Genomic DNA, 576,716 nt, shown 5'->3' with positions numbered 1-576,716 from the left:
TATAGTTTTCATCTTTAACAACTTAATACTATGAAGACCTTTTAAAATGCCATATATATATATATATATATATATATATATATATATATATCTTCATGTATCATAGAGGTTGCCAGATATAGTATTTTTAACATGAAACATTCCTAGTTTGTTTCATCTTATGTCAGCGTAACTTGTTATTTGTAGAATTAACTAGCTCTCATTTGAAATGTGCTGACATTTTTTTTTATGGTTTTGAATGCCTCTAAATGATTCTCCTCTTTTGGGGAGGAATATCAGACTTAGCTATACAATATCAAATATCATTTTTATTGAATCATTGCTCTCACCAAACTTCAGCCTAATATTTAAGATCTTTTACTAAGGATATCCTTCTTTCTTTTTTTTGTGTCTATTACTGCATACTAAATCTTATGTAGCTTTCCTACTTGACTTACTTGCCTGCAATTTCGTATTTATGAGTATGACCTTCCTATCTTCTCTCTATCTGTCCATTTCTTATTTTTAAAAACTGAGCTCAGGTATCAGTTAGTGTCCTTTCAGAGAAGAAAGGAACTAAAGCAGACAGCCATGCCTCCTGTCTGTCACTCCAGGAGTTAGTCATAATCTATGTGTATTTCCATATAGAATCTTTTGCAACCCTCTGCTATTTGGTATGAATGGGAGGAAGGAAGGTAAGGTGGGATGTTTATAAATTCCTCCCTCAATTTCTTGTCTTTTTTGATGTTATTCATGCATGTTTTTCAAATGCTAATGAGCAATTAGTTTTAATTTATAGTCCTTAAATGTTCCCTAGGTTCTATAAATGGCAACAGAAAACACAATACTTCAGGTACCCAGACAGAAACCAATTGTGAATAACCTTCACAGAAGTCACATGTACAAGATTTGACCCCCTATCCTTAGACTAAAACTAGTGGGAGAAGGGACCTAATTGCAGAAGCTCTTGTACTAAACCTTATTCCAAAATAAGCCATTGTTAGACACATGGTGGAGATAAAAAGTAGAGCTCTGAAAACTTATTTTCCTAATTAAAAATTGTTTCTAATATCTCCATAAAGAGTTAGAAACTGAATGGTCATCTAGAAATGTAACTCTGATGTACCATGAAGTAGGCAATCTGGTTACAACTGCAAAAATAAGCAGCCAAATGCAATTCAAAGTCTTCAGGATTTCATTATAATATTTTGTTCCATTTTTTTTTGCTAATTTTTTTTCCATCCTGAACACAGAGAGAAGGAAATCCCCAGAATAATCTTTTATTAGATTGAAATTCAGGTATTTTATTTTTCACTTTTATAATCTTGAAGAAAATTTGCGAAATGCATTACAAAAACAAAACAAAACAAAACAAAACAAACCCTGAGATAATCAAAACATTTCCCCCAAACATCTATAGAATTCCTTTAGGATTATCTATATCTGTCCTCATCATTTCTACCCATATCCTTTTTACATTTGGGGTTTTGTCTGTGGGTTTTTTAGTTTCTAATTGTTCCTCCCTCCAGCTACATTTTGCTAATCTGTGTTATTGTCTTATTAGCCACAAGATCCCCAGATATAGTCTTTTCAACCTCAAAAAATAATATTGACCTTTCCCCTCAGAGATTCCACTGTTAAGCTTGTATCCCAACAATATCAAAGAGACAAAGGAATATCCCACTCACATCAAAATATTATAGCAGCACTTTTTTATGGCAGCAAAGAATTGGTAGCAAAATAGGTTGCCATTATGTGTGAATGGCTAAACAAATTATTAATTATCTGAATTATCTGAATATAATGGAATATTACTGCATAGTAAAAAAATGAGGAATATGAAGAAACATGTGAAGACTTATATGAACTGAAGCAAAGTGACACAAACAGAACCAGGAAAATTATACTTATAATGACTATATCAAAAAAATGGAAAGAATAACAAAATAAAACTTAATGCTACATAATTATAATACACATTTTTAGAACCTGAGAAGAGATGAACAAATTCTTCTCCATCCCATCATTGAAAGGGAGGAGAACTATGGATGTGAGTATTACACTTACTGTTGAATGCAGTCAATGAATGGCATTTGATTATTTTGTTGATTATGTTGTTATTGTTCATTTATGTTTCTAAGGAAGGCTTACTGAGTAGGAGGAATATATATGTCTGTAAGTGATGTAATTATAAAACAAAAGGCACCAATTTTAAAAATACTCAAAAGAATTGAATGGAGATTATTTTGAAGTTGTTTACTTATATAAAACACATAATTTGGCACTCTACCAAAAGCAAGAGGGGATAGGGGCAGGGCTGCCTTTTAATCCAGCCCTACCTTCTCACATCCATTGTTATTAGCTCTCAAAGTACAAACCTGCATGGGAAATGGAGAGCATTTTCAGCTCAACTCTACTGGACAAAAAAAAAGATGGGAATATACACGAATTTGTGTTTTCCCAAAGGTGGTGCTTATGGAAAGAATTCCATTCAGCATTCAGACCTAGTTAAATGAAAAAGAATCTCTTCAGTAAAAAAGCTTTCTAAGTGTGACGAATGTGAGCTATCCTTCAGTTTTAATAAAGACCTTGTTCAAAATCATAGACTCCATTCCAAAGAGAAAACTTTTGAGTACAACAAATGTGGGGAGGGCTTCAATCAAAAGACTAGTCTTCTTATTAAACTCCTGAGAATTTATACTGGCTTGAAACCTTATAAATGTAACAATTATGGAAGGCATTCAGATAGAGTACACAACTTACATCAGAGAATTCATACTGGAAAGAAACACTATAAGTACAATGAAAGTGGCAAGGCCTTTGAACAGAATATATTACTTACTACATAACAGAGAATTCAAACCAGAGAAAAATACCATTTGTGTAGTGTTTGTTGATAATTTTTTGACCTCAAGTCTATTGAGTGAAGAAAGGAAGATGTCAGTAACCAACACAAGTCCAATGCCAATACTGCCCAATTAAAACTCAACCTGGAATATTTCTAAACTATTGTTTTATAATACACTTATTGTTCAGCTGTTCTTGAGAGCTCTGCAAATAATAGGTGGTAGTTTGGGTATATCCTAAGCAACCTCTTTAAAATCAATCACACTTGGCACCAATATTTGACTTCCTCACAGGGCCCATATTTCTAATGGGCTCATCTTCAACTGTGTCATCCATTTGTGAAATCTGGACTCTCTCCAATGGACTAATCAATCTAGGACTTTTGGCAATGATATTTAATTAATTCATTCTGTAATGTTTAATTATAATGATGAAATTTGGCCCAGAGAAGGGAAAATGCACCTTTTTCCACTCCTTGCTAAGATGGGGATCTATGGGTGTAGAATGGCACATATGATGCCAGAATTAAATAATTTATTTGTTAGTTTTGCAGAACTGAAATTTTCCCTTTTTAAAAATTCTTTGTTATGAAGGAAATAAATATTGAATTGTACTGTTTATTAGTAATATTTGTAATAATCATTTCCCCCTAAGTCTTACAAGGTCAGGTTGAAGGAGTTTGCTTCCTGGCTAAGGTTACTCTTAGGCCCTAAGCTATAAACCTGGGCTGGTGGTTGTTGTTGTTGTTGTTAAGTTGTTTTTTTTTCTTTAGTTTCTTTAGTTAAGACCTTGAAAGGCTTAAAGAAAAACTGATCTGCCACTGTGAACTGTGACCCATTTGAAAGTAAGGTGGGTTTGTCATATTTCCTTGGCATTTTCCTTATTTAAGCAAAACCACATTCACTATGATGAATTAGTGAGGGAGGAAATGAGATTTCTAAGTCCACCTCCTCATTAGCTATTTGTCTTTGAATATTCAAGGGAGAGACTGAATAATGAGTTCCCAAACTGTAGTTACAGATCAGTGGAAAGGAACTTTCTGGTCTTTGGTTATTGAGAAGATCATAGACTTAACAATTTATTGATTAAATGCTAACCTGATCAGCAAACTGATATTCTTACTCAAAAACCAGGCTCTCAAATATTTTTAGTAACAAATGGTGACCATGAAGGCTTCAAGGACTTTTTCCCTCTCTTTACAGATTCTGTCAGAAACTTCACTCCACAATCATGGGTCCAGTAGAAATTCTTAATCCACCTAGAAATAGGCTTTCCGATAGATATTTGTTAACATATTGGGGTCTCCTATTCCTGAAGATCAAATTCTCTCTGGGTAAGAATTATACGTCTTTTGTATGTGTCCGTATTTTTTGTTTTTTAGTGTAGATAGTTGGATTTAATCCTGGATGACTCATTTGATTATTAAAAAAAATATTGAGAGAGGTAGAGAGAGAGAGAGAGAGAGAGAGAGAGAGGGGGGGGGGAGAGAGAGAGAGAGAAGAAAGGAGGGTGAAAGGGAGAGAAAATATGTTCAAGAAGTGGGGGCCTTTTGGGAAACAGATTCCCCAAAATTTACAGGGGTAAAAAATTTACAGGTGTGTGGTTAGTTCTTGGAGGCCTCTAACCTTTCAAAAAGACCTCCCTTTGGAGAAATGATCCTATCAAGCAAAATTAATTCTTGAGGAAAGGGTTTCTCCCCAAGAGATGCAAATTTTCTAGGAACATAAGAGTTTCTGGGAAAGGCTTCAGTTTTCAAGTGCAGCCCTGAACCTCATAGGCTTTAAAAAACCTCATAGGCTTTAAAAAAAGGTATAGTCAAAATTTTGTCCTCTATAGATATTGTAATATTTCAAATTGTGAAGCTTGTTGTAGTTTAATAACTCTATTAAATCAAAAGTAGTAGTAGTAGTAGTAGTAGTAGTGAGGGAGGGAGGGAAAAGTAGGCGAGAGGTAGAGAGGTACTTAACCTTTCTAATCTGCAGATGCCATTATTGGCCTCTAGCTAAACTCTGCCAAGGATCCATTCTTCTTCTCCATGGGCACACCAAAAATCCAGACTTCCTCTCAGCCTCAGTTTATAAGCTCTTTTCTCCACCTACTAATTCTCACACATCACATTTCAGTAACCAATCATAGTTTCTTAATTTGCCTGGGCCACCCAGGGGGAAGTGCCTGTGTATTTTCTCCTATCTCATTGGTTCTTAACTTCCAATGGCCCATTTATCTCAACTCACTCACTGGTATTTGGCCTCCAGATGACATTACATGAGGAACATGGGAAAAAAAGAGAAATTTACTTTAAATAATATGTATATGCATGTCTGTATCAAAATCATCTCATGTATGGATCTGTTAAGAACAGCAAAAATGTTGGCTTTCACTCTGTAGGGAAGAAATGCTATTTTTGCCTAATTATAAGCTCCTTAGCTTATCAGAGATGGTGAACTTATGGCTCAGATGGCATTCAGAGGGAGTATGATGGGCAGCTCACAGGCAGCAGTGCTGGAGGGGAGCTGAACACTCCATTCACCCCCCCCCCTCCTTCTCTACACTCACTGAGGACACTCCTCACTTCACCCACCTCTCTATCCAGCAGCCCAATGGGAGCACTTTCTCCCTCTTCTGTGTTGACTTAGGAGTAGGCTGGGCATACCCAGCATGTAGTTGTAGTGGTGGGGAGAGGCACAGCACTCAGTCTGGGGGGTGAGGTGGTGATGGGGACTGGCACTTTTCTCCAAAAGGTTCACCATCACTGAGCTAAGACCTGAAGTTAATTTAAGAAGCTTTCATCTCAGATAGGAGATAAAGATAGGAAGATAAGATAGAAAACTATGGCAAATGATTTTAAAATGAGAACTGAAAACAGTGCCTCTGTGTGGGACAGATCCCAACACTATAAGAAGAACTCTTAGAATCTTCTTACTTTTCTTTTTTTTCCTATCTTGATCATGTCAGATTCTCTGAATTCACTCCTTGTTAATTCCTAAATCCAATCTCCATACCACCAGCCTGTTTTAACTTCTCCCTCCCCAGCAACTTCTCATTAACAATATCTCCTTCCCAGTTGAATCTCACAGACTTCACTCTTAGCTGGGAGTACAGAATTACCTTCCTTTTCTTCATGGAATCAGGCAAGAGAATGGAGATATGGTTATATTCTTTGGGTGACTAATGAAAATAATCTTGAATGAAGATCTGGTTGCATAGCTAGTGAAGTCAGAATTTTTTTTATAAGTTAATAACTTTTGTTTAATATCACTTATGTGTTAAAATTATAAGTCTTACTTTCATGTCTTCTACAGACTTCGCAATCAAGGAAGTAAAAGAAATTTTAAAGAGATAAATAGTGTCAGAAATAGGACTGTAATAGCATATGTGAAGATTAAAATTAACTCTCCCCTGATTGTGAAGATTAAAAGTGTAACCCCTGCCTATTTTTTAGATTTTAATCCCCAAAAGTGTAAACACCCTACTTAAAAGTTGAGTATGAAGATCTGCCCATTTTAGATTTAATCACCAAAGGTGCAAACACACCATTTACACTTGAGTGGGGGAGGTCTGTGACCCATATGTGTGATACTGATTGATGAATCAGAATCAACTGACTGCCTACTGGGCTGTCCTAGAGCAGAGTGTCAATTGTGATTGGTAGACGTAGAATTAGGGGAAGGCACAGGAAGTGATGCGAGAGAAAATGTCTTTAAAAGGAAGTGACAACTTTCTGAAGAGATTCTATTCTTCATGCTTTTGAGTTGAGACTGGTGAAGAGGGACAAAAGGATCTGCTGACTGGACCTGAGACCCTGTTCCTTTAGACTGACATGTGGTGAGTGAAAAGCTGACTCTAACTTCTGGATATTCAGAAGAGACTAACTTCAGGAGAGACCTATCCTCTTGAGAGAGATTCCCTGCATCCCCAGGGCCTCAGGTACAAGGGCCAAGGCCCCTCTGGTTAAAAACTAACTCTCCCTGCCCAGGGACCAGGAGTAAATTAGTGTTTAGGCTAGATATCTTACTTTATCCTCTCTCTGATTTCTTACTTCACTCTTTCTACATTTTATAAATAAATTGTAAATAAAATCTCTTTGAAATTAATTAAATTCCTGGTGACCACACTCTTAAATAATCAAGTTCAATCCTTTAAAAAATAACCCCTTTTCACCCTCACACATAAGAATCACCTGAGGAATATTATAGGCATCAAAGGAGGCAGATTTGAGGAAATTATTTAAAATAAGTAGAATGGGACAAGTATTCCAAAATAAATAGTGGAGAAAGTTATGTTAGCAGTTATAAGTCTTGGATTGATTTGGTTAAAACATGTCCTAATTAAAACCTCTCTTTATTAGGAAAATGATGATGAAAAACAAGGAATGGAGAGTTTAAATTTCTGTCCTTAGATTAGGTGAAATTTGTGAGCCTTAAAGTGATTGGCATTGTAGAAATAAGTGCTAAAATTCTAGAAATTATTGAATATTCTGAGCAATATCCATTGATTCAAGTGGGATTGGCATGATTTTTGTAATCTAATTAGGGTAGGTTAAACTTCTCTGTTATTTAGAATGAAAATTAGATGTAAGTTCTAATTATCTCAGTTTACCAACTTGTTAGCCCAATACAAATGTGATCATTCATGGCATTAGTAAGGATTCATATAGATGGAGGACTTATTATCTCTAAATATTAAACAACATTGCTTAAAATCTGGATTATGTGTTGGTTTTTGTAATATTTAGTGCTTTATTATAATTGTGTTAATGGAAAAAAATAAATTAGGTCTTTTTTTGTTTCTGTGAATCCTCCCACCCCACCAAGGACTTTGGGCAGACTGTGCCCTGCCTATATCACTATCTAACTAAAATGAGAGGTTTGGATTAGAATTCAAAAAGCTTTACCCTGAGTAGAGAAACTACAATTAACTTCCTTCAAGTTTTAATATAGAGATCACTAAACTGAAATCGTTTGTTTCCTTAGTCATATTAACTTATAAAATGTGGATTACTGAGGCTAAGTTAAGTCTGAACACTGACCTGACCAACACAGGTGATATTAAGTTCATTCTTGGCCAATGTGGGAAGGATGTTTCCCCATGGAAAAGCACCACCAGAAGATATCTGGCCATGATGGGTTATGCCTCCATTAGCAAGATTTATGAGATGTAATGACTAAATGGGATGCAATTGCATCTCATAATATCTGACATCTAACTTCAGCTGAGAATGTTTTAAAATTGGATTATTTATTGCAAACAGAAAAGGTTAAAGACCGCAAGGATGTGATCATTTGTTAATTTGGGTCTTATCATTATTGCAAACTATAGAAAAAGAAATTGTTATTAAGACTAGTCATTGAAACACCCTGTCTGTCTGATTGTTTGGTTGGGTTTTGTTGTTGTTGTTGTTGTTTTATGTCTTGCTTAATGTTACCATGAAAGATTTTAAAAGGGTAAATGCAGCCAGCCAGAAAAGCTGCTATAAAAGTTCTAGTCACAGGATTTAGTACACTGAAAAAGTTTAATGACGTTTCATCCTTGAAGAGGGCGCCTCAGCAAACAGGACTAGCTTCCATTTTAGGCTTCCAGTAGAAGAGATTGATAAAAGAAGTGATATAACCCTCCTCTCCATTAAAGCTGGATTAGAGCATCCTATTTTTCCTTCTCTCAGAAGAGGAAATTGGAAGCTTTAAAGGTCCAGCTTGTAGAAGTCTTATCTATGCTTTGTGTCAATCAGCACTGGCAAAGGCTTCCAAATTATGTTCTGCCTGTTACTTTCTCCCATGATCTGATCAAACAAAGGAAAAATAGCATCACTACAGGTCATTTCAGTCTGGCAGTTTGGAATGTGATTGTTAAGAGAAAGCTCAGGCCAGAATATGAAGGAAGACAGGCACAGCTTTTCTATGCAGTTAAGTGTTTCCTTTGTTAAATATAAAGCTTAAAATTTCTGAATCCTGTACAAAATTAATATTGAATTAGGATATTTTTTGAGAAACGATTTTTCCTTTGACCCCCAAGAACAGTTTGATTTTAAACCTACAATACAATCTCTCTCCAGGGAAGGAAACTGGATTGGGTCCTACCTTCTTTTGTCTAGGTTTTTTGTCTTTGTTAAGGATAATGGGAAAAAGGACAACTCACTGCTGTCTTTTGTCACAAGCTGGGTGGAGAGCTACTTCTTATTTATCTGTAAATGAGATTTCTCTTAAATAATTAGGTCAATAAATCCTAGCCATCATGTTGGAAAGTATGGTGGTCTAGCCATGTGATGAATATGTAACATAATTTGAAATTTTGGTAATGAGTTTTATTTCATATTTTAAATTAATATTGTTTATGATAAGGGGAAATCATAGAATTAAAGAGATGTTAGCGTCTGGCCCAGTGAGAAAAGAGCCATGAGTAAAGGTTGGGGTCTGACCCAGGGAGAAAGAAGCCACAAAGAATTCTGACAGACGACATCTCTGTGTTCTCTCTAAGGCTAAAGCCTTGTTTGACATGGGCTGCAAGTGTCTTATCTGGGGAAAAGTTTGAGGCTCATTCTGGAGCATTTTTGTAAGCCTTTATGAGATGTTTTTGTTTTGGGAAAATTTTAGAACTCTTGTACCAACCCTCCATAAACAAAAATCTTTATGTTATCTCGAAGACAGAGGTCTCACCAATATATGTATATCTTGATGTATGGATCTAATTGCCTAATAGAACTCTCTCATTACAACAGTTTGCCTCTTTTTCATAATAAACAGATCTGTGTGGAGCCTATGCTTATGCATAGCCCCACTCTGTCCCTACTTTTCTATCTCCCCCATCTCTGTCTCTCTCCCACTTCTTTTCTCTCTCAGGGTCAGAACCCAAACATCAACAGTGAAATTTGGTAAACTTTTGTAAAGTCCTTTTAAAAAAGTTACATCTGGATGTTTTTATTATGAGTTAAACTTTTAAAACAAGTTATACATTTTGAAATTATGATGTTATTTTATCAATCCTGTTGATCATGTATTATAATGTTCTAATGCATTATTATTATGACTTTTGATTCTAATTCTGGTTCTAAATCTAATGCTGAAGCAGTAAGTTTTATTCATATTAATTTAGTTCATATTAAGTTTTAATATTTATTCACAACTTCATATTTGGCTATTCTTTATGAAAATAGTTAAATAATTTGTTAAGGTTATTGTGTACTATTGACAATATTAAAACTCATAAAATATTTAATTGCCTGTATTTTAAAGGAGAAAATTGAAAAAATCTATTTAAATCTCCTTGTTTGTGTGAGAGCCAATAACATCAAGCAAAAATTCTTATTTCCTTCTCCATTACAACCACTTCTTAATTAGATGGACAGTAATTATTAGAGGGGAAAATACTTAAGAATTTATTTATCATAGAGAACTGTTTAATTGTAAATTGTAAAGTTGTTTCTGCAGTAGAATTATAATCTGGAGCTAAATATATATGTGTATATATATGTATAGTCATGGGGGTTAAAGCAATTGTCTAGTATTTTTCTAAAGATCTGAGGAAGCTATCATATTTTTATTTTCTATGTGGAATTAAAAAATGCAATCAATAACTTGATTTCTAATTATGGATTCTATACCACTATGAGTTTAGCCTCTAGGAGAAGGTGTGAATAAGATTTTAAGGCCTAGTATCTTGATTATTTCAACACCAAGTAAGAAATAATCATTTAGCCCTAAGCTATAGTTAATAAAACTTACTATTTAAGATGAAATCTTATGGGACTATAACTGATATTATTGCAAATTTGATTCTAGATATACTCATTAGGATATGCTACTGAGCCAAAGATTCATAGTGCCAGCAGCCCTATGGGGCTGATATCTGTGAACTATGGGTGGAATTCTATTTCATGGGAGACACTGGAAGAGCAACTTTGTCATGAGCTATCATAGAACTCTTCCACCTTGACTTATGGCATTTCCTTCTGAATTGAAAATATTCTCACCTAGCTGATTCCGAGCCTATCTTATGGAATTTTTGTCAGTGCTATTGGCTATCTCTGTGACTCACCTGGCCTTTACATCAGACCACACTTCCATTTTCCTCTGTCTATAGCCATGTCCCTCTTTTTCCTTTTATTTCAATTAAATTTCCTTTTATTTCTATAATTAGGGCTGGTGATTAGTGAAATGTATGAATCTAATATTAAACCTTAATCTATTAGACCATAGCTGAAACACATCTAAGCTATTAGTCTATAAGATTAAGACTATAAAACCTGAAGTTATGATTCTTTTAATACCTCTGGACAAAGCTAAACAGATGAATATTTGACACTGTTGCCTGACAATGATTATTTGAAGTCCTTTAAATATCTCAGAGTGGTACAAGAAAAATTAGGCAAATAGATAATGATCTGGGAACATGTAAAATCAGGATATAATTCCACTGTTTAATAAAGTTACATCATAAACATTTTCTGCTTGGTGTTAAAAGAATTTGCCATTACTTATTGTTGAGAAAAATGATTTATGTTTTAACTTATGTTATTGCTATGTAACATCTAATTCTACTAAAGAGTTGTTATTTTTTATAAGACAAACACTTGTGTATAGGATATATTCTATATTGCAAGCATTTATACAAGAATCTGGAGAAAGATCTAAGAGCAATAATCTATGTGGGTATAATACCTAGTTTATTTAATAATGATTGGTACTTGGTGTGTGAATTAAATATCTGGAGGTCCTCCAACCCAGTCCAATCCTAGACGACTCACTACAATAATTAGCCATTGGAATAACAGAGTGGTGATGTGTCTTGGTTTGCCAGTATGGCAGGTGAGATTCCTGACCAGTGGAAGTCACAACATTCAGGGGATATGATGGATGAGGACTGAGGTAAAACTTTGGGCCAACTGAGGGATCCTGGGGGAGGCTTTGAAAAGCCAGCACATGAAGTTCTCTTGGGTTCTTGGCCATTTCTTTGGACTTGTCTCTCTCAGCCATCCAGCTTATTTAGGCAAACAATCTCTAGCAATCTGTGTGGTAGGGAAACTGGGCTGGAAGTTTGGGAACTCAGTCTCTTGGGTTCTGGTCTCTTCCTGAAATCAAGACCACTCTGTGGCTGGCCTTAATTTGTCTGGCCCAATCACATGGGTAGCTGGACCCCCTTATACCCACTTGTGAAATGAACCAGGACTCATGGAGAATGTAGGGCCTGACGAAGTAGAATTAACTCAGCTGGGGACTTTAAGTTAGAAAGACTAGAAATCTTATTTCTCTCTTTCTCTTTACTAATAAATACTTAAAATTAAAGTCTCCAAGATTAATTTTTGTTTATAACACTGTATACTGATAATTTATTTCATACAATGTGGAATAATTTGCCTAGATTTTTATGAATCCCATCCCAAGTCTATTGTTATAATAGGTGGGTAAAACATCTTTTGGTTAAATTCATTTATGGAGTCATCAAATTTAGGCATAGAAGTGATATGTTTGCATAGAGTGTTGTCATCTTTGGCTCATGTCATCTATGGAAGACCCTTAGCAGAATTTATCTTTGGGGGGATGAAAAGATTAAGGCAAATAGCTAATAATTGAATAAATAATAATATATAACAACTAAATAATGATAAATAATCATAATAAAGTGAATAAAGAGAATAAATAATTAAAGTGAATGCAGTAAGATCAAATGACTACATATTTAAAATATAATTATTTCTAAGGCATTGAGCATATTCTAATGCTAAGTTGTAGAAATCATATATATATATATATATGATTCTAAAGGTTAGATCTTCATAACTTTTTTAAAAATTCCTTTCAGTCTTTTATTGGAAATTTCCAAAGGAAGTATCTGGTCTAGATAAATGTAGAGTAGCAAGGAGTATAGGGAATGTAAATTCTCTTTTATCACGGTTCATAATTGGCCAATATAATTTGGAGACTCCATTCTCTTTTTCTTTTTAGTCAAGACATTTGCACTTCAGAACTCCTGTGGCACTTTCTGCTGTCCATGGTCTTTTAAAAGATCACTTTTCATTATAAGATTATTTTTAGTCTTAGAACTGGAGGAGAATTTAGAGATAATAAAATCTAATCTGTTCATTTTACAAATGAAGAAACCAAAGTATTGAAAAAAAGTTTAGTGACATGTCCAAAGTGCCACAGATGAGTTGCAGAGAAGGCATTTGACCTCACATTGCCGCACTCCCCTCAGATCTGCCAGTTCATATAGCAGTCAGTATGTAGTTCATTTTTGGTTTTGTAATGAACTCATCATGGCTATTGTATCAAGTCACCTTGTGTATAAATCCTCTGGATGTATATAGACTTTTCAAATCCAGTAACAGAACTCATTATCTTTCCTCTAAAATCATCTTTCCTTCTAATGGTTTGTCATCTTAGTATTTTGTCATTTATGCTTTGCTTTTCAGGACATATTTTTGGTCTCTCTCTATCTCCATTCAACTTCTCTTTTATATAGTGTGTTAGTGATGTTTCAATTAATAAACTTTCAAAATTAATCCATCCCTCTCTCTACCTCTCCTATCCCTCCCTCAAATGAAAAACTTAAAAAAAAACAAGAATATAGCTCTCTTTTGGTAACTGTATAGGCAGGCAAAACAAATTCCAATATTAACCTTGTCTGAAAATATGTTATTTTTTCATTTTAATTTCATTACTTTTCAATGAGTGGTGTGTTTAATTTTCAATCCTTTGATCTCATAATTTACTCATTTCATTGATCAGAATTCCAAAGTCTTTCAAAGTTGTTTTTAATCTATAATATTATTATTGCATAAAATTTTCTTTTTTCTGCTCACTTCATCTCTGTATCAATTCAGAGACCTCTCAATTTCCTCTGAAACTGTCCATTTTGTTATTCCTATGGCACAATAGTGTTTCATTATATTCATATGCCACCATTTGCTTAACACATTCTTTAATAGGATATTCCTTTAGTTTCTAATTTTTGACTACCATGAGAAATACTATGAATATTTCTGTATAAATAGATCCTTTTCCTCGTTCTTTAATTTCCCACCAAATTTCTTATCCTGTTATTCTTTTTTATTTATAAATTATTTTTATTATAAATATATTTTATTTTACCAATTATATGTAATAGCAAATTTCCTCTTAAGTTTCTGAAGTTATAGGATTCAAATTGCCTCCCTACCTCCAATCCCTCCCCCCATTCCTGAGCTGGGCTGGCAAGCAATTCAATCTGGTGATAATTTAATTATACGTGTCTTCATCATGCAAATATATATCTCCATATGGTTCATTGTGGTAAAAGAATAATCATATAAAACCAGAACCCCAAAATAAAAACCCAAATAAATTAAAGTGAAAAACTGTATACTTTGATCTGCATTCTGACTCCAACAGTTCTTTCTCTGGAGATAGGTAACATTCTTTGACATCCTACCCAATTTCTTGAATGTTTCCCATTGTCCCTTTTATAACTTGCATTGTATAATTCTTTTTAATTTATTTTTATTGTGAACTTAGCAATTATCAAGATTCAATATATAAAAATTATAAGAAAGCAGAATGTATTAGAAACTATGAAGTTCTATCATTTACAGTACTTTAAGTAAGTGTACATATGTATATAAAAATATATAATATTAAATTTAATAATCTACAAAAACTTAAAAAAAATAAAAATTTAAGAAAGTGCCAACAAAATTGCTCCATATTTTAATATCCCCTTCTGTACTTCTTTTTGTTTTCTCTTCTAAAATTGCATTACTTTCTAAGGTTCCTAAGGGAAAGGAATTTTCCTTCTTTATTGCCTTTTTATATATTCATTTTACAAATATTCCTTAGTATTCTACTGATACTGTCTAAATAGGTCAGTTTCTCTCTGGGCATAAAGCCCCAGGGCCAGTTCCCAAGCTGACCTCCCAAGGGAATTTATGGAGCATTGGTGTTTCATTTTCATGAAGTAGCCAATTATAAGGTTTTCAGGAAATTTTATTTTTCTTGGGTTAATAGAGATCCTCCCTCAATTGCAGCCCTTAAGAAACCCAAAGGGAAATTTACATCAAACTGCAAGAACCTGGGAAAATATTATCTGCTGGAATTAGAGAGGTTTTCTCAGCTCAGAACTTTGACACTCTTTCCCTTTGAGCACATGAAGTTCTCAAAGTAAAAGCCTTATTATCATCCAATCTCTATTATTCAAAACAGTGCATAATTCAAAGCAGCTGCCACTCATAGTCAGCTAGATGTCCAATTAGTGTTTAATAAAAAATAACACCTTACAAAGTTCCCAGCAGAAATAGGTGTTTATTAAATGTCTTTTTATTACCTGATTGAAGTGAGATCATGCAAACCCAGTTAACTGAGTCCATTTCCCCCCCTAAGGTAACTTCTCTCTGCAAACTTACCATAAAGAAATTTTATTGACTAATTCTCCTGTGTAATATTTATTAGAAAATGGGTGGGATAGAAGAACTGGGGATAAGGAAGGTTTTATAACAGAGAATGAGGGGGTTGAAGGGAGAGAGGGAATATAGCTGCTGGGGAGGTAAAAGGAGACTGATGCCCCCTGCCAAGAGGCTATTTTTGAAAAATGGGGTTGCTGAGAAATGGGCCACTTATGATAGCCTGCGGGGACTTCTTCTCTATAGAATGATGTTGCAGATACCCCAGATCAGGTAAGCATGGACCCTCCTGAGGGACAAGCCTCCCCCCAGACTTATTCGTCCAACAGTGGTCCAATAAGGACAGTTTATAGCTGAATGGCGTCCTGAGGTTCAGCTCCCTCTATGTCCCCTGAAATGTTAGTTCTATCTGACTGCAATATTCAAATAAAGATAAATTTTAATAACAAGTTGGATTGGGGAGTTATCAGGGATGAGGGAAGAGGGATGTCCCTAGATGAGGTTTGAATCTCTCTCAGCTTTTGAGCTGAGGCTAAACCTCACAGGCTGGTGGAGGGTTTCTCTTATTCCTGTCTATGCTATATCTGTGCTAGCTTTCTTAATTTCAAAATCTTAGCAGTAGACACCAAGTGACAAGAAAAGTTCTGGCCTTCCGAGCTGGTGGGCCTGTCTCTTCAGGCTGATGGCCTAAAGACCGGCCTTACAGTTCAAATTGCTTCCCTTAAGTCCTTTTGTTGATGACACAATCACAGAAATCCAGAGAGAGCACACAGATGGAAAATCAGGAAAATAGAGGCACTTCTATCCAGAGACTGGGAGAAAAACTCCTTCCACTTCCAGGGCCAGGAAGGAAGAGCTCCTCACAAGACCAACTGCCACTCCCAGTTCCCCTTCCCCCACCAACTGTCAGTTTTGTTCTCTCTAACATTCCACCTGCTGTTGTTCCAACTCAATGGCAGAAAGTCCAGAACTTGTTTTAGTTTTCCTTTCCACACCTCTCATAAGATAAAACACTAATGTATTGAAATTTTATATACCTATTATCTCATTGATTCACACATTTTCAGTGAGAAAGGCAAAAATGTGCACCAGTACTCCCCTATAACAGATACAAAGAAGACATAGTAAAACTCAGTGACTTGTTCAAAGGCAAATGATGGGATAGTTAGTAGAAATTACTTAGATGGAGAGAATAGGGGAGGGCATTCCACTGAAATAAAAAAAATATGAATAAACACTTATAGGTTAGAATTATCAAAGTGTGTTCTTTTCCATTGATTGGCATAAAAATTATTTTTTTTTACATAAACAAGTCTTTAACATATCTTTAACACTGGTCAATCGTAGTACCTAAAATTTTCACTGCTTCCTACATGAATAGTGAAGTGAAAAATATTAGTGCTGACCCATTTAAAGATGAAAGCAAAATCCAATGAACAAGTATATTCCAGTGGGGTTTATATTACATTCTAATTCTCAGACAGCAGGTGCATAGAATAGGAAAGCTATCAGGGTCCTCTGAGGAGCCTTTGGGTGAGGGTTATATTTCTTTGGTTCGGTACAGTTTCCTGTTCCTACAACAACAATTGACGTACCAATTTGAGTACCAATATCCATGCTATGAAGACACAGGAAAATTCTCCAGCATCTCTAGCTGGGCCATAAACTCTGAGGTACCTATATTGAATATAAATCCTTCACAAAAGTAAATACCATTTCATCCTTGTAATAAATTCCTAATTTCTACTACTGACTCAATGATTGTTTCTGGTATCTTTGTCAAGAATCAGGATTCAATCAATCTGTGCACTTAACATTCCAAAGATGATAACAGAAGCTTTTAATTTTATTGGTAGCTATAATATTCAAATACTCCATATGATCATTTCTACTGTTATAGTTAACATTATATAATAATAATTATTATCTTTTACACAGTTTACTAACTGGGTCTGAATCTTTCTAAAATCATAGTTGAAAGATGTAGATACTTATGCATGTGTGTGTATGCAGATCAAGATCAACAGATGAAAATTATAAATAAATCTATATTTATTTCTATATATCTATAAATAAAATCCAATTGCTTATGTGATACTGGTATAGGTTCATGATCAGACTGCTGCTATCTTTTTATAAACTAGAATTTAGTCTTTTAGCTTTATATCTCTGAAACTTCTGTTACTAGTTCAAAGATAACAATGCCTTGGAGATATTTATTCACTTCAGTCAAATTCATAAAAGGCTGATTTATATATCAGATAGATAATTTAAAAGTTTGCAGTTTAAAAGAAAATAACTTCCCAACAGAGGAGCAAGGTGGGAACTCACTTCAAGACTCAAAATCTGCTTGGGTAGCCTATGGAATGATAGCAAGAAAGGGGCCAATTATGAGAGGTCTACTAGAGCAAAACCTCTCTGTTTAGTCAGTGCAAATTTAATGCTTCCAATTTCTTAATAATAGCAACAATAACTAGTATTTATTTAGTACTTTCAGGTTTTCAAAATGCTTTACAAATATCACACTTCATAAATCTCTCTCACAACTCTGGGAGATAGGTGCTATTATTATGCCCTTTTGATATGAGGCAACAAAGACAAAGGTTAAATGATTTGCCCAGAGTCACACAGTTAATATGAGGCCAAATTTGATCTCTATTCATCTTGACTTCAGGTCTAGCATGCTATACACTCCGCCACCAGTCTTCCTTTGTTTGATTCTCCAGTTATACTAACCATGTTAAAAAGTTTCAAACAGTTTCAGGAATAAAGATTAAAGGCAGAAATTCCTCTCCAAACATCTGGTGGGTTATCATGTATATCAATGATTGTCAATTATCAAAAAGAATGTGTACCTCTGTTGACTAGCAATTTGGGACACTACTAAGAAGGAAAATGATATAAAGGCTTTAAAGGCAAATAACCTTCTTTATAATTGTGATTCTGGGCACCCCTTTAGGGATGATAAACAATAGATAAGTAATTTTGGATTGGTGTTTATTAAAGTGCTCAGTATTATTTCTTACACTGTTCTAAATGTTGAGGATGCCAAGAAAGGCAAAAACTAATCCCTCTCCTTCAGGGGCATATATTTTAAGAGAAGAGATGATGTATTTAAGAAACTCCAAAGAAAAGTATGTGAGACAAGAGGTATTTTTGTGGGTTTGGGTAATTTAGGGGTAATTTCTATTTTAGATGCCAATACAATATTTTTTATAAAACCCTTACCTTCTGTCTTGGAATCAATATTGTGTATTGATTTCAAAGCAGAAGAGTGGTAAGGGCTAGGCAATGGGGGTCAAGTGACTTGCCTAGGGTCACACAGCTTGGAAGTATCTGAGGCCAGATTGGAACCAAGGGCTAGCCTGTCTCTAGGTTTGACTCTCAATCCACTGTGCCACTTAGCTTCTCCTTAGTTGTCTATTTTCAAGGCTTGGGGATTAGGCTAGATTTGAACCTAGGACCTAGGCCTGGCTCTCAATCCACTGAGTTACCCAGCTTCCCCCTCCAATATGATTTTTAATAATCATTTTCTGACATGTTGTAATACAGATTCTTTCCCTCTTCCCATAAGGCTGATAATATGATATATGTTGTACATATTACCAAGTGATATATACTTCCATGTTCATCATGGTGTGGAAGAAGATACACATCACTTCTGCTATAGAAGAATATAGAAGAATGGAGGAAATAAAGTGAAGAACCTAAGAATTACCTGTGCACATCCTCAAGACATTTGTCATTTAGGAAATGCTTTGAAGTTTTATAAATTTGACTCAGTTCCCTATAAATGTAAGAAATGAGGTCTCTGTTGGGAAAACTTGCTATAAAGATTTTTTTCCTCAGTTTGTTGTTTATCTTTTAATCTTGGTTGCATTTTTACTTGTGAAAGCATTGTTTTATTCAATGTAGCCAAAGTTATCTATTTTACATTTGTAATGTTCTCTATATCTCATTTGGACATAAGTTCTTCCCTTATCCATAGATCTTACAGATAAACTATTCCATGCTTCCCTAATTTGTTTATGATTATAACCCTTTATTTCTAAATCATGCATCCATTTTGACCTTACTTTGGTATATGGCATGAGGTATTGGTCTGTGCCTAACTTCAGCTATACTGTTTTTTAACTTACCCAACAGTTTTTGCTAAATACTGAGGTTTTTCCTCCCAAAGCATGTATCTTTGGGTTTATCAAACACTGCTTGTTGAGTGTCTAATCTATTCCATTGGTCCACCACTCTATTTCTTAGCCAGTACCAGATTATTTCGATGGTTGCAATTTTATAATATAGGTTGATATCCAGTACAGCTTAGCTATCTTCCTTCATAATTTTTTTCATTAATTACATTGTGAAAATATAACACTAGTCCTTAACCCTTTTCTTTTGTACCTCAAGATTAACTTTGGATTTCAAAAAGGGTGAATTTTGATATAAAGTTTGAAGTCACCCTCTGATTGAGTTAAATTGTAATTCACCCTGTCCTTTGACTGAATTAAGAACAGACAAATCCTGCTGCTAATCTGTCCACAAACTATTTAATATAGTGATATAAAGGAAAGATAATGGTGGACATGGACATTCTGCTGCCACCCTAAGGGTCTTCTGACTTCTGGCATCTTTTCTTCTGTAGCCCTTTGTTGAATATAATTTTAGAGCATTATGTTCTGAAAAGATTTCATTTAATATTTCTGACTTTCTGCATATGATTGTGACATTTTATGTCCTATTAAGTGATCAATTTTTGAAGGAAAATGATATAAAGGCTTTAGAGGCAAATAACCTTCTTTATGTACTCCTGAGAAAAATGAATATTCCTTTTTAATTTTTTCTCCAAAGGTCTATCAAATCTAACTTTTCTAAAATTCTGTTCACCTTCTCAATTTCTTTCCTGTTTATTTTTTGGCTTGATCTATCTGTTCCTGAGAAATGAAGGCTAATTTGACTTACTAATATTGTTTTATAACCTACTTTCTCTTGTAATTCATATAACTTCTACATTTAAGTATTTGGATTCTATACCCTTTGTGCACATATGTTTAATATTGATATTACTTCATTGTCTATGATTCAAGATGTAATTTCCTTCCTTATCTCTTTTAGTTAGATTAATTTTCACTTTTACTTTGTCTGAGATCATAAATTCTATCTTTGTTTTTGTTTTGTTTTGTTTTGTTTTGTTTTGTTTTTTAGCTTAAGCTGAAACATAATAGCTCCTGCTCCAGTCCTGGATGTCTCCCTGCTTTAAATGTGTTTCTTGACAGTTTTTTATGGGATTCTGACTTTTAATCCACTCTGCTATCCTCTTTCATTTTATGAGTGAGTTCATCCCATTCACATTCACAGTCATGATTACTATCTGTGTGTTTTCCTCAATCTTATTTTCCCTCTATTTTTCCTTCTCTTCTTCTCCTTTCAGCATTTTGCTTTTCAAAAATGTTTTTGCTTCTGTCTAATGCCTCCCTCAATTCACCCTCCTTTTTTCTATGCCCTCCTTTTCTTTCTTACTTCTCTATAGGTTAAAATAAGTTTCTATAGAATTAAGTATGGGTATTATCCTTGCTTTGCACAAGTTTCAAAAAAGAGTAAGATTCAAGTATTACCTATCAACTCCTTTCTCCTCCACTCTGGTGATTCTTACATGCCTCCTCATGTGAGATAATTTACTTCGAAAGTTCTCTCTCATTTTCTCTTTTCCTAGTGTATAAATCTTTCTTATCCCTTGATAATTATTTTTTATATCTTGCCAAAATGTTCAACTTACTCCCTGCTCTCTCTTTGTATGCTCTTAGTTACTGCTCTAATAGTGATAAAGTTCTTAAGTACCTTAAGTATCCTAAGTACTTTAGGTACCTTAGGTACTTCAAATATAGTTATCTTAAATATCTTAGTTATCATCTTTCCATCTAGTAGTGTAATCAGCATTACCCCATCATTTTCTTTGATATCCTTAAATATCTTAAGTACATTAAGTATCTTTTATATCATAATGATCTTAAGTATCATGTTATCATTTTCCCATTTAGGAATGTGTTTAGTTTAATCCCATTGTATCTCTTAAGCTTTTTTGTTCAGTTATTCTTTTTATATTTCTCTTGAGTGTGAAATTTTATCATCAAAATTTCTTTTCAGCTCTGGTATTTTGGTTAGGAATGCCTGGAAGTCTTCTATTTCATTAAACATGCATTTCTTCCTTTGGATTATTATGCTCAGTTTCACTGGGTAGGTGATTCTTGACTCTAGTCATAGATATAGTCCTAGTCTACTTCTAGCCTTACGGAATATCATATTGCATGCCCTCCCATCCTGAAATGTTAAAGCTGATTAGTCCTACATAATTTTGACTGTGATTCCATGATATTTGAATGTTTTTGTTTTGTTTTGTTTTTTGCTGGCTATTTGCAGTATTTTCTCCTTTGTCTGAGATTTCTGGAATTTGGGTATAGTACTGCTAGGAATTTTAGATTTAGGATTTGTGGCTTCTAAGCAGTCAAATAATTATTAGGTTATCTCTCCTGGCTTTGTTTTCTAGGACAATTGCTTTTTTAAAACCCTTGCCTTCCTCTTAGAATCAATTAGTTCTAAGGCAGAAGAATGGTAAGGGCTACACAAAGGGGGGTCAAGTGACTTGCCCAGGGTCACACAGCTAGGAAGTGTCTGAGGCTAGATTTGAACCCAGGATCTCCCATCTCTGGGCCTGGCTCTCAATCCCCTGATCCACCCAGCTTTCTCCAAATAATAATTTTTTCCAGTAATGTATTTCAGATTTTTCTTCTATTTCTTTCATTTTTTTCTGGATTTGTTTTACTGTTTCTTGATGTCTTATGGAGTCATTAACTTTCATTTTTCCAATTCTAATTTTTAGGTAATTATTTTCTCCTTTGAGGCTTTGTACTTCCTTTCTTAGAAGTTATTTTCTTGTTTGAAGTTTTGTATTTCCTTTTTTTAAGGAAACGGTTTCCTTCAGTATGTTTTTGTACTAAGATGTTGATTTTTTTCTATCATTTTCTTTTCTAATTTTTTATCTAAATATTTTATTATTTTTAAATTCTCTTTTGGAGCTCTTCTGGGAGTTCATTTTAGTTCTGATATCCTTTTACATTTTCATTTGAGGCTTTTTGATTTTGTATTGCTGTCAATAGGTCATCTCTTTTATTGAAATAGTTTTCCAGTGTCAGACTTCTTCCTCTATCTTTTGTTCATTTGGGGGATTTTTTTAAACTTTATCTATATGCTGAAGCTTTGCTCTTTTCCTGGGATAGATGGAGTACTGACCCAGACTTGTACTATGGTCTGTTCCATGTTCTGTGGTTAGTTTTTTTAGCTCTCTTGAGTTCCAGATTGAGCACTCAGCAGAGGCCTCCTGGTTGGCCTCCTGTGGGGATATGTGCCATTCAGACACCGTTTACACTGGATTGCATTGGGTTCTACCCTTTCCTACTAAAGCTGGCCCTTGTTGGGCTGAGTTCTTTCCTCTTTTGGGTCACTGGATTGTACCTGGCCTCTGCTACAAGTGGACTGTGCTCAGTCACATTCTTTCCACTGCTGTCTATACTATATCACCTTGGTTTCTGCTCTCTCCTGAGAGAGCAGAGCCTTCTCTGAGCTTGGACCAAGCCCAAATGTGCTTTCCCCTGCCACTCATGCTGTTTTACCAGAGTTTTGACCCAACTCATTTTCATTCTCTCCTTATATTCCAACAAGATGAGAACTTCCTTGCTATTCCTCCATGATCTTCTGGGCTGGAACACTACTGTATCCTGACTTCCTTTGGTTCTGCCATGCCAGTATTTGCTTTTAGGCATTTTTGTGGTAGTCTAGAGGATAGTCAGTGAATTTTGAGCATTTCTTACTTTGCCATCTTATCAACCAGAAGTGGAAATGCCAAGAAGACACAGGAGGCTGAGTGCCAAACTAAAAGTTCTCTGAGTCATTGTGCTGACCTCATTGTTTTATGCCCATGAAACCTGTAGAGTCTTCCAATACCATACAAGAAATTTGAACTGTATCCATTTGAATTGTCTTGGGAAGATTCTAAAGATCACTTGGCAAGATGAGATAGTGAGCACTGAGGTCCTAAACAGTCAAGCTTTCAAACTCTACTGCAAAGAGCGAAATTCCTATGTTTTAGCCACATAGCCAAATGCCAGTCATGAGTTTATTTTATGAAGAACTCACACAAGGCAAAGACTCACAAAGAACTCAGAAGAAGCAATACAAAGATACTCTCAAGATCTCTCTGAAGAATTTTGCTATCAATTGTGAAACACGAAAGATGCTAACATTGAGCCTCCTAGCATGGTGTACCTGTATGAAAGAAGGCATTGCACTACATGAGCAAAGCAGAATTGCAGAATTACAAAGCCAACATGAGATCTCCATTTCAAATGTTCTAATGAACTATTTATGCTTGACCTGTCATAGAAACCCCCAAGCTAGTATTGGATCACAGAGTGGAACATACTATACCCAAACTCCAACATTGTAATGTACAAAGGATTACGACCACCTTCACCAACAACATGTTAGGAATAAAACGGGTCTGGCCAGAATTTTAAGCATATATTAATAAAATGAAAAATAAATAGGAGAGAAAGATTTAGCCTTACTAACTTAAGGTATATCTGGTCCCTGGTTTCAGCCCAGCATGTTTTCCAATGTGCTGACTACTGATCACCATGAACCAACCCAGGGAGTCATTCTGTTCAAGAGAGGAAGAGCCCTTCTCCTTCCTGTGCTTGCCTTATAAATCTCTCTAGTTTCTCCCTCCCTGGCAGTGTAGCATGTTCATGCTCAGGCTGATGCCAGGGGATGCCAGACTAGCCAGGCCAGCCAGACCTTTAGATATGACATATACTCTGCAACATCCACTGTTGACAGGATGGAGGTATTTTTCCTTATACAAGGTACATACAAAATAGATAGAGCAGATGAAAGAAATAAGAAAGGGTAAGGCATTACCAATTAACAAGACTGAAAAGTCCATCTGCAGAAAGTGGGATTCAAGCTAAAACTTGTAGAAAGCCAAGGAAATTAAGAGGCAAGAAATAAAGAGGGAGCACATTCAAGGAATGGGACATAGTGCAAGAGTCACAGAAACAGGATATCAAAGTTATTTTTAAGGAACTGAAAGTAGGGTCAGGTAGAGACAGAGAGAGAGATTGGATCAAAACCAGCAGCTAAGCAACCTGGAGGCACCAAAGAGACAGTCTCCCCCTAAATTATTTAAATGAAGGATTAACCTAATTCATATGCTAGCTTTCTGATAGAAGTAAGTGATAGAGCATTGGATCCTGAGTAACACAAGCTTCAGAAAATAGGCATGTCCCTAACCAGAGTTTTAAACTAATCCCATAAAAAAATCCCTAAATTTAATTTAAAGGAAAAATCAATTTTATTATCTAGTAGTTTGGGGCATTCTGCATAGTTTCAATCATTCAGTCAATCAACAAACATTTATTAATCACCTAATGTTTGGCAGGCACTAACAGTTCCTAAGCTCAAAGAGCTGACATTCTCTCACACTCAGGATAAGCAGAGAACTGACCTCCAATCACATATTTAATCCATAACGGCAAAATAGTACAAGAAATAATTAAGATATGTATTAAACTGATTAAAATGGTCAATTAGTAACTATAAAAACCATTCTTTTCACTCTGTAAATTTTTGTACCTTAGAGCAAAGCCACAATCACTCTACCCTGGATAAAGCTCTGGGTTAAGTCAAAGATACTGGTAGCTAGGGAAGCCATCCTCTTAAAAATTTCTTGGGTTGAAATGAATTTTTTTCTTTCTCTCGTCTGTGAGCTCTCAAAGTCCCCAGTATGGTCCCTGAACTGCTGCACTTTAGACTTGCTGACACAGAAGAATAATACTTCCCTATAGCACACTACCAGATGGTAATTGGATTCTAATAATAGAACAAAATCCTGAGAATTCCCACAGCTTGGCCATGCTTTAACTGATGTGACAGAAGAGAATCAACACTTCTATTGGATGCTCATGTGAAGAATGGATCCTGCAGAATATGAAGTTGCAGATCCTATGTGAGGATATGGTGGTAGTGTCAGGACACTTCTGCCTCAGGGCAGAAGAGAGGGATGCATTTACTTCCTCTAGTCTGTGCAGTCTTACAGGATTTGAAACTGTAGAGATAGAAGTGCCTTCAGAGACCATCTATCTACTACTTAATTCAACTACTAGAAGGTTCGTATGAATTCTTGATAGGAAGAGAACTTAGATATCATTTAATTCAACCCTCTCATTTTACAGATGAGGAAATTGAGGCCCAGAGAATTTCCCAAAGTCACACATATTTTCTTCAAGGAATACACAGTTTGAAGAGTCAAAGTTTTACTCAATGTGAGGAAGAAATTCTGTAAAGTGGAGTGGGTTTCTTCTAGAGATGGAGAGATTCCCAGCAGCAAGTGTCTTTGAGACAAGACTCAATGGCTATTTGTCAAGAATGTCAAGGAGGAAATTACAAGTACTGATAGAGCAGCTGATCACTTCATTTCCCCTGTCAAAAGTCTGCCAATGGCTCTCCAGTGCTCACTGAATAGATTCCAATTCCAAACCCACTGCAGAGAGCATTCCATGTTCTCTCTGCAATGGGTTATCAATCTATTTTCCTAGTTTTATCTCACTCTTCTTCCATTTGTAAAACCTATGCTTCAGTCTCCATACATTTTATTCCAAGTATTATTTCAATATCAATATCAATATCAATAAGTCAAATTTCAATCAAGAAAGTGATTTTCCTAAAGTGCTGGTCTGATCATGTCAGCCTCCCATTCAATAAATTCCAGTGGCTCCCGATTGTCTCCAGGATGGAATATAAAATGCTTTATTTAGCAGTTAAAACTCTTCAGAACTTAGCCTCCTCCTACTTTTTCAGTCTTTTTATACCTTACTCTTCATTAACTACTTTTTGATATAAAGCACGTGGCATAGAGCCTAACTCATACTAAATGCTGTATAAATGTTGATATCATAATTGTTATTTTTATTTAGTGACACTGACCTCCTGGCTGTTCCAACAAGACATCCCATTCTAAAACTCAGGCATTTTCTTTGACTATTTCCCCATGCCTGGAATACTCTCTCTTTTCCACTCCGGTTAATAACCTTCCTGGCTTCTTTAAATTCCAACTAAAATCCCATCTTCTACATGAAGCTTTCCCTAAACCCTCTTAATTTTTGTGCCTTCTCTGTTAATTATTTCCAATTTATCTTGTATAAAGCTTGCTTTGTATTTATTTGTTCATATGTTGTCTCCCTATTAGATTGTAACTTCCTTGAACACTAGAGACTTTTTGCAGCTTTTTTTATCTCCAGAATTTAGAACAGTCCTGAATACAAAATAAATATCTAATAAGTATTTTTAAATTTTTACTTCTACTTGGAATGCCCACTCCCTATCACTATATCTTGGAATTTTACCCATCTTTCAAAGCCAAATACAAATGCTACTCATCCACAAAGCTTTCTAACATCACTATAGTCAGAAGTAACTATATTCCTCTAAATCTGACAACATGTTCATAACATTCTGCCCTGTTATATTGTATGTAAGTTTTAATATATGTACTATCTCTCCTATTAGACTGTAAGCTTGTCAACCATCAGAGGCTTTGTTTAATTCAATGTGGTACTATGAAAGGGAACTCTTTATCCTCTTTGTCTATTTTGAATTAACACTTGTGAAAGGAAACTCTTCATTCTCTTTGTCTACTTTGAGTTAACACTAATTTAAGTGCCCCTACTTAGTACCTTACCAGACTGTGAAGTATGAATCAGACTTTAAGTGTTTGCAAGTCATTTGCTAAAGTTGGTAACAACTCAATCAGTCAGGAAATTATGAATACTTTTGATAAGAGTTTACACCTACAGAAGATGAGAAGTGGATCCCACAAGGCACTTTCCCCCCTGGGCAGTGCTAGACAATTTGAAAAGTGTGATCGGCCCTTGTGAAGAGGGGAAGGGAGAAGAAGTCACTATAAAAGCTCTGAATTTCTGGGGATAGAGGTCAGCTTCAGGAGTTGTTCTTGACAGGTCATTGTCTTCAACTTGAACTACTCCTTGGAGGAAACTTTGGAGAGTGAATAACTGGCTTTCCTTTCCTGAATTCTGGTGAGAGATTGATTCTGGTCAAAGGTTAACAAGTCATGTTGGGCTGAGTTGAGTACCAGAGCAATATTTAGTGTGATGGGCTAAATATCTTCTCTATCCTCTTTTTGTATTTCTCAATTTGCATTCTCTCCACTTATTTTGTAAATGAAAACTACTGAACATCATTTTGACTTGAGCTATAATATTTTAAATTGGCAACCATCATGTTATTTATAATTGTCATATATTTTAGTCAAACCCTTAATTTTAACTCTTTACAATACAGTGCTATATAATAGGCAGTAAAGTGTTTGCTGAATGAATGAGGTGAGAAGGGAAGGTTTCACATGCACTGAGATTTGAGCTTGAACCCTATAGTAAGGATAGGATGAATAACTGTGAAGACAGGCATGTGTTGGAGTTAATTCTAACCTGTTTATGAGAGTCAATTGTTAAAATGTCAATATGTTTATACCCCCCAAATCAGCAATCGCTACAAAATCAGGACTTGATTTTTTGTTTTTGTTAATTGTCTAGATTTAAGAAAGTAATAATAATGTCAACTAGACTTATAAAAGTGTGCACATTCCTCCTCCCCCACTCTAAGCAAATTGTTAAACATTTACTAGCATTTACTACCTGTATGCTCTATAAACAAAGCTTGAACTCAGCAGGAATACAATAGAAGGCCCAGAGAATCAAGTCATCACCAGACTGGAGCCCTGATTACTATAGGCTAATAATAATGTAATTTCTATATATAGAACTTAGAGGTTGCAAAATGCATCCATTATTATCTCATTCTATCTCACAGTACTCCTGGATAAAGGATAGGGAGAAGAGTAAAAATAGGCAAGAGAAATAATGTGAACAAAAAGGAAAGAAAATATAAGTTATGTTTAAGAAATAGCTAATTTCAGTGATGTCAAGATTTTTAGAGAACTAGTGGAGGAGAAAATTAACAAGATATATGAAACTCTTCTATGGGGGTCTCTCCCAACACTTCCCTCCTTTATTCACATTATTCTTTTTTCTGTTTCACACCCTTGTCTTCTACTTCTATTTTTCTAATCTTTTTTTTTTCTCTTCCTTTAGAGGTAGTATTAAAATGATATTTCTTGACCTTGGTTTTGGAATAATGACATGAAACTTGTATTGATTGGAATCTTGAACCTTGGGGACTACAATCCCCACAATTCTTCCCTTTCCTGGATATACATCCTTACGTCATTTCTGCCCATGTATGCCCCCCCCTCCTCCCCGGTTTAGACCAGCATGGAGGGAGGGAGCAGCCTTTTCTTTCTCTGGCATCATTTGCCCTTTGCTCTAAGTTGATTTTAATAAATAGTATTAAAATAATACTTAGAGTATTGAATATTAGTTTTAATCTTTACATTTGGCAACTTATGGAGGGACCTGAACAGAGAACTTTTTAAGGACTTTTTTGCTGTGACTTTTTTTAAGGACTTTTTTCAAACCCCAGCTCCAGCTGCCCAGGTGCAGCTCATTCCCTTCCTCACTGTAGGGAACTGCTGCCTCTGGAAGCTGTGAGTATTTTCCACCCAGCCTGCTGGTTGCTCTCCTACTGGCCCAGCTGCTTTAGTTTGGGGGATTTGGTGGAGAAGCTGCTCCCTGCCCAGGGACTGGAAAGCAGCTCAATCAGCCATCCTGCCTACAGCTTGGCCAAAACCCTGGCTAACCTATAGGCTTGATTCTTCCCTACTACTAAACAGTTGCTTCCAATAGCCATTGGCAATCTGCCTTCAAACTTTGCAGTTTAAAAAACTTCTGTTTCAAGCCTCTGCCACTTCTGCTAATCCCTGCTCCTCTCCCATGGTCTCCAGCAGCTGCTGGAGCAACTCCCATGCTTTCTGCCATCTCTACTGACCCTGTTACTGTGCCTACCTCAGTGCTGTTTGCTGGTGAGTATAAGCCCTCCCCCCTAACCCCCCTCACGACTCCAGCCCAGCGTGGAAGGAAAGTCCCTTTCCCTGCTGGGCAGCTGGTTATTGCCTGTCCTCCCTCTTTTAACCACTCCAGCCTAACTCCCTGCTTTACCAAACCTCCCTTATTTTGTCTCTCTCAGACTCCAACTGATTTTGTAGTCATGCGCTCCATTTTGGTTTCTGGCATTCCCTAACCACACCACTTACCCAGAAAAACCACCCTAACCATTCCCCTAACCCCTCCATGGTGTAGTGATGCCAATTGGCCACTAGAGGTCAATATTGAGCACTAATTTTTTCTTTTCCTGCTTAGCTGCACTGCTTCTTTGCTGCCACCAGAGGGCAGCAACAAATAAATACCTAAATAATTTTCCCTTTTTATGAATGAAAATCCAATAAAATCATAAAAAATAAAATAAAGTAAGCTACATACCCTCACCTTACTCTATCCCACCCCTTAAATAATTTAAAAAAGTAATTAATAAAATATACATTATTTTTTTTCTTTTTTTGATCAAAATGCTAAGCAGCATAAATGCTACTATGCATGAAAGTCTGCTTTTTGCACAATTAGAGGCATTTAAGATTTCAAATTGCCTCCTTCTCCTTTTACTCCTAGGAAATTTTATTTTTCTGATAAAGAATACTACTATACAAGAGATTAAAGCAGAAATGCAGACCAACCGGCAAACTCAATTGGGAAAATTTCAAACACTACTTACATGATCTAATAAAAAATACCGATCCCATTCAAAACAAGTCTGAATTTTGCAAGCCTCTTCCTGAACCACTAAGAGAGGAAATCCTATTTCTCCAGAAATGGAGATGAGACATCCCTCTCGTATACATCAGATGTAAACCTTTCTCTCTCATACTTTGCAACATTTTTCTCATGCTCTGCAACTCTTGGCTGATCTTACTTTCCCTGATCCTTCTTCTAATTCCCCATCCTCTCCTATCCCTTCTCCCACCCCACAACTAGCCCCAGCCCCAAAGAAATCTCATCCTGATATAGTACCTATTCCTACTCATGTTGCCTCACTATCCACACAGCCAACTTCTAAGGGAACACAGCCATCAAATGATTCCTATGAATTTCTTTTCCACTTAAGGGAAGAGCCTAAAATAGGATTCAGTGTGGATGTGGTGACCCTAAGAAACCATATACCTTTCACTCCTCGAGAAATAAGAGAACTGAAATATAATATCCCTCATTTTGAATGCAAACCTCTGGCCATGACCAAAAAAATGACTGATATTTTTTATCAGTATGACCCATCCTATAAGGATGTTGAGAATTTGTTCAATGCTCTTCTAACAGAACGTGAGAAAAATAAGATCATCTCTCCTGTTAACAAGGTCTAGGGGCATGGTGCAGCACACTGGCCAGCTCAAGATCCTTAATGGGATTATAACAGTCCTGAAGACTGGTTGCAATTAAATTGTTGCAGGTAGGCCATTACCTGCCACTTCTATCAAAAGAACGACTATGTAATGATGAACTCTAGGAATTTACTCCAGACAATAAGAAATAATACCTATTTGAGAAATTCTTATAGAAACAATTATAGGTATAATGATTACAATGGTGATTTCAGGATTCATAATTTTAGGACTGATAATAATTCTAGGAACACAAATCAGATACCTGACAACTCATATCAAATGACCCTACAGCAGTATATTTTGAGTGGAGCTTGTTCCCCAAACCACCCAGGTTGCTACTGTCTCTTGTGGGGAGCTCAAGGTACTACCCAAAGATTATGAAAATGTATAGGGAGTTGAGGTGGGGGAGTTGGGGCACAGGAATCAGAGGATCCAACCTTTGATTTTTCAGACCCTGACATCTTACTGCCTGTTGTCCCAATCCACTGCTCCCCACCATTATGATGAGCCCCATATAACATTAAAGGTTGGTAACACCTATTATGATTGTCTTTTGGACACTGGAGCTTCCCAGTTTGCATTGAAGAGTACACCTGATTCATATTGCAGTTCCATTGGCTCAATAAATGTTGTAGGGATATAAGGGACACCCATAAAGGTTCCCAAGCTTTCCCCTAAAATAGTGTCCATAGGACCCCTTAGTGTGGAACACTCTTTCCTCTTAATGCCTGGCTCTCCTATAAATTTGCTGGGGAGAGATCTTTTATGCAATCTTAGGGTGGCAATAACTTGCTCTCCAGATGACTATGACACTGGAACTTCTTGAGGAATCCTTAACATTACTCCCCGTTAAAAAACCAAAACTGGGGCCTGATGGCAAGCATCTCTATTGATTTTTCCAGGATCTGGGAGTTGTGAACAATCATGCTATAAAGAGACACCCTGTAGTTTCCGACATAAATAAGGTTATTTTTTTCTATTCCTAGCAAAGCTACATACTTTACAGTAGTAGACTTGTGCTTAGCTTTCTTTTCTATACATATACAGGAGATCTCCAGGCATATCTTTGCTTTCACCTGGAAATGGTCCCAGAAGATCTGGGTTTGTTTGCCCCAAGGTTTCATGGGAAATTCTACCTTATTCACACAACTCTTAAGTGCTTCTACAGATGCCATAAAACTTAAATACAACTGTTTAATTAAGTAAATGGAGGATTTGTCTTGGCCTCACCAGACACTGAAGCATTCCAAGAGGATAACAAGCACCTTATTTTAGAGCTACATAAGAGAGGCCACAAGGTATCCAAAGACAAAGTTCAGTGTTTTCTCGCCAAGGAACAATATTTAGGCTTCATTTTAACTGCTGGGTCCTGTTTAATTTCTCCTAAGCACATTGGAAATATCCAAAAATTAAGCATTCCTACTGCTAAAAAGCAATTGAGGACAATTGTTAGAGCAACAGGATTTTGTCGGCAATAGATCCCTTGATATGGGGAAATCACTAAGCCCCTTGTAGTACTCATGAAAAACTAGGTCCCTAATCCACTTAAATTGGAAACAGAACACCTAACAGCTCTTTCAAATTTAAAATGAGCTATACTGTCTGCACCAGCTCTAGGAACCCCAAATCATGATAAACCATTTACTTTATATGTACATGAGCAGAAAGGGGTAGCTTCAGGTGTTCCAAGTCAACTTTTGGGACCTGCTCAACACCCAGTAGCCTATTATTCAGCCCAGCTTGACCCAGTAGCTGCCAGAGAACCACCATGCCTTAGAGGAGTGGCTGCCCCAGCATTATTGGTAACCAAATCTGCTGATTTGGCATTGGGATGCCCTCTGACCATAATGTGCCCACACAAGGTTGAGGCATTGTTAAGACATAGGAAACAGGCATTTAGTAATCAAAGGATTATAAGATATGAGATAACACTATTAAATAATGAACATATCACACTAAAATTCTGTGGAATCCTTAATCCTGCAACCTTGCTCCCTTATTTGCCAACTTCTAGAGAACCTTTACATAATTGTACATCTTTATTGTCCATTGTTGGTAATCCTCATAATGATTTACTAGACACACCTCTGAATAATTCAGATTTATTATTATTTCCAGATGGTTCTTCATTTATGAGGGATGGTGTGCACTATAGAAGAGTTGAGGTAGTTACTGAATTTGATACTCTGTGGTCAGCTTCCTTACCCTCAAATGTAAGCGCACAGGGTGCAGAACTCACAGATTTGAAACATGCCTGTATTGTTGCAAAGAATAAAAGAGTACCAAGTTACACAGATTCCTGCTATACCTTTGGCATATGTCATGCCATTGGCATGCTATGGCTTCAGAAGGGATTCTTAGCATGAGCTGGTAAATGCATTGCCAATGCAAATCTTATTACTGAACTTCTTTTTGCCATCCAGCTCCCTGAAGCCATAGCTGTTGTTCACTGCTCTGCACCTACGGGTGGCACTGATCCTGTCTCTAGGGGAAATAGCTAAGCAGATATCGCAGCCAAACTAGCAGACTTAGAAGGCTCTGAATTAATTATGCCACTAATAAGTCCTGGTAATTTGAATCTATCCCTTTCTTATAATGATAAGGAAGTGGAAACATGGAAGCAGAAATTTAAAGTAAAACAGATTAATGGAGTATGGGTATCATCAAATGGAAAACCCTTGCTCCTTAGAGCTTTCTATAATCAGATTTGTCACTCAATTGATAAACATGGTCATTTTGGCACCCAAGGTATTATAGACTCTGTTAAAAGAGTATGGATAGCACCTGGAATAACTACAATTGCCTCCCAAGTATGTACAGCTTGTCCTACCTGCCAGGCCTTTAATCAACAGACCTTTTGAGGAAAATCCTTTGGTGGACATCCTCTCACTTACACATCATTTGAACATCTACAAATTGACTTTATCTCAATGCCAAAAGCTGGACTGTATAAATTTTGTCTGGTCTTGGTCAATCAACTGACCAGGTGGCCTGAAGCATTTCCTACTGCTCATGCCACAGTGGCTTTTGTTGCTAAAATCCTTTTAAAATAAATTATTTCTTGTTTGTCCTGCCAGCATGTATTGCTTCGGATAAAGGAACTCATTTTAATAATTTGGTCTTATCTCAAATTTATTCATATTTGAGGATAACTCCTAAATTTCGTACACCATATCATCCTCAGAGCTCTCGCCAAGTTAAACGAATGAATTAAGAACTTAAGATCATGATTGGGAAATTGTGCATGGAGACTCATTTAAAATGTCCTGAAATTCTACCTCTGGCCCTATTTTTTCTCTGAAGCCAACCCAGAGGTGATTTACGCATTTCACCATTTCAGATGCTATTTGGATATACACCTGTTCAGGCACAACCATTTATCCCTGCCTATACCTCACTGTTTGAAGGGGATATAACTATTGCTACATATATCAGACAATTAGAAACAAAATTGCAAGAACTCCACGACTCTGGAGGTGCTGTTCAAGCAGGTCCCATAGATTTTTCCATTCATGATTTAAGCCTAGGTGATAGTGTGCACATAAAGAAATTTAAATGTACTGGGTCAACTGAACCTGCTAATGATGGATCATTCCAGATCCTACTAAATACACAAACAGCCATAAAAACTGGAGAGAGGGGCTCATGGATTCATTGTAGCCATGTAAAATGAGTACCTTCTGTTGATGGTGAATAATTGCTTGTACTGATTGTATTTCACCATTTAATGTGATAAGATATTTATTGCTGTATTTGTACTATTTTGTTGCACTATATTTGGTTCATCCTTGTATTTGCACAAATTGACTTGTAGGGCAACACATATACTACATCACAGAAGAAAATATGTATTAGTGACCCAAATTGACCTGATGTGCCTTTTGTAACATTTTGTGCCTTTTTAAAATTTTTTGTATTTTCTTGAATGTATTATTGCTTTATCTACCTCATTTGCACTCACACTGTGGATCATGGTAAGTCAGAGAGAAAGTGAATCTTATTTTTTGAAAACTAGTCTCTATACTTGGGTTAGTGACTAATTGTTGTTGCACTCATGGGACATGGGTTGCTAAAAGAACCTGTTGTAATCTGTGAAATTTTTCCTTTTTTCCTTCTTCCCACAATTTTTTTCAAGTTTTCTTTTTATATTCTATATTTCACTTAGAGGTTTTTTTTTTAATTTCTTTGACTTCTTTGATGTTTTTGATACTTGATTCATATGCCTTATGACTCAACCATGTACCCCTGTATAATTCCTATGTGTATCCCTGTATCCTCCTGGGGTTGGTGGAGATGTATTATTATTTTCCTCAGGGGGAACTATATTATTGTTGTGAACTTTGACTTGAATTTGAGCCTAATTAAGGACAAGAGACTATCTTCCAGAATCTAGAAGGCACCGTGAAGATGCCTGCAGAGACCACAAGCTGCACCAGAAGATCCAAAGTGAACTTTGAGATATGGCAAATTTGAACTTTCGGGGGGTTGAAATGCTTTTGTTTTGAATGTATACTCTTATGCCAACAGGGATTGCCCCCCTAATTGGCTTTGTGTCAATGCACCTATTATTGGTTTTGTTCCTTTTCCTTTCTATTTTCCTCTTATACCCAAACTATTGTAATTTCTTTTTAAAAACTGTAATATTTGTATATACCTCTATTTCAAGTTATAAGTGAGTTATGTTTTCATGATACACTGGGGAGACCAGTCTCCCAAAGGAGCATAGGGGGAATGTATTAATTAGAATCTTGAATTCTGGGGACTACATTCCCCACAATTCCCTTTTCCCTTTCCTGGATGTGCATCATTATGTCGCCTGAGCATGCTCTCTCTCTCTCTCTGACTTAGACTAATGTGGAGGAAGGGAGTAGCCTTTTCTTTCTCTGGCATCACATGCCCTTTGCTCTAAGTTGATTTTAATAAATAGTATTAAAATAATACTTGGAGTGTTTAATATTAATTTTAATCTTTACAAACTTAAAATTGAAAATTGAGGTTTGAGTTTGACTGATAATCCTCATATCTATTTACCTTTAGAGCAGATTAAAAAGAAAATAAAAACATTTCCCCTTTTTGCAAATAGTAAAGTTATATTTGACAATATTTCCCATTTGACTACATCATCTATAAGTCCTAAAAAGTATCAGTCATTGGGAGAAACTCCCAGAACTTCATTTTTAGAAAAACTGCATAGAAAGTTAGGCTGACTCATTGAACCATTATTCCTAGATCTACTTGTCAACCAGTGAGTATGTGTGTATGTGTGTGTGGGGAGGGGTGTTGGTAGGGAGGAACATTACTCAGTCTAAAGCTTTGTATTACTTGATAACTGTCAACTAGTAATTCATCCCCTTATCTGTTTATACCTAGAAATTGTGACATACTTGCTACCTTTGGAAGAAAACAAGATGTCAAAACACCACTTTTTTTTTTTTGCTGATGCATATATACTTGAATTGTCTTTATCTCATCACAAAAATATTTCAATATATGCTGCCTCCAACTTGAAGATATTGCTGATACCTAGTGATGGGTGTCTGTCTTGAAGTATTTAATAAATTTTTAATTATCTTTTCCGGAATTTTGCCTCTTTTCACTAGGGCAAAAGCCAGAAAAATAGTTTTCTTTTCAATAGTCATATGTTTGAACTCTGATCAGCTGTATCACAAGGCAAGGATTCTGACTAGTGGGAAATCTACTGAAGACAGGAGATTAAATATGTTACCAGTGCACATAAATTTGGAGAGTGCTTGGTGGGAGGTTATTAGTAGGAGATAAAACATGGCTGAAGGATGAATGAGAAAACAAGAAAAGGAGTGTGATAACCATTATATCTCCAAACCTAAGAGTCTTGGCAGATTCCTGACAACAATACAAATGACCACTTTTTGTACTTCCTGCTTCTCAACCAACAACCTTGCCTTTGTTATACAAGCAAACAGGAATCACATTAGCCTTTTATCTTTTATTGGTCATCCATATACAAGGGAAATTAGCTAGCTACTGACCTTTACTGTTCAACTGAAAACAAGGGAGTCAAAGAAAGAAATAATCATAGTTGAACTCTTTGTATAGCAGAGAAAATGAGAACAAAGTGGAGAATGACTTAATAAAACTTTACTATCTAAGCATAATGGTTTTTTTATTATTATACAATATGAGACAATGAATATGGAAATTCAGAAAAGTGAGGGAAGAATTTTATGAACTGATTTCAAGTGAGAAAAAAAGAAGAAATAGGAAGATAATATATAGATTGATTACAGAAATGTAAATGAAAAAATTACCAAAAAAAAGTTGAATTTTAAATAAAGAGATTTTTAAAAAGCACAAGTCCTGAGAAGATCACAAACATTTGGGTCAAACTCTGACTGTGATTTTACTTTGTTATGTTTAAAATTACTTCAAGAGTTCTTCTATATCTTAAGAACTAAGATATTGGAGTAAGGAACATGCTCTGCCTATCCAAACTCATCTACAAACAGAGAGAATTTCTCAAAATGAAGAAAAACATATAGAAACCAGCTTATTGGGGTGAGAAGGGAGAGTAGCCCAATTCCTACAACATTTGGGAACCAACAGAATAAGAAAACATTTTCACGCAGGGAAGAACCAGTACAGGCAGTAGAATTTCCCCAAATAAAGCAGAGAAAAACATTGAGAGGACCACCTTAACCAATGGGTCCCAAGAAGAGTACCCCAAGGACCAGCCTACCAACCACAGCTCAGGAGGGGGTACATTGAGACTAGCCTACCCAGTATGCTAGGAAGAGTAACAGAAGGGCAAGCCCACTCAAAAGGGCAGGAAAAGATTCCTGTAGAACTAATGCACTAGCACAGTCAAGGAAGGGGGTGTGGGCAGGACCAACCCACCTAGTATAGCCTGGAGGGTGGGTGGGATACAGTAGGATTGGGGACCAACCCATTCCATTACCAAGGGAAATGGCAATAGGGAGAGCAGTATTCAGCTCAATAAAACAGCTACAAGCAATCTCTACAGCAAGCTGAAAAGGCCATTCCCCCAACTGCACACTGTGTGACCCAAAGGCAGCCAGACACACCCCAAATACCAGAGCAGACTATTTTGGAGGCTCAAAATAATACTCCTGCTACACCAGGAGTAAAAAGAGAAGTTCCACAAATAGACATGTTAATGAAAAAGAAAAAGTGAAAACTGGCAAGATGGGTAAAAGTAAAGGAAAAACCTGACCTTATAGAGTTAGTTTAGTGACAGGGAAGATCAGAATTCAGACTCAGAAAAGGACAATAAGACCAAACTGGAAACATGTGAAGCCTCATAAGAAACCCTTGAAGAACCTGAAAAGATAAAAATATATGTATATAGATATATGTATGCATAAATACATATATGCATATATATATAACTAGAGCTAAAAAAAAGAGGTTAATACTAAAAGAAATGGGAAAAAGCAAAAGGCAGTGAATTTATATGTCACAAACAAGCTCATGGTGAGAGGAGGGAGAACATCAATACACAGAAAGGGTGAAGAGGTCGGAAATAGGAAATACTCAACTCTTACATGCATTGAAATTGACTCAAAGAGGGAAGAACAATCCAATCTTATTGAGGCAGAGAATTGATTTGAGCGCTTTAGGGAAGTAGAAGGGTAACAAATGGACTGGTGGGGAGGGAAGCGAAACAAGGGAGGGAGAGGATGGGGGTAGTTTAAAAAGACTGTAAAGAAAATAAGGGGGGGAATAAGAAGGGAAGGGGTAGAAAGGGAAGTAAAATAAGGGCGGGAATTAGGGGGATTGATTAAAAACTAAACATTGGTGTAGAAGGAAATAGTGAAAGAAGAAAAGGCAGTACTAGGAGTAGAAACCAAAATGCTGGGAAATACACAGCTGGTAATCATCATAATGCATAACGCTGAATGTGAATGGAATGAACTCACCCATGAACTCACAGAGTGGATTAGAATCCAAAACCCTACCATATGCTGCCTACAAGAAACACACATGAGGAAGGTAGATACGCATAGGGTAAAATTAAGAGGATGTAGCCAAATCTATTGGGCATCAACTGATAAAAAGAAGGCAGGAGTCACAATCATGATATCAGACAAAGCCAAAGTAAAGATAAATCTAGTTAAAAGAGATAGGGAAGGTAACCAAATCCTGATAAAAGGCAGCACAGACAATGAAGAAATATCAGTACTTGACATGTATGCACCAAATGGCATAGCATCCAAATTTCTAAAGGAGAAACTAGTGGAGCGCAAGGATGAAATAGATAGAAAAACTGCTAATGGGAGGCCTGAACCTTCCTCTATCAGAACTAGATAAATCAAACCAAAAAATAAGAAAGAGGTAAGAGAAGTGAAATAAATCTTAGAAAAACTAGTTAGTAGATATGTGGAGAGAAATAAATAGGGACAAAAAGGAATACACCATCTTTTCAGCAGCACATGGTACATTCACAAAGATTGACCTTGTATTATGGCATGAACCATTGCAAACAAGTGCAAAAGAGCAGAAATAATAAATGCAACCTTCTCATATCACAATACAATGAAGATAATAATTAGTAAGGGTACATGGAGAGGCAAATCAAAAATTAATTGTAAATCAACAACTTTAGCAAAGTTATAGGATAAAAAGCAAACCCACATAAGTCATCAGCATTTCTTTTTTTCCCCAGAATTTCTATATATCTGCAACACATCTCAGTAGCAAAAATTTGAAAGAGAAATTCCATTTAAAATCACCCTAAACAATATAAAATACTTAGGAATTTATCTGCTGAGAGAAACACAGGAACTATATGAACACAAATACAAAAGACTCTCCACATAATTAAAACTAGATCTAAACAATTGGAAAAACATTGATTGCTCATGGGTAGGAGGAGATAACATAATAAAAATGACAATCCTATCCAAATTAATTTACTTATTTAGTGCCATACCCATTGAACTACCAAAAAAAACTTTTTTAGTGAGTTAGAAAAAACCATAATAAAGTTCATTTGGAAGAACAAAAGATCAAGGATATCCAGGGAAATAATGAAAAAAAAATGTGAAGGAAGGAGGCCTTGCAGTCCCAGATTTTAAACTATACTATAAAGCAGTGATCATCAAAACAATATGGTACTGGCTAAGAGACAGAAAGGAGGATTAGTGGAACAGACATGGAGTAAGTGACCTCAGCAAGACAGTCTATGACAAGCCCAAAGATGCCAGTTTTTAGGACCCAAACCCACTATTTGATCAAAAACTACTGGGAAAATTGGAAGACAGTATGGGAGAGATTAGGTTTGGAGGAACACCTCACACTCTATGCCAAGATAAACTCAGAATGGGTGAATGGCTTGAATATAAAGAAGGAAACTATAAGCAAATTAGGTGAACACAGAATAGTATACATGTCAGATCTTTGGGAAAGGAAAGACTTTAAAAACCAAGCAAGAGATAGAAAAAAAATCACAAAATATAAAATAAATAATTTTGATTACATCAAATTAAAAAGGTTTTGTACAAACAAAAGCAATGCAACCAAAATTAGAAGGGAAGCAACAAATTGGGAAACAGTCTTCATAACAAAACCTTCTGGCAAAGGTTTAATTACTCAAATTTATAAAGAGCTAAACCAATTGTACAAAAAAAATCAAGCTATTCTCCAATTGATAAATGGGCAAGGGACATGAATAGGCATTTTTCAGTTAAAGAAATCAAAACTACTAATAAGCACATGAAAGTGTTTTAAATCTCTTCTAATCAAAAAGATGCAAATCAAAACAACTCTGAGGTATCACATCACACCTAACAGATTGGCTAACATAACAGCAGTGGAAAGTCATGAATGCTGGAGGGGATGTGGAAAAGTCGGGACATTAATGCATTGCTGGTGGAGTTGTGAATTGATCCAACCATTCTGGAGGGCAATTTGGAACTATGCCTAAAGGGTACTAAAAGACTGTCTGCCCTTTCATCCAGCCATAGCACTGCTGGGTTTGTACCCCAAAGAGATAATAAGGAAAAAGATGTACAAAAATATTCATAGCTGCGCTCTTTGTGGTGGCAAAAAATTGGAAAATGAGGGGATGCCCTTTAATTGGGGAATGGCTGAAAAAATTGTGGTACATGTTGGTGATGAAATACTATTGTGCTAAAGGAATAATAAAGTGGAGGAATTCCATGGGGACTGGAACAACCTCCAGGAATTGATGCAAAGTGAAAGGAGCAGAACCAGGAAAACATTGTATACAGAGACCGATACAGTGTTGTACAATTGAATGTAATGGACTTCTCCATTAGTGACAATGCAGTGATACTGAACAACTTGGAGGAATCTACTAGAAAAAAACATTATCCACATTCAGTGGAAAAACTGTGGGAGTAGAAACACCGAAGAAAAACAACTGCTTGAATATATGAGTTGAGGTGATATGGCTGGGGATGTAGACTCTAAATGAACATCCTAATGCAAACACCAATAACATGGAAACAGGTTCTTATCAAGGACACATATAATACCCAGTGAAATTGTGTGTTGGCTGTGGGAAGGGTGGGGCTAAGGGAGGGAGGGAAATAATGTGATTCTTGTAACCAAGGAATAATGTTCTAAATTGACTAAATAAATTAATTTTTAAAAAAAGAGGGAGGGGGAAACAGGAGAGGCAATGATCAGAAGCAAATTTCTGTGTAGTGAAAGTTGAAAGAAGAGATAATGATAAACAGGGAAATAAAAGGAGAGAAATACAGTAATCATAAGTGTGAATGTAAATGGGATGTGAATTTAAATGGAAGAGGATAGCATAGCAAAGTGATTGTGAACCTATGGCATGGATGCCAAGGATGGCTAAATTGGAAATTCTAACTATTAAAGGGGAGATTAATAAAACTGAAAGTAAGAAAACAATTGAACTAATAAATAAGAAAAAGTAGATAAACCATTGGTTAAATTAAATTTTTAAAAAGAAGAAAACCAATATCAAAAATGAAAAAAGATGAATTCACAACCAATGAATAAATTAAAGCAATTAGTAAGAATTACTTTGCCTGAGCATATGCAAAAATATGACAATCTAAGGGAAGTAGATGAATATTTAAAGAAATATAGATTACCAAAATCAACAGAAAAGGAAAGAGAATATTTAAACAATCCTATTTCAGAAAAATAAATTGAAAAAATCATCAATGAATTGTCTAAAAAAAATTCCCAGCATCAGAAGAATTTATAAGTGGAAAGTTGCCAATAATAGCCTGAATGGAAATTTATGCATCTATGAGGATTTACTCTTTAGATCTAATTTTTCTAGTAAAAAATTTGATCTATACCCTATTTCTACAATTTGATATTTGAACATACGCTCTAACTTAGAAATAACTAAAAGCACCTACATTCGACTTATATGATATCTGATTTTTTCTACTTTTCTCAAAAACTTTCATTTCAATTATTACCTCACTTCCATAATTACTTTATTCACTTTCAATTATGTCTGCTCTTATTATTTATGTGCTATTATTTATATTATTCATTATTATTATTTGTTATTATTATTAGTCATTCTAATCTCAAATTTTAATTTTAATTTTCTCAAGAAGATAAGATTCTGCTAAGGATCTTATACTATACAAAAGCCATTGTGACAACACTCTTTTCAAACATATGGTTTCTATGCCTAAGCTTGATAGCAGTATAAATTAATTTACCCAAAAGGTGTTTCATCCTTTTATTATAACAAGACCCTTGGAATGGGATTCTTATAAAGTCAGACAAATCATTCTACACTGTATCAGATAAAATATATATAGTCAAATATAATCCGTTTCTATCAATGCTCAAATAAACTAGATATTGCACTACAGTCATATTGAGTAATGCTTTTAGATCTTTTTCAACTCTTTATGTAATCTGATTGCATTACAGATTACATGCCATAGGCAAATATTGGTCTTACAACAAATAGCATGTTGTAAATGAAATTAGATGTCACTTAGAGATAACAAAAGTGGACCATAAACACTTTTCTCTAAGATAATTAATTGCACAAAATTTTTAAATTGAAAACAAAAAAGTGTTTCTTTTGTAACCCTCTATTGTACTATAAACAGTAGAATTTTATTCTGCTTTAAATATTCCTGAATTATTGTTTAATGGTATCACTGTGACAAATTTGAAGGATTTAATTAATTAATAACAGATAACAAGACCAAATATTTATAGTTTTGATCTTACAAATTAATAGTTTAGATATTTCAGCTTTAGACTAATATATAAAGATTTAATATGGTATTAATTTATGCCAGAGTTCATTATACCCTGACCGGTTGACAAGGTCATAGTCTGAGTGAGGAAGGTCAGCAAAGCAAACCCCAGAATGAGGTTCCTCTGCTAATCTCCCTCTGTGACTTCTCTCCCCAAATTTTCCCCACTAATGGACTTGTTATAATTAGTATTCCCCTCCCAATACAGGAGAAATAATATGAGAGCAAATACTTACAGGATCAATAAATATATACCCCACTTTAAGCTCCCTAGGTTATTACCCTGAAAAGACAGAAATTACAGGATTAAAGCCCAAAGATTATTACTCATGACCCCTCCTTTCTCAAGCACAAGATACTCTCCAAGGCCCTACAATAAACACTGGCCAAAAGCTTTAGTACTATAATGAATCTTTTCCTACAGTTACCACACTCCAATGAATTTGTTGGAACAGAAGTCAACATTGGTAGGCACTTTAAAGTAACACAAGAAAAACAGAACTTGTAAATTGAGGAAAACCCCAAAACAGTTCTGCTTTAAGCCCTCACACCTAGATACAAAGCTATTTTGTTGTTCATCTCCCAAGCAATTTTGATTGATAGTGAAAGCTGACTAAAAGCACAATGATCCTCTTAGTAGGTCAAGGGGTACTAACCTACAAATAGCTTTATTCACATTAATCATATGTATCACAGAGTGTTGTGGAAACCTAGTAAATGATCACAGAATACTTTATTGTAGTAACATCATAAGAGTGTTGTTTAGGTGATTTGATAATATCCAATCAAGTTGTAGAATGTCACATACATAGAAGATTGATTGTGGGTCAAAGAAGCATGTACCAAAAAACTTATATAATAAATGAACCACAGTACTATGGCAGAGCACTGTGTGTGATGCCTGCATACATAGGTTGAATGCACAGTGTGTCTCATCTCTTCCTTATTCTAACTGTGACATCATATCTGGGCAGAGAGACCTTGGATCCTCAGAGGGGCCACTGAATGAACCCCTATACATTTATATCACTGTTCAACTGCCCTGATTAAGAGGAATTTTTTATTGAAGGAAAAAGCAAGACCATTACAAAAATAGCATCAAAACTTGTCCTTCAGTCTTATTTGAATTGAGGTAAGAGCCATAGCCAGCTTCCACATTAAGTCTCACTTGCATTTCTAGGTTCCAAAGCAAGACTCAGGAATTAACCAGGTGAGAAACATTCTTATTCACAATATGGCAACTGAGTCAATAGTATACTACCTTCACCTTCCAAATTATCATTTTCTCAACTTTCCCAGTGACAGTCCTCAGGCTGTAGGAGCATGTAGTAAGTCTCTTTAAGAAAGGAATGATGGTCTTAATGGAGGGTCAGACTCTTATACCAAAAAACTAAGAATAACAACAGATTTTAAAAGTCCCCCAAATTTTTACTCAAAAGCAAAAATCTTTATCATTTATAGACTAGGGTTACAGTATGCTATTTTCCTCATGTCTTAATATCAATAAGAGTATACTACTGATCTGTCACAAGAATAACTACAATTTAAACTCATAGAATGAATAGCAAATTCAAAGATGCAGTTCCACTATATTTCAGTAATTAAGAAATACAATTATTAGATTTCCCAAATTATTCTGAATAAAAATCATTTATGTAAGATTTAAATTATAAAGTTTCAGAAGTCTTGATAAGATTGATAAGCAGGCCTGACAAAGGTCTGAGAACAATTGACTATGCCTTTTTTAAAAGCAAGTCATTAAGTAGCATTAATATTTCCTTAATTTAAAACAAAATATATTCAAATAATTAGTAAGCAAACATAGATGTCACAATCTAATTGAATATAGATTATAAGAGGAAGTAATTTAATATAATAGCCCTTCTCAAACATTAGAATATAAGAGAAAATTTTATATCTATAAAATGAATAAACAAATTCTAAATAAGAAGCATTTAAAATGGAGAAGGGAATAAAACTTCAGTTACTCTTATGAATCTCAAGCAAACTTAGAGGTTTAAATGGATCTCTTCAATTTTATCCTTTAAAAATAGAGCAAACATATTTAACAAATTAATTTATAATTTCCACAAATAGCCATAAAAGTAAAATAATGTCAAAATATAATAAAAATGCTTCAAAATTAAAATATAGAATCAGAATGCTATAGAATATCACAACACATTATTAACTGGGCTGATGAAATATCACATTTTCCCAAATGTATCTATAGAACTTCATTTAAAAGTTTATTTCATAATCTAACATTCATATAGAAGAAAAAAATCACTTTTTAACATTATAGTTTATAGAATTTTACCAAAATATACCTTGTGATAAATAATTTGACACATTTAAAATATGAAATAAAAATTATTATCAATTTTCAAAAAGATTTTTATACAGAATTCCTTGTTTTTTTACCTTTTGCATTATTTTATCCAACTAATTAAAATTCAATAAAATTAATAATAGTAACAACAATATTTATAATTTATATAATGTTTGTAGGGCATTAAACCCTTTAGCTAGAATAAAATTATACAGACTGGATTTTGATTCAGATTCTAAATTTATTGAAACCATGCATTTTCTGGATCATATTTTTAGTCACCATCTCAAAGGCCTAGTTAATATCATTTGCTTCACATCCCCCATCCCCGTAAAAGACCCATCCTGGTTCAGGGAAAGGAAATTACAAAATAAATTAAAGACATTTAATTCTGGTGGTTTTTTAATTTCCAAAGGGAACAAAACCATCCCTGCAGACCAGTTTCCCAAAGAAAAGCTGTCCACTTCTTTTTTTCACATTCTCATTGAAAGAGTTATCATGCCCTCCTTTGCAGCTCCCAGTCACATCTACACAGGTAGTGGAAATCTGGGTACACCCACCCAAATGCCTCAATGCAGGCCCCAAACCTCTCTCTACCTTGGAATAATTCCCTACAATTTCACTATTTCTTTCACTATTTCTCACTTAAACCTTTCTTTATTTCCTGTCAAAGAACTGGACCAAAATTTGTTCATAATATCAAAGCCTAATCAATTACTTTTGTATAATTTATTGTCCCCAAAAAGCCTCTGACTTGTCTTGGAGACTTTTCAAAGAATCAGTTACCTCCTCATATGCTGAATCTAAGATTGTCGGGTTGTAGTCTGCCTGAAGTTTTTGGGGAGGGAAGCAAAAGACAATTCTTAAGAATTTAAATACATAACATTTCTACTTTACTTCAATTTTGTAAAGTAGCTAATTAAGAGTCTTAATAAAGTTCACTTTTAAGTCGATATCTCAATTCAAAATTTTAAAGAATATCAGTTCAGAGATTTTCCTTTTAAATCTAAGTTTTATGCTTTAAAATTTTTGATACAAAATGCATATAGACATAAAATCGACAATACAATAAGATTTTTTAAAGTAATAATTAAATTCTTTTTTTCATAATGTGTGGGATGGGGTTGAGAACAGTAGACCCCATCACTATAATAAATTCACCAACTCAGAGTTAAGAAGCCAAAGTATAAGGTAGCTTATTCTTTTGTGAAAGGACACTAGCAGCTTTGGATGCTTAGGGAATGCCAAAGCACTGAATTCAGAGTACCAACTTATAGGATTTTTAAATCATAACCCCACACACACACATACACACCCCTAACCCCATTTAAGTTTCCTTTGATGGAGATTTCTTGTCTGCAGAAAACTTCTCAAAGTCTTTGAAATTCAAAGTTGACAGGCCAAAGGTTTTGTTTTTAGAGAAGGGAGGTATTTTTATTCTAAAAGGTCTACTGGGAAATACTAACTTCTATCCTGGTTCTTGAAAATTTTGGGGTGCAGGCTAAAAAGGCTTAAAGAAACACTTCTTATAAGAAAGATACAAATTATATCCCACTCCATAATAGTAAGAGCCAAATTAACATATAATCACAAAGTTTCTAGTTTAAATTTATCAATTTCAAAAATAAAAATGAAGTTATTTCATAAAAATGAAAACAAATTCTCAATTGAAGTTATTAGAGATTTTATGTCATATATTATAATATAATGCCAGGCCTTAATAATAATTTTTAAAAAGAAAAAAAAAACTGGAACTTACTACAAGATAAGGATTTTTAAATTTTATTTTTATTATTCCTTATCTTTCATCTAAGAATAAATACTGTGTATTGATTCTAAGACAGAAGAACAGTAAAGGCTGGGCAGTGATTTGCCCAAGGTCACACAGTCAGGAATTATCTAAGGCTAAATTTAAAGCCAGGACCATCGTATCTCTGAGCCTGGCTCTCTAACTACTGCACTGCCTCGATGCCCCCAGGATGAAGATTTCTCTAAGAGACTTGACAGTTTCAGTGATCTACATATCAAAGCTGACATGACACAGGGAACAAAGTTTTAGATGCAATAATTTTCAAGCTTAAAGAAAGTTACTCAATATGGGAAGTAAAAGGTTTGGAGTACTTGTCTTCAACAGAACAGACTTTGACTTTTTTGCCTGTTCTTTTTATCATTAACAAAAACAGGAAGATAAACTTGGAATCATGCTTACGACCTGGATGAAACGAATTGAGCTTTTAAGGCCAAGTCGTTTTTGGTTTTTCTGTTTCCCTGATCCCAAAGCAAGACTTTTAAAAACTCGAATTCAAGACTTTTATTCTAGCCAAATAACTTGCAGAAACTGGCTCAAGTAGAAAAGAAAATTACTTCTGTCCTTCTAAAAACTATCCCATTCCGTGTGACCCTGAACAAATCACTTGACCCCCATTGCCTAGCCCTTACCACTCTTCTGCCTTGGAGCCAATACACAGTATTGGCTCCAAGACAGAAGGTAAGGGTTTAAAAAAAACAACAAAAAACAAAAAACTATCCCGTTTGAAATTAATATCTGTCCCCCGCTGTTCTCTGCTGTTTGAAACCTTTTCTTCCCCATTTTAATTGAATAAACTTATAGACAGACACATATGTACATAAATGTAGGAGACATTTTTTACCTAACAATTTTTTTTTAAGAGCAAATAATAACCTAATTCTGGAGCATGTTCTCTCCCCCCTTGTGAATAAATTTTTCTTCAGAGAGTTTTTCCCTCAAAGGGAAATTATTCTGGAAAAGCAGATGTTTCCCAGACTCAGGCACAACATACCCTCCAATTCTTGAGAATACTTTTATCTTTTTCTCTCTATCAATCATCAATTGATCAATGGGTCAATCATCTCAGAGTTATCTATATTAACAGGCAAGAAATACAGATATAAAAAATGATACATTAAACATGACCCAAAGGGGACACACTCACACAGGACATATAATTCTACTTACCCATAGAAGAGCTGAATGGAGAGGGATTTCCACTATCCCTTCATTTTAGTTATCTGGAAAGGAAATATTCCACATGGAAAAAAATTTCCACATAGGCCCAATGTTGGAGTGAAACTTTTCTGGTAAGTAAAAGAAAGATTCAGTAATCCTTTCATGGTTCATCATAACTGTTATATTTAGAATTATTTTGAGGGACTGATTTTGGGGAAGAATATTAGTTTATTGATTAAGCTAGCATTATAACCAATGAAGTGATAGGTCCTTGGTCCTCTCAATAACCAAAGGCCCTAAAGGACTTCAAGGCAGATCTGTAAATAGAGTTTTAGGAGCTCATTATTCAGCCCTTCCCTTGAATAGCCCAAAACATCTCTAATTGGTAAATAGCCAATTAGCTTAGCCCAAATCTACAGTTAATGGTTGTTAAGTTTGTCACTTAGGCAGGAAAAGAAACATTGTTTACCAAATGGTAAGATTTTGTTAAAAAGGGGAGATATTCCTTGGTATTTCTTAGGACAAAACTGTAAAAAAGCAGTACACAGTCCCAGAACCCAGACAGAAGAATATATAAAATTATCTCTAACCGAGATTCTTAAAAAATTAATATAATATATGAATAATAAACTCTCACAACCTGTATTTCTGGGTATATATATCCAGAGATGTATTTCTACATAAGAAACCAGGGAATGGGGTTTTTAAAAGGACAGAGAATGGGAAGGAGAGCATTAAATATTGTGGTGGGGGAAGAGGGGAATGGGGAGACAGCTTGGTAGGAGCTCCTGGGTTCAAATTTGACCTCAGATACTTCCTAACTGTGTGAGGCAGAGCAGGTCAATTAATCCCAAATGCATAACCCTTACTGCTCTTCTGCCTTGAAATTTATTGATTCCAAGATGGAAGGTAATATTTTAAATAAATAAATAAATATAGCCTGGAATGGTAAAAGATGTTGATCTTACATTCCAGAAAAATGTAAGCACACTAAAGGTAAAGATTATTTGACATTTTGCCTTTGTATTTCCAGGACTGTCTTGAATATAATTGGCAACACAAAAATGCTTTTTTGGATTTAATTAAACTGAACTGTTTTGGATTGAATTATGTGGAGTTGGCAAGATTAGGAGATAGGTAGCATTTGTTCAGGTAAGGAACGGCTTATAAAAAAAAAATTAGATTAGGGCATGTAGAGCCAGATATTTTCCAGTGCATGGATCATTGTCTAATGATGGTTATTGAGATTCTTAGGGAAGAACATATCTTATTTTATATAAACCTTCCTCTTAAACATTCATGTTTATTCTGTGATATTTCACATTTATATATTGATTCCAAGATGGAAGGTAAGGTTTTAAAAAAAAGTTTACATATTAAGTTAATCTAATATATTCTGTTATGCTATGTCACTTTAGGTTACTGTGTTTTGGCCATTAGCTATATGTTCTGTTACAATGCTTTTATTTTCACAGTCCTACTATCTTTATTTGTATTGTCCTATACCTGGACTAGAGATAAGCTATTTTCTCAGTAAAAATCATTTGTACTCATACTGTGGATCATGGCCAAGTTAAAAAGGAAATGAATCCCATTTTTTTTTTTGTTTTTTGGAAATTCTTATTTAATTAATTCATTTAGAATATTTTCCCATGGTTTCAAGATTCATGTTCTTTCCCTACCTTCCCCCCACCCCCCCTCCAATAGCTGACACACAATTATACTGGGTTTTACATGTGTCATTGTGGATCTCATTTTGGGGTGAGAAACCTTTGCATTGCACCTCTCCTTGGCAAACACAATGTGTCACTAATTGTGAACTATATATTTTCGATTAAAAAAAAACTTATCATTGTTTTTCCTTGTGTGTTCAATAGAGTATTTAATTTTTCTTTCCTCTCTCATTTTTGCACTTGAAGCACATATTATCAGTATTAAAAGTTTTTTGATTTTGCACTAATATAAGTTTACAATATCCATTAGCACTAATATTAATGCATACCCAAAAGCTTTAAAGTATGGAAATCTGCCATTGATTATTAAATATTATGGGATTTTGATTAATGATTGTGTCTGATTCCAGAAGAATGGATCACAAAAGAGCCATTATACAGTGCCAAGAAGCACAACCAATCCTAGTTGGATTGAAGAGAATCTGTGCCAAGACAGAAGACTTATTTTGAGGTTCAAGGAAGCAGCTGTTTGACATCAGGTACAGGATTTCCCTGTGCCAGATTCAGACAAAGTATTTCAGTTTGGTTATAATTCTGGTTCCCCTGTCTCTAGGAGCAAAGGTAAAATCAGACCAGGGAATGCTGTTTCCCTTCTGCTACAAAATCTAGTCCCTTTTCTGCCTTTCATAGTGAGACAATTTTTCTGTAGTTCTGGCTGCTGATTAGGTAAATTCATATTGCTGCAATGGTCCTAAAGGCTTGTGGGACATAAATCACTTTATTGGGCCCTGATTCTAGAACCACTATGGGCTTATTTTTGCTTACTCAGAATAATATACTATTTAATATAATATTTAATTTTCTCCTATATGTTTCTTTTAATGTTTTTGACTTCCTTTTCAAAATTGATTTGCATACCTCATAACTCATCCATGTATCCCTGGGTGATCCTTGTGTTGGTCAATGCTCTCCTCAGGGGGATTGTATAATTATCATATAATTCTAGATTTATAAAAGTTTTTCTTCTTTAAGAGTAATTTTAGGATAAGAAACTTGTTATCTTCCCAAATCTAGAAAGTGAGCTGTTTGGAGAAGGCACCATGGAGATGCCTGCAGAAACTTCACACTGCACCAAAAGATTCAGAATTCATTTTGGGATGTAGTGAAATTGAACTGGGATGTTGAACACATTTATTTTGAATATACACTCTGATGCCAAAGGGGACTGCCCCCAATTGGCTTTTTGTCAATGTGCCTAGCAATCATTAGTTTTGTTCTCTTTCTTTTATTTCCCTTTTATCCCCAAATTATTGTGATTTCCCCTTAGAAAGTGCAATATTGAATGTATCTCTAGTTGAAGATCTTTAGAGATGTAAGTTGGTTATGTGTACTGATTCCATGGAGAAACTAGGCATATAAATCTGGGAGATTTCTAAATGCTTATTTTCCATGGGAATCACAGGGGAGATTGTGCAATTGGAATCTGAACCCCAGAGCTACAATTCCCAGAATCCTACTCTCCTTCTCACATTATGTGCTGACATAGGCAGGATATAAATTTTGTCTAGCCCTGCCTCTTGGTCTCTTCCTGTGATTGGTGGCTCTGGAAACTGGCTTTGGACCAGGCAGGAAAATTTACTCACAGGGTCTTAATTTTGTTAGATAATTAGGGTTTTTTTCCTTCTACTTTAAGTAACCATGAATACACTTTATAAATATAATACTTGAAGTTTTGCACATTAATTTAAATCCTATGCTTCACAGATATTATGGTTTTTTTTAAATAAATTAAAGGTTGTGGCAACCCTGAGAAGAGTAAGTCTACTCCCTGCACTTATCAAACAGCATGTACTCACATCATGTTTCTGTGTCACATTTTGGTAATTCTCTCAATATTTCAAACTTTTTCATTATTATTATATCTGTTGTGGTAATCTAAGATAACTGATCTTTTATGTTACTATTGTAATTGTTTTGAGGTACCATGAACCATGCCAGTATAAAATTGTGAACTTAATTGATAAATGTGTGTGTTCTGAATGAACAGCCATCCTCAGTCTCTCTGCCTCTCCTCAGTTCTTATTCCCAGAGACACAACAATATTGAAATTAAACCCTACAATGGCCTTTAAGTATTTGAATAAGAGGAAAAGTCAATCAATTTAGTTAATTTCATTGTTGTCCTATTTTAAGAAATTGCCACAGCACACTCCATCCTTGAGCAACCACAACTTTGATCAGTCAACAGACATTAACATCAAGGCAAGACTCTCCACCATCAATTACAACCTACTAAGAGGTCAGATGATAATTAGCACTTTTTAGCAATAAAGTATTTTTAATTAAGTTTATTAAATTAATTAATTTAGAATATTTTTCCATGGTGACATGATTCATATTCTTTCCTTCCCCTACTCCAACCTCTCTCATGTAGCCAATAAGCAATTCCAATGGGTTTTATATGTGTCATTGATCAAGATCTATTTCCATATTATTAATATTTGTAATAGAGTGATTATTTACAGTCTACATCCCCAATCATATCTCTACCACACCATGTGATCAAGCAGTTGTTTTTCTTTTTTTTTTTAAACCCTTACCTTCCATCTTGGAGTCAATACTTTGTATTGGCTCCAAGGCAGAAGAGTGGTAAGGGCTAGGCAATGGGGGTCAAGTGACCTGCCCAGGGTCACACAGATGGGAAGTGTCTGAGGCCAGATTTGAACCTAGGACCTCCCATCTCTAGGCCTGGCTCTCAATCCACTGAGCTACCCAGCTGCCCCCAGTTGTTTTTCTTCTGTATTTCTACTCCCACAATTCTTTCTCCAAATGTGGATAGCATTCTTTCTCAAAAGTTCCTCTGGATTGTCCTGGATCATTGCATTGCTACTAGTAGAGGAATCCATTACATTTGATTGTGCCTCAGTTTATCAGTCTCTATGTATGATGTTCCCCTGGTTCTGCTCCTTTCACTCTGCATCAGTTCTTGGAGATTATTCCAGTTCACATGGAATTCCTCCAGTTCATTATTCCTTTTAGCACAATAGTATTCTATAACCAACAGATACCACAATTTGTTTAGCCATTCCCCAATCAAAGGGCATCCCCTCATTTTCCAATTTTTTACCGCCACAAATAGCGAGGCTATAAATATTTTTGTACAAGTTTTTTTCCTCATGATCTCTTTGGGGTATAAAACCAACAATGGTATGGCTGGATCAAAGGATAGACAGTCTTTTAAAGCCCTGTGGGTCCTGGGAGCCATCAGAGTCATGAGCAAGGGTGGACTTTGCCCGCGGCATGTGGGCATAGTTCCAAATTGCCTTCCTGAATGGTTGGATCAATTCACAACTCCAGCAATTCATTAGTGTCCCAATTTTGCCCCATCCACTCCAACATTTGTTACTTTCCTTTGTTGTCCTAATAGCCAATCTGGTAGGTGTAAGGTGGTACCTCAGAGTTGTTTTAATTTGCATTTCTCTAATTATAAGAGATTTAGAATACTTTATCATGTGTTTATTGATATTTTTTATTTATTTCTCTGAAAATTGCCCATTTATCAATTTGAGAATGGCTTAATTTTTTTTTGTACAATTGACTTAGCTCCTTATAAATTTGAGTAATTAAACCTTTGTCAGAGATTTTTGTTATAAAGATTTTTTTCCCAATTTGTTGATTTCCTTCACATTTTGGTTGCATTGGTTTTGTTTGTACACAACCTTTTTAATTTAATGAAATCAAAATTATTTATTTTGCATTTTTTAATATTCTCTATCTATTGCTTGGTTTTTAAATCTTTCCTTTCCCATAGTTCTGACAGGTATACTATTCTATGTTCACCTAATTTACTTATAGTTTCCTTCTATTAAAGTATTTTTTTAATTAAAGCCTGTATTTTTTTAGACATTATACTATTACAAACAATAGAGTACACTATATTGTAAACATAACTTTTATATACACTGGGAAACCAACAAATTTGTGTGACTCACTTTATTATAATATATGCTTAATCAACACAGTATCCATCTGAATCCACAACATCTACAAAGCATGTCTATACTTTCAATGATATCCTGGAAACAAGGAAACACCCTAGAACAGTGGTATCAAACTCAAATATAAATAGAGGTCCCTAAATCATACAGAAGGATCCCTACTACAACCTTGAGACCCCCTGGATATCCAGGATGGCATGTTGTAATTAGGATAGTCCAGTGAATTTTCCATATGACTCAGTTATTTGAATGCAATACATCAAATCACAACAGAAATTACATAGTGCCATTTAAAAAGGGCACAAACAAAAATTAATTATGTTCCTGGGAACATGATAATGAGTCAACATAATTTAAAACCAGTACTTACAATATCTAATTTGGAATTTTAAATAATTTTTAGAGAGTTTAGATATTCATCCTTCTTCCCCACATCCAGTGAAAATCATGTAGAAGGCAGCCAAATCCATGCACTGTAAGAAACAGAACTTGATCTGGCTACTGATGCAAAGCTGAATTAATCACTGAAATATCATTAACTACTGACAAGCTTGTTACTCATTTGTTATATCCACATTAGCCCCATTAAGCAAATACCATGTGTTTTTGGCAAAGGTAAATTGGGAATACAATGGAACCAGTATTCTAGGTAATAGAAAGGACAATTGTCTGAATCATAGTGGGATGTTCTCAGTTTATTCAGCCCTCAGAAAATCATTCAGTTAATAATGAACAAAAAAATTTATTATGCAATTATCACCTGCTAGCCAGAACGAAGGCTCAGAGATGAGAGATTGAGTGTCATGTTGAAGAAAAAGCAAGAAAACTAGTGTGCCTAGTATGTAGAGTATCCTGAAAAAAGAGACAGAAGAGAATTCAAAGTCTTTTGGGTTGATTTATTAGCAAACTGAACTTTTCTCTGAGTCAACAATTTTACTAGAGTCCAAAGATTCCCTTCAAAAATGTTTAATTTATGTAAATATTAATAAGCTTATGACAGCTCGCTATCGTTATGTTATCCAGGATCCAACACACACACACATATACAAAGAATTCACTATATTTGTATAATGTTTCGCAGCTTACAAAATAATCTCACTTATTGGTGCTTCACAAATAACTCTGAAACATAGGTAAGGAATATATTAATTTCCCAATTTTACAAAGTAGGAGATGGAGATTCCTAAAGGATCCTAAGAGACACAGGAGGTTAGACAGGTTGTAAATGATGGAGTTGGGATACAAAGTCAGGTCTTTAGCATTAAAGAAGTAGCAGAGACATTCTGACTCCTAATTCAGAGAAAAGGTCAATAGTAAATATATATAAGTATAGATGAACCATCCTGATGAAAACTGGAGGCTGAAAGATGAGATACATGTATATAGCAGTTGTTCTTGCTAATCCTTTCTTTTAAAAAAGCCAATGATATTCATGACTTGCTCATGAATTGGATTTAATTGAAACAGAGTAGTAAATAAAACAACCATAAAGGAAAACAGAGAAAAAGGTAAAATTATTTAACTATTTTTTGCTTCTCTTTTCTCTACCCAATAAAATAATCCTTAAATTGGAAAAAAAAATTGATCATATAAGTTTGTGCCAAAGAAAATTCATCAGATTCTAAGAGAACATTTGATTACTCTTAATGAGTTCAAGTCACCAGCCCAAGATAAAGAATATTTAGAAGTATCAAAAGAGGGGGAAAGTCTTTCTCAATGATATTGAAAGATTGACATGAAAGGAATCTAGAAAAAAATATATGTGTTGTTGAGATTTTCAAAAAAAGATAATAATGGAATCTTCAAATTAGACCAATGAATTTGACTCTAATCCCTATCAAAATTCCAGATTGTATAAAAAATTTTTAGAAAAAGAAATAATGATCACAGGGCCAGCACAGTTTCATGAAGAATAGGTCATGTCATATTAGTCTAATTTCCTTTTTTATGCTCAGCAGATGAGGATCAGAAGAATAATATTATAAATATGGTTTACATAGATTTTAAATTTAGATAGTTTAGATTTAGAGCGTTTTACAATGTTTCTCAATCTATTATTATAGACAAAATGGAGAAGAATAGGAGATATGAGAGTACAGTTAATTGGATTCAGAACTAGATGAATGGTCACAACTCAAGAGAAGGCATTAATCATTTAATCTCAACTTTGAAGGTCTCTAGTAGTTCCCCAGGGGTTTATCCTTGGTCATAAGCTATTTCATGTGTTTTTTCAATTACATGAATGGAACTATTTCAATTATAAGTAGATGACAAAGCCAGGAAGGATACCTAGTGGAGAATATTCACTGTTCTCTCTTCTTTTTTTATGAAAATGGATAGAATATTAGTCCAGCCAGCAATCTTGCTCAGGAGATCATTTTCATTGGTCCTTTCTCTGAAGGAAAAGGGAATGCACAAACAAAATCAATGCAACCAAGACTAGAAGGGAAGCAACAAACTAGGGAAAAAATCTTTATAACAAATTTCTCTGATAAAGGTCTCATTTCTCAAATATACAAAGAACTGAGTCAAATTTATAAGAATCTAAGTCATTCCACAGTTGATAAATGGTCAAAGGATATGAATAGGCAATTTTCAGATAAAAAAATCAAAGCTATCAATAATCATATGAAAGAATGTGCTAAATCACTCTTGATTAGAGAAATGCAAATTAAGACAACTTTGAGGTACCACCTCACACCTATCAGATTGGTCAATATAAAGTAAAGGAAAATGATAAAAGGAAAATGATGGGGGGATGTGGCAAAGATGGCTGGGGGAGTTGTGAACTGATTCAACCATTCTGGAGGACAATTTGGAATCATGCCCCAAGGGCTAATAAAAGATTTCATATCCTTTGATCCAGTAATACCACTACTAGTTCTATATCTCAAAGAGATAAAAAAATGGGAAAAGGGTGGTTTGTACAAAAATATTGATAGTTGTTCTCTTTGTGGTGGCAAAGAATTGAAAAGTAAAGGTATGTCCCTCAATTAAGGAACGGCTGAACAAATTTTGGTATATGAAGGTGATGGAATACTATTGTGCTATAAGGAACGAATAGGATGATTTCAGAAATAGCTCAAAAGACATACATGAATTGATGTAGAGTGAAATAAACAAAACCAGAAAAATACTGTACACAATCAAATGTGATAGACTTTGCTACTAAAGGCAAAATAAAATGATCCAGAAAAATTCTGAGGGAGTTATGAAAAAGAATGCTATCCACCTCTAGAATATTAACTTCAAATGATTCTTTAGTGGTTTCCTATTTGTATATATTCTACCTTGTCACTATCCTTCCAAAAATATAGGACCTAGAATTAAGCTGACATTCCAGAAATAGCATGAACAAAACTTTTTTTTCTTACTTAATAATCTATGTCTAGTAAAGCAGTCTCTGATGCATTCCTTTGTTTGGGGATTTGTATTTGTTTTTGTTTTGTTTTTAGCTGCCACATTATTCTGCTTACCCTCCAGAAAGTCAAAAATTTCTTTTTCTAGACAATTAGCTTCTGGTTAAGCTTGGGAGGGGCCACATGCAAAATTCTGGCACATGATGATGTAATCCATTGTAAGAAATGTGCTTGAGATTTGCCCTGACAATATTATTTCATTATGCCTCAAATACACTGCAAACAGCTGCACCAATTAAAACGCAATTAAATGTGTAATAAATGGAAATGCTCCAAAATCATTCTGTTGGGGAGGCAAGTTTTTTAGGATGCACTAGCTGAGTGAATAACATGTGCCAAGATGAAGGTTCCTCATCTCTTGTCTGAACTGCTGATCTATAACTTCACTTAGGCATCGGTGAAACTACAATGCAGAATAACTTATTTTCAGGAAGTTCAGCTGATGGTTTGCACTGGTAAGATAATTCTTGCTGATCCAGCCTTGTGGAGAGGCCAATCCAAAAAAAGTTAACTTTCATTGTGGGAGGAAGAGGAGCATGAGAGAGATCATTGGCATGGACAGGAGCCTAAAGATAAACATTATCAGTAATTGAGAGCAACTAGATAACTTGCATGTAGTACAAGGGCATCCATTAATGTGAAGAATGAAGGATAGAGAAGAGCTCAAGCACCTAGTGCAGCAATGAACATTTACTGAACACATGCTCAGAGCCACTGAGGGTCCTTTAGGGATTAGCACAGAGCTTTCTTCCTGGATCCTTCCAGGATAAATCCATCATTCTACAGAATATTCAAAGGATATTATATTATTTGTTTACATTATATATTGTTATATGTATTTGCATACAAGATGTTAAGCAAAATAATATCAACTCCACTGGAACATGTATAAAAAAAGCACTGAGCTAAAAGATATTGTAGTGACTTGGAGTTTTACAGGGGCCTGCTACTAGTTAACAACCAAATCTCAAATAAATAAATACATGACATGCTTTTAAATTTAATCTGCATAGTTTAAATTCTCTTCATCAGTCTCTTAAGTCTAATCAACAAAATAATAAAACCCTGTGTTGTAGCATTTACCAATTTCTGACATATAAATTGTCACACTAAAAATTTGACAATTGATCCTTAAGAACCAGTAAGAGTTGGCTCCAGTACACAAATCGGTGCCTAATTTTGTCATATCTATTTGCTAATTCTATTGCAGAAAGTCAGTACAACCTTATGCCTAGCATGTCTAAACCCTGTTTTATTTTTTAGGTGCTAAGGATATAAAGATCTCCTTTCCTACATTGCTTTTTTCTTCCTTTCCTTTCCATACTCTTTCCTCAGTTCCATGTCTTAGAATACTTGACTTTCATCAATGTGGAACTTTGATGCCATCTCCAATAGAAATTTTTCTTCATACAGTTAGTTTTTAGGGACCTCTTCCATTTGTCATTGTCTCGTATGTACTATCTATGTGCATGTGCCTTCCTCCCAGTAGAAGGTAAGCTCCTTGAGGGCAGTGGGTTTTTTTTCCCCTTTCTGCATATCCTCAATGTTTAGCTCCATGCCTTCCATATAATGGATACTAATTTCTTGTTGGATTGAATCAAAACAACCTGCCCAAAGGCACAGGACCTTACCCAATATTGAAAATATAAGAACTGGTTTTCTCTTGACTATTCAATATGGTCTTTCATGTAAAAAGCTTGTCTCTTTCCCCTGGCACATGGTTCATTCGAAGCAGTAGACACAGTTAAATGATGCAGTGGATAAGAGCACTTGGCTTAGAAGCAAGAAGACCTAGTCATGATCACATATTTAAGAACTTTAATCAGAATTTGAACCTGTTTCCTAATACATCCATCATTCCATCTGCTATACTCCACTGTTTCCTAAATATTGCAGCTCCTGAAAGATTCCAACTAGCCCGAGGCACTTCTTTCTTGAAATAATAGCAAGTTAGAAATTCCCATTTAAAGAAAAATTGACAAGCTATTTCTAGGTCCCTGGCATCTCAAACAGAATATCAGTCTGTAACCCCAGCTGTTTTTGGACTTAACCAAGGAATATGAAGCTAAATCTAATACAAAGTTAAGGAAAATTAGATGCTCAAAACTGTAAGAGATGGTCTTAAGATCTATCACAATTGTCCCAACCACTACTACCACCTTCATCATTACCATTATCAAATTTATTAAATATAAATAGTACATGTTACCTCTGCCCTCTAGGATCTTAGAATCAAAAAAGTGGTCTGCTTTGGAGTCAGGAATTAGTTCTCCTGAGTCTTGTCTCCTCTCCAGAATTATTTGTAATTCCACTTCCTACATTCAGAAGAGCACAAAGTAGCAACTGGGTTCAAGTTCGTTCTGGCCCAGACCTCCAAGTTTTCTCCCTAAACACATTGCAGTCTCTGAGGAAAATGAACAGTGGAATAATGGGTTGGGGAAAGGGACCATATTTGAACAACCTGGTACTGAATGAAATAAGCCCAGTCACAAGTTTCCTTTAAGGCAGCTCCTTGAAATATCCCTATTAACCAAGATAAAGCACCTACAGATGTTCAAGCCATCTAAACACTTGATTGGCAGAATATCTAAATGCTTCTATTATGAAAAGTGATAGAGTCTCATTCAAAAGCAATAACGAGCTGTTTCCCATTGCTGCTGTAGGGAGGGAGCCTGGGAAGACTTTGATTATCTTCCTATTTTGAGTTATTGCAGTGGAAGGATAGAGAGGACCCCATGTACTTGAAAATCACAGCTGGGATGCTTTTCAGGTTCAGGCATATAAAAGCAGATCATAATCTTCTCATTTTTAGTAAGATATTTGTTTCTCTTTGAGTCTTTTCAAGTGGGAAAGGAAGATACCTTAGGGGCTCAGTGAGATCCTCAGTGGTTAAGTGGTAGAAGAGGGGAGAGAACTTCTTTTATTCCTGAAATTAATGTCAGATCTGAGGTCCAGCAACTATATCCTGACCTCTAACCTTGTACTTATTTGGAAATAGTACATTCCTGAAAAGAATAGAAATTTGGAGATTCAGAAGATTCAGATTCAAGTCTTGACATACTAGCTCTGCCCATGGACAAGTAAGTTGCGTAACTTCTCACTGCCCCCAGAAACCCCAGAATTCCAGAAATTGTCCATCTGAATTACTGGAGGGGGTTTCTACAACACTGGGAGCTCTCTGCACTTATGAGATCAAAGAATAAACAAAAACAGGAGATTTTTACATTTACAAATCACTTGAGATTCAATAATAACATTGACAACAATAATAATAGCTAACATTTGTATGTGACTTATCTTGTGCCAGGCACAGTGCTGAGTACTTTATAATCATTTGAGACACACAACGTCCCAGTAAATGAGATGCAATTATTATCCCCATTTTATAGAAGAGAAAATTAAGGCAAGCAGAGATTAAATGACTTGCCCAGAGTCGGAGTTAGTAATATGTCTTGGGCCAGATTTGAGCTCAGGTCTTGATGATACCATTTTCAATGAGTGCTCTATCCACTGTTCCACCTAGCTATAATGGAAGTTTTTCTAACTGACCTACTTCAAAGCCTCACCATAGTTTGAAGTTTGAACCTAGATTCTTAAGGTTATGCCAGCAGAGTATAAATTATGATAGGCTCTCCTGAAAAAGCTTTGAATATAGGCAGACTGTCTTTTGTCGTCAGGGAGTCAACCAAACTGCATTCAGGGAGGCTAATCATTGGGAGGTTGACCATGAGGTCATGAGTTGTTTCTGTCCCAAGAACTTAGGAAGACTATGTGTATTAAGAGATAAAAGGGGAGTGATCTAACAAAACATACATGGATGCAATTAGAATCTTGAAGAGTTGGAAGTTGAAGGTTTAGGATAATGCTGTTGTTGTTATTGTTCAGTTACGTTCAATCATGTCTGACTCTTCATGACCCCATTTGGGGTTTTCTTGGCAGAAGGACTGGGATTATTTGCCATTTCCTTCTCTAGCTCATTTTATAGACAAGGAAACTGAGGCAAACTGAGGCTGCACAGCAAGAAAGTATCTGGAACTGGATTTGAACTCAGAAAGAGTTTTTCTGACTCTATGCTTGGCACTCTATCCACTGTGCCACCTAGCTGTCCAGGGAGTAATGCTGAGCTCCCACCAATAAGATGAAAACACAGGTTGCAATTAATAACTTCAAAGACCCACAGAGGTAACAGACAAACTCTATGCTTAACAGACAAACTCTCCCTCAACTAAATCCAATGGCCATTTCTGTCATCATTCTTGATATCTCTAATTTTTGACTGTTGATCAATTCCTTCTTGTGGTTGGTCCTTCTTTGTCTTTTGGCATGCTTCTCTTCTAGTTCTCCTATCTATTTGACCATTTACATCTCTCTCTCCATTGCTCATTCATTGTCCAAGTCCTGCTGCCTAAGCAGGCTGCTAGGTGACAAAGGGGATAGAATTCTGGGCCAGGACTCAGGAAGTCTTGAGTTCAAATCTAGCTCCAGACAGGTATTAGTGAACCTGAACAATTCACTTAAGTTCTATCTGCCTAACTTTCTAATGGCTCACTCTAGCACATATTTCTCATAGTTGTTGTGAGGATCAAAATATCTGTGAAGTTCTTATCACAATGTTTGGCACATAGTAGAAACTATATAAATATTTCTTCCCTTCCCCTCCCCTAAATGTGGCCAATAATGTAAATGTAAATTATATATATATATATATATATATATATATATATTTCAAAGAAGGACTTTATAGAATTTTAACTAGTATATCACATTTAGACTCTTGGGACTGGAGAGGAGATAAATCTGCATGAGCTTTAATTCATTACTTGAGAGAATAACCTAAGGCCTTTCTCCTTGATAGAAGTTACCATGTACTCTATAGATCATAATTGTCTCTTGCCTTATGATTTCCATTCTAAAGCCAGAAAGATCCTCCTCTGTCTTTGCTCAATAACTTCATACTTAAAGTATTCATCAAGGATTAAAATAGTTGGTATTATAGAAACGATTCTCACTATTCCCTTACTAGCCAACCTTGAGAAAATCAGAGAATGTTCTCCTTTCCTACTCCCATCCTTCTTAAGCAGTTAATATTCACTGATATCCCAACATATAGATATGGAAGCAGAGGTAGCAGATAACACATGATTGCCTACTTTTAGCCATCCTGAAGCCCTTGAAAAAAGAGTTTCTAACACATTTTAGAAAAAGGACTTTTTTTGAATAAAAAGGGAAAGCTGGGAAATGATCTTTTGGAGCTGCCACATAAAACTACCCTTACCCAAACTTTCCTGCATAGAATTCTTTAGAGTAGATAACGTTAGCATAGAATAGTTATAGAGTAATTGAGGGAAGTTTACTATTTTGGGGAGGAACAGTTAGAAAGTAGATTTAGCTTTGTAAGTATAATAAATATAAATGACCTTGGGAAGGTCTCAACAAAAAAAGGGGATGATTGTGGAAAGGAAAACTGAATCAAGCTCTGGACTTTCTGCCACTGAGGTGGAGCAAACAGCAGTTGGAAGGTTATAGTGAAATTGGTGAAAAGTGATGACAGTTGATGGAGGGGAGGGGAACTTGGAGAGTGACAGTGGCTCTGGAAGGACTCTCTTTTCTGGCTCTCGGACTGGAAGGAGTCCTCTCTCCCTGTCTTGGGATAGAAGTTCCTCAGTTCCTGGATCTTTCCCAACTGTGTGCTCGACATGGATACTTGTGATTATGTCATCAAATAAAAGGATATAAGGGGTGCAGTTTGAACTCTAAGGCTGGACTTTAGGGGCATCAGTTCAAAAGGACTAGCTCTGAAGGTCAGAACCTTTTCTTCCTCTTGCTGTCTATTGAGAAAGTCTTGAACTTAAGAAAACTAGCATAGATTAGCATGGACAGGAATAAAAGAAACCCTCCACCAGTCTGCAAGGCCTGGTCTCAGCTCAAAAGCTGAGAGAGACTCAAACCCAATCTAGGGAAATCCTGATTCCCTCTTCCCAGATATCTTCCCAATCCAAACTTGTTATTAAATTCATCTTGAGTTAAATAACCCACAGTAAGATAAGAGGACTATCATTTCAGGGAGACATAGAGGGAACTGAACTTAAGGACAGCCATTCAACCATAAACGTTTTTATTGGACCCATGCCCCAGGCAACCTTGATGGGGGGGAAGTCTTGTCCCTCAGGGGGGGTCGGTGCTTACCTGCCCTGGGGTATCTTCAACATCAATCAATAGAGAACACATCCCCTCAGGCTATTACACTTGGCCCATTTCTCAGGGACCCCAGTTTTCAAAGATAGCCTCTCAGCAGAGGGTATCTCTCTCCTTTTACCTTACCAGCAGTCATAGTCCCTCTATCTCTTCAACTCCTCCATTTCCTGTTACAAAACCTTCCTTATCCCCTGTACCTCTTCAATCCTCTACTACCCCTTTAACTATTACACAGATTTCAAAGCCCATACTGTACCACTCCCTCTTCAACTGATTATAAGAATAACCTTCTGTTTGTTTTTGTTAGTTTGTTTCTTTATTGTTTCTCAATTTTACCAATATTATAATTTTTCCATATTACATGACAATGCAATTTAATTGGGTTTTTTTTTGACATTTTATGATCCACATTCTCTCTCTATTTCTAATCTTCCACCTTCCCAATTAGGCAGATTAATATGATATATATTAACATGTTTATGTTGTAAAACAAGACCCATATTACTAGAGAAATTTTTATGGGGGAAATAAATTGAAGAACGATATACTTCAATCTGAATTTAGCTTATGTCAGTTTCTTCTATGTTGGTGGATAGACACCCTTTTTTTAATTGAATTTCTTGGAGTTGTGGATTCTTACCTTGTTGATAATGTCATTTTACAGTGGATCACGATACACTATTATTGTTGCTGTGTACAATGTTCTTCTGGTTCAGCTCAGTTAACTTTGTATTACTTCATATATCTATTTCCAGCTTTTTTTGTCATTTCTTAAGGAACAATAATATTTCGTTATAATCATACACCATAACTTTTTCAGACATTTCCTAATTGATTCCCTTCAAATTCCAGTTCTTTGACTTCACAAAAAAGGTGTTATAAATAATTTTGTACAAGTTGGTCCTTTCTCCCTAAGTTTAATCTGTTTGGGATATAGACCTAATAGTTATATTTCTGGGTCAAATGGTGTGCAGTTAAATGATCTGCTAGGTATGGTTCCAGATTGCTCTCCAGAATGGTCTTATCTATTCATAGCTTCACCAGCGGTATATTTGTGTACCAATTTTCCCAAATCCTCTCCATATGTATCATTTTCCTTTTTTTTTTATCATATTAGCTAGTCTGATAGGTGTGAGGTAGAACCTCAGTGTTGTTTTAATTTACATTTCTCTACTTAATAGTGATTTGGAATACTATGGAATGACTAAAGATGGTTTTAATTTCTTAATCTGAGAATAGTCTCAGAATAATCTCTTCAAATCCTTTGATCTTTTGTCATTGGGGAATGCTTTGTATTCTTATACATTTGACTCGGCTCTCTCTGTATTTAAGAAATGAGGCCTTTGTTAGAGATCCTTGTTGTAAACTTTTTTTTTATTTAAACCCTTACCTTCAGTCTTGGAATCAATATTGTGTATTGGTTCCAAGGCAGAAGAATGGTAAAGGCTAGGCAATGGGGGGTCAAGTGACTTGCCCAGAATAACACAGCTGGGAAGTGTCTGAGGCCAAATTTGAACATAGGACATCCCGTCTCTAGGCCTAGCTCTCAACACACTGAGCTACCCAGCTGCCTCCTGTTGTAAACATTTTTACCAGTTTATTGTTTGTCTTTTAATCTTGATTGCATTGATTTTGTTTGTGCAAACACTTTTTAATTTAATAGTCAACGTTCTCTATTTTACAACTCTTAATATTATTTATAAATTAATAATATAATACATATTATGTAATATATAACATAACAACAATATGTTACATAATATATAATAATAATAATGAAATAATAAATTGATATTATTTCTTCTTTTGCCATAAATTTGTCCTTTATTCATAGGTCTGACAGGCAAACTATTTTGTGTTCCCCTAATTTATTTATGGAACCATTTTTAATTTCTCAATCATGTACCCATTTTGACTCTACCTTAGAATATAGCATGAGGTGTTGGCCTACATATAGTTTCTGCCATGCCATTCCACAGTTTTCCCAGCAGTTTTTGTCAAATAGTGAGTTCTTCTTCCAAAAGCCTGGATCTTTGAGTTTCTCAAATACTAGGTTACTTATTGTTGTGTATTGAAAATATAATGTTTTCCATTGGTTTACCACTCTATTTCTTAGCAATACTAGATTGTTTTGATAACTGTAACTTGCTTCATATTTTTTTCATTAATTCTCTTAATATTCTTGGCCTTTTGTTCTTCCAGATGAATTCTATTATTTTTACTAGCTTTATGAAATAATGTTTGAGGCACTTCATTGGTATGGCACTGAATAAGTAAATTAATTTAGATAGAAGTATTATTTTTATTTTATTGTCTCAGATTACCTATGAGCAATTAATGTTTTTCTAGTTGTTTAGATCTGACTTTATTTTTATGAAAAATGTTTTGTAGTTATGATCATACAGACTCTGGGTTTGTCTTGGCAGGTAGATTCCCAGGTATTAAAGGTTGTCTATAGTTATTTTTTTTAATTAAAAAAAAAAAAACCCTTACCTTCTATGTTGGAATCAATACTATGTATTGGTTCCAAGGCAGTAGAGTGGTAAGGGCTAGGCAATGGGGGTCAAGTGACTTGCCCAGGGTCACACAGCTAGGAAGTGCCTGAGGCCAGATTTGAACCTAGGACCTCCCATCTCTAGGCTTGGTTCTCAATGCACTGAGTCACCCAGCAGGGCCTGTATAGTTATTTTAAATGGAATTACTCTTTCTAAATCTTACTTTGGGGCTTTATTTATAGCATAGAGAAATGCTGATGATGTTTATGGGTTTCTTTTGTATTCTGCAATTTTGCCAGTTGTTCATTATTTAAATTAGTTTTTTTGGTTGATTTTCTAGGAATCTCTATGTATTCCATCATATCATCTATAAAGAGTGATAGCTGTATTTCCTCATTGCCTAGTCTAATTCCTTCAACTTCTTCTCTTTGTTGGATTTCTTTTACCTTTCTATCCCTAGCATGGATGCAGCATTACCATGATCATCACATTTGGAGAGGCATTTACCACCAAGTGGAAGAATATAAATATATAAGAAAAATTGATTATTCGTGAAACTCCTCTCACTCAAGGATCTCACATGCCAGTTGCTGAAGTGAGAGGCCTTCATTTAGCTGTCCAAGTATAATTCCTCTTGTCTTCTTCAGATCATAGTACTTCTCTACTTATTGATTATAGGATAAAATATGAACTTTTTAGTTTGGCTTTTAAGGTCCTTCATAATCTGACTTCTTATTCTTCTAGTCTTGTTTAGAACTTATTCCCTTCAGACGATGATAGAACTATAGCTGGAAGGGACTGAAAAGACCATAAAATCAAACAGTCAATCAAAAAGAATTTATTAAAACACTATGTTCTAGGCACTATTACTGGCACTGGGGATAAAAAGAAAGCGATTAGCTCTAAAGCTCTTTCCATTTCTAAATTTATCTCTGATTCTATATATTATTAATCTATAATAAAGAGGAAATACAAGACAGACCGAGCCTTATCAGAAACATCTTTCTTTTATGTCCTTTACCCAAAAAGGGAGGGGGAGGCAGGGTTTAAAAGAAAGTTAAACAAAGGAAGAAAAAAAGAAAAAAACCAAATGGTTAATCTATTCAAGTCAAGTTCTATTCCTTCAGTATGTGTGGATAAAAGCAATTGAATAATACTTGATAAAATATCACTTTTACAATACTCCTGAGAAATGTCAAATAAGTGCTCTTTCATTTGGCAAATAAGGGAAATACCCTACAGAAGTCATAATCAAAACCACCTAATTACAGAGACGAAATTTAATCCCTGGGCCAAATGTCCATCTGTTCCCCATTTTCAATCACTTAGCATGCATTAAATGTTTATGCAACATAATCTTAGGAGAATCTCAGTCATGCATTACATCTTCAAGACAGGAGTTAGTCAAGAAATGAATTTCAGGCAAGACAATTAGCAAGGCTGGCCAAATGGTGATTCTCTACTCAGAGGTGGGCTGAAGTATGGAGTATGGAGAATGAGGAACTGACCTTCACACAAAACCAACTACCCTTAACACACAGGGCCAACAAGCATACGATCCCCATAAATACCATCCATTTACACAGATATGTAACAACGTGGAGGCAACAGAACATAGTAAAGAGCAGATCTTGTGGGGGCTGGAGTCAGAGTGATAGAGACACTATAGAAAGGGTAGGAAACTCACCAAACATTCCTTACAACTCCCTTGCATTTCTTTTTCTATTGTCCCTCAATTAATTTAAACCATTTAATAAATTATACTTTGTGTAGAATGTAAACTCCTTAAGGACAGTGACGCTTTCTACTTTTTTTTTTATTTTGTATCACAAATCTATTATAGAGTCTTGAATGCAGTAGGAGATTAGGGAGAAGGGGAAGAGAATAAGTAAATAAGTACCTACTATGTGGCAGTTAGGTCCTGTGCCAAGCACTTTACAAAAGCAACCCCTGTCCCAAAGCCCACTGCTATGAGATGTTCTCTTTATGAGTGGAGATGAATGCCCTGAGTTGGTAAGAGAGAAGAACCAGTGCTTTTTAGGACTCATGTTTGAAACCCTTTGAATGCCACTGTGAGACTCTTCAGGGACAATTCCTTTATAGGCTTTCCAAGTGAGAGTTCTCTTTGAGTCCCATTTTGGCATTCCTCAGGGCCAGTCCCCTTTGGGGACTCAAAAGGAATTGCTTGCCCCAACTCAGCTACACACACACACACACACACACACACACACACACACACACACACACACACCAGGCATTCCTCACATAGCCCTCTTTGGGACTCTTTAGGGCCAGTCCCCTTTAGGATGGTCGAGCTTCACATCTTCTTTAAGTGTCAAGATGCTTTGGTGACTTCCTGTTTCCGGCTTTGAGATGGAAGATGAAAGAAGTGGGCCCCCTTCAGGAACAAGGAAAAGACTCTGGGAAGATACAAGAGGAGCTGGCAGTCTCCCTCATGTCCCTATATCCAGCTTGCCACATTAGAATTTGCAGGGAATTTTCTCTTGGGTGAGAGCCAGGATTCTCTCTTGGTTAATCTATCTTATTCCCATTGGGAGAATTCTTTCATTCTGAATAACCTGGTATATATTCTCCTACGCTTCCCTTCTCTGATTTTTATTTTGCTGTTGATCTGGACAAATGGATTTCTTTGCTATTCTCTATGTGTGTTCATTTTGGAACTGGCATTAGGTGGACGAGTCAAAAGTCTTGGATATAGAGATAGGGTCCCGCTTCAACCCAAAATGACAAAGTGATCGCAAGTTAGATGGAACCCAATCATATTCTCTAGACTAATACTATTTAAAGTATCAGAGAGATATACTTCTATCCTGATCACCTCTCTCTCTGAGGAGAGCAGAATGGTAGCCTCCAGCCCCAACCTCCTGCTTTCCCTCCAGGCAGGAATGAAAGTATCCTTTGGAAAAGGTGGAGGGAGAAAGGGATAAAGTTGTCTAATCAGTCTTCTCTCACTGCCACTCACCAATGGGCCTTGAAACATGGGGGTCATTCTCTCCTTCTTGCTACATATTCCACATTTATTTGATCCTCACAATCTTCCTGAGGTAGGCATAATTGTGATCCTCATTTTGCAAGTTGAGAAATCAAGGCAGACAGAAGTTAAGTGACTTGCCTAGGTTCAAACAGTTGGTAATTGTCTGAGACCATATTTGAACTCAAGTATTTCTGACTGCAGGTCCAGCAATCTATCCCTGGGACCACTTAGCTTTCAAAAACAGCAATAAATGGTTATAGAATTAAATGTATTAGATATTTTCTTTATACGAGGTACGGAGGATACAAAGATGAAGTAAGACAAAGTCCCCGCTCTCAAGGAATATATGATATAGCAGAGAAGATAAAATGCAAACAAAATAATTATGACATAAAAGGGAATGAATAGAATATGAGAGTCAATTTAACATTGTGACTAGCAATTTGACTTTGGAATCTAGAAGATCAAGGTTCAAGTCCCACCTTTGACACATACTAGCTATGTACTTCTCAGTACCCCTTGACAATTCTCTAAAGTCCCAAATTGATGAGGTCAGCATAGATCAAAGGCATTTTTTCACTGAGATCTCCCCATTCCTAGAATGTGGTTTAGACTTATTTAAATCACCCTAGGCTATCAGCAATCCATGGAATTAACTACCAGTATTCCTAAAATTAATGAGTAGTTCCTAAGGCATCTAGGTGGAGCAATGGATAGAATATCACCGGGCTTGGAGTCAGGAAGATCTGAGTTCAAATCCAGACTCAGGCACCTACTAGCTATGTCACTGTGGACAAGTCACTTAACTCTGCTCACCTCCCCTCTCTCATCTGTAAAATGAGCTGGAGAAGGAAATGGCAAACCACTCCAATACCTCTGCAAGGAAACCCCAAATAGGGTCACAAAGAGTTGGATATGATCGTAACAACTAAACAATAAATTGATGGACATAGAGAGGAACTTTTCTCACAGGCTTTCAATCAATTTCATTTTGAATCTCTGCCAGTGGTAAGCCCACCTCTTCTTTCTTGGTGCTTCTATCACCCCTAACATTAGTTCCTTTCTCCTTTCTCCCAACATATATCCCCAAAATAGGGATAACAGCATAATATACTGGGGGAAAAAAAACAATAGTGTAGACATCAGAAGATCTGAGTTCAGCTAATGGCTAAATCATCAACTGACTGTCTGACCTTCCTGTACCTCAGTTTTGTCATCACAAACATTAAGGAATTGGACTGAATTAATTTCAAATATACGGTAAGAACCTCTAATATGGGAGACAATATGTGTAAGATTAGGAGTTAAGGACTAGACCTGTGATTTCATTGGTAGAAGGAACTTCCAGATAAGTAAAGTCTCTCTAGGATATAGGTCAGCACATTTTCTACAACTCAAAATCTTAGAGAGCTGCCTACAGCTCCGAGAAGTGAAATGACTTTCCCAGGGTTTTACAGCTAGTATATAACAGAGACATGGACGTCTGTTTGCCACTACAAAAAGAGCAGCTATAAATGTTTTTGTACAAGTAGATCCTTTCCCCTTTAAAAAATCTCTTTGGGATACAGATCTTGTAGTGGTTTTATAGGATCAAAGGATATGCACAGTTTTCTAGCCCTTTGGGCTAAAATAGTTCCAAATTGCCCTCCAGTAGTGGGCAACTCCCAACTCCACAACATTGCATTAGTGTACCCAATTTTGCTATATTCCCTTCAACATTTATCACTTTCCTGTCATATTGGCTAATCTGATAGGTGTGAGGTGATAACCTCTGAGTTGTTTTAATTTACATTTCTCTCATCAAGAGTGATTTAGAACATTTTTTCATATGATTATTGATAGCTTTGATTTCTTCTGAAAACTTCTTGTTTATATCAAGATTTTAGTTTTTCAAATAGGCATACTTGCAAAAAGTTTCTATGAAAGAAAATTTACCTTTTTAATATAAAACTGAAAAGTTTAATAATCTATTTTGGAAAACCCTCACATTTATTAAGTTGCCAGGCGTCTAAATCCAGAAGAAACTTTAAAATTGTATTTCTGCTAGGCTAATATTGAAGTCAGTTTTCCTAACACTTTACTATAGTTTGGATTTGTATAATTGAAAATGTTACCGTAAAAAAGAACTACGTTTCCTGGGAGCCCACTGACTTCCTGTCATTATGTACTTCCTGTAGACAGAGGATATTAGAGAGTGAGTGGTCCTCTTGGGTCTCTTTCTTGAGCTTGCAGCCAGCATGGTTGCAGTGGTAAGCTATGCCTGGGGATTTTGAAATGGCTAATCAGCCCTGGTACATGTTTTTTATTTTGTGTATTCTTTATTCCTTGATTTCTAATGATCATTAATAAACCTAAAATATATTATTTTTATTATTGACATTAATTTAAAATTTTACAGAATAAACTCCCCTACTTTTGAAATGATCTCACTATTCAAAATGAAGTATTTTATATAAGTCTATTTTTACATTTTTATTATTTTCCATTCATTCATTCATTTATTATTTTTATTTATAAATTATAAATTTATTATGTATTGTTATATAATACATATATAATAATATAATAAATATTGTGGGATATAAAAGATTCATCATATAATTATCTGTCTGCAGGAAATATAGGGAGTCTTAAGTTAATGGTGAATATAGGTACATGAAGAATGTTTAGTTTACTAGCCTTATTTGGCAATTTTTTTAGAATGATTCACTAAGTCCTTAAATTTTTTATGGTTGATTTTATGGAGGGGTTCATTACAAAATGTTAGGTTTGGCTTTGGAGGAGATAGAAAAATATGATAAAGTCCCATTGCAAATATTTAGCCAAATTAGGGCTTTTAAATATTCTTATGAATGAAAACCTAACATGTATAATGCAAAATAAATGAATAATATTTCCAAATAAGGCTGCCCTGGAGTTTACAGGAATAAGACTTAGCTTCTTACTGGTACCTTTCTGCTGTTGACAAGGATGGGTGAATGAATGCCTGAGAAAGGTGGTTGTGGAGAAGTCCTCCTCCCATATGGGCCACTGCCCAAGATTATAAAGTCTTTTTCATTACCTTATTAATAACACTGTTGACGCATTTATTTCTCTTGGCCTTTTTTTTTTATAGCAATATTCTACCTCTAGTTTGACATGTGTCAAGTTAATTAGTTCTGTGTTTGGTTCAGTATAGCAATGAGTTTACAGATTTATTTGCTCTTTACCAAATCTTCAGTGGTAATTTTGTTAAGCTTAAACCAAGGCAAACAGGATAAAGTGACTTTCCCAGAGTAATAAATCTAGTAAATGTTTGAGACTGGATCTGAAATCATGAAGATGAGTCTTCCTGATTCCAAGCTTAGTGTTGCATCCACTGTGCTACTTAGCTGCCTGTGACACCTAACCTACCTGCATATATCCACAAATCTATTTATTTTGGTCTTTTAGAGAGCCCCTCCCTGTCAGTTGGGGTGTATGGGGTAGTCAGGGAGGAGTAGTATCTCTGGTATGGAGGGCTTGTTGTGCCCTCCTAGGGCAGCTCTCCAGCCTCTGACCCCCACCTGACACCCAGCTCTCACTTGTGGCTCCCAGTAGCTGCTAGCATGAGGCAGTGGCCACACCCCGGGCAACGGCTTCCACAGGCCGGCTAACCTTGTGAGAGTAGCCATCAGGTCGTCGACCCCTGGTGAACCAGGGCTTTGCTCACCCAGCATGTGAAGACTGCTTCGGCGGAACAGGTGGAAGAAACCAACAAGAAGGTTCAACGGCTGAGATGGCGACGCAGCAAAGCACTGTGGAGTGCTCAGGGCGTGTTGGAGCACAAAAGACAACACGGCCATCCAATGCAGCTGCGGAAGTCTCCGGGTGTAACGACTTTTCGTGCCACTGGACCCAGGCTTCCAACGCCAAGAGAGTGGGACTGTCTCTGTGCATCGACTTTTCCAGTGGTTAAATCTCCTTCACGCACAAGTGTCTTTGTGCACACTCATCTACATCACAGATGAAAGCTCACAAAGACAAATGTCATCCTCCTTTACCGAGAGACTACTACTACTACTACTATATCAGAGACAGTGCTTAAATCTAGATCTTTCTGGATTCAAGGCCAGCTGTCTATTCACTACTATTCTTTCTGTCTCTCTCTATCTCTGTCTCTGTCTCTTTCTCTCTCTGTGTCTCTGTCTCTATCTCTCTCTCTGTGTCTCTGTCTGTCTGTCTGTCTCTCTCTCTCTCAACATTACCTCCTGTCCAGTATAAATTCTAAGACAGGAGAGTGTCAAGGACTCGGCAATTGAGGTTAAGTGACTTTCCCAGGGTCACATAGCTGGGAAGTGTCTGAGGCCAGATATCCTCTGAATTCCAAATCTGGTGCTCTATCCACTGTGCTACCTAGCTGTCCCAGATGTGTGTGCTATGTCTTATAGATTGTAAGAAAATAATAATTTGGCATACATATCCCTATACTAGTGATATAAATGAAAATGCCATAGCATTAGTCCTTTAGGAGTCTATACTCAAATATAATCATAGATTTAAATTGGGAAGAAACTTCAGAGGTCATCTAGTCCAACCTTTTCATTTTAAAGATGAAAGAATAGAGGCACAAATATATTATGAGGTTACCCAAGGTCACACAGAGAGTAAATCGAGGAGCAAGGGTTTGAGCAGCTTATTAAACTCCAAATCCTGTGTTCTTCTGTACGTGACTCTAGCTCTAAATGTATAATCCTCTATATACAAACAAGAATGTGATATACAAAATAGAGAGTGATGGGGCAAAGGGGCTATCTGGAGCCAATGGCACTAGAAAAACCTTCCCAGCTAGAAATAGTCTGTGATTCCTTAGTTCTGGGACACTAAAGCAAACTGAGAGGGAGCTATATAGCCTTCTGGTTGTGGGGTCTCCGTGACACACCCATCAGGGAGGGAAACCGCTGAGCATCTGCTCCTGTCATGTAGGAGGATTAAAGCTAATTAACCCAGGGCTCAGGATCTGAGTTTTGAGTGTTAAGAAGATTTCCAGGCAATTCAGCTCTCTTAGAACACAAAGCATGAATTTACCTTGGTTGCCTTTCTTCCCCTAGAAAACTAATGAAAGGATTAATGGCAGGAGGCTTTGTTTCTGATCAATGGAAAGGCAAAGGAAGGGCAAACGAGAAGACTAGGTCAATACTGCACTATTTTCACGTACCAAGACTTGGAGTCATAGGATGGTGAGATGGGAGGGATAGTTGAGGCATTCGGTACAACTCTGTTATTTATAGATGAGGAAACTGAGACCCGGTGAAGTGATGTGAATTCCTCAAGGTCACACAGTAAGTTAGTGGCAGAACTAGAATTACAACCTACCTCTCATATTCCCAATCCACGGCACCTCTTTTGTACATGGGAAAAGGGATGCAGTATATGTCTTAGAATGAAGAGAAAGGAAAACAATATTCTAAAGGATATCTCTACCTCTTCTAGGCAGATAACTCCTAAATATCTCTCCCCAGCTCTGATCTCTCTCCAAAGCTTCAAAGCTATAATTCCACATCTTCAACTAATGCATCACCTCTGCATTTAGGATTGTGAGAGAAAAACCCCCTACCCCCTTAAATGAGGATTAGATTTTAATGTTAGCAGGAGTCTTTTTTATTTTTTAAAACTCTTACCTTCCATCTTGGAATCAATACTGTGTATTGGTTCCAAGGCAGAAGAGTGGTAAGGGCTAGGCAATGGGAGTCAAGTGACTTGACCAGGGTCACACAGCTAGGAAGTGTCTGAGGCCAGATTTGAACTTAGGGCCTCCTGTCTCTAGGCCTGGATGTCAATCCACTGAGCCACCCAGCTACATGTCTTACAAAAAAAGAATTCTAGATACAAATTCCTATAACATAGCATTGGTAGAAACATACAAAACTTATGATTAAAGTTATTTTCTCCTAAGTAGGTATCAGAACACAAATCTGTTAGTCTGCTGGACTACTGAATAGGGAATGCTTTGTTTTATCTCAGCTTTTCCTTGTCCTCCTTATGTCTATCTACCTAGGTTAGGCCTTAGCCTTTTCCTCTTCTTTGATGAAGACATTTTTCCTGACACCAATTAGCTCTACCATTTGAGCCTACATGTTGGGAACAATATACTAACCTCACTAAAGTTAGTTAAAATCAGTCTAGCTTTTCTTTTCAAAACTATACTTGAAACTTCATTGTCTCAACTTACAGGCAGGCTTAGCTAATCAACTCATGAGTTCTTGAGGCATATCTTTATTAATATCCCTCCCCAGCAACCATCAAGTAAATCTTTTTTGCTAATTAGAAAATACCCACCAGTATCTTTTTTCATTTCATAATTAGACTTGAGCTACAAAAGGACTGCTGGAGTGAGATTCAGGCCAGACAGGGAATCCTTAGACTTCTTAAGCTCCCAAAGCTTAATAGAGTGACTGGAACATAGCAGGTAATTAATAAATGGGCAATAACCGACTGATGAGGTCTCTGCAAAGCCTGGGCAGTTCCATCTCAAGATCAGTGAGTGGTCCTGTAGGATCAGGCAAAGGAGCAAAGGTACAGGTGAAGCAGCCCCCAATTCACACAGGCTTTGCCTTTATCAGTGGGTGGCCACCTAGGATTGCCTAGACAGGCCATACATTTTAGGTGGCATGGATTCAACCATTATCCCTTCTACAGGGATTAGGGAAAGGGAAGTCTTCTTTCTCCCTCCATCACAACCTCTCATCCCAGAGCTACTTGCCACATGGTGCATCTAAAGAAGAAGAGAACAGGGGCAGAATGAATCCTCCTTTTAGGAAGTCCAATGAGTCCTCTTGGATTTACTAGACAACTTCAAAATCTGGACTCGTCTAAATCCAGACTGGTTACCTAGAGTCGGGCAAATGAATGAAAGCACAGGAGAAACATCCCCTCATCCAGATTCTGGAGTGCCTTCATCAATGTTTGGTCATTTGTCCGTGTGGTCTTTAGTGTTAAGTTGCTGAAAGTAACTTTTTTGGGGGGGAGTCTCATTACGTATTTCATTAAGGTTAAATCTTCATGATCCAGTAGGCTTGTGCAGAAGAAAGCAAATGGTCCTGCAGGCTGGATCCTTTAGATTTCATAGTGTTTCACAGGCTCTGGATTTACTGAAGGATCCTCCACGTTCCAGGTACAGGTTGTTATAAGGATATTGCTTTGGAGCCACAGGCTGACAGGATGGGTACATCTCTCCTAAACAGAACATGAACAGCATGAAGCCGACAAAGCCAAATGAATGCTTACACATAGTGTTCATTAAGATCTTCATAGAGGGGACAGCTGGGTAGCTCCGTGGATTGAGAATCAGGCCTAGAGATGGGAGGTCCTGGGTTCAAATCTGACCTCAGACACTTCCCAGCTGTGTGACCCTGGGCAAGTCACTTAACCCCCACTGCCTAGCCCTTACCACTCTTCTGCATTGGAACCAATACACAGTATTGATTCCAAGACAGAAGGTAAGGGTTAAAAAAAATAGATCTTCATAGAAATTGTATATTTCTTTATTCCCAAACTGAGCAGGTGCCCAGGAAGTGCACCCTGCATATTCTCTATTCAAAGGTCAGTTACAAATAATAGGATCATGGATGCAGAGTTGGAAGGGATCTTATGGGTTAGCGAGTTTCATCTTCTCATTTTACAGGTAATAAAACCAAGTTTGAGATACAAAGATGTTAAAGTAGCAGAGCTGAGATTTCACCCCATTTCCTCTGAATCTATATCTAGTGTTTTTTCCATCATATCACCTTGCTTTAATAAATAAATACTTGGTGGTTGCAACATGGCAGGAGAAGCAGAATAAGAGAGGGAAAAAAGTGCTGGGGAATTGAAATCTGATTACCTGGGTTCAAATCCCAAGCAGGAGAAGGGAAGCAGAGGGAATAAGTATTTATATAATACCTGCTATGTGCTAGACCTTATGCTAGGTGATTTTTACAATTATCTCATCTGATCTTCACAACAAGGTAGGTATTTTTATGATCCCCATTTAACAAGTGAGGAAACTGAGTGAAACAGGGGTTAAGTGACTTGCCCAGGGTCACAGAGCTAGGAAGTATCTGAGGCTGGGTTTGAACTTGTCTTTCTTATTCTAGGCCCAGTGTTCTATACACTAAAACACACACTTCCTCTGTGATTTTATTTACTACATATACAATGAAGAAGTCACTTCAACTCTCTGGGTTTCAGTTTCCTTATCTATACAAAAAAGGAAGGATGTAGAGTCGGAGAATATGGATCCTGTTCTCTATTGTCCTATAATACTTATTCAAATATATGACTGTATTAAATCCTATGATTTTATGTGTCTTGGGAACTGGAAATAAAAGGTTAAAGAATATTCCAGAGAGTAACAGGAATGAATGGACAGTCCACAGGGCTAGTCACTCGATAAATATTCACTGAATGAATATTTATTGATGAATCTTTTTTTTTCTCCTATAAAGACATGGACAAAGCCAGGCACATAAATCTTGCCTTGGTGCAAAAACCTTTAACTGATAGAGAACTCTTAAAAAAACCCAACAAAGTGCCTGGTTCTGTCAGTCAAGTGGAAAGTGACACGTTTAGTAAGGTGAAATCCATTAGTGGCAGAAGAGTCAATTTCACGCTCATAGCAAAAGTAAGGAGGTGTGGGGAGGGGAAAAACTTCTACGATCTTCTCACGAGGCCCAAAATAAAAAGACAGAAAGAAAGGACGTGGAAACAAGACCCAGGAAGGGAATGCCAAGAAAGTAGGGATTAACCAGGTAAATTATTTTTTCCCTTGAGGGAGAAGCCATTTCAAAACTAAAAAACAGTAGTTGTTTGTGTGGAAAATGGATGTTCTTTAACATGTCTCTAATAAGCCTGGCCAATTAGCAAGGCCAGGTCTTGCTTCTCTATCCCAGGGTCTGAGAGGACAGTGAGAATTATGAAAATGCTGTGGGCAGACAAATGGGACCTGCCTCTGCCATCTGTCTTCCAAATGATCCTGTAGCTACAGCTATTATTTCAGTCAGACACGGGGAAGCCTGCAATTGTTCATGGTCTCCATGAAGAATGGTGGCTGTCAAGGGCTTGGTGAGTATTAGGGCTTCAAACAGACCTGTTTTCAGCTTACCTGGGACACCGAAACATGGATGACTGATTGGCCACCTCCAACTACCTTTTCACCTTCCCTCCCCATGTTAGACACATGTTCCACCACTCTCACCTCACCATTTCCCCTCTCCTCTGTTGTATAAACATTTTAGGAGAAAGGCCGCCATTGTCTCTAAAGGGCAGGGAGGGAGGGAGGAAGGGAAAGAGTGGTGAGATGGGAAATGTGAGACTTGATTGAAACCAGCAAAAAGTCTTTGAGCCTCATCCTGGTGGTTTCAGCTGCAGAGGCGGTGTGAGTGTGGTTTACTTCTGAGGAGATACAATAGGAAATAGGCACTCAAAAAAGGACAAAAAGTTGCCTGTTCTGGTATTACTATCTCATAAAATGATCAGAGATCAACGACATGTGTAAAACCCAGTGGAATTGCACATCAGTTACGGGAGGGGGAGAGGGAAAGAACATGACTCTTGTAATCATGGAAAAATACTCTAAAATTAACTAATTAAATAAATTTTTCCAAAAATAAAAAAAATGATCAGAGAAGTGGAGAAGATAGAGTTGGTCAGGCAACAGATATTTCCTAAGCTTTTATTATGCCATAGAAAAACCAACTTCTAGATGTGATAAGAGTATTTTAATTCAATTGAACAAATACCTATTAAATTATCATTATGTACAAAGCACTGGGGATACAAATATTTTTTTAAAAGCATTCTTTGCTCTCAAGGAGCTTACATTTTATTTGGAGTGCATAAAAGGTACATGGACACAATTAAGTGACATCAAAACTATTTTAAGTGGCACCAACTAATTTCAAGGCAGAGACAATAATAACTGGGAGGATCCAGAAAGGTGTCACTTTGGGCAAGGCATCTGAGCTATACTTCTAAGTGATGGCAGAGGCTCAAATTTAGTCTCATAAGATTCTGCTGACTGGTACAGACTGAGTGCTCTGTGTTTCATGACTGCTTGAGAACAGAATTGACCCTGGGAGAAGAGTTGGGGAGAAAGCTTGGAAGAAGAGAGATCTTGGTTTTCTGTGTTACAGCTATATTCCAGGTGGTATCAGGTTCTCTTCAAGGAGAGGTTTCTTGAAGATAGAGAAACCCAGCCTACATGTGACTTCTTTTCAAAGTCTCTCTTTCCCTTCTGAATACTTTCCCTGAAAAGAATCTGGAAATTTCATTCTCCAAGCTAGAAGCAAGAACAACCAAGCTCCTCTTTCTGAACTGGTAGTTGATGATGCCAGGACCCAGGATGCCTTTATGAATTAAAACTTACTGAGGGACAACTAGGTGGCTCAGTGGATTGAAAGAAATGGGGAGTCCTGGGTTCAAATCTGACCTCAGATACTTCTTTACTAACTATATGGCCCTATGCAAGATGTATATTGCTTAGCCCTTACAACTCTTTTGCATTGGAACCAATACACAGCATTGATTCCAAAATGGAAGGTAAGGATTTAAAAAACAAAATAAAACACTGAAACTCATTAGAAGATATAATTTAGTTTCATCATTTCCAATTAAAAAAATCTGAGGTCTATGAATCAAATGTTGATGAAGTAACTGTTTTTGCTCACAGAATAATCAGATGTTTCCTAATAAGATTAAAGTAACACGAAATCCTGTAGGTCATTTTTTTATTCTTCTTCTATATTCCAGAGCAAGATTCCTTATTACCTACAGGTTCAAATAGAAAGTCACTTGAAATTTTTCAAAACCCAGTTTCTTCCTACCTTCCAAACTTCTTACTCTTGAAAACTGCTCTCATTTCCACTCTACCATCCAAATATACTGGCTTAATTTCTGATCTCCTCTCTGGGCTTAACATTCCCAGTTGTTCAGTCAAGGATATTCATAATCAAACTTTATGCCTCTCCTCCAATATTATGCAGAATATTTCATGTTAAAAGGAGCATCAAAGGCACCAGTTTGGCCCCAAAGGGCAACTTAAAGCAGTCATATTCAGATTCTAATTGTAGTTCTAATGGACAAATATTGGAACTTCTCTTTAGCATAATTTCCTATAAAGTGGACACTCAACAAATACTTGTTAAATTGTATTAAAGTGATTACATGCAAGATAGTTAGGAATTCATAAGGACCTGGCAAGTGGCTGAGGTACCAAAAACTGAAAAAGTTGGTTTTATCTCTGAGGCAACCCCATAGCATGGATTCTCTGGGTGACTTGGGCAGTAAGATAGAAAGTACCCATTCCTGGAACCAGTATCCAGCATCTGCAGTGACTTTTCTAACTCAGGATTTCATTCAGGTCGATACACTAGTCTAGGAGAACTTCAAGTGTATTTGTTTGAATATACTTTGACATGAGTGGTAGATCCAAGTTGAACAATCAATTCCTAGAAAAAAAAACTTTAAGTTCAAATGTTCCCTTTTAAATTCTCATTTCTTCTAGTTCTTACCTGGGAGATATAATTGAATGACATTCCTGAACCACTCTTAATGGGGAGAGACAGGCTGAACAGAGGAAGGAAGATGGGACATTATAAAGGTACCACCTTTGCTGGATCACAAATGAACTGTGTACCACAATTTGGCAAAATGTGATAACTTCAGAAATCTGTGATTTTATCTTTTACGATAGATTGAAAATCTCTTTGCTTTTAATAAATGGTTTTCATGAGTTGCTGTGACTGAAAAAGTTTATTAATGGTACAGTAAAACTTTGGTCATGACACTGGTCCTTTTGTGAGATATATAGGTTCCTTGCAGAATTCATAGTCAAAGTCCTTTCAGTTTTACTGTATTGTCAGAGCACGAATTATGCTGGTGTAATCTTTGGAAACCCAGAGTCTCCTTCGGTTATAAAGGAATCATAGTGAGCCATTAGTTAAGGAAAAGATAAGTTGGTGCTAAATGAGGCAGAAGGAAGATATTTCCCCCATTGCTCAAAGAACAACTCATTTAGTGGTTATTGCAATCAGTCTAGTGTTTCTATTTATTTTTTCTCATATATGTTTTGTTTCCCTTGCTAAATTATAAGTTTCTTGAGGGTGGGGGTCATGTGGTATATTTCTTTGTATTCCTTCCATTTGAAAAAGCACTCACCATAGGGGGCAGCTGGGTAGCTCAATGGATTGAAAGCCAGGCCTAGAGATGGGAGGTCTTAGGTTCAAATCTGACCTCAGACACTTCCCAGCTGTGTGACCCTGGGCAAGTCACTTGACCCCCATTGCCTAGCCCTTACCACTCTTCTGCCTTGGAGCCAATACACGGTATTGATTCCAAGACGGAAGGTAAGGGTTTAAAAAAAAGAAAAGAAACAGCACTAACATTAGTCATACATTTTTTTCAAACCTGGACTGACCAATCCATGATTCCCTAGATTACCTCTCCACTTCCTTCCCCCAACTCCCACTGTTTAATTTCTATTTTATGTGCAGAATTCCCCCATTCGAATGTATGCTCCTTGAAGGGAAGGACAGGAAATGTCTTTTTACTTATATTTGTATTCCCAATACCTTTCTGTCCGTTTCTATCTCTTACTGTCTCTGTCTTTCTCTTTGTTTCTCTGTCTCTGTCTATGTCTCTGACATGTGTGTGCATGCGTGCGCACGCGCGCACACACACACACACACACACACACACACACAGAAACCTATCTTTAGTGTCTGGCAGATCAGAGTAGGGGAAAGAATCTATTTTTTACAAAATGTATTTTTTGACTTCTTTTGTTTTTATACAACCTTCATTTCTGGCTATATCCTTCCTCCTTTCCCACTAGGGAACTATCCTTTGTACCAAACAACAACAAACTGACAAGTCATCACAACTAACCAATACATTAAACAAAATATGGGCAGTCTTCTAAACCCATAGTTCCCCATCTCTTTCCATAAGGAAGAAAGGCACTAAAACTGTTTGTTGTTGGAGATATTGTTGTTGTTGTTGTTGTTGTTGATGATGATGATGATGATGATGATGATGGAGACTGTATTTGGAGACTAAAAATTGGTGCTCTTATTTAAAATTCATCCTCTTCTGCCCAACCTGCTGAGGGACAGTATATTACACTTATATTGTCTTTACAAAAGTCCTATAAATCTGTATTCAATTTCTGTATACATATTTTATAGGGTGAATTTTCACTTTTTATGGTAGATTAAGAAGTATTAATACCTTCCTAAAATGGGTGAGTAGCAAATGTGTCCCAGAAAGTCAATCAATCAATAAGCAACATTTAATGCACCAGCTATGTTCCAGACTCTGGGGATACAAATGCAAAGAATGAAGCAAACCCTCCTCTTATGAGGCTTATATCTTAAACTCCAGGTATTTATTAGCCTTTTCCTGATTTAGCCAGTAACTATCACTACATATAGGGCAAAATTTGGCTGAGGAAAACGTTCACAATCCCAACAGAAAGGGGGGATTTGTTAAGTGTTTATTATCTGTCTATTGATACTTCAAATGGGAGATTAAAGACAGGGGGAAAGTTCTAAACTTACTAAAATGTTTGTAGTAGTATTGACAGCATTCTCAAATAGAAACAGAACCCTCAAGGCTGTATATTGACATAGAAAATTAGAAATTAACATTATTTATAGAGTGCTGTATTTTTATTTATTTTCTAAAAATCATTTCCTAATTACATTTTAATATGGTTCTAGTCAAATTTTCGAGTTTTGTGGGCCAACTGTGGCCTTTGGGCTTTGAGTTGGATATCTCTGATAGTAGTTAGGATTAGGCATAGAAGAAGAGAAACTTGGTTTCAAATCTTTTCCCTGAAACATTGTGACCCTGGGCAAGTCACTTAGCTTCTTTTGTCTTAATCCACTGGAAAAGGAAATGAGAAACCACTATACTATCTTTGACAAAAGAAAAAAATCCCAAACCAGAAAACAACAACAAAAAACAAAACCAAAAGTGTCAGTAAGAGTCAGGTATGAATGAATGCCTGAACAACAAGTCTTCAGCAACCCAGCTGTCACCTCAAAGTCATATTGATGTGTCAGAACAGGGCTATATTATACTAGTGTAAGGAGGATTTGTTTGATTTACCAATTTGATGAAGTCACAGAAAAAAGATCACAGAGCCTCTGAGTTGTTAATGTATTAACACCCCGTAGTTCTGTTTAGGAAGTATGAACTCCTTTTTTCTCAAAAAATCAGAAATGATGGTATGATTGGCTAGATTGAAAATGGATAATGTCCCAGAGGGAATTTAAATAATCAAACTTTAGAGAGAACCCAGAAGTGGAATTTCAAGTGAATATAGGTTGGGAGCAAGGAGTTCTTCTTCCTTACTTAGAAAGATACACCTAATTTGGTAATGGGACAATCAGTGTGTGAATTTAAGGAAGAAATGAGAGAGAAGATACATCCATTCCAAACAAACACAATATAATGAGGTGGTCACTTGAGATCAAAAGCAGCTTCAAGGAATGTGACTTCTGTCAACAAAGAGCTACTTATACAAAAAGAAAGAACTAGTTTTGAGAACAGAACTGAACTTTGGGAAGGTTGCACCTGAGGGGAAAACAAAACAAAACAACAACTTCAAGGCCCAACTGCACCAAAACCAGATAATACTGCAGGGATCTAGACATGAACCTCACTACCATTGTACTCTGTCTGAATCCATTCTTTCCACAGACATTGTATTTGTGAGAGACTGTGGCCAAGTTTGACCTACTCTTCTTACCATGCTATCTTAGTGAAAGCCTTTGCTAAGAGCTGATTGGGTTTTACTGATTGAGTATAAATGGAGAAAAAAATCAGTGGGGATTTATGTATAGTATTAGGAGCCCAAACCAACAGGATACTCTAGAATCCCAGGTAGCAACTGTCCTCTGAGGAATCAGTCCTGAAGTTTGAGTGTAAGCATGATTTTAGGTAGTTGTCCAAAAAGAGCATTCTATTTGTTTAGGTTTTTTTTTTCTTTTAAAAGAGTTAAATTCCTATGATTGAACAGAAAGCACCAAGGAGGGAAACTATGTATAAACTAATGATTTGAGATAGAGAAGGAATTCTCCCAGTGGGAAGATATATTATAATTTTTTTCAAGAAAAGACTTTAAACCCTAAATCCTCAACTTCCCCTCAAGTAAAACTCCACATAAACTATATTTGCCTTCGTCTTAAAGAATTCTACCTCAAATTCCATGATTGACCATGATAAAACAATGAAGATCTCCCCCTTGGAGTAGATTAGCGCTCTGCAACTGTACAGTATCCATCAGTTTATGTTACATATCATATTCAAAATGAAAGACTAATACTCATTAATAGAACTGGAGTTATAATAAATTATTTTATACTCTTGAAGGTAAGAGTATTAATCAGTTGCCTATAACAGTTCTGTTTTGTATTTTTCATCTTATATTGGATAGGATTAAAGTCTTTTCTTGAAAAAATTATAATAATTATTATTATAATGATAGTGATGAAAATAAAACAAAATATTATAATCATATTATAGATCAATTACTTCTGTAAGTTTTCTTGCCATGAAATTCTAAAATTTGAATGTTTGTAAGTTATCTTGTTCATCCCCTAGAGCACCTGGTAGAACTACAGTTCAACCATTTTAAAGAATACATTAAAAGTCCTTGAACACAATTACAAAACACTGTTTGTACAAATAAAGTCGGACCTAAACAATTGGAAAAATATTAATTGTTCATGGATAGGTTGAGCCAACATAATAAAAATGACAATCCTACCTAAATTAATTCTTCTATTCAGTGTCATATCAATCAAACTTCCAAAAAATTATTTCCTAGAAGTAGGAAAAAATAGAATCCATCTTAAAGAACAAAAGTCCAAGACTATCAAGGGAATTACTGAAAAAAAAATGAAGAAAGGAAGTCTAGCCATACCAGATTTCAAACTCCATTATAAAGCAGTAATCATCAAAATAATCTTATATTCACTGAGAAATTGAACAGTGGATCAATGGAAGAGTTTAGGAAATAAACACAGTAGTTAATGACCTTGCTAACTTAGTGTTTGATAAACCCAAAGATTCAAGCTGTTGGGGGACTAACTCATTATTTGACAAAAACTGCTCAGAACACTGGAGAACAGTATGGCAGAAACTAGGCATAGACAAACATATCATATCATACCCCAAGATAAAGTTAAAATGGATACTTTACCTAGAAATTGAAATAGAATAAGTAAACTGAAGGAAACGTTACTTGTTGAAATAGAGAAACAGAGAAGGTAAACTGAGGGGAACTGATTCTTTTACAATGACTGCTGTTCTTTGGTTTTGACTAGAGAGGGCTGCTATATGAACCTGAGGGTACTTATTTATAATGGAGGTAGGAATGAAAAATGCTGAGGGCTGCCACACAGGAATACTGGTACACAAGGGAATGCTCTGGGTTTTTGCTCTGGGGTTCTGCCTATTGATCCCTACTGATGGATAAATCTATTTCCTAACCTCCTTCCTCCCTCACTCCCTCCCTTAACCAACCCTCTCCTCTTTACCTCCCTCACCTCCCAATCTTCTTTAAGCCTTTTGCTTCTTCCCTCCCTCCTGAGTGAACTATTAAGATGCTCTAGTTGCTTTCTCAGTCAAGGGGTTTATTGGGATAACAGGATGGGAAACTGAGGTAAGAGGGATGAGGATTTCCCTAAACTACTGGGATAATTTTAGAAAGGTTTGAAGAAGTATTCCAGTCACAAACTGTGACTCTAAGACAGTTAGGAAGATGGAGGACACTAGCCTTTTAAATCTTCTTTCTTCTTCACAAATTCAGCCTGGCTGGTCTCCTTTCTCAGCTTCAACCACAGAGAAAAACAAAGTTCAAAGTCTCTCAGTTTCTCCTGGCCAGTTCAACTCTCTTCAAGAGACCACCAACTCAAAAGCCAAGTTTCTCCTTCTTGTCAACTTCAGCTGTCCAAAGCCAGAAGACCCCCAAAACCAAGTCAGCCCCAGTAGAGTCTTTCAGCCATGTTCCTCAACCCCCCAGAGAGAGAGAGAGAGAGACTTTCAGTCCCCTCCCCCTGTCAGCTCAAACTGCCAATTCCTGGGAACATTCCATTTGGAACTCTGGTTCTTGATTGAGAAATGATCTTCAGCCCCGGTTCCTGCATCTTGGCTTATAAGTTATCTCTCTCCCCATGCCCCTATTACAAAATAAAGGGAGATACTACAAAAAATAAGGAAATATGGAAAACCTTACCTGTCAGGCTTATGGATAAGGGAAGAATTCATGAACAAACAAAACACAGAGAATTTTACAAAAAATAAAATGGATAATTTTGATTACATGAAATAAAAAAGTTCCTGTAAACAAAACCAATGTAATCAAGATTAGAGGGGAAACAACAAATGGAGAGTGACCTTTTAAAGCCAAAGACTCTGACAAAGGCCTCATTTTTCAAATATATAGAGAACTGTGAAAATTTTTAAGAACACAAAGCATTCCCTAATTGATAAATGTCAAAGAATATGAAGTTCTCAGATGAAGAAATTAAAACTATCTATAATTATATGAAGAATAGCTTTAAATAATTATTGATAAGAGAAATGCAAGTTAAAACAACTCTGAGATACCACCTCAAACCTATCAGAGTGGCTAATTTGATCAACAAGGATAATGATTAATAATGAGGAGATGTGGGAAAATTTGAACCACTGATGCACTGTTGGTGAAACTGAATTGCTACAACCATTCTTCAGGGCAATTTGGAACTATACCCAAAGGACCATAAAACTATGTATACCATTTGACCCAGCAATACCACTACAGGGTTTGTATTCCAAAGACATCAGAGATAAGGGGAAAAAGGATGTACTTCTACAAAAATATTTTCAAAAGCTCTTTTTTTGCAGTGGCAAAGATTTGGTAAATGGTGTGCATCAATTGGTGAATGACTGAGCATGTTGTGATATAAGATTGTAATGGAAAACTATTGCTCCATAAAAAATGGAAACAGGATAAGTATGGAAAAACCTGGAAAGACATGAAATGAAGCAAAGTGAAGTGAGCAGAACCAGGAGAACAGTCTGTACAGTACCAGAAATATTGTATGATGATCAGCTGTGAAGGATTAAACTACTATCATCAAAACAAAGTTCTAAGTAAACCTCAAGGGACTCATGATTTACCAAAAAAAAAAAAATCACTATATAGAGCCAAAGAAGGAACCATTGGAAATTGATTGCAGATGAAAGCATGCCATCCTTCATTTTATTTAATTCATGAGTTTGTTTTAATTGTGTATATGATTCATGTCTTCAGGCATAGTAGAGGGAATAAGGGAATATATATTACATGAAAAGTACTGATAGAACCTCTATCAGATGTGTAAAAGGAATTCCTTCACCCTAGGGTCCTGAACTTTTTTCTCATCTGACCCATCCCATTAGCATGGCTGGAATGCTCCAAACAGAGGTCACAGGTTAAGAGCCCAAGGAACATGACCCAGAATTTAAGGGTTACAGGTCTGGGGCAGAGAGGCTTTGATTGGTTCCTGAGATGTGATAGACCAGCTCAGAGAGACAGGAAGTGAGGTGGAGAAAAAGACTCTAAAAGATGAGACTGTAGAGGAGACTGAGGGGCTTCTGGCATGAGTTTGCTGGGATTGATTCTTCTGCTCCATTCAGTATTGGGGGCTTGGGTGGAAGACACCCTCATGGGCTGGTAAGATTCTTGCACCAAAGAGACTACCAGACTTCCATGTGGAAATCAGAACCTTGTCCAGGAGTAAGCTGAAATTCTATGGACCAGATTTTAGAATGGTAGTCTTGGAAATATATTTTCTGCTTCCTTCCTTCCTTATTTATTTCTTATACTGTATTTATATTAAATTAAGTTGTTAAAAGCTACTATCATCCTTGTGACTTAAGAGTTAATTTTACTTATTTATATATTCATTTATTTATTTATCCATTCACATTTTATCTATTTATTTATTTATTTGCTTATTTTTCATTTATTTATTGGTTTGTTAATTAATTAGTTTGTTTATTTATTTATTTATTAAAACCCTTACCTTCTGTCTTGAAGTCAGTACCGTATATTGTATCCAAGGCATTACAGTGGTAAGGGCTAGGCAATGGGGGTTAAGTGATTTACCCAGGGTCACACAGCTGGGAAGTGTCTAAGGGCAAATTTGAACCTAAGACCTCCTGTCTCTAGGCCTAGTTCTCAGTCCACTGAGCTACCCAGCTGCCCCCAAGAGTTAATTTATAACCACTTTCTTCCCATCTTTCATATTTTTGTTGTCTGGTTATTTTTCTTTATAGCCAATGTAAGGTAGTTTAATTTGGGGAAAAGTATTTTGAGTCCCCCACATGGCTTCACTTAAGGGTTTTTTAATTCTTTGCCTTTCCCCTTCCCTTTCACTTACATGAAAGACTAAAAATAATCTTAAGGAAAATTTATTAGGCACTTTCTGCTTCTTATAATACCATGGTGTTCCATGTATTTTCTTACTCCCCCTCCCTGAGAGCCATCCCATGTGAAAAATAGTATTTTTTAGAGAGGGGAAAAAAAGATTAGCACAACTGACTAATACATTGAGAAACAAAAATATGCAATGTGTAACACCTATGTATCATCCACCTTCCCAAAGACGTATATCATTAGCATGTCTTTTCATATCTATTCATTTGTGTTCCACTTGATCTTTATAATTTTATTACATTTATTTTAAAATTTTTGTGTGGTCATTCTTTCTATTTAAATAATTGTAGTTAAAGTGTATATTGTTTTCTTGTCTCTGCTTACTTCACTTTGCATTAGTTCATAAAGATTTTTTCATGCCTCTCTGTATTCCTCACTTATGTCATCTTTCACATCACAATTACTATTCCATCATGTTCATGTTGCACAATTTGTTTAGCCATTGCCTAATTGATGGGCATCTCCTTTATTTCCAGCTCTTAGGTATCACAAAAAAGGACTGCTATAAATATTTTGGAATTATGGGAACTTTTTTCTTGTCCGTGACTTCCTTGGGGTATGAATCTAGTAACAGAGTCTCTGGTTCAAATATTTTAGTAATCTTATTTTCATAATTCAAAAGTGCTTCTAAAAATGGCTGTATCATTTTACCAAAAAGAATCTTAAAATTGATAAAACAAAGAGACCTTAAACTAGGATAACCAATGGTGGTTTGATGAAAGGGCAGAACCTAAAAAGTTTTTAAAGGAGTACTATTGAGTAATCAAACATTCATTTAGAGTTATAGGGACTTTTAAACAGCAGAGACTAAGGGCCCTGAGTTTGTCCTTGGTGCATAGGAAGAGGAAAGAAGAAAGCTAAAAAGACAACATTTGTGAGTGACTCTTAGCTATATTGCAATTCTGGGTTCTAAAAGAGCTTGGATGATAGGGACAGCATTTCCAAAACCAAATAACAACAAAGATTGTGAGAATTAATAGACTCTTGTGGAAAGAAAAGTAGTCAAGGGTTGGAGTGGGACATGACATAGACCAGAGGTATTAAACTCACAGCCCTACTGCAAAACTCCTGAATAAGAAATGCAATTAAGAAATATTTAATATAATAAATAAAATATAATACAATATAGATAATGTTATTTGGTGTTTTTTTAAGTCAATATATTTCTTTCAAGGATATGTTTCCATTTTAATTTGATATTGCAAGCATAGGCCATTACTTTCTTTGAGATAAGATGTAGTATCTCAACTGAGGACTCCAATTATAGGCAGGGACTTGAAACAGAGGGGAAAAAATCCATAGCTGATATCCATAAATTATGCCTGTCAGGGACCATGTAAGATAATTTTAGCTTTGTGAGTTGAAATCTAAATAATTGGTTGCCAGGGATAATTCCCAAATAATAAAATACCCAAGTCAGCTGGGAATTATGCTGATTTTAATTAATATAGAGAGAAGGAATTAAGGAAAGGAGAGAGAGAGAGAGAGTTAATTTAAACTGCTCAGGCTCAGGCTGAGTCAGACAGTAGTTAAAGGCCTTGGCCAAAGTGGCCTCCCTGAGCCTAAGTGAAAGGGAGTCAGTCTTATCACTCACCACGAGACCATCTACAGGGAAGCTTGTCTGAGTGAGATCCTCCAGGCTGAGTTCCAGTACTGAACTCAATTCCCGAATTCAATTACACTCTGAACTGAATTCAATTGCCTGAACTGACTTTTTAGCCTCCTTTTAAAGAAAATTTTCTCTTATGTCACCTCCCCTAAATTTTCAGGTCTACCAATCACAGTAGATGCTTTTTTTCCAGGACTGCCTATTCCTTAGTTCTCAACTTCTTTGATTAGATTTTCTCCAGGACTGTCCATTCTTTAGTTCTCACCTTCTCTGGTTAGATTATATCTTTTGAGTACTTCACACTTCTTTGTTAAGCTCACCTTTTTTGAGTTACTTGACCTTTTTGTGATTAATTTAACCTTTATAGGTACTTAATACCCTTTTGTATTAGATCTAAAAATAGTCAGCTTAAGTTTTAGCTTCACTATAAGGTATGAGTTAAGTACCTTCATTGTTCAATCAGGAGTTTACAACTTTATCTTCCCCTAAAGTATATCTAATTAGGGTGGAGTAGTTTTAAAATTCACAACCAGTAGTAACACAAGCATTAGCTGAACACTATCACTAGTGGTCATAAGAGGCAATAGGGAACAATTCCCAGCAAATGTTGCACATTATGCCTATATGCCCAATAGAGATTACATGGGATTTGAGACCAATGGGGTTGGGCTGTGGAAACAGCACAATAACAGCTCCATAGGAATTCAGTGACTCTAAAATATCAGAGATATAAGTTGCATAACCACAGGTATGTTTTGGCCACACATCTTTCTTTTGTGTCTTCATACATCTATATTCCCAGATCTAATATATTCCCTAGTGGGCTTTCTGACCACATAGTTTTCCCATTTATATACCCTTTCATCCATGTTCCCTAGGTGTGTCCATTCTTCCTATGGGTAGTGAATGTACTTGTGGTTGAGTATGTCTCAACTTCGTAGTAGAAAATGTTTTATTGATCCTTTTCTTATTAAGGTATTACATTAAATTACTTTTCTTCAAATTAATTGTTTCATCTGGGAAAATAAAAGTAAATACACAGATGGGGACTGATAAACTATGGTTATAAATGGATGCAAACTCATAGGGTGAATATAGGGTAGCTTTTCAGAGAGGGGGTAGATAAAATGAAAAATTGATGGAGAATCCCTTAGGTGCCATATTAACTTTCATTGAAGTCTTACCCTTGTGTTTCATATTTGCATGGAAGTGATTTTGAGTTTTGAAGATTTTGCTAACTAATATAAAAATTTACTAGACCCTACCAAATTTGAAGTATGGATCTGTTCATTGACTGTATGTTGTCTGAAGCCTGAAGGTCTGAAGGGACCATCAATAGTTTCATTTCAATATGATGAATTTATTAACCATAGTAAGAAAACCATTTATAAAACTATGAATGATTGCTATCTGTTTGGATGAAGGATTGACTTTATCAATAAAATTTGTGGTTTTTCAGTTGTGTCTAGTTCCTTATGATCAATTTTGGAGTTTTCTTGGTAAAAATATTGGAATAATTTGTCATTTCTTTCTCCAGTTCATTTTACAGTTGAGGAAACTGAGGCACCGAGTTAAGTGATTTGCCCAAGGTCATACACGTAGTATGTGGATGAGGTCACATTGTGCTACGTGGCTGCTCCCAATGAAATTATAGGTCTTTGAAATTTAAATATAAAATTGAAGAAGCTGTCTTTCACTGTTCCCCCTGGAAGACAAAACCATGGTCATCTCCCTCTCTCTCTCTCTCTCTCTCTCTCTCTCTCTCTCTCTCTCTCTCTCTCTCTCTCTCTCTCTCTCTCTCTCTCTCTCTCTCTCTCTCTCTCTCTCTTTCTCTCTCTCTCTATCTATCTATCCATCCATCTATGTGTGTGTATGTGTGTGTGTGCGTGTGTGTCAATATAGACTTATTGGACTAAAATCTAAGTTTTCTAGCTTGGGAAAGATAGAACAAAGCAGAGAATCAACAAAACTGGCAAGTAAGCAAAATATATCTTTAAATATTCTCCCTTTCAGGCAACTGGGTGGCTCAGTGGATTGACAACCAGGCCCAGAGATGGGAAGTCTTGGGTTCAAATCTGGCCTCAGACACTTCCTACCTGTGTTACCCTGGGCAAGTCGCTTAACCCCTATTGAATGGCCCTTACCATTCTTCTGCCTTGGAACCAATACATAATATTGATTCTAATATGGAAGGTAAGGGTTTAATATTTTTTTCTCCTCTTTCAGTGACTGTGTTCTTTAGCTCCACCTTTCCTGCTGTAAAAAATAGACTCGAATACAGGACTACAATCCCCATGAGCCTTTGCTCCACTTCCCCAGAATGCCTTGTAATCTCACCTGGGCCGAGATCGAGAAGATATTTAAGCAAAGGCTTTTGAAGGGTTTGGGCTTTTTTGGACTTCCGTTTTTGGAGCAGAGAGGTCTCTTCCATGATGTGAGGTTATTTTGTCTAGGCCTCTGGCCTAGGCACATGTTTCATACTTGTATATTCTTAATCTTTAACCTTTAATAAACCTCTAAAAAATATATATTCCTTGCAGAGAGAAACTAATTTCTACCTGCCTCAGTCTCCCCCTCTCCCCTAAATTTTAATCTTTACAGTTATGGCGACCTAATGGGAAAAAGAACTTTCAGTCTTCTGATTTCTTTTCTGATCTTAAATTCAGTTTTAATATCTAGTACCAAGAAAAAAAAAAAATTTTTTTTGAGCCATATCTCTGTGGCCAAGGTTTTCTACCCTAGCAAAGCTGCTACAGGCTCCGGACCTGCCCCGCCGCTTCCTGCCTGCAACCTGCAGCCCTGATCGTCCTCACCTGGTACCTGGTCTCGGCCTTGCCCACCGCAGCCGCTCCTGCTCCTGGCCTCTCACCAGCCGCTGCCTACCTATTTCTGCGCTCCAGACCCACAAGCGTGACCCCAGCCGGCTCATCACCCAGATCCTTGGAGCAGATCGCTCAGGACTCATTGCGACCAGCTGGTAACAGTATTGGCCACGTGGGCGGAGGGGAGAGACCAGAGGGAAAGGAGACCGGGCAATTTTCCCTTAGGCTAAGCCTCCACGTGGCTGGGGGTATTGGCCACAGGGGTATCAGAGAGGGGAAAGACAGAAAAGACTAAAGAGAAGAAACAGATCTTTTCAAACAGAAACTTAATAGCAATGGGCTGTTTAAAAGGATTTTTGACTCTTCTGGCAATTTCATTGATTTTGCCTGCCTATCTGGGAGCAGACTCAGCCCAAAGATTCAACTTTAACTTTGGGGAGGAAAATGGGTGGCCCAGCGAACTGGAAGCCAGGCCCAGAGACGGGAGGTCTCTAATTAAAATCTGGCCTCCGATGCTTCCCAGCCAAGGGGCCCTGGACGGAGCCCTTGAACCCCATAGCCTAGCCTTTACTACTCTACCTTCGGACAATAGACATTTAAATGGATAAATAAAAACAAACAAACAAAAAAAAAACCCCAAGGAACTTTGAAGAGGCTAAAGGCTATATTCTAAGGCATTTCAGACTCCAATGGTTTATAAAATTATCTGTATTCTATTGCATTGTTTTGTTATGGTTTAACTTTGTGATTTTAAGTTCATATATTACTGGATTGAATATTATTCTGTGAACTGAAGGTTGATTGAATTTATTTTGAATGTACTGAGTTTTGAAATTCTGTTGTTTTTCCCCTATAACTGTTGAACAAATATTGTTGTGAATAAGCCCATATATGAAAAAACAGCTTTTTTTCATTTTGCTGAGGATAGATGGACTTCAGAACTGGTTATAATTGTATTAACAACCTTGGAAAAATGTAATGTGCTAAATACCTCAAATGATTTGATTTTAAGGGTTTTTTAAATATGATTTTGGAATTTTTTTTAACAGTCTGGTTATTTTTGCCTGCCCCTACCACGAGGTAAGGCCCATTCTAGTAGCTGAAGTGAAATGTATTTTATAACCCCCAACCTTCCCACATGTGAATGGAAGTTGGGCAGTTAATTTCAGGGCATTTGTACCCTTGGGAAAAGCCTCCAAGAACAAGGAGCACCCCTTTATTTATGCTCTTCAGCTCACTATTTTACTTCTACCAGGATGATATATAGATTTCTTGATTATGTTCTAAACCCAAGATGAGTTTTACTTTGTTTTAAAATATGTTTAAATACCAAGGTTGAAGGATTGCTCTGTTTGTAAAAATTGTGACAAATGTCCATCAATTCATAGGTTTTAAAAATGTCATACAGCAACTTATGTGAAATATGAAAGTGTGTTTGTTTGCTATTGTAATTAATTGGGCTATTGAGAATTTTGGGGATTTTGGTAACTACATAGTTGTACTACTGTATTTTTAAAGATGAAAAAATTGTTAACCTTGTTCAATTCATTTGCCTTCTACTCACAGTGATCATGGCCAGATACAAAGAGGAAATGGATCTCATTTTTTGGTGAGAAAGCCTTGTATTTTATATTTTCTTAACTGACACAGAGTGTCAATGGTTATAAGCTATATTTTTGAATTTTTTAAAGCTCTTTTATTGTTATATTTTTCTTGCATGTGCAATATACTTTTTCAGTTTTTTTAATTATTTTTTCTTTCCTTTTTATATTTGAAGCACATGTCACCAGTATTAAGATTTTCTTTAACCTTTTGATTTTCAGTGCTACAAATTTAAGATACATTTTCTAATGCATGCCCTAAAAAGCTTGTGACTATGAAAATGATGCCACTAATTATTTAAATAAATTATGGGACTTTGCTTAATGATTCTGTCTGATTCTAGGACAAGATATACACAAAAGAGCCACTGCATAGTGCCAATAGAGCATAAGGTCAAAGAGACCAACCAATCCTGGAGAAATTGACGTCACTTTGAGCCTAGACAAAGAGGACTTGAACGTGTTTGGGGTTCGAGGTTGCGGCTGTTTAACATGTGTTAAAAGCAGGTCTTCCTTGTTCCACATTCTACCAAGTACCTCAAACTTGGCTCCCGGAACCTTGGCTTATATACTCTGGTCCCTTTCTTTTCTGCCTCTCATAGTGTGGTAACTTTCTGTAGTCCTGGCTACTGACTGGGTAAATGCATCATTACTTAGATCATTTTGATTGGGCCCTGATTGAAGGACCTGTTATAGATTTATTTTTCTTCTACTTGGAATTTTTACACATAAGACTTTGATAGTCTATATTTTCATCCAGAAATTTTTCTTCCCTTTTTATTTTTCTGATGTCTTTTTAATATCTCTTGCAAATTGATTCATATACCTCAGCCATGCATCCCTAACTGATTCTGAATCTTTCAATCACCCACAACACGGGGGAATGTAAAAAAAAATCATTATTTAAATTGCAAAGTTTAAATTCCTTTTGAGAAGAATTTTAGGTGAAGAAGATGCTACCTCTCTGAATCCAGAACTGAACTGTTGGAGAAGCCACCATGAAGAAGCCTCCAGACCACAAGTTGCACAAAATTGAACTTTGGGTGTGGTTGATTGAACATTTATTTGTATGTATACTTTTATGCCAAAGGGGACTGCCCCCTAACGGCTTTTTGTCAATGTGTTCAGAAATTATTGGTTTTATTCCTTTTTCTCTTATCCTCACACTATTGTAATCTTTTAAGTTTATTATGTTTTTATGATCCTTTTGGGGAAAAATTAATTTTTCCACAAATGATCACACGGGGGGATGTAAAAAATAGACTCGAATACAGGACTACAATCCCCATGAGCCTTTGCTCCACTTCCCCAGAATGCCTTGTAATCTCACCTGGGCCGAGATCGAGAAGATATTTAAGCAAAGGCTTTTGAAGGGTTTGGGCTTTTTTGGACTTCCGTTTTTGGAGCAGAGAGGTCTCTTCCATGATGTGAGGTTATTTTGTCTAGGCCTCTGGCCTAGGCACATGTTTCATACTTGTATATTCTTAATCTTTAACCTTTAATAAACCTCTAAAAAATATATATTCCTTGCAGAGAGAAACTAATTTCTACCTGCCTCAGTCTCCCCCTCTCCCCTAAATTTTAATCTTTACACTGCTTCCCTCCCTTTTAGGCTCTCCATTCTTTCTAAACAGAGTCACATCCTGTGGTTTATAACCATTTTCCTTGTCTAAAATTATGCTGGCTGCTAAATACTGTTTCTACAAGATTTCTATAGTAAAATGCACTAATTTTACATATTTATTCATTTGGACATAGGTAATAGCCAATTTGAGAAACAAGAAGGAAAAAGGAGATTTGAACAATTTGCACATAAACATACAATCAAAAGGATAGTGTTGGGTCTTAGGGTTAAATGATGGCTATGAGGAAATAGCATAACTGGAATTCATTTCCCTAGAGAAGAGAATGGGATTAAAGAGATCTTAGAGATTGAATCAAATCCCCTCGTTTTTCAGATGAGGTCCAGAGAGAAGTGATGTGCCTAAGGTCAGACAATATTTTTCTAGACCAATCTCCCCATTTAAAGAGATCAGAGAACTGAAGCTGAGAGGGGTGAAATGATTTTTCCTTAAAGTCATATAAAGTCAAACAGATCCCAAGCCTTCTGACTCTAGAGCCAGATCTTTCTTCACCACATATCTGTATCTCCCTCTGTAAACCTTATTGGAGGATTAAGCTACAAGAGAACCAAACAATGAGTTCATTACCTCAAAAGATTTACCCATGAGGGTAAGCCAGAAAAACACATAGGATGAGAATAAAGTCAAAGCAGTGGTTGGTCTGCTGGGCCATTGAGAATTTGAGGGCAGAGGGTAGAAAACCTATAAGATTATTGTTCAGTCTGTGCTTTGGGTTATTTATGGCATATATTCTTTTATTCTATCAACTGCTATGAGTGTATAATGGCAGGTCCTCATCAACACTCCTGTACACTGATTTCTGAGCCATCTATGTATTTCTTGTTCACTCCTGACACCTAGAAAGGCAATGATTCCCACAAAGAAAACCATGTCTTGATAACTAAAAGGGATGCCTCCTCCTCACCTGTGGAGGATGCCTGGTAACAAGGAAATTGGAGCAACTGGGAATAGAGGGAGGAAATAGGTGATTTTTGCTCTGTTTCTTTCTGTCCAGAGGTCCAATTGAGTTAGTGGACCCACATAAATGGTTCTACCAGCAGATGGTGCTATAATCCCAGCACCTTTGAAGGCAAACATTCCTGAAGAAGCTACTATACAGTAATGTGAAGAGGGTGGGTAATGTTTTGTGAATGGTCAAGCACATTATCACTGTGACTCTTTAAGAAAGAACAGAGTAGCATAGTAGAACATCATTAAGTTGGATTCAGGGAAGTTAGAATCATAGATTCTCCGATTTGGAAGGAATCTCAAAGATCCTCTAGTCCAATTTATACCTGAAACAGCTTTCTGACAAGTAGGATAATGTGATCACAGATTTAGAGCTGGAAGCTATCTTGGAGACCATATAGTCCTACTCTGTATTTTTTTTAACAGATGAGAACACTTGAGGGTCCAAAAGAAGTGACTTGCCCAAGGTTATGTAATGTGGAGACTTTCAGGGACAAGAAAGAAATATTGGCTAACAACTAGCAGAGATGATTGGGTTTAGTGACAGGTTTGTTTGTTTTTCCTTTAAGAGAGAAAGAACTTGAGCATGTTTGTGGATGGTAGAGTTGGAATCTGTTGAAAGGGAGATATAGCAGTTGAAAGACTGACACCGAGACAGAAGAAGGTGGAGGATGGATGAGACAGGGAAGGATTTGACCAAGTGTAAGTGTTGAGGGACTTCTTCATCAGAGACTAAAGTAAAAGAAGAGAAATCTAGACTATGTGAGCTGGGAAAAGGAGGAGCTTGTTGTAAATGATTTCAAATATTTTGGTGACATGAAAAAAATTCTTAACTGAGAGAGTGGAGGTGGATAGGTAATACTGCAGGAGTCTTGAGGAAAGGAGGGAAAGTTTGGAGCACTTTTTTATGAATAATGAAATAATCAATTGCTATTGCTGTTGTTCAGTTTTCTTAATTGTGTCTGACTCTTTGTGATGCCATTTGGGACTTTCTTAGCAAAGACACTTGAGTAACTTGTCATTGCTTTTTCCAGCTCATTTTAAAGATGAGAAGACTGAGGCAAATAGGGTTAAGTGACTTGCCTGTAGTCACACAGCTAGTGAGTGAGTGGGGTCAAATTTGAACTCAGGAAGAGTAATCTTCCCAGTATTCTTTCCACTGGGTCACCTAGCTGTCAAGAAAATCATTTAGAGAGGGATATAAGAATTGTTTTGCTATACTAAAGACTAATCTATATGGGATTAGATAACTTTATTTTGTAAGCATGACTTCATGACTTAATCTAGCACAGTTAAGTATCAGTTAAGTAGGAGCTATGGTGGGAATAATCCAGAGTTGGAATTTGGCAACATGTAAACAGTGATAGGACACAGACATAAGGGATTTAAGAGTGTGGAAGATAGTATAGAATTAAAATGGTTAGCCAAAGGGTACAAGAGTGGAGAGCAAGGAGAATATAGCAAGGGCAAGGAAGAAAGCCTGGTAAAGTAATGAGGTGGAGGGATTGAAGGTCATGATGAGGACACATAGAGTTAGTGGAAAGGATTTGAGAGAGATTGAGTGATAAAAGACTACAGAGGAAGGCATGTAGGAACTGTTCTCTGAGTTGGTAGAGGGAGTATCCACCAATGAAACCATGTGTTGTTAATGAATGACAAAGAAAAAGGTCCAGGATAGTCCAAAATCTATTCACTAGAATAAGAGATCTCAGTTTCAAGGAAAAATGACTTAGAAAATGGCAGGTTCCAACAATTGAGGCAGGAGGAAATATGTAATTCTACTTTCTTACAAGTCATTTAGTGAATACAAGTAGAGGACAGAATCATAATTACTTTTGTTAATTGTGAACAACCTAAATGGTGTATTAACCTATGGGAGTTAGCTGTAGAGAATTTATGGGCTCATCTTTCCTAATCTTGTGCCATTTGAAAATCAATCTTATAATGACAAAGTCATTATGCTATTTTATGGAATGAAGACAATGAATTGATAATGGTGATTGACTCCCCAGTATTTAGACAGACAAGAGACATCGAAGATGAAAACAACTCTTCATTGAATGTCTTAGTGGTCAGTGGGCTGTACCAAGTAGTTTATTTGGAACATTCAGTGGGATTCAGTTTTTATTCAAATAGGTACTGTAGTAGGTAACAGTATTAGGGGAATTATGGTAATAGGAAATGCTAGAGCCATAACACCAGGAAACCAACTAGGGGAAAGACTGGATCTTGTGCTCCTCCCCCTGCCTTTACTTCTTATTCCCCTTCAACTGTCTTGAATGTTCTCAGAGATGGTAAGTTTGAAGGTTTCCTCTAATAACTAACTCTCACAATTAAATCTTTAACTAAGAGGTCTTTTATTCTTTTAAATAGAGGAGATAAGGTGAGGGGAAGGGGTGACCCATTGATTGATGATTCTAAAATGTATTCAAATTCAGGAAATAATATTATCTTCCCTAAGGGGAGATGTTGACAGCTGATGGGTTTTCTTCTGAGCTAAACCCAAAAGTCTTCTCAGCACTCAGTCATACGGATAATCAATGACCAAAGAGAGAATTTGTTTTCCACCTTCTCTTCCAACAGCCAGAGAAGGGAGTGAAGTTCAAGCAGCTGGGCTTCCTAACTGCTCCCTTCAAGATTCCATTGGAACTCTGTCTCCATCTCATTTGATTGGCATTTTACCAAGTTCTAAGCTTCTTGCTTTTTCTGCAGATCAATTTTGTCACTTCTCAAAATCTTTGTTTACAGTACTTAGCTAAGTTTTACAAAAAGGAGAGGGAAATGAATATATTGTAACAAATCTTCATCTTAAAGGCCTGTTTTTTTTAAATTTAGACTTTAACACACACCAAATAAGATGGACATTTTAAATTCCATCTCCTGAAAAAGACTGCATACAAAACTGCAGATCTTTCTTCTAAAATTGCATCTTTTAAAGCATTTAATAAGTTCAACTCGTAGCTTTCAAAACTGTTTTGTCTGAGATTCTCAACTTTCTTCTGTATTGATCTTGAATTTTAAAAAAGATACCTCAATGATTCTCCTTTCTTCTCTTTTTGTTACATTTCTCTATACCCTTTTGCTATCCCACTACCCCAGTGGTAAAAATAAATTTTGATGCATATGCATAATCAAGCAAAAATACATTCCCACATTGGCTGTGGATAATAAATATATATATTTTATCCATATATATCCATATATATATGCCTTATTCTGCATCTTGAGTTATCACTTCTCTGCTGAGAACTTGGCTGCATGCTTCATCATCTGTCTTCTGAAATCGTTGGTCATTACATCGATCAGACAAGCCTTTCAAAGTTATTTTTCTTTAGGATGGGGTTATTAAACATGGTTCTCTGGTTCTGCTCACTTAAAAGGATTCTTCCCTGATGAGATTTAATTGGTAATCACTGAAGTCAACTGTTTTGTTACCATATGACTCAAGGAAACTAGTAAGGACACTTCTAGTATGCTCCCATGGTTGGGACTGACTTCCAGACAGCTTTTCTTTCAGACCTGTGAGCTCTTGGACTCAGACCGGGAGCAACAAGAAAATGATAGTGTCACATTAGCTAGGAAGGAGATGGAACAGAGAAAAAATGCTACCCAAGAAATTCTGTGGATCATGATGACACCCAAGAGAGAAAACATAATGGGGGTCAAGGCAGAAAGTTTATATTGTCATTATAATAGAACTTAAATGGACATTATATTTAATTTCCTTGACAGCTTTAATTTGCTGGTTTAAATCTTATGAACATCTGGAGAAACCATCTGCCCTTTTGTCCAAGGCACCAGAATGTTACTTGTTCTTTGCCTTTGTGAAAGATAACGTATCCTCCTATTGACCCTACTATGAGAATGTGAGAAGGAACCAGGGGAGCTCCAAATACTGCACCAACACTGGCTAAGATAGGGAACAAAGGCGTCAAAGTCGTGATGGACAATAAGGTGGAGAGAGAAGGAAGACAGATCGGTTTTAAGTTTCAGCTTTGTTTCTAATTCATTGTATGATCTAGTAGAACAGAATTCAGGTTTTACTACTTAGTATGCTATTTACTTATTCGTGGACAAGTTATACAATCTTCTTAGCCCTTAGTTTTCCTCAACTGTAAAATGGAAATAATATTTGTGAAGGAAACACTTTTGCACATTTTAAAGCACTAAGTCAACATGAGCTATAAAGCTGCAAGCAAGACTTTCTCACAAAACAGAAAGGGCTACCTAGGGAGAAAATGAGAGCAGGGAGATAAAAAAGGAACTTGCTTTTCTACTTGAATACTTGGTGTTTAGCATAATGCATTGCACTGAGTATTTGATAAATGCTTTCCTTAATTCATTCAGTGACCTCTTCAGTACTACTGGATGTCTACTTGTTAGAGATGCCATTGTGGGTATTCCATTTCAGCTATATGTTGTAGTATAATCCCTAAGGCTCCTTGAGACTTTATGATTTGAGATCACCTCTCCTGGCATCATTTTTCTTGTCTGTACAAAGGATGGGATTGAACTCTGGAAGTACCTTCCAGTTCTAAATCCTATGAACTCTAGCCTCAGTCCTAGAAATCCTGTGGCACAATCTGGTCTAATTGAACTTGCATACAAGTGCAAGTTTTGAATCCTTAGAAGTCTTGAGTATTTGAGAAAAGAAAAGAAGAAAAGGAGCTGGAAGAGTGCAAATAATCTTGGAGGGATTGTTTTTTTTTTCAGTAATCCTCAATTGGAATATTATTAATTAACACTTTTCAGAAGGATTAATTGGTTGTCAAGGGAGCAATACAGAAACAAGATAGGTGCCTTGGAAGAGGAGACAGGAGAGAAAGGAAAGGGACTAGACATATGGTAAGATATTAAAACTCCATTTGGCCACAAAGGCCCTACTACTACTCAAAATTAGCTCATGTGCCTTCCTATTTTTCTAGTCTTCTTGTGCTTTACTTCCTCCATATACCCTTCAATTCAGTGACTGGTTTCCCTGCTGTTCTCTCTTGACTCTAAGCATTATCTCGTTGTTCCATCTACCTGGAATGCTCTTCCTTCTTATCTCCACTTACTAACTTCCTTGGATTCCTTTAAACTCCAACTAAAATTCAGTTTCCTCTCTCAATTATTTCCTATTTATTCTCTGTATAGTTTAAGGCCTCTTTTTATTAGATTGTGAGCTTCTTTTGCTCCCAGGATTTACCCAGCAAACAGTAGGAAAATTTAATAAATATTCTTTGACTACTGAATATCATTTGACTTGTGGAATGGTGGCCCAAGTTTCTAATCTCTAGAATGACTTCTTTACTACTCCTATTAAAATCTGTCAGTGTCTATAAAATACATACAAAAAGCAAAGAAAATTATCTTATGGACCAATATCTTCCATTCCCTTGTATCGAGCTTTCCCAGATCTCAATTAACTGGTGTGCTCACAGTTTTACTGAAATCATCATATTGTTAACTGTGGACATTTAATTTTTAACATTAATGAAGAAATCAAGGCCATGGAAAAGTCCATAGGCTTGAGAGAGGCCATACAGTAACCTCATGGTTGGTTAGAACTGAAAATCCTTATGAATCTAATTTATCAACTTCACTGCTTATTCAATCTGACATCCAAAGCATATTTAACTTTCAATCATGTGTGCTAATGAAGGGAAGAAAAAACAGAGAATAGATTATTCACCAATAAGCAAAGAATGTTTGTATTCTACTCTGGAATTTATATTTGGCTGAATTATATCATTTTGTTTTGGTGAGTGAACATCATTTACAAGAGGTCAGTATTTACCAAGTGCATGCCTATTATAGGGAAACTAAGGCAGAAGTGTTAAAAATAATCCTACAAATGAAAGCCTCTTCATAGGTTATTTTATGCTGGTTGTGTTATGCATTGTTAATGAGAAAGTGAAATTTTAAAAAATAGATAGCACTTATCTAGCACATTAAAATTTGAAAAATTCTTTATATCATCAAATAAAAATCTCATGAGATAAAAAATTTATCTCTGATTTGGGTTCTAGCTTTCTGATTTGGCTTACTAGAACAGTTCAGAAATAAGGAATTTATCTTCATTTTCACTGTTTGAAATTCATTAGTAAGTTGTTTCTTCATCCTTTTTATTTTTATTGAAACGTTGAGAAAACAGACTTTTGCCACCATAGAGCAATGCACAGAAAAGCTTTCAGTATCTGTCCTTTTACTGAATTCTTACATACAAAGGTGGGTGGTCAGTCAAGCAAAAGACAGTGAAGAAAATGACTTCCCTGGAGAAAGGATGAAATCCAGGACTGGAAAGAGATTAATACCACCAGGAGGCATTTGCCATTTTTTCCAAGTATTACTGTATCTTCTATTACTCTTGATATAATCAGTTGTTGTATTCTCATTTGGTAAAACTAATAAACTTAATATTATGGTGGTCTCTTTCTGATTGAACATGATAGATCACAGCCTGGGGAATGACAGTATATGCTAACATGAATGTTTTAAGTTCGGCACTGTATAATTAAAACTCATACAGGCAGAACCAGTAGCAGTGATTTGGTTCAAATATTTCACTTAAGAGAAGAACAGGTACTCATCACCTTTTGGGGACTGAAAACTAGAATGTCTCTTAAATATGGCAGGTGAAGATCTTTGCTTTCCTGTAATTGAAATTACTGGCTGGCTGAGGAATCCTCTGTGTTCTGTGGTCTACTACTCAAGTAACCATGACTACTGGTTGTTTCATCATAATCCAAAGACCATCCCCAAATAATTCAGAGAAACAAGCTTGCATCACAGAGTTAAAATATTTAATGACAAAACTGGTGTTTGCAATAATGAATCCACAGATCAGATTTAAGCTTGTGTCTAAAGAAAACAAAATTATGTTTGACATCCTGAAGAATTTCTTGAGGAATTAATTACTGTACAACAGATATTGGCAATGTTAAAGTTTGGCAAATTAGAGCAAAACCTACCTTTAAGATTACTTTTTTAGGTCATTCTGCTAATAATTTCACATGAATGAGTGACCTTTGCTAGCCACAAAAGTAGTGTTAAGACAAATTTCACTGTAGTTTTAAAATCTAACACATAGTCTTCTTTTATTCTTTGCAGAGCTTAAAAAAGATAACTACTGATCTTGTTACATTTTACAAATACATTCTTTAATATGAAACATCAACCTGAATAACTGTATACTTTCTGTACATGAACATCTAATAATACTAGTGAAAGAGGCTACAGCTAAGTTCCAGGAAGAATCTATCACACTAGAAGTTTCTTTTAGGATTGTTTGGTTGTTGGTACAGTTTAAGATTTTTATCAGAAATACAACATCCATAAATGTATAGAGTAGCAGAAATGAAACAAACACAAGTTAAAAATCTCTTCAGCTCAGTGAATTGAATTGGTCCCAAACCATTCAAATCTCTTTAAGCTGCTGGCCCTAGATTATAGTTAATACATGAATACTTTTGGATCTTCTCTAGAAGTTCTCAAAGAATTTCACATATTCTTCTGTGTTTCTTCATAACAGCCATGGGAAGTAGAGCAGGGATCGCTATCCTAATAGCAGTGGTGACATACATAAGACATGGGAACAGTCATTAAGCAAATTGGTGTTAGAAGTCAGAAAAAAGGTTGGACTAGGCTTTCTTTCTTTCTAAACAAATCCACTTTCAACAGGGAGTTCCCATTCAAAACCATTAACAGGGGGATGGCGGGAAGGCCTCTTAGACTTTCATTTAAGAAGACTAACTTCTTATTCAATCTGGAAGGAATATCGGAATGTGTTATATAACCATAACATCTCAGATCTTTCTGAGGTGGCTTCACCAAATAACACACACTATTGTCTGGCTCTTGGCATCAGCAACAGATTCCCCTAAAGTTTCATCGACGTGGGACTTTATATTTGCCTCCCCCCCCCCCCTTCATTGTTATATGCCAACTGAGTGGCTATGAGGTGGCCAGAATCCAATTTGCAAATACATATTAATAGACACACACATATGCATACAGATACATATGTATGTGTATAACTGTCTATCCTTTCCTCCCTCAGGAACATATTTGATGACACTACAAACCATTTCATTTCTGTCTCTCCAGCACCTAGGACAGTGCCTGACACACATAGTAGGCACTTAATAGAACTTGCAGAATGAAATCATTGGGAAGGTTCTCTATAGACAGTCTCCTTTCTCCCCTCCTCTCTCTCCTTCTCCCTTTTTGCACACCTCATTGTGGTTTCTTTTTAAAAACATTTTCCTAGATAGAATACAATTGCAGAACAACAACAACAACAGGTAAGCAGAAAGACCTATTGTGTCCATTCCTAATAAGGCTGAACAGGCAAAATATTTTTCAAGACTCTAATAATTCTGATAATACTCTATACAGTAAAGTTTCCAAAACTATGTGCCAGAACATGTGGCATCTATGTCTAACAACTTTAAAAGACCTCCAGCTGCACTTGCTGGATGTCAGGTTCTTCACTTCTCTAAGTTCCCAAGTCCCCAAAGGAAAATAATACAAAATGCTGTTAAAAATAGCTAACTTTTTACCGGGAGATATCTTTAAATGGGTTGTCTCACTAAGAGGATTCAAAAATGCATCTCCAATAGATTCTGTCTCCTTTCTGACATACCAACTTTGCCAAAGAGATCTCTTTTCCAATAACTACAATTTTCTGTCTCTGGCACTGCTTTATCAAGACACATCAGCTGCTTAAATGGGCATTAATAATGCAGTATCTTCTTATTCTGCAACATGAAAGGTTACTTGGATGCTACACTGATCATCCTTGGACTATACCAACCCTAGGCTCAATAGGAAGGAGGCAGGTTTAGTGCAATCAGGCATTTTAAAAATCAATGCACTGCAATGAGAGTCTAAGAAGGCAAACAGGCCTGAGATATGCTGGGCAGCATGTTCTCATGGAGAAGAACAGGCATCATTCCCATATTTAGCATTTTAACTCTTGGTGAAAAAGAACCATTTTTACTACCTCCAGAGTCTAAGCTTTAAGGAGGGTGAATAAAATCCATTCTAATCTGAAAGAGTTGGGAAAGGTTTCATGCCTACATGACCTGATACCACCCTAAGGAAAGATATAAGGAAAGTTGTAATGATCATGATGAGAGGCTTGCAAAATCCCTATAATTTAAATTGCATGAAATAAATAGCAAAAAAGTGAAAATATCAATATGGATGTCTAAAAAGAATGTTCAAAGGTAATAGTCTCAATAAAATGCACAGTTTCATTGAGAGAGGAAAAAATGTTGAAAATGTAACTCTTTTTTCCCTAATTTTCATTTACCCAGATTTTATCTGGACCAGTTGAATTTTGATCAAATTCAAGCCTTTTCTTGGAATGACAACCACATTAAAAAAAAGTTAATAAAATCCCTTAACTTTTTTGCCTTAGAATCCACAAGAAGTATTGGTTCTAAGGCTGAAGAGTGATAAGGGCTAGGCAATTGGGGTTAAATGATTTGCCCAGAGTCACACAGCTAGGAAATGTTTAAGGCCAGATGTCCTGTCTCTAGGTCAGTCTCTGTCCAATGAGCCACCTAGCTGCCTCAACTACCATATCTAAGAGGCAGCCTCTCATAGTGGATATAAAGTGAAGCTTGGAAACCAGGAAGACCAAGTTCTTCCAATCAAGGTTTACATTCTACCTCTTACTAAAATTGGCTATGTGACCCCAGACTAGTCACCTAACATTTCAGCCTCTCAGACACTAAGACTGGAAAGAGCAAAGCAGAGGGCTCTTTGCTTCAGCTGAGAAACTTTTCATACAGGGAGCTTCATATATTAATGAAATTAACAGATCCAGGACAAAATAAAACCATATCTGAGACTCTGACCAAAAAAGAGAAATGGTCACTAACTTTCAAATGATTACAACTGGGAAGGGACCTTTCCTGTGAAATTAATATCTTCTCAAGATTTCCTCTTTATACTATCACCACTATGTGGTCTCTGGGCTTTGAAGACTTTTTACAGTTCTTAGAGGCCAAGTTCTCTATGGTACAGGTACTCCAAGTTCCTGTCACAATAAGTAGGAAAAATGCTGCCTCTGAGATATGGGACAGACACCATCAGAACTATTACAAGAGCCCATAGTTAAAAGACTGAAAAACCTAATTCCTTCCTTCCTTCCTTCCTTCCTTCCTTCCTTCCTTCCTTCCTTCCTTCCTTCCTTCCTTCCTTCCTTCCTTCCTTCCTTCCTTCCTTCCTTCCTTCCTTCCCTCCTTCCCTCCTTCCCTCCCTCCTTCCCTCCTTCCCTCCTTCCCTCCCTCCTTCCGTCCCTCCTTCCGTCCCTCCTTCCGTCCCTCCTTCCTTCCCTCCTTCCTTCCCTCCTTCCTTCCTTCCTTCCTTCCTTCCTTCCTTCCTTCCTTCCTTCCTTCCTTCCTTCCTTCCTTCCTTCCTTCCTTCCTTCCTTCCTTCCTTCCTTCCTTCCTTCCTTCCATACTTTCTGTCTTAGTATCAGTCCTAGACAGAAGAGTAGTAAGGGCTAGCCAATTAAGGTTGTCACTTGCCCAGCTAGTGATACACTAAGAAGTGTCACTAGTCACCCAGCTAGGAAGTATCCAAGCCCAAATTTGAACCCAGGTCCCTCCAATTCCAGTCTTGGTACATTATCTACTGTACTATACAGCTGCAACTTGAGATCTAATTTCTAAGGAATAATTTTGCTACAATCTAAAAGCTTACCTAGAAAAATACTAAACTAAAAGTCCTTTTATAACACATAATTTAGAAATTATCCTAACTACTAAGGTTTTCTTTAGAAGGTGAAGAAGTGGTAAAACTTTTCACAAAGTGATCTTTCTCACCTCAGAAATAGTCCTTTGGCTGTTTTACTCTTATGGCTTATCACACAGTGCCATGTCTGTGCTAATTCATGTTCTAATCTCTCTCACTAAACTGTAATAGGGCAGAGGATGGAGAATTGGTTTGAGGAGTCAGGAAAAACTTGGTTTCAAATCTTTTCTATTTGATATTTATTGAGAGACCAAGAGCAAGTCATTTAATCCCCCTGATTTAGGCAACTCCTAGATGGGTTAGTCAAAGTTTTCAGCTCAATTTTCCCTGCCATCTACTGGAGGGCAAAGGAATCATGTGTTATCCTAACTACTTTCCCTCTACTTAGTACAGGGTGACTACTTAATTATAAAGAAAACATTTTCTCAAGTCTTTAACTTCACATTTATATTTTTTCACAGTAAAGTAAAATATGATAATTCTGGAAATAAGTAGCAGAACATTGAACCTGAAACACAGAAAGCAGATTCTTATCTGCAACTCTGTTTTGCTTTTTGGAATGCTGGTGATGGCTCATGCAAAAGGTAGCTAGGCAGAGAGTAAAATTTAAGACGGCTGTTTCCCTTGATAAATCCAATTGTTTTCCATAATAGAGACTTCTAATGTCCCAGGATACAGAATTCTAGCTTTCAGAATCTACTAACACTAGTTACAGAAACGAGGAAAGAAATTAATCACTCTTTGAATTTTATTTTCTTACAGAAACAATAACATTAGATGTAGCCAAATTAAAATGCCTTCCTGTTTCGTATCAAGGAAACAAACAGATTTTTGCCAGTTTTTACCCTGTTCAGGTTATTTGGTCCAATTTTCTTATTTTCTTACTTATAAACCAAATAAAACATCTAAAACGTTTTGGAGAAAAAAGACCAAACAAAAATCCCCCCCAATTGAAGATAGTGCAGCATTTCTTAAGAAGGTCACTACAGAAATGTAAAAACACAATAACTTTACCCTCCCCCCAGTACTAACGTCTGAAAAGAACATAAACCAATTTCCAGTGAATTGGTAACAAGAAGCAGGTGGAATTTTGGAATTCTTGTAAAAATTGCTGAACCAATCTTTTCCATTTCTCTTGGGAGGGTCATCAGGATAGGCAGTGAGTACTTCAGCATTTATGCTTCATGGCAAGCTGGGGGGAGAGAGAGAAGAAAAAGAAGAGTGAAAATCTGAGTCATTTTAATGGGGGAAAAGGTGGTAGAATACATGATATCTCTGTCCACAATGACATCTTTCTCAGAAACTTTTCCTGAATTGTCTTTCTGAATAACACAAAGTATTTTTTAATACTGCTTACAACACTTCCAAATGCTTAAATGAACTGGGCTTTCTCATCTTTTATCATGTCTTCTAAGGAGAAGGAAGAGTAAGAGGATGGGGGTATCCACATTTCATATAAGACAAAACCAATTTTTAAGAATAAGTGACTTACTCAACGTAATATGATGTATTCATGTGTCAACGTGGAATCTAGAAACCCTCAAACTCGTAGCCTAGTAAGACTTCATCAGATCTTAATAGGCTACGAGTTTGGAGGTTTCTAGATTCCACATTGACACATGAAAGAGATTCTACTAGACTAATTCAAGTATCCTGACTTTTGGGCCAGTGTTGGATGTTGACAATTTCTTCACCATCTGGCTCCATACTCTTTCCAAATTTCTTTCACATGACTTTTCCTCATGAGGGTTATGCCCTAGCAAAGCCAGTCTACTGAATGTTAGCTCTAATTTATATTCTGTTCTTGGAATGCTAGGTCTCCTCAACTCAGCCTTTTGAAATTCCTAATTCCACTCAAGACTTCATTTAAATGTCACTTCTTGCAAGGTTCTTGATTCCTCCATTTGCTAGTTGCTTTCCTACTCTCTATGCCCCTTCCCCACCCCCCCAGGGATAGGATTTCTTGGCAAGTATTTTGTATTTACTTATCTGGGTATATATTTTCTTCTACCAAAATATAAGCTACTTGAAGGTAGAAGCTGTTTTATTTTTGTCTTGCAGCCCTAATACCTAGCTCAGTGTCCAGCACACTATAGATACTCAATAAGTGCTTGTTAAAAAAATGCTTGACCCTCAAACTTGAACTTTACTGGTTTGTTATAAAATATTAGGGATGAACAAAGAAGAGAGGAAAGAATCTATACATCCTTTGCTAATTAATCCATTAATTCTTAGTTTAAAGAGATCATTCAAGCCAGTACAATACACTTGATAGTTAAAGCCCTCTATTGACAAAGACTGAACAATAGCTGGAAGCCAGACCTCGATTTCTGCTTCCAGTGGCATTTGAGAAATGCAGTCTCTTGAAACACCAGATCTCTCCAAATGGGAGTACCAAATGCCACCATGTTAGTCAATAGTTCCCCAAACTAAGCTGGGCCCCAGGGCCATTCATTTAGTGAAACTGGATTTGGGGACAGGATATAGATTTAATCCAGCTGTGTCTCAAAGCCGAGTCTCCCTGCCCAATGAGTCAGTGCAGTGCAATGAACAGGAAGGCAGAGGAAGAAGCAGACTTAGAATGCCTGTGTGAACTGAAATTTTTATCAGATGGCTGGTTTTTTATTATCGTGGAAAACAGTATCAGATTTGGAGTTAAGAAAGCTCTGATATGCCATCTGACCCCAGATACCTATTAGTTGGGTGATTATAGGTAAGCCACAACCTCTCTGAGCTTTGGTTTCTTCATCTGAAAATAGAGATAATAGATATACTTCATATTTACATACAGGATTGCTGTGCAGATGACATGAGATAAGATGTATAAAATGCTTTGAAAAGTTTATAGCTCTCTATAAATGTCAGTTACTATTGTTGTTGTTATTTGGAACAATGGTATAGTGAGCAAAGTCCTAGGTTTAGAGTCAGGAACATTTGGGCTCAAATCTTGCCTCTGGTATTTCCTGGCTATATATCTCTGAACCAGGCACTTGCTCAGAGAACTCAAAGGCTGATTTACTAAGTTATTGATTAGTGGCATCTGAATTGGTGAGAATTTCCACATTAGGATTTCTCTATGGTGAACAGGTAATGAATACTCCTCATTTACTTCTCATCATTAGAAGTCCTCTATCCTAAGAATGAAATCTCAGTCCTCTGCAGGTGGTAACTTTGTATGTCTGCTGTGAAACTAAGCAGGAACCACAGCTTCACATTAAGGAAAGACTCAAGTGAGGCAGGAGTTGGGATAACTGGGTGATTAAAACCATAGCAGAAAGCAAGTTTCCACAAGAATTCTGTAGAAAGCCCAGTTCTGTCAAGGCTACATCTGAGCAGGGATTTCTTTAACATTAACTTTAGAAAATTAGTTCTTGCTTCTCACCAAGAAGAAACTGGGGAGAAAATAGAACATGGGAAGCAAAACTGCATAAACTCAAACACTGCACTTGGGCTAAGGACCACATATCTAGTTCTGGTTTTGTCACTCAATAACTGTGTGACCCTGTTCAAATCATTAAGCCCTCTGGGAACTCAGCTTTCTCATCTCCAAAACAAATAGGACTATATGAAGTAGTCCTTGGAGTTCTAGGTTAAGCATTCTTTGAATAATTGGGTCGGGCGAATACTTGGTATGGTGGATAGAGTTCTGGTCCTGAAGTAAGGAAGACTCAACTTCCTGAATTTAAATCTGGCCTCAGATACTTACTAGCTGTGTGAATCACTTAATGCTTTTTGCCTCAGTTTCCCCACCTATAAAATAATCTGGAGAAGGAAATGGCAAATCACTCTAGTACCTTTGCCAAGAAAACTCCAAATGAGGTCAGGAAGAGTAAGAAACAATTAAAACAGCTCTAACAATAATTTATACTTGCTTTTTGCTTTCTAATATGAAAGCTCTTTCCTCATAACCACTTCTATGATATAGGTCATGCAAGTTTTGCAAGAAACAATTCCTATCTAACAGATGATGAAACTGAAGCTAAGAGGTTGAAGCAACTTGCCCAGTGGCAAAGGTCGGACTTACACATATACAGATGTTTGGAATGTTTCCACTAAACACCCTTTGCCCTCCTTGCCTAGTAATGCCTTGGCATGTTAGATAGACTAAATCCCAACCATCCTTTGTCCTCCAAGAAGGAATCTTAAAGTACTATTAACACCACAACCGCTGACTCACTATTCTTACTCAGCGAGGCCCCCAAAGGCATTGCATACTCTGCAACTTGGTTATTTTCCAGGGCAAAGGAAAAGTGAGCGTCCCTGCCTGAGTGGTTCTACTGTCTGGAGTTCTGCCAAACCCTTAGGTTCAGGAAGGAAATGTGCTTTCTCAAATCAGACTTTGAAACTGAGTGTGGGGAGGGGCTCAGAGGTAGGGGGCAAAGAGAACTTAATTTTCCACCCCTTCTATAGGAAACAAGCATAAGGATAGCATGTATGACAATCATGTATGACAATAACATATCTGGATGGTTTTGGGTACCTGACACATTGCCTGTAGGTCTTAAAGTATATTTTTTGACATACATTTATAAAATACCACTGCTAGAATTTGGGGAGGTGTTGGGAGGAGTGAGGATGGGAGAGGAGAGAACAATGTTCCAATTAAACTCCAGTATTAGGTACCTTATCGGGTGAAAATTCTGTCCTCTGTACTTGGGCATTTGTAAAAACAACCCACCCACTATGAGTCAACCCAGCCAAGATTGGAGAGGGGGTGGAAGGCAGGGGCAACATCTCCTCTAAATCCTCGCCTGGGAACTTGGCTCAGGGGAACTGTCACTGGGCTAGTGAAAGGACATCATCCCAGAAAGCCTACGCTGGCTCTCCTACCTCAGAATTTAGGAGTATCATTCCCCGGGAAGACAGGCATTCCATCTCCTTTGGAGGTAAATCTGCTTATTAAAGAACATTTCCAATGTTGGAATGATTCATAAGCAAACATACTAATTTAAAAAGTTGTAATCGTGGCTTTGAAACGTTCTCCCTCTCGTGTGCTTGTACATAGACACACATATTTTCTCTCTCTCTCTCTCTCTCTCTCTCTCTCTCTCTCTCTCTCTCTCTCTCTCTCTCTCTCTCTCTCTCTCTCTTTCTCTCTCTCTCTTTCTCTCTCTCTCTCTCTGTTTGTCTGTCTGTCTGTCTCTCTCTCTGTGTCACTCTTTTCTCTCCTTTCTCTCTGTCTCAATCCCCCACTCCCGACCCCCAAGGCACTCACCAAAAAACACAACAGTCCCCCTAGAAAATATGAAGCAATTAGTTTTAGTTGGTACCAATGACTCCATCTCATGCCAATTTCTATTCTGACAGGTGTTTCATTGTGTTCCACTGACTGTTCTATTTTTGGAGAGTACTGACCTCTGTTCATCATTTCTCTTTTGAGTTTGGTGGGCAGGTTTAAAGCAACGATTCCCCTATTACTATACTCTAACCATACCCCTTTGACCCTTAAAGAATCCCTAACCATCAGCAGCTTTTCATAATGCCTATTAAAGTATCCTACTAAGCTTATCAGCAGTAACAGATTAAGTAAAATATAGCAGGAGTTAATGAATTAGTTAATAATCATAATAAGAACCCTAACAAACCATTCCTTCTCTCTTAGCCTCAGTTTTCTGATCTACAAAATCTGGAGGTTGAAATAGATGATCTCTAAGGAAGTCGTGATGTAAATTAAAAATCATATGGCATTTGGTGGCATAGTTGTGTCTGGTTCTTTGTGACTCCATTTGGGGTTTCTTGGTAAAGATACAGGAGTGGTTTGCCATTTCCTTCTCCAGCTCATTTTATAGATGAGAAACAGGGTTAAATGACTTGCCTGGGATCCTGCAGTATAGTAAATACCTGAGACCAGAAAACTGACTCTAGACTCAGCACTCCATCCACTGAGTCACTCAGCTGCTAGATCATAGATTATCTACACATAAAAGCTCTCCTGAGTGAGTGGGGAAGGGGAGCACTCAGTCAGGTCTCTTCATAGTTTGGGTCTCTTTATTTTTGGGGGGTTATTTTCTTGAGGTCTCTTATTCCAGGCTTATCAACTCCTAACCTATTTTTTTATACCTAATACAAAGAGAAAAACCAGTAGGTCACCGACTTTATAATAAGCCTTCACAGAATTGGAAGACAAAAAAGTTATTTCTCTCTAAGCCTTTTCCCCCAGGCTAAACAATTCAAACTTTTCTCCCATTCCTATTTCCCTTCCTTTAGAAATCATTTCAATTGAGATTATGTAAAACTAAGCTATGAAGCAAGGCTTTTACATTTCTTGACTTGTTTATGCACCAACCAAGATCTTGGGAAAAGGAAGAAGGGGCAAAAGAAGCTTGGAGAGACAAGATTGTCTCAGCTCTCAGGTACTGTGGTACAGGAAAAAGTGTGTTGGATTGAGTCAAATGAATGGTTCAAAATCTGGCTTTGCTATTGAATACTCATAAAGCCTAGGGGAAATCCCTTCAGGGCTCTGGCCCTTGAATCTATTATTTATAAAATAAGGCACTGGACTAGAAGAAGTCCAGTGCCCCTCCCAGCTCTAATCTTATCCTATGTAGATGTAACTTAGAACTAAGCAATCAGGGGCAGCTGGGTAGCTGGGTAGCTGAGTGGATTGAGAGCCAGGCCTAGAGATGGGAGGTCCTAGGTTCAAATCTGGTCTCAGACACTTCCTAGCTGTGTGACCCTGGGCAAGTCACTTGATCCCCATTGCCTAGCCCTTACCACTTTTCTGCCTTGGAGCCAATACATAGAATTGACTCCAAGAAGGAAGGTAAGGGTTTAAAAAAAAAGAAGAAGAACTAAGCAATCAACAAGCATTTATGAAGCACTATTATATATCAGGTATTAGGCCAAGGGGAAACAAATACAATGGAACAAAGAATGTCTATTTTTTTTTTAAACCCTTACCTTCCCTCTTAGAATAAATACTTTTATTTGGTTATAAGGCAGAAGAGTGGTAAGGGCTAGGCAATGGGGGTCAAGTGACTTGCCCAGGGTCACACAGCTAGGAAGTGTCTGAGGTCACATTTGAACCCAGGATCGCCTATCTCTGGGCCTGGCTCTCAATCCACTGAGCCACCCAGCTGCCTCCAAGAATCTCTACTCTTAATGAGCTTACTAATAAAAGGTATCATTTCTTCAATAGAATTGGCTGTTCCTAGCATGGCTGATTTGCATGATGTAAATAACCTCTCATTGAAAATTTAACAATCAGCTCTCCATAACCAGTAGGCCTGGCTCTATCACAATCCAGGATGCAATTCATTAGAGAACTGGCCAAAGTACATGAAGATGGGACAGTGGGTAAAGAACTGGACCAAAAGTCAGAAAGACCCGACTTCAAATCTGGCCTATGACAATTAATAATTGTATGATTCTGGGCAAGTCATTTTAATTTCTCTGTGCTTCAATTTCCTCAACAGGCATTATAATAATAGTATCTCACAGGCGAGGACTAAATGAGATAACATTTGCATTGTGCTTTGCACAATGTCTAGCATTAGAAGTTGCTTAATAAATACTTGCTCCTTTTACTTCCCTCCAAACTTAGGCCTTTGAAAAATGTTGCAGGAAAGGCTAGAATATTTCAGAGAAACCTCAGTAACTACAGAGAGGCCTTCTTACCTCTAGCTGAAGATCTTTAGAGACATAAGTTGTTTATGTGTACTGATTCACTGGGGAACTTAGGTATGGAAATCTGGGAGATTTCTACATGCTCATTTTCCAATGGAATCACAGGGGGGATTGTATAATTAGGATTTCTCCCTAGAATTCTAAATCCCAGCTTCCCATGTTCTCTCTCACATTATATCCTAAGGAGGATATAAAGTCTAACTTTTAGTAGAATGGCCTAAGAAGTCTTTTTTTATTGGTAGTTTGTATTTTCTCTCTTATTTCTGAAATCTTCCCCTCAGCAGAAGCAAGGATATACTTTGGCAGAGCTGGGATTCAAATCCAAGTCCATCAACTCCAAACTGAATGCTCAGATCTCAGTGAGATCATACTACAAAAGTGAGATCTCAAACTTAGTTTTTTAGTAGAGGTTATGAGCAATATACCCGCCTAGACTATATTCTCCATGTCTTAGTGAAAATGGCTTTTCTTCCAGTGTCCTTCATGTAATAGGTGATTAATGTTTGCTGATTTGTTTACCTGAAAGCCATCTAGAAATCAAGTTCTATTTATTAGCTAGATTAGTCTTACTCTTCAATCGGAGTTTCAATACACCTACTTAACCTACTGACATACAGACTCCTCTCTTCCATTTAATTCTTTGCCTCCATTGGCAGAGGGAATTTATTGATCTGAGAATTCTCTATCTAATATGGGAGTTCTCTATATTAATTGAATGTCAAGTTTATTCCCTGTCCTTCACCCCTTACCTGAGATTGGTGGTTGCATAAAAATACTTAGTTTTTCCATTTAAAAATGACTGTTTTTAGTATATGGACGTGTCCTGGCACTTTTTTTTTTTTTGGGTTTACAAAAGTAGAAACAGATCTTGGCAGGCAGGACTGTAATAGTCAAGCTACAGCTAAGGTTCCAGCAATAAAGTACCAGGAATAGTTGGGCCCCTTCCTGAGTGATGCAATATTGAGATCACTTTTGCTAGGGCTTGTTTATGCAGAACTGAGCACAGAGATGAGAACCCATAAAATGCCTCTCAGGAAGGAAAAGAGGAGACAAGCATCCAAGGCTTCTTTCAAGTGTGAGCCAAGATAGAGATTGGGGAGGAGGTGGGGAGTCCCTTTCTATGCAGATCTCTAGAGCATCATTTCATCTCTTGACACTTTAGTCTCAAATCCCTGGGTAGAGACAAAAGATTGTTCCTTTGTGAAAGATCAGAGCTAGAGGTAGAGAAGGTAAAGGGGAGGCAATTAAAGGACTAGCTAGAGGAAGAACTATTTCTCCTTATTCCAAACTAAGCATTTATTGATGCAAATAAATCTAGACAGTATATGTCTGACTTATAGTACAAAGATGGGAGGGGTGAAAATTTTGTTTTGTACATTTCATGGTATGTAACAAATATTCCTGGACAGATTCTTGGCACAATAGGGTTTCTATTAGACAATATATCAGTGAATTGGAGCCTCCATGGAAATAACCAGGAAGCCAAAACCAAAGTCCCTTGCCCTGCATCTTACCTTGTGGGCAGTTTCAGCAAACTGCTGGGCACTGTTCTTCATATCTTCTGTCTTTTCTTCTGCTCGACCTAATCTTTCCCCACGTTCATTCAAGGCCTGGCTGGCCTTCTGTACTGCACTTGTTACACTGTCTGCTGCTGAATGAAGTATGCTGTTTCCTGAAGCAGATAAATAACAATAAATAATGATGATGATGATGATGAAAACCCAGGATTTACGACAGAGAAATTTAAACTTTTCAACATGATTTTCTTACAATGATCCTAAGGAGGTAAGTACCATTTTCCAGTTAAGGAAAGAAACTGAGCTTCCTCAAATAAAATGACTTGACTGAGGTCACTTAGTCAATAAGTGGCACCAAGATTCAAATACATAGTCTCTTGGGTAAAAGTCCAAAATTTATCTATTATATCACTTTGTGTCTTTTATATAATGGAAGTTTGTATAAGAAACCAAGAACTGACGAGGCTCTTCAAGCTGGGAAGCTAGGTTTTAGGAATAAATCAAGCAGATTAGGATGGGTCCTGACATTTTCAAGATCCAGAAGTACTAATTAATTGTTAGTAGGAGTACAGAAAGGATAATTTCTCATTTCCAGGAAGGAAATTGATGCAAGAGCAGACATTGGAAAGCTTATTTCTTAAACCTTGAGTAGTGAGACATTAAATCTATGGTCTAGATGGTCTGGCAGAGAATTCTGTTGGGTGGATGGGAGTAGGAGAAGGAAAAGAGTTCCAAGGGATGAAAATCTGAACATAAGAACTTGTGGTATGAAATTAAACACTGCATAGGTGTATATAATCAGATAGTAAGAAATAATTGTCTGTAATTATAAATTCATTACTTTACTTATCTTAAGCTTTGTGGGTGAACCATAACCAGAGGAAATAAAGAATTATCATAGCATCCTTATGGTATTCACTTATAAATGCTATAGTGCCATAGAATTCTAGAATTGAAAGAGACTCTTGAAGTCATTTAGTACAATTCCTACTCAAACATACATTCCATCTCCAAAAAACCAAACCAAACCAAATATAACAAAACAAAACAAAACAGAAAGTTATCTAACCTCTCCTTGAGTATCTAGGTTGAGTAATGAACAGAGAGCTGGATTTTAAGTCAGAAAGATCCAAGTTTAGGGGGTAGCTGGGTAGCTCAGTGGATTGAGAGCCAGACCTAGAGATGGGAGGTCCTAGGTTCAAATCTGGCCTCAGACACTTCCCAGCTGTGTGACCCTGTGAAAGTCACTTAACCCCCATTGCCTAGCCCTTACCACTCTTCTGCCTTGGAGCCAATACACAGTATTGACTCCAAGAAGGAAGGTAAGGGTTTAAAAAAAAAGAAAAAAGAAAGACCCAAGTTCAAATCTTGCTTAGATAGGTAATAGTTCTGTGACTTGGACAAGTTGCTTAACCTTTCTGAGCCTCAGTTTCTTTATCTGTAAATGAGGGAGCTAGACTCAGTGGCCTATAAGATCACTTCAAGCTCTAAGTCTGTGATCCTGTAACTTCTAGTGATGGGGAAGTTCCTACTTTCTGAGGCAGCCTAATTCATTTTTAGATAACTCTAATTGTTATAAAGTTCTACCCTTTCAAACAATCAACAAACATTAAGCATCCACTAAGTGCCAGACACTGTGCTAAATACTTGGGATAAAAAAAGAGGCAAAAGGCAGTCCCTTCCAACAAAAGGCTTATAGTCTTAAGAGGAGAGACAACATGCAAACAAATATATACAGAACAAACTATATTTAGGATAAGCAAAACATAATTAATAGAGAGAAAGCACAAGAATTAAAATTAATTCAGGAAGGCCACCAGTAAAAGGGATTTTAGTTGTGATCTAAAGGAAACAAGTAAAGGTAAAAGGAGGAGAAGGGGAGGAAGAACATTCTAAGTATGGGATACAGCCAGAGAGAATGCACAGGGCAGAGAGATGGAATGTCTTCTTTGAGAAGTAACTAGGAATCCAGAGTCACTGGATTAAAGAGTACATGATGGGGAGTAAAGTGTAAGAAGACTGGAGAGGTGGGAGAGGGCTAGGTTATGAAGGGCTTTGATTGTCAAGCAACAGAGCATTTGTATGTGTTCCTGGAGGCACTTAAAAGCCAGTGAAGTTTATTGAGAGTAGGAGTAGAGTAGACGTGAATGATATTGTTGGACATGTACTTTAGGAAAATTATTTTAGTGGATGAATGAAGGATGTATTGGAGAGAGGATGAGACTTGATGCAGGCACACTAACCAGAAGGCTCTTGCAGTAATCCAGGTATGTGGTGAGGATAGCCTGCACTAGAATGATGGCAGTGTCAAAGAGAAGGAGGCATCTTCAAAAGATGTTGCAAAGGTGAAGTCTATACACTTTGGCAATGGATTGGATGTGGAAGGTGAGAGACAGTGAGTGAGGAGTCCAGGATGACTCCTAGTTTACAAGTCCAAGGGCTTGGGAAGATGATGTTATCAAAATAGGGAATTATTATTACAATATAATAAATTACAAATAGATTATTTACAATAATTAATAAATACTAGGGAAGACAGTAGGAGGCAGAGAGAGTTTGGAAAGAAAGTATAATGAATTGTGTTTCAGATTTGTAGATTTTTAAGATGTCTATTGTATATCCAGTTCAAGATATTTGAAAGGCAATTGGTGATTCAGGACTGGTGACCAGCAGAAAGCCTGGGAAAGGAGAGTGAAATCTGAGAATCATCAACATAGAGATAGTAATTAAGTTCACGAGAGTTGATGAGCTCACTAAGTAAAGAGTATAGAGGGAGAAGAGAAGAGGGTCCAGGACAAAACCCTGAGCAAAACCTAAGTTTAAAGGGTAAGTTATTAAGAGGATCTGGCAAAGGAAACAGAGAAGGAGCAGTCAGATACGTAGAATGAGAAGTGTCTTGAAAATCTAAAGAAAAGAGAGTATTGGGAAGAGAACTATCAACAGTGTCAAAGGCTGCAGAAAGGTCAAGGAGAATGAGTAAGGGGAAAAGCCACTGGATATGGGGGATAAAAGATCACTGGAAATGTTGAGAAGGGAGTTTTGGTGAAATTCTAAGGTAAGAAGCCAGATTGTAAAGGGTTAAAAATAGTGAGAGAAGAGAGAGAACATGAAGGCACATATTATAGAGTATAGGTACAAAGGGCAGAAGAGACAGAGGAAACACTTAGTGAGGATGAAAGGAACAAGTGATTTTTTTTTTCTAGGATAGAGGAGACAAAGACATGTTTATCAGCAGAAGGGAATGAACCAGTAAAGAAGAGACTGAGTACCACTATAAGGTTTATTTCTTAAGGTGCTCAGGGAAAAAGGAAAAAAAAAACCATAAGTGTTCTAAAATATTTATTGTGGCTCTCTTTGTGGTGGCAAAGAACTCGAAATTGAGGGGATGCCTATCAACTGGGGAATGTTAAACAAATTGTGCCATATGATTGTGATGGAATACTACTGTGCCATAAGAAATGACAAGCAAATTAATTCTTTTTAAAAAACATGGAAAGACCTATATGAAATTATGAAGAGTGAACCAAGCAGAACCAAGAGAATATTTCATACAGCAACATAAATATTGTTTGAGGAATAACTTGTGAATGTCCACCTCCAGAGAAAGAATTAATAAACAGAAATAAGCAAGATATAGTTTTGTAGAAATGTATGTCTTTTATTTTAATCAAATGATGCCTTCTCTAATGGGGGATTGGGGAGAAGGAGGGAGAAAGTTAACTGGGTATTTTAATATAACAAATAAATCAACTTAAAAAGAAAAAAATGCATGAAAGATGGGTGTGTCAGAAGGGGAAATTTGTTGGAGGAGATGGGATGAAATAGGATTGCTTTAACAAATAGAGGAGTTAGTCCTAGTCAAGAGTAAGGCTACTTCATCATATGAGAAAGGGCAGAATAGTCTGAGTGACTATTGAAATAAGAAGAGAAATTTCTTTTTTTTCTGTAAAATATGGTGGAGGCAGGTAGGGTCACAGCTAGGTAGCTCCATGTATTGAGAGAGCCATTTTTAGAGATTGGAGGTGCTGGGTTCAAATGTTACCTCAGATACTTTCTAGCTGTGTGAGCCTGGACAAATCACTTAACTCCTATTGCCTAGTTCTTAGTATTCTTCTTCTTTGCTACCACTACACAGTATTAATTCTAAGATGGAAATTAAGGGTTTAAAAAAATGTGAGGCAAAGTTCTGGCTATGAGGTTGGGAGAGGGAGATTTGAGGAGGGGTGAAAAAGTTTGTAATAACCACTGTGGAGAGAGAGATAGTGAGTTGTAAAGGGAGGCAAAGTATGACTGGAGAGCAATAGTGAGGACCCAGTTGAAGTTGTGTAATATGAATTTGTAGCGAATGTAATTGAAATGGTTGTGAGATTTTCTCCATTTTTGTTTTGCAGCACATCCAAAGGAGTGAAGGTGAATGGTGGGAGTACTCCAAGGCCAAAGCTCTACTGGATGTAATCCATGATGGGATAAAAGGGCTAGAAATTCAATACATGGGGACAGTGCAAAGTTGAACTGGTTCACCAAGGTGTCATGATGAGGAGAAGAGGAGAAAGAGGATTGCCTGGGAAATAATTGAGGTGTCAAGATATTAAAGTCATTGTTTTCATCCAAGGAGAGAATCTTTTGTTCCAAATCAGAATTTATTCTCTTTTTGAGGTAAAGACATACAGAGACAATAATATATCTCATTGGTTATGCTTCTTCTGCTCTGATCTCTGCTATATAAACAGAGGGTAGTTAGCAGAAACTGTCCATCACTCTGTTACCAGATAGAAAATGACAAGAAAATCAGATTTTGAGAGTGAGTAGAAGTTTCCAAATGCAACCATTTCTGGCATGGTATCGAAAGTTAAAAACTGTCATGTCTCAAATGGATCAACTTCCTTGTACTCTCAATTGGGGAAGCCAATAGTTAACAATAATAACTCATACCTTTATGTGCTTTAAGGTTTATACAGTGCTTCTTCTCTTGACTGCACCATACCACTGAGACAGAGCAATTATCTCTGTAAGAAGAAGAAGCTGAACTTCAAGGGTTCAGAAAGGTATGTGACATAGCGAGAGTTGGTGCTAGTTATGCCTGAGTGATACCATATTCAAGCATAGCCAATAACTTACATAGTAGCAAATGGAAAAAAAAAATTGTAGCTCTATTTTCTTAGCTAAGAGCCCTCAAAGAATAAAATATTTAATGCCATTGTGTACAATAGCTTTGTTTCCAAAGAAATTTATTGTATCATTTAACTATTCCTACATCTAGCTACAGTCAGCCTTTAACAGAAATTGTTTCTATTGGCATCAGATGTAAAAATCTTATGATTTTATTTCAGTGGTGTCAAGCTATGGACTATTGAAAAGGCGTAGGGGCAGGAAAAAAGTTTTCTTTCTTATGGAGTCATTTTGATTGGTCTTTAGTTCATTACTGAGGGATAAATATATTCCTCAATCAGAAATTTGTAACTAGTTCATAAGTCAATGAAGAAAACACAGAATATATAGGCTGTATAAGATAATGCTTAGGATAGAGGAGGTAAGTGGTAAGTCTAGTATGCAGGGGCATCAAGCAAGTGTTTTGTCTTTATAGGGACCCAGAAATAGTTATAGAATGCACAAAAACATAGAGGAGAAGATCACTTTCTTCTCTTTTCATTAGTGTTAATTGGTCAATAATGGAATAAATAATTTAATTAAGCAATTAGGGAAAAGTTACACTAGTTTGTCCAATTCAGTTAGCCAGAACTGGGATGCAACACTGGATTTGGATGCTGATTTGATACAATATGACAATCCCATTCAATATGGTGCATATACCCTCAAAGAAGTCAAAAGAGAAAGAAACAGCACATAGTTTCCCCATCCCTGAAAAGAAGGAAGTACATTTCTCTCTCTCTCTCTCTCTCTCTCTCTCTCTCTCTCTCTCTCTCTCTCTCTCTCTCTCTCTCTCTCTCTCTCTTTCTCTTTACATTTTCATTGTTGAAGTCTTTCTATATATTGATTTTCTGGTTCTTCTTACTGCATTTTGCATGTCTTCTTATGCTTCTTTGAATTCTTCAGATCTATATTTTTTACAGCACAATATAATTCTATGACATTCCACTTCTACAATTTACTTAGCCACATAACAATACTCCCTGTGGTAGTAAAACAAGACAAAAACAAAAATAAAATACTGGGGAAAATGGGTGCCTAAAATGTGAAGACTAGCTAAACAAATGGTTATTTTGTATGTGTATGTGTGTGCATATAATGGAATAATATTATGCTGGATGGACTTGAATTAAATATGGCAATATGTGTATGAATTGCTAGAGAATGAAATAGGCAGAATTAGAATACAATGATTAAAAGGAGGGAAATAAAAAGAACATTAAAATGAATAGAACACTGAGTAATTGTAATGACCAATCTTTGCTCTTGAGAAGAGATGAGGAAGCACCTCTCTCCAATAAAGAAGAGCTTGAGGTCCAAGGATGTAGACATTGCACAAATGAACCTGTGTTGTTTGCTTCTACATAACTTTTTCTTTAAAAAGGAGAGCTTTTTTTGGGTTTGTTTTTGTTTTTGTGGTGGGGAGAGGTAGTTATTCAAGAATGCCTGTAATAAGAACAACATAACGTATTTTTTTTTTTATCCCAAGAGTTTTATGAAGATGCAAAGCACCTGGTGTTCCAGAAATGCCAGAGGAATCAGATATCACCAATAATTAGGGATTATGCCTTACTCAAGCACTGCAGGACCCCTAGCAATGACCACTTAAATACTAGCTGGCTGGTGGATGGTTGGATAAATGGGTGAAGGCTGAATGAATCTTCTTACCTTTGTTTAGTATCTCCTTTGTCACCTTGTAAATAGTTGGGAAGGTTGGAGAAACTGAAGTACTCCTGTGGAATCCCATTCTAGACATCTTAGGAGAAGATTTAGAAGCAACAAAAGGGAATGCCCTTCTGATGTAGCTAAATTGGTATTCTGATGTAAGTGGTGATGGGATGCAATAAATAATAGCTAGCATTTAAATAGAGCTTTAAGGCTTGAAAAGTCCTTTTCATGTTTTCAGATTTCTACTTTATCTTCCCAATAACACTAAGGTAAGTGTAAAATGTTATCTCATTTTACAGTTGAGGGAACTAAGGCAGACATAGAGGTTAAGTGATTTGCCCAGGGTAACACTGCTAGTAAGTGTTTATGGCATAATTTGAACTCTGGTCTTCCTGAATCTTAGCACTTTGTGCATCTACTGGGTCACTTACTTGTCTCTACAGAGGCTAATACAGTAGATCAACAAAGAGGTGATACAGCTTTGTAGTATGGTAGGGGCCATGCATGTAGAGTGAGAATAGATGCAGGAGATGCTATAAAGCAAGGAAAATCAACAGAACTCTTGAAGGCAGGAGCTTGAGTTACAGTTCTTTTTATTCCTCATAACTAATGGCACACTAGGAGCTCAATAAACATTTAATTAGTTGAATGGACAGTCTTTTATACCACCTTATCAAGTCCTTCAATTCAGAGAATTTGCCAGGTGACTAAGGGTATAGTCTCTCTCCTTATAAAACACAGAGAACTTAACTCTCTTATCCATGAATTGGATACATCACCATAGCCTCTTCTACAGGGGCTAGAAATAACAAAAACGAAGGAAGATTTTTCTAGATCCCCTAGGGAAGAAGAATGGGGGTGGAGGAATGGTGCTAATACTCCTTAAATTTAGGGGGAGGGAATGTATTAATGATGAAATATGAAAATAAAGAAAATTAAATGGCTCATCCAAGTCCAACACATAACTACTTCCTGTGAGATGAATGGCTGGCCTTTAACCAATGACACACCAGTGGATTTCTCTAATTAGAGAATTTCTCTAATTTCTCTTATTAGAGGCTTCTTTTGAGTGGGATACTCAAATTAGGGAGTAATCTACACCACCTTTCCACCTTTTCCTCTGGTGAACTAGATCAGACAAATATATTTTAGATGATGCAAAGAATGTGAACACAAGTGAACTCATAGAAAATGACTGATTCAATGTACTTTTAGAGTCTACTACAAGCAAAGCATTGTGATAAATATTATGAGACCTAAGTGACAATGAAGCTACATAAATATTCAGATCTACTCCCTAGGCAGCTGGTGGCACAGTGGCTAAAATACTGCATTTAAGGTCAGGAAAACTCGAGTTCAAATATAGCCACAGACATTTGCTAGCTGTGTTGACAGCTGGCAATAAACCTCTGCCTCTGTTGCTTCATTTGAAAAATGGGCATAATAAAAACAACTATCTATGAGGGTTGTTGAGAGGGACAAATGAGAAAAAGAGTTTATCACAGTGTCTGGAACCTAGCAGGTACTTAATAAATGCTTATATACTTTTCTAGTTTTGAATTATTTCTACAATAGGTATACCCATACCAAACTATTAACTCCTTGGGGGCAGGGACTGAATCCTGTTCATCTTTGTATCCTCTAAAGCCAGGTATTCAGTAAATGTTTATGGAATAAATGAAACTTTTAAAACTCAAGGCTTTTGGAATATCATATGTTGGTATGATAAATCTGAATTTTAAGCATTAATACTCCTGAAAAAGGACTGTAACTCTCTTTAAATGGAATGGAAAGTTATTAACACTCAAATTTATTCAGGCATTCTAAGGATAGCCCAGTCAACTGTATAGGAAAAATAAGTCAACTGACTTTTAAATTATAGTCCCCAGAGAACTGGGCTAAGATCAGGCTTGGTTCATTGATGATAAATTTTCATAAATTTCACTCAATATGTGCTTTAAAAAAATACACTGGCATATTATGTTAAATGATGTAAAAGATTTTATTGGGAAAGTCAAGATAATACTGTAAAAATTGGGTGCAGTGACTGCTAGAAAGCAAAATTAGTGGAGGTAGAAGTGTATTAAAAAAGTAGTAGTGGTTAACAACTTAAATCTAGCAATTCTAGGACTATGAAGAGACCAAATGTAATAATAGATTAAAGAAAGTTTTTAAAGCATCTCTCCTTGTCTAAGAGGGCAGCTACATGGTACAGTGGACAGAGAGCTGGATCTGGAGTCTGAAAGACTCATCTTCATGAGATCAAATCTAGGCTCAGACAAGTAACACTGGGCAAGTCACTTAACCCTGTTTGCCTCCATTTCTTCATCTGTAAAAATGAGATTAAGAAGGAAATGGCAAGCTCTTCTAATATCTCAGTCAAAAAAGCCTCAAACAGGGTCATGAAGATTCAGACACAACTGAAAAACAACCACCTGGTCTAAAGCCACATGTTTTGTTTTATTTTAAACCACAGATATTCAGCTGATTAATATATCAGTATTCAGTACTTGATCATCTTTGATTTCAGTTTCTGCCTTTCAAAGGGCAACTTGTGCTCAAGAAAAGTCTTTTAAGACTCATTTTTTATGTATGGAAGGGAAATTTAATATGTGAAATAGAAAGTGGATGTTCTTTGTAACTGGAGGGTAGTAGTTCTAGGGGAATGATTGAAGCTCCATGATACTTTATTACTATGCACATTCACCATCTCTCCCACACTCCAAGTTATCCTAGTTTCCCTATGTAAATATATTCTTTGAAAATGGAATCTTCCTAAAATTCTATCTGACCTATTACTAAGCCACAGTTAACTCTATATTGTTTAGTGATAAATATATAATAAAATATTGATAATTCAGGCAAATTCCAAGAAAGGGCTGGATGAATTACAGAATTTGTTATCATTGGTAAGTTGTTTTCAGTTGGATCTGACTCTTCAATACCCCTTTTTGGATTTTCCTGGCAAAAAATGGATTGGTTTGCCATTTCCTTCTCAAGAGCTCATTTTGCAGATGAGGAAACTGAGACAAATAGGGTTAAGTGACTTGCTCAGGATCACAAAGCTAGTGAGTATTTGAGGCTGGATTTGAACTCAGGTCTTGCTGCTTTTAGACCCAGCAGTCTATCTATACACTAAACCACCTAGCTACCCTGAATACCCTGAAGCTTTTATAAATTCTATTACTGTATTGGAAATTAACAAATCTCTACCAGAAAAAGGTCCAACAAATGGTCTTTAAGTTTTTTAGTATTATATAAAGCCATTGATAATTAGTGCATATCTTATAGAGAAATGAAGTTTAAAGGCTTGAAGGAACTTTAATCGTTCTTGGAACCTAGTTAGAGCATATTAATAGAGTTCTCAGCCTAGGATCAACAAGACCTGAATTCAAATCCAGCCTAAGACATTTACTAGCTGTGTGATCCTGAGCAAGTCACTTAACCTCTCTGCCTCAGTTACTTAAACTGTAAAATGAAAAAAACAAACAATAGCCCCTACCTTACAGAGTTGTTATGAGAATCAAGTAAGATTTTGTAAAGCTCTCAACATCGTGCCTGGCAGATAGTAGGTGCTTAATAAATGCTTATTTCCTCTTTCCCCCTAAGCAGGTTAAATATCTCCCCACCATAATCTTCTTTATATATTACATAGCTTGTGATAAGTAGTACAAAAGTAAATTCAGTTTAATTCTCCATGAGTTACCAATTAGTGAGGTTAAAATCAATGAGGTTTTATAGAATAGAGATGAGAGGAATTCCAGGGGACTGGAATGGGGATGATGCTGGGTTCTCTAAGGTACAAGAACAAAAGTATTATAGGTTCTACCAAGCCAAAAAGGCAGTGAGCATAGTCTTGCCTGTGATCACACTTTATCTTCTTTCAGAAGACCACACTAAGTACCAGTAATCCATCAGTCCATGAAACAAAACTTACAGAATGCCAAAATTCTTTTTAGGATGGGGAATGGTTCCTCTACTTCTGCAACAGAAGGATAATGGGAAATGAGAGGATGAGAGGAGAAGCGTAAAGTAGAGAATAATAAATATTTGGACTGAGAATTTAGAATACACCAGTACCATGCCAACTCAACAGGCATTTTATGATTATCGTCCAAGAATCATTAGGTCCTAACCTTCAGGAAGGGATCTAATACATACAGGACACATGAGAATTCCCAATTCCCAATTAAAGATGCAATAATGAAATAAAGCCTGACTATTCTTCCTGTTTTGGGAACAGAGAGACAAGGCATGTAATTACATTTCAAAGGCTTGCTTTCCAGAGAGAGGAGTGTAGCTAGAGAATGCTTAATAGCAGCTCCAGAATTATCTCTTGTGTCAAGTCTGAGGCTAATTTCAGGGGTAGTGAAACTTATGCGTTGCCTGGAGCTGAGTGACAGAGAAAAGTCATTTCAGCCACCAGGAATACTTTGTAAATGTAGAAACACAAAAGCTGACCTGCTGAATGAGACCTCAGAGTTATATGGGACTTAAAGCCTCCAAAGAAAGAAGAATAAGCGGGTCCAGTCCATATTCATTGACAGCAAGGTCTTTTAACAGACTTTAAAACTGCTTGCAAGTCATAGTGTTATAGTTTCCTTGGAAAACTTGTATGAATATCCTTCTAGATATTAGTGGTTTAATTCCTGTGGATTTTCTTAATGGTGTTGCAACTGAATCAGCATTTATTAAAGTGCCTTTTATATGCTTAGCTCTGGAGACACAAAGACAAGTTGCTTGGCCCCCTTCCCTCCCAGTTACTCCTTCTAAAATCTTTGAATTTCATTCCCATAGCCCACATTTTAGAAAAAATGTTTTAGCATCCTGCTCCACTGAAAAAAAAAAAGCAGCTAGGTGACTGAGTAAATATAATACTGAGTCTGGAGTCAAGAAGACCTGAATTCAATTTCTGTGTTAGATGTTTACTAGCTGGATGATCCTGGATAAGTCATTTAACCCTGTTGGCCTCGGTTTCCTCATCTGTAAAATGAACCAGAAAAGAAAAGGCCAATCAATCCAGTATCTTTGCCAAGAAAACTCCAAATGAGATCACAAGAGCAGAATACAACTATTAGGAGTGAGTAATAATTATTGAGAGCAACAAAAGTTATTAAAGCTGGTTTACAGGTTCTATATCCATTCCTTAAAAATTTTTAGCATCATTTCATTATCTCCTCTTTTCCTCTGGTGGCAAAGAAGTATTTCTAATCCTCCAGCCATTATCTCTCCTTCTTCCACTTCATAAATCTTTAAATTCTCTTTCACTCTCTTTAACCATAAACAACAAGCACAGGTTTTCTCTATCCTAAAAATTCCTTCTCAATTCAGGAGCTTGAACACAAGAATCTAGGGTAAAGTAGTCCCCCCCTCCCTAGTCCCTCTAGATCATTGGCCCTGCCTCTAGCTTGGCCATTTTTGTCATCCTTGAAGGGAACAATCCTTGTGGAGGTTGATCCTCTCTAATCCTACTACCACCAAGCACAGACCAACTGCTCTAGATGAGCATGTAAGCCTCAGAGCCCTATATGAAGCAGCAGCCTCTGAACAGCCAGTCCTGCTTCCAGTCTGGTTTCTGGATTAGCTTATTCCCCTTCCCAACATTATTTCCTCTGTCTGTGATGTGATATTTTGCCCAGTCTCTCAAGTTTGAAACCTTGGTATTATCTTTAGCTCTTTTCTCATAAGCAATTAATTGCAAAGGTCTGTCAATTCCACCTCTAGCATCTTCCCAATTCATTCTGTTTCTTTATTTCTAAATGCCACCATTATTGTTCAATCTTCTTTACTTTTATAATAGCCTCATCCTAAGAGGTCTTTACTGGCTGACTCTTTCCTTCTTTCTAACCTATACTTTATACTGATGCCAGACCAATTTTTCTTATATACCAAGCTAATCAAATCAACTCTCTAACTCAAAGATCTCCAGTAGTTCCAAATAAAGATCTAAAGAAAGTTCATTCAAGGTGTTTTTGTTTCTGTATGACTCACCCAGGATCACAACTTTAGTACTGGAAGGAACTAGAGATCACAAAGTTCAATCTCATTTTACAGAAGAGGAAACTTAGGTTAAGGTCACATAATGTTGCTAGACCATCCTACTTCTCATTTTCTATATCTGTTATACTCTAGCTGTTCTGAACCAGTCTCTGTTCTTTAGAATCCCTGTACTTTTCCACCTCACCACTTTAGTTTTCCATTGATTTCTCTTTCCCCTCCTCTAAAAACTTTTCATAAAATTTTGTTTTAAAACATAAGGTACTCATCATGTATTATTGCACATGTAATTATTTCTATGTACATCTCTATAAGAATATAAATATTATAGATGTAGAGATCAGCAACTTAGTTAAACTTGGTATTATAGTCAGCTCATAGTAAAGTGCTTGACATCCAGAAGACACTTAATAAAAGTTTGTCTAATTGAATTCATTCAACTAATAACAATGAGATTTTTTTGGTCCCCCGAAATTCCCCCCAAAAAAACTCATATCACAATTTCATTATTTCCAATTGTAGGATTCAAATATTCTTTGGATTATATAAAGTTCCTTAGACTGAAAGGATTTCTGTTGAATATAGCCCCTGGTGTCCTTTACTAGAAAATTCAATGTTATAATTTAGATTCATTTTAAACTATATCTCTAAGACCATTCTGTCGAGATTTATAAGATAAGAAAACTTATTCTGACTTGTTCAGAAGGATCCCAAACCTTCAAATGGATTCTGGGCAACAGCATCAGAATGGAAGCTAGCTTTGCTCTAAGGCTAAAAAGCCTAAGGCATTGAAAAGGTTCTAAACTGGCAAAATATATTCTTCTCTCCTTTTATACTTGTCCACAGAGTAGCTGGACTTAGCAGTGCTCCAATGATCAAGTAGGTTGTTTTTACTTCATTATTATTTAAAGTCTTGATCCTTATAATGTGAAGATACATTTATTCATTTGAGTTGTGTACCATTCCTATTTATTTCATGATATAGGAACAATGGGGAGGGTACATATTAGCTTCCTGAATCCCCATGACATTCACTTTTTCTCCACTCTATCCCCAGAGAGGGATGTTTAGACTCTTTAATGGTATCATCATCCCTAAGCATCCCATCATCATGATCCACAGCACTCTAACTCTCCCTATGATTCATTATTCCTAAATCACTTTTTCCTCTTTATTATGACCTCCAGGACAGTCTATCCTTCAGTCTTCCACTCCCACAGGGCATCACCTCTGTTCTGGTCTCTGAAACTCCATCTACCATCTGCCTCCTCATTCCTATTCATTTGCTGATAAACAATGCTGGAGGGAAGAAGTAACACAATTTCACCAACTTTCTTCACCTAATTGATGAGTTTTCAATCTTAATCAGGTCCCCATTGCTGCAGAGCAATCCTTTTGTTCTTTCTTGTCTATCATACTCCTCACTGCAGTTGTTCCAAATTCCTTTTCTTCTTGCACTCTGCTCCCTCCTTTCTCTAACTTTTCCAAGAAAACAGAGATATCTGCCCATCCTGAGCTCACTCTTCTCAATTTTATATTGCAAAAACACCTTAACATCATCTCCCCATCTTTTCTTATTCTGCTCCTTTTTTCAAAGAAAAGGTGGCATTCTTTTCCCAAATCAACTCTTTTACTTGTGTCTTTGATCTTACTCCCTCATGTCCCTCTAAAAAGCTTCTCTACTCAATTATCCTTCACTTTTCCAACCCTCAATATCTCCACATCTAAGAGACCAGACTCAATGACCAACAAACAATACCAGGTCCTCTCATTAAAAACCTTTTATTGGATGAAGATCCTCTTAAGCCATCAAAGTATACCTTTCCTTTCTTTTTTAATACTCTTGACCACTTTTTCCTCTTGGACATTTGAACTTTCATGACATTCTCTTTCCTGTTCTACCCTGAACTCTTCTGCGTCCTTTGCTAAAAGATCAACATTCATGTCCCACAGCTCCATCCCAAACCCCATCCCCCTCCATGTGTGTGTTCTTCAAAAATCAAGGTTCTGCACTGAACCATCTTCTATGCTCCCATCTCTCCTCCACCCCCACCATTAACTCTCAAATGTTCAATTATCTGTTTCAAGTACTCCCTGCAGTACTGGATTTATACAGCCAGTTCCAGTTTTCTTGAGCTTTAATCTCTTATCACCAACTTCTGATTAGACATTCTGAACTAGATCACTATCTCTAAGTCAATGTATTTGAACACAACTCATTATCTTCTAATTTAATTTTCCTCTCTTTGTGCTTCTTTAAAATTAATTAATGCTTTAACACATAAAGAAGACATTACATTTTAAAAATTACTGTTACCACCTTTGTTTTCATCAGTCTGTTCTCTATAGAGCTACCAAAATACTTTTTCTAAGTACAAGTCTGAACATGTTGCTCTGTTAAGGGTAAAATTAGGATTGTTGACTGAATATATTATATTAAAGGTAGCCAGGGATTTAAATTCAATACCAATAAAACATTCAAGTCAGTTTGGGATTTTATGGTGGTTTAATTACAATAGAAGGAAGAAATTAAGAAGAAGGAGAAGAGGGAAAGGGTAGGAGATTTTCTCCAGCCTGGAGTAAGTCAAAGGGAGTTCAGAGGCCTCAGCCAAGGAGCCTTCTCAGAAGATTACATCTAGCTCAGTTTCCAACCGTGATGCCTCCTCCAAGATGAGAGGCCTCCTCAGAGGATAGTGCTTTAGGAGGTCAAAGAAAGGAGGAATCAGCTTTATAACTCACCAAGGTCTCTTAGGGAAGATGCCTAACCTAAACCATGATACAGAGCCAAACGCCTTAAGCATGCCAAAATGTCACCCAGAGCTCCCAATGCCCCCGAGAGCTCAAGTTCACAGGAAGTGACATGAAATATATAGGCAGTTCTTTACATCACTTCCTCTGTCTCACATGTACCAATGGTGGCTTAAGCTTGACTTAGGAAAGCCCTGGGCGTCAGTCAGTTGTTTCTGATTTGTTACTTGCTAGTACATGCAGGCCATAGGCCATCCTCCCCTACAGTTAATCCTTAAGTGGAGGATGTGTACATCCTTGGTTGCTAAAATTCTAAAGACTAAGCAGGGTGGAGTAAACCTAAAATTCACAGCTCCTTTGTTTAAAAGATTTTAGTGACTGCCTATTTCCCTTTGGAAGGAAAGGGACTGAACCTGTGATTTCAGCTGTATATGGATCTCACAGAGAAGGAAACTCCCTGCACCAATGCACCTTCTTTGCAACTGATAGTCTTTAAAAGTTGTTAGACAAGACTAGAGTGTTTTACTTAAAAGAATATTTGGGGCCAAACTCAAAGAGAAAGAGTCTCCTTCTACAAGCCACTGAATGAATTAGAAAACCACAAATTAACATATGATTCAAGTTGTATCATATTTTTACTTATTTTGTCAAAGATTTCTTAAATACATTTTAACCTGGTTCTGAGTTAAGACATTTCTGGATGAGATCACAGTGCTAGTATATGGCAGAGGAAAGACTAGAATGCAGATCTACAGTTTTGTGGCCAGCTCTCTTTCCATGACACCCTACTGCCTCTTAGAACACCTCTAAGATTCAGTACACATTCTTTGGCTTGACTCTTAAAGCTTTTTACAATATGGTTCCAGCTTACTTTTCAGTTAGTTGCATATCAAGTTACTTCAGGCTTTCTGAGTAAAAAGTTGGCCTTAGACATTTATTCGCTGTGTGATCCTGGGCAAGTCATTTACTATTTGTTTGTTCCAATTTCCTCAAATATAAAATGAGGATAATAAAAACACCAACCTTTCAGGGTTACTGTGAAAATTATATATATATACATATATATACTTATATATGTATATATATATATGAGAGATATTGACATTTGAAGTGCAACATAAATGCTATTATTATTTCATTGTAAGTTATTTAGTCAATTTAGAACATTACTCCTTGGTTATGAGAATCATATTCTTTCCCTTCCTTCCCTCCCCCCACCCTTCCCATAGCTGATGCTCAGTTCCACTGGGTATTACATGTGTCCTTGATCAAAACCTATTTCCATGTTGTTAGTGTTTGCATTAGGATGTCCATTTAGATTCTACATCTCCAATCATATCCCCTTGACCCAAGTAATCAAGCAGTTTTTTTTTCTTCTGTGTTTCTACTCCCACAGTTTTTCCTCTGAATGTGGATAGTGGTTTTTCTCATAGATCCCTCCAAGTTGTTCAGGATCACTGCATTGCCACTAATGGAGCACTCCATTACATTACATTACAATGCATCAGTCTCTGTGTATAATGTTCTCCTGGTTCTGCTCCTTTCACTCTGCATCAATTCCTGGAGGTCATTCCAGTCTCCATGGAATTCCTCTACTTTATTTTTCCTTTTAGCACAATAGTATTCCATCACCAACATATACCACAATGTGTTCAGCCATTCCCCAATTAAAGGGCATACCCTCATTTTCCAATTTTTTTGCCACCACAAAGAGTGCAACTATGAATATTCTTGTACAAGTCTTTTTTCTTATTCTCTCTTTGGGGCACAAACCCAGCAGTGCTATAGTTGGATCAAAGGGCAGACATTCTTTTAGTGCCCTTTGGACATAGTTCCAAATTGCCCTCCAGAATGGTTGGATCAATTCACAACTCCACCAGCAATGTATTAATGTCCTAATTTTGCCACATCCCCTACAGCATTCATTACTTTCCATTGCTGTAATGTTAGCATTAATGTGAGGTGATACTTCAGAGTTGTTTTGATTTTCATCTCTCTGATTATGAGATTTAGAACACTTTTTCATGCGCTTATTAATAGTTTTGATTTCATTAACTGAAAATTGCCTATTCGTGTCCCTTGCTCATTTATCAATTCATGTCCCTTGCTCATTTATCAATTGGAGAATGGCTTGATTTTTTGTCCAATTGATTTAACTCTTCATAAATTTGAATAATTAGACCTTTGTCAGAGGTTTTTGCAATGAAGATTATTTCCCAATTTGTTGCTTTCCTTCTAATTTTGGTTGCATTTGTTTTGTTTGTACAAAACCTTTTTAATTTGATGTAATCAAAATTATTTTAAATGCTATCATTATTGTTGTTGTCATTATTATTCCAACCAAAATAACCTGTTTGAAATTCTTTGAATTTGAATTTGTGACTCACACAAATTGTTTCTCATTTCTACAATATTCTAATTCCTCACCTCTGCATCTTGGAATCTTTAGTTTCCTTTACAGCTTAGCTTATGTATCATCTCATATGGGAACGTCTTTCTTGGTCCCCTAAATTAATAGTGTTTTCTTCTTCCTCTTTAATTTTCTAGGTATATACTTTTCTGTTTACACATTGCATCCCCAATTAAAAAAAAGTTTCTTGGTGATGGGATTTTTGAGTGTGCTCTCCCTCTATCCCCAGAACCCAGTAGAGTAGGTACCTAATAAGTAATTCTTTGATTGAATTAGAACTATGAGGTCAGAGAGGAAATTGAGCACAAAATCTGGAGTCAGAGGACTTGGGTTTGAATCTAATAATTACCTTGTTTAACTTTAGGGAGCTTAACCTCTTGGAGTTTCCATTTTCTTATCTATAAAATGAGAGTACTGGACCTATATTTCTTAGGTTACTTCTAGATCTAAATCTTATGGATCCTATGATCTTGCAGGAGGGTTGAGTCTTCTTAGTTCATTCTTGGAAGGGGACAGACATTACTTAGAAGTCTTCTCAAGGAGCCAAACCATGATGAACTGGAATGGACTTGCCTTGAGTTGGCTGCCCTAGATAATGATCAGTCTTGACCTTCACTCTCTCATCTCTTATACATTCCAAGAATTTGTAGGGGGAGAAAGATAAAGAGAAGAAGGGGTAGACAAGGAAGAAGCATCAGTAGGTTCCTATAGCAGATGACAAGAATTTGGCCTGACTGAGATATATATTAAGGTACCAGTTTTATGTAGAAAACTAAAATTTATTCACTTGGACAGAGGATAAAAGAAACTCTTTACACACTTTAGATACAAAGGGGGAGAAAAAAGAGAAGCCTGTGGATGTTATGTTGAAACGATTGCCATGGGAATTATTCTGTCAGATCCTGAGACTAATTGGTCTCAGGAGAGAAAAAAGTTGCTTGCTTTCATGATCCAGTTTAAAAGGAGTCTTAAAAGGTTTATCTCCGATCTCTGAGCTCCATCTTGTACTTCTCTCAGGGCAAAGGATTCATCCTCCAAGGTATTTTATTTTGTTCTTACTCTGACACTGATTTAATTATTTTCTAAGCAGTCTTTCTCTTCTTCTCACTACTCTTTTTAGATGAAGGATGCATACCAAAAAAGATCCTTTCAAGCTGTCCAATCTAAAATCACTGCATCATTTTTGGGAACAAAGCAAAGGAGGTATGATATAACCTTAGAAGATAAACTATTCATTTTCTTTATGACTTATTCACTTTATGTGGCAAGCAGAAGGTGTGACTTTGTATAGTGTGGTAGAGTACAAGGAACACTGGAAGTAATCCTGAGACCTGCATTGATTCCTGGCTCTGACATCTAATAGCTGTTTGACCTTGGTATGCATTTAACCTCTTATTGCCTCTATTTCCTTATCTTTAAAATGAGGATCATACCAATCATACTACTTCACAGGAATTTTGAGAAGTAAGGTACTTCCTAAACTACTCAATATTATATTAATGAGAACTAGTATTATCTGTGTTTTTACTGGTCTAAACATTCGCATTCACTATTGACAACTTTTTCCAAGTCTTGATTTACGGAAGAGGGAATATATATTTGCAATATCTTATGAGATAGAAAATGAAAACAATAAATTTGGATTTAGGGCTAGAAGACCTGTGTTTGAATCTTGGCCACAACATTTACTGATTATGTGACTTGACAAATCAACGAATCAAAGAATTTGTGGGTGGAAAGAGCCATCAGAAATTATGATTTACTTTGGTGTAGTGTTGCTGATCTCTAATTCCCGATACTAGGGGAGGGTGATGCTTGTAGATCCCTTCAGTTCAGGAATTTTGAACTGTGGAAGGGCTAAAGCTGATTGGGTAGCTGCACTAAGACCCACACCAATAGGATTAGCCGCTGGGAGCAGGAGGAGCCCAGATGTCAAAGAAAGGATGAAATGGTCCAGGCTAGGAATAGAATGGGTCAAAGCTTCCATGTAGGACAACAGTGGATTGGACCTTTGAGTGGCAGCTGGATTTGGTGAGATAGACTCAGATAATAATAATATTATTATAATTACAATTTGATTGAACCTGTTCACTCTACTCATGTAGCCTTTGCAAGCCCCAGTTTTCTCTCATTCAGAAGATAGGAAATAATAATGTGTACTTCACCTACTAGGTCAATGAGTTAGGACAGTGGGTAGAGTGCTCTGCCTGGAGAGTCAGGAGGACTCAAATTCTTGAGTTCAAATCTGGCCTCAGATACATGGTATCGCTTGGTAACAGTCCTCATTTGAAATGGCAAACTCCTCCAACATCTTTGCCAAGAAATCTCCAAATAGGGTCATGAAGTCAGACATGACTGAAAATGACTCAATAATGACCCCACTTATTTCACAGGGTGGAAGAAAGAATCTAATCAGATACTGGCATGCCAAAAGCATTTTCAAGTTGATAGTCTACATAGGTTTATAAATATTAAGGCCCTTCCAGCTATACAATTCTATATTTCTATTACATATCCAAATCCTCATCAATTTAGGAAAGGACCTTAAGAGACCACTGAATCAAACACTTTCATATTGCATAAAAAGAAAGTGAAACAAAGAAATTAAATGACTTGCCCAGGGTGATATGAATAGTAACTATCAGAACTGGAATTTGAATCCAAGTGCCCTGACTCCAAATAAAGTGATCTTGCCAATATGAAACAATGCCATTTTGATTTTTTTTTACTTTTAAAGTATTAAGAGCTTCTTTTGCTTCTTTTCCTTTTTACCCTTATTTGGAACACTTCTTTCTGTAGCAATACTGGAAACATTTAAAAACTTTTAAAATACCTTTTGATCTGAAAAATATATCCATGTAAATACCTCTTCATTAAAGTCATACAGTGATGACTATTCATCTTTGCCACGTAGGTGGCTTTGGTATTAGAAATATCATTGTTATTGTTGTACCTTCCCATTTTACAAAAGATAGAAAGAAGGCTCAGAGAGATAATTATTGTTTTAAGTTTTATAAGTAAAGATTTAAATAAGTACTTTAAAGGCTTAAAAAGTACTTTCCACAAAACAAACCTTTGAGACAGTGAGGGCAATTAGTAGGTTAAGTTAGTCTATTAATATGCATTTATTACACCTACTATGTTCCAGGTTTAGGTGACAGGCCAAATGTCATACATACATTATATAAGTAGTAGAAATGGGATTCAGAGAGTTCTTGACTCCAAGTCCATAAACTATTCTGTTACATCTCTTGTTAAGTCATTTCAGTCATATCTAATGCTTCCCTATCATTTGGATTTCTCTTTGCAAAGATACTGGAATGGTTTGCCATTCCTTCTCCAGTTCATTTTATGCCTGAAGAAATTGAGGCAAACAGGATTAAGTGACTTGCCCAGGGTTATATGGCTAAGAAGTGTTTGAGGCCAAATTTGAAGTATATAATGTTTCATCCACATACAGTTGAGCCCTTCAATTGAGTTACATAGACTTCTCCATAGATATGGCCAAGTGAAAATGGTTAGTGACTAAAGACCCTCCTTTTCCCTCACCCAAATCACCATATTTGAGATTTCCCTCTCTTTCTTTCTTTCATTGCTTATTTCTCTCTTTTCTTTGCTTAGTTGGGGTTTCCACCAATGGCAAAGCTCACTTTTACATATGGTGCCCAGGCTCTCAGGTCAGCTCAAAAGGACCATTTAACCCACAGCATAACATCCAGTCATTACGTAGGGCAAACTTTGGAATGGAAAAGTCATTCAGAGTTCTATTTTAGACTTCCAAGAATACATTTCTCCCCCTGTTACAGTGGCATCAAAGACCTCTTATCATTCCTTCTAGATGGAAGCAGAATCACCAAGGGAGTTGGAAATTCTTACGATAGGGATGCTAGCAGGCAAAAAAAAAAGACCGAAGGGTGAAGAAAGGAATAGATTAACAAATGCATTTAATTTAAACAGAAATTACCCAAATAGGTTCTGCTATACTTATTTGGGGCATTAGATATAGTCAAATCAATATCCATTAAAAAATTTTTTAAAGCCTTTGCCTTCTGCCTTAGAATCAGTACTAGGTATTGGTTCCAAAGCAGAAGAGTGGGAAGGGCTAGGCAATGGAGGTTAAATAATTCTTTTTAGGGTCACACAGCTAGGAGGTATTCGAGGCTAAATCTGAACCCAGGACTGGTTACTGTCTTGTCCCTAGGCCTGGCTCTCTATCTACTGACCCACCTAGCTGCCCCCAGTAAGTATTTTTTATAAAAGAAATTTTATTTTTCCAATCAGATGTAATAATTTTCCACATATGTTTTCTGAAGTTATAAGATCCAAACTGTCTCCCTCCCTTTCTTCCTTCCTCACTCTGGGAGATGGTAAGCAATTTGATCAGGGTTATACATGTATTATCATGCAAAATATATGTCCATATCATTCATTGTTATAAGAGAATACTCATATAAAATAAAACCTCCAAATAAAAACACAGATAAACTAAAGTGAAAGATAGTATGCTCTAATATGCATTCTGACTCTAATAGTTCTTTCTTTGGAGGTAGATAGCTTTCTTTGTCATAAGTCCTTCAGAAGTGTCCTGGATCATTATCCAATAAGTATTTTAAAAAACCAATATAGCATCTGCAAAGGATGAAGGTCAAACAAAGTTCTTCTCTATAGATATGGCCAAGTGAAAATGGTCAGTGACAATAGACCCTCCTTTTCCCTCTCCAAAGTCACCATATTTGAGAAGGTGCCATGAAATGAATGAATGGGGGAAAGGGATATTTTGGGGCTCAAGAACTGGACTGGGGGGTTCTGTTTTATTTCATTTGTCCTTTTTGCTTCTAGGTGCTGGTGGTCCTCACTGGACCTGAGAGTACAAACTATGGAGACCTTAGAGGAAGGATTGCAGATGGGAAATACATTCAGTCAGTCTAATGGGGAAGGTGTCTGAATCTGAGACCTAAGAGGGGCTCTGCATTTGGATCTTGTTGGGATTGTGCTGAATAGGAACAGAGCTAAAATGTGATTCTAACCTTTTTTCCCTTCTTAGAGTATGAAATAATATGGGGAGTTGGGGGAAGAAAATTATGCTCTAAAGTATAGGTATATATCTGTTTATTTTTATTATTCCTGAAAGAAAAAAATATTCCCTTATAAAAGCAGAACAAATCAACCCCAAAGATCTTTTATTTTTTTTTAATTATTATTCACTACTATTTTATGCTTACTTGTTTTGGTTGACTTACTTTGGTGGACCCGGGATTTGATTTGGAGACTCTACTTTAATAATTAAAACTCATTTATGTTTTCTCATACTATGGGATTCCTGAATATTTGTTATTGTTTAGTCATATCAAACTCTTTGTGATGTAAGGTTTTTCTTGGAAGAGATACTGGCATATTTTTCTAGTTCATTTTATAGGTGAGGAAACTGAGGCAAACTGGGTCAAGTGACTCACCCAGGGCCCCAACCTAGTAAGTGTTTTGAGGCCAAATTTGAACTCTGCTCTTCTTGATTCCTGGCATGGTGCTCTATCCACTCTACCACTTAGCTCTAAGTGTGCCTTTTTTTTAATTCAATGAAGCATCTGCCCAAGAATCTTAATTTTTTCTCTTGTTCTTTTAATTTTTCAGTGGAATCAGTTGAGCAGCCCCAAGCTTTTGCTACTTGAATGATCAACTTCTTTTCCTAGTCACAGGTACCCTTAATCATGACATTTATGCCACTTTTTGTTTATAAGTTATCATCAGTAAGATGTTGTTCCTCCCTTAACACTCACTATATATCTTTCCATTGTCTTTCAGTTACTGTAATTCTGATTTTTCTGGAATAATGATATTGCATGATTCGAAAGCTACATACTATAGAGTTCCTGAAAGAATACTGTTATAGAAAACAAGATGATTTTCAGGCTGCTCATCTTGGTTGCTGTCTCTCTTTAAAAAGAGAAATTACGGAGTGGCTTTGTGTTAGGATGACGGTCAAAGTTTGCATATGGAAAAAGACGCTTTATGTTTGTCCACTGATGCATATGTCAGAGGAACTAGTAATCACTGTGAACAATGAAAAATACATTAAAATTTTTGGAAATTCCCCCAAATGGTTCAGAACATTGTCTAAAAGTGTTCTCTTTAAATTCCTCCTGGCATGAGTGGATCACTGCAGGTGATGTCACATGCTATTTATTTAGAGTTTTATACAATAAAAGGAAATGGGCAATGGAAAAAGGCCTGGGTTAGGAGTCAGGAAGACCCAGGGTTCATGATCTTGTTCTACTACTCTTTAATATTAGGAAGCCATTTAGCATGTTGCCATTCCTTCTGTAAAATGAGAATACCATTACTTCTCCTACTTACTAGGAAAGAATATGAAAATACCATTATGTGACTTGTTTAATAATTATTCTAGGAAGATAAAATGAGAAACTGTGGAAAAGGACTTGGAGGGACAGTAGGGAGCACAGAGGACAGAGTGCCAGGCCTGATTTGAACGTGGGCTCAAATCTCACCATAGATACTTTCTAGCTATCTTGACCACAAGGCATTTGACCCCAAATGCCTGGTCCTTGCTGCTCTTCTGCCTTAGAGCTAAGACAGAGCATAAGGACCTATAAAAAATAAATAAATAGTACTTTGGAAATAGTACTTAAGGAAAAATGCAAACTTTCAAGGTATTTATTGTTATAAATATTAACAAAAGCAGTTCTCTCTCAGATGAATGAAGCCTTAAAAAAAAAAAACAACCTGGGGTCATAGTAAGGTATTAAAACAATCTGTTAAAAATGATAGCTAACATTCATTTGGCTAATATTAATATTTATTCACAAATTGTTAGGTAAAATGTCATATTTTGGGGGGCTTAAAGTTTATAATACTTCCTCACAACAATCCTGTGAGGCAGATAATGTAGGAATTATTTCCATTTTACTGATAAGGAAACTGAGATCAGAGAAATTAAGTGACTTACTAGGGTTGTGTTTTTTGGTTGTGTGTGGTTTTTTTAAGCAGAATCAGGACTCAAACTTGGGTCTTATGATTCTAAGTCTGATGCTCTTTAAATTAAAATCTCTTTTTGGCAGGAGTAATATTAACTCGAGAATAGTAATTAGGGATACTGGTGTTAATTACAGAGGAGCTTGAAGTGATAACAACAGATAAATTAGGAAATGATTTATTCATCCTATAGAAGGGATTCTGTTAAGTAGTAACCTTTTCAGGGTTATTACAAATATGATCTAAATGAGAATTTGGTTAAGAAAGTAATGTGGAAAAGGTCAGAGGAAAGAGCAGCTCTCTTAGAGAAATTCCAACAAATATCTGAAACTGGCCCCAGAAAAACAAATGAAATTCTCAGAGACTGGGGGGGAGAAATGTCTTGATCCAGGCTAGAACCAACCAAAATGAGGGCAAGAAGAGGGCAGAGGCTGATGGGGAGGCTGGCTTGAAATAGGGAAGCCAGCATCAGCACAGTACAACCCAGAAACAGCTGAGGCAGGGGAAAGGGTCACATTAGGACAACCAAGACAAAGTAGGCTCGAAGCTGTTGAAAATGATTGCAAGGCCAGCTCTAATAATTAAGCACCTGTCCTGACTTTTATAACAAAAAGTCTCCAGATGTCCCTGTGCAGAGTGTGTTTGGGCACCATCATGTATGTGGATAGCGCTGTGCTGGAGATGAGTATTATTTCCAACATCACATTGGGATGGACTAACTGAAGATCATGCATAGAAGAGACCAACCAAGGTCTAAACTCACAGTGGACCATTAGGGTAGAGAAGCCAGGGATTAAAACAGAGGGTAAGGCCTAATATCAGTTAGAGGTGTTAAACACATCACCTATAAATTAGATTAAGGTATAATTAGTAAATATTCAATGAAATAAATAAAAATACCACAAGATAAAAGAAAATATACACTTTAAAACTAAGTAAATATTTGGGCTGGGACTAAAGGCCCCCATTGGCACCAACTATAGCAGTGGAAACTAAAAAGGAGAAGGGACAAAATAAAAACTACTAAACATACTTAAGAAAACTAAGCAAGGGTGGGAGGATGCTAGCCAGAACATAAAATCCCAATCCATGGAATGAGACAGAAATTATGAGTAAACAAAAGAAGCTATTAAACATAATGAAAAAATGTTATTGGTGAGAGAAGCCAAAGACCAATACAGAAAAAGAGAGTGACTTCAAAGTACTGATAAACAGAACCTGAGAATTTAAAAAAAAAGCTTGTCAACAAAGATTAGAGGAGTTGCTAAATGAAAAAAGAGATCAAGGGTGAAATTAAAATGAAGGTGAAGGAGACAGAAACTGAAAGGGGAAAAAATAACTTGGAACAGAAGATGGAAAATCATACATAAATAATATAGTCTCTGATGAACAGAATTAAGAAGAGTTCTATGACTATGAGACAAGAAATACTAAGACAAAGTTGTAAGATTGAAAACTATTGTACTTGGAGGAGAAATAATTTAAGCACTAAAGTACTCTGAAAAATATGACCAAAAAAAAATTCTGGATTTATATTTCAAGAAACCATAAAAATTTCCCCATATTTGAACCTCAGTTTCCTTATGGGCAAAATGAATTTTGTATTCTCTAATGTCCTTCCCAGTCTTAAAATTATGATCCTATAAATTCTGTTTATATGTAGCTCCTATATCTCTAAGAGTACCAAAGCTCAATAAACAAAATCAGCTTAGGTTCATGTAAATATAATAAATATTTGTTATGTAGCTCTTTTGGGAGGTAGAAAGGCTACAATAAAAATCAAATATTGATTAATCTTAGAATCAGAGATTTGAAATGGAAGCGACTTTTTAGATCATGTGAAATCTATACTTTGAGACAATATATGTGAGAGACAATTTATTAATTACGTATTTCTGATTGAAGTGATATTGAGACTGTCAGAAATCACCATGTTATTCAAAATCCAAACCATTTTTGTTTACATTTTATATGTAGTAATTACAAAATATAAAATTACATAGCAAAGGAAAATCAGTAAAAAATGAATTCATGTAAGACTCTCATCTCAGCAATATGGCTTAAATAATATTATAATCAAATATTTTCGGCCACAGAATGCTTTCAATATTAGAATGTATGATAATGCACAACATTTCCAGAGAAAGCAATCTCTGACAAGTCTTTTTGCTTTGTCCATATGAAAAAATGCCCTTACTTTCCTGTTCCTTGCTGTTGATAAAGTGATATATTTTAACACATTTTCTTGTCTCCTCCCTTCTCATCTTCATCCTGTAAAAAATAGACTCGAATACAGGACTACAATCCCCATGAGCCTTTGCTCCACTTCCCCAGAATGCCTTGTAATCTCACCTGGGCCGAGATCGAGAAGATATTTAAGCAAAGGCTTTTGAAGGGCTCGGGGCTTTTTTGGACTTCCCCGTTTGGAGCAGAGAGGTCTCTTCCATGATGTGAGGTTATTTTGTCTAGGCCTCTGGCCTAGGCACATGTTTCATACTTGTATATTCTTAATCTTTAACCTTTAATAAACCTCTAAAAAATATATATTCCTTGCAGAGAGAAACTAATTTCTACCTGCCTCAGTCTCCCCATCTCCCCTAAATTTTAATCTTTACAGTTTGGCTAACCACTACGGGAAAAAGAACTTTCAGTCTTCTGATTTCTTTTCTGATCTTAAATTCAGTTTTAATAGCTAGTACCTAGAAATTTTTTTTTTGAGCCATATGTCTCTGGCCAAGGTTTTCTACCCTCGCAAAGCTGCTACAGGCTCCGGACCTGCCCTGCCGCTTCCTGCCTGCAGCCTGCAGCCCTGATCGTCCTCACCTGGTACCTGGTCCCGGCCTTGCCCACCCCCGCAGCCGCTCCTGCTCCTGGCCTCTCACCAGCCGCTGCCTGCCTATTTCTGCGCCCCAGACCCACAAGCGTGACCCCAGCCGGCTCATCACCCAGATCCTTGGAGCAGATCGCTCAGGACTCATTGCGACCAGCTGGTAACAGTATTGGCCACGTGGGCGGAGGGGAGAGACCAGAGGGAAAGGAGATTTTCCCTTAGGCTAAGCCTCCACGTGGCTGGGGGTATTGGCCACAGGGGTATCAGAGAGGGGAAAGACAGAAAAGACTAAAGAGAAGAAACAGATCTTTTCAAACAGAAACTTAATAGCAATGGGCTGTTTAAAAGGATTTTTGACTCTTCTGACAGTTTCATTGATTTTACCTGCCCGTCTGGGAGCAGACTCAGCCCAAAGATTCAACTTTAACTTTGGGGAGGAAAATGGGTGGCCCAGCGAACTGGAAGCCAGGCCCAGAGACTGGAGGTCTCTAGCTAAAATCTGGCCTCCGATGCTTCCCAGCCATGGGGCCCTGGACGGAGCCCTTGAACCCCATAGCCTGGCCTTTACTACTCTACCTTCGGACAATAGACATTTAAATGGATAAATAAAAACAAACAAACAAAAAAAAAAACCCCAAGGAACTTTGAAGAGGCTAAAGGCTATATTCTAAGGCATTTCAGACTCTAATGGTTTATAAAATTATCTGTATTCTATTGCATTGTTTTGTTTAAGGTTTAACTTTGTGATTTTAAGTTCATATATTACTGGATTCAATATTATTCTGCTTGAACTGAAGGTTGATTGAATGTATTTTGAATGTACTGAGTTTTAAAATTCTGTTGTTTTCCCCCTATAACTGTGTTGAACAAATATTGTTGTGAATAAGCCCATATATGAAAAAACAGCTTTTTTCTATTTTGCTGAGGATAGATGGACTTCAGAACTGGTTATAATTGTATTAACAACCTTTGGAATTTTAATGTGCTAAATACCTCAAATGATTTGATTTTAAGGGTTTTTAAATATGATTTTTGGAATTTTTTTTTAACAATCTGGTTATTTTTGCCTGCCCCTACCACGAGGTAAGGCCCATTAGCTGAAGTGAAATACATTTTATAAACCCCAACCTTCCCACATGTGAATGGAAGTTGGGCAGTTAATTTCAGGGCATTTGTACCCTTAAAAAGCCTCCAAAAGGAGCACTCCTTTATTTATTCTCTTTAGCTCACTATTTTACTTCTACCAGAATGATATATAGATTTCTTGATTATGTTCTTAACCCAAGATGAGTTTTACTTTGTTTAAAAAATATGTTTAAATACCAAGGTTGAAAGATTGCTATGTTTGTAAAAATTGTGACAAATGTCCATCAATTCATAGGTTTTAAAAATGTCATACAGCAACTTATGTGAAATATGAAAGTGTGTTTGTTTGCTATTGTAATTAATTGGGCTGTTGAGAATTTTGGGGATTTTGATATCTACATATTTGTACTACTGTATTTTTAAAGATGAAAAATTGTTAACCTTGTTCAATTCATTTGCCTTCTACTCACAGTGATCATGGCCAGATACAAAGAGGAATTGGATCTCATTTTTTGTGAGAAAGCCTTGTATTTTCTGATGTCTTTTTTAATATCTCTTGCCAATTGATTCATATACCTCAGCCATACATCCCTAACTGATTCTGAATCTTTCAATCACCCACAACACGGGGGAATGTAAAAAAATATCATTATTTAAATTGCAAAGTTTAAATTCCTTTTGAGAAGAATTTTAGGTAAAGAAGATGCTACCTCTCTGAATCCAGAACTGAACTGATGGAGAAGCCACCATGAAGAAGCCTCCAGACCACAAGTTGCACAAAATTGAACTTTGGGTGTGGTTGATTGAACATTTATTTGTATGTATACTTTTATGCCAAAGGGGACTGCCCCCTAACGGCTTTTTGTCAATGTGTTCAGAAATTATTGGTTTTATTCTTTTTTCTCTTATCCTCACACTATTGTAATCTTTTAAGTTTATTATGTTTTTATGATCCTTTTGGGGAAAAATTAATTTTTCCACAAATGATCACACGGGGGGATGTAAAAAATAGACTCGAATACAGGACTACAATCCCCATGAGCCTTTGCTCCACTTCCCCAGAATGCCTTGTAATCTCACCTGGGCCGAGATCGAGAAGATATTTAAGCAAAGGCTTTTGAAGGGCTCGGGGCTTTTTTGGACTTCCGCGTTTGGAGCAGAGAGGTCTCTTCCATGATGTGAGGTTATTTTGTCTAGGCCTCTGGCCTAGGCACATGTTTCATACTTGTATATTCTTAATCTTTAACCTTTAATAAACCTCTAAAAAATATATATTCCTTGCAGAGAGAAACTAATTTCTACCTGCCTCAGTCTCCCCATCTCCCCTAAATTTTAATCTTTACAATCCTAGGTTAATAATAATACTACCTAATAATATTACCTACTTCCCAAGGTTGCAGTGACAGCAAACTGATATAACAATTTGAAAACATTAATACCCTATATAAATGGTAGCTATTTTGTATGATCATTGTCACTGTCATCATTATCATTACTGTTGTTGTTATGTCTGGCAGTCATATGAACTTGGTGGACATTTTAATTTCTTCAATAGTTAATCCAAATATGGTCCTTCTTACCATGCCACCATTTCTGTCAATGGAGTCAAAGAGATAACAGGTGTCAAAGGGAGATTATAAACTGGTAGCTAGACCAAATTCAATGAACCATGGTAATACTGATGTGAAAACTAGTATAGTGAGGTTTTTAACCACTTCTTTAATATCTCATGTAATTATTCTTTAACCACTTCTTTAATATCTCATGTAATTATTCTAAAGAGAACATGCATTCTCAGCATCAGATTTCTGCTCTAATAAATCCTGACTATATTCTTTATTGAATTAATTTGAATTAGATCTCATTTCAAATCAAGGCAGCCATTCTGTTATCTTATCCTATCTCATTTGATTAATAATGAATTCCTGAGATAAATTTAACTTCCTCACAAGGATGCACTGAAAACTCAAGCCAACTGATCATTAAAACACACTAGAATTATCATTAAGGGACTCAAATTGCTATCAGTTGCACAATGAAATTAATGGAGTCACGTGGTTTTTAAATACATAAACATTTTCAATTCAAATTAACCCATCACTAATTTCATGCCTTCTAGATACCCAGAGAAGGAAAAAAATCTCTAACTAGCTTGAGTTAGGTGGTACTTAATGCCAAAGTCACAAATACAGCTATTTTCTATTTCAAAAGCTCTATATATGGGGATAAGTATAAAGAAACTATAATGATTTCCAATATGGCTTGTGGGAGCCATCTGAGATTTTATAGTCATATATTGACTATTTTTGACTGACTAATTTCCATAAAAATATTATATTCTTTTCCCCTACCACTCATTAGTTTTCAGAAACCCTTCTCTCTATTAAAAGTTTTTCTGATGAAAATTCCTTTTCATTGACAAGTCAAGTATAATTGGCTCATCTAAATTTTTGCCCTCTAGAAATCCAGCCTGATCATATATTATCTATTCCTCTTTAAAGCTCAGAACTGACATTATCTTTTTTTAATTTTTAAAAAAAGTTTTTAGAACTGACATTATCTTGACTGATATATGATTTTATTTTCCTAATAAGAAAAATAGACCTATGAACTCTACCATCCTATGAACAAATATATAGAACTTCTAAAAAGTCTTCACATCCATCTCTCTGATAAAAATAAAATGCAACAATGTGTAAGATGAAGAGTCATTCCCCAGAAGATAATTCATCAAAGAATATTAACAAATAATTTTCAAAAGAATGTGAAAAGCTTCTTTAAATCACTAATAGAGGGAATATAAATTACAACTCTGAGGTTTCCCTTCTTAACCAGCAAACTGACAAAAAGAGATCAAGATGAAACATACAGTTCTGAAGAAGGTATGAAAAGACAGGGAGACTGTACACTTCTGTTGGAAGAAAACACTTTGCTGTGGTTAAAAATCATTCAGGAACATAATTTGGAGCTGTTCTAGAAAAATGACTGAATTTTCATACCATTTGACTGAGCAGTATCATCACTAAAGATATATCCCAAGAAAGTCAAACATAGAGGAAAAGATTCCCTATATCAACATATTTACAGTAGTACTTTTGTTATAGCAAAAAACAAAAACAAAAAAAAAAACTGGAAAAGTTGGTGACCATCAAATGAGAAATGGCAAATTATTATAAATAAAAAATTGACAGAAATTTGAAAAGTCTTTTGTCAACTGATACAAAGTAAGTAGAACAAAGAGAACAATATATACCACAAATGAGTACAATAATGTAAAGAAAAGGAACACTAAAAGGCATTTACAATTAAGACCATGCAATGACCAATCTTGATACTAGACCGAAAATGAAATATAATTTCCTTCTCTCTGTACAGAGGTAATAAAGACTATGGATTGAAAATGGGACATACACTATCAGACTTGGTCAGGGTCAGTTTGTTTTGTTTAATTGTTATAAAGGAGAGTTTTAAAGGGGTTATTAGGAAAGATCACTTTAAATTAAAAAGAAATTTTTAGAAAGAAAAAAATTTCCAGAAATAGATTAGGGTTTGACAGGGAAACACAATGGGTTAATGAATGTACATATACATACATACATAGCCCCCACACACATTTTCACTATAGCCACTACACTTTGTTCACTTGGTTACATGGATTGTATTTACTAAGTAAAGAATAGGAGTTCTAAGACATTTAATAAAGGGAAAGCTTCCTAGGAAATGCCATTGTGGATCAAGTGTTGGGCCCAGAGTCAGGAAGTTGTTCAGTCATTTTTAGTTGTATTTGTTGCTCTGTGACTCACTATGGGGTTTTTTTGGCAAAGATACTGCAGAGATTTGCCATTTTCTTCTCCAGCTTATTTTACAGATGAGGAAAATGGGGCTCATGAAATTAAATCTTCTTGATTCCAAGCCCAGGAATCTATGTGTTTGGCCACTGAGCTGCCCAAGTCTGGGGGCAGGGAGTCAAGAAGACCTGAGTTCAAAATTGACCACAGACACTTAGGACTAGCCATGTGATCACAGGCAAGTCACTTAACCCTGTTTGCCTCAGTTTCCCCATATGTCAAATGTGCTGGAGATGGAAATGACAAACTATTCCAGAATCTTTGCCAAGAAAACTCCAGAGTCACAAAGAGTTAGACACAACTGAAGATGCCTAATCAACAACAAGAAAGTAGGCTATAATGTGGTCGTTTTTAGTACTAGAGAAAAAGAAATTGTAGAATGACATTTATAATGGAACCAAAATTCAGTCTTTAAAAAAATTAGAATCAAAATCTAGAAGCAAATGACTTCATAAGGCAGCAAGAGTCTATAAAACAAAATCAAAAGAATGAAAAAATTGAGAAAAATAAGGAGCATCTCACTGATAAAACAACAGACCTTGAAAATAGATTCAGAAGAGAATTTAAGAAATTATTGGACTACCAGAAAATCATGACAAAAGAAAAAACTTGGACATCATTCTACCGGAAGTCATCCAAGAAAACTGTTCTGATATTCTTGAACAAGAGGAGAAAGTAGAGATTGAAAGAATCTATAGATGACAACATTCAGGAATGTTATAGCCAAGTTCAAGAACTTCCAGACCAAGGAAAAGATATTACAAACTGCTAAAAAGAAACCATTCATATATCATGGAGCCACAGTTAAGATAACACAGGATCTGGCTGCATCCACACTGAAGCACCAGAAGGCATGAAACATAATATTCCAGAAAGCATGGGAACTGGGCCTACAACCAAGAATTAACTACCCAACAAAACTGACTATATCCTTGCAGGAGAAAGTATGGTCATTTAATAAGACATTCAAGAATTCCTAAAGAAAAGACCAGACTTAAACAGAAAATTTGATGCCCAAACAGAACCCAAGAGAATCAACAAAAGGTAATTAAGAAAGGGGAAAAAAATTTTAATGGACCCAATAAGTTCAAATGATTTGTATTCCTATAAGAAAAAATGATATTGGTAACTCTTAAAAATTGTTATTGTCATCAGGGTATCTAGAAGAAGTATACTTAGAGACAACAGTGACAAACTGCAAAGGATAAAATGTCAAGATATATATATATATATATATGTAGATATAGATATATAAATAAAACTAGGGGTAAAAAAAGGATACTACTAAGAGAAATGGGATAAGAGATAAAATGGGTTAAATTTACATTTCATAAAGAAGTGCATGGGGGGAGGGGAGAGAAGTCCAATACAATGGAAGGGTCAAAGAGGTTGGAGACAGGCAATACTTATTTCTTATGTGCATTGAAATTGACTCTGAGAGGGAAGAACAATCAGATCCACAGGGGCAGAGAATTGTGTTGTGCCCTATAGAGAAGTAGAAGGGTAATAAACAGGCTGGTGGGGAGGGGAGCAATACAAGGGAGGGAGAAGGTGGGGGGTCATTCAAAAGGTACTATAGTAAGAGGGAAATCAAGAAGAGGGGAGGTGCTGGGAAGGGGCATAACATTAAGGAAGGGAAAGGGGGGAAACTGATTAAAAGCAAAAAGTTGGAGGGGAGGGCAAGAGAGATAAGAGAAAAGGTAGAACAAATTATATATGTGGAAATAAATGTGTCTTTCTCCTTTATACACTAGAATGAAGTCAGTGGCAAATGTCATTTTTCTAGATCTGACGTGCCTGGCTCTATTTTAAGTATTAAGGTTTCTCTCTCATTTTCAGGAAAAAATCCACACTTTGTATATAAAAATCCAATACTTAACATATAAAATATAATACATGCAAAAGACAAATATATAATTGGAAAGTTATACAGTTCTCAAAAAATTTTAGTGCCCCAGATTATTATTCCCAATTTATTCTGTATTTAGCATGTTTATACATAGTTGTTTGTATGTCATCTGTGAGCTTCTTCACAGTCTTTTTTTTTCTTTCTTTGTATCCTTGGGGCTTGGCATATACTGGATGCTTAATAAATGCTTACTGACTATAAAACCTAAGTTCAATAAGGATAAATTTTTCAATGTAATGTGCTATAGTTTAAAAGTCATTGTGATGCTCAGGTGTAATATAAAAAGCAAGGGCTTCAATAAAGGTTCAGCATCATGATCTAAAATATATATATATTATACATATATATTTGGTATTGAAAAACTTATTGGAAATGACTTTTCCATATTTTCTTTGTTAGGCACTCTTCAGAGGTGATTGCTGATATTAGTCAGAATGCAATATTTGGACTTGATGAAATGGGATTTTGATTTTAAAAGAGTCATTTTCTGAAAAGTGGAAAAAGATTAAGACCTATAGAAAATCCAAGCTTAATTTATATTGAAAAATAATAATTTCAAAAGTAAGACTTTTTTCTACAATGCTGACTGAATCCCCACAAACCAGAAGATATGTTTCTTCTTTTTTTTTCATTCCTATATTTTATTATTATTTTTTTGGAATATAAGTAAATAAGGTTGTTTTCACAGAGTCTTTAGTGGTATATATTATTCTTTTAGTTCTACTTACTTTGTATCAATTGATAATTAAATTTCTATAAGTTTCTCATTTGTTATATTTAGCCATTTCTCTTTTGATACGAGTGTACCCCTGATGGGGAGATTAGAGTCTGGCTTTAGTATAGAGACCATCACTTACTTCTGGTTTGAAGCTATGGCTGTTTTACCTCTTGGTTATGATATATAAATAAATAAATATATATATATATATAAATAAGTATATATATATATAAAATAACACCTGGGCAGACAGAGGAAACATATACATGGATACACATTTTATAAGCTTTCTAAGAGAAAAGGATAGGAATGATATTGGATATTGATGGTAATGTATTCAACATAGACAATAAATCTAAGATATGGCAATAGATCACCAAAGCAGCTGTTTCCCTATTAAGGGTCCAAGAAGCAAAGAAATACAAATCAAAAAAGAAAACAAATATGGTCTATTATTCTTTCCCATACTAGATTCACAATCTAGGTGGTTTTGAGGTTTGGCACAAGGAGAAGAGCAGAAAATTAACTCTACTGACAAGTTTTAAATTATTTGGGAGAAATTCAATAACTTCATTTCAAATACATGATTTAAAGTATGGGTTCTTCATTTGGGGTGATTTTAATTTTAGATTTTCTTTCCAGTAAGCTTCATTTCCATCTGCCCTCATGCCAACATCCCAGGAAATCTAGAAAGGAGTGTGACTCACCTGGAATGTTTTAGTGAGATAAATATTGGCCACTAGTGGTTAAGAAAAATAAAAAGGAACTTAGATACTAGAATTTAAATATTAGGAGGTAACTTGGAAGTCCTGAAGTGAGTTAGAAAATCACTCAGCCAAATGGTTTTATAGGTACTAATACCAGTTTTATTCATTGATCTTTTCCTTAAAAAAATTCTTAGCAAAAATAAGCTAACCCCCCACCCCAAAACAAAACAAAACAAAACAAGGATATTGGAGCCAGATAAAAAAAGTAAACCAAAACCTTTTATAGGTAGGCTGAAGGCATTCAAATTGAAGAGGCAAAAAATCCCTTAGAACCAGGTTAAACAATATGGTAGAACAAACAGAACCATTGTTTCCCCCTCAGTTATCCTGGAAGCTGTCCTGAAACATTAATTAGATCAAATGGAACTGTAGACAGAGGGTTCCAGGTTCAGATCCTGTCTCTGCTATACAATAAATATGTGACTTGACAAACTACTCACACTCTGTTTCTACATGAGAAAATAGATTTCAGTTAGATATGGGAGAACATCTCTGTTTAACTCTACATCCTGTGACTTTATCTCTTACCAGACTCAGAGCCAGATGGTCTGATTTGCTCAAATATTCCATATTTTTTGTTGTTCAGTCATTTTAAATCATGTACAGTTCTTCATGAGCCCATTTGAGTTTTTTGGGGGCAGAGCTCCTGGAGTGCTTTGGCAGTTCCTTCTCCAGCTCATTTTACAGATGAGAAAATTGAGGTAAACAAGGTTAAGTGACTTGCCCACAGCCACACAGCTAGTAAATATCTAAAGCCAAATTTGAATTCTTCCTAACTCCATGGTGTCACCTACCTGCCCCTCTAATTCCATTTACACTTTACAAAGAAGGGATCAGAGTCCTAGAAATACAAAGGGACTTGTTAAAATCAATCATTTCTAGTTTATGCATCTTCAACCTGGCAGCCACAGGGTGTGCAAGGTGCTGGTAATGCACCTGCCCTTCAGGAGCACTCCCTTTTAATTGCTAATATTAATAGAACATTACTGTCTGCAAAGCACTTTACAGGTCATCTCACACAGTTCTGACAACAAGCCAATGAGGTAGGGACCAGTATGATCCCCATTTTCAGATGGGGAGCAAAAACTGAATGAGGGTTAAGTGATTTTCCCAGAGTCACACAGCTGGTTAGTGTCTAAGACAGGATTTGAACTCAAGTTTTACTGCTTCAAGTTGAGTATTCTATCTACTGTGCCACAAGTCACTTCCTAGATAAATACTATATGCTATGGCTAATTAGTAGCAGAGTTTGGTAAGAATGTTAGGATGTCAAGAACTCAGTGTGGTGCTCTTTACACCATACCAAGTTTCCTGTGAAGCTGGCACTCCTTTTCTCCTCTCTAAGGATGAATGGGAAAGGGGTGATGATGGGGTAGTATGACACACATGGAGCTATGCACAGAATATAAGATATTTACACTGTTCCTGGATGAATTAGTCAACATCTTCAAGGAGAGAAAGCATTTTGGGGTCACAGCTCTGAAATGACAATCATAAATAACAAAATATAAAGATTAATTCATTCGTGACTATAGCTCTTCCATAATTTTGAATCTAGAAAGGATAGGAAGATTGGGTAAAGGTTTAAAAAAAAGAACAAGAAGATGAGTGGGGGGAAATGGAAGGATTTTTTTCCTTTTAAAATCTTTAGAAAAGTCTTGCTTCAAGTAAAATTTTACATGAGGCTAATTAAGCATTTTTGCTGCAGAAGTGAACTATAATTAAAGCCTTGCCTTATATGGCTTACAAACTTGCAGCTGTGGGCTGAATGTTTCAACATATCATCATATTGGCATTAGTTTGACAAAATGTGGTAATCACTTCCTTTTGTAGATACTAAGAGGCCTCTAGTACATGAATATTTTAATTTATATGTTAACCACTGTAGACACACATTAGTAGTGTCAGTGTATATAAGGCATTATAATAATTTCTTTTCCTCTTTTTGGTAATTGGATGCCTTGCTTATTTTGAATAAAAGCAACGTGATCCAAAACAAGGGACTAATAACAGTAAAGGAGATGGTAGAAAATACAACAAAACCGAAAACTCTCCATAACATAAGAGCAGGTTAAGTAAATTATACTGGGAAAAAAATTTCTCTGAATATTGTAATGTGGCCATTTTTGAGGTTCAGAAGTTAGCAATCTTACTTTAAATTTTCCTTTTTGGCAGGCTTGATTTTCTGATATTTGTTCATACCAGGAGTCTTCCCCAAATCCACATTCCTCATTTGGTCAGTAGTGAATAAGATACTTTCTCTTTCTCCAACTCCATAACTTCTTTGATGTGACTTCTACCCTGCTTCCCCCATAACAATCAAAACTGACCTAATGACTTTTAATCACTTCTCATCTTGTGCAACTTATGTCTATATTATTCCATTAACTGTCCCTAGAGTATGAGTTACCCAACATAGCAGAGTTCTCCTCTAGGTTTTTTAAAAATATTTTATTTTAATTTATTAAATGCTATTTAATTGTAATATTTTTAATATTTCCCAGATGGGTAGTAGAGTGAGTGCAGTATCTGGGTCATTCACCTTAGCCTTCAAACAAAGAAGTTCTTATTTGATCTTGGAGGTACCAGAGTGTGACAGAGGCTGGCACAAGAGTCTATGAAGTAGGAGGGTGATATAGTCAGATCTAAACTTTGGAAAAACTTTTTAACAGCCAAGTGGAAGATGGATTAGAGTAGGGGGAGACAGAGAGATTAATTAGAAGGCTACTGCAATAGACAAGGCAATAATAATCATAATAATTAACATTTATATTTATATATGTTTATTTTTTATTTATTTATATATTTATATATATTTACCATGTGCCAGTAGTATACAATTATCTCTTTTGCTCTTCCTGACAGCTCTGGGAGGTCGGCTCTATTATAATCCCTATTTTACAGATTAGGTGATTGAAGCAATGGAGGTTAAGTAAGTTGCCCAGGGTCACACAGCTCTTAAGTGTTTGAGGTCACATTTGAACTTAAGTCTTAATTCCAGGGCCAGTGTTCTATGCATTGTACCACCTAGTTTCCAAAAAGTAGTCACTGTTGTATCAGTAGAGGGAAAGGATGGGTATAGATGAAGCAGATGCTAGTTTGCATCTTGATTCCTTATCTATAGAGAATAAAGTCATAGCCATAACCTAAAATCTTTTACTGGAACCTATAAGGCCAGTTAGATGACTAAGAAACACAATCCAATTCAATCTCTTTAATTAATTTTTGTATTGATTTGGGACATGTACAAATTTAGATAAGAAGATAGACCTGTTTGCTTTATCAGTATTAAAATAAATACCAAACAGATTTACCTTGCAAATGAATTGTATAATTTTTCAGTGTGTCTATAGACCAGAATCCCTCAAATAACAATAGAGTAACTTCCAATGCATGGGACCCCTACAATCTGGAAAATCCACACAAATGGTTTTTGATTTTTGCATTCTCTCTGCAAACACTGATCTTTTTTTTTTACTTGTTTTAAGTTAAAAAAAAGGAATTGTACATGTTTATATTAAGAGACAAAAAAGAGTTGATATTATACAGCATATACATTTTATGCATTTATGAGTTTACAAACTTTTTCTGCATCGTCTTCTAGCCTTCCACATTTTATCTGATGGCCTTTATGTGTCATTTGCAGATTCTGCAAAACTTCTCAAAAATTCCCATTTAAATTCTTATGCCAGGGGGCAGTGAGTGGCTCAGTGGATTGAGAGCCAGGCCTGGGTTCAAGTCTGCTCTCAGACACTTCCTAGCTATGTGACCCTGGGAAAGTCACTTGACCCCCATTGCGTAGCCCTTACCACTCTTCTGCCTTGGAACCAATACAGAGTATTGACTCTAAGACAGAAGGTAAGGGTTTAAAAAAAAATGTCTATGCTAACCTGCAATATATCGAAACTGTGATGGGGAAAGTTGTGATGTGGAAGGGATACCTGTATTTATTAGGAACATAATTTGGTATAAAATGGTATTATACCCCATCTAAAGATGTTTATTTACTAAATTACCCAAATAGCTTTACTAGAAAATAGGCATACATATAAAGGGGTTTTTATGAAACACTTGATATACAGTCAGAGAATGAGTTTGAATTGCAGCTCTGTAATTTATCAACAACCTCAGACCCATTATTCCCTCATTATAGTTTGCTCTTCTGTAATGAGATGATTGGATTATTTGATTTCTACACTCACTTTTTAATTCTAAGTCCTGTGATCATGTAAGACACCCAATACCCCCAAAGGGAGCATTATAAGGGTATTCTAGCAAATTATGATGACTATATTCTGGAACAGAATAAGAAAGGAAGATACAACATATTTGTAAGTGAAAAATTGGGATGACAATTGCTAATATGTTGGTGATGGGTTATGAAAACAAAGCCAATTGCTAAGTAGAGAAATTTGATTCATGAAAATGAATGCAGCTTAAAACAATAGTTTTTGATTTCCCAATGAAATCACAGGTGTGTAGAGAGAAATAATAGCTTACCAATGTAAGATACTTTACAATTCAAAAAGTATTTCTACATTTTTTCCCTATTTCATCTTTACAGCAAATGTGTGAGGTAGTAGAACTTCCTACATTAGGAAACCAAGACTTTGAGAGGTTAAATGTGCCCAAAGACATATAATGGAATTAAAAACCTTTCACAACCAATCTCTAAGCTACATTCCCGGCAACATTACATATTCACATTACTCACAGGTATTACTCATTGCTTCCCTTCATAAACCCTAACGTTCAGTCAACTTGGTTTTCATATTGCTTTTTATTTACAGTGTACCATTCCCTGTTTCTAAGCCTTTGCATTTAAATTGGTTGCCCTGTATGCTTCCCTTCTCATTTCTGCCTCTTTTTTCCTTGTTTCCTTCAAGAAGATTCAGCAGAATTCTGCCTTTCCCATGAAGGTTTTCCTAATCTCTATGGCTGTTGGTGCCATACCCCTATTATCAAGGACTGATTTTGTGTTTGCATAGATAGATAGACAGACAGATAGACAGATAGAGAGACTGATAGAGATAGACAGATAATAGATAGATAAGCAGACAGAGAGACAGACAGACAGATAATACAGCTAAACGGATATCTATATGTAACTAGATAGACAGACAGCCAGACAGATAGACAGACAGCTAGAAAGAGAGGTAGATACACATACACACACACCCTCTTATTTCCCTTGATAGAATGTGAATTCCTTAAGGATAGCAACTGTTTCACTTTTGTCTCTGTATTTCCACTATGTTATATATAGCAACTTAAAGTTTTACAAACACAGTACCTGGCACATGAAGGAAGCTTGATAGTTTGGCAGAGTGTATTTGAATTTTAATATCTGGTGAACATATCCAGTGCATCTTATTTTACCATACTATAACTGTTACTTATGGATACTTTAAAATTTATATCTGCATATGTGTGCATGTGTGTGTATATATACCTATATGTTCAAATATAAACATACATATGTATACATACAGTAAGCAAGTGTGACAAGGGAATCACTTTAAAAGACTGATACACATTAATTCAAGGTCGCCAAGGAATTCAGCTATGCAATTCCTAAATGAAAACTCAAGTCTGCAGTCAATCTTTTATGGAGTTTAATTACAATAGGAGGAAGAAAGGAATTAGAGATAGAGAGAGAGAAAAAGGGAGAGAAGGGAATAGGGCTTAAATACCCCTTCTGTTTAGGCTGGGCCAAAAGGCCCAAGCCCTTAGATAGCTGGGGCAAAGAAAAAAGATCAGTCCCTATTACTCACGTGACCAAAATGGAGAAACAGTCTCAGAGGCCCCCACCTTCAGCTTCCCTCAGAGCAAGCTTCTCAGAGCACAACGCAACCACTCCGGCCAACTCCTCAACCACCACCCCCGAGTCTTCAGACCCCCTATCTTTAAGGAAACCATCCAAGTTGCCTCCCCTCAGTTCTCACATCTACCAATCACCTGTCCATCAATTTCCCTGTGCCAATGGAGGCTCTAGCTTAACCCAGGACCGCCCAGAGGCTTTGCACATGTCTGTTGAAGGTCATATTTTCAAATGATTAAATCTTTGCTCCTTTGCTACAGCCCTTTCTAAATCCTGTTAACCTGAGTAGGGTAGAGATTGGAATAATTACATTTTGATCTAGGCTGCAGCCCTTACTCAATCCTGTTAGGACTGAATAGGGTGGAGATTGATTCCAAGTATCTCCATTGTATCAATTCTAAAATCAATCATGACTCAAAGAAATTCCTGTTCTATGCTTAAGCATAGGTCAAAGTCCTTTCCATTGTTCAGCAAAAGGTTTCTGTCCTAAAGTAATCTTAAGAAGGGAAGAGAAGGAACCTCCCATGCCAATGGGGTTCCCATTCCAATAGACTATCAGTAAGAAATTTTCCAAGTATGAAATATCCCAATGGTGAAATTTCCAACATTTATAAGTCTAAGGAATTTTGAGGTTTACACAAGCAATAAGCATTTATTAAATACCTACTATGTGCAACTTGCTGGCACAGTGGATAAGATTTCTGGGCCTTAAATCAAGAAGATCATCTTCCTGAGTTCAAATCGAGCTTCAGACAATAATTGTATGACTCTGGGCAAGCCATTTAACCCTGTATGCCTCAGTTTCCTCATCTGTAAAATGAGCTGCAGAAGGAAATGGTGTGAAAAATGGAATGCTTCAATCTGTATTGACTCCATCACTCCCTTCTATGGCATAACCAATTATTTTTTGTTAATTAAGTAGTAAACTCAATTGTTTCTAGCTACAGATGCCAGTGTGATGAGCTCTCTAGGGTTTAACATTGATCACTCAGCCCTAGTTAAAGTTCTGAGAGATAATATGTGTACAATTCTTTATAACAGCACATGGCCATATAAAATATAGAAATTATGCGCCATTATTTCATTGGTGAAGGGTAACAAGATGTAGTAAAAGTGGATGGTTGGACTATTTTGCTCTGCTATTATTTACTTTATTTGAAAAATAGGATAGAATACTTGCACAATTGACCTCTGCGAATAAGAAATTTGTTTTATAAATCTTCAAAATAAATCTGCATATTATTCATGTTTAAATATCCATACCTCATTCTTCAATTATTGTCTTTCTGAGATTTGGGAGGCATACTTAAAAATTAGTTCTCTGAAATTATGGCTGAATAATGCATTGGTCATAGTTCTGATTTTTTTCAATGTTGTTTTCTTTCACAATTATAGTCAATGTGCCAGGATCTTCTGGTTCAGTTTACTTTGCTCTGTATCAATTTAGCTCAGTTTTCCTGAGATTCTCTGAATTATTCCTATTTGTAAAGTCTTAGAAAAATATTTCATTATATTCACACTATATCACACACACACATACACACACACACACACCATTCATACATTAAATGATTTGTTCAGCCATTCTCCAATCTACGTCCTTTCCTTCTCTCATTTTCATTCATAAATGTTCTTGAGATGATTTAGCTTATTTGGATTTCATATCACACTTTTTGAAGACTCTTTCCTCTCTGCTATTCTTTGCTATATTTATAAGGCCTTTGGTTTATTCCATGACTCCTTAAATCTTCCTATATTATCCTAAGCAATTCTTTGTAAATGAGTTATCTTCTAAAACTAGTGTTGTCTTTGGTTGTCATCTTTCTGCTTAGCAAGAAGATCAAGTATTTGGTGGCTGAGATGGTTTCTAAATTCTTTCCACTTTCCTATTTTAGCAATTAGTGTACCTGTAAAGGGAATAGTGAGAGTCTATATAAATATTTATTCTTTTTTTCAAATTTCCATTTTTTGGTATCAACGTCTTATTTGAAGAGATCAGATTAGAAATACTATAACTTTCTGTGGTGTTTTCTTTTTATATTCATCTTTTCCGCTTATACTAATTTCACTTGATATGGATTTTAACTTCTGTTCTAACTTGCTATCACTCTGATAGGTACCAGATAGCTAATTCAGAAATTTCTACAATTTCAGGGACCAGTCATTTGATATTTGGTAAAATATAGAATCATTTTTAAAGGTTCTCTACATCTAGTCCTTTTCAACTCTTCTTGAATAAAAAGTCCATGATAAATAGGTATAAGGCTTTTGAGAAATTAATATGCATTTGGTCTCTTTTGTTCTTTATTACAAGCCATATTTTCAAACATTTTTACCAATTTTTCTTGTAGGTAAGTTTTGCATTGAAGCACCATTCTATTTGTTTTCCTGTCAAAAGGATCTTGCCAAATTCTTTACAGATTTCCCCTATTTTATCCTCTGCAACAGATACTGGTGCATAAAATGCAATTACCTTTATGGTGGTCTGCTTTATAGAGACATAAAGAAGAGTTTGAGGGAAGATAATCAGAGATTCCACAGAACAATGTTTTTTTTGTTCCCTCTGGATGTTAGATGAAACCAATTTTGTGAACTATTTTATCTTTCTCTCTAAGGAAAACCTCTGAGCCATCATTCCATTTATGTAATTTCCTTATGTATTATGGCTATATTTACAGTAAAGATGTCAATATTAATATGGTTTATTTGCTTAAGTAAATAATGACTAGTTATTAGACAAGGAACTTATTCAAGGTATCAATAGTTAAGCTAATGTTTATTGACAGTGTGAAAACTGTGATTCCTACCACTTATTCAACCATAATCAATACAGAAATAGATAACAAAATTAAAGAATAAAATTAACGAACAAGTAAGAATATAAATGTGATCATTCTGAGATAGAAAAAGTAGTTCTTTCCAACTAATTTCCTGCCTCTAGAACACATGACACCATACATAAGACCTCTATATCTCTGCTGTTTGTCCACATTGAGTAAATCAAGAAATTTTCCACTTCCATATTTTCACACATACCCCCTTTAATTGTTGCCTAAAAAATCTCTAAGCATAAATCTTGGAGCAGAGGTCACATCTTATACCTTGCTTCTCAATCACTATAATCTTAGATCCCTCAAAAGGAAAGAATATCTCTGACATATCTTCTTATATAAAAGGGGAGAGCTAGTAAGCCAGCTTCTCAGATGCCATGACATTCATTTGAAGAATTGTTATTGCATCATAATCTCAGCAACTATCAGTAGTAGCCACCCTTGGTTTGGACACTGATTTGAAGGTCCATAATATGCCAATCCCACCTACATACAATCAATGGTAAAGATTATCCTTGATTATATCTCTTTTGGACAAGAAAATCTTCTGCAGAGATTTCCTTTTCCCCATCAACACTCATTTGGAAAAGTATTTGCTATAAGACGACCAAATAAAATGTAGAGGAAAAGCTAATTATGTTTCCACCTCACTTTTTAATTCCTTGAAAGAAGAGAGATTTTTAAAAATTATTGCCACTAATAGCCCCGATTTAAAAATTCCTTGTGAAGGAAGCTATTGCTACCATAAAAGATTAATGTCTGCTCTGCAACTTGTAGTTTGAGAAGCTATGTGACTTGCCAGTATCACACAACCATTATTTGTCAGTTAATAAATATCTGTTAATCATCAACTACATGCCAGGCACTGTGCTAAATACTAGGGACACAATAAAAAGACTAGCTAAATTAGATAATTTCAGACTGTCCAGAATGAAATGAATCATTCTGCAATGACCACTCTTGATTATCTACTAACATACTGAAAGGTGTCAACAGGTGTTGAGAGAAGAAACACCTACACCAATGAAATAATAGTCTTGATGTAAATACAGTTTACTGGAATAGTAACCTAAACAAACCCCAACTGCAAAATATTTAAAGATAAGAAATAAATGCTAATCATTTGCTGACATGATCTGGTTCCCATGTTGACTTTCAATTGTCAGTTTACTTAAAATGATAGTATTTAATCTTTAATTTCATTGATGTAGGGAATTTTCATTGGGGAAACTTCCTCTACTCAAAAAAACAAAACAAAACAAAAAAAAAAACAGTCAGTCAGTCAGTTAATAAATACTTATGGAGTGTTTACTATTAGTCAATCATTATACTAAAAATATCAATGTAAAGAAAGGTAAAAGTCTCCACTCTCAAAGAGCTCACAGTCTAACAAGGGAAGCAATATGAAAACAACCATGTACAAATAAGTTAGATACAGGATAAGATGTGAGATAATAAAGAAAGAGAGAACACAAGAATAAAGATTAAGAGGGACTGAGAAAAGAGTGAGATTTTAGTCAGAACATGAAGAAAACCAAGGAGTCTAGGAGGTAGAGATGAAGAGGGAGAACATTCTAGGGCATGGGGATTTTACCCATAGGAAAATTCCCAGAGTTGGGAAGTATTATCTTGTACAAAGAACAGATTGGTAGTCCTTGGAAAAGTCTTACAGAATTGCCTACCACACTTACAAAGCAACACACATACACACTAACAATACAGGGAAACAGAGCCAGACTTAGACCTAGGTCTTTTTGATTTTGAGCTTGTTACTCAATCATTAAATTAAGTCACTTAATGTTAAATGGAACTTAATCCCAAACCCCTGTCCCTCTCCCTAACCTCTGAATATTACTTAGTGACAAACACTTGATTTCCTTTTATGTTCTTGGCAGTAGAAACAAGGATTCTTATTCACTTCCCAGATGATTGAAATCTAGATTGGAATCTTGAAAAACTAGATTCCAAAGTGGCTAGTTCCAAATCACTTTCTAATGGTTGAGTTATCACCTTGCTGTTTTTTATTATAAATTCAGGACATATTTGGAAATTTCTGCAGAGTTTTATCCAATATTAGATATGAGAAAATTCATTGCTCATATTTATGTAGCAATAGTTCTTCACCTTTCATCTGAGGTATGAAATAGACTCAAAGAGGAAGTTGTAAAACTAGAACTAGTTTATGGATTAACATTGGCCAAGACATTGTCTTGCTCTTTGAAATCTCATTCCTCAACAGTAAACTTATAAATGTGTGTCAGCTCTGACACCTTCTACTCTGTAATGCTGAACAAGTTATTTAATTCTTCTTTGTTGACAATTCATAAGGCAAGATTTTCTAGCAATACAGGATCTTAATAAACCTCAATGCTAAACCAGGACAGGGTACTTGTTTTTCTTTGTCACTTTGCCATTTAACAAAGCAAAACCACAATTCCTCTCATCACTAGAAACTGACACCCATTCCTCCTTCTGACAGCTGTTATAGGGAGGTTGAGATTCTGGTCAGGACCTCACACACACGGAATGAATTTGATGATTACCCTGGCCTAGAACCTACTTTTTGTACTAAGCATGGATGCTACTGAATATCTGTCTAGACTCTCTTCCTTCCATTTGTTTTCTCCCTGGCTGATCTAATCTATTCTCACAGATTGAATTAATATCGCTATTTGGATGATTGACCAATCTTAATCTTTTTCCTTTAGTTTGAAACCCAGAGTCAATTACCTTCTAGTTATTTTCACTTTGAAGTTTCCTTAGCATCTTAAACTGAACATGTTGAAAACATTATTCATTATCTTCACTGTTACTCTCCAGGAAACTACCATCAACCAAGGTCTAGTCAGTCATCAGTGACATTTTCCTCTCTTAATTCCATATATGCAATCATATTCTTGTTTCATCTTGTTTCAATCATATTTTATTATTGTTTCAACCCCTGGGCCATGTTCCATAAACCCTTCTATCCACTTGTCTATTATCATATACCTCTCATCATTTTTCCATGATATAATGATTTGTCTTGAATTACTGACTGCTGAGGATAGATAAATCATTTATAGCTGATCATCATATAATACTCTTATATTCTTAAAAATTATTGAGGTCCTCTCAAAAAACTTTTATGTGGATTATATCTTTTAATATTTACAGTATTGGAAATTAAAACTTAAAACAAATTTGAATTTATATATTTTGATTTAATTTTGAATTTATATATTCACTTTAATAATGAAACCATTAAGTGTTAACAAATAATATTTTTATGGAAAATAACTTATTTTATGAAACAAAAAAATACTAAGAAGAGTGGCATTAGTTTACATTTTGCTTAAGGAGACAACTGGCTTCTTATATCTGTTTCTTTATTTAATCTGATATGTTGTTTCGGTTGAAGCATATAAAGAAAATCTGGCTTCACATAATTACATAGTTGGTAAAGGGAAGAATAATTTAATGTGCAAAAATGCCTTAGTATTTTTATTAAAATAAAATATTATAAGATGATAATTATGAATGACAGGTATTCTCAGCAATATAATAATCCAGGATGCCTCTCCAAAGGAACTCATGATAAAAAAAACCTATCCATCTCTAGAGAAAGAACTGATAGATTCTGAAAGCAGATCAAAGCATACTGTTTTTCAATTTATTTTCTTCATTTTTTTCCTATATGCACCTTCTTCTACAATAAAACCAATATGGAAATATGTTTTATATGATCATACATGTATAACCTAGATTAAATTGTTTATCCTCTCAAGGAGGGTGAAGGAGAAAAAGGGAGAGAAAGAAAATTTTGGAGTCAAAATTTTAGAAAATTAATGTTAAAATTTTTTTTACACATGATTGTGGGAAATAAAAATGTAATAAATATTATTAATCTAGAAAGCATTATTATGATAATTATTTTGACCTCAAATACTCTGTGAAAGGGACTTAGGGACCCCTACAGATCACATTTTGAGAACCTTATAGATAGTTTCCTAATGGATATTTTGCTTATACCATTTTCCTTTTCTAATCCATCCCTGACCCAGCTGCCAAAATAATCTTCCTAAGATATAACTTCCTATTACTCCTCAATCCAAAAAATCTTCAATGGGTTCCTATTTCTTCTAGGATAAAATACAAAGTTCTTCGTCTGTATTTACAGCTGTCTATAAAATGGTTCCTCTGTTTTTTCCAGACATTCAGTTTTTAGCTTCAAAAGGATCAGTTTAGGTACCAGAGGTTTCTCTTATGAAAAGTCTTTCCCACTCTCCTAGCAGGTCTTTCTCCCTCAAATTACCATGAATTTACTTTCTTTAAACATTGAAGCTGGCCATTTCAATGAACATGGGCAAGAATTATTAAATTTTGACTTTTTATCTATACCAACTAAGACAGTGCCATGCATTTACTATTTATTTAAGCAAATGCTATTATAGACAGTCACATAATCAAAACAATTTGTAAAGACCATGTAAGTATAAATTCACTGAAAGAAAATATTTAGCCTTTAAGTCAATTATATTATACAGCTACATACAAGGTGTTTTTATTTTTGACTTTTTAAGAACAGAAAAAAAGACAAGAAAGTAAGTTATGTCCTATAGCTGGTGAATTAAAGTTCATATCATTTGTGAAAAGAAAATTTAGTTTTCCTTTAAATGGCAATTGTAGGTTAAAAAAATCTATAACAATAATCTCCTCCCTTCCTTCATTACTCAAATTTAAAATTTAAAAATCATACAAGGACTTTGTAAATATCATGTAACCTCCATGAAAAAATATTTGTCTCCGCTATGCCAAAGGGAAACACCTTTGTGGAAATCAGTAACCATCAAGATGAGTCTCTGGTTGTGATAATAGAAATCGGAAACTATTCTGACCTTGCGGAAAAGACTTTTTTGCAGAAGTCCCAATGCCTTATGATAGGAGCTGGACAGAGGATCAATAAAACCAGTGAACTGTGAAAATAAAATGAACTTTTGTTTCTACAAGTGTAAATTGGGGGTAATAACTTCCCCTACCTATCTCACAGAGTTGCTATGAGGAAACTACTGTGGAAACTCTAAAAGAGTTAGAGATATGTGAGTTATTGTAATTGCTTCTTCTTTGATTCATATAATTTGTCTTTTTGGGGTGGGGGCAGATAAGGAAATTATATTCCAGAGTAAAGATGACAAGTCTCACTCTCTGGTAAAGTCGGAAAAAAATATGCTTTCAGCTGTTTTCTTGCCCACTAGCAGGATTAAAATTGAGGCTTCTAACTCTGCTGAACTGTTGTTCCATACATCTTCAACAGGATCATTTTGGTAAGTCAGCAGGAGTATACACACTCTATAAATGTCACAAGTAAAATGCAATACAATCAGCATTCTATAAGCCATGGCAAAGAGCTCAGAATTTCAAACATGTTAAATGTCTGCACTACAGATCAACTGGCTTCCCCACCGCCTTAGATGCAAGAAATCACCATTTGGGCACCACCTTCTACGGTACACGCTGAGTTTTGTGGAAAAGGCAACCAAAGAACTGTTTTTCATGCCTTTGACAAAGAAACATATCTTGGAGCAGAAAGGTCAAATGATTTGTAAAAGTAGAAGCAGGCAGAAGGGACTTAAAGAAGTCTGTACTGTATATAACATAAATGTATATATTTATGCTCATACTATCTTTTTCAATACAATTTAAGCTCCTTTGGAGTAGGATCTATTTAATTTTTGCCTGTAGCACATTGAATGCATTTACCAAATATTTGCCGATTGATTGCATGAATCTATATAACTAATGTTTTGAAGCAGAGTCACCATAAAAACCAAAAACTGAGTGGAGCTCAATTTGAGTCACAGTGCCTGGTACAGGTTCGGTGTTTGTCCCAGGGGTACTTATTGTTAGACTCTGAGTTCCTTGAGAGAGGGGACTAGAATTTTTTCCTTTCCTAGTATTCCCAGCATTTAATGCAATGCCTGGCCCACAGTAGGCACTTAGTAAATGCTTGTTAACTTGATGTGACTCAAATTGGTGCTGAATGATGATGATGTGCTTCCAATGAACCAAATGAAATATTTCTTCTGTGCAGTGGCAGATGGATTTTGCTGACTTTCCCAAACTAAGACTGTTCTTCCTGAAGTTATATTTTGACTATGTGCATGGAAAACCTGCATAACTATTTTGATTGCTGCAATTTTTCTTCCTGATGTTTTTAATCTCCCACCCACACCCCCAAAAATCTATGGAAGGGAAATTTTGAAAAGGCATAAAAACTAGAATATTCTTCAAATGACATTTGAATAAGAACAAAGGAAAAGAAATACATAGACAGTCTCAAAATTAAGCTAATAGGGTTGCCATTATTAAACATCTAGCAATTCCTATTCACTGTCACCAAAGATTTCTTAGCTCATTCTTTTCATAAGCAAAGAGATAGGTCTGAAGCATTTGCCAACAGACTTTGAGAAAGAGAAAGAAGGGTTTGTGAGAGGCCAAACACTGAGTCAGTGCTTTGGAAGATCAGAATTTGGCTCATTTCTGTTGAGTTTTGAGGTTTACCATGATGCCTCAAACTTTCTGCAATTTAGTCAGACAACTAGTACATTGCATGACCCTCCTGATATATCTTGTGTACTTTCTCACTGATCTAGCTTCATGTCAATTTTCAGATATGAGACAAAACAAACAAACCCAGAAAACCAAAGGCACCATTTTTCTTGACAAATTTCTACCCTGAATCCATAGAGGGTCTAGTATTATGAGGTTAGTCACTCACTTCTGTACCTTCAAAGTCATTGTGTATCACAAAACATGCAATGTTAGGTTTGGAATAGTCCTTAGAGATCATCTAGCTCAACCCTCTCATTTTACAGATGAGGAAAATAAAGACCCAGAAAGCAGAAATTAATTGCTCAGTTCTCACAGCTAACAAATGGCAGAAATGAGACTTAAACCTAGATTCATCTAATTACAAATTCATTATGCTGTTTCCTATGACATTACTTCATTGAATCAGGCTAGTTTAAGAACAAGAGTGTTCACCTACATTCAATGAATTTATCTAACTTGAGAAAGTAAGTTGTTCTTAAGTATTTGTGAAATACACTAGTCCAATGCTATCGAAAGTGTGCAATCCACATAGATTTTTTTAAATAGAAAATAGGAATGTGACTTTCAAGGTACTTAGCACTATTTTCCAACTATCAATTTAACAAAACAGAAGTGGGCATTAACACCATTAAGAAAAGAAACAAATAAAAAGTCAAGATAGGAGCTTAACTATAGCTTTGGGACACCCATTTCTTTGAACATTTGAAAACTTAAATCGTGTGTAAGAGAAAAATCAGATCCAACGTGCAAAAGACCAACTCAAGCAGGGGAAGGGCAAGGAAGGTCCAAGATTCCAAAAAAGGAACAGAAGAGCTGAGAGGATTCAAAACAGTTTCTCCACCTCTTCTCTGGAGCTCTCTTTGGAGTGGATAGTCTGAGAGGAAGCCTCTTGAGACAGAGAGCCTCTCTAGACATTGATCATCTTCCAGTGAACTCCAAATTCCTCCGGTTCCAGCAGAAGACAATAAAAGTAGATTTCGGACTTTGCAGAAAGCCATCTACCAAAGAAGATTTTTTCTATCCCCAAAATTGTCCTTGAACTTCATTTTACAATTAGATTAGATTAGGAGGAAGGACAACCTCAACAACTGACCAAAAGAGGGTCAGGCAGACAGCCTGAACCCTCAGGATTGGGGGGGGGGGTCAGTTGTTAGTTCATAGGGATTCCCACTTCCTACTTTCCTCATTTAACCACCCCATTCTCCCTGCCTTCTGTGTCCCCTAGAATAAAGAGTTATCCTTTTAGATCAGGTCTGCTTTCTAACATCACTGTAGGGGACTGAAGCTGTGGGGGGAATTATATCCCCAAGGAGGGGAGTTAGCTCCAAACCAGCTGTAGAGTGACTCAGGTCTAAAAGGGAGAAAGGTGGCAATTGGGAGATTGGGAAATCCAGGAGCAAGAAAATTACTCTGCCTTTCAACAACAGCCAAGATCAAGAAGGGAGGCAGTGGGTCAATTCTCTAGGACCCTCTCCTTCAGTCCCTAACCTCCATATTGAACCTAATCTCTGAAGGGACATATTCTTTCCCTCTAAAAGATGGTTTGTGCTATCTTCCCCAAGGGGAGGAGAGGGGAGGATCAATCTCTTCCTCTCTCTCCATTTCTTTAACACTTTCACACCCCTCTCTCTCTAGTTCCCCAGTGTGAGTGTAGGTGACCTCATTCTGGTCCTGTATTACTTGTGCTTGTCATTCTTTTACAAATAGTGATGGAAATGTTCTTTTGCTTCTGAGATGTTTACCAGCAATATAATAGGCCTGGATAGATCAAAGGTCAATCCACAGGTGAACCAAAAGATTCTGGAGAATTCCTTCAAATTGTGAATACAGATTTATCTAGTGTGAAAAATGAGAACCTTAGATGAACTGAGAATATTACACCATTAACAACTGAGAGTGGATTGCAAGATATGGTATTAATTCTCTTGGGAGGTAGTATTGGCCATCAAAAGTCATCTCTGAAGATGAGTGGTCATTAAAAAAGGATTTCTTGGAAAGTCTTAATAGTTTGTTCTTAATGATTTCAAGCAAGGGCATGCATATATATGTCTCTTCAAAGATAAGTATTAGAATTAGAGATTCTAATGTGATATCAAAGCAATATGACTGATCCCAAGGAAAACCAAAAGCATGATTAAGCAAATACTGTTGTTTCCATAAAATAGAAGCAAATACAGAGTAACCAATTTATTTATGGACTTTGTTTTCCTCATATTCTGTACTCAGAAAGAGCTCTAGATAAATAATGTGAGTGATAGTAGAGCCAAATAACACTCACTGTTCCTCTGCAAAATTACATATATATGTATTACATGTTCTTTATATATATATATGTATATATATATAGTTTATATATTATATATGTAATAATATATGTATTATAGTATATAAAGTAAAATATAAAGTGAACTTAAATTCACAGGGAAAATTTAATCCAGCAATTAGATATAAATAAGAAAATTTGTTTTTTTAATTAAATTTTTATTATTTTTAACATATTAAAGATAGGTCTAGTCTATTTCCTGTCACCCCAAATTTTGCATATTTTAAGGCTATCTTCTTATATGTAATACATGTAGCCATCAAATAATAATTCATCATTAATTTATCTGGATTTAAATCTATAAGAATTGTTTTGTTATTTCTGATCAGTTAACTTTCATTTTCCCTATTCTAAATCTAGACTTTCTTAAATAGCAGTAAAAAACAGGAAGAGAATGACTTAACTGACCCTAAATTTACATATGAATATGAATTTCCAATATTCTTCCCTACAACAGGTTCCTCACAAAGTAAAGTGAAGCTTGCATAGATAGCAGGGAGATTCTGGCACCCCTTTATTAAATCCTTACCTTACCTTCTGTTTTAGAATCAATAGTATATATTGGTTCCAAGACAGAAAAGTGGTAAGGGGTTAAGAGACTTGCCCAGGGTCACATAAGTAGGAAGTATCTAAGGCCATATTGAACCTAGGGCCTCAAATCTCTAGGTCTGACTTTTAGTCCATTGAGCCATCTGGTTGCTCTTGAGATACCCTTTTAAGAAATAAATCCAAATGGTCACCAAATATTAGACATCTGCACTCAAAGTGCAGGTGCTCATGTGTAAGTGAATGATTTCTACAGATGAATGGGGGTTTGTTGATTACCAGGAAACTATCAGAATAGAATTTAAAATACTTTTCTACCTAAATATAAAGAAGCAAAAGATTCTCCAAAGTTACATCTTTGCTAAAATGCTGACCAGTCAGGATTATTGATGACTGCTGGCTTGGAGGTGACCCAGGGTTCTTTAGATGTATTTTAGGAAAGTACAAGTTCTGGCTGGTCCTATATGAAGGTGGACAAGCTGCAGGTGTTAAACTGATGATGTTGCCTCTTTTCCAGAACTCATAAAAAAGGTGGCACTGAAAGACTTTCAGGTGACAAAGATTTGGCCACAGTAACTCACATTTGATTAAGGTATGGGGGAATAAGTATATTGATGAAAAAATTGAAGCACTTAAGTGATTATAAATAAAATTACATCTTTCACATGAATTCAATTAAAAATGATGCCACAGGCAGAGCTCTTAAGGGGCAAGTTATTCTAATTCATTGACTGAATAGATATTTTGAAGAGTCTATACTGTTTAGAAGGGAAGTAAGATACTGCTGTCATATTCTATTCAACTCTGAGATTGCTTTTGCTAGGGGAACACAGAAAAGAAAACTAACTTTTCTACATCATTGTGATAAGCAAAGCCTTCTTATCAAAGAGTGGAAAGTACAGGCATTTTTGGTGTGCCTAGGGCTTTAAATAGTTTCAACATTTTGTGCTTTACATTTGCATAACTATGGCTTCACTGATGAGAGCTATGTTACACAAATATCTTTTGATGATGTTGGAAATGAATGCCACCAGAAAACAGACTTCCCAGAAAAATTGTCTTTCAGATTCTGGATTTGAAAAAAGTTGTATTTAAGATATACATTTTAGATTAACCCCCTGAGTAATTCAGTAACATGAACAATCATTTGCGCTTTGGGTCCTAAGGCATAAGTTGGAGCATCAGTGATACAATGCCTACATACTCAGGGGGAAAAGAGGTTAAAATGAGTTGTCTCGGATTTTAGACTTAACGAGAAAGACACATATCTGGAAATGCAATATTTCCAGCTCACAAAGCACTGTCCTCCTTTAAGGATATTATATATTTCTGCTTCTTGACTGATTGGTTGAATAATCTATCCTGTTTACTTTTTAAAAAAATAGATTTACAAATAAAGATTTTATTTTCATAAAGTATCAGTTCTCTTTAAGGTTTTTCCAAATTCACAACTTTAGGAACAGGCATAAAAACACACACAGAAAACATTATTATAAACACCACAAAGTTCAATAAGCAATGATAAAAGAAAAAACAAACAGATTTGAAAAGAGCGAGTTTTGAACAATGAAAATTCCTTTGGATTCTTGCATGCTATGCTATATGATATCAGTTTCCTTTTTAAGAAGATTGAAAAGTTTATTCATTTCTGTTGAGTACAAAGTAAACCGAGGTACTGAGATTGCTTCAAAATATACAGGTATGGGGGCAGCTAGGTAACTTAGCGGGTAGAGAACCAGACCTGGAGACCAGAGGTCCTCGGTTCAAATCTGGCCTCAGATTTGAAGCCTAACACTTTCTAGCTGTGTGAGACTGGGTAAATCACTTAATCCCCCTCGCCTAGCCCTTACCATTCATCTGCTTTAAAATCAATATATAGTATTGATTATAAAATGGAAGATAAACATTTAAATTTTTTTTAAATTAAAAACAATATATAGGTGTGTTGGGTGTTTTTTTTTTCAAGTGAATTCTTGTCTTCATTTGGTACTTTCCTAAAATAACAACAATAAACCCCACAAACAACACAATTCCTTCTACACTTAAGCACCTCTCTAATCTAAGCATATGAATGGGAAGGAGAAGGAGTCAGGAAAAAGGGAAGGAGGAAAGGGATAAGAGGAAATGGCTTCTGACATCATCTGCTTCTGTTAAAGGTGGAGTCTATGTAGAAAGCCTAACACTGCTTTTGTTGGTCTCTTTGATGTGCCATTTCTTCATGACCACTTGATCAAGGGCACAGGTGATCATGCCATGAAAAACCTGGAAAATTTCTGAGCACTCTGGACATTACATTAAGTTGTCATGAAAGTAAAAAGTATTTATCAACTTGTTAAAAAAAATGTATATATATAAATATATATTTAAACCCCTACCTTCCCTCTTAGAATCAATACTGTGTATTGGTTACAAGGCAGAAGAGTGGTAAAGGCTAGGCAATGGGGGTTAAGTGACTTGTCCAGGGTCACACAGCTGGGAAGTCTCTGAGGTCAGAGTTGATATTCATCAACTTCTGAAGAAGCCCCACCAATGACTTGGAGCTGATTCTAGAAGAACATGATGGTAGGGGATCATTTCCCTAGAGTACTCTGGCCTTTTATGGGATGTGGAATCCAGAATCCTTTTGTAGTATTTATGAGTTACCATGACTTGAACTATAAGACCAGATTGCTGCCACATTGCTTATTCTTGCTTGTTTCAGTGATGTAAACTTTAGTGGAGGTTCCACTATAGTCATGGTCAGGCTACAGTGGATGATCACATTCTAAGAAGTAAAAGGCATATCTCTGTCCTCAAAGACTGTAAAATATAATGGGGCAAAGTGGAAAGAGAAATAATAAACTTGGAGAAATAATAAAATTGGAGTCAGAAGATGGGGATTCACCTGCTGCCTTTTCTACTTACCACCTTGGTAAGTAAAACTTAGAAGAAGTCATGTTGGACTTTGGATTTCAGTGCAATGAAGTGGTTGTATTAGATGACTTCTATGATCTCTTCCAGCTCTTCCAGAAAACATCAGTGATATGTTTGATCTTACAAAAGAAAAATAGTTCCGTTGATAATCTATCAGCTAATACCTTCCATATTTCTCTGGACTAGAACTGGTGATATTGGCAACATACCAGTAAGAGCATTTCACTAATATCTTCAGCCTGAATAATTTATATGCTTAAATGAAAAGTTTTTAAGAATACAGTCTACTCCTTGGGAGTCAGGTACCTTAAAAACCTGGTAGATATCATTACATTTTAGTGAGAGAAATTAGAAAAAAATAAAATACAATCCCAACTGGGACTCTGACATTTGAGGACATACCCATAAATTTTATTGGTGTTGATATTTTTGGCTGATTGGTTTTCTCTGAAATGAGTGAGTAGTAAAAAATAATGTCCATTATGGAGCTCATATTATTACATGTGATGTTCACAGCGATATTTGTTCATTTTATAGAGTTATTACCTCTTAAATAACTTATCACTCCATAGTCAATGTAAAAATGCATAAAAGAAAAATCACTCATTTTGAAGAACCCAAATAAAACATTTATATCTGAAACCTCAGGCCTTTCCCAGGTCATTCACATTGCAATATATTAGTTCAGCATCCTCTATTTATTAAAGACTAAGCATTAATGGCATATGACCCAAAGGGAAATGGAAAAATCAAGGTAGGTATCAGAAGGCTGTCAAATATTGACAACTGGCAAAAAAATGGTAAAATATTAAAGAAAGAAGGTCAGGGTGGTGATATAGTGAGAATAAGGGGAAACAGATGAACAACCTATGCACTATACTTGTGTGTCCAGGAAATTAAAGTAACCAGAGGAAGTCTGTGGTGCATCGGGTAAACAGAAAATTTACAAAATGACGTGGTAAGTGACACAGGATGAGAAGGTTTACAATCTGTATCGGTACAGGGATTACCTACATAGATGAGATCATAGATTCTTTGATATATTAAATCATATAATCTTTACCAGACTCATGAAGCACTTATTAAATACTTAACTATGTGCCAGGCACTATGCTGTGCACTAGCAATGAAAATACAAGCAAAAAGAAACATATCTCCTATCCACAAAAAGGATAACATAAAAGGAAACTAAAGAGGAGGATGGGAGAAGAGGGAAGGTACCAGAATTTGGGCATGGTAGAGACACATGTGCGGAAAATCTAGAGAGGAACTGAAGTGGAGTTAGCATATACAGCTTAGGCACATCCTTAAAATGGAGAAAGTGGCCATTTCTACATCACACAAAAACCTACAATAGAATGCTTTAAAACTTTTAAGACCACCATCATCATTAAGTTATTGGTCATCTAACTAAGTTAATCAGTCTTTTGAGTTAGATTGCTATCCTTATTCTAAAGACAAACAAATCACTGGGGATTTTTCCTAGCTCCCATATCTACCAACTTAGATTTTCTCAAATAACTACCTCATTCAGAAGTGCTGTGTTTGGTGGAGCCTGACAAAAGAGGTGTAAATGATAAATTTATTAACTGTCATTTCCTCCTACAGACTATGACACATATAGTATTGAACATTAGGATTGTGTTTTTCTAAAAGGAGGCTCCTTAGGTCATCTAATTTTATTCTCTCACTGTGGGATACTAATACACCCAAACTATTACTAATAAATAAACGTCCTAATTTCCATAATTTTTCTTAGTCACGTATTTCAGGATGTGCAACGAATTTTAAAATCTTCAGGAGAGCTTTCATACAAAGATCAGACATAGTCTGATGCTGTAAGTTTTATAATTAGAGGAGGATTCTTCAGATTGTCTCTATATTATTGAGGAACATTTAACACACTAAATCCCCCAAAAAATCATAATAAAATAAGGCTACAATTAAGAATAACCACAGCCAAGAAAACATGATCTCCCTCTTAGCTGAACCCCACCCTCTCCCTGAAGCCACATGATTCCCTTCAATTTATTAGGTTCTTTAGCTCCCCCAACATCATTTGGGGTTTTTTTAGACACTTGCATTTAATATCAGAAGATCAAAGCATTCCATTCTGTCTACCATAGATAAGCAAAATTTATACTTTGGGAGGAAGTGTCAGAATGCACTGAAGTCTCAGCATTTGTTTTACTGCCTTTTCCCCAAGAGGACAATGAAAAATTATGGCCATTTGAGATACAAACAAGTGGCAAATAAAATAGGAACACTGTCTAAGAAGAGAGCATTTGAAGGTCTTGGCTGGAAAAATGTAGAGGGCTTCTAAAAAATTGTTCTGAGAATTTTTACGCAGGATGTTTACTAAGAAGACAGTTTGGTATAAGAGAAAGATTGTTGTCCTGGGAATCAGGAAATCTAAGTTCTATGCCCAATGTTGCCATTGACTAGCTCTACTCTATCATGGACAAATGATTTTTCTCCCTGGATCTTAGTTAGGTGAGATCCAAATCCTTTCCAGTTCTTGCATTCTAAATGGTAACTGCAAGGGTAGTTCCTCGACTCAAGTGGAACATTTTAGTCATATATTCAGAGCTCTTGGGTTTATATCAATGAGTCATAAGCCTCTGAATTTCTTACCATGCGATGCACCATGTTAAGCACTAGGGACACAGACCAATCAAAACCAGTTCCTGTCTTCTAAGACCTTATATTCTTTTTTATAAAAATAGATTTTTAACACTATCTTTTGTTTTTACATCATCTAGATTTTCCCTTACATACTTCCTTGGTTTCAGTAAGTCATCTCTTATACAAGTAATTGATTTAAAAAGAAAGAAAAAAAGGAGGAGAAAAAAATCAGAAAACCTTATCTATATGTCAAAAAAAAAAATCTGACATTATATTCAACATTGTACACCTGTGGATCTCCCACCTCTGTAAGGGAGCAAGGAGAGATAGCTTCTCATATAAAGAACTTATGTTATAATGATAAGACAACATGATATATACAAAATACACCACGACCAAAGGATTCAATATCACATGATCGAACTTCTTGCTGATGAGCCTCTCTGTTCTTGGTTAATCTGACCAGAGAGAGCAAACAGCATCACGGAGACCTATCCTTGAATACCTCTCCACTTTAATAGAGCCTGAGATAGCTTTACTCATTTGGTAAAGCCCCCAACAGTGTTACCTCCATAACAGATACTAGATAAGGTAATACTATTTTATAATTTTTGTGCTGATAAAAACAAAATTATTGGTGATCCTATTATTATTATTGTCATTGAGCTCAGGGTAATTTGGGTAATATATTCCCTGATATGCTCAGGCAAAAGATCCTTTAATTGAGTCCAAATGAAGGAAGAAATAATCAAACTACATTTATTACAGCTGCAGTCTATATATCTGATTTCTATAATTATTGTACATTGTTGTGTGGATTGTGGCATATACTAGAACAAACTGAATTATGAAAAATAGGACAGAAATCTATTTGTTAATGAGGTCTAAGGTGTAGTCATACCCAAAGACAGAATAAATGAGATGCTCTGAGGCTTTTCCTTACAGAGAACAATTCTCAATGTTGAAAGTTCTGCAACAAGAAGGGGAAATTAGCAAATTGATCTTTTAGAATACAGTTTATACTTTTGTTATCAGGGCCAATCACTTGTTCAAATACCATGTTTTGTACTGACTAAAACCATGTATTCCCATCAGTAAATTACAGATTTTAATTCCCTAATAGTTTAGGATTTAAGTTTAGTCAATAGATTCCCAGTCTGAAATCTAATCAAGCCACTGAATCTTTCTTACTAGATGTGTGAAAGATTTGTAATTTTATCAATTCAAGGAACTCTCCATGTAGGAACTTCCATTAATGTAGATAACAATTAGTTTATGACCTGCTAGGCAAGGCAAAGCAAAGGGAGTTACTTGAGATAAAGAGATTTAGTGGCTTTTCCAGAGACACACAGCTAGTTAGTATCAGGCAGAATGTAAATCCAGGTTTGTTTGTTTGTTTTTTTTTAACCAAAAACCCCTCTGTTGTTACACCATACATCTCCCAGAACTTTCTGGAATTAACAAGATGCTCCACAATACAGCTATAAGCAAGATTCTACTTTATGCATTTGCTAATTCTTCCCTATTGCAGACTATCTACATTTGGCTTTACTCTATCCAACAGATATAATGTTTTGTTGTTGAGTGTAGAGCTACCAATTACAGTCTTGTCATGAGTTGCGGGTAAGGGTAAAGAAAAGTATAAAAAGATAGGGCCTGTGGTGGCATGATAATTAGCAGGAGCAGCTGGGGTTAAAGCGTGGCAAAAATTTGAGGGGTTTCAAGACATCAGAGCATTCTTGGTCAAACAAATAAGTTAGTGATAAAAAGGAAGCATGTAAATCTTGGGGCCAAAACATAATTTTCTTTTTATTTTATTTATTCATTCATTTATTTATTCATCTATTTATTTGTTTGTTTGTTTATTTTTAAAACCCTTAGCTTCCATCTTGGAATCAATAATGTGTATTGGCTCCAAGGCGGAAGAGTGGTAAGGGCTAGGCAATGGGGGTTCAGTGACTTGCTCAGGGTCACACAGCTGGGAAGTGTCTGAAGTCAGATTTGAACCTAGGACCTCCCGCCTCTAGGCCTGACTCTCAACCCACTGAGCCACCCAGCTGCCCCCCCCCCTCACACACATAATTTTAGTGACGCTTTAGTTAGTATTTGTTAATCAGCCATTTTCAGTTGTGTCCAACACTTTGTGGTCCCCATTTGGGGTTTTCTTGGCAAAGACAAAGTGGTTGGCTCATTCCTTTTCTGGTTTATTTTACACATGATGAAACTGAGGCAAACAAGGTGAAGTGAATTACCTAGGGTCACATAGCTAGGTAAGTATCTGAAGCTGGCTTTGAACTCAGAAAGGAGAATCTTCCTGACTCTAAGCTTAGCACTTTATCCACTGTGCCACTTAGTAAGTACACGAAAACATGAGCAATGTGTTCTAGCAGGAGAAATATGAAAAAGATTTTTTAAAAAGAGTGGAAGATATCTGGAGGCAATAGAAAGTCTGGGGGATAAACCACTGGTCTTTTCCAAGAGAAGAAGGAAAAAGAAAACCACTGGGTTCCTCTTGTCTTCTCATTCATATCCTACATTCATAGTGGAAAAGGAAAGACAGGAATCCATAATGTGAGTCCTGCTCCAAGGGCAACTCATAGACATTACATAGTCTAGAATTCCACATTTCCAATGGTGACTCCACAGTTAAGGAGCTCTGCTGTCTTATCAGAGTGATTTATTATCCTAATCAGGAAATGTTGAATTCAGCATGACAATAAGAGATAGGACTTGTTATAGAGGAGGGAAATGTCTGAGCAAGAAACTAGATGACAAAGGAAATAGTCAAATTTCATACTGAAAACAGCAAACTATCTTCTTTGTGAAGAACAAGGAAAAAACCATGTGTTTAGAGTAACTTTCATATTTAGCAAAAAAGATCTCTGTGTCTATGAATATAGATTTATAGCAGGAAGGAATCCCAAGAGCTCATCTAGTCCATTTTACAAATTAGGAAAATGAAGCCCAGAGAGTCTAACTGACAAGGTCATATAGGTAAGAAGTGATTAACTTTCTGCGATCTTCTACATTAAGTTTAGACTAAATAGGCCAGTTTCTTGAAATTTTGTGTGTTAATAATATGGGGAAAAAAGCTATATTCTAATTTCCTGAATGGTAAGAAATTAGTCTCCAGTATTTCCTTACATTAAAATCACAGCATCTAATATTTTTCATTATTGCATTTAGCATATGTCCACTGTGATGAAAGCAGGCACTACCCATCATCTCTCATATCCATCTAGAACTGAAGAGAAAAACATTACAGAAAACTTGGATTTCACTCTCATGAAGAATCTCTCATTGTTCTGATGACGTCAGTCAACATCTTCCTTTTTGAGGAATGTGACATACTTTAGTCGCACTGATAATGAAGATGAATACAACAATACATTTTACATAGGATATGGATAATAGATACAAAATATTTATATACACACATATATAATATCAGCTGTGATGAATAACAACCTATTCCTTATATTCATTCAAGAAATTTCTACCATCTAGGTAAGTGATTTGTGTACATGCTTGGTCTCTAAATGTCATCCTCAACTAAATATCTGTCTTGAAATCAGTCAAAAGTTTGTTTTCTAATTTAAGGCTATATCAAAAAAGAAAACTAAGAGTTATTATGTTAAAACAGATTATCACCCCTTCATCTTGTAAAATTGAAAATCTGTTACCCTAAAAAAAAGAACTACATTTCCCAGGAGCCCACTGACTTCCTGTCCTTACATACTTCCTATAGACAGGGGATATTAGGCAAAGATGTGAAGGGTCCCACCTCTTTACTTCTGGTCCTCAGCTTGGTAGTGGTAAGGTGGGTGTTTGAACTGGCTGATCAGCCATGGCCACATGGTTTTTATTTTTTATTCTCTTTATTCCTTGATTTCTAATGATCATTGATCATTTCATAAATCCACTATAATATTTTTCCATTATTAGAGATTTAATTTTTACAATCTTCCCCACTCTGTTGGTATAATCATGCATTTATCATACAATCACAAAGAGTAAGCCTGTTTGCCTCAGTTTCCTCATCTGTAAAATAAGCCAGAGAAGGAAATGACAAAGAGAAAAGCTCTAAGGTAGTGGATAGAGTAGGGATTGGAGTTAAGACCATGTTTCAAATTGGAGGTCTTTTATTTATAACCGATATATACTTGAGTAAGTAATTTTTCCTCTCTGGTCCTCAATTTCCTCATCTCTAAAATGAGGAACCTGGATTAGACCTATGATGCAATGACCTTAGTAGAAGAAATGGATTGGAGTCAAAAGAAAAGATGGATTTATGGCATGACTGTCACTTACTAACCATATAGTCATATAAGTATATAATTTTAAATTCTATAATCCTGTTTCTTTTACTATAAAATAAGAGTGATATTTGAACTAATTAACAGGTGTGCCATGAGTGTTTTATAAATAGTGGAGAGCTGTTATAAATATAAAAGCCAAAACAGAAAATGGGCTAGGTTCAAAAGTTCTTTTCTGAGCAACTCAGAGCCACAGCATATGAAGGATTCAGGTCAACTCTTCCAATCTCATACCTCAAACAAGAATCTCTTTTATAGCAATTCCTAAGAGGCCCATTTCAAACCTTGCTTAGACATTTCCAGGGAAGGGAAACTCATTACCTCCTAAGGCAGGTCATTCTTTTCTTTGGATAGCTTTGTTAGGAATTTCTTTATAAACATATGCAATAATATATCTTTTTTTCCTTAAAAACTTTGCCTGGGGGTTGACTCTGCTCCAGCTTTTTCCACCTTGTTAGTCACATTCAGTTTGAAAAAAATGGAATACAGTAAGAAGAAAAGAGAATTCAGGGTTTCCCATTTCTGTTATGTCTGGAAGCACCCCCAAGATATACTACCATGTGTCAGAGTCTCTAACATTACTGGAGTCTTGCTTAAGAGGCATAGTGCCTCAGACTTGTAAGTATGATGATGATGTTAATAATTTCTCCCACAAATGGAACTCAGCTTTACATGGATCATTCTATTTTAGCTGTGTCAAGAACATAAGGAATTAGAAAATGAATAGCATACATCGATATGTCAGTGAGGTTAGAATAAATAGGATGCTATATACTATCTACAGAAGAGCATTCAATATTAAAATATTTAAAATCATAATGCAAAGTAAGGGGAAAAGCACATTAGAAAAGCTATATAGTTTCCTTGAGTGAAATTTAAGAGAAAAAAGTAGGAAAACTGGGTTAGATGGATCTTATAGAAAAACAGTATAGAATAAGTTACTTCAGCTAAGGAGTTTATTCTTCTGAAAGCTATCAGAGTATAGTAAAAACACCAAGATATTTACATTTATCAGAAGATGGAATACTCCAAATAAATTTTACTCACATTATATTCCAAGGTAACTTTTCTTTTATCTATTCTCAATACTATATAGCAGCAAATTGTTCCACTGAGAAACTAAGTCATTGATAAAAGAAATCTAAGGCAACAAAGTGATCAGCAGACACTACTTACCTCCCATAATCTTGGACTGACAATTAATAAATTCTGGCTTCTTGTCTGTGAGGTATCGCTGACAAGTGTGATGGAGAATCTGGAAAAAGGTACATTTTTCTGAAGCTGTGCTGGCCACCCATTGGTCAAAAGCATTTTCAAATAGCAAATCAAATTCTGCAGAATCCTGGAGAAGAAACACCAGAAAAACTAAGATGTATTACATGATAAAAATGACAATTATCAATTCATTTCTTTCTAAGGAAGCTATAAAGGATCAGTTGCTTTCCGGGAATTTTGGTCTAAATATTAGACTCTATTAGCATGCAATGCACATGGGAGGATAGCTGGTGCACTGGGCAGAGTATTAGACTTGGAATCAGAAGGATAGAAATTGAAATCCTCTTTTAGACATTTACTGTGAGAGCCTAAGCAACTTATTTAATATATGAGCCTCAGTATCTTCTGTAAAATGGGAATAATAATAGTACCTATCTACAGTGCTATGAGGATTAAATAACAGAATATTTGGAAAACACTTTACAAACCTTAAACTGTATGTGTATATGTATATAGGCTAGGCTATCATGCTGATGATAACCACTATTATAATTATCCAACTTTTATAGAGGTTATGAATATTCTTAGAGATCACCTATCACAAAAGAGAGACAGCTTAGAGTAGTGGATAGAGTATTAGAGTATTAGATTGGGACTCAGGAAAATCTAAATTTAAATCCTACCTTCAATATTTTCTGGCTATGCAACACTAGACAAGTCAATCTCTGAACTTCAGTTTCCTCATCTACAAAATGAGGGGGTTGTACTTGAGAGGAATTTAAAGATCTCCCCACCTCTGTCTCTGGTCCTAAAACTACTCTTGACTAAGAGTCGATTCTTTACTTGGAATGTATGATTTTTTAGGGTTTTTTTTTTAACACCAGAAAACTAATTCTTTTATGTTTCTGCATCTCATCTTATTAATCATGCATATAACCTTCTGTCACAAAAGACCCTCCTCTCTCCTGCCAAGCTAATCCATGCAGTGAATATCGTCTATGTTAGTCATCCATTATAATCAGCTATTTTCTTTCTTCTTTCCAGGGGAAAGGTAATATACTGCTGGTTGGATAATTCTACTGTAAAAAGCCTGACCTTTTCAACCTAAATAAGGCATAATGAAAAATTTCAAATAAGTCTTGGAATTTCTGTAATTTTCTGAGACAAACATAGCATTTCCCCTGGTAGTAGTTAAACATATATTTAAAGCTCTCTGGGCTGGCAGTGGGTTACAAAAGTCATGACCATGATTATATGAACTACCAAAGGCAGAATTTCTCCTCCAAAGGGGACCCCTGTTAGTTCCTGGTTACATAACAGATGAAAAATATTAGGATCTGTGTGGATGAGAAGAGCTATGACCAGAGAAATTTTTTGTAATATAAATGAAATCATGAAATGAGCTTTGCCAATAAAAGTCAGAGACAGAAAATCAAAAAGAATCACCTTCTGAATATAATTCCTTTACTCAGCATTGAACATTTCACTCACCCGGTTAGGATCAATACCATTAACCTGGCGAAGCTGGTCAAGCATCCATTGAGACCGTCGTACAAAGGATGTAGAGCCTTCAAACTGTTTGACCTTTGTGATAGATGCTTGTGTGGGCTTTTTGTTTGTCACTGCAGAAAAAAAAATACACAAAAAAGACCAATTCCTAGTTAGTGTTTCTTTTCATTCACTCCAAAAAGCAGCATTTAATGAGGACCTAGAATACATGTAGCATTGGGCTAGGTATTAAGGGAAGAGGAAAGGGGGGTGGGGGGAAGCATAGTTCTTGGATCTTTTAGAATTTACAGTCCAAGACTGAATTCCTTGTCAGCTGCAGGAGGGGGGAGGAAAGAAGGGAGAGAGTCAATATAGATTTGATGACTTTGGAGAACTTATGTGGAAATTTGTCATTAAAAATTTTGGAAGAAAAATTTAGTCTAGATGAGATGAAATATGAATGTGCAAAAGTGACCAAGACAAAGCAACAAGATTTTAAATAAAATAAAATAAATAAAAATAAAATAAAAAAATAAAAAACCATAGCTTCCAGGAAATATATATATATATTTCCTGGAAGCTATGGTTTTCCTATATTGTAAAGGGAGGTAAAGGCTGGTCAGGATCCAGTGAGCTTTGGGGTCAGGTGTTAAAGAAAATAAGATGGGTAGGTTTTTTCCTGGGTGTGTAGCCCAGATTGCTGGAACTGTCTTCCAAAATTCTCAGTCTTCAGAAATGGCAAGACAATGACCCAGATAACAAGGATTTTTAACAAGCCTAAAGTGAAAAGAGTAGGCTAGAGACTGAAAATAAAATATCCAAAACAAAATATAAAGATTACATTACAGAGAGTTGGGCAAAACTCTAATGAGATCAAATCTGGTATGGCAAATGGAAAGTTTCATTTCAGGATTAAGAAGGGAGAAAATATAGCTTGTGAAGAAACTCGGAGACAATTCTCAATGATCTTAGAAAAGAATAGTCAGGGCATCTGGCTGGAAGAACTTTGGGGATCTACCTAAGTAATGAAAAATAGCTAGGGACACCTGAAAGCAAATGGAAGAAAATCTAGAAAACAATTCATCTTTGGTTTTCAAATGAATTCTTATGTTTATGGTTAATGTGACTATATCTGCAGTTCTTAGAATTATTGTAACAGATCAGAGATCACTATAATTATAATTATGATAAGACCACCAAATTGTAAAACAATCAAATTTAAAAGAATATAGAAAGTTATCTGACTTCTTTATTATTTCAGTATCTCTATCCATGTTCATGATCTCTTCATCTCCTAGCTATTCCTAACTTTACACTGGGAATTGTCACCTCTCAGAATAATATACCAGCAGGTCCCCAACCCCTTTTACAAAGGTAGCATGGAAAAATAGAGAGTGTTAAGACTTAAGAGTCGTGAAAACTTGGGTTTATGTTCTAAGTCTAACATATGTGATCATCAGCCTCAGATGGCCTTTTCTATAAAAAAAGGGGTAATACTACGGGTTATAACCTTCACAGTGTTGTGAAGATCAGATAATACAATGCAAAAAAAGTATTATGTATTCTTGTTATTTCTCAATGTGTTTATTAAAAAAAAAACAAGCTGAAAATTGTGTGTACATATACATGCATACACAACCCATATGTATATTGTTTATATATATACATATACATATATATTCCTATATTTTGTAGGAAGTATACACAGATGAATATATAAACACAATGATTTCCATTGGTATGGGTAACTCCCAAGAGAGGAAATAATGTCTACCAATGTAACTTATGTTTGAAAGACTCCTTTAGTACATGTTAGTGCAAGGATACATGCCTTAATATGCTCCTATGGTATAACCACACTGTCAAGAGACCCAGAACAGAGCCCTCAGGTTATTAGGTGGATCCCTTGCAAAGGTTTAATGGGATAAGGACAAGAGTTAAGTCTGGGATTTGATTCTATTTCTGCCAATAAAAGAAAATAATCCCATCTTGATGAGATCTTGGATCTACTGAATCTTTTAAGAAGAGGTATCAACTAAGGAATTAAATATCTTAGAGTGTTTCCCCACCTAAATTATATTTTGGCATCATAAAATAGCTAACCTCTATGCAGTATGTTGCTCTATCCTCTGTCATTTCAGCATAGTAATTCAGGGGCAAGAAGCAGGACCCATGAAGGAGAAATGAATGGAGGAAAGATAAGTAAAAAGGAGAAAAAAAAAGATCCAGTTTTTCAAGTAAATAGACTTTAGGGACAGCTTATTCAATGTCATCAAAGAGCTGAGAGTACAATTTCCTATAGCTAAGCAAAAGAACTTAAAAGCACCCTACAAGGAAGATTGAGAATGGCCAGTATAGCTTTTTTCAAAAACTTACTTAGAATACCATCTGCATCATGGCCAGTCTTTTACTGAGCAAGGCAATCACAGGTCCCATTCATGGAAACAATTTCATCAAATACTTAAAACCAAACACGGTTCTTACAGTACTGAAAAAAAAGAGGGTCTCTGTTGCACATGTCGAGATATGATATGATATGCTTTAGTTACTTGAAGATTACTAAAGAAAAGGATAGTTAAAAGCTATGTTAATGGTGGTGCCTGAAGGGAACCAAGGAGCTTAATAGATGCATGGGGGTTAGAGATTATTCTTTTCAGGGCAAAGCAGTACCTCCCTCCCAAATGTCATTGGAAAATTTCCATCTTGCCCTTTGCTGAATATTTGACAGCTTTTTTATTCTCTTATTGAGGAAGGACTTGGCTAATAATGCCCTGAAATTGCCTTACCAACATGATTTCCAGGTTTGCTTTTTTCCATACTACTGGAAAAGGCACTTAGTAAGAGCTTAATAAAAACTTGTTGATTGAAGATGAATATTCATTTTTTTCATAGATTATATAGCCTCTAGTTTTTTAGAGTCATAGTACAACTTAAAGTCTAAACCTGTTTAAAATATCCATATAGGAAAGCCTTTCCCTTAATGAAATCCAGAAATGCAGGTCCTAACATGGATGGGTTCTTTTCACCCATTTAAAATTCATTATTTGCATCTTTCATTAAAAAAAAAAAAGGATTATCTGTAAGTCACATCACATAGATCTGCCCAACCAGAAAACCACTGCTGTGTTTTAAGACTCAAGGAAACAACACACCTTGAACATATGCAGGTCTTGAAATGTGCCTAAAAGATTAAAGGCAACTTTCAATAACAGGAAAACATGGCTTCCTGTATTAGATACACACCCCTAAACACACAAAGAGGATTTCCTTGTTTGTTTATGTAAATCATATGGTCTTTAGGCATTTCAGGGAAACATGAAGCCTTTTCTTGCTACCTTTACTTAGAGTTGCTAGGACATTCCACATTCTTTTGGTCTATTTCTTCCCATAGAATTCAAATGTGTTATAATTGTTCAGAAAGACAACCCAAGATCAGGTTGTAAGGCAGCAACATTACAATGACAACCTTGTAAGACTGATGACATGGTCAGGGGGAGCTGACTGGTTTTCACAAAGGGATTCTTATTATACAGAGAATCTGAAGAACTGGAAGAGGGCATAGAGATCAATTGCAACTAATAACACTGAGAGCCATCTAGGTATAGAGGAACCAGCCAGCCGGCAGGAAAACTCATCTTCCTAAATTAAAATCTGGCCTCATATCTTTCCTAGCAGTGTAACCTTAGGCAAGTCATTTCACCTTTTTTGCCTCATTTTCCTCATCTGTAAAATGAGCTGGAAAAGGAAATAACAAACCACTATAATATCTCTACCAAGAAAAAAACCCCAAACAGAGTTAGGAAGAGAAAGACTTAACAACATACAGACTTAAGAATACACTAAGGGATATGCTACTATCCACTATAGCTCATTCTGTTTTGGAAAGTTCAAATTGTGAAAAGTATTTTAACATGGCAGACTACAACCATGTAAACCTACATTCAGCCAAAATATGCCTCTATAACTCCCATCATTTGCTTCCATTTTTGCCCTCCAGGGCTAAGCAGAAAAGATCAAATTCATCTTCCATCTATCACTCCTCCTAATACTTGAAAATGATTCTTGGTTGGTAGTAGTTATCCTTGAGAGATCTGATCTTTTTTAATTAAAAAAATTAATTATTTGTTACAACAAATAACAACAACAAAAAAACCCAAAAAGTTTGTTAGCTAGGACCACACTTATTGAGGTGGAGGTTTGGGGGAGATCATATCACTTTCCTTGGCCTCAGTTTATTGGTCTTTAAAAGGAAGAGTCTGGTTAAGATGATTCTAAGCTTCATACCTCATGCCACCCAGCTTCAGTATCCTCTTACTGTAGCTTCTTTTTCACCAGCTTATTCTTTTTTTTTTGCCAAGTTCTAAGAGTTTGGCTAGTTTTTCTGGGCATCAAGCCCAGTTTGGCTTAATTTTTGTTTATTGTTATTATGTATGATATTCCAGTTTCTGTTTGGAAACAGGTGCTTTAAAAATTATCATAAACACTGTATATGTGCAGATACATTTAAAAACAAAGCGTTTCCTGTCTAAAATTGTAAAAAGGAAAGAAAAAAGTTAACTAGGCTCTCTGGATTCTAAACTCCCAAGGCCCTACAATTTAACCATTTTCTTTGGCTAGGATTTATATAGGAGTAGTTCTTCATAAATGATATATATTCAGTTAAAATTTATTAATTATTTACTGTATGTAGTGTACCTCTTTCTCAGAAGGGAAAAAAATCACATTGGTTTGGATTTCCCCAAAATATGTATGAATATAAGGGTAGCCAATATTCAATTGCTATAGACCTTTTTCTTCCTTTCAAAGGGATCATATTTTAGGAGTATATTAGAGGAATAGCCTATTTGGGCTTAAAATAGTCTTTTGGACAGTAATATTATATTTTATCTATAGAACTCATGTGATTAATTGTTGTTGTTGTTCAGTTGTTTTAGTTTTCCTCTTTGTGACTCCTTTTGGGATTTTCCTGGCAAAAATACTGGAGTATCATTTCCTTTTCTGGCTTATTTTAAGGATGAGGAAACTAAGGCAAAGAGGGCTAAGTAACTTGCCCAGAGTCACACAGCTAGTAAATATCTGTGGCTGGATTTGAACTCAGGAAGATGACTCTTCTTGACTTGAGACCTGGAGCTCTATCCACTGTAAAATCTAGCTGCTCTGATGTGACTAATTGTATACATATAATAAATACTCATTAATCTTGATTCCATACTGGAAATCACTGTTATGTGTTAGTCGATAAACATTAAGTACCATCACCCTGGAGGTTGAGCCTAGTGGGACTACTAAACTGTAGGGATATAAAGAAAAGCAAAAGACAGTCTTTGTTCTGGAGGAATTCACAACCTAATAGAAGAAACAACAAATATAAGTTATATACAAGATAAATAGAAACTAATCAAGAAGGGACTAGAATTAAGAGAGATTGAGAAAGGTTTCCTGAAGAAGATAGAATTTTATTTAGGACTTAAAGGGAATCAAAGTAGCCAAGAGCCAGAGATGAGGAAGAGGAATCTTCTATCCATGAAGGAAAGCCAATAAAAATGCATACTTGTCACTTGTATCTTTCTTATAAAAACAGAGGGCCAAAATTATTTTTTAACATCTGAAAAAAAGGTACTATTTGGGGTTATATTTGTCAGTCATAATCAAAGGGTGATTAGAGGTTTTGGCAGCAAGGAGATGAACTGGATCTAGCATTGGGAAGACCGAATTTCGTCAGGACATCAAGGAAGATGAGATAAATTCAGCCTTAGAAAATCATTAACTGGGTAACTCAGGACTAATTATTTAACAATTCTTTGCCAAAGTTTCCTCATCTGCAAAAAAGAGATAATCATAGCATCTACCTTGATGGGCTGTTGTGAGGAACAAGTGGAGTAACATTTATAAAGTGCACAGTGCCTGACATATAGTAATTGCTCTATAAATGTTAGCTTCTGTTATTATTATCATCAGTCTTCTCCCTCAAATTTTCTATAGCATTCTTTCTTTGCTTTATGCATTAACCCAGTTTTATGATGTATTTTAGTTTATTTGTATCTTTGTGTTCCCATTTCCTCTGAAAAGGTTAAACTGGGTTCATACATAAGGCAAGGGAGAAACCAGTGGCAGTATTATAGCCCATACTCATTATAAATTAAGACTAAGAAACAAAGTAGGGAATATCAAAGAGATATGTAAAAAGAGAAGAAGGTGGTCAGGGAACAAGAGCAAAGAAAGCATAAACAAATGGAGATTAACCATATTCTACACTGGAACCCAGATAAAGTTAAGAGACCTGGAGGAAATCCCCTACTGAATCTGCTTTAGAAGATTTATGGAAGAAGGACAAAAGTTGCTTGCTCAGGATGAAAAATACATAGATGGATTATGATCAGCACCTACTTCAATGAGATCACAGATTTATTAAAGGTTAGCAGCATTCCACTATTAGACCATAAGCTTCATGAGGCAGGGTTTGTGTCTTACTCATTTTTGTACTTTATCTGTGCTCAGTAAACGTTTGTTAATTTAAGTCGAATCTCTGTATGAAATGTTTCAATGAAGATCACACCAGTTCTGAGGTACCTGTATGATCTTTGGTTGTTCATTTAATGGTTAAAGAAAGATATCTGGATTTTGGTTTATTTTATATTTATATTCTCCTCAAAATACCAGTCCAATGCCTAATTGTAAATATGTAGGTAATGGAAAAAATTTACCATGGAAAAAAGCTTTGAACTTAGGATTTGGGACACCTAGGTTCAAGTCTTCATTCCCATATTTAATTATTAGCTGTGTGACTGATCATAGATATGATGATGATGATGATGATAGGGCAAAGTTGTCATACTTCATACTAAACAACCTTATAAAGGTTTCAAAGAATTTACCTTAAGAAAACCCTATGAGACAGGGAGCAAAAGCATTACAATCTTCATTTTAAAGATAAGGAAACCCATCTGGGGATGGGTTAAGTGGCTATTTCATGATTACAGAGATAGTGTCAGAACCAGAACTTGATCCAAGCTCACAATCAGAATCTGAGAGTTGGAAGGGATCTCAGAGAGTATGCAGAATCATCTGGTTCCAAGTCTAATTTCATGCTGACTCCTATCTCCAAGTCTCTTTCTCCTTTGGTATAAAATGGTGTCCTCCCAACTAAAATACTTTCTGTTTAATGTTTTCATATTTAAACTCATTTTATTTATTTATTGTGTATATATATATACATATAAAATAAATAAAAATATAATATATGCATACATATGTACACATGTATCCTTGCTATCTCTCTGATTAGGATGTAAACATCTCAAGAAGTGATTATTTCATTCTTTGGATTTTGAAATTATAGTGCATAGCCCATTGTCTGGCATGTAGTAGTTACTTAATAAATGCATGCTGATTGAATAATTCATGATGGGTTCCATTAAATTGAAAGGCTTGATTAATATGGACCTAAGGACAGCATGTCTATTGTCTGAGAATCAGTCTAGATAAATTTGAAAAATATTTTTGCCATAAATTATTTGGCTATTGCCACTCATGAAACTATCTGCTCAAGTATGGGTCAATTGTGACCTGTGTAGATGAAAGGAAAAGCAAAACCAATGAAATTACAAATCTTCAGAAATATTTCAGTATTGTTATATTCTATTTTTTTGAAAAATGACACCAGAAGTATGTTACAAAGGAATCCTCCATTAACTGGAAGATTCCATTCTCCAGTTCCTTCAAATAAGCAGAAGTTTACAGTTGTGGTTTAAAATTTTTTAATTTCAATTCTTCTGTTGCCTATTAAGGAAAGCACATAGAGGCAGAGAGAGAAGGCTGTCAGAGAAAGTGTAAAGAAACTACTTCATTATCTACATTTTCCCAAGTGACAGCAGATGCATTTGAAAACTCCTCAAACACCTGTGCTCAAAGCCAGTCAGAATGCTTGTCCAAAGTGACGCCAGGAACAGCCAGCTTCGCTTGTCTCCCTTAACGGCACAGCACAAAGTGATGGGATCTATTGCAATCATCTGTCATTATAAAGAGTCACGATGAACACAGAGGATGGGGTGAAGATTAAGATTCTGGTGTGGAAAACAGAGCACAAACTTATTATCTTGTCCTTTGTTAACTCTTTTCCCTTATGGATAACTCGAAGCCTGTAGGGAGCATATTTCCACAAATATAGAACAGACTATTGATTTTCTTTTCCATTTTGCAATCTTCACCTTCCTGAGCCTCTGAGAGATTATTCAGGCACAAAAACTCAGTTTATTTTTCATTTAACTTTGATGCTCTATTTACATAGAGATTCATCTTGGGCCTGTGATGAAATATACAACACTGACTTCTCTGAAAAATAACAAAACTAGGAATCTTATCCAACTAAATATAATAGTTCCCTGTAAATTGAAATCACAGATCCATTCCCTATTGCTAAAGTGTCTTAATTGATAGTATTTCCTCTGAACCCTCATGTCAGCACTGTGTAGAAGATGATTCTCACCATTTTACAGAAAAGTTTAGAGATGCTTAAGAAATTTGTGACTTGGCCAAGATCTCATAGCTAGTAGCAAAAATGGAGCCAAGACTCAAACTTTGTTCAGTTGTAATATCTGACTCTTCATGATCCCATTTGAGATTTTCTTGGCAATGATACTAGAGTAGTTTGCCATTTCCTTCTCTAGCTCATTTTACAGATGAGGAAACTGAGGTAACCAGGGTTAATTGACTTGCCCAGGGTTACTAGCGAGTAAGTGCCTGGGGTCAGATTTGAACTCAGGAACATTAGTCCTTTGAATTCCAAATCCAGTGCTCTATCCACTAAGCCACATTGCTATCCCAAACTCAAAATGAAGTATTGACTTAATCCTTTTCTGATGCCCCTTCCATTATACAGGGTGCTCCAGCCAAAAGAGTGGTGAAATTAGAGTCAGGAAGAACTGAGTTCAAATACTGATTCAATCACCCACTAGGTGTGTGACCCTAAAAGAGTCATTTAACCACCCTCAGTATAAATTTCCTTATCTATAAAATAGGGATAATAACAGCACCTGCTCCAACAGGTTGTTGTGAGGATCAAATGAGGTAACATGTAAAGGACTTTGTAAACCTTAAAATGATATTATATAGTATATTATATATATGCCATAATAGTTATATTAACAATTAGTTACATAATCAATACTGATGTTTTCTATAGAGTGATAATAATTATATTACTCTATTACATATATATATTGATACAGTATAATAGACTATGTGTATATGTATATTTGGCTATTTATAGATACACATACTATTATACATATTTTATTATACCATATTGTTTTAATGTTAAATTCTCAGCTTCTTCTATGTTCTTATTCTCAAATAAGGAATCTCCTATGAATGAGCAAGGGCATGCCTATTTCAGACTTTAACAAGTTTGTATTGAAAATTATATAAAATCCATGATTGATAATAAGAAGTAAAATGAAATATGTAGTCATTTGATAGAGATTTAACATTCATGCTGGAAAAATAATGGATGAAATATGCATTCTGCACAGATCATGACAGGCATTTAAATGTGTAGCCTTCTAAATCTATCAGCATATAGATCTCGATCAGGCACTAAAGAACTACAATGAGCCATGACCAAAATAGGATACTAAGAGGTCAAGCTCAATTGCATTTGACAAAGTACACAACACTTTCAAAGGTCCACATTTCTAACTACACAAAAGCCTTTCTTAAGAAATAGTAATATTTTTTTTTCTGCCATGCTATATATGGGTTTGAATCATGGGATAACACAATCTCAGAAGGATCAAAATAGCATTTAACCTAGAGACCCCTCACTACCATAAAGATTCAGGATGGGTATAAATTGGCTAAAGCATATTAACAATGATGCTAAATGGCACCCAAAACATGATCAAGGACATGAATGATGACCAAGAGAAAAGGTGGACTATTTATGTAGTTGGAGTAAAGGTTAACAGATGGACAGTCTGAATACCCCAACTGTACCCTGAAATACATATTTAAAAAAAAATAAGAGTAAGGTCTTTAATATGTTGGGAAATAGAGCTTGTTGCAAAGAATTCTTATAGAAGAAATGAACAAAAGCAATAGAAGTAGAAACAACAAAGTCTAATTATCTGTGCTGATGAAACCACGGATCCATGGAAGATCTACTCCATATAGGGACACTCTGAACACTACCTTTCTTTACTCTTTCTGAAGCTGGCTAGGTATTGCAGCAGATAAAGCAAAGGATCTGGAATCAGGAAGACAAGTTCAAATCTAGCTTCTGATACTTAATAGTTGTTTAAATGGGGACAATATCTTATCTAAGATAGCCTAAAGATAGTGGTCCAAAGTAAAAAAGAATTCCAGTTCCCTGACTCTAGGATTACTTAGTATTCCATGGAGCCAATATGGAAGGTTCAGCTATAGTTAAGAAGTATTCACTGTAATTATTTACTTCTGGAATGTTATAGATTTAGAGCTAGAAATGGTTTTAGAGGTCCATTCAAGATCAATTCTTTTGTTTTACAGATTGGGAAAACTTAAACAATGAAAGTTAGCTAAGAAATGCAAGCTTGAGATTTGAACACAAGTCCTCTGACTTTAAATCCAATACTCTGTCCACCACTGTATCACTTATAAACACAAAAATAAAATGTGAAATATTTAATATTTAATGGTTCCCTTATTGTTATCAATGATGTCGAATCTTCTCCTAAAATGTAAAAACTTTGTTTTGAGGTCTCTATTTGGGTATTACCTACTGAGACAGCATGTTTCATAAGAAAAAGAAATCCCAGTAACATTCACAGTATTCACGGCCAAAGTCAGGACTTCAATACAATGATAAAACTATTCATTATTATGGCACTGCGTCAGTTAGTCTTAAACACCATGAATTCCATCAAGATAAAGCCAAATCCAGAGTGCTAGATGCAGAACTGGCAGCAAGGGTGACAGTGACTGAGTAGGAAAGGCAGAAATGTCAATTACTAGCATGTCATGTGGAAGAACAGAATAATGCATATGCACAGTGTGATTATAAGGCAGGTTTTCCATTTCAAGGTCTAATGCTCCAGCCAATTTTAGAGTAACATTTCTAACTTCAATATCATTATTCATGATATCATTTCTCAGCCATACAAAAATATATACATATATATGGGATACATATACTCTCACACACCATACACAATGTATATGTACATTTGGCCTAATAGGTAGAAGATCTAATCATTTTTGGAAAATATGTTTTTAAAGTAAACTTAAATAACAACTCACATAATCAAAAACACAAGCTCTGAACACTACCTTCCTTTACTCTGTCTGAAGCTGGCTAGGTATTGCAGCAGACAGAGCAAATGACCTGGAATCAGAAAGACAAGTTCAAATCCAGCTTCTGATACTTGATAGTTCTTTGAATGTGGACAATTCTTTAACCTTTTTCTACCTCAGTTTCTTCATCTGTAAAAAGAAACCTATCTACCAGTATTGTTTTGAGGATCAAATGACATATCTATAAAATCCCTTGCAAATTTCATACTGTCATGGAATTGCTAGCAAATATTAAGTGGATTGAAATTCATTTGGATATATTTACAGGTAAAGTCTTTAGCTGAGTATGATTCCGTCTAAAAGGAAAGACGCAAAGTCAAGCAAAACCAATTGGCAGCATCTTCAATGTCTGATTCCATAGACCACATTCCATACCAAGAGAGCTCTTGCTCTTTAACAAAATGAGAATCATATATTTTCTATTTTTTCTCTCCAGGACAAAGGCTGTCCATAATTATTGTATTCACTTCATTTTATTTATTGTTCTTTTCATTTATACTCTTGCAATCACTGAGTATATTGTTTTCCATCTTTTGCTCACTTCAATATGTATTGAGAGAAATCTTCCCATGTTTCTCTGAATTCTTCATATTCATCATTTTTCATAGCTCAAATAACCTTCCCCTACTTTCATAAATCACAATTTGTCTACCCATATCCTAATTAATGGCCTCCCACTTTTAATTCCAGATCTCTCCTAATAAAGGTATCATTTATATAATGGGTACAGTTTCAAGCATTAACTTTCTGGGGGCAACTGCTCATCCTTGAACCAAATCCTGATGTATCTTTGGCCCTTAGCTTATTATACCATCTGTTTCTCTCTTGCTCTTCTCATATCTCTACACTCTAGACCACAAAGTACCTTTTCTTGGGTTTTATTTACAAGATAGTATAACACTCTGGGCTTTTCATCTACTTAGGGAGGGTCATATAGACATAAGTATTTCATTTGGGGGAATCCTGGCCACTGAAGTATTAGTTCTGGTCAATCTTAACAAAATATAACCTGTAGAAATAGGGTAGATGACGGAAAACATATTGGATATGGATTTCTGGCTGGGATATTATCTTTAAAACTTGAAACAAAAAAGTTGGCAGAAATCTAGTGCTTTATCAGGTTTATCATGTAGTTGTATCAATGCTGACCCAGATGAGGCAAAAAGAAGACATCCTCTGAAATATGGTTCAGGAAATAAATGTAGAATTAAGCAGGCCTCATGAAGTGCTGATGCTGTGAGGAAGCAGGCTAACATGCCAAAAATAGGAAACAATGATTTGGAACTGATATTTCCTTAATGCTTTTTCAGGATGAGGGAAAATTGCTCTAATTTTATGGCACATACAAGACATAATGGTCTGCGGGTAAATTGTCACTGTCCTACCAATGCTCACATGGTTACAAAATTTAACCAGAAAAATGCTCCTATTAGTAAGATGCCTAAAAGTTTTCTGAGTAGGGAAGAACAGTTTTTTATTCCCAGTGGGTAAAGGAGCACAGCTGTAATCACTGGTCTGGGTTGAAACAATGCCCTCCCCAAATGTCATCAGTCACTCAGACAATGGGGTGCTACATTCTGCATTAAGAGAGAAACCAAAGAGTTTGGCTTTGAGTAAGACTTCTGAAGAGGCGGATTATTACAAAACCAGCTCTAGATGAACTACATCTTCAGAAATACCCCAGCAGGCATTATGGAGCATTGTTGTAATCCTGTCTACCAGGGAGGCTGAAAGTAGAGGATCGCTGGAATTTGAATGTTCAAAGCTCAAGTGAGCTATGTCTGCTGGGAATGTTTACTAAATTTAGTACTGATATGGTGAAGCATATTGGAACTTCACAAGGATCATCTGAAACCATATGAAAAACAAAGCAAGACAAACTTCTGTGCCAGTCAGCAGTGAATGACCTTCATATTTCCATCATGAGCATGCTAGAGAGATCTAGTTTTTAAATCATAAAGTAGGAAAGGTGAAATCAAGGAAGAGAAGGAGGTTAAAAAAAAGAAGGTAGGAAAAGGAAGGAGAAAGGAAAGAAGAAAGAAAAAGAAGGGAGGAAGGGAGGAAGGGAGGAAGGGAGGAAGGGAGGAAGGGAGCAAGGGAGCAAGGGAGCAAGGGAGCAAGGGAGCAAGGGAGCAAGGGAGCAAGGGAGCAAGGGAGCAAGGGAGCAAGGGAGCAAGGGAGCAAGGGAGCAAGGGAGCAAGGGAGCAAGGGAGCAAGGGAGCAAGGGAGCAAGGGAGCAAGGGAGCAAGGGAGCAAGGGAGCAAGGGAGCAAGGGAGCAAGGGAGCAAGGGAGCAAGGAAAGGAGGGAGGGAAATCATTTCCTGTCATAAGTCTTTCAGGGTTGTCCCAGATAATGATAACTGTATTGCTCAGAGTCGCCAAATTTTCACAGATGATCATCATCCAATATTACAGTTATTGTGTACAATGTTCTCCCAGGTCTGCTTATTTTGCTCTGTATCAGTTAATGAAGATCTTTCCAATTTTTTTTTCTGAAAATATCCTGCTTATCATTCTTAATAGAATTCCATCACCAACCTGTAGCACAAGTTGTCCAGCCATTTTCCAATTAATGAACATCCTTTCAATTTCCAGTTCTTTGCCACTACAAAAAGGGTTGTTGATGTCTTCCTTAAAGGAGGTTCTAAGAGGAGCCATGGGGTAGCTAGGTGGCACAGTTGAAGTCATCAAGCACAGGGTCATACAGCTAGTAAGTGTCAGAGACCAGATATGAACTCAGATCTTCCTGATTCAAATCACTTAACCCTGTTTGCCTCAAGTTTCTACATCTGCAAAATGAGCTGAAGAAAAAAAAGGCAAATCACTTCAGGAAAACCCAAAATAGGATCATAGAATCAGACATGACTGCAAACAACTGAACAACAACAAAGAACTGAATTTTTTAAAAAGTTTAATGTCTTTTGCTTTTCACATCCTGATTATTTCTTGAGAAAGACCTACCTTCCACTGACCTTCTGCTTTGTAACAAAGAAAAACAGTAAATCAAAACCAGTAACACAGGTCTATCAACATTGGCAATATTCTACCACTATAGTACCCTAGCCAGGGGAGAGAAATAGGTTTTGTTATCTGTTTCCAAGGACAGAAATTGGTCCTTGTAATTAATCCATTCCCTCAAGAAAGCAAGTAGTTCAAGTATAAAAACAAATAGTTTTTTAAAAGAAATCACTAATAAAAGAAATGCAAATCAAAACAAACCTGAGGTTCTGCTTCACACTCAGGAAAATCAAAGAGGAAAAAAAAAAGATGAAATAGTCAATATTAGAGGGTTGTGAAAAGTGCTGACACTATGAATTAGTCTATATTTCAGGAAGAAATTTGGAATTTAGTTAATCTACTGTTTGGTATTTTCATTTTAATCATTGTTTCTGTTCTCAGTCTTCGACTTCACCAGTTCTCTCTCTGTCTCCCCCCCCCCATAAATAGTAACATTACTGTGGTTTTGCAAAGTCTTCTCTTTCCCCAATATTGTCTTTTCTTGTAACAAAGGAAAGTTATGCAAAATACACTACTTGTATTTGACTCTGTATGCCCCATTCTGCATTTGTAGTGAATAACTTCTCTATTGAGAGGAAGGAGTTTTGTTCATCAGTTCATGCTAAAGAAAAATGCCTATAAGGACAGATACAATTTTCAATGGCACAAGCTACTGTGAAACCCAGTTGATATATTTGTATCTAGTCACTTCTAACTTTGATTTACTGTACGTCGTTTACCATTTTCAACCTTTCTACAGTACAAACACACACATATCCATTTTAAAGGGTTCTTTACTTTCAAAAAGAGTTCAAAGGTACTGGATAGCTTTAGATAGAAAGCAAGCAATCTCCAAAATGAAAATCAGACAGTCTCACACAAAAAGGCTTGATTGCCACCCTGAAACAACAGGAAAATGCCCAATTTACAAACTGCTGAATGTCCTCATTACAAACTGATATGGTGCCTTTGCTGTGAATGCTGTATATCTCTCCTCAAGGATAAGCTATGGGTCCCCTTAAGCTCTCCAGAAACTATAAGTCAGTTCTACCATTTCAAATTCAAGTGACAGATTCCAAAGATTTGGAGTATTTTCTTCTAAGAAAGATTTGAGATGGAAAGAAGGGAAAGGAGAGTGAGCAAGTCCTAAGGAGAGGTAGTTAGAAGGTGGGAGATAAACAAAAGATGGGACACAGACAGAAGAGGGTAAGATAGAAGGAAGAGGGGGAAGGGAGGGAAAAGATAAAAGAAAAGGAAAGAGAAAGAGGGACAGAGGAGAGGATAAGAGGAAGAAAATCAGAAATAAGGAGAGAGAGGGAAAAGTGAAATGGAGAAGAGGAAGCAGTGACAGACTGACAGAAGGTGGAAGCTGAATGGGAGAAGAGGGAGAGAGAAAGAATATCTTCTTGATCAGAACTCCAATTTGTGTGATCTAAGATCCTCCAATATTCTGATCTGGGTATTCAAATTGAACAATTGGAGACTATCCACTAGAAAACTCAAACTTCCTGTTTGGACATTTAAAACCAGTTGTCTTATACGCATCTCAAACTTGTCAAACATGTCAAAAACAGAATGCATTATGATTACTCTCCAATCTACTTCTCTTCCAAACTTCTCTATTTCTGTCAAGGGCAAGATCTTTCACACCCACAATCTCTTTCAGATTCTTCACTTTTTGTGAATAAATTCATTCACTAAAATCCAACCTCACATATTTCATCAATTCCAAATCTTGTCATTTCTACCTCTACAACAGCTTCCATATCTGTCTCCTTCTTGGTACATTACTCAGACTCTTAAGACTTTACCTACTGTAAAGTAGGTACTGATCTTCCTGTCTCAAATCCATCCTTAGCCAGTTCTTTCTTCACATAACTGACAAATTGTTTTTTTTTTCTCCCCTAAGGTGCAGATCTATCTCTGAATGCCATTATCCTACTCAATAAACACCAATAATTTCCTACTATTACTAGGATCAAATGTAAGATCTGTTTGACATTTAAAGTCCTTCACAATCTGGCCCAAACCTACCTTTCCTGGCTTATTGGCACATTAGTTCCCTAAATGAATACTATGGTTCAACCAAACAGGTCTTGTATTCATAGCTGGCCCACCAACCCAAATCTCCAAGCCTTTAGCCAGGCTATTCCTATGCTTAGAGTGCACTTCTTCCTTACCTTCACCTTCTTTTAGAGTTCTAAGTTTCCTTCAAAGTTCAGCTTAAATATCACCCTGAATCCTGATCCTAGCTAGGAGTACCTTTCTCCCCAAATTATTTTGTATCTATTTTGCATATGACCATAAATGTATATAGTCTTTTCCCCAGCTAGATTGTAAACTTGTCAAGGTATGTACTGAATAATTTTTTGTCTTTGTCTGCCCAGTACTAGCACATATTAATAAATGATTAACAGTGATTATTAAATCAATTATTAATCATAATTAATATTTAATTATTAAAAGTTATTAATTAAAGCTTATTGATTAATTGGGTATTAATCTTCACTTCTGAGGTGTTCTCAAAGTTGAATTATGAATGACATGCCCTCTATAAGATGGCCTATTATTTATGGTTTGATAAATTAGATAGAAAATGGAAAATCTTGGGAACTTTCCTGTTCCATTATCATTAAACAGGATAACTCTCTAGATAAAAGTACCATGGTTAGTTTAAATGGTTCTAAACTAAGAGAGAATAGTAATGGATTGGTAGCCAAAAGGCTTAGGGTCTTGTTCCAACTATTCTAACTTTTCTGGGTGATCTTAGCCAAGTGACAACCTTTCTGGATCTCAATTTGATCATATGTATAATGAGGAAGTTGGACTAGTTCATTAAAGTTCCCTTTCTCACTAACAATCTATGATGCTCTAAAATAAAGTGTTTGGGGAAGCTGCCTATTGTGTGGCAATCTATGAAGAGTAAATTCTGATAACTATGTGGTGCAGTAAATAGAAATAGGATAACTGAATGGATTAAGGAAAGCATTTAAGACTTCTTTAGTTATAACTCAAATCTGAAAGCAGAGTAAATACCATTTTATCTCAATTCTTGGATAGCTTTACAAACTGTGGATTTTTCAAAAAATAGAAATAAAAAAAATAAAGGCATCAAAGAAATGGCTACCTAAAGAGGAAAATTAATTTAAATTATTTCTCCAGAAGCTCCAAAGCCCAGTAATGCAAAGGACTTAACAGATCTGGTTAATATTAACCATTATGTACAGCAGGCTCCTGCCAAATTGGAACTCTCAGCAATTTACATACCCTGGGAAAAAATTCAATGAATATTTTATCTGTGGGAAGTTCAGAAAAGCATTTTACCATCATATAATCCAAGGAGGGTTTACATCAGACAGGATTGTTTTTGTTGCTATTAATTTCTTATCTCCCAGTAGTTTAGAATCACTACTTTTCTTTTACTGCAAGGGAAGGACCTAGAAACACATGCTGATATTTGAGCAGAGGGATACAAGCTCCCAGGTTCTTCTCCTGTAAATTATTTAATAACAACAATCAATTCTCACATATATAACAGGGCCTTAGGATTAAAAACTATTTTTACACATTCTAAATCACATTTTTATTCTCATAACAATCTAATGATGTAAATAGTACAAAAAAAGCAAGCCATCATAGAATGAATGTTGAGTGTATATAGGAGAGAAAGGTAGGGAGGACTCATGTAGGGGTGAGAATATCTAAGTTATAATTCTACCATCAATTAGCTCTACAACCTTGGGTAAGTAATTTTCACAAGTATTACTCTGATTTCCTTATACAACCCCAAATTTACTACATATAGGAAAACACAAACTATCAAATACAATCAAAACTGTACTCCTTTGGCAGATTTATTCCCTCTTCTTATACCATCACACTTTAAAATTGTAAAATATATTTAATAAATTATAATATATAATAATTTAATATTTTACTTTTGATGTATTTTAAATGCGGATATCACTAATCTTTAAAGGGATTAGGATGAGGAAGGGAGAATAGAACAATCAACAAAAGCTCATTAGATTTACATTTTATTATATTAAATTGGAAACTAAATGACTTCCACATTACGTTTGGATCAAAAAATGTTAAAGCACACAGTGGAAATAACCCATGATCAAAATTAGTTGGGATATAGGACAGACAAGTGGTTCTTTGAAAATTCCAATACACATAGAAAGCAGTCTTACCATTCATATTGTGAGATCATCAGACACTAGAATAGTCAAATATCCAGTGTCATTTGTTGTCAATGTAATAGGATGATTCAGGATTTTACAGAAAAGAAAATATTACATAACTTTCAATATGGATTCACTAGTTATCATTTTGACACCTACACTTCACAAATATCTACCTGTAGGACTCTGAAAACATTTTTTTCCAAGGCTAATTTATCTCCCTCTATTTATGAATCAAGACCCAACTCAATTAATCTATTAATGCATCCATAATTTCCTCAAGCAGGCCATTCCCTTCTTATCTTCAACTATAACTTCTATGCAAAGAACTCTCTAGATCTACACCTCTAATTCTAGCCTCCCTTCCTAACTTTAGTTCTACTTTCTCAATCTTCTGTAAACCCTTCCCAATCAAATGCCTTTTTAGAAGCTTAAACTCAAACTCATTGTCCTCCCTCACAGACATTTCCTCTTGAAAACACTATTTTTGTTAATGGCAAAAAGATTGTCTCAGAAAATGGGCCATAAATTTCAGAGTAATTTTTTATTCTATGTTTTATTTGACTATATCCCATCTAGTTGACTAGAGCTGTCAAGTCTTTCACCATGTTGGCTGCATTTACCCATACCTTTACAGTAGAAACTACTCCCATCACCCTAAGTCTCTTGCCTTGACCAAAGTTCTGCTAACTACTCTAGTTTCTAGTCTCTCTCTCCTCTAGTCCACCCAGTATACTGCTACCAAAGCAGTCTTTCTAATACACAGTTCTAAGCATCATACCTTTAATGGATTCCTGTATAAAATAAAATCTTTAACCTGTCATTCACAATCCTCCAATGGTCTGGTCCAAACAACCTTCTAGTTTACCTTCCAAAGTTCCCTTAAAAATACTTTGTGTTTTAGACAAATTAGTCTAGCTACTACTTTGGCATTTTGCCTCATTCTGTAAGGATCTTATATCTTAGTTCCCTCTAATAAGAATTCTTGAAACTTCTTTCTCCTGTGTCTATTTAAATTTCCTACCAGAGTATAAATTCTTTGATGGGAAAAAAAGGACTATATCAAATTTGCTTCTTTCCCCCCACAGTATCTAGCATCTACAACATAGTGGAAAGAGCCCCTGAATTGTGAATCAGACTATGGGTGATTGAATTCCGGTTTTGCTAATTACTGCCTCTTGTCAACTGGGACATTTTGGCTATTCCTTATCTGAAAAATGAAGGAGAAATTGATCTAGAAGATATCTAAGGTTCTTCCCATATATAAACTATGACATTCTACTGTAGGAACTCTGTACTCTGTAGATATCCAGTCATTGATTATACTAAATTAATGAAAGAATACTTAATATAAAAGACTCACATCAAATATAGGATCATACACTTGGAATTAAAGGGGAACCTTCTAGATTAGTCAACCCCTCTATTTTATACATGAGGAAACCAAGGACTAGAGAGGTTAATCAATATATCCAAGTAGCTTCAAGTACTAAGTAGAAAAGGTAGGATTCAAATTTAGATTATTTTATTGTAATTACAGTTTTCTCTCCCTACTAACCCTATGCCATGAGATATGAATGTGGTTTCAGTAAAATGCAAAAAGTCTTTCCTCAGGTTGAGTCCTTCAATTGGAGGTGTCCATTTGTTCACTCTCCTCCCCCAATCTGAGATCACCTATAGGTGAAGAAACTGAATATTGCATAATTAACCTGTTGAAGTCCATGATGCTGTCCCCTGAAAGAAGGCAACCCAACATCAATGTGATATATTCTGAGTGTAGTCTAAATTTCTATAGAACAGAAGTTCTCAATTTGGGACATTTGGATCTGTAAGGAGTCTATGAATAGATTGTAGGGGGTCTATGAACTTAGATAAGAAAAAATTGCATTTTTGCTTTTATTAATCTTTAGCTGAAATTCAGTATTTCCTCAATTATTTAAAAACATTATTCTAAGGAGTCCATAGGCTACACCAGACTTGCCAAAAAGGTTCATGACAGAATTAGGGTTACCGAATTAAGGCTAAGAATCTTTTACACCTAGTAAAAGGCTGAGTAGCTTCAGTTAATAGTCAAACAAATGTATTGGGGTTGTTTGTGGGAGGAAAGAGTTTCTAAATCTTATTATCACTGAGTTAATAAAATGCTCAAGGAAAAATAATTTAAGTTCAGTAAAGAAGTCATTACTACTGCCAAAATGAAAAGTAAAAATCCAGTTCAAAAAGAATTGATTATGTTCCTAATGCATTGTGCAAGCACTCTGATGAATCTGAAAATAGAAAAACTAAAACAAAATAGTCTCTGCCCTCAAGGGAATTACATTCAACTGAAGTAGAGGGGACTAAAAGTTGGACAGAGGTTAAGATAAGGAAAATTGAAAAAAGAGAGGGGGAAAAATGTAATCACTCAAGGAAAGCTTTATGGAAGAGGTAGTTCCTGAAATGGAGATGAAAAGTGAATATATTCCCGGCATAGTTGACTGTGAATGAATAGATAGCTACAAGTTGAATTGTGAATTATTTCCACTTGACTGGCATAATGAAAGTCTGTTCATTTAAAAAATATACTGAATTGCTAGATTTGATTTCTATCTCAGACCACTTGATGATAAAATGGAATGGTTAGAAGTGACACTGAGAGGTGACCTAGTCCATATGTCTGCATGAAAAAGAAAATTTGTCTCATTTCTAGATAATCAGATACTCTACAGCTTCTCCTAATGTTTAATGTGCTCCATTGATATGCTCATTCATCACTAGCTGTAGGATCTTTGAACAAGTCATTTAACATTTCTTTGTTTCCTCATCTGAGAAATGAATGGGTTGGACTAGATCAGAGGTGGCAAACTCAAATAGAAAGGAAGGACACTATTTTTTATATAAGGATCCCTGTAGGCCACATATTGACTAAGAAAACTATATGTTGTTCAGTCATTCTAGATGTATTCAACTCTTTATGACCCCAATTTGATTTTCTTTCCTAAAGAAATTAGAGTGGTTTGCCATTTCCTTCTGTAGCTCATTTGACAAATGGGGAAACTGAGGAAAACAGGATTAAGTGACTTGCCCTGGGTTAATAAGTGCCTAAGGCCACATTTGAACTCGGGTCTTTCTGACTCTAGACACGCCATCTAAGTAACCATATAGTAATATTATCTAATTCTACTGGATCTTCATTTGTTTTGTTAAATATTTACCAATTGTACTTTAATCTGGTTTGGCCTAAACCAGGGAATGCTACTGGCTGTGTGTCTGATACCTTAGGTGTATATGACCTCTAAGGTCACCCTTCTAGTTCTATCAAATGATGAGTTGATAATTAATCCCCCCATGCTAAGCTTCTTTTGTTCTGTCTCCACTGAAGAGGGAATCCAGAACTTATTGCTCTCAAGAGCAAACAGTAAGGAACTATGGAAATTATCTAGTCCAACTCTTCCATTTGAGAGGTGGGAAAATTGAAGCCTGGTGAAGTTAAGTACTTGCCCAACCTGATACATCATGGCGGAGCCAAGATTTAAATAGAGGTAGTTTTCTCTTTGTTGTTCCTCCAATAAGACATGCTATCTTTCAACTCCATGCTGTTCCGTATGTCTGAAATTCTCTTCTTCTTCAACCCTGCTCCCTGACTTCCTTCAAGTTCTAGCTAAAATTCCACTTTCCATATATTCCTTTCCTGGTCTGCCTTAATGCTAAATGCCTTCTCTCTGAAATTATGCCCAATATATCTTGGTTTTATCTTGATAATTATAGAGATGCTTGCATGTCTCCCCCACTCCCTTTAATCTGTAAGCTCACTGAGAACTGAGAATGTTTTTGCCTTTTCTTATATCTCCAGCAATCAGTATAGAGCCTGGCACAGAGAAAGTATTTAATAGATGCTTATTGCATTATTCAATAATTGTTTACAATACGAATTTTATTTTTCTCTATTTCTTATAAATAATAGGGAGAAGAGGTGAAACAAAAAAAAAGATTGTCATTGATTAAAAAATAAAATTTAATTTAAAAAATTATTGTTGACTTAATTCTGATTCCAAATACTGAGTGTGACCCTGGGCAAGTCACTTAACTCATTACCTAGCCCTTACCACTCTTCTGCCTTAGAACCAATACACAGTACTGATTCTAGGATGGAAGGCAAAGGTTTTTTAAAAACGACTAAACAACAATAACAAAATAAAGAAGGTCTGAAACAAGGTGGAAGGTGGTGACTATGTGAGTGGAAAAGACATTCAGATTGTAATGAGATACTATTGTGCTATAAGAAATGATAAGGAGGATAATTTCAGAAAAAACCTGGAAAGACTGAATTGATGCAAAGTGAAGTGAGCAGACCCAGAACATTGTACTCAGTAACAGCAATATTGAACAATGAACAGCTGTAAATGACCTAGCTATTCTCAGCAACACACTGATCCAACACAATCCCAGAGACTAATTATGAAAAATGACATTTGCCTCCAGAGAAAGAACTGATGGAGTCTAAATGCAGAACAAAACAAACTATATTTTGCTTTCTCCTTTTTTTTCCCTTTGAGATCTCTACCACAAAATGATTAATATGGGAAAATGTTTTACATGATTGTACCTGTAAAATCCGTATCAAATTGTTTATCACTTTAAAGAGGGGGAAAGAGGAAGAAGGATGAAAAGGAGAAAGAATTTAGAAGAAAAAAAATTAATTGTTTAAAATTGTTTTTACATATAAATGGGGGAAAATAAAATTTTACTTTTTAAAAGACAGTGTGGGTACTACAGATATTTCTGACTGTATTTTACAGATGAGAAAACTGGGGCTCAGAAAGATAAAAGATTTTCCTGTGGTCACATAGTCAGTAAATGACAGATCTGGAACTCAGAACCAGATTGTTGGGTTTTAAATACTAGATTCTTTCAGGTTTCTCCTTTTCCTCTCCTAAAACCAACTGGGAAGCTCTTCATTGAAACTTCAGATTCTCTAAGCTCCTTTTCCATTATGAGATACCATACTGTAGTAGAATTATAGTTTAGCATAAAGAAAAGTGGATTAATGGATAGAGACCCCAATTTTATGCTACAGCTCTGATAGTTTCTTTCTTTTTTTTTTAAACCCGTACCTTCTTGGTTCTAAGGCAGAAGAGTGGTAAGGACTAGGCAATGGGGGTAAGTGACTTGCTCAGGGTCACACAGCTAGAAAGTATCTGAGGCCAAATTTGAACCCAGAACCTCCCTTCTCTAGGCCTGGCTCCCAATCTACCCAGCTATCCCCTCTTTCTTTCTTTTTAAACCCTTACTTTCTGTCTTAGTAACAACTCTAAGAGAGGCAAGGTAAGGGCTAGGCAAATGAGATTTAGAGACTTGCATAAGGCAAGAGAGCTGTAAGTGTCTGAGGCCATATTTGAACCACACTGGGGCAAGTGGGACCTTCACATGAATCCCAACAAAAGGAGGTCATGAACTTTTAAACTCTGTCCCACAACTTGTGTCCAGTCACTCAGAACTTTTGCTATAATATTGACACAGATTTCCTTGACTTTCAGCTATTTTTCCAGCAGTCACCTTAGTTCATTCATATCGCACAAAAGTGCAATCACACAAAAAAGAATCTTAAAGGTGGACCCTAGTTGTGTAGTACCTGCCCATGGGGAGCCTGCTTTCCCCCATTTCATTATCATTTTTGCCTGAGTGATTATCAGTCACGTTTTAGATTAGTTTCAAAAGAATTTTGGAGGCACTCTGAAAGAAGTAGCCTTTTGACTACTCAGTGAAGAATGTGATACTCAAGATGAATTCTAAGCTGAAGGCAAGGGGACATACCAGTCATATGTACAGAAAACCAATCACTGGACAAACATAAATTAAGTACCTATGCTCCAGGTCTTGTGTTCAGTGCTGGAAATATATATACAAAGAAGTAAAAAATCCCTTACATTCTATTATACACTCAGTTAAGACTCGGAAGAACTGGGTTCAAGTCTCTGTTCCAACATTCTCTAATTATTACTCTGAGAAAATCACCTTTGAACTTCAGTCTCATTATCTGTAAGATGGTGTTAAAAATACTTTACTACCCACTACCTCCCAAGGAGTGTGGTAAGAAAAGTGTTTTGTAAGCCATCAAGCACTATGTGTCTGTAAGTTATTGTTATTATTAACAATCATTACACATATTCCACATAACATTTAACATTATCTCAAACACAATCTTTCCACAGTAAATATTTTGAATGAAAAATGAAGACCAAAAGAAGACATTTAAGAATTATGTTAAAAAAAATTAGAAGCTTTGTCATTCATGCCTTCTTACGTGCAATAAATCTGAGGTGGATTAGATCATTGGTATTTTGTCACCTTCAGAATGATTACTATGAATAAGACCAATATATGCTAAAGGTCTTTCTGGGATAAGACCTTACTCCAGGAAATCTCTAAAGGAGATTAACTGTTGGCCCTAGCTTCAGGGAACAAAGGTCAGAGGAAGTCACACAATGCAGCAACCAGCTGAGTACTTACATCATGGCAGAAGCAAAAGGTCAGAAATCAAGATCATCTCACCAGACTGCTTGGCTTACTCTACTGATTCTGAGCCAAGAGTTTGGCACCTGAACAATGCGAAGTACTCTAAGGGTGCTTGAACAGTACTTGTAGAGAGTCAGTGACTGGTTCTTCTGGACCAAATTTAATACAAATTAATATGGAATTTTGCCTATTTTTTCCACACATGGTAACCAATGTTGTAGCCTATAAAAGTCATAGTCTAGATACCAGGCAACAAAAATATTAAGTTATTCACTCAATTAGGTCAATACTCAAATGAGTAAATGTGCTAACTACACTACCTGGTACATAGTAGGCACTATATAAATAAATGCATATTACCTTCCCCTTTCCTTTCTTTTCAATAAAGCTGTTTTCTATCTGTATCATTTATGGCCTTTATGGTAAACTCTTGAAACTCCTTTTCCTTAGAATTCCACAGGATAAAGAAGAAGTTCTTAAACTAAAGTTTGTGAACTTGATTAAAACTTTAAAAAAAAAACAACTGTATACTTCAATATAATTGGTTTCCTTGGTAATAATTATAATAGATAGATAGATAGATAGATAGATAGATAGATAGATAGATAGATAGAAATGTATTTAAAAACATTCTGATTAAGAGTTCTGTAATAGTTAAAAAGGTCATCAAATTGTAATAATTAAAAGTTTGCCAAATTGTAATAATTCAAATTCAATTATGAGGCTGCTAGTAGCTTTATTACATAAAAGTAGTGATAGCAAAGAGAGGGAAATGTAGGAATTTAGTAGGGAGCAGGTTAGCTAAATACTCTCATTGCATTCTGATGGAATGAAGTTCACCTCCAACAGGTTCAATCTCCAGCAAGTGCCACCAACTCAAGAATGTCTGTCCAGATGTCTGTTCACACCTTTATAAACTGTTTTCTCCACCCACTTGCTCTCCCACATCACATCTCAGGAACCAATCATAGTTCCTTAATTTGCCTGCCACCACCCAGGGTACCAGTGCCTGTGGGATCAATTTCCTGTCTCTGAGGGTGTGTCTGTACTTGAACATCAATGATAAAGGATCTTCAAGTTTCTGACTGATTACATCAAAGAAAACAATGGGAGAGTAATTCCCTTTCCAAAGTCCATAGGTCTGGGGCAGCTAAGTGGCTCAGTGGACAAAGTGCCAGATCTGGAAATGGAGGTCTTGGGCCCAAATCTGGCATCAAACACTTCCTTGCTATGTGATCCTGAGCAAGTCGCTTAACCCTAAACACCTAAGCCATTCTTCTTCTTCTCTCTTGGAATCCATACCATCAATTCCAACACAGAAGGTAAGGGGTATTTAAAAAAGAAAAAAAAAATCCATAGACCTCAATTGACTAACACAAAAAAAGGTTATGAATTCCTACTTGCTGACAGTATTTTATGATGAGAGAGAGACTTTTCTTTCTAAAATAGGCATAGTATTTCTGTCCTAAGATGCAATTTGTTTAGACAGGCATGAGATCAAGGAAACAAGTCTCGGTAAGTTGTGGAAATCTTTGTATTTGTATCACACAAAGAAAATGTCTCTATATTCCACAGTTGGACTTTTCACTCTTATCCTACTTCAGTCAGCTTCATAGTGTCACAGAGTTTTAAAATTGGAAAGAATCATTTAGTCTAAACCTCTCTGGTTTCACAGATGAGCAAATTAAAGTTCAGTGAGATCCACTGTCTTATCCAAGGTCACACAAAAATCTTCCCTGGGGCCTTCTCTAGATCACTGATGAGTGAGCAGAGGGTAGAAGAATCTGATGCCTAAGCACCATCTATTAACAGAGATAAAAAAAAACAATTCAAAAGATTCAAAAAATAACAAAAGATTCAGTAGTATCATTTTTTTTTTAATCTTCTTAGTAACAACTCCAAAACAGAAGGGCAAGCAAGCACTAAGAAAATTAGAAGGTGAAGTGATTTACCCAGGGTCATACAACTAAGAAGTCTGAGCCCAAATTTGAACCCGAGTCCTTCTGACTCCAGGCCTATTACTCTATCCACTGTGCCCCCTAGTCGCCCCCATGGTATCATTTTCATAACAGAAACAATACTGGCTCTAGAATCAGATAATTTAGGGTCAAATTCCACCTATGAATCTTATCTAAGTGTGACCCTAGATAAGTCACAATATTCCTGGGCCTCAGATACTTTGTCTGAAAAAAGGAGGGGGGGAATAAAGGACTAGAATGTCCCTGAGGCCCCTTTAGGTGATAAATCAATAATCCTATGATTCTATCACCTTAATATAAAAAGAATGAAACAACAATAAAATTTCACTGAGTGGGAATAAGAAATCTAAATAAATTATGAATGTGAAAAGCAGAATATTTTAGAGAAATGTTTTATTTTTTTCAAGAACCTTCAATATCTCTCCATTATGTCTAGGATCAATTCTTTATTTCAGCATTGGTTCAGAAAAGAGGATCCAAAGCTTGCAGCTATCTAGTATAATATTCCCATTTTGCCTATAAGGAAACTGAGTTCTAGAAAGTTCTAATTCCCCTAGAGTCATACAAGGAACTAACCCTGGGGAAATCATTTAATATGTGAGTCTATTTTATCTGTAAAATAAAGTAGAAGAAGGTATTTGTACTAACCATCTAAATTTCATAAAACTTTTAACTGGATTTTGCCTATCTTTATTTAACTTAACCTCATTTAACCAGGAAAAGGGCAAGAGAAGCAGAGTGGCTTCATGGTCCAAAGAAACAAGAAGCAAGGGATTCAAATTCTAGCCCTGACTCCAAACTTAGTTCTCAGGTTTATGTGAGGAAAAATGTTTTATACCTTCAGGGCTATATACATGTGTGATACCAATATTGCTATTATTTATTCTTCCACAACTTGGTCCTATTTCTGCACCAATTCAGGTTTCCAATCCCTTAGAACATATGGTGTTTTTATCTTTCTTTTTTTAAAAATTTCCCACCTATGCAGGTCCCTCCCTGGAATGCCTTGCCCAGATGTTTTTCATTTTCCCTTACTGCTCCCTAAATGATCTCTCTCTCTCTCTCTCTTCCCCGAACTGCCACTGCATTTATTGCCAGTATCACTCAGTTTGGCATTTTCCCTAGCACCAGGTCTGCTTTCAAGAAGAGATAAAAATCAATTGCAATTAGCACATTTTAAACAAATGACTGTGCTCCAAGCACTCAAAATTGGTCTGTTCCTTTAAGAAGGTTAAATCTGCCGGGGAAATCTTGTTTATTTTACTAATCTGCTAAACAAGACCTTTCTTTATCACTATCTAAAAAGGTAAACTGCAGTCATGCTGATCTAGATTTGATTCAATTCAACAAAACTTATTTAAGAGCCAACTATGTGCAAAATATTGTGATAAGCCCTTCAGGACATTATATTCTTCTGGAGTGATGGAGGATATGATGTTCTACTAGGTATAAAGATAAATAAACCAGTAGTTAGGAATTGATAAGTATAACACTGAGAAGAGGAAGGGAATGTGAATAGAGACCAAGGTAGCTTATAGGGAGGAAGAATAAGTCACAAGATAAAGAAATGCAATGCAAAAAGCTAAAGAGAAAAGAAGATAAAAATCACAGAGATCGCGATGAAGTAGATTTACAAGTATCAGGAGAGGTTAAATGCACCAGAGCTGAGATACTGAAGAGCAAAAATTATTTTTTGTCTTTCCTTGTATCCTTAAAACTTAGGACAGTGCCTGGCAGATGATGGGTTCTTAATAAATGTTTATTGACTAAGTCCCTATAATTGGGGAAATGGGGTGAGTATAGAACTTGGTAATACTGTTCTATGACAGACATTATTTTATTAATTATTAGATTTGGTGCCTTAAGCAAAAGTGATGAAGCACTGCTTGGGAAAGGTTTGCATGTTATAGTTTGATAAAATAATAGTTTTATCTCGAAGCTGTATGCAGACTCAGTGGGTCAAGAGAGGTCAGGACAGCTGTCAGAAAGAGCCAAGTTCTAAAGAGACAGGACAAATGATGAGGACATGCCCATGCATACAGATTCAGAGAAAGAAATACACAAGTTTCTAAAACCTCCCTTTGAGGAAAAAAAAATAGAGAAAAGGCCACATTTCTGCATCCAAAATAAAATATTGCAGTAAGGAAAGGAAAAGTTTAAAATACCAAGATGGGTCAAAGTTAACTTACAACATAGAGAGGATGAGAGAACACTGACTAATGCCTTAGGACTTCATATATTAGACCTTCCTGAAGGGAGGAAGAAAGGTTGGGAAGTACACTATGATGAAGTTAGGTGTTTTCTGCATTAGGCATGAACTTACTTTTCCATCTTTTCTACCATTATTACAAGTCCTTTTGCACAAATTACAGGTCCTTTTGCACGAATTACAAGTCCTTTTGCAGAGTGCAAAGAGATCCACATTTTAAATAGAAGTCAATGCATTATTTCTCCTAAAGTTATATTATGAACTTTAGAGTTTTAAGGACAATGGACACAGGGGAGGAGTGAACTAGAATTACTGTCCATCTAAAACAGCTACAAATTATATCTGTCACTGAGTTGGTAAAGATTTTTGGTTTTCATTTTCCTAAAGAATAGTAGATTTGACCATGTCATACTCCTACTTGATAAATTCTAGAGGCTTTCTATTACCTCTCCGGATCAAATGTAAATTCTGTTTGGTATTTAAAGCTCATCACACAACCTGGTCCTTTCCTTGCTTTCCTGTGTTCTTATACTTTACTCCCCTCTACACAGTCAAAGAGTTATTTCCTGGACAAAATATTGTCTCTTCTGTCTTTTACCCTGGTTGTCCTTGACCCCTGGACAGAATGCTCTGCTCCTTCACTCCTGCCTTTTAGTTTTCCTGGCTTCATTCAAGACTCAAATCAAATTCTGCTGAAAGAAGGAAGTTTTCAGGCTCTTCCTAGCATCCAGTGTCTTTCTGTCTGAGATTGCATTCGATCTATTCTGTATATATCTATATATCTTGTATGAACCTAGTTATTTTCATGCTTCTTTTCCAATTAGAATGTGAGCTCCTGGAAGGTAAAGCCATGTTGCCCTTTGTTATATTCCTTGAACTTAGTGATGGTGCCTGGTACACAGTAAATATTTAATAAGACTAGATGGAGATGTAATGAATAAAGAGCTAGACCTGAAGACCTGAATTCAAATCCAATCTCAGACACTTTCTAGCTGTATGAACATGAGCAAATGCTTATCCTGCTATCTGATTCAGTTTCCTCATCAACAAGAGATGGAGGGAAATAATAATAATACCTACCTACCAGAGTTTTGAGATTTAAATGAGATCTACTATTTCCAAATAGCTTTGAAAAACTTAAAGAACCATAAAAATGCTACTATGAGACTTAATGTATTTGCTCTATTTCCTAGGACTTGTAATATTACTCAGGACCAAAATCTCACCAAATCATTGTCTTGAGTCATTCGTTTCCTAATTAGTTCATTCAGCAAGCACTTTAAAATGCTTGCTAATTGGAAGGCATTAGGGATATACAGACAAACTGAAAAAAGGTCTAATCCTAAGGAGCTTACATATTATTAGGGAAAAAATGATGGGCATATAGATAATTCATTAAAAAGTAAGCATGAAGTAACCTTTTGGGGGGATATAGAACATTAGTAATTAGGGAGGTTGATAAAGTGGAACCAAAGGTGAGCTTTGCAGGAGAACATAGATTTTAAAAGGCAAGAGTGGAGGAAAAAAGACAAATGGCCAATATACAAGAACAGGGGCAATAGATGAATGTTGTATACAAGGAACAGTAGGTAAACAAGTTTGGCTGGAAATTAGAGAGCATGAAGAAGAAGACTTTGTAATAAGTGTGGAGAGATAGTTTGCAGTGAAATTATGAAGGCCTTTTAAAGACCAAAACCCTAGAAGAACTAGACAGCTACTAGAGTTATAGGAACAGACAGTCAGACTTGCACTTTCAGCATGTCTCTTTGACAGCTGCACAAAGAACAATTTGGAAAAGGAAGTGAATTCAGAGAAACAGACTAATTTGAGTCTAGTCAAGAGATGATATGTGTTTGAACCAATATGGTAGCTGAGGGAGTGGTAGAAAGAGAATAGATAATAAAGATCCTGGGAGGAAGAATAGACAATATATGAATGCTGAGTGAATGTGTAGGGTGTGAGGGAGAAAGAAGAGTTGAAGAGAACTTTAAGGTTGCTGACTGAGATGCCTAGAACAATGGTGGTGCCCATGAAAGAAAGAAAAAAGGAAGGCTATGGGGAGATTTAGGGGAAAAGATAGGGTGTTCAGTTTGGACATATTGTGTTTGATTTGCACCAAGACATCAAGATATATACTGGAAGACTTATAATGCCAAAGATAAATCAATGTCAAAAAATTTGAAATATTTCTTACTTGTGGGCTTAAAGAAAATGACCTTAATTTTTTTAAATTTTCCTCTATTATATTGCAATTTTTAAAACATTTTTAGAAAGTTTTGAGTTTCAAATTTTCTCCATTTTTCTGATCCTTCCTTTCTCATTCCCTGTCTGCCCTCTTCTTCCTTGAGATGGTAAGAAATCTGATAGCTTTTTACATGTGTAATCATGTAAAATATTTTCCTATATTAGTCACTTTGTGGAAGAGATCTCAAAAAAAGAATGAAAATTAAATATAATATGTTTGTTTGTATCCAGATCCCACCAATTCTTTCTTAGAGGGAAGATGATATTTTTCATCATGAAATTCATCACTGCATTGCTGAAAATAATTATATATCAATCACAGTTGTTCATCAAGAAATATTGCTGTTACTGTACAATGTTCTTCTGGTTCTGCTTGCTTCACTTTGCATTAGTTCATGTAAGCCCAAATTTTTCTGAAATCACCCTGCTTGTCACTTCTTATAGCACAAACTATTCCTTAACTATCATATATTACAACTTGTTCAGCCATTCCTCAAATGATGGACAACCCCTCAATCTCCATTTCTTTGCTACCACAAAAAGAGCTGCAATAAATATCTTTGTATAAATAGGTCCTTCTCCACCCCTCGCCCTTTAAAAAAAATCTCTTTGAAAAAGAAACCTAGTAATGATATTGATGGATCAAAGATATGCACAGTTTTAGAATCCTTTGAACAGAGTTCCAATTTGCTCTCCAGAATGGTTGAATCAGCTCAAAACTCTACCAAAAGTATATTAATGGTCTAATAGAAAGTCACTTTTCAAGACTTTAGTGTATAATGTAGGGTGGATGGGTGTGGAAAGGAATAGTTTTGCTCATCTATCTAAAGTAAAAAGTCAGATGAAAGTGATTTACAGAGCTGGTACTGCTCACAATGTCGACTGTCCACCACATTAGCATCTTAGAAAACCAACAAGGATGAGAATGACATAAGGCTAAGAACTTACAAGTGACTCCTATGAACAAGAAGATAACATCTTAAACTTATTCAAAGTGAGCTGGCTTCTGTGAAGATTAAATTTTACACTCCCCTGATTATAACAATGAAAATACTTAACTCTCCCTTGATTGTGAAGATTAAATTGTAACCCCTGTCTATTTTTAGAACATGGTACTTAAAAGTTAAGTATGGAGATCTACCCATTTTTATATTTAATCACCAAAGGTACAAATACCCCATTTCACACATTGAGTGGGGAAGGTCTGTGACCCATATGTGTGATAGTAGATGACGAGTCAGAATTGACTGACTGCCTTCTGGGAAGTCTTAAAACAAAGTGTCAGCTGTGATTGGTAGACATAAAATTAGGGGAAGACACAAGAAGTGACGCAAAAGAAGTGTCTTGAAAAGGAGCTGTTACTTCCTGTGAGAGTCAGTTCTTCATTTTTTGGAAGTGGAGATTGGGAGAATTCTTCATTCCTTGATCTGCTGACTGGACTGACACATGGTGAGTGAAAAGCTGACTCAGCTGCTGGATTTTTCTGAAAACAAACAAACAAACAAACAAACAAACAAAAAACCCTATCTTTTGGAGAAACCTACTCTTGAGAGACACTTCCTGGGTCCTCAGCTTTGCTGGGGCTGGCTGAAACTAATTGTCCCTGCCCAGAGGGGCTGGGAATAAATTACTTAGTGCTCAGGTTAGATATCTTACATTATCCTCTCTCTGATTTCTTGCTTCACTCTTCCTACATTTTGTGAATAAATTATAACTTAATCTCTTTTGAATTAATTAAATTCCTGGTGACCACACTTTTAAATAATCAAGTCCAACCGTTTAAAAATTAACCCCATTTCCCCCTTACACTTCTAAGTATCAGTGATTGGCATTCTCCCTTGCTACCATCTACACTCTGCAGATCGTTTCCCTTGTGAAACATGGAGCGCATTACATGGTTGGAGTTATATGGGATCTTCTGTGGCAATGAAACTAAATTTTCATCTGTATGAAGCTAATTACTTCATGTAGGGGAAGAAAAGGTTCAGATCTATATTCCTGATCTTGCACCAGAATATACAGGGCATCAGAATAAAGAAAAAGAAGAGATCAAATAGATACTAAGTGTTTAGAAAGGATCCTGAAACAGAAGTCATGAGAACTGTGCTTTAGCCTTTGTTCACCAAATCCCAGTTTTATCATTGGCTAGACAGTTTCAACATCTTAAAAATGAAGGGGTTGTATTAGATGATTTTTTAAAATGCTCTGAGTTGTAAGGAGATTATGGAAAGTGTTTCACCGTGATAAACATTAATGTCAGTTGGCTAGACAATATATGCAAAAAAAAACATTTAAAAGGGAAGAGGATGATCTTTTTGAAAAAATAAAAAGAGAATTAAAAAAATTAAAATTATAATGAAGACATTCCTCTCAAATACTTTATTTCAAGTTTGGGGTTAAAATTTTTTTAGAGGGGCCTAATTTAAAACACCTTGAACCTCCCTTCCAAAGAGAATATCAGTCTTGTTGTCTCTTCTGATCCCATCTCAATAACAAAACTGCCTGTACTGTAGCTGAGGAATCATTTGTGGGACTTTAGAATGGAGGAAAGTGACAAAATATGAGAAATGAAGTTGTTGTTCACTAGAAGGCAGCAAAATCTTGGGCTCATAACTTTCCTAAAATTCCCCTGTAGGGAATCATAACTGGATATGAGATATCAATGTAAATTTTCTGCCTAGCTTAAGAGGAATTTAAACCACTAATGCATCAGCCATAAAAGTGTTATTGTTATTCTTTTCTTGTGAGAAATTTAAAACAATGTTCAAGAAATAAGTTAAGTGTCAACAATTTATATGGCATTATGAGGAAATACAGAGAAGAATAAATTTGATGTCTGGTCCCAGAGCCCTGCCATTTACTAGTCATACTGACCTCAGGCAATATTTCTGCTACCTAGATCTCAGTTTCTCCACATGTAAAATTAGGAGTTTGGAGCAAATGATTTCTAATGTCGCTCCCAGCGATAAACTGCAATTTTATGATTATGAGATGTGGCCCTCCATGACCTCAAAGTGCTTACTTACAGAAGAACATTGTACACAGTAATAGCAGTACTGTATGATCAACTAAGAATGACTTACTATCAACAAAGATCCAAGATAATCTGAAAAAAATGCTCCACCTTCATGGAAGGAACTGATGTCTGAATGCAGATAGAAGCATAACGCATTTCACTTTATTTCCTGAATGACTTTTCTGAGTGAGTTATGTCTTCTTTCACAACAGAAATATGTATTGCATGATAGCACATGTATAGCCTATATCAGATCACCTGCCATCTTGGAGAGGGGGAATGGAAGGAGAGAGGAAGGGAGCGTACATTCCCAAATATCAGAAAACAAATTTTAAAAATTGTTTCTGCATATAATTGGGGAAAACATAATGAAATATTATTACTAGAGGGAAAAAGGCTTAGTCTAGAAATAGAGAAAAGACAGGTGCACAAATTTTAAAATATAAGGAGAAATTAGGAAATTACTATAAAATAAGTGCAAAGTGCCATGGGAATTTAGAGCAGATAAAGATCCCATGTGTAGGAAGAAGGGTTGGTAGCAAGCAGAAGAGGAGAATCATGAACGTCTTTACTGTCTTTATGACACTGAGTAATTCATATAAACTCTCTGAATCTCATTTACCCATCTGTAAAATGAGTAGTAGTTGGACTATATGACCTATGAGATTCCTTCTTGCTCTTAATCTATTATCCATCATTACTCTTTTATGACCCTGAGCAAGTGACTTATTCCCCACTTATCAGTCTTCTGCATTTGAACCAAAATATAGTATAGATTCTAAAATGGAAGATAAGGGTTTTTTTTTTAAGTCCCAAATTCAGAGGCAAAGAAGATTTGAGTCCTGACTACCACTTACTACATGACCTTGGGCTTTTTGCAAATGAAGGCATTAGGTTAGTTTACCTTTAAGGTCCCTTTTAACTCCAAATCCTAGAAGATGCTTTGAAATATGAGTAGAATTTAAACAGGAGGAAACAGGACTAATGTGTGTGGCAAGAGGTTGAAGGAAAGGTACAGATCTCAAGAAAGATCATTAGATTGGTCTGGTCTCTCGGTAACCGAGGATGACGATTGTCTTTGTGCGTTTTCATCTATGGTGTATAGATGAGTGTGCACTAAGACACTTGTGCATGAAGATTTAAGTGGAAAAGTCGATGCACAGACAGACCCACTCTCTCGGCGTTGGAAGCCTGGGTCCAGTGGCATGAAAAGTCGTTACACCTGGAGACTTCCTCAGCTGCATTGGATGGCCGTGTTGTCCTTTGTGCTCCAACACGCCCTAAGCACTCCACAGTGCTTTGCTGCATCGCCATCTCAGCCGTTGAACCTTCTTGTTGGTTTCTTCCACCTGTTCTGCCGAAACAGTCTTCACATGCTGGGTGAGCAAAGTCCTAGTTCACCAGGGGTCCACGATGACCCGATGGCTACCCTCACAAGGTTTGGCCGGCCTGTTGAAGCCGTTGCCCAGGGTGTGGCCACTGCCACATGCTAGCAGCTACTGGGAGCCACAAGTGAGAGCTGGGTGTCAGGTGGGGGTCAGAGGCTGGAGAGCTGCCCTGGGAGGGCACGACAAGCCCTCCATACCAAAGATATTACCCCTCCCTGAGCACCCCATACTCCCATACACCCTCATTAGACTAAGAGTTCCTCTAATGTGAGGCTAAGGAGCATGTTCTGTATTTTGCAGAGAAGAAGGAACCATGGAAAGAAATGATATAATCCAAATCATGCTTTAAAAGGTTAAAAGGTGACAGTGCTGAGGATGGAATGAAGAGGGGAATGTAGCATTTGGGAGTTCATTGCAGAAGTCCAGGACTAAAGTAATCAAAGTCTGAATTAGAGTGTTGCCATTATTAAAGGAAAAGGAGAAAAAGAGGAAGTTATCAATGAAGGAAAAAATGCAAAACCTTTACAAGTGATTGGAGGTGGAGGCAAGAGGAAAGGCAGTTATTGATGCTTTTTATATTTGAATACTAGATGAAATTAGAATGCTAAAGGGAGCTGAGTGTTGGGAGTAAGTGCCTGTAATCCCTGCTATACAGCAAGCTGAGGTTGGCTAATCTCTTGAGCTCTGAAATTGTGAGCTACAGTAGGATATGTGGAAAGGATGTCCATATTAAGTCCAGAACCAGTATTAAAAGGCTCCAGGAAGGGAGGGAGAAATCAGAATTCCTAAGGGAGTCTGTGGCTCTCAGCCCACGAGAAGTCCTTGTACTTCTAGACTAGATGAGATCAAGAGACTCTATTTTATTTATTTATTTTTTAAGCACATTTTTTGAGACAGACATTGACCTTCCTCTCTTGTCTTTCTCATTCTCTATCTCATCCTTGAGGCTTCTGCCTAGGGAAAAGAAAAGACCTTATGAAGACAGGACTAAAACATTGTCCACTGAATTTCTTGTGGCTGATCTTCCATAGAGTATCATTACCTCAAATTAATCTTAAGATACTCTATTTCCTAGCCAAGAATCCTGGATACTTGTGTAACTTCAAATTCAATATTTAGGAAGTAATCTTGTTAAATATATATTTCTACCTAAAAGCATTAACACTTTGCTTCCTGGTCTCTGCAGAAGAGTTTTATTATTTTCTCAAGGCGGAAATGACCCTAGTTGCTCCGCCACAACTGCCAAGACTTTCTCATTGCCCTCTCTTTCTTTGCTGCTCTCATTATACAGTAAAACTATCCACCTAGCTTTCACATTCTCTCTGATTCAAATTAGGGTTAGCACATGATCTGTAATGAGAAATAGTATACAATTTTCTTTCTGATGGTGGGAGGGATGTTACAAACCCCCCAAATATAGTCTTTACTTTCTTTTAGATGGGTTACCCATTAACAATTCAACTACAGAGTTCACATTAAAAAATGGGATGAACTTAAGCTGAATGACTAAAATTGGTAATTAGATACTTAATTGGGCATGCAATGGCACTTCCTGGAATCTAACAGCTTCAACAGGTAAAACGGAAGAACATTAAAAAGGAGAGAGAGCTGAGATGAATCAGGCACAAATGGAAATGGGATGTGCTCTGGCAGCTATACTTATCCATTATAGGAATACACACAGTTTACTAAGGTTTGAGTTGGATTATTAAAAGACTTAATCTCGGTTCATTAGTTGTGGTTCGGTTTATTCTTGAAGATTCTTAAAATGTTTTATCCAGTCAAGCCCAACTTTCTCTCCTTGAGGTTATTTCCCCCTTGAGATAGGCATGGCATGGGTAGCTACTAGGGTGGTGAAAGAAAATAAATTAGATGATCAGGAAATTCAGGCATAATTCAGGTGGTTAAACAGAACTTTTCCAAAATAAGTTTATTTTGATTCAACAGTTATTGGATTTAGAGGGTAGGGTTTCAAACCCAAGTTCTAGAACTTATTACCCATTATGATCATGGACAAGTCACTTCAGCTCTCTAAGTCTCAGGTCCTTTATCAATAAAAGTGAGGGCATAGGGAAATAATTAGTCTAAATCATATAATTCAATTCAAGCTCATGCAATGAATGAAGCCTTCCTTCCATCTTTCTTCCTTCATTTCATGCATTGATTCTTCTTTCCTTCCTTCCTTCCCTCTTAAAACCCTTACCTTCTGTCTTGGAATCAATACTGTGTATTGGTTCTAAGACAGAAGAGTGGTAAGAGCTGGGCAATGGGGGTCAAGTAACTTACCCAAGGTCACACAGCTAGGAAGTATCTGAGACCAAACTTGAACCTAGGACCTTTTGTATCTGGGCCTGGCTCTCCATCCACTTAGCCACCCAGCTGGCCCCAAAGCCTTTCTTAAAGAGCAAAATGGAAAAAAAAAAAGAATAAAGTTTTCTGATATCCAGTCTTATCCCTTTTATAACACATTATATCCTTGGAATATACACTTATTATTAGGATAATTCATCAATTAACAAGCATTCATTAAACATATACAACTTGACAAACGCTGAGCTCGGGCAGGAGATAAAGACATAAAAACAGAATAGTATCTGTCCTTAATAAACTCAAGTTTGATCAATTATACATCTCTGTGTCACCTCTATCCAAAGTCAAATAAGCAAAAAAGCAACTCTTAAATGAACCTGACTCTTAAAATCTCTGTTCAGGCCAATTTTTCTGTTGCATGAATAGATCTTGTCCTTCAACCTGCCATGAGCTCACTCAGAATACTTTTACTTCCTTGCTTCAATTAAGATAACTTTTAGGATTTGTTTGATAGCAATTCTCTGACAAGCCTAAATCAGTTACTCTAGGAAGAAATGAGAAGAAAAGGAGAAAGCAGTACAAATAGGAGCAACAGAACCCAGTTTCTCTCTTCATTGATAGTCTTTCGCTTTCTAGATTAACTTCCTTCCCCTGTGCTCTGGGCACCTTTTTCAAAATGCAAACAGGATCTCAGTTGGCAGGAGCTGCCCTATAAACAAAAATGTTCAACAGAGATAACTATCCCCATACAAAGACAGAAATGCCCTGCAGCCCTTGCAGGGGTTAAGGAAGAGGATGAAGGCGGAGGATCTAGTTTGGCCCAGAGCATGCATGCAGTCTGCATTTTTCAAATATGGAATGAAGATCAAGTGATCTTACCTACCTATCAGAAGAGTCACCAGGCAGATGCTTTAAAGGGAACTATGGAACCATTTAAGTGTATCTATAGTATTTTACATAAACTGACCACATGCCTCACCAATACAGTATCTAGTTAGAAGAATAAGGCAAGAATGATCAAGATTAAAAGGAGTCTCTTCTGTTTCCACAATGACTCCCACTGATCCCCAAAGCAAAGGTTTTGGGGGAAAGTACACATTGCCTGGACTAATTACTGTTCAGGGGCCAGAATCCAAGGGATGGAAATTCATCCTACTCAGGGCAACTTACTCCCTCTTTTTTTGTTGTTAAAATAAAAACCTTACCTTCTGTCTTAGAATTGATATTTAGTATTGGTTCCAAGGCAGAAAAGCAGCAGTAAAGGTCACAAAAATGGGGTTAAATGACTTGCCCAGGGTCACACATCTAAGAAGTATCTGAGGACAAATTTGAAACCAGGACCTCTCTGACTCCAGGCCTGATGCTCAACCCACTCAGCCATTTAGCTGTCCCACAACCTCCTTCCTTTTTAATAAAGACTCCTTCATGCTTACCACTGGCTTCTGGTGTCTTATTAATACTTTTCCAATTTGGGGCAATGAGATTGCAAAGAAGTTAATATTACTAGGCCTGGATTCAGGACAACCTGGGTTCAAATTTGACTTAAGATACTTCCTAGCTCTGTGATCCTGGGCAAGTCACTTAACTAACTGCCTAACTCTTACCACTCTTCTGTCTGAGAACTGATATTAAGACAGAAGATAAGGGTTTAAAAAATGTGAATCTTTTTTTTTTGTAAAAATAGACTCAAACTCTGGACTTCAATCCCCACAAGCCCTTGCTCCACTTCCCCAAAATGCTTTGTAATCTCACGGAATTCTGAGGTGGGCCGAGATCGAGAAAGGATTTAACCTGATTGCAAAGGCTTTTGTAGTCTCTTTTGGACTTCTGTTTTGGAGCAGACATGTCTCTTCCATGATGTGAGGTTATCTTGTCTAGGCCTCTGGCCTAGGCACATGTTTTTTCTTATTCTGTATTTTCTTTAATCTTTAATAAACCTCTAAAATATAATCTTGCAGAGAGAAACTAATTTCAGTCTGCCTCTCTCCCCTAAATTTTAATCTTTACATTTTGTAACAAAAATGTATTAAATGTCTACAGGGTTCAATACTGTGCTAGGTACTGGTGAAAATACAGTGTTTAGAGAGAGTGTTATCCCTGCCCTCATGGAGCTTCAAGTCTAGTAGGTCTTGCAAAAAAACTCTGAATTTTTAATTAAAAAAAAATCTCTTTCCTTAAGACCTGGCTCTCAGAGAATGAGTCATTAAGTATTTATTAGTATCAAGCACTGTGCTATTTAGCTAAAGATACAGAAAGAGGCAAAAGACAGTCCCTGCCCTCAAAGAGCTCACAGTGTAATGAGAATTCTACTAATTTGTGCAAATTCTCTAAGCCACCTTTGTGCCCTGCAGCTCTGGTTCATAGTCAAAATATGCTGCTTCATCTACCTGTGAATTTGGGACTAAGACTTTATAGTCACTAATCACCAGAACTCAGCTGCAGATCCTAAGAGATCCTAAGAGAAAAACAAACTAACAAAAAAAACCTCTAACAAGTAGGAATTGAGAATATCTGAAAAGGTCCTGGAAACCTCTCAAAAATCCAGGAGAATGGAAAAATTCCTTTACCATCTCACAGGACCAACCACATAAAAAGAAGTGTGAAGAGTCCTAATGGAGACTTAGAGGAAGTGACTAGAACGTTATATATTTTTTCATATACGAAAACTAGTTCTTTTAAATGTAGTTAGTTACCAAACAAATTTAGTTGCCTTAATGTTCAATATTAAGTTAACCATAAATTGCTAATAATTTTTTTAAATAATGCAGATTTAGTTCCAATTGAAGTATCTGAGTGAAAAGTCACATATCAAGGAGGAAAGAAAAAGAATAAGCAATGATAGGGCGCTACTATCCGTCAGGAACTATGCTAAATGCTTTACAAATATCTCATTTGATCTCACAACAACCTTGAGAGATTGGTGCTATTAATACCCCATTTTAGAATTGATTTAGGAAACTGAGTCAAACAGAGGTCAAGTGTCCTACCCAGAGTCACATAGCTACTTTGTGTCTTAGATTAGATTGGATGTCAGGTCTTCCTTTTATCCCCTCCTTCTCCTATATCAATTGGGAGACTGAAAGAATTCTTACAAATTGCTGAGATTTTAAAAACCAAAGCTATTTATTAAGAGCATTTGTTCTCTGCAAATAGGAAACTAACCCTAGGAGGTTAGAGCTAGGTGGGACCTTGACTATTATTTTATTCAACTCCATTTGACAAACAAGGAAACTGAGGAACTGAGATGTGATATTCCTTTTTAATTTTTTAACCCTTACCTTCTGTCTAGAATCAATACTGGCAGAAGGCAGAAAAGTTAGGAGATGGGGATTAAGTTACTTGTCTGGATTCACACAGCTAGGACGTGCCTGGGGCCACATTTGAATCCAGGACCTCCCATCTGAAGGCCTTTGGGGCATGGTTCCAAATCACTCTCCAGAATGGTTTCAGCAGTTCACAACTCCATCCACATCCTGTGGCATTTAAAAGAGTGGATGCCATAAACTGTAATAGTTAAAATGGTTGAGGTTGTAAACTGTAGTGAGTAAAATAGTGGAAGATATAAATTGTAGTAGATATAAGAGTGGGTGAGTAAATTGTGACCGCAGAAAATATGTTTTCACTACAGTGCCTTATTTTAAAATCAATATATAAGGTGATCGCCAGGGAAATATTCCCAATTATGAATATACCCAAGTCAACTAGGTTTTATAGAGAATTTAATTAATAATACAATGAGGAATCAGAGAGAGGGAGAGGGAGAGGGAGAGGGAGAGGGAGAGGGAGAGGGAGAGAAGGGAGAAAATAATGAGAAATGAGAAAAGAATAGGCAGACTCAGGCAGCCCTGGCCAACCCAGGCCTAAGCCCTAAAAGAAAAGATCAGTCAGTCCTTAATCACTCACCATAAGATCTGTTCAAGCAAGGATTCAGGGGACAGAATCTCCCCAGAGGGAGTTCCAGCCAGAGTCAGCCTCCCTTGAGAGACCTCCTTAGAGATTGTCCTTTTCTCAAGAACCTCCTTAGAGATTGTCTCTCAAGAGAGCCTGTCCTTTTCTTATATAGGGGGTTTTCTCCTACGTCACCTCCCCTAAGTTCTTCCATCTACCGATCACAGTAGACATTTTCCAAAGGACAGCCCATTCTGAATTCACACCTGAGTAGACTAATCCTTTTAGTAATCCACACCTGAGTAGGCTAGAATCTCTGAGTAAGTTTTTTCCTCTTTGCTCCTTTTAAGTTCATAAGTTGCCTGACCTTTATAGGTACTTAGCACCCCTTTGTATTAGTTCTAAAACTAGGCATGGCTTAAATATGGATTTAAGTATTTTTCATTGCTCAGCAAGGAGTTTTCTCCCCTAAAGCAGGCTTAAGTATGGGTGGAGTAGAGGTCTTCACATTTCTGATCTAAGTAGAGTTCTCACATTTTAGATCTAAGTAGCTTCACTGTTTAAAATGGGGAATAGTCCCAATGGGGATTTTTCCCAATGGGGAATTTAACATTCACAAGTCTGATAAATTTCAAGATTCACAATCCTCTCCAACATTTATCATTTTCCTTTTTTGTCAGATTAGCCAGCTGGATAGGTGTGAGGTGGCACCTGAGAGTTGTTTTAATTTACTACCCACCAGAATCTTAAAGACTGAAAGACAGAGTGGAGACTATAGGGGCTAGGATTGTGCCATTCACTGTCCCTAGATTTTCTGGGGATTCTTCTCCCATTTCTTATGGATCTCCACATCTAGTCTATAAAAGAACAGTTTAATACAATCCCATCTGCATATTTTCTGAAGCCTAATGTGGGTGGCCAGGTTTCCAGCTAGCAGAAGGAGTTTATGTTGGAATTCTTTTAAGCTAAGAAAGGAAAGCAGCTCCAAGTTTGGGGAGTAGACCACAGCAAAGAATCTGAATCAATATTTGAATGTTCTGTGCACTAAAAAACACATCAAGACATCATGAAAACATCATTTAAACTTTATAGCACTAAGAGCAAGGAAAAATGCCAAAAAAGAGCCGGAGGGCAATTAATAAGAGATGGGGCTTGGGTCCTCAAGATATTTAAGGTATTAACAAGAGAGATGTATATTTTATGTGTCTATTTACATATCTTGTAACTAAAAAATAAATAAAATAAAGAAATAAGCAAGAGGTGGCTGGACCAGATGATATCTTGGGTTTTTTCTAGACTGAAGCTCTCAGTAGTATGAATAGGAATAAGGAAAGGGATGGAAAGTATGATTTCATGGATATATGGAGTTCCCAAATAAAGAAACTCTCTATAATAATGCAAGTTGGTACCTTCTCTACAACTTACATTTGTAGGGAATGCTCAAGATCTCTGGGTGATTGTACAACACCAGCAGGGTCACACAGCCATTCTACATCTAATATAAATGTTGTTGTTACCCCTTCATTTTCAAAGAGGGCTAATAACATCACAGGGCGATGTTTTGCCTTGATCATGAATTAGATTTAAGCAAGTCAGAATTGCATAAAGTTATTAGCCTTAGCCTTTCTTCTAGAGTCACCAAGTCTAGTGACAAAGATGAAAAGCAAGACTGGTAATGGCTCAGGATGCAGTGGATGACCTTGGCATTTTCCATGCCTGACCAAGCCCTAAGTGTTCCAGAGCTTCCACTTGAGCCACCTTCAGAGCTGTTGGAAGAAATTATTCTCATCTACCCATTCTTCTAGGAGAAATCTTCCCATGCTAGGAGTGATGGATTTGATGCCTCTTAAGTCCATTAGCCTAGAAGGTTGGCCACTACACATGCTATTGCTTCTTGGAGCCACAAGTGAGAGTTGAGTGACAGATGGACACCCAAAGTCAATGAGCAACCCTCTCACCAGAGGTGCTTGTCCTCTCTGAACATCCCATACAGAGAAAACAATGTGGAATTACACTAAAAGAAAGTGACTCAAAAATATACTCCAAGGCATAACTCCAAGGAGATTAAAGAGAGAAATAAAGGATAGGAAATATCTTTTATAAAATATTCTTACACAAACATATACACATATATGTACATGTGAGTACATACATGAATATAAATGCATGTATTTATATGTACATGCATACATATGTAATGTGTGTGTAATATATAACATACTATAAAATACTATTAAAACAATAAACTATAATACATTTATCTCAGAGTAGCATTATTTCAGTCCACTGGCACTGTCCCTATCTAGCCACAAGGCCACTTCTGTTGGTGTTAGGCTATATATTGCAAATTCCACCAGAGCGGTGGGTTCATCCTCTGTACAAGTCAATATCTACCTATATAGTAAGGTGGATATCATTTTTTTTTGTGGGAGCAAAGAATTGTATACAAAGAATGGTTAAACAAATTAAGTTACAGGAATGCAATGAAATTTGTGATATAGTACAAGGAATGTGGTATATGAAGAATTCAGAGAAGAATGAAAACTTTATGAAATGACAGAGTAACGCAAGCAAAACTGGGAAAATAATATATAAAATGACTGCAACAAATTAAATATAAATATAAATAAAATCGAATGCTCTGTAGTTTTTAAGACCAAACCTGTTCCAAAAGTTGATGAATAAATGTAATTTCTTTCTTTGCAGAACTAGAGATTATGAGTTTGGGACATTGCATAAACTATCAGACATAATTTTGCTAGGTGTCATAGTAAATTTTTCTTGCCTTTATTGTTAAAAAGATATTGCTGCCACCAACTATCCTTGCTTATTGAGTAAAATAGGAAGAAGGAATATATTGGCAATGCTTACTAGATATACTTGCCACCTTGCATCTGATACCCTGCTGGTTTCAAAGTCAAAGAACAAGGTGTTTCCCTACTCCCAGGATAATCTCATTACTTCTAAACCTATCACCATGTTGCTAACTCAAGTCCTAATTAACTCCATCTCCCTCAGTCTCCTCTCTCTGGAGGGCAGAGTATCAAACTCTTTCCATTGCCTTCCTTTAGAGAAATTAGAAATGATTCTGAGATCACTCCACCTTACATCTGCTGTCCTGCCTGGTTTCAACTCCAGGGAATGATGGATTCGCCATGGTGTCCTGTCCTTCCATTTTTTTTCTTTAATCCTTTAGCCCCAGGCTTGCTATGTCATAAGTGCTTAATAAATGTTTATTGGACTGGATTAGAAAGTGAATATGACATAAAAACAAAACCTATTTTTTTTAAAAAGTACAATATTTATAATGTCTAAATTCCCTACTGTTTCTAATCCACTTGTGAACAATTAATTTTCTCTTTGGGACCAAATAGCATCTCCACAGATTACTCCTTTGAGAGAGATAAGGGACAAAAGGCATCCCCACCAAACAAAGGATTGAATCATTTGGAGCTATATTTCTTTCCAAACAACAACTGGACTGCTAGCATCATGAGGGTTATAGGAGGGGGAAGTACTGTAGAAGTATAGACTCAATTCTTTTCTAGAAATAATTTTAAAAAAGATGAGAAAAAGGATGTTTTTCCTCAAGTTGTCATTGCTACTAGTCACTGAACCTCCTATTACCTTGTCACCACTCAATTTTCAATACAGCTTATATGACCAGAGGAGATATCAATTAATTTCAAATGAAATCACCTGGGTCAAAGACCATGTTGGGATGCTGAGAAAAGGAAAGGCAGCATGAGAGAGCAAGGTATGGAAGAAAGAGCCATACGCTTGGAAAAAAGAAGAAAACAGGAATTGAAACCCTCTAACACATGCAAGTTGTGCTACCTAACCTAAGTCACTTTATATTTCTCTGAATTCAGAATGGGGATGACAAGACAGACCTCACAGTGGTGTGAGAATGGGGTGTTAGAAAGGCATACTAAAAACCTCAATATCCTATATAAGAAGATCTGCTATTATTATACAGTCATCTAAACTTTCAGTTTTCCAGATAGATTACCCACTAGAAATAGACATATTTTAGTTCTGCTATCAGACTATAAATTCTTTGGGAGCACTCAGCCCACATTTGGATTATCTCTTCGAATTTCTTTTGATATCAATTCATTAATGACAGGAAAATAAAAAAAAATACATAGTCTTAAAAATAAAAAAAAAAAGATCTTCCTAAAAAATATAAAGCAAGCTATTCTAGAGGTCCCAGGACTCCTTCAAGACATTGATCATTACTTTCATTGCTGATTTACATGACTTTGCAAATAGTAATCATTTTAATAATCTTATTAAGAGACTGTAGAGGAAAATGGAACTTTAGGACAACACTGATACTCACTTCGGTACACTGGTAATTAATATTCTGGGTATCTGTGTTGTTTGCAGACTAATCTATAATATTTAAAAAGGTTGACTAGCAGAAACCCAATGCAATTTCCTCAAATCAAAAGAATTCTATGTTACAAGCAATTTAAGAAAAAATCAGTTAAAGTGACCTGATGCAACACTGTAAAAAAAAAGATTAGTTGATTTCCATTATCGCCATTCATCATAAAATTCAGGAACATGAGGTACATCATCATTTCCAAACCTATGATTCTGATTTCAAACTTCAGTGGCACACAGAATGAATCTTATCTTGACTTGTTCCCTAAAGGACAGCAATTCTAGAAATACAGTTCCTCTTTTAAAAGCAATGAAATATTGTACCTTCAGACGCCTAGCCAAAAGTCAATAATGGACTCTTGGAGCTTGCTGACCTGACATTTCTAAGCCTACTCTTATAACTTCTTTTCCCCAAGTAGCCAAAACATACTGTTTTGGAATCAAAACAACGAGGAGACAGTATGGCGAAGTAAAAAAGGTAAAAAGCAGAATGTTCGAGATGGAAGGAACTTTAGAGATGAACCGGTGCAACCTACTCATTAAAAAAAAAACAAACAAACACAAACTTTTGACATCTTTTATTTATACAGGGTAGCATGAATAATGAATTAGTCTCCAAAGTTTTTTGATCATGTACTATCAGTGAACCTTTTTTCTGGCACATCTATACTTATATTACTGTGCTAAGATTTGTACATGTCATAAAAAAGCAAATAACAGGAATTTAAAAGAATGAGAAAAAGATGAGCTAATATTTGAATCTGGTATCAATACAGAGCCACTAAAGATTATTAGTGGGAGGAATGGCATGGTCAGGCCTCTGCTTTAAAAAACCACTTTGGAGAATAGATTAGAGTTGAGAGAGACCTTGGGTAGGGTGACCAATTAGAAGACCATTGCAGTAGACCAGGGGAGAGGTGATAAGGATCTTCACAAAGGGGGTGATTATATGAAAAGAGAGTAGATAAACACATGTAAGGGATGTCACAGAGTTAAAATTGATAAAAATTGGCAACTGGTTCAACTTGGGAGGCAAGATTGAATCAAAGTTTGAGAACTTTGCCTTTAGACAATAACTTAAACTTTTATTGGTTTTCTCTGAAATAAAGGGCAGACAATAATAACTCTTATGCTAGCTACACCAGAAACTTGTCCTATAAAGGACAGTTAATAAGCTGTCAATGGCTCACATATATAATTTCTTCAATGTCATACTTTTCAAAAATATGAAGCCATACTTTTAAACATGTTTTTACTATTTGATATTTGACCTAATATTTACAATTCTATAATATTTTATGTCATTTTTTCCTCAACAAAGTATCCTTTAAAATGGAATACTGACTTTGAAACACTAGTAACTAAGATATTGAAAAATAGCTCAATAGAAATCTCTTACCTTACAGGAAAGCAGGAATGGAAAGCAATAAGAGAAAGAGAATAGAGCTGACAGAAAAGAGTGAAGATTGGGGGATATGATATTCAGAAACTAAACAGGGGGAAATAGGATGGAGAATACATTATAATTATAATGGTGCAAAAATTTTTAGAAGTTTCTTTATTAAGGGCCTGATTTCTCAAATACATTGAGAAATGAATCTAATATAGAAGAATACATCATTCCCTAATGTCAAAGAATATGTAAAGTAAGTTCTCAAAGTAATTAAAGCTTTCTCTATAGTCATGAAAATGCTCTAAAATCACAATTAATTAGAGAAAAGTAAAATAAAACAACTCTGAGCTACTAACCCATACCTATCAGATGGCTATTATAACAGAAAAGGAAAATTGACAGAACTTAGAGGGGATGTGGGAAAAGTGAGACTCTAACGCATTGTTAGGGGAGTCACAAACTCATTCAGTCTTTCTGGAGAACAATCTGGACCTTTGCCCAAAGGGCTACAGAAAAGTGCATACTCTTTGACCTAGTAATACCATTATGAGGTTTATATCTGAAAGAGATAAAAAAAACAAAGAGGAAAAGGATCTATTGTACAAAAATATTTAAAGCAGTTCTTTTGTGGAGGCAGGTCAAAAAATCTGGAAAGATACGAAATGAAGCAGAGTGAAATAAGCAGAACCAGTAGAATATTGTACGCAGTGATGGTAATACTGTAAATGAACAACCATGAATAACTTAGCTATTCTCAGTAATACAATAATACAATACAATCCCAAAAGACTCATAATAAAAAAAAAATTGCCATCTGCTTCCAGAGAAAGAACTGATGGTGTCTGTATTCAGAACAAGGCAAACTTTTTTTTACTTGTTTCCATATTTTTTGGCATGAATTTCCCTCCATAAAAGGATTAATCCAGGAAAATGTTTTATATAATTATACATATAAAACCGATATGAGATTGCTTACCATCTCTGGGGGAATTAGGGAGGGGGTAGGGATGGAATTTAAGAATCAAAATTCTTTTTAAAATATTGGAAACTGCTTTTATATGTAATTGGGGAAAATAAAATTAAAACAAATAGTGGAAAAATAGCTTGATGCTCTGCAATTTGGCATTCAGATCACAAATTCTAAGCCCCAACTGTACTGAATCGATTTTTGCTTTTAACCTCAGAATCAGTAGAGAGGCAATTATTTTCCAGATGCAGAAAAATAAAGATGTAAAAGAGTCATGTCTCAAAAGCCTCCCTTCTCTGGTCTTCCCCATCCTCACATCCACGGCCTTACTTATACCACTGTTTATATTATTACCAACTCTCTATTCATTAAAATCTTCAAAAACGTGCATTTTTTAGAATTTACTTTCTAGTCATCCTCTAGGCAACTAGGTAGATACAGTGTCAGGCATATAATGAGGAAGATCTAAGTTCAAATCTAATCTTAGACACTAGCTGCATGACCCTGGGAAAGTCACTTAATCCTTTTTGTCTCCATTTTCTCATCTGTAAAATGAACTAAAGATGGAAATTGCAAACCACTCCAGTATCTTTGCCATGAAAACCCCTAAAAGGGGTCATGAAGAGTCAGACATGACTGAAAATGGCTGAATACAGCTATCCCCTAAGTTCTCCATTTTCACTTCTTTCCATCATGCCCTGTTCTATTACAATCAAACTTATCTTTATTGAGAAGTTTTTCTTATGATTTCTTTCCATTTTTCTTCACTGCAAACAGCTTCTCCCAGGGAGAAGGCAATTGTACAATAAAAAGAGGATGATGTAGCCTTTATACACAACTATAAAGTTTGCAATTTTCTTATATCAATATTAATTCATTTGATCCTTACAACAATCCCAGAAGATAGGAGTTATCATTATACCCATTTTACACAAGAAGAAACCAAGGCAAACAGAAGTAAATTGCCATGAGTCATTCAACTAGTAAGTGCTGGAAGCAGAATTTACACTCAGGTCTTCCTGACTGCAGGTCTAGTACTGTATCCACGTAGGTATTTAGCTTCCTCTATAAATGGCACCATGCTCCTATATCCTTTAACTACCCTCTGCTACATTTGTTTCTATTCATAACCAGATTATCAAAGAGATGAAAAGACTTAGAGATCAATTAGCCCCAACCTTCACCTTAAAGATGAAGACAGAAGATTGTGAATAAAATTATTTAAGTTCAAATAGCAAAATAGCAAGTAGTTGGAAGTCTTTGTGAAGATAGGATTAATTCTCCCTTCATCTATTTTTAGCTAATCAAATTAAGAACTTAAAGTACCCCTACTTAAAGCTCACATTTCCAAAAGCCACTGTTCCTGTCCCACCCCTGGGCAGTGCCAGGCAAATTGAAAGACTGCAATTGGTTTCTATGAAGAAAGGGGAATGACAGGAAGTAACAGGAAGTGATGTGGAAAATAGGAGCATAAAAAGAAGAGACCAGAATGGTCTAGAGCATATTCCTTTCCTGGCTTCTGGAGAGATTGGTTCCAGAGATTCCTGGTGTTTGGAGTGAGTGGCTGAGATCCCTGCCTAGGCTTGGAGGAAATCTTTTTCCTGAATCCTGCATTGGCTTGCTGGGTGAGTGGCTAAGATTCCTGTATTTGCTTTGTAGGAGACTGCATTGGTGGAACTCTGACTGAAGACACCACTGGGACCTCAGGCTCAGGATTACTAGGATAGCCACATGGAGATTGGACTTGGGAAGGCCATTCCAGGGCTGAGCTGGACACCAGAGAAGCATTTAGGGTGGTAGGCTAAACAATTCTCTACCTTCTTTTTACATTTTTCTACTTTCACTCTTTCCACCTCTTTGTAAATAAAGCTGCTAAAAGTCATTTTGACTTAAGCTATGCTTTTAAATCAGCAACCACAATTTTACTTTAGAATTCACATATTTAGCATAAAACCTAAATTTAAACTCTTACACCTCCAATTTCTATCTCTTCAAACCCATCCTTTATACCAATAATAAATCTATCTCAATGTCACCAGATTTCTCATGGATTCTTTCTGGCTAACAAACTTCCAAAAGTTCCCTATCCAATGGTTCTCCCTAACTTTCTACAATATGACTCTACCCACCCATCCCAACTTATTACTCTTCTACAGAAGTTAGTTTGTCCAATCTTGTTCCTCATAAGCCATGTTTATTCTTCACTGTAAGCCTTCACTCTTACCATTGCATGCAAGTGGAAAGTCCCTTTTCCTTCACCCCTTTGCCTATAAAGTACAGTCAATATTCTACTCCTAAATTTTTCCTCAAAGCTTTCCACTATGGCTCCAGACCATATGCCAGGAAAGAACAGCACACTGGAATCTGAAGTCCTGGCTCTACTACTTACTAGTTATATCAAATTAGACAAGTCATTTAACTATTTGAGACAGTTTCCTTATCTGAAAAGATGGGAATAATACTTATACTACCTACCTCACTAGGCTGTTGTAGGAAATCACTTACTAAAAGTTCAAGTACTATATAAATAGGAATAATTATAACAATTGTCTAAACTATTGATTTCAAAATCAAATAGAAAGATAACATTGAAAGCTTCATGTAGATTTGGGAAACCACACATTCACACTACCTTTGTTTTAGTTTGTATTTATTGTTTCTAACAGTTCCTAATTATATTTTAATCTGGTTCAGACTTCTTCTGGAGGGGTTTAATACCTCGTGTTTAAACCAATCACATTGACACTTATTTAAAGATTTAATGGGAATGTACCTGTTCTCCCCACTCCTGAAATACTAAAAACACTTGTGGGGTGACAGAATAATAAAGCATTACATTTTTACACACCAGAATTGAGGAGAGGGAAATACAGTCAATAAATATTTGCTGAACTTGATTTCATTGAACTCCAATTACTTGCAGTTTTAAAAAGATGGAAATTTTAGAAACTGCTATGATTTTACTTTTTCATTTGATACAAGACAACTTCTGGCAAACCAGTTCACTTATCTCTAGAGATCTTTGAGATCTAGAACTCCACATGAAATCAGATGAATCCAGTTTGTATTAGATTCACCAGCCCACTCACCTAGGCAGTTCAAATGGTATCATTAGTACTGTGCTGCTTTGGGGTTTGCTATGACTCATTTGGTGTCTACTGATACCACCACCAAGATAATTCACCTCCCTGAACTATCTTCTTCCATTGAAATTATCTTCATGTCTTTCAACATTCACAAGGGGTTCTGGGCAAACCAAGTATGCATTCAGTTTTCAAAAACACTTTGCTGCTATATAATGCTGGTAGCATAACACTTACTTAAAGCTCATCTCTTCTATGAAGCCTTCTCTAATCCCTTTTCCATCCTCCGAAAGTGGAAGTAATCTTTTTGCTATCAGATCTGTTGGAGTGTTTTGGTTCTCTAATAGTATTTACTATACTAAGGTTGGTGTGAGGACCACAAGGTAATATTTCTACAAAAAGAAAAATTGCTTCACACAATGCCTGGCACATAGTAGGTACTATATAAAAGCTTATTCCCTTCTCTTCCTCTTATTATATATCTAATCATTCTTACTAAACTGTTAATTTCCTGTGGTCAAGACATATTTTATTTATATGTTTATTTCCCCTGGGTCTAACACAATACACTGTCTCTGGTAAGAATGTGATAAATGATTTCTTGGAATCTGAAACCTAGAAGAAACCTCAGTAACTGCCTAGTTATTTTACAAATACTTATGGTTATCTCACATTTATAGGGTATTTTAAAAATTTTTAGTTACTTTCCTCAAAATAATCCTATGATGCACAACAGTACAAATTATTATCCCCATATTTTAGATGACAAATCCAGAAAAGCTAAGACTTGTTCAGAAATGCTTGTTGAATGAACTGAATGAATAAATTCACACTCTTTTGAGAAAAGTGATCCTGCCTCTATTATCTAATTTGATTCTCACCAACTTGTCTGGTAAGTAGGACTATGGTACAATTTCACTTTACGGACATAAAAACAGAGGAAGAAAGTGACTTATTTGGGATCACACAGCTATTCCGTAGTAAAAGAATTTAAACATAACCTTCTCTCTCTTAAAACTAGTGTTCTTTCAACTATCTGACATTGTCCTGAACACAACAAATTACTCAGTCATAAAAAATTATAAGAGAAAAAATTCAATGTAAATCTAACCAACTTGACTCTGTGTTCCTAAACAACTTTAGTATGATTAAATAAAATTAATCTAGTTTCCTCTCCACCCCAAATGACATAAGTGCACAGAGCATGGACCAGAACACATTTTGGCAGAAAGAATATTTTGCTTCCAGAAATTTACAAGTCCTTGACAAGTGAGGCCTTTAAGAGAAATGCTTTCTAAAATATTATGTGAGAATAAACATGCTAGAATGGCCCCTTCCCGAGGGATTGGGTGTATTGTTTTATTGAAGCTAAAATATGGCCTTTCTACTATTCCTCTCAGTGGATAGAACTCCTCTCTTAACTAAAAGGCCAGATGCGAACAACAATAAATCCACTATCACTATTTTTGTTTTGGTGAGAAGCTGGCAGAATCATGGGTCCACACAACTCTAATCACCTGTTTCAAACTAAACAAAATAATGCATTTGAAACATCAAGCCTCCTCCACTTATATGGTTCCATTTTAATCTCTTACCACAAAACAGGAAGGCAAGTACTTTGGGCCTTAGAGAAAATGCTGCTGCTTCTACAACCCTCGCCTTTTCTACTTCTGAAAACCACTGGCTGTTTATCTGGCCTCCAACAGTCAATGGTCCGGAACATTAATGGGGTTTTCCAGTGAGCCCTTATCCTTTTCCTTTTTTTTTATTGTTTTGCAAACAGGACTTATTAAATCGTTGCTGGAGGCACTAAGAATGAAGAACAGTGAGAATCTGCTGATGTGAAAGGTTTCACTGAACTCAAGCAAATCGGTTCTGATTTTGTCGCAGCTTCCTGGCAGTAATTGCAAAAAAAAAAAAGCATGCTGTTGTGATGGCAAATATAAATTTCCATCACAAAAGAAATGATAAATACACACACACACACATACATATAAACACATCCAAATTTTTAAGTTGGAGATGCTAACTGTAAATAGTTACCATTCATCATATGGTACAGAAACTCATTTTGAGATTAAATGGCATGAGCAAATTAATGGTAGTACAGAGCAACTCACTTCCATTGAAATAGTCAAAGAAATTGGAGTAGAAAGAAACCACAGAAATCACCTATTTGAACACCTTCACTTTACCCATTTAAAAAAATGAGGCTCAAGAGGAAAAATGATTTACGTAGGACCACATGCCTACCCAGGGTCAGAACTGACACTAGAACTTTTACAATTTAGACCACTTGAACGTCCAGTTGGAAGGCACCCTGGAAGTAGAAAAGGAATCAAAACAACCAAGTTTCCCCTTATAAATTGTATGATTTGGGACAAATTTGTTTCCTTATCTGTAAAAATGGCAATAATCTAATTTACACTATAAATTTCACAAGGTTGTTGGGAAGATGACAGGGAACAGAAAATAAAATAACTTATAAATATTTAGGAATAGTATAAATGGGAGTTGCTATTATGATTTTATTTTAAGATGCTCTTGACATTGTTTTCACTATTCTCTGTTTTTATCAATCCTACGTTTAATAACAAGAGAAAAGAGTTTAAATAAAAACAACTTGGCAAACAGAGAGAAGAATTAGTACAATTTAATTACTCACTACTGAAAGAAAGGCTATTTCTTAAGATATGGGATGCCTAGGACCAAAGAACATCTCCTACTAAAAGAGAAGCTGCTAGCTTAACCTTGAGGAAGGACTTGTGTTTGTTTAATTGAACTGCCTTATGTTCACAATATCTCCTATGTATAAACACAGTGCTCTTATCAATGTAGTAGCTGGGGATGCACAGAGAGGTCTAAAAATAAATTACCAGAATAGTTCTTTCCTACATTAACCAGAGGGACCTTCTAACCAAGGTCAAGGCCACTTCAATTTTACCAAACCAAAAAAGAGAAGAGTAATGGACAGGGGAGTTTGGGTCACTCTCTTCACATCTCCACCAGTCATACAATTTGTTTTTTCCCTGGAGCCAACTCAAATGATATTCACTGTATCCCTTACCAACGTTTTTTGGGTTTTTTTTTTAAGTGGTTGTTGGAGATTCTCAGATAAAAGACAGCAGATAGCCGAAAGATAGAAAAAACATTTATTGAGTATTTATCATGTTCCAGGCATTGTGTTAAGGAGCAATGAACAATTAAACTACTTTTACACTCAAACCTCCTGATTAGTTCATTTTCTTATAGCTTATAAATGATTAAAAGATGTCAGAAGTCTCCATAATCAAGTCAAGGCAGGTCAAATCATGAAGCATTTATTAAACTGCTACTATGTGCCAAGCACTGTGTCAAGTTTTCATAGGAAGGAAGGAAGCTGTCATAACACTTGGACTCAGCGTCCAAAGCTAGGGGAAAATTGTCAAGCAGAGAAAAAAAGGACTATGAGGACTCATTTCATAGGGAACTGGGTGAGTTAACTATCAAAGAAAAAGACTGAAGAGATATTTACAGAGAGAATCGATTTGAGCTCTTATGCAGCAGAGAGTACCCTAAAGAATATTTCTGTGAGACTTAAACTGTCATCTTGAGGGATCTGAATGGTGGGACTGTGTTTTGAGAATTGAGAAGTAAATAGCTATATCTAATGATTAGAGGTGACTATGGCTATGATCTTTTTCACTGTAATATGTAAACACACCTTTATATAGTTTGGTATGCAGTTAATAAAATGTATGGCCAATACTACTTCTATTTCTTTCAGTTTATGAAATATGGGGATTTAAGAGAGAGGAATAGAGATAGCATGGACTCCTCTCAGGAAAGTACACCTGGCTGAGGAGATCAGAAGTAACAGATAGGAAGTGACCTGTAGGGACTGAAACTTCAGAGCAGAACACAACATACTCCTCCTCTAATTGGTTGAAGGAAAAAAAAAAGCATGCAGAGAAAGGATTGAAACAAACCTTGTTTTGATTGGTTAAACTCCTAATTCTTATTTTGATTGGTTAAAACCCACTTAAATAATTAGGATAACTGGATTTGTGCATTCCGATTAGTTAGCTTTCTAGATAAGACCACAACTCTCAAATAACCAGTCAATGGTGAATGTGGGAAGAGACAATCTTGGTGACAGGGAACAGATAAAAGGAAGACCTTCAGCTCCCATATATAGCACTTCTTGCTGGCTGTAACATTTAGGAAGAAATAAAAGAGCCTTTGATACACTGAGGCTGAGTTCAAGGTTATTCTCATGAATTACATTATAATATACCACAAAACCTTGCTAACTCCAAAAAGGCTACAAGTGGAACAGATGCCACTAAAATGGAAGGTAGTTGTTCATCCTTTTTGAATATATGATTTGCTCATGACATGGACAGAATAGATCTGTGAGCCCAATTTATCTAATTTGGAGGGGGTGGGACATAGTGATGATACTTTCTAAACTATTTGGAGGATCCTCAGATCATGGATTCAGAATTAGAAGGGACCTTAGAGATCATATAGTCTAAGCAATGCATTAGAAGACCAGTCACATCATGCTGGACATTGCTAGCACAACCAGAATTCAAATTCAATTCCTCCAGTTTTTAATCCAGTGATCATTCCATTCCTCTTCCTGGATCACTGCCTTGTGTTGGCATGAGGGCTTGCATAACTCAGTGAAGCTAAGAACTATGCCATGCAGGGTTACCAAGGAGGGGCAGGTCATAGTAGAAAGTTCCAACAAAAAGTGATTACTGAAATAAATAAATAAATAAATAAATAAGTAAATAAGCAAATAAATAAAAAAATAAATAAATAAATAAATAAATAAATAAACAAACAAACAAACAAACAAACAAATAAATAAATAAATAAATGAATGAATGAATAAATAAATAAATAAACGAACAAACAAACAAACAAATAAATAAATAAATAAATAAATGAATAAATAAATAAATAAATAAAATAAAATAAAATATATATATATATTCACTTGAAGGTCAAATACTGAAGCTGAAGCTTAAATACAGGACTTACTGGAAAAGAACCTGATGCTGGGAAAGATTGAGGGAAAAAAGAGAAGGGGATGATAGAGGATGAGGTGGGTAGAGAAAATTATGGAAACTGAATCTGGACAAACTTTGAGAGAGAGCGGAGAACAGAAAAACCTGGAGTGCTGTGGCCCATGGGGTCATGAGGACTTACAAGTGATTAAACAAGAATTAGTCCATTATGACACAGGGAATAACATGGGGCCATTAGATCACATATCTGCCATTAAAGGGGCATTACAGGTCATCTAACCCACCCTCTCATTTTACAGATAAGAACCCAGAAGTTAAAAAACAGGGAAGTTAAATGACTTGAACAAAGTAGATATGTAGGTAGCAGAGCTGGAATCTGACCACATGTCTTTTCATTCTAATGACAGTATTCTTTCTCCTGCAACATTCTTCTTTTACTAGTTTCAGTTTCTTGTGAAATGCCTTCACCCTCTCTCAGTTTTATGAATCAAGTTGAACAGGCTGCATATATATATCTTATTTGTTTCTGCCTTGTGGTCCTAACTTCCCTCATGTGACATCTTTCAATAAGGGAGATGAAAATTTTTCTATGTGACCACTTACAGTCTATACCTGCACAAGCCACTCCTGAAAGGTTTTTAAACATCATTCAGAAGACACTAGCCTGACAGCACTTAGCACAAGGCTGAGAATAGAATAAGTATCTGTTGAGTGATTTAAGTAAACCAGACTTGTTCTCCTGGCAGATAATACACAACTCAATCTATATGTTATGCAATTTCCCCTGCCTGGTGGCAACAACCAACAAAGAGCAAAATTGAGAGTCTTGTTATTAAGCATTCAGGGAATTGATTTGTTTTGATGTATATAAATTATTATATAAATTTTAAAACCACATCAATGTGACATGTTCCTTTTCCTTCTGACAACTCATAGATATAAAAATATTTTTATTTTACAAAATAATTGCAGAGATTGCTACATGTTTTGAAAAGAGGGTTTACTTCGTTCTCTTGAGAAAAAGTCAGAAAAAGATTTCCATTGAACCAACATTTATCAACTACCTCCTCTAAATATATTTTTAAACTAGGCATAAGATAATAAGATGGTAAGCTAAAGCATGTAGGTAAGATGAAATCCCTCTCCTAATGGAGTTTATGGTCTAGTAGGAGGATGTGTTACATAAAACAAGTAACTATAAGTGTTTAAGTGAATTAGGGAAGAAGAAATAGTTCTATGCAATGATCTTTATTCTGCCCTAATCACTTTCTGTTCATTTGATAGCATTTCTCCTGACAGGACAGTGAAACAGAAGGGGAGTCCTTTGCTTTTTTCTAGGTTTTCTTCTGTAAGAATTAGAAACAGGTTTCTGGCACTCAGACCTCTGCCCTAGGCATCAAACAAACAGTAAGGCAAAACAGTAGTTCTCTTGGGATTAGCAGCTTTCTCACCTCCCTCCATCTGGGCCTGCAGACAGAGCAGCAGATGAACAGAGAGGGTCAGCCACCAGGGAAAGTACAAAATGTGAGGCTCTCTGCTGAGATGTCATCAAAGAGAGAGAAACAGAAAAGAGAGTTGTGTGGATGGGAGAGAGGAAGCAAATTCATAATGAGGCCCTGGTGTCATTCTAAGTTTTAACTATCAATAAACGTAAAGAGAACTCCCACAGATCTGGGTAGGGAACAGAATGAACCTTCCTTTCAACATTCCACTGCTCTGAAAGGCTCTTCTGGGAAAAGTGATATGTAGGAAAACTAAGACATTGTAGTCTTAACACCCCGGCAGCACTGGAGAAAGCAACTATCACCCTGACCTCCAAATTTAGGATATGGTCTGCCCACTTTTGCTAAAAATGAAAGAGGGAGAAAAACAGTCAGACAGACAGACAGAGACAAATGGACAGAGACAGAGAGGGAGGGAGGGGGCATGAGGGAGAGAGGGAAGAGGAGAGGAAAAAAAATTGAACAAACCTACTGTTCAACCTCTGAATTATGGACTCCTAATTGCATCCATCAGATTTACTCAGAGCTACAAAACGGCCTAAACTTTGAGCTTGATTTCGCCTTTAATATCTTTTCTTTTTAAAGTTTTTTTTTTAATATAGGGGCATTTTTTGAATGGAGTAACACAAAATTCAGAGTAAGAATATATAAAGGTGTACATAAAGCTAGGTGGCACAGTTCATAGAGCACCATGGAACCAGGAGGACCTGGTTAAATTGGCTAAAATTGGTTAAAATTAAATAAACTGGGTTAAAAATTGGCCTTAGATACTCCCTAGCTGTGCAACCCTGATCAGATCACTTAACCCCATTTGCCTAAGACCTTTCATTACTAGGACCAAAAGCAGGGGATTATTTTTAAGTATGTAAAGTCTTTTTTATTTTGGTTGGGAATGACTTTCAGGTTTGTCAATGACTATTTCAAGTTTTAAGAGAATAGACTATATAGGTCTTTTATATTCCCCATTCAATAGTATTTCTTTTGTGGATTTGAACCATTCATGAATAAGTAGAAAGGAAGAAAAATAAAATAAAAAGTGAAGATGTCTTAATTTTATACTTTGAAGCAAAAACAAAATTTCCAAACTACAAGGGAAGTAGTTATATTCAATAAGTATTAAGAGATTTAGTAAAAGGATTATATGCAAAATGCAAGATAGCATATGTTTGCATACACTTTAAAGCAATACACACATGTCCCTAATCCACTTTGGACATCCTTCTACAAAACACAATTGTTAGCAAGAAAATTGTCTCATCTATTTGAGTGTTAATCAGCCCACCAGATTTTCTAAATGGTTATTTCAAATAAGAAGGCTAAAAGTAATAATGTTCATTTGTTCTGCTGGTAGTAAGCTTGATTTTGGCCCAGGGCACCGCTGTTACTGTAAATTCCTGGCAGAGATCAACTCATTAAAACACAAAGCATTTAGTGCAACATTTCTAATTTTAAACTCTTCAAAGGGCAATGCTAAATCAATATCATTCACCTATATTAACTTACTAAATATTTTCAGGATAGCATATTAGTCTTACACAGAGGCAATGCTTTGATGAAAGTTATTCCAATTTTGCTATTTCTCCTTCCTTTGCTCTACAACATGCTAGAATATATCACTAGTAATACTTGTAGTAATCTACTTCTGACAGCTCTTAGGAAGAAGGCAGAAAGTACAGTATGGGCAACAAAAAAAAAAAGTCTGAAAGTGGTGTTCACATATCCAAGTTTCAGTCTTACTTAGTTCTATCACTTTCTAGCTTTATGATCTTGGACAAATCAAGAGAATTAACAATACTTAAAATACCCAATTCATGACATTGTTAGGGTGGTGATATGGTTTGTGGATAAGCCAGCACTGTGACTCTGAAGACCCAAGTTTGAAAACTGGTTCATGCAGGATTAAATATGTGACCTCAGGCAAGTCACTTAACAGTTTTAATCCTCTTCATCAGTAAAATGAGGAATCTACTTCAAAATCTATAATGTGCTATATAAATGAAAGCTATTATTCCTTTTGCGATGAGTACTCATAAAATAAAAAAGTTCTACGTGAAAATTCTAAAAAGGGAATATAATGACTGAGAGCATCATTAAAGTTTAAATATATATATAATGAAAATGATGTTGAATGTGGCATCAAAGATACAGAGAGAGAATTTCAGCCATGCCACTTACTATGTATGTGACCTTGGGAAGACACTACACATTCATCCTTGGTTTCTTTACCTATAAAATGAAATGTGATCTTTTTAAAGTAGTTTCTTATGATTTGTGATGTAGTTTCTCTACTACTGTAAAGTAACACAAATATTATTTAATGCCCAACCCTCATTTTCTTCATTTTTGAAGTTGGAATAATATTTGTGCTACCAAGTTCACAGAATCACATGGTTATTAAGTTAGGTATCCAGACCCTAAACTCAGTAATCTTTTCATTATATCATATATTTAGTCCCTTCAAACAAAACTAACTTAGTATTGTCAGTATTCAGTATCAATTTCTATCGCAAATTCATAGGTTGTTACTGAAAAGGAACAAAAGCCCTTTGTTTACCTATAATTTCTCAGACTAATTATTCCTTTCATTCTATCACTCCCTTTTAAACTATAGATTCAACTAGACAGAAAGTCAATAATCAGGCAGAACAGAATTCAAAACCAGGGACATGTGCTAAGGCAAGACAAGCAGGCATTACTTTCTAGGTTGATGACTGGTCAAGTTTAAGAGGACAGAGAAGCCAGAACAAGGCAGGTGAGCAGTCTGGGGAATGAAGGGTCCATCTACCTAACTACAACCCAGACATCAACAGTTTAGGAACTCAAGCTATATAGTCTGAGAACAAAGGGGACCTGAGTGACAGATACAGGGCATTAAGATACAGCATCATCTCTCTTTTTAGTTGTTAATACTTCTCTGGTTTCTAAAAATTATATATATATATATATATATATATATATATATATATATATATATTTACTTGACTATACATTTTGTTATCACCTACTCCAGAATTGCTACTTAAAAAGACTGTTCACATTTTTTGTGGTTTTTATCTTGAGTATTTAAGCATGGCACATAGCAAAATATTAATAAATATTTGCTTAATTTAAAAGAGGGTCAGGTAGGTGGTATAGTAGCTGTAGTGTCAGGCCTGGAGTCATGAAAACTTGAGTTCAAATGTGGTACAAGACACACACTAGCTGTGTGACCCTGGGCAAGTCACTTTACTCTGTTTACTTCAGTTCCCTAATTTGTAAAATGAGTTGTAGAAGTAAATGGCAAAACACTCTAGTATGTTTGCGAAGAAAATCCCAAATAGGGTCAAAGTAGAGTTGGACATGACTGAATAACAACAAACTTAATGGAATCAGATGAGGGAGCAATAAAGTTGGTGGACCTGTCATATAAGAATGAATACAAGATTTTTAGAAGACACAGATGAGTTGCAGAGGACAATAAGATTTCATTGGCGGCAAACCCATGACAATGAGGATTCTTAACTGTTTTTGTATGTCAGGGAGTTAAGTTGGCAGTCTCGGTAGCACTACAAAGGACACCAATTATATTGAAAGAGTAATCAAAATATTAAAAAGAAAAAAGGAATCAAATTAAAAGACCATAAGATAAAAAATCTTGCATTAGAGGAAGTAGCCAGATTGATGTTATCACAGATCCATTGAAGTATTATTACAATATTCTTTTAATTACCCAAGTGAATATATTATCATCTTATTGCCAGTAAGATCTTAATCAGATATCCCATTTGTGAAGGTGACCTCAAAATTCCTAATAGTATGCCAATAGATCCTAGGCCCTGGTAAGTTCAACCAACATAGAAAAGCTTAGATTACTTGTGTAGTAAGAGACTGAATGCTTTCTGAACATGAAGTTAACCTAGAAAACTTCAGTTCCATTACTTGCTTGGCTGCCAGGTGATACATTTTTTTTCAATAATAGTCATAACAACTCTTGAACAGTATCTACAAGTATAGAAGGGTTTCCCTCTGCATTAGCAAGAGTATTCACAACTTTTAAATCATGGATATTTGATGTATCCTTCCTGTTGTTATTCTATCATCCCTTTCCTACCTAATTAGTCTAGTCACCTGGATTATTTAACCACTATGGCTTAGGTTTAAAGATCCAACAATAAGAAGAATTTTTTTTAATGGTATAGGTTTCAGGGGGGAAAAAAAAATTCACTGACAATGAACCATGGCTCTTCTGTATGGTTAGGGGATCCAGTGGCAGTCAATGAATTTCAGGACAGATGAAGGGCATGAATCTACAGAATAAGAACCTTAGAATTTAATGCCATGAAGATTATAGTCATATATCCAGGCTCTGAATCAATTCTAGCTCTGAAATCTCAGTAGCTTCTAGAGCTCAGCTATCAGGAATAGAGCTGCGTCTTCTTTCAGGTCATCTGAGCCATCATTACTATTTTTAGGGGGTAGGTTTTCCAGTTTCCTTTCCTCACAGACTATACTGTGCCCAACACTTACATCCCCAAATGGGGCATTCCTGTAAACTTCTATGTTATTGCTCTGGATCATCTTGTCCTTCTGGCTAAAGAAGAAGTTTTCTCTTTTGGCAATCATTAAATTATTCTCATTACTGCCTAAGGTGCTCTTAAACTGTATTAAAATGGTCTAGTTCACCAACAGATGGAACAGTGTTGGGGAGAAGCAATATATCCTCTACATGCAGAGCATGCTTCATTAAATGTGTCTTTGCCTTCCACTCTTCTCTGCCTTCTATTTTTTGCTTTCTATTGTCTATGTAATTTTATTGGGAGCCAAGATGGTGGATTAGAGACATAGTGAGCTCGAACCTCTTTGAGAATCCTCTCCTACCGATTGTAAAATAATGTTTCAAAACAAATACTGGAAGGACAGAATGAACAAGGTAATGGAGTGAAGGCATTATCCTGTAGAAAACAATTTGGTGGATAGGCAGAGAGGGTCTGGTTCAGTGGTGCAAAGTGGCACAGCACTCCACAACAAGGCCATACTCACAAGGGAGTATGGATGCAAGCCAAGAGCAATCTGCCCCACCCTATCTCTACCATTTCAGGCTCTGAACCTGGGTGAAGCCAAATTCAAGACCCCGAGAACCTTGCAATCCAAAAGTAGAGCACCCAATGCTCAGCCCTTAAAGTTCTAATCTGTGATGAAGTCCCAAATCCTAATCCAAGGCACACCACCATGCACCTGTCTTGTACAAGCCAAATGGGAGGCCCAGAGCCCATGCCCAAGTCTGCAATGAGACCCCAAGACCCAGCACAAGGCAATAAACAGTACATGTGGTTGGTGGAGGCTCAGAGTGAGTGCTAGAGCCTCTGTCCAAGCCTAAAATGAGACCTTGAGCCCCAGCACAATTTATCTTACAGTGTTCTAAGCCCTGCAAGTCATCAGCAGACTTTGAAGGAGACTAAATCAGCAGTATGAAGTGGCTTTCATTTCATTTCATATCATATCACCTTGGAAGAACTGAAACTTGTGATAACCCAGAACTAGAATTAAAGGTAGCAGCAAAGAAAACCTGAAGTTTAAAAAAAAATGTCCTCTCTACCCTGAGGACAGAGTCCACCTCTAAGAGAAAAGTAAAAGTTGAATAAAAGGCTAAGAAATGAGCAAACAACAAAAACAAAGCACCTAACGACAGACAATTACTATGGAGAAGAGCAAAACACAGATTCAGTCGGGGAACAATAAGAACTACAGGTACACAGAAAACTTAAAAGAAAAATATGAATTGGTATCAGGCACTAGAATACATAAAAAATTCAAAAAATCAAATAAAGGATCAGAAGGCTTGGAATATGATATTCTAGAAGGCAAAGGAACTAGGTTTACAACCAAGAGCCCTGCATCCAGCAACTCTGAGTATATTCTTTCAGGGGTTTGGGGGGGGGGGTAATGGTCATTTAATAGAATAGAAGATTTCCAATTATTCTTGATTTAAAGACAAGGCTTAAACATAAAATTTATAATCCAACATGGAAAAATGGTATTTGCAATTCTTAAAATTTCTGTCAATACTAAATCAGTCAGAAAAAGTATACAGCAGGTATGGGAGTAAGTTCCATAAGTTGACATAATATATTTTAAAAAATCAAGGGATGAAAAGGATTTCACTGAGAGAAAAGGGAAGAGAAGTAGAATGGGGTAAATTATTTCATCTAAAGGGCCACAAAAAAAAAATTATAGTGGAAGGGAGGATGAGGATAGAGATGGACAATGCTTAATTAAACCTTACTCTCATTAGAATTGGCTCAGAAAGGGAATAACAACCATATTTATTTGAGTATAGAATCTCATATTATCCTATAGAAAAGGAGGGGAATGAGATTGGGGGGGATAATTAAAGGGAAAAGGTAATTAAAACCGAAATACTTGTGAGTAAGGACAGAGTGAAAGGGGAGAGAGAGAGAGAGAGAGAGAGAGAGAGAGAGAGAGAGAGAGAGAGAGAGAGAGAAATCAAAATGGGAAAATAAGATGGAGGTGAATACACAGTTCGCAGTTATAACTGTAAAAATCCAAATAGGATAAACAGCCATAAAACAGAAGTGGATAGCAAAGTGGTTTAAAAACCAGAATCTTAAGATAGATTTTATAAAAGAAAAATACCTAAGCAGGGAGATAAATGCTAAATAAAGGTAGGGAATGGAGCATAATCTATTGTGATCAGCTAAAATAAAAAAAAGGAATAGCAATTATGTTCTCAGGCAAAGCTAAAGCAAAAATGTATCTAATTAAAAGAGATAAGGAAGGAAATTGCACCTTTTAAAAGATAACAGACAAAGAAGTAATATCAATACTAAACATATGCATACTGAATATATGCCTTAAATTCTTAAAGGAGAAATTAAATGAGACACAGGAAGAAACAGACAGTAAAGCTATATTAGTGAGGGAATCTCAACTTTCCCCTCTCCAAACTAGATAAATCTAACAAAAAAAATAAACAAGAAAAAGTGAAGGAAGTGAATGAAATTTTAGAAAAGTTAGACTTAATAGATCTCTGGAGAAAACTGAATGAGAATAGAAAGGAATATACATTCTTTTCAGCAGTACATGGCACATTCATGAAAATTAACAATGGATTAGGACACAAAAACTTCACAACCAAATGTGAAAAAAGTAGAAAAACAAATTCATGCTTCTCTGATCATAATGCAATAAAAATTTATAATCAGTAAGGGTCCATGAAAAGACAAATTAAAAATTAATTGGAAACTAAATAATCTAATGATAAAAAAGACAAGTCAAAGAATAAATGACAGAAATAATAATTTCATTAATGACAATGACAATGACAAGACAACATATCAAAATTTATGGGATATAGCCAAAGAAGTACAGAGGGGAATATTTATATCTCTAAATGCTTACATCAATAAAATAGAGGGAAAAACAGATCAATGAATTGGGTGTGCAACTAAAGAAACTAGAAAAACAACAAATTAAAAATCCCCAATTGAAAATCCTAAAAATCAAAGGAGAAATTAACAAAATTGAAAGTAAGAGAACCATTAAATTAATAAGACTGGGAATTGATTTTATGAAAAAAATAACAACAAATAAAATACATAGAGAATTTGTTAATCTGATTTAAAAACGGAAAGAAAATCAAATTGACAGTATCAAAAATGAAAAGGGTAAATTCATCACCAATGAAAAGGAAACTGAAGCAATCATTAAGAACAATTTTGCCAAATTATATGCTTTTAAATCTGAAAATCTAAGTGAAATGGTATTTACAAAAATAAAGATTTCCCAGATTAACAAAAGAGGAAATAGAGTACTTAAATAGTTCAATCTCAGAAAAAGAAATTGAATAAGCCATCCAAGAAGTCCTCAAGAAAAAAATCTCCAGGGCTGTATGGATTCACAAGTGAATTCTACCAAACATTTAAAGAATAATTAATCCCAATACTACATACACTATTGGGGAAAATAGGCAAAGATGGAGTCCTACCAAATTCTTTTTATGGTGCTGATGCCTAAGCTAGGAAAAGCAAAAACAGAGAAGAAACTTACAGATCAATTTCTTTAATAAATATAGATGCAAACATTTTAAATAAAATATTAGCAAGTAGACTACAGCAAAACATCAAAAGGATCATTCACTATGATCATATGAGATTTGTATTAGGAATGGAGAGTTGGTTTAATATTCAGAAAATTATCAGCATAATTGACTATATCAATAAATAAATTAACAGAAATCACATGATTATCTAAATAGATTCATAAAGTCACTGACAACATACAATATTCATCCCGATTAAAAACACAAGAAAGCATAGGGCCTCAATGTAAAATAATAAGCAACATATATCTAAAAACATCATCAGGAATCATCTGCAACTGCAATAAGTTAGAAGCCTTTCCAGTAGGATCAAGGGTGAAGCAAGGATACTCATTATCATCACCATCATTTAATATTTTACTACAAATTCTAGCTTTACCAATAAGAGACGGAAAGGAAATTGAAGGAATTAAATTGAGGCAATGAAGAAACTTTTTAGATGACATGATCTTATACTTAAGAGAAATAATGAATAACTAACAAAAAGAAAGAACTGTTGAACTCAGAATGCAAATTAAAGCATATTATTTTTAAATTTTAGTTTATTTGTGGGGTTTGGCTTTATATGAGTATACTCTTGGCACAGTGAACTATATTGAAATGTTTTGCATGATAATATGCATGTAACTGAGATCAAATTGCTTACCATCTCCAGGGACAGGAACCAGAAAAGAAGGGAGAAAGGGAAACAATGTGGATTTTATAACTTCAGAAAATATATGTGGAAAATTGCTATTACATATAATTGGGAAAATTAACTATCTTTTTAAAATAACTATTTTATCCTTTTCTCCATGAAACCCTCCAAGAGGCTTTATGAAAAGGTTTTCCTTTTTCTATAGTCCCCAGAGAAGTCAGAATTTTATCCAATTCATCAAAACAGTGAGATTACCTAATGGAATGGGATGTCAGAAAAAGAAAAGCAGAGAAAACATAATCTTCAGATTCTCCTGTCTAACATGGATGTTTGGGAGAAATGACAGTGACAAATCCAATTAAAAGTCACAAAGGATATGCCACTTACACTTCCATCCTTACTCCTATTAATGGAGAGGTGCAAGTTGGAAGGAGGATAAACACTGCATCCCGTCAAAAAGCACGTTCTCGAATAAAAGGGTAAATTCTATAATCATAGTTGGTCTAATTACAAATGATAGGCTTAGGCTGTGCATCCTTTATATGTGTGTGTGTGGAAGGAGTAGAGGTTACTAGGATTAGCAATTAGTTCCCCTTCCTCTCAAGAAGCCCTGCAGCACCTTGCCTGCTCTTAGCATTTATTTGTCCTTTTCAAAGCTTAATTCAGCAGCTGGCATATCAAGAGTAGCTGAATCGTGTTCCAGTCACAAACTAAATTGAGTTTTCTCCCATTCATATACAGTTCCCTGAAACATGAGGCTACAAAGAAAAAGTAAATCTTTCAAAAAGCAGCAAGAACCATGGAAAAGTCACCATTATCCTGGTAGAAGGAGACTCATAGGATCCTAGAGAAATGAAAAGTCTGGCTAGTAAGGAGCACCCAGCTTAGATTAGGGAAATGTAAGTTGCAACACAAGATTGTTCTATATCCATTCCCTGAGGGCCACAGTATAATAAAAAGAATATTGTCATTGTAGTCAGAGGGTCTTGATTCTAATATGTATGAAGTGAAGTCAGGCAAATCACTTGATTTCTCTGGTCAACTCAACAGAAAAATAACAGGTCTATATCAGATGATCTGAAAGGTTTCCTTAATTTTGCCTTTTCTTATCTAAAAATAGTATGGGCCTTTGATGGTTTAGGCAGTAGACCAGTCTAAATAACTTAGGTGTTATCTTCTAACAATATTTCATAACATACTCTCGCCATCTTAGATCTACTAGAATGGATCAGTGAGAAATAGTTCATATATTTAAAAATTGTTTTCTCTTTGGCTATGACTCTTTCCCACCGAGATGAGATCAATAACTTGGAGGCTGCCCAGTAAAAACGATGGAATAATTGAGTATTTAGTTATTCTTCTTCTAAAATTCTATCAAAGCAACTAAATGGCACAGTATATGAAGGGCTGAGCCTAAAATCAGGAATGCTTTTGTTCCTTATTTAAGGAAGAATTATTCCTTATTCCTTAGTCAAGTCACATTTAACCCTGTTTGTCACAGGTTCCTCATTTGTAAAATGAGCTAGAGAAGAAAATGGCAAACCACTCCAGCAAAGAAAGTACCAAATGGAATAATGCAGAATTGGGCATAACTGAAAAACAAGTGAATAACTACAAAAATCTTTTAGATGACACTTTGGTAAAGCATCAAAAGACATAGGAAAAGCAAAAGCAAAATCAGTGTCTAGTATAGTACTGATGCAAAAGCATAGATTTAATTCAATTCTATAAACATTTTATTGGTTTATCATTATAATTCTTTTTTTAATCAATAGAATTTATTTCCAAGTATCTCAGTCCTTTCCTCCCTTTCCCTCATTATAGAAGGCATCATCCAGAAAACAGATATGTATATTTATGATGTCTTTCATGTTTCAATTTTTTAAAGTTCATTCTCAAGGTGAATATTCAAGTTATTCTTCAAGTATTATGTCTTTAGCTGCATATAATATTTATTGGTTCTACTCATTTCACTATTCATCATTTCACGTAGTTCTTTATGAATGGTGCTTTTTAAAATTAGGCTGTTCATCATTTCTTATGGTGTGTAGTATTCCATTACCATCTTATACCATAATTTGTTTGGCCAGGCGATGGACATCCCCTCAATTTCTAGTTCTTTGCAACCACAAAGAGAGCTGATATGAATATTTTAGAATAGGTTTTTTTCCCCTTTTCCCTGATCTCCTTGGGAAAGAGACCCAGAAATTGTATCAACAGGACTAAAGGTATGCACAGTTTTAGAACTCTCTGGGAATAATTCTAAATTGGCTTCGATTGATCATTTCACAGTACTATAAATATTAGTGTTCCCACTTTTGCACACCCCTTCCAACATTTTCATCTTGCCCTTTTGCTATTTTAGCCAATCTGATGGGTGTGAGATAATTTTTCAAAATTGTTTTGGTTTTCATTTTTGTAATCAGTAGTGGCTTATGGTATCTCCTCATATACATATATGTATGTGAAAAAATATATATGGCTTTGATTTCTTCATCTGAAAATTAACTGTTCATATCTTTTGGCCATTTATCAGTTAAGAGATTTATCAGTTAAGTTCTCATTCCTATAAAATTGACAAAGTTCTCTATATATACTAGATAGAGACTTCTCTCAAAGAGATGATGAATTTTCCCCCAATTTTCTTTCCTTCTAATGTTGGAAACGTGTGTTATTTGTACAAAAATTCTCTCAATTTAATGTACTAAAAATTAATTTACAACTCACAAGGCTCTCCATCTCTTTTTAACTCATAAATTGCTCTCCTGTCCATAAATCTGACAATTTGTTACCTCTTCTAATTTACTTCAATATTTCCTTTTTTTTTTTTGCCTAGATTATGTATCCATTTGCATCTTATTTTAGTGAATAGTGTAAGACATTGGTCTAGATTTGGTTTCTATCAAACTACTTTCTAGCTGTTCCAGAAATTTTTATCAAATAAAGATTTCTTATCCCCCAAATATGTATCTATTGTTTTGTCAAATACAGGGTAACTTTAACTTTTACTACTATTTATGGCATGTCTATCTTATTCTACTGATTTATTTTTTTCCCCTTAGTACCAGATAATTTTAACAATTAATACTTTATAATATAGTTTAAAATATGGCATGGCTATACCTACTTCATTTACATTTTTTCATAAATTCTTTTGAGATTCTTGACCTTTGTTCTTCAAAATGAATTTTGTTATTTTTTTAGCTCAATAGGATAATTTTCTGTAAATTGGATTGGGATGACATTAAATCAGTAGATTAATTTAGGAAGGATTGTCATTTAAATTATATTTGCTCTACCCATCCATGAAGCATTAATATGTCTCCAATTATTTAGAGCTCATGTTATTTGTGTAAAAAATGTTTTATAATTATGTTCATGTATTTCCTAGGTTTGTTTTGGCAGGTATACTATCAGGTATTTTATTCTATCTAAAACTATTTTAAATGGAGTATCTCTTCCTACCTCTTCTTGTAGGACTTTGTTAGTAATATAAAAATTCTGATCATTTATGTGTGTTTAGTTTATATTGTGCTACTTTGCTAAAATTATTGATAGTTTCAGCTCACTTTTAGTTGAATCTCTAGGATCATCCATATAAACCATCATATCATCCTGTAAAAAGAGATTATCACTTACTCAATTCTGATTCTTTCAATTTCTTATTCTTCTCTAACTGCTATTGCTAGCATTTATAATACTCTGTTAAATAACATGACATATCTCATTCTTTATTCCATAATACAAGGGACAGTTAGTTCCTGATCCAACAATTAAGCCCACAAATAGGTAGAGAATAAGGTCTTTCTCTTAAGGGGAGCCACTGCAAACTTCCTAACCAACTACTCAAACAGAGAACCCATCTTCATTCCAGACTTCACTTTTATATTGATTAGTAGTTTGGACCACAAAAGCTGAATAATCTATTTCTCTGAAAGGGACAGTTCAGAAACTATCTAGTACCAAATTACCTAATGGCTAATAACTTGGGACTACTTATTATCAGAAAGGATTGGCTTAATGAGGGAGAATGCCCCAGTGTTTTAAAAAGTTTGGTTCATTGGAGCAGGAAGATCCCATCTGTCTTACTATTCTCAGTTCCCATCCTTTTCCTCTTTATTCTAAATAAGCACAGCAGGTAATGATGTGAAGTGGGAAATAGGAAGTGAACAAATGTAGGCATATGCTTCACTGATGTTTCATATGGTTGTGTTTGTGTGTATACTTTTATATCAAAAAAAGAAAAGTATAGAGTTGGAAGGAGCCTTAGAAAATGATTATCTAGATCAAAGGTCCAGGGGTCTAGAACCTGGGATTCACGGTCTCCTAAGCGGTCTATGATCAGATATCAAAGAGTCTGCAAATTGAGAGGAAAAAAGGTTACATCTTTATTTTAATATAATTAGTTTCCTTAGTAAATGCTATGTATTTTATTTTAGGCATGTACAAATATTATTTGAAGAAGAGGTCTTTAGACTTCAATTAACTGCCAAAAGAGTCTATGTCACAAAAGAGGTTAAGAACCACTGATTTGTGTCATCCCCTTTTTAGTCAAAAATCAATCAATCAATCAATCAATTAAGGGGCAGCTAAGTGACTTAGTGAATGGAGAACCAGGCCAGGAGACAGGAAGACCTGGATTGAAATCTTGCCTCAGACATTTCTAGCTATGTGACCCTAAGTGAGTCACTTAGCCCCAACTGCCTAACCCTTACTGTTCTTTGGCCTTGGAATAGATACTTAGACTCAAACCTAAGACAGAAGGTTAAGTTTATTTTTTCTTTTTTAATGTTTAATCAATCAACAAGTAGTTATTAAGCATCTGCTTTGTACCAGGCAGCATACTGTGCACTGGACATATAGCATTGAGGCACCTACATAGAACATGGATGGATAGAGCTCCTGACTCTGGATCCAGGAATACTTGAGTTCAAATCTGACCTCAGACATGCACTAGCTGAGTAACCCTGAACAGGTTGCTTCATCTTTATTTGTCTTACCTCCCTCAGTCATGAAATGGGGATAATAATAATGTCTACCTCACAGAGGAGAAGGAAAGAGATATCAGAGCACAACCACGGGCAATATTGACAGTTAAGGGCATCTGATGATAAGCCAACAAAGGAGCCTGAGGAGCCATCAAACTAAGGTAGAATAATGGAAAGAAACCCCAGAGAAAAAACAGACTAATAGGAGAGAGTAGGCAGTAGGGTTAAACAAAGAACATAGTTTAAGAACAATGAGGACTGAGAACAACATTAGATTTAGTCATTAAGGTATCATTGGTAACTTTAGGATGAGCAATTTCAATTGAGTGATATGGCCAGAATTTAGACTACAAAGGGCCGAGGAGAGAATGAGAGGAGAGAAAAGAAAAGCAATAACTGCAGGCAGTACCACAAAAAGCTGGGCATCTCATAAGTTACTGGTTTGCCTTTTGAAAAAAATTATCTTAAGATGGAGGAAGTTTTCAGGGAAACAATTAATATAAACCTCAAATCACTTTGCAAAGCTTTGATCTTTAAAACCTATATAAAGGAGTTATTCTTACAAAGAGGGATTAGTTGGTATAGTTGAAAAAAACTTGTAGAAAGGTATTTATCTTAACAATATAAATAGGGAAAATAATGTCATGCATAACTTGGTGTGTGTCCTAGTCTTTACAGAAGTAACTTTCATAAAATTAATGGAAACGAAAGATATAATATTAGGGACTGAGATAGGAATTTGTTAAAAGAGAACTGAAAGGCCTCTCAGGAATGAAATTTTTGATAACTTGCTCTCAAAACAGGGTGGGGTGGCAGAATGTTTTAACAGACTGATGTGGGGAGCTCTCCCTAAGCTCATGTTTTTTTTTTAATATTCAAAAACAAGGAAATGAATGAAAGTAACTTAAGATGAAAAGAAATTTGTGGTAAGATAATAGCACCAATAGGTCTAAAGTTTAGATACTTCTAAAAAATGCCAGACAAGATATTTTAAAGGCCATTGTAGGATTTTTTTTTAAATGAAGAAAAGAATAGAAAATCTGCATTCAAATCCAGCTTCAGACACTCATTTGATCTGGGGCAAGTAACTTAATCTGTTTTTGATTTTGGACTGTATAGTGGTCATAATAACAGTACCTATCTCATAAGGATATTGTGAAGATAAAAATGAGATAATATTTGTTAAGTATTTCACACAAAAGCTGGCATATAGTAAGCACTATATAAATGCCAGCTATCATCATCATCATCATCATCATCATCATCAACATCATGATGTTACTATTTAGAACAGATGAAACCAATAATATGAAGTATAATCACTGATTTATTTTACTTATTTTACATTCTTCTTACTTATCTTGATAGAGAAAATGAGTTCAATCACTTACAACAGGTAAACTATATTGTAGGACACAGAAAGAACATTACCTTGCATGCAACTCCCAAACCAGCCATTGATCCTCGAGAACTTAAGGAGAATAGATCAGAAATAAGCAAAGTACAAATGATTTGTGATGAACAAGTGTCACCTCTTCCACAAAGAGAGAAATTACATTCTTTTCAATAAATTTGGATCCTTGCAAATCCAATAATGTTAGCATTTCTCTAGGGATGATTGACAAAAACTTAGGAAGAGAGGTGATCAGGGGAGGCTACCATGGGTTCACTAAGACAATTATGCTGGACTTCTTTTTTTTTGGTTTATTTTTGGTTAGTAGTCTAAAACTGGTATATTGACAGAAGCAACATAGCTAGGATTTGGTAAAAGTACTTGACAAAATTTCTCAGGATATTACATAAATACAATGTAGGATGGATGAGTGATAATATACTTCAACAAACTAGGATAGGGGTAAATGGCTGTACTCAATAAAGTGTTGATGAGAGTTTAAATTTAAAAGTCTAGAACTGGGGACAATTAAGTGGCTTAGTGGATTGAGCCTCAGGCCCAGAGATAGGAGGTTCTGGGTTTGAATCTGGCCTCAGACACTTCCTGGCTATGTGACCCTTGGCAAGTTATATAACCCTCATTGCCCAGACCTTACCATTCTGGAATCAATGCACAAAACTGATTCTAAGATGGAAGGTAAAGGGTTTAAAAATAACTTTTTAATTAAAAAAAAAAAAGCCTAGAGTTAAGACTGGCCAATTTTGATGTTGTGCTATCAAGTTTTAAATCTATGTTATGAATTACAGTAACCTTTTCCCTAACCCACTTACTGCTTTTTCTACTTAGAATTGGCATTCTCATGGAACCCATGCAATCTACATGGGTATAAGTTAGAAGGAGCTTGAGATGTTATGTGGTCCACCACTTCAGATAAGAAAACTAAAGCTCAGAGAAATTGTGTGCCCAAGGTCACCCAACAAGGTTGGATATGAACCCACGTTCTTTGACTTGAAACCTATGGCTTTTTCTACTGTACCAGTCTTCCTCCTAAAATATCAACAAAGAGAAAAGAATGAAAGCATTTGTCTAAGTAACAGTAGCATCAAAATGCCTTTTTAAGAGATCTACATAGGTGTGTGAGGATCTCAACAAGAAAAACTACAAAAGCATAGTCTGGTCCCTTGGAGAAAAGACTTGAATCTAAAATAAAATTTAATCACGATGATACCTAGCATGGGGCCTTGCAAATAAAAGGTGCTCAGCAAATATTTTGGAATTAATAAACTGAATACAAGCAGCAAGACAAAAGGATGTATTACATGAACATGTTTGTTTTCTAATTTAACACAGTCCAAAATAAACACAACTTTATTTGAGACAAATTAAAAGGGTTAGACCTTCATGGAGAAAATTAGGCCAACTTCCACTCGAAATTTTTGGCTAGATGATAAGAGATCCATTCAGAATTTTTCCCTTGGGGTACAGGAACAATACAATGAAATGTAATCCAATAAACATTTTTTTAAGGACCTATGAGGTGCTAGGCACTGTGCTAAATACTGAATAAAAACAGACCCAGACCTCAATAAGGAGGAATTTCCTCTAAAGAGGAAAATAGTTCACAAAAGGAGCCAAGAAGTTGAGAAGTTGGGGAGGTGGAGGACCAGAGGATGTCCAGTAGGAAGGCATCTTGCTCCATGGAGTAGAAACCAGGCAGGACAGCAGATGCAAAGTGGAGTGATTTAAGAATCTAAATTGAGTCCTTTATAAAGGAAAGCATTGGGAGAATTTTGGTGCTCCTTGCTCCAACCCATTAAACAGAAGGAAGAGGATGTCAATCAAGGGTGAGTTGGACACCTACCCGGTGGTTAGTTTAGAAATGATGAGCTTATCTTGGAAGGGCAGGGCAGCAAATGCAAAATAGAGAGAATAGTAATATCTAATTTTTTTTTCAGATCTGGAGGCACCTGAATCTGGCTTCTTAGGAATAAAACTAGAAACTGGGCCCTAATCATCACTTGACAAAGCAATAGTATCAAAAGATTTCCACTCAAAAAAACAAAAAATCTTAGGAGATATAGCTATAGGAGACAAAGGCATCAAAAATGAATACACATCCTCAAAACTTTTTGCCAAAAATGATCATGTCATTCCAATAAAACTAAGTGAAAAAATTATAAGATAACGCATCTAAGGTTCAAAATGGGCTTATCTACTCAATGTCCCCCAAATATGAATAAGTGAATGAAAAACCATTTATTAAGTGTCTACTATGTACCATGAAGGAGATCAAGTGATGGAGGAAAATATAGTTCCTGCCTTCAAGGAGCTTACATGCTAAAAGGGGAAGTCAATACTCATAAAAAGGAATAGTGGCCAATAATGAGTATTTTGGTCAGGAAAGTTACAGGTATGGCAAATGGATCCATAAAGAGATTTAATGGTTTATGCTTTCCAGGAAGATGGTGTTGATCTGATTATTATTTATTGTTCACATAGTTAGAAATGGCAAAGGGTTGGAAATGGAAGAGAAGGGGTGGTGCTTATGGTGGGAAAGGGCCAACAGGAGAAAGATGGGAAGAGGAAAGGTATTATACACACAGGCATGAAGATGACCAGGGTTCAGCAATGTGGGCATCTGGGTCTACCTACTAATAGTAAAGTCCCCAGACCCAACATTCCTAAAAACAGAAGCTAAGAGACCCAAGGAGTTGCAATGGAGTTTGGGTATAAAGATGTATTGAAGACAGCCTATATCCTCCATATTCTTGTTTCCATATTAATTCATTTTAACTGGAATGCTCCTCCTTTTGTCTTAGCTAAATCTTAGCCATTCTTTAAGGCTTACTAGCTTACTAGCAGAGAGCCCTTCACTATGTAACCCTTCCTTCTTGATTTCTGACCACTGTGATCTTTCCCTTCTCAAAACACCTAAAACACATTTCTTATTTGTGTTAATTCATTTGATACTTAAGTTACTGTACACCTTGTTACTACTTAAGGTACACATACACTGTTAAATTACAAGCTCCTAATAGAAGGAAAGTGTATCTTATACTTCTTTGTATGTATAAATGCATTCAGTAGCATCATATCTTATAGTCTTATATTGTGTTAGAAATTGAGAAATTAAGACCCAGAGGTCAAGAAGAACATCATTTAGTGAATGTCTCCAAAATATGTTGATTGACCAGAGTCTAATGCAACTGAAGATGAAGTATTTGAATCTAAAAATACTCAAGAGACAGGCAGGAGCTACAAGGAATATTCAGCTAATTCTTTGAAAATCTGGAGCCATACATCTAACGATTTGTCTTTTGCCTTTATTGGTCTTGCCCTATATATGAGAAGTTTTGCAGACTTGTGTGCTGCAGGTCCTGAAATACTCTCTTTAGAGTAAGGAACAGAAAAAATTCAGTGCTGCACCACTGGGGACTGGTTTCTGGCCAGTCTTAGTACAATGGGAATCATTCAGGTGGTGGTCATGTCACTTACTAACCTTGGAATCAGTACAATGGAAACATGGAAGGAAAATGATAACTCCTCTTCTAGCCACCTGACCAAACAAAGGCATATATGAGGAAACGTATAACCACTTTCATATTGGGACAGGGTTTCTTAACCTTGGGTTCATGAACTTGTTTTTTTTTTTGTTTGTTTGTTTTGTCTTTGAATTTATAACTGTATTTCAATGTGTTTGGTTTCCTATATGTAATCCTATGCATCTTTTTTTTTCTGGCATTTTAAAATATTCTGAAGAGTACTTAGGTTTCATTTGTCTGCCAAAGGGTTTCATGACACTCATACTGAAGTTAAAAAAAAAATGAAACCTCATTGTATTTTATTCCAGAAGTAATGGAGAGCCACTGAGGATATTTTTGAGCAGTAAAATCACATGAACAGTTTTAGGAAGACAATTTGGCAGTCATAGTACCTGTTACCAAAAAAAAAAAAGAAGAAGTAATAGTTTTGGAGGATATTTCTCACTAATTCTGATCATTTAAAGAAGCTTTGAATGCTGGTCTGTAAGAGACAAGTAGTAAGGGACTTCTGATGGTTGTTAGTTAGCATTGGCCCAACTTCATTTCTAGATAAATATTTGAGGTATAAATATTTATGGTCAAAAGATCTGGATTGTAATACTGCATCTTACATTTAACTATCTTGTATGTGATCTTAAGGCCCATTATTCTCCAATTTTTTTAGGTCTCAGTTTCCTAATCTGTAAAATTAGAATGGGTGTAAGTTGAAACACAAAGGCCTCTTCCAGTGCTGACATTCCACAACTAGGTGACAGTCTAATTCTAGAACTGATTTGTGGTGGATTAAGCAGACACTATGCTCTGTCATCTCACATGATAAAGACCAAAGATTTTTGAGATTTCAAGCCACACAGGGCATAGCCTCAATATAATAAAGAAAGAAGGAAAATAAATCTGAAGAGAGTACTGGTCATAGTAATGAGGAATAGCCATAGAAATAACTAAGAGATCTCAGGAGGATTAAAAAAAATTAAACAGGAAGAAAGAGACAGAAGAACTCTATCAGTAACCTTTAATTGTTACCCTTCCTCAATTACAGATTTTTCACATGAAGTAATTGCTTCTTGATTAAAGACACATTTTAAGTGGGCCAAATAATCTGATTTCTTAGAAACTCTTTGAATAAATGATAGTCCAATTCTTTTATTTGGGTAGGACTCAGAACGACCTCTTGACCAATTTCCTGATACTATTACCCACTATTGCTAAACAGATAGCATTATTTATTAATGTTCAATTTGCATATAGATAACACATTTTTGCTAAAATGCAATAGGGACAAAGACTCACGATTATGTCAGAAATCTGTTTAAAATTTCAATATCAGACAAGAAGGTAGGCAAATTCTCTTGAAATTTTACTTATGACCTCTTTGTGAGGCAATTTAGTTATTCCCAGAGTAATCTAATCAACAGCACAAAAATAGCTCTGGTCTGCATTTACCTTAGGCATGATCTTGTGAGAAGCAATAAATTCAGCCCCATAAAGATAAGAGGATCTCAAATTCAGGCTATAGCACTGTGTAACTCAGCAATTTACCTCTCTATCTGCTAATCATTTTCTCTTCAGCCTCTTGTTTTATTGCTTTTGTATGCATGTCTGTATAAAATATGTTTCAATTATATGGACACATATGTGTACGTATTCACAAATATACACAATGCATATTATATGTAACTTTATATTATACATAATATATATTATATATGTAATTCTATATTATACATATAATGGGTTTTGTTATAAAATATATCCCAAAGGCAGGAAGCTAGGAGGTGAATCAAGAAGACTCATTTTCATGAGTTCAAATATGGCCTCTGACACTTACTAATTGTGTGACTGCGCAAATCACTTAACTCTGCCTTTGTTTCTTGTTCAACAAAATAAGCTGAAGAGAAAAATGGCAAACCACTCCAGTATTTCTGCCAAGAAAACCCCAAATGGGGTCATGAAGAGTCAGACTACTGAAACAACAAAACCAATACAAGAAAATATTCTAAGATTAACACTAATGAATGCCATAGTCTAATTCAAGTACACAGTAGAAATGAGACACAGGGTAAGTAAAACTACTTGGCCTGATAAGTTTGACTCATTTTTGAGAAGGAGATTGATACAGTAAGAGAAATATTGGGCCAAAAATAAAAGGTTTTCCTGCTTACTTGTGTTTTCAAAGATTGTGAGTTAAGAAAGCAAGATATAAAAAGGATGAATGAATAGCATGAAAAATATTAAGATCTTCAAAGGACCTTACAGATTATCTATTCAAACCTCCCACATTTCACAGATGAGAAAATTGGAACTGTGTGAAGGAATGCGAATGATCCAGTGTTGAACAGTACAGCTAAAACCAGAAGCTTGATTTTCCAACTCCCAATTTAATGATTTTTCTTTGATATGAAACTACCATCCTGGAAGCATTTTAAAGTCAAGTTTAAGAGGTAATACCTGATTTCGTTCTCATTATTTTCAGGGAACAATAAACATGGTTTATTTAGCAAACAGAATTTCCCATCATCAGGTCTCGCTTTCTATTTCGAGCCACTTAGCTGGTTTCATGCTTTGTGATAGGGGTTGGGGGGAGGGGGGGAGGGTGAGAGCCAAGCCTGGTGAAGTAAATTTCCCTCAAAATATTCACCCAAATCTCAGAAGGTGGTGTGGCCCAGGGATAAACAGATAGGATTACTAATCCCTGTTTTTTTTTTTTTTTGCATAGAATTGCCAAATACCTGAATTTTTTTTAATTGCTTGAAATCAAGACTTTAAAAGCAAGATAGAAAACAATATGAGACTAGGTAAGGAAAGGGTCTATGTAGACTAAGGTAAATACCATGTATTCCCCACATGACCAGAGCATTAAACTTGTTTTTGATATTCAAGGCTTCCTCCTATCATCAAAGATATATAATAAGAAGAGCTAACATCTGGTAATAATTTAAATGATTAAGTAATAAAGATAATAAAACTTAACCCTTAAATAGCAAAGCAACTAGGGCTGCTAGGTTGTATAATGATTTAAGTGCTGAGTATGGTGTGAGGAATGACATCTTCATGAGTTCAAATATTACCTTTGACACTTTCTATCTGTCCAGGGAAAGTCATAACAGAAGGTTAACCCTGTCTGTTTCAGTTTCCTCATTTCTAAAATGATCTGGAAAAGGAAATGGCAAACCACTCCAGTATGTTTGCCAAGAAAACTCCACAGGAGGTCATGAAGAGTCTGACATGACTAAAACAACTGAATAGCAAAAGCAAAACAACTGTATTTCATTGGACCCTCACAACGGTTATATGGCAAGTGTTTATTAATCCCATTTTACAGATGAACAAATTGAGGCTGAGAAGAATAAAAGGATCTACCTAGGATCACATAACTAGTAAATATCTGAGACATGATTCAAACTCAGGTCTTCTTTGACAACAAGTCCAATACTTTATCCATGAATTGTTGCTACATGACTATTTTAAATACAGACAACCTCCCCCATATCCACCTCAAAAAACTCCTTTGCATGAAGCACTATTTAAAATGTTCCTCATAATTTCTAAATACTCATATTATGTCCCATAGGAGAAAGCTGTTTTCTCAAATTCTGGAAGTCCTCAAGAGTTTCCAGGGGGAGGGAAGAAAAAAAGTGCAGATTAATGTAGACTTTTAATGTTGTTAATTAATTAATCCATTCATTTATTACATTAAACTTCCTAGGTATCCTCCCCTACACACACACTACAGAACATATCATTTGACAAAAAGATAAATATATATATATATATATGTATAAAACTATTCATCGCCTATTTCTATTTATAGTTCTTTCTGTGGAAATGTACATACACAAGTTATTACTCAAGAAATCTTTCTATTGCAATACATAATTTTTTGTTCTGCTTGTTTCATTCTTCATAATTTTATAACTTGTTCATTTCTTATAGTGCAAGAGCATTCCATCACAATCATATGTTACAACTTGTTTAACTATTCCCAGTTGATGGGCATTCCCTCAGTTTCCAGTTCTTTCCTAGCACAGAGTTGCTATAAATATTTTTTAGAACATATAAATTCTTTTTTCTTTTTTCATGATAACCATAGGAAACAAACCTAATAGTTTTACTAATGACCAATTAATGGGCTTTTCAACAATTTATTAAATTCAGCATATATTTAAATGTCCACTATATACAAGACAGTATGCTAGGTTTACAACAACAAAACAATATCTGCCCTCAAGGAGTTTATATTTTACTAGAATGATATATGTATACAAAGAAACATAAAATAAAGAAAACTGAGGAAGAGAAAAAATACAAACTAGATAATTTAGTTGCTGGAGAAATACTCTCAAATGCATTAAAACTTTTTAGTTTTTTTTTTTCTTAATGAAAGAAAAAGAAGAGGGGGAAAGAGAAAGAGGGCATAAGAAAAGGAGAAGGAAGAAGATAAAAAAGGGGAGGGGAAAGAAAAATTGGGTGAACAAAATCAAAGAAGGAAAAAGAGGAGAATACAACTGCTCTTCTATTTATTATTAGCATGACCCATTTAGATCTCATTTTCACCTATCAAATTGGGAGGCTAGGTTAAGTCCTAAGCTCCTTTCCAGTTCTAAGTCTTATAGATCTATGAAGAATAGATTAAAACAGTTGAGTTTAGATGAAGTTCATGCAAAAAAAGGAAAGAAAAAAGAAAACTTGTGGTTTTTAGCAGATCATAAATTCAATATGAATCAACAATGTGACGGGCAACCAAAAAGATGAATATGATTTTAGATTACATTAAAGACTTAGAGAGGCTAAGCCCACTAAAGGATGAAATAACTGACTACATAGCACATTGAGTTTATCATTGCAATTCATGAGAAGCACATCATTTGAAAGCCACTACTGAACCTAAATATACGCAAAAGGACAGTCTGAATGGCAAAGAAACTAGTAACCATGCTTTGTGAAGTTTGTTGAAGAAAGCACAGAAGTTTAATTTGGAGAATAAACACATGGTGGATGGCCATAGATGACCATGATGATAGCCTTGGAGTATTTGAAAGGTTAACATGCTATATAGATACATCTGTTTGCCAAACGAGAAGCAATTGACATAATTTTACATGGAATCTGATTTTGGTTCTCCATTAATATAAGAGACTGAAGTAATTTTCAAGAATAACAATTAGAACTCTATAAATTGTAAAAATAGTGCTAAAACTGTGGTTACTGGCCCATGACTGAGGATGTCAAGCCTGGAAGTTTAAAGACCACAGATTTAAAAATGAAGATCACTCCTCAGTCTCAGTTTCTCCATCTGCCAAATGAAAGATCTTCTAAGATTCTAACAGTTCTAAAATTCTGTGCTTCTTTGAAATTCAGCAGATCTTCAACTATATTGAAAAATAGTAATTTCCATCGCAATTTTGGAATTACATTTTTAAAAAAGAGTTCAGTGGAATAATTTAGGTATAAAGCATCCCAAAGAGAATTAATATAGTTAACAAAGGTTTGTAAAACAACAACAACAAAAACCCAAGGTACTTGGAAAACAACTTCCTAGTTGATTTAAAAAAAAATTATAAAACAGACAACAGTCCATAGGCAGCCACGTGGCACAGTGGATAGAATGCATGGTCTAGGATCAGGAAGACTCATTTCAAGAGTTCAAATTTGGCTTCAGACACTTAATTGCTATATAATCCTAGGCAAGTCCCTTAATTTTTTTTTTCTTAAGCCTCACTTTCCACATCTGTAAAATGAGCTAGAAAAGGAAAACATTCAGTATGTTTGCTAAGAAAACTCCAAATGGGGTTACAAAGAGTCAGGCATGACTGAAATGATTGAGCCACATGGAATTAGATAAATAAATCATACTATATATCAAAATGAGTTTCCAATGGATAGTATATTTGAGCTTTACAAAACTTCCATGTTACAAAGATTCCTAGTTTGTGCATGGATTGCTAGACATCATTGCTGCTTTCAAGAAACAATAAATATCAAGAATTCTGAGGCTGGGTTCAGGTGATGTCTGCTGACAGGTGCTATAAGAATGTGCAGCTAGGTGTCACCTTTGGCAAACACCATCAACTAATTATACTGGGACTAGATTTCACAGCTCAAGGACAAGAGGACATTATTTGGCATATGATTTTACAAGGGGAAGAATTTAAAAGAAAAATGCTTAGAAATAAGCAAAACATATAACATTGGGCTTTGTGTCAACTAAATACGTTCCTACATAATCACTAAACCTAAGGCAGGAACTTTTATATTTTCATTTTAAGGATATATAAGAGAAAATTCAGAGCTATCCACAGATTTATTATTTAGTGACGTCTGCATTTAACCTATACTCTAAAGTTGTTGATGAGGCAAAGGAAAGTATCTCTGTACTAAATGTATTAGTTATAGCCAGATCCATATACGGTCAATCTCTTTTTTAATGGAATCACCATAACATAACTTTCTTACACTCTTTAGACGTGCCCCTCAAGCATGAAGTTTAGAAGTACATTCTTTCAGTACTCTGAGAGGCACTATATCTCATTTTTATATAACAGATTATAGGTATAACATGTTTCCTTACAACAACCCTTTGAAGTATGGATCAAATCCATGATTATACCCATTTTATAGATTAGGAACATAAGGCTCTGAATGGTTTTAGTGACTTTCTCAGGATCATAAATGTAATAAGAAACAGAAACAGCAGACTACAAAAAACAGGTTATTTTCTACTAGTCCATAATGTCTTTCTAAAGAAAAGATTAGATTAGGAATAAGGAAGTAAGATTAGCTCTGATACTGTGTTACCTTGAGCAAGTCAGCTCACCTTCCTGAGCTTCAGTTTCCTCAAACACCAAATGAAAGATCTGACAGTCCTAAAAATCTACGCTTCCATGAAATTTAGAGGTTATTCTCAAAGCAACTTTGCTACTGATTAAAAAAAAAAAAAAGAGGTGAATCATTAGACCAGAAGAATATTAATATAGTTGCCAAGGGTTTGAGAAACAAAATCCTTGACTACGGGGAAAAGGACTCACTAGCTAATAAATATTTGTGAGAAAATTAAACAACACTATGGAATTAGATCAATAAATCACACTACATAGCAAGAGAAATTCTAAATAAATAGTAGCTTAGACTTGAAAGGTCACATCATAAACAAATTAAAGAAACAAGAAAACAAATTACTAGCAGTTTGATGGATAGAAGAAGAGTTCATGACCAAACAAAGGATAGAGGGTTACAGATGATAAAATGGATAATTTTGATTATATAAAATTAAAAGGTTTTGCAAACAAATTTAATATAGCTAATGTTAAATAGGAAGATTAAATGGATTAAAATGGAACAATTAACTATGAGAAAAAAAATTTTGCCGCAAGTTTCTCTGATAAAGTTCTCACTGCCAAGAAATTATTCAAATTTATAAAAATAAGAGCCAATCCCAAATGAGAAATGTTCAAAATACATAAACGTGTTCCAAATTAACTAATACTTCTTTAAAAATGTAAATAAAAATGATACTGAGATTCAGACCTTATATACCACAGAGAAGAGAGGGGAGGGGAGGGGAGGGGAGGGGAGAGGAGGGAAGACCTATATAAACAGAAGAAAGATGACATACCAACAGACATGACAGGGATACTATGCAAAAGAGAGATAAAGCTCTTAGTACAGATAACTGAGGATTCACTGACTTCCCTAATGAGTAAAGATCAGCAGGCAAACTCTAGTAGATATACTAATATACTAATATACTATACTGTCCTGTACTTGAGTAAGTTCTGCCAGTAATGGCAGAAAGGAAGAAGTGTTCCTGTGTTGGGTTTTTCAAAGAAGTTCCTGTTAGCTGCATTTTGCATGAGATCATCTGTACAAGTCTTTTTACTTCAATAGAGCAATCTATTGATGTTGGAAGACCATTAGTGAAAAGACCACGAGAAAATACTGTATAATCTTTCATCCTGAGATGGTAGTGTTCAAACCTCAATATATCAATGAACCCAGGTATTCTCTCCAATGTTACAGAGTACAAATCTTTCATGCCTTCTCAGCTTATATGATTCTTATTCACATGTTACCATGAACTCTCCATAACAATTTTATGCCTCAAACCCTGGTGACCCTGCCCGCTCCCAGATTTATAATAACCCCAAGTTGTAGCATTTGGGCTCTTGGTTATCTTTTGCCCTCACTACATTGGCAACACACCACTTGATAATACATTTATTAGCAATATATCATTTTCTACTTTTTGAGTAAAATTCATCATTGGTAACATGCCTTGTAGCCTATTTTGGCCTACCGTGAAAATGTCCATTTCAAGAATAGCCAACCATGAAATCATCATTCTTATTCATATTTTTAGTAAACCATTCAAAAAGAATCTACCCAATAGGTGGGGCCTTTTGTTGGATATGGGTTTAATAACTCGGTGTGTTATTTCAGTAGAATTTGAAAGAGGCATAACAAGCAATTCAACTGTAATTGTTTAGCTACCTACTTTGTTAAACTCTGGTAAATTAAACCTGAGAGAGGTCGCTTTTTCATTCAATCTTGTAGGTAGTTTTTAATTTTAAATAGATCATAACTAAAGGTACCTGGGGCCCTAGATTCACATTTTCAATTAAATATTGGGGTATATTGATGTCATGGAAGAACTCTAAACATCATTCTTTTTCATCTAATAGAAAAAAAGACATAATTGTCAAAAATACTTGATTCTGGAGGGGAATGGTTGGGGGTAAGAAAAGTTGAACACTGAGAGCTAATTAACTGCCCTGCCATTGCATAGTTTAGAGAATAGGTAATACATCTCCATTACATGTTTCATATTCTACTCATATATCACCTAAATTCTCAAAGCCTTGAAAACAATAAATGGTACAACTAAATGAAACAAATGACAAGCTAGACAGGTCAGAAGCTTTTAAATGTGGCATGTTCTTTTTTCCCTTTTTCTTTTTGTTTGCATGTTTTCCATTCACAGGGCTTACAGCATAATGTAATAAAGAAGTAAGCAGAGAGGAACTTTTACTGATTGAAATGGAGAGGATAAACTGTTGTTCTCTGGCTTGACTAGAGAGGGCTGACTATAGGAACCTAAAACTGCTTGGTGGTAATGGGTATAGAACAGAGAAATGCTGAGGGATGCCACCACAGGGAAGCTGGTACACTGAGGACTGCTCTGGGGTTTAGTCTGGGGTTTCTGCCTATTGATCTCTACTGACTGCTGATGGATCAATCTATTTCTTAACCCCCTTCCTCCCTCACTCCCTCCCTTAACCAACCTCTCCCTTTTGCCTCCCTCACCTCCCAAATCTTCTTGAAGCCTTTGCTTCTTCCCTCCCTCCTGAGTAAACTATAAAGATACTCCAGTTGCTTTCTCAGTCAGAGGGATTACTGGGATAACAGGATGGGAAACTGAGGTAAGAGGGATGAGGAATTTCCCTAATCTAAATGAAGTCACAAGTGTTACTCTTAGACAGTTAGGAAGATGGAGGACAATAGCAATTCAAAATCTTCTTTCTTCTTCTTCACAAATCAGCCATATCTCTCAGCTTAACCCCAGAAAGAAACAAAGTTCAAAGTCTCTCCTTTTCTCCTGGCCAGCTCAACTCTCTTATAGACCACCAACTCAAAAGTTTCTCCCCTGATCAGCTTCCACTGCTCAGAGTCAGAAACAAAGTCCAAAAAAAAAAACAAGTCAGCCTCACAAAAGCCTTTCAGCCAGCTTCAAACCTCCAAGGAGAGAGTGAGTCCCAGTTAGAGACCAAGTCCCCTCCCTCTGTCAGCTCAACTGCCAACAACTGGGGACATTCCGTTGGAACCCTGGTTCTTGTATTCTTGCATCTTGGTCCACAAGTCCTGCAAAACCTCTCTCTCTTCATGTCTCTATCACAATAATTCTTATTTGCTTTGGTAAGAGGAAACAGAGGCCAACTCAGTGCTGTCACTCAAACTATCCTTTGTATACTAAAATAATAAAGTCTCTCTTAGAGGATTATTTCGAAAGGAGGTAGTGTAAAAGCCATAATGGCTCATTACTTCTTTACTTGCCAAAAGGAAAGTTATAAACCTATCTTCACCACTGATCAACAACTGGAGAAACTGGGAATGTGAACTTTTTGAAAAATGCTGGCATATTGATATGGGTATTTTAAGTGTTCTACCTATACACAGGGTCAAACTAGAAAAAAATCTGTAAAAGAGGAACAGAGGTAAATTTAGACTTGATAAAAGAAACTTCCTAAAGGATTCTGTTGTTATTCAGTCATTTCAGTTATGTCTGGTTCTTTGTGACCCAATTTGGGATTTTCTTGGCAAAGAAACTGGAGTGGTTTGCTAATTCCTTCTCCACCTTATTTTACAAACAAGGAAATTGAAGTAAACAAGGTTAAGTGACTTGCCCAAGATCACACAGCCAATAAGTAGCTGAGGTCAGATTTTAACTCAGAAACATGAAACTTCCTGGGTAGGCCTGGCACTTGCCACCTGGATGCCCACCAAAAATTAGAGATAGAGAAAAATGGAATGGACTACTTTTTGAGGTTGGGTTTCTTTCCACTGGAAGCCTTCAAGCAATTCAGATAAGTACTTGTCAGGTGAGTGTGGAGGAGGAGGAAAGGAGAGAGAAAACGTATTCTTTTCTAGGTTTGATTAGAAGTCCTCCAAGGTTCCTTCCAATTCTAAAATTCCATGCTTTGCCAGATGATTGGCAAAGTCACTTTTTTCAAAGGGGGAGCGGGGGGGGGAAGTGTCCATTTAACTCAATCTAAAAGGTATGTAGAAAAAGAAGAAAATTTGATAGGCAATTAATCTCTAATAGAAATACAAAATCAATTTGAAATGGTAATTTATTTTCTACAGTATATGCTTTTACCTTATGTTTCAAATATGTCAATTAAAGAAAAGAAAAAACACTATTCCCTAGAAAAATCCTCTCTATACCATGATACCTCTTTTTCAATGATTGCAAAAGATAATATTGGCAATGGAAAATAAGGTAAAGAGACTCAGGCCAGGGAGAGGGGAGAAAATAACAAATTTTACTTCCCAAAGAGGAGGTTTTATGATTTAAGGTGGAATAAAGGAAATAATCAGTTCTATAAGTCAGTCTTTTGCTTTGCTGTATGGCAGTTTATTTTAGACATCAATATTGCTTTCTTTAGCAACATCAGGCTAGAGGAGATTTGTTGAAGCTTTACCAAATTATGCAGCATCTTTCATTGTCATTGGTTAACATTCACTGAAGAATTTTATGAGAAATAGCACTGTAACGAGAAGAAAATTACTCAAATTCAATTTTGGGTGAATTTCAAGGAGCTTACAGCTGCCTTCATTTTGGTTGGTAAAGGCTAATTATCTTTCTAATTAATCATTTGTCATCACCAAGAATATTTCTCAAGTTTTGATCACTTATGATATCTCAAAAAATGTTCAGTGCTTATCTTATCTTTTGGTGTCATTCTAAGGATGATGTGAGCAAAATGCTCTTTTTGGTACTATTCTCAATCGGATGCTTACTGGTTAATATACAGTATATATCTTGCTTGAGTAATCATCCTAAAGTTATTATATCAGGCTTTAAACTATCCATTAGTACAATAATTTGTCCTCATTTTTACAAGAATGTGGGAAGGATTCTAAACAGTCTTTCTTTAGAAAAATGTGTTGGTAGGGTCTTAATTATGTTACAAAGCATCCTTATCTTACAATAAGTTGGATACAATATCTTCTAGTATTCCCTAAAAAGGGGAAAGTAGGTGGTGCAGTGGATAGCGCTGGGCCTGAAGTCAGGAAGACATCTTCCCAAGTTCAAATCTAGCCTCAAGATCCTTACTAGTTGTGTGACTTTGAGTAAGTCACTTAACCCTGTTTGCCTCAGCTCCTCATGTTCAAAATGAGATGAGAAATGGCAAACTGGAAAAGGAAATGGCAAGCCACTCCAATATCTTTGCCAAGAAAAATCCGTATGAGGTTACAGAGTCAGATATGACTAAAAAATGACTGAACAAGAACAAAAACTCCCCAGTCAAAGATCATAAAATTTAATCTCATTTAGTTCAATCAACTCATTTTAGAGATGAAGACAACTGAGGTCCAGAGAGATTTATGTGACTTTCCTATGGTCACATGATCCAGTACTGATTTAATTTTTTTTTCATTTAAAAGATTTATCACCATCTTTGGTTGCTTTTCTAATACCATATAACAGAGAAAAAAATCACATTGACTTTTTTTAAAATCCCTTACCTTCTGTCTTAGTACCATTTCTAAGACAGAAGAGTGACAAGGGCTAAGGTAATCAGGGTTAAGTGACTTGTCCAAGGTCACACAACTAGGAAGTGTTTGAGGTCAGATTTGAACCCAGGTCCTCTAGAGTTCCAGGCTGGAGCTATAGATTTTGTGGTACCTTGCTTCTGTTGAATATAAGATATACATAAGGCATAGAAACTGAACAGGTGAGTTTGTTGATATAGGGAACTACGAGGGAATGAAATTTCCTCTTCTAACTGAGATTCCCAACTTTTTTGAATCCCTTATAGAAAATTGCCTAGAATTCTAAGAGTTTACCTGATTTTCCAAGGGTCACAGTTAATATGTATCTGAAGCAGAACTTGAATCCAGGTCTTCTTGGCTTCATGGCTAGCTCTGTTCCCCCTACACCAGAATATCTCTAAAATGGATGTGAACTGGATAATTCTTTGATAGGCATTTTCAGTAATGAATGACTTTACTGGAAATTCTCTGTATTTAATAGCATACTGTAGTAAATTAGATTTATGGATTCTTCATAATAAAATTTTAAGATTTTGCTCTATAAATTTCCATTGGATTTGATTTGTGCTCAAATTGTTTACTACTGTTTTTAGATAGCTATTTCCAGAATCTTTTCAAACATATATTCATAATATGGCAGGATTGCTACAAGACAGTGTGCTGCAGAGTGAAACATTAGTAACTTTCACCTTTCAACATTAATATTAAAAGGTGTTTATCACAATGCTTGGGTCAACATTGCCCAATTTCATGAAATAAAAGGGAAAGCTGTCATGTTTCTTAGCCTCTAACCAAACACTGAGTTGTATTACAATGCAGTTGCTGTCTGCAGAGGTCAGACATGCAACTCCTGTCAGTCTGCAACAGGAAGGGAAGAAAACATCCCAAATCCAGAGAATAACACAGGCACTGAGTCAGGGCTGAATTCATTTTACTGAATAATGACCTCAAATGTACTATTTAGCTAAATGACATTAGTCTCACTCCTCTACCTACATGCAGAAGGTAAAGTTTTCAAGAACTGATACTGATTAGTTGGTCTGATTAAGCTACCTATCTTTTGTCACAGAAAAGAGAAACTCACATTTCTATAGTATTTTAAAGATTCAACACTAAATGTTTTTAATAGTTCTTTAAAGATGTAGCAGAAAAGTTAAGTGCCAGCACTCACTCATCAGAAATTCTGTCACAACAGTCTCTTTCATTCAAGAAACTGAAAATTATCATTTTTGAAGTCTTTGTCCTTTATGAGTGCTATCACTTCTTATGTACCAAAGAACTATCACATACTTCAGTGTTTCAAGGATCTGTGATTTCACAGAGTCCTAGATGGGGAGTATTCCCTCCAGATATGCAAATGATAAACTCTCAATATATGGTACCTTTTTTAGTTGATGTGACAAAAATAATGCATCACTTAATAGACAAACCTCTGGAGATGAGCCTCTCTGACTTAATTAAGCCTGTCTTCAGATGACAGACATTTATTCTTGCACTTGATCATATCCTGCACATTCCAATGATTCTGAAACCCTGTAGGTCATCTTCTAGACCCCATTTCCCATCCCTAACCACTAGATTCCTTATTCCTATCCCTCTCAATTCTCCTACCCTAAAGTCCCAATCATATGCCACAAGCCTTCCACTGTGCCATCTAAAATGTCTGTTCCAATGACAACAAATTTCCTTTCATTCTAAATCTTTTTCTTACATCTTCTGTCTATCACTGATACCTGCCTGCCCTAATGACACAGCCTCTCCAGACATCCTTTCCAGTACTGACTGCAACTTTACTTATTCCCTTTGGTACACTAGTTCAGATGGTAGAATTAGAATACTCCTTGCTCCCTGGAAATAGAACAGTCACTTCCAACTCTCCCTCTTCCTCCATCGCTCAGGAACCTCTCTTCCTTTGAGGTTCATGTGGTTCGTATCTACCACCCAATCAAAATCCTAGTAACAATTGTCTATGGGTCTCTATGTTACTCTCCCTCTTTCCTCAACAAGTCTGGTATTTTACTACCAAAGTTTGATAATTAGTAAATTCTCTCCTTACACAGCTAAGTGGCAGTATATGACTCTGGACAAGACATTTAACCCTGTTTGCCTCAGTTTCCTCATATTTAAAATGGGTTGGAGAAGAAAATAACAAACCATTACAGTATCTTTGCCAAAATAATCACAAATGAGGGCTCAAAGAGTTGGACATGATTGAAACTAATGAAAAACAATTTTTCTTTATTAACTCCTGCCCTCATATTTAACAACCTCAACATTATATATGGACAAAAATCCTACTTGCTCAGTTCCTCAAATGATTCACTTCTCATGACCTCTACCTCCACTTCACTTTAGCCATCCAGAAAAATGATCATACCCTAGTTACCATCATTCACAAATGCACCATCTCCATGCTAAAGAATTCTAAAATTTCCCTTGTCTGACCATAATATATTGATTTTCTGTCTCTCCTTCTGCCCTCTCTTACAAAACTCAACTCTTTGTCTACACCATGATCTCCAATTCCCTGATCTCTCAGTTCTCTCCCAGGCTACCTCCCCTGCACTAGCCCCTCTCTTTCCCCACCTCTATCTTGAATCTTTGGTGAACCAAACTTTATACTCTTCTCTTCTCTTGAAGAAAACATATTTTACAAGAAAAAATGAGTCATTTGCTATGAATTCTTTTTTTTTCTCTCTCTTCTTAATCTCATATTACTCAGATACCATCTGCCACTGTCTCCTCTTTCACCCATCTCATAGGAAGTAGTGATCTTACTCCTTATCAAGGCTAACCTCTCTACCAGCATAAGTGATCATATTCTCCTCCAACATATTTCCCCTTATGTCATCATCTCTATATCACTTATTTTCCTTCGATCTACCTTGTCTATTGACTCCTTCCCTAATGCCTTAAAATATGTCCTTGTGTTCTCCATCTTTAATATGATCCTTCCATCTAATTCTTGTCCTATCTCTTCTGCACTTTGTGATTAAACTTCTTGAAAATGCTTCCCACAATAGGAGCCTCTACTTTCTCTCTTCTGACTCTCTTCTTAACTCTTACAATCCAACTTTTGGTTCCATCATTACACCAAAAATTTCTCTTTTAAAAGTTACTAATGATCATTTAGTTGTCAAATCCAATGGCCTTTTCTCAATCCTCATTCTATTCAACTTCCCTGTAGACTTTGATACTATTAATCACCATCTACTCTTTGATACTGTCTTTTCTTTAGGTTTTTAGGACACCCCCCTCCCCGTTCTCAACTTTATCTAACCAATTCTTCACAGTCTCTTCTGTGTGAGAGATCTTCATCTATGGGTGTCTCTGAAGGCCTGCTTTGGGCCCTCTTCTCTCTCTACGATATTTCATTTGGTGATCTCATCAGATCCCATGGATTTAATTATCATCCCTATGCTCAGATTCTTATATCTAACTGTTCTATACTATTCTTGTTGCTGACCTCCAAACTTGCATCTCCAACTACCTTTCAAGAGTTTTCAAAATGGTGTCTAATAGACATATTAAACTAAACATTTTCAAAACAGAACTTATCCTCTTTCCCCCAAACAACCTCTAATCCCTCTACACACACACAACTTACCTGTTATTCTTGAGAGAAACACAATCCTTTAAGTCCCTGAGGCTCATAACCTAAGCAGGATCCTCAACTCCACTTTATCTCTCACCTTCCACACCCCTATATTTAAACTGCTGCCAAAGTCCGTCAACTTCACCTCTGAAAAATCTCTCCTCTGTTACTGCCACAACCCTCATCAATTCACACTCAGATTATCTCAATAGTCTATTGGTGGTGCCTTCTACAAAACTCTCTGCACTCCAATTCAACCTTTGTTCAGTCACCAACATGATTTTCCTAAAGCACAGGTCTGACCAAGTCACTTTTACCTATTTAATAAATTCCAATGGTTTCCTAAATAAGACCTCCAAAATCAAATATAAAATCAACTAGCATTCAAAGCCTGCCTCATCTTTCCAGCCTTCTTTTATCTTGTACATACCTTCCCCCTCTGCCCACAATATACACGTACTCTTCAATCTAGTGACACTGATTTCCTTTCTGTTCCCTGAAAAAGACATTTCCCATCTCTGGGTATTTTCTCTTGCTGTCTTCCATGCCTAGAATGCTCTCTCTCTCTCTCTCTCTCTCTCTCTCTCTCTCTCTCTCTCTCTCTCTCTCTCTCTCTCTCTCTCTCTCAGTACTCTGGCTTCCCTTAAATCTCAGCTAAAATCCACTTTTCTACAATGCTTCTTAATTCAAATGCCTTTCCTCTATTAAATATTTCTGTGTTACCCTATGTATTGTTTGAACATTTTTTTTCATTTGTCGCCTCTCCCATGTGAGCTCCTTGAAGACAGAAACCTTCTTTTATTCTTTTTCTGAGGGAGATGCTCAGCATTTAGCATAAAAGCCAAAACATAATACAACCTTACTAAAAGCTTAGAGACTGACTGTTCATTGCTGAGCCCCAAATCAACAAAATATAGCTTTTATGAAGTAAGATTCATTTCTTCATGATTACATAGAACTAAAGTGAAGAATAACATATTGAGCTAATAACTTAAGAGACAATTGGATTTCAAGAAAAAATCCCAATTTTTTAATTCAGTAAATTATTCTTTGATGAAGAAAGAAGTCTATTAGGATAGTATATTCCTTAGAAGGAAAACTATTATAGAATGAAAAACACCAAAGAAAGAAGACCTTTCCTGCTAATCTGCTGGTTGTTCATCTGCCATTCCATGGTGACCTTACCACATGACACGTGTATTTTTTTACCCTAACTTATAATTCCTAGATGACTGTCAAAGGGTCCTACAGGGTCCTACTCTTATTACTGGGGGCTACAGATGACATCCTTCACTTCTCTTCTTTTTCAGAGCTTCTCATTGGTTATATTTTTCGTCCTGAAAACACTTATCATGCATCTCTCCATTTTCTTTGTGCGGTATTTCTTTCTAATACTTCAGAAACTGTTATATCCCATGTCTCACAGCCATGTAGCAATACCAACAGAATAAAGGTATTAAAGAGATTAACTTTATGGGAAGCCTGGGGAAGGAAATCTGCAGTTTCACAAAAGCAAAAGCAAGCCTACACTCTTGTTGCTGTTTAACTTACTGTTTGGCTATACTGTATATCCCAAATATGCCTACAGATGGACAAGACATATAGGTTGTCCATCCAAATACATCGATACCAAACAATAGATACTCAACCCATTTGGTCTTTCTTATGTTAGGCTGAACTCCTTTGAGATACTATTATTCTTTTATATTAAATGTTCTATGGACAACCCTGAATAAATGAATAAATCAACTACTTTTTGTAGTTGAATTAAATAGAAGGATAAGATAATTATCCATAGGGTTTCTGAAAACATCCCCAATAAAACTCTAGTAGTAAATAGTTCAACAGGAATGAGATGAACTTTAGTGTATCCCCATATGATTTCATTATCTTCTGTTATCTTTATATTTTAAGAGTTTTTTTTTCACCTTGAAACTTGAAGAGCATGAATATTTGAGAGGGTAGCATTAATTAGAAACATTATTCTTAAATTTCTTTAGATCAATGATATTTCCAGATGATGGTGGGCAACAGTTTCATCTGTGTTGATGGTCAAGTTACAGCAAAGTTTACAAGTTGATTTCTATAGAGAATTTTGAGTTTTATATTTATAAAACTGATGTTTGTTCTGTTAGTTGATGATAACAATAATAGCAATAAACAGATAGCAAGCTTCTGAAATGTAATTCTAGATATCAGGCCATGTCTTGTTAGCTATTTGATGAGTGTTTGTTGTCTTTAGTGAGGTGATTCACAATTTTTGCTGTCCTTCTATAAAATCTACACTTTTCTTTAAGTCTAGTATCCTTGAGAATAAATCTTATCTACTTTCTGCTGTCAATAACCTGGTCCTGAATTAACATTATAATCTACATAGACACACTCCACATGATTCAGCTATTTATTTGATGTTTCATTTTGGGCTTATTATTGCTGGATTTCATGAGGATGCTACCCATTTTGAGTCTTTTGATTCTTACTCTTGAATCTTAGAGGTGCCATACAAAGGTTAATTGCTTTCATTTATCTGCAATAAATCCAATGTTGTGTACTTGTCATTATCTTTTATTATAGCACAATAAAATTATGTCTACTTACTCCAAAAGCTATTTTTTTTAGTTTTCTCCTTTTAACCTTTTATTGTGTATTCATGTAGCATCCCAAGCATATTCATATCTATGAAATATAAATGATTGTATGATTACTGTATCTTCAGACACAAGGTTATACTCGGATGTTTGTGAATGTAATCTTGACCTAGCCATGTGGCCTGTTGCCTAAGACAAACTCATTAACATTTTGGCTCAGAGTACTCTGGGAAAGTGCGGGTTGAAATCTACATGCCCAAAGGTGTTTCCTCTACCTTGCCACCCAATCTTAATTGTCTATACTCGGTGATGTGATTGCTACGTGATTGGAAACACCTCCTTGCTTCCTCAATAATAAAAGCAAAGGCAACTCCTTTGAACTTCCTCTTGGATCTTCCATCTTCTCTAGCAATCTCTCTGTCTCTCTCTGTCTCTCTGTCTCTCTCTGTCTCTCTGTCTCTCTCTCTCTCTCTGTCTCTCTAAAGCCTCTCCCAAGGCTATGGCCCTTATCGGCTTACATTTTATACCTTAATCTTCTCCTCTACCTCGTGTTCCATTGATCCTCATATTTTCCTCCCAAGGGGAAAATCATAGGGGTTGCCTGCCCTATTCAAACACTGACTTGTCGGTGTCTTTCATTCTCCACCCTGGTTCTCAGTTCCCTATCTCTCCTCGGGTCCCATCACAAAGGTGAGCCCCTTCCCTTGTGGGACCCTGCTGGTCAGGGAAGTCCATTAGGGACACCCCACAATTCTATAGGATGATAGACTCTGTATTTCATCAATATTATATTGGTTTCTATTAGATATTCCAACTTTGTTATAGTTCATTTTAGAATTCCAAATTATACATTAAGACTGGTACTATATAATTGTTCATTACTTTAAAGATATTTTTGACATTTGGGTATAATTTCAGGATGCCAGTAAGTTTCTTAACATATTCAATCATAACCTCCTACTTAATGTGGTCTCCAAAAGAAACCAAGGTATTTATAGCTATTGCCTTCATCCATTGCTACAATGTGACCTCTGGATTCAAGCTCAAAATCTTCCTCTTCTTATAACATGAATTGGTAGGGTAAAAGGACATTTTTAAATCAGCACTTTGCAGGGCTGGCCCAGAAACTAAGAGGTAGAGAGGGTAGGGAATTACAAAAGCATTTGACTTGCTCTTATATTTTTTTTAAATTACAGTTTTTATAAAATTTCATATATTGGGTTTGGAACAAAAGAACATTTAACATATAGTCTTCAGTAAGACTATGTATGAACAAAAAGCCCAAAATACCAATAAGGTACTCCAAGCAAAGTCTATGTTCTTTCTAGGTAAAAACCCCATATATATTAGGGAGGAAGTTTTTTGATTTTGTTCAGACAATAAGGGAAGGCAAGAAAATTTCACTTTAAAAATCTTTAAAATTGGTAAAATATCAAAGGTCATAATTGATAGCAATGCAAATATTTAACGAAGGGACATTCTAGTGCCAGTTTGTACTGTTATTGTATGAGTTTAAATACAAGTAGATGTGTATATACCCTGGAATACAACTGTTGACAGATAAAGTATTGGGAAACAAATTAACTTCTGATTTTTGAGTCTTTGTCAATAAATATTTGGGCTGGATTGAAGGCTTTATTTTTATAACCAAATTTACAGCCTGTAACAAAGAATTTTGACTAATTGTTTTATGAAATTAGCAATGTATTCAAATCATAAGGCTGTTTCTCAAACTCCCACAGAAAAGACATATTATGAATGCAGGAAAAAAATATTAACTTTGATCTCAAGTCCCTGACTCTTAATTAAAACCCTATTCTTGTTATTCTCAAAATTCTATTATATCAATGTCATCGTACCTTTGTCTCCCAATAAAATACTAAATTAAACTATCTACTTATGCTATGATCTCATCAGGAATATCAGGGTTTGACTATCTTTTACTTGTTCAACTGGAAATTTGAGCACAGCACCTACAGAGCATCACTTAAAGAGTCCTATCCGTATTGTTATGAATAATTTCAGTTTATCTAAAAACCCAGAACTCCATTTTACCAAAATGTACATTATATGTCAAAATGGGGCAGGGAATGAGGGTGAGGGTAAAATGTATTTCTTGAAATAATATCTTACAGAAATGATCATTGAAAGTATGTATGTAAACATACATACAGAGAAAAGGTTTTCTAAGCAAAAAGAAAATACAAGCTATATTGGAAAAGATAAATTAGGAGAATGCTCTGTCAGACGTGCAATCTCTTCCTAAGTAACCTGGTATTATGGGGAAAAATTCTGGATTCAGCATCAAGGGATCCTTGTTTAATTCCTGATCTTAACATTTAATATTGTGTGGCTTTGGAGTCAGGAAAACCTGGATTCAACTCTCACTCTCAATTTACTGTAAGTTATTTAAAGTCTCCAGACCTCAATTTCTTCATCTGTAAAATGAGAATGAATATATCAAAGAGAAGGAATTGTTCTAATGAAGATAAGAAATGTTCAATATAAAGAATTCAGAGAAACATAACAAGATATGTCTATACTAATGCTGCAAAATGGAAAAAGCCTGGCAGATTTATTGATTATCCTTTTTTATAAAATCTGTTCACGAGTTTAATTGGCCTACCTAGAACTTATTCTTTGGTTTGTTTCTTTGTCTTTAATTTAATTTTATTTTTTCAGGACTTTAAAAATATAAATGAAAAGATAACTAAAAAGAAGCCAAATTGAGCAACCAAAAAATTAATAATGAACCAGAAGAACAGAAGAAAAAAATCTTCATTTTGATAGACAGGAAGTAAATCTGAAGGCAAAATATTACAATGTCAAATTTTGTTACTCTATTAATTATTTCTGCTGACCTTGTTTCCATTCTTCCAAGTGAGCATGTAGTTCTGGGCTCAATAATGAGGGACACAAAGTTCAGAAGTGACAGTGATTTTTTTTTAAGTTTATCTTTTTTTTCTTTTATATGAGAGGATTGGTCTAGATGAGCTTTAAGGCCTCTTTCAGAACTAACTCTATCATTTTATGATCATATAGGCAGGTTTATGACAGTAAGACTTTTAGAAGGCTTCAACACAAACATTCTAAATTTTAAGATTTGCTCAGGCTCCTAGTATACTAACCTTCTCTAACTTACTATATATACTATTATAGCTAGAATTATCTTAACTCTTAGTTCAGACTCTTTTCTTTCTTGAGACCTAAAAGCCATAAAATTGTGGTTTCATAGAATATTATAACTTTAAAATCTTTAGGTCTAATTTTCTCCATATTTTATGGACAAAACTTTAGCCTAACCAAAAAAAAAAAGTGAAATTTGGCTGCTAATTCATATCTTACTTAGGATTCTCCATAACTTTCATTTTCAAGGTCATTATAATTTTTAAAAGAGTTTATATTTTTAGGGGCAGCTAAGCAGCAAGACTGAGTGCTGGGCCTGAAGTTAGGAAGAGTCATCTTCCTAAATTCAAATCAAGCTTCTGACACATTAACTGTGTGAATAGAAAAGTCCCTTAACCCAGTTTGCCTTAGTTTCCTTACCTATAAAATGAGTTGGAAAAGAAAATGGTGAGCCACTCCAATGTCTTTACCAAGAAAACCCCAAGTGGGGTCATGAAAAGTCAATTACCACTGAGTTGACTGGACAACAAAATATTTTAGGAGATATCTGGGAGAAAAGAAAGTGTAATTCCTATGGATTTTTAGTTAAGTAACCAAGAGATGAACTGTTCCTCTGTGTATATTGCTTCAGAACCTGAAGGAAACCTTAAAGATTATCCTGATCAACCGATTCATTTGACAGAAGTGAAAAAGAAGGAGAGGTTGCATTTTAAGTGTTGGTTCATGTCCCACTTATGATTCTCCCTCTACTTGATTTTCAAGGACCCAGTAATTTAAAAGAATGTATTTGTTTTAGGGGCAGCTAGGTAATAAAGAGTACCTGAATCCAGATCATTAGATACAAATCTAATAGCATGTTGGTGATAAATATGAATCTTAGAAAGATATTTTATATTTGAAAATGATTGTTCTTCATAGGGAGTTAAGAGCTACAAGGGATTATAGATGCCATTTAGACTACTCATTTTTTAAGAAAAGAGAAAAAAAAGGCATCAGGGAAGGAAAGAGACTTGGTCAAGAAGTCCCTAAAGCGTTTAGTAAATGCACTCTGGTTTGAAACAGGGTCTTCTGATTACAAAATTTCTTTCCACTATTCCACACTTCCCTAAAATAACATGCTAGTCCAAATTACATATGGTAGATGCTTTGTCATAAGATATTGAAAATGGAAAAAGATTTTTCTAAATTGTTTAAAAAATTATTCTCCTGAATCTAATGGTGAAAAGCCAAAACATTTTTCATATTCTTACTTGTAACTTGCCAGTTTCATTGTCCTCTATTTATAGCATTTTAGGACACAGAGCTTCAAAAAGCACAGGGATGTCAAGACTGCATAGCAAATTGGCTTTGAAAAATGACCAGGCCACCCTCTCCTCAGCAGGGACTCTGGGAGTAAAGAAAGTGAAATCGACATTCTGAACTACTAACTAAAAATAGCACTTTGTTTATACGTTCTGACAAGAAACCAGAGTGTTCCTATCATAAGCACTTTGTCCACAGCTTTGCTATGAACTTACATTCCCATTTTTCTAGTACAATGATTTGTGCTCCTTTCAAATCTCTCCTAACAGATTAGAAGTCTCTTGAGGCCAAGGACTAGGCTTTTCCCCTTCCCATCTTTGTGTTCCCCTTGGTGCCTACCATAATGCTTTGTATAAATAGGGATTTATCATTTGTTGACTAGTTGGCAAACTGGTATTTCATAAAACGCCCACAACACAGTATTGTGGCTACTCTTCAAGTGAAGGCCAACCACTTGGTTTCAGTTTATTTTTAACCCACATAACAAAGTACAGTTACAAATATCTAGTATAGATACAAAGCCATATTCAGTTTTTTAATCCTTCAGCATATGATCAATAATGGGATCTCTGAGGTCAAAGTTGCTAACTATTTAGAGATTTACCTAATATAATTCCAACATTTTCAATAGTTTGCATTTTCACCAAGTGTATTCCTGTTCCCATTTAGCCACAACACTTCCGAAACTGATTCCTTCCATCTTTTATAATTTTTCAAGTTTTATAAGGGCAGGGAAGAACTTAAGGAAGAAAGTACAGATTGTTTTAATTTGTATTTTTGTGATCTATTATTTCACATGGCTATTGAGAATTTGTATTTCTTCTCTTGAAAACTATTTGTTCATATCCTCTAAGTAAATAGCTACTGAGGACTAGCTAAATAAATGATGGCATGTTAGTGTAATAGGATACTATTACACCATATAAAACAATTCAAAAGAAACATAGCAAAGCTAAAATGCAATAAAGCATAGATAACCAGGAAAACAATGCATGCTATGACAATAATATAAATGAAAAGAACATTCAAGGTGTAAAAATGGAGATTTGAACCCCAGGCTTCAATCCCCAGAAGTCCTTGGCAGTTCCCAGAATTCCCTATAATCTCACCAGAGATACCCACTTGGGCAGAGAACAAAATGGGTATTTAAACTGGCTGTACCGCCTACTTGCTCTCTCTGCTTCCCCTTCTAAGCACACAAGTCTCTCTACCAGGCAGGCAAAATGTAGCGAGTAGGTTGCATGTGCTTTTCTTATTTTGTATTTATTTATTTCTTAATTCTAATAATCTTTAATAAACTTCTAAAAAAATAATACTTTTAGTAGTAAAAAAATTTTAAATGTTACAGTTGGAGATTTGAATACCAGATTTCAATCCCCAGAAGTCCTTGGCACTTCCCAGAATGCCCTATAATATCACGAGAGTCTTCACCTGGGCCAAGGACAAAATGGGTATTTAAACTGACTGTACCACCTGGGCTCTCTCTCTGCTTCTGCTTCTAGGCTCACGCGGCTCACTACCAGGTAGGAAAAATTTGGTGAGTAAGTTACACATGCTTTTCTTATTTTGTATTTCTTTATTTCTTAATTCTAATAATCTTTAGTAAACCTCTAAAAATATAATGCTTTTAGTAGAGAAACTAAATTTAACTGTTACAAAGGACAATTTCCTCCTCTTCATAGAAAGGGGAGAAGGCTCTATGGAGTAGGGGTTGCATGCTTTGTTGTTATTTTGTTAGAAAGGTTTACTTAATTTTTCTTTCTTAGAAGGGAGCATTCAATGAGGAGTGAGGTGTGAGAAGAATATCAGAAAATACCTTTGGTATAAAAAGTGATCTCCTGGGTAGTACAAAAATGGGCAGAATGCCAGATTAGGCTCTCGGGCTGTAGTTTGTCACCTTCTGGTCTACTGGATAAAGAACTTTACTTAAGAGTCAGTAAGACCCAGATTCAAATTCTGTCCATGGTACATACTAACAATATGAGCAGTAGCGATTCTCTTAACCTCTCATTGACCTAGATAACTCTAAAATTTAAGTTATATGCAATTTCTTGAGCTGAATTAATGGAGAAAATTTCCACATAAGTAGGTCCTTGCATCAATGAAATCACTCAGAATAAAAATGAATAAACATACAAAGCACAATATCAATAAAACTAATAAAAAATGGACAGGATGAGAGGCACAGAAATGCTCATTGTAAAATATCTTCAATTTATATTAAAAAAGGAAAAAATAGATTTTTTAAAATAGGGGATTTCCCTTGAGGATGTTAATAGGATGTTGCCATTTGCTGCATATTCTTCCATAGTTCTGCTACTGAAATTTACATTTACCTACCTACACCTCTGGGTATTCCTATATTTGATCAATGTTACTTAACATTTCTTCTGTATGAGCATCAAAAGAATATTAAATTAACATCAGTCTGGGCATCAGTTTTGCTTACTTGTTTGTAATACTTTCCACTGATTCATGGTTTGACCAAAATATGAAGGCTTCTCAATTTGTTTTCTTTTTCTGTCAAAAACTTGTTTTATTTTCTCAATTGGACAAGTTCTATTAATTAGCATATACCTACTGCTCCCAGAAAACACTTGGTAGTCCAAGAATCTTCTCTCTATCTTTGCCTTTTATTTTTTACCTCTCCTGGAATTGGCAGCCTCTTACACAAACTAAAACTTAAAGGGACCTTAAAGATCATCTACTTTTACTTTAAACAACAACAACAACAAAACAAACCTTTAGCTTCTGTCTTAGAATCAATATTATGCATTGGTTCCAAGGCAGAAGAGTGGTAAGGGCTATGAAATGGGCGTTATGTGATGTGCCCAGGGTCACACACCTGGGAAGTATCTGGAGTCACATTTGAACCCCAAACCTCCATCTCCAGGAGTAGCTTTCTATCTACTGGACCACATAGGTGTTCACTCCCCAAATGCATTCATAGAAAAAGAAAGAAACCAAGGCCCTGAGAGGAGAAGTGGCTTCATTTACCCATGATCAAAAAATTGGAGTTCATCTTTGCCTTCTCTACTTCTCTAGACTACACCCAATTGGTTAGCAATTAGTAAATATTTCCTCCACAACATCCATCAGAAGGGTCTCCTCTGTACTCACACAAGCACTCCCCTGGTTTAGACCCTCATCATTTCTTACCTATCCTATTCTAACAGTTTAGTAATTGGCTCCATTGGGTTAAGTCTCTCCTGCCTCCATCTTCAACAAAAAGTGATTTTCCTCAAACCTGGTATGACCATGTCCCTTTGCTACTCAATAAACTCCAAATGCTAGATGTTCCTCAAATGGGGAATAGCAGAATTAAATTGTGGTATATGTTGGTGATGGCACACTACTGTGCTATAAGGAAAGATGAACAGATGATTTTATTTTTTTTGCCTTTTTAAAATTTTATTTATTTAATTTATTTTAATTTATTTATCAATTATTTATTTATTTAATTTGAAATCTTATTTAATTGATTGATTTAGAGCATTTTTTCAGGATTACAAAAAATCATGTTCTTTCCCTCCCCCACCAAGCCCCCTCCCATATCTGATGTACAATTCCACTGGGTTTTACATGTGAACAGATGATTTTAGAAAGAGTGAAATAAGCAGAACCAGGAGAGCATTATACACAGTAACTGAAATACTTTGGGGCAATCATATGTGATAGACTTTGATAATAACAGTAATGCAATGATTCAGGACAATTCCGAGGGATTTATGAAAAATAATGCTATCCACATATAGAGAAAGAATTATTGGAATAAAATGCAGATGAAAACATATAATTTATCACTTGCTTATTTGAGTATATGATTTGGGGTTTTGGTTTTATAAGATTACTCTCTTACAAAAATGAATAATAAGGAAATTGATAATACATTTATAACACAGTAAACTCTGAGAGAGGGGAGGAACATAACATGAATCATACAACTTTGGAAAACTTATGTGAAAATTTTTTATTGGAATAAAGATAAAATTTAAAACTAAATAAAATAAACTCTAAATGCTCTCTTTTATTAGCTCTAGGATTCAATATAAATTCTTTGGGCATTTATTACCTCCAACTTATCTTTCCAATATTAATAAAACATATTCCCTCACACTTTCTAAGATCCATCAAGACTGGCCTTCTTGTAAGCCCTCACATATAGCATTCCATCTTCCTCTTCTGTGGCTTTGCAGAAGCTATTCCCCATTCTTGTAAAATATATATTCCTTTTCATCTATGTCTCTTAGAATTTTTTGTTTCCTTCCAAACTTAACTCATGTACTCCCCTTACATGAGATCTTCCTTGACCCCTGCTGATGCAGCCTCCTCCAAAATAAACTATGTTCACCACATATATAGTAGGGCCCCCTTATCCATGGTTTTACTTTTTGTGGTTCCAGTTATCCATGGTTAGCCTGAAGTAATGAAGAAACTTGAGAATGAGCACTGGTCCACCAGTTGCAGAGGTCTACCTCTAGAGGCAGTCTCATCTGCTTCATTCAATTTTCATTTTTTTCCCTTGTTTTTTTTTTGGGGGGGGGGTGTTGCTCTGTGGGCCACAGAGCTGACTATGCCAAGGGGCAGAAGTGGAGAAAGATCACATATATATGGAGTCAGCAGGTATTTACTTATAACCTCACAGTTTTAGCCATCATCATAGTTTCTGGAATGTATTCCCTGCAGATATGGGGGCTATATATACATGTGTTTATATTCACATATGCATGCATAGATGTGTGTTTCTATTATATTCAATTAAATGTATAGATTGACAGAATGTAAGCTACTTGAGGATTCTCTTCCTGATTCCAAATCCAATGATCTAACCATTATACAACCCAGATGAGTTTCAATCTTGTGCATGCTGAGCTTGAGGTGCTGATAGGGCTAACAGGTGAAAATTTCTTACAGTGGAATAGAATGGTGAATGAAGGAGTGGAGTTCAAGAGAGATATTAGAGTGACATAGTTCTATTTTCAAATTTCAACCTATTTCATCTACCAATTAATGTTTAATAGCTTATTGGTTAGAGTAATCTTCATTAAAAACTCGATGTTCTTTTCTTTTTCTTATTTATATCCTCAGTGCTTAGCAGAATGCCTGGCACGTAGAATATGTTTCATAAACATTTGATGAACCGAGGGGGAGAAAAGCTCAGTGACATATCCCCAGATGGTATTTAAGAATATATATTATGTAACAGAGCTCTGGTATCTATTGATACGAGGAAGAAAATACATTAATGAATTTCTATAATAACATAGCTTATGAAATGACAAAATGAAATTATACAGTGTTAAGAAAAATAGCAATTTAATTTCCATCAAATATAATCACTTTCCAATACCACCATTCCCATATTTCCAAGAATATTGTGATGACATAATAATGAAGAATAACTGCATTCATGATGCTTCAATACTTGGGTAAACAAGATCATTTTCCTTTCAACTCATTTTCCTTGTACAACAATTGATTTTTTGCATTTTCTGGAAAAGATCTATGTCACTTTTCCCTAATAAGCATAGCTACCCTTTAGCACAAGGCTTAACTACTACTTTTGAAAAGCCCATACACAATTCAAACACAAACATATACACGCATGCATGCACAAATTACTCCTGTCAGATACTATACACCACCCATGATATAATTCTTAGTCTTCAGGCTCCAGAGAGTGAGCATAGCCACTGGCATAAGTCCTTCCCAAATTCTAATTAGAGAAGAGGTCTGTGGTCTCTTGATAGTTTACAAATGTATGCCTTAATACCCTGGTCTGTATAATTTAGGCTCAAAATTTGCTTCTGGATCTTAATTTCTGTATTCTTTTTGTTTTTAGTAGAATATGATAGCTACAATGTAATCATTCTGCATTTAAAATCTTGTTGATTACAGATTTAAAATAAACCTGAAATACAGAAGAATGGGTGAATATTTTTACCTGCTTTTTGATGTTCAATACTGAGTTGCACTTTTTTAAGATTTGTGTGTGAAATTATCATTGGCTTGAAAATGTTAAAAAAGTATCCATTATTCCATTAAACCAATAAGAGAAAGGACACTGGGGACAAAGTAGGGACAAAACAATGACAGATGAGGGAAGGAGGATGGAGAGAGGAATACAGGTAACATCTCATACCTCTGCTCTGCATCTATATTTAAAACTAAATATCCCTGTGTGACATTGGGCAAATCACCACCCCGACTGCCAAAATGGAAGGCAAGGATTTAAAAAAATGTATATACCCCATTATCTTCCTTCGTGTAAAGATGAATTCTCAAACTTGTAGGTTTTATATATCATTTCATTGACTATTTAATTAAGTGGAAAGAAATAAATAGACATCCCTTCAGAGATATAAAAGAATAGACCAATGAGAGGCTTGCAGTAGTTGAAATGAAGAAAATAAATAAAAACTCCCTTGCAATGCTATATCTATATATAAATCTTTTCTCTATAAATCTGGAAAAAATATTTAAGATCTAATGTACACAAACACCAAACCCTCTAGAAGAGTTAAGCAGCAAATTACAGTCATTGTCTCCCAGGAAAGATATTGTCCCCCATCTGCTTCTTTAAACTGATTTTATTGAATAGTCCCTTCTTACTACATTTTAAAGAAGATTATCTTCAACTTCCAATAGTTTCTTTTCCCTGATAGCTATTTACTTGTTTTCCTATTTCCCCACTTTCTTTCTACAAAGTTCTTTGTTATGTGCTGATGCCCTTTTCAATTTGACAAATATTAAACACCTACTGTGTACAAGGCATTATTAGCATGTGCTACATTATGGGAATAAAAGGCAAAATTGAAATGCTCCTTGAGGGCACTGAACAGGGAGAGGAATTGTTAAGTAGTTTTGAGATAGAGAAGATGAACAAGAGGAAATTGCCAGCAAATGACTTGTTTTCTCAATGAAATATGGGTCAAGGTCTTCATTGCAAAAGGGAGGGGAAAGTGGTATGGGAAATTCATGATAGAAGAGGTTTGGAGGACCCAATGTGAGAAATATGATAGAAATCAATTAGGCAAGGGATAAAGGATTGTCTTCTAGGGGCAGGATTTAAGTGTCACAGTGCATAAAACATTGAACTTAAGAGGTAGAGAAACCTGAGTGATACTGCTTCAAACCCTTGGGCAAGTCAGATAACCATTCTTGACCTCAGTTTCCTTCTTTGAGAAATGAGAATAATAAGAGCATTTATCTCACAGAATTATTATGAAGATAACATGAGACAATTTTTATAAAGAAAATTGTAAACTTTAAGAGCACTGTATGTAAAATGGAGATTTGAACCCTAGACTTCAATCCCCAAAATCCTTGGTATTTCCCAGAATTCCCTATAATCTCACCTGAGTCTCCGCCTGGGTGAGATAACAATTAATATTTAACAGGCTCTCTGCCTCCCAGGAGCTCTGCCATTGCAATGATGTAGTAAGTAAGCTAAGGGCCAGCACTCTGAATGGGCTAATCAGCCCTAGGCACATGGTTTCCTTATTTTGTTTTTTCTTATTCCTTGATTTCTAATAATCTTTAATAAACCTCATAAAATATAATATTTCTATTACTAGAGACAAAATTTAAGTTTTACATGTATGATGCTAGTAATTAGCTATTAGTATTGCTTTGCTAAGGGTCTAGATGAGATAACATATTTATAGTGGATTCAGACAAAATGATAGGAAACATGACCTTCCCTAGCTTCTTTCTATGTGTATAAGCAGGAAGGAATACAAACCGCTTATAAAATCTTTTTCTCCAGTTTCCAGTTGAAATCAGATATTGGCAGGATAAATAAGAGTCCCTTAACCCAGAGGGAATAGAGACATGTAGAAACACCTAGAATTCCTGATATACTCATAAGTATAGTCTCTGTAACCAAAGGAATTCTACTAACATGTGTGTATAAGTATGTAACTGGAGAAGAAAAGGGCAGACCACTTCAGTATGTTTGTCAAGAAAACTCCATATGGAGTCACAAAGAGTCTGACACAACTGAAAGACCGAACAATAATATAAACGTGTGTGTGTATGTGTATAGAGATGATAGATGGATGAACTATTCATTATTGGCATATTGAAAGGTGCCTGAGGTCTCCTTATCCTACACTGCATTTGCCAAAGATGCTACCTTTCCTTTGCCTCAGTATCATATCCTATCACCTTCTATTCCCATAATCTGGGTTGCAGTGTGGGTTGCAATTTGCCACAGCAAAATTGGGACCCAAAGGTGGTGGGATGCAGGAATATGTTTTCTTGTATCCCCCCATGTAGTTCTCTGTGTGTGCTCCCCCCTCCAACAGCAAGTTGCATGCTATTAATAAATCCTATATTGAGATTAGAGATTGATATGACTATATTAGTTTTGTTTGAGATCTAGAATTGTATTAGCACACTAATTTTCAAGATCTACCTAAAATGCAACTTCCATAAAGCCTTTCTTAACCTCTAGTCAAAAATGATCTTTTCTTCCTCGCTCCTCCCTGAGGATTTTGTCTGTACTTTATTTCTTCATGCATTATTTTCTACTTTATTTTAGTTGGTGAAGCTGTTGTATCTCCCCTAACTTGATTGTAAATAGTGTAGGAATCCATATCTTATATACTTTTATAATCTCCCTCATTTTCCATTGCTGTCTTCTACCCACAGTAGGCCCTTAGTAAAGCAAATGTTTAAGCTGAATTGTTGATGTACATTGAAGATCCATTTGTGGTCAATATTTACAGGAAGGAGAACAGGTCTAGGGAACTCAAACATCACCTATATCTAAGTTTGCACCTTCTTTTTTCAGCCCTGGATGCTAGATAGCTCTTAATTCAATTCAATTCAGCTTTTCAATATGTTGTATACTGATAATCTGCTGATGCTTCCTGGATGGCATGGGTACACCCCTTCATAAACAAATGTAACATATAAAAATCAATACATTATACAAGGTAGATTCAAAAGAATTAATGTACAGGTGGTGGTAGTGGTGGTTGTTTTAAATGGTGAGAACTTGATCTTTTAATCACTCACAAATGTTCCACCACAACCACAGCCCATAACTGGAAAATCCTTTGGTCAAAACCTTCTGTCCTTCCATCTCTTCATGGGTCTCTCTCTTTGAGAAGCCATATCCATCCTACTTGCAAACATCAGTTACTCTTAACACTTGGTTTCTCACGCTCTGGTTTCAATTTTTTCCCTTAAAAATTTCAACCCTCTAATTACTGGTTAAACTACATTGTCCTAGAGCCTTGAACCCTTTGCCCTATTGTTGTGTGACAGTTTATCCTTTTATAAATCCCAACCTAGATTACTCCCACCATCTTCCTTCTCTCAACCTACAGTGCACTGCAGTCTGCCACTGAAAGATGTCACAACAATGGGTTCACTTAAAATTAAGGTATTATACTCTTTTCTTTCTTTACTGTTCTTCCCTCTCAAACTACCTAACATTTATGTTTTGCATATGTTTGTATTTATTTCACTTCATATTTATGTTGTATATTTTTTATATTTACTTGTTGCCTCTCCTATTTGATTGTAAACTCAATGTAAGAAGTGTTCCATTATTTTTACTTACATTCCCCGGAACAGCCCAGTGTAGCTGCTTAAAAAATGCTTACTGACTGATAATCAAATCCACAGATACTACATTTCCTTAATCTATCTGAACCCAATAGAGGACCTTATCTCATACATCACTGTGAGAAACTGAATATAGACTATAACCTTGACATCCCCCTTTTCCTTCAGAATTCCACACATTAGATTTCATCAATGCTGTTCCCCATTCTCCTTCTTTGCTCCAAATTCTGAGGGAGGGTTGATTTTCAGCATAAACCTTCTCCTTGTGCCCTTTAATCAATCATTCCCATTTTCTTTAACAGCTTGCTCCTTTAATTATCCCATATCATCTTTCCACATAATTTCCAACATCTCTTTATCCACTAGTCCCTTTCCTATAACTTACCCAGTTCTCCCCCAGTCCTACTAGTCATGTCATTCCCATACCCAATCAACTCCAGTGTCTACTTACTACCTCTAGAATCAAATACAAACTTCTCCATTTAGCTTATAAAACACCCTTCATGGGGGCACCTGGGTGGCTCAGTGGATTGAGATCCATGCTCAGAGATAGAAGGTCCTAGGTTCAAATCTAGACTCAAACACTTCCTAGCTGTGTGACCCTGGACAAGTCACTTAACACCCATTGCCGAGCCCTTACCACTCTTCTTCCTTAGAACAAATACTCAGTATTGATTCTAAGACAGAAGATAAGGGTTTAAAAAATAGAATAAAAATAAAAATAAAACACCCTTCATAACCTTTCCTGATTCTTTCTTTCTTTTTTTTAGTTTATTTATTTAATTAATTAATTTAGAATGTTTTTCCATGGCTACATGATTCATGTTCTTTCTCTCCCCTCCTTACAATCCCCTCCCATATCCAATGCTCAATTCCACTGGGCTTTACATGTATTATTGATCAATGCCTATTTCCAATATTATTAATATTTGCATTAGGGTGATCTCTAAACGAGTCTATATCCTCAATCATATCCCCATCGAACCATGTGATCAAGCAGTTGTTTTTCTTCTGTGTTTCTGATCCCACAGTTCTTTTTCTGGATATGGCTAGTGTTCTTTCTCATGAGTCCCTCAGAATTGTTCTGGATCATTGCATTGCTGCTAGTGGAGAAGTTCATTACATTCAATGGTGCCACAGTGTATCAGTCTCTGTGTACATAGTTCTCCTGGTTTTGCTCCTTTCACTCTGCATCAATTCCTGGAGGTCATTCCAGTTCCCATGGAATTCCTCCAGTCCATTATTCCTTTGGGCATAATAGTATTCCATCACAAACAGATACAACAATTTGTTCAGCCATTCCCCAATCAAAGGGCATCCCTTCATTTTCCAATTTTTTGACATCACAAAGAGTGTGGCTATAAATATTTTTATATAAGTCTTTTATCTTATTATCTTATGGGAGTATAAAGCCAGCAGTGGGATGGCTGGATCAAAGGGCAGGTAATCTTTTAGTGCCTTCTGGGCATAGTTCCAAATTGCCTTCCAGAATGGTTGTATCAATTCACAACTCCACCAGTAATGCATTAATTTCCCAATTTTGCCACATCCCCTCCAACATTCATTACTTTCCTTTGCTATCATGTTAGCCAATCTACTAGGGATGAGGTGATACCTCAGAGTTGTTTTGATTTGCATTTCTCTCATTATAAGAGATTTTCTATCTTTTTTAATAATAAATTTTTATTTTTCTCCAGATTACATGTCAATATAATTTCCCAGTATTTATTTTCTGAAATTTTCAATCCTCTCCAAGAAGGCAGGTAATATGATATAGGTTATACATATTTCCATGGTCATCATGTTCTAAAAGACATACTGCTTTCACTAGAGAAAAATTCATGGAGGAAAGAAAGTAAAGAATGGTAATGTGTGTTTAATTCATATTCAGACTCCATCTGTGCCTTCTACCATGATGGATATCCTCTTTTTGTCATGAGTTTCTTGGTGTTTTACTAGATCCTTGCCTTCTCATTCTATCTTTACAGTCTCTAGATATCACTGCCCCCTCTCTTATTCTGTGATCCAAACTTTTCTCTGTTCTTCACAAAGGACATCCTATCTTCTTTCTCCATATATTTATTCTGGCTTTTCCCCATGCCTGTTATTCACTTCTTCCCCACCTCTGCCTCATAAAATCCACTTCTTCCTTCAAGATTCAGCCTTCATGTATTTAAATACTTTGTATTTATTCCCAAATGCTTATTCTGTACATATATGTATATGTCTCTATTGTTTCCCCAAATGGAACATTAGCTCCTACCAATTTGGAATTGTTTCACCCTCACTGTGTCCTGGTACATGTAAAGGGCTTAATAATTACTTGTTTATTGATTTAAAAACCTTCATCTGACACTATAGTCTGCTGAATCTATCACTATATCTGTTTCCTTCCTTTCACAGCCCAACTTTGAGGAAAAAAAAATACCTATACTTATGCCTCTACTTTCTCATCTTTCACTCAGTTTTCAGCCTTTTATGACCTAGTTTCTATGCCAACCACTGGACTGAAACTGTTCCTTCCACAGACACAAATGATCTCTTTACATTAAAGCCAAAGGACTTCTCTTCGTCTTCATTCTTCTTGATCTCTCTGCAGCATTTTATGCTGCTAACCATTTCCTCATTCCAGATATTCTCTTTTCCAATGTCCCCTCCCACCCACTGGGTCATTCTATTTATCTGAAACATGTTTCTTTGTCTCTTTTACATCCATGTCCCTCACTCCTGCATAACTGTATCTCAATACTCTGGCCTGGACCTTTTATTATCTACTATCTAAATCATTTCAGTGATTTCATGGTCTTCATAACTCATACCTGAGACTCATTCAGGGAGTCCATGAAGTTAAAAATAATTTTCATAAAAACATCAATTAGGACACTAATGAAATATTGGTGAACTTGTGAACTGATCCAACCATTCTGGAGAGAAATCTGGAACTATCTAAAACTTCATATCTTTTGACCCAGTAATAATATTCAGTTTATATTCAAAGAATTTTTTAAAAGGGAAAAAAGATATATTTGAATAAAATATTTATGGCAGCTCTTTTTTGCAATGGCAAAGCATTAGAAACTAAGGGATTGTCCATTAATTGAGGGATGGCTAAACAAGTTGTGCAATGTAATTATAATGGGATATTATTGTGCTATAAGAAATGAAGAGCAGGATAATTTCAAAAAGATCTGGATTTATATGAACTGATGCAAAATTAAATGAGCAGAACTAGAATAATATTGTACACAGTAACAGCAATATTTTTCATGAACAACTGTGAATGACCTAGCTATTCTCAGTAATACAGTGATTCAAGACAATTCCTGAAGATGCCATCTGCCTTCAGAGAAAGAACTGAAGTCTGAATGCAGACCAAAACATATTTCTTCTTTGTCTTCCTCTTCCTCCTTCCAAGATCTCTTCTACAAAATGACTAATATGGAAAAATGTTTTATGATTGCATATGTAAAATTAATATCAGATTTCTTGTCTTATTAAGGAAGGGGGAGGGTATGAAGAAGGGAAAGAATTTGAAATTAAATTTTTTAATGTAAACATCATTTTTGCATGCAATTGGGGAAAAATAAAATATTTTTTAAAATTAAGACATTGTCTTTCCATTCTCATTCTCACACTAATTTACAGTGTAGTTTCGTAAAGGCTATATAATTTGTGAACTAAATATTTGGCTACAAGTAGAAAAACTAAGTTAATATTTCATCAATAGAATTGTATTACATATGGATAAATCTATAGATTTGTCTGAACTTGCTGTTTTGTTTATACTTAACTTATAACAGACTAACCATAACAACTAACCAAAATTTACATTGATTGATGCAAAATAAAGTAAGTAGAACCAGAAAATTGTAAACAGTAATAGCAATATTGTACAAAGATCAACCATGAATGACTTAGCTATTCTCAGCAATGCAATGATTCAAGATAAATCTGAAGGATTTAAGATAAAAAATGTTATCCACTTTCAGAGAAAGAACTGATGGCATCTGAATGAAGATTGAAGCATACTTTTTTAACTTTATTTTTCTTGTGCTTTTTTTGGTCTGTCTTTTCCTTCACATGGAAATATATTTTGCATGACTGCATATGCATAACTTTTATGAAATTGCTTGCCTTCTCAGTGAGAGGTGAGGAAAAAGAAAGAATTTGGAACTCAAATTTTAAAAATTAACATTAAAAGTTGGTTTTACATGTAATTGAAAAAAATAAAACATTTATGAGGAAAATTTTATCAGTTCTATTTTCTAACAGAGTAAATAATGGTAGGCATTGACTATGTAAACAAAAGCATTTTGGGTTCCTCAATAATATTGAAGGATGAAAACGGGTTCAAAAATCAAAAACATTGAGAACCAGTGTCTGAGATTCAACTATTATCTCTATGTAATTGAGTCCTATATATGCAAGCCTAGTCTCTCTCTTGATCTCTAGTTCCATATTTCCAACACTATATGTCCACCTGGATATCCCTTAGGCATCTCAAACTTGACATGTCCAAAACTAAGCTCATTATTTTTACTTGTAAATCTATCTTTCCCTCCCAGCTTCCCTATTTTTGTTAATGGCAATATCACCATTAAGAGCATTACTGGTTTCTCATGCTTTGGCCCCACCTTTTTCCCTTCAAAAATCTCAAGTCTTTAGTCCCCAGTTTACAACCTTCCATCTGTTGACAAATCTTGGTGATTCTATCTCAATATCTCTCACTTCTATTCTCTTCTTTTCACTCATATCATTATCTGCCTGATTCAAGCCCTTGTCACTTCTCTTATGAACTACTGAAACAATGATTTCCCTTAATCTAATGTTTCTCATTTTTTATTTATCTTCCAAACTTGTTGTTAAAGTAATATCCCTAAAGCATTAGTAAATGTGAGCAGTCATACACTTTCCATCAAGAAACTTTGGTGGCTCTTCACACTTCCAGAATAAATTATTCTCTTTGGAATTTAAAGACCTTCCCAATCTGGTTCCAGACTACAATTCTAGGTTGATTCCATAATATTACCCCTCTCTCTACTTTTTAAGAATAGGTTCATTTGCTTTTCCCTATTATAACATTCTACTGCCTGCCTTTTTACTTTTGTATAGACTGTCTCTCACACTTGGAATGCTCCCCCTCTTCACCTCCAGAACACCTAGCTCCCTTCACAGCTCAATTGCCATGATCGTCATCAGATCTTTCCTGATTTCACTGTGGGCACCTCCCTCCAATTACTCTGTAACTATTTTTAATACATTCTGCATTTATTTATTCACATGTAAAATGATGGCCAAAGCATTTATGCAGTGTCCAGTGACAACAGAAATGGGGACTAGATTGTAACTGGCTGCAATGAAAGACAGGAACCTGAAAAATTCCCCAATCTGATGCCCAAACTGAAACATTACATTTCCACTGTAACAAAAAATAAAGAGTTCCACTTTTAAAGGAATGAAAAGAACACAGTCAGGGAAATGGCAATGAGTACTTAAGTTTCCTAGGAACTAATGAATCAACTTGCAAAGAAAATTGCTTTAAATGGGTTATATCTTCAAAGCCTACAATAAAGATTGATGAGAAAGGATCACAGCTAGGTGAAAACAGGGCATTATAACTTCCTTTAACCTAAACACTTCACTATTTCAAGGAGCTACTATTTCATCCAGTGGCCCTATTCTGCTACTCCTGCATACTGAACCTTCCTTTGCTGTAGTGGATGTTTGAGTCATTAGGATTTTTATCTATAATATGTGTGCATCTCTCTCTCTCTCTCTGTCTCTCTCTCTCTCTCTCTCCATATATATATATATATATATATATACATACACACACATATGTATATACAGATATACATATAAAGACACATACATATACAGGAATATATGTTATATATGTATATGTATGTATATATCACTTGTTGTTTAATATTTTGGTGAGGGATTTTCTTCTAATTTAACTAAGTCAAAACTTCCAAGATCAACACATTCATGAGGAATGTATTTTTAAAAGCTTTCCAGTATGGCAGAACTTGTGATCACCTGGAGTCACCTCCAGGCCACAATGAAGCTTTTGAACAGGGCTTTGGAGGAGGTTACCCAAATAGAAGAGGAGAAATAAACCTTTCTTCGTAACAACTTTCTAATATGTATGAAAGTTGCCAACAATTTCATAATATGTGGATATATTTTCATTTCTCCCTTGCCCAAAGGCCAATAGGGAAATATCTATTACTAGAGCTTATAAAATTGTACCTAATATACTAAGGGAGAAACAAATGACTCCAGGTGTTTCTGAGGAGAAAAAAACCTAAAAACAGTACAGTTACTATGGAAATACTTGGAGAGGAAGGGTCTTGACCAGCAACTAAGATATTAAACTACATTCCTTCTCTCCTGCTCTCTTTTCATTAAACTACATGCCTTCTCTCCTGCTCTCTTTTCATTAAACTACATGCCTTCTCTCCTGCTCTCTTTTCATACTCCTGCTTTGTACAAACCTGAAATCCTTTTGAGGTTCAACTCAAGTATCAAGTTACGTCTTTTCTCTTCTTTCAATTGTTATTGCTTTTTTCTCCCAAAATATTCTCATTCTCTCTCTCTGTGTGTCTCTCTGTGTCTCTCTCTCTGTCTGTCTGTCTCTCTTTTTGCCTCTCTGTCTCTCTCTCATCTTCTTGAGGCCAAGACAGATTCAATGAATCTTTTCATCTCAATGATATTTAAAGACAGAAATGAAAGAAAGATAACAAATGGGGAAAAATAGAAAATATCTCTAAAAAGTATGGTGGTCATTTAGTCCTGTTTGATTCCACTTATCCCATTTTGGGTTTTCTTGGCAAAAATACTGGAATGCTTTGCATTTTCTTCTACAATTCATCTTATAGATGAGGAAATGAAGACAAACAGGGTTAAGTGACTTGCTCAGGGTCACTCAGGTAGGTAGGTCTATCTGGGGTCAGATTTGAACTTGGGAAGAGGAGTCTTCATGACTCCAGGCCAATTTCTATTCAGTATACCACCTAACTGCCTCTAAAAATTATTGTATTAAAATGGTTTCATCATCAAGACCCTGGAAAAAAAAACTGAACCCTTAATATCACTGTCATAGATGGGCTTTAGCAGTTGGACTGAACCAAATATAGGCACAAGCTATTCATGCTGGAGGAGACAATGCTATGAGGTTGTAGAGGGACCAGTATGCAAGGTGTTGAAAGGGATAAGACTCAGTGTGTGTGGGAAAAAAACCCAAATCATATTAATACCCAACCCACTAAAAACCTTCCATAAAAACAGGATTGACTGCCTACTGTGGGAATACACAATAAGGGGGGGGGGGCAATCCCTGTCTTCATGAAGCCTTCATTCTAATAGGAGAAAAAGCATGTAAATAACTACATACAAGATGTAGAAAGAAGGAAGAAGGCCATATGGAAGGAGAAGGCATAGAGCAGCTGGTGGCATAGGGAAAGGCTTCTTGCAGAAAGTAGGATTTAAGTTGAATCTTGAAGAAGAGAAAGCTGGAGAAAGCGAAGAAGTGGAGGTGAGGAGAGAGAGAATTCTAGATCTGAGAGTCAACCAATGCAAATGCATAGAAATGAGAAAGTGGATATGTGGGAAGAATAGAAAATACACCCCTATATTGGAATTGTAGACTGAGTGGAAGAGAGTAAATTATAAGAAGACCAGAAAGATAGAAAGGGATCAGATTACAAAGAGCCTTAAACATATGAAGCATAGTATATTTTATTTGATCCCAGAGACAAAAGAGTGCCCCTGGACGGAGTTTATTAAGTAGGGGAAATGATATGGTCATATCTATGGATAGAGCATTGCACGTGGAGTCAGGAAGTGCAAATCTGATCTTAGATACACTAACTGGGTAAGTCACTTAACCTTATTTGCCTCCAGTTTCCTCATCTAAAAAACTAGCTGGAAAAGGAATTGGTAAACCACTCCATTATCTTCATTAAAAAAACTACAAAAGGGATCACAAAGAGTTGGACACAACTGAAACAACTGAATAATACCATATGTATATCAGACAGACAATACAAATGGACAGAGCTAGAATAGAACCTTTTAAGAAAAATTAAACTATCTTAGCATATATTACAAGGAAACACTAGAAAATGATCCTCTTTACATGGGGGTCTTGGGTGAGGGAGGTTGGTTTCTGTTTCACTTTCATGTTAGCTTTTTAAAAATGCTTATTTAAATCTTAATGGCCATAAATGTTGATCCAATTTGGTACTGTATATGTACCTTGAGGGGGAGAAATAGAACCTGGTTTTGCAAAAAAAAAAAAAAAGAAAATATTTGCCAGGCACAGGTTGGACTTTGGTCCCAAAGAAAGCTTCTTTTCTTCCTCTTAAATTTTGGGAACTGGATGGGACACCTATCAACACTAAAACACCCAAGAACTACAGAGATATCCCTGGACTGGGAGCTCCTACAATCTCCAGGTGGGGAGAGGGGAAAAGAAACTGTTTTAGCTTGAAAGGTATTGAATGATTTATTCTCTCACTATTGCAGAATCTAGCCCAAGTAGGGAAGAAAAAGCTCCCAAGAAGTGTTGCTATGAGCTAATGGGTTTTACCGAGTTTCAATGCTGGTAATATTTGAGTTAGAGGGAGTTACAGGACCTCTGCTGAAGCTCACAAGTTCTGCATAATGATTAGACTGATCTGTTCCACTCCTCTCCTCTCCTCTCTTCTCCTCTCCTCTCCAGTATAACCTAAATTCCCTTGAGAGCCAAGACAAAGTTTGTCTTTATCTTTAGTGCATGGAACTGTGCCCTGTAAAACAACAGGTCTTTAATGCTTGTTAAATGGAGAATCACACTATATTCCTCTTTGCATTTATGCTTCCAGATATGAATGGCAAGTTGTACTTATTTTCCAGATCCAAAGACACACAGTTATTTAACTTTAAACACACCCTATAGAGACCTTGAGAATCAAAAAGAAGAAACCTTTCAGCAGCATGCTGTGGGGACTAAACTATGGAAGGGTTTCTAAAAGTTGGAAGAGTAGGAAGGCATAAGATTTTAACTATACTTCCATTATGCATTTATTATACTCTACCTTGTAGTAGGTTTACTTGTGATCATGATCTATTTCTTCTATTAAAATTTAAGCTTCAGAGACCCTATCATATTCATTTTTATATATCCTTGAATACTTAGCAGAATTCACTATAAATTTGTTGAACTGAACCAAGACACATATAAAGGCTACTATTTTCTATAGTGTCTTAAAACATTGGTCTGACCATTTTTGTAAACCTAATTTCTTACTATTTGGGAATAAAAGAAAACAAGACTACTTAGTAACTATTCATGCTGGACAATTAACAATTTCTTTTGGATAAGACAATGAATGCTGATACCACTGATTGTGTTCCCTACATTCTCTGGAGAAAGGATAAGGAGATGGTTAACTGAGAAAAAGTGGGGTTTTGGTTCTGACTTTAAATACTGCTCTCCATAGCAGGGAAGACAATTAGTTAATTTAAAGATACTATTTACATTTCTACTGTCAACATTAAGTATTTATTAGTTTGCTAGGCTGTTCGTTTGTTTTTAGCTAATACTGGGTCCCTGGTATAAAATATAAGAAAAAAATTTTAATTGTGTCTTTTCTTAAGGACTATGAGCCTAGACCAAGCAATCTATGTTTATATAAGAGAATAATCACTGAAAATAAGTGTAAACAGAACCACAACCAATGAATTCTACAATTATTGCTCTAATAAAAGGCTGCCACCTTTAGGCATAACACATATATTCTATATCCATGTATAGACATTTAATTATTACAAAAGTTGGGAAAAACCTTAATGAGTTTTCATGAGTGCAGGATTGATGCTGAACTAGAAGGACTTTGGAGGCTACCTGGCCCAACTTCCTTATTGCAAAGACAAGAAAATTGGGTAGAGAGTCTTTTCTAAGATCACAGAGGTAATTCCAGTATGTTGTCACTGTGCCTAGACGTTTGACAATAAGTACATAAGGTTGCTCATTAGCTTCGATAGCTTAGATTCCCTCTACAACTTCCTTGCCTACCATGGTGATTTTTTTTTTCTGACTCACCCTGCCCTGACCCCCAACTCACTGTTTGACCCTAAATTAATGCTATCATTATTGATGTTCTGTTGCTCCTCAGCCTCTGATTGATGATGTGTTTCTGAAATGGATGAGAGCAGAACAAGCAGTAATATTTTTCATGTCACCCATAACTGCCAATAGTTCCTTACATTTATGATCAAATCTCTTTAAAAATCATTGAAGTCATATTATACAAATCTTGACTTTCAAGTATTCACTTTTCCTTCCAACTAATCTAAAAAGTAAAGCTAAGAAAGGTTCTTTAAGTATATGGTTTCCCAGTTTTTTCCTCTTCTAAAGGCATTTGTTTATAGTCATTTATTTTCTAAATTACTACTGATAAAAGTTCTTCTCCTCTTCCTCCTCCTCCTCCTCTTTCTTCTATTCTTTTTAACTAAAATTTGCTGTTAGCCATTATTTAGCTGTTTTATTTAGTTATCCTTTAACTTCTGGTGTTCTCCTTCAGGGTAACAGCACAAATGTCAACCAGGTTTGTTTTTGGCTTAAATTTCCTTTTTATAATCTTTTCTCTCCACCTCCTCCAGTGGGCTGTTCATAATTAGAATGACATATTCCTTCCATCTTTAACAAAGGGTCACTCTTGCCCGCCCCACCTTCCCCTTCTAGATAGAACAGAATCAGTAGGGAATTTAATTGTCATTAATCTTAGTTTACTGCTTGGACAGCCCATGAATTACAATCAGTTCTTGTTATACCTCTGTATACAGAGACAATTATTGGAAGAGGATCAAAGGAAGAGTCATGAATTTTAACACAGTTTGGTATGAGAAGCCCTATCTATTGAAAGAGAGCCATCTCTAGGATTTGCAATAATCAGTCCATGAGTAACATGATTTATCAAGTCACATATATGATTTCTCCTTTGATTTGTCTATAGGAGACAGATCTAATATGTAAAAAGCATGACTTAAGGGCAGGAAAATTGTAAATTGAATATACTCTATATTCTGTATACTCTATCCAGGTACAATGCACATTGATCCCTAGGGCCATATTGGGAAATAGCAAAGTCATGTGGGAAGGAAGCTTATTGTGGTATTATAGAAGATATTAACTCACCTCATCATTAACCTTTATATCTGTCAGTGTTTCTAAATAATCAAGGCATCTTTAGCACTTTTTCCTCTAGCTAGAGCTCTAGGGCATATGGCATGTTGTTCATTTGCAATTTTAATGGCATCCGTAACTCATAAAACCATTATTTCTTCTTCTGCTAGCTTATTATTCTATTAACAACCTCACACTGTGAAAACAAATTGGAATCAGGTAACCTGCCCAGCTTTTGACACCACTTTTCAGCTCTTTAACAATCTTGTTTGAATCTAAATTTAGAAGCAAAGCCTACCCAGCTGAAATAATTTAGTATCTCTGTGATTAAAGCAAAAACATGCAATCATCAGTTCACAACCTCCAAGCCAGGATCAGACTGTCATTTCCTATCATTGTTCATTTTGATCTATCAGTTCCAAAGTTACTTGAAACTAGGAGGCTCCATGTATTTAAAGATGTAAAGGTGAGGAAAAAAAAAAGGAATCCAAGTGTTTTTATAAAATCTCCTCTCTAAATTTGTTCATTTCTCTCTTTTCACTACCAGCAGTGCTTGCCGTCAAGTTTCTCCTGTATCTGTACTAACTGGACTCCTTTGTAATATCCTGCCCAGTGCAGAAGACACAGGATTGTTGATCCATTATATATGAAGAGCAAAAGTATAGTAAGCTGATTACAGTATGCATTTCTTCTTTGAGTTATAGTCATACACTCAAAAGGACAACTATAAAATCCTAAACTCAAAGTTATTGCAAGATTTTATTTTTAAAAAGCACAGTTAGTCATCAGCATTTCTATATATCTCCAACACAGCTCAGCAGCAAAAACTAGAAAGAGAAATCCCATTCAAAATCACCTTAGACAAAATAAAATACCTAGGAATCTATCTCCCGAGACAAACACAGGAACTATATGAACACAACTACAGAACATTCTCCACACAACTAAAACTAGACTTGAGCAACTGGAAAAACATTAACTGCTCATGGATAGGATGATCCAATATAATAAAAATGACCATCCTAGCCAAACTTATCTATTTAGTGCCATACCCATTGAACTCCCAAAAAATTTTTTTACTGATTTAGAAAAAAACCATAACAAAGTTCATTTGGAATAACAAAAGATCAAGGATATCCAGGGAAATAATGAAAAAAAAAACACAAATGATGGGGGCCTTGCAGTCATGTGTGTATCATTTAATTTGTATTCCATTTTTTCCCAACTAAATATAAAGAAAAATTTTAATATCAGGTTTTAAAATTCTTTTCTTTCCCCTTTTCCTTTCCTTCCTTCTCCCTTCCTTGAAAAGTCAAACAATTTGATATAGATCATATGTGTGCAATCATTAAAAAAAAATCTGTATTTAGTTATGTTACAAAAGAAAACACAGACCCAAAGTAATAAGAATGAATAATAGAGTTAGGGTTCAGTTCTTTTCTTTCTTTTTTTTAATTAAACTCTTACCGTCTGCCTTGATTACAAGGCAGAAGGGTGGTAAGGAATAGCCAATGGGGGTTAAGTGACTTGCTCAGGGTTACACAACTAGGATGTATCTGAGGCCATATTTGAACTGCAGACCTCCCATCTCTAAGTCTGGTTCTCAATCCACCAAGCTATCTAGTTGGTCCCATTACCTCTTCTTTCTCTGGAGGTATATAGCATTTTTTTTTTATAAGTCCTTTGGAATTGTCTTGGATCATTGTATGACAGAGTAGCTAAGTTATTCGTAGCTGGTCATCATACAACTTTGCTATTACTGTTGAAAGTGTTCTCTTGGTTTTGCTTATTTTACTTTGTATCAGTTTGTGTAAATCTCAGGTTTTTTTCTCAGAAGCATCTTTTTTTTTATCATTTCTCATAGCACAATAGTGTTCCATTACAAACATATATGACAATTTGTTCAGCCGTTGTTCAATTGATGCACATCCCATTCGTTTCCAGTTCTTCACTACCAAAAAAAGAGCTGCTATAAATATTTTTATGCATTGTTTATTTTCCTTTTCCCTTGATCTCTTTGAGGTACAGACCTAGTATTGATATTGTTGGGTCAAAGGGTATGCGTAGTTGTATAGGCTATTTGGGTCTAATTCTAAATGGTTCTCCAGAATGGTTAGGTCAATTCACAACTCTACCAACATTGCATTAGTATTCTAATTTTCCCTCAATTCCATAAGGGGAAATCTTTTGTCATTTTTTTAACTGTGCTTTTTTTTAAAAAATAATATTTATTTTGATCATTTCCAAGCATTATTCATTAAAGACAAAGATCATTTTCTTTTCCTCCCTCCCTCACCCCCCATAGCCGATGCACGATTCCACTGAGTATCACAAGTGTTCTTGATTCGAACCCATTGTCATGTTGTTAGTATTTGCATTAGAGTGTTCGTTTAGAGTCTCTCCTCTGTCATGTCCCCTCAACTGCTGTAGTCAGGCCGTTGCTTTTCCTTCGTGTTTCTACTCCCACAGTTTGTCTTCTGCTTATGAATAGTGTTTTTTCTCCTAGATCCCTGCAGATTGTTCAGGGACATTACACCGCCACTAATGGAGAAGTCCATTACGTTCGATTATACCACAGTGTGTTAGTCTCTGTGTACAATGTTCTCCTGGTTCTGCTCCTTTCACTCTGCATCACTTCCTGGAGGTCGTTCCAATCTCCATGGAATTCCTCCACTTTATTATTCCTTTTAGCACAATAATATTCCATCACCAACATATACCACAATTTGTTCAGTCATTCCCCTCCTAAATACTGCAATAGTTTATTCTCCATTGATATTGTCTCTAAGACTTTAGGGTTAAATCCTGATCATAGGAAAGAGATAATCAAATATACTTCTCTCTGTTTAGAAGTAGGGGACACTTCCAAATATCCCATTATTTTTTCTTCTGCAAGCTTATAAGTTTATTTACTAGAATTCAATATTGCAATACAATCATAAGTCTAGTATATAATAAGGTCCCTAAAATGTGGACTCAAATCTGTATTATTTCCTAGATGGCCATTAGATGCAACCTCTGATAGATAGATAGATAGATAGATAGATAGATAGATAGATAGATAGATAGATAGATAGATTGAATGATTTCTCCCTTTGATCAGTGAGAAAACAGAATCTTAAAAGTTCAACTTTTAAGAGGAATCTTTGGCAGTGGAACTTGACTTGGAGGAGCTCCAGCATGAGACCTCAGACTGCTTCCCTTAGATGATCAGGTAGGGCGTATTAAGGCTGACTCCCCTTTTCCTTGGCTCTTTCTGGAGGCACTAGCCTCCAAGGAGGCCCCTCTTCTTGGAGGAGGACTCATGGCTGGAAGCTGAGCTAGATTTAATCTTCTGGGAAGGCCCCTTGGCTGAGGCCTATGAACTCCCCCTGGCTCATACCAGGGTGTAACAGATCTTCCCTTTCTCTCTCTCACCCTCATTCTTAATTTCTTCCTTATATTGTAAGTAAACCACCATAAAATTCCATTCTGACTTGAGTATTTCTTTGGCATTTATAATTTAAATCCATGGTGACCAACTAAAAAATATATTCAATCTCAACCCTAAAATTTACCCTATAAATGTGACAAATTGTTGCCGACTTCCTATTAAAAAAAAAAAAACATTTGAAAGACAAATGTTTATCAGGATCTGTGAGCTCCCAGAAGACAAACAGATACTCATTCAGACATATTCATAAGTACAATCCAGGTTGTATAAAAGTGGAGAATTTCATGAGGTCAACAGATGACATTATTAAAATATCAGGTAAAAAATTCAACTAACCAACTCAGAGAAACAACCTGAAATTTATCATCATAGCACATTTTATGATCACCCAACATTAAGAAAGCATCAAACAAGCACTCATTAAGCACTTTGTACGTTTGTGACAGGTTCTGGGCACAGGAAAATTTAGAGATATAGAGACTGGAGAGGGAGGAAAGGCTCTGTTGCCCTTGGAGTAGTATAGATAAATCAAATAGTAAGTAACCTCAAAGGGAAAGGCATTAGTAAATGGGCACCAGGAAAGATGCCCTAAGCATAATTACTGAATGAAACCAGAGGATTTAGGAGATGGAGAGGAATATATATTCCAGGCATGGGGGACAGCCAATAAAAAGGAACAGAGGTAGGAGCTGGAGTGTTTTGAGAGAACAATTAGGCCTGTGGACCTATAGACAGCATCATTTGACGCAATGCATAAGAATTTAGTCTAACCAGGTTCCTGTTTCCCTATCCTGGGCATTCTTTACAGTATCTCTACTTTCTCTGTTACAGAGTCCAAGAAATCCTAAAGCAAATACTTCTACCTTTTCAAAGATCTTAATCAAGAAATAAAGGTAAATACAGTCCCTGCATTCAAATAACACATATAGTAATGAAGGAGACAACATGTAAATAACTAGGTACATATAAGTTATGCACACATCGAATTAGGGCGGGAGGTCACATCTGGGGGAAAGTTCTAGCTTCTGGAAGACAAAATAATGGGAAAGGGGATACAGAAAGGCTTCTTGTTAAGAATTTGGCATTTGAGACTAAGAAACTGAATGAGAAGCCAGGGCATTAAAAAGGGTAGCCAGGTCAAAAACAAGTAAATAGGAGATGAGAGTTTCCTGGATAAGAATAAAATAGGCTAGTAGACTAGATCATAACTGTACAAAGGAATCAAATCTAAGAAGACTGGAAAGGTAGGAAAGGGATAGGTTATAAAGAGCTTTAAAATACCAGAGTACTTTGCATTTTGCCCTGGAGACAGTTGAGAGCCAAAGGACTTATTATTAGATGCAAGAGTTAGGTATACTCCCAACTAATTCTAATCTCTTGGCCTTAATTTGTAGATGGCTCATCTATATTTATTCTCCTAAAACCATTCACTTACTTAGAACTAGAAAAAAAAAAGTTCAGGAAAAAAATACTGAGTTTTCACAAAGTTCTGCTACAATTCTAGGTATACAAAGTACTTTTAAATAAAGGATTATAAATCCTTTGAAAAACTACTGACTCATATTATCTCCTAAATTAGAAGGTATCTCTGAGGTTAAAGAGTCTATCCCATATCTGAAAAAAACTTCCCTATATAACATATTTGACAAATGGTCATCCAGAGTCCTCCAATGACTGGGTACTTACTATATCCCAAGATAGCCTATTCCTCCTTTGGATATTTTTAATTTTTAGGAAGTTCTTCTTTATGTCAGAACCAAGTTTGCCTCTATGGCATTTCTTTCTATTGCAGCATTTGCATTCAAATAATATGAGTTCAAATTCTGGTTGCAACACTTACTATCTGAAGTCAATAAATCTTTGGATCTCAGTTTCCTTTTCCATTAAGTGAAGACACTGAATCCCAATCTTTAAAGTTCCCTCTAGCCACAAAATTATGAACCTATATGAATGGCTCCCAGTTCACATTCTTTAGAAAGTCACACTTATTTCAGTAAACAATAGTTTGATAATCAAGGTTTTAGTAGTCTTTTCAATGCTTGAGATGCTTTTCCATTTCTTATAAAACCCGAATTAGTCAGTCAATAAGAATTTACTAAGTGTTAGGGACTATGCTAAATTCTGGGCATTCTTAGAAATGCAGTAATAGTCCTAAATCTTAAAGGAACTTCCTTCAAAGATCTCTCCCTAATAGGGAGAACAACATGTAAATAATTAGGGATGTATGTAGAAGATTGAAAAAAAAGGGGGGGGAAGATGAAGATAACCTGTAAGAATAAGGTATTAGCAACTAGAGCAATCTGGAAAAGTCTCCTGCAGTAGGCAAGATTTGAGCTTAGGAGCAAAGAGATAAAATCGAACTGTCTTTCCAGATTTTCATTGAGATAAGAATTATTATATGCCTCCATATGAGGAGAAAAACAAAAAGCAAAACAATTTTCTAAATTAAATTATATAAACATATAGTCAGTCAATAAATATTTATTAATTGTGTGGCACCTATGTGCCAGGTGAAAAATGATGACAGATATTTAAAATTATTTCACTTAAATATATGAGAATATGAGCCACCCCCAGTTGACAAATGATCAAAAGATATGAACAGACAGTTTTTGGATTAAGAAATTAGAGTCATATATCATTATATTAAAAATGCTCTAAAACATTATTGATTAGAGAAATGCAAATCAAAACAACTCTGAGATATCATCTCATATCTAACAGATTAGCTAAAAATATAGAGGAGCAAAATGACAAGTGTTAGAAGGCATGTGAAAAAATTGGAGACACGAATATGTTGTTGGAACTGTGAATCAATCTAACCTTTCTGGAAAGTAGTCTGGAATTATACTCAAAGAGTTATAAAACCGTATATACATCTTGACTGAGCAATACCACTATTAGGTTTATTTCCTATGGTGATCAAGAAAAAGGGAAAAGAAATTATATGTTGTAAAATACTTATAGCAGCTCCCTTTGTGGAGGCAAAGAACTGGAAACTAAAGAGATGTCCATCAAATTAGAGAATGGTTGAACAAGTTATGGTATACGGTTGTAATGGAATACTGTTGTGCCATAAGAAATGATAAACAAAATGATCACAAAACAAACCTGGAAAGACTTTATGAAGTGATGCAAAGTGAAGTGAGCAGAACAAAGGGAATGCTATATACATAGGAGCAACAATAGTATAGGATAATCAATTCTGAATGACAACTATTATCCATAAGACAAGAATCCAGGACAACTCCAAGGCACTCATGGCAAAAAATAAAAAATAAAAGGATATCCACCACTACAGATAGAGCAGATGGAGTCCCAATGTTGATTGAAGCATACCATTCTTCACTTTATTCCTTCCATGATTGTTCTCTAGTATAAGCAATATATGTCTTGTTTCACAGTAGGTTGAACAGGGAAATATGTAATATATATGTACAACCTATATCAAATTACCTGCCTTCTTGGGGAAAGAATTTGGAGAGGAGAATGATAACATGTATTGCAAAAAGTGAGAAAAGGAATATAAAAAATTGTAATTAAATGATATGTAATCTGGAAAAAATACCCAAGAAATGTAAAGCACAATGTGTCTATCTCTGCTACCACACCACGAAAAATTTGAACCCTTTTACTGTTCAGACAAGTCTGGCTCTTCATGACCCCATGGACCATAGCATTCCAGGCTCTTCTATGCTCCATTATGTCTCAGTCTGTCCAAGTACATGTTCATTGTTTACATCCATTTCATCCTCTGCTGTCTCCTCTTTTTTGCCTTCAGTCTTTCCCAACATTAGGGTCTTTTCCAATGAGTATTATTTTCTCATTATGTGGCCAGAGTATTTAAGCTTCAGCTTTATTACTAATAGTTTAAGTTGGAATAAACTTAAAACAGAAGATGACTTTGTAAATGTTCCTTCTCACACTTTACTGCACAGCATTATAATGCCCACAGCCATTCCCTTTTCTATGGTATGGCAGCAAATTCTGGTGCCTTTTATTAGAAACTGCAGAAACTTCAAGATACAGTTTGTAGGGCTAAGAAACACTCGTGCCCACGTTTGCAGTTTCTGTGAATTGTATTGTTGACCTTCCAGGGCGACTAATAAGCATTTATCTTTTTTTTTTTCATTTCCATTTACAGTAATAGAATATATAGTGCAGGCTGAATTTCTTTAAATTAGGTATTTATGTCAGCAACAAAATTTTACATTCTAGAAGATAAATCACGTGAATTTTAAATGGGCTAAATGGAGTGGTTTTTTTCCACTGTACAAGTAGTCTTTACTGGCATGCCACTCACCTACTCAATGAACTCAAAGGGCTCTCTTTTACTTCTCTTTACTCTTTTAAAGGCCTTTACAGCCTAGCTTCAACTATCTTTCCAGCCTCACTGGACATCACTCCTCCACTCTGTGATCCAACCAAATTCTCCATCTCCAAACTTTGTGATTTCACACTGGCTTCTGCCTCATAGGATCTCTTCCTTCAAGACTCAGCTCAGATATCATCTTCTACATGAAACTTTCCCCCAACATCTGGTACCTCCCAAACTATTTTGTTTTTGTTTTATTTACATATGTATTCTATACATATTATATTCTGCACATACAAGATATATTCTTCTCTTCTCCATTAGAATGTAAGTTTCTTAAAGGAAGTATTCTTTCATTCTTTGCATTTCAATTCCCAGTCCTAGTAGTGCCTAGAATATAGGTATGTAAGAGAAGAAAGAGGACTCATCATGTTGGAAGATCAATTTGAGCAGGGGAAGGGGAGGAAGGAGAGAGAATTCTGGAGAAGGAACTAGGAAGATCCAAACAGTTGAACTCACTTCTCTTTGGGAAGAGCACCAGGGAGGTTGATCTGAGCTAACCTCTGAGCCTGGAGCATCCTCCTGTGAAGCCAGCCCCCAGTATCCAGTGAAGACAACCCAGAGTGAATAGAACTTTGCCATTAAGATATCCACCACAGGAAGATTTCCTCTTTATCCCTCTAAATAGTCCTTGAACTCAATATCATAGCTAGGACAGCTAAGAGTTGGGACAACTCTCACAATTGACCCCAGAGGGTCAGGCTGACCTTGCAGGACTTGGGGAGAAGGGGTTCAATTTTTATCTTTAGGGACTTCCTTTTTCCCACTTTCCCATTACCTTATCCCACAAATTCACTTGCCCTGCCTTTCATGTGTTCCTTTAGGATAAATAGCTGTTTAATAGATCAAGTGCCTATCCAAGAAGAGAGATTTGGAGTTTGGGGGGTAGGAAAGTTATACTTCTCTCCCCAGAGAGAAGTACTTTATTTCCTGTCCTGTACTTTATTTCAACCAAGACTCTGAGGGAACAGCAATCTGTGATTCTGATGGCATACAGTATGGGGTTTACTAGGGAAAGGGGGGGGGAAACAATCTATCCCCTCTCTCCACCTTTTTGGCTCTATTCCATCTTTACCACACTCTGGTACTGAATTCAGTGGTGGGGGACTCCCCCTCTATTACAGGTACTTAAAAATGCTTGTGGATTGCTTACTCTTCCACAATGCTCAATCAACTAGGATGACATTTTATTTTAAATTTATTATGTCACTTGCTTCTTCTGCTCCTCTCTTGTAAAAGTTTGGTTTAGTAAGAATGGTGACATTTGTTAGTTCAACTAATAAGTATCTTCTATATGCAAAGCACTTTGGTAGGCATTGAAGCCAAGCAAAAACACTTGGCTCCTATAGAACTTTGGAATAACAACCTGTAAACCCTTGGGTATTATTTTACAAACATACATGAAAAGAAGATCTCTGTGACTTTGGAGAGCAAGACACGAACTTTTCATTTTCCTACAAACATTTCACATAGAAGAAGCAGTTTAATTTGCTTTGATTTCTAGACCACGTATGTTTCTAATACTATAGAATTAATTCACATCATGAGATAAAATATATTTTAGAATATGACAATCTCTGGACTCAATCAAATTGTTCAGAACCAGTAAGCTCAATGTAAATTCATATATGAGATGTATTCTTTTAAGATTCGCTGGGGATTTGTTAGCTGAATATCTGTTTTGTGAAGACAAAAAAAATTCACACTCCCTTTAAATAATAAATCACATTCTTGTTTTGCTAAAGCAAAACACCATCTATATAATACCAGTATTTTTCTAGTCAATCTATGTGGCTGCAAATCATGGGATACCACAATCTCCAAGAAATTAAAGTCATAGGTCATCCAATGGACGATGGCAACATCCCTAGCCTTAGAGACAGGAAGATTTGTGATCAAGTTTTGCTTCTGATATATAGCTGATTCTGTGGCCCTGAGTAAGTTAAGAGATCTAAGCAGTCTGTAAGACTAAACTGCTTAGCAGATCTCCAACATGAATTAGTAGAAGAGGTTTCCTTATTTAGGAAATTCCAATATAAATGAAATCATAGACATTCTCCCTATTTCACTCCTGAGTCCCTATAGCATCTATAAAGATGATATTGCTGCATTCTTAGATAGTGACCCAATAACTATCTAGAAGGGATCCTTTTGTGGGATTATATGTACTATGCAAGCAGTAGAAAAATTAACAAAGGGATAATTTTAGCAGTTGCACTGATCACAGCAGAGGTAAGTATACTTTCATTTTCTGGTTTCAGTGAATCTTGAGGAAGTACAATCAAAAGACCAAATGCAAATGTATTAAGCACTTATCTATGGGTGGAGGAACAACTAGGTAGCTCAGTGGAAACAGTGCTGAGTCTGAAGTCTGGAAGTCTCATCTTTGTGAGTTCAAATCTAGCCTCAGACACTTAAAAGCTCTAAGACTTTAGGCAAGACACTTACCCCTGTTTGCCCCAGTTTCCTCATCTTCAAAATGAGCTGGAGAAGGAAATGGCAAACCATTACAGTATCTTTGCCAAGAAAACCCCAAATGCAGTTATGAAGAGTTGGATGTGATTGAAAAGTAACTAAAACTAAATTTGTGTAGACTATTTTGTTAGATGCTGGGGATACAACGGTAAAAAATGACCCAATTTTTTACTCTACTGGAGGTCAATAAAAGGAAGTGGTGGTGGCAGGTGTACATAGAGAAATATAATATAATGTAGAGAGTGATAAGGGCAAGCGAAGATCCAGATGTAATATTTTAAGGACAATTGAGAAGGAAGAAAACAGGTTAACTCTAAAGGGAATTTCTTAGGCATTTTTTCATGTCACAGACTGCTACCTTGTCAAACTGTAGGGGGGGAAGTGTCCTCAAAGCTATAATATGACAGTATTATACAGCACAGGTCTGTCTACATTCTAGACCTCAAATTATAATGGCAAGACATTCAATGAAGCAAAATCATTGTTCCTCACTAGTAAAAACTGACTTGTGGTTAAAATGAGCTAGAATTACAATTATTCTCTGTCTCTCTCTCTCTCTCTCACACACACACACACACCTCCATACAAATCCATATAAGTGAATATACCACATATGAGTGAATGTGTGTGTGTGTGTGTGTGTATCTGTGTATCTTATATGTCTGTGTAATTTCTATTGGATAAAAATACAAATTTTTGAACCATTAATGCCTTGTACAATCATGCCTTCAGTTTATTATTTCAGTCTTATCTCATATTACTAGGCTATTCCTAGAAGACAACTTTCCCTTTTCCCCTACTCCCCTTTATACATTTATGCAGACTTTCCACATCCTTGGAATGTATTTTCCCAAACCTCTGCTGACGGAAATTTTCTATTTCTTCAAGATCTAAGTGAAATGTTAATTTCTTCCATAATGCTTTCTGTTATATCACAGCTGAAAATGATCTCTTCATCCTCACATGGTACTCTAACACCTTTGTCCAATTGCCTTTATTCTGACCACATTCTATCTTGTATCAATCATTTCTGTGTTTTTTTACATACTTGACTATTAGACTACAAAGTCCTTTGGGGTAGAAAGTGTGAGAGCTGTTCATCTTTGTAAACCCAGCTGTGCTACATGAAGTAGACCCTTAAATGTTGGCTAGATTATTTGCTTCAAAATAGAAAAGTTACATTATTAGACTCCCCAGAAAATGGCTAACATGTCAATCTCTTCAATATGCCATAGGGCATTTAAAGCATAGGTCTACTCTTTCTAGGATGGAGGAAGCCTGCAGATATTCCAAATAACAAGGACAATTTAATGTAGAGAGTTTTCTGTTCTGTAATCACAGAAAGGTATAAGTCTATAGGTTTAAAAAAAACAGAATTATGAAAGCTATTATTTGGTTTTAGATTCAAAGAAAATTATCTAAAGAAAGCCTGAAAAACTATTAATTGGGAGAGAAAAGTATAAAAGGAACCAGGGTAAAGTTATAAAAGAAAAAATCTAGAAGAGGGGAGGAGTAATATAAATAGAAGAAAATATGGATTGCAGATGAGAGCATTTCAGAATGAAAAAGATTTTTCTTTTTCTGGAAAAAATGAAAAGGCTAAATGTCTTTTAAAATGACCAAGATGTCATTTGTCTGTCATTCATTTCCATATAACATTATTCTTCTCTGTAGGCATTAGATTGGGGGGGAGGGGAGGTGGTAGTGTGATTTTTTTTTCCTTAGTGACCAAAGGTTAGGCAGCCTAATTCTCCCTAGGAAATAGGAATGCTTCCTACTAGGATGTCTTATTAGACTTGGAAATGATAACCTTTTCCTGGTCAACACACATTACTTATCCATCCAGGCATAGGTCAGAGGAGAAAATTGCCAACTTCCCTGCATGCCTAAAATAGTCACCTTATTTGAGCAAACATTTGCTATGAGTTCACTACAAGTAAGAAATCAGATTCATACCTAAACTTCCAAGATACAAAAGTCTTCTGATTTTCTTCTTTAGTTGAAGTCGACACTTAAACTGAATGGGATTAAACATTTGGTATTTAATCAAGTAAATTTCCATCACATACTTTGGCCAATTAGTCTAAGGCCAGGAGTTCTGACACCACAGAGGAAAAGTTAAGTCCCAAAACTGTCCTTTAGGTGAAAGAGGATTCAGACACAGGTCTTCTGCTCCCACATCCAATAATCTGTCCTTTATGCCCCACTGTTTCACCTACAGTATACCATAGTAATGGCTATATCCATTGCCCTCCATTTATACGGTACTTTACAATTTCAAAACATTTTAGTCAAAACAATCATGTGACATAATTAACTCAGATATTATTATTCTCATTTTGCTGTTGTTTCTAAAGCAAAAGATGTTCATCAGAAGAATGGGGCAGGGGGGGGGGTAGCACAGATTAGAAGTTCAACACCATTATTTTAAAGACAGAAAAGAATCTAGAAAGATAAAAAGGCAGGAAGGTGTTGTGATACATACTAAGGTAAGAAATAGCCACACTGAAAAGAGTATAATATCTATAACATAGTAGGCACCTAATATACATTTGAAGAATTTTCATTGAATAATTTTTTTAGTTGTGAAAAAAAAAGTTAGGCACAAAGAATGGGGAAATATATTGCCTTTGATCTGTGTACATAAAGTACTATTCTTTCTTTTTTTCTTTGTTTTTTAAAAACCCTTACTTTGTCCTAAGAACAATTCTATAGCAGAAGAGCAATGACTTGCCCAGAGTTACATGGCTAGGAATTTGATTCCAGGTCCTCCCCACTCCCTGGCTCTATATCTACTATACACCACCTAGCTTTCCTTAGCACTATTTTTCTATACTTTTTTTTTATACATACTTTGCATATATTTTAAAAATATTCACACCTCCACAGAGCTGAGTGAAGAGCCAAAAAGGTTGTTACAAACTTTTATAGAACTAAGAAAAAAGGTTGATAGAAAGTTTCTTTGGCTAAAATTATAGTATTGTTGAATATTTCCATTTCTAAAATTCCCCTTTGTATTTTCTTGCGTGTTTTTTTTTTTTAATTCAAAGCTGCCACTTGCAAATGATGTCAGGGAATTCCCTTTGCCTACTTAAGCTTTTTGTAATTATTATTTCTAAGCTCTATGGAGGACAGAAAACTGAGAACTGCAGATCAAAACTGTAACACTTAATCTTGTGCCATTTTGCAAATTCAAGAACATGTTAATTAGGTGCAAAATTATGGAAAACAACTCTGTGTGGGTCCCTGAGAAATTAAAACAAAACAATTTCCTCATGGTAAGCTGTGATGTATACATTATTCCAGACAATTGACAACACAAAGGAAAAATATGGGGCAAGAACTTATTATGTGGATAACTGAACTAAATTTCAAGAATAAGCTATCCCACAGCTTCCCCAAAACATGGGTTTGGAGGAACATTTTCTTGAATTGTTATAAAGAATATATCTTTAGTCTAATTTCTATGCATGTGTTTTGTCCCTTGTTACCCCGTCCAATTAAACTAATGAGTTCTGATGAGTACTATCAAAGGAACCTAGGCTATAGATTGGGGATGAAGCCAACTTCATTTTACAGATGAGGAAATTTAGGATAAGTGATTTGCTCCAGGTCACTTAGGTAATAAAAAGCAACACAGGGATTCAAATCCAAGTCTTCTGTTGCCAAATCCAATACTCCTTCCATTATACCATACAGTACACTACATAGAGTGATGACTATATCTAGTGCATTACAATTTCTGAACCAATTTACTCAAAACAATCATGTGATATATATATATATATATTTTTTTTTAATCCTTTCTTTCCTAGTAGTAGCTGTAAGAAGACAGAAGAACAAAGGCTAGGCAAACAAGGTTCCATAAAACACAGCAAGAAAGTGTCTGAGGTCATATTTGAATCCAGGTTCTCCCAACTCCTGCTACTAAGGCACCTAGGTGCCCTAGTCATGAGATATAATCAATCCTCATATTATTAACCCCATTTTTCAAAAAACGGAAACAAGATACATTCAAAAATCAAAGGAAATGATTGATTTCAGTTGGAAGTTAGTGAAAATAAATATGTAAAAAAATGTTCTCATTCAAGTTCATGGTCCTCTCCTAGAACTCTCTGCATGGACTCCAGTTAAAAATCCCTGTTTTAGGCTGATCTCATAGTTTGGAAACAAGAGCTAAATGCATTAGAAAGCAGGAGTTTGCAGTATCCCCAATGGAAAAAAAAGGGGGGGGCATCTGTTAGCTTCACACCTCCATTTCAATAGAATCTAGCAAAATAACTCATTCCAGCAGGCTCTGCTTCCTCACAGAATAGTTAACCCTGAATATGCCAAAGTAAAAGGTGTTCCCCAAGGTAATTATAAAGAAGGATGTTTTCTAAATGCCTGAGCTTAAATCCTTTGAACAGGATCGAAACAAGCTAAAGGCTTTCAAATGTTTCCAGACTTCTTTTCCTCTCTGGTAGTTGTAAAGAGAATAATTTTAATGGGAAGCATAATTGCTAAGGCCAAGACAGAGTAGCAGAGCTCAGGATCTGAAGCCAATATGCAAATTGCACATGCATATTGGAAATATTCCCTCTGACTGTGGTTGCCAGGGTGAGCCACACAAAGCCCTTCTCTGGCTTGTATTAAAGATGAATTTCATCCTCCTCCTGCCCAGTGCTACTTAGGTGTTTTTCATCCTTGCCTAGTTTGGCTTGATGCTGAAACCCTTTTTTCTGATCTTTCAGATAAACTGTCTTGTTGTAGACTGATAAGAACAGCAGGTCTATTTTTATGCTTGTGAATGTCAGAGACCTGTTGACCTGGATTCAAACCTTTTCAGAAATCAATTTTTTTCCTCTAGGCATCTCTCCTCTCTGCAACTTTCCCATCCACTATTCCCTATTCTCACTTTCAGCAAAAAGAGTGACAGAATAATGGTTTGGGAGCAGTTGTTTGTAAATGTGAGATGGAAGGATTTAACACAAAATTTTTATTTTAATTTTTAAAATATTTTTCCATGTTTACATGATTCATTTTCATTCCCTCTCCCCCCAAGCCAACATGCAATTGTACTGGGTTGTACAAATCTTATCACTTGATATCTATTACCACATTATTCATTTTTACGTAGAGCAGTCTTTTAAAGACAAAATCCCAAATGATATACCCATATAAATAAGTAAAAAAAGCAACATCTTAAGTTGTTTTGTTTTGGGGTTTGGGTTTTTTTTTTGCATTTCTACTCCCATAGGTTTTTTCTCTTAATGTGGATAGCATTCCCATAAGTCCTTCAGGAATGTCCTGGATTATTGTATTTCTATTAGTAGTAAAGTCCATTACATCTAATACAATTTTTAAAAATTCAATTATTTTAAATGGGGAGGAGTTCCAAGCAGAGTCATTTTATCAACAAGCCACACAATAAATATCATTACATTGAATTGATTCCCTGACATCAAGAACTATTAAACAGTCCTTTACAATTTAGCCCTTACAACAATTAATATTATAAATCATATGCAAAGCAGAATTTAGGGTTTATAAAAACTTTCTTCACAACAACCATATAAGGCAAGGATCATTAACCCCATTTTAAAGATGAAAATTTGAGTTTCTGATATGTTGAAGGACTTCCTCAAGGTCACAGCTAATGAGTACCTGGGTTGGAGCTTCTTCCCAGGTCTGTCGATTCCGAGACCAACGCTCTTCCATCATCTTTCAGTGTTCAGATATGGCTTCTGGCTTCTTGGACTACGAACTCTCAGCCCTTTTGCCCAGGTTATCATGTATATCTGAAACCTCACAGTACTTGCCCTTGAAGGTATGGTCCTTCTCCCTGCCTAAATAATATTTTGGTTTTTTTTTCCCCCTGTGGTATCTGCCCAAAGATTACCATTCCCTAAGAAGCTCATTAGACCTTAATCAAAGGACCAATTATGCCTATGTAGCTCTGACAAATAGAAGTCAATGCTTTCTTTAGCTCATCAACATCCCAATAGGAAAAGGAGGTTCACAGGTGTCAGTCTCAGCCTCTGGAGGGACTGAATGTAAATGAGCTACCAAAATTGTGCATTTGTACACAATCCTGCTCTGCATGTTTTTCTGGTTGATATAATGTTTACTTAAAATACACTTAGTATTTGAGAAACTTGAGATTGTGAAGAGATTAACTGCTGAGAAGAACAGAGTATGCAAATCTGCTGTTGGGAACACAGTCAATTGTTAAGGACAGTGATTCAATGAGGATGAAGCCTGACACAATTCCTAAGGGGGAATAAAAGGAGAATAGAGAAAATAGGCAAAATTTAGGAATCTACCTTCCCCAGATGGTACCAAACTATAGATGACCCTGGAAGACACCAGGAGAAAGATTATAAAGAATGGTATAAATAGCCACCATGCTATACACATTTTCATGCAAAAAAAGAGGGAGAAAGAAAAATTGTGACATTTCCAAGCAGATTGGATAACCAGATGCACACTCCCTCCAATTCAATAAAGAAGAGGCGGAAAACTAAGCCCAGCAGGGTATCTGGAAAGGGTTCACTATCAGTGGGAGAGGGTAGGATGGAGGTGGTGGATGTGCGTCAAAACCCTACTGTGCCCAAATCTTGTTGTTCTTTGGCATGTATAGCTACCAATGACTTAAAGAACTATAAAAGGGTGGGGAAGAGGGAGCAGCGTTTATTTTACAAAACTTGTATATAGTAGAATCAAATATGTCTGAAAAAAATGCTTGCTCCACCTTATCTCCCTCACTATAGACTGGAAGTTCTATGAAAATGGGAAAAGCAAGTCAAGTCAGAGATGACCATTCACTTCCATTTCTTCTTTTGGCTACCTGTAGCTTGAATTTTTCCTTGATTTTTCTCCTTGCATACAATCTTCATTTAAAAAAAAAAGCATATTAATAAGTAATTTAAGATTTGGAAAACATTAACTCTACCTCATATTATTAGATCCTTACAACCACTTTCTAAATATTACAGTCACCATCATCCTCATTTTATAGATCAAGAAATTGAAGCTGAAAAAGGTCACGTGATTTATTCAGGGTTATACAATTGATAACAAGTAGAATTCAAACTCATTTCTTCCTGATTCCAAGTTTTATGCTCTATCCAGCAAATCAAATAAAATAATGCTGTGACAAGGGTATTTGAGTACATCCAAGATTACACTAATAAGCTACCTCCACATAAGAGAAAATAAAGGTGAAATATTTGCCTCCCTTATTCATGTCAAACCAGTAGCTTTGTGGCAAAAAAGCCAATACATGTTCTACCACAGTCATATCCCATATCCTCACATGAAACATCCAAGACTTGCATAACATCTTTATTGCATTATAACCAAAGATATTAAACTAACATTTTACAGGAATCCTGCCATAATAGCTTTCAGAAATTTCTTCTGGAAACAACAGACCCATGTAATGCCATTGTGGTAACTATAGGGTGTTTGTGAAGCCAATTAAGGAGAGGCAGAGTATAGCGCCATTTGTAAAGGGACATAATATAGGAGCAGCAGGTCTGAAGTTGGAAAGACCCATCTTCAAATCTAGCCTCAGACACGTCCTAACTGTGTGACCCTGAGCAATCAACTTTAAACCCAGTTTGCCTAGCCCTTAACATTCTTCTGCCTTGGAATCCATACTCAGTATTGATTCTAAGACAGAAGGTAAGATTTGAAAGAGAGACAAAGACAGACAGAGAGAGGGGGAGAGAGACAAAGAGAGACGGAGAAAGAGACAGACAGACAAGAGTATATGGTAAATATGCAAGGGAATAAACCAGTGTAAAAAGTTCTGAAAAATTTCTTAAAAGAAGGGAGAAAGGAGTTGAACTATAAAAGAATGTAAAACCAGAAACTCATGATTTTGTCAGTAAAAATGATATTTAAAAAGAGCTATTTACATTGCTTTGCTATTGTATCTTAAGGTCCATGGATCCTTTCCTTCTGGCTTGCTGCTAAAAAATTTTACATGTCATCTCCCTCACTGGAAGAATTCCTTGCAAGTATAGACTGTCTCCCTTTTCTATATGTATATTCAGCATTTGACACTAAACTTTGAAAACAATAAGAACTTAATAATAAATGCTTTATAAATAAATACTTAATAAATGCTTTATTCCTTCATTCATCAGATCTCACAATCTGTAGTATAAAAAATATATTCCTCTGGTCTGTCTGACTGATAGGGATATCAACATAGATGGAAAGCACAGACTAAGAAATAACAGAGGCTAGGTAGACTGTGGAGCAGTAATTATAAATACTGATCTGACCATTCAAATAATAGAACAATTAATTGAACACCTCATTATTAATTAAATTTAATCTATGTGGTCTTATATAACATCTAAACTTCTTGCACCTTGATTTCCACATCTGTAAAAATAAGGGGGCTGGACTAGATGTCCTGAGATCCTTTCCCCATTTAGATCTATGATTTCACAGAAATCTAATTAGGATCAGACTCTGCTAGGTTGAAAAGGCCTTGATACCCTAAATCAAAAAACTGAATCCATGAAATCTCTATAAACTATAAATTTCTACTCTTGATATCTATTCTAAACCTTTTATCAGGATGGAGAGCTTAAATTTTCTAACCAGTCAGTTCAATATTTCTTATGACATTAAGTAATTATAGTCTAAAGGCTGATAGGAGCTTAAACTCAATGAAAACTGCCAGATTCAGTTAGAATTCAAAGAATGGCATCTGCTCTCCTAATCGATTCTGATATCAGATCTGATGGTACTCAGCAGTACTGAATAAAGCCTACTTCTATCTAACTGGGTGATGACATGCAGAATGGGATAAAAGATGACTTTCCTTGCTATGGTAGTGACTACACCTTTTCCTTCAAGTAATTCACCCAAAGAGATGAACAAAAGGTACCCCACAAGGAAAGCATAAAATTATCAGTGCTCTGCTATCTCCTTTTTAAAAAATATGGACACCTTAATGACTCAAAATAGTTAATTTATTCCTTTACACAGTTAAAGACATCTGCGACATTTCTCTGCTGATCAAGGATTTAGAGGTTTTAAGGACCTACTCCCAGCCTCCCCTTTGCAGATGGGAAAACAAAGGCCAAAAGAAGTCAAGGTATTTGCCAAAGAAATGGGACTGAAACCTGGGTCTTCTGATACCAGATGCAGTACAAGTCCTTTCATGCCATCCTGTTTTCATTCCTGATCTTAAATGAGATACTGTATGCAAGGATGCTTTGAAAACTTTGAAGCATGATACAAATAAAAGGTATTACTATTATTATCATCACCTATTTCAAACATTGAAGTTGACAAGGATGCCTCGAAGAATCTAATCAGCTGCTGGGATATTTTTAAAGCTGGAGAAGCATTCTCTCCTTTGTCCTTGCCTTTCCTCTTCCTCCTACACAAAGTGAAAAAGTTGCTCATGCTTCTGAAAGAAATGATACGAATTGTACATTTCTAAAGTTGTCATTGAGTTCTCCTCCAGAAGAAGAAACTAACATGGAGGGCCTGTTTTTAAGGACACCTGGCAATTTGCTTTCTAATATCAAAATAAGAATAATGGTTTAAAACAAAAAAAGCAAAGAGCTACTGGTGACTGCCATACTTGGAAATAAAGTTTTGTCAAGTAGAGGGACTGACATAAAAATAGCCACCATGACTGCCCCCAAATGGAGTGGGCTGGGCTGAAATCTCAGAGAGGTAGGTAAACACAGCTGCATCCTTGATTACTTTAAAACCCCTTCACTACTGCCCTCAAAAGAAAAAAAGTTCTAATTAAGTTATTTTTAAATACTTATAGATCAACACACCCTTCACATTGTCACAGACCTATAGATATGGCCACAACAGATATTCAGAGGACTTTCTTTTGGGGAACCTCTTCAGAGTCCAACCCTCCCCACACCTCATCAGACAGAGATGATTTCATGAAACTTTATATTGGTGGGTTTAAAGAATACAAAGATATAGTTAAAAATGAAGCTTCCCTACCCCTTCCCTCTCATACTATTCTTTTCCTTTTCTTTACTTTCTCTTTTGTGTATAACTTCCTTTTACACTTCCTTGACTCCTACACATCAATATTTTCTTCCTCACTTCAACTAACATGGTAAAACATCTCCTTGTGCAGAGCACTCTAGTAAGTGTTTAGTGGGCATGGGGGACCAGGTTTAAATGAGACATGGTCCCTGATATCATAGAGTTTGCAATTCATCTGAAATATTATATATATATATAAAACTAAAAAATGGAGGCTAGAGAAAGAATGACTAGGAAAGGCTTTATGGAAAAGGGGATATGACTTGAACTTTTCCCCTTTAGATTTAAGTAATAATAAATAATAACAATAACTAGCAAGTGCCTACTATGTGCCAGGTACTGTGCCAAGTGCTTTATTTTTTTATCATAATTTTTCAATTTTTTTTAGTTTGCATTTAATACCATTTCAATAATCATTTTTTGACATTTTGCAATCCATGTTCTGTTTTTCCCTCCTGCCCCTAGCTTCTCCCCAAGAAGGCTGGCAATATGATATAGGTGTTAAATGCTTTATAAATATTACCTTATTTGATTCTTACAACTACCCTGGGAAATAGATAGTTTTTATCCCAATTTTACAAATAAGGAAATTGAGTCAAATAAAATTTACTCGATTTGCCCAATCATTTTCTGAAGCCATCTTTGAACCTTGGTCATGCTAATTCCAGGACCAGTGCACTACTTAGCTGTCTGGTTTTGCTCCTGGTTCTTTTCCTTCTTTCTCTGGTATATCTTCCTCCAGCAATAAATGGATGGAAAAAAAATAACCTTTTGTATTCTTTGTACATGGCAAAAGTAGCAAAGAATGCAAAACTGTTTAAAAAAAGAAGATATGGTTGTGTGTGTGTATCTTTAATATACTCTTTTCTTTTAAGTGATAAGGATAAATAAATTCTTAGTCAAAAACAAACATATAGATGTATCTCTATAAAGTAGCACACACTGAAAAATACTGCAAGATAGTAGAGAAAATGAAAATATTAGACTTTGATTCAGGAAATCTAGGAAGGAAGCTGGGCTCTACCACTCACTAGCTATGTGATTACAAGCATTTCATTTAATCTCTCAAAAGCTGTTTACTCATCTGAAACTGGTGGAAACACCTCTATTCACCTACTTTATAGGGCTCTTATGAAGAAAATACTATGTAAAACTATAAAAATTGGGTTCTGTCTCCCTTTCTCTCTCTTGTCTCTGTATGTTTCTATTTCTGTCCTTTTCTCTCTATTTCTCACTTTCTAGGTCTATCTCTGTCTACACACACACATTCTCTATTTATGCCAATGGATAAAAGCTATTCATATCTAAAGGGCAAAGAACAACTTAGCTAGAAACTTCAAATTAATGAATTCTAGTATTCCATTTACAAGCGTATTATCAAGGCTATTTTAAATCTTTTTTTAAAATGAAAATGCTCTACTTTATTCCCTCCAGTGGTGTTATTAGCTCTAAATTATGGAATACCCTATGCTCAAAAATATCCAACAAAGATAGCCCAAAAGGGAATGAAAAAAATACAGTGTAGGCAGTAAGCTAGGATACATTATTAACAATAATGTTCACAAGTGGCATAAAGGATATTGTCAAAGATATATATAACCTAAAAAGGCTATTCATGTAGAGAGTAGAAGTACCCCACAAATAGTAAAAATAAAAAATAACATAAAAAACCCACTAGTTTAATTTTCTCTGAAGAATTTATGGAAAGACATTAATAAGAATCCCAGAGAATGAAAAGGCAATTGGGGCTGGCAATGGACATCTCTAGGGGGAGTACCTACCGATGAAATGATAGATCCTTAAACACAATAAACCATACTCTGTATTCAGTGTCCTTGAATAAACAGAAAATCATTTAAACTTCTAAACACACTACATTTCAAATCCAAGACTCAAGTTAAGCCACCACTGCGTAATGTTGACAACTATAATCAAAGTCTAACGTATTCATTAAACAAAATATTCTTATTCCCATATGGTGGCAGTAGAAAATCATTCAAGGGGAGAACTGGCAAGAAGCCTTCCATTTGGAGACTGTCATAGGAACGACTCATTTTGTCTTAGTGACAAATAGTGGATGAAGAAAGAAGACAGTAGTGTATCTTTGGAAGAAGAGAATTTGCAAGAGCAAACCACCCACAATGAGTCAGGAAAAGGAAATTCTGTTCTATGAACAAAAATCAGGTTTGGGGACTAATTCCAAAGAAAAATTATGGAAAGACATTGAGAAATACTCTAAGAAGTAAAAACACCACTAAAGAAAGAACCATTTCAGATGAGGGTAGAAGAAAGAGAATAATCAGGTATTTTGACAAATACTAAATTCATTCTCAAAAGAAAATGGAAAACACAAAAGCTGTGAAAGAGAAAACTGGGCTTTACTTTTGACTGTGATTATGCTAATGCTAGAAATGGCTATTATGAACAGGTCCCATGACAGACTGTTAGAGTCAGGTATTTAATAAGAAGAATCTAAACTTCTGAATTGTGCTGCTGGAGAAGACTTTTGAGAGTTTCATGGACAGCAAGGAGATGGAATTAATCAGTGCTTACAGAAATTAATTCATACTATTCAGTGGAAGGTCAAATACAAAGTCAAATACTTTGGTCATATTATGAGAAGGCAAGATTTTCTGGAAAAGATCTCAATGTTGTAAAACATTAAAGAAAAAAGGAAAAGAAGGACAGCAAAGGATGAGATGGATCGGAAGTGTCATGGAAACAAGGAAAATGAATTTGGACAGATTTCTAGAGATAGTAGAGAAGGACTTGGGCATAAGATGGACATGACTGAATAACCCAACAACAATGATGGCCCTCATTTGTCAGTAAAAGAAAAAAAACACAAAAGTTAGTGACCCTTAAATAATAAGATAAAGATCTGAAATAGAAAGCAAATAATAAAAACAATCCAAATTTCTAGATACAAATGGAAAGAAAGAAAACTGATAATCCTAGTTTGCCAAGCCCTCACTTATTTAAATGAAAAGCTATAGTGTCAAAATGACAGCAATGAAGGGATCAAACTATATGTGCTGAGGCAGGGCAAACTTAAGTATCCCTAAGGACTATAATACAAGATAATTACCAAAAAGAAGAATCTCAAACAGAAATTTTTGGCAAATATAGAAATGGAAGACTAGGTAATTATTATCCATATATCTGCTGAAAAAAGGTTTTGTTTTTTTTTTTTAATACCTGGCCTGCCTTCCATCCTTGGATTTTGAGAGGAAATGTTTCCCATTTGGTGGAGGGGAGGAAGGGAAAGGGGAGTCTAAAAACAAAACAGAAAACAACAACAACAAAAAAAAACATCAAAAGATGATTAATTACAGGATCTGAAGAAGTGAAAAGGAAACCACTCCCTCAGTGTTGCACTTAATATATAGATTCCCAGGCAGATGCATCAAATTGCTATAGAAGCTCAAATTCTTACCAAAATTGACATTTTTCCCCCTCCATGACTAGCCAACCTTGTTCTAATGACTAATAGCTTCTTACTTTAGATCAGCTTTCAAAGAGAAAACAAACAGGGCCTTAAAATGAAAACCCTTGGGAAAACACATACACTTTGAAACACCACACGAAAATCATGAAGAGTAACTTCAAAACATGAGGGAGGACTGAAAAGGGACCAGTTTGCAGCAACTTTCCCAACCACACAATGTTGGAATTATTCTGCACCCTGAAGTAAGAAGTCCCTGGGGGAGTAATAGCCATGAAGGTTCAGTTGAACACCTCATGGAAAATGTCTCTTTTTCCTCCTCTGTCTCCCATAGTCCATGAATCTGGACCCCTAAACTGGAATATTTTCCCTTCTTATCTGTAACTCAGCTTACTCACCCATTACTTCTTTCATGAGGACTTTTCTGGTTTTTTCCCAGCACCATCAGATACAATATTTAGCTCATCTATACTCCAAGTATATCTGCACCCTGTTTCCCTCATTTAATATAAGCTCCTTAAGGGCAGGGTCTGTGTGTTTTGTCTTTGTATCTCCTGTGCCCAGAACAATGCTTGGCATGCATTGATGGCTGGATATAAAGGCTTCTTGATTAACTGATTTCTCACCTGAAGAATCAGGCTTTCAGACTGGTCTATGGCCATGGCTCCAGACAACAGGTAAGAAACTTCTTGGAAGAACTCATGCCATTTTGTAGGATTAATGATAATTAAGATAAAATGAACATATCCTGGATACTAAGGACTGAATCAGAAATAACTTTAAATCAAAACTCTAATCCATCCAAACTGGATTTCATTCAACAGGGATGAACACAGAGTTGCTAGATTTAGGGGTAACATGTCATAGAGACAGAAGACAGCAAAAGACTAGCAAGAGGCAAAGATGGGATATCATTAAGAAACACAAGTTAACTGAGTGGATCCAGAGGAAGACTGTTAAAAGTTGATATATTGGGGCAGTTGGGTAGTTAGGTAGTTAGTGGATAGAGTTGGGTTTGGAGATGAAAGGTCATGGGTTCCAATGTGACTTCAGACACTTTCTAGCTTTGTCACTTAGCTCCAACTGCCTAGTCCTTAATGCCCTTCTGCCTTGGAAATGATACTTACTAATGGTTCTAAGACAGAAGGTAAGGGTTAAAAAAAAAAAGCTAATATATTGCATCACATTTTAAAAAGAAAGGAGCAGAATTGTTTCAAACAGTTTGGAATGTAATTTGGAATGATGCTTATTTTAAAAAAATGACTACTTTTTAGGAACCCCAAACTGAAAACTAAGTATCCTCTTTAGGAATAGCTTAACAAATCATGATATATGAAAGCAAAGGAATATTTTGCCATAATAAAGGACAAAGTGGTCCCTTTCAGAGGAAACTGTGAAGAACTATATGAACTGATAGAGAATGGAGTAAGCAGAACTTGAACAATCTGCACAATGAAAATGTAGTTTTAGAGAAAAACAACTTTGAGAGGCTTTATACTCTAACCAATGCAAAGATAAAACATGAATGAGTCCAGAGAACTGAAAATGAAGCACAATACTCACCATTAAACACAAGAAATGAAGAGACACATGTTTTTCCAATGTAGTTAATTTGGCATGTGTTTTTCTAAAATATTAAATTTTTAGTGTTTGTTTTTAGTTAATGGTAAAATAGGAAAAAGAAACAGCAAATGCACATAAAATTAATTTTTTAATTATGAAAGTGACTCATATCTATACCCTGTCATTACTTCAAGATTATGTAAGGTCAAGGAGGAAAAAAAAGGCTCTAAATACATCACAATATTTATAACCACTTTTTTGTGATAACAAAATCCATGAAAACAAAGAATATGCTCATCAACTAGGAAATAGCTGAACAAAATATGGTACATTAATAACATGGGATATTAACACACAATAAGAAATTTCAAAAATTGAGAATTCAGAGAAGCATGGGAAAGGCTTACATGGCCAATAGGAAAAAATATGTAGAATAATTTAAAATTTTATATATGAAAAGATAAAAAATGAAACATGCATAATTACTGTAACCAAGCTTGGACCATAGTAGTAGTCTCTTGGTAACTGAGATTGACGATTGTCTTTGTGCGCTTTCATCTGTGATGTAGATGAACGTGCACAAAAACACTTGTGCTTGAAGGAGATTTAAGTGGAAAAGTCGATGGCACAGAGACAGTCCCACTCTCTTGGCATTGGAAGCCTGGGTCCAGTGGCACTACGAGATGAAAACATATACCTTCTTCCTCTCTTTGCAGATACTAGAGACTGAGTTTAAAAATTGGGAATATGGGCATAGACCATTGCTTATGTTTTCAGAATCAATTGATTTGGTAATTAGATTTATTAAATCTTTTATTTTCTATTTTTTTTTTGTTATAATGAATGGTTGTGAGGGAGAGAAAAGAATGAATAGATTCTAAAATTAAGGCAATGAAAAAAGGCTATCAATAATCAAAATTATTATGTTTTTAGACCTATCTCATTAAGGCTGAAAATGTAGCTGCAAGCCCCTGGTCTAAACCAACCACTGACAGATGTAGGAGCTATGACCATTGCTGTTTCTGACCTGGGCTACTTTACTCTTTATCTTGGGTACTAATGGTGGCCTCCCTTCCCCAGAAGCCACATTGGTGTCTGACTTAAGACTCCCTTCTGCCTAAGCCTACTGAAGCTTGGCATGCCTAAGTGATTGATCATTCTCAACCTGCCCCTACAATATTTCCCTGGAATCATGCCACCTGGCTAATAAAGCTTTTTTTTTTTTTTAGAAATGATAATTTTTAAAAGAGGGAAAGAAGCATAACATGCACTAAGAAATGGAGAGTCTCTCGTGAAGGTAACAAAGTCTGCTTGGGATTTCACATATCAGGAAAGACATGGTGAGACAAAAGAAGAATTAAAATGACTACAAAGATAGCAAATGGATGTGTTGGAGAGAGAACTGTTTATCCTGAAAAAAGACAGGCCTGAGCAATGTTATCACTGTTTTCTAGAATTAAAATATTTCTTTAATATGGGAAATGGCAAGTATTTCATCTGTAATGTTATCAAAATAAATGACCAAACACTAAAAGTATACTTTCCTGTGAACTGGAATGACTAAGAGAATTGTTTTTATTCCATTACCTTAAAGTTAACAGGAAAACACTCAGGTAAATTAAAAATATCTTTCCGATAAGTAAAATATTGGCTAATATGTAACCTGAGGTTGAAGGCTAACCATAATACAAGATAAGAGTAAAAATAATAGAAGTTAACATTTTTAAGGTGTATAATATGCTTTACACATATGGTTTCCTTTGATCTTAATATATTACATAATGTTAGAGAAGCAAAATGGTTCCAAACATTTGTGAAAAGATTTCACAAAGACAAACATAGCTATCATGAAACTGCAGTTTTAGACAAAAGTCTCTTTTCCACTTAGTAACTGGCATTCTATAACTACTGTATAGTCTGTCAGAGATTTGAACCTGTTATGGGAATCAGAGGAGAAAACTGAAAGGTATTTATTTTGACAAAACAGATCGCTATCAAATACTCAAATAATCCACCCATGCAAAGTGCATAAAGAGGGATGAACAAAATTCTTCAAATGCTGTGATTATAAGTGGTTTCTACCTCTAGAGTTTACTGACTGTCAACAGATAGAATAAATGAAGATCTTGTTAGTATGTCACTAACACTATGGGGGCAGCAAGGTGGTGTGTAGTGGAAAGAGTCCTGAGGAAGGATGACTTGACTTCAGATTCAGCCACAGAATATTACCAGCTGTGTGACCCTGGGCAAGTCACTGAACATGGTGGGCCTCAGTTTCCTTATCTGTAATGTGAGCTGCAGAGGGAAATGGTAAACCACTCTGGTAACTTTAATAAGAAAATCGTAAATGACATCACAAAGAGTGGGACACGAGTGAACAACAACAAAGCCAGCATTGTTGTATCTGACTTAAGTTTTCTTGCCTCTCAGAGTTGCTTGTTTTTACTTATGTGTTATTCTCAGTATTGGGGTTTTGCTTTCTTCAATTGGCTTTGCTTGACAAAACGTCTTTACATTTCTTTAAATTCTTCATACCCGTCATTCCTATCAATGCAGACTCCACACTTGTGCCCTTTAAATTCTTCATATGATATGTAGTCCAAGAAGGACAAATGCAAAAAGAGAAGTCTCATATGTACTACAATATTCAGTGTCACTTTTTATTGTAGCAAAGAACTGGAACCAAGGAAAAGGCCCATTGGGTTAGGAAATTTCTAAACAAAAGATGGTACATGAATGTAATAGAACATGATTATTCTGTTAAGAAATAACAAATAAGAAGAATGCAGAGAAGCATGGGAAAACATATGAACTTATGTGGGATAAAGTAAGGAGAACTAGGAAAACAATAAACACGATGAAAACAACATGAACTAAACAAAAATAAAAAACCTGAACATTATGTAATTAAAATGATCAGCCTAGTCCTGAAAGATTAAAAAAAAAATGTTTGTTGTTCAGTTGTTTCAGTCATGTCTGACTCTTCAGGACCTCATTTGGAATTTTCTTGGCAGAGATACTAGAAGGATTTGCCATTTCCTTCTCCAGCTCATTTTAGAGTTTGAGGAAATTGAGGCAAATGGAATTAAGTGATTTGCTCAGGATCACACAATGACTCCAGGTTGGACATTCTTACCACTTTACCATCCAGTTCCCCACTCCTCCCACCTGGCCAAATGTATCTTCCACTCTTCTGGGGTGGGAGAATGGGGGGAGGATTGTATATACTATAACACATGCTTTTTAGTTTTATTGAATTGTTTTTTATTTTCCTTATTAATTGATTGATGTGATTTACCCAAAGTCACACTGGTCAGAAAGGAGAGGAGGGATTTAAAATCTAATTCTGGGTCTACATTCATTTTTCTTTCCATTGCAACCTCATTAGTTTCTGCTCAAACATCAAGTATGATTTACCTCCAGGATGCCTCCCCACTTTGGGCCAAGAGACACACTCAGCACAAATGGTGCCTTAACCCTGATGTGTCCTGAGAAAGTCTATAAGGAGATTTTTAGTTCAATGATCTTGTCTTTATCCCCCCCAAAAGTGATATGGTTAAAAAGTGCTTCAGTAAAAAGTTCAACAAGAAGTAAAGCACAGAATCTATTGTGAAATTTAAATTTAACACTCCCCTGATTATAACAATGAAAATACTTAACTCTCCCCAGATTTTACACCTACCAATCACAGTTAGTGTTTTTGTTTTAGGACTGCCCAGAAGGCAGTCAGTCGATTCTGATTCACCACCCAGTATGGCTCACTTGGGTCACAGACATCCCTCATTCAATGTGTGAAATGGGGTGTTTTCACCTTTGGTAATTAAATCTAAAAATGGGCAGATCTCCTACTCAACTCTAAGTACTGTGTTCTAAAAATAGGCAGTGGTTACAATTTAATCTTTACAATCAGGGGAGAGTTAAGTATTTTCATTGTTATAATCAGGGGAGTATTAAATTTTATCTTCACACAATACTAAAGGATTTCACATCATTGGAGGGCAGTCACCTGGTTGGCATGATGGACCACTAATTTGGAAGCCAGCCAAAAGTCTAACTTGTAACAGCCCAGCAACTGATCAGTTAAAGGTCTCTACTGCCACAAGTAAAAATGTAATTGGGGAAGTGTCCTGTCCCATTCCCCTTAGCTTTGAAGCCATGACCTACAACAAAATTCCTTTCCATATGGAACCCAGATGCAAACCATTAGGAGCTCACTGTATTTTGTGGACTTCTACATGTATCTACAAATACAAAAGAAAAGCTGTTTAATTCATAACTAATTGTAGAACTGTGTAAGAAAAAAATGCATGCATGCTCTTTTGTGCTCTCTCTTTACACACACACACACACACACACACACACACACACACACACACACACACACACACACAATCATTATGGACTGGGTATTTTTGTGTATAAGTCAGTGCTACTAAATACAAAAGAAATCAATAGTACAATTACTTTGAAAAAGCCACAAAGGTATCTGGACAATAACATTAAGATTTCAGTAGAGAACTCAGCCCTGTGGAACTAACCATCACAGACATAGGGCAAAGGAGTTCATAAGGAACCCAATCATGAACTAGAATTAGTAGCATTTGGAAAGTTTTGATTTAAATAGGTTAAATACTCACTTTAATGATTTAAGCTTTAGAAAGTTTTTAACCTTAAAGGAAGATCCAAAAACTCTTTTCTATTGAAAAAAATTAAGGTGGGGGAAAAATTCAATGATGAATTAGAAATAATTTTGAGATACTATTTTTCCCTCCATCATTTATTAAACTTCAAGGAATTGGGCTATTGAAGAATTATCAAGAAGCCATTCTTCTAAAATAAAGTGCCTTTTGTAATTTAAAGTATTCTACACACACACACACATGAAACTGGGCAAATGATTTAAATCAACATACTAAAAAAATGTTAAATCGACCAATAAATATTCAGAATCCCAGTCTGCAGTCAAGAACAATGAAGTTTTTGAGGAACAATAGATGTACAAAGCTTATAGAATCTTTCAAGTGTCATTACTATTATTATATATTATTATACATTACTCACAGTACCACAAATGACTCATTTATATATGTAGGCTATCACAATAATCCTGTAATATAGGCAATATAGACATGATTAGCCTCAGTTTTCAGATGAGGACACAGACACACACACCTCAAGGAATTCAGGTGATTTTTCTACAGTAAAAAGCAAGCAGGCAGCACAGGCAGATCTCAAAAGTCCTGATCTTCTGACTCTAGTCTTCCACTTTTTTTTTTCATTTTTGATGTGGACTTATGATTTCATAAGGTTATTAGATATAGAAAGATTAGCAATTTTTTCTAAAATTAAATTTTCAGGAAGCATTAAGTGGTTAAATTCCCTACTGACAGTCACAGAGTCAGTACATATCTGTCTGGACTTAAACTCAGACCTTCCAGATTCCAGTATTGGTCATCTATGTTCTTAAGTCTTAAGAGCCGGTTCAATGGATAGAGTGCTGGAAGTCAAGAAGACATCAGTTCAAATTCTGCCTCAGACACTTAAAAGCTGTATAAGTCATCTGGGGAAGTCAGTTCTCTTAGTCTCAGTTTCTTTATCAGTAAAATGAGTATTATAATAATAGCATCTACTTCCCAGGGTTGCTATGAGGATCAAATGAGATAACATGTATAGCATATTAAAAAACCTTAAAGTACAACATATCTGCTTGCTTTTTTACTGTTGTTAACATCATTATCATTAGTATTAATAAATATATCTCAGATTTTTATACTGACAGTACTACTGACTTATTTTATTTGGAACTTAATGATTTCCCATCAGCCCTTGGTTCAGTAATAAAATGAATAAGACTAAGCACTGAATGTCTTGGACCAACATATACGGCCCCCTTTAGAAGAACTACTATTAATGTAATGAATTAGAAAACTATCCCCTGAACTCCAATCCTTGTACACTCATTTTGTTTGGTCCCTGAGGGTTGAACCAGGAGCTATGGGTGGAAACTGCCAAGAAACTGATTGAAGCTTGATTGATATCAATACAAAATACCCCAACAATCAGAGCTGTCCAAACATGGAATAGGCTTCCTCAAGAGGCTAGATTATCATTTTGGGAATATGTTATACTGAGGTTTGCTTTCTTGTATGGGTTGGACTAGATGGACAATGAGGCAGGTACTTTCTAGCTCTCTAATTCTTTAATTCCCTTATTATTTAATTTGACTAACAAGTTGTTATTAAAAATGAACTAAAAAATAATTGGATTTATTTAAAATCACCATCACAGTGTCAAGATGGATTTTAAGAAAATAGGCATATACATCAATACTATTTAAGTGCTACATATGACAGTGAAATGTAATTGGGTATTAGTGTTGTTACATGCTTTCTCCAATTTGTAGCTCTCTGCCTATACTGCCTTAAGAAAGAAAGAAAAAAAAAGAACAGAAGTAGGAAGCTCAAAGATTGGAAAATCTGATAGGTGTCTTTTATTCTCCACAGCTAAGGTAGTGTGTGGGGGTAAGAGAAAGTGGGGAGCCAACCCACACAGTTTGATAATATGCAATTTGATGCACACAGAGAAAAAATAATAGAGAATAAAACCTCAATTTTGAAAGGGAGATGTCTGCAACTTCTCACTTTATATTTCAGTGAAAATACAGCAATTATATCTGTTAAAGACTCAACAGTATCCTAGGAAAAGGAATGCTGTGTCTCAATGTCTCTGACAAAGACAATACTTCAAAGTTCCGATTCGATTTGATAAAGTTGAGATTAAAATAAAATAACACAAATTCAAAACTTCAGTAAATCATGCCAATCTAAATCTCATTTTTAATTATGACATAGACATTAACAACATGGCAAATGCAAAACATCATGTCTTCAAGACACACTGTTTTCATGTGTAATGCTATTAGCTTAAACCAAATAGCCAATAAAAATCCAAGTTAAAATAAAAGCAAAATCAATTTAGAATATACCTCTTTCTGGATTTTAGCTGGCAAAGCTAGCTATACCTCAGTGTCACCATTTGATAAAATAGCTGTTTACAAAAATCATATTGAGAACAAGGCAAGCCTTACAACATAATGAGGAAGAAATCCCAGATGTTTATCCCTGAGTAGTCATCTAGATTCAATCTCTTGCAGAAAGTAGATCTGTTTATTTGTAGATTTACAAGTTCAGGTATTCCAGAGAGAATAGGGCACCTTGGGTCTGGGGAGACATCTTTCCTGCTAGGAATATTTGTGATTCCAGTTACTATTCAAATTGGGCTCAGAAGCAGCAAAGGAAATCATACATTTAAATATGAGACACAAAAGCACACTATATGTTGGATGGAGGAGGAAGCTGAAGGAGCAAATAGTAAGAGAACATATTGAAAATCAAAGGTGTCATGTCTGAGCTGTAGTACCAGATAGCAAACTCTAATCAAAGAAGCTAGTATAACAGTAGAAAGAGTGAAAACTTGGAGTTGGCTACTAGAGCTATGTTCAAATACCACCCCTGCCATTTATTATCTCCCTGGACCTTAGTTTCCTCATCTGTAAAATAAAAATATTAAATCAAATGATCTCCAAGATCTCATCAAGCTCTAGGTGTACATCTTGATCTCTATAATAGTTTTTAAATCATGTAGAAAAAAGGATTAGGATTTGCCTCACTGTTATGTAACTTTAACCTCACCTGAATATGTTTTAAAGAATCAGAGGTGGAATCCAATTCCTCAAGCTGAAAGTTTGTCAGTGATATATTACTTTTTTAAAATTTCCTTAAAAGGGTTGCAATTCTCTCATGTATTAATGTTAGAAATGATGGTTAATAAAGAGAAAAAATATCAATTTAAAGGGCACTAGATCAAAGAGAATCACTCATAGAAAAACCAGCAGTCCTGCTGTATCAGCAAAGAATAGCTCTGCAAGTTAGGATCAATAAATGTAGCCTAGAGAAGGAAATTCAGCTAAAATACAATACATAAGGCCAAAATGCTGCAGTACTAAATAAGATCCCAACAGATGGTTATGTTGTTGACATAGGGCCATAGATTTTCTCAGATTTTCATTTTAAGTCAGTCAAACCAAATACTAAAGCTGAAATAAAATTATTTGAATACCAAAAACTAGAGAGATAAAAACTAAAAGTGGAAAACGATCCACAAAGACTTAAAAACAATAAGGGCAGCTAGGTGGCTCAGTGAATAGAGAGCTGCCTAGAGAGTCGAGGTCCTGGGTTCAAATCAGATATTTCCTAGCTGTGTTACCCTGGACAAGTCACTTAACCCCCATTGCCTAGCCCATACCGCTCTTCTGCCTTGCAACCAATATTTAGTACTGATTCTAAGATGAAAAGTAAAAGACTAAATAAGAACTACGTGGTCCACAAGAACAGTCCATGTACTTCATAATGGTAATTTAAATTACCACCTTATCACAGGGGTGTAAAACCTAATCTCTCAGGAGAAGCTTGTTAGTTAAGCTCCAGAGAGAATAATTTTGGTCTACTAAGACAAGCAGTATAGAGAGACAAGAAATCTTAGCAGAACCATCTATCTACACAAGTTATCTCATATGGCACAGAGATAATTCCAAAAATCTTAATGGGGGAATTAATGTCACTCCCCCTTCCACTAGTAACCAAGGTGTGTGTGTGTGTGTGTGTGTGTGTGTGTGTGTGTGTGTGTGTGTGAGAGAGAGAGAGAGAGAGAGAGAGAGAGAGAGAGAGAGAGAGAGAGAGAGAGAGAGAGAGAGAGAGAGAGAGAGCGCTAACTTGTCTGGGTCTCAGTTTCCTTGGCTATAAAATGAGATGGCTGGCTGAATTAGATCTCCTTTAAGATTCTTTTCATCCATGATAGTTAGAATGGATTGAAAGATGTTAAGTGTCTACTTCCCTCTCCCGAGTTTGCTTAGTACATTCAAAGAATAGATTGAATGCAAGCCACTCCTCGCAGATCTGGATCATTAATTAAATGCACTGACCTAGAAGAAGAAATATGAAATGTTTGTATGACATTTTACCACTTCCCCCTTCCCCTCCCATCCCTAACCTATGTCAACACAGTAGAAGAGGTCTGCTGAAAACGTAAGAGAGTTAAATAAACAGGAGGCAGAGTCACCTATTTTGAGGGACATTAAAGGACTGAGACTACTTTTGGAATAATCCCAATTTTAAAATGACTTTATTGCAATGTAATTTTTTTCTTCTTACTGTCTCTACATACCTACACTGTTATTTGTTTTGCTCATATTAGCCCTTTTATCTGTTGAAGTCTCAGTTCCTCCCATGGCAATCTATCAGTAAACATTTAATAAGTACCTACTATGTGCCAAGAACTATGCTAAGCCTTTGGGAACCACAGAAGCAAAAGAAAATCTCTGATATTAAAGAACTTACAATGTAATGGAGAAGCCAATGTATAAACAAATATATACAGGATAAATAGGAAAAAATAATAGAGGAAAGGCACAGGAATTAAGAGGAGCTTAAAAAAAGCTTTTTGTAGAAGTTGAGATTTGGCTTGGGACTTGAAGGAAGCCAAAGAAACAAGTAGACTGTTAGGAGGGAAAACTTTCTAGGCATTCTATTGCTCAGTTATTTTTCAGCTGTATCTAACTCTTCCTGACTCCATTTACTGTAATAGGGAAGATAGACAATAGAGAGGGTTTAAGGGAAAATGGTAATGAATTCTTTTCTGGATATATTGAGTTTAAGATGTCTACTGGACATCCAGTTGGAGATGTCTCAAAGGGAGTTGGAGTTGTGACAGTGGTGGTCAACAGAGTTCTAGAGAGGATAAGTAGATTTAAGAATCATCAGCAGAAAGATGGCAATGAAATCCATGGAAGATGATGAGTATCGAGGAAAAAGAGAATAGTTCTATGGGACACCTAAGGGTAGATGTCAAGATTGGACTAAGCACAGTAAAAGAGACTGAGAAGAAGCAGTCATACAGACAAGAAGAGTGGTATCCCAATAACCTAGAGAGAAGAGATTGTCAATGGGTCAAACTACATCTGGAGTTTTGTGTTCAGTTCCAGGGATCGCATTTTAGAAAGGTCAATAAGCTAGAGAATGTTCAAAGGCAGGTGACCAGAATGGTGAAGGATCTAGAGTTCATGCCATAAGGCAAATGGGTAAAGGAAAAAGAGATTTCTAGACTGGAAAAGAGAAGATATAGGGGTCATGATAACTGTCTTCAAGTACTTGAAAAGTTTTCATGTAAAACAGTGTGTTTTATTTCAACTACTTAGAAAAAGTATCAATTATAACTAAAGAAAAATGAAGGAGCTCCTTTGGGAGAAAATGCGTTGCCTCTCACTTGAGATTTTTACTCAAAGGCTAGATGATTTCAGGGATTCTATGGACAGAAAAATCCCTTTCGTGTGCTGGTTAAAGTAGATGCCTCTGATGTCCCTTCTGGTATGAGTCGAAGAAAATAGGAATAGTAATAATAACTGAAGTAAAGTACTTTGTGAATCTTAAGATATCTTATAAATGTCGAATCTATGGAGGTGTAATTTTAAAAAACTAATTTATATACAGTATTCAATTAGTTAACTAACAGTAGGCTACGTTGCCCTAGCAACACTTAACAATTTGGAACTTTTCTAAACTGGCTTAGTAAAAGAGCCCTTCTGATTAGTATTCCAAAAGAACTCTGCCTCATATCAGGAAAGGCATTTAAATACAGATTGAAGCAGTTGCATGATACTGTTATATTCATTTTACCAAACTGGGGGTGGGGTGGGGGTGGGGGTGTTACTTTTCAATGAAATCAAACAACCTGAGGAAGTTGTCCCTAACTGGGAACAGGGCTAGGCACTTCCCTAGGCAAACAAGGAAATCAGTCATGTCACTGTGACACGTGAAACTTATCACAAATGCACTGTGTTGCTCACTCTGAGGATTGGTGACCCTTTATAACTTTTTAGGGATGCTAACACTAACCCGTCAAGAAGAATATTGTATTACAAGATATTTTCATGTTCTCTGGTTTAGTTTAAGGAAAACAATTCAACAACATTGGTCCATAGTGAACGATCATTTATTCAATAATAATAATAATCATCATTAATAACCATTGATGATTTTGTTATTTTTCCCCTGCAACTAAAGATAGAAAGGGTCAGTTGCCCACAAAAAATAGTTAACTATTGCATTCACCATGTGAAAACAAGAAAGGAAAAAATCCCAGCTAGCAACAGTAGCAAATACCCAGTCCAAAATGAATGACTAAAATATGGGTGAACTCTTTTTCAACACTATTATGTCAATAACCCAAGACACTTACTAGCTGTGTGGTCCTAGGCAAGTCACTTAACACTATTGGCCTCAGTTTACTCTGCTGTAATAATAGCTAGCGAATAAAATTTTAACCCGTTGCAGTATCTTTTGCCAAGAAAACTATAGGGTCTTGAAGAGTCAGACTGGACTGAAATAACTAAACAACAATAATAAAAATAGTAGTAATAGAAGTAGTAACAATCTATTTAGATATATAATATTAAAATAATATAATAAATTAATAATAATATCAAAAAGCACTGCCTTGTACACTGAGAGCTAATGACTTTTTACAGTAAGGTGAAATAGAGTATACATTTTTTAGAAAAGCTAACCCTAATCTTCCAGGAAGCATATTATATTATAAGCAATTCTAATACTCACTGTCTTAGTTTAAAAGAAAAAAGTTCAATACTACTGGTTCATAGTAAGCAATCATTTATTCAGGATCATAATAATGATTATTGCTTTTATTCTTTATATTATAATAACTTTTCACATTTATTGTTATATTGTATAAGCTTTCAAAATTATATCAAAAACTGTCAGATTTGAAACTAAATGATTAGTCTAAGAAAAGAGCAGTCAGGAGAAAGCTTTGGGATCTTCCAACCACATTAACTGATCATTTATTCTCAGTGAAAACACTGAAGTTCTACAAAAATTTTAAGTAATGGCTTTATACTGTTGGTCACAAAGAAAGCATTTAGAAATTGGTTATTTTCCGCTGTTCTTTTAAATCAGATATAAATCAGAGAAAATTGAGCATTTTCTTCTTATGAAAGAGTTCCTGTGAGGTACCTGATGAATTAATCATAATATTTATAATATATAATAATATTTATAATAATTTATAATATAATATTTATACTATAATATCAAAATGAATTGAAAGACCATCTACGTAGTATCTATGCTTTGGTAAGAATAATCTTCCTCAGGCCAAGTATCAAATGAAAAGTCAAAGAGAGTAAGAATTTGTTTTTAAAGCATATAACAAGGTAGGATGTATTAGGGGGACCTAGTCCAGGGAGTCTATTCTATAGAGTTTTTGATGGTTCAGCCAAGTAGCCTTTATCCAGCTCCACCATATGCATGATCAGAGTTCCACCACCTACAACTCTGAGCCAGAGTGACTTTTAAAGTTTATGTGAAATTCTGAATGTGGCTTCTCATGTGGCTAAAAAGGAAATTTGATTTGTTACTTTCACGAAAACAATATAAAGAAGGGAAATGAAGAAAAAAAGGAGAATGGAGATAATCACAATGGCCATGCCTAATGATCCAAGATGACAAGATTTTAAAAGATATCAACCTTTCTTTAATGGTAGCTAAGTGTTCAGAGTTTAAACCTGGTCTTAGAAACTTACTATTTATGTGATCCTGGGTAAATCACTTAACCTCATTTGCTTCAGTTCTTCACCTGTAAAGTGAGCTAGAGAAAAAAATTGCAAACCATTCCAGAACCAATGCCAAGAATATCCCAAATAGGGTCACAAAGAGTTAGAAACCACTGAACAACAACCAGTCCCTATACTATTTCCTGAATACTTCACTTTTTTCAATAAGTTCCTTTTGTACTTGATCATTGTGGAACTAGGGATAAGGAAGTGTACTATCATATTCCATTGACTTTTCAGGAAGATATCATTTTTCGTTTTTTTGTATTTACCCATAACACCAGATAAAGTAATCCATACATACTATGGTATCCCACATATTATATATCAGAAATACATACACACAAAACACAAAGCAAAGGTGGGAATCCTCTTAGGAGTATAGTACCAAGCCATTGATCCCAAACGTAGTTTAGGAGTAGAGGTAGAAGCTCAAAAGTTTGGGAGGTAGAGGCTGAAAAGGCCCCTTTGCTCAAAAACATCTCCCCACATATTCCTTAAAGATTTATTTGGGCCAATAATTTACTTGTGTTTTCTGGATTCCTTTTTTAAAATATTCATTTCTCAATCCATCCAATCATTTGAGAGGAATTTAGGATTACATCCAAAGGTGGGGGGAAGCTGGATTGAGATCCAGGCCTAGAGATAGCAGGTCCTGGGTTCAAATCTGGCTTCAGACACTTCCCAGCTGTGTGACCCTGGGCAAGTCACTCAATCTTCATTGCCTAGCCCTTACCACTCTTCTGCCTTGGAGCCAATACACAGTATTGACTCCAAGACTGAAGGTAAGGGTTAAAAAAAAAAAGAATTACATTCAGAGAACTATAAAACTATAAAAGGAGGTTAGAGAAAGAGGAAAAGAACTCATGTGTTCCAAAATAATTATAGCAGTTCTCTTTGAGAAGGCAAAGATTGGGAAACTGAGGAGATGTCCATTAATTGGAGAATGGCTAAACAAATTGTGGTAATTATGATGGAATACTACTACACCTAATAAATAGTGAACAAACTGATTTTTTTAAAAACCTGGGAAGAATTATACAAGATAATGAAGAGTGAAACAAGTAGAACCAGGAGAACATTATACACAGCCACAGAACTAATGCTAGAAAAATAAATTGAAAGTGAACAGTAAAATAAAAGCATGAAAGACTTAATTTATATGAACATGTTGGCCTCCATGACGATATTCTACATTATGTATGGAGAGTGGAGAAGGGCTAAGATACTAGAAGACAAGATCTATTTTGCAGATAAGAAGAAAAGTAAGTTAAAGAGAAGGTTCACCTATGATTTTATTTGCATAATGTCTTCTTTTTCTTTATATTGAAAGGTTTTCTTTTGTTTGGATTTGTAAATATTTAGTATAATAAAAAAAGAATTCAATTTTCATTAAAAAAACAAAAAATGAAGTACTTATATGTCAAGGAAGGTTAAATCTAGTAATCATTTCTCATAACTGTGAATTACTTTATATATATATATTTTTTTTTTCTATCTGAGAAGAAACTCACTGAGTTAATACAAGTTTTGATCTGTGGGGCATGAGAATGGGTAAATAATACTTTGGGATATGCTTTGAAAAGGGTGAGATCTGAATGAAGAACTATAATGGGGGCTTTGAACATGAGGAGGAGAAGGATAAAAAGAATGAAGATTCCACTATAGAACAATGTAAGAACACTGGGCTATTGAACTAAGAGGGTTTTTAAAAGATGGGAGGGCAGCAAAAACAAGCAATAAGATAAAATCCACCGTATTACTGGCATGACAGGCTCAGGCAAAAGACTCCCCAGCACAGTGCCAGGCACCCCGTAAGCACTAAGTAAATGCTTGTTAGCGTCAATGGTCCATAATTAGACCACAGTTGGAAGAATGGTAATACACTAGATGCTGCAGTAAAAAGGCCAAAGCTTTGGAGAGAGAATTTGAAGCATGCAGATAATCATCTGCTCCTCATCCTTGCTTCCGGAGATAGTCATGAACTTTTGGCAGGGATCTCTCTTTCCTAAGTCCAGTTCAGTCAGATGGATTTTCATGATCTGAAGAAAACTCTGATAAGGATCCAGTCTAGCCTTTTGATCTCAATTTGTACCCAATTACTCCTCAGTGTGTTGGGTAGCTATGGGGCACAGTGGATGGAGAGTACCAGACTCTGGTCAGAAAAACTTGGTTCAAATTGGACTTACTAGCTAGGGGACCATGGGCATGTCACTTAAATTCTGTGGGTCTCAGTTTTTTCAGTTGTAAAATTGAAATTATATTATTATGAGTATCAAATTAACTGATTGTAAAAAGTCCACAGCACAGTAGTTGGCACAAAGCAAGCATCGTATAAAAGTAAGATTCTGTTATGATTATTGCAGAGTCCTGGACTTAGAATGAAAGTTACCTTAATCAGGAGGTAGTTAACTTGTTGTTTGACCCATACATGAGATAAAAAATTTATCCAAGTCAAGTTAACACATAAAATGACTTTAGAATACCATGTCTCAATTGTAGGAAGTGTATTATTATTGGAAAAAATAGAAAAACTTGGGAAGGGGGGAAGGAAGGGAAAATGAGGTCAAGATTTCTAGGTTCACACAGATCTCTCAGGTGAGTTTGGACATAAATTTGTTCCTAATTTTCTTGACTGCTAATAGGGTGTTTTGGGTTCTGTTTTATTTGTTTTAAAGAACATTCCTAAGGAATGATCTTTCACATAAGGGAACACAAAGGCTCAGATGTAAAAACCTGGCAATTGGTTTCTGCTAACTTCATTTCAGTTCCTCATCTATAAAATGAGGAGAGTTGGAAGAGATAAACACTGGGGATCCTTAAAGCTATAAATCTGTGTTCTTGTAAATTCTTCCCTAGTGACAGAACTGGGGGACACCAGAATCAAGAATTTACCCTTTGATTTGACCATTTCTTCAAAAAACAGATGATGATCACAGATCACAGACCCACCTATTAGCAAGCTTTTAATGAAACTGAAGAACATTCAAAAGCACAGAAAGAATCATTAAGTGCCTCACTTAATGACTCAAGATGATTTTAAGGAGGCCTATGATTGAGGCAAGCAGGAATACAGATAACCACACAGGAGATAAATGATTATAAGGTCGTAGAGAACAGGTCCTATATTTTTGGTTTATTTTCCCCTCAGTTCTCAGTATAGTGTCTATAATAACAGGTGATCAACAAATGTTTTTTGAATGAACAAATGGCTTACTGAAGGATGGAATCACTGAAAACCTGGTCAAAAAGAACATTAGAAAGAGCCAAAGCCCTGAAGTCACAAAGACCTGGATTTTGACACCTATTGTCTGCTTTTTTTTTTTTTTAACCCTTACTTTCTGTCTTAGAATCAATACTGTGTATTGGTTCCAAAGCAGAAGAGTGGTAAGGGCTAGGCAATGGAGGTTGAGTGACCTGCCCAGGGTCACACAGCTAGGAAGTGTCTGAGGCTAGATTTGAACCCAGGATCTCTCAACTCTAGGCCTGGCTCTCAATCCACTGGGCTACCCAGCTGCCCCTGAGGTCATCTTTGAACCCAGAACCTCCCCTTTCTGGCCCTGGTTCTCAATCCCCTGAACCACCTAGGTACCCCATCTCCCTGTTTTGCCCTGGATATGTGTATTCACTTGTTTCAGTCTTGTCTGATTCTTCTTGTCCCTATTTGGGTTGGGTTTTTTTGTTTGTTTGTTTTGGCAAAGATACTGAAGCAATTTGCCATTTCCTTCTCCAGCACATTTTACAGATGAAGAACAGAGGCAACCAGAGTTAAGTGACTTGCCCAAGGTCACACAGTTAGTAGGTATTTGGAGCCAGATTTGAACGATCTATTATGCCTCCTACCTACCCTTTATCCCAGATAAGTCATATGTATGTTATAAGTCATTATAAGTCACTTAAGCCTTCCAATGCCCCCAGGCATTTCCCTAAGGCTACCAAGTCACACAAGCAGCCCATTACTATTGACTGCAGTGCTTAAATGCCAAAGGAACTCTGTATCCCATAACTGAGCCAATAATAAAAATAATACCCATCTTGGATTGGCAAAAAGCCTGGTCTTTTAAGGACTGGAAAAAAGAGCATAAAAGTACCCTGTTATCCTAATGATTTTGCACATACATAAGATCCTTCCAGAATACAGTTTACACCACTAGAGGAAGCCTGCAAAGTATGTTGTCCTGTTCCATTGCACTAAATGTCACTTGCTCTAACTTTACAGATAAGACAAGTATCCAGTGAGTCAGCTGTTACCTCTGGTGGGCAGTGTGGTAGGAGAAAGGGAGCCAGATGGAGTTTCAGTTTTAAATGGAATGTTTTGGCTTTGGCCTGTGCTAAGAGTTTTCCCTTGTTTCCATCTGTTTTTTTTTTCCTTTTGGTACTGGCACACAAACACGTAAGAATGGAAAAGACAACTCATCCTACTGGCTAAAGCATTTGGCAAAGCTGTCTTGGCTCGTGGCATACAAATGAGAGCACAGATTTAGTGCACAGACTATTGTATGATTACTCTGAGTCACTTTTGAAAAAAAAGTAAGTTCTATTTCCCCAACACATGATGGGGCTTTGGAGGATACAATTATTTGGGGAAAAGAGTAGAAAGTTTCCCCTGAAAGACTTTTCCCTGGCTTACCAATCTCTTCCTTTCCAGTCATGTTCAGAGGAGGCCAATAAAAAAATCATTCACATCCTCCTTTACAAGAGGAGATTTTTAACCATCAAAATGGCTCTTAAGAGTTTTTCAAGGAGTTTGTTTTCCTTTTTCTCTTACACAATTAAATACAAATACACAAGCATCTTCCTGCCTCTTCAGCAGCCCTGTTCTCCATCAAATGGATAATACATATAAGTTTCCAAGAAACTTCCCAAGGACTGTAAATGGTCTTCCCCCCCACATTGTCATTTGTTACATTGTATAGTATAAACTTTCCAAGTCTAGTGTAATAGCACCCATTCCTGGGTGACCTTGAAATTCTGGGCTTTAAGTCTCAGCTTAAGCACTATTGTCTAGTTAGTCAATAAGCACTTATTAAATGCCTACTATGTACCAGGCTTTTAACCTTTGGGAAGATAGAAAGAGGCAAATGACAGTCCTTGCTCTCAAAGAACTCACAATCTAAAGGGAAGAATATGAATAAACAAGCCATATAGAGGATAAATAGGAAATAATTAAGAGAGAACAAAAACCTTGGAATTAAGTAGGGTTGGAAAATGTTTCCAGTAAAAGATCATATTTTAGATGGGTCTAAAAGGAAGCCACAGAAGGAGCACGTAAGATGGCTCAGTGGATGGGAGTCCTGGGTTCAAATGTGATCTCAGATACTTCCTAGCTGGGTCAATCTGGCAAATCACTTAACCCCAATTGCCTCACCTAACTTACTGCCTTGGAAGTGATATTTAGTATTGATTCTAAGATGGAAGGTAAGAGGGGAAGAGGGGGAGAGAGAAGAAGGGAGAAGGGAGAAGGGGGAAGGGGGAAGGGGGAAGGGGGAAGGGGGAAGGGGGGAAGGGGGAGAAGAAAGAAGAAAGAAGAAAGAAGAAGAAGTCATCAGGTGGCAGAAATGAGGAGGGAGAAAGAACATATTCATTCTATGAAGGAGGACCAAAGAAAATACCTAGAGATGAGAAAAGGAATTATTTGTTTATGGAACAATCAGGATGTCTGTGTTGTGAATCAAAGGGTACATGTCGGGGAGTGAGGTGAAAGAAGACTGGAAAAGTAGGAGGTAGCTTGGTAAGAAAGGGCTTTAAATGCCAAGTAGAGCACTTTGTATTTGCTCCTGGAGGTGATAGGGAGTCATTGAAGTTTATAGAGTAGGTGGGTAACATGGTAGGATGTGCGCTTTAGGAAAATCATTTTAGTGGCTGAAAAGAGTATGAACCAGTGGAGAGAAAGTTGAGGCGGGATGACTGACCAGCAGTCTTTTGCAGTAGTCTAGGATGGAGGTGATAAAGGCCAACAGCAGAGTGGTGGCAATATTAGAGGACAAGGGGGTGGTGGGGCATATTGAAGAAATTTTGCAAAAGTGAAATCAAAAGGTCTTGGGAATAGATTGGATATGGGGAATGAGGGAGAGCCCAGATTTGAGAATGACACCCAGATTTAGAACCTTAGAGCCTGGGAGGATAGTAACCCAGAAGGCAGGAGGTGGGGAGAGTTTGAAGAAGAGAGAATGAGTTCCATTTTGGACATAGGAAGGACTATTTTTGGACCACATGAAACCTTTCCTAATCTCCAGCAACAGCTAGTTCCTCCCCCTCAATATATGTGTTTTGTAAGATAACTATTTATGTTTGCATTTTTCTCTTTAGAATGGAAACTCCTTAGAGTCACATACAGTTTTGCTTTTGTCTTTGTGTATAGCCCAATTTTATTAAATTCTTGATTCAGCAAATTATTAATTGATCCAACAAATCACTAAACCTCTCTAGCTTTAATTTAATCTGTAAAGTAGAAATAATAATATATACAATACCTTTCTCACAGAGGTGGTGTCCAGCTCACATGAGAGTAGAGAGGTTAAGTGCTTTACAGAACCTCAAAGTGCTACATAAATGTTAACTCTTGTTATTATGCCCTCTTCTGTAAAGATTTCATTCTCTCCCTCCCTCCTGTGTTTCCTTCCTTCCTTCCTTCTCTTCTTTTCCTTCCTTCCTTCTCTTCTTTTCCTTCCTTCCTTCCTTCCTTCTCTTCTTTTCCTTCCTTCCTTCCTTCCTTCTCTTCTTTTCCTTCCTTCCTTCTCTTCTTTTCCTTCTCTTCTTTTCCTTCCTTCCTTCTCTTCTTTTCCTTCCTTCCTTCTCTTCTTTTCCTTCCTTCCTTCTCTTCTTTTCCTTCCTTCCTTCTCTTCTTTTCCTTCCTTCCTTCTCTTCTTTTCCTTCCTTCCTTCTCTTCTTTTCCTTCCTTCCTTCTCTTCTTTTCCTTCCTTCCTTCTCTTCTTTTCCTTCCTTCCTTCTCTTCTTTTCCTTCCTTCCTTCTCTTCTTTTCCTTCCTTCCTTCTCTTCTTTTCCTTCCTTCCTTCTCTTCTTTTCCTTCCTTCCTTCCTTCCTTCCTTTTAATGAATCTGTGGTTTCAACAACATATGGAGGCCCCAACTCATCTCACATCTATATTGTGTTTCAAAATTTGCAAAGTGCTTTCCTCATGAGAACTCTGAGGGAGGTAGTGTAAATTCTAAATAATTTTATAGATGAAGAAACTAAGGCTCAGAAATGAAGCAATTTCTTCTACTAGTGCATATGAGGCTATTCTTCTGCAGCTTTTAGCCTTAGAGCATTGCCTGGAGTTCTGAAAAGTTAAATGACCTACTTTGGGTCTCACAGCCAATAATGAAGGAAAGGAGACACCTGAACCCAGGCAGGACTTCCTGATTCAGGGGCCTACGGTCTACATACTAGTAATACATTTTTGTGTACAGATTTGGTGAAATCAATCATAAGAAGAAATGCCTCAATCTGCAAAAGACTATGTAAAATATTATCATTTTTAATTATTTTATTATCATTTTTCTGATTTTTTTTTACTACCAACACTAGGCAATGCGATGGACAGACATGTTTTCTGTCATCTAGTCATGTTTGACTCTTCAGGATCCCATACACCATAGTTATCTTTGGGGTTTTCTTGGCAAAGATGTTGAAGTGGTTTTCCATTTTCTTCTCCGGTGGATCCTTTTATAAAGCGATCCAGGGTTAAATGACTTGCCCAGGGACCCACAGCCAGGATGTGTCTAAGACCAAATTTGAACTCAGGTCTTCCTGACCTGATCTGGTGCCTTATCCACAGAGTCACCTACATGATTCCTAGGCAAACAGAGGTTAAGTGACTTGACCAAGGTCATACAGCTAGGCAGTCTCTTGGATGGCCATTCTATAACCCAAATCAAAAGACTGTAAAAAGTTGTAAACACTGTAAGAGGTAAGTTACAGACTTTAAGGAAAGTCTGTCTTTACCAAGGCTGTGTATGACACCTATGCCAAATATAGGATACCACTTTCCCAGTTTCATGTGGGTGTTTGAGAGATGGAACAACTATTTGGAGTTTGGTTGTACCTGATGCTCCTCCATGTAAATTGTCATTCACAAATGGCATTTGCCTGCCAACTCAGGGCTTCTCTCCACATTCTGGGGATTCCTCTAAGGAAAATCTCTTTCTTGATTTATAAGGCAACTCCATGTTTTATCTCACTCACTCACACACACACACACACACACACACACACACACACACACAAGTGTGTGTATGTTCAAATCTGTGGTTTGTGAAAATGAACCCTCAAATCTAAAACAGTTATTAAAAAACAAATGTATGGTAGAGGCAAGCAAGCCAGAAAGGAGGTATGGCTTTCTCTCTTCCAGGCTGTGGAAGATATATATCATACAGGCTTTAGACAAGGATTTAGCACACAACTTACATATAAAAAGTTTAACAATTCTGCAGAGGGCAACTTGGCCAAAACACAAGGGAACAATAAACACAACGTTGGGTAGATCCATCTCAAGTCTTGAGGGTGGTAACCCAAAACAATGCTTGGGTAAATCCAGGACTTGGGGAAATCTGAAATACCCTATATGTATCTCCAGCATTCCTAGAGAGTTAAATTTTGGGTGTAGACATTCACATAAGGATGTATTTAAATCATATCCAAGATTGCTTATTCCATCTCTGCTGGGGGTAAGAACAGAATAAAATACACAGACCTGCAATGTATCCAGGACACAAAGATGGCAGATAATCAATGGATGTCTCACAAATGAAATATGGGAGACATACTCTAGATCACTACTGGTTCATATCTATCAGTACAGGAGGGCTAGAGAGAAACCTGATCTTGTCAAACATAGTCTGCTATAGAAAGAAAATGTTCTTGGCCTGACTTAGAAAAATGTGATGGAGACATTTGATTTGCCAATCATCTTAAAGAAGCTGCTTTATCTTTTTCTCTTTCTCTTCATAGGATGGGATCACTTCACTCCCTGCCTTATCTCTAAGTGAATGAGATTATGAATTTCCTCCTCTAGCTGGATGAGACTTACATAATTTAACATTCAGAATTAATGCAAGTGTCCTCTGAAAAATAGGCATCTCCAGGTTTAAATTATGGGAAACTGAAAAAAGCACTGCACCCAATCATGCAGCAATATTATTTGTCTTTAATAGGAAAACTGCTTTAAAAATAGTCATTTAATGGCTTCATCAGCACACTGTCCTTTGTAAGTTGAGTAAACTAAAAATAATGTTGATTTCAACTTATTTCACTAATCCTCTATCTTTATGAGTCAGGAGGACAGATTGATATATTTTGTAGACTTTATTTATTTATTACTTTAAGCATTTTATTCAACCTCCAGGTATCCTATATTAATCTTTCCTATTTAACTCTTCTCTCTTTCCCTTTCTCTCTTCTCTCACTCCTTAATAATTAGGGGCTAGGGACTTAAAAGATGATTTAGTACAAGTTTATCATTAAGTAGATCAAAAAAGCCCACATTCCAAAGGAGCTAATTGAGTCTCAGAAAGGTTAAGACATGACCCAAGTACTCATAGGTAATAAAGTAAAAATCAGAATTCAAATTGGTGTTTGCCAACTCTAGACCCAGTGCTTCCTCCCCCACACTATCCCATCTGAAGATTGTCAACAAGGAATGTTACGATATAAACCGAAAACGTTAAATCCCCTAATTGTTAGGGCGTGTCATGATACATATTTATGTTACTCCATTTTCAAACTCCATTCACAAAGAAACTCAACAAGTGTTCTCTCAAAGTTCCAGGATAACAAATTGAAAGGCACTGTAGTCTGTCTAGTAGTAGAAACCAGTCTTGAAGCCAGAAAAACTTGCCTTCCAAGTCTAGCCTCTGACTACATAGCTGTGCATGGGCATGAGCAACTCTAGCCAATTTCATGTATAATGTTAGTTAAATGGTGCAAGAGATAGAGCACTCAGCCTAAAGTCAGGGGAACCTGAGTTCAAATCTTGCCTCTGATACTACCTGTGTGATTCTAGGCAAATCACTTAATCTCTGTCTTTCTCAAGGTCCTCATCTTAAGAAGCACTTGCTAGCTGTTGTGAAGATCAACTGTATTTTGCAAACCTTGAGGAGCTAAATAAATGATTAACTAATTAGAAGTTTTTCCAGTAACTCAAATTTTGAACATTTTGGCATGCTTTCATCAGGATATCTATTTCTTCACTGATATTCTTGTGTCCTAAAACTCAGATAACCCTTATTTGGAAATACAGAATATAGCTTTTCTCTTCAACTGGATCATTATTGGTGAAATATCATTGTCCTCACATGGCTAACAGCAAATGCCCTTAAGGCGCACAAATCCTATGGCACCAAGGTTTGTTAAAACTACAGGGTAACTTTTCTGTAACAATATATTATCTTTGGAATTGGGGAGACAGCTCCTACTTTATTACCTGAAGACACTGATAAAAGGTAGGATAAACTCAGTGGAGGCTATCATAAATTATATAAACATAATTTTTTAAAATTATATACATTATATACATATAAATATATAAATGTCATTATTGTTATTATCATTACTATAAGACCAGCATGACTACCAGATGCAACACACAGTATTATTCCCTATAGCTCTTCAGACACATATATAGCTTCACAGGGCACTCAAAAAAACCACTACTTTCTAAAAAAAAACCTTTTCTTATTTTTTAAGGATTTTTTTAAAACTTTGCCTTCCACTTTAGAATCAATACTGGGTATTGGTTCTAAGGCAGAAGATCAAAAGGGGCTAGGCAATAGGGGCTAAGTGAGGGAAGTGTCTGAGGCCACATTAGAACCCAGGAACTCCTATCTCTAGGCCTGGCTCTCCATCCATTGAGCCACCCAGCTGTCCTGATTTTTAAATTTTTTCCCATGGTTACATGATTCATATTGTCTCCCTCCCTTCTTCCTGCCTCTGTCCTGAAATTGACAAGCAATTTCACTGGATTATACTTGAATAATATTATTCAAACCCTATTTCCTTATTATTGATTTCTGTAATAGAGCAATCTTCTAAAAACCAAAACCCCAAATCATATACCCATATAAAAGAGTGATAAATCATTTGTTTTCTTCTGGATTTCTTTCTCATAAGTCCCTCAGAATTGTCCTTAAAAAAGCCACTACTTTTAAAAGTTCTTTCTTTTCCCAAAAAACTTCTCTCAATATGCTAATCCAAATGCTGCATTAATATTTCAGGGATAACTGTTTTTAAGGTTGATTGTGTTCTTTGTACTTGAAGAGGACCAAAATGGCATCACTACGTCAGGGTCAATGTACAGTGCGTCCAACTGTGTTTGATCGTATCAATATGAGGTTGGAAGATTCTACCACAGTTTGGGCAAAACCGTCCATATGAACATGACAGATGGACACATCTACATTCCCACATCTCATGTTTCTATTGAGCTACCACAAGTTTGCTTTGCTCACAGTGCTTTCTTTGATGCAGCACACCATGCAGGGTGACACTGTGCCAGTATATCCCATGTCTCATAATCCACTAATGCAAGTCACAATTCCTCCGAATCTTAAAAGATGTTTTTGGAAGAGTGGCTATGGCCTAAGGATTCATCACGCCAGAAACATGAACCCATCTGAGCTTAGGTTGGCTGGTTCTGAAACTGACAAATATGTAACCTGTCACCCGGCTGACCCTCAAAGAATTTCCATCTTGGTAGGACTCGTCAGAGCTTGACCTCTGCCAATATTGCCACTGAGAATCCACAGACTTGTCTGTGTTTTGATAAGTAAGATTTTAAACTTCTTAATTTAAAACTGATTTGATGTGGCATATGTTAATCTTTCCAACAAAACATACAGGAATAATTTAGTCAACACAAAGATAAACCTCTCCTTGAGAAAGAGCAAGAACAAGGGAAAGATCTTTATCTCCACTTAGGAAAATTAAAACATGAACTATAATCCTGCTTAACACATAATGATTTAAGACAATGAAGAAAAATGTTTTAAAAGCAGTTATACAGCATGCTCATGTATTCAGGATGGAATGTGTCAATCACAAAAAAAAAAATTTAGTGTTAAATTCCTAAAGAGCCTGTGGTTCATAATTCAAAAATAGTCACCTGGTTTTACATGAATTTGTCTTTGTCTTTCAACTATTGGGGGATTGGGGGTGGGTCAGGAGAGAAGTTGCTGCTTTTTCTTATAAAAGAATTAAAGACTGAAAATAAAAGATCAAATATCTTTGTCAAGTACATAGTAGGTCTTGAACTTAAATATCATCTTCAATTAAGCTTGGCAAACATTTAAGCCTCTACTGAACTACTGGGCACTAAACAGTATTAGAGGGAAAAGGTGTTTGTTATATAGCACCTCCTATGTGCCACACATTGTGCTGAGTGCTTTTTATAAATATTTGATATTCACAACAATCTTTCACCAGTGAAAGTGCTTTTACTTTGCTTATACCAGTGCTTTTACTACCCCCATTTCATAGATTAGGAACTGAAGCAAACAGGTAAGTGACTTGCCCAAAGTCACATAATTAGTTAGTGTCTGAGGTCAAGTTTGAACTCCAGCCTTCTTGGCTCTAGGCCTTGTGCTCTATTCACTGTACCACCATATGCCTCTAAGTGAGTTGGTGGAGGGCAGTAAGGGAGATGCAAAAGAATATCTGGTGCACAACCTTGAGGAACTTAAAATAGCTTAAAGATATACATGAAGGAACTACCAAGCAATACAAAAAATAATTTTAATACATTATGAAATTATATTCCTTCTACAGAGTTCAAAGGTGTTAGACACATTTCTCTCTCTCTCTCTCTCTCCCCCCCTTCTCTGTCTCTCTCTCTGTCTCTCTCTCTCTCTCTCTCTCTCTCTCCCTCCCTCCCTCTCTCTCTCTGTCTCTGTCTCCCCCCCCCCACCTCTCTCTCTCTCTCTCTCTCTCCCCCACTCCCACCCCCACAGTCTTTGTGCAGTTTTAAACTATTGAAGTTTGAAACTGAATGAAGACTTTTGGGATACCCTGCATTTATCTCACCATATTCCTAAAAAGTGAGAATGTTAGAAAAGTATTCACATTTTCCCAGTGAGAAAAACCAAAACAGAAGAATTCAGCGACTTAACCAGGATTACATAACAAGTTATTACCCACCAAACTAATGGCAATAAGGGAGAAAAAAGCATAGGAAGAAACAAGGTTCTGAAGTCTAATCACTAAAACACATGCCATATTCAGTATCTTCCATCAGCGAAAATCAGACTGCTTTCACTTTGGCAGTATCCATCATTTCTTCATGATAAAGCTAATCCCATCTTAACAGATTCTCTCAGTGACTTCTAGCTAAAAACAGATATTAATCCAATAGTTGCCAAGGTTAGTTTTCACTTTTAAAAAGTAGGACAAGTATTTCTGGACCATAGAAGCCAGTTACATCTTCCCAACAGAGTTCTAAAGGTACCCTGAGGGGCTTGGGATTTCTCTCTTTAATGTCCCCCTCACCTCCTACTGTTAGGTGCCAGGGACTAGTACCCCAGCTCTCTTTAACCATTTAAACATCACTTAGCATTTAGAAAGGGATGTTTATTTCAATGATATAGCAAGAAAAAAAAAGTACATTTTCTCCCAACATCTCAGGGGTACACTCTTCCCTATTGTGACTTGATTTCGGGGGAGAGTGGGCTCAGCCTTAGTTCAGAGTCTTAGCTCAGCATTGGTCTCATCAAGTTCACACTCAAATTTGACATCCCTGCCAGAAGAATCCTTGTCTTGGCTACTGCTGGGCTAGATGCCAGATGTCTCGCTCAGATGTTGCTCCTCATGGCACTGACGATGAACTGGCTGCAAAAATCCAGCCTGGATTCTTACCCTGCACTTCAGGAGGCTTATTCTCCTGACTTTACAAAACTCACTAGTTGGTGGCCTCCAGATTAACTTACTTCAAGAAAGAACCAATGGCATGGCTAAGGACTCATTTTCCTGGCGATGCCTGTCAGCCTCAGGGGGGGAGAAGTTCCAAGGTCTCTCCCCTTAGTGTGCTGCCTCTCACCAGATGCCTTTGACTGAAGAGTCAAACCAAAGCATTGCACTGGATAAAAGTGAATATCCTGAGGCAAAGTAGGAAGAGGCCTTTTGAAAGCATCTTAATTTGGCAGTTATTTCTACACAACAGCTAACCAAAGAGCCTACCATTCACTATGTGGTTAGCAGAAGGGAACCAGTTATAGAATGTTTATGTCTACTCTACAGTGTCTCCAAAGCATTTCCACTACATGTCATCATAACTCTCCTGGAAGAAGGCTGCTTAGCCTCTGCCACATGGGGATATGCCACCAGAGAGCACATCAGTGCTGTCACAAAACCAAGAAATTTTATTAAACAAATGCCAAACCAAGAGAAGAAAAAAGTAAACCAAAAGCAATGACAGATACCTAACACTGATCAGATAACTACTAAGTACAAAGAGAGGTTGGCTCAACAGTATAAATTTAGAGCCATGCACATAATAGTTGCTTAGGTCTAGATTATATCTGCTTTGGTAATCTCATTGAACCCCTAGGGTTCAATATTCACCTCTTTAAATATCTAAACTATCTCTATTCTTTCTCTTGAATCTTGCATCTCCAGTTGTCCATTAGATGGCTCTCTATGGATGTCACCTAAGCATAATAAATTCAACACATATCAAAATAAACTTTTTAACTTTCCCCCATTAAACTTTCCCTCTCCACCAAATGTCTCTTTTTCTGTTATAATCTTTTAACTCATCCAAGTTTACAAGCTTACCTTAATCCTTAATTCTTCTTCGTCTTCTCAAATGCAACCAGTTAGCAAGTCTTAGGATACTATTTCTACATTTATCCATCTGCATCTATTTGCTTCTCTTTACTTACATAACCTCAATTCATCTTACCTCTTGAAAGCTACTCCTTGAAATCTCCCTCTTATTAGTTTCTACTTTTTCCAATTAATCCTCCACAAAGCTGTCAAAAATAAATAAATAAAACCCTTTCTAGTCAAAAGCTCTGTTAAAAAATCTTCAAGGACTCATTATTTCTGATACAATAAAATACAAATTCCCCAGATGAGCATTTAATGCCCTTTAGAACATGACTACATTTCCAGACATTTCCCATTATTCCCAGGGTAAGCCATCTAATTTCTCTGGGCTTTAGCTTCCTCATCTATAATGATGGAAAGTATCTTCCTGCTCTAAATTGATGATCCTAGGTTCCCTTCCTGAATTCTACATTCCAGTCAACTGGCCTACTTGCTGTGGCCCAAAATTCTCTCTCTAGCCTATGTACTTTTTAAGATGTTCCCTATGCCTGAATGGTAATCTCATTGGCTCCTATGGATTTAATTACCATTCTATGCAGATGATTCTCAAATCTACCTATCTTGTACTAATCTCTCAGCAAACTTTTCAATCTTCTATCTCCAACTGTGTTTCAGAAATCTTCAACTAGACATCCAGTAGACATTATTAAATTCAGTATGTACAAAACAAAACTCATTATCTTTCCCTCTAAACCGTCTGCTATGCTAACTTTCATATTACTGTAGAGGTCAAAATCATCCTCCCAGGTCCTTAGGCTAGATATCAGTTGGAATTCTTCATTATCTCTCCCTCCCCCATTTTTAAGCTGTTGCTAAAGCTTAATGATTACACTTCTGCAACTTCTTTCAAATATTCCCCTTCTCTACTCTTGACACTGCCACCACTCTAGTGCAGGACCTCATCATCACATGCCTTGATTATTGCAATAACCTGCTAGTGGGTCTGCCTGTCTCAAGTCTCTTCCCATACCAATCCAGTCTCCATTCAGCCACTAAAAGGATTTTCTTAAAAAGCATAGATCTGATCTTACCTTACTCAGTAAACCTCTTAACTCAATAAACTCCAACAGCTTCCTATTACCTCCAGAATCAAATACAAAATGTTCAGTTTAACATCTAAAACCCTTCCTCACCTACCTGCTTCTACCTTTCTATCTTCTTACACCTTAGCCCCAGGCATGTACCCTTCCATCCAGTGACACTGGCTTCCTGACTGTTCCATGAACAAGACAATCCATTTCTCTCCTCGAGGCAGTAATCTCTCTGGCGGTCTCCAGTTCTTAGAATGCTTTCCCTTCTCCACTGCAAATACTAAAGTTCCTGATTCTTTTGAACCTCACTAAAATCCTGCCTTTCACAGGAATCTTTCTATAACCCCTCTTAATTCCTTTAAAAAGGAATTTAAATGTAATTAATAAAATTAATTAATTAAATATAGTTTAATAAATTTAATTAATAAAATTTAATTTTAATTTAAAAGGGTCTTCCCTTTGTTAATCATTTTCTATCCATCCTGTTCATAGTTTCCTTCGGTAAAGAGACACAGATATAGATAGACAGAAGGACGGATAGACAGACAGACAGATATTACCATGGAGGCAACCAATGCCACAAGTGTGTGAGCCTCACAACTTTGTTTCCAAACTTTGGGGAGTTAACATTGTTTAAGCTTGCCTTGGTAAGATCCTCACTGGGTTTTTAAAATTAATTTAAAGAATAAACATGGCCAATTCTGTCTTTATTTTATGATCTCTGTACCCAAGAGGGCTATATGGGTTTAAAATATAAAATTATTAGAGTATGTGTAAGTATTGTAAAGTGCATATACACAGATTGTATGTATGTTATAATTATTTGCTAATTTAATAAATCTAATGCATATATCTCAAAAAATAGATGTGTATGTGTATATATATATATATATTTGAGAGAGAGAGAGACAGAGAGACAGAGAGACAGAGAGACAGAGAGACAGAGAGACAGAGAGACAGAGAGACAGAGAGACAGAGAGACAGAGAGACAGAGAGACAGAGAGACAGAGAGACGGATTCAAATATGGATATTTGCATGTTGTCTCCCCCATTATAAGCTCCTTTTTGGGCAAGGACTGTCTTTTGTCTTTTTTTGATTCCCTAATGCTTAGCACAATGCCTGGCATATAATAAGCATTTAATAACTGCTTATTGATTGATTGATTAATTGACTTCAATTTAGTTTAGACTAAACCTCTGAATATGAAACCTCTGAAAACAGTTCATTTTTCCTTTTTATGACGAGAAAACTGAGGCCCAGAGAGGATAACTGATTTGCCCAAGACCACACACACACACACACACACACACACACACACACACACACACACACACACACCACTCTGTTTAAAGACTTTTAATGACTTCCATAGGCAACTATCATGGTCATAACAGAATCTTTTTTTATTCCTTAGTATAGGAATTCTACTAGGTTATGGGTCAAAAACCACAAAGAATGAAGCAACTTAAATTAAAAAAAAAAACTCAAAATAGCACATTTATCTGTGGTAACAAGTATATATTCCAAACATTTTTATAGAATGTGTGTACTTTAATACTCTCTCTGTAGAGTTAATCAAAAATCTTTTTAGATCACTCCCCTAAAGTCAGTTAAAAAAAAATTTACTGAATTTGGAGAGGATTTTTAATTCAACCTCTCTGGTTTCTTCATTTTGTAAAATTTCTTCATTTGTAAAATACAGAGGTTCAATTAAAGTTGCTTCAAGCTTTAAACTGTATAACCATATAATTCCATGGGTTCAAAATAAAATGATGATTCTTAATCAACCCCATCAGAGATAAGCTAGTCACCTTCACCATCATAGTATCATTTCAGATCATACTTTGCTTGAAATTTATCCCAGACAACATTAGTCTGATTCAAAGGATTGGAGTGGGAAGGTGGACATAAATGAGGGAAACTTGTATTTAAAAAGAAAAAAGGTGGAAACCCCCATACAATCAGAATAAAAGAACACAAAATTCTCCCTGGTCCCTTAAATAAAACTACACTCCTGCTATCTTCCCTTCTGGGATGGAAAAACAATACCAGACAGAAGAAGAAGGAGACTGAATTAGGGTTTGGCAAACATCATCTTGGATGAGGCTGACATGTCTTTGAGCAGCCAGTGGGCCCCACAAAGTGCTACCCCTTCCTTGGTTGAACTCAAAGTGTGAAACTAATGCAAACTATGAATGATGCTTCCTTATTCTTCCCTCTCAATTAAAAAAATAAATCAGAATCGGAAAGCCTTGGGTGTCAATCTCACCCAGCTCCCCATCCACCCCTTCAGTTAGGCTATCTACCTAAATGTCAGATCTATTTCAACAATCCATCCTTATACAACTTAAAACAGTCGAATGGCAAGAGTTGTTCAGAACAAAGGATTTTCTTTAATCAGAAGGCAGTAGAAAAGCAAAGCTCAAAGTTTCAGACTTTAAGCTTGAAGCTGATAGGCATTTGTAGAAGATGCCTCAATCCCCAACAACCCAGCTTTTCTTTTTCCCAGGTCATTATCCTCGACTGCAGGGGAAATGGTTATGCTATCTCACAGAATTCTGTCAGAATCTCCCTATCACTCCTGCAGATGAGAAGACAGAAATAGGTAATGAATAGCCAAAATCTAAGCAAAACTGCTCTGTTACATATGCCACGTGAAGAGCACTTAGCTTTTCAAAAAAAGGATCATCTTTTCCCTGACCAATTCTCCCTCCTAAAAAATATGGACAATACAAAATAGAACATGGTCAAAATGATCAGCCATAGGAAACTTATTCCAAGGGCCAGTATTGGCAAAATACCATAGCCTCAGATTCCACTCAATAGCAAATCAAAGTATTCTTCAACTTAATGAAATTTTCTCATCGGTACAGGGAACCCCTAAAAAAAGAAAATATAGACATTTGCAAGGCCCTATTCCCACTAATTATAAGATCTTATGAGATTGTTCCCAGAAAAGCACTGTATGTTGTCTCTTTTAAATAAGGTTTTTAACTAATTTCTTTTAGTTTTACATCACTTAAATTTCATCCTATATCTTTCCTCATGCTATCTCCTGAGACAGCTAGCCCATATAACATAGAATTTATTTCTTTTATTTTAAAGAGGACAAGAAAAAAAATCATATTCCATCTATATTTTTAAAAATCTGAAAATATATGCAATGTTTCACATCTGCCGAGCCCTCCACTTTTGCAAATAAGTCTGGTGGGCAGTGGGAGGAAGTGATTTCTCCTATTTCTCCCCTGGGACCCTATCTGTACTTTATAATTTTGCAACTTTTTTTAAAGATAGCTTTCAGGTAATGCTTCTTTCCATTTTCAATGTTGTTATTATATATATTGTTTTCTTGGTTCTACTTACATCAATTTCTGTCAGTTCATTTAAGCTTTTCCATGCTTCTCTGTACTCATATTTTTCATTTTTTTTACAGCACAGTAATATTCCAGTAAATTGGTATATCATCATTTGTTTAGCCATTCCCTGATTAATTGGTATTCACTTTGTTTCCAGTTCTTTGCTAACATAATTGCTTTAAATACACTGGTATATATGGAAACTCTCTTTTTTTTTTTAATCAATGAGCAACTTAAGGTATATGCCGAGATATCTTCTGTTATTTAAACCCCAATTTTTTTTTTGAAGGAGGAAGTAGGAAAGTATGACAGGTGATAAGTCCTAAACCTCTGATTTCATTGAGAGAATAGAAAGCCACTCTTCTACTACAGATCAGAGACAACTCTGTATCTTATGGTATTACAGTTACCAGAGACACTTGGAAAACAAGTGACTTGCCCCCGACAATAAAAAAGCAAAAGCAAGACTTGAACCCAGATCTTCTCATTTTCAAAGGCCAGCTCTCTAATCATGCTATTTAGCCATCTATGGATTTACCTTATTAATATTCATATGTACCTTAATCACATAATAAATTAGTAGTCCTATCTCAATGTTCTGGGTATTCTGATTCCTTGTCTATAAGATAGCAGTGGCTCCTTACTGGCTTTAAATGAGAATGAAACTGCAAAGTATTGTGCAAATAAGTATTATTTTCTAATATTTGAAAGGAAGGCATGTATGGTCTGAAATCATTCAGCAATATCTCTCATTTTTATTTTCTAAAACAAAAACTTAAAAACCCTTAAAAAATAACAGTCCTTGAAGGGGGCTATATTTTTAAGGCAGTGCAATCTAGCTAAAGAACAGCTAATTTAGAATAAGATAACTTCATATCAAATTATGACTGTGAAACTCACTACCTGTGTGGCCTTGGACAAGTGATAGAATCAAAGAATGTGAAACCTGGAAGAAGTCTCAAAAGTTATCTAGACTAACTGAGAACGATATACAAAGCTCATTCTAGTGCTTTTATTTTTTCCTTGGCATTGTCGTACATCAATTTCTCTTGTGGTTTTTTAGTCTTGGTGAACCCCTTGGACCATCAATAGTCAAGACTATTGGGCTTTCTTAGCAAGGATAGTTGAGTGGTTTGTGATTTCTTTCTCTAGAGGATTAAGATGAATAAAGGTTATGCTATTTGTCCAGTCATACAATTAGTAAGTGTCAGAGGACAGATTTGAACTTGAGGGTTCCTAAGTCTGGCTAAGCACTATATTCCCTGAGCCATCCAGTTTCCCATCTTCTATCCTCTACTATTCTTCCCTTACCAAAATAAACCACTTCCCAATTTGAGACTTCAGTTTCCTCATCTGTAAAGGGAGCAGCGTTAATTTAGAAGATTTCTAGGGTTCCACTAAATCCCCTTTTGTGGAAGGAGCAATATCTCCTACATAGCTAGACAATGATGCAGCTTCCCATTACCTAGTACATTACTATGTACCAGGGAGTGAGCCACTCCTCTCCCAGCTTTCTGATTGGCAGTCCAGTAAAGCCAACAAAGAAAGAAGGAAAGTATTCCCACCTGAATCGATGCTGTAACCTTGCTGATTATCCTTTCTCAGCTATTGCCAAGAAAACGACTTTATCTTACTTTTAGATGCTTTACCTGGTTCCTCATTTTGTTCCAATCTCAAACCTAAACTATCAGACTGGCCTGAGTCTGACCAAGCTTAAAACACTTTTTTTTAATTAATATATAGTCATACTTGTGCAATTATGTTTCCTCTAGGAAACATAAATGGGGGAGTGGGGGAGAGCACCACCTCCTTGAGATATTCCTATTAAATTTTATGTCTAATATGTTGATCAAAAGGTGGAAAAAAATAAAGGTTCAAAACAGAAAAAGGAAAGAAATCACTCACAATGCATAACAGAAAGAATTGGAAATTAGTTACTTTTTAAAGGTATAGCCAGGGGGCAGCTGGGTGCCTCAGTGGATTGAGAGCCAGGCCCAGAGTCCGGACATCCTGGGCTCAAAAATAACTGTGTAACACTGAACAAGTCACTTAACCCCCATTGCCTAGCCCTTACCGATTTTCTGCCTTGGAACCAATACACAATATTGATTCCAAGATGGAAGGTAAGGGTTAAAAAAAAAAAGAGGTATAATATAGCCAATTTATCTCCCAATATGTCCAAAGCAACAGTCTCAGATATGTTGTTTCCATATGCCCCACAGGTCAGATAAGAAATTCTTATATGGAAAATCTCATTCTAATTTATATTAAAAAAATGAGTTATGAGTCTAGAGTAAATCCAGAATCTATCCTTCATGGTACCAATCAGAAAAAAGAAAACAAAGCTTGAAGGGAACTTAATAAAAAGAGATGTATCAGCCTGACAAGTCAACTGCTATGAAACAAAGAAATGAGCTGGGAGCCTTGTCAACATTCTCCCATTCCAAAAGGTGCCAGGATTCATCTTGTGATATAACCCATCACTACTTATCTGTACCAGTTAATCAAATGAAATTTGCTGCTTATCATGCCACCAACAATGAACCCTCTACCCAGATAACCAGAAATAATTATAAAGTAAAAAAACAAAGGCTAGTAGTAAAATCTTCATTATCTGAGGTACTGAACAAAAGCTACTCCATGAACATATTAATCCCCAAACTTCCTAAAAAACCCTTAGCCCAATTTTCTAAATAAAATTTCACCTCTTCCCATGGTTTATACCATTGCCACATAGGAGAAAGACCAAACAAAGGCATAGGAGCAGGAAATTAGGGAGACAAAGGACATGAATTATATAAAGATTGGACAATTAGGCTCTGCAATAACTGGGAATTAACCATTTTAAAAGTGTAAAGTTATTTAAGTTAGGATCTTTTTTTCTCCTTACCTGATAGGCAGATGTAGGTTAGATATTCACCCTGACCCCCAGTTGCCAGGAAAGGAATCTTTTTCTTTGTCCTCCTCTTGACTTGGACAGCTCCCAGCATTCGCTCATCAAGGGGTGCAAAAATTTCTTTGCTGATTGTAGATTTGGCACTCATTGTAGATCAGAGATGGAAGGTGCCCAGTAATTTCTCTAAAGCAAAATCCATAAAGAGCATAGGTATTACTATAAGAAACCCCTATAAGGAAACTGTAAGATACCGCAGTTCTATGTAGTACTTAAATTAATAGTCTATGAATAAGTAAAATAAGTAGCAGGTTGATTTTATCATAAAATAAGTTTCAATTTCCAGGTTAAATCCATTATCTATAATTAATTATGTCTTCATTAAAAGGGCATTTCCTGGGGCAGCTAGGTGGCTCAGTGGATAGAAAGCCAGACCTGGAAATGAGAAGTTCTGGGTTAAAATCTGACCTCAGCCATTTCCTAGCTGTGTGACTAAAGGTAAATCATTAACCTCAAATGCTTGACCCTTACCACTCTTCTGTCTTGGAACCAACACACAGTTTTGATTCTAAGATGGAAAGTAAGAGTTTAAAAAAAGTGGGGCATGGTCTTTAACTTAATTATGACCATAAAAAATTAGGTCTTTCTTCCCCAATACCTTTGTTGGGAGAAATTAACTACTCCACCTGGCTTCATAGTTCCTTCATATATCCCCTCTGATCACTCCTCAATCTGAGAACCATTGAATCATAGATCTATAGCTTAAAAGGACTTATAAGGCAGCTAGTTCTGCATCTTAATTTTGCAGAAAACTGAAGCCCAAAGATGTTAATCCAAGGTCACATATGCAGAGATAGAACCAATATATTTAAGTAGTAGGTACAATGCCAAGACCAGGGCTCTTTTCATGCTGGATAATGTCTTTTCTATCCCTTAACCAATAAGGGAAAATGTTCTATGAGTCCCAACAGAGAACCTCTTCCATGCCCAAGAATCCTGAAAGTTACAGAGTTCCTTGCAAATCCTCTACAACCTTTTAAAATTGCCCATTTAAGACTATCTCTCCATTTTATCTATAATAAGAATTTGCCAGTTTGCACACATTAAGTCTTCCTTTAACACAGCAGCTAAAACTATTTCTCTGAAACAAGATTTGGGGCAAATAAAAGTTAACATTATTATGATATTGTCAATTAAAAGATATCCCTCTTTTCTTTTAACAACTGATGAATATAGCTATCATTTCTCCCACCCCCACCCCATCCCCAATTAAAATGAAACAGACCTGGCCAAAACAAATTGCAAAGAACTTTAAATATGCTATTTATTTGTTCTTGACAACAATCCTAAGAAGTAGGTGTTATACATTTTACAGATAAGAAAACTGAGGCAGAGAGAATTAAGTGATTTGTTTGCTCAAAGTCATACAGCTAGTAAATATGTGGGATGGGATTTGAACTCAAGGCTTCCTGACTCCAAGTTCAACCCACTCTCTTCCCACTGTATCACCTTCTTGTCACTTGATAAATTCATAGTTTGGGGAACATATTTTGTAAAGGATTTTATTTGGGTGTATTGAAGGGAAGTCAGTGTATCACTGTGGAATCTTAGATTTGAAGTGATGCTCTAAGAAGTAGTCACCACTTCCTCAGTTTTCTTATCTATTAAATGAGAGTAAGACAAGATAATCAATGAGGTTCCTTCCACCCATAAATCTGTAAGTCTATGCTCTGAAGTGACTCTTGTCGTATCAAGAAAATTTTAAAAATAAGTGTTGTCTTCTCAAAAATTTTAGAACACATACATAGTATTTCACCTTGTCTCCGATCACACTATAAACCATATATACTGTACTTTCCCTATGGAGGTCACATATTCATGAGAGTATATTACTTCTTCAGGGACAGAGATCATGTTATTTTTCTTACTAAATGGCAAGCCCAGAACAGAGTAGATGCTTAATAAATAAGGAACTAAACTGCTTCTGAGGTTGAAAGACCATGAATTTAATCATTCTACAGTCTTCCCTTGATCATGCTAAATATGTATGACTTTAACTTATCCCCAAATACCCTGTTTTTCAGTGCTAACATATTAAAAAGCATGGCCTTTTTCTTCTAGACTGCCTTGTTTTTCTCTACAAGATGCCACTTAGTAACTGGGGGGACCTCAGATAAAGTCATTTCATACCCCTGGGTCTCAGTTTCCTCATTTGTGAGAAAAATATTTTGGATTAGAAAATTCTATATATCTCCAATAGGGACTTGAATGACAACAATAAGAAGAACAGGTAGGATTTACATAGCACTTTATGATTTCCAAAGCTTTTTACAAATATTAACTCCTTTTATCTTCACAGCAACCCTGGGATGTAGGTATTATTATTATTCCCATTTTAAAAATGGGGAACCTGAGTCACCATTCAAGTAACTTGCTTGGGATCATACAGGCCAGTGGTTAAGTGTTTTAGAAATATTATCTTAAAGTCTCTACACTATACATACTTGTAAGTAAAACAGGTTTGTATTTACTATTTTTTACACTAGAATTAAGTTCTATTCAAATGCAGTTATAATATTTTTTAATTTTAAAAAACAATTTTATTAACAGAATTTGTTTAATAGGTAACTCAATCTCTCCTTCCTCCCCACACCCTAGAAGGCGTCATTGGGCAAACAGATACGCATATATATTTTATGTCTTTTGTGTTCCCACTTAGTTCATTCGCTGGACGTTATCTTTCAGATATTGAATTGGTAGCTATGTAAAATGTTCTCTTGGTTCTGTTCATTTCATTCTTCATTATCTCATGCAGTTATTTCCAAGTTTTTTAATTAATCTGTCCATTGTTAATTATGGTGCAATAGTATTCCATCACAATCATATATCACAATTTGTTTAGCCATTTCCCAATTGAGGGACATCCCCTCAATTTCCAGTTCTTTGCCACTACAAAGAGAGCTGCTATAAATATTGTTAAACATATAGATTCTTTTCCTTCTTTCCTAATCTCCTTGGGCAATAGACTCATCTAAGGGTATATTGCAATTTTATAGCATTCTGGGCATAATTTCAAATTGCTCTCCAAAATGGTTACATCGATTAACAATTTCACCAACAGTGTAATAATGGCCCTACTTTTCCACATCCCTTCCAACAACTGTCATTTTAGCCAAAGTGATGTGTGAGATGATGCCTCAGAATGTTTTTGGTTTGCATTTCCCTAGTTATTTAGGGTAGTTTTTAATATATTTATATATGGCTTTGATTTCTTCATCTGACAACTGTCTGTTCATATCTGTTGCTCATTTATCAATTGGGGGATAGCATTTGTTCCCATAAATTTGACAAAGTTCTCTATATATTTTAAAGACCTCTATTTGAAAGTCTGAAATTTTTCTCCCAATTTTCTGCTTTCCTTCAATCTTGGCAACAGTTTTTTTTTTTAATTTATACAAAAATCTTTCAATTTAATGTATTCAAAATTAGCCATTTACATTTCACAATACTCTCTGTCTCTTGTTTACTAATAAATGTTCCCTATTCTTCTACTTTACTTATGATATCACCTTTTAAATCAAGATGTATCCATTTTGATCTTCTCTTAATAAATGGTACAAGATATAGGTCCACATCTAGTTTCTGGCAAACTTTTTCCAGTTGTCCCAGCAATTTTTACCAAATAGTGATTTCTTATCCCAATGGCTTGGATCTATACTTTTATCAAATACAAGGTTACTATTCCTCTGTTCCATTTATCTGCCTTTCTATTTCTTAGTCAGTACCAAATAGTTTTGATAATTACTGTTTTATTTTACAGTTTTAAATCTGGTACTGTTAAACACCCTTCCTTAATATTTTTTCAATAATTCTTTTGATATTCTTGATCTTTTGTTCTTCTAACTGAATTTTGATATTTTTCCTAACCCAAAATGACAGTTTCTTGGTAATCTGATTGATGGCACTGAATAAGTAGTTTAGATAGGATTGCCATTTTAAATATGTTGGCTCTACTTATCAATGAACAATTAATATTTCTCCCAATTAGTCAGATCTGACTTCATTTGGGTAAAACATGTTGTTTGTGTTTATTTTTAAAAGAAAAGCACTTCATTGCTTACATCTAGTAAGGATTTTTTTCTCCCTGTTGGACTTGAACAGGGAAAGCCAAATCTCATATTACTTAATTTTGTTTTTCATCCTTTACCTGGGCTACCCAATTTAACTCCATCTGTTTATTTTTACTTCATTCAAGGTCAATTAGAAGTCTAACCCCATAATTTAAGACTTTCCTTAAGCCTTAGTGATGACAGTAAAAAGCCAATAGCTAACATTTATATAGGTGGCATATTGGATAGAGTAATGGGGCTAGAGTCAGGAAAGTCTGAGTTCAAGTCCTGCCTCAGATGTGACCTTGAGCAAATCAATTAACGGTGTTTGTTTTGGCTTCCTCATCTGTAAAATGAGCTGAATGAGGAAATGGCAAACCACCCCAACCCCATTATCTTTGCCAAGAAACCCCTAAATGAGGGTTGGACATGAATGAATAACAAGAAACATTCATAAAGCTCTTTAAGGTTTACAAAGCATTTAACATATCATCCCATTTTATTCTCATTACCACTCTTGAAGGTAGGTGATATTATTATCCTCATTTTAGAGAGGAAAAAACTGAAGCAGAAAGGTTTAAAAAGCTTGTCTATTATCACAAAGCTAGTAAGTATCTGACACTGGATTTGAACTCAGATCCTCCTGACTACAAAGCCAACACTCTCATCAACTCACCACTTAGCTGTCTAAATTTAAAAATCATGATTTCTAATTCACTACTCTATTAGCTGATGAGAATTAAAATCATGTTTAGAGGCATGTCCTTTGGCACAATTTTCTGAAAATTGTATCCAGTAAGTAATAAGGCTGACCCTACAAGAGTAAAGCTAATATATGTTCTGCAATAGCTTATTGGGCTTATTAAAGAATATTGTGCAAAATAGAATCTGTCACTGAGATCTAAAGGGTAAAGAAGCAGGAGCAATAAGTCTCAGCCCAAAAATGTTTTTTTTTGTTTTTTAATGGAATGATGTAGGTGTGAAGTAAGGAAAGAGATCAGGAACAGAGAGGTTTCCCAGCCTCTCTTCAAAACTAAATCAGGGTGGCAGCTGGGTGGCTCAGTGGATTGAGAGCCAGGCCCAGAAGGGAGGTCCTGGGTTCAAATATGACCTTCGACACTTCCTGGCTGTGAGACCATGGGCAAGTCACTTAAACCACCCCCCCCTTGTCACAATCTTCTTCCTTAGAACCAAAATATTAAGAAAAAACTAAACTAAATCAGTTCCCATACTTCTGTGTGTACCAGTGGCCTGAATCAGTTCTTTCATTAACAAAGATCAAGTGCTTACTCTCATGCAAAGCACTGAAGGAGATGGATTTAAGTATGAAAGGTTGTGCTCTCTGCCCTCAGGAAGCCTACAATCTAGCAGATATAGAGATAGCTCTGACAGATATTATTACATAGAGAGATCCAATTAAGATACTAAATGAATTGCATCACTGTCCATGAATCCTTCATGTTGACAGAAAGAAACCAGAGAAATTTGATTAGATAGATTCAAATGATTTCATAGGAGCCACTAAATATTTTTCTCCTCCATTTAAGTACTTTTCTAAATACATGTTATCATGTAGCTTGAACACTGTAAGTAATAAAAATAATAATCATCATTATCATCATCATCATCATCATATCTGTACATCACCAGACTTCCACAAATTCTAAGAAAGACAGAGACAAGCTACAATAGCTTCAATCTTCCCTGGCAGCAATATAAAAAATAACAAAATAATGACAAAGGAAGCAAGTGGATAAGAATATAACCAACCTGGTTAATTTCTGACCACTTCCCTACTGCCTTAACTTTGACCTACATCCTGCCTTCGCATTCCAGGACACATTTTTGTGAAATCATTATCATAGGATTAGAAAACTCTACGTGGTAATATCTGCCAAACTGAAAAGGAGAGTAACTGGGAACAGGAGATAAGCACTTTGGACAAGAATCTGGAGACGCAAATTTTCTTTTGAGAAATGGGCAAAAAGTAATCTTGACCTTTGCTTACTAATTAGGATCATAGTACTATGAAATAGGAAGAATACATTCAAATATGAAGTTAACAACAAACTTAGAAGAATATATACTAGAGAATGACTGACCACAACCAGCCTCACAGTCTAATTGTATTTAGATAAGTAAAATCCCAAGAACTATAAAGTCCAACATAATTTACCAAACCCTGATTATTGCTCACCTATAACACCAAAGCCTTTTTAGAGCCAATCCAACAGTTCTGTTGGATGCCACATTCCTCTACTTACTTTATATCCCAATGGATAATCAATCATCAGTTCACAGGTAACAGGTAGGAACCAATAAGTAAAGGCAAGAGCAAGGAAGGTAATGTGACCTCAGTATCCAGTACTATAGCAGTCAACTTCCCCTCTATCATTTACAATCAGCCTAAAGGAGTGACCATGTGAATGCTGTGCTCCTCTATGAGAGGGCAGGGCTTTTATATAGTTTAATCCAATTTATAAAGTATCAGTTTTCACTATGTCTTCTAAGTGAAGCCAGCTGCAGTCTTTGTTAACCTGATGGCAGAATTTTGCTTGACAGAAACCAAATGACTGTAATATAATTGTTCAAGGTTCAGAAATTACTCAGAATTGGGGCTTAACAATTTCCTAGCAGTCTCTCTCTACACTATATAAAGATGCTATTGATTCCCTGGACAAGTAGGAAGTGTAAAAGCTTGATACTTGATATCATTTTTACAGCTGTAGGAACCAAGGTAAAAAAAATTTCTGTGAAAATATTTGGCCACTTGAAGTCAGGAGGACCTGGGTTCAAATGTGGCCTCAGACACTTCCTAACTATAGAACCCTGGGCAAGTCTAACTCCAGTTGCCTCGCCCTTGTATTTCTATTTTCGAACTGACACTAAGATAGATTTCATGCTCTCCATGAAAAGCTAGCCTCAGATACTTGCTAGCAGTGTAACCCTGGACAAGTCATTGAATTCCAACCGCCTTTCTGTCTTAGAAGGGAAAGGTTTAAAAAAAAAAAGACTACTTATAATCCCCATGAAAAGCTACACCAGATGGGAAGCATTCTTTGAGTCAAAACTCTATTCCTCTATTCCAAACTATTCCCCTCCCAGCCATTCCACAATATATTTGCAGTACAAAAATAAGAATGTAATTGGATTTCTTTCTATGCATTAGATGTGTTCTGAAAAGTATATAAATCAAATAATTTTAAAGCTATAAACAATCTTTTAGGTAATGTGAAGTATTTATCCATAATTTACCAGTTTTTAAGTTTGAATTTTATTGGGATTAATTAGTGCCCATTAAATACATTGAGTTTTCCAAGAGAAGGAAGGAGGAAAGGAAAGGAGAGGAGAGAGGAGAGAGGAGAGAGGAGAGAGGAGAGAGGAGAGAGGAGAGAGGAGAGAGGAGAGAGGAGAGAGGAGAGAGGAGAGAGGAGAGAGGAGAGAGGAGAGAGGAGAGAGGAGAGAGGAGAGAGGAGAGAGGAGAGAGGAGAGAGGAGAGAGGAGAGAGGAGAGAGGAGAGAGGAGAGAGGAGAGAGGAGAGAGGAGAGAGGAGAGAGGAGAGAGGAGAGAGGAGAGAGGAGAGAGGAGAGAGGAGAGAGGAAAAAGGAAAAAGATTTGATCACATGGCAAGTATCTGTGGTTCCTTTAGTGTGGATAATTCCCTCTGTCAAAGCAGATCATCCTCCACTGATGACTCAGGAGACCTACATATGATTAACATTCATAAGGTATCTAGAATACAGAATGTGTTAGGTACTTAACATATAAAGAATGTATCTATGTATGCATGAGTGAATTTAAAGCTGCATGAATTCTCAGTGTTATAAGAGTACTATTAGATAAATGAAACTTTTTTTTTTAATCTTAACTTCATCCTTAAAATCTATACTAAGTATCTATTAGTTCCATAGCAGAAGAGCAGTGAAGGCTAGGCAACTGGGGTCAAGTGATTGGCCCCAGGTCACACAGCTAGGAAATGTTTAAGGCCACCTTTGGACACAGGACCCTCCTGTCTCCATGCTTAGCTCTCTATCCACTGAACCACCTAGCTGTCCCACTGTTGCCATCACCACCACTACCAAGAAGTCTCTTAAAACACAAAAACATAGCAGTGTTTCTAAGATCAACACCAACATAAGGTCTTCATCTAGTGGTACCGTTCTTATACAATCAAAATCAAGGTAAATTTTATAGTTTCTCTTTTAAATAACCAATGATATAATCATGGAACAATTAACTTCATTTTGAAGCAAACTTTTTTTTTTTAATTTTGAACCAGTTTAATTGCCTATAAGAAGGTACAGTTCCCTGAGAATATGGATTGGTCAGTTTATAAGTTGAAGAGACAATGATACAAGAGCCTATTCTATTCAGATCACATTTATACCTGGCAAATTTGCAGGATGAAGGGACAAGAAACAATGAAATATAATGGTTCCTTTCACTTAGTTTGCATTTGCATCTGTAAAAGGGTTAAAAGTAGACCTTTTTCAAAGTTCATTAAATCATTTTTCACTTTTCAAAGGCTACAAAACTTTTGAATTTTATTTGCATCTTGTAAAAGATGAGAGGCTTTGGCCAATTTATGTCATAAAAAGTTTAAAAAATCAGATAAGCAGCCAGATGAGACAAGAGCTTGCTTCCAGGATAGCATCACCACCATTCCAACCTACTCATCTGCAGGGACCTACGAGAGACTTGGAATTTTTTTTTTAACTGAGGAATCCTGTACTTAAAGCTATTTGGTAATTGTTCAACAAACAGCCATTGCCTGGTTACAGCTTAGCCTATAGAAATGACGATTTGGGAAACATACAGGACAGTCACCATAAGTTCCAGTGAAATCACTCACCAAATAGCTCCAGTCCTATACCAGGAAGACTGGTCAAAAGGATAGGCTTCTGCCTTCCCATTTCCTAAATAGGATGTGGCAAGCCTCCAAGATGAGACCCTAGAGAAGGCATTTGCTTATTCTACACTCAGTCCTTGGCTCTTTCTAAAAGAATGTAGCAGTATCTCAAGCCAAGAAATACAACTGAGCCTGAAGCTAAGGTTGTAGGGATTACAGCTGCCCAGAAAGAGCCAGTCCAGGGAATTCAAGCTTTTCCACACAAACCAAGGGACCAGAGAAAGAGGTACCAAGGCGTGTAGCTAGAATGTGGAATAAAAGATGTTTTACACCAGTGTCAGTGAAACAAGTGACCCAGGAGAAGGCCTCCAATACAGCAAGTTATGTTCTCAGAATAAAAGCATATAAAGATGGTAAGAGGGCATAAATGAAACCTAATCTGCATCTAGGAAGGGAACACCCAAATCAATACAACTAGACTACAACTCAGTTTACTGGATGTAAACTTCATAAGAACAGAGATCCTATTCCAATCCTTGATCTCCTATAGCAAGCTAAACCAACTATTCTGTTATATTTTTCCTCAAAAAATTACATTTCCATATATATATTTTATACTCAACCACCTTCCTATAAAAGCAACCATCACAGAATTTTTAAAAATGGTAAGGCTTTAGTCCCAGATCTACTAATTAGCTTTGGGATTTTAGATAAACTATTTGCCTTCTGAGCCTCGATTTTCTGATTTTACATCATTTATATGATCTAAAGATGATTTGAAGTTCTAAAATCCTAAGTGTATGATTCCCAGGCTAGTGTTACAATCAAGTAAATGTTATGGTTCTTTTCTACAAATCTATGTTATACTGCCCTCATTTATCTTCTGAGCTCAGGGTTTTCCATCTCCAACTCTTGGGTGAATCTAGGGCCCCCAAATCAGCATATCCAAAATGGAATTCATTAGCTTTCCTGTTTTTGCCTTAAATCCACCCTTCTTCTGAATTTCCTTATTTCTTACACTCTCAAAAGTCTAAAACTATCATTCTCCGTTCTTGCCTTTCCCTTATTTATAGTCTATCAGTACCCAAATTGCAACCATCCTCTTGCTATTTCCTCTAACAGAGGTCATCAAACTAATACCCAGGAGCTAAATCCTACTGTGAACAGTTTATGTGAGAACAGCAAGCTAAGGATGTTTATTATACTTTAAAATACAATACCACTTTACTTTCTAAAGTAAAAAATTATTCTTGGCTTCTAGGCCTTACAAAAACAGGTGACAAGCCATTGGGTTTTTCCCCTCTTTAGGACACAAGTCTGCCTTGGGAAATATAGCTGGAAGATTTCCAGACACTGCAATAAAGGGAATATCTTAATAAAGCAAGTCACAAGATTTTTTTAATTTCCCTGGACATATAAAAGACCACTAAACTGTGGTCCTAGTAAATAAGCGATAATATATTGTCTAAAAGGTAAGATTGTCTATACAATTAACATCCTTACCTAAAAAATACTTTATTGCTAAAAAATGCTGACAATCATCTGAGTCTACAGGAAGGCATAATCTTTTTGTAGCCTGTGGAGAATTTTGCCTCAATGTTTATGAGTTGGTGACTGATCAGGGTGGTTGTTGTTGAACACTGAGGTGGCCGTGGCAATTTCTTAAAGTAATAAAACAATGAAATCTGCAACACTTAGAAGCCATTGTAGTGTTATTATTTGGCCTAATTTCAATATTGTTATTTCTCAAGAAATAAGAGGGATGCAAGGAGAGGGAAAGAAATGGAAATCACCAGTTAACAGAGCAGTTAGAACACACACAGCATTTATCAACTAAGTTTGCTATCTTATATGGGCACAGTTTATGGCTCCCCCAAACAACTACAATAGTACCATCAAAGATCACTAATCACAGATTACTGTAACCGATATAATAATAATGACAAAGTATGAAATGTTGAGAAAACTATCAAAATGTGACAGACAATGTGAGCACATCGTACTGATAGACTTACTTGACTCAGCATTACCTACAATTTATTAAAAATACAATATCTGTGAAGTGCAATAAAATGAGGCATGCCCCTTTTCACAAGCTTCCCAGCTATTACTCTTCCCATGATGGGGAGACAAAATGTGACTGATTTGATTTAAAAGTATTGATTTTCAGGGGTGTCTGGTTGATAGAAAATGTTGGGTTAACCTTTAGCTCTCTAAGGTACAAGACACAGACCCTCTGGTTTATAATTGATATTTTTAAGTTTTCAAGAGAAGCCAAGGGTCTCATTTATATTACATATCACTTGAAGGTCACTGAAGCTGCTGACCTGCCAGATTCCTTAGACAAAGCTTGTTCCTTTCAACAAGTCAAGTCAGGAATTGTTTCCTGTAGAAGGTACAGATGATATCTATAGTTATGAAAGTGGTAGCTGTAAGAAAGCATATTTTCCAAATAGAGTGACCAGAAGTCAGTCAAAGAAGCATGAGATGGCTTGGGAAGATGACCCTAGAGAAGAGAATGAGGCTGATGTGGTGGTGGACTTCTGGTCATCTCCGATGTGACAATGCCTCCTAGTAGCACTGCTAGTGTTATGGGAAATTCTGATTTCCTTTTATTCTTCATGTATCTTTTTATTAATATTAATACCAGCTGACCAAAACCTGTCCCAAAGAATATAAAAAAGCTTCAAGCATTCCTTAGTAAGAAGCTAAAGGAAGAACCTCAACATGTGTTGGCAACATGTAAGTTCCACCCTACACAAAAACAATTCTCTTCCTCCTTTTCCTTAATCTATTTGTGAATTCCCTATGCAGTTTACCTATAACCTGACTTAGTTTACCTACAGTTTGATGAAATTTGTTTTCTTAGAGAATTATGATTCTTTTTAACTAAATTTATTCAACTTTTATGACATTGATAGACATAGAGAATTTATAAAATATCTTCTCTTTAACTTTTATGGTCTAAGAGGAATGTACGAAACACATAAATCAATGATTTCTCCAACACTCTTATGTAATTTTTCTTTAAGAAGCCTTGTCATATTTGTTCAGGTTTTCTCTGAAGCCTGAACCTGTCTGAGCATAACAGAAACCTAGGTTTCTACAGCATTAATGACATGAACTCAAGAAGGAAGATATTTCTGCTATAACACTAGCCAAGACAAAGGAATTAAAATTAACTTCCAAGGTATGGAGAACGTAGCCCAAACAGTGCTACTAGCTGCTGGATCTGGTAATGTTTTTCCATCCATCATGCTACTGGTGCTGAAAGAGATGAAATTTCTTCTTGGTAACATTAACTACTGTTAAAATAAACTAAAGGATACTTTAAAAAAGAAAGAAAGCCTGTGACTCACATTCTGTTCAATTATAAATGAGACTATTTTAATCCCCTATCTTCCCTGTTTGTATACTCAATATGTATGCCTTTTCCCTATATATTTAGAATCACAAACAGTACTGATTCAAAGACAGAAGTTAAGGAATTTTTGTTTGTTTGTTTGTCTTGGTTTTTTTTTTTTTAAGTCTAGATTATAACAGTGGACAGCATCAGTAGCAAAAGAACAGTATGCAAATGTATGAGTCTATACTTAGGTGAGAACCATATAACAAAGAAATGTCTGTCAAAGAATGTCTCAGATAAATATTCTTGAGGATTGGTTCTGTGTGGAGCAAGAACTTGATCTGAACTAAACAAAGAAAATAAAAATGAAATAAATGGTGAGTCTTGCTTGACCCAATTCCCAGCATCATTATTTCTTTTCTTTTCCATTCCTCCTTTTTAACTCACTCTTTTTCTCCCTTAATTTATTTTTAGCTGTGCCATGAGTAGAAAGTTATATTTTGTTGTTGTTGTTTAAATATATAGCAAATACCTGTGCTACTGACAGAAATGCATACTGAGACATATATTTCTGGACACAGACAAAGAGAGAAGTTGTTTTGCCTCACTATGTTTATCCAACTAGTTAATCACTTTCCATGAACTTTCTATTCCATTTCCTGGCATGTCTGGTTGATATTCAGAATAGGTTGGGTCAACCTTTATTTCTCCAAGGTACCAGAGACAGAGGCCCTCTGCTTTATTTGCCTTCTTAACACATCCCTAGGCCTGGCTCTCAATCCACTGAGTCACCTAACTGTTCCCATAATTTCCTCTTAATGGGAAAATCATTGAATTACTACCCAGGCCTCCCCTTTCCTTCTAGATTTCAGTTTGAAACAATATCTCAACTCAAGTTCACCAAAGAATGTATCACTTAACACTATCTCCTGTGTAACATTTAAATGCTTATTTATTCTCGTTAACCTTATATTCTTTTTCAATAGGGAAAAAAGTGAAAGGAAGAGAAAATAAACTTTTATTAATCAAAAAAGGTTAAATTTAAAATAAAAGTAAATTTAACAAAATTTAAATAAAAACTTTGTAGCAAAATAATTCAGAGACCTAAAATAATGCTAAAAATCCAGAACCAAATTATAGAATATGAAAGCTAGAGATAAACATCATCTTTATCAAATCCCCTTGTGTTTACAGATTAGAAAACTGAGCCCTATGTAAAAAGGTGAAATTAATTTCTCCAGATTATATCATCAGCAAGTTTCAGAATTACAATTAAAACCTTAGGTTTTCTGGTTTCCAAGTTCAGTGGGGTTTTTTTTTTCTATGATTCTTGCCAAATAAAGTCAATTAAAAACATTATCAATTTTTTAAAAAAACCTGAATTTATGTTTTTGATTTGAGTTCCTACTATAATTTAGAGAATGGCACACTTTGAAAGAAATATATTCATACTCTGCTATCACTGCTATGTTATGAGTACTGAATCCTTCACATTTAAAACAAGACTTCTATTAAAGAAGAATCCTGACATGATTCAATGCCCCATTTGGGATAATTATCTGAAAACAAGAAAGTTTGTACAGGCAAATTCAATATAGTTTATAAGACTTATAAAGAATTTCAAAACAACTGGCAATTATCTCCAGAAGGGTCAGTATAATATTATATTGTAGTAAGAGTGACACTGAAAAAGGTCCCCCACTACAAAATATTCCACATCTGTTACCTTGCTTTGAGTTCCACCATTAAAGGTTCTTTTCTTTATGATTTAGGAATTTTTGGTCTTCCAGATTAATTTATATCCCACTATAAATATCCCTGGAAGGAACAAAACCTTAAGCCTATGAATTTGAGTTCAATTAGAACCTAGAAAGTTAAATCTGGAAAGTTCATATATCCTAAGATCAGAGAAGGGACCTTGGAAGCTATAAAGTACAACTCATTAAGTTCCTCAATTGAAGGGTCTAAGATATAGAAGATATGAAAGGGATGGGAGCTTAAGGGTGTAGCAGAATGAAGGAAAAGGTCTAGAAGCTATTTCTCTTTTCTCTAAGATATTAGAATAAGTAGAATAGCTAGTGGCTCTGTGTATAAAGAGCCAAGCCTGGAGATGGGAAGTCCTAGATTCAAAACTGGATCCAGATACTTCCTAGCTGTGTGACCATGGGCAAATCATTTAACCCCAATTAGCTAGCCCTTACCCCTCTTCTGCCTTGGAACTTATACTTAGCATTGATTCTAAGACAGAAGGTAAGAATTTAAAAAGAGAGAGATTGGAGCAAGTAGGAAGGAATAAGCTCATGGACAAAGATGGAAGGGTTATTTGACTTAGAAGAAAAAGGGAGACCCCTTCTTCTGTTAAAGGCATATCAAGAATAAAATTGGTCAAGATTTTAAAAAAAGCACAATCTCAGACTTGGAGTAGATTAGAGAGATTACCTAGTTCATCCACAATTGAACAAGAATACCTTCTATGACACATTGGGCAAATACTCATTCTCGTTATTTCTAAAAGACTTTTACTAAGACTTAAAGTTTGAGTTACTTTAGTAAGGTAAAAGACTTTACTAAAGATAATACTGAAACACTCAGAAACCAATTCTCTGTGGCACAGGTAGCCAGAAGTCCTATTTCAATAAGCAAGAGCAGCACAATCCTTCAGACCATTCAGATCTGAATATCATAAGTGGCAATAGCCAAATGACTGAGACCGATCTCTGATGCTTAATTTTGCTGTAAAGTAGGAGGCAAGATCAGTTGTAGAAAATGAAAGAAGCAAGTTGGGGGATAAATGGTATGAGCTGAGTGGGAAAGTGGGAGACAAATTGGATCATCTAGTACAGCCACCCTTTCAAACCATGTCTCCACCAACAACAACAACAATTAGAGGTAGGGATGTGAGAGGGGGCATGATTTAACCACAGCCACAATTAGTAAAAAAAGTTGGAACTAAAACCTAGATCCCAATGTCCATCAAATTAAATGGCAGTCAGCTGAAAGTAAGGAAGTAAGAGGGAAGTGTGAAGAGTTGTACCAGTAAAGAGGCATAGACTTTAAAAAAAAACATCAAATGTTTGTTAGTGAAAAAGGTAAGGGATAGGAAGGAGCAAAAACAAACTGTTCACATCACAGTTTTGTCAATGGGCAGCCTTGTTTGCTTGGGAAACCCAAAAAAGTAGACAAGTTAAAATGGCAATAAATCAGTCTGCTGTTAAAAATCACTAATTCTAGCAAAGCTTGTTTATTTATCTTTAGGTATGCCTATTGTGTTATTTAATTAGCAGTGATGCTTAGATAATCTGATTTAGACTAGGACTACTGTATTTCTCTAGTTGGAACTGTTTGGAGAGTTTAGTGTTTCATTGTTGACGAATTAGCCTTTATTCCCAAACAAGACAGTGCCCACCCAGGTTGAACAACAGCTGTTCACCATATTACTTTCTGTTACTACTGGTTTGGAGTTTGCTCCTAAGGAACTTTTGGATGGCTACCACAAGACACTTTTCTACATCTCCTGAGAGAGAATTTTTTTTTCTCCAAACTGGAAAAGTCTGAAAATATGAAAAGTCACATATTTCTGAGATTTCTGCAGTTTATCAGGGGAAACTATTGACTTACCCTCTACCATATCCACCATTTTCCACATACATTTTTGCTTTCCATCTACACCACATTCACTGGTTCTCTTAATGATCCCTCTTCACCATTGCCACCCCTGTATGATAACTAACCTTGTCCAAAGGATTTGAGAGGTCACTTGCGAGTAAGACCTCCAACCTCCCTTCTCCACTACTGCTGCTTCTGGAAGTGAAGTATTCCCTTTGGAAGTTGAACATACACCATCATCCAGAGAAAAGGATGAGTGAATCAGCAGTATAATTTAGGTAATCAAAAAAGCAACTAATTCTATCTGTGGACTATATCAAAAGAGGGATAGCTTCCAGAAATAAAGACCTGATAATAAGGTAGTGAGGTTTCCCTTAGTGGAAGTGAATGAACTAGGTAGTCTCTTTAGGCTCCTCCAAGTCTTCACTATACCCTTTCATATCTTCTATGTCTTAGTTTCTTAGTCTAGATGGCTGTTAAGGTCTCCTCTAACTCTAAAACTCAGTGACTCTCTGAAGAATTTTCTTTTTGAAGACCAACTTGGGGAATAGATTAGAGAAGAACAATGCAGAAAAAAAAGTGATAGATCAGACCTCCATAAACCCTTCCTCACCAATCAAAAACACAGCACTTCCAGGGGACTGAAAACCAAATCTAACAAGACGGAGTGAGGGAACCCTCCTCCTGGACCTAACTTAAAAGCCTGAACTCTAGAACACATGGATTTAAGGGGAAGGAAGAAAGAAGGTCCCAGGGCCCCTCCCCCACCTATAGCACTGAGCCTCTGAGGTGTTTGGAATCTCTAGGCGGACGGTAAGGGTGCTAGTCTGGAGGGACAACCTTACCCACAAAGTTGTGCCAGGCTCAGGGCTTAGAACACAGAGGCAAATGGAGGAGAAGCACAGAGCAGGAGGCCCCATCTCAGCAGAAACACTCCATCTTGCCTCCCCCTTCTAGAGGTTTTGACCTCAGGGAACAGCCAGCTTTACAGATCAACTCCTCCCCCCCTGGCTGAATCTCATCAATAAGGGCAGATAAGAAGCCTTCAGAGGGCAGAGAAGCTCAAGCTCCAATACCCCTCCCCCACAGACTGATCTGAGAGCCTCCCTGAGTGAGCTCCAAGGGACAAAGGCTGCAACAAACTACAGGCAACAACTTTGACAACAGGGCAGCAAGCCCAGCTCCTTCTCAGCTTCTCCTGTCAACTGGAGAAGATCAGACTACCTGACCAAACGGGAGAACAGAGAAGAAGCCCCTTCAGCACAGAACAGCCCAAATTTACAGATCCAGCACAAAATGAGAAGAGCAAGATTACAGGCAACTGGGGGGGGGGGGTGGGAGGAAGGGGGAAATATGAGTGAACAAGAGAAAAAGAAAAAAGAGATTACAATCTACAGCTTCTATCCAGGCAATGAATAAAGAGCAAATGAAACAGAGGAGGATCAAGGAACACCAATCAAAAACACAGAATCTCCAGTGAATTGGACACAGGATTTGGAAGAACTCCAAATACAATTAAAAAAACAATTAAGATAGGCTGAAAACAACTGGGAAAAGAACATAAAAAGCAAAATAAGTCATCTGGAAACAGAAACAGGGTGTTGAAAGCCAAAATTAATTAGCTTGAAAATGAGGCAAAGAAAATGAAAGATGACCTCCAAAGAAAATCTGACCAGAAGGAGAAGGATGACCAAAAACCCAGGGATGAAATTCAGTCTTTAAAAACTAGAATACATCAACTGGAAGCAAGTGATCTCACAAGGCATCAGGAAACTATAAAACAAAATCAAAAGAATGAAAAAATTGAGGAAAATATGAAACATCTCATTCACAAAACAGAAGATTTAGAAAATCATTCCAGGAGAGACAACTTAAGAATCATTGGTTTACTGGAAGATCATGACAAAAGAAAAAAGCCTGGACATCATTCTACTGGAGATTATCCAAGAAAACTGTCCCAACATTTTAGAGCAAGAGGGAAAGGGGGAGATTGAAAGAATCCACAGATAACCTCCTATACTTAATCTGAAAGGCATGGAATATGATATTCCAGAAAGAAAGGGAACTAGCTCAACAACCAAGAATCAACTACCCAGCAAAACTGACTATATTCTTGCAGGGGAAAATATGGTTATTTAATAAAATAGAAGACATCCAAGCATTCATAAAGAAAAGACCAGACCTGAACAGAAAAATTGATGCCCAAACACAGAACTCAAGAGAATCACCAAAAGGTAATTAAGAAAGGGGGGAAAAAACTTTTTTTAAGGGGACCCAATAAGCTAAAATGGTATGTATCCCTTTAAGAAAAGAGGATATTGGTAACTCTTAAAAATTGTCATTATCACCTGGGTAGCTAGAAGAATTATACTTAGAGGGAACAGTAACAAACTGTATAGGATGAAATGCGAAGACATAAATATGTATATAGATATATGTATGCATAAATATATATATGTACATATATATATATATATATCACTAGAGGTAAAAAGAGGTTAATACTAAGAGAAATGGGAAAAGAAACAAAATGAGGTAAATTTATATGTCAAAATTTTCCATACTATTTTTACTCATTGTTCCTGATTCTTCTCTGGGGCTTAATACAAAGTCAAATACCTATTCCATAGAATTTTCCTTCAAAGATTTGAAGACATGTATCATATTCCATCCTCTTAAGTCTTTTCTTCTGAGTTTAGCACTCATATCAGGCACTTAAGATCCTTCAGCAAGATAGCAGTCTTCTCTGCATGGTCTCCAGTTTATCAATGTCCTTCTAGCACTGTGGTGACCAGGACTAAACAAAATAATCCAGATGGCCAGGGTGGAGTACGTTGGTATAACTGCTTCCTTATTTTTAAAAGCTACATCTCTTTTTCTTCAGCCCAAGATTCTAATTGCTTTTTTAGTTGCCATATCACAGCACTGACACCTCACTATTTTGCAACCTTGGACAAGGGAAAGGAAATAAGTATTAAGCATTGCCAGGCCATGTGCTAAACGCCTTACAACTATTATCTCATTTCATCCTTATAAAAACCTTGGAAGATAGGGGCTATTGTGACTCTCAGGTGAGGAAACTGAGGAGAATAGCAATTAAGCGACTTACCCAGGGTTACACTACTAGGAGTAGATTTTAACTGAGATCTTCCTGTCTCCTGCACTCTATCCATTGTAACACCTACCCCAACCACAGATATCAAGTCACCTTACCTCTCATGACAACAGTTTCTTTATCAATGAAATATGGTAATTGGACTAAAATTGGACTTATCATCTCTTCCAAAACTATAAATCTAAGACTGCTTTCAAGAATTTTACAAATTGGTTAGGGAGACAAGAAATGTTATAATTATTAACAATCATGGATCTACTTAATATTAGAACTAGAAGACACGAGATATTTCTTAGCACTGATCTCCTCTTCAAAGAGCTTGGAAGGGGGCAGCTGGGTGGCTCAGTGGATTGAGAGTCAGGTCTAGAGATGGGAGGTCCTAGGTTCAAATCTGTCCTCAGACACTTTCCAGCTGTGTGACCTTGAGCAAGTCACTTAACCCCCATTGCCTAGCCCTTACCACTCTTCTGCCTTGGAGCCAATACACAGTATTGACCTCAAGATGGAAGGTAAGGGTTTAAAAAAAAAAAAAGAGCTTGGAAAATTTACAAAATGTATTGAATCATAATGACACTTACTGGCAGAGCTGAGATGAGAACCCAGATGCTTGTGCCTTAAATCCAATTCTCTTTCAAAGAAGAATTTGGTACCGATAATATGAATGTTACAAATAAGCACTCAAAGAATTCTGGAGAAAGAGATCAGGATGATCAAACCGTCCCCAAGCAATATTTAATATTACTTTGTGTTTGAAGACAAAAGAAAGGTAGAGTCGTTTTGTAAGTCAATAGGTGTGGGTAAGTCTGAAATTCCCCTAGCATGAAGACTGAAGATCTGAAGCTTTTAAAAAGGCCACTTGGATATCATCTTTTGTTATTTGCTTTTAATTTCTCTTTTGAGGGAAGTAGGATGGAGCAGGAACTTATTTCAATGAAATAACCTGGGACAGTATAGGGAGAACACAGTATTTCTGATCCAGATCAAGTTGGGACTCGGTGGTGAACCCAAATGAACAATTGCATTTCTTAATATCAGTTTGAGTACCTTGTTCCATCTATAAGAGAATGCTCACTATACAAGTTGTTATAAAATTGCAAACCCACATGTGGTTGACAATTGATCCAGGAATTAAGATGCTGGCATTGGCTAAGTTTCCTCCAAACAAATGCTAACTTCTTTTTGTCCCCTGGGATCAGCTGCATTCTGGCATCAATGATTTTCTGTACCTATTCCAGGCTGTGGCAAACAACAGGGTCTGAAAATAGTGATCTGTCAAGACTAGTTCTTGTCTCTGGAACTGTACCCTTCAGCCCCAGTACAAAACACCACCAGGTGCCTGCAATCTGTAATCAGAGCTCTATTAAAAATGCTCTCAGAAATGCCTGAATTATCCTGATTTCTCCCCACAGCTGCACAGCATCTTGCTGGGTAGCTGAAGAGCCTCTTTCTACAGGTTCACCTTGAGACTGTCCCAGAAGCTCCCCAATGCAGGTCAGAGGCAAAACATGGGAATGCCTTGAAAACCAGGACTCAATCTAAGGCACAGCTGCCAATCACTGTAAATGTAAACGTGAAAAGAATGAGTAGACATCCGTGGTGTAGCTGGCTCAGAATGCCCCCTCTCCAGCCTACAAATCCAGGTCAGTCTTGTGGCCCACATAAAAATTCAGATTAATGTCCAATCTAGTCAAATCCTGGTCAATCAATGTCAGTCCCTTTCCATCAGCCAATTCTAGAAGACAGCTCTTGACCTAGCCAGCTATGCAGTGCTTTATGAAGGAAAAGCCAGCAGCTTGGTGCAGACATTTTTTACAAAATACATTGAAAATAATATAACAGCAAACATGAACAAATTAATCACTTAGGACTTAAATTCAAAGTTTCCCCACATTCTTCGAATTCCCATTAGCAGTCCAATTCTACCCAAGGGAACAGAGGCTGGAAGTGAAAAAAGTTGGGGAGAAACTTATTAAAAATATTTTAGGAATTCTTCACTCCAGCTATTTAGAAAAGAAAAATATTCCTGGGAAGTCCTTGTTTCCATTAGAAGAAATGAGCAAATGTGTAAAAGAGGCAATATAGCAGGGAAACAACAAGCCCAGTCCCAATGGATCAGAGTCCCATACCCCAAAAATATACAATGAGCAGAAAAACAATCCAAACAAGTGCCTATGAAAAGTTCCTTACCACCAGGAAGAGTATTGCCTGGCACATGAAAAATGAAAAATAAATGCTTGATTGATCATATCAGCACAGACATTCCTTCATCCAGGTTATCTAGGTAAGAGTTGGAAGACTCCAATCCTTCAAAGACATCCAGGAGACAAAAGGTCAATATGAAAACTGCAGACATGTAAAAAAAAAAAAGTACGTGTCCTGAACACAGGAATAATGGTGGTCATTTTCAATTTCTAGTGAAATAGATACAGGATGACCAGGGAATCTGTACCATACAGAAGGAATGCACAACAATGTTGGAGTAGAAATCAAATGAGACATTTCCTACAGGCACAAAATACAGATACAACTAACTCACCACTGACCAGATGGGAGAAATCAAATTAACTTCAAATCATAGGGTCTGAAAAATCAAGTCCTCCAAGCAGGAAATTTTACTAGCATCAACAAATGTTGACATTTGACAAAAACAAAGAAATAAAGCAGAGACCTTTCTTTAGAGACAACATTTTTCCTCATTTTGTCTTTACAAACCTTTACAGAGTTACCTGTGAACCCTTCCTAACACACTGCTCTAACCATACCATTACTCTAGCTTTAAAAGAAACTAAAAAACCTTATAATAGACCCAGATTTCCCAAAGGAAAAAAAAAACATGAATCTAAAATCCTGGCATTCAAGACATCTTTCCTCTATCTGACTCCAATTTAATTTCCAATACTATTCCCTTTTATATGCCACATTTTGGTTCAAACAATTCTTTATCTCTCATTCTACTACTGCCCTTTCCAAATACCATGCCTTTGGTTCACACTATCCTCTATTCCTGAAATGGATTTCCCTAACCATAATTTCTTTCCGTACAAGTCCTCCCCTTATATCAGTGCCAGGACAGTTACCACTTCCTCTTTTTAAAAACATTCATTTACTTATTTGTTACATTAATGTACCCAGATTACCCCCCTCCCTCCACCTCTCCCTTTAGAGAAGTCATCATTTGACAAAAAGATATATGCAGGGGGAAGCTGGGTGGTTCAGTGGATTGAGAGCCAGGCACAGAGACAGGAGGTCCTGGGTTCAAATATGATCTCAGACACTTCCTAGCTATGTGACCCTGGGCAAGTCACTTAATCCCCATTGCCCTAAAAAAAAAATATATGCATATATAAAACTATGTCTTACATGGTCAAGTTGGGATTTGAACCCAGAACTTCTAAACTTAAGCTTTGCATTATTAGCCTCTGACTCCCCAAGAATAGGGATTATAGGGCTTGTGACTAACTAACAAGTTCTATTTTGAAGGAAACTCTCGAGTCTTTGTGTGGGAGGTGGGCAGGGGAGAGATGAATGGACTAGTGTATGGGGTGAGGAAAGGGAAGAATTTAATATAACCCTCCAATTTCTAGTTTCTATCCTAGAACAGAGAATGAAGGTTAATCACTCTAACTAGGCCCCTTGATCTCTTTTCCTCCTACTTCCTCCAGGACTTGGACACCAGGAGTTATTATCTCCCATTAAAGATATATTTAATTCTTTCAGTTCATCCAACCTAACCTAGCAAAATCTGAGAATCACAGGAATTTTAAAACCAAGGTAAGTTTTAAAAATATATTGTAACTTTCAGAGGAACTTTCAACATCAAAGAAAAAAAAATCTAAAAATTATATGAGGGGCTTTTAAAAAAATATTAGTTGATGACCTGGGGGACTTCTTGACTGCAGTACTACATACTAGTTTAGTTATTTATGAATATCCAGATTTCTTCTATTCCAATTCTTTCTCATTTATCATATAGCTTTCAGTGGTATGTAAATGAAGGAAGACAGCTTACTGTACTGAGATATAAAGGAAGCTCAAATGATTAAATGCAAATGTGAAAATCATGTCGATACAGAGCAGAAAACTGAATTCTTCATTTTCCTATGTAATTATCTTGGAACCCACATGGAATTCAGCCAAAAAAAGTATGCTCTAAAATAAGCAGGCTTGGTTACAGAATGCTGCTTCCAGTATTTCCCTGATGTATCTACTATCTGTTGCAGTTAAAAGGTTCTCAATTCTTAATGAGATAGAAGCAAGGGGGGGGGGGGGGTGGTTCATCACCATCTTGACCCCTTCATAATGGTTTGTCAATGTCCATCTTTAAAATGTGGCATCCAAACACCCAAGGCTACATGCTGTCTCCCACAAATAATCCTATAAAGTCTAAATTAGTCCAATTCTGGATCTCAAGGAATAGAGACAGACTACTTACATCTAATTCTAAAGGATTTATTAATATGAAATTTTCCCTGGTACAAAAAAAAAGGATATTAAAGATACCTATGCCAATCAACTGCAGTGGCCACCTAATTCTCAGCTATCTATTTTGGTCACTGAGAGACAAAGCAGCACAAGTGAAATTCAAGTCCTGTTCAAACAAGGTATGAACGGCTCCAGCATTTGAAAGAAGCTGTCTATCTGTTCTGACCTACGGGGCTGGAAACAGCATTAATTAGCTTTATCAAATACCTACGAAATAGAAATAGTTATGTAATATGATAAATCAACATTACAGCACTGGAAAGTTTCCAAAGAAAAAAGTATACATGAAAATCCTACAATAATATATCTGCAACACCAAAGGGTTGCAGAGGTTGCCAAGTAATAATGATGGTGATGATGATGATGATGATGATGATATAGCAGAGGCTCAGTAAATAGAGTGAAAGACCTGGAGTCGGAAGGATCTAGGTTCAAACACTTGCTAGTTGTGTGACCCTGGGTAGATCACTTTAAATCAGTTACCTAGCCCTTAATGCTCTTCTGACTTGGAACCAATATTTAGTACCAAATTCAAGAAGAAGGTAAAGATTTTTAAAATAATAATAATTGATGAAAGCATTAACATGGCACTTGTTTTGCAAAGGACTTTATATGTGTTGTATCATTCAATCCTCACAGCAAGCTTGTGAAGTATTTGTTATCATTATTCCCACTTTAGAAATGAGAGACTGAGGCAGAGAGAAGTTAAGTGACTTGTCCAGGGCTATATATGCAGTAAGTATCTAAGGCAAGATTTAAATTCAGGTCTTCCTGACTCCAGGTCCAGTACTCTTTATCCTCTATCGCATCTCTCTAAGCAACCTAGCTGCCCTCTGTCTACTTTTGCCTTTCTCTTATGGAGGAAGGGGTTATTGGTATTGTCAAATACCTTCAGGATGCTCCACCCCCAAACTGAAATATCATTATTTGATATGGTATAATAATTAATAAGAGTCAGTAAATGAGCTTTCATTCGCACTTACTATAAGTGCAGTACATACAAAGAAGTCATTAAGCATTTATTAACAGTCCCTTGCTTTCCAAGACACCTCACTTTAGACAAATACGTGTGTGGGGGTGGGGTGGGGGCAACCTCACTGAGAATGGAGAAGACTGGGAGAGATAGAAAGAAAAGATCTACCATAGAATGTGGGATTTGGACTGAGTTTAATTTAATAGTCAAAGGTGAGGAGGGGGAACATTCCAGGTAAGAGACAAGTGTACTGTGAGAAGACAGAATATCAAGACCCCAATGTGTCACAATCATAGTTCTATATGGAGGGGAAATGGATAAGAAGACTGGTAAGTTAGGAAAGGTAAGACTTTAGGGGAGGGAAGAAGGGAGAGGGAAAGAGAGAGAGAGAGACAGACAGAGACAGAGACAGACAGACAGACAGACAGACAGAGACAGAGAGAGAGGACAAGACAGGGACGGGGAAGGAGAGAAAGGCAGGGAGAGGAAGGGAGAGGGAGAGAGTAATGAGGGGATTGTATGTATGGTCAAACTTGAACTTTGGGAAAACCACTCTGATAGCTTTGTTAAGGATTGATCAGAGTAGGGAGATGAGGCTGAAAGACTGATTAGAAACTACCTCCATAATCTAGGTAATATCTGATGACAGCCTTCACGGGAGTTGTAGTTGTTGAGAGAAGCAGATGACTAGTAGTTGAGAAAAGTGAAGGGAATCCAAAGAAGAGCTATGGAGAAGATAAAAAGGCAAGAATCGAGAACCAATTGGCTCGTAGGGTGAGTGGGAAAGAGGAGTTGATGACGATTCCAAGGTGATCAGCAGAACATTAAAAGGGAAGTTTAGGAGAAAAAGAGCTTTGGAAAAGTTTAATTTGATTCCACAAATGGCCAACAGGCCATCCAATTTGAGATGTCTGGAAGGAAGATGGTGCTTTAGAAAGTGCCCAGGAAAGAGATTAGGGCTGGATATATAGTTCTGGGAATCATCTGTATAGAGATGATTAAGCTTGAGGCTACCAATCCAAAAGGCAATAACCTAAATATATACCCTACAGTCATACAGATTTTAGCCTAGGGTCTATAAACTCTAGATTGTGTACCACAGGCCCCTACCAAGTTGTATGAATCACATATGGCTCTGGAAGGGCATCTGATGCCAGGAACAAACACAGTTCTAAGAGTAGAGCATCAGAAAAGTCATAAGATGGGGGCAGCTGGGTGGTTCAGTGGATTGAGAGCCATGCCCAGAGATGGGAGGTCCTGTGTTCAAATCTAGCATCAGACACTTGCCAGCTGTGTGACCCTGGGCAAGTCACTTAACCCGCATTGCCTAGCCCTTACCACTCTTCTGCCTTGGAACCAATATATTGATTCTAATAGTATCTAATAGAACCAATAGTATTGATTCCAAGTCAGAAAGTAAGGTTTGTTTGTTTTTTTAAATCATAAGATAATGGATTTTGAGCTAAGAGTGATCTTACCAGCCAACTAATTTAATCCCCTTATTTTACAGATGAAGAAACTAAGGTCTAAGAAAGTCAAATGATTTACCTAAGGCCATACAAGTAATAAATGTCAGAGGTAAGATTTGAACCCAAATCCTCCAACTTCAGGGCTGGTGTGGGTTCTACTGCACCACCCTGCATGTGAAGTTCAAAAACTATTTCTTCTTGCACTGTATCTCAAAGTTATCTGTCTCACTATGTGATTAGACTTGGGTTATGGTTAAATCAGTATGTGTATGTCTGAAAATACCTGCTGAGTACACCAATCATGAAAAAACCAGAGGAGTCTCACCAACCTTTCCCCTCCTCCCAATGTGTCAAGAGGCATTAACATTCTCAAATGACCCCACAACACTGCCCTCTCAAACTGAAATAACATCACAAGAAATGGCAAGTGAAAATGTCCTGCCTCTGCTTAAGATTCTCTAAAAAGGGACTAAATAGGACTCTTAATGCCTCAACATCTTTGTACTATTTTTTTTAAACCTTTGCCTTCTGTCTTTTAATTGCTACGAAATATATGTTTCAAGGCAGGGCTAGACAATTGGGGTTAAGTGACTTGCCCAGGGTCACACACCCAAGAAGTGTCTGTGGTCAAATTTGAACATGGGACCTCCCATCTCTAGCCCTGGCTTTCCATTCACTTCAGAACATTATTTATCATTCCTAAAATGTAACAGCAACAACAATATATGTAAGTATTTAAGTGATTTATGTGATGAAATCAATTGGAAATATGATTACAAAAACAACTTTTGATGAAAAATTAGAAGATATGACACAAGCTGAAGATGTCAGTATTCTAAAAGTATACTTTGCTTTTTGAAAATTCTAAAAATTAAATATATATATATATATATACAGCCATGTAAAAATGTACTTCCTTAAAGCAGGACAGGTAGGAAGATAACTTGTGAATCAGATGACAATATGGGGATATATCCAGTAAGTGATGAGTGAACATAATATGAACTCATATGAACATAACAGAATAATATTGCACCATTAGAACTTTTTAAACAGGTTTTTCAGAATGGGGCAACTAGGTGGTGCAGTGGATTAAATGCAGGGACCAGAGTCAGGAAGACTCATCTTTGTAAGTTCAAATCTGTGTTATGGGGAGTCATAGTCTCAATACTTTTTGCCTTGATAGCAGGTCTTGGTCTTGGCATTCAGGGCCATCTACCATTGGCTTTAACCTTTCTTCCCATATTTATTTCATAGTATCTGTGCCACCTCCTGCCCCCAGTCAGCTGGTACATTCTATATGTTGGCCAGACTGGATAACTTACTGACAACTCTACCTCCCATTTTTTTCCTTCCATCCTACCCTCTTCTGTCTCTGGGCTGAAATGAATTTCTACCATGTCTAAGTGTCTTCCTTCAAGGTTCAACTCAGATGTACCTGGAATGTTGTCTTACATTACATGTTTGTTGATGATAACTGTGTAATTATAATGAAACTTTCACTGAGAGAACAGTTAAAAGGAATGGGAAGATTGGATTCTAACCTAAAAGAGGCATTCTATTTAATATCTGTTTCCAATTCTGCCCTTCCTCATGTACCACTACAATCAGTCAACAACTATTTATTAGGTACCTCCTACGTGTCAGGCACTATACTAGTGGCTGGGGATAAAAAAACAAAAGTGAAAGTCTCTGCCCATGAAGGAAAAGAGCATCTGTCAAGGGCAATCTGTGTTAGTTACTCCTTTCCCTTCAGACCAGAATAATTTACCTTGCAAAGCTGAATACAATCTTTTGGGGAAAAATAGATCTTTAATGGCAAAGAAGACTTTCAAGCATTTCTGATGAAAAGATCAAAGCTGAATGGGAACTTTGAAATAGAAACCCAATAGTCAAGAGAAACTTAGAAAGATAAATTTATTTGAACATTCTGAAAGGCAGATACAACAATGCAATGCTAACATTTTAATAAAAGAAGACCAAACAATTGTCTCTTCAGAACCTTAATATTTTCAAAGGGTATTGAGGGAATTATATAAGAAAAAAGGAGCTCCAACGCTGACTGATTCAAGGTGAAATTTGGGTGAAACTTTCTATTTCTCATAATTCAGGTGCATGAGAAGAAAATATGAACATGGAGGAGAGAGGGCAGAGAGAAGTAGGCATTAGATAAATCTTATCCTCATGTAAACCATACAAAGGAAGGTTGCACAAAAATGCATGTGCATAGACACACACATACACTCAACTCTTCAGTGTACAAATATGACAAATTCAACAGGGGAACAAGTAAGGAGGAGAGGAGGGGTCAAGCAGGAGGATAATAGAAGGGATAATATTTCCTGTAAGCAAAATAAACTTCCTGATCCTGAAAAGGGTGTAAAAAGAAAAAAAAAAACAAAGCAAAACAGATGACTGGAATCTACAGGGGTGTGTTCAGTAAGTAATGGTGCCTGATTAAACAATGAATGTAATAGAATAATATTGCACCATTAGAACTTTTCAGAATAGGGAAGCTAGGTGGGGCACAAGATTGAGTGCTGAGCCTGGAATCAGGAAGATTCATCTTTTTAAGTTCAAATTTGGCTTCAGATACTTGCTGGCTGTCACTTAACCTCTGGTGGTCTCAGTTGCTTCATCTGTCAAGTGGGAATAATAAGAGTGTATCTCCAAATTGTGATGATAAAATGAGATAATAATAATTATAACCCAGTGCCTGGCATATAGTAAACACTATATAAATTTTATTTTAAAAAATATATAGAATGAAGTGAGGAGAACTATTTATGTAATGACAACAATGCTTTGATGAAAGACAACTTCAAAAGTTTTAAGAACTCTGATCAAAGGAATGACCAAATATATCTCTAGAGGATCTCTGACAAAGTAGGGTTACTTACTTCCTGACAAAAGTGATAAACTAAAGATAAAAAAGGAAAACAATTTTTTAAAATATGGCCACTGAGTTTGTGTGTTTGTTTTATCTAATTATCCTTAATTGTTACAGTGGGGGGGGGGGGAGGGAGAATTCTCCTCTTTTCAGTGCAGGAATATGGGTTGAGGGAGGCACAGAGTCACAGTAGCTATACAAAAAAAAAAAAGACATCCATTAAAACATTCTTAAAATCTTCAGAAAATAATAGTAAGTTCAAAAGAAAGCAAAAACAAGTTGGACAGGTAGTTAGATAAGTTGAGAAATTTTTTAAAATAATTCTTTCTTAAAATAAGTGGTATGAAATAGACACTCATGGTTTCACATTATAATCCTCATCTGAGATCTTCTGGGTTTATACAAATACTCATTTTGGAGTTGTTTTGAGTTGAGAATAATAAAATTAAATTTTAAATTATTTTATAATGAAAAATTATATATGCGATATTATATTCTTCTATTTACATTTTTAAACACTTTCCTTCTGCCTTAGAATCAATACTGGGTATTGGCTCCAAGGCAGAAGAATGGTAAAGGTTAGACAAAGGAGGTTAAGTGACTTGCCCAAGGTCACCCAGCTAGGAAGTATCTGAGGCCAGATTTGAAACCCTCTAGGTCTGGTTCTCAATCCACTGAGCCACCCAGCTGCCCCTATTTACATTTTTTAATAGGAAATATGTTCCCATCCTAAAGGTTTATAAATAGTAAGAAGATATTGTTCAGACATTTCATTTATATCCAACTCTTCACGTTCCCAGCAAATATATTAGAATAGTTTGCCATTTCCTTCCCTAGCTCATTTTACAGATGAAAAAACTGAGGGAAAGAGGTTGAAGTGATTTGCCCAGGGTCACACAGCTAGTAAGTGTTTGAGAATATATTTGAAGATGAGTCTTTCTGACTTCATGTCTGGCACTCTATTCACTTTATCCCCTAGCTATCCAAGAGAGGTATTAGGGGAGCACATTTCTAATGGCTAAATTATTTTCTTTGAATTTTTAGAATGCGGACAGTTAAACTTACCATTCAAATAATGTTGTTCAAACTGTGCCTTCCAGCTTTGCTTTCATTTTGGCAACTTCTCATAGCTTGGTAGACTTGTCTTTACAAACAGCCTGAATTTATGAGGTCCAAAGGTTTCAGTTCTTATAGGCTGGGTTAACCATTTACATTGTCCTCGTTCTCTTTGTGGTCTTGGCAGGTACATATTTTTAGCATAAATCAGCAACGAAGCACATACCCTTTTTATTTGTTTTAGTCACTTAATTATATGAGAATAGTCCCTATCATAAGATTAAAAGGACAAAATACCAATAAGGATCTCTTAGAGGAGAAAAGAATAAATGGGTTAATAGCTTTCCTTTTTCTTGCCATCAATTTCATGGCTGTTGATAAGGAAGGGAGAATGATATAATTATGTGGAAACTTTGCAAAAATCTCTCATGTAAGTTTCAACTGAATTCAAAAGTCCTTTTTGCAAAGTTGTTATATAAAGGTGCTTGAGTTCTCTTTTCTTAGTTTAAAAAATAATAGACCAGAAAAAAAAAACTGCATTGAGGTATTTAAAAATATGAGGTTTTATAGATGAGTTTGGACTAAAAAATTCATTTTTCAGAGAACTAAAATGAAATATTATGTTATTTCCCACCAATACTTTACTATCCCTTGACTCCCACATCCAAATGTCATATTCTGCCCCTCCTAACACAAATCCCTCTGGTACAATCTCTTCCTCTACATCTGAGTCACTTTCCCCACTAGCTGATGAATTCTTACCCATCCTTTAAAGCCTTGTTCAAATGTCACTTCCTTCAATGAAGCCTTGGCTGATCATCTCTGCAAACACCCTCCATCCCCAACCACTTTGGGTTTGGTAAATATCTGGGGCACTTAACATGTATCACTGTATACTGGCATTGCCAGTTCCTCATCCCCCAGTTCTAATCTAAGTTCCATTAATTTGGAAAGTTGCTTAACCCTTAGTTTTCATCTGTAAAATGACCTAGAAAAGGAAATGGCAAACAACTCTAATAACTTTGCTAAGAAAACCCCAAATAGGGTCTCAAAGAATCAGATCTGACCAAAACAGCAGAACAACAACTAGCTGATTTAAAGAAGTCTCAAGATCACAAATTTTGAGATATGGCTACTCCTGAAAATCAACTCCCAAAGAGCAGAAGTTCTGGGAACTGCATCAACAGGAGTGTTTATGCAAAAGAACTTCTTAGTCTTTACTCTGAAAATACACACACACACACACACACACACACACACACACACACACACACACACACATGCATATATTTTTCACATATTCAAATATATCACAATTTTTAACTTGAGGTTTGCAAAGCATTTCACATAAACAATCTTCTTTGATCCTTACAACAACCCGGAGAAGCACATCCTACTATGATCCTCATTTTACGGATGGTGAAACTGAGAGTGAGAGGTAAATTTGCCCAACATCACATAGCTATTAAGTAACTGAGGCAAGATTTTAACTAAGGTTTTTCTGCATCCGAGTCCAGGACTCTGTGTAATGACTTTGCACCACATATAGATATAGCTTCACTGGGCAAGTCAAATTTTCATAGTCCTCCTGAGAGGTCTCAATATGGTGTGGAAATAATGTAGGGAGCTCAACGATTATAAAAAATCCTATCAAGCTTGAAAAGTTTGAGTGTGAAATAGAGATGGCCTATAGATTTCTCATTTAAGAACTAAGGAGCCTCATTGAAAGAGGGTTGAAAGAATTTTAAGGACTTCAGCAAATCATGAAAATTAATTACCAGGGCATTATGGTAGAGATCTACATCAGTGATAGGAATACACATAGGAAAATCCTGGATTTCTGATAGAGAAGCGTGAGGGAACAGGGACCCTCCTGATCACTCTCAAATTAAAGTCCAAAAAACTGTGATGTAACACCTCAAAAGGAATTCTGGTACAGCAGAAAGATGAGTTGAAACAATTTTTCATTCCAAGATAACATGGACAGTCAACACAGAAGATTTGAAATCCTGGATCTTTGAAAATAATCTATGTACAGAAATTAATTATAAATGTGATTTGAAAACAACAACAGCAACAACAAGGTCAATGAGAGGTTTCTAGTGTTTATATTTTAGTTATTTTGTTTGTTTGGGGCAGGGTAAGGTGAGTTTAAACATCTTAGAGATTAAGGGTTTTTTCTTTGCTTTTTTAAAGTGATTTGGATAGTAGACAGTGAATCTCAAGAAAGGGAATAAAAGGGAAATTGTTTCTTAATAATGAACAAAAGAATCTTAAAAAAAGATTAGCTTTTCCCTGCTACAAAGAAAATGGCACTCAATCAAGTTTTTTGGTGTTTTTTTTTTTTGCTTTTTTTTGGTTATAGAAAGTATTATTAATTGGATGGAATCCAGAGAAAGTGCTTGGAAAGGATCATGTTTTATAAACTATGCTCTAACTAGAAATAATAAATCCATGGGACATTGGCTTGGACATGAAACTACAACTCTGTAATGAGATTTTTACCTTTACATAAATTCAAAGTTTGATCATGCCAACTATGAAAAAACTCAACTTCTGAATAATAACTTTCACTTTTTTACCACTTTATAGTAGTATCAAAACTCTTTAAATTATCTGATGAGAGTCTATAAATAACCCCAGAAACTTGGGGGGAGGGGTTCTGTTCCAATTTTGGAAGTGAGGAAAAGTAATTTCAGAACGTTTTTGTTAATATCCTAGTCTCACAGATTCAAATAGGAAAGCCTGTATACTCAAACCCAGACGCAAGGATAAGAAGAAGCACCATCATTTTGTTTCCAGAGGTAGTAGCGACTCTCCCCCTCCGGATCCTCCCACTGTATTCATATCCCCAGCATTCAGCACAGTGCCTGGCACATAATGGGCACTTAAATACCTTTTGACTGATTAATGCCTTTGGTAGGTGGTTGCAAATTTCAGTTAGTCATATCTCTTGGTTCTCTGCCAACACCAGAATTTTTCCTTGATATATTCATATAACTCTAGATCTGAAGCTAAAAGGAACTTTGGAGACCGGATCCAACCCTATTATTTTATAGATAAAGAAAATGAAAACAGAGATTAAGAAATGAAAGCAAGATCACACAAGTAAGTAACTGTCAGGATCTGAACCAAGGTCAGTGTTTCTATGTGACATCTTATAAAATTGTATTGGTTTAATTTATATAGTTTAAAATCTGAATATTCTTTATGTGTGAAGTCCTGGAAGTACTGGGAGGCTAGATTTTCATAATTCTCACTAGCCACTACTTAATAAACTATGGACCCAGTGATGGTTGACAAAAGTTTATTTGTGAAAAGAAATTTCCTATAATCAAACAAAATGACATTTAAAACTGTAAAGTTAAAAGGGACTTTATTAACCTAGTTTAAATTTTTATTTTATAGCCCTAAAAATATAAAATAATTTGATTAAGGTCACAAAGGTAAATTCCAACTCAAATCTACTTATATAAAATCAAGTCAGCCAGAACTTTAATGTTCTGTCCTCAGGAAAGAGGTAAAGAGGGCTGTTATCCTCACATTCCTCACTGTCCATCACTAAATCACTGGTGGCAAGTGACAAGGGCCTAGTACATTCCTTATGTTTTAAGACTGACCCAAACATGAAAGCATAAATGGCATTTTTTAGCATCTCTCGCTGATTCAGCTGAATATTTGAGATACTTCAGCTTGAAGTAAAAAAAAAAAAAGCCAAGTATGTTCCTTTTGCCAATACCATTATCGTTAATTATCCATCTTTTAAAAATCACTAAGAATATCCACAGCATCAGACCCAAAGGGGAACTTAGGCCTCCTTTCCCTTCCTCTTTCCCATTTCTCATTCTAATTCAAAGTGCCTTACTGTCTTACAAATAGCAACATTAATAGAAACTGCCAACTGATTAACAAGATTCCCTTCATAGATGGCAGGTCTGTTAAAGAACACTATCACTATGAGGGAGCTTACTGTAAATTCAAATATCTGTTCCAGGCACAGTTCAGGGAACTTCAGGGTCTTCTTTGCCAGTGATTGTCTAATATAAGAGCCTACCTCCTTAAACCAAAGAGAAGGGAAAGCTTTGAGAAAGGAAGAAAGGAAGGAAGGAAGGAAGGAAGGAAGGAAGGAAGGAAGGAAGGAAGGAAGGAAGGAAGGAAGGAAGGAAGGAAGGAAGGAAGGAAGGAAGGAAGGAAGGAACGAATGAACGAATGAACGAACGAATGAAGGAACAACTAACATCATGTATGCTTTAAGCAGAACTCTTTTCTGAGGCTATGGTTTGTTATAAGCTATCTATTATCTGCTCCTACTTTCTCCAACCACCTTATCAATCTCCAACCAACAGTCAGTCAAGAGCATGTAAGTCCTATATGGAAGATGGCTTTCACCATTTTATAAGAAAGTATACAGATGCTTAAGAAGTTTGTGATTTGACCAAGATCATATAGCCAACAGTAAATAATGGAGCCAAACCCAAACAAGTGGGTCTGTTTAAGTTAATAGATAGATAGATAGATAGATAGATAGATAGATAGAGAGAGAGAGAGAGAGAGAGAGAGAGAGAGAGAGAGAGAGAGAGAGACAGACAGGCAGGCAGGCAGATGGATGGATGGACAGACAGACAGGCAGATGGATGGATAGACAGACAGACAGATAGATAACGATACATAAATAGATATATAGAGAACAAGAGTTAGAGAGAGAGAAAGTCAATAGACTCATTTTGTCAGTTGTATAACTCCTCCTGAACTCCATTTGGGGCAGATACTAGAGTGACTTGCCATGTCTTTCTTCAACTCATTTTACAGATGAGGAAACTGAAGGTAACAGTTAAATGATTTGCCTAGGGTCCCACAGCTAGTAAGTTTCTGAGGCCAGATTTGAACTCAGGAAGAGGAGTCTTCCTGACTTCAGGCCTGGCACTTTATCACTGCACCACCTAGATGCCAATATACATTTTTAGGAAGACACATAATTAGGGAGAGATTTCAACTACAATTTTTATTAGGAATATAAATACAATTTTTATTAGGAAAAATTAGTTTCTGAACATTTTTTTTTGGTATAATTCTCCTTTTGAAGCATCAGTGAACAAAGTAGGTTCTAGGAGGTGGACCTGTTTCCCACTCTGAGAAAGATTCACCTGATCTCCTTTTATTGGATTATACAACACAGTTTTTATGACATGATAATTCTTTCACCAAAGAGAATACAAGTATGTTAACAGATATGAACTCTACAATTAGGACATATCTTACTGCACTCAGAGAATATTTTAGCTATTTCTTATTTCAACACTTTCCTATCGCTGACAGCGTTGCTGGGTGGATCTTACTACAGCTGAGGCAGGAATTATACACTGGATAAACTTACCTAACAAGTTTAAGATAGTCACATGAACTTGAGTCTGTGCTACGGGAGCAGGAAATGATGAATGATATTTGTGAACTGTTCCCCAAGAATGAACTAACCATGAGCTCTACCTGGTATGTGGTGGCTATGAAATTACAAACATGGCTGAGGTGGGTGATATCTGGGTGTTATGCTACCTAAAATAAGCTTATAATCTGAATGCTTACTTTCCCAATGTCCCCAAAACAATGCTCTATAATGACATCCGAAGCTCACAAAACTAGTGAGGACCGATTAACCATCTCTGTTCCAAGATCATCGCATGGTGTGTCAGACTGAGAGTTAGCAATAAGTATCAGGTGAGTCTGTTAAAGTCAGAAGATAGACAGAAAGACAGACAGACAGACAGACAGATATGCACTGATACATATATACACAAATAGATATAGTCCAACCCCTATATTTTATATATGAGGAGACTAAAGCTCACCGTGAGTAGAGAAGTAATAAATAATCATACCAAGATTAGAACTCAGTTCCATTGTATTCCAAAATCGATCTTCTTTCCCTGGAACTACATTATCTCTTTCAGATGACCTACTGTAGCCACATAGACAACTTCTAAGGTCCCTTCTAGCTCAAGACCTATTACCCTATGACCCAAAAATACTCTCAGTGCAAAAAAGAAAAGGAAAAACAATGTCTTAATTCGGGGTAAGAAATATGCAATACAGATTCTGCTTCTGATTTCTAGTGACCAGAACCCATCTAAGCAGAGATTTCTATAGCTTAATTCTAACTGTACCTCCTGAAAATACCTAGTCCCACAATAAGTATGCATGCAAGATTTATATTTATAGTACAGGTTTAACCCGATTTCTTGGATCAATCAGTTATTATTTTTGTTAAATCCTCAAAATTTATCTACATCAAAACTCACTGTCTTAGATGTAACTTCCTTGAGGGTGGACAACCTTCACCTGTCAGAACCACACTGTGTAACTCCATTACGACCACACTAATGTTCAATAAATGAGTTTCCTGAAGATAGTAATGATCATTCATTCATTCACTCAATAAATGTTCAAGTATCTAGTGTATATAGAACATTGTTCTGAACTTTGATGGAGATAGAAAATTTAGGATTAGAAACAGTCACCGCTATGGTTCCATCTTTCACATTTTAGAGATGTGTAGGAATCTGTATTCTTAGTTTGACCACAAATAAATTGAGTAAATTAATCACTCCTACTCATCAGTTGGATCTGAAATAAAATAATAGCACATACTTCAAGGTTTAAAAGGCACTTTACAAATACTGTCTCAAAGGACAGTCTGGTGGCTCAGTGGATAGAGACCCAGACCTAAAAGCAGGTTCAAATCTGACCTCAGGCACTTCCTAGCTTTTAGGACACTGGGTCAATCACTTAGCCTTAATTGCCCAGCCCTTACCATTCTTTTGCCTAGGAAACAATACTTAGTATTGGTTCTAAGACAGAAGGTAAGGGTTAAAAAAAAACTACCTCCTTAGATCTTTAACATAGAACATACTGGAAAGGTGGGTGTTATTACTATTTTACAGATGAAGAACCTGAGACAGACAGACTTTTGCCTGGGATCACAGAGCTACTAATTGTCTGGAGCTGGTTTTGACTCCAGTTTTCCTGAATCCACATCTAGAAGCTGAAATTACCTTTTTTGTTTTTGTTTTCTTGCTCCTTCATCTTAGCGATGCTGCTTCAACTATACTAGAGCAGAATTCCTAGAGATTCAGGTAATCACCACGTCAGTTTAATTTCCCCCAAATAAACTCAGAATGAGCAGAATTCCTAGGGATGAGGCATGCTTTTGGCAGCATTTCATAAGGAAGAACAAGCAAGCAGCAGCTCTGGATCACGGCCCATCTGGCTCCAACTCCACCTAGTTCTATGGGCAACTCTTTGAAGAGTCTATGACGGTAGCAAAGGGCACGGTGCCAGTAGCTCAAGGACAGGAAGTTCCTTCAAATGGCTTCAAGAAAGGAGCTTCTCTGTGACCTCCTGGCAGACAAATATTCGGACCCTAAGCCATGGCTCTGCTCATAAGCATTCACATCAAACTGATAATAAAAACTATGGCTTTGAAGCTACGTTCTTCAGCTTCTGAATTCACCTGCTTATTAGAGGAAACAGATTCTCACAGGTGGTTAAGGAAGCAGATAAAAAGTTATAGTTGGGTAGTTTTCCCCAAAATGGAACCTTAAAAATTCATACTTTTATTTATTTATTTAAGTCAAGAGGATTCTGAACTCTTAAGAGAGCTCAGAGACCATATAAATTATATCATAGAGATAAAATGAGATAACATAAAACACTTTGAAAACCCTAACGTGTCATACAGATTATTATCATTATTATTATGACTACCATCTAAACTACCATTCCCTTCTTCCACAGATCAGGAAAACCTGATGTCCAAGAGAGGGGAAAACTACTTGTAAAAGGCCACAGGAAAGCTAGGCAAATTAGAGAGCTAGGGTTTAAGTCTTTGCCCCAAAACCCAGTGCTTTTTCCACTACAGCACAAACTGCCTCTCCTAGAGGAGAAATTAATCCTGTCAACAATGATTTATATTTATGCATTCTTTTGTTGATACTAAAACAGTAATTAGACAATGTACCCAGAGTATGCCCAGGTGCATAGGAGATGCTGATATCACAATGGCAATACACAAGAGAAATTAATGCCATTTTCATAGAAAAATGGGATAATAATTGCCAAGGAAAGGAAAGATAGTTCTCATCCTTTTTTTCCTTTCATACTCACTTGGAACTGGAGTTGGGAAGATTTGAGATCATATCTGACTGTAAATACTTTTTAGATTTTTTTTAGATTTTTGACCCTGGGCAAGTCATTTAACCTGGGTGCCTTAGTTTCCCCATCTGTAAAATGGAGACAATAATTACACCTACTTCCCAGGGTTGTTGTGAGGGTTAAATGAGATTATATTTGTAAAGTGCATACATAGCACAGAACTTGGCAAAGAGTAAGTGCTATATAAATGTTGGCTACTATTATCATTGCTATAGGATCTTGAATTGAGAAGTTTTTATAAACAGCATTTTTAAAATTAAATATAAAATTTCAATCAAATTATTCCTTAAAAATCACCTAACTTCTCAGGACTTGTTTCTATAAAAATACTGGATTAGGGGACAAATAAGGTGCTCAGTAGATAGAGTCATGCCTAGAAACAAGAGGTCTTGGATTCAAATTTGACCTCAGACACTTCCTAGCTGTGTGGCCCTGGGCAAGTCACTGAACCCCAATTGCCTAGCCTTTGCCACTCTTCTGCCTTGGAACAGATATTATTATTGATTCTAAGACAGGGGAGAAACAGACAGACAGAGACAGAGAGAGAGAGAGAGAGAGAGAGAGAGAGAGAGAGAGAGAGAGAGAGAGAGAGAGAGAGAGAGAAGAGAGAGAGAGAAAAAAAAAGAGAGAGAGAGAGAGAGAATTCAGAGAATCAAAGATTTAGAGCTGAAAGGGGACCTCAAGAGTCACCTAACCAATCTCCCTCATTTAATAATGGCTCTAAATATCCATAAACCAGCCTGTGGTTCAGCTCTGGGTTTAGATATTAGATATGACCAACTGGTCCCAGTCATTCATCTTCAGCATTTATATTCTCTTTTTGGCATTCAGCTTCTATATACGCCTTCAGTAATCGGTCTTCCTTCTTCCTCAAATGAGAGGAAGACCAAACTACAAAGATTTCTATTCAAAACCAAACTTAATTTCAAATCAGTTATAAAGTCTGTTCTTATTTTAGTAGCAAAGAGAACTGGATTTAAAGTTAAAGGATCTAGGTTCAAATTCTAGATGTGTCATGGACTATTTGTATAACTTATCCTCACTGAGCCCACTTCTTCATCTATGAAAAGAAATGGTTAAATTATATGATACAGTTCCTTCCAGATCTAAATCCATGATATCAATTGTTCATCTATTTCAGGCAAGTGAGCATGAAACAATTATTGAAGACTTATCATGTAAAAAAACCCATCATTTAGATTTTGTTGAAAAGAACATATTCCCACAGTATCTCAGTCATAACAAAATACCTATTCAATTTGTCCTACCCAAAAGTAGAGGCACTTCCAGAATACTGGTTCTTGCCAGTCTACATTTAGATAAGTTTGTTGGAATATTCTTTCTTTTGGGGGGAAAGAGAGGTCACAATCTATCATTAAAGACCATCTTAAAGGAAAAGGAGGGAAGGGTATCCTACAGAATGAATACCACCCCCTGCAATGAGCTTTCTGTCACCCCACGATGATTATAAAACTAAAACCATTTTCCCAAATGGACCATGCCTTTTTCTCTAGCTTTAGTAATGTCTTTGTAAAATACACATAATCAAAAATTTTAAATTAGTTCCATTTCCCACAACTTCCATCCCCCAGGCATATTTTAGTGGCTTTTGAGGATGGAAATAAAGGGAGAATAAGTCAGAATATAAGAAAAAGTCCCAAAAATTAAAATTTTGCATCTGAGTTCACATTGTTTGAGGCTAACTTCTATGTACTTAAGAAAATAAATATAACCAGGGAAAGCAAATATATACATAAATCTCCTAACTTACCTCTGAACCAGCCTTAAGGTAACACAGCAAAATCATACCCAGAAGCACAGTATACACAAAGCACCTCTCCTCCCAGGGGAGCTGAGCTGTTTACACAAGATGTAACTCTCTAAACTGGAGACCTAAGACACAGAGAGGCGGAGCAGTGTCCAGTGACAACTGAGTCCAAGATTCCTAGCATTCTCCAATCACAACTCCTAACCCACAACATCATACCACATGCTTACCATGTAGGAACAGGTTTGTACAGTAATATTTAACAGGCATTTTCTATAACTGTTCTGAAGCCGAAGTCATAAATAAAGATAAAATAAAATTGAGACACAGATTATGGATAGCTGTAAGAAGTTTCAAAAACCATTTCTACAAAAGTTAATCATTTGTTGATTACACTGCGACATTCTCTCGTACTATGTAATATCTCAAGCACAGTTAATTCAGTGAAATTCAAGAAAGGGAACATATTTCTTGCATCCAACTTTAAGAAAAAAACAATAAGGGAGAAGTGGAGATTAAGATCACCATTATGTTGAATGTTTCCATAATTTTGGAAAGAATTGTTAGTCAGAAGAGTTGGATTCACATCCTGGCTCTCTACTTCCTACTTGTATAATCTTAAACAAGTCATTTATCCTCTTTAAGGCTCAATTCTCTCATCTGTGAAATGATGGCGTTGGAAAATATGACCTTCAACAACCTTTCTAGCTAAAAACCAGTGATATTGCTATAAATGGGATGTTAATTGGCGTATAAAAGAGCAAGCTAGATTTCAGTAAAATATGTCCCTGGGTACCAATCTTTATTTCCTATTCAAAATGCTTTTTTTCCCCAGCAAACAAATCTACATTTCCTCTTAAAAAAAAAAAGCCAATCCCTACACTTCTTGAATATATCTGACAGCTTCTTCCCACCTATCCCCCCTTTTCGAAACCCTAGAGATGCCTATCTCACAAAATAATTATGAGCCACCTGTACCTGTCACAAGACTAGTTCCAGATTTCCTCAATGAGTTGACTCTTTCTAACAACACCTGAAGCATCCTGATGTTCCCTAAGTTAGTTTCATAAACATGCCAGTGAGTCACCTTAAGGAAGGATTTTAACAAGGCAATAACCCTCTCTTGCATATTAGTGCTAATTGGCTTGGGAGCACACACAATTTCTTCTTATGAAATGTCTTCCATTTGGGGGCAGTCATTAGTGATGACTAAGTAGTAATACAAGCAAAATAGAGGGTTAATTATTTAACGGTGGTGGGTAGAGCTGTATTGTACTGATCAGAAAGAAAAGTAAATTCAAAGAACTGAGTTCTAGCCTCAGCTCCCCTCCTAAATAATTACTCTAAGCAACTTTTTCCTAGACATGAAATGTCCTCCTCCTATAAAAATGAAGATGGTCAGATTAGATGATCTCTAAGGTCATAGTACCATAGAGCCAGTGCTAGAAGGGATTATAGTTAAAAATCATCTAGTCCATTGCTCTCATTATATAGATGGAGAGACTGAGGCTCACTCAAAGTAGCTAAATAACTCTCCCAAAGTCACACAGGTAGTATGAAGCAGAGTCAAAATTTGGAAAGGGCACAGGATTTATTGTCAGAAGTTTTTGTTGTTGTTGAGTTATTTTGGTTATGTCCAACTTGTTGTGATCCCATTTAGGGGTTTCTTGGCAAAGATAATGGAATGTTTGCCATTTCCTTCTCCAGCTTATTTTACAAATGAGAAACTGAGGCAAACAAAGGTAAGTGACTTTCCCAGGATCACGTGCTATCTGAGGCTAAATTTGAACACAGGAAAAGGAGTCTTCCTGACTTCAGGTGTGGTTCATCACCTATCTGCCTGTAGTCAGAGGACATAGGTTTAAATCCCAACTCTGCTACTCACTGCCTATGTCACTTTGTTTTCTTCAGTCTTAGTTTACTCATCTGCAAAATGAAGAGATTGAACTTAATGAACTCTAATGCCCCTTCTAATGTTATATCTATAATATATATGTCAAGCTTAGTATTCAAAGGTGAACACACTTTCCATTGTATCATATTACCTACATTCTGTGATTGTAAACTATAAAGGATTTCAATGTTGAATTGCAGATCATAGGTATAGGCTACTAGTGTCTTTAAAGGTCCTATCCTCCCATTTTACAGATAAGAAAACTGAGACAGACAGATTATCACTTGTTGAAGGTCACACATTAGGTCAGAGGCAGGGGTGGTATTTAAACATGTACCCATTGAATCTAAATCTAGGGGGAAAATAAGGGATCATCCAATTTTTAGAGTCATATAAAACAATGTCTCAATTGAAAGTAAAAAGATAGTCAATTCCACAGACTTTAGAAAGCCACAATTCAGAAATGTATATCTTAGACAGCCATAGAAAGACATCACGTGACCTAGGGAGTTATAATGCCAACCAGCAGCAGTTCCCTATGAAAAATGCAGATTATTGCTTAAAGTTGCCTTTTTTAAGTTGAAACAATGTGGAATTCTTTAGCAGACACATTGTAGAAGAATCCATTTAATCATAGGTTGAAATCAACAGAGCAAAAGACCAATATAGCAAAATGGCACTAACCATCCAAGTAGTGATTATCTTTTCTACTCTGCATTAAAATTAGTTCTCAACTCCTTATATTTCCTTATTAGGATCATCATAATAAAAATAGTTAATATTGACATAGTGCTTTAAAGTTTGCAAAGAACTTTACAAATATTATCACAGCTGATCCTTCTAACAACCATGGGAGATGAGTGCTACTATCCCTACTATACAGATGGGGAAACTGAGATTAGCAGGAGTCAAGTGACTTGCCCAGGGTCACAGGGCTAGTAAGGGCTGAGACCACATTTGATCTTAGATCTTCCTGACTCCAAAGCCAGCATTCTCCAATATGCATACCATTATCATTCTTCCCACAATCATGAAGGCAAAGCCATCTTATGCTTGGTTTTTCCTTTTCAGAATTACACTATTAAGAGTTTGGGACAATACCCCTCCTGTTTGATAGAGTCACAGTCTGGGATGATGAAAGCTGCAGAGCAGCCTTCAGAAAAGATGAGGCACCCACTGAACCCCCTTTGTGTGACTTCACCCTCTAACTTCCCTTACTAATGAAATTGTTATGATTATTGTTCTCTCCCCAATACAGGAGAAATAAAATGAGAGCAAATACTTACAGGGTTAACACACATTTGCCCCACTTTAATCCCCCCAGATTATTACCCTAAAAAGATTACATTCACAGAATTAAAACCCAAAGATCATCACCCATTACCCCTCCCTTTTCCCTCTTAGCAGAGGTACACTCAGAGGCCCCATACCCACTGTTAGCCAAACACATAAGCCTCAATCCATCATTTCTCTCAAACACAAGTTATAGACACACTTTGCTGATTATGTTTACCATAACCAGGCAACTTTGCCAGGTGCCTGAATCAAACACAAGAAAAATGCAACTTGGAAATTGAGGAAAATTCCAATTCTGGTCTGCTTTAAGTTACCCTCTATCACTGTACCTAGGTAAGAAATGTTTTGTTACCCATCTCCTAAGTAATTGTGATTGATTGTGAAAGCTGATCAAAAGCAACAATGATTCTCCTAGATGGTCATCTCATAGGTCAAAGAGAACTAATCTCCAGATCACCCTGTTTATGTCATTCATCTATTTCTGTATAGCAACAATGTTTCATTGACTATCTCCTTAGATTTCGTGTCTTTTGTTAGGGTCTATGGAAACATGTATGTTGAGAAATGATTGTGTGCCAGAAAAGTATTTATTCACTGAACCTATAAAATAAATGCAAACACTATGCATGGCAGAACTCTGTGATGCCTAAACACAGGATTGAGTATACAGTGTCTCTCACCACTTATTCAACTGACCGCCACACCTAGATAGAGGACCCTGAACCTTGAGAGACCTCAGGCTTGACTCTAAAGTCCCTAACCTTTTAATGAAGTTCCTTCTTTGAAATCAGTAAATGTCTTGCCAAAAACAACCACCACAACAAAAACTCCAAAATCCTTCTAGAAATTACATGTACCTCCTTTATTCTTTCATCCTGTCACTGTGTCAAACCATCGAACTTCCCTAAGTTTGAGGAAACCTTGATGTTACATTGTTACCAAGTTCCATGGTAAATACTACTTCCTCCAAAAAAAAAAAGAATATGGAATTTCCATCTCTGGCTATTGGAGTCTCAGTGTTCAAGTCATGACCTCGAATTAGTAAAAGAGAAGGGAGAAGGGCTCAAATCTAATTCTTCTGGCCTATGACCCTCAATAGGTCTCAGTGTACATGACAGCAATCTAGCTATTATACAAAAGCATGCCAGGGTTGATTTGGCTCATCAGTCAAGCTGGTTGAGTGTACTCATCACTTCCCAGGTCACCTTCTTGAAATAGCACTCCTAGTCAAAGAGCACTCTTTCACTGAGAGGAGAAGCATTCTTCAGTGTCTAATTCCAGCACTCTTTTGTTCAATCCTCCAAACAAGACTAGGGGAGTGAGAGGTAGGGAGAGAGGAAGAATGATCAAGAAATGTGAGAATTTCTAAAAGAAATAATGTTTTGGCTAGCCTGAAGCCAAGGAAAGAAAAATCGCCTCTTTTTAAACAATTAAAAATTATGACTATCTTTTGTTTTTATATCCCCTACATTTCCCCAAAAAGATTTTTCCCTCATCTAGAGCCATCTTTTATAACAATGAAAAAAAAAAACCACTCCAAGTAGTCAATAAAACCAGCATCTCTCCATGTCTGATACTCTATGAACAGTTTTATACCCATAATCCCTACGAAAGGAGGGAGGGAGGTACAGCTTCCTCTCTCTTCCTTAGAGACAAGCTTGGTCATTATAATTTTAACAGCATTCAATTTGGTTTGCCTTATTGTTTTCTCTATCAATATTGTTATAATTACAGTGCATATTGTATTCCTGGTTCTGTTTATTTCATTTTGCATCATGTTAAAGATGACCTCAAAGCTCCTTCTAAATCTTATAGTTTACTACAATATTTTCTCAGTTGAGAACTTGGGGAAGAGAGGTAGCAAATAGATGTGTATAGAACCCAATTAAATAGCCACCTGCTTCTGTGCTTTCTTCTCTACTCTGATTTCCAAAAATACTCTGAACTCCCTGCTCTGGGATTAGCTCAAAGAAAGGAAGGGGAAGTTCTTGTTTCTTTCCAAGCTTTAAGAAATGGCAGCACTATATTCTCAAAGGGAAAATAAGTCCATAAATGGGATATGAATTTATTCTTTTTAGAAGCACATTCCTGTAGGATAAAGATACTTTAAAAACTTGATAACAGCTTGCAGTGCTGTGCAAGCTTCAATTATTTCACTAAAAAAAAAAAAAACAGAAAAGATGAGAGAATATGTGCATCCGTAACTCTATTAATAATTGAACACAAGGAAAAGAAAAATGTTGAAAATTTGGCATAGATAATTGTTATGTTTTCCACATGGGTCTAATTAAACATGATTTAGACTGCACTTTGCCTTTTACCCCTGCTATTAAACAACAACAAAAAAGCTAAAGCTGCCACTTGTCCTGTGCTTGTGAAAATCAGGATGTAACTATATAGTAGGCCAGGCACTCCAGACAAGGAAAATTAAGATAAGTCATCCTGTAGACACACTTTTTTTTCTTTCCTTTGCTGACTCAAAAAAACAGAGAGGCTGGTGGCACAGTGGATAGAACTAGACCTGGAATTAGTAAAAATTAATTTCTAAGCTCAGACCCTTGACATCAGTGAGATCTTGGGAAAGTCATAAGATCTCCAGCTTCTCAAGGCCCTTTCCAAGCTGGATTCATTCTTTTGGCATATCTCATTCTACTTCCCCTCTTGAAATATATTTGAGCCCCTTATCACCTTCCAATTTATAGCATCATAGTTGTTTGAAATTATTATGACCTACTGGCTAGATTGCAAATTTCTTGAAGATTCTCTCTAGTTTTTCATCTTTGCATACTTGGACTTTGCATATTGTAGATGCTGAATAAATGTTTACTGAGTTGAACTGTGACCCTACCCCTTCAACCTATCTTGTTATTCTAAAGGTTATGATGTAAGACTTGCCCTAAGATTCAACTAAAAATTAACTGAAACAATGAATGACGTCAATAAATTATTGGGATCTAAAACAAACCCACAAAATAAACAGTCCTTCATATTACCAATAAAACCCATCAGAATAACATACACAGTGAAATTCCACTCAACTAACTATGGAACATACAAAATATATAGGAATCCATCTGCAAAGATGAACACAGGAATTATATGAATACAAATACAAAACTTTTTTATGGAAATAAGGACTTCAATAATGAGAGATATTAATTGCTCCTCACTGGGCCATGCCATCATAATAAGGATTCTATATAATCTAAATCAATTTACAGATTTGGAGCCAAATCAATCAACCTACTGAAGAGTTACTTTACAGAATTATTCCAAATTATAACAAAATTTGTGTAGAAGAGTGGGGCAGCTGGATAGCTCCATGGATTGGAGTCAGGCTTAGAGGCTGGAGGTACTAAGTTCAAATCTGGCCTCAGATACTTCCTAGCTTATGTGACCCTGGGCAAGTCACTTAACCCCCACTGCCTAGCCCTTACAACTCTTCTCCCTTGGAATGAATACTTAGTGTTGATTCTAAGGCAGAAGGTAAGGGCTTTAAAAAAATCATATAGAAAAAAATATCAAAAATCTCAAAGGATTCTGATACTTCCCAGCTATGTGATTTTGGACCAATTCCTTAAATTCCCTAAGACCAGTGTTCCTAATTGAAAAATGGGAATAATGTTTGTAATGCCCTTTCTCCTTGGAATACAATGAAGAAACTAAATAATAATATGTGATGGGAATGTAATCTTTTATCATTTGATATGTACTTATTCACTGATAGAATAAAGCCTTCTCTTGTCTTATACAACTCACTATTCATACTCCAATACATTCTCTACTATGAATCACCTGTATCCTGATCCCTAGTTGGATTTATCACCTATATTCCTTCTAGTCCGGCTCCTAGGTAAAATTCCTCTGATTTAAATCTTTCAGGAAGGTGCCTCCCATTTATATTATCTTAACACTTAATTAATTAATTCATATATACAAATGTAACTTTTTATAGATAATTCACAAAGGGGGATAGAGAGAGAGAGCACAACCAAAATGTAATGGGAAGGGCTTTGGACTGGAAGTTAGGACTTTGGATTTTAAATTTGGCTCTATTAAGTCTTTGAATGACATGGGTCATATCACCTAAGCCAGTGATGGGCAACCTTTTGAACTAGGTGTGTCAAAATTCACCAAAAAACCAACCATAACTCAGGTGGTGAGTCATTTTGAGAAAAAAACGTCCTTCTCGGCATGTGGCCCCATACTTCTCTGTATGCATGTGGCCACATATCATCAAAAATAACTACGTGTGTCAGCAGTGACATGCATGTCATAGGTTCATCATAACAGACCTAAGCTGTGCTTATCTTATATGTAGAACTCAGAAATTATTCTAGATTAAATAATCCTCCTCTTAGCGGGCACCTGGATGGTTCAGTGGATAGAGAGTCAGGCCTAGAGATGGGAGGTCCTAGGTTCAAATCTGGCCTCAGACACTTTCCAGCTGTATGACCCTGGGCAAGTCACTTAACCCCCATTGCCTAGTCCTTACCACTCTTCTGTCTTGGAGCTAATACATAGTATTGACTCCAAGATGGAAGGTAAGGGTTCTAAAAAGCAACAAACAAACAAATAAATAAATGAATGAACAAATAAATGAATGAATAAATAAATGAATTAGTGAACAAACAAGTAAATAAATGAATAAAAAAATGAATGAATAAATGAAATATATATTAATATCACATATTAATATATAATTATGAATAAATTAATGAATGAATAATCTTCCTCTTGCATATGTCTAACCACTTCAGTTTCCTGCTCAGGAATCTTTAGTGACTTCATATCACCTATACAATGAAACATAAATGCTTCAAATGGTCCAAATAATTCAAATGGTTCAAATGGTCTTGCTCCAGTTTAACTCGAAGAAGTATGGAGTGGCAGATAAAATCCTAGATTTGTCATGAGACTTGCCTTCAACTGCCAATTGAGACATTTACTGGCTGGGCAAGTCTTTGTCTCAATATCCTTATCATTAAATGAGAGTGTTGAATTAAATCATGTCTAAGGTCATTTCTAGCCCTAAATTTAGAATTCTGTCCTTCCATCTCTCCAGATTTGCAACTCTGGCATTTCTCCCTGTAGCATACATACATTATATTAAGGGGTCTATTTGCTGTTGCCTCAATTTGGTATTCCATCTGACACTTTGGTAACCTTGTACAAGCTAATCTTCAGACCTGGATATACTCCATCTGTACTGTCACCTCTTCACCCTCTGCTTTCCTTCAAGACTAAGTTCATATACCACCTCTGACAGAGTCTTTCTTGACCCTCACCATCATTTACAGAGTTATTTCTACTCTTAAAGGCAAGGCTGGACTAAGGAACATTGTACCTAAACTAAACTGAGAATTAATGGGCAGATTAAGTGAACATTCATCACTTATATTTATTCCCTTCCATCTTTATGTGGAACTTCATAGCTGAAGTTCACTCTGAAAAGGAGAAAAAACACTGGATAAAGAATGAGGATAGATGAGCAGGATGCTTTCAGAAAAAAGCTAGATTTACATGAACTGAAGAAAATGTAGGCAACAGAATGAGTAGAATACTGTAATAATGGTACTTTCAGTACTGTAATAAAGGTACTTTCTCACTAGATTTGATGACACTTTGTGGAGTTCAAAAGGGAGCTTGTTGAGCCAGAAACAGGGTGGAAGAGGTAGGAATCCAGATGAGTTGGCTCCTACTCTTTTCTCACCTTTCCTGAGTGAAGCTGTTGAGAGGTGCTGCACAGGTAATGAGGGGATTCCCTGATGTGAAAGGGTAATGAAGAGTTGAAAGAAGATCTCTCCTATCAGAAAGTCCCAGGGGTACCCCCCAGATTCCCTGGCATGGAGAGGATCTGGAGACAAGCCTCCCAGTGACATTGCCTCAGTGGGGGAAGGTTTTGATTGCTCTCTAATAAACCTGATTTTAGATACCTCCTCAAGGTTCCCAAAATAAATCACTTGAAAGAAAATCTGACTGTGGAACAATGGTTTAATGACTTGGATAAGAGGCAGATAGGGGAGATGGAAAGTGGGACTTGGTGTCCTTAATCTGTTTCCTAAGCACGGTCTCTCACCCAAATAGCTGTATAGCCAGCTTGGGTTTCACCTTCCTGGACCCAACTAAATTTTCCCAATCTATTATATATTTAACTATGAAATGGCAGAACAGGTATAAGTGGGCTGAAGGGGGGAGCCAGGCTCTCCTTGGCCATGAGTCCACGACGTCCTTGCTTGGGGAGTCTGATCCTCTTTTGAGATGTTCCTCGAGGTATCAGACTGGTGGAATCATTAGACAATTGAACAGATAAGTCTCTTTATGGCTCTTGGTGAGGTCCTCAGCAAAGAAACTTACTGCTGGGTTGAGGTCCCAGCTCAAAAGCCTTGAATTCCATCTGGATCTTTCCCAGGTCTCTTTTCCTCTCCCAGCATGCTTTGCTCCCCAACTGATATCACTGTCACTCAAGCTTCTCTTGCAAAATTCCGTCTTTCCCTCTTGCACCCTTACTTACTATATACACTGTAACAGTGATCAACTATGAATGACAGCTATTCTCAGCAATAATAATTCTAAGAGAATTCCAATGGACTTAGGATGAAAAATGCTATCCTCTTCCAGAGAAAAAACTGATAGGTTTTGAATATAGATTTATTTCTTAAATGTCTTTTTTTGCGGGGGTGAGGCTCTTTAACAATATGACAAGTATGGAAATATGTTTTGCATGACCACTTATGTGCAAATTACTTACCTTCTCAATGAGAGAAGAAAAGGAGAGAATTTAGAACTCAAACTTTTTTAAACATGCTAAAAAATATTTTTACATATAACTACATAAAACAAGATTTAAAAATAATTATATGTGTGTGTACACATAAAATCAAGATACTTTGTTCCTATTCCTGATTCTGCAAATTAGCCATAACTCCAGGCAACTAGCTTTATGACTCACTAGCCCCCAATTTCTTCATCTAAAAAAGGAGAGGTACATTCTCTTTTGGATCTAATATTCAGTGATTTTCTCTGGCCTGTTTAAGGCAATGAAGGCAAGATGCCCAAACTTTGGAATTTCCAGTCTACTTCTATTCAGTTCATTATCTTCATTCTGTTTCCCAGAATAATAACTGTCTTGGAACAGTCTCTTTCTAGAAAACAGAAATGGCCACTTGTGTTCCTATGAAGCTCTTTCTTGGATGTTACCTTTTACCAAAGTCCCTTTGCTTAATTCCAATGATGCAAATTGTTTTTCTCTGGGGAAAGATATCCTAACTTCTTTCTGCCTTTCATGAATGGGAGAGACTTATGAAAGCTTTTAGGCCCCATTTTATAACTGTTTCAATCCTGTTTTAACTCTCCACAAAACTCCATTGTAAAATATAGTATATATATCTCCTTACTCAATAATGCTGAATTATTGTAGCAAAACTGTGAATATTTTAAAGCTCTGGTTCATTTCCTACACCCCTGAGCTGCCTTGCCTTGGCTATTGGTTTGTTCATGTTCACATAATGTGAATTATCTTTAATGTAAGCCCAATTAAACAAGTAACTATGCTAGGGAGAAAAAGAAATGAAGAGCACTAAAGTACATTTTATATATTCATATCCATTATGGCACCTATAATATAACCACACATTACTATATACATTCATTATTGTATATGAATATATAGTAACTCATTGTTAAAGTTGGTAGCATTTTGTTCCTATTTCTGAATACGTTATCTTGAAAATATGTTTAAATCTGCTTTATTGACTCCCCCTCATATAATGTATTTCAAACCAAACAGAAATGGCTTTGTATTATCCAAGTCACTGCCTCTCCATTAGCATCAGTAAATGAAAGCTGACTGTAGAATGCAGCCTATATTAAGAATCAGAAAAACACCAGAAAGAGAAGTATGTTCACTGACTTTAAATCATTAACTTAAGTGGAAATAAAGAGATTTTTAAGGGGGTGTTGAGTTACTGATGCATTTACCAAATGATGGGGTTTTCAGAAATATTGCTAGATACAATGTCGATGTATTGTCAGTGTTCAAAAATCATTAGTAAAAAAGAAAATTAATAAATCCTCAAGCCAAGCTTCTTAAAATCCTCCACCAGCATACATTCTGTGAATGCTCTTTTGGTACCAACTAGTAAAAATTCCAAAGCATGCTTTGCAGATGCAGAACTTAAACTCAGATCTTCCTGCCTTCTGCTCTGTTTACCATAGCATACCAGCAACAATTATAGATTATCAATGACTAGCGTACAAATTGTATAGAGGGAGAGAGTTAGGAGAGAGAGAGAGAGAAGTTAATTAATATCTTTAGCAGAATAATTTGTATTGGTTATAGGGAGGTACTCTTTTCAAAGATGCAGATTATAACCCATCCATGCCTGTCCATCCTGTTTTACTCTTGGCTATGACCTCTATAAATCCTCCACAGTGGGACAAAGAAGCCTCCTCTAGGGTCACTAGACTGGCAAATTAAGAGAATGCCAGATGCAATATATCCTGATTTGAAGAAATTATTTGACAAAGTGTTTCATGATAGCCTGTATGGACAAGATGGAGAGATATGAGCTGAATGATATTACAAATTCACTTAATTTGTAGCTTGGTTAACAATCACAGCCTAAAGCATAGCTTTATAGTATTTATGTGAACCTGGATGAAAAAGTCTAGTAGAGTGCCAAGGGTTTTTTGTCCTTGGCCCTGTCTTTTCAAAATTTTTCATCAACAGCTTGTCTAAAGATACAGATGGTATGTTTATCCAATTTTTGGATGATGCTGAGCTTGGTGGGAATAACATTTTATGACAAAAACCAAGGTTCAAAAATATCTCAATAAGCTAGAGCAATAAGCTAAAAGCAAGCCTGAATTTAAGAGAAATTTAAATATGTAGGGTTTTTTTTTACTTGCTTTAAAAAAAAAAGGAAAAAAAACTTACCTTCCACCTTAGAATCAATACTGTGTATTGGTTCTAAGGCAGAAGAGCAATAAGGGCTAGGCAATGGGGGTTAAGTGATTTGCCTGGGGTCACACAGCTGAGAAGTGTCTGAGGCCAGATTTGAACCTAGGACCTCCCATCTCTAGGCCTGGCTCTCAATCTACTGGGTTACCCCCGTTGCTCCCTTAACTTGCTTTTTAAAGTAAAAGGTGTGGTATAACCAAAAGAACTTTGGATTTGAAATCAAAAGATTTGGTTTTGAATCTGCCTTCCATATCTGACTTAAGACAAAAGCACTTTTAATTCCCTGGGTTTGGTGGAACTGAACTAAAATCCTTCTTTGGTACCATCTAACTCTAAATCCTATTATACCATCAAATCAACCTAAAACAGCAGCTTATGTGAAGAATGAATGAAAAAAATTCTTATTAGCCTAATGTGTGTCAAGCACTATACTAATAAGCACAGAGGGTACAAAGAAAAAGTAGTCTTGGCTCTCAAGAAGCTTGCATTCCTATTGGGGGAAGACAACAAATATAAAAGAATTCAGCTATAAAGTATAAGGCAATATCCAAGGACACTTAGGGTATACCATATCAAGTAAAATGGCAGTGCCCAGGGGTCCAAATTGCAGAACAAGAGGGCAGATGATAAGACCAAGTGCTCTTCCATCTCACTAAAATCCCTAAAATTGGTGATTCCCAATGTGGTTCCTTTGGGGGGTGTCACCCACCACGGCCTGGGTAGCCAAGGCAAGGAAGGCACAAAAGGAAGAGGAGAAAGGGCACCACTACTGGTGATCTTCCCTGCCCAGCTAACCCAGATGGGGTTGGCAGCCTGAAAGTTTTCATAAGAAGGGTCAGGAGGGACCTGAAGAGCTTGGCCAGCAAAGACTCGGTGAACCAGGAGCAAAAAGAGGATGTTTTTCCCTATGCTTTATCAAACCACACCAAGAGTCCTATGTTAAGTGACTTAACTGATTAAAAATAAATTCTTCATCTCATGGAATAAGGAAAAAGGATTGCTTTCACATACTTCCAAAATTTGGATCTCAAACTACTTTTCTCCCATTTTGCATACTCCTCCCATATATTCTATCCTGGATAAACCAGACTTCTCACCATCCGCAGTTCATGCTTTTGCTCACAGTCCCCTGAGCCTGAATTAGGCTTCATCAAGATGTTGTGTAAAGAATGATGCCTCTGGAGTCAGTATACTTGTACTGAAATCCCAAGTTTGCCTCCTGTGGAACCTTAGGCAAACCTCTCTAGGTCTCAGTTTCCTCATTAGTAACATGAGAAAATTGGGCCAGATGATCTCTCTAGTGCCTTTGAGTTCTTAATCCTATGATCTCATTCTCTGGCTCCTCCAGTTCCTCCCTCAATTTCACCTGTTTGAATTTCTCTCTCTTCTTCTTTTAAGTCCCAGAGCCATTTTTTTCTACTAAATTTCCCCTCATCAATCAGCAGGAAGTGTCCTTTCCTACCTCAAACCTGACATGGCATTTCAGGGCAGTCTTGCTCTCTTGCACTTACCATCTTCTGCTTGTAGTCTAATTGCTTGAGTTTCTTGCCTACTCCATCAGATTAGAAACTCTTTGAAAGATACCATTAAGAGTCTGTCAGCTGAACCTCCTGGACAATATCATTCATTCCAAATGATATAGTTATCTTCTAGCTATCTGTAATGGGGCTAGAGGCAAAGGTATACAGAAGAGTTTTTGTTGTGGAGTCATTTTAGTTTGATAAACTCTGTTTGACCTGTTTTGGGGTTTTCTTGGAAAAAATACTAGTGGTTTGCCATTTCCTACTCCAACTCATTTTACAGATGAGAAAACTGAGGCAAATGGGTTATGTGGCTTGCCCAGAGTTACATAATTAGTGTCTGAGGCTGTATTTGTACACAGGAAGATGTCTTTCTCACTCCAGTCCTGGGGTCCTCTACCCACTGTACTACCAAGCTGCCCCTACACAATATCACTCCTCCATAATTTAGCTTCAGTTAAACTAACAGGGCTGGGCTCAGGTAATTTGGCTCTGAGTCATGCCAACTATATTTTAGAGGTTTTCTGTTATTAATAGAGTGGGAACCCCCTCCCCTGGTTAAATCTGACTCATCCCTTTGAAAGCTATGGGATAAGGGAAACAAAAATTGACCTGCAAATTTGGCTGAAGCAGAGAATATAGAAGATCTCCAAGATTGTCTCCAACTAATCCATAAGAGAGAGGTGAGGAACAGTTCTAGTGAGTACCAAGAAGGACCATGATTAAAAATAGATGATTCAGTGGATAGAAAACGAGGCCTGGATTCAAATGTGACCCCAGACACTTCCTGAGCTTTGTGACCCTGGCTACATCACTTAAACCACAATATCTAGCCCTTACATTCTTCTGCCTTAGAACCAATGCATAGTATTGATTCTAAGATGTAAGGTAAGTATTTAAAGAAGGAGGGGAGGAGAGAGTATTTGACCTAAGAAATAGAAAATAGAGGGGGCACCGGGGTGGCTCAGTGGATTGAGAGTCAGGTCTAGAGATGGGAGGTCCTAGGTTCAAATCTGGCCTCAGACACTTCCCAGCTGTGTGACCCTGGGCAAGTCACATAACTCCCATTGCCTAACCCTTACCACTCTTCTGCCTTGGAGCCAATACACAGTATTGACTCCAAGATGGAAGGTAAGGGTTTAAAAAAAAAAGACATAGAACATTAAAAAAAGTATGACTTTAAGGAGAAAATTCACCTCCTTCCTCCCTTCTTTACAAAGTAGATATAGAGAATTATCACTGTGAATATACTATCATATAGGGTTGCTGCACTGTTTAACTTTTCTAAGGTACATAAGGAGAAGGTACATACCTTCCCCTTTTTTATTCTTTGTTCCAGGGGGAGGAAACTATATTCTGAAGTGGAGGTAATTCAGTAAAAATCAAATGATATAAAAACTTTTATTAAAGGAACTCAGTCTCTTCCCTCCCCTCTATGTGGCAGAAGAGGAAACCATAGACTGGCCCCTCTGACATTGTTCCGAAAGACTAAGTAGTCAGGAACATCCTGGCTCCTCACCTTCCTGATAGCAGAAGAATCACAAGCAGTATTTTCCTTCTCTCTCTTTTTCTTCCCATTTTCTCTCTCACTCTCTACAAAGAGTTAGGAAACCTCCATGGCCCCAAGTCAATCAAAGCATGAAACCAGTACTAATTTTATGCCTACAATGTATCAATTACACCTCTAAACACTGAGGATGGAAAAACATAAGAATCAAAATCCCTGCTCTCAAGGGAGAAAACATATACATTTGCACAGTGTCCCAAAAGTCTTAGTGTAGTTCTAAAGTTTAATAATTTTCAGAAATACAAATATTAAAAAACTTTTAAAAAGTGGAAAGGTTAAAATATTTAAGTTTTTGAAATACTAATGTTTCTTATTAAAATTAAACATAACCATTGTCTTGTACTTATATCACTATAGTCAATTGTTTTAACTTTGTAAAAGCTTTCATCAGCTGCTGCTCAATGATTGAAAAGATTACATTTGTAATTCAAGTCTTAGGATCACCCAAAGAACAAGGTTTTGGTGCATATATCACAGTTCTGCCATGGCCCCAAAGGAAAAAGCCTAATGGAGATACATCAAGACATAGGAGGCGGCCAAACAAGAAAACTTCCTCTGCTGATCTATAAATCTAAAAAACTCACCTTTCAGAAATTGTCACACACATAATAATACCATGGCAGGGTGTCCCTTCTTTATTAAAATTATAGTTTATTATTCAAAATTCACAAAACTAAATAGCTATTTAAAAATCAAATAATTAAACTTTCAAATGAACTTCTTATAAGTTTGTAGCATTTATACTTCTATAACCATTAAAGGTTTTGGATACCCCATCCAAGAATACAGGGGCAGATACTGGACCTGTGGGTTTCATTGGTAAGGGCAGTGATGGTGAACTTTTTAGAGAGACTGTGCCATGCCCCACCCATCCCACCCAAAGACCTGCTGTGGGCATCTCCTTAGTGCTAGGTGCCCACACACACACAGAAACCTCACATGGGGAGGAAGAAAGCATTCCCATTAAGCTGCTGGGTAGAGGGGTGGGTGAAGTGAGGAATGTCCTCTGCGAGGGGAGGGGGAATGACTCAAGCTCTCTGCTCTTCTCCAGCTCTGCTGCCTGTCTGCCTGTGAGCCACCCAACTTACTCTCTGTGTGCTCCCATTGGCTGCTGATCAGGAGGAGGGAGGGCCGGGGGGGGGGGCGGGGGGGGATATGTGAAACAACATCATCAGGCATAGTGGAGAGGGGGAAGGGAGCAGCTTTGCCTGAGTCCCTGGGGGAGGGGGGTGCCCACAGAGCACGCTCTACATGCCATCTTTGGCATATGTGCTATAGGTTCACCATTATAGGTATAGGGAATTCCAAAATAAGGAAACTTCCCTTACAAATGTAGGTCAGCACCAGTGATGCAACTGATGATCTTAGAAAGCTGCTTAGGACACTAAGAGATTAAGTAACTTGCCTAGCATAAGTCAAGGATGAGACGGGAAACGAGGTCTTCCTGGATCTATTTTATCTCTGTCACAGTGCCATATATCCGTGTGTACACAGATATAGATATTCCAGTATATGTGCAACTATATATGTGCATATACATATATACATACTTATAAACTTGATTACTTTGATCCTTAATGCCTAAAGGCCAGGTAAGGCATATCTTACCCCTTCTCCAGTTACTCCTATGGGGATTTTAGATATCTCTCTTCTACTGGTTCAAATTGTACAGTGTTCCTCAAATATAGGGATCCCCTGATTCCCAGTTCTCTTTTGCCAATTAGTAAAATTAGCTTTTACAAAGAAATAGTCTTGCTATATTACAAGAAAATAAAAATACTACCCTCTAATACCTGAGGCGCATAATCTTCCCTCCATTCCTCCAGCCTCTGGGGAGGAGGGAGAATGAAATTCACTAGATTTAATTCAGTTCCCCATAGAATCTACCAGGGGCTGAGTAAAACCCTCCACATTCATGCCAGATCAAATTCCAAGCTCAACTCTGGTGTATACTATGCTGTGTGATATATAATGAATAAATACAAAATAAATATAAGATAGGGACTGAGGATATTGGTATTCGGGAGGGATCAGGAAAGGCTTCTGTAGAAGGCAGTGTTCCCCTTGGCATCTTCTACCTAGTGAAGTAATTATTCCCTGAAGCAGAGGTGAGCTTGCTTTATAGGCATGGTGGATGCAACTATGAAAAGGTCAGAAATAGGAATCTGATTGTTAACCAAATAGGCCCAGGGGAGGTGTCCATTGCCATCCTCATTTTAAAAATATTATTTCATATCTTTAGTATTATTGTTTGGATTCAAACTTTACTATGCAAAAATCATTTTTGCAATGCATAGATTTATATCACTCTAAGAATTTTTAATAATCCATGTTCTCAATTCTTCCCATGAAATATCTTTGGAGTAAAACTGAACATTTAAGGAAGCTCAGCCCACTAGATTCTATATTGGTTATCACCAAGGAAAATCTCTAAAGGAAAAGAGTAATAGTAATAAAAGAAAATAGTAATAAAATTGGGTATTGCAGCCCTACTAAAAGTGAAATGGAAGAAAAAGGACAGGGAAAGGTCCTGTGATTTCACTTGTAATTTCATTTGTTATTCAGTTATTTTCATTCAAATATAGCTGCCTTTGGGGTTTTCTTGGCAAAGATATTAGAGTGGTTGACCATTTCCTTCTCCAGGTCATTTGACAGATGAAGAAATTGAGACAAATAGGGTTACGTGACTTGCCCAGGATCACACAGGTAGGAAGTGTCCCAGTTTCAAACTTAGGAATTGAGTCTTCCTGACTCCCGGCCCAGTGCTCAATCCATTGCACCACCAGGCTGCCCAAGTGATTTAATTTGTACTGGGCATTCCCAAGTGAGGAGACTCTTTCCAGCAATTTAGATTGACACTTCTTCTGTACAACTTATAGTTTTAGCTACTTAGGGGAACTGAAAGTACTTAAATGGCTTGCCCTGGTCCCAGTGTGTCCCAGGTAGGACGTGAATCCATGGCCTCCTGCCTTTGAGGCAAGCTTTTTAGCACATGGCTATAGTCTCTTTCAATAGCAGAAGGATATGAGTCCTGAGAAGTGAGTCGCCTTATTTAAGGAATGCAAGCACAGAATTTCACAAATCTTCCCTCTTTATTCCAGTCTCTAAAAGGATGAATAATCTTATTCCATTCCTATATCTGGCACACTGCTTTCTCAGAGTACTTATTTAATAAACATTTTTCAAATTAAATTTCAAAGGATCACATAGTAAGTTAGTGACAATGACTAGACTATAATCTTTTCACTTCAACACTGGGAATATGCTCATTTTATTTTGTTCCTAAAGCTAAGATGAAGCAATAGATAATAGTAATAGTTGACATGTATATAGCACTTAATGGTTTACAAAATGCTTTACATATATTATCTCATTTAGGTTGTTTTGTTTTATTTTTTCTCACCTATCTTACCAGGCAGAAGTACAAGGTCATAAACTGCCCCCAGGACTGATTCTCATCTAGGCCATTTCTGAGGAGATGATCTTTCTGGTTCCAGATTTAGAAGATATCCTATTGCCATGTTGGTTAGCCTATGGCACGCATGCCAGATAGGGCTGCTCCCCTCCCCCTCTACACATGCCTGAGGCCATTTCTCACATGACCCACCCCTCTGCCCAGTAGCCCAATAGAAGTGCTTCCTCCCTCCCCTATCTGGAGTAAAGGAGGGTGGGGGGAGCTCACATGCACATGAAGGTTGCCATTTGGGCACTCAGTCTCTAAAAGGTTTGACATGACTGAGCTATTGGCTTTAGCCCTAATGAAGCTCAGAACTTCTGTATGTACCTCTACACACAAGCTATGTATTATCTCATTTTATCTTCATAACTGCTATTATTGTTCTCATTTTTTTAAAAGCTATTAAATAATGGCACTACTTACTATCCCTTTAACTTTTTAAATCAAAATATCCTTCCCTGGCTACCTCTCCCTTCTATCTGTTGCCTCCCTCTATTACAATATAAGGTCCCTAAAGATAAAGATTTTCTTTGCCTTCTTATTTGTAGGTCCAGCACTTAGCACAGTTGTTATTGTTGAGTCATTTTTCATTCCAGACTCTTCATGACCCCATTTGGGAAGTGACTTGAGAAGAGTCCTACAGTTAGTAAGTGTCTGAGACCAGATTTGAACTCAGAAAGATGAGTCTTTCTCACACCAGGCTCTACCTTATACATTGCACCACTTAGCTACCCCAATTACCATAGTGGTTGGCCCCTAATGAGTATTTAATAAACACTACTTCATATGTTTTGCATGAAAAAAAAACAGATCGAATTACTTTTCAGCTCTAGGGAAATAGAGTGAGGGAAATAGTTTGGAACATTTAACATCAGAAAACTGATGTGGAAATTTGTTATTATATGTAATTGGTAAAATTATAATAATAGATATACATATATAATAATAAAAATAATAAATAAACACTATTTCATTGAATCTTACTCATTGGGAATTGAGCTAGAGAGAGGATAAGTGACTTGCCAAGTTTTATGAAACTATTAAATGTATTAGGTGGGATTTGAACTCTGATCTTTCTAATACCAAACCTAGAACTCTATCCACTGTGCCATATTGTAAGGATTTCACTTTCATAAAAGGATGAACTTCCTAACAAGGATAGCTGTCCAATAACAGAACAGATTGGCTCATGAATGACATTCCACATCCCTCAAGTATTCAAGAGGAGCCTGAATGGCCACATGTCAGGAATGCTTTGGCAGTGGAAAGGAGGCTGGACTTTGTTGTTCAGTCATTTAAGTCCTGACTCTTCATGACCTCTTTTTGGGAGTTTTCTTGGCAAAGATACTGGAGTGTTCGTCATTTCCTTCATTTTGGAGATGAGAAAACTGAGGGAAACAGGGTCAAGTGACTTGCCCAGGATCAAACAGCTAACAAGTGTCTGAAGCCAGATTTGAACTCAAGAAGATGAGTCTTCCTGATGGCAGGCCCTGCACTCTATCTCCTGCACATCCTGGCTGCCCACATTGAATTGGTTTAACTCCAAAATCCCTTCAAATGAAAAAATTGGCTGATTTTATGAAAGCATTAAATTGTGTGACATATATAGTAAAAGGAGTTCAAGGAAGAATGCCATTTTAGGTTAGATCCATTTGGGAAGGGTTCAAGAAGAAGAACCTGAATAGAGCATTCAAAGATGGGTAGACTAGAGATAAATCATAAAGAGTGGGGTAAGGGAACAGAAGGTATGAAGCAACAAAAACCCAAGGAATTAAACATACTGTCCTGAGAATGCAAAGAGGAACCAAGGCTTTATTACTATAGACAATGTGAGGTCTGTAAGGCTAAACTATACCATAAGTACTTTGCAGGGAAACAGGCTGCTAAGGGCAAAGTTTAAAAGGTGATACTTACTTTGGGAAGCCTAAAGGGGGCCCCAAAGTCTTCTCCCCAGAGGTTCTCTTCCCTTATGTCTTTTTATTACAGTTTGTGGGCAAGTAGGCGAGTCAAGAGGCAGAAATACCTATGTGCTCACAGTCAAGTCTCTGACCTTCACCATTTTTTAATTCAGTAGCAAATACATAGTGGATCCAATGTGTTCCACTCTTTAAACCCTATACCTAGACACTTGTGCTGACAATTATTTGTCACCCTTCGGATGTTCGCTCAGATTTCTCATCCTATTTTAAACCTAAATGACTTTTCCTTTATCTGTTGATTCCTTTTAATTCTCTGTGCATCTTGAGTCTAGGGAAAACTCAGCTCAAACTCCTTATCATTCAGAGAACTGAATGCTAGAAGCTAGAAGTCTACTGAATACCAATTACAAGTTAGTTTGCTTCTCTCAAACTTCTGCTACATGATTTTAACCCAGCACAACACCTCTCGTACCTGATTAAGATGCCTGCATTATGATATTCCATCCACCCACCCTCCTTCAGTCAAGTTACCCCCAAAGAAGGGAAGCCGAAAGGGAGCTGCAACAATGGATTATTTCTGGGAGATGGTCTATATAGCAACAAAAAGTGCTATAGCACCATATTCAGAAGCAATTTGACCATTTAAGGGGAAATTAATGATATTTTCTTAGCAGTATATTTCACAGCTTTAAAATATTAAGTTTTTGACAATAGTATATATTCCTAAGAATAGTTCTAAACTTTGAGTCAGCAGGACATTTTCATATCAGGCCTCCATTGAAACCTAAAGTAACTGGGCATCTATCAAAAACAAACAAATTAATGTGGGTAATGAGAGCCACAATCACCTCTCTCACCATCTGGTCCAAAAGGCACCATAACCTCTGAAGAAAAACTCTTGAACTATGCCACTTTTAAGTTGGTGGATAGCTTTAGCATTCTCATAATGATCAATTCTCTAGGGATAGCTAGGTGGCACTGGAGATAGAATGCCAGGCCTGCAACTGGGAGGACCTGGGTTTAAATTTGGCCTCAGATATTCCTGGCTATGTGACCCTGAACAAGTCATTTAACCACATTTACCTAGTCCTTGCCCTTTTGTCTGAGGAAAATTAACACTAAACTGTATTATTTATTAGTAATATTTCTATGTGAAATAATTTTTCCCATAGCTTTGCAAGGTCAGGGTGAAATTCCAAGCTAAGGTTCCTCTGTGAATCCACATACCATCAAATTTGGATGGGATCTTTTGTCTTTTGAGAAGACCTAGAAAGGATTAAAGTTCCTCAGCCTTAATGAATTCTGATTCATTTGGAAGTTGGTTGGCTCAGCCACCTAGCAGAGGAAAGAATAGTCTGGCTTCTTTCTTAAAGAAACCTCCCCTATGATGAAGTAATGAGAGAGGAGTTGAAGTCCCTAAGTCCACCTCCTCATTAGTTATTTAGCAATTGGAGATACCTTGGGAGGTCCAAGGTAGGGACTGAATAATAAACTCCCAGACAATATTTCTAGATCTGTGTAGAGGAACTTCCTTAAGTCTTTGATTTCTGAGAGGATCACAGACCACCAATTTACTGATTAAGTGTTAGTTTAATCAATAAATCAATATTCTAACCCCAAGACCAGTCTCTCAAATAATTTTTAATTATAACATGTCATAGGATTGTTACTAAGACAGAAAGTAAGGGTTAAAATAAGTCAATTCTCTGACCTCTATTATATCTAATTTCATGACACCATTAGGCAAAGATACTTAATATATTTGTCATTTCTTTTTTTCCAGCTCATTTTACAGATGAGGAAACTGAGGCAAACTGGTTTAAGTGGCTTGGTTAAGGTCACACACTCAAGTCTCTGAGGACTGATTTAAACTCAAGTCTTCCTAACTATGGGCCATGCTTTATCCAGTGCACCACTAACCAGCCCCATGGAGTTTGGAGCTAAATTCCTCAGATGGGTGGGTTGAAGTCTCCTCATTTTGATAAGACCCTGAAAGGATTAAAGTCAGGGCTCATTAGCCATTGTGAATTCTGACTCATTTGGAAGTAGGCCCAGATACAAGGCAGGGGGGAAAGAGTATGCTGATATCATCCATAAAACTGAAAGGTGAGGAAACTGAAGCCCAGATTGTTAAGGCACTTGCCCAGAGTCATAGTATTAGTAAGTGTCTAAAATAGGACTCCATCCAAGTCTTTCTGAATCCATGTTCACTTCTCTGCCCACTAACAAGACCACCTCACAAAGAATAACTTTTCTGAAAGCCCACTACACTGCAGTCAATACTCTCTTAACTTTTGGATGAATATGTGAGCAAGTATTTGGATTATATTCTCCCTTCACTAGAACAAATACCTCATGGATGCCCAGAAATATAAAATAACTCTAGTAATGTAAATATTTAACTTTATATGCCAACGCACTTAAAGCAGGAAAATGCCAACACCTGAAAGCATTCCTTTGAGCATACAACATTGCCTGAAGAAATTGTGATCTTATCACTGAAAGGAATCCAAATGCCAAACTGTGGAACAAAATAAAGATGGGAACTAATGCTTAGGAGTTCTAGAGGTGATCTAATTCAGAGATTCTACTTTTGTTTTTTCTAACTATAAATTTAAATTTTGCTGATTACTTAATGTGATTTCTCATCTCTCTCTCTCTCTCTCTCTCTCTCTCTCTCTCTCTCTCTCTCTCTCTCTCTCTCTCTCTCTCTCTCTCTCTCTCTCCTACCCTTACACCTTTCCCTTTCTTTCCCTCTCTGTCTGTTTCTCTGTCTCTCTCCCCCCTGCTTCTACTATCCCTTGTCCTGTCTCTTTGTTTCTTTCTCTCTCCCCTCATCTCCTGTTTCTTTCTCTTTCCCTCTTCTTTCCCTTCCTGTCTTTTCCTCTCTTCCTGTCTCCTTCCCTTCCCTCCCCTCTTCTCTGTTATCCTAGCAATTAAGGTTCCTCACAACAGAGTTGCCAAGCATGAACCATTCTAAACAGTAGTTTTTTGTATAACAAATCCTTTTTTATCCAAAGCATACCAGCTACTGGGTTTTATCTGAATATAGAGTTGAAAAGAAAAAAAGACAACAGCTTGTTATCATTATTTAAGGACAATTCAACCAAGCATGTACAGACTAATCTAGTCTCTCTCTCTATCTATCTGTCTGTCTCTCTGTAGTTTTAAGGCACTGACCCTATTTTTTTTTAATGTTACTCTTAACAGAATGCTTTTTATTCTTTCTTCATTTTCCCTTCAGGTCATGTATATAACATGCTCCTGAGCATGATTTCTCTACTAAACAGATATTTTAGTCAAAAGCCACTACACAGGGAAAAATGCTGGTATAAATAGAAAATGAAACACAGTAGTTCAAATAGGAAGAGCTGGGGGGAAGGGAGTGCTAACAACTTTTTGAAAATGGAAATTCTTTTAATGTACACTTTAAAAAATATCCACACTTTTTAGGGTGTGGCTTAGGCAGCAGTGTCAAAAAGGACAAACCCACTGGTCTAGGACATGAAGAATTGATATTAGGAGTCTTAAAAATGAAACAAATCCAAGCCATAAATATCCTTGCTTTGATGCTTCAAAGTATGGACACTCAGGAAAGGAGCTTTGCAAAATCATTGTAACACTGCAGTTTGAGACAGTGATCAGGAACTGGCCCTGTGATTTCATTAGGATAGGGAAGTAGACTCATGCTACTAACTCCTTTCATCAACACAGATCAGCCCCTTCTCAGCATTTTTGGAGTCTTACAGAATTGCTGAGAACACCAGGAAATGGAGACTCAGCTAGAGACACATGGTGAGGTCTGTCCGTGTCAGCAGCAGGGACTAGAACATAGATCTTCCAGGCTCTGAGGCTGGATCTCTTAACTACTACACTAAACACTTTCATCTTAAGAAAGTCTTTTAAAAAACCACAATGATCTAAAAGACTGTTCTGAAGCAGGCTGAGAGTTTGCACGAAAAACAAGAACACTTCAGGAGGAATCCAATGTGGATCCCAAAGGGGCTTTGTTGTTCAGTCTTTATCAGTAAAGTCTGACTTTTTTATCCCATTTGTTTTTTTGGTTTTGGGGGTTTTTTTGGCGAAGATACTAATGTGGTCTGCCATTTCCTTCTCTGGCTCATTTTATAAATAAGGAACTGAGACAAACAGAGGGAAATGACTTACTCAGAGTCACATAGCTGTGCAGGATGCAAGCCCACCGACTGAGATTGCAAAGCAGCAAGCCTATTTTATTTCTCTCCTGGAAGAGGGCATCCACAACAGAGATGCAACTCAGTTAGGAGGCACCTTCTGAACTTGAGGCAGGTGTTTAAATATAATTTGGGGGGGGGGCATTTTCTTCATAAACCAGAGGGGCTCACAATTTAACAACCAATTCTGTCCTCCTCCTAGCGCATGATCACCCTCCTAAGCCCAGTCTCCACTCTCTTCTGTCCTGTGGACACCAGGTTCTGTTGCAGAAATGACAGCTTATGTAGAAGGATAGGAGGGGAAATGACAAGGGGGCCTATACCTATTCTATGTGGAGTTAGGAACTTCTGCCCTAGTGCTTTCTGACCTATTCTATGTGGCATGTAGAAAAGAAAAGAAAAAGAAAGAGAGGGAGAGAGTGGTTAGTGACTTTCTGCCCTGTTTTAGCTGGCACATCCAATATGAGTCCCCTTCATAGCTTAGGAAGTGTCAAAGATCTGATTTGAACTCAGGCCTTCCAGACTCCAGGCTCTGTGCTCTATTCATAGTGCCACCTAGCTGCCCAAAGGACTTCTCTTATCTAATCATGGCAAATCCCATTTTGCCTCAGTCTTCATCAGCTGATAAAATAGGAAGAAACATCCCTAACAAAACTACTTCTACCTTCAGAGATTTCCAAGTAGTACAATAAGAGGGGAAATTATCTGGCAATTTTGATGTCCTTGGTAAAATCTGTGTAACTAGAAAATCTTGAACCCTTGGACTTCATCTCCCAGAATCCATTTCCCTTCATACATGTAGCATCCTTACATATTGTTTATAAGTTCTGTAACTCCACCTTTTTTCTTTCTCTTTTTCCCCACAATCCCAGCTGGGTTAACTCCCTCTTTGCTCTAGCTTTTTTTTCCTTTACTTCAAATTATTAATAAATCTTAGAATACTTGGGGTATTTGGATATTAATTTTTAATCTTACAAATCAAAGTCACATTGCGTAAATTACTTTAGAGGGATAAGGTCACCCTGTTTTCCAAAGCAGAACTTTGCCTTTCTTGAATAATAAAACAGACAGATTTCCTCTTCTAGGACTTAAAAACAAAGAAAAAAACTGATTCATTAACTACTCCCTTTAAAGGAAATCAAGGGGGGGGGGACTACATGGGTATTTGTGAAAGAGTAATAGGGTATTCAGCTACCTGGCTCAATGCAAAAAGCACTAGTTTTGGAATCAGGAAGATTTCCTCTTTTAGATGCTTACAAGATATATGATCTTGGGCAAGTCACATAACTTTTTGTTTGTCTAATCCATTGGAGAAGGAAATGGCAAACCCTTTCCCAAGAAAATTTCATACAGGATCAGAAGAATCAGACACCATTGAACAAGACACAATAATAATAGGACATAAGGGAAAGAATGAAATACACATTTGGAGTCAGGAGACATGAGAGTTAGACTCCCAATGTCATATCTACATGCAAATAATTATAGATAAATCACTTAAACACTTTAAATTTCCCCATTTGTAAAATCAGGAACATGTTAATTATACAACCTCAAAGGACTGTTAGGGGCAAAGTACTTTGGAAACTAGGAACTTATACAGAAATCTATATTGTCTTTCTAAAAGTTCAAAAGAAAATACAGCGATACTACTCAATCTTGCTTTTTTTCCAAGCTAATACATAGTCATTCTAACAATAAATTCATTCTAGAAAAGAAGTGCTTCTTGAATGCAATTCTAAGTAAGAAGCTGTAAGAGTCAATCCTACGATGATTTTTTTCTCTCACTTCTTTCAAGTGATGTACCCAATATGAATACATGGATACCATTTTTCAGAATGTAAAGAAAAATCTGTGACAAGAAAATTTGAAGCCATTAAGCAGATTCTTGAGTTCCAGTAGCAAAGTCACTAAAGTAGGTGCTTTTTAAAAATCTGCCTTCCTGATATAACATATCAGACTATTACTACCTCACAAAGTAGAGGAGGGAGGTAAGTAGGGAGAAAATCTGAATTTTAAAATGTCACCAAAAATTGTCAAAAACTGTTTCTATATGTAATTTAAAAAACAAAATCCAATTAGAAAATTAAAATCTGCCTTATTTCCATTTCTTTAGGTAACCAACAATGATGGATGGAATTGCCACATCGAGATCATGGCCTTTGTTTAATGTCAAGCTTGTCTGAACTGAAATAGATTGTTAAGCAGTCTTATCTAATGATGGATTCTAGTTCCAAAGAAAGTGACTTCTTCCACTTTGCAAAGCTTATTTCATCAGTCAATCAACAAGCATTTATTAAATACTTAGTATGTGCCAAGCACTGTTGTCAAGTACCAATAGCACCTGTCTCCTAGAGTTGTAGTGAGAATCAAATGCAATAATATTTGTAAACTGTTTAGTCCAATACCTAGCATGCAGCAGGAGTTATATAAATGCTTATTCCTTCCCTCCCCTTTGGAAAAGCTAATTTTTAGAAAGTTTTCCGAACTCAAACTAACTTTGAATCTTTACAACTTTTACCAATCCCCAGGGCAAAGCAAAAGAAGCCCAGTCCTCCTTCCATAGGTTAGTCATTCAAATATTTAAAGACAGCTATCATACCCTGGCCCCAGAGTCCTGTCTATGATCCAAAGTGATTTTCCTAACTTACAGATCTGACCACATTACACTCCTACTCAATAAACTCCAGTGGCTCCCTATTGCCTCCAGGATCAAATACAAAACTCTCTGGCAAGATTTTTATAATCTCTTCAGCTTCTTACCTTTCCTTTTCTTTCTAATACTTCATTCCCCAACATATACTCTTCAATTCAGTGACATTAACCTCCTGACTTTTACAAAGAAGACACTCCATTTCTCCAGACATTTTCTCTGGCTGTCCCCCAGACCTGGAATGCTTTGCCTCTTTTGTCCTGACTACAGACCTCCAGGTTTTTCTTAAGTCCCAACTAGAATCCTACCTTCTACAGGAAGCCTTTTCCAATCCTTCTTAATTCCACTGCATTTCCTCTATTAATTATTTCCTATTTATCCTATAAATACCCGGGCTTGTCTCTCCCATTAGATTGTAAACTCCTTTCAAGGCAAGGACTAAGAACTCTCTTTTGCTTCTTTTTTGAATCCCAGAACTTAGCACAGTGCTTTTTCACATAGTAGGTACTTAACAAATGTTGATTGATTGACTGATATAATATCCCCAGTTCCGCCAACTGACTAACTCAAGGTATAGAACCTCTAGAGGAAAAAGGAAATTCTTTTTATGTCAAGGAATCTAGATCCAAATCCTAACTCTGACATTCCTGAGTGACTTAATTTCTTTATTTTACTAAGTGACTTTAGACAAATCAATTACTTTCCCTGGACCTCAGTTTCCTCACTTATAAAATGAAGGACTGAAATGAGATTCCTTTTAGCTGTAGATCTTTGTGATTCTATGGCTGGCCCTCTGGTTGGCCTCTGGACATTCTCTAGAGCAAAGTTCTTTCTATGTCTTGCCCAGAAGTAAACCCAAGATTCCAGATGTGGCCTAAAAAGGCAGAAAACAATTTGACTAATACCTCCCTTGCCCTAGTCCTAGACCCGCTTAATGTAGCCTAGGTTTACATTAGTTTACCTAATGAATTTCTTACAGAAGTTGGCCTATCTAAAACTCATTTAAAGAAGATAAACTCATTTAAAGAAGATAAATGAACCTCCCATGCTTGGGTCCTGGGAGATTTGATTTTATTGGTGACACTTTATTTTATCCATCTCTCTATGGCTTTGTAGCCCATCTTCATGAATTATTATGGCCAGAAAAATTTCTTCCTCTGAGGGACAACTTTAAGATAACAAGCCACTTAAAATTTAGATAGGCTAGTCTTTCATCTGTATACAAATAGTGTATACTTTGACCCACAATGAAAATCCTTCTACCCTACCAGAGCTTCCATTCCTCTAGCATGGCTTTCAAAAACCTAGGGTCAGTGTTCACACTGAGATCTATCCATATCAAATGGAAATATTGGGGTTTTGTTTGTATTCTCATTGTTTGAAAAGTATTAAAACAGAAATTTCCTTCAGGAAGGAAATGGTACTTTGAAATTTTCCAGTGTCTCTCTCTCAAACCCAACACAAAGTTACCTAGGTACCAAATATTTAACCAGACATCACAATCCAAACATAATCCCACACGCAGTTGCTAGGTTCCTACTATGTGCCACTGTGCTAGGTACTGTATATACAAAAGACAAAAAATGAAAAAACTCCCTACCTCAAGGATTCGCTAAGACACATACCATTATGATGACAACTAGAGGGGAAAGAGAGTGGTCTGAAATTTATCTACAAATCCCAGATGTTAACCCAGAGTAACAGAGCTTTTAAAAGGAAAAAGAAAGTGAATAACATAAATTTAGAAAAGTCACTCAACTCTTTATTTTTCAGGTTCCTTATCTATAAAATAAAGGCATGCAATTAGATGATTTTGAAAAGTTCCTTCCAGCTCCATCATGATTTTTAAAGAGTGTTCTTTGTTTACAAGCTTCTCCATTCCCCATAAAGGCAGCTAGGTGGAATGGCCCTGGAGTAAGGAAAATCAGAGTTCAAATTTGGCCTCAGACAATTAATAGATATGTGATACTAGGCAAATCACTTAACCCTATTTTATCTCAGTTTCCTCATCTGTCAAAAAAGCTGGAGAACAAAATAGTAAACTACTCCAGTATCTTTGTCAAGAAAACCCCAAAAAGGGGTCACAAATGATAAAATTGAAACAACTAAACAACCATTCTCCATTTCACATTCATATACTGTTCTAGTTATGAATCACATTAAAATAAAACCAAAAAATCCAGGATTATGACTTCTTTGATATAAAGAACTCTGGGCACTCACCCATTGGCCTTACCAAAGCACATTAACAACATTATTCTGCAATTTAAAGTCTTAGAAAATTGCCTGTGGCATAGTGCAATTAATGGCAAACATTTTACAAACTTGACACAGCAATCCTCTAAAGTGCATTCTGCAAGGATTATGATGCACATTTTATAGGGCAAGGAACTGACGTTTGAAAGGTAGTCTCTTAAGAATCAAAATTTGAACCCAGGTCTTATGACTTAGCAGCAAAGTACTTTTTTCTATAAACATATTGCCTATAATACAAGTTTCTGAATATATGCTATTTCTACTCAACTTAAAGAATAGACAGCAAAGTAGACAGCAACTCTCCCACCAAATGCCTTACTTCAAACATTCCAGTTAATTACCATGAACATCCATCTAAACTTTATGCACTAAAATAGGATCCCCTCTTTTTTCTCCTACTGAGATCAAAGCCCAATGTGTTACCTGTCTCATCATTAATCTGTTCTATGGCAACCTCCAACTCTTGCTGTTGAAGAATTTCTGGCAATGTACTCAGTGTAAAATTCCACTGAAAAATTTTGATGTGTGTCATAATGGAATTTAACCCTTCCTTAATACCACAAATAAAATTTTTTTCTTCAGCAAGCATTTATTCCAGCATTCATTTGCAAATTTTTTAAACCTAAAGTTATATTTCAGAAGCATTTTATTGTTGTTACCCCCCACCACCCCCCAACAGATGTTGCTTTGTTCTTCTGTGATTTTTGTCAGCTCTTTTCTCTGGTAATGAACATAAGAAAGAGTTAAAATGAAAATTTCAGAGGAAGAAGCCTGGAATTGTAGGCAATGGCCTTGGATTCAAATCTCAACTCTGTCTGTAAGCACAAAATTTTCTCAACTGCAAAACCAGGGAGTTAATTAAGTAGAAAAGTACACAAGAAAGACAAGACAGAGGTCTGGGTTCAAATCCTGAGGGACATGTTCTATCTTTATGACTCTTAACAGGTTACAACCTCTGTGGGTTTTACTTTCCTCATCTATAAAATAAGGATGAGATGAACTCTAAAGTCCCTTTTAATTCTAAATATCTAATTCCAGGATTCCTAACCTTCCTAGCATTCAATCTTATAACCACCCTATGACACCACATTTGGTTAGAGTGTTCAGGGAAGACTACTGAAGAAGCCTTTTTTTTTTCTCAAAGTAAATTACTTGTAAGTAGTTAAAAATTTCAAAAGGATAATACAAATAAATGAAGAAATAACAACTATATTATAGACAATGTTTAAAATCTCTTTCACTTTTTCTATCCTTTTTTTTTGTTTGAAATCCCTTCCACAAAATGACTAATGGAAAAGAGTCTTACATGATTGCACATGTAAAATCAATATCAGATTACTTACTATCTCAGATGTAGAAAAGTGGGTATACTGAAGGAATGTTGAAGAAGACAGTGTGGCTGAAGCACAGGGCATAGCTGGCATATGGGAGGTCAATCAAGTGGCACTTGGTATGAATAAAGCACTTTGAGAGGCAATTCCTTGAACACAAGTTCAAGTAATGAAACAATCTCTACTTTCAATGTGCTTACATTCCAATGGAGGAAGATAACAAAAACATATAATATATATCTGTACATAATACATATCATATTAATAAATACAAACTTAAATGTAGTAGTAGTTAATGCAAGTAGTTAAATTCAAGACAATTTGGGATGGAAGGCACCAGCAGCTACAAAGAGCAAGAAAGGTTTTATACAGAACATAGTGGCCAAGGGGGCAACTAGGTGGCTCAGTGGATTGAGAGCCAGGTCTAAAGATGTGCAGTCTAACAGGTAGTTAAGGACATTCCAGTCATAATGGGTATCCAGAGAAAGACCGAAATGGAAGATCATGAAATACACCAGGATCTGGCCAGATTGTGGAAGACATTGAATACTATGCAATAAGAAATTTGTATTTTATTTAATAAGAAATAGAAGCCATTGAAGGTTTTTACTTAGGGGAAGTAACATTAATAAAGTAATGTTTTATGAAGATGAATCCAGCCTTGAGGAAACTAGAAGGGAAGAGACAAATTAAAAGGCTGTGGCAATAGTTTAGATAGTGAGCTCCTGAAGGTTTAAATTAGAGTGCTATCAATAGGAATGAAAATGAAACAGATAGTAGAGATATTTTGAAGACCAAAGTATTTGGTGACTAGATAAATTGTGGGAGGTGGGAAACAAGGATGAGAGTTGAGTGGAGATGATGGAGGAGTGGCTGAATGGCAATGTGTGTGTGTGTGTGTGTGTGTGTGTGTGTGTGACTAACACAATCTTCAAGAGGAAGGTTAGGTTTGGAAGTATCCTAGTGGACTATAATGATTTCAGCTGGACACATATTAAATATGCTAAATAAATACTTGTAGGATGCTCAGGTGATGCTACCTAACAAACAACTGAATGTGAGACTAGCATTTAGGAGAGAAATCAGAGTTAGGTATTTGGAAATTAAGTATACAGGAGTGAAAGTTAAAGCTATAATACATGAGATCAATCACTTGGGCAAGGGGGTGGGGGAGGGGGACAGCTCCTGAGGGTAAAGAGATGAAGCAAAGAAAAAAATGAAGAAGCAGTCAAAGGAGAAAGAAAATCCATGAGCCAAGAGAAGAAAATTTCAAGAAAGAAGGGATGGTCAATGATCACTCAATTTGGGAAAGGATCCCTCTCTAGCAGATTCAGCTGCCTTTTAATGGAACCTTTCACTAAAAGCATTAAAACTAATTGCCCTCATTTTTACTTTACTTTAGTTTTTCAGCTCTGGTGCAGAGCCAGCAAAAAAGGAGAACAGATATTCAATTCAGTATTCAAAAGGAAGGGGGACCCTAAGTCACTGAATGTCAATATACTAAAACCACTTAAAAGGTCTTCAAGATCTCGGGAGGCCATGCCTTCATTCAATCAATAAGTATTCACTGAGTTATGTAAACCTTAAAATTTCTTAGACTTATGAATGTTGGAAATTTCACCATTGGGAAACTTCATACTGGGAAAAAATTTCCTACTAATAGTAAGAACTCTATTGGAATGTGAAACCCCTTGGCATGGGAGGATCCTTCCCCTCCCTACTTAAGACTACTTTAGGACAGAAACCTTTTGCTAAACAATGGAAAGGGCTTTGACCTATGCTTAAGCATAGAACAGGAAGTTCTTTGAGTCATGATTGATTTTAGAATTGATACAATAGAGATACTTGGAATGACAGAACCAAGTCTTGGAAAATACAATCTCCACCCTACTTAGAGTAATAAGATTTAGAAAGGGCTACAGCAAAGATCAAGATTTAATTATTTGAGAATATGACCTTCAACAGACATGTGCAAAGCCACAGACGTCTGGGTGGTCCTGGATTAAACTAGAGCCACCATTGGCACAGGGGAGACATTGACAGTGATTGGTAGATGTGAGAACTGAGGGGAGGGAACTTAGATGGTTTCCTTAAAGATAGCGAGGACAGAGGAGGAGAGTTTTTTTTTTTTGTTTTTTTGCTCTGAGAGGTTTTGCTCTGAGGAGGTTTTGCTCTGAGAAGTTTTGCTCTGAGAAGTTTTGCTCTGAAGGAGGCTGGAGGTGGAGGCCCCTGAGACTGTTTCTCCATTTTGGTCACTTGAGTGATAGGGACTGATCTCTTTTCTTTGCCTCAGCTATCTAAGGGCTTGGGCCTTTGGCCCAGCCTAAGCAGAGGGGGTATTTAAGTCCTATTCCCTTCTCTCCCCTTTCTCTCTCTCTCTCTCTCTCTCTCTCTCTCTCTCTCTCTCTCTCTCTCTCTCTCTAATACCTTTCTTCCTCCTGTTTGTAATTAAAAACTCCAAAAGGTTGACTGCTGACTTGAGTTTTCATTTAGGAATTACATAGCTGAATTCCTTGGTGACCTTAAATTAATATATATCAGTCTTTTAAAGTGATTTCGATATCACAGTTATCTACTTGGTAGCCCAACGGGTAACTAATATTTATATGGCACTTATTCTGCACCTGGCATGGTGCTAAGTTCTTTACAATGATTGTCTAATTGGATCCTTACAACAGTGGGAGGTAGGTGCTACCGTGATCCCCATTTTAAGGTTGAAGAAAATGAGGCACACAGAGGTTAAATGACTTTCCCACACAGCTAGTTAGCCTCTAAATTCTACTTTGCATTCAGGTCTTCCTAGGTCCAGCACTCTATCCAATGTGCCAACTAGCTGCCTGATATATAAATATAAATATAAATATATATATATATATTAGCAAAGATATATGTCAGAGTTAATAATGGTCAGCCTGCAATGCCCCCCCAAAAAGATATATTTTAGGGCTCTTCACAAGGGACCTCCTATATAGGATTCAATCATTTTCACAGAATAAAAAATCTGGCTGTGGAGAAATATGTTCATTTAATGATCTTATTATTTTGTCTCAAATATATCCACTTGGCAGGGTTTCAAGTTACACCTAATTATTGCATAAAATTAATGGAAAGTCTAATGGATCTAATCAGCTTGTACAGGAATGAGACCTTTTAATCCTAACACCCAACACTCATTAAAAAGAAAATGTTTCACTGCTCAGGAACTTCAGTGAATGGGATATGATGACCCACGCCCTAGAGAGGTTATAATGACATTTTGTTTTTCCAAAGAAGAACTGAGGCTGAGAAGAAGTACCAAGAGAGAAGATTGCTGAATTTGGAATTAAGAGCCCTGGATTCAGCCCAACTATCGAGCTTCCTTGCTAGGTGAATATGAGCAAGTCCCTTACTTGCTGAGCCTCCATTTCCTATTCTGAAAATGGGTGTAATAATGTCTATATCTACTTCACAGTATATTTTGAGGGTCAAATGAGATCATGTATATAATTCTATTTGTAAAATTTACGGCACTAAATCATTTATTATTAGTAGTAATGGTAGTTTGTTATAGTTTTTCAGTAGTTTTAGTCATGTATGACTCTGTAGGACCCCATTTCAGACTTTCTTGGCAAATATGCTAGAGTGGTTTGCCATTTTTTCCCCCAGTTCATTTTACAGATGAGGAAACTGAGGCAAACACAGTGAAGTGACTTGTCCACAGTCACATAGCTAGTAAGCATCTGAGGCCCCATTTGAACTCAGGCCTGGAACTCTATCTACCATACCATTTAGGTACCAGTAACAACAGTAGTAGGGGCTTAATAAACATCTTACAAATTGCATTAGAACATCTAAATAAACCATAAGTATATATAAAATAAATGCTCAAAAAGGATCAAAGAATTTAAAACCAGAAAGAACCTTAATAATCATCTAGTTTAAAAAATTTCAAATTAAGGATAAAGAAATTGGGGAACAAAGAGGCAAAAAATGGTCTTTTATGCCTTTTTTCCAGTCTTTTTTGGGTATAGAGGAAAAGAGGCAGAGAAGCACCAAAGTACTTATAACGGATCTCAAAAGCATTTATCAATTCAGTTTGGAAGATTTTTAATGAATAGCTATTGTCCTTTGAGGATTTTACATAGGCACTAAATAAATCCAGGCTAAAAAAAAAACCTAAAGGAGCTAATTAAACAGACATAAAAGGATATATAGGCAACAAAATAAATGATAAATACTAACTTTGGCAAATGAACTGCAACCCCCTCATTCATGGGGGGCAGGGGGGAACTAAGACCTAGGAAGGAAAAAGACATGCCTTAAGGGGATATTTCAAATTAATGTTCAAATAAAAAAAAGTAACACACACTGAAACTCTAATAGAGTTGCTTATTCTAAAACTTTGAGAAAGAAAACAAGAGAAAGGAGCTCTTAAATTTAAATTTTAATTCAATTTTGATTTTAACTTACCTTTAGGTAAAGGTTTAAAGGGAAAAAAAGGTAAAGGCTTGGAAGGAAAAATATAAAAATTGTGTGAATAGGTATACTAAACCAGGGACTCTGGGAGAAATTAGAAGGGGGAAGGTGATAAAATCAGAGAAGTCAGAAGAAAAACAGAAAAAAAAAGAGGTTATATGAGAAGACTTAAGGAAACAGGCTCTGAAGTGTTCTTCTAGTTTTATGTGCCCTGACTGCTGTGATAGTCTTTCCATATGTATATGTATATAAACTCAAGTTTCTTGTTTTGTTCTTGAGTTTGTATAAACTCAAGAGTTTCCTCATAGGAACAAAATGCAGAATTAGCCATAGAAAGCAAATGCCTAAGAATGTGTGGGCAGATATTCTTTTTTGAAATTGAAGTTGTGTTTTTTTTTCAATTATTAAGAAAAAAAAGTGAGAAGAAAACTTTTGTAACAAATAAGGATCTTTTATGCTGTATATTTAGCCTAACTCTCAGGTAGGAGGTAGATCTTCCTTATTAGTCCTCTGGAATATAACTGATCATATTTGATCAAATGTTATTAAACTATAAATTTTTCTCTAAGTTCTGCTCACTTCGCTCTGCATCAGTTCATACTAATTTTGTTTCTCTAAAACAATTTTTGGCATCATTTCTTAAAACACAATTATATTTCATAATACTGATAAACCATAATTTATTTGTTCAGCCATTCTTCAGCTGAAAAGCACCATTTTGATTTCTAATTCTTTGCCACTTCAAAAAATAGCTACTGTAAATGTTTTTGTATATATGAGTCCTTTTCATTCTTTGGTCTTTGGGGTATAGGGTATAGGGTATAGGCCTATTAGTGTCATCACTAGGTTAAAGGGTTAAGTAACTTTTCTGGAAAAGTTCCAAATTTTTTCCAGAATGGCTGCACCATTTTATAGTTCAATCAACAATATATTAAAGTGCCTGTTTTTCCACAGCCCCTCCAACACTTGTCATTTTTCTTTATTGTCATAGTTTCCAATCTGATAAGTATAAGGTTATCAGATTTTTTTTGCTTTAATTATCTTCTCTAATTATTAATGATTTGAAGTATTTTTATATGGATTAGTTTTCTTCCCTTTAGATCAAATAGGAAGATAGTCCTAAGCATACCTCTGACCAATGTGAATGCTGGGAGTGAAGGGAATAAGGTAAATGTCCTTACCCAAACCTTAACTTACTATATTGAAGAGACATCCCATTTAATGGCAGGAAAGCAAATTTTTAACAAGTAATCTAAGACTTAGTTACCATCAGGAAGACACTAAGGAGAGTAGACCAAATGACCTTTCGTTGAAGTTTAAAACCAGGAATAAAGTACCAAGATCTCTGTAAACAACTAACTGCTTAATATTATTGTACCTCTCCATCTCCCTTCTGAGTTCCCTAGAAGCAATCTAAAACATATCCATTTATATAATCTGAGAATTTGGTATTATCGAAGAATAAGGAGAAAAAATGAAGTTGAGAAAAGGGACATGAAGGAAGGAAGACCCTGTGATTTTCTTGCCCCACAGGAACTAAAGCAAAGAGTAACAAAGAACTTGTCATCACAAGAAAATTGAAAAGGTAACCAAGAACTGTGCTATGGCCACATCAATGGAATGCAATAGCAAGGTTCTGGATCTGGGAATCAAAAATCCCCTTGTGCCTGGTGGTACCACAACTGAACACAACTACTCACCTTTACATTTGTAGGTGAGAAAGAACTCATAACAAACAGCAGCAGAAGCCACCTTTTCAGATCCAAGAGAAAATGGTACAAATGGATAGGAAAATACTGCCATACAATATTGGGGCTGGGGGGTGAGGGAGAAAAGAAATGTTTTGGGAACTAGTCCTGAATCCTATTTTTAGAAGCCACCTATGGGGACACAAACACAACCACCAGTATTATTAAATCAATATCTAGATTCCACAGACAAATATGGAAGTCAACCCTTATGTCTACCTTTCTTTTCTGACATGGAAACTGTAAGTAACATGAGTGATATGCAACCCAGGAGGGTAGGAAGGAATAGAAAATATCTTTTTCAAAGGAAAGTAAATGCCACATTTACAATAAAGCAACCAAGAGGAAATAAGGTCAAGGATCTATTTCTTTATCTAACTCTTCCAAAGAAATTCCAATAAAATCAGAGTATTTAAGAAATGAAAGGAACCTCAGAGGCTATCTCTAGTTCAATCCATACCTGAACAAAATGTCCTCTACAACATTAGAACATATACAACAAATGTTCTCTGACCTTCACTTGAAATCCTCTTAAAATACTTGGGAAACAATTTTTCTATGGCACACTTACTTTCAGTAAGTGGAATAATATTACCCCTTAAATATAAGTCAGATAACATTAGAAACTGACCATCCTAAGTGCCAACAGCCAAACACCAAAGAACTAACTTTTAATGAATAATTTTGTTCTACCCTAATAACTTTCATCCAGAAAAAAACTGCTAAGAGTGAATCTGAAAACTTACACACTTTAAAAAAATTGTCCCAACTACACAGATTTTTTTTAGGAGGTGGCACAATTCCACCTAATTCACAAAAAAATTTCCTAATCACCTAAAAAAACTATAGTCTTTTTTTTTTTGGTACTACATAGTGCATACCACATAATGAGGAATATGTGCCAATTTGTTTACTTGTCTAGTCCCTTTTCTCCTAGGCTCCTAGAAGACAACATGAAGTACTGGATATACTGCTTGGGCAAAAGAATTCAAATCCCTTAATGAACTGGAGGATTTCCGTGTTAATTGGAAGGACCTCCAGGAACTGATGAAGAGTGAAAGGAGCAGAACCAGGAGAACAATGTACACAGAGACTGATACACTGTGGTACAATCAAATGTAATAGTCTTCTCTACTAGCAGCAATGCAATGATCCAGGACAATTCTGAGGGACTTATGAGAAAGAACGCTATCCACATCTAGAGAAAGAACTATGGGAGCAGAAATGCAGAAAAAAATACAGGATCAAATATGTGGTTCAATGGGGATGTGAATGGGGTTTTGATGTTAAAAGTTCACTCTAATGCAAGTATGAATAAAATAAAGATAGGTTTTGAACAATGATACATGTATAACCCAGTGGAATTGCTTATCACCTCTGGGAGGTGGGGGGAGGAAGCGGGAGGGGGGGGATCATGAATCATGAAGAGAGGGGAAAATATTCTAAATTAAAAAATAATTCAAATTCCTTTTGACACTGTATAACTCAAAGCACATCACTGCAGGGGGCCATCAGACCACGACACCTTGACAGAGTCACGCGTGGTAGCTGGGGAGACCACAGAGTGGTCCATGGCGAGATGTGACTTCCCACTCTATCCCCTTTACATGACCTATTTCATCAATGCCCCTTACCTATGAATTGACATGAGTATTCCCCTAGTCTCAAAAGAAATAATGCAAGAGCAAAACACCTGTACCCTAACTCTTTAAAACATCACCAAAAGGGGGGGCGGAGTCAAGATGGCGGCTTAGCAAGGAGCAAAAGTTCAGACCTCATGGAAGACCCTTCCTTACTGATACAGACTGAATGCTCCTAGGGCACCGAAATTCAAGCTGAACAACAGGACAGAAGCGGGAAACCCTCCTTCTGGACTCAAATCAAAAGGTACGCCCCCCAAAAGTTGGAATCCGAGAATACTCTAGGCTAAGGGGAAGGCATAGAGAAGGTCCCAGGACCCCTCCCCCACAACCCAGAGGGCTGAGCCCCCAGCAGCAGCGGGAACCTCTGAGCGGGCAAAGGTGCTGGTTTGGAGGGTCTACCTTGTGAGCAGCAGGGCGCCAGGCTCGGAGCATCCAGCTTGGACAGCGGGGAGGAAGCCAGGGAGAGATGGGGCTGTGGCTGGGTCCCTCCATCGGGCTCCAGTCTCACCACTGCTTTGGGGCACATCCAGACCAATACAGTTGAACCTAATTCCATCAGAACTCCTCAGAGTTTAGGGAGGCAGGCAAAGGCACTTGCGGACAGCGGAGAAGCAGCTGGAGAGAACTGGAGAGAGCCTGGGCGGCCCAGCCTTCCAGGAGTCTTCAGAGCCTCAGAGCTTCATACCACATACAGCCCGACCCAGTTGAATTCAATCCAATCAAAAGCCCCCAGAGGACAGGGAAACTAACATTCTTCCCCTAAAGACTGTACCAAGAGATATGACAAAGCTCCAAGAGGGGAGACTGACAGCCCCAAAACCAAAACAAAATGAGAAGAGCAAGAGCACAGCCAAATACGGGGAGCAAAGAAGGTATAAACTCGAGCAAACAACAGAAAAAAAAAGAAAGAAATTACAATAGACAGATTCTGCACAGGTAATGAGACGTGCTTTGAAAGTGACTCAAAGAGGGAGAACAATCCAATCCATTGGGGGCAGAGAATAGATTTGCACCCTATAGGGGAGTAGAAGGGTAACAAATGGTCTGGTGGGGAGGGAAGCAGTACAAGAGATGGGGGGAGTGAGGGGGATTAATTTTAGAAAGACTACAGGGAAAATAAGGGGGGGATAAATAGGGAGGGGGTAGAAAGGGAAGTAAAATAAGGGTGGGAACAAGGGGGACTGTTCAAAAGGAAACATTGGTGTAGAAGAAAATAGTGAAAGAAGAAAAGGCAGGAAAAGGAGCAGAAATCAAAATGCTGGGAAATACACAGCTAGTAATAATAACTCTGAATGTGAATGGAATGAACTCACCCATAAAATGCAAGCGAATAGCAGAGTGGATTAGAGTTCAAAAACCTACCATATGCTGTCTACAAGAAACACATATGAGAAAGGTAGATACACATAGGGTGAAAGTAAGAGGATGGAGCCAAATCTATTGGGCATCAACTGACAAAAAGAGGGCAAGAGTCGCAATCATGATATCCGACAAAGCCAAAGTAAAAATAAATCTAGTTAAAAGAGATAGGGAAGGTAATTACATCCTGATAAAAGGCAGTATAGACAGTGAGGAAATATTTGTACTCAACATGTATGCACCAAATGGCATAGCATTCAAATATCTAAAGGAGAAACTAGAGGAACTCAAGGATGAAATAGATAGAAAAACTATACTAGTGGGAGACCTGAACCTTCCTCTATCTGAACTAGATAAATCAAACCAAAAAATAAATAAGAAAGAGGTAAGAGAAGTGAATGAAATCTTAGAAAAATTGGAGTTAGTAGACATGTGGAGAAAAATAAATAGAGAAAAGAAGGAATATACCTTCTTTTCAGCAGTACATGGTACGCTCACAAAAATTGACCATGTATTAGGGCATAAAAACATTGCAAACACGTACAAAAGAGCAGAAATAATAAATGCAACTTTCTCAGATCACAATGCAATGAAAATAATAATTAGTAAGGGAACATGGAGAGGTAAATCAAAAATTAATTGGAAAATAAACAATACAATACTCCAAAACCAGTTAGTTAAAGAACAAATCATAGAAACAATTAATAACTTCATTGAAGAAAATGACAATGATGAGACATCCTTTCAAAACCTATGGGATGCAGCCAAAGCAGTACTCAGGGGGAAATTTATATCCTTGAGTTCATATATTAACAAATTAAGAAGGGCAGAGGTCAATGAATTGGGAATGCAAATTAAAAAATTAGAAAGTGAACAAATTTAAAATCCTCAGATGAAGACTAAATTAGAGATCCTAAAACTCAAAGGAGACATTAATAAAATTGAAAGTCAAAGAACTATTGATTTAATAAATAAGACTAGAAGTTGGTACTTTGAACAAATAAAATAGACAAAGTACTAGTCAGTCTAATTTAAAAAAGGAAAGAAATAAACCAAATTGACAGTATCCAAGATGAAAAAGGAGACCTCACCTCTAATGAAGAGGAAATTAAGGCAATCATTAAAAACTACTATGCCCAATTATATGGCAAAAAATATGGCAATCTAGGTGATATGGATGAATACTTACAAAAATATAAATTGCCTAGACTAAAAGAGGAAGAAATAATTACCTTAACAACCCCATTTTAGAAAAAGAAATTGAACAAGCCATCAAAGAACTCCCTAAGAAAAAATCCCCAGGTCCAGATGGATTCACAAATGAATTCTATCAAACATTCAAAGAAGAACTAATCCCAATATTAAACAAACTATTTGACAGAATAGGCCAAGAAGGAGTTCTACCAAATTCATTCTACGACACAAACATGGTACTGATCCCAAAGCCAGGCAGGTCAAAAACAGAGAAAGAAAACTATAGAACAATCTTCCTAATGAATATAGATGCAAAAATCTTAAATAGGATACTAGCAAAAAGACTCCAGCAAGTCATCACAAGGGTCATCCATTATGACCAGGCAGGATTCATACCAGGAATGCAAGGATGGTTCAATATTAGGAAAACAATCCACATAATTGACCATATTAAGAAGCAAACTGACAAAAATCACATGATTATCTCAATAGATGCAGAAAAAGCCTTTAATACAATACAACACCCATTCCTATTGAAAACACTAGAAAGTGTAGGAATAGAAGGGTCTTTCCTAAAAATAATAAAGAGTATATATCTAAAATCATCAGCAAACATCATCTGCAATGGGGATAAACTAGAAGCCTTTCCAATAAGATCAGGAGTAAAACAAGGATGCCCATTATCACCTCTATTATTTAACATTGTACTAGAAACACTAGCAGTAGCAATTAGAGAAGAAAAAGAAATTGAAGGTATTAAAATTGGCAATGAGGAGACTAAGCTATCACTCTTTGCAGACGATATGATGGTTTACTTAAGGAATCCTAGAGAATCAACCAAAAAGTGACTCGAAATAATCAACAACTTTAGCAGAGTTGCAGGATACAAAATAAACCCGCATAAGCCATCAGCATTTCTATATATCTCTAACCCACTTCAGCAGCAAGAATTAGAAAGCGAAATACCATTTAAAATCACCCTAGACAATATAAAATACTTAGGAATCTATCTGTCGAGGCAAACACAGGAACTATATGAACACAACTACAAAACACTTTCCACACAGCTAAAACTACATCTAAACAATTGGAAAAACACTGATTGCTCATGGGTGGGATGAGCTAACATAATAAAAATGATAATCCTACCCAAATTAATTTACTTATTTAGTGCCATACCCATTGAACTACCAAAAAACTTCTTTACTAAATTAGAAAAAACTATAACAATGTTCATTTGGAAGAAAAAAAGATCAAGGATATCCAGGGAAATCATGAAAAAAAAATGCAAAGGAAGGAGGACTTGCAGTCCCATATCTCAAACTATACTATAAAGCAGTGGTTATCAAAACAATTTGGTACTGGCTAAGAGGCAGAAAGGAGGATCAGTGGAATAGACTTGGCGTAAATGATCTCAGCAAGACAGTTTATGACAAACCCAAAGACCCCAGCTTTTGGGACAAAAATCCATTATTTGATAAAAACTGCTGGGAAAATTGGAAGACAGTGTGGGAGAGATTAGCTTTGGATCAATAACTCACACCCTACACCAAGATAAATTCAGAATGGGTGAATGACTTGACCATAAAGAAGGAAACTATAAGTAAATTAGGTGAACACAGAATAGTATACATGTCAGACCTTTGGGAAGGGAAAGATTTTAAAACCAAGCAAGACTTAGAAAGAGTCACAAAATGTAAAATAAATTATGTTGACTACATCAAATTAAAAAGGTTTTGTACAAACAAAACCAATGTAACTAAAATCAGAAGGGTAGCAACAAATTGGGAAACAATCTTCTTAAAAACCTCTGACAAAGGTTTAATTATTCAAATTTACAAAGAGCTACAGCAATTGTACAAAAAATTAAGCCATTCTCCAATTGATAAATGGGCAAAGGACATGAACAGGCAGTTCTCAGCCAAAGAAATCAAAACTATTAATAAGCACATGAAAAAGTGTTCTACATCTCTTATAATCAGAGAGATGCAAATCAAAATAACTTTCAGGTATCACCTCACACCTAGCAGATTGGCTAACATAACAGCTATGGAAAGTAATGAATGCTAGAGGGGATGTGGCAAAGTAGGGACACTAATTCATTGCTGGTGGAGTTGTGAATTGATCCAACCATTCTGGAGGGCAATTTGGAACTATGCCCAAAGGGCACTAAAAGACTGTCTGCCCTTTGATCCAGCCATAGCACTGCTGGGCTTGTACCCAAAGAGATAATAAGGAAAAAGACTTGTACAAGAATATTCATGGTTGCTCTCTTTGTGGTGGCCAAAAATTGGAAAATGAGGGGATGCCCTTCAATTGGGGAATGGCTGAAGAAATTGTGGTATATGTTGGTGATGGAATACTATTGTGCTAAAAGGAATAATAAAGTGGAGGAATTCCATGGAGACGGGAACAACCTCCAGGAAGTGATGCAGAGTGAAAGGAGCAGAACCAGGAGAACATTGTACACAGAGACTGATACATTGTGGTACAATCGAAGGTGATGGACTTCTCCATTAGTCACAATGCAATGTCCCTGAACAATCTGTAGGGATCTAAAAAACACTATCCACAAGCAGAAGATAAACTGTGGGAGTAAAAACACTGATGAAAAGCAACTGCTTGACTACAGGGGTTGAGGGGATATGACTGAGGAGAGACTCTGAATGAACACTCTAATGCAAATACCAACAACATGGAAATAGGTTTGAATCAAGAACACATGTGATACCCAAAGGAATCACGCATGAGCTATGGGAGAGGTGGTGGCAGGGCGGGGAGGTAAGAAAAGAAAATTATCTTTGTTTCCAATGAATAATGTTTAGAAATGACCAAATAAAAATTAAAATAAATAAATAAAATAAAATAATGGAAAAATGCACAAAACACCATATGAAAACAGCTGAAATAAATTTAAAAAAGAAAAAAAAATCACCAAAAGATCAGACCCTCAAACCCAATCCCAAAAGACTATGATGGGTTAACTTTTACTTAGGTACATAATTCCCAGCAAAACTGCAGCTACAGGCCAAGCCCAAAACTTTCTCATAAAGCCAGCACACAAATCAATCATAGAGGCCCATACAATACGTACAGGTACAGTACTGGTACACTAACCTTCAATATGCCTCAGTGACTCAATTACACAATCAGTAACTCAAACTCCCTAGTAAACCACCTGTAATGAAATCATTTATCTTGTGTGCAACCTTTATTCTGTCTGTAATCACAATATAAAAATATAGAATGTTAATCACGTAATTTGTTAAAAGTTAATGTATCACTTTTCAAATTATCTCTCTTTGAACATGTATGTTAGGTAATGCAATCTGCATACCAAGAAAATGGGTGTAAAAATAAAAATCAAGCCTGGGAACATCGGAGCAGCTGAGATGCAAAGCAGTCCCATGGCCTTAATGATTAAGCTGTCTTCCATTTGTTATTTATTTTATTTTATTTATTTTGATTGATCATTCTCCACCTGTCAGAAACCCTGGAATTGCAAGAGAGGCTGGACCCTGTCCATGGCACATCACCTCATCTCTCTTCCCTATGGCTTAGTGACTAATCTTAATATTTTCTGTGTCAACAACTCCTTTGGCAGTCTTAAGAAACCTAGGGACCCTTTCTCAGAATACTGTTTTTAAAACTTGTAATTAAGCAAATGATAAATCACAGTTGGAAGTCAATGAAAATAAAGATGTACAGTAGGGCTCCCTTATCCTTCTGCTTTCCAAGGTTTCAATTATCCCCAGTCATCTGTGAATTGCAGGAGGTCCACCCCTGACTGGGAAGTGCTGGAGGTCTGCCCGGAGTTTCAGTTATCCAGTGTCAACTGAGAAGCAGGAAGCACCAGAGTTCCCTCAGGGGCAAGATCTGTCCTGCCCCCAACCACTACTTTCACTTTCTGGGGGGGGGAGGCCTCGGAGTACCTAGCTGGGGGCAGGAGTGTATTAAGAGAGCATATATATATATATATATATATATATATATGGTCAGCAGATGTTCCCTTATATCTGTGGTTCCAGCTAGACTGGTAGGTCTTGGAACACAGTGACCTTACAGTAATTGTTTTTTATCAAAGTTTATAGATCCCTTGAAATGGATTCAGTGATCTCAGGTTAGGAGCACTTATCCTTACTGATCATTGGGACAGTAGAAGAAATTCTCATCCCTTCTAGATCCTATTTCCCTCTTGTAATAGGATAAGCTACTGGTAGAAAGGGATCTTTTCTTAAACTTCATGGTATGTACTCTCCTTTCATAGAGTAGCTACTCAATAAATGTAGTATGAATAAATGGCAGGACATGGAAAAAGTCAGAAACAAAGGATGCCAAGTGAACTGTCACCTCACATGGTAGATTAAGGCTACCTTACACTGAATCTTTGAAGTCTTTTTCCTCTTGAAAAGTCTTGCTTCCACTTACAGTGACATTGATCTGTTGACAGCATAGCCTCCCTCTTCCCTTCCCTTTCTCTCTTCCATTCTTTTCAGAGTTAAAATTAGACAAGGACAAGAAATACAGATTCTCTGAAAGTACTTTGGCATACGTGACATCTGACTTTGGAAAGTAGATTCAAAAGTCAGACCCTTAGATAAAGGAATCTGGAAGGAGAAACAAGATACATACATACTATTATTTGTTCTTTTTTAATTTCTTAGGAAGGAAGGATGAACCTTCTTTGGTGTTTTCTCATCTTTGACAGACCATACCATAGACCTACAAGTGTGCTAGGAATGCAAGATGTAGTCCAAGGACTGAAGACTAGGATTCAATAATCTACAAACATTTCTTTAGCACCTTTGAAGTACCAAGAACTTGAGGGAGGCCAGAGCAGGAAATGCCCGGCCTTGGAAGATCAGGAAAGCCTGAACAGGGAGCTGCCTAACCTTGGGAGTGTCAGAACCATAAATATGCCAAAGACCCCAGATGCAGTGGGTATCAGATAAAGGCCAAGAAGACCCCAATAACACAAAATTGTCAAGGTCCCAAGAATAGTATGTAACCCATAAGGGCTGAGGGGAGCCATACATGCTGGCAACGTTCCAAGAATCGTATGTAGCAGATAAGGGGCTGGATGGGGGGCTGGAGAGTACTTAAGGCCCAGTCTTTCAGAAGCAGCTCGGAACTCTGATGGCAGAGGTTCCCACTGGTGCACGTGCCAGTTCCATAATAAACAGCCTTTTTCCTTGCCTGATTGCATTGTCCTTGGTCTTCCTTGGTGGTGGGTGAAATCCGGGGCCTTAACACACTGGAGACACAAATAGGAAAAAAAAGGAAAACCATCCCTGCCCTCAAAGGAGCTCACAATCTACTAGTGGAAGACAACACATAAACAGAAGCTGAAAAGTACCTTCCAAAGGGTCATGATGGAGAAGACACAGATGTCACAAACTAGTACATCCGGGTAAAAAATGAAGATTCAAGCCATTGCTGACTATGTAATTGGAAGGAAGGTGCTTAATCTGCCTATACCTCAACTTCCTCTTCTGTAAAATACATATTTTCACTTTCTAGCTAATGCACAGGGTTGCCCTAAACAAAGTACATTGCAAACTCTAAAGTATTATTAAAGATGAGTTAAAATTACTGTTTTAAATTAAAGTGAATTAAAAACAACTTGATTTAAGAAATATATTCCACCCTTTGAAATCCCTAGAGATATACTTGGCTCTCACATAGTTGAAGCTAGAGTTGAAAAGGCATTCTTCTAAGAAAATAATTCTCAAAGTGTGGTTCAGGAACACCTAGAAATCCACAAGACATTTAAGAAGGACAGAACAATTTTGGTAATCATATTAATTCACTTTAATTTCTAATATAGTATGCATCAACTAACATAACAATGATAAACACAAATCCCTTGGGAGATCTTCCACAATTTTAAAGAATATAAAGGAGTCAAGATAAAAAAAAATTTGACAACTGCTCTTCTAAGGAAAGGAGAATGAGCCTTTTCTCACAGAGACTAAGAAAAGAGGTTTATGTTTAATCACAAACAAAACAAATATTTGTCCAAATCAGAGTTAAAACATGGGCTTAACCCAAAATTACTTTTCTTCATCTATATTTTAGTGTCATTTTCAATAAAAATTATTTATGATACTATAAATCTTCACATTCATTTCATGACATAACAATATTGCATAGTTTCCTCTCTGCTGCACAAATGAAAGCTGGCTTGCTTACCACAAAACCAAGGAAATATACTAAAAGGCAAAAAACTCTTGGCCCCTTAATTTTTTATAACTGCCTTTTAATTTGTGTTAGAAATATAGTTTAGTTTCTATGATTAAGTAAAATAGAGTTAAGAGACTCGAATTTCTTTAAAAAAAACAACAACTCCTATTTCACATCCATAATACAAGCCCAGAAAAATCAGGAAGGGGAGGTCAGGAAAAATTCCTTCTACCTCAGAACATTTATATTAAATTTTCTTTTTTACATAAATGGCAGTTTTATGAGATGAAAATGACAAGATGATAAAAAAGATTTGAATGATGACTAGAAATCTGTCACATAAATTTTGGTTGAGTTTTTGTATATCCTAATTCAAATGACAAGGAAAGAATGCACCCATGATTTCTTCTCTATCATTATTTCAGAAGGACATGTTTATTTGTTGTTGGGTATTTTTTTTTCCAGTAAAACACCATTAATAAATGTCACCATTTTAGACCAAGAAGTACAATGGATGGAAGACTTTAATTCTAGTCTCATTACCCTTAAGCAAGAAACCTCCTCTTTCTGCATTTCAGTTTCCTCATCTATAAAACAGGGGATCATTTTGTGTTCTTCCTATTTTTCAAGGGTTACCTTGCAAGAAGAATTCATTGCTAATGCAGGGGGCCTTAGAGAGGTCATATGCTCTGACTTCCAGTCTTTAAATTTTGATTCACCAAATAATAAGAAATAAGGATGGTTTGGAATAAATTATTTCTGATCTTCGCAGCTCTAACATTCTATGAATCTGGGAATTATTTCCTTTTTTGTTTTTTACAGGAAATGTGTCTTTATAAAATGATTTCAATATTGGGAGGGGGGGGAGGCAGCATGTAGTACCTGAAAGTTTCACCATCACTGGCTAGAGAACAAAAGCCTTGCGAATCTGACTCAAGTAAGGACCTGTATACATATAAACTCCATACACAGTGCCTTCTAGTTACCACTCTTATTACTAGAAGCAAATACAAGTCTCAAGAGAAGTATTTGCCATCTAGTTAAGTATTAGAGAACATGAGGGTAGCTTACTGGCATCATGGATTGAGTACCAAGCCTGTAGTTAGGAAAACTCATCTTCCTGAGTTCAAACTTAGCCTCAGACACTTATTAGCTGTGTAAAACTGAGCAGGTCATTGTCCATTTGTTTCAGATTTCTTATTTGTAAAATGAGCTGGAGAAGGAAATGGCAAACCATTCCAATATCTTTGCCAAGAAAATCTCAAATGGGATCACAGAGTCAGATATGACTGAAAATAACTCAACAACATGAGAGCAGATATATTCTAAAGCAATATAAAAATAAGGGCAAGTTAATACAATGCAGGATAGAAATATTAAAGGTATCAGGAGGAAGCCTTTTCATTTTGTAGTTTTAGCTGTACTGGTCATGAGTAGCATGACATAGCAGAAAGAGCCACTCCATTAACCTGGAGTGAGAAGACCTGTATTCAAGTCTTTGGCTCTACAACAACTAAAACAAAAAAGGGAGGGGTTGGGGGAGATTTTATTAAGTGTCTACTATGAGCCAGGAACTGTATTATCACTTAACTAGTTAAATGATTTAGTAAAAGCCACCTGACTTTCTGGTTAAAAAGTTAAATATGCATAAATCTCATTTAATACTTAGAAGTTTCCTTCAAGTAGATACTTTGAGTATTTTCTCAAATAAGATAATTATAAAATAAAATATTTTGTAACCAGAAAGCATTACATAAAATAAATTGTTGTTATTAACACTGAGTTGTTCTAGCAACTGGTTGATGCTGACAGGGTCCCCTTAGATTCATCTATTCTCACCTTTTCTTTTTGGAGCATTATTTTTGGAATCAGGAGGTCCAAAATTCCATATCTTCCACTTACTATCTAGATGGCCTTAAATAAGTCTTCTTACCCACATGGAACTTATGCCACTGTAAAATGGAAAGGTTACATCAGATGATCATTGGACCCTTCCAGTTCTAAAAACGATGATCTCACACTCAGTTTTCCCTAGCCATTCCCTCTTACAGGGCTCTAAGTCAGACCCTCTATCACAGCTGGTTTTATCTTGACACATAACCAAAAATTATACTGCAGCATAAACTACATAAGCATAAATTCCAAAAAACTCATTGATTTTTTACTTTCTTCTCCCTGCTTTCCCTCACTGGGTAATCGTGTCAAATTTGTTGTTATTCAGACAATTCAGTTGAGTCTGACTGTTCATTAATCCATTTTGAGTTTTCTTGGCAAAGTCAGTGGAGTGGTTTTTCTTTTCCAGATAACTTTACAGATGAGGAACTGAGGCAAATAGGTTGAGTGACTTGCCCAAGGCCCCAGTTAGTATCTGAGGCCATATTTAAACTCATGAACATGAACCTTCCTAACCCAGTGTTCTCTCCATTGTACTACCTAGATGCCCCTTCATGTCAAGGAGAAATGACCAATGAAAGGAAGAAGCTACAGAGGAAAAAAATATTAAGAAAGGACAGGCAAGGCTCTCAGTACACTTGCCACAGCAGTCTTATAAAAAGGGAAATCTAGTAGTCCCTGGCCTAAATCCCAGTCATATACACCTATACCGGACCTAGTCATTATCTACACCCACTCAAAAAACAAAAGATATGGATGGTGTTTTTACACCACCAGTCAAAATGCAAGTCCTTTGTTTACTCAGGGGACTGTAAATTCTCTACACAAAACCATATTCATAAGGTATGTTTTTCCTTTGGCAGGAGGTCAATTCTAAGACTCAGGCTTCCAGCTGTGGTTGCCAAATCTGATGTACACAAATTAAAATCATGAATAGAATAGTAGTATAAACTATTAAACATGTACACAACCATAGATTATTATTATTTATCATATTTAATGATATATTATATTTAATAATATCTAATTAATATATTTAATGATATATAATTAATATATTTAATGATATATTTGTTATTATTACTATTACTACTATACCAGGGACCTATAGCAGTTAAGTTGGTTCCAGGATACTTTCATTAGCTCACCTCATGCTGAATCTTCTACAGAAAAATTAATGCTTTACAAAGAGAGCAATCTCACTACTACAGTAAATTTCCTAACACTGATTCAGTTCCCTTTTCATAATTCTCTTTTCCCTGCAGATATCTCATTTGGCTAAAAACTTCAAGTTATGTTTAAAAAAGATTTCTGACTGGCAAAGGGATAATCTAACATGTCTACTAAGAGCCTCATTGCCCACAAAAATCTTCCTTGTTCAAGAGCAAAGGCCTTAAGAGAGAGAGAGGCTGTCAAATGAAAGAAACCATCAAACACAAGAACTGTAAACAGAAAAGTCCAAATGTTTCTATGCTACCCTAAAACAGAATTAGGGGGAAGAATAAGTTTTAGCATCTGCTTTCTATTTCTTTGACTTTATGATATTTCCAAAGAAGGAAGAGTACAAACAGGCTGACCCCCAATTAAAGAGGGAGAAGGCAAACAGAAAGAGAAAGTGCTATTGGTTATTATTCCTGAACCTGGGCACATCCTGTGGGGATGACCTATACAGGTAAAGCACATCTTGGCAGGAGAAAGCAAGTTTCCCCAAGGTACATCTGGAAGCAATATAAATTTGGCTTTCTATAATGATTCTGGAAGGGCCATATTTCACCCATAAGGAAATAATTACATTTGTCACCAAAAAAAAAAAAAAAATATATATATATATATATATATATATATATATATATCTGAATAGCTTTCACAGCCACACACTGGGAATACAAAAATGTCCCACTCACTAATCAAACAGACCCCAAATTTTTCTGGATGGCTGCTCACATGTCAAGGATGCAGAGAAGAATAGATTGGTTTCTTTGATTTCAAAGATATTAGGCTTAATAAAGAGTCAGAGTCCCTCACCCACATAAGATGCCAAAAGGCTCTAAGGGTTCCACCATCAGAGACATAAGGAATGTCACAGCCTGAGGAATCCATGAGTGGGGTAATGGGTCACTGAGTTTTTGCATTTCTCACTTAGAGGACCTTTTCACACTCTGAATAGAAAGGTAGAATCTGGAAAAAAGTTCAGGATAATAGGGCCTGTGAATCTGCCTTCCAGCTCCACTCAAGTCCTACCAGGAAAATGAAAAAGTAAAAAAAAAAATACATGGATTGGGGGACATTAGTGTAACCAGTAGGCAATGTTGGCAGCTGGCTTCCTAGAGGAGAGTATCCATCCAGTTTCCTCTCCATGCAGTTCAATAATCCACTGGCCCACAATGCAACTATCTGAGACACCATACTCAAAGTACTACTTGAGTAGGACCTCTCCTGAAGTTGTCCTTCATCCTTTTATAATTATAAGGGATAGGTCTCTTCTCTTGACACAACTATCATTGGACTGTCCTCTAGTAGCCACCATTGATGGTACTCTTCCCTATTCCTACCCTCACTATACTTCCCTTCATCAATATGTTCTGGTGAACCCTGGACCCAATAATTCCTACTTATAGCTCTGCCTAGCCATGTACTTTGTTTTTTAACCTTTCTAAAATGCTGCATTTCCAAAGGCTTCCAAAAATGTTTTGAATATGATATTCTCACAGAGACAGACACTCTTACTTTAACACTGCTAGGGAGAAAAAGTAATTCATTCAAATTAGTGAAAATCTCAGAATGTTTTATTTAAGAGGGCCTTTAGAAATCATCTAGCCTAAAGATGTCAAATTTGCTGCCCACAAAACTCCCAAGTGCCTCCAAAAACCATTTAAAATGTATTGGAAAATGTCTAATAAAATAAATAAAAATTCAATACATGTATAACCATTAATTTATTTTTTCTAAATTAATATGCAGTGAGAAGTCCAGCTCTTTGGCACCTAAATCCAGTGCTCTTTTAACTGCCCCCTAGGTAAAGCCTCTCAAAATCACTACTTAAAAATATACAACACATTCATATGTATGATTTCCAGTATGTTTCTTTAATAATCAGTTACATTATTTTAAATTCACATCTTAACCCCTGAATCAACTTCCTCTATCATCCACCCACTCCTCAATCCCTCCCAATCTGCTTCTATTCTCAATGTACCATAATAGTTTATTACTCTTGTACATACCCTCCCTATTATTAAATCAAATGACTTTTTTCCTATCCTCATTCTCCCTGACCCTACTTTTGACACTACTAAACACCCAATGATACCCTCCTACTCTTTTCATGGTAGTGAGTGACACTACAACTTGTAATGCTTCTTTCCCTACCTCTCTAACCCTCTGTCTCTTCTACTGACCCAATATCTTCTAATTCTTTAAACTTCAGGGGTCAGTTAGTGGGCTCAATGAATAAAAAGTGAGACCAAGAGAGGAGAGGTCCTGGGTTCAAATCTGATCCCAGACATTTCCAGCTATGTGATCCTTGGCAAGTCACTTGACCCCAATTAATCCATATCACTTTTCTGCCTTAAAATTAATACATAGTCTTGATTCTAAGAGAGAAGATAAGGGTTTATGCTGGGAGCCATCAGGCCACAACACCTTGGCAGAGTCACGTGTGGTAGCTAAGGAGGCTATAGAGTGGCCCTTAGCAAGATGTGATTGCCCACTCAGTACCCCTTTGCATGACCTCTCTTATCAATGTCCCTTACCTATGGAATTGGCATGATTATTATTCCCCCTAGTCTCAGAAGGAATAATGCAAGAGCAAAACACCTGTACCTTAATTCCCCAAAACATCACCAAAAGATCAGACCCCTAAACCCAATCCCAAAAGACTATCATGAGTTAACTTTTACTTAGGTACATAATTCCCAGAAAAACCACAGCTACAAGCCAAGCCCAAAACTTTCCCACTCACAGAAGCCTATTCTCATGAAGCCAGCACACAAATCAATCATAGCAGCCCATACAATACATACAAGTACATCAAGCTTCAATATGCTTCAGTGACTCAATTACACAACTCAGTAACTCAGAAACTCCCTAGTAAAAGTCTTGAAAATGATCAGTCTAAATTTGAATTGGGTTCCAGTATCCCTCAACCTCAATGATATGATTGTTGAATTGTCTTTTAAGAACTATTGATTAATTATTCCATTTTATTAAAAAGCAATAAGTAATTTTCCTTGATTGTAAGCTTAAACTTCTCACAGAGTAATGAGAAAATTAAGCCACCTGTGACAAAATCATTTATCTTGCATACTATCTGTAATTCCAATATAAGAATATAGAAAGTTAATCAAGTGATTTATTAAAAGTTAATGTATCACTTTTCCAACTATCTCTCTTTGAATATGTGTGTTAGGTAATGTATCTGTGTGCCAAGAAAATGGGTATAAAAATAAACCCCAGGCCTGGGAATGGTGGAGCAGCTTTCAGATGCAAAGCTATCCCATGGCTGTAATGATTAAGCTGTCTTCCTTTTGTTATTTTGACTGATCATTCACAACCTGTCTGGAACCCTTGGAGTCCGGAGTAAGGCTGGACCTTGACTGTGGCAGGTTTGAAAAACAAAACTTTATTATTCTCGGAGATTTAGTTCTTGCCCCTCTTGGGTCTCTTTACCAGAGGTTAGTACCTTTTTTTTTAAAGTAATGTACCCTTTGGCAGTCTGAAGAAACCCACAGACTCCTTTCTCAAGAAAAAAAATCTTAAAAGAATAAAACAAAGTACACAAGATTACAAATAAATCAATTATATCAAAAGTTACCAAAATGTATATTTTTAAATACAGATTAACATCAGGTTAAGAATTCCTGATCTACAAACTCATCCACCTGTGTGGCTTCATTTATCTCTTAATGTCTCCCCTATGGTCCAGACCCATATCTCCAACTTCCTGGAAATTATTTCTAACTAGACTTGCTACTGATACATCCTCCTAACTTCTTTATTTTTATTGAAAGTACCAATATCAGTAGATTAACAACAGCAACACTGATCATCTTTGACTATTCCATCTCTTTCATTCCCCCTCCTCTCCATCTCATCAGTCCTATAAATTTTACCTTGCCATTTTCTCTCAAATCTATTCTTTATGCACTTTCATTAAAATAACTTCAAGCAAACCTTCATTACCTCATCTGGACTAAGTTGAATGCCTTGACTTGATGGCCCTGAAGATCTCTTCCACCTCTAAATCTATCATCCTACTATTATAATTTTATTGCTTCTCCTTTATGCAAGGCCTGGGGATACAATAATGATCCCTCTGCCAAAAATAAAAAACCAAAAATCTGCCTTTAAAGAGTTTACATTCTATTGAAGGTGGGCAAAAGGAGTATAGAACATGAACAAGAATAAGCAAATACAAAAGCGAGGAAAAGCATCAAGCAAGAAGCAAGCCTTGAAAGATGACTAAAAATACTGAGAAATAGTCATGAAGAAGGAGCCCCTTCCAGGAATAGTAAATGGCACAACATCTCCAAATGTACAAAAGAAGAGAAATTGAATGCCAAGTTTAGTAAATAGCTGGAAAAGGGCCAGTTTGTTTGAACAGCAGAGCTTGTGGAGAGATGTAGTGAAAAATAAACCTGAAAAGGTAGGAGAGAATAAAATTACTAAGGTATTTAAAATTCTTAACTAAAGATTCATTTTTTTTCCTAAACACAAAGTATTTTTTAATTTGTTTTGTTTTTAGTAGGCAATGTACCCAATCAAATTTTTGCATTTGTAAGCTTTATTTTAACAGTTGTGAAGAGAAAGGATTGGTTGTTGTTCAGTTGTGCCTGATTGTGATCTCATTTGGGGTTTTTTTGTAGGATACTGGGGTAATTTGCCATATCCTTCTCCAGATCATTTTATAGATGAGGAAACTTAAACAAACAAGGTTAAGTGACTTACCCAGAGTCACACACTAGTAAATGATTTGAACTCATTAAGATGAGTTTTCCTAACTACAGGCCTGGCATTCTATCCACTACACCACTTATTGAAGAGGGGAATAACTGTAAAAGAAGCTATGAAAGTAGTCTTGGCTTCCATGGTCTCACCATCAGTGCCTGTGTCTGGCACAAAGAAGATGTTCAAAATAAATACAACCTTCTCAATGACTCCATATAACTTAGGTTAAGGGTTAGATTTTAATCTGTTAGGATCAATGCTCCAAGCTCCACATCTTATAATCAAGAGTTCCTCTGGCTGCCAGGGCTCCAGTAAACACACTAGCTCATGCTCTTGAGCCCTCACTCCATTTAAGGTCATGCTCCAAGGCTAGAGATTACAGCAATAGCTAGGTGAATAACTGGAGCTCAGAAAGCAATGAAATTTGCATGACTGACCTAGCCCCAAATTCTGATATACAAGCCAGTATCATTTGTAAGTCACCAGTCATCAACCAAACTCCCAGAAGCCCTACCACCCTGAAATTGCCTGAGCTTCTCTAATCTCAGATGCAGCTATGCAAGGTCAAACCCAGTTAGTGCTTGGATGGAAGGCCTGGAATCTGGCAATACTAAGCCCTACAGGCTTCCTTTAAAGCAGTTTACAGTAATGATAACAATGCTGGATTTGGGGTCAGATAGTCTGAGTTATTTACTACTTCTCATGAACTCACAAAACATTTACCCATGCACTCTAGGACTCAGATCTCTTCTGCATAATTAAGGAACTGGTTTACAGACCCTCTAAAGTCCATTTCCCATTTATTTGTTATGATCCCAGAGAGATAATTAATCTGCCAAGAAAAGCCAAAAGTTGGTGGAACTGTGAACTGATACAACCTTTCCGGAAAGCAATATGGAACCACACCCATCTGTATCTCAGAGAAATCAAAGATAAGATATACTTGTACAAAAATAGTTTTAGTAGCTCTTTTTGTAATGGCAAAAAATCGGAAACTGAAGGGTATCCATCAATTAGGGAATGGCTAAACAAAAGGTGGTACATGGTTGTAATGGAAAGTTGTTGCACCATAAGAAAAGAACAGAATGAATTGAGAAAAACCTGTAAAGACTTATATGAACTGCTACAAAGTAAACTGAATGGGAACAAGAGAACAGTGTATACAATAAAATATTATATGATGATCAACTGTGAAAGACTAAATTATCATCAGCAAAGTAAAGTTCTAAGATAACACCAAAGTACTCATGGGGGGAAAATCTATCCATAGACAAAGAAGGAAGGATTGGAATGTGATTGCAGATCAAAACACATCATCCTTCATTTCCTTCTAGAGTTTTTATTTATTTTTTAATTTTATATATGTATGTATATGTATATATGATGTGTCTTTAGTCACAACATGAGGAATATGGAAATATATATTGCATGAAAATACTGATATAACTGATACCAGACTTTAATGCTTCAGGAAAGTGGGGAGGGAGGGAAGGAGCAAATCTGAGCTGCAAAATGTCAAAAAATAAGTGACAAAAATTTTTTCTACATGTAATTGGGGAAAAAAAGTAAAATTCAATTAAAGAAAAGAAAAGGTATCCTACATTGGACACCAAGTACTGATTAGATAAAATATGAGCATTCTCATCAACAACAAACTGGGGGCCTTAGTTTCTTCCACTGTCATTTCTAAGATAACCCAGGACACAGCCCTCTCATAAAGAGGTAGAAAAACAAAGGTAGAAGGTGCTCCAGGAATTTGGGGGAGGGAGTTAAAATCCAATGTGAAGAAAAGGAGATGGAGAAGGAAAAAAATCAAGAATCACCAATGGCAGGCACTATTAGTGAGAAAATGTGTGAATCCATGAGTAGAGCAACAGTTTACAGGTAACAGACATTCATAAATAGAATGCTCATAAGTTAGAGCCTGAAATTTTATAGTTTAAAACTTTGCTATTAACTCCATTATATAGACTTATTCCCAGTCACACAGATTCACCCACATTTATCACATCTGTAAAATGGGGATAATGCTGATCCCATAGACATGAACATAAAATATGTACTTAATAGGCTTTGAGCTTATATAGCATCAACCTTCCAGCTACACAATCCATCACATTTATTATGGTTATATAAGGATTTTAAATTAAAAAAGAATCACTGCTCCAACCAGTGGAAATTTGTACATCCTGACTAACAAAAGAGCTTCAGACTTCTTCTGGGTGCTAGTTTAAGATTCTTATTGCTGTTCTTCTAATTAACAGGGATAGAACTCTTGTCAATTCTGTAAAAATTACACTATTTTCAACTATTATCTACAGCTCATTTTAACCCCACATTTTGAGAAGCCCATTCTGCTCAACCCAAGCCAGCTTTCCTGAGCAACCCCAAATACAAATAAATGGTATCTCACCTATCTAATCAAGTTTATTTTAAGGATTATGGAAAAAATTCAATTCAAATCAACTCAACCTGCTCTATTCCCTAAGCACTTACTTTGTTCAAGGCACTGTGATACCTAGGAATACAAAAGTAAACATGAAAAAAAAAGTCTTTATTTACCCTTAAGAAATTTCATTTCCAAAGAGAGAGGATGCACAGAAACAGTTAAGAAACTAATATTTTCAGACACCACAGGCCATCCTCAATCTACAACATCTTCACATGAATTTGTTCAGTCATTTTTCAGTGATATCAGATACTTTGTAACCCCATTTGGGATTTTCTGGGCAAAGATTTGCCATTCCTTTTTTACATCATTGTTTTAACAGATGAGGAAACTAAAGCAAATAAGGTTAAGTATTTGCCCAGGATCACACTGCTAATAAGTGTCTGAGGTCAGACTAGAATTCAAGAATATGAATTTCTAATTCTAAATACTCAGTCCAGTGCGCTACCTAACTGTCCATCTTTGCAGAAAGAGTCTCTCACATTTGGAACAAACTGACCTTCTTCATCTCTGCCTAGTATTAGCTTTCTTCAAAAACTTCTCAAGTCCCCTCTCCGTTACAAAATCTTCCTTGCTCTTCTTCCTCCAATCCATCAGTTATTGGCATTTTCTAACTCTTGAAAACATTTTGTACACGCTAAAGACCCAGGGTAGAATGTAAACTAACAGAGGGAAGGAAATGATTTTATATCTTTAACTCCCAGGGAACATTCATTGCTGAAACATTCTGCCTATTTAATTCCAAGCAAATCATTAAACTTCTCAGTGCTCCATGTTATATCTCTAAAACTCAAGCCAAGTATGTACTAAGAAGAAGTCAGGTCATTCTAATTCTCTTAATACCTCAAACCCAATCTCTCAAGACATTAATTGTTTAGTCGATTTCAGCCCTGCCCAACTCTTTGTAAACACTAAGAAATGCCAGTGTCAACCTTCATAACACTGAATATCTTAGCTTCAGTCTGTTGACCTCACATAAATTTGAATATGTAACCACATTATTGTAATAGGTTTACAAATGCTGCTACAGTTTGTGTCTGCACAGAGTCCTTAGGTTACAAATATGCTACTTGGAGAAAGTCTTAAACAGGAAGGTAGAAAAATCTTGACAAGATTAAAGATGAAATTTATCACTCAATATTGGAAACAAATTTGACATTCTTAAATGACTTTTAAAAGTTTCCTTCCATAGAGTTTATGTTTAACCTTTCCCAAAGGATCTATCTAATGAATTTCAAACACAATTTTTGGTTTCCCTCAACTTCAAATGCTGAGATTATAAGGGGAAAAAAAAGGATTAGAAAAGTCAACAGCCCAGGATGGGGGAGGTGGGGAGGTAGAGGAAGTGTTAAATGCAAAGTGAAAGGATCCATATTAACAAAGCTATCCATAGTTATATTTTGTTTTTGTTGTTGTAGGGTAGAACTGAAAACAAGATGGCAGAACAAATTACAGTATTTTAAAAGAATGAAATATTATTTGCCAAAGGAAATGAAGAGGGGGCAAATTCTGAGAAAACTTAGAAGATATATGAACTGATGAAGTAAATGAGAACAGTGGATACAATAACAACTACGTTATAAACACTGAAGACCTAAGGATTACAAGCAAAATTGTGATGTAAGAGTTAAAATAGTTGGTAGATATAAATTGTAGGAGTTATAAGAGAGGGTGAGTAAATTTGACCGCAGAAATATGTTTCACTACAGTGTCTTGGGTTTAAAATCAAATATAAGGTGGTCGCCAGGGAAATATTCCCAATCATTCAAATACCCAAGTCAATTGGGTTTTATAGAGATTTTAATTAACAATACAATGAGTAATCAAAGAGAGAGAGAGAGTAAGAAAGGAATAAGTATGAAGGGCCTCAAGCCAATATGGCCTAGACCTGAGTCTTAAAAGAGAAATCAGTCAGTTTTTTAACACTCACCACAAGGTCTGACTAAACAAGGATATTAGTGGCACCAGGCCAGCGTCCTTCCTCAAAGAGTTTTCCAGTCAGAGATTGTTTCAAAGGGCCTCTCTCAAGAGTCTCCAGAGCTCCTACCCCAGAAGGACAGAGCCCCTCAGAGGAGCTCCTCAAGGAGCTCTCCTCCAGAATGAGAATCAGAAATCGAGATCCTCTGAATGAGATCCAAGCTCTTATTTTTAAGGGCAAAATTTCCTCTGTCACCGCCCCTAAGTCCTTACATCTACCAATCACTGTAGATGTTTCTAAAGGACCGCCCATTTTGAATTCACAGCTGAGTAGTTTTCATCTCTTTAGTAAGTCAGGAAAAAAATGCTGCTGTGTCACAAATTTCATTAAGAAAAAACCTCTGAATAACTTATCACCCTTTTAGGTTTAAGTAGTTTACAAGTTGCCCCACCTTTATAGGTACTTAGTATCCCACTGTATCAATTCTAAAACAGTCATCACTCAAAGAACTTCCTGTCCCTTCCATAAGCATGGATCACAGTACTTTCATTGTTTAGCAAACAGTTTTCTGTCCTAAAGCAGTCTTAAGTAGGGTGGAGCAGGGACACTCCCATAGCTAGGAGCCCCCACACTCAAGTAGAGTTCTCACCATCTGTTAGGGAATTTTTTAAAGTAGAATATTCCCCAATGGGGGAAACCCCTAACATTCATAAGTCTGAGAAATTTTGAGGTTTACAGTGACCAGCCATGATTCTAAAGAATTGATGGTGAAACATGGTAGGTGGAGAGGGACTAGAAGTGTAGAATAAGACATACATTTGCAAACAACAGAAAGCCCCACCTGTGATTTTGTTTTACTTCACTAAACTTCTATTTAGAGGGTATAGAGAAATAATAATCATAAATATAGGGCTATGCACTCCCTCCTAAAGTAAATTCTTGAAATCTTTCTCTTCCTTCAAGGGATCAACTCAAGCCTCCCCTCCTTTGTGAAGTCTTCTCGGATACCCCAGGTTTTATCTCCATCCTCAAATTTTCCTAGAGCACTTTGATTCTCTCTTGTGCTCCCTGCCCCACTCACTACTGTGAAGTTTATTTTTTGGACTAAGCTATTGATATTGTAATGTGTTCTTCCAACTTCCACAGGATTTAAATCTCCATGAGCACAACAATCTATTAAATCTTTATATCTCCAGCACATATCAACTTGACTTCTATAGAGTAGACTAATAATTTTTGAAGGACTGTATCCCTGTTATTATTATTAATGATAACAATATTAACAGGAATTTAAATAACACTTCTTAGCTTTCTAAATACTTTCTCCTGGATTATCCCACTGACTTATTGCAAACACACTGTGATATAGGTCAGAGAGAGAGTAATATCCTCAATTTCTGAAAAGGAAGCTCAGACTCAGAATAAAGTGACTTACCTAAAGTTACAAAGCTAGGCAGTGACTAGCTAGGATCAGAACCTTATTGGGGTATTTATTCTATTAAAATATGGCTACTCCTTCCTTGTTTTGGTTCAGGGAAGGAAATTATTTTAAAATATAGGTAATCTAGACTTAAATTCCACATCTAAGCCATCTTCAACTCCCCTCTTCCTTCTCTACCCCACTAAAACTCATCACTTTTTGCCCAAAATACTAATAAAATAAACTATTTCATTCTCAGGTTTATTATCTAATTGAGAGAATCACTTCATCCTTTTTCTTCTTACTCTGCTGCCTATTCTGAGATGCCTTTTCAACCTTTTCTCTCTATGCACACAACTTTCAATTTAAGTCCATCTCATCATCTATTGCCTAGACTAATACAGTGTCATCATAGGTTTCCTTCTTCAAGTCTCCCAATTCACACCCATCCTCCACATAGTTGCTCATTTTATTATATAAATTATAATGGCTCATTTGCTACAGTTCATTCTATCTCTATAATTATCTGAGGGAAAAAAGAAAGGTGACATCTATAAGAAAAATTTTATTTTTTTTATTTTAAAACATAATCAAAGCAATAAGCACTTAAAAATATAGGGAGGGAAGGAGAGAGGCAGGAAGAGGGGGAGATAGAGAGAGGAGAAGAGAGAAGGGGAGGGGAAGGGAGGGGAGGGGAGGGAAGGGGAGGGGAGGGGAGGGAAGGGGAAGGGAGAGAAGGATTCCTCTGCAAATAAACATACAGATATAAATGCTGGGATAGGGACAAGATCTGTTATCTTATAAATTCAAGAAACTTCAAGATGAGGCAATCCTCTCTATTAATGCAAATTTAAGGTTTAGAGTATTGCCTAGCCTTAGCTGTGAACCTATGGCATGCATAGAGTTCACCAGAATTCATTACTAGAAAGACAGATGAATGCGGGGCTGAGCTGTTCCTCTCTCCCTCTCCCCACCCACTTGAGAACATCACCCACCCCTCTAAAAGGTTCACCATCACTGGTAGGGCATTGAAAGGCCAGGTGACTTACAGGTTCAGGATCACCCAGTCTATAAGTATAAGCTGTTATTCAGTCATTTTTTTTTCAGTTTTGTCCAACATCATTTGGGGTTTTCTTAGCAAAGATTTTGGAATCATTTTTATTTCCTTCTCCAGCTCACTTTACATATGAGGAAACTGAGAAAAATAGGGTTAGGTAATTTGCCCAGGATCACACAGCTATGAAGAGTTTAAGGTCAGATATGTACTTAGGAAGACGATTCTTTCTGACTCTAGGTCTGGTACCTAGCCATTGTGCAGGTATCAGAGGCAATACTTGAATCCAGGTTTCCCTGGCTCCAAAGTCAATTCTCTATACACTACAACAGAGGTGTCAAACACATGGCCCTGTTCAACACTCCCAAGTATGGCCTAAACCAAATTAAAATGGAATTGGGAAATATAAGCAAAATTAATAAAAAAAATGATAAAACCTAGTTAATACTATATTTCCATTTAAGTCAATATGAAGCTTTTTAGAGATCCTCATATATGGGTTAGCAGCCCCTATTTCTATTTGAGTTAACACCACTGCACTATACCATACAGTCTTTCATGTAAGTATATTCAGAATAAAGATATAAAAGCTAAATAAAAGAATGAAGGTCACTAGCAGTTGGGGGGAACAGATGAGGACATGGTGAACTCTAAGCATGGAGGTTGGCCAGTACAAGGATACAGAGAGACAGAGACAGGAGAGAGAGTGTCATGTATGAGGAACAAAAAGGTTTGTCTGGATCACAGAAATTGCGAAAGATACCCAAAGAGGTATTATGACACTGGACAGATAGGGTGGGACTGGCTGTAAAGGACATTTAAAGTCAAACAGGGGAGTTTAAATTTTTTGAACTTATAAACTTTTGTTTACTATATGCCATTTTTACTATTTCCCTCAGATAGGTATAGAGATAAAATGAGCTATAGCTAATGAGCTATTATAATTTATATAATAAAATAAGCAACTGTTAGGAGGATGGACAGGAGCCAGGACACTTAAGGAACAAAGACTCTATTAGGAGGCCTTTGCAATAATCTAGGTAAGAGATGATGAGGTGGAACTAAGGTGGAAGATATATAAAGAAAGAAAAGAGGTCAAACAGGCAGCAAGAATCAGGCAACAACAACAAGAACAACAACAACAAAAGAATCAGGCAACAATGCAAGAAAAAAAAAACCAGTGATTTTCCCAATTACATAATCAACATAAGAAAGAAATAGTAATATTAGTAACAATCCTACAATAGCTCAGAATTCTTAAATTCAAGGGACCCAACAGTTTCATTCTATCCCAACAAAAGGGATTACAGATGTGCAGAGTCATACCCAACCCTCCAAGACTATCAAAATGTCGCTTGGACTGATAAACTAATATTGTCAACTTAAGCCAAGGAAAAGTAGAGATTAAAGATTTGGGATTTCAATCAGGAGGATCAAAGAATGCAAATGGACAAAAATAATATTTACAAACAACTTTGTCTTCAGGCAAGACACAAGAAAGTTGTGACTATGTATCGCAAGAGATTAATTACTGAAGTCAAAGTTCATTCTAAAGGATACTTCAGAAAATCGAAGTCCAAATTAAATCACAGTTGAGAAATATTTTTTAAAAAAGTAAAATACAATAAAACAGATATTATTAATGTGTTTTGTATGTGAAAGTGCATTTAGCAGATCCTTATGGGAACTCAGTGCTTCCATTTCTATTTTACTTTGACATCACTTCTATAACATTGTGCTTTAGAACACATTTGTATTAACTGTATTAATATGCATCCTCAAGACAACAAAAACAGATGATAACAACTTTAGAAAAATATTCAAAAACTTTTTATGATAGGGGGCAGCTAGATGACTCAGTGGATAGAAACAAGAGGTCCCAGGTTCAGATCTGACCTCTGACACTTCCTAGCTGTATGACCCTGGGCAAGTCACTTAACCCCCATTGCCTAGCCCTTACCACTTTTCTGTTGTAGAATCAATAAATAGTATTGATTATAAGTTGGAAGATAAAGTTTAAAAAAAATAATACAATACTACCAAAATATAAGGCTATTTGAGTCAAAAGAGGAAGAGAGCTCACAAATATTCTCCTACAGTACAAGGTTAAAAATTTACAGAAATACTTGTTCCGAATAAAAGGCATGGCTTCACAAAATAATTATAAACATTGATAATAAATGGACATCAGTGGACCTATCAAATGCAACTAACATTGGTTTGCTATGATATGGAGCTCATGAAATGGCTAAGCAAAAGCCAACTTATAGGCAAGCATCCACACTAACAACCAATAGCATGCCAAGAAAAAAATCACAAAGGATTGAGTCAAGCTCAATGAAATGGTGTGATGCATGATAACAATACCAATCTCAGGTCACTAATACCAGAAGCTACAGAAAGTATACTTTAAGAATCTTAGACAGGGATTGATGCAGGCTTTCCAGGAAAATAGTAGTAACCATCTTGAAGATTATAAAAATTTTGCAACCATCAAATACCTAGAAAGACATGACCAAATGGCTAGATTGAAATACCAGAAGCTTGATTCTCTCCACAAACTGTTAGACAACAAATCTTTGTATTACAAATTTCAAAAACATCTTTGAGAATTCAACAAACTCTACTGAAACTAGAGTATTATCACAAATACAAGTATTATTCATCATTATCCTCTTTTAATCACATTGGCCCATAACATTTTAAGGAAAAATGTTTATAATAGAGGTTATCAGACGAAATACTTATAACTTCCAAACTGAGGAAAATTAAAGTTTTCAAAATAGAGACTTGGCAGAATAAAAACCATAAAGAAGTACATATCAGGTCCATCAATCTATCTGCTACTCAAATTGTTCCAAAGATGTTATCAGCAAGCCTACAGAAGATAAATCTGCATCCCAATACTTTCATTCAGTTGTAAAAAACAAATACAAAAGAATAGCAAGATAATGACTTGTTCTAGGACTATTTCCATTTGAGCATCAAAAAATGAACAGAAAAATGAAATAATAATAATAATCATTGATTGAATTCATTCACCTCTCAACCAAAAGGAATGGTGGGATATTAAAACACAATTCAAAAGATAAGAAGTTTAGAATAAGAAGGAACCTGAAAAATGATCTAGTCCAATTCCTTCATTTTATGAGTAAGAGAGCTGAGATCCAATGAGGTTAAGTGACTTGCTTATGATCATATCTAGGCAGATGTAAGTATCAGAATATGAACTCAAGACAGCTGAAACCAATTCCAGGGCTCTTGCAACACTATGATACTTTTCCATCAATTTAAAAATATAAGACCAAGTTTAAAAATCATCCAAATCCATCCAAAAGCTACTGACCAAAACCATAACAAATGTATCACATTAAAGATACCCATGACCATTCTTCTATCAGCACTTCCCAAAAGCCTTTATTTTCCTCTCTCATTCTCCTTCAACCACTAAAAATCATGGCCCTAAAAGACAGGACTATAAAATAAGGATGAGACAATGCCAAGAAGAGAGTCAGCCAAAAAGAAAATCCACAGCCTGAAGCATCAGAGTTCCCAGCAGGCTGTGCATGCATAGGTGTGATGCTGGCCCAAATTTGTCCCATCATTGTTGTCATCTGAGTAAGCTTATATCCTTGTTAATCCCTAGTGCTAAATGAGTTGTGTTTATAGAAAGAGAGAGATCAATCTTGACAGGATTCCACAAAGAAAACTGAAAGTTGATATTAAAGTGTCTATCTGTAGTCAAATCTCCAGTAGAAGAGCTAAAAATAAACTCCTCTCTCAGCATTGCATTTTCCTCTCCTTGAACCACAAGAAGACTATATTTGAAATTACATCTGGAAGAGGTCTGTGGTAAGTTGATGATCATAGGACATTTGTCCTAAGAGCTATCCCACTGACCTAATAGCTTGGGAAAATTTTTGACTTGGACACTAGAGAGCAAAAGAAAATATCACTAAAAATTTAATAGGATTTTATGCTTTATAAACAGATGCACTTCCCCACGATAAATTTGTACAGAAGATGGAGCAAATGTCATTGTCTTAGTATTTCAGACAAAAGAAGCTCTCAGAGCTTAAGGTACTTATCCATAGCTGGTAGACTGCAGGAAGGATTGAAATCTAACCCTCTAGGATCTAAATCGTGTTCTTTACACAACTTCATGTCACCCCTTAGGGTAGAGAAAAACATCAATGATAAACAAATTGGTCAGGCTGCCACCCCCATCCCACCCTCCTCCCCCCCAAAAATAGCTTTGTTAGGGCATTAAACTCTAAATAGGAAGTTCGTAATCTGGTGTCCATATGGGGATCTGGAAAGTTGGATGGGGGAAAAAATGCATCTTTCTTTTCATTAACCTCTAACTAGTATTATCTGGTATTTCCTTTATTCATTTAAATATTTTTCTGAGAAGGGGTCTATCTACTCTTCTAGATTGCCAATATAGCCCAAGACACCAGAAAATGTTAAGAACCTCTAAATGTTCGAAGGCTATATCAAGCTATCAAAAGCTCAAAGCAAAGAAGACAACTCAGGAAGGCTATACCAGCCCTAGAAACTACATAAGATCACAAACACATTTAGAGATTTAATATTCTCCTCTCAATTTGGTGTGGCTGTAGCTACATATTTTGGGCAAACTCATATTCACAACTTTGAGTTTTATCAAAACTTAGACAAGATAGGATGGCATGGGAATTGAAGTTGTAATTACCATATTGGTTACTTTCACACCAAAGGAAAATTGTGATTTTTCCCTAGAGCAGAAGCTGTAGAAGCATTCCTGTTTTGAAAGGCAAATAAAACATATACATTTTACTAATCTACCTCATCCTCAGAATAAAGATAGTCTAGATACAAAAATCTGTAACCCTTTCATTTAAATGTTTAAAAGGAATATAAATCAAGCTAGTTAAGTAAACCTCTCCCTCTCTTGCCTTCAGTCTCACTTTAAAAACAAAAAACCTCCTACCTTCTGTCTTAGTCAATACTGAGTATCAGTTCCAAGGCAGCAGAACAGGGAGGAATAGGTTACTGGGTTTAAGAGACTTGCCCAGGGTCACACAGCTAGAAAGTATCTCAGGCCAAACAGGACTCCTGTCTCAAGGCCTAGCTCTCTATTTACTGTGCCACCTGGTTGCTCCTTGTCTCACTTTTCATGCCATTATAGTATAATAAATTAACACCTTAGATACAATACAATCTAATTCCCACATTTTACAAGTGAAAAATGCAAGATTCCAGCACCCAATGACATCCACAATCAAATGTAAAGTGCTCTATATAGCATTGAAAGGCCTTCAAAAATTTTGTCCCTTCCTATCTTTTTAGTATAAAACACCACTCCCAGGGTAGCTAAGTAGCACAGTGGAGAGTCAGTTCTGGAGTTAGGAGGAAAATCAGGCTTTCCTGTGACAATCACTTAACCCCACTGCCTAGTCCTTACTGCTAAGGCAGAAGAAAAGGGGCATTAAAAAAAATTAAAAAATATTCCTCTCTACATACATTATAACCCAGCCACAACTCCCTGCCTTCTTAAGTTCATAAACCTTCATCTCCCAACTCTTATTTTTTCAATGGCAGTCCTCCATACTTCTAATTTTCTTGTCTCACTTATATCTACTAACTTCTCCTTGGCATCCTTCAAGATGCAATTCTTGAATGCCTCTCCAGGACCTCTCTAGGTCTCCTCCATTACTGGTGCTTACCTCCAAATTTATCTTCCATCTATTCTATATTTGTCTTATAGGCTATCCTCCATTAGAATGTGGGTTCCATAAGAGAAAGATTTCTGCTTTTGCCTTTCTTTGCATCTTCAGTATTTAGCTCAGTCTTACATACATCATATGTGCTTAATAACACATGCTTACTGGCCAAAGATTTTTAAGCCACCTGCCCATAGTCATATAGGTAGTAGGACTGGTTCTACTACTAGGGAAATAATCATTTATTATGAGGTCCTAAGATGGTTCTTAAAGGACCTTTCTGGGTTTCATGAAGTCATTGTTTGCTTCTGTCTGTATTAACAAAGTGATCTGATTATTGGAGTGAAAATTATATGGGATAATTTATTAAGGGGAGCATCTAGGTGGCCCAGTGGAAAGAGCACTGGGTTTGGAATCAGAAAGACTGATCTTCATGAGTTCAAATCCAGCTTCAGACTCTTTCTTACTGGTTGTGTGACCCTGGGTAAGCCACTTTATCCGGTTTTCCTTAGCTATAAAATAAGCCAGAGAAGGAAATGACTAACCACTCCACTCCAGTATCTTTGCCAAGAAAACCTCAAATGGGGTCATGGAGAGTCAGACAGGGCTGAAAATGACTGAACAACAATTTATTAAGCACTATGAATCAGGCACCATCCTAAGCCATATATATATATATATATATATATATATATATATATATATATATATATATATATATATATATATATATATATATATATATATAAACAAGACAGTATCTGCTGGAAAGGAGAGCTGTATAAGTGGTAATGAAAGCAAAGTTTACAGCAGTTTGGATCTGGTGGTCTAGAACTTAGTAAGGTAGAGGCTTGCTCCCTGTCAAGATAAAACAAAATGGCAAGAAGGCTTACTGACCCTAGAAACTATATAAGATTCCAAAGCATTTAGATGTTTAATAGCCTCCTCTCGACCTAGTAAGATAGCATATCTATCATCTGTAACTATATACAAGGTCATGTTCCTGACAACGAAATAGATAGGACCAGATGGTACCCCAGGAAGGTGAATAAATGGATGGTTCAGGAGAGAGATCCCAATTAAGAAACAGCATCCTTTAGGAGTTAAGTACCAAAACTCAGTATGTTCTTTGGATTTCAAAGAAATTCAGGAGTCCTGAAATGAAGGCTAGATTTTCAATCCAAGGTGGAATGGGCAGATGTAGAGGAGGGCAGTAGTTATCACAGAAGGAAGCCAGGAAATACAACAAGGGGATAGAACAAGGAATTGGGGAATGAGGGACTGATTGTTTCAAACACAATCTCTTCTAAGGATCATGTTCTTTTCTGACAGCTACATAAGGCACTGTCTCTCTCCTAGCACAAGCTGCATCTAGACTACTGTGGGTCTATACAACACTGTCCAGAAAATACACATACACACATACAAATACTCCTGGAAACTCATGTTACAGGAAAGGAAAAAAAAACAGCTAACAGGGTTAATTCAAACTGGATTGTTGGATTGGTTCTAATTCAATGGCAATGTCATTTTCCCTATTGAGAACTCAGACCTTCTGAGTCTAAATGATAATTAGAGCAAGCTGTGATCAGAGCTGGGGGTCGGGAGAGCTTAAAAATGTTACTCTCCCATAAGCTGGAAGTGATGTTCCAGGAATGGACTGTGAACCTCAATGACCCAATATTAAAGCAGCTATGATGACCTTCATGAAACAAAATAGCATCAGGATGACTACCTGACAATAAATTTATCCAGGGGAGCAAAAATAACAAACTCCTAAATAAAAGAAGTTATGCCCTGAACAGAGAATAGCAATGTAGCAATGATTTTTTTTTTATAAAGGTACTTTTGTTAATGCAGGAAAAAGATAATGACAGCAGAAAAGCGAGGCAACACCCAAGTCATGAACAGTAAATTCCAGGAAAGCATTTGAAAATGCAAGTTTCCCCACTTATATGAAGTAAGAGCCCAATAAATCAACTGGTAAAGTTTTAATAATTACCTGTAGCTCAGAAGAGGTTGACAGGCAGGCTTTCCTTTACCAAGTGCTGATTACTATCAGGAAAAGAGGTAGCATGGACCCTGCAACTTTATCTTCTGAAACAGTAAAATGAGCACTTGAATTTTTCTCAGCACAGCTACTGAAAGGGTTGCTCTAGCATTCAATGTGATTTATATGAAAGCTTCAATGCACGACTGGAAACAAGATAAAACAGAGTGGCTTGTTCAGTTTGGCATAACAGTTCAGGAACCAGAGAGCTGACCAACCAATTTCCTAAAAGGCCAGTTCATTTGCTTGCTACATTGTTATTTCTTTTTTTCCACAGTAACCTCAGAACATGACTAAAGGTATCAACTGAACAAATATTTTGAGTGCCTATTGTAAAAGAGCATGCTAGGCAGATACATTGAGATAAAAGATGTGGTATGTCATTAGACTCACCTTTATTATGATAATAAGCTAGCCATAGAAGCGGGTGAGAATAATAATACTAACATGTAATCTGTCACAAGGGAGATAGGACAGATACACTTGGGTAATTTAAGCATGTAATTTCCTCATTGCAGGTATTCCCTGCAACAATGTAGATTTCAACTCTTCTGGAATTGTTGTGAATTGAGAAAAATTCATTGGTGATGATGATAACTGAATTTAGCTAGGCTGGTCCTCGATTCAACAAACACTAGGCACCAACAGTAAATTGCAAAGCACTGTGCTAGGTACTGAAAAAAAAAGTAAAAAATAAAGAGCAGTCCCTCCCCTCTAGAGGTTTATTCTAGAGGACAATAAAATAAATAAACAGATTATCAGGACCATTGGGTGGAAGTCAGGGTTGGCATAAAGAAAAACTTCCTTAGAAGGAGTGTTGCCCCAATACAGAATGGGCTGCCCAGGGAGGCAGTGGGTTCCTTTTCAAGGGAGGTCTTCAAACAAAGGCTGGTATGTTATTTTAGAGATTGATCCCTGCTATATTATAATAAGTAAGCAAAGTAGATCCTTTTAGGTATGGTTGAGTCTAGATGGGTATTCAGGGCACTAGAGGAATCATGCAACTGAGGAAGCCCTATAGCAGTATTAGTGAAGGTTTTCAAGTTCGCATGCCCAGACTGTAACTTCAAGCTGCCTATGAGCCCCCTGCATTACCTAGTGGAGGGAGAAAGTGCTCGTTTTGGGTGGCTAGACAGAGGGGAGGGATATGCAAAAAAAAAATGTCCTCTAGTGCTGGAAAGAGGGGAAATGGAGCAGTTCCCTGTGCCGGCTGGGCACATGTGCCAGTACTTCACCAATGCTGTCCTACAGTATGCTGAGGCTTGATACAATCATCATAATACACTCTATCATCTATGAACCATGAAGCCTATTATCAACACAATATCATCCATGACAAAGCAATAGGCTCAGAATCAGAAAACCTGGCTTCCAGATGTGCTACTTACCACCTGCATGAACCTGGGCAGATCAGCTTTTTTACCTGCTAAGTTGGAGACTGTACTGAATCCTAAAATTCCCTTCAAGAATTCAAATTTGGATACTTTGAATTTCAAACAAATTAACATGAGTGAATTTAAAAAGAGAAAGATCTCTTATAAGGGTTAGTGAAGCTGTCGTCCAGAAGGTGACAGCTAAGCTGGGGCTAAAGGAAGGAAAAGACTTCAAAAGAGTGTATTCCAGGCATGGGGGATAGCATGCACAAAGTCAGAGAGCTAAGAAAAAGTGACAATTTGATGGAACAACAAGTTGTCTACTCAGGCTGGGACAGAGTATATGATGATGTTGGAGAAGGCAGGCTGAAGCCAGAATGAAGAAGACCTTTATCTACTTGTACTAAGTGAGAGGTCAATAAATCAACTAATCAGTGATGTACCAGTGCACTATAAATCAAATAATTAATAGGGGTACTAGTCCACTGCAGCTCCATTTGGAGATGTTAAGAGATTTCTATAGAAGCAAACTGGCCAAGGATACCAAAAACAAACATGCCTTTCATTTGGTCTTTGCATAATGGAAGGCTCTTAAAGTAAAAAACCCATGAGTTGAAGACAAGAAAAAAGAGCACATCCAGATCCCTGTCACAACAGAGGGAAGAAGCAATGGACAAATCACCATATAGAGACACCAGATCCCTGGAGGGGTAGAATATGATTATGATTCATCCACCCCTAAAAAGTTCAGGCCTAGAGTGAAAAGATCTTCAGGCCAGGGCAAGAGGAGAGGATCTAGCTAGAGGTACACTCCAGACCTGACAGTCAGCTTATGTTGCTAGCTTGTCACTCATCCTTAGCGTAGCCATGCCTAGTATCTGTCTCAGACAACAGAGCTGTTCCCAGATGTACAGGAAAGCAAGGTATTTTATCAGGAGGGAAAAGAACTCAAACAGGAAAATCTCACTGATTTCCCACTTCAGAACTCCCAAGCCAGGCTGCTGTTTCAGTCATGACTCTCTGTGACCCCATTTAAGGTTTTCTTGGCAAAGATACTAGAATGGTTTATCATTTCTTTTTCTAGTTTATAGTATAAATGAGGAAACTGAGGCAAACAGGGGTGAGTGACTTGCTTGCCCTAGGCTACACAGTAAATATCTGATGCCAGATTTGAATTCAGGAGGATGAGTCTTCCTAATTTTAGACCCTACACTCTAGCCACTGAATCACCTAGGAGGCCCTGATTATCAAAGCTACAAAGGACAAGGAAGACTTGAGTATAAAATGTCATAGTATGTATGCAGCAAAGAGGAGTTTCAGGGTAAGGAATGATTAAAAGAGTAAAATGCTAGAGAAAACAGTAGGAGAGAGGACACTGGATATTACCTCATTCTCTGAAATGGGTACAATAGAAAGTGTGCTAGATAAGGAGTCAAGGCACCAGAGTTCAAATCTCAGTTTTACAATTTATTGCTATCTATCTGACCTGGGAGAAGTAATTTAATCTCTCTGAGTCTGTTAAAGGAGGGGAGTACAGAGCAGATAACCTCTAAAATACCTTTCACCTTTAATCTATAACCCTAATGGAGGAAGATATGTTGAAGTACTCACAGGATTCAATCTATTTGCCAAAGATGCAGCAAGATTACCAGGTGGGCTAGAGAAAATTAGGTTGAAAATTTGAGGAGTGGAGATTTGGAACAGTTGCAGCAAAAAGAGATGATTAAAAGGGTTGCCAGTGATGAAGCAATGAGGTCTTGGTTGAGGTTAGAGAGAAAAGTAGTAGATACTATAAAGGTTGCAAAATTTTTATAAAGATTTTTTTTTCAAAGCAACCCTCTGAGGTATCTGCACTTAAAATAGGAGAAAACTGAGAATAAGGGGCTAAATAAGTTGCCAATGATCATCTCAAAATTTATCAGAGGCTTTCTATTCCCCTGCAATGGGCAATCTATTCAATTAAATTCAAACATTTATTGATCACCCACTAGGCATACCTTGTTTTATTGCACTTAGCTTTATTGGACTTCAAACATATTGCATTTTTTGTTTGTTTTTTTTCCATTTAAAGTTTGTGGCAACCTTGTATTGAGCCCATTTTTTCCAACACTGTGTTCACATCTTGTCTCTGAGTCACATTTTGCTAATTCTTGTAACATTTCAATTTTTTCATTACTGTTATATCTGCTGCGGTGATCTGTGATCAATTATCTCTGATGTTGCCATTGTAATTGTTTTGGGACACAACAAATCATGCCCATGTAAGATAGTGAATTTAATTCGTAAATGTTGTGTGTATTCTGACTGCCCCATTCTTTTTCCCTCTCCTTGAGCCTCCCCATTCCCTGAGATACAATAATATTGAAATTAGGCCTTAATTGGCCTAACCATACAATGGCCTCCAAGTGTTCAAGTGAAAGGAAGAGTCAACCAATGCAGCAAACTTCATTGCTGGCTTATGGTATGAAACTGCACACCTATCCCAATCTTTAGCAACAACCACCTTAATCAGTCAGCAGCCATCATGACATCCAAGCAAGATTATAACTCCCTGGAAGCTCAGATTATTGTTGGCATTTTAGCAATATTTTAAATTAAGGTATGTACAATTTTTTAGACATAATACTATTGCACACTTAATAAATACAATACAGGATAAACATAATTTCTATATGCACTGGGAAACCAAAAAATTCATGGGCCTCACTTTATTATGATAGTCCCTTTATTATCGTGGCCTAAAACTGAAATCCACAGTGTCTCCAAGGTATTCTTGCATAGATAATGCACAGAGATAGGTGCAAAAATTCAAAGAAAAAAATAAAATTGTTCCTGCCTCACAGAATATACTGAGAGACAGGGGAATGAGAAGAGAAAAAACATGTACAGAGATAAGCAAAAACACAAGGTAAGTTCCAGAGGCAGAAAGCCTAATAATTTGAGGGGAGGGAGGGTGTAGAGAACTACTGTGCTTTGAAGGAAGTCAGGACTTGACATAAGCAGAAAAATCTTGGCTATAATCTTATTTCAAGTCAATGAATTTTTCTGAAGCTTAAATTCCTCATCTGTAAAATGGGAGTGAGAACACTACCATCCTACCAGAACTGTTATTTATGAGGATCAAATAAGGTAATCTATATGTGAAACATTTTGAAAAAATTCAAAGGTGTTAGCTAAAATGTCATCTAGCACAGTGTTGTTAGCCATTTACAAGTTAGACTCTTTGGACCCTATTTAGAGTTTTCTTAGATAAGATCCTGGAGTGGTTTGCCATTTCTTTCTCTAGTTCATTTGACAAACTAGGAAACCAAGGCAAACAGGATTAAGTGACTTGCCCAGGGTCACAACGACAATAAGTGTCTAAGGTTAGATTTGAACTCACAAATATGAGTCTTCCTGACTCCAGGTCCAGCATTCTAGTCACTGCACCACCTAGCTGCAGTACCTGTTACTCTAAATGGATAGCAAAGAAAAGGACACATTGTGACAAAGTCCAGAAGAAAATATTGACAACAAAAGTCATTAAGATGGAAAGACAGCAATAATTATTAAATGGAATAAAGCCTCTTTATTTGAAAGGAAAGAAATGGGTAAAGAAAAACTTCCATAGGGATTGCACTTTATTTGTATTTTAATATGCATCTATATATTTTTCAATTTGAAGGGATAGTGTTGCCTAGGAGAGAGAGAATTAGTCTCAGAATCAGAATGCAAGTTCAAGGTCCAAGTTCGAGGCCCATCTCTGAAGCCACCCAGTAACTGGCTTTGTGACCTTGAGTCAACCATCTTCCTCTCAGTACCCAAAGGTAACTCTCCCGAAGGATAAATTGCAGAATAGTTGCATGTCTGCATATGGAGAAAGAATTTTCTACACTAGAGAAAACAGAGGAACCATCAAAATACTTTATATATACACATGAATGGGTACATACATAGAGGCAACTAAATGGCACAATAGATAGAGCACTGAGCCTAGAGTCAGGAATCCCCAAGTTCAAATCCAGTCTCAGACACCTCCAAACTGTGTTACCTCGGGCAAATCACCTTGTTTTTCTCAGTTTCCTTATACATAAAATGAGCCAGAGAAGGAAATGGAAAACCACTTCCCTATCTTTACCAAGAAAACTCCAGATGGGGTAATGAAGAGGTGGTCAGGACTGAAAAACAACAATTAAAATATGTGTGTATATACACACATATATGTTCATGTGAACAGTGTGCATGTGTATATACATATATGTGTACATATATACACATATAATCCAAACACACATCTCTTTCAAAAAATTCTCATTTTAGGGGTAAGGCATAAACTCATACCAATAAAGTAATGCCTTTTATTCCCAGAAGAGAAAAATGGTTGGCCTTTTAGCAGATCTGGGTCAAAGTATCTATGCACCCTAAGGAAAGTTTAAAAATTAGACCACCAGAGGCAGCTCAGAATATTCGCTAAAACACATCAGATTTGAATTTTTACAAAATTAAGTACCTGCAATTCACAAAAAGCCAAATTCTCTAATATTAAAAAATATTTTTATAAAAATTAATATTAAAAAGTGTCTCTCGCCACATCTGTGAGACAGCTATGTGGAACAGTGGGTAGAGACCTAGATCTAGAGTTAGAACTTGAGTTCAAATACTGATCCAGATAAGCACTTTGTGACCTTGGACAGGTCACTAAACCTGTTGGTATTAATTTTCTCAATTATAAAATTGGGATAATAATATCACCTACCTTTTAATTGTGATTCTTAAATGAGATATTATGTAGAAAGCACTTGGCACAGTACCTGGCAAATAGTAGATGCCATATAAATGTGACCTCATTATTATCATCAGTAATATCATTATATTTTACCTCCCTATGTGTTGTTCACCTTGTCTATTCCTAGCCCCAGTTCTCTCTTCCATTCAGACATTAGGAAATCAGAAAAAAATACCTAAGCATTGAGGAATTCCCACACATATTAAAAAAAAAAAATTCAAGTCATTTGAATGAGGTCGAATGAAAACCATTGTCCTGTTCAACTTCCAGCAATAAAAAGCCATGCTGTCACAGGCTGTTCAGCCATTCTTCAAACTCACTCATTCTATTTATACTCCAGTGGCTTTATCGTTTTTGTTATTATGTATTCAGAAAAGTATGAAACAATATCCTGGATCATCACAGTTCTCTAAACAAATGATAAGCAATTGATGATATGCACCGGAAAAAGCAAAGTCAATTTGCTTTGGAAACTCCAGGGAACCTACATACCCTCAAAAACCAAAGAGTAATTCACAATTATGTCCCAATCCCAACTGCCTTCAGAGCTCCTCGCCCTGCCCTGCTAACTCAAGTAGACCCACAAGGCTTATCTGTTAGACTCTAGCAAGTCTGACCTCATATCTGAAATGGCATACAATGTTCACCTAACTCTATTCCAGAGTTCTTAGTCTGTGACCAACACATACATTTCAGTGACTTTCTTGAATTTTAAAGAGAAACAAATTACTTCTTTATTTCAATGTAACTGATTTCCTTTGTGATTATATGTATTTTATTGTATGTATTTAACAACAGAGCTTATCAGAATCCCTAGCACACAGTAAGGAGTTAATAAATGCTTGTTAAACAGTCTGACAGTATTCTAAGAAGACAAACATTGGCTTTCCCAGGCTGTCAAAGGGATCCAGGACACAAAAAGGTTCCAAACCCCAATTCTATTCTCTCTCTTCAGCAATTCAGCAGGAATTTTAGGGAGTAGTTTAAGGTTGGGCTAAACTATAAATACTTAGCAGCATTTAAGTTATATGGGTCATTAGTGAAATACCCTTGAAAAACTACAAGGCTGACAAACCATTAACAGATCTATCCAAAGCTCTACCTTCCTGCTCCCTGATACAGACAGCTGGAAGAGATAAGATCCTCCCATTACCCAAGCACCACTAATACATAGAAAGACCTACTTAGATTCTGATGGATACAGAAGATCACAGACTCTTTAGACCTTTAAAGAGACCTTCAAAAGGTCATTTAGTCCAATCCTCTTGTCTTCCAGATGAAGAAACAAAGGCTTACAAAGGTCACATGTGTCACCCCTAAGGGTTCCTCTCATGGCATCTTTTTAGGAAAGGTCCACTTAAGAAGTCTTCTTAACAAGAACACAGGGCAAGCTTCCTATTCTGAGAAGATGCTTCCTTAAATCCTTTTGAAACCTGCTCTAAAGTGATTTAACTTATTCTTTCAAACTGGTAAAATTCTTTTGCCCAGATGCTAGAGAATGCAGAGGAGTGTGTCCAAGCAGGAGTGAAACTTTATGGAGCAAAGCATTGTGAGGAGGAGACTTTGCTAGAGAGGTTTAGGAGTCCAAGGCCAGCATGAGTCCAAGCATTTCACTACTTGGAGGGAAGAATAGAGATTTCCATCTCCTGCTGATGAACTAATTCACTTTGAGAGCAACAACACAGTGTAAACTAGTATAAAATAGACTTGTTCTGATCAGGGTAACTACACACCAAAGGAAAGAAGTATTTGATCAACTTCCTCAGTCATTTGCTCATGCCAATATGAGTTCAATTCTTGTACCAACCTAGGAGGTAAAAGGGGGAGGTCCCAGTATTCAATTCATTTTGGCTAACATTTATCAAGAAGATAAGTGAAACGCACTATGATAGCAAAAGGAGATAAAAAAAAAGAGAGAAAGAGAAACCTCTGCCCTCAAAGAGTTTATGTTCTATTAAGGAGAGGATATACACTTTAATAAATACAGTTATACAATGTCATTTCAAAATGGATAAAAGTTAGAGATCTCAGGAAAAGTGCTAAACTGAGCTTTGGAGGAGTCTAGAGATTCTAAACAATGGAAGGATAGAAGGAGTACACGTCAGAATGGGGAACCAGTAGGCCAATCTGCCTGAAACTGAAAGAGCAATCATCAAAAGGAGTTCATGGAAAAGTGAATAAGAACTAGGTTATAGAGGACTTAAAATTCTAAGCTAAGAATTTTGTAATTTTATCCTAGAAACAATAAGGAACCAGAGTTCCTTAATAAGAATTAACAAGAATAAGAGAAATGGCCTTGAGAGAGGAGGTCCTGGGCTCAAATTTGACCTCAGATATTCCCAGCTGGGTGACCCTGGGCAAGTCATTTAACCCCAATTGCCTAGTCCTTACCACTCTTCTGCCTAAGAACCAATACTAAGATATTCTAAGACAAGAGTTTTTTGTTTTTCTTTTTTAATGTAATATGGTCAAATCTGTGCTTTAAGAATATCAGTTTGGCAGTTGTAGGATGTTTTGGAGAGGGGACAGAATGGAAGATGGAAGCAGAAGACCAACTAGTAGATTTCATATATAGGGTAATGGATTTAGTTCTTAGGGTAGAATTATGTTGCTAAGTGCCCCCAACCTCAGTAGTTTACAGAATTGGAAACTGATTCATAGATTTCTTTTTTAAAATCTTTACTTTTCTGTCTTAGAATCAATATTGTTTCAATTCTAAGGCAAAAGAACAGTAAAGTCTAAGCAACTGGGGTTAATTGGCTTGCCCAGGGTCACAGCTAAGGAAGTGTCTGGGACCAGATTTGAGCCCAGCTCCTCCAAACTATAGGTCTGATGCTCTATCCACTAAACCATCTAACTGCCCCATTCCATAGATGTTAAATGACTTGCCCAAGGTCACACCAACAATGAATAGTAGTAATAAAACCAAGACCTTCATCTATGAATTCAGCACTCTTTCTGGTGTCTGAGGAAAACCCATTCCTCATTCCCAGTCTCCTGAAACAATGTACTTCCCAATAAGCTTTGTATTTCCATATTATCAATTAACATTTATTAAATGCCTACTATTTGCAAAGCACCTTGCTAGAGACTGGAGATAAAACTACCAAAAAAGGTCGGTTCTTTCCCTTCAGGATCATACACTATCGTTGTTTCTGGCTAATAGCTGACACCATTAATAATCTTTAAAGATGAAAAAGTTGCCAGTCATTCACTTCGAAATCAGACCCAAAGTACAAATTTGACCTCTCTCTTCAGTAGCAAAAAAAGCATAACTTGTTCTTGATTAACAGATACCAAACAGAAATACAGATTATCAGCCCCAAAAGCATGTTGTTCCTTTCTTCCCAGGGCCCAAGTTTAAGTCTGAGACTGGCTAGGAGGATGAGGTATGTGGTTCCTCAAATGGTCCAGTAAACTTCATTAATGTCCTGCCTATGAGACTACTCCTTTGTGATTGCCTCAGATCTGTAGCCCTCCTCAGATAAGGATGAAGATACCAGCACTGAATCTGAACTGTTCTAACCAGAAGGAAGAAAAAAAATAGCACTGGTTTATATTATATTGGAGCTGAATGGAAGGAAGAGAGCATAATGAATAAGAGGCAACATCATATTAAAGCAGGAAAGAGTCTTTCCTGCTATCTTAAAAAAAGGCCAGAGCAAATGAATCTCTTCAGTCTTAGGGATGGGGTGGATATACCAGTTACCAAATTGTCATCACTTAAACATTATTTGAAAAAAATAACCTTTGAAATTAAAAGGAACACTACAGAAATTCAAAAGATTGGAGTTATCAAAGGCCACATAAGATTTAAAGTATAAGGTTAATCTATTTTCAGAAAAAGTCAGTTTCTGAACTTGGGCAAAAAGTACAAATTAACACTGCAGAGTTCTGAAGGGATACAATGGTAGAGCCTTGAAACCTGCCTGGCCATTCCAGTTTCACTCTGTCTCCCAAAATATAAAACAAGAAAAACCAGCAGCAGCCCTGATTATAAATCCTTTAAAGTGTGGCATTTTAGAGTCATGTGTATTCCTTTAGGAACTTTGCAGGCACACAAACCTCAACAAGCTAAGGGGTTCAGCCAAAAAGAAGGCATATTTCGAGCCTGCATTATCATTTCTGGAATGATTCCCACCAGCAGCCTCTAAGGTGAATAACAGCTCACTGCTCTCAGCCCATGCTTTTCCAGCTCCTGGGTTATGACAGTAATTCAGGGGCTCGCAAACATCCCAAACTCAAAACAAGAAGTAGGAAAAACTCCAAGGAAGAAACCCCAAGCACACACCTGCATTCCACAAAATGGAATTTTCAGTGTCCCAGGACGTTGAGAACTCAAAATTTGGGGAGCCTTCTGCTTTGGGTGATAGCACACATCCCTAATCTACCCCACCTAGCCCCTGGGGAAGGAAAAAACAGGAGGAGGAAAATAAGTTAGCTATGAAATCTCTCGACCCCCGATGACCTAGAGCTGAAGCCAAGAACAGATACACATTTGTTTCAACTACTGGAGCAACTGCATGTCATCCCTAACTAATAACCCAGCCCTTCCCTCCAACCCTCCTCTAGACCTTTCCTCTCTGGAATGTGCTTTCACAGAGGCCATGGGAGATGGATAGAGAGGGGGAAATGCTACAGGCAAGAACTAAGGTGTATACACTCTTCCACCCCAAACTAACCACATTTGCCCTCCTTTCAATCACACTTATAAGGGAGGTTGGTATCTGGCAGGGACCCAACCTGGAGTTGGCGCTCACCACAGCAAACTCAAAATGCCAGTTGCCTCCAGCCAGATCTGAAGATGGGACCCAAAAGCAAATGCCCCAGGCAAGGGGAGAAGCTTCTGCCTGCAAATTGGCAGCCTAGATCTTCCAGGAAGATCCCAGGAATGAAGATCTGGGGTTATTTGCGAATTTCAGTCTCTGGGTAGAAATTGGGAAGCTCAGTCCGATTTCCACCGGAGCCTAACCCATTCAGCTCTCCCACTTTTCATGGCTTCAGAAGCAACACTCCCTCCTCCCTCTGGGAAAAAGAGGGGATCCTTTCCTCTGATGGAAAAGGGGGTGTAGGGAAGGGGGAGGAATCCATCATTAACTTTCTCGGGGAAAAAAAAAAACTGCTCCGCTGTCTATCCAATCAACCTATGTGCATCAGGATTTAATATTAAGGGAAGAAAAGGAGATGGGGAAAGGTACCCTCTGAATCTTCACTGAACAGTTCATACGTCCTAGATAGAAAGCCCCCTCTATCACTACCAGGAAACTTAAAAGAGCATCTTGCTCGCATCCACCACCGCCGCAACCCCCTCCTTGGAGAAGCTGCTACTTAACAGAGCAGGCAGCTCCCCAAAAGCTGGCGTTACAATTGCATCAACCCTTCCTTTCCTTCACCAGTCCCTCTGTTTCTTCTCTCTTCCCCTCTCCTGAGCCCCTACCTTGCAACGCAGCTTGGGCTCCCAGAGGTAAAAGTGCGCGGCACGCTCCTTGGCTCTCGCCGCCTCTGTCCGCGAGGCTTGCCCCACGCGGGGTGCTGGGCTCCAGCGAGGAAGGCTCGGCCCGGGCTGACTCCTCTGCTCCGGTTCCTTCTCCCGCGCGCGCAGTTAGGGAGGGGTGAGGGGGTAAACTCCCGGCAACTCCAACTCTAGTCACTGGGGCTCCAGCTGCTGCCGCCCGCCAGCCGCGGAGTGCAAACGCTTGTAATACAAACCTGCCCCCGCTGGCGGACTCTGAGCATGCCCAGTTTGGCTGCTAACAGCAGCTACCTTGCCCAGGGCAAAGGGCTGTGGGGTGTCCTCGGCCCTCCTGCAAACCCTTCGGGGAGGCGGGGAGGCGGGAGGCATCTGGGTGTGGACAGAGTTGGAGTTAGGTTCGAGATTGGGCTGAGACAGTGCCTGGTGGACTCCTGGAAAGGGTAAATAGCAAAAATGGATAAACGTGGGTGGAGTGGAAAGTCCTTGCAAGTTTTACTAGGAGTGGAAGACTAAGGTGTTGTTTTGTTGTTGTTGTTGCGGTTTCAAGTGTTGGTATAATTTTTTTCTTTAAACCTACGCCTTTAGTTGTTTTGGGGGGAAAGCAGGAAATGTTTCTTTGTAAAGAAGCCTTAGGCAAAGGGAAACTAATGTATCCCATTGTGGGAGACTTTATTCTTTGACATTCTCCCTGTGTTGTACCATCTTAATATGACATTGTTTTAAGAAATCACGCAGTGTCTATAAAAAAAAAGTTTTCTAGGTAAATCGAGATATTCCCCACCTGAAATATGTAGCATGATGTAGTGGGAAAAGTATTAAAGAATCAGAAAACTGTGTGCCCCTCTGAGGCACTGCGTTCCTCTGGAAACCACCTTACTTTAGGTATTGTTTGGAGAAAGAAAGAAAAAATAAGTGAAAGGACCTTGAAAATTCGAAAGGAATCCAAGGAGTTTGGTTGGTTTTGTCTGATGCATAAACCTGATATGTAAGAATGATCCAGAAATGGGGTGATTCTGCTGCCTTCAGAAAGGCATAATAAGCAAGAATGTCCCTTAAAATAGAGCACTTGATATGCACTTAATAGATGCTTTGATTTACAAGGAAAAAAAGGAAAGAAGAAAAGATTCAATTTATAATCAACTTTGGAGAAACAATTCTCTCCAACTGTGTTATATATGATAGCATTTTTAACATCTTTACCATCATTTTATCCATCTTATAGCTTTTCTTCTTTGGCTAGCTTTACAGGTCTTGCTAGTCATACACTCTGCTAGTAGTAGTGGTAGTCTCTGGGTGTCCGAGAATGACAATTGTCTTTGTGCATTGTCATCTACGGTGTACCCTCATGTGGCTTTGAAGTCCAAAGACTGAGGCGAAGAGTTTGTGGCACACGGGGCATGGGACGTCAGTTGTTTCCGGAGGTGCGGTTGTGGCCTGGTGTCGGCGTTCATGCGCAGTGGCAAGACATGGACATCATTCATCTTCAAAGGTGGCGGCGGCGGCGGCATGGTTAATGTGTGCCAGCTGCTTCTGTCAGAGGCAGCAAGTTCTAGTTGCTTTGGTGTAATGCCAGCCCACTTCAAGTTGGACTTTAGCTGATCCTTGAATCTTTTCTTTGGTCGGCCGTGTTTCCTGAGTCCAGCTGACAGTTCGCCATAGAATACCTGTCTTGGTATTCTCTGTGGGTCCATGTGGATGACGTGTCCAGACCATCCTAGCTGGGTTTTGAGGACCATGACTTCGATGCTGGTGGATTTGGCTCTGTTGAGGACTTCCGGACACTCTGCTATCACAGACTAATTGAATCATTCATTCATCTACCCAGAATCAACTCAGTTCACTGCTGCTGTTGGCTGCCTTGGCATTGTGTCTCAGACCTTTGTAAGAGGAATTGAAGGAAGTAGTGATGGTTCTTCATTCACAGAGGATGTACCTATGCTTTCTTGAAATGGAAGAGAATAATCACAATAATTTACATTTCTATAATACTTTAATCTTTACAAGATACTTCCTCACAATTTTGTGAGTTAGGTAACAATAATAGTGTCCCAAAAGTCTTAGTGCAGTTTGGAGCTTTAATAACTTTAAACCACTCTAAGACCTTTGGAACCCTGTGTATATTAGGTGATGTAGTAGGTGGAGGACTGGGCTTGGAATCAGGAAAACTCTAAGTTCAAATCTGGCCACAGACACTAGCTATGTGACCCTGGAAAGTCAACTAACTCTATTTGCCTCAGTTCCTCATTTGTAAAATGAGCTGAAGAAAGAAATGGCAAAATATTATATAGTATCTTTGCCAAGAAAACCCCAAATAGGATCATAAAGAGTCCCATAAGACTGAGAAATGACTCAGCAATGACAATGTATTATATTTACTAATACTTTAAAGTTTGTAAAGTGCTTTACATACATTATATTAACTCCATAAGAACTTATTAATGCAGACACAACAGGCAATATTATCCTCATTTTCTAGATGAGAAAACTGAGACTCAAAGATGTTCAGTGACTTAAATATAATTATATAACCAGTAAGTGTCATAGGAAGGATTTGCACTTAGGTATTCCTGATTCTAAGTCCTATATTATATGTCCTATATGTCATACGGTAGTAGTAGCATTTATTTTCTACTTTCTATATGAAAAAGTTTAGACTTCAAGTGATGAAATGACTTGGTTAAGGTTACACAACAAGCAAATATGTAACACATCCATGTCCTCTGGCTCTAGATCCAATGCTCCTTGTATGAATGAAGTTATTTTAGAGCATAAAAAGCTAGTAATTGTCTGGTCCTACACTGTCCTCCCTTGTAAGAAAACTGAGGCCCCCAAAAAGATACATGGCTAGTAAGCATGTAGTCTTTGTAACCATGGAGGATGCCCATTTAGAGTGGTTTAGAGGTTTTTAGACAATTTCTACAAATTTCTAGAAATCCCAGAAGGCTACAAAGGAGAAAGGAACATTTACAGAATAATACAGAATACAGAATAATTTCAGAATAATACAAAATAAGTGGCTCTCATATACTTTCCATTTCTTTGTATACTTATTTTAAAATATAAAGTATTTGTATCTTTTGAACATTGTAAAGTAGTTTCCATATATAGGCTCCTTAGAAGCTTAGCAGTTCTTATAAGTAGGGACCAGTAGGTGACACAGAATACTGGGCCTGGAGCTAATCTGAGGAGTTCAAATCCAGCCTCAGATACCTACTACCTGTAGGATACTAAGCAAATCATTTAACACTGTTTGCCTCAGTTTCCTCATCTGTAAAATAACATAGAGAAGGAAATAGCAAACCATGCCCTTCTAAGAAAACCTTAAATGGGGCCACAAAGAATAGCACATGACAAACAACTAAACCATAACAGTAATAAATTAGGTACTCAAAGTATTTCTATTGTTATTTTACAGAAAAAAAAAAAACTGAGGTTCGGAGAGTATAAAGGACTTGCTCACTGTTACACAGGTGTTCAGTATCAGAGGCAGAACAGTTTTTGAATCTATACAGTTCCTTTACACCACACATTAGAACTATTAAATGATCATTGTTGTAATACTCAAAAGGGAGATAAAGGAAGCAAATGTTGGAGGCCAGAAATATATTTAAGTATGTGGCATTTAAATAGTTTAGTTTACATATATGTAGCACAGAATGGCCTACATACCTGTAACACATGTTCTTTCATTTGATCCTTAAAAGTCAATGAATGATAATAGTAAAAAATGATAATAATAAATAATATAATAACACATAGCACTTTAAAGTTTTCAAAGTGCTTTATATATTATCTCATTTAATCCTCAAAATAACCATGGAGTAGATGCTACTAATTATCCCCATTTTGCAGAGGAAGAAACTAAGGCTTAAAGAGATGAAGTGCCTCACTCAAGGTCACAGAGAGTAAAGTATGCAGTACATGCATTATTATCCATATTTTACAAGTGAAGAAATACGTTCAGAAGAAATACAAGTAACCCAGGTTTCAGTACCCAAACTCTAGGCACACATGAACTAGATTTAACTTTGAAGCCTACCCCCAAATCACTCTCTTTGCATCATATTGCCCATGTCCAGAGGTATGTCTGGAAATTTCACAGTATAACTCTTAGAATGTTGCTGATGAAATCAAGTTCCAAAAGTCCATACTAGCACTTAAGGTAATAATGCATACTGAGCATAAGAGAGCCTTTATTATAACCCACCAAAAAATGCAGAAAACTCAGAAATCACTAAACAATGGCCTATGTACAGCTAATGCAATTCTCCTTTTCTGATGATTTCCAACTTTACTTAGAATTTTCCATTGGTCAAAACTCAAGAACTTGGGGTTGCAGATGGAATTCCCTTACATTTCAATGAGTCATACTTTTACCCTCAATGACCTATATAAGTAGCCAGCATTATGAAACTAAAATATGTAGCTCTCTCCCTAAAAAGGGAAACATACTTGGAGCTACTCGACATGCAAACTCCTCTCAGCTCTACAACTATCTGAATAACTGACAATAATCATGAAAGATAAAGTCTAAATCTTTTGTTCCCCCATATTGTAATATCAACTCCCCCACTGATTCTTGGACTTTAGCGTTGTGGTAGAAAAAATATTTGTAGGTTAGGCTAGTTTTCCTCAAAAAAATATTAACACTGTCCTTAAGATTTAATTGGTAAAATCGACCAAGGCAAAAACTGTTGACCTAATTTCCCAGAGGTCTAACTGCAAAAGCCAACCCACAAGGAGTGGTTTGGCCAACATGGCCAACAGGGGAGCAGAGAAATTGTTTATGCAATTGGAAACTGAATATCAATTCTTTATCCTTACTAAAGGTTCTTTCCTTCATGTTATGATCAGGTGATTCTGCTTTGGTTACAGGGTGTATGGGGTACTCAGGGAGGGGTAGTATCTCTGGTATGGAGGGCTTGTCGTGCCCTCCTAGGATAGCTCTCCAGCCTCTGACCCCCACCTGACACCCAGCTCTCACTTATGGCTCCCAGTAGCTGCTAGCATGTGGCAGCAGCCACACCCCGAGCAATGGCTTCGACAGGCCGGCCAAACCTTGTGAGGGTAGCCATTGGGTCGTCGACCCATGGTGAACCAGGGCTTTGCTCACCCAGCATGTGAAGACTGCTTAGGCTGAACAGACAGAAGAAACCAATAAGAAGGTTCAACGGCTGAGAGGGCGATGCAGCAAAGCACTGTGGAGTGCTTAGGGCATGTTGGAGCACAAAGATCAACATGGCCATCCAATGCAGCTGAGGAAGTCTCCAGACGTAACAATTTTTCATGCCACTGGGCCCAGGCTTCCAACGCCGAGAGAGTGGGACTGTCTCTGTGCATTGGCTTTTTCACTTAAATCTCTTTTACGCACAAGTATCTTTGTGCACACTCATCTATCCTAACCCGGTCCACCCTCTTCAAGACCTGCGGCGATGACGCAACAGGTGGAGGTGACCACTGGCAGTTGCAGTCACGATCCTGCACATAGGCGGCCCACGGCAGCATCCTGGGCGACTGAGCAGCCCTCTCTAGGACAGCACTGCTCACCCTAATCAAGGGAGGGAACTAGAAAAGGTGTCCCAAACATTGCCTGCCCTACAAACAGGTTAGCACACTGCGGCTGGCAGGTCATCCCCTTTAAGTGGTCGAAATCAAAGAAAAAATACAAAGAAACTCCTACTATAGTCATTCTCGATCACCGAGAGACTACCACTATACTATACTATAGTTGGTCTACAAGCATCTCATTTCATTCCCATCTAGAACCTGAAGCAACCAATCAGCCTGAATCATGACAGAGACTTATCGACAGAGGCTCATGTGCAAATTCCTTTTCTGTCTCCAAGAGACTGGTGCTGCCTGGGAAATCTATTTCTTTCTCTAAAAAGTGTGGTCTCAGAATCCTCAAACTTTGGGTAGATAGGGAGGTACTCCCAACTGCCCAGGAACCCTTCTTTCTTCAGAAAAATAGATTCTAGGATCATGTTTCCCAGGAATACCACCCTCTTCCCTACCCTACCCTACCCTACCCTACCCATGAAGTTCTAATTGTCAAACTCTTAATATTTCTCCAAAAAGCTGGGACTTAGGAATACCGACCACTCATACCATATAATCTTTCACCCTTCTACACTCCACCCCTCCCCCCAAATGGAATGAAGCAGAGAGCATGTATTCTTTTCCTCTTCCAGGCTTGTTCAGGAATACAAGACTTTCCTAGTAGGCCTTTAGGAGCTAGTAATGGCTTTCTTGGGGCATAGCCATTTGGGAGTTACCCATATTTTCTCAGTAGGCAGCTAGGACCACTCGATAAGGAATTCAAATCCTACTTGTGACATTTATTGGCCATATGACTTTATGAAAGTTACTTAGCCTCCATCTATTTCATTTTCCTCAGTTAAGTTTGTAATTAGAAAACCTAACCAACTTACCTTTCTGGGGAAATAATAAAGCATAGGTTTTATTTTATAAAATGGGAAGAATAAAAATACCCACCTTCCAGGATTCTTGTGAGAGTAAAATGAGATAAAATTGTAAATTTGTAATAATTTTGTATTGTATTATAATAATAAAATTGTTTTTAAAATTGTAAAATATTTGGTAAGCCTTCAAAAAACTATAAATACTACCTATTGCTTTTTTTAATCCTTACCTTCTGCCTTAGAATCAATAATAAGTATTGATTCCAACACAGAAGAGTGGTAAGAGATAGACAGATGGGGTTAAGTGACTTGTCTAGGGTCACACAGTGCTTATCAATGTCTGAAGCTAGATTTGAACTGAGGATAACCCATCTCTAGGCATGACTCTCTTAACTATTGAACCAGGCTGCTCATAGCTATTGCTATTATTAATATTTGCCTTCCCCATTCTCAGGATTACATTGCTACGACTTAGTATTGCTACATTTAGATCTGTCTTTTATTTTATCTTTAGATCTGTCTTTTAAAAAGGGGGGGGGGGGGAGGAAGGGCACTAAGGCTGTAATTGATAGCTTCCTTTTACAAATTAGCACAGATGGGTAACCCTCTATAACAATTCATCCCCAAACAATCCAAGTCAACTAATTCATTCCCAGTCACGAAGACTTACCTTCCATGAGACAAAGAGCATGTCCATATATTCCATAGAAAGAATGGAATAAAAAGAAAAAGTCCCCCAAAAGAATGAAATCAAGACAAAGGAACATTCCTATAACAGAAACTGACAAATAAGGAACCAGAACTCAAATCTTCAAACTCCCCTTCCAGGACTCCTTCTATGAACCAGCAAAGGAGAAGAAATAAACAAAAGTTTTGACTCTTTTAACCAGGTTTCTGAATTTACTGGTACAGAGAACTTGGGCTTCTCAACACAAATTATCTAGTTACTTTGCTATGTTTAGACTTAGCAATTCTAAGTGACAGATAAGTCTTGGACCCAGATCTTCCTGACTCTGAGACTATCCTCTATCCATTATCCAGTGGTTCCCATTTAGTGGTTCATGAGCTCAAAAGAGAGTAATTATAAGGGCTCAGGGTGTTCATGCTAAAAATTCTTTAATGGTACCATAAGATGTAAATAATTATGAAGTTTTTCCCAGTAGTATATTAAATTCCATGAGGGGTCAGGACCCATTCAGAACCCCTACATTGTACCCAGCTGCTCTCTTATCATCAAATAGATTGTAAGCTCCTTTAGAGGAGGGAGTGTTTGTTTTTTGTGGGGGCTGGAGGGTTGCCCCTCTTTATATTCTCTTGGCATATGGTAGGTACTAAATAAATACTTATTAAATGAATGAATGGGGATTAAGTTAGAGAGACCTTAATCTACTCACCATCCTGGGAGAAAATAATAAGGAATAGATTTTATTTGATTTGATGTCCACAATGGCAATGTAGGTTCAAGATTCTAAACAAGAAAAAGAATAAGGTTTGTTTCACTTTATGACAAAAGGAAAAACCTGGAAAGGAGATCTGTGGGCCACAGAATAAAAACCTATTTCTGAGCATAAAACAGGATCAGAGAACATTGGGTTCAGATATTGCTGTACTAGTACTCAAATTGCTCACTGCCTACCCCAACTTAAAAATAATGCACAGATTTCAGTTTTCTTTGGTACTTGATGGCTGTAAAGGGAAGATTCTATATAGATAATAAATGGAGGAGATTGATATGGATACACTCAACTAGAACCAGGGGATTGGCCACAGTTCATAATCATATGACTATTTTCATCAACAGCACTTGTGAGACGGCATCATCAATCACATCTCCTCCTCAATATCAATAAAGTCAGTGTAAAAAATACAATAGAAAAAAAACTTTGATAAAAAAAATAAAGTAGTCAGTTGTATTTAGGACAATTTGGATTTGGTATCTTGCCTTTAAAGATGAGAGGTGGTCAGATTACAAATTACCAAGGAGTTATTATGTTCTAAAGTTCATCTGTAACTTGACTGCTCAGAACTCTGGACTATTTCCCCATAGAAACAATGTTCTGAAGGGTGGTGATGATTCTTGCTTGGCCAGTCTGCAAATAAAAGTAATTTGAACTAACTCTATATTTGGGTCCTGGAAATAGACTATCATTCAGTGAAAAAGGAAAGAAAAGAAAGAATATTGAGTGCATCCTTTCTTTTATTTGGTATCAGAGGTCACCATAACCAACAAAAGACATTCCTGTAGCCAAGGCATTGTTAGACTTTTATGTTATCTAATCAGGATTATCCACCAAACCACCATTTAAATATACATGACTTGAGATCACAAAAGAATTCCTATGTGCTCTAAACAGAATTCCCCAATACTCCCAAAATGTGCATTAATAAATAGTAGCATTTTAAATAATGTTGCTTATCATATACCCAACTTTGCATTGAACCCTAGTAGGCCATCTACGTTTTCCTGGGTCCCAGTTTAAGGCCAAGCTTTAGAAAAAGATCTATTTGGAAAATAGATGAAAGACTGTCGTTAGCATCATCCCACCTTGTTTTATGAATCCTTTTCCCACTTCTTTGTCCGAGTGGCTACTCTTAAGGCTCAAAGGTACCCATGAATTCCCTTCCCATATGTTTACTTTTTTTAATGTTAGACAGAATACACAATTAGTTCAAAACAAAGGCATTTAATGAATTAACATAGTAATAAAATTCACAATAGGATATTTCTATCACAAACCTGCAGCATGCTCTCCCACAAATACACATATTCATAAAGAAAGCAGGCATGCACAGTGGTCACATATAATGGCAAAACATGTAGCAAACATGTTTCAAGAGTATTTGGGAAGATGAACAGCTCATTCTTCCAGTGTTGAGAGACTACCAACATTGTCTTATGGTGATATTATCACACTAGTCTCACTGGACCTGTTGCCCATTAAGTGTGGTTTCCCCACTAGTCAGATACATTATTCCACTGACACCCCAGGTCTTATGATGACAGCTAGTGATTGGCATTGTTCTGTTTCTTTCGTGATTGCTGCTGGGGATGGTAGTCTCCGTTTGGCATCTATACCAGATTCTGGGTTCCTTCTTTTCAAGGCCAGCTACAGACCATCTCAACAATGGTTGGCTAGGGTATAGTGGCTAAAAGTGCTCCCTAAAATGGATGTGCTGACAGCTTTTTAATCAGGGTCACTGAGGATAGGTAACAAAATAGGGGACCAAAAAACCCCAAACAAACAAAAATCCAAGCAGAGTGCCTCAAGGCTAAGATTAAATCTTGTCTGTTTTATTCCAATGTCTCCACCCTGTAGGATTTAAATTAATGTCCAATACTTCAAGTATAATTTTTGTAAAGTTTATTATCTGACAAAATAGAACCACATGACTAAGTTTTCTACCTACTCAAAAAAAGCCTGCTCCACCAAAGCTGCCACAGGAAGGAAAAAAGAGTCCAAAAGAGGGAACTCCACTGAATTTATCTCCTATCTGTCAGTAGGTAACAACAGGAAGAGAGTAGGGTGCTGGGAATCATAGTTTTGGTGGGTATAGTACTTCTTCTGGGAATCATAGTTTTTAGGGTAACATATTCAACCACAACCAGACCACAATCTCACTTAGAAAAAGAAATTCTAAGACCTTCAAGGCCTTACCTCGCAAATGAAGAAAAGGTAAGCTAACAAGGCAATCACTGCTCTCTACTTAGTTGCTGTTTTTTTTTTACTTTTTAAGCCATTACTTTCTGTATCAATTAGTATCAGTTCTAAGACAGATGAGCAGCAAAGGTTTGGTGATCAAGGTGAAGTGACTTGCCCAGTGTCACAGAGCTAGGAAGTATCTAAGGCCAGATCCTAGTTTTCATTTTTGCTTTCATTATGCATAGCTATCCACAACAAATTAATTCCTTTTGGTGCTGAACTTTGTAGAGAAAGATCTTGCTGTCTCTATAATTCAATAAACACATTTTAATAGCAGATATCTAGATGGCCCAGCAGATTGAGAGCCTAGCCTAGAGATGGGAGGTCCTGGGTTCAAATTTGACCTCAGATATGTCCTAGCTGTGTGACCGTGGGCAAGTCACTTAATCCCCAATTTCTCACCCTTACTGCTCTTCTTCCTTGGAACCAATACACAGTATTCATACTAAGATGGAAGTTAAGGAGTTAAAAAAATTTTTTTACATGTAATTGAGGGAAAAAATATTATTAAAACATTCTATACAGTCACAGAAATACTGTTTGAAGAATTTGTGTATGGCTACCTTTAGAAAGAACCAATAAATAGAAATAAGTAGGACCTAGTTTATATAATTATAGATATATCTTTTAGATGTTTTCCCCATAAATCTGATAGATAGTCTCTATTCTTCTGATTTGCTTATGATATCTCCCTCTATGCCTAGGTCACATATCTATTTTGATCTTAAGTTGGTAAATGGTATAAGATATTGGCCTATATTAAGTTTCTGTTAGACTACTTTCTAATTTTCCCAAACAATATTCCCCTAAAATTAATTCTTATCTCCCAATATTTTATCTTTACTTTTGTGAAACAGAAGGTTACTATAATCTTTTATAATTGTTTGTTATATGTCTGTTCTGTTCCACTGATCTATTTTTCTATTTCTTAGTCAGTAACAGAAAATTTTATTAATTATTGCTTTATGATATATATATATATATATATATATATATATATATATATATATATATATATATATATATAGAGAGAGAGAGAGAGAGAGAGAGAGAGAGAGAGAGAGAGAGAGAAGGACATTCTCTCATTGGATCCTCACAGCCACCTTGGGAGCTAGGTTCTATTATTAGCCCCATTTTACAGTTGAGGAAATAGAGTTAGGCAATAGTTAAATGACTTCCCCAAGGTCACCTAGCTATTAAGCATGTGAAGGGTCAGATTTGAAATAAGGCCTCCCCTGACTCCAAGTCCATTGTGCTGAATCCAGTGAGTCACTTAAATGTTTTTTAAGTATTCAAAGATGTTATCTAAACATTGTATGAACAGAATATATACATATATGTATGTATATATGAACCAGGCATGTGGCAGAAGTGAGGGATCATTTGATATGATCAGGAAACTGAAGGAGGTTTCCAGCATGAATTGCTGATGATTACATTGTTTCATTTATATAATTCTTTAAGATTTGCAAGGTACTTTACAAATATCATTTCATTGAACCACACAACAACTCTGGGAGTTAGTTGTTATTAATATCTACTTTTTACAGTGGAAGAAACTGAGGCATACAGAAGTTAAAGTAATTTACAGAGGGTCACAAAAGTAGGAAGTGCCTGAGGTTGGATTTGAACTCAAGTTTGTCTGACTCCATCTCCAGTGCTCTATCTACTGCACCACCTAGCTGCTAAGTGATTAATTGGGACACAGTAGCACACATTTATTGATCACCTTTCAAAGCATGGTAATGTGCCCTGTGGGAAATACAAAACAAATGAGACACATTTCCTGCCCTTTGGAGCTTAAAAGTCTAGTATAATGGATTGCCATAGCCAAATAATTCATTCCCAGTTGGCCATCCTACTGATAACCTGTCCATATTTATCTAGTCCCTAGAAAAAAGACATTGTCTGTTGCCAGAACCATACTTCAAGTCATCTAGCATAATAAATAGTATTAAGCTATTTTCTCAAATAAATAGAATACAATCAGATACAAATTCTCAAAATTGGAAGAGACATTAGTGTTAACATAGGAAGCAAATGCTTGGTATAATGGGAAGACACTTATTGGCAATAGTTCTGAGAACATTAACCCTTCTCCCTGCTACTCTAAGGCTGCCCACATTATAAAAGCAGATACAGTCTAAGCTTTCAACTTTATATTACATAAGCCTTTATGCTCTGATTGAGAAGCTAAGGGGTTTAGAAGGAAGGAGAGCAAAATAACCAAACATAGTCTCTTTTCAAGAGAAATTATTTTCTTTCTTTCTTTCTTTCTCTTTCTCTCTCTCTCTCTTTCTCCCTTCCTCTCTTTCTATTTCTCTCTCTTTCTTTGTCCCCATCTTTCTCTCTGTCTTTTTCTTTCTTTCTCCCTCTCTTTTTCCCTTCCTTCCTTCCTTCCTTCCTTCCTTCCTTCCTTCCTTCCTTCCTTCCTTCCTTCCTTCCTTCCTTCCTTCCTTCCTTCCTTCCTTCCTTCCTTCCTTCCTTCCTTCCTTCCTTCCTTCCTTCCTTCCTTCCTTCCTTCCTTCCTTCCTTCCTTCCTTTCTTCCCTGGTGCTTGATACATAATAGTAAGTGAAGAAATGTTTGTTGACTGTTGAGAAGTACTATTGACTGTTCCTTTTTCATGCCTATTCCTATGTGTGTTGTACACAGTTGGAATTTCTTATCTGGGTCCTATGGCTTCTGATATGTCTGGGAAAATAGGAATATTGTGTTTGGGAACCTCTCAACACTGTAAACATGCCCCATTTCTTTTAGTATTTTACTAAATGAACATTGTAGTTTCAAAGGAGGCCAACGGTTTCTTAACTGTTCTGGTTAATTTGCCTCATAATCCTCCCCAAGACAGTGGCAGTCTTAATATGGAAGTAAAACAATTACTTGGTTGCCCCTGTCAAAGGCCCAAGGGGAAAAAAAGGTATCTAGTACAGCTGAAGAAACTATTTATTGGTTGTCTGAGCTTTGAGACTACAAATGATTGCCTAAACGAATCCCTTGATGACAGGGATTCTCTCACCAATTGGTCAGGGATCTCTCATCATCACATAAAATGTTCCAAGTGCTTTGGATTTTCTGATTTACTATCCTATAGGATAGGTAGTTGCCTTGACATGTGGTTGGCCACATGAGATTAATGGGTAATAGTAATGCTATGTCACAAAGTCAACAAAGGCATCTTTGACTATTGTCTCCAAGTCCTCCTCTTGGATTTGACTGTGTCAGAGGTCTCAGAGGTCTCTGACAACCCAAAGCCCAATGTGAACAGTCATACTCTTTACAATGTCAGCAACAACAGTAACAGCAAGTACTTGTTATATGCTAGGAATTATGCCAAGCCCTAAAGATACAAATACAAACAATGAAACAATGCCTACTTAAGACCTAACATTCTGAAGAGGAGGATGACAAGTACATAAGAAAGTAATACAGAATGAATATAAGGAGAAGAAATATAAAATCATTAAATACAACTCCAAGTAGCCATCCAGCCTTTGCTGATCTATGAAGGCCTCTAATGATAAGCAACTTCAAAAGGTCAATCCTTCTATTTTTTTCCACTTCTTTCAATCACTACTTCTATTGTATTATCTTGTCTGTTATTTGTATGGTTTGACCTAGGTTATTTGTTATTTGTATGCTGTGACTTTCACCATCCTGGTTATATTCTGAGTATTCTCTAGGTTATCAATTAGAATATAAATCAAAACCACCTACTTTAATATTATGTATAAAATCAAATTATTTTACTTTTTAATTATATAAAAAGGGAAAACAAATGGCTTGTTTGAAATGGGAGGAGACAAAGCATAAAAGGAAGTTGAAAAGGGGGAAGGAGACCTGGGAACAGACTGTGTATGTATGTGTTTGTGTGTCAATCATCATAATGCAGCCAGGTGAGACATGAGGAGATATCTGAGCAAGAGTCTATTCTTAAATGGAGATTTGGAGTATATCACTATATGGTCCAATCAGAGTCAGAGGATAGTGATGAAATGGAATACTAAGGCTGAGGAGATCTTCCAGGATTATGAGGGTATCCCAATAATAAGCTTCCTAAGACATGGTGGAGAAAAAATGAGTATAGCTAAGCCTTATTCTCATTAATTCTGCAAGAGAATAAATCTTAAAATGTTGCCTAAAAGAATTCTCCTTTCATCTTTTTCATCTTTCTTGGTCTTTGTGTGTGTGTGATTCTTTGTGATTCTCTTCTAGTCAGAGCCTAATATTTTTTATTTTATTCCCTAATTTGCTTTAGTTCTTGCACACCAATATATGGAAAAGAACCAAAAAGAGACCAAAAGGAGAAATAGTTTCCTGAAAAAATAGGATTAAAGGTAGTGTTCATGCCACCCTTGGTCAGTAATTCAAGGAACTATGATTTATTTCATCAATGTAAGTAGTCCCACCAGTGATATAGATTGAAAATTCTTTAGCCTTAATAGCTTGTCTTTATAAATTTCTGTAAATAAAAAAAAATTCCTCTTCAGATGGCCAATCCTATGGTAAGAAACCTCTTCAAGTGTAGGAGGTTGGTCCTTGGATCACAGATAGTTCATTATTGGTTCAGTTTTTACTTTGTTGGCATAATCTTGGAGAAGCCAATATCATCTTCAAGCTATAGTGAGTCCATGGAGTAGAACATAAGTGGAATATATTCATCCCTTGTATCCTTCCAACATTTTTTGATTATTGTTATATTTTTATTATATGTTGCTATTTCTTGTTTGTTGTTTGTTTTGTGTGAGATAGTCTGATCTCCAAAGATTATTTCAGGACAGAGACTATGTAGTAAACTACTGAATCTCCCATGATACTTTCTTTGGTGCTGGGTTGTTGAAGGAGATTAGATCCAGCCAAAAAAAGAGATCAGGAAGCAAGGGTGAATGAATGTTGGGTTTGATCATCTGAATATTCATGACTGAAAAGTTGTAATAAGATTTTAGTAGAATGAAGTTAATTCTGGTATCAGTCATCTAAGTCATACTAGTCCACATAACAGGAAGATTATAAGATATATATATATATACCTCAAGGTAACTATTTTTAAAAAATCAGATTTTGGTAAGAGACTGTTGTAAGCATTTGTTATTCGGTTGAAATGATTTTCATAACAAGGAATCACGATTGCTATTTTAGATTATATATATATAGATAGATAGATAGATAGATTTTTTTAGATATTTTAGATCTAATAAAAAAGTATGAGATAATTTGGTTTAGAGGATTGAAGAAGATTGAAGAAGATTTTGAGAGGTTCATTTGCTCCCACAGGAGACACAGAATATCACTCCCTAAAGGGGAGCTAAAACAATACAACAAATAACCTGCACTCTGTGGGTACCAGTTTGTCTTTAGAAACAGTGGCAGAAGCTGAAGGAACCTCATTCTTGAAAAGCGTCTCTGGTAAACGACATATATGAAGCCATGGATAGTCTTTTCTTATATCAAAGTTTTCAGTGCTTGAGGCAAGTGTCTTAGCATTTGCAAGGCTCTGAAAAGGATGAGAAAGGCAAAGTTAATACTGGGTATGTAGATGTTTAATACATTTTGGTTGACTTGTCATTGACAGGGTAAGGGCCACCACTATGCACATATATGGCTGACTAGATGATGGGTTAATTGAAGATTCCTACATAGCATTCCCAGACTTTTGGTGTTATGGGTAATCCAATGTGAAGGATTTTTAAAAGCTAATAATAATAATATGAAATCACGTTTATTTGGTACCTTCCTTCCAACCACTCTGGTTGAAAGGTAGTACAAGTACTATTATCTCCATTTTATGAATAAGAAAACTGAGGCACCAAGGAGTTCACTCTGAACTTGCTCTGGATCACAAAAGCTACTAAGTGTTTTAGGCAAATTTCAAACAAAAGTTTCTTTCCTCTAAGTCCAGTATTTCATAAATTACAACATATTGTCTCTGTTCAAAAAATATAGCTTAAGTGGAAAATACTGGAGAATCACAGCTGTAGCTGGGGCAGACAAAGAGTACAACAGTAGCAGAGAGCAGTGTAAGGAGGGAGTGGGAGGTGAGGGGTGACTCTTTTTAAGCAAGAACAATACTGGTTAAGCTGTAAGACAAAAAAGCAGTGTAGCAAACGGTGCCAGACTCAACAAAAATTGGCTGCAGACTCACCCTTTGGGTTAATTTGTATCAGTATAGAGAATAATGATAAAGCACTAGAAGAGATTTCTAGCATGGTTTCAGGAAAAGCAGCTTCATCCTATTATAGCCACGCCTCATCCACTGTGCTGCATAGGAACTAGTCACATGGTTTTCTCTTCAGTTACACCTGCACAATGAATATCAATAGTATTATCCTGGTACCTTGTTGATATATGTAGATCTATGAATTGTGATATTAACACCATGCCGAAGGAGTGCAGTTGCTTCTAGAGCCCCTAACAACTTCCCAAAGAAATAAAAGTGCCCATCTATCCTTATAAAGCAAGCTTGGAATTCAGCAAGCATCAGAGATGAGCACCTGAGGAAAAGAGAGAACAGACAGCTGGCTTGCAGAGAGCAGGAGGAATGGGTCAGAGGGTCAATCCTATAGTGACTTCAAGGAAAATCAGAGGACTGAGAGTACACTTTTAAAATCCTAATCAGGTCTGTTTCCTGGAAGTCTTACTTCAGGTTACAAGTCAATCATGTACACAGTTGAAACATGATTATGTTGTTTTTACAATAACAAGATTCATCTTCAAAACTCTCTTATCACCCTCTAAATCTCCTTCCTGGCCATCCTGGGGCATTTAGCCAATATTTCTGAGAACAAAAACTAAGAGAAACGTAGTGGTTTAGGGATTTGGGTTTTTATTTTTCATAAGTATGGATTTAGTTAAAACCTACTAGGAAATTGTATCTATTGGGTAAAAGATGTAGGAGATGCAGTAAATGCACAAACAGTGAATAATCTTGAATTCTAATAATAAATAGCAAAATTCTACTCTCCCTACTTGCCTCTCTACCTCCCTTGAATTGCTAGCAATTGAAATCCTCAGCTCAGCTACAGTATCTGGTAGAAGGTAGATTATATTCTACATACAGTTTCTCTCCCTGTAGTAGGTCTACTTTGAGTGGAGACAGATTATTGTGTTAAATTTCAGGTTTTAGAAGGCTGAGTTGTGCTGTTCACTGCTTCCTTTATTTCTGAAATGATCTTGAGGGGACTATTTTTGTTTTAAAATGACTCTGTTTCCACTAAGATCCAAAAAAGACAGTACTGCTTCAAGCTAAACAAAAACTCCCTTTTAATGCCTACACCCAACATACCTAAAGACCAAGGACAACTTCTAGCAGATTTTGTTCTGGTCACTTAAGATAACATGTTAGTTACCTAAAATGTTATAAAGGGAGTCATCAGAGGAGAGCTGAGATGTGTTGAAGAATGAAATTCTGAAGATGGTAACAGAAACTTTTCCACAGAAAAAGAAAAAAAAAGAGAGAGCTAACCAAAAAACTAATATAAATGCAAAGAAATTTCTTTGGCCAACAGAATTTTAAAAGACATGTGCTGACAATCATCAACATAATTCAAAATGACTTGCCAGTTAATAGTTAACAAATAAATGATAGTTAACCAGTTAAATGCCACTTAAGCACTTATTTTTCTTTCCCTCCTACTTACCCCTACAACTGAAAAAAAGAAAAAGAAAACCTTTGTAACAAATATGGTTAGCCAAAAACAAAATAAATTTCCATATTGTTCACATTCAGAATTGAATGCCACATCCTGCTTATTTAGTTCCATCACCAGTCTTCTAGAAGTTAAGAGGTATTTATTAAGTGCCTACTTTATGCCACACACTGGTCTTGATGATGGGGATATGAAGACAAAAAAATTAAAACATTTCTTGCCTTACAGGAATTGACATTCTACTGGTTTCATGGTAACCCAACATATACATAGATAAATCAACACAAAATACAGACAAAGTAAATACAAATTGTAGGAAGTGTTAAGCACAAATAATTAGGGAAATTGGGGAAATTAGGAGGTCTAGCAACATAATTTCCAATAAAGTTCTAATCTATTAAATCATATGTTATGGTTTGGTATGGAGCTGGTATGGTATGAATGGTATGGTATGGAGATGACTGGATTTTCAAAACGTTTAAGAATAGAACAGAAATTCTAGCAGGTCTTACCAAGGTGGAAAGACTTCTAATATGGTTCTGACAGACTAAATGTTTGACATCCAAAGATCAGTCCAGATTTTAAAAAAACTCTTACTTTCTGCCTTAGAATCAATACTAAGTCAGGAGAGTGGTATGGGCTGAGGCAATTGGCATTAAGTGACTTGCCCAGAGTAGCACAGCTAGAAAGTATCTGAGGTCACATTTGAACCCAAGACCTCCCATCTCCAATCCTGGCTCTCTTACCACTCAGCCACCTAGCTGTCCCCAGATATATAATTTCAGAGGTTCATCTCTGAAAGCTAAGCCATAGGGTGATTTTCTTTTTAACTTCTCAAAGATCATCTGCTTAGGAATGGAAAGTTTGTCTTCCTTTGGTAGGAGAAAGAATATCTGAAACAATGAAGCCATTGATACTTAAAATAGTGAAGCAGTGAACTATTTGTTTGGCATACATATGTTTTGCCAAAGGTATTCACCACTTTCATGCAGTGAGATCTAATGCAGAGTCCAAGTCAAAGAGGGATTTCTTAAAAGGGTAAATTTTTCTGCTTCCTTCTGTTTGCATATGACTCTTCCAAACCTCAGCTTCCTGAGAAGGTTGGTTTAGAGTATGGCTGGCTGGCTATATCTCCTCTCAGGTTCTACGGTAGCCAGTGGGGCTAGCTGTCCCCACTGGCACATTTACCCCAATGGTTATCAGTTTATATCAATTATCCAGACTTCATTAGCTTTTAGAAATGAGTATTTATTCTGGGAATGTAAGCTTTTCAAAAGAACCTTTCAAGAATCTGATGGGCTCAAGCATAGTGAGCACCAATGACAAAGGCTTAACTCACAACTCTTAGGAATCGGCTTGTTGAAGTCTTTAAGAAACCCCCCTTAGGTATTGTGCAGGTTCTTGCCTAGACTCCTTATAGTGCCTAGAATCTGACTTTGATCATCTTGTCCTGTCTATCCTCAAATCCTGATACAGAAAGCCCCAAACACTGCTGCCTCAGAGATAGTTTTAGGACACTGGTAAGCAGTTCAAATCTTCTGCTCCTCTGTCATTCACAAGATACACCTGCAGCCAAAATAGGGAGGGAAGGAAGGCCCTGAAACAGAGGCCAGTGTTCTTCTGGTGATGCTGTATGACTACAAATAACATACCATTACAATTTCCAAAAAAATTAAATTGTATATCATCCAAATAGCAATAAAGAGGTACCTGGGGGACACAAGCACACATATAACACATTAAAAATAAGGAATTTTGTCAGAGATGTATTGAGTAGAGGATGACATCAAAGAAATGTTGGATGATAGACCAAGTAGATAGCATCTTGTTATATTTATAGGTAATATGAAATTGAGGGGGATAGTCCAATTTTAATATGGAAAAATGTAGTAGGGATAAATTTAAAATCCTTCCCCTGGGTTTGAACTATCACATTAATAGGTGCAAGATGGAAAAAGAATGTTTAGACAACTGTTCATATAGAAAAGTTGAATCTTTTAGAGTACTAAAAGCTCAATACGTGTAAAAATGAGTTATGACAGAAAACAAAAACAAAACCCTTTAATTACAGGCTGCATTAAGCGAGGAATGAAGTCAGTAAAAAGAGAGTTGATAGTTTTGATGTACTCTCATCCAAGTCGGATCAAATATAAAGTATTGTGTTTAGTTCTGAGTGCCATATTTAGGAAGTATAAGACACAAATTCATATGTGAATATGAATAGGAGAGCAACCAGGAGGTAAAAGGAATATTCAAACTGTGCCATAACTTGGAATGTTTATCTCTAAAAACAAAGTTTTTTTGAAGAACTAGATTTATTGAGCAGTGTTTGAGCAGTGTTTGTGTAGGGAAAAAAAAAGATTTATATGACTCCAGAGGACAGAACTAGGAGCAGTGAATGGAAATTGCCAAAAGGTAGATTTAGGCTTGCTATAAGGAAAAACTTTCTAATAATTGGAATTATTTAAAAAATAAAATAGACCACTTGAGGGTGTAAAAGTTTCCAATTTAAATGAGATCTTCAAGCAAAGGCAGCAAGGCTATTTATTTGGTCTTTTGGGAGGAGATGTCTTATCTAGTTTGACTAGATGGCCACTGAGGTCCATAACAACTTTGAGATTCTGTGAATTTGCATATGCTATGGGAATATGTCTGAGCAAATTTAGCCTTAACTACAAATCTTTAAACACTTGTTCTTTTCCACCTTAGCCCAAAGTAGATTTGAACAGGGTGTGTTAGTCAGAAACTCTAGTTTGGTACCTGACACAAAAATGCTTATTGATTATTTTATTGATTTACCTTTTGATTTACCTAGAACTACTCTAGCCTTTTGGGCATTAGGATTAAAATTAACATATGGCTAAAATTCCCAGATTACTGGGATCCAGGTGTATTCCACTGATTTGATCTTAAAGCTAGAGTTGGAAGGGGCCTTACAGACCATGAAATCCAACTCTTGCATTTTACAGATAAGGAAACAGGCCCAGAGAAGATACTTGATTTGCCCTTTGTCACATAGGTAGTGACAGGATCAAAATTAATTTTGCTTCTTTTGAACCAAATTGCTTTATGCCAATCAACATTTGTTTGGGGCTAGAACTGGATCCTTTTTCTATAGATAATCAGGATGTTATTTGCCAGGTCATTAGCCATTTTGTAAGCCACTACAATTAGGGGAAATATTTTTCTATTTATTTTTCTTTTTCTACTTCCATTATATGTCCAGTTCCAAGCTTAACTTTTATTATATTATGAAAAATAGTACTTCTGAAGTGTCATACCCATTTCCAAGAGCTACTCTATAAAGAAACCTAAATTAAAAAAATATTTATAAGGCTCATGACTACAGGTTTTATAATTAAGAACTGGATAATACAACTCAGAGTAGGAGCAATGAATTTCTGGCTGCCAGTTACAAGTTGCAGGAACAAGGTATTTTATTAGTCCTAATTGATAGCTGCTTCAATTAAAAAACCCTGGCTGTAGGATTCTATTTATAAAATGTAAGCAGTCCTAGCAGAGTTTATTGGTCTTCTGATGTCATATTTGCAATGAAGCTACCTTCCAGACAAGGAAATGTTATTCTAATTCTGCCATTTAAAAATTATAGTAGGATAGAATATCTTGCAATAAAATCTACTTTTTTGTTGTGAATGACAAAAATGTATGTGCCATTTATGTGGATCTATATTTTTGGGGTACCACAATGGGACTTATCATTAATCTAGGGGAGGTATATTTTCTTTTTCTTAAAAACAAAGTTTTTTTTAAAACCCTTACCTTCTGTCTTAGAATGAATCCTGTTTATTGGTACCAAGGCAAAAGAACAGTAAAATCTAGGCAATAGGAGTTAAGTAACTTGCCATAGCTAAGAAGTATTTGAGGTGAAATTGGAACTCCGTTCCTCCTGACTCTAGGAAGATGTGGATTCTCAATCAAATGTGTGATGAATATTTTGTAAAGCTATTACTTTTCTTGGTAAAGATTCTGGAGTAGTTTGCCATTTTCTACTCTAGCTCATTTTACAGATGAGGAAAATTGAGCAAACATGGGAAAGTGACTTGTCCAGGGTCACATAGCTAGCTGTCTGAGGCCAGATTTAAACATGAATCCTCCTAACTATCCACTGCATATCCTCCTGCCTCTATCTTCATGATAAATTTTGTAGTGACCCCTTGCTCTTTGTTCTCACTGTCTACTTGGTAGAAGACCACATTACCATGTGTTTTACCTGTTTCAATGTTTCTAATCTCCATTCTCTTTTCGCTCAATCCAGTTCATTCTTTATGACTCTTCCTAATTCTATAATAAACAATGGCACGCTATCTAATGTGTCACCTAGCTGTCTGTAAAAAAGTAAGTTTGGACATTTCTATTTTGTCTAAGTAAAATGCATCAGTAAAATTTTTTTAAATGCCTTATAAAATTATCATAGTATTCTTTTTATTTTTCTTGATGTTTTAGCCAGAAGAGAACAAGCCACAGGTATTTACTTTAAAAAATGGTTGAAAATATTTCCTGTTCAATTAAATTTAATAAACATTCTGCTAAAGTAGGTTTTCTTCACCTGGAGTCCATGGGCTGGTACACAGATTTCTGGGGGTCTCTGACCTTGTATAGGAAAATAAACCACATCTTTATTTCAATATATTTGATTTTCTTTATAATCTTATGGGATTTTTTTCTCACATGAATAAAAACATTCTGAGAAGAGGTCCATACATTTTTCACCAATCTGCTAAAAAATGCATTAACACAAATATGGGTTAAGAATTCTTGTGCTAAACTTTCAAACCCAAGACACACCTTTAAACAATTTCCCATATAGTACTTCAAAATACTTAAGCTCCCTTATCAGCAGATCTAACTGCATGGTTTCTTAAAGAACAAAGCAAAACAAACAAACAAAAACCAACTGGTTATAGCATTACTCCTTGTTCCTCTGTTTTATGGATATAAGAAAAGATGTATGATTTTACTACAGTAATCATTTTTCAAATGACCTATAGCAACTGAACTGTTCCTCACAGCACTTTAATTTGTATTATAGACCTTTGTGCAAAAGGGATACTTTTTTAAAAGGAAGGAAGGAAGGAAGGAAGGAAGGAAGGAAGGAAGGAAGGAAGGAAGGAAGGAAAGAAGGAAGGAAGGAAAGAAGGAAAGGAAGGAAGGAAGGAAGGAAGGAAGGAAGGAAGGAAGGAAGGAAGGAAGGAAGGAAGGAAGGAAGGAAGAAAGGAAGAAAGGAAGGAAAGGAGGAAGGAAGAAAAGGAGGAAGGAAGGAAAGGAGGAAGGAAGGAAGGAAGGAAGGAAGGAAGGAAAGAAGGAAGGAAGGAAGGAAAGGAGGAGGAAAGGAGTGAGGAAAGAAGGAGGAAATGAAAGAGGGAGGGAGGGAAGAAGGGAAGAAAGGAAAGAATGGAAGGGAAGGAAAGGACATGAAGGAAAAGGGAAAGAAGGAAGAATTGTCTCATCTCATTGAAATGAGAACTTTAGCTTAACAGATGTGCATTAGATAAACATCCCCAATATATCAAGAAAAGTTCTTTTGGTCTTTTTAAGTGGCCTTTCTAATTTGATTACAAAGGAAAAAAATTTAAAAGGAGCTTAGATGGTTTAGTCAGGAATTATGGTTTAGTCAGGAATTATCTTTCTGTGATCATTTGCTGCTATCATACCAAGGACTGATGTGAAAAAAAAGTTGCAGCAACACTTCAAGCATTCATAAAAAAGATTGGAAGAACCAGGAACAAATCATTTGGATCTAGACCTGGAAGAAACTTTAGAAATTCCCTGTTCTTAAAAACTCATAGAGTGGAAAGAGATCTCAGAGGCCATCTAATTTAACCTTTGCCTGACTGATGACCCTATCTACAATGTTTTCTAACATATAGTCATACTACTTCTGCTTGAGAATCTATTTTTCCTGAAGTAGCCCATTTCATTTTAAAATAACTCATTATTATAAAGTTTGTCCTTACTTCAATACTAAATCTGTCTCTACAACTTATGCACCTTGCTAGTTTTTCACAGCTTCCTCAGTTTGAATTTTGGGAAACAAAAGTCCAGAGATGTGAGATCATAGATCAAATAATACATTATAAGTAGCAGAGGTGAGATTTGAACTCAGGTTCTCTGACTTCAAATTCAGTCTTCTTCCCTCTATATCTTTTGATTTGAGGTGCAAGATAGCCAAAGAAAACACACAGGAAACAGGTGAACTGTAAGATGCCCAGAATAAGAAAGAGTTTTAAATAAAAGAACTGTTGGCTAAGCTACAGGGCAGCCTTGGAACAGAATCCATCTGGCAAGTAGCAGCCTGAACCTTAACTGAGTGAAACATTAACAAGGGGAACATTCAGAAAGAGAAAAATAGATCAGAAAGAGCAAGATAGATAAGAAAGAAGCTTGTTGGTTCAGCCAAAATTCCCATAAGCATTAGTTAGGAAATGTAGTCCAAAGTCATTCAGTGGTCAGCAGTAGGGGCTTTCCCACCTGCTCTAGACATTTTTGTTATTATTATTTTTGTCACTACCACATATTTTTCAGTATGAATTGCTCTTCCTTCTTCCCTTACCCCCTTCTTTAACAAAAAACCCCACACCAAACCCCCCTCCAAAAAAACAAAAAAACAAAAACAAAACAAAACCAGAGTTATAACTCACAGAAATGCTTTCTTCCATGTTCTCTAAGAGTATGTCACTAAAGATGGACAAAATATGTGATGATAGGGGAGAGAGAAATAATGCTGATAAAGAAGACAAAAAAAGTGAAAGAGAGGGTAGTGGTTATAGTTAGAGGCCTAAGAAAGTTAAAAGGACATAAATGGAATAAATCAGGATTCTTAATCTTTTTTTTTATTCCATAAACTCCTTTCTCAATCCCATGAAGCCGATTGACCCCTTCTCAGAATAATGTTTTTAAATGAATAAAATAAAATACATAGGATTACAAAGGAAACCAATTATATTGAAATAAAGAAATAATGTGTTTGCAATCCAAGTCAATGGATGCCATGTTAAGGATATCTTATACAAAATATTACCTGATAATATTAACTCAGGCTACTCCCTGATATGAAAACCTATTTATAACACCAGTATTCTACCAGTCACGTTATATGGTCATGAATCATAAAATACAACTATATTTCAAGAATCTAAATGGCAGATGATCCAATGGAGAGTTTTATGATAAGCATTTGTCAGCAGCAACATAATACAAATTATGACTTCCTTTTTCATCTGGGAACCATAACAGTTAATTTAGTTTTTATACTAAAAGTATTATATTTTATGAGGTTTATTAAAGATTATTAGAATTAAGAAATAAAGAAAATACAAAATAAGAAAGCACGTGCCTAGGCACAGAGCCCATTCACAGCCACTTACATCTTGCCTGCGTGTGCTTAGAAGTGGAAGCCTAGAGAAAGACCTGAAGAAGGCAGAGAGTCAGTTTAAATACAAATTGTGTTCTCAGCCCAGGTGAGGACTCAGGTGAGATTTTAGGGAATTCTGGGAACTACCAAGGACTTCTGGGGATTGAAGTCTGGGGTTCAAATCTCCATTTTTACAGAAACATACAAAGCAGAAAAGGAAGTATGCTAATTATGTAATAAGATTAAGGGATAGCCAATGGATAGTCAAGCTGTTGTTTTGGTATAGGCAACATGTTTAAATACCTAGAGAAAGGCCTTACTTGTTTTGAGAAGATGATTTCTAGAAGATTTATGGAACAAATAATTGCAAAGAATCTCTGCCAAGGGAAAAAATAACCATATTAATGAGATCACAGGTCCATTGAAGCATTACAGTAATATGCATAAAGCATTTATAACCACTAGTATGAAACCACTTAGACAAGAATTGAATCCATAGACCTGCCAACAAATCCTTAGAGCAGGTATGATTTAAAATGTATTGGTTGGGACTGGCCAATGAGGGCCTTATCTTTATTTATTTATTTTAATTTAAAATTTTTTAAATTTAGGATATTTTTTCATGATTCATGATTCCATGCCCCCCCACCCCCACTTTCTCCTTCCCCCTCCCAAAGCCAACAGGCAGTTCCACTGCAGTGCATCATTGTTCAAAACCCATTTCCATATTATTCATATTTGCAGTAGAGCAATCATGATCACATCCCTACCACACTATATGGTAGATCATATATTTTTCTAATGCGTTTCTGGTTCCACAGTTCTTTCTTTGGATGTGGATAGTGTTCTTTCTCCTAAGTTCCTCTGGATTGTCCTGGATGATTGTATTGCTGCTAGTAGAGAAGTCCATTATATTCAATTGTACCACAGTGTATCAGTCACTGTGTATAATGTTCTCCTGGTTCTGCTCCTTTCATTCTGCATCAGTTCCTGGAGGTTGTTCCAGTTCACATGGAATTGCTTCATTTCTTTATTCCTTTCAGCACAATAATATTCCATCACCAACATATAGCACAATTAATTCAGCCATTCCCCAATTGATGGACACTCCCTCATTTTCCAATTTTTTTGCTACCACAAAGAGAGCGGCTATAAACATTGTACAGGTCTTTTTCCTTATTATCTCTTTGGGTATAAACCCAGCAGTGGTATGGATGTAGCATAGGGCAGGCAGTCATTTAAAGCCCTTTGACCATAGTTCCAAATTGACCTCCAGAATGATTGAACTAATTCACAACTCCACCAACAGTGTATTAGTGTCCCAATTTTGCCATATCCCCTCTGACATTTGTTGCTTTCCTTTGCTGTCATATTGAGGGTCTCATCTTTAGAATGTATTCTGATTTGTCTTTCCTACTGGGTTATACAGACCATGCATCGATATTTTCTACCTGGTTCAAATTCAACACCAGGAAGCTTGGTGGACTTACTTTCAACTATGTTAATGCAAGGTTAGTACTATGTGAAAATCAAAAGCCTTCTAACTGATTTTGGATTCAGAGGGACTGACAGTTTAGGAGACATTGAGTCAGAAATGAGTGAGCATGCAAAAGGTCTCATCAGCCTTTCTTTCATTCTTTTCTCTCCCAGTTTTTGAATGAAGATAGCTTTGAACTGCCTGACAAAGAGTGTTCTTCCCAACCTAACCTTTGGTTCTTTTGTATTCATTCTTTCCTTTTGATAGATTCCAAGTGATTGAGGGATCTGTTAGGGTCATCAGAAAGGTGAGTCAACCAGAGTTGCACTATCTGCCAGAGCTGTAGTAACCAATGACAGAGGAAGAACTTGCAGATGCAGGTGGAAAGAAATTCCCCCAGAGTTATTGACAGCTTAAGGGATTTTGACCCCTTGTTATAAAGAAAATGGTGGCTATAAACTCTAGAATGTCATCAATCCTCCAAACCAAGAGAAAAGCTACATCTAAGAGGAATTTCATAAGGGACTCCATAAAGGAAGGAAAGAACTTCTAGGGCCAGGAATCAGGAGATATGCCTCGACTACATATATTCTCTGCATCCCTCAGCCAGTCAATAAACATAGAAGTGCCTGCTGTATTCTAGAATTTGAATTAAACATCCATGATGCCGAAAGGGTTGTGTTCAAGAACATATCCTTGGCTTCTAAGGTGGTGGGGTTAGGTTTTATGGCCATTGCTCTACTATGCTTTTTCAGTAACTAGTACTCATTCAATCAGTCATTTAATAACCTTTATTAAATGCCTTCTGTGTGCCAAGCACTATTAGATATTATAGACACAAAGACAAAAAATAAAATTACCCTAGCCTTAGAGAGTTTGCATTTTTCTTAGACACATGGACATATATGTATATATGTATACGGATAGGGCACACACATATAATATAAGGTAATTTCTCCATCAGCAATTCTGCTTGATTTTCAATCCTTGAACAATATGCTCCACACCCCTATTGGATAAGCTGATCACCTGAAATCTCATCATCACCATGAAGAATGACTCAGGTCTAGATGTTCTACAACCCTTCAATATCTATTTGAAGGGCTAGAGGTCAGAGCATTCTTCCCATAGTCTCCCTTTTATAGAGGGCTCACAACCTTTCCAGTAACACTATTGCCCATCAGCAGCTCTACTTTAACTTCTACTCCATGGAATGACATACCCTCTGGTGTACTCCCACTTTTCAAAGTCCTTTTGTGTGCTATCTTCTCTCATTAGATAATAAGCTTCTTGATGGCAAAGACTTGTCTCTTTTCCTTATTTGTATCCCAGCTGCTTAGTACAAGACCTGGTATACAGTAGGCACTTCATAAATGTTTGCTAAATTGAATTGGCAAGGAGGCAATAGTGTCTGCGGGAATTAAGGAAAGTTTCAAGTATGCAGTAACACCAGAGCTAGCTTTTGAAGGAATCTAGGAATTCTAAGAGGTGGAGGTGAGGAGAGAGTGCATCACAGGTATTGGAATCAGCTTGTGAAAAGACACAGAAGCAGGCAAGAGATGGAATGTCCTATGAGAAATATCAAGAAAGACAGTAGAATATATATATGTATGTATATGTGTGTGTGTGTGAGTGAAAGGATAGAGAAGTCTGACTCTGTCAGCTCATATAATTACATTTTACATTATATATAAATTTATGGGGAAAGTTTTCTCTGGACCATCCACACTCTGAAATTTTATGTATTCAGATCATGTTTAGTCTCAATCAATCTAGATATTTGAGTTTGTACTATATTAATAATACATCTAAGAATCTATCATTAAAGTACAACTGAATGCTTCCTTATTGATTTTCATTAGGATTAACCTGAAGCTGCATTTTTGGGGAAAAAATTAAATGGTTCACCATTCATCCTGATTTTGGGAAAATTGCTGGAAGATAATTATCATCTGCTGGGTTTTCTGTATAATTGGCTAGTAGAGATTAGGTCATAGGTAGATTAAATAATGCTTCATTGGGTCATTATTATATACACCTTTGACACTTGGTCATATCTTTAAAAATTGTGAAGTATACTTTTGTCACCCTAGAGACCACCTCTACCTCTATTGATGGAACTTCTTTCCCCCATACTTTAGTTTGTTATTTATTATTTATTAGAAATACTATGAATCAGGAATTTGATATACATAAGACTTCTGAATACCAGGAGCTTGGGACTTGACCTTTCTTCATTGACACTGCATAAGATAGAAAACTTCATTTCACTCAGTTCTGTATTATACTTTGTTAGAGGAACTAACTGGAAACTAGGTGAAGAATTTTTTAAGCCACAGTAACTCTACTAAGATGTAGTAGGTTACTGATCTGCATTGATAGAGAGATTCCCCATACCACTAAAATTATAGTGTCTTGAAATATCAAAATAAGTATTAAAGATACCATTTTAACACCAAAATATGTTCAGTGATACCTCAGTTTTCATCAATAATCTGTCTGAAAACAATCAGAGAAATCTGAAACCAATGAAAATCAAGGCAATTATTTCCATATGAATCAATGTAAATTCAATTAATTCATTCTAGACACTCCAAAATACATACCTAAAACACATTTTGTAGAGAATATAGTGTTTAGTACTAACAACAATAAGAAATTAATATAAAATGATATAAAAGACTAATATAAAGATTAAATGAACATTTAACATGGCATTTACCTTTCTGAAGACTCTTCTTGGAGTATGGAAGACAGTGAGGAGGAGGAGGAGGAGAGGTTAGGTTATTGTTTGGAAGGGGAATCCTCCTCCATAAGGAACTTGGGTATCAAGGCACTCAGTAGAGTAGATGTTACCTTGATTATGTCCCTCTTCTCAGCTGAGATACTATGGGAGAATTTATACTTGATTGAGATGAGATATCTCACTCCCAATGGGAAAGCTCATTCATCAAAATGTTGTGAGGTATATATTCTCCTCTGTAAGCTTTATCTGATTTTGCTATCTTTATGAATAAATAGATTTGCTTTTCAATACATGTATTGCTTACACTGAGCAGGAGAACTCGTAGGCCATCCTTTGTTTTCACAAAATTAGCATCAAGTTCAAGTGGGCACATGGAGGAAATCTGAGGCAACAGACAAAAATCAAGACAATCTTTTCTTGGAAAAAAATCTATGAAAACAAAAACCAACAATAATGGATGTCAACAAAAACTGAGATATTACTGTATTATACACTTAGATTTTTATATACTTGTTAGTATTTATCACAGTCTAATAGAAATCTATGGAATTTAATTTTTTTAATTTTAATATTCTAAATGATTAAGAATATCTACTGTCCAAACTACGATATACAGTCATTAGACTGCCTATCAAACTAATTCATTGTTATATACCTTTATAGGTATATATCTATATCTATCTACACATATACATATACATTCTTATTGTTGTTCCTCATTTGTTTTTGAAGAGGACTGATGATATCACAGGGTGATGTCTTGATGTGTACTTGAGCTGGATTTTAAGTGAGGTAGAATTGCTCAAAGCAACCAGTGTCACTCTCTTCCAGCATCACCAAAGTCCAGTGGCAAGACCAAATTTAAGATGCTGACTATGGCCTGGGCTGCAGTGGATGATCTTGGCATCTTCAATATCTGACTAACCTCTGAGCTCTCCATGTAGTCTACTTCAGCTGCCTTCATGGCCATTGGAATAAAATGGCAAACCTCTCCAGTATTTTTGTCAAGAAAACCCCAAAGGGGGTCAGGAAGAGTCATATGTGTCTGAAATGACTGAATTACAGAGCAACATCCACAATGGATATATAGTAAAGGCTAAATGAATATTTTCTGAATAAACGAACAGATAAATAATTCCTACCCCTTGTCTCTCTCAATTAAAAAAAATTATTACAGTCAGACCTAGATAAAAATGTGTAATAAAGGTTTGTTTTCAGCATATTTTCCTCTTTCACATATAGACTTACATAAATCCATGTATTAGAAGGCATTTTATTGCCTCCATTGCTGTCTAGCATTCTCTTCCAACCTTCTGTTCTCACTTTGTTGGTTTCCTTCCTTAGATTCATGGGTAAAAGCCAAAATGAGAGTGAATGAGAGGAAAGAGAAGAGAGTGAATTGAAGGAATTCTTGATGTTTTGGCTGCAATTGTCATAAGTATTTCTTCTAGTAGTTTTCCCTTTCTGAGTACCCCCTCCCCCTTTTCTTTTCACCTTTGCCTCTTGGATCTCTAGCTGTTTTTGAGACATAACCTAGTTACCAATTAGTATATGAGGCCTTTCCTGATCCTGCTATGTTGTTATCTTCTCCCCTATTTGTTAACCTTCTCTTCTCCTTGAAATTAATGTGTATACTTTTGTATTTACTTAATCTCTGTATATGTTGTGTGAAAGCTAGGTAGCATAGTGGATAAATTGCCAAACCCAGAGTCAGGAAGACCCATCTTACTGAGTTTAAATCTAGCCTGAGACATATTTGTTATTTGACCCTGGCCAAGTCACTGAAGTCTGTTTGCCTCAGTTTACTCAGCTATAAAATGAGCTGGAGAAGGAAAAGGCAAACCAATCCAGTATCTTTGCCAAGAAAACACCAAAAGGAGTCATGAAGAATATAGTATAACTGAAAAACAAATATATATGTTGCAGTTCCCTCTACTCCCAATGTTATAAACCTCAGAGGATAGTGAGTGGTTATCTTTTACTTTGTGAACTCCCAGTATTTAGCACAATCACATACATGCAATATGTGTCTAATTATTTAATTGAATTTCTTTTTATCGAATTGACCTGTTGGGTAGGGGGCAATACTCTTAAGCACAAGAAGTAGGAGAGGACTCCTTTTCATTTCCAGTTTTGATCTATAACTGAGCTGTGAACAGCTACTCTGTTTTCATCCAGCTGCCTTCTTTTAAATTATTCTAAACAGAAATAAGTAAGATGGTTTTATATATACATGTATATTTTTGTCAGATGATACCTTCTCTAATGGGGGAAGGGGAAGATGGAGTTAACTGGGTATTCTAATATAACAAACAAACAAATAAATAAATAACCTAAATAAAAAGACTCATAAACATAACCTGGACAACAGAGGAGTCAGATTAGAATAGAATAAAAGGAATATTTTATCATTATATTCCTGTTTTATAAGGAATAACAGTATTGTCACTTACAATAAAATAGGCTAAAATATTTTATAGGGCTTTTTTCTTTCACTGTCCTTATTTTAGAGAGAAACAAACTGATGCCTAGAATTGTTGAGTAAATTGTCTAAGGTCACACAGTAAGTGGTAGAATTAAAATTTGAATCTAACTCTTCTGACTTCAAATCTAGCATTCTGTCCATTGTTTCATGCTGCCTGACTGGATCAGTTGATTGTCCCAACTATTTTGGGGGAGGTTTAACTCCTGGGACCAAGGATGATGATTAATACTTGGATTGAAACAGAGGTTGAGAATGAAAGGGATGGTGAGTGTAATCAAACTTATTTCTCTAGACTGAACTCATTTTTCATATGTCTTAACTGGGCTCAGTCCTGATGGATCCAGATATATGAGTTTGTACTTTTTCAAAATTTCAGTGTAACTTTAGAGAAAAGGAAATTGACAAAGTCCCTGATGTGAGGGCTATCATCTATTTTAATTTTTTAAAAGGGAAAGGAGATCCTTGGTTAATATAAAGTCCTGCCCATAAAACATTTATGTATTTTTTATTGTAAAGACTAGTAGTGGTAGCTGACAAAATGATGCACAGTGCCCAAACTATTCAATTTGAGCAAGGAAGAATGGGGACCCTTATTCACCCAAGCAGAAATAGTGGAGCATAGTAAATTGGGGAGATCAGTAGGACACTTGGTAGACATATCAGAAGACCATATTTGATAGAACGGTGCATGACAATTTGTTTAAAACAATGTAAATATATTGACATTTAAAGTTCTTGATAATTTGGTCCTTCCTACCTTTCCAAAATTTTATTCTTTTTAATTCTATGTAGTCTACCCATGATGGCTTACTTGCTCTTTCTTACAATTTTATCTTATCTCCATGCCTTTGTGCTGTCTGACCTCAGTGCTGTACTTCTCCTGGAGTCTTTTCTCATTTCCTTGGCTACTAGTGTTTTTCCTTCTAAAGTACCCTAACATGTATTTTGTACATATCTTGTATGTTATTTACCCATCTATGTACATATTGACTTCTCTATTATCATGAACTGTTAATGGAAAGAAGTTTCTTTTTATTTGTATCCCCAGCTTAACATTGTACCTGGAATCTAATAAGTGCCTTATAAATGCTTTTTAATCGATCAATTGACTTTTTACCTTCTAAATTATTGAGATGGCCTTTGCTTCCAGCATGATAGAGCTGCATTGCCTCTAAAAAGATTCTGGTCCCTTTAAAGTACATCAAACATAGGAAGAAATGTATTTACAAATGGGCAAAAATTGAAGCTGTCAAAGGCATTCTGTTTTATGAACCTATGTGAGGACTTCTAGAAAATGACTAGAGGGTATTTGCACACATAGGCCTTAATGTAATCCTGCCTCAGGGATCAACTTAACTTGCTTTTGGATGAAGTTTTTCCCCCTAAAATACCACATGAAAAAGACAAAAAAAAATAAATAAAAATGATTACATATAATATAAATAAATAAAAACCAAACTGATATACAAGTATATAGCAGTAAAGTAGACCCAACCATGAGATAAAATAACTGAGGTGCTTCACAAACTTGAAAATAGCATATAAATGTTAAATATTCTTGTTGTTGTTGTTGTCTTTGAATATAGAAAACTAGACCAGTGATTTCATGGCTAAAGGGAATACTCATGTAAGGAGTCTTTTTCTACTATGTGAATTTTAGTTTTACTCCACCCTGCTTAGTCTTTAGAATTCTAGCAACCAGGAATATATACACCCCCACTTAAGGATTGGGTGATGGGGGAGGAAGACTATGACAAGCATGTTCTAGCAAGTGATAAACCAGAAACAACTGACTGACCTCTTGAACTGTCCTAAGCCAAGCTTAAGCCACCATTGGTACATGTGAGACACAGGAAGTGATGTAAAGAACTGCCTTCATATTTCGTGTCACTTCCTGTGAAAGGGACCCTTTTGGGGACTTGGTCCTGGAATTTGAGCCTGGAGGAGCTCAGCGTGAAACCTCAGACTGCTTTCCCTTTAGACGGTCATGTGGTGAGTGGTAAGGCTGACTCCCCTTTCCCTTGGCTTTCTGGAGAGGCCCCTTGGCCAACATCTCTGAACTCCTGCCTGGCTCAGACTGGGCTGGAGCAGTTCAATTCCCTTTTTTTCCCTCTCTCTCTTTCTTAATTTCTTCCTTCTATTGTAAATAAACCACCCTAAAATTCCATTCTGACTTAAGTATTTCATTGGGATTTAAGATTTAATTCCCTGGCGACCAACTAAAATATATTCAGTCTCAACCCTAAGTTTACCTCTTACAACTAGAGTAGATCCATACTTTCTAATTTGATGGAAAAAACAGCATTATTAAGTACCTGTGTCAGGTATTTTGCTAAGTGCTTTACAAATGTAATTTCCTTTGATTTTCTCAACAATTCTAGGAGGTAGATACTATTATCATCCCCATTTTATAGTGAGGAAATTGAGGCAGGTGGATTTAGTGACTTGACCAAAGTTGTATAGCTAGTGTCTGAGGCTGGATTTGAACTCAGGACTTCTTAACTCCCTGTTCAGTGCTCTCTTCCACTGAGTCATAATATAGCCACTAATTTATGCTTTTAAAGAGAGTTGACTAGGGCATGGAGAAGTTGTGACTTTATCAAGGTCATATAGCCGATAGGTCTTGGAGGCAAGCCTTTGAACTCAATCTTCCAGATTCCTAAAACAGTTCTCTTTACCCAATGCTTTAATGTCTCTGGTGCCTGAATAATAACATTGTTATTCTATTCCCCTAAAATGAGCAGGGAACATACAGAAAGGATTCTAGATAGTAATGTAGGCAGCAAGAGGGCTTGTAACACCTAGATTATGTGAATGTGTAAAATGATTATGATGATAATCTATTTTTCTTACAAAGGAAACCTTCCCTAAAATGAAAGTCTAGAGAAAAAGAGGACCCTGCAAGAAGCAAAGCTGCTGCTGAAAAGGCCTCAATCTCCAGGCTTGTTTCAGAGGAGGAGGAAGCTCAGAGGCTAGCTGCCAAAGTAGTTGCCCAATTCCTAAATAAAGAAAAGATCTAGTTAATTATATATTGTAATGTATGGAGTTGCCAGATGCTGGTGAAGATACTGTTTTTATGAGCTTTTCTTCCCTCTAGTGAAAGGAGGAGATTTCAATCCATAGTACAAACATACATAAATGTGATTAGCTTTTCAATAAGAGCCTTCAACTTCCTTCCTCTACATCTCAACATTTCTCTGTATCTACACTTACTGTTTTTCTATTCCTTGCTCTCTCTGGGGAAGAAGTAGCCCTTCTCTCTCCCAAAGTTGAACCAGAATCAGAGAAATTTAAAGCTCCCCCATATCTTCTATACTCAAAATTCCAACATAACTACTTCATGAGTTATCTCCTCCTTTGCAGTTTTCATCTCTCTGTCTCTCATTCTCTCTCTGTCTTTGTCTCTCATTCTCTCTCTGTCTTTGTCTTCTCTGTCAGTCTGTCTGTCTTTCTCCCCACAGGCTCCTTGGTCATTCTCTTTCTACAAAAATATGCTGGTATGTCCTATTAAAAAATCATCACTTGGGGGCAGCTGGGTAGCTCAGTGGATTGACAACTAGGCCTAGAGATGGGAAGTCCTAGGTTCAAATCTGGCCTCAGACACTTCCTAGCTGTGTGACCCTGGACAAGTCACTTAACCCCCATTGCCTAGTCCTTACCACTCTTCTGCCTTGGAATCAATACAGTATTGATTCCAAGACAGAAAGTAAGGGTTTAAAAAAATCACCACTTGACTCTCTACCCCTTTAAGTGACAGTCATGTTTCCTTTTTCCTTCTGACTTCTTGCTACACTCATTAGTGTATTTTAATTACACTCATTACTTTTGTTGTTTTGTTAGCTGTATGTCCATATACCTTTCAACCCCAAGCTGGTTTCATCCTCCCCACCACTCTTTTTAGAAAACCAGCAATGACCTTGTTAGGAAATTAGATCTTTTTATTATTAGTTTTAATCCTCTTTAAAGCCTGCATTTCTTGATAGGGCAAAAGAATGCATATATGAAGTGCTTCGAAACTAGAAAATACTATATGAATGACTCATTATTGACTAGTTCATCTTTTTTTAACTTCTCTTTGGCCCCTTTGACTAGTTTGTTTTATTATTGCTCATCCAAATTCTCTTTGCACTCCTCCTTTACTTTCACTGGCTTCTCTTCTTCCTCCCCTTGCCTCCAAGGTGGATGTTTCCTAGTTTTCTGAATTTGTCTCTGTTTTCATATCCTTGTAGTTATTGATGTGTAGTCATTTTTCAATTCTGTCCAGCTTTTGATGACCTCATTTGAGATTTCCTTGATGAAGATTCCAGAGTACTTTGCCATTTCCTTCTCCAAATCATTTTACAAGTGAGGGAACTGAGGCAAACAGGATTAAGTGACTTGTCCCACAGCTGGTAAGTGTCCAAGACCAAATTTGAATTCAGGCATTCCTGACTTCAAGCTTGTTGCTGGTATTTATTGTGCCACTTAGTTGCCCTCTCAAATCTTTAGACTTTCTCTGAGAACTCATTTACTCTAATGACTTTATTATCTTAGTTTAAGTGATCCCCAAATTTATGTTCCTAGACTCAATCTTTCCCATATTTTCACCTGCTTAATGGATAGTTTCATCTGAATGACTCAGTAGCACCTCAGACTTAATATGTCTACAATGGAATTTATCATCTTCCTCCAAAAACTTGACCTTTTGCAAAACCCTATTTCTGACACCACCAGTCTCCTATTTGTGTAAGCAAGAAACCTTCTCTTTGGCTCCCTCCTCTTTTTTGATTTCCTTATCCAGTCATCTGCTAATTCTGTTGATTATATAAGTAAGAAGTAACACATAAGATAGAAAACTACATTGACATTAGACTTTATGAAACAGATTTTATTTGAGTGCTATACAAAGGCATCAAAAGTGAAGGAATGGTTGTATAATGTACATATAGGAGATTTGTACAGCCAAAGATGCAAGATACATTGTGTTTTAGTGATGATAGCTAAGAAGCTGCTCCTTTCAAATCTATAAACATATATAGAGTAGTTAGTACTACTCTACTAATAATAAATATGGAATAATCAGGGAAAAAATGGCAGAGGGAGGGAGGAAATAACCAGTTTATATGGTTATGTACCAGCCACTAGGCTAAACACTTTTTTAAAATATCATCTTATTTGACCTTCAAAACAACTCTGCAAGGTAGGCATTATTATTCTCCTCATTTTACAACAAAGGTTAAGTGACTTAGAGGGTCACACAGATATTGTTTGAGGTTGAATTTTAACTCAGGACTTTCTGACTTCAGACCCAGTACTCTAACTACTACTACACCACCAGCTGCATTCTTTTGAAGGAGAGAAAGGATGAAAAAGCAGAAGGATTTTATATAGTCTCCATTGTCCAAGATATTAATGGTAAAGATGATTTTTAAAAAATTGAAAATATAGTGGACAAAGAGGAGGAAAAATAGCAATTATTCTCAAAACATCAAGAGCTGAGAAAAAAAGCCAATTATAAAAGCAGGGAAGGTAGAATTAGGGTGGTTTTAAAATTATTATTATATATATATTCATAAAGTGGCAAACTACTAATAAAAAAGTCAAAAGTATATTTTGTGGGGATTACAAGAAATAGAATGAGAAAAAAGAGGATAAAATAGGGAAGAAAATAAAGCATTTTGGGAAACTATCCTGTAACATAATCTGTTTTGTAATATTTGAAATTCTCATCTTTTTATACATGAGTTGGGTGTGGCTATTGCCAACTCAAACATATTTTTTGTTGATATTGCTGCTACATGAACTGTAATATAGTATCATTGAAAAGCAACTGTTATATCCCAGAAGAAAAGTCTAGGATGAGAAATCTAATTCTTGCTTGAAATGAAGATTTTTATGATACAGTTTTAACAAAGGAGTTCCGGTTGCGGGAAATAAGAAAGAGGAAGCAAAAAAAGAAGAGCAGAGATATTTTTTTAAAATTTGATCTTCTAATCAAAATAATTATCTAATACCATTCCAAAGAATCCATGATGAAAAATGCTATCTACCTCCAGAGAAGGAACTGATAAATCCTGAGTACAAATTGAAGAGTACTTTTCCACTTATTTCACTTTTCTTGCCTTTTAATTTTCTTTTTTTGCAACATGGCTAACATGGAAATAGGTTTTACATGACTTCACAAGTATAATGAATATCATATTGTTTGTCTTTGTAATGAGTGAGAGAAAGGTTAATGGTAGGGAGAGAATTTGGAGCTCAAATTAAAAAAAAACAAAAAGAAATGATAATTTAAAATAACCTTCCGCAAAATTTAGTATTATAATAGGTAGTTTCAATTCAACAGGTATTTTTATTAAGTGCCTAATTTATGACCATTTAGTACATAGATGACCTTGAGAAAATTACTTAATCTGTCTGAGCTTTTGTGAGTTGTAATAGTTTGGGTCCAAGGTCCCTTCAAGGTAGAGATCTTCTGCTTCAAACAAAGTAATTCAGTTCCTTGACAGAATGTGAAAATATAAGACCAGAGGGCTAAGGGACCTGAGCTTTAGGGTGGTTCACTGGAAGTCCAAGCGTAAAAGAGAATTACTTATCATCATCATCATCATCATCATCATCATCATCATCATCATCATCATCATCATCATCATCATCTAATGTCACTCCTAGGAGTGACAGTGGAAGCTGCCTATATTTGGTTTGTTTGCTTGAAATACTGATTTCCTATCTTAGAATCAATACTGAGTATCAGTTCCAAGGCAGAAGAGCAAGCAGTAAGGGCTAGGCAACTGGGGGACTTGCCCAGTGTCATATAGCTAGGAAGTATCTGAGGTCATGTTTGAAACCAGGGCCTCCTATCGCCAGGCCAGACTCTTAATCCACTGAGGCACCTAGCTGCCCATCTATCTTTTTAAAATGATGTAGCCCAGCTCATTTCATCTGTCCTTAGCAAATCAGCTCTGGTGCATTTGGTCCACTTTTCCATATCTCCAATTCCAGAAAGATATTTCAGATTCTGAAAGGTCAAGAATAGCCATTCAAATGTTTTCCTTAGTGTCTCAATCTAAAAATTCCCAACAAAGTCCACCTGGCATTATTTCCAATTTTCTTTCAAATCCCATACCCCCCCCCCCCACAAAAAAAAAATCAAAGGCAGCTCATTCAGCACAATTCTTGGAAAATCCTAGAATTTCAGTCTTCAGGGAGGGTCCATGTCTTTCATAGCTATTGGACCTGGAGCTCCCTATGATACCCAACTGCAAAAAATGACTGCATTATATAGCATTTGTCATCTTCAGCACATGTTTCTTAAAGATATAGAGCATACTCACATCTAGCTTTAATTGCTCAATACCCACAGACAATTCACTTTCAGATTCCCCTAGGTCAATGAGGGCCACCTTGTGCTAAGCTGTTACCTTCAGATTCACAAATGCCAGAAGTATGGAGGCCAGGGAAGACCTATCTTCCTCTGAATCCACTTCACCTTTTCTTCTACCTCAATAACAATTCCATTTTGATCCAATACTATTGCTTATCACATCTGACCCAGGTTAGACTGGCAGTTCAGGTTTGGGAATAGAACAAAATTAGACCCTTGTAGACTATCTAACACCCAAAAGGAGATTTACTTAACCATGGAATGGAGAAGTTATGCCACCAAGATACAACATTGGTTCACCTGAGTTTAGCTTCCCTTCTTCCTTTCTGCTGTGTTGGTCAGAAGCTTGAAGGAGTTCCTCTTGTCTCCTTATCCACTGTTTTTTTTGGGGGGGGTTTGTTTGTTTTGTACATAGACCACTAGGAAGCTACATTATCAGTGGTTTAAGTCTTAGTCTCTAGTTCAGTCTCTTAGTCTCAAATCTTTAGTCAACTAAATAACTGTGATGGGTTCAATACTTCTAAAGGAAAAATTATTTTAACATAGATGGGGTAGGGTCCTAGGAAAGTCTGGCTCAGCCTTTGTGTAGGGGACCCAAGAGATATTCCTCTGATTATAGAGGTCAAGAAGAAGAAAGTTCAGGAAGGAAGGGTGGTCAATAGTGTCAAATGACACAAAGAAGTTAAGGAGGACAAAACCTTTTAGTATACCAGTTTGTGAGGAGCTGGAAATTTTTTCATTTACTTTCTTTAATCTAAGAGCATGGCCCTGTCTTTCACCATTTCTCCTGAATTATCAAAATGTATTGCTTAAATTTTCCTTTGATAATGTTCTCTATCAAGGATGGAGAGAGCTTTTGTAGTGGTAGGGGGAAATACCTATACAGAATTTCAAATACTTCATAAGAAAACTTTTATTAAATGCTCGTATTTGATATGAGTATGCTCAAAGGATATATTTCTAGTTCTATTCTTTTCTCTCCCCCCCCCCCCACATTGGATTCATTTCACCATCTTTAACCTGACAATTTCAGCAAGCTGCTAGGACAAAGTGATTTTCTTTCATAGAAAATATTTTCTGCCAATACCTATTGAAGCAATTAAAAAAATAGAATATTTCCTAATACCTACCTGGCAGTTTTTTTTTTTTTATTTAAAAGTATACTGGTTGGAAATGAGCAATATGACATCCAGAGGGATTCATATTCTTTAATGTTTCATGCTCAAAGCCCAGTTTTGTTTTGAGGTTTTATATTTTTTAAGTAACTTGTTAATTCTTTTTTGCATCTTCATATAATACGAGAAAGAATGAAATACCTTTCTTGAGATAATTAAATCCTCCAATATCTTAGTCAGTGCAATTTACTTCAGAAGGTTTGTTGTTTTGTTTTTTAAAAACTGGTCTTTACCTTTGACTAGTATATTTCATGATAAAATCTACCAGAGGAAAAAAAATTTCCTCTACTGAGCCTTACCTACAAACTATTAGACCATAAGTTCCTTGGGGGCAGGGACTGTCTTTATACCTTTTTTTATATCCTCAGGACTAGGCACAGTGACTGGCACATAGTAGGTAGTAGGAACTTAATAAATATTTATTGATTGTCAAATGATTCATTGATAGATTGATGGTAGTATGTTGATAAAGATACTTCCTGAAGATGATAGAAGGAAGCATTGTGGTAGAATGGAAAGGGCCTTGGATTTGGAATTACATAATATGGGTTCAAATCCCACTTTTGCTATGTAATTACCTGTTTTATTTTGAGGAAGCAATCTCTTTTGACTTCCCTTTGCTCAATTTAAAGAAAAAAAAAGAGGTTCTTTAAGTGTATGGGGTGCTCAGGGAAGGGTAGTATCTCTGGTATGGAGGGCTTGTCATGTCCTCCTAGGGCAGCTCTCCAGCCTCTGACCCCCACCTGACACCCAGCTCTCACTTGTGGCTCCCAGTAGCTGCTAGCATGTGGCAGTGGCCACACCACGGGCAAAGGCTTCAACAGGCCAGCTAAACTTTGTGAGGGTAGCCATCGGGTCATCGTGGACCCCTGGTGAACTAGGGCTTTGCTCACTCAGCATGTGAAGACTGTTTCGGCGGAACAAGCGGAAGAAACCAACAAGAAGTTCAGCGGCTGAGATGGCAATACCGCAAGGCACTGTGGAGTGCTTAGGGCGTGTTGGAGCACAAAGGACAACACGGCCATCCAATACAGCTGAGGAAATCTCCAGGCATAACGATTTTTCGTGCCAATGGACCCAGGCTTCCAACGCCAAGAGAGTGGGACTGTCTCTGTGCACCGACTTTTCCACTTAAATCTCCTTCACGCACAAGTGTTTTTTGTGCACACTCATCTATCCTCCATAGATGAAAACACACAAAGACAATCCTCATCCTGGGTTACCGAGAGACTACTACTATACTATGTGCTAAGGACTGGGAATACAAATAGATAAGCCAATCAGCCTCTACTCTCAAGAATCTCACATTCTAATCAGGGAAGTCACAAAGAGGAAGTTTCAGAGGATTAACTCCACTAGAAAGTCATACTGCCCTTAGGTTGAGATGGCAAAGTAATTGGTGATGTATCTTCTTTAATATCTTTTCCACTGATAAAGCCTAACTTTCTCATGGTGAAACATTTGACAGTGCCAAAGATTTTGGGGATAAAAAGTTTCTTTTGGGAGTCTTTTAGAAGCTTGGTTATTAATGCAGGAAGAGATGCAACTCTTGCAGAAAGAGTTACCAGGTTTCATCTCTGAGGGGCTGCTCTCTTGAATATGATGGCATTAGAGACTGTACTAGAATGACAGTATTAGACTAAGTGCCCTTTGAGGTTCTTTCTCAAAAACAAATATGGGGCAGATGGGTAGCTCCATGGATTGAGAACCAGACCTAGAAAGGGGAGGTTCCAGGTTCAAATCTGGCCTCAAACACTTCTTAGCTGTGTGACACTGGGCAAGTCACTTAACCCCCATTACCTAGCCCTGACCACTCTTCTGCCTTGGAACCAATACATAGTATTGATTCTAAGATGGAGGATAAGGGTTTAAAAAGGACAACCCACATATAATGACCTCGAAATCTCATTCAATTGAAAGTAAACATGTAAATTCCTATTTCAGGGCCAATTCCTATTTTATGTGCTATAGTAGAAAGAATGATGGATAAGTAATCAGTACTACTTGATACTTAATAGCTGTGTAGGCAAGTTATTTGACTTCGCAGACTTTGGGGATCCTGGATTTTGGCAGAGATGATTATTTTGGGATTTTATTCTCAGTGTGAAAATATCCTATACAGATATAGGTTGGCAACACTTCTGTCAGCTGTGGTTTCAGGTAGTTGTCTGGAGTCTTTGCGCATTTAAATCACTTGTCCATGTTCATAAAACTAGTTAAGAATTGGAGGAAGCCTAAGGCCTAGGTTTTTCTGGCTCCAAGGCCAACCCTCTAGTCCTGTCATGCTGTTTTTCAATATGGGCTCAATATTGGAGTTTGGGGGAAAATATTTTAACCTTTGGGTCCCCAAATTAAATTTAAATTTTTGCACTTCGGATTTAGAGTACTAATATTCTTTATATGTTTTTCTACATTTCAGTCATATATAAAAAGTTTTTCTGAGTTTCATGCAAACGGAGAATCCTTTTTTTAGGGTATTGACAAAGTGCATCAAGATAAAAAACAGAAGACATACTCCATGACTCTGGGAAATCTGCTTTTTTTTTTCAGTAAAATATATTATGATGTTAAAGGCTGAAAGAAATCAGGTTAATTAACCTATCAGTTGATAATATAAAGAGCTAAGGAAGATATCTTCACTAACTAATGAAAAGCAGGATTACACAATGCCTTTCAGACAGAAAGATTACTTCAAAAACACTTCCTAAGAATCTTGCCAAAGCCAACTTGTTTTGCTCCAAGGAAATATAGCCTTTAGGAGGCAGCTTACTATGGTGGAAGGCAGAGGATAAAGCAGTGGACTTGGAGTTAGGAAGATCTGGGTTTGAATACCTCATCCTTCACTTAGTCAATCTATGCCCCTCCCCCCCCCCGAAATTGCCTAACCCTTTACTTTCTTGGTAAAATGGGGATAGTAGCACCCACCTCCTCACTGTTGTGAAGATTAAGTAAATCTTAAGTATTTCACAAACTTTAAAACACTACAGAAATGTCAGCTATTTAGATTATTATAGCCTGTGGGTACACACTCTGAGGTTGATTTTAAACAGGCACCTAAGCAGAGTTCATCATGAATTGTATCCATCAAATTATATATATATATATATATATATATATATATATATATATATATATACATATATATTCATTAAGGAGTTTCTATAAGTTTTATACTTAGTAGTCATGATCTGTTTGATGTGATGTAGCAGAGAGACTTCTGGATCTGGAATAAGAAGACCTACTTTCAATCTTGAATCTGCCACAGTATGACCGCCTGAATAACCTTCTGTAAGTCACTTTCCTTTAGCCTTGGTTTCTTCATTTAGAAAATGAGTGGGGAGAGCTAGAGGAGGGAGGGAGAGGACAAACCTTTATTAAACATCTATCTACTAGGTACCAGGCACTGTGCTAAGAGCTTTACTAATATCTCATTGATCCTTTTGACTGTTCTGGGTGATAAGTGCTATTTATTATCACCCCCATTTAACAGTAGAGGAAACTGAGGAAGATAGAAGGCAAGTGACTTATAGAAGTTTGCATAGCTAGTAACTGTTTGGGGCTAGATTCAACTTAGGTCTTCCTGATTCCAGGACCAGATTTCTATCCAACTGACTCAATTTAGTTGCCTCAGGTGATTTGACAGTATTATGAGTTGACCAATAAGGGTCTTCCCAGCTCTCCCTTACTGAATCAGACACTAAAGGGTACGACAGGATAAGAAGATGATAAAGAAATTGTATGGAGAAAGCATAGAGATAAAGGACTATTTCATGAGTTCTTTTTATTGAGAAAAGCAATACATATAAGGTCCTAATGGTAAATTCTTTTTTCTTTTAAAAAAAATGCACAAAATCAATGCAACTAAAATTATAAGGGAAGCAAGAAATTGGGGAAAAATCTTTATAACAAAAACCTCTGACAAAGCTCTAATTTCTCAAATTTATAAGGAGCTAAATCAATTGTACAAAAAAGCAAGCCATTCCCCAATTAATAAATGGGCAAGGAACATGAGTAGGCAGTTTTCACATAGAGAAATCAAAACTATCAATAAGCACATAAAAAGTTTTCTAAATCTCTTATAATTAGAGAAATTAAAATCAAAACAACACTAAGGTGCCACCTCACACCTAGCAGATTGGTCAATATGACAGCAAAGGAAAGTAATAAATGTTGAAGAGGATGGGGCAAAAATTGGAACACCAATGCATTGCTGGTGGAGTTGTGAGTTGGTCCAACCATTCTGGAAGGCAATTTAGAACTATGCCCAAAGACCTTTAAAAGACTGCCTGCCCTTTGATCCAGCATATCACTGCTGTGCTTGTTCCCTAAAGAGATAAAAGGGAAAAATACTCATACAAAAATATTTGGATCCACACTCTTCGTGGTGGCAAAAAAAAATCGATTATGGAATGGCTGGACAAATTGTGTTATCTGATGGTGATGGAATATTATTGTGCTGAAAGGAATAATGAACTGGAGGAATTCCATGTGAACTGGAATGACCTCCAGGAATTAATGCAGAGTGAGAGGAGCAGAACCAAAAGAACAATGTACACAGACACTGATACATTATGGCACAATCAAATGTAATGGATTTCTCTACTAGCAGCAATGCAATGATCCAGGACAATTCTGAGGGACTTATGAGAAAGAACACTATTCACATCCAGAGAAAGAACTGTGGGAGTAGAAATGCAACAGAAAGACAACTGCTTGATCACATGGTTTGTTGGGGATATGATTGGGGATGCTGACTTTAAATGATCACTCTATTGCAAATATGAACAATATGGAAATAAGTTTTGAACAATGATATATGTGAAACCCAGTGGAATTGCTCATTGGGTCCAGGAGGGGGGAGGAGAAGGAAAGAACATGAATCATGTAACCATGGAAAAATATTCTAAATTAATTAAATTAAAAACATTATTTTGATTTTAAACAATTAACAACATTTTATTTTCTGTCCCCAGTAACTCTTCCTCCAGTGCCATTTGCAGTTGATTTCAAATTAGCACACTGAATGACCCTGGAATAATAACCCTTTCCATTCCCTGAAGGAACAGCCCAGTGATTAACAAGACAGAGTTTGGCATCTAGCAGGTGTTGACTATTTGATGGGCATGCTCAGTCTATCACCAAATGTACTATAGAATCAGTAACAGTAAATTAGTATCAATGTCATCTCTGAGTCATGCTTAAAATTTGCCTGGGCACCAAGGAACAGAGCTGACTGAATGCAGTGTCAGTATTTATCCTTCTAATACCAAGAAATCCTCACATAAAAATGAAATTAATGATCTGGGTTAAGAAACTTGTAAGGAAACTTAGTTGAAATTTATTTTTACCTAATGTAGCCATGCTAAAATATTACCTTTAATTAATGACTATTTATAAAGAACTTACATGCATACAGTTTTTATTTAATAAAAGAATGAAAACTTTATTTTCCCATACATGAAAATAACTTGTTCATAAAACTAAATTCATACTCTCTTATTTAAGCCATTTTGTCCTTCTTGATCTCTCTACAAAATGAGATGCTTGGTCACACTGTTATGGGGTTCTTGTGAGACTGATTTCTCTTGTTTTTCCTCCTAGCTGTCTGACTGAGCCTTCCCACTCCCCTTTGCTGGATCTTTATCTGTAATGTTCCTCTTAACTGTGAAGGTACCCCAACAGTCTACTGAAGATTATTCTCTCCATTATCTTTTATTTGGTGACCACAATAGCTGCCATGGTTTCAAGTATTATCGCTATGGAATAAGTCTCAGAGATTATCTATCATCTATCTATCTGCATATAGTAGTAGTCTCTCAGTAATGGAGAATGATGATTGTCTTTGTGCATTATCATCTATTGATGTACCCTCATGTGGCTTTGAAGTCCAAAGGCTGAGGCGCAGAGTTTGTGGCACATGGGGCCTGGGACGCCAGTTGTTACGGGAGGTGAGGTTGTGGCCTGGTGTCGGCATTCACGCGCAGCGGCAAGACGTCGACGTCGCTCATCTTCAAAGGTGGCGACATGGTGAATGTGGGTTCGCCAGCTGCTTCTGTCAGAGGCAGCGAGTTCTAGTTGCTTTGGTGTAATGCCAGCCCACTTCAAGTTGGACTTTAGCTGATCCTTGAATCTTTTCTTTGGTCAGCCTTGTTTCCTGAGTCCAGCTGACAGTTCACCATAGAATATCTGTCTTGGTATTCGCTGTGGGTCCATGCAGATGACGTGTCCAGACCATCGTCGCTGGGTTTGGAGGACCAGGACTTCGATGCTGGTGGAGTTGGCTCTGTCGAGGACTTCCTGGTTGGTGATTCGGTCCTGCCATCGGATCCTCATGATTGACCAGAGGGAGCGTTGGTGGAATTGCTCCAGCTGTTTCATGTGCTTCCGGTACAGTGTCCATGTCTCACAACTGTACAGGAGCGAGCTGAGGACCACTGCATTGTACACTTTGAGCTTCGTCGCAGTGCTTACACCTCTGTGTTGGAGGACTTTGCAGCGCAGCCGCCCGAGTGCTTGGCTGGCCTTTTGGATCCTGGCATTAATCTCGTGGTCTAGGGACCTGTTGTTGGCGATGGTGCTACCCAGGTACTTGAAAGTGTTGATGTTAGAAAGCTGCGTGCCGTCGATTGTAATGCATGGCTGGTTTGTTGGCCTCCCTGGTGCAGGTTGGAACAGCACCTCTGTTTTGCTGAGGCTGATAGTCAGGCCAAACAGTTTTGTTGCGGTAGAGAACCTGTCCACAATGGTTTGAAGATGATTTTCTTGGTGGGCCATGAGAGCACAGTCATCTGCAAAGAGAGCTTCCAGGATGAGTCTCTTTGTTGTCTTTGTTTTTGCAGTCAGGTGGCAAAGGTCGAATAGTGAGCCATCCAGTCGGTATTTGATGTAGACGCCCAGATCTAGATCCATCACAGCATGCCGTAATACTTGGGTGAAGCATAGGTTGAATAGTACCGGAGCGAGGACACAGCCTTGTTTCATGCCACTGGAGATGTTGAAGCGATTGGAAGTCTCTCACCCAGATAGGACTTCCCCTGTCATGTCGACATGAAAGAGCTGGATCAGTTTGATGAATTTTTCTGGGCAGCCGAGCTTGCTAAGGATCACTCACAATGCATCCCTGTTCACTGTGTTGAACGCCTTTGTCAGGTGTATGAAGACAATGTAGAGACTCAGGTTCTGCTCAAGGCATTTTTCCTGCATTTGCCTCACTGTGAAGACCATGTCGATGGTGCTGCGATCTGGTCAGAAGCCACATTGTGATTCAGGCAGGTTTTGCTCTGAAACAGATGACAGGAGTCTGTTGAGTATAACATGGGCGAGGATCTTTCCAGCAGTGGAGAGTAGTGAGATGCCTCTGTAGTTGTCACAGGCTGCTCATGTGCCTTTGTTCTTGTATAGGGCTACGATGGAGGCATCTCTGAGTTCTGGGGGCATGTCTTTCTCTTCTCATATCCTGGTCAGCACTATATGGAATGCCTGGAGTGCCTTTCCATTTAGGGCCTTGTACACCTTGGTTGGGATCCCGTCTTACCGGGTGCCCTGCCTGCACTCATTTATTTAATGGCTTTTTGGATTTCTTCTATTGAAGGAGGGACGTCAAGTTGTTCAATGTAGTGGATTTGGGGGATCTGGTCAAGGGTGCTTTTTGGTTGACTGAAGAAGGTAGGTTGAGAAGCTGACTGAAGTGTTCTTTCCACCTCTTGCTGATGCCTTTTTTATCTTTTATGAGAATGTCACTGTCAGAGGATAGCAAGGGAGTGGTGGTGGGTTTTAATGGCCCATAGACAGTTTTAAGGGCACTGAAAAATTGTTTGTAGCTTTTCATATCAGCAAAGCGCTGGATTTCTTCTGCCTTTTTTTCCCACCATCGGTTTTGCATCTTCCTGATCTCACATTGCATCATGGCTTGGAAAGACTTGAATCTGTCCTTTTTGGGAGCAGAGTTTGGGTTATTTTGCCACTCCATAAAGGTTTTGTTCTTTTTGTTCAACAGGTCTACAATAGCAGTGTTGTTCTCGTGGAACCAGTCCTGGTGGTTGCATTATTTGGGGTCTAGGACCGCTTTTGATGTTTCCTTCCCTGAATCTCTGAACTGGTTTCATTTCTTGGTTGGGCTTCCAGTGAGTGGTCCCTTGGCAGACAGCTTGTCATCCAGGCAGGACTGGAATGTTTGCAGATAAGATGGATCTCTGAGAGGACTCACATTGTAAAATGCGCAAATTGTCTGGGCCTGTTTTGGATGACAAGGAGCAATGCGCATTTGAAGATTCGCTCTAACCAATTGGTGGTCTGTCCAGCATTCAGCTCTTCTCATGGCTCTGATGATCTTTACATCCTGGATGTCTCGAAGGCGTACAATGATGTAGTCAATGAGATGCCACTGTTTTGATCGTGGGTGTATCCACGTTGTTTTATATTTGTTCGCCATTCTGAACACAGTGTTCGTGATGGTGAGTTCGAACTCTGGGCATTTGCTGAGTAGCAGTAAGCCGTTGTTGTTCATTTTGCCCACTCCATGTTTGCCGAGCCCTCCTTTCCATCTTTCATGGTCCTGGCCAACACAGGTGTTAAAATATCCCAGTAGTATCAGCTTGTCATTTGTGGGCACTGAGTGCAGGACGGTACTTAGGTCAGAGTAGAACTGCATACACACATATAAATATGTATACACATATTTTATAAGAGTTAAAATGAATGGTTTGGCTAAAATATGAATGTGTTTGATGAAATTATAACTCAAGTCAAAAATGACTTTTTATTTAGCAGCTTTATTTACAAAATAGAGGGAAAGAGTAGAGAAATGTGAAAGGGGGTAGAGTAAGAAGTCTAGCTAATCACCCTAAATGTTTCTCCGGTGCCTGGTTATAATCACGGAGCCTCTTCCAAAAACTAATCTCTCCAGAAGCCAGGAAAAGCAGTCAGCTTTTTACTCACCCATGTCATAGTCCAAAAGGGAAAATGCTAGAGTTCCAGGTCCACACTGAGGAAGATGATCCTCCATCAGCCTCCACAGCCTCAAAATAGCTCGAAAAACTTGCATGAAGTTGCAGCCACTTTTAAAGACCCTTATTATCCTCATTTCCTTTGCCTTCTCCTACTTTATGGGGACCAATTGCAGTCTATAACTTTGCTTAGGACTGCCCAGAGGGAAGTCAGTCGGTTATGAGTTGCTACCCACTTTAGCATGTGGGCAGACCTCCCCCACTTAAGCGGTAAGTAGGGATCTCTTCACTTTTGGAGGTGTAAACTCCTGTAGTAAGTAGTTTGTTGACTTCCCTTACCTTAGGGTTAAGTATGAATGTATTCACTTTTGTTGATTAATTCAAAAGTAGACAAAGGGAAAATTAATCCTATCCTCACAAATTTTTATTTGTGTATATTTTATTACATGTGTATATGTTTCTATATGTTTGTATATATTTATATATGTGTGTTCATCTTATATATATGCATATATATATAAATTTTAGATATGTTTATATAACATAGAGACATAACAAACACAAACAAACACAAATAGATGTGTATGTACATATTTTCACTCCCTTTAGAATGTAAGGTCTTTGACAGTGAATTTTCTTGTGTGTGTGTTTTATATACTCAACATTTAGTATAATACTTGGCACACAGTAGGCACGTAATAAATATATAGTCATTGATTGTTTTAAGATTTTGGCAGATGGCAATGGACTTTTGCTAAATGTTCTGGAAAGGAAAGACTATAGGATGATGGATAACATAGCAAGTTGCCTAACTCACTGGAAGTTCTTCTAACTGTTCCTCTTTGTGTATAATTCATGCTATTCCCTTTGATATTTCATGATTTTCCCTAGCCCTTGATTTTACTGGTCTGGCTGCTTCCTTGTAGCTGGCAAATCATCCATGCTTTTGTTCTGTGTCATTCTTATCCATATCCTGTGAGAAACTACCTGACATTCTAGAGGCCTTCCTCTAATCTTTTTACTTATAATTTAACTATCAGAGCAGCACCAATCAGTAAATCTGTTGTTTCTTACTCTCTCAACTTCCCTTTCTAATTATCTTGTCCTTGATGACTTTTGTTTTATACTACTTCTTGAGTATAAATTATCACGGATAATGTACTGCTTCCCACCTACATACAAGATTTGTCTTTTCGTTGTCCTTTGGGTCACTAGCCATTTAAATTCTTTTTAGATTCTTATGTTCCTTGATTCACAGGAACATAATAACATCACTAGTAGGTTATATCTAGGCATATCTATATCAATTTATCTATCTGTGTAAATATATATACATACATATGTAAATACAAGTATGTGTACATACAATGTGTAAATAATGTGACATACATACATATATAGTGATAATAATATACTGTTGTTCAGTTTTTCAGTTGTGTCTTACTCTACATAAAAAGATATTGGACTGGTTTGCCATTGATTCATCCAACTCATTTTACAGATAAGGAAACTGAAGCAAGCAGCATTAAATGACTTGTGCAGGGTCACACAGCTAGTAAGGGGCTAAAGTCATATTTGAACTCAGAAAGATCATTCTTCTTGACCCCAGGACCAACATTCTAGATGCCTGAATGTGAATATATATATATATGAGTTATTGTATAATATGTATATGTACATATTTTATGCAGTACATATTTAAACTCTGTCTTAGTTTAGTTTTTTCCTGTTTGTCTGATTTTTTTTTCCTTTTTCATTTGTTTGTTGGTTACAATGAAATTCCCAGGTATTTCCCTCACTCTCTTGCTTTCCTGCTCTAGAGAAGACATCACCTGATTAAAAAAAAGATATTTTTGTATATACATACATATAAACTGTGTTTTTCATTCATATATAGCTATAGATTCATGTTTGAAAAATAGCTTGTGAGCCCACCTCAAGAGAAAGGGAATTAAAAAAAAATGAAAAACAGTTTATTCTATTCTATTATTGGTTAAAATTTTTGAGAAGTAATTATAGAGTCAACTTGCTTACTTTTCTTAATTTCTCATTAAAAAAAAAGTTGGTTGCTTGTTTAAATGGCTAAGATTAGAACTTCTTTAATCATATGTAATGTCACCTTTTGATTCTTTTCCTTCCAAATTGGTATTAATTTTTATTTTAGTTTTAAGTAGTCAGTGTTCTGAGTTGAAATAGCCATTTGATGCTGAAATGCCAATAGGATTACAAAAAAATCAAATTTTTTATGTAGCAAGATACAGTCAGTTTCATTTTGGGGTGATAATTTAATGTTTGATATGTCTAAAATATTATAATTTTTCTTGAAGATACGATTAATGCTCAAAAGCCATGAGTTTTTTAGATAGTTTTATAAGCCTTTATCCAGTTTTTGATTTGGAAATGCTTTTCAGCTTGATTTCTTTAAAAATAGAACAAAACCTCTTACCTTTTGTCTTAGAATCAAAATATTGTATATTAATTCCAAAGCACAAGAGTGGTAGGACCAAGGAATGGAGGTTAAGTGGCTTGTCCACGGTACCCAGTTAGGAAATGTCTGAAGTCTAATTTGGACCCAGGACCTCCCATCTATACGTCTGACTCATAATAGGCTGAGCCACCTAACTGCCCCTCCAATTTGGATTTTTTATCTTTCCTTGCACTCACTTCTGAGTTGAAGTAATATAACATCACAACATATATAGTCTTAGTATTTGTCAAATTCTTCATATAACTTCTCTATTTCTTTACTTTCTGCAAGAGATATTGGCATATTAGCTACAATTCTGTTTTCTCATACTTACTGTGAACACTGAAAGGCAAGATAACCAAATATCCCATGAAATTGAGTTTTTGGTGCCTCTGAGTACATAATGAAGCTGGCATCTCTTTCCTGTGGAGAAACTGAGCCAACCCTCAGATTAATTCTTACTTCATTAAGATTTCTAAAGATATATCAGTTGTGATCATATCTATGTATATAGCTTTGCAAACATCAAAGCATGCGCGTCAACTTCTATGAATATATTGTTTATAGATAACAACTGTCTTTATATGCCACTTTAAGGTTCGTAAAGCACTCTGCTTACATTATCTTAGTTGAGCCTCCCAATATCCCTCTAAAATAGGTACTAAAGGCATTGCCACCTCCATTTAATAAGTGAGAAAATAGGCTCAGATTGGCTAAGTGATTTGCTCTTGGTTACATAGTTAGTAAGTGCCAGAGATGGGAAATGAACTCTAGTCTTCCTGCCTATAGCACTATAAATGTGATTGAATTCCTCCAATAGCATATCAACCTTTTGGTCACTGGATATATATAGTATATGAAGAAGATCAAAGTTAATGTTTATATAAAGGGATTGAACAATGGATGATTTTTTAAAAAAAGTGCTTTCTATCCCCCTTTCCCTACCCCATTACTGTCACTGTAGATGTGGAAAGGGACAACACAGTAACGAAAGCTATTTGACTCTGTTATAGATGTACCTGGGGTTTGGATACATGCATAGACTCCATCAGCTTGCTCAGCTGATGTAACCTCTTTGTGTAAAAGATGTTGGGGGGCTTGTTCCTGGAAAAATCTTGATATATTCTGGGAAATTACCTTAGAGAGACTATGGAGCATGTGTGGAAATTCTACAGCTGCATCCAGTTGAGAAACCATATGGTCAGCCTTCTACAATTGGCTGTCTAGTCTAAAATTTCTTCATCTTCAAAAGGCTTTTCAGCTTCAAATTTTCTTTTTTGTTCATTCATGTCTGGGGAACTCAGTGACTTTTTTGCTCACTCCAGTGAGAAACCAAGCACTATAGGAAAAGGCCATAAGGACTTCTCCCTTCTGAGACCATATGGCTCTGAGAAACAGGCACTGACTCTTTTTTGTTTGTTCTTGTCCATCCTAGGTGAAGAGTGCAGTCTTCAAACATGGGAGTTTCAAAAATTGAAAGAACAAGTCACACAGATCTAGAAATTGGAATACAGACTGGGATTTGCAGCTCATGAAATGCAATGACCTAAGGAATCAGGAATAATCTTTGGGAGTGATCTTCGAGATTATAGCCCAGGAGAAGATCTGTCTTGGAAGTCACATAGGTGCTCGACATGAACATGATTTGGTGGGACTAATGGTATATAGGAACTAAACAAAGTTATGAGCTCACCACTACACTCCCCACAACCTTTATATTCTTTTTCCACAGATTAGTGACATAGAGGACATTATGATCCCAAATATTAAAAATGTACATTTGTTCTTGCTAAAACTTTGAAATAAATATATCTTTTTAAAAAAAGTTAATTGATCTTAGGTGATTAAATAGAACTAGAAGCATCAGTCAGGCCACTAAAGATGGGAAGAATACAGCTGGTGGGTCCTAAGCTCATGGCAGAGAAAAGAGATACCCCCAAATCCTTCAGGATACCATTTAAGGAGTAAATACAGCCTTCCAGGCTCTTTGGGAGAGAGCATTTATATATACTAATATATATTAGTGAAAAAATTAGTCACCTAGGAGTTAATCATTTGATGATGAGTCTATATATTTAGCTAGGCTAATTCTCAGATGGTAGAACTAGTTTGTTGTCATGTCTACTCTTGAGGATTTTCCATCTTGGTAAAGTCAGAGTTTATGTTATGATAGCATTTGAGAACCCAGGATTAACTCTCCTCCATAATGAAGCTTAGGAGTAATATTTTCCATCATCTATTTTTTCTTTATTGCCCATCAAATATTTTATCTCATGTATACATGATCTATTCATTACTATTCAACAAATATTTATGGAGCAACCATTACTTGGCTAAATTGGTATAGTTAAATAATTATTTCTTATATTTCTAAAAATATCAATTTCTCAAGGAAAATAATTTTATTTTATCTTTTATAATCATATAATTATGCAGTTAGCAGTAGTCTGAGAGTTCATTTAATCTCACCTTTCCTTGAGAGATGAGAAAACTGAGGCACAAAGACCACTTCATCTGTACTGACAGAAAAGACTCAAAGGCAATTTTCTAGATGACAAAATAGTAGGCAGCTTCCCATAGGAGCCTGATAAGTGTTTTTGTGAAATCTGTAAACTTTTGCTCTGAAACTAGAAAGGAAGAACTTGTGTGTGTGTGTGTGTGTGTGTGTGTGTGTGTGTGTGTGTGTGTGTGTGTGTGTATGTGTGTGTGTGTGTGTGGTGGGGGGTGATGGTGGAGGTATAGTTAGAGTAATAGGAAATAGAGGTTCCAGATTTCACAGGGACATAATATGTTTAGAGTGAAAAACAGTTGGGGTAAAATTGATTAGTGGTCAAGGTACTCCATTATCTGATTCCTTTTTTACCTATCTAAACACATCTCTCACTAATCCTCAACACAAATGCCCAGGCAAGGGCCAGACTTCAGCAGGAAGTTGCTAAAGAAGCTATTTTTAGAACCAGAAGACCAATTATATTTTCATGTTCCTAATGATATTTGAATTAAATGTAGACATTTGTCTTTGATTCTGTTTCTTTTCTCTGGTCTGATACAAGAGATTCCATAAATTAATGACCACAATAAAATTATTAAGCAATCTTGTAAGCCCAGGGCTTTGCCATTTCTGAAAAGTTAGTGGAACTTTTAACACAAAAACCACAGGACCAGCTTTATAAAGCATTTCAAGAGATATCTAATAAATTTTTCCCTGATCCAATCTGATTCTGTTAGGATGCCTGGTTTTCATAACAATCTAATGCAACAGAAAAAGTATTTGCTAACAGCCTATTGCGTGTAAGTTACTGTAGTAGAGTTTGGAAACTTGAACACAAAATGAAAAATGATCTTTGTTCTAAAAGATTATATGTTCTACTGAGAATATATAATATAGTAAGCCAGTAAGAATATATATATATGTATACACACACATATGATAATTTGAGGAAAAGAGAGAAATGATTAATAAGTATGTACAACATTTAACTAGCATAAATCCTCTTAATGGAGATTTCCATCTAGTAAAAGGATAAAACATCCACATAGATAATTATATGAAAACTTCATTAGGAAGATGCAAAACAAATCCCTTTTTGAAGTTTAGGAAGGAAATTTAGACCTAGGACATTCTGAATAAAGGTAAAGTTGTAAGGTAGAAGAGAAATGTCTTTAATAGGCTTATCTCTCTTTATGTGTGAAATGGAGAATGGAGATAATTCATTGTATCCTAGAACTTCAGCTAAAAAGGACCTCAGAAGTCACTTATTCCAACAATTTTATTTTATAGATGAGGAAATTGAGCTCCAAAGACTTAAGTGATTTGCTCAAAGTTACACAGATAATAAGAATTGAGATAGAATTTGAACCCAGGTTCTTTGAATTCCCCTGTATTTATTCATTGTCTATTTTTAAGTAAAAGAGTCAGAGAAAATGAGACAAATGATTCACTGGAAACATACTTTTTTCTTTTTTTTTAATTGTTTATATATTTAATTAATTAATTTGGAATATTTTTCCATGGTTCCATTATTCATGTTCTTTCCCTCCCCCCCTCACATAGTCAATGAGCAATTCTACTGGGTTTTACAGGTGCCATTCATCCAGACCTATTTCCAGATTATTAATATTTGCACTAGGGTGATTGTGTAGAGTTTATAACTCCAATCATATCCCCATTGAACCATATGATCAAGCAGTTGCTTTTCTTCTGTGTTTCTACTTCCACATTTATTTCTCTGGATGTGGATAGAGATCTTTCTCATAAGTCTTTCAGAATTGTCCTGGATCATTGCATTGCTGCTAGTAGAAAAGTCCATTATATTTGGTTGTGCCACAGTGTATCTGTCTCTGTGTATAATGTTCTCCTGGTTCTGCTCCTTTCACTCTGCATCAGTAGCTGGAAGGCATTTTAGTTCACATAGAATTTCTCTAGTTCATTATTCCTTTTAGCACAATAGTATTCCATCACCAACAGATAGCACAATTTGTTCAGCCATTCCCCAATTGAAGAGAGTCCTCTCATCTCCAATTTTTTGCCACCACAGAGCACGGCTATAAATATTTTTGTACAAGTCTTTTCCCTTATTATCTCTTTGGGGTATAAACCACTTTTTTCTGTTTTTTGGAAATTTTTTCCCCCATCAGGTCATTTGAAAAATGACCTCACTTCTGTATTTTTGTGTAAACAAGGTCAATTACTACCTTAACAAGCTCATAGGCTCATTATTCACTTTTCCTCCAAAACATTAAAAAGTTTTTTCAAATATGTTATCACACTTGCCGTTCCAACATCCTGATAAAACTTGGAAGGATGCCATATTTTAAAGATAAAGGGTCAAAGGACAGAACAACTATGAATCCAAATATAATACCAACTATGATACCAAAATTATATAAATTTCAAAGTCACCTGTTGAAAAAGCTCAAATCAATGTGCCAGGGAAAGTTGATATATCAACTTAGGTAAACAATCAGAACTGTGGAGGGTGGGGGGATGGAGAGTAGGGAGGGTGTAGGATTAAAACATTTCTTTCCTCTTCTCCCTCCCTATTTCTAGCTGGCCTTTGGCAATGGTTGTACCATAAATCAGAGACTATTGTGGTCACATCATGTTAAGTGAAGATTGAAGTATTGTCATCATATGAAAAAAAATACCATTTTGTTTCTCTCTACTATATACATTTAGAAGGAGGCTATACCTTGATGTGCTATATATAGATATTAGGATGGAAATTAATTTGTTCAACCAATTCACATCAGAGAATAAAGTATCTGAGGTATGTATGAATGTTTCATTCAAAAGTGAAAACCTTTGAAAAATGAAAAAGCCCTGACTAGAAATGGGAAAAGAATATATACAATTCTCTACTAAAGTACCATTCTTAGCAAAATACATTCAATTCAACCCATCTTTTTAAATTCTCTTTTGACTTAGATATTTTCAATCATTAGCTGTATTTAAAACAATAGTGGCATGCAAGTTAATTGGGACAAAGTAAAAGAATTAAATTTATGGAAATGCAATGAACTTTATAACTTTTTACATCTTAGAAAATGTAATGTACCAATGTGGAAAGGAAAACTGAATCAAGTTCTGGACTTTCTGCCACTGAGGTGGAGCAAGCAACAGTTGGAAGGTTAGAGTGAAATTGATGAACAGTGATGACAGTTGGTGGGGGGGAGGGGACTGGGAGAGTGACAGTTGATCTCGAGGACTCTCTCCTGGACCTTGGACTGGAAGGAGCACTCTCTCCCTGTCTGGGGATAGAAGTACCTCTATTCCTGGATTTTTCCCAACTGTGTGCTCTACCTAGATTCCTGTGATCATGTCATAGAACAAAAGGATTTATGGGGAGCAGTTTGAATTGTAAGGCCAGTCTTTAGGGGCATCAACCTGAAGAGACAGGTCCAACCAGCTCTGAAAGTCAAAACCTTTTCTTCCTCTTGCTGTCTACTGCTAAGGAATTTGAACTTATAAAAAACTAACATAGATCAGCATAGACAGGAAAAAAGAAACCCTCCACCAGCCTGCGAGGCCTGGCCTCAGCTCAAAGCTAAAAGAGACTCAAACCCAATCTAGGGAAAAGTATAGGGAATCTCTCTTCCCTGATAATTTCCTGATACAAACTTGTTATTAAATTCATCTTTATTTATATAAACTGCAATCATATAAGAGGAGAACTATCATTTCAGGGGGACATAGAGAAAGGTGAACCTCAGATCCCTGCTGGGTGACGTTGGTCGAGGGGGAGCCTTGTCCCTCTGGGGAGGGGGTCCATGCTTACCTGCTATGGGGTATCTTCAACATCAATCAATAGAGAAGACGTCCCCTCAGGCTATCATAGTTAGCCCATTTCACAGGAATCCCATTTTTCAAAGATAGCCTCTCAACAGGGGGTATCTCTTTCCTTTTACCTCACCAGCATCCATATTCCCTCTATCCCTTCAACTCCTCTATTCCCTGTTACAAAACCTTCCTTATCCCCTGTACTTCTTCAATCCTCTCTAATCCCCTTAAATATTACAGTTTTGGCAGAGGTAGCTAGGTTTTCCAGCCTATTTTGCCAAGAATTTGGGACAAAGGAGGCAGTTGGAGGTGTCTGGGAAGTTTCAGAGAAATTGGGCCTACATACATTTCAAAAGCCTGTGTGACTGTGGAAAGTAGCCATTTAGAAAGCAGTGTTGAGTGCAGCTAATCTGCCTACCAACACCACAGCCAATTAAGAAACCACTTCTGAAGGGAGGAGGTGATTCTTAAAGGGCCAGTCTTAAATACTATTTTTCCTTTACAAAAGGCTTTTCAAGATACAAGACAGTAAAGAAATTATTACTTGTCATGGGTTATAGAGCGTTGATTGGACATTTCTTTTATATGGTTTACAACTTATTTTTTGTCATGATTCCAGATTATATTTATTTTCTGCTTAACATCTATGAAACTTTTCAATGGCTGAAGATTAGCATAGATCGCTTAATTTCATTCATTCACATATATGCTAGAGCATTATTCTCCTTAACCCAATTATTCTATGCCCTGAAAAAAGGTGACCATCTAATTTTTGGGAAACAAGTAAAAGACAATGAAATGGCAGGGATGATTTTAGCCATGAGGGAGGAAATGACACAACTAAAGCAAATGATTAAGCAACTAACTGAGGAGAAACAAAGTTGCAAAGATATTAACATACAATAAGACACCTAAAAATAACAATGTAGCTGAACAAGAAAAGACAGATGACACTGAAGTGGGGAATACCAATATTGCCACCAAGAGATCAAACAAGGCTACAACCACAAAGTGGCATAATTCATATTAAAACACATAGCTGTTTAAAGCCGCATACCTTGAAAGTCTGAAAAAAAGAATGCCTTCCTGGTTTTCAGAGCCTATGCAATGTTTGAAAGAATTTAAAAGAGTAATTAGGCTTTATAATCCAAATTTCCAGGACATCGAAATCCTTCTCTCAGAATTATTTTCAAAAAAGGAAGAGCAACAATTCATTGATGAAACTAGAAACAATTCAAATTCAACATCATGGCCAGAGGAAGGAATAGACTTAGAGTTATCAAATAATGCAAATCTACAAAAAGGCCTAAAAAAAGGCCAGAGAAGATCTATTACAGGCAATGAAGAGTTTTTACTTGGGGACAATTTGAGAAACTGAGGCAGGAGAGTGGGGAAAATCCATCAAAGTTCCTCAATAAAGTGATTGAAGTAGCAGAGGACATGCTTGGCTTTGAAAATTTAAATGAACAAAATCTCCAACACATAAGGAGACAATTTGTGAAGGCCAGTAACAGACCTACTAGATCAGATTTTAAACTTCAATGACCAGACTGGGGACCACTAAGTCTGGAAGATTTAAGAAAAACTGCAACTTACATATACACAGGTCATAAAGAAATCCTAAATGAAAAGGAAGAAATAATAAAAGAGCTTAAAACCAAGCTCAAAGAGGCAAATAGCACAATTAAACAAAAAGAAATGGAGGAAATAAAAAAATCTAGCTACTCTGCAGTCATACAAATCCACAAGAAATTACACACAAAACAATCAAAGGTGAAATGTACACACATGTTTCCTATGTGGGAAATTGGGACACATGGTTCAAGACTGCTAACTATAAAAAGAGATCCTGGAAAATCAACATAAAGTATAGCACCAATACACAAACAAATACAAAATGTTGCAATTGTAATTGCAAGAATTCATTGCAAAGGACACATGTAGTACCTAGTAGAATTGTGCGTCAGCTATGGAAAGGGATAGGGGTAGGAAGGGAAAGAATATGATCCTTGTAACCAAGGAATAATGCTCTAAATTGACTAAATAAAATTTTCAAAAAAAAATAAAAAAAAAGAATTCATTGCAAGCTCCAAATTTAGAAACCATGGAGAGATACATCCAAAAGGAGCAAAGCCTCATTATTCACAGTAGTCTCAGGTGCTGCTAAACAATGTCAATTATGAAGCCAGGTGCATGGGGTAACATTTAAAAGGAAAAATGGGAAAGAAGATGGGGAAAAGGACTTGGAGGGGGAATTGCATTGACATACAATTAAGGGGTACAAAAAGGAAAAATAAAACTAAAGAGCAGATAGAAGAAGAAATCCAATTAGATAATGACGTAACAGATTAGAGAGAAAATTTTTGGAATAGTGGAACAAGATACAAAGAAAGGGGAAGGAACAGGACTGGCAACAGTTTGTAATACACAAACCTTAAACTTATTAGGACATTATAACTTAAAAAGTAAAGAACACAAAAGAGTAGATCCAAGCAACAGTGAATTGCAACATTTCTCAGCACAAGACTTAAAAGTAACTTAGCAGAAAGGAAAGAATATATTTTAGAAACAGAAATTATAGAACAAATAGCAAAACCAAAAACAGAACCATATGAGACACAAATAGTAGAGGGTTCTAAAGATTCTAAACAAACTGCAAATAAATTAATTGAAGCGCATGAGCAAACAAAAGAATGGTCCAAGGGGGAGGAAAATGCAATAACAGAGAACATTCAAATTAGCAGACCTCCTGGAGACACTGAATGCAAGGATGATATTACAAAAGAACATACCAATGACATAATAGAAAAGTCAACCTTAAATCCTTATGTTAAAGAATTCTGACCAATAGCAACTGCACAGGGAAAAGCAAACATAGACATTATTATGGGCACTCAATTTGGCAAGGAAGGACTTGTAAACCAGCTTACATTGCAATGATAGGTAGAGATTGTCAATTAGTAAAATATATACAAACAAGAATAGCAGAGTTTCACAAAATAGGCTTGATACAACAAACAGTACCCCTAGATTACAATTTTCACAACATCAAACCAAAAGACAAAGTATACTTACAAAATTCAATAGAAAATTGGCTACAGACATAAAATGGACTAGACTGGACCACATGAAGTATTGCTTACTACCCAGACAGCTATAAAAATTGCAGGGAAAGACTCATGATTCCACTTTTCTCACATAAAACCAGAAAAATTCAAGATCACTGAAACAGATATAGAAGAAGAAGAGAGTTACACAAAAGATAGTGCTGAGAAATGAAAAAAAAAACTGATTAACATAAAAAAGTACACCACAAAGAAATAATAGTGACACATAACGTTCAAGACAAGAAGATCCTGGCAGTTAAACATATCACAGTGACAAGGAGAAGACAACTTTTCAGCCCAGAGGAAAAGATTTTAAAGCATCCCTAAGGAAAAGCATCAAGAAAAGCTGCTAGAGAGAAGAAACAAAGAGAAAAAGCTGAAATGGCCACCCAAGATATATAAAATAGAAAAAAATGTTTGTATTATTTTAACTTAGTAAGAGTAAGTATTATTAGCACTGATTCAAATTTCTTTGTAATGGTTTTGTTCAAACATTTATTATACTGAATTTATTGTAAAACCCTAAAACTAACCTTATCCAAACTTTCCTGCATAGAATTCCTTAGAGTAGATAAAATTAGCATAGAATAGTGATAGAGTGAGCAAAGTTTATTATTTAGGGGGGGAAGTAGTTAGAAAGTATATTTAGTAGCTTGGTAAGTATAATGAATATAAGTGACCTTGGGAAGATCACAACAAAAAAAGGGGATGATTCTGGAAAGGAAAACCAAATCAAGTTCTGGACTTTCTGCCACTGAGGTGGAACAAACAGCAGTTGGAAGTTTAGAGTGAAATTGATGAACAGCGATGACAGTTGAGAGCCTTTTGCTATTGTTCTCATGTGGCTTGAAATTTTTTACATAGTTGAATTTGTAGAAGTTTGTTGCCTATTCTTTTTTCTTTTTTTCAATTTTTGTTAATTTTATTAATAATATATTTTTTTCAACTATGTGTAAGCGATTTTTAAACATCTATTTATTAAACTTTTGAGTTCCAAATTCTCTTCTTTTCTCCACCAACTCCCCTCACTGAAAAGGAAAGCAATTTCATATAGGATATGTATGTACAGTAATGCAAAACATTTCCACATTACCTATGTTGCAAAAGAAAGCATATACTAAAACCCAAGCCAAAAAAAAAAAACATTTCAATTTGCATTCAGACCTCATCAGTTCTTTCTTTGGAGGTAGATAGCATTTATTTTTATCATAAGTATATCAGATCATTGTACTACTGAGTATAGCTAAATCATTCACAACTGATCATCATTACATTATTGCTGTTACTGTGTACAATGTTCTCTTTCTCGATTCTTCTCTTTTCACTTTGTGTCAATTAATATAAAATATCCCAGGTTTTTCTGAAAGCATCTTGCTCATTTCTTATAGCACAAAATACTACTCCATCATAATCTTATACTTTAACTAGTTCAGCCATTCCTTAATTGATGGACATCCCCTCAATTTACAATTCTTTGCCATCATAAAAAGAGCTGCTATAAATACTTTGTACATATAGTCTTTTTCTGTTTTCTTTGATCACTTTGGGATATATATCCACTAATGGTGTTGCTGGGTCAAAGTGTATGCAGCTTTATAGCCCTTTGGATAGAGTTTTCAAGAATGTTTGAACAAGTTCAAAATTCCACTGAAGATACATTAGTGCCCCAATTTTTCCACATCACTTCTAACAATTGTCATTTTCTTTTTGTTATAATTTTCTTTTTCTGTCATATTAATCAATCTAAGATGTGTGAAGTGATTTTGATTTGTATTTTTCTACTTAACGGTGATTTAGAACATTTTTTTTCACGTACTAGATAGTTTTGATGTCTCCATCTAAAAACTGCCTATTCATATCCTTTGACTTTATCAATCTGTGAAATGACATACTTTGGTAAATTTGACTCAGTTGCCTATCTGTTTGAGAACTGAGGCCTTTAGCAGAGGAAACTTGTAATTTTTCCCCCTTAATTTCTTGCTTTTCTTCTAATCTTGGTTACATTAGTTTTATTTATGTATAACCTTTTAAATTTAATATTATCAAAATTATCCATTTTACTTCCCATGATCCTCTTTATCTAATGTTTGGTCATATATTCTTCCCTTATCAATAGGTCCAACAGGTAAAATTTTCCATGCTCCCCTATTTTGCTTTTAACATAACCCTTTATGTCTAAATCATGTACTCATTTTGACCTTATTTTGGCATACAGTGTGAGATGCTTGTCAGTACAAAATTTTTACCAATCTGCTTTCCAGTTTTCCCATAATTTTTGTCATTTTTTTGGTCACAGAATGAGTTCTTGTCTCAAAAGCTGGGATCTTTGTGTTTATCAGACACTAGATCACTAAGACTATTTACAACTGTGTATCATGTACCTAATCTATTCTAGTGATCCACCACTCTATTTTCTTAGCCAGTACCAGATTGTTTTTGTGATTAATGCTTTGTAATGCACTTTGCTATTTTTGATTTCTTTCAAGTAACAGCCATTCTTAAGAACATGATAGCAATCAATGAAACATGTGTATGGAATGAAAGCTAGTGTTTCACTGACAGAGGACTAATTAAAGGTAGGGAAACCTGTTCAATTCAATTTTATCTAATCAAAGCCAGATATCCCAGTAGGAGTGAACAGGTGATCATTGCATGACAAAATGAGGCCATGCAAAAATTTTTGCTTGTCCCAACTAATTTATACCTCATTGTACCTGTTATTGGGATTGGGGGGGGGTGAGGTGGTAGGGGGGGGAGGGAAGGGCTTTCTTTTGCAATCTGAGCAAAGGCTCTTGTTCTAGGACACACCCTTTAAATAAGACCCATTTCTATTATCTTTCCTCTTTTTTTTTTCCTTTTTGACCCTGAGGTCAAAAGCACAAAGGACAGGGGCAGCTTGGTAGCACAGTGGATAGAGTGCCACAAGTCAGGATGACTTGGGTTCAAGTTTGATGTCAGACACTTCCTAGCTGTATGCCAATGGGCAAGCCACTTAACTCTGTCCTGATTGCCTACCCCTTGCTTCTTTTCTGTTTTAGAATTGATACTAAGTCAGAAGGTAAGGGTTTGAGTGTTGTTCTTTTTTAATCACATAAACAAAATGAAATTGAGGGCTGTTAATGAATAATCCAAGAAAAATCAAGTATGGTATTTTTGGCCAAATTATATGGATGATAGAGGTAATGCAAACTGTGACCAATAGGGTGTGTGTTGGTCATCCCCAAAGCAGTTGATATAGATGAACCAAATTAACAAACATTTATTGAATCATCTTCTTTTTAGCACTTTCCTTAGGCTTTGTGGTCAAGAGGGATATCAACTAAGATTATTGGAAGAATTTGGCTTTGTTTTAATAATGCTAGATTAATTCTTAAGGCTGTTGACTTTTTCCTTTTTGGTCTTGACTAGTGTATACATTCTAAGCCTTGTTCTACAGATCATGATAGCCCATTATAGTTTTCTAGAAATACTCAGCTTAGCATCTGAAGATAAAACTATGTAAATCAAACCTCTTATTTCAATAAATGATGAAGCAGATGCTTCCTGACTTAAGGAACCAAGTACACATCATCCTTGGGAATTAGAGGGGCTGAGCATCTTGCCCAGAATTACAAAGAGATCAGGTGGCATGTGAATCAAATGGTAAATTTGCTATCTAAAAGACTGACACTTAAGATAACAGCAGGCTAGTCATTTAACTTCTTTGAGCCTCAGATTCTGCTTCTTTAAAATGAGAATAATGATTGTAGTACCTCTATCATGAGGTACCTTTTAAATGAAATAATGTACATAAAGGGTTTTTGGTATATTTTAAGTGCTATATCTATATGTAAATAAAAACTATTAGAGGCAAGAGGGTCCTGTACATAGAGTGCTGAACTTGGAATCTGAAAATTCTGAGTTCAAACCTAGACTCAGATGCTTCCTACTTATATGACCATAGAGTAAGTTACTTAATTTTTTTGAGTCTTAATTTTATCACTTGTAAAACGATTGGACTGGACTATATCAGGTCTCTTTTAGCTAGCTCTATATCTTTGACTTCTCTTGGCCTCAGTTTCTTCATCTATAAAATGGGAATAATCAACCAAAAATCTATCATTTGTTTATTAGGTGCCTACTATGTACCAAGCTCTATGTTAGGTGCCAATGTCATCAAGTAAAAAATTAAATAGTGTTTGCCTTCAAGGAGCTTACATTCCATTGGGAAAGATAACATGTATATAAATAAGTATATAAAATAAATTTAAGGAAATTTTGGGGGCATTAAGGCCTACTAGTTTAGTGAATTAGGAAAGCTTCACATAGAAGACTGACTAGATTTTTCAAGAAATTATAAGGGCATTCCAAGCATGGGGAACAGGCCATGAAAAGAGGTGGAGACAAGAGCAAAAAGGTCAGTTTAGTTGGACTATAAAGTTCATTATGGGAAATAATTTATAATAAACTGAGGAAGGCAAGGTAGGGCCAGACTGGGCAGAGTTTAAAAGCTAAAAATAAAGAACTCATATTGGAATCTACAGACAATAGAAAACTATTGAGGTCTATTAAAGAGTGGAATGATGTAGTCAGACCTGCACTTTTGGAAAATCACTTGGCACTTAAATAAAAAATCCTTTGGAAAGGAGACATGAGACAGTGATACCAATTTGGAAGTTTTTATAATAGTCTAAGAAGAAAGAGGTGATGAGGCCTCAAAAAAAAAAAGAGGTCACCATGTGTGCAATGAAATGGATGAGAGATATTTGGAGGAAGAGAATGATGAGATTTAGCAATTGAGTGGATTTAGAGGAGGAAGGAGAATGAATAGTCTAGTGACTGTGAAGGATGGTGAAATATGGAATTTTGCAAGGGGAGAGGTGGGCTTTAGGGAAAATGAGTTCAGTTTTGAACATGTTGAGTTTGAGATGCCCATCCAGTTTGAAATGTCTCAGAGTTAGTAGGAGATAGGGGACTGGAGTGTCAGAGAAAGATTAGGTTTGGATATATAAATAGATTTGGGAGTTATCTAAAAAAGGTTATAATTAAACTTCTGGGAGCTGATAAGGCCAACAAGTAATAAAATGTAGAAAGGAAAGAGAGGTTCAGAACAGAGCTATCAATGAGATAATGTTTATGAGGAACTTAACAAACTTTTAGTTTAAACTATGCAAACATTCATTAATGACATTCTTTTGGTTGTTATTAAAACCTAGCCCAAGGCAAAAGTTTGCTTTATGAATGACTAGTGGAAGAATTCTGATTCTAAGGCAGAGTATATCTGCTTTTGTTTTTTGCTGTCTCTGGAGAATTTAGTATATCACTTTTAAAATTATAGAATCCTTTGGCTGGAAGTGATCTTGAGAGGCTGAGAAAGGATAGTTTTGACAGAGATTAGGCAAAAAGTCAAACGAATTTTTCCAATTGGTGGTAAGAGGAGAGGGGAAGAGGATTTATGGTCTGCCTTTTTTTTTTTCCTTCCATCTGAAATGACAAATATTCTTTCCTGGGCATTTTTTGGGAGAGCATGAGACATGGTTATTTCTTCAGCTTGTAGGAATCTTAAAGATTACTAAAATTCTTCATACCCCCACCCTGAAGAATATTAAAAGATCTAACCCTTTGCTGTTTAGAAATCACAGCTTGTAATCTTCTGAAATCCTAAGCACCATATCTCATGTTATGGTCTATGTAGTTGCTCTTCCAAGCCTAAACTCAAATCTGTCGGGATAAGATAGTACATATCACTAGCTTTTCTGATTGGGATAAAATCTTTAAAGGCCTTGGCAGAATTATCTTTTGGCTTTGTGGATCAAGGAGTCCTGAGGTTTGAATTTTATTTTGATAGGTGAGGACCTAGAGTGCTTATCTATTCACAGATATTGTCATCTTAGAGAAGGGTTCAAATATGGGGTGGAAGGTGATTGAGAGGGGATTACACCATATGTATCTTTGGAAATTAATAGAAAATTTCATATGGAGAGCAATTCATTAAAAGCAATAGATATTTTCCTACAACAATAGTAAACAAAGCAATATAGTATTAAAGAACAAAGAATGAGAAGGATTTTTAGATAAAGAAAAACTAGGCAGTTCTAGTCCATAAGCTGAATGAGGTGCAGAAAACAACCAAGAAATTCAGTGTAAAAACAAATGTTGGCATTTGTGCAATTTATATGTGAATTTCCCTTAGTTTTTACCTTAGGCAAGATAGAATACTTGCTTACACTGAACTTTTACCTCCTTGTTTGCATCATTATTCTTTTGGGGAAAACAATAATGATTTACTATTCTATCAGGGACTGGCAACTTTTAAAAAAGCACTTTGCCAAAATTCCAACCTCTTTCCTTCTGGTGTGTGCCTGATAACTAATGACATGCTCATGAAGAAGTGGGAATGGTGGAATGTTTATTGCTGTTGATTCCAGAGGACAGCAACCAGCTAAAGGGGTTTCTGTAAATATCAGGAAGAGAAGTGAATTGATCATTAAGCTTTTAATTTTTATTAGGTAAGAAAAAAACCTTTACTTTCTGTTTTACGGACAGACAGAAGGTCAAGGACTAGGCAAAGAGGGTTAAGTGACTGGCCCATGGTCACATAGGCAAGATGTATATTAGACTATATTTGAACCTATGTCCTGCTGATTCCAGACCTGGCACTCTCTACTCTACTCCTCCCTGTCCCATTAGGTCTTTTTTGAATTGCTGTCATGTGTCTTTACATTATAGTCACTTTTCCCTACCCCCTAGATTGAACTCTCTTTTGTGAAAAGAAAGCCAATTAAACTAAAACATAAAAAAATGTGACCACATATGATCATTTATACAAATTTCTCTCCTAGTAGCACCTCTTTTCTTGGTTGGCAAAAGGAAGATATATTTCATTATTTGTTCTCTAAACCCTTCACTTTGCCGCTCAATTATGTAGCATTTGGCTTGCTATAAATCTTCCTGTGTTTCTTTGAATTTTTCTTATACACCATTTCTTACTGCAAAATAATGTTCTGTTTCTCTCTGTGTCTCTGTGTCTCTGTCTCTCTCTCAGTAGAAATCTATAGGCTTCACTAGACAGCCAAAGCCGTCCTAGGAATACACACAAAATGGTTAAAAACCCCTGCAATATATTAACAGATGAAAATACAAGGTTATTGGTAACTAACAATCTCTATAGTCAGGTCTAATGGGAGATCCAGTTCTCTAATTTTTATTTTATTTTATTTTATTTTATTTTATTTTATTGGTTACAATATTCACTTTATTTCCCTCCCTCTACTCTACCCATCCTTCCCACAGTTGATGCATAATTTCATTGGGAATTTCTTGTGTCCTTGATCAGAACCCATTTCCATGTTGTTGTTTGAACTAGGATGTTCATTTAGAGTCTACATCCCCAACCATATCCCTTCCATCCATGTATTCAAGCAGTTGTTTTTCTTTGGTGTTTCTACTCCCACAGTGTTTCCCCTGAATGTGGACAGTGGTTTTTCTCGTAGATTCCTCCAAGTTGTTCAGGGTCACTGCATTGCCACTAATGGAGAAGTCCATTACATTCGATTGCACCACAATGTATCAGTCTCAAGATCCAGTTCTTTAAACTGAATTTGGGAAGGTACTGGAATGCACAGGAACCCATGTAACCTAGGATGAGACCAACTAGGACTTACCATACCATTTCACCTAAAAGTACAAGAGTAATGAAAGTCTGGCTCCAGAATAAAGCTTTAATTCAAGAACTAGGACTGGAGAGATAAGTAAATGAAAGAAAAATATCATATGATATAAAACTATTGCAAATTGAACTAGTTCATGCACAGGAAAACTTCAATTCTAAATCAGAAGATTAAATGTGAGAAGACAGATTATACAATTACAGAAATTCCAAACCAACTTATTTAAGCAAGCTGTTGACTATGAAGATGAGAAACACATAAAAGTAATGACAATTATTATATCATTTCTTACAGAAGTTACACTGATGTAACATAGTCACAGAGCAAGGAAATCAAAATACTCAGAAAGAAACTAAGCTTGCATTTTTCTTTTCTATGCGTCTCATTCAGGTCAGTTCCTTGGTATTTAAGGTGAGATTATAACAAAATGAGACACCTGTGGGTCATTCAACAGTTAATCAAAGGAGTCATATTTACCCATAATAGGGGGAAGGATATTCAGTGACAGTATGAACAGAGGGCACTGTTCATTGTTGATTCAGCTGAGCAAAATCTCTTGTTTCTGAATTGTCTGTGGTGGTCTGCCAGCCAACTACATTATCAGAGAAAGACTGGAGCTACTTGTGGTTGTTTGTACTAACAAAACCAGGAAGTGTTGTCTATAACTCAAATCTTTATTATCCTGAGCCAATTAAATCTCAAGGATGATTTTACTATATTTTTAAGGAAAAAATAATCTTGCATGGGGGTGGGGTGGGAGAGGGATTGATATATAGAATATTGCTTTCACCTCATCATGCTAAATGGAAATAAGCAGTAGCTACTGACAATCCTAGAGAATGGTAGAAGCTCATTTATAAAATATTATAAACATGTAATACAAAAGATTACAAATAGCATTCTGATACTAAAGAAGGAAGAAAGAAAGAAGGAAAGAAACAAAGGAAGAAAGAAAGAAAGAAAATCACTGTATGAGAGAGGAAGGGGAGAAGTCTATTTCTTATGAGACCTAATTAAATCAAGATATCCAAGGAATATATTTCTAGATGGTACCTGAAGAGCAGAAAATAGATTCAAAGATTTGTGAACATTCCTAGTCTTCATCTGCTCACCCTCTATGATAGTGGAATGACCATATTTACAAAGGAGTTTTTGAACCATAACTCATAACTGTTTAGATTTCTAGAGTCTGAGTAGCAGCAGGACAATGAGAATGTAAAAAGATATAATTAAATATTCAAGAGATTTTCTGGTTAGCCCCAAAGGTCTGGCTGCCTCGGTTCTAGATCCAAAAGAGCCACAATATCCCCTTTAACTATAAGCTAAAACAAAAGTCAAAGTCCAGAGAATGGTTTCAGAGCAATTCAGCAGAAATCTGTGCAAGGAACGGCACCCCAAGATAAAACAAGCAAAGAGCCCTAGCATAGAAGAGAGAGCAACTAGAAGAGAACAGTATTAGAGCAAACTGAAGGAATTGTGGGGACCTAGCAGCAGTTTTGGAGGCAGAGAAAAATTTCAGAGGAGACCTTAAACTAGAAGTTTGACCTGTCCTGGACAAGTGTGCACTCTTTAGCCATGTGTGTTGTTTGTATCCCATCTTCTACTGTTCATATGGTAATAAGTGGGAGATTGTACTCCTATGATTTTGGGGAGAATGATTCTTTCTTGTAATTATTTTTCTATGCTGTTTACTTTTTTGATTACACTAATGCATCTTCTTGTTGACTCATGAAAGAAACTGAGTAGTAGAGGCTCATGAGCTGTTGTAGGATACTGACCTATAATAGGTCCCAGTCTAAAGCTGGGACTGCTTTCAAAGGTCTTGTGTGTGAAAGTAGGTTATATGATTCATGAGAAAGAAACTGTATACAAATTATCATTAAGTGCACATCACAAAAGAAGTTTGGCTAGTCACATAGCAAAAGAGAGAGCTAACTAGTGGGCAGTCTAGCACTTCACTAGTACCTATGAAATGTAGACTATATCCCCCATGGAGGAAAGATATGAACATGAATTTCAATTGAATAAAACATGAATGGGTTTCAGTCAGCAATGATGGAGGAATTATTACTATTGAGATCACAGGTCTATTAAAATCTCCATAGTAATTACGCTTGCATAATGGTGTCATTTTTATTTTTACATTTTTTAAGTTTAGAATATTTTTTCATAGTTATATGATTCATAATACCCCTCCTTTCCTCCCCCCTCCTGAAGCTGACAAGAAGTTCCACTGGGTTATACATGTATCATTGTTCACAACCTATTTCCATGTTATTCATATTTGCAGTAGAGCAATTCTTTAACATCAAAACACTATTCATATCCCTATTGCACTATGTGTTTGATCATATATTTTTCCAGTGCACTTCTGTTTCCACAGTTCTTTCTCTGGATGTGGATAGTGTTCTTTCTCCTAAGTAGAAAAGTCTGTTTCATTCTATTGTGCAATACTGTATCCTTCTCTGTGTATCCTTCTCCTGGTTCTCCTCCTTTCACTCTGCATCAATTCCTGGAAGTTGTTGAAGTTCATATTGGGTTCCTCCAGTTCTTTATTCCTTTCAGCACAATAATATTCCATCACCAACATGTACTACAATTTATCAAGTTATTCCTCAATCCATGGAATGGTGTCACTTCAGATGTAACTTGGTAACTTCTCAAACAAAGTTACACAAATATTTTCTTTCTTTGATGCTTTAGAAATTCCCTGCATTAGGAATTCATAATTTACTTGATCTCTTCTATATGACAAATGAGCCTATATGACTTGAGACAAGTCATCTAACTTCTTTGGGTCTTGGATTTCTTAATTTCTAAAATTAGATGGTAATATTGATGATCAGATCAGATGTGTATAAAACTTTTTGCACTATAAAATGCTATTTAAATAAGATATAATGATAATTAACAATTATGTATATTCTCTGTGTCAGTAATAGAAGGTTTCCCTTCATGCCTATTAGTCTGGTAATGATAAGAATATAAGCATAAGACAATTATTGAGGTAGCTCTGGGAAAAGTTATACAAATGTACAGTTGATGGAGCTGTAAATTGGTTTAGCCATTCTAGAACTGAATTATGCCCCCAAAGTCACTAAAATATATATATATTCTGTTACTTAGACTGGGCATATACACTGAAGAAATAAAAGAAAGAGGACAAATATATCAACTGCAGCTCTTTTTATTATATCAATAAATAGAAACTAAAGGGTACCTATCAACTAGGGAATGGCTTAATAAATTATGGTATATGAATGTAATGAAAAATTATTCAATCTAAGAAGTAATGAAAGAGATTATTTCAGAAAAACTTGGAAAGAATTCTATGAACTGATACATAAGAAAGTAAGTAGAATCAAAAGAAGAATTTATACAACAGCAACATTATGAAGAAAAACTTAAGAACTCTTATCAATATAGTAACCATCATTCCAGAAATCCAATGTTGAAACAAGCTACTTACCTCCTGACAGAGAGGTAATGATGTCAAGTTGTAGAATGAGTCAGACCTTTTTAAATATAGTCAAATTGGGAATTTGTTTTATTTGACTATGCATATTTATTACCAAAATTATTTTTCTTTGATTTTCAACTTAAAGTGAGGGAAAGAAATAGAGAAGGAAACTAGGAATAGAAAGATCCTTTCCCCATTCACCCCCCACAAAAAAAAACAAAGAGAAAAAAATTCATAGATGAGAAAAGATGGGAAGCATAAAGGAATCATAGACAAGAAGAACTTTGGTATAAACTTGTTATAAATGCTGATTGTCTTAAAAGCAAACTGTACATGGTAGAAAATCATGGTTTCATGTACAGTTTTCTTTTCCTGTTTTTTATATGAGGAAATGAACATTTTATTTAGTATTTCCTAAGTTCAGAATGGTGGCAGCTAAGTGGAATACTGAATAGGATGTGGAGGTTGGAGTCAGGAAGAGGTAAGTTAAAAATTGGCCTCAGATACCTGCTAGATATGTGACCTTGGACAAGTCACTTAACCCTGTTTGCCTCAATTTCCTCATCTGTAAACTGAGCTGGAGAAGGAAATGACAAATCACTTCCTAGTATATTTGCCATGAAAATCCAACATAGGGTCGAAAACAGGTAGAGCCAACTGAAAGAACTGAGCAACAATAACAAGATTCAGAATTAATATATATATATATATATATATAACAAATACAATTTTCCAGTTTAAAAAAATCCTTAGCTTGGTCTGATGATTTGGGGTAAATTATTTTCTAAGTCCTAAGTAAATATGTTAAGTATGGCCCTGTCTGAGATTTATTGACCCATTTTTTTGCCTCTGTTTCTTTGACTCTGTCTCTCTATCTCTTTCTTTTTCTCCCTTATCTTTTACCATTGACTATTCATATTGGAGTCTAATTTCATTTCTTAAGAAATTAGTCTTTGTCAACTATTACATATCTACTTTCTACCAATTCAAGGTAGATGGCACAAGTGACAAGAACAAGGAAGAAAATTTTTAGGGCAGGGAAAAGAAAGTATGGTCTATGTTGTGATTCTGGTGAGTAAGTATAGTGCTATGTCAATTCAAGACAGCATTCATGAGTAAACAAATACACAAGTCTGGGATGAGTCAGAAGATATTTTGGCCCTAGTCCAAAGCTGAAGGTGAAAGGTGAGGGCATATCAGAAAAAAACACTGTGAAAGGAACAGGCCCAGGTTTTGTTATTATTAAGCAATTTCTAGGTGCAAGATAGGAATGGTATTCTAGCCACATCCTTTTTGTGGCTTTAGCTGTAAGCCTAGATGCTCATGTTTTATGCAATCATTTTCTGAGTTTTTATTTGAGGCTAGTTCTATCCTTGTTTTGCCTCTGGGTGGACTTCACAGGTCTAATCACAATATTAATCATCTGGGAAAATTTAATCTGTTCTATTTTTTTTTCTGAATTGGGATGGTTCACCTTCCTTAGGTAGCCTGAAGGCCTTCCATTTCTGAGGTCTCACAATATTGGGGTCAAACTTTGTGAGGATACCTTATCAGCTTTAGCCTTTCTGCAGTTCAGAACTCTGCAACATAAATAATCCAGCAACTACACCCCATTCTGCAGCAATGACTATAGATTTTCTACCATCCATGGCTGAACTTTTCTTAAAAAAATGTTTTTCATTAATATCATTTGATGATTTTGTCTACCTTTCCCAATATACCTCTTCTCCCTCCTTCTCCCAAAGAGCCATTCCCTATAACAAACAAACAAATAAGCAAATAAATAAATATAAAGAAAACAAAAAGAGCAAATAACACTAAGTAATATGTAGGAAAAGTCTTATTAATTGAGTGTTCTTTGCCTATAGCCCCTCATCTCTGCAAAAGAGGTAAAGAAATATCTTCTCATATTTCTTCTTTGGGGCCAAGGTTAATTATTATAATTTCACAGCAATCATGATGTCAAAACAGTCATTTTAAAGGCATTACTTTGAAACTACTTGTTTAATACTTTGGAAATGTTATACCCTGAAGCTTCCTTGAAAAGATGTAACATGAGGCTCAAAGCCTATGTACATAATACTCTCCCATTTGGGTTTTCTTAAATGAGCAATGCAAAAGAGTAGAAAAAAAAATCAATAGAATGTGAAAGACAATAGATCTCTTCAAGAAATTTAGAGATTTCTGCCAGGCCTAGAGATGGAAGGTCCTAGTTTCAAATCTGCCCTGAAACACTTCCTAGCTGTGTGACCCTGGGCAAGTCACTTAACCCCCGTTACCTAGCCCTTACCACTCTTCTGCCTTGGGATACACAATATTGATTCCAAAATGGAAGGTAAGGGTTTTATTTTAAAAAAAAAGAAAAGAAATTTAGACATCCCTAGGGAACTTTCATGCCAAAATGGGCATGATAAAAGACAAAAAATGGTAGGGATTTAGAAGTAAAAGAGATCAAGAAGAGTGGCAAGAATACACAGAACTACACAAGAAAGATCCTAACATCAATGTTAACCAGGATGGTTACATATACAAGTATCCTGGAGAATGAAGTCAAGTGGGTTTTAAGAAGCATTGCTAACAATAAAGTTAATGGAGGAGACAGAATTCTAGACACATTACTTAAAATCCTAAAAGATGAAGCTGTTAAAATGCTGTATTCAATATGCAGCAAATTTAGAATTCAACAGAGGCCAGTGTGTAAGAAAAGATCAGATTATGTCCCCAATCCTAAAGAAAGGCAATGTCAAAAAATATTCAAATTCCCGAATAATTGTACTCTTGATGATAGTGAAAGAGGAGAGGGTAAAAGTCTACTTGAGGTGGACAATACAAATCTCCAGAGAAAGAACTGATGAATATAAATAAGGAAGACATAGTTTTATATATACATGTATCTTTTTGTCAAACAATGCCTTTTCTAATGGGGGAAGAAGAAGGATGGAGGGGGTTATCTGGTTATTTCAATGCAACAAACCAATACATTTACATCTTTTAAAATTGGCTTGAAGTTTAATATATAAAAACAAAATGAAACCCACTAAGATCTTAGCAACAGGTCCCAAAACTTCCAGGCAAATAGAAAGAAGAACTGAAAGCAGTGTCTTATTTTATATTCTTGAGCTTAAATATCATTGCAGACATGAAATTAACACACTTGCTCCTTCAAAGGAAAATTATGGCAACTTTATACAGTGTTCTAAAAAGCAGAGACACATCATCTTGCCATCTTGTAAACAAAGGCCCATATAGTCAAAGTTGTAGTCTTTTGAGTAGGAATATTAAGCATCATAGAATTGATACTTCTTTTTTTAAAACCCTTAACTGCCTATTGATTCCAAGGCAGAAGAGTGGTAAGGGTAGGCAATGGGGGTTAAGTGACTTGCCCAGGGTCACACAGCTGGGAAGTGTCTGAGGCCAGATTTGAACCTAGGACCTCCCATCTCTAGGTCTGGCTCTCAATCCACTGAGCTACCAAGCTGCCCCCAGAATTGATGCATCTGAATTATAGTGCTAGAGAAGACTTTTGAGAATACCTTGGACAGTAAGGAGATCAAATCAGTCAATACTTAAAGAAATTAATTCAGCCTGTTCTTTGGAAGATCAAATTCTGAAGCTGCAGCTTAAATATTTTTGTCACATACTAAGAAGATGGGATTCCTTAGGAAAAAAACAGCTCGATGTTGGGAAAGATTAAAGGCAAAAGAAGTAGTATAAAGCAGAGGATGAGATAGATCAATATTGTCATGGAAGCAGTGAACATATGTTGGACAAATTTTGGAAATAGTGGAAAAAAGAAAGTCCTGGAGTACTATGATCCATGAGATCATGAAGAGGAGGACATAACTAAATGATCAAACAACAATAACAAAACTCCTAATTGATGGAGTCTAATTCATTGATCAATGATTGAATGAGGAACAGAGTTAATGAGACTTTAGAGAAGAGATTTTGGACTTCTGACTTCCAGTTTTGAGAGAGACATGTGGTCTAGACTCTTTGAAGAGAAGTCTTTGAAGGGAAGAGAGATTCTGGGAAGAAGGAAAGATGTAGAAGAGTTGGCATACCAATTATTCATTTTCCTCAGCTTACTATACTAGAGACTTCAGGGAACTTCCCCTCTAAGATCTGGATACTCTCTCTTTTTTTCTCTCTCTTTCTCTCTCCTCACTCTCAATGGGAAAACTTATTTACTCAGTTTATTACCTTTTATATTTTTTAATTTCTCTCTGTGTTCAGCTTGGATAAGTGGGTCTTTGTGAAATTGGCATTTGATGGGAGGAAGAAGTTAAGCTTTGCACATATGGCTTGGTGTATTCCTTCTCTGTTATGGAATTTTGATCAAGAGCTCAGTCTGAACCTAAAAATATTTCACCTAGCCTAACAACATTTGGAGGGAGCTGATACATATAATTCTAACGTGGTACTCTTTTTCAGGACAGAGTAGAATGGTCAGTCTTTCTCATAAATCTCTTATGTTTCCTCCTGATAGGAATCAACATATTCCTTGCATAAGGGAGAGACTCTACATATATGTATATATATACATATATATACATATATATATATATAAACTATATGATCAATAATGTTCCCTCCAACAAAGATATTGAATGAAAAGTCCTTCTGAAATGACCACCAGAATGAAAGGCAGATTACCAACTTCTCTTACACCTATTGCAGCAAAACCCAAATATTTGCATCAGATTGAATGATGATCTAGAAGTCTGATCAGAAATTAAAGTAATTACATTTCATCCCAGAACTGCACAGATTCCTAGACACACTAGGAAAGGGAGCCCTCTTATCCTCCAAGCAAAGCCAATGCTAGTATGACTAAAATGTGACACAGGTAGTCTTTTAGTCTTTATATACAGAGGAAGCAAGACCAAACTTCCTTTCCCTCTAAAATTCTAGGCTGCAGACCTTGGCAGCCCCAGCTGTGGACAAGGAATAATGTGGTGTTTGTTCAGTGCTTACATTTGGGCTAAGGGTTTTGAGGTCCTTAACACTCTGTATTGGGATATCAGAGAGGACCCTAAACATCCAGCACTCTAAATTTCAAAGATTCAGGATGACCTAATCTTGGGAAGTCAAGGTCAGTGTAGGGGCCTGAGTAAACTAGAGTGAGATAAAGCAGGACTGATTACTCTCCAAAAATTCAGCAGAGGAGTGGAGTTAAACTGTAGAACAAAACTGTAATTCAGGAATTAAAGCTAGAGATACAAGTAAATAAAAGAAAACCCTCCCAAGAATTAAAAAAAACTATATTGCAAATCTAACTCTATAACATATGTAAGCAGAGACTCAAAAAATGATTTTTCAAAAGGAGTAGATGAGTATCTAGGAAACATAAAGTAAGTGGGAAAAATGTAATAATATCATCTGAATACTGAATTGGAATGAGAATAAATAGTCTAGAAGAGAACAAAATAAAATTTATCCCAAAATGCAATATCTGAAAATGAGAATATACCAAACAGTTATTGATTATAGTGGCTCTGTGAGACAGCAGGAAACATTAAAACAGAATCAAAAGACTAAAAAAATTGAAGACAAAATAAAATATCTGACATAAAAACTATAGACCTTGAAAACAAATTGAGAAAAGATTAATAAATATTCCTTGTAATCCCCGAAAAAGCATATTTTTTAAAGACCTGGTCCCTAAATGTAAAAAAAAATCATTGATAAAAACTGCTCAGATCTATTTTGCCCATAGGACAAAGTAGAAATAGAAAGAATTCACCCCTAACTTTCTGAAAAGAATCCTCAAAGAATAAGTTCCAGGAATTTTATAGCCAAATTATAGAGCTCTCACATCAAGGGGAAAAAAATATACTACAGGCATCCAGAAAGATACAATTAAAATACCAAAGCACTAAGGTCAGGATTACACAAGACTCAGAAGTTTATATTGAAAAGTGAAAGATCTTTGCATGATGATGTAGTGATAATAGGGAGAGAAAAAAATAAGATCTTCAGAATCTTATCATCTTCAAAGTTACTGAGGGAGTTCAATATGAAAAATACAGGTTAATGGAGTAAATTTTGGTTCTTATCTCTGGATCAGAAGAGGAGGAAGAGAAGGGAAGGTAAAGTGAGGAATATAATAGTGTTGAAAGGAAGAAAGGAGATGTAGAACTTGTTATGTCTTTTAGGTGGTATGTATAAAAGGCAGACTATACAAAAATGAAGGGAGGAGTGGGGAGAGTAGGCATCAAATGATCGTCACTCTTATCTGAAACAAAGAAAGATTGAATGTGCAAAAACATACACCATTTGATGTAGAAATACATCAATATCCAAAAATTCAAAAATTCAATTCAATTCAAAAGTCAAGATTCAGTATGGAAACAGTATTGTGGTAGGTGAGGGAAGATAATACTGGGGAGGGAATAATCACAAGCAAAACCACCTTCCTGATGCTGAAAAGAGAATTAAAAGGTATAGAGTCTAGGTGAGAAAAATAACAACAAAGTAGCATCCAAGGGAAGGCCTGCTCTAGATTGCTTTTGATTATGAGGGAATGGTTGAACAAATTATTTTATGTGAATTTAATGGGATATTATTGTGCCTATAAGAAATGACAAATGAGACATGTTAAAGAATCTTGGGTGGTTTGAACTGACACAGAATGAAGTGAGCAGAATTAGCAGGAGAACAATTTACAAAAGGACAATAGTACTGTAAAGAAATGCAATTTTGAAAGACCTAAGATCTCTGATTAGAAAAGAAATTGATCAGCCATGTCACTAGAGGACCTATGATGAATCATATTAACCACCCACTGATGAAGAAGTGATGAACACAAAGTAGAGTCATGCATTTTTGGACATAGTTACTGTGTGCATTCATTTTGCTTGAATCTATTAATTTATTACAAGGTTTTCAACTTGGTGAGGTTGAGAAAGGGATTAGAAATAGTAATGCAAAGAAAAAAAAGAGGAGGCATTCAGATTTTTTTTAGAATATAAAGAAGAAAGGGAAGTTCAGAAGGGAGCATAAATAGGAATGTTTTGAAAGTAACTTATAAGGGCAGCTAGGTAGCACAGTGGATAGAACACCAGGCTTGGAATCAAGAAGACCTGGATTCCAGGACAATTCTGAGGGACTTATGAGAAAGAACTCTATCCACATCCAGAGAAAGAACTGTGGGAGTAGAAACACAGAAGAAAAAAAACTGCTTGATCATATGGGTCAATGTGGATATGATTGGGGATGAAGACTCTAAATGATCATCATAGTGCAAACATCAATAATATGGAAATCGGTCTTGATCAATGACACATATAAAACCCAGTGGAATTGCTCTTTGGCTATGGGAGGGGAGTGATTAATAATAGGGGAAGGAAAAAAATACTAATCAGGTAACCATGGAAACAATATTGATTCTAAATAAATTAAACAATTAAACATTTTAATTTAATTTAATTAAAAAAAAAGAAGACCTGGATTCAAATATGTCCTCAAACATTTCCCTGGTGTGTGACCCTGAGCAAATCACTAGTTGTCATTGGCTAGCTCTTGCCTCTCTTCTGTCTTAGAATTGATACAAATAAGATAAAAATAAAATGATTTTTTAATCTAAAAAGCAACTTCTAGAATTTATTATATGTGTATATATTTAAATTAATTGATTAATCTGTTACATTAAAATATTCATTTAAATCTATTTTATATATATGAAGTATATAGAGATATTTGAAAAGCAAGTGATGTCAAATGGAGAATCATCTTTACACAGTCTTCTTTTTGAGATACCATGTTTCTGGTTTAAGTCCAAACATTTGAAAAGCTACAACTGAATTTTTAAAAATGTAGTTTTGATGTAGGTTGAATCATCCCAGTACTTAGAATTTAGGGGCAGGAATCCAGGACTCCTACTTTTTTCTTGATACTTGTAATTCAGACAAAAGGAATACTCCTTGATATTCAAAACTAAAGAAATTGCTGAAATTTTGAATCTTCCCTGGAATTTTTATACCATATTAGATTATTTTCTCTAAAAATTATTTGGTTTTTTCCTTCACAGCCAAGTCTTTGTAACATCTGGACAGAAATATAGTCATGGGAGCCAACAATCTGATATTGTGGCAGTCTTTCACTTTTGAAAATATTGCTTACTCTTAGATCAAAGCTACATAATTCTAACTGATAAATAACCAGGAATAGGAAGTTCAATAAATGCTACAAATATTGATTAAATACCTAAGTATGTAGAACCCTATTCCATGAGGTACACAGGTAGATAAGACATTGCTACTGCCTTCATGTAGCTTACAATCTAGAAGGGTAATAAAACATATACACAGATAATTATAATATACAATAATATGTGATGTCTGCATCAGAGATGTGCCAAACAAAGTGAGATCCATTAGAGAGATGTGTTTCTTACAAGGGCACTGAATAAAGCTTCGAGGAGGAAGAGCATGTTAAATGAGCTTCACCAGATGGACAGAAATTTAACAAGCAAGGAGAGAGAGGGAGAACATTCTAGATACAGGAACCGGTCTGAGCAAAGTCTCTGAGTCATGAAAGCACAGTGCAGAGAGCATAGAGGTGTCCAGTTTAACTAGAGTAGAAAGGGTACAGAAGGAGAATGAGATGAAATGGAGAGGTAGCATGGTGCCAGAGAAGGGAGGGACTTGAATGCTAGTCAGAGGGGTCATTATTTTATTTAGTAGGCAAATAGGAACTGCTGAGAATGGATGAAAAAAGAGCAGCATATAACCCTGGGCAAGTTACTTAGCCCCTATTGGCTAGACATTACTGTTCTGCCTTTGAACCAATACACAATATTGATTATTGATTGTAAGATGGGAAAGTAAGGGTTTTTTTAAAGTAAGAGCAGTATGATAAGAACTATTATATAAACATTTGATAATTGGTATGCGAAGAACATTAAATGGAACTGGGGTGAAGTGATGTGGTGGATATAGTGATGTTCCTCTGTGTCAGAAAGATCTGGGTTTAAATCTCATCTATAACATACTTTTCTGAGATTCAATTTACTCATCTGTAAGATGGATATAATACCACAATTCCTATGTATGTAGAATTGTTGTGAGGTTTGAATGAAGTAATGTTAATAAACACTTTTCTGACCTGGAAATGCTATTAGTTAATACTGGATAAAATGTAAAGAAGGAGAATTGTAATCCAGACAGGAAGCAAGAAAGTGCCTAGAGGGCAAATAGATCGATATGCAATATTGCAGTCTATTTTTAGTTATAGAGACTTCCTACTCATAGATCAAATAATATTACTTGCCTGTCAAAACTCCCAATTGTCTGATGAATAAAGTACCCTAGCCTCATATAATTTGGTACTACCTAAATTTCCTAGCCAAGAGGGTAGAAGTGGATAGTCTGTTGCATAGAGTCAGGGACCACATGGGCTTGAGTCCCACCTGAGCTACTTACTAGCTTTGTGGTTCTGGAGGAATAATTTAGATTCTCTGAACCTTAGTATTTTCATCTATTAATTGGAAATAATAAGACCTGCTTTTTCACACGGTTGTTTTGAGGATCAAATGAGAAGACATGAATATAAAGTATGTAAACTTTGCAGACTTTAAGGGACTACATAAATGTCAGTTGATTTTGTTGCTGTTGTTCTTATTATTCTGTTGTATCCAACTTCATAACCCCATTTGGAGTTTTCTTGTCAAAGATACTAGAATGGTTTGCCATTTCCTTCTCTAGTTCATTTAATGGATGAAGAAATTGAGGCAAACAGGTTAAGTAACTTGTCCAGAGTTCCACAAAATAAGTGACTAGGGCTACATTTGAACTCAGGAAGACTTCAAGTTTGGCACTTTATCCAATTTGCCATCTAGTTGCCCAAATGGACATTTACAGTGCTTGAAACATCTTTTCTCTATTCTATCTTTTTAAAAAACCCTAACTTCTGTCTTGGAATCAATACTGGGTATTGGTTCTGAGGCAGAAGAGCAGTAAGGGCTAGCCATTGTGGGGTTAACCAGGTCACATAGCTAAGAAGTGTCTGACGTCATACTTTAACCTAGGACCTTACAATCCACTGAGCTACCTAGCTGTCCATCATTTATTCTATTCTTGTTTTGAATTGAACTCACTATCCAAGCAAATGTTCCATGCTTTCTGACCTCTGCACCCTCTATCAAATGTGTTTGCTTTGCCTGAAATGTCCCCATCCTCTCTGGAAGTATAAAATTTCCAACTATCCTATAAAGTTCAACTCAAATGGCACCTCTTTATGAAGCCTTCCCTGATTCCCTTGGTTAGTAATAATCTTTTTCTACTTAAATCTCAGATATGGTTTTATTCTTTTTTTTTACAGTTTTATACATTTAGGCAAATAACCATAATTTTAAAAAATATGTGTTATAGTATTATTATAGGCTTTGGAGAGAAGAGCCCATAACACAGTGTGGGTGATACAAAGACAAAAAGTGTAACAATCATCATCTCAAGGAGTTTAGATTCTAATACATGAGACAACATGGTCATATTGATAAAGAGACATGCTTAAAGCACATTAAAACAGATATAAGGTAATGTTTTGGGGATATTACTGGCAGTAACAAGAAAAGCCTCATATAGGATATAGCGGCAGATTTGTCTTCAAGGAGATCTCTTGAAGGAAGAGAGAGAGCATTTCAGGGAATAGCTGGTACAAAAGCAGAATGGAAGATGGGGAATTGTGAGTGAGAAAAAGCAAAACTGGTATGGCTAGACTGTAGGTTCAGGATAATGGACATGTATACAAGAAAGGTAAGATGGGCCAGGTTAGGAAGAACTTTAAATGACAAGCAGAAGAGTTCGAATTTGATCCTAGAGGTAATAGGGAGCCACTGGAGTTCACTGAGTAGGGTCAGTTCTAAGCTATTATTTTTTTTCCCTCTCCAATACAAAAAATGAAAGAAGAATGCCACTGGAATAAAACTAAACCCAGAGTAAAGCCACTATCTTCACTTTGCCTAATCACTTTCCTGCCTTTATTTTTATACAGATGTGCGATCAACAAAACCAACTAAAGATTTGATTCCACTTCCTAACATTATAAAGTAAGAATATTGATTTGTATTTTCCTCTTATAGACTCACTATCATAACTGTACATTCAGATCTTGAAGGCCACTAAAAGGAAAAGTAAGGGGAGAAAAAAATATTGTTTCAGGGCTTTGGGATGGAAATAGAACTCAAGTGGGGAGATGTGAGGATGATTGGGTATAAGGGTATTTTAACTTCAGTTCTAGGGAATTGGAAAGATGCCCAATACATACAAGAAGAGATGATGACATTTTGGAACTTGGAAATGGAACTTTTGTGAGGTCCAGGATTTGGCTTGCTGAGTCTACAGATAGTTCTTATTTTCATTGCAGAATTCTCCTTTGTGGGATCAGGGGGAAAATGTATTCTTCTTGTATTTTTCTTGTTAAAGAAATTCTGAAGTCTGGAAAAAAAAACATTTCACTGTATTTCTAAAATTGCTATTCTTCACTAAAATAGCTATAGGGCACACAGGTGTGATAAGGAAAAATTAATGAAAATTTGAAATTCCATTCAAAACCACCAGTAGCAATATTCAAACTACAAAAATAAAATGTGTCAAAGATTTCTAAAGGAGAAAAGGATAATATCTATTGTTTGCTGACCTCTCTTAAAAAAAGATAATGTACATTCCTATAGTACTTTATGGTTTACAAAGAATTTGCCTCAACCCCATATGATAGGCTATGAAAATATTTTAGTCCCATTTTGGAGATAGGGAAATTGATGTTCAAAGATGTTGAATTATTTATTTAGGATTGCACAATCACTAGGATTCAAACATTTGATTCTGACTATAAAGACCCTCTATCTGAATGATTACTTTCTTGATTCATTAACATTTTTAGGTTTCTGTGATTGAAAGTAGAGTTCCTGTTGACCTGTGAATCTCACTGCTAGGCACATACTCAAGAAAATTAAAAAAAAAAAGAAAAGAGAAGAAAAGAAAAGTACCATATGCGCCAAATTGGTCAGGTCAATAATTTTGGTTTTCAAGGATTTGAAACATAGTAGATTTCCACTGACCATGGAATGGCCAAACAACAATGGAATATTACTGCCCTACAAGAAATGTTGAATATGAGGAATTCAGAGAAGCAAAGACATATCTGTTGATGCAGGATAAAGTTATAAGAACCAGGAAAAATATACATCACAACTAGAATCTTGTAAATAGAAAATAAGAATAATAAAGAAAACATGTATAATTAAAATAATCAGTTTAGTCTCCTGGACAAGAGTTGATAAAATGTACCTCACTCTTTTCTTTGCAAAGGAATTAGAGATATAGATTATTGACTTTACTAAATGACTCAGTTGATATTAGCTGGTTTTGAAAAGCTTCCTGGGAAGTGGGGAATGATAGATTCAGAAATAAAGGCATGGGCATGTACATGGGATGTGCCCAGGAACACCCTAATATTTAAAAAAAGAATTGTTTTTTATATTTCACATTTAAATTTGATATTTTAGGTAAAGTTTTATTTAATTAAAAAGGGCAAAATGGCAAATATTGGAGGGGAAGTGGAAAAACAGGGACAACTAATATACTGTTGGTGGAACTGTGAACTAATCCAATCATTTTAGAGAGCAATTTGGAATTATGACCAAAGAATTATAAAACTGTCCCTTTGACTCAGCAATACCACTAGTAGATCTGTTTCCTAAGAAGATCAGGGAAAAAGGAAAAGAACTTTTATGTTCTAAAATATTTATATCAACTCTTTGTGGTGGCAAAGAATGAGAAATTGAGAGGATGTCCATCTTTTGGGGAATGGCTAAACAAGATGCCGTATATGATTGTGAAGGAATGCCATTGCACCATAAGAAATGATTAGCAAGTACAGTTAAATGTTAAGCTTCTTCAGTTTGGTGAATAAATAATAATGTCCTTTGTGAATCAATAGTCAATACACCTTTGCCTTAAAAGTTCTCTGCATCTATCTCCTAACATACAGCATATACTTGTGACTTGACATTAAAAACAAAATACATAAATATTTTGTTTCCAAAGTAAGTAAAGAGTGAACTTGCCTTTAATCCCTAAAGACTTTATCAAAGAATGTCAGTGTTTCTAAAGATTATATTATTTCAGATTATTAGAACTTTAAAAACAATAAATATCAATCTTGTGGCTGTTTTTGTACTTCATCATCAAAAAAATACACACAAAGGGATGTATTAGAGATAGCTCAAAATGACTAGAGAGCAAGTTTTCAAATTTTCAATGTATTTACACTATGGAAACCATAAAAGGTTACAAAGCAGAATTTGATTTATTGTCTTGCTGATTATCTAGACTTGGTGTGATGGGAAAGATATTAATAATGCAGGTTTAACAGAAGTATGCTATCAGTATACTTCTTTTGGAGAACTGGTTGCTAAATACTTACCAATACATTATTGGTTAAATACTTAGCAATACTGTACACTGATGAATACTGGGAGGAATTCCAGCGATTATAAATTGAATATTTGAATGGTTCAAGGAAATTAACAATATGACACATATGCTTAGTAAGACAATGTAGTAATGTGGAAAGAACACTGTTGTAGAATCAGAGGATCTAAGTTTCCATCCTGTCTTGATTATTGTTATTTAGTCATTTTTTTTCAGTTGTCTGACTCTTCATAATTCTATTTGAGGTTTTCTAGGCAATAATATTAGAGGAGTTTACTATTTCCTTCTCCAGTTCATTTTACAGATGAGGAAACAGAGAAAAACAGAGTTAAGTGATTTTTGAATAGGGTCCCATAGCTAGTATGTCTGAGGCCAGATTTGAACTCAGGAAGAAGAGTCTTCTTGACTTCATAGCACTCCAATCATTGCCACCCAGTTTCCCTAGGATGTTTTGAACTTTGGGCAAGTTACTTATACTCCATGGGCCACAGGTTCATTAACTTTAAAATGCAAGGGTTGGTATAGAGCATCTCTAAAATCTCTTTTGGCTTTGATCCCTAGTTCTATAATCTATCTCAAATTATTATCTCCAAATTATGGCACACTATTTCTTAAAATTGAACATTAACTATAGTTATGGATACTTTCCAATGCTTAACCCAGTACTTGGCATGTAGTTGGTGCTTTAAAAAGTGCTTGTTGACAATTTAATTTTTTTTTTGGAAAATGTTATTTAATTAGTCAATTTAGAACATTATTCCTTGGTTAGAAGAATCATATTTTTCCCTCCCTTCCCCTAGCCCTTCCCGTAACCAATGCACAATTCCACTGGGTTTTACATGTGTGCTTGTTCAAAACCTATTTCCATGTTGTCGATGTTTGCACTAGAATGTTCATTTAGAGTCTACACCCCCAACCATATTCTCTCGACCCATGTATTCAAGCAGTTGTTTTTCTTCTGCGTTTCTTCTCCCACAGTTTTTCCTCTGAATGTGGATAGTGTTATTTCTTGTAAATCCCTCTGACTTGTTCAGGATCACTGCATTGCCACTAATAGAGAAGTCCATTACATTTGATTGTACCACAGTTTATCAGTCTCTGTATATAATGCTCTCTTGGTTCTACTACTCTCACTCTGCATCAATTCCTGGAGGTCATTCCAGTTCACATGGAATTCCTCCAGGTCTTTATTCCTTTGAGCACAATAGTATTCCATCACTAACAGATACCACAATTTGTTCAGTCATTCCCCAAAGAAGGGAATCCTCTCATTTTCCAGTTTTTTGCCAACACAAAGAGCACGGCTATGAATATTCTTGTACAAGTCTTTTTCCTTATTATCTCTTTGGGGTACAAACCCAGCAGTGCCCTTTGGGCATAGTTCCAAATTACCCTCCAGAATGGGTGGATCAGTTAATAACTCCACCAGCAATGCATTCATGTCCTGACTTTGCCACATTCCCTGCAACATTCATTACTTTCCTTTGCTGTCATGTTAGCCAATCTGCTAGGTGTAAGGTGATACCTGAGTTGTTTTGATTTGCATCTCTCTAATTATAAGAGATTTAGAACACTTTTTCATGTGCTTATTAATAGTTTTGATTTCTTTATCTGAAAATTGCCTATTCATGTCCCTTGGCCATTTATCAATTGGGGGAATGGCTTAATATTTTGTACAATTGATTTAGCTCTTTATAAATCTGAGTAATTAGGCCTTTGCCAGAGGTTTTTGTTATGAAGATTCTTTTCCAATTTGTTGTTTCCCTTCTAATTTTGGTTGCATTGGTTTTATTTGTACAAAACCTTTTTAATTTAATGTAATCAAAATTATTTATTTTTATATGTAAAACATTTTGTGATTTTTTTCTAACTTTTGTTTGGTCTTAAACTCTTTCCTTTCCCAAAGATCTGACATGTATAATATTCTTTTACCTAATTACTTATAGTTTCCTTATTTATATTCAAATCATTCACCCATTCTGAGTTTATCTTGGTGTAGGGTGTAAGATGTTGATCCAAACCCAAACCCTCCCATACTGTTTCCAACTTTCCCAGCAGTTTTTATCAAATAGTAGATTTTTGTCCCAAAAGCTGGGATCTTTGAGCTTATCATAACTGTCTTTCTGAGGTCACTTACCCCAAGTCTATTCCACTGATCCTCCTTTCTGCCTCTTAGACAGTACCATATTGTTTTAATGACCACTGCTTTATAGTATAGCTTGAGATCTGGTACTACAAGGCTTCCTTCCTTCACATTTTTTTTTCATTATTTCCCTGGATATCCTTGATCTTTTGTTCTTCCAAATGAACTTTGTTATGTTTTTTTCTAATTCAATAAAAAAAGTTTTTTGGTACTTCGATGGGAATGACACTAAATAAGTAAGTTAGTTTGGGTAGGATTGTCATTTGTATTATGTTAGCTCGTCCTACCCATGAACAACCAATGTTTTTCCAATTGTTTAGATCTAGTTTTAATTGTGTGAAGAGACAACTAATTTTCATGGATCCCATGAATAGTTAGTTAGTCCATGACTTTAGTTTTAGATGATGTTTTACAAATCTTAGTAGGAAATGTGTTGATTAGACTAGGCTCTATAATGATATGTACTCAGTTGTTCCAGCTGTCATTTAAGGGCTTAATCACTAGAAATGTCATTAGATTGAATATATAAGCAATCAAGTACTGGGTAAGAAACTATCAGCTTTGAATTTTTTTATTTTACCTTGCTTTTACCTTCTGGAGTTCATTTGGTAGTTCTAAGATTAATTTCTTTGCTTGATATTTAAAATTACATTTAATACAAAGATTACTTTTTTGAAGCACAATGTGTTTACTTTTTTTGTTTAATGATTATCCTTTGTTTCCCTGGCACCTAGCACAATCCTTGTGTAAAAATAAGTGATGATGGTAAGTTAAAAAAAATAAAATATTTAGTGAAATATATAAGGATAATGAAGGATTTCTAATTCTAAGGGATTCTAAATCCACCCAAATAACTCCCTGGTTCCTCAAGAAACCACTTCTCCTGTGTTGCATAGATTACACTAATCCTCCCTGATCTGACTAATCCAAATTTATACTATTTAAATAAAACTACCACTATTATCCTTAAAATTTTAACTTCACCTTCAAATTATAAAATAGCAAAGACTAGCTGATTGAGCCTCAACAAGAATCAAGTTAGGAATCTGAGTCTGTTAAAACCAGGTTTTTCTTTGGTCTTCTCAAAGTTATATCAATCTATAAAAACTGCAATAGATATTCAGTAGTGTTTCCCAAGGTGGGAAAGGAAAACACTGAGCCCCTTCAGGTCTTTCTCTCAGACAGAGATAGAGGCAAAGATGGTACCTCCTCCAGCCCTGTGAGAGAGTCTCTGAATGTGTGTCCCTGCCAAGTGCCAGAGAGAGTAATTGACATTGAAAAATGGTTATAACTGTCAGCATTTGAAATTAACATGCTCTCTTAGCTCTGCTTCAAACTCCACTTCTTTCTCAAGCAGCCACTTTACTTCTTATCTCTAAACTAATAAAACAATACTAATTTTCTAATATCATCCTTATAACTGGTAGATAGTAGGTATTTAATAAAGGTTTGTGGACTGATTGTTAATTTTGGAGGGTTTCATTTAAACATAAAATGAGAGTCATCCCTACTAAGGCATGGCAAATCAGAGGGATTGCTCTAAAGGTTAGATAGATCAAGGCTAAGTCACTCAGAGAAGTAGTGGCTGGTGGCAGGGAAGGATGGTTATACTATCTGCTATTAATATACCTCCAACCCTGAAGAGAATGCATCCCTGTGACCCAGTTTGTTGTCAGAACCTTTTGCAGAGGCAGAGGGAATAGAGGAGATATGAGAAAGAGAACAATGTACTATCAGCCTGAAGGTCTGGCATCCATAGATCTGGACCTGGAAAGCACTTGAGAGGCCTTCTAGTTCAACCCACTCAATTTTCAGATGAGGAAACTAAGGCCCAGATTAAGTGGCTTATCCAAGTCATAAGGGAGTAAGTGACAGCATTTGAACTCAGAGACCATGAATTAAAGATCATTCCTCTATCTACCTCATGCCTTTAACTAACTGTATACTCATGGGCAAGTTTGTTTGCTTCTTGGGACTTCAGTTTTCTTTTGAAACACATTCATAAAATAAAGGAGTGGGGTCAGATGATCTTTACAGTGTTTTCCTAAATTTAATAATATTCTATAATTAAAAAAAAAAAGACATGGACAAAGAAAGTGGCAGTGACCCTCACCCCTTATAAATTCAGACTTAAGGCTACCTATGATCTTTTGTTGACATTCCTTTTCCAAAGAAATGGTTGTAAGCTCCTTGAGGCAGATACTGAGTTTTGCCTTTTCCAGTATCTTCACCACTTAGTATAGTATCTAACTTATATTAGGCATGTAATAAGTATTTATTGACTGATTAACTGCATTTTTTAAACTGCAGTATTTCAAAGGATCCATCATCTGATAGTTGTATGTTTGTATACTCCATTCATCAATGGAGACCAAAATAAATTCATATTTTCTCATCTTGTGTGATTTTAGTTATTTATTTATTTTTAAAATCCTTACTTTCTGTCTTGGAATCAATACAGTGTATTGGTTCTAAAGCAGAAGAGTGGTAAGGTCTAGGCAATGGGGGTTAGGTGATTTGCCCAGGGTCACACAGCTGGGAAGTGCCTGAGGCCAGATTTAAACCCAGGACCTCCCATCTTTAGGCCTGGCTCTCAATCCACTGAGCTACCCAGCTGCCCCCTCTTGTGTGATTTTAGTTTCTATTCTTCCCGCATTTTCCACAAATGACCATTCCCCTCAAATTGCTGTTCTTTGTAGGTACCAATGGAACATTTTGGTTTTCTCTCTGTTACTCCTCCCTCCCATGATGTTAGTGACTTATCTCCTTTTTTGTTCATACATTTCATAT

General features: G+C 36.3%; 1 protein-coding gene and 1 long non-coding RNA gene across 6 annotated transcripts; one reads left to right on the top strand and one right to left on the bottom strand.

The window, feature by feature from the left end:
- Positions 1-103,810: 103,810 nt before the first annotated feature.
- Positions 103,811-486,405, bottom strand: STXBP6 (syntaxin binding protein 6). Of its 5 annotated transcripts, none has more exons than XM_007472541.3 (6): positions 486,018-486,405; positions 364,507-364,695; positions 183,723-183,853; positions 182,193-182,358; positions 116,932-117,089; positions 103,811-108,983 (listed from the first exon to the last, which is right to left on the bottom strand). In XM_007472541.3, the coding sequence occupies exons 2-6, from the start codon at positions 364,658-364,660 to the stop codon at positions 108,960-108,962; spliced, it is 633 nt and encodes a 210-aa protein (XP_007472603.1). In that variant the 5' UTR covers positions 364,661-364,695; positions 486,018-486,405; the 3' UTR covers positions 103,811-108,959. The 5 variants fall into 5 exon arrangements, with proteins under 5 accessions (XP_007472603.1, XP_056666427.1, XP_007472604.1 ...); XM_056810449.1 differs by lacking the exon at positions 486,018-486,405 and adding an exon at positions 474,395-475,099; XM_007472542.3 differs by lacking the exon at positions 486,018-486,405 and adding an exon at positions 404,381-404,540.
- Positions 486,406-499,367: 12,962 nt separating this feature from the next.
- LOC130456293 (uncharacterized) lies at positions 499,368-539,677 on the top strand. The gene is made up of 2 exons (XR_008914920.1): positions 499,368-499,712; positions 539,287-539,677. It is a non-coding gene; the product is annotated as an uncharacterized LOC130456293 (long non-coding RNA).
- The last annotated feature ends 37,039 nt before the right edge of the window (positions 539,678-576,716 follow it).

This window comes from Monodelphis domestica, chromosome 1 (assembly GCF_027887165.1).
Source record: "Monodelphis domestica isolate mMonDom1 chromosome 1, mMonDom1.pri, whole genome shotgun sequence".
Lineage (NCBI taxonomy): Eukaryota > Metazoa > Chordata > Mammalia > Didelphimorphia > Didelphidae > Monodelphis > Monodelphis domestica.
Note: the sequence above shows the minus strand (reverse complement) of the source record. Positions and strands in the feature narration are given on the sequence as shown.

Coding starts and splice junctions, on each gene's coding strand:
- STXBP6 (XM_007472541.3), bottom strand. CDS start 364,660: ATGAGTGCCAAATCTACAATCAGCAAAGAAATTTTTGCACCCCTTGAT. Junction 183,854..364,506: donor AACCTACATCTGCCTATCAG/GTAAGGAGAAAA, acceptor TTTTTTCTGCAG/TGACAAACAAAAAGCCCACA. Junction 117,090..182,192: donor TCAGTCCAAGATTATGGGAG/GTAAGTAGTGTC, acceptor TATCTGCTTCAG/GAAACAGCATACTTCATTCA.